General features: G+C 36.8%; 4 protein-coding genes, 1 long non-coding RNA gene and 1 other non-coding gene across 9 annotated transcripts; 3 read left to right on the top strand and 3 right to left on the bottom strand.

The window, feature by feature from the left end:
- The first annotated feature begins 28,092 nt into the window (after positions 1-28,092).
- Positions 28,093-29,499, top strand: LOC103105342 (probable E3 ubiquitin-protein ligase TRIML1). The gene has a single exon (XM_056815545.1). It carries the CDS (start codon positions 28,093-28,095, stop codon positions 29,497-29,499), a length of 1,407 nt encoding a protein of 468 aa, XP_056671523.1.
- Positions 29,500-54,291: 24,792 nt separating this feature from the next.
- On the top strand, positions 54,292-221,811 carry IL16 (interleukin 16). Of its 3 annotated transcripts, XM_007479269.3 has the most exons (21): positions 54,349-54,877; positions 103,882-104,294; positions 124,925-125,061; positions 139,022-139,154; positions 145,456-145,564; positions 163,776-163,918; positions 169,333-169,443; positions 172,594-172,708; positions 177,732-177,805; positions 178,969-179,185; positions 180,308-180,425; positions 182,206-182,338; positions 185,103-185,190; positions 188,395-188,876; positions 194,296-194,452; positions 197,279-198,371; positions 200,648-200,825; positions 208,257-208,358; positions 208,899-209,148; positions 220,068-220,193; positions 221,291-221,811. In XM_007479269.3, the coding sequence occupies exons 1-21, from the start codon at positions 54,838-54,840 to the stop codon at positions 221,494-221,496; spliced, it is 4,425 nt and encodes a 1,474-aa protein (XP_007479331.1). In that variant the 5' UTR covers positions 54,349-54,837; the 3' UTR covers positions 221,497-221,811. The 3 variants fall into 3 exon arrangements, with proteins under 3 accessions (XP_001367451.3, XP_007479331.1, XP_056661927.1); XM_001367414.5 differs by lacking the exons at positions 124,925-125,061; positions 139,022-139,154 and having other exon boundaries at positions 54,292-54,877; XM_056805949.1 differs by lacking the exons at positions 54,349-54,877; positions 124,925-125,061 and having other exon boundaries at positions 104,154-104,294.
- Positions 201,413-201,501, bottom strand: LOC130456761 (small nucleolar RNA SNORD88). The gene has a single exon (XR_008915804.1). It is a non-coding gene; the product is annotated as a small nucleolar RNA SNORD88 (small nucleolar RNA).
- Positions 221,812-223,736: 1,925 nt separating the features above from the next.
- Positions 223,737-247,362, bottom strand: STARD5 (StAR related lipid transfer domain containing 5). Its single transcript, XM_001367362.4, has 6 exons — positions 247,076-247,362; positions 246,178-246,227; positions 245,634-245,766; positions 235,587-235,704; positions 231,400-231,493; positions 223,737-226,740 (listed from the first exon to the last, which is right to left on the bottom strand). The coding sequence occupies exons 1-6, from the start codon at positions 247,172-247,174 to the stop codon at positions 226,593-226,595; spliced, it is 642 nt and encodes a 213-aa protein (XP_001367399.1). The 5' UTR covers positions 247,175-247,362; the 3' UTR covers positions 223,737-226,592.
- LOC107650545 (uncharacterized) lies at positions 246,712-325,258 on the top strand. The gene is made up of 4 exons (XR_001626008.2): positions 246,712-247,001; positions 302,182-302,282; positions 323,701-323,793; positions 325,000-325,258. It is a non-coding gene; the product is annotated as an uncharacterized LOC107650545 (long non-coding RNA).
- TMC3 (transmembrane channel like 3) lies at positions 254,329-321,611 on the bottom strand. 2 transcript variants are annotated; one of them, XM_001362911.5, is made up of 22 exons: positions 321,190-321,611; positions 319,737-319,883; positions 315,953-316,028; positions 304,002-304,083; positions 300,795-300,901; positions 300,171-300,269; positions 299,931-300,073; positions 296,796-296,943; positions 294,563-294,606; positions 290,636-290,783; positions 286,475-286,584; positions 285,343-285,421; positions 284,424-284,657; positions 283,433-283,561; positions 282,926-282,993; positions 278,056-278,184; positions 273,172-273,282; positions 268,387-268,512; positions 267,050-267,128; positions 265,177-265,219; positions 259,191-259,425; positions 254,329-255,928 (listed from the first exon to the last, which is right to left on the bottom strand). In XM_001362911.5, exons 1-22 carry the CDS (start codon positions 321,303-321,305, stop codon positions 255,085-255,087), a joined length of 3,297 nt encoding a protein of 1,098 aa, XP_001362948.4. In that variant the 5' UTR covers positions 321,306-321,611; the 3' UTR covers positions 254,329-255,084. The 2 variants fall into 2 exon arrangements, with proteins under 2 accessions (XP_001362948.4, XP_056661941.1); XM_056805963.1 differs by lacking the exons at positions 319,737-319,883; positions 321,190-321,611 and adding an exon at positions 316,357-317,036.
- Positions 325,259-499,250: the final 173,992 nt, after the last annotated feature.

Below are 499,250 nucleotides of genomic sequence, written 5' to 3'. Positions count from 1 at the left end.
AAAAGTGTGTAATGTGCACATTTTTTTCTCCAATTGTTAAATATTACAGATGAGGAAACTAAGACCTAGAGAATTTAGGTAACTTGCTCAAGGTCACATAGCAATAAAGAACAGGACCTGTGAGTATAAACACAAACATCCAAAACAGAACCAATTATGTGAAACTCTCGTCAAGTCACTTAACCCTGTTGCTTCAGTTTCATTTATAAAACTAATGGAGAAGGAAATGATAAATCAGTCTAGTATCTTTGCTAAGAAAACCTTAAATAGGGACATGAAGAATTTGATAAATTTGAAACACTTACTGAACTGTTATTATGTGCCAAGCACTGCTAAGCACTTAAAAATATCTGATCCTCACAAGTCTGGGAGTAGAAGCTATTCTTATCCCCATTTTACACTTGAGGGAACTGAGGCAACAAGCGGTTCAATGTCTTGCTGAGAATCATGCAGTTAGTGTTTGGATTCGAATGCAGATTTAAACTCAGATCTTCCTGACTCCAGGCCCAGCACTCTGAGGACTATTACAATGAAGTCTGCTATTCCTCAAAGTCCCTTTCTACATTTTTGTCTTGGTTGTCTCTCATACCTGGAATGTTATTCCATCTCCACCTTTTAGAATAATTACCACTGGGATTCATTTCTGTTGTTGTTGTTCAATGATTTCAGACATGTCTGACTCTTCACAAGCCCATTTGGGGTTTTCTTGGTAAAGCTACTGGGCTGGTTTGCCATTTCCTTCTCCAGTTCACTTTATAGATGAGGAAACTGAGGCAAATAAGGTTAAATGACTTTCCTAGGGTCACACAGGTAATAAATGTCTGGGGCTAGATTTGAACTCCTAAAGATGAATCTTCTTGACTCCAGACCCAGAATTCTATCTATTGCACTCCCTAGCTCATCTCTAGTGTCACCTTTTACTTGAAGCCTTTCCTCATTTCCCCTGTCTTAGGGCCCTGCCTGCCTCTAAAATCACCTTATATATATCTACTTTGTAATTACTTGTGTCTGTTCCTCTGTTTTCCTTCTTATCCAATTGTGTTGCCTCAAAATCCCAGTTGTTCTTAGTTTGCCTCAGGCAGCACCTACTCTGCTGGAGGATCTACAGCTCTTGCCAAGTGGTAGGTTTACAATCTGCCCTGTCTTCCTTGAAGCCTGTGGGGTTCTTCGCTGCATGACTATAGTGACTGTGGAGGCCTGCAGCTGCTGATGGTTTCTATATGTACCAACTGAGGCTATTGAAAGCAATTATTCATGTGATTCAGAACACAGCATTTTTTGCTTTTATTATTGGTATATTTCAGATGAAGCTATTCTGAGGACAGAATTATCTCATTAATTGGATCAATCCTCAAGGTGTGGCCTAAAAGAAGTGATTGAATGTGATCCGGAGCACCCTATCTTCTGTGTATCATCTTGCCAGGTTTTTAGGACTGTAGATTCAGGAGACAAATATCCATTTTTTTATGTAAGATAGTTTCCCCCTCCCTTTCTGTATATTGCATTTTCTAGTCTATCAATGTTTTATTAGAGGCAGTGTGGTCTATTGGATAGAACTCTAGACCTGGAATCTGTAGGGTAGTAGTTTGGAAATCCTCCTTAGCTACTAGCTTTTGTGTAAATACATTCTCATCTATAATTATTCTATTTATCTTACAGGATTGCTGTGAAGAAAGTGCTCTGTAAAATCCTATATAAATATGAGCTATGACTTTTTTCCTTTTTATTTATTTTGTTACCTTTTGGTTTCATATCATTTTTCATTCCCAAACATATTTGTCTTCTCCCTTCTCCAGAGATTATACCTTGTAAGAAGAAAAAAGATGTACAAGCAGCTCATCCAAAGCAATCAACATATTATAATATAAAATTTGTGTCTGACAGTATATGTAATAGTAGACACCCCAAATCCCTCATTTCTGTAAAGAAGGAAGGAAGGTACATCTGTCCAGTTAATTGTTATTATTAATAGCTAAATAAAGTTTAAGAAAGGGATACAGATAAGGTTGAAGAAGAACCTAAAGCAATTAATGGTTGATCAGGGATCAATCAGAGGTTTGGGGGGGAGAGGAAAAAGGAATGTGAGGAAATTAACTGGAATACTTTGACTAGTAGTTAAACTCAAATGATGACTTATTGGTAGAAATAACAGTAATAGATGGCATTTATATGGGGCTTTAATGTTAATTATAGCTTGTTCTTATTTGTCCTTTATATTCAAAGGACCAAAAATGACATCATTAGTGATCTTTTGACTCATGCATGAATTGGATTCAATAATAGCCAGCATTTATAGTACCTATTATGTGCCAGACACTTTATATACATATTATCTTATTTGGTCCTTATAACAATCCTGGCAAGGAAGTGCTGTTATTACTCCCATTTCATAGATTAGAGAACTCAGGCAAATTGGGGTTATGTGACTTGATCAAGGTCAACCAGATAATAATTATCTGAGGTTGGATTTGAACTCAGGTCTTCCTGACTCCAGGCCTAATGTCATATTCACAGTGCTACATGGCTGTGGGAAGGTCTATTCCCTTTGGAGACAGGTAAGAAAAAACCAGCTAGAATGTCCAAAAGAATTTTGCAACTCTGTACATATCCTAATTTAGCTATCTTGTGACTAGTGAGTTTGAAGATGCCTGGGCTCTGCTTATCTTAGATTGGCAGATTTGTAGAGGGATCTAGCTCCCCTTTGTTCTCCTAATTATATAATAATTTAAGGTTTAATGTTTAGGGCTACTAGAGTCGGTTTCAAGATCTGGCAGAGGAGAGAAGTCCTTGGATGGACCTCCTAGGTGTTCCAACATGTCTCAAAATAGGACAAAGGAAAACCCAAGTACCTATGTCAGACCCTGGTCCAAGGCTTTGCTCTAATGTTTCTTTTAATATCAATAAATAGATGTGTTTCTTGTGAGAGGCTGCATTAGCTGATTTACTATTACTCACACACTACAGTCCACCTTTTGGCCAGGCAACTCCTGGGTCTGGAATGCTCCTCTTCTTTCTCTTTACCCCTTGAAACTCCTAAGGCTCATGTCAGGAGCCAATTTCAATAGGAAACCTTTCCATATTTTCTCAATTATTGGTGTTTTACACACCCTAAATTAATTTGTGTTTGTTTAGTATACATTTTGTGTTTACTTATGGTCCTCTTCTCCCTAGTAGAATGTGAGCTCCCTGAAAGAGGCAGAATAGAATTTCCTTTAATTATTTTTCTTTGTCTCCCTCACATCTAGCATAGTGTCTCAAACATAGAAAGATACTTAATGGACTGCCTGCTGAATTGAGTTGAACATGTTTTGTGTTTTTCTTCCTTAAAAATCAAATAGACTATCATAGAAATATTTTATTTACATTTCCCCCTTAGAATTCATATGGACAATGGAATTGATCATTTATTGACATCTCCAATGCTTGTGGACTACCACAACCACCAAAAATAAACATCATTTACAGAATTTTGTGGTTAAAAACAACCCTTTCTCATTTGATCCTTCCAACAACCCCGTGACATACTAAATATTTATCTTAATCTTTTAGATGAAGAAACTGGCACTTACAGAGATTAAAGGAAGACAAATCCAGTTCTCTACCTTTTTGTCTCCCAGTTTTCTTTTACTCTTTTACTCCATGGTTAATTTGAGACATCATAATTATTATGGTGGTCCTCTATTATGGACCACCAAGAAGCTGATCTAGAATTGGTAGCCATCCTTGCCTCCATTTTACACCCTTCACCTGTATAGGACCTGTTAACTGAATTTAATGGGGAACAGAGACTGCCATGATTTGACTCCATATCCTTTTGGCAACTCAAGACTTCCAGCTGTTCAGAAGAAGATTTCAGAAGATCTCTTGGACATCAAGCAGCTATTGTGGAACAGTGTTTTGATGAGTTAAGTGTAAATGAATAAGAAACATGTGGATTACATTTCCTTTTAGATACACTGGGATTTAAAATGATGGGAAAGCATGCTGGATAAAATGTGGCTTGGGTTTTAATTAATGCTTGGGAAAAAAGAGCTAGAAACACTTAACAGACCTTTAGTTCAAGCATCTCTATCTATCCTTCCTCTAAAAAGGCAATTGATTGGTCCAAGGAAACACTGGAAGCAAATCTTCCATAAAAGAAATCTGGGTGACCAAACCAATTTGTCAAAAGGGTCTTAGAGGCAAAATTGCATGCCAAAGTTCAGAGGGGGAATGGAATATGAAATTTCTGGTTGCTGAATATAATTCTAATATGTCAAAACAAGAGACTAACAGGGGAGTATAGTGGAATGAAAATATTAGGATAGCATATTATTTGGAGTCATAGAATTTTTTGGGGGGAAATCTCCATTATTAGAGTGGTATGATGAAAAGCACACTAGATAATCAGAGAGATCTGGAGTTTATGCTTGGGGCTCTGATTAGCTAGCATATAGCTTTGGGGAAGTCACTTAATGTCACCATGACTTAATTTTATTTCTCTTTGTTAAATGTGTATAATATTACATCTGCCATTCCTATCTTATAGAGTTGTTCTAAAGATCAACTGAACTAATAGTCAGTGTAATAAAATGGCAAGAATATGAGCCTTGGAATAAGGGGATCTGAATTCGAATCCTATCTCTGATGCTTCCTGACTATGTCAAGTCAGACAAATAATGTAAACTCAATTAGCACTCAATTCTTCATTTGTAAAATGGGAGGAGAGGAAATCTTTTCTAGTTCAATGATCTTATGGTTTCATCTCTTTATACGACAACTATTAGCAATAAAGTAACATGGTCTTTGCTCAACAAAGAAAATGAATCATAGCAGGGGATGCTGCAGCAACTCAGACAGGTCAGAGGGTGGGAGGTGGTAATGGATAGTGACAGCTTGGTGTAGGAACAGGCTATACAGAACACAGGGCTTCAAGAACATCAATTTGTACCTGTGGGAGTCTGTAGTACAGAGACCTGAACTTTTTACTCCTGGTTGGGGCCATAAGCATGATTAAGTGTCTGCTCTTGGCTGCAAATGAGAACATGGAAGAAGGATAACAAGAAGAAGCTGGAGAGTTGGGAAAGGATTGTGAAAGAGAGGCTCACACACACCCAAAAGGGAGAGGAGGAGGAGAGAGAAAGAAACAAAGATCATGCAGCTGTCACTTTTTTGTCTTCTGGACTCCACCAGAGTAGGACAGGAGAGAAAGTAGAGAGTAATGGAGACAGCTTCTGGCAATAGAGGGGAATGATGGAGTTTACTCTTTCCTGTAAAGACTCATTATTGGGAGTAGCTAGGTGTCTCACTGGATTGAGAGCCTAGAGATGGGGGGTCCTGGGTTCAAATATAACCTCAGATACTTCCTAGCTGTGTGACCCTGGGAAAATCGCTTAACCTCCATTGCCTAGCCCTTACCACTCTTCTGTCTTGAAACCAATACACAATATTGATTCCAAAATGGAAGGAAAGGGTTAAAAAAAATTCATGGTGATTCATTTCACAGGGGATGAGAGAAGCTGTCTAGGAAAAGATCAGGAGATGACAGTATTTAGAGATAAAGGGACCTTTATGCTCATATGATCAGGTCTCATAATATTTCAGAAGAATGACCTGAAGCCCAGAGAGGTGAGGCAATTTGGCTAAAGTCACACAGGTACCAAAGTGGCAGAGCTGAGATATCAAATTAGGCCCTTTGGCTCTGGATCCAGGGTACTTCCTGATGGATGAACGAATGGGAAAAATACAGCAGGAAAGAAAAATGGCTTTGAAGTTGGAGTCTCTGGGTTTAAATTCTGTCTCTGATGCCATATAGCTCTGGGACCTTGGAATAATCACACAACTCTCCTGGACCTTAGTTTTCTATCTGTAAAAAAGAGAGTTGGATTGGATGACATCTGAGGGACCTTTCAGTTCTAGATCTAGATTTCTTCTTTTTTTCTTCCCTTCCCCCTCCTTCCTTCCTTCCTTCCTTCCTTCCTTTCTTCCTTCCTTCCTTCCTTCCTTCCTTCCTTTCTTCCTTCCTTCCTTCCTTCCTTCCTTCCTTCCTTCCTTCCTTCCTTCCTTCCTTCCTTCCTTAAGTCTCCAGAACTTAAGTCTCCAGAGAAGTAAGCATATGGAGGGAGAGGGTAATACACCATCTGAAGACAGGTGGAGAAGACTAGGGTTTTAAGCATCCTCTTTCCCTTCTTTCCCATCACCATGACCAATGAGGAAAGACGGGCAGCCAGACAGATTGAAATTTTTTTCTTTAAAAAAAATGCATATTATGTGGGTATTCGAAAGGCAGATCTGTGGCCTAAAGTCTATCTATGATCAGAAAAAAACTGTATCCTATTCAAAATGCTTGCTCAAAGTAGTGTGTGTGTGTGTGTGTGTGTGTGTGTGTGTGTGTGTGTGTGTGTGTGTGTGTGTGTGTGTGCGCACAGGAAGCATGTTGAACATTACTGCAGAGAACAAGTAGGTGGTGCTGCAGTGCAGAGAGTGAAAGGGGTGGATTAATGAAATCATGGGAAAAGCAAATGAAAATGGAAGTTACTCCAACATAATGAGTAATGCCAAATGCTTGATTTGAGTCCATAATAATATAAGATTGAAGGACACTTGAGCATAAGTGTAAACGGTCTGTTCTACTGTGTGTGTCCCATCAGATGACAGCATTGCCTCTTTAAGGATCAGAAGGGAATATGATCATCAGGTAATTGGCTGATTTGAAAGCACAGTGAGCAAGGAAAAAGCTGCCATCTTGATCTTTCATATCATATTGATTATTTCATCTTTATCATAGATCCTAGTTTTTCCACCTCCTGCCTTCCATTTAACTTTGACACTGTGATTCTGAGCTCCAGCTCCTATTTGTGGGTTACTGTGCTTCCCTCCCACCCCAGAGTCCTGTAGGGCTGCCTGTTAATTCTTACCTAACTGATCCTGGCTGACCCAGTGAGAAAATTACACTTTCCCAAAGGAGATGTTGATCAGGAGATTTAACAGAGGGTCTATGGTCTCAGGTGCCAGCAGAAACAAACAAATAACTAAATACATATAACTTGTTGTGACTTTTTCTGGTCTTCCAAGGCTAATAGTTGAAATGAATTGTCTAAAGCTAAGAAAGTTGACAGAAATATGTAGTATGAGTACTTAGCTATTAGAAAAGGAGGAATTTAGGCTATAGTAAGAGGGATGATCAAAGGGAAAAGGAGTTTTGTTCTTCTTTTTTAAAAAATGCTATGTCATGTCACCAAGCATTTATTTAAGCACTATCTAAAAACTTAGGTTGTTTGAGAATACAAAGAAAGACAAAAACACAGATTCTCAAAGAACTCACATTCTAATGGGGAGGATAACATGCATTTAAGAGATGTACAAAGTAGATGGAAGATAGGTAATCTCAGGGGGAAGGGTTTGGGGAAGCAGATAGTTAAAAGCTTCCTACAGAATGCTGTATTGGAACTCTGACACTTAAAGGAAACCAGGGAAACTAGGAGACAGAGATGAGAAGAGAGAATATTCCAAGCAAGGGGGAATAGTCATTGAAAAAGCATTGTCAAGAGATGGAAGGTCCTGTGCAAAGAACAGCAAAATGGCCAGTGTTGCTGGATTGTAGAGCACATAATTACCTAGGAAGATTGGAGAGGTAAGAGGGACCAGGTTATGAAGGGCTTTAAATATCAAGCAGATTGTTTTATATTTGATACTGTAAAAATTAAAATTAGTCTCAATAAATAAAAATTATATATTTTAAGGGATTTATTAATGATTATTAGAAATCAAGGAAAAAAGAGGATACAAAATAAAGACCATGTGCCCATAGCTGATCAGCCAGTTCAAATGCCTGCCTTACCACCACCAAGCTCAGGACAGGAAGTAAAGAGGCAGGACCCTCCACATCCTCACCTAAAATCCATTGTCTACAGGAATTATATAATGACAGGAAGTTGGTGGGCTCCCAGGTAATGTAGTTCTTTTTTAGGGTAACAGCTTTTCAATTATACATTCTCCCCTGAGATCTGTGGAAGACTAGTATCTCTAATGGATCTTGTAAAAATAACCAACTTTGAAATTACAATAATTTGGGAATAAAAGGAAAAGAGAACAAAACCAGTGATTGCTAGGTGCATTGACAAAAAACCAGTTAGGGGGCAGTCCCCTTTGCCATAAGAGTATACATACAAAACAAATGCATTCAAACCCACACAGTTCAAATAACCACATACCAAAGTTCACTCTGAATCTTCTGGGCAGCATGTGGTCTGTGCAGGCATCTTCATGGTGCCTTCTCCAAACAGTTCACTTTCTGGATTTGGAGAGGTATCATGTTTCTTATCCTAAAATTACTCTTACAAACAATTTAAACTTTGTATTTTTGAATAATAATACATCCCCCCTGAAGAGGGTGTTGAAAAACACAGGGATCACTAAGGGATGCATGGCTGAGTTATGAGGTATATGAATCAATTGATAAGAGAAATCAGAAACATTAAAAAATCCAAAGAAAAAGGAAAAAAATAATTTCTGAATGAAATATAGACAATCGAAGTCTTATGTGTAAAAATTTTAAGTAAAGGAGAATAAACCTATAAGAGGTCCTTGAATCAGGGCCCAATTAAAGCTATTTAAGCAATTATGCATTTACCCAATCAGCAGCCAGTACTATATTTGGTAGAATGTGGGACAAGGAACACCTGTCTTTGACATATTTCAAAATAGACGCAACCTAGAACCCCAAATAAGTTCAAATCCTCTTGTCTTGGCTCAAAATTTCATCAATCCCATTGAAATTGGTTGGTATCTTTGACCTTGTGCTTGATTGGCACTATGCAGTTTATCTTTGTGCTTCTTTGGCACTGTGCAGTGAATCTTTTTGTATTCCCTTCTTCTGGAATCAGACAAAATCATTAAGAAAAGACTCATAATTTTTAAAACAATCAATGGCATCATTTTTATAGTATAAAGCTTTTTGGGTATGCATTAATATTAGAACAAATGTATTTTAAACTTATATTACTGCAAAACAAAAAAAATAAAGAAAAATTTTCTCAATACTGTTGACATGTTCAAATACAAAAATGAGAGAAAAAAATAAAACTCAGACACTATATTGTACCTGCAAGGAAAAACAATAATAAAAAAGTGTTTTAAAAATAAAAAAATATGTAGCTTACAATCAGTTCCACACTGTGTCAGCCAAGGAGATGTAGAACACAAAGGTTTCTCACCAAAAAAAAAATGAGATCCATTTCCTTTTTACCTTAACCAATGTGTGAGTACAAGCGATTTTTAGAATAAAACAGTAATACAGTAGATAATCCACATTCAGAGAAGTACCAAATTTCCCCAAATTCATAATAGCCCAGTTAATTATAATAGCAAACAAACCCACTATTTTATTTCATATAAGTTGCTGTATGACCAAAAAATCCCTATGAACTGATGGATATTTGTCACAATTTTTACAGACAGCAAATCTTTCAACCTTGGCAAATACATTTTTAAACAAAGTAAAACTTATTTGGGTCTAGAATGTTACCAAGAAATCTAGATTGTTCTGATGGAAGTAAATTAAACTAAAGAGTTTTGCAAGAGCTCTTTTTGGCTTCCTGTTTCATAGAAACACTTTGGTAGGTACATTTCCTTGTTTCTCTACCTTTAATACAACATTATAATATAAATATAAAAAATATCATCCATTCAAAAATCACTAATTAATTAAAATTATTTCTGAAGACACCTTAGAATTACCATTTAAATTCTTAGTTCATTAAATTTTTCAAAGGTTGTTAGCTAAGTTGATTCCATCCATCATCTAAGTGACAATTAACAAATGCAAAGTGGAAAAAATGCTGTTTATGGGCTTTTACAATATTTTACAATATTTTGTTCAGTGGTCATAGGAGAAAGGTAACAGAATATATCTAATAGTTAAAAACCAGTATATTAAACTGATTCCGTGTAACAGAGTAGTATTGAATACATTAATACATGAACTTAAAACAACAAAATTAAATCTTAAGGCAGGCAGTCAGCAAAATACAATAAAATACAGAGACTTTCATAAAATAATGGAGTCTGAAAAAGGCTTAACATTTTCATCTCCTTTCTCTATCCGTTCCGATTCCTTCTGTCAGAACAGTGGGATTTCCCATAGCAAGGGAGAACATGGGGTTGAGGAATCTCAAACTGGATAAATCTTAGAGACTGGGCAGGCCCAAATAGCAAAGGGTTGTAGGGAGATGAATTTCTCCCCTGAATCTCAGGCAAGATAAGTAAAACAATCAGTGTACTAATGAAAAAGCATCCAAAATCTGGAAGCTGTTTGAAATATGTAATGTACTGCTCTTTCAAAGAGTGAGCTATGCTTGTAATTTACTTCCTGTTTGGAAGAGTAACTTCCTTCTTCCCTTCCTCCCTGAGGTAAAATGCTAGTTTCCCTAGCCACATGGAGAGAGAGTTAGGAGGCTAATCATTGCCTAAGGAAAATACAGCCCAGCTTTTACCAATTGCCTGGAGATCTGCACAAAGTTTGTGAGTTTCAAAGACACATCAGCAGTCACCAGTAACCCATCAGGACCAACAATAGCAGTTGGGGTTGGGGCCGGAGATCAGGAGGAGGATTCAGGAGTATGAGCAGGAGCAGGAGCAGGCAATATCAGCAGCAGCAACACCAGAGGTAGCAACGAGACAGAAGTGGCTTATCTCCTCTTCTCCAAGAGTCTCCTAGCTAAAAACAACCCGGCCAGTAGGGAGAGAAACTGGGCAAAAAGTAGGAAAAGAAAAGGGAAGCATCTCCAAAGACAGTTCAGAGTTCTCTCAAAGTTTGTGAGGGTGGGTAGGTGGGTATGGTGGGAAAAAGCCTTGGCAGGAGAAATGTGGCTTTAAAAATATGTATTTAGGCTATCTTGAAAAATTGAGAGGTTCTTCTCCAACTAGTGGTTGACATCAACATAAAAATTAAAATTAATGCTTTAATTAATTTAAAATTTAAATTTTAATAAATAAATAATAAATAATAAATATTATTATTATATTATTATTATATAATAATATAATAATAAATAAATAAATAATAAATAAAAATTAAAAAAATTAAAAAAAATAAATGCCAAATAATGAAATATTATATTTTAAAGATTTATTAATAATCATTAGAAATCAAGGAATAAAGAGGATACAAAATAAAGACCATGTGCCCATGGCTGATCTGCCAGTTCAGACACCCACCTTACCACCACCAAGCTGGGGACAGGAAGTAAAGAGGTGGGTCCCTCCATGTCCCCACCTAAAATCCCCTGTCTACAGGAAGTACACAATGACAGGAAGTCAGTGGGCTCCCAGGTAATGTAGTTCTTTCTTAGGGTATCAGATTTTCAATTACACAATACTGAAAGTAATAGGGAGCCACTGGAGTTGATTGATTAAGAGTGGGAATCAGTTGGGGCATAGACCTGTCTTTTAGGAAAATTACAGGCATGTGTGGATGACACATCAAAGTAAGGAGAGACTTGAGAGAAACCAACCAGAAATGGGAGGCTTTGAAAAATTTTTGGAAGAGGAGTAAACTCAAAAATGTTACAAAAAAAGGCAGAGGTCAATCATACTGGCTGATAGAATAAATTCTTAAAGATTCTTAAAAAGTCTAAATATTTGACAGAAATAATAAAATAAAGAAATGATGAACAAGTTCTTGAAAGGCAGGATTAAGATGATGAGAGAGGTAATAGAATGTCAATCAAGAATATCAAAAAAGATAACAGAAAAAAGGATAAAGACCCTTACTCTAGACATTGTAAAATATGCCATAAGAGAAAAAATAATAATATATTTATATGCAAAAATGGACATATTAAGATGCTATCAGATGAGACTATTGAATGAAATGGAATTTTATGTAATATTTAAAGAACTTTGTACAGCAGTTCCTTATGATATGCCTTAGAAGAAAGATGTTCCCAGGTCTAATGGCAATATCCTGGGGTTTAAGGAGGTCTAAGCAAACTTTTGGTTGCACTTTTGAATGCTATATGGGAGAAAAGTGAAAATCACTAACAAAAGTATAAAAAAAATGCTCATTCTTCTTTAATTTTCCAATAAATTGAGTTCAGTAAACATTAAATACTGTATGTCAGACACTGTGTCAAGCACTGAGGATACATTTAATAGAAAGATAATCCCTGCCTTCAATAAATTTACAATCTGGTTGGAATGGGGAGTGGGAGTGGTGGCGGTAGGGGATGTGGTGATGACTCACAAAAGACAGAAAAAGGCAGGTTAAGGAGGAGGGGAAGCAAGGAGTCGTTCCCTAGAATGGAAACCAGGTAGGGTGGCAAATGCACAATGAGCCAAAGAGTAGGATTTACTATAAGCATAGGTAGGAGTTTGATACTCCACACACAGCACCCCCATCAGAGGGGAGAGGATGCTGAGGGAGGTGGGATCTATCAGTCAAGACTTGAGACAGGGGCATGATGATAAGATTAGAGGAGATGAATTTAATCCCTTTGTTCCTGAGAGTTGAAACTAGGAAGAACAGCAGTTGCAGAGTGAAGAAATATAGAGATAAATAGAAAGGAATATGAAAATTGGAGGCCATTGATGTTACTCATCATCATCATCATCATCGTCATCACAGCATCACAGCATTTGTCCTGATGTTCTGCTAGCATGATTGGTGGGACTAGCAGAGAGCCTTTATGATTATAAAAAACTCCCTCTTAATACTGCTAATGGGATATGCCATCTTAAGACTGTAGATGTTAGAGCTAAGAGACTTTAGAAATCATTTAATTTAACTCTCATTTTGCTGATGAAGAAATGGAATCCTAGAGAGATGAAATCATGGTTCAAAGATGCACATATTACTGATTTATAGGATCTCATTCCTGGAATGTTTTCAGACAAGAATTCCTCTTAAAACTTGCTGATATATGATTGTTCATATCTATGGCCAATAAGCGAGTCTCCTACCTCCAGAGAAAGCCCATTCCACTTTTGGATAGCTCTAGTTTTAAGAACTTTTCCCTTTCATCAAGTCTAAATTTATGTCCTTACAACTATTCATGCTCCTAATTTTGCCTTGTGTGTCCAAGAAGAATCAGTGTCCTCCTGCTCTTCCAAATATCTCTTTCTATGCTGGAATGACTACCATCACTACTTTTTTCCAGGTTAAATATATTTACTGCCTTCAACTAATCCTTTTTGGAGTTCTTGTCATCTTTCCATCCTGGTTGCCTTTTTCCAGAAATACTTCTGCTTGTTTATATCTTAGAAATATATATTTTTTATTATTTCCCTTCCCTTCTATCTGAGAATTGATAGAAAGTAGCTCTTCTAGGGCAGAAGAGTAATAAAAGATAGGCAATTAAGGTTAAGTGACTTGCCTAGGGTCACACAGTGAGTATATCAATCTAGATTTGAACTCATGATCTCCCATCTCTAGATCTGACTCTATCCACTAAACCGTATGGCTGCTCCATTTATATCTTTTTTTGAAATGGCACAATATGAATGAAATGAATGAATAAAATATTTATCAAATGCTTACTATATGTTAAGAACTAGACTAAGTTCTAGGAAGACAAATGGAAAAAGCTAAACTGTTCCTTTTCTCAAGGAGCCAACACTCTATTTAGAGAAAGACAATATATTTTTTAAAAGTTTATCTAAGAAGTAGATAGAAAAACCTGAAGGACCCATGTTTTCATCAGTAGGTGGATGACAAGGCCCAGAGGTCCTTAGGTTGCTTAAGTAGTTAAGACAACAAGCAATGAGGGGTGTCAAAGCAAAGCAGATGCTAAAGGCTGGTGGTCCTCCACTTCACTGGAATTAATGGAGTTATTGACTTCCATCTTACCTAAATCCCATGAGAAATCAAGCAGACTGGGAAAAGGGATAAGGTAAATGGGGAGGACACCACCAATTGTGAAGTTTTCCCAGATGGGTTCTTGCACAGCACAGGCCAAGAGAGGGATAAGTTTTGGGGTGGGGGCAGAGTCTCTCTTCTTCCTCTTTTCTTTTCTTATTATCCCACCTTTTTCTATTGACTGGCTACACTAGAAGAGGCCTCAGAAAGGCAGAATATAGCTGGACACTTATCACTTTAGTTCTGGATCATCACCTTTCAATGCCACTCATTAGGTTTTTGGGGGCTGCTATGTTGTGGTATTGACTTAATGAGCTCAAGATTCATTTAAACCTTCAAATGTCCATCTATACTTTATAATAAGTAAGCTTTAAATAGCACAATGCCATTATTTATAGGCTTTCAAACTGACATCAACTTTTTAATATCTATTCTTTGGTCAAGTCCAAAAAAATTCTAAATTCATTTAGCTTTAAACTTTAAAAATAGTTTTATTGATATGTTTTATTTGCTATCATAAGGCATTAATGCCTGAGAATTTCGGGAAAAACATATGTACACAAATAGGTATTTTCAAGAACTATACAAGACAGAAACAAGGTAAGGCTTGCTAAGAAGGTAGTTCTTGATGGAGACAAATATCAGCAGCTTAAGAATTTTAAGACAAGATAGAGTACCACCTAGTATTTTGGATGGATTACAACAAAAAGGTTTTGGAGCCAGACCTCAATTTTATAGGTGGGGAAAGTATTGGTAAGCAACAAAGAAACCATTTATGGGAACATTGAAAGAAGAGGGAAAGAGGGAGAGCAAAGAACTGTAATCTTGGGGATAAGGACTCTAGGATAACAGAAAGACTCTAGCCTGTAAATGGATATGAATCAGAACTTGCCAGAAGGGAACACACATAGAGAAGAAAGCAATAGGACTAAGGAAAATTAAAAAAAAAATTATGAGCCTGTTATATTTCTAAGAAACTTACGTGAACAGTTAAATATGAGTGGCTTAGGAGAGATTTATGAAAATACTTTGAAAACTATATAGTGAGAAATGTATCCTACTATCACCTTTTTCATATAGATGGATTGGATGTTATACTACTCTTAGAGCCCTCAAATTGTAGGAAAACACCAATCCAATAGCTCAGGGACTTCCAGTGGCTTTCAACTACTTTCCTAGAAAATGAAACCCAAAGTGATTAACTTGGCATTCAAGGTTTTCTATGAGCTCTGATCATTACCTACCCCAGATATGAACAATGGGTAGAAGTTAAAGGAAATTACAAATCACTTTAATAGAAATAATTTCTCATGTCATGAAAGCCACCATGATACAGTGGAAAGAACAATAGATTTGGAATTAAAGATTTTTCTGTCAGTTTTGAATCCTTGAAGTTACTTCCTACCAGTATGATCTTGCAATAATTCATTTAACTTCCGTTCACTTTCTTTTTTCTTTCTTTTTTTTGTCTCACTTTCTTCATCTATCAAATGAGGCATAATGGACTAGAAAGTCTTTAATAATAAGAGCTTATATTTATTGGATGCTTCAAGGTTTGCAAAGCACTTTATAAAACTTAACCTCATGATAACCTTGTGAGATAGTATTGCTATCCTCAACTGACAGGTGAAGAAACAGAGCCAGACAGCAATTTTGTGACTTGTCCATGTTCACACATCTAGTAAGTATCTAATGCCAGATTTGAGTTCAGATCTTATTGACTCAAAGACCAGTGCTCTATCCATTGTGCCTTGTTGTTACCTCTAGGCCTATAAATCAAAGAATCAGAGTGTTCCAGTGATGGAATGGCTGTTATGTGTTAATATGAAATCCTGTAATGGGATGTGAACAAACAGAAGCTAGGTTCTTGCACACTTTCCAAGGAATTTTTTTAAAAATAATATTTTATTTGATCATTTCCAAGCATTATTCATTAAAGATAAAGATCATTTTCTTTTCCTCCCCCCCAACCCCCATAGCTGATGTGTGATTCCACTGGGTATCACATGTGTTCTTGATTTGAACCCATTGTCATGTTGTTAGTATTTGCATTAGAGTGTTCGTTTAGAGTCTCTCCTCTGTCATGTCCCCTCAACCGCTGTATTTGGGCAGTTGCTTTTCCTCTGTGTTTCTACTCCCACAGTTTGTCCTCTGCTTATGAATAGTGTTTTTTCTCCTAGATCCCTACAGATTATTGAGGGACATTACACCACTACTAATGGAGAAGTCCATTATGTTCGATTATACCACAGTGTATTAGTCTCTGTGTATAATGTTCTCCTGGTTCTGCTCCTCTCGCTCTGCATCACTTCCTGGAGGTCATTCCAGTCTCCATGGAACTCCTCCACTTTATTATTCATTTTTGCACAATAGCATTACATCACCAGCATATACCACAATTTGTTCAGCCATTCCCCAATTGAAGGGCATCCCCTCGTTTTCCAATTTTTGGCCACCACAAAGAGCAGAGCTATGAATAATTTTGTACAAGTCTTTTTCCCTATAATTTCTTTGGGGTACAAACCCAGCAGTGCTATGGCTGGATCAAAGGGTAGACATTCTTTTATCGTCCTTTGGGCATAGTTCCAAATTGCCCTCCAGAATGGTTGGATCAGTTCACAACTCCACCAGCAATGAATTAATATCCCTACTTTGTCACATCCCCTCCAGCATTCATTACTTTCCTTTGCTATTATGTTAGCCAATGTGCTAGGTATGAGGTGATATCTCAGAGTTGTTTTGATTTGCATCTCTCTGATTATAAGAGATTTAGAACACTTCTCCATGTGCTTATTAATAGTTTTGATTTCTTTATCTGAAAACTGCCTATCCATGTCCCTTGCCCATTTATCAATTGGAGAATGGCTTGGATTTCTGTAGCTCTTTATAAATTTGAGTAATTAAACTTTTTTCAGAGGTTTCTATGAAGATTTTTTCCCAATTTGTTGTTTCACTTCTGATTTTAGTTACATTGGTTTTTTTTGTAAAAAAGCTTTTTAATTTGATGTAGTCGAAATTATTTATTTTACATTTTGTGACTCTTTCTATGTCTTGCTTGGTTTTAAAGTCTTTCCCCTCCAAAGGTCTGACATGTATCCTATTCTGTGTTTACCCAATTTACTTATGGTTTCCTTCTTTATGTTTAAGTCATTCACCCATTTTGAATTTATCTTGGTGTAGGGTGTGAGGTATTGATCAATTCCTAATCTCTCCCACACTGTCTTCCAATTTTCCCAGCAGTTTTTATCAAATAGTGGATTTTTGTCCCAAAAGCTGGGATCTTTGGGTTTATCGTATATTGTCTTGCTGAGGTCTCTTGCCCCCAGTCTATTCCACTGATCCTCCTTTCTGTCTCTTATCCAGTACCAAATTATTTCGATGACTGCTGCTTTGTAATATAGTTTAAGGTCTGGGACTGCAAGGCCCCCATCATTTGTGATTTTTTTTTCATTATTTCCCTGGATATCCTTGATCTTTTGTTATTCCAAATGAACTTTGTTATGGTTTTTTCTAAATCAGTAAAGAAATATTTCGGGAGTTCCATGGATATGGCACTAAATAGATAAATAAGTTTGGGTAGCATGGTCATTTTTATTATATTGGCTCATCCTATCCATGAGCAGTTAATGTTTTTCCAATTACTCAAGTCTAGTTTTAGTTGTGTGGAGAGTGTTTTGTAGTTGTGTTCATATAGTTCCTGTGTTTGTCTCCGGAGGTAGATTCCTAGGTATTTTATTTTATCTAAGGTGATTTTGAATGGGATTTCTCTTTCTAGTTCTTGCTGCTGAGCTGTGTTGGAGATATATAGAATTACTGATGACTTATGTGGGTTTATTTTGTATCCTGCAACTTTGCTAAAGTTGTTGATTATTTCAATTAGCTTTTTGGTTGAATCTCTAGGATTCTTTAAGTAGACCATCATGTCATCTGCAAAGAGTGATAACTTGGTCTCCTCCTTCCCTCTTTTAATGCCTTCAATTTATTTTTCTTCTCTAATTGCTACTGCGAGTGTTTCTAGTACAATGTCAAATAGTAGAGGTGATAGTGGGCATCCTTGTTTCACTCCTGATCTTATTGGGAATGCATCTAGTTTATCCCCATTGCAGATGATATTAGCTGATGGTTTTAGATATATACTGTTTATTATTTTTAGGAATGACCCTTCTATTCCTATGCTTTCTAGTGTTTTTAATAGGAATGGGTGTTGTATTTTATCAAAGGCTTTTTCTGCATCTATTGAGATAATCATGTGATTCTTGCTGGTTTGCTTGTTGATGTGGTCAATTATGTGGATGGTTTTCCTAATATTGAACCAGCCCTGCATTCCTGGTATAAATCCTACTTGATCATGGTGGATGACCCTTCTGATCACTTGCTGCAGTCTTTTTGCTAGTATCCTATTTAAGATTTTTGCATCGATATTCATTAGGGAGATTGGTCTATAGTTTTCTTTCTCTGTTTTTGACCTGCCTAGTTTTGGAATCAGTACTGTGTTTGTGTCATAAAAGTAGTTTGGTAGAACTCCCTCTTTGCTTATTATGTCAAATAGTTTGTATAGTATTGGGATTAACGGTTCTCTGAATGTTTGATAGAATTCACTGGTGAATCCATCAGGCCGTGGGGATTTTTTCTTAGGAAGTTCTTTGATGGCCTGTTGGATTTCATTTTCTGATATGAGATTATTTAAGAATTCTATTTCTTCTTCTGTTAGTCTAGGCAGTTTGTATTTTTGTATATATTCATCCATATCACCTAAATTGGTGTATTTATTGCCATATAATTGGGCAAAGTAGTTTTTAATGATTGCCTTAATTTCCTCTTCATTGGAGGTGATATCCCCCTTTTTGTCTTTGATGCTGTTAATTTGCTTTTCTTCTTTCCCTTTTTTAATTAGATTGACCAGTACTTTGTCTATTTTGTTTGTTTTTGCAAAGTACCAGTTTCTTGTCTTATTTATTAAATCAATAGTTCTATCACTTTTGATTTTATTAATTTCTCCCTTAATTTTTAGGATTTCTAGTTTGGTTTTCTGCTGGGGGTTTTTAATTTGATTGCTTTCGAGTTTTTTTATTTGCATTTCCAATTGATTGATCTCTGCTCTCCCTAGTTTGTTGATATATGCACTCAGGGATATGAATTTACCTCTGATTACCGCTTTGGCTGCATCCCAAAAGGTCTGAAAGGATGTCTCACCATTGTCATTTTCCTCAGTGAAATTATTAATTGTTTCTATGATTTCTTCTCTAACTAAATGATTTTGGAGTATCATATTGTTTAGTTTCCAATTAGTTTTTGATTTGGTTTTCCATGTACCATTACTGATCATTATTTTTATTGCCTTGTGATCTGAGAAGGCTGCATTTATTATTTCTGCTTTTCTGCATTTGTGTGCCACATTTCTGTGACCTAATGTATGGTCAATCTTTGTGAATGTGCCATGTGGTGCTGAGAAGAAGGTGTATTCCTTTTTATCCCTATTTAATTTTCTCCATATGTCTATTAATTCTAATTTTTCTAAGATTTCATTCACTTCTTTTACCTCTTTCTTATTTATTTTTTGATTTGATTTATCTAAATTTGATAATGGTTGGTTTAAGTCTCCCACTAATATGGTTTTACTGTCTATTTCTTCCTTCAATTCTCCTAGTTTCTCCATTAGAAATTTGGGTGCTATATTATTTGGTGCATACATGTTGATTAGTGATATTTCCATTATCTAAAGTCCCTTTTAACAAAATATAATTACCTTCCCTATCCCTTTTGATCAGGTCTATTTTTGCTTTGGCTTTATCAGATATCATGATTGCAACTCCTGCCTTCTTTCTGTCAGTTGAGGCCTAGAATGTCTTACTCCATCCTTTAATTCTGACCTTGTGGGTGTCTATCCGCCTCATGTGTGTTTGTTGAAGACAACATATGGTAGGGTTTTGGATTCTAATCCATTCTGCTATTCGTCTACGTTTTATGGGTGAGTTCATCCCATTCACGTTCAAAGTTATGATTGTCACTGGTGGACTCCCTGGCATTTTGATATCCTTCCCTAATTCTAACCTTTTCTTCTTCGGCTCTACCTTTTAGTCCAGTGATTTACTTTGAATCAGTCCCCCTTGTCCCCTCCCTTGATAAGTTTCCCTTTCTAGTCCTTCCCTTTTTGTTCCCTCCTCCTCCCCTCTCTCCTTCCCTCCCTTTTTTGTGTTCCCTCCCCCCTCCCCCCTTGGTTTTCCCTTCTCACTTCCCTTGTTGGGTAAGATAGAATTCAAGATCCCAATGGATCTGGATGTTCTTCCCTCTCAGAGTTGATTTCCCTGAGAGTAATGTTTAAGTAAAAACTCTCTTTCTGAGGACTTCTGGTCAAGATGGAGGCTTAGAGAAAGCTAAAGTTCAGATCTCCTGAAAGCCTTCCTTACAGATCTCAAACCGAATGCTCCTAGGATACCAAAATTCAAAACAATCAACAGCAATGACCCCGGGAGTCCTCCTCCTGGACCTGGACCTGGATCAAAAGGTACGCCCCCCCCCAAAAGCCAGAACCCGAGACCACTCGTACCTAAGTGGTAGGCAGAAGGAAGGTCCTAGGACCCATCCCCTGAACCCAGAGCGTTGAGTCTGAGTCCGAGGCAGCAGAGGCAACCTCAGAGCCCCAAGGCCTGCTATTCTGAAGGCCGCTTCCTGAAAACAACCCAACCCAGTGGAGGGGGCACCCAGACAGCAGGGAAACAGAGAGACGGGGGAGCTCGTAACCCCTGGGAGGAGCCCTCGGAGCTCCGTGAAGCCGTGGCCCCTCCCCCTCAGAGAGCAGGGGCTTCTGAAACAACAGCAACCCTCAGGCCTGGCAAAAGGGCCTCAGGAGCCGGCTATTCTGAAGGCCACATCCTGAAAACAACCTAACCCAGTTGAGGGGGCACCCAGACAGCAGGGAAACAGAGAGTCGGAGGGAGCTTGTATCCCCCTGGCTGGATCCCTCCATCCAAGTCTCAAGTCCCTGCCTCAGGGTACACTCAATTCAATCCAGGGAAAGCTAATCTTCTTATCAGGAGCCCTCACCCAGAGCTCCAGGAAGTCGCGGCCCCTCCCCCTCAGAGAGCAGGGTCTTCAGAAACAACAGTAACCCTCAGGGCTGACAAAAGGACCCCAGGGCCAGCTATTCTGAAGGCCACATCCTGAAAACAACCTGACCCAGTCGAGGGGACATCCAGACAGCAGGGAAACAGAGAGAGAGGGGGGAGCTTGTAACCCCCTGGCTGGATCCTTCCATCAGAGTCTCATTAAAAAAGTCCCTGCCTCAAGGCATACTAAATTCAACCCAGGGAAAGCTAATCTCATTAGGAGCCCTCAGAGCTCCAGAAAGCCACAGCCCCACCCCCCACAGAGTGCAAACACTGGCCAGCTAAGGCACAGGAACATGGGCCAAGCTAGGCTTAGAGTGTGGAAGTAAGGCAACGGAGAAGCATCAGGATGGTGCTGAGGAGAGGAGGGCAGTAACAGGGACACACCAGCAACTCCTGGATTCCCGGGAACACACAACTGCATAGAATGGACAATCTGCCTAGGGCTAAAACCTCTGAACACCAGACAGAGATAAGAAAAGCTAATCCCCCCCCAACTCAGATAGACATGGCAAACTCCACAGAAGCACAAAAGTCCCAAAATTAAAAAAAAATAAGAAGAAGGGGGCAACTTTGGACACATTTTATGGAGCAAAAATACAAAACACAGAGGAGATAGAAGAGGAAACACAAGCAAATGCTCAGAAACCTTCCAAAGGAAATGGGAACTCTCCACAAACCCATGAAGAATTTGAATCTGAAATGATCAAAAAGATGGAATCCTTCTGGGAGGAAAAGTGGGAAATAATGCAAAAGAAATTCACACATCTACAAAACCAGTTTGACCAAACTGAAAAGGAAAACCAGGCTTTAAAGCAAGAACTAATAAAGCAAAGCCAAAAGATCAAGAAATTAGAAGAGAACATAAAATATCTCACTGACAAAATGACAGAGTGGAAAATAGAGGGAGAAGAGATAATTTAAGAATAATTGGACTTCCAGAAAAGCCAGAAATAAACAGCAAACTCGACATCATAATACAAGAGATAATCAAAGAAAATTGCCCAGAGATTCTAGAACAAGGGGGCAATACAGCCACTGACAGAGCTCACAGAACACCCTCTACACTAAATCCCCAAAAGACCACTCCCAGGAATGTAATTGACAAATTCCAAAGCTTCCAAATGACAGAAAAAATCCTGCAAGAAGCCAGAAAAAGACAATTTAGATATAAAGGAATATCAATCAGGGTCACACAAGACCTTGCAAGTTCCACTCTGAATGATCATAAGGCATGGAACATGATCTTCAGAAAGGCAAGAGAGCTGGGTCTCCAACCAAGAATCACCTACCCAGCAAAACTGACTATATACTTCCAAGGGAAAGTATAGGCATTCAACAAAATAGAAGATTTCCAACTTTTTGCAATGAAAAGACCAGAGCTCTGTGGAAAGTTTGATATCGAAAATCAAAGAACATGGAATACCTGAAAAGGTAAATATGAAGAAAAGGGAAAAGGAGAAAAATGTTATCTTCCTCTTTTACTCAAACTCTCTTCTATAAGGACTACATTTATATCAATCTATGTATACTAACAGGTGGGGAAAATGTAATGTGTAAATAAGGGGAAAAGAAAGACCAAATAGAATAATCATTCTCACACAAAGATTCACATGGGAAGGGGAGGGGAAGAAAACTCCTATAAGCAGGAGAGGAAGAGAGTTTTTACTTAAACTTTACTCTCAGGGAAATCAACTCTGACAGGGAAAAACATCCAGATCCATTGGGATCTTGAATTCTATCTTACCCAACAAGGGTAGGGAGAAGGGAAAACAAAGGGGGGGAAGGGGAAAGGGAAAACAAAAGGGGTGGGAAAGAGAGGGGGGAGGGAGAGGGAACAAAAGGGGAGGGACTAAAAAGGGAAACATATCAAGGGAGGGGATAAGGGGGACTGATTCAAAGAAAAACAATGGACTAAAAGGTAGAGCCTAAGTAAAAAAGGTTAGAATTAGGGAAGGTTATCAAAATGCCAGGGAGTCCACAAATGACAGTCATAACCTTGAACATGAATGGGATGAACTCACCCATAAAATGTAGACAAATAGCGGAATGGATTAGAATCCAAAACCCTACCATATGTTGTCTTCAAGAAACACACATGAGGTGGGTAGACACCCACAAGGTCAGAATTAAAGGATGGAGTAAGACCTTCTGATCCTCAACTGACAGAAAGAAGGCAGGAGTGGTAATCATGATATCTGATAAAGCCAAAGCAAAAAGAGATCTGATCAAAAGGGATAGGAAAGGTAATTATATTTTGTTAAAAGGGACTTTAGATAATGGAAATATCACTAATCAACATGTATGCACCAAATAATATAGCACCCAAATTTCTAATGGAGAAACTAGGAGAATTGAAGGAAGAAATAGACAGTAAAACCATATTAGTGGGAGACTTAAACCAACCATTATCAAATTTAGATAAATCAAACCAAAAAATAAATAAGAGATGAAAGAAGTGAATGAAATCTTAGAAAAATTAGAATTAATAGACATATGGAGAAAAATAAATAGGGATAAAAAAAATACACCTTCTTCTCAGCACCACATGGCACATTCACAAAAATTGACCATACATTAGGTCACAGAAACATAGCACACAAATGCAGAAAAGCAGAAATAATAAATGCAGCCTTCTCAGATCACAAGGCAATAAAAGTAATGATCAGTAAAGGTACATGGAAAACCAAATCAAAAAGTAATTGGAAATTAAACAATATGATACTCCAAAATCGTTTAGTTAGAGGAGAAATCATAGAAACAATTAATAATTTCACCAAGGAAAATGACAATGGCGAGACATCCTTTCAAATCTTTTGGGATACAGCCAAAATGTTAATCAGAGGTAAATTCATATCCCTGAGTGCATATATCAACAAACTAGGGAGAGCAGAGACCAATCAATTGGAAATGCAAATAAAAAAACTCGAAAGCAATCAAATTAAAAACCCCCAGCAGAAAACCAAACTAGAAATCCTAGAAATTAAGGGAGAAATTAATAAAATCAAAAGTCATAGAACTATTGATTTAATAAATAAGACAAGAAGCTGGTACTTTGAAAAAACAAACAAAATAGACAAAGTGCTGGTCAATCTAATTTAAAAAAGGAAGGAAGAAAAGCAAATTAACAGTATCAAAGATGAAAAGGGGGACATCACCTCTGATGAAGAGGAAATTAAGGCAATCATTAAAAACTACTTTGCCCAATTATATGGCAATAAATACACCAATTTAGGTGATATGGATGAATATATACAAAAATACAAACTGCCTAGACTAACAGAAGAAGAAATAGAATTCTTAAATAATCTCATATCAGAAAATGAAATCCAACAGGCCATCAAAGAACTTCCTAAGAAAAAATCCCCACGGCCTGATGGATTCACCAGTGAATTCTATCAAACATTCAGAGAACCGTTAATCCCAATACTATACAAACTATTTGACATAATAAGCAAAGAGGGAGTTCTACCAAACTACTTTTATGACACAAACACGGTACTGATTCCAAAACTAGGCAGGTCAAAAACAGAGAGAGAAAACTATAGGCCAATCTCCCTAATGAATATAGATGCAAAAATCTTAAATAGGATACTAGCAAAAAGACTGCAACAGGTGATCAGAAGGGTCATCCACCATGATCAAGTAGGATTTATACCAGGAATGCAGGGCTGGTTCAATATTAGGAAAACCATCCACATAATTGACCACATCAACAAGCAAACCAGCAAGAATCACATGATTATCTCAATAGATGCAGAAAAAGCCTTTGATAAAATACAACACCCATTCCTATTAAAAACACTAGAAAGCATAGGAATAGAAGGGTCTTTCCTAAAAATAATAAACAGTATATATCTAAAACCATCAGCTAATATCATCTGCAATGGGGATAAACTAGATGCATTCCCAATAAGATAAGGAGTGAAACAAGGATGCCTATTATCAACTCTATTATTTAACATTGTACTGGAAACACTACCAGTAGCAATTAGAGAAGAAAGAGAAATTGAAGGCATTAAAAGAGGCAAGGAGGAGACCAAGTTATCACTCTTTGCAGGTGACATGATGGTCTACTGAAATAATCCTAGAGATTCAACCAAAAAGCTAATTGAAATAATTAACAACTATAGCAAAGTTACAGGATACAAAATAAACCCACATAAGTCATGAGCATTTCTATATATTTCCAACACAGCTCAGCAGCAAGAACTAGAAAGAGAAATCCCATTCAAAGTCACCTTAGACAAAATAAAATACTTAGGAATCTATCTCGCGAAACAAACTCAGGAACTCTACAAACACAACTACAAAACACTCCACACAACTAAAAGTAGACTTGAACAATTGGAAGAACATTAGCTGCTCATGGGTAGGATGAGCCAATATAATAAAAATGACCATCCTCTCCAAACTCATTTATCTATTTAGTGCCATACCTATTGAACTTGCAAAATTTTTTTTTTTACTGATTTAGAAAACACCATCACATAGTTCATGTGGAAGAACAAAGGATCAAGGATATCCAGGGAAACAATGAAAAAAATAATACAAGGGAAGGGGGCCTTGCAGTCCTAGATCTGCTTATAAAGCAGTGGTCATCAAAACAATTTGGTACTGGCTAAGAGACAGAAAGGAGGATCAGTGGAATAGACACAGGGTAAGTGACCTCAGCAAGACAGTATACGACAAACCCAGAGAACACAGCTTTTGGGATAAAAATACAGTATTTCATAAAATCTGCTGAGAAAGTTGGAGGACAGTGTGGGAAAGATTAGGTTTAGATCAACACCTCACACCCTACCCCAAGATAAATTCAAAATGGGTGATTGACTTGAACATAATGAAGGAAACTATGAGTAAATGAGGCAAACATAGAATGGCATACTTGTCAGACCTTTGGGAAGGAAGTGACTTTAAAACCAAGCAAGACATTGAAAGAGTCACAAAATGTAAAATAAATAATTTCGACTATAACAAATTAAAAGGCTTGGGTACAAACAAAACCAATATAACTAAAATCAGAAAGAAAGCAACAAATCGGGAAGTAATCTTCATACAAACCTCTGACAAAGGTTTAATTACTCAAATTTACAAAGAACTAAATCAATTGTACAGAAAATCAAGCCATTCTCCAATTGACAAATGGGCAAGGGCAAGACTTGAACAGGTAGTTCTCAGCCCAAGAAATCAAAACTATTAATAAGCACATGAAAAAGTGCTCTACATCTCTTATATTCAGAGAGATGCAAATCAAAACAACTCTGAGGTATCACCTCACACCTAGCAGATTGGCTAACATGACAGCTATGCAAAGTAATGAATGCTGGAGGGGATGTGGCCAAGTAGGGACACTAATTCATTGCTGGTGGAGTTGTGAATTGATCCAACCATTCTGGAGGGCAATTGGGAACTATGTCCAAAGGGTGATAAAAGACTGTCTGCCCTTTGATCCAGCCATAGCACTGCTGGGTTTGTACCCCAAAGAAATTATAGGGAAAAAGACTTGTACAAAAATATTCATAGCTGCGCTTTTTGTGGTGGCCAAAAATTGGAAAATGAGGGGATGCCCATCAATTAGAGAATGGCTGAGCAAATTGTGGTATATGTTGGTGATGGAATATTATTGTGCTAAAAGGAATAATAAAGCGGAGGAATTCCATGGAGACTGGAACAACCTCCAGGAAGTGATGCCAAGCGAAAGGAGCAGAACCAGGAAATCATTATACACAAAGACTGATACACTGTGGTACAATCGAAGGTAATGGACTTCTCCATTAGGGTCGATGCAATGTTCCTGAATAACTTGCAGGGATCTAAAAAACACTATCCACAAGTAGAGGCTAAACTGTGGCAGTAAAAACACCGATGAAAAACAACTGCTTGACTACAGGGGCTGAGGAGAAATGACTGAGGAGAGATACTATTGCAAATACCAACAACATGGAAATGGGTTTGAATCAAGAACACATGTAAAACCCAGTGGAATCACGAGTCGGCTATGGGGCAGGGGGGCCAAGGGGGGAGGAGATAATGATCTTTGTCTCTAATGAATAATGCTTGGAAATGATCAAATGAAAGGTATTTAAAAAAAAGAAATTAGTCATCCAGGGATCTGGTTTGAACAAGGACTGGGTGAGTGAGTAAGTGAGCAAGAAAGCCAGAGAGCCAGAGAGCCAGAGAGCCAGAGAGACAGAGAGACAGAGAGAGAGAGCAGCGGGGTGGCCAGGGCTGGCACAATAACTCAGGCAAGGCAAGCTGGGCCAGGAGCCAGAGAGGGTAGCCAGGGTGGGCAGGTGAGTTGCAATCTGGGTCAAACAGCAAACCAGTCTGGAGGGGATGGCTACAGGCAGGAGCTGATCAAGATGGCTTTGTAGCCAAGCTGGGAGGGAAGACCTCTCTAATGGCTGGAACAAGCAGCAGCTTGGCGGGGGTAAAAAAAAAACCTGGTCCCCAAATTGAAAAGATTACAATTTAGGGAGGAAACTGTTAGAAGTAGAAATTAGTTTCTCTCTGCAAGCAACATTATATGTTTAGAGTATTTTTGAAGATTAACTATTACAAAAATACAAGTAAGAGGGGCCAGACCCTCTCAGCCTCCTGGGAATGCAGGCCTGCCACCATCCTCACAGCAGGATCAGATCAAGAAAGCAGTTTACCCAGGTCTCAAAGCTCCCTTTGGTGTGACCTCAGGGGCGGAGCCAAGGGGGCTATATAAAAGCATGCAGGTCAAGGTACTACTCATTTCAGAGCTGCTCACTTAGGAGCTGGAGCCTTTGGGGAGGAAGAGTGAGAGAGAGAGAGATAGAGAAAGAGAGAGAGACAGAGAGAGACAGAGAGAGACAGAGAGATTGAGAGAGAGAGATAGAGATTGAGAGAGACAGAGAGATATTGAGAGAGAGAGAGAGATTGAGAGAGAGAGAGAGACAGAGAGAGAGAGAGACAGAGAGAGAGACAGAGAGAGAGAGAGAGATTGAGAGAGAGAGAGAGAGATTGAGAGAGACAGAGAGATATTGAGAGAGAGAGAGAGAGAGAGAGAGATTGAGAGAGAGAGAGAGAGAGAGAGAGAGAGAGAGAGAGAGAGAGAGAGAGAGAGAGAGAGAATTGAGAGGAGAGTCTTTCCAAGTCAGGGAGAAATCAAGTCCCAGAGAGATGGATGTCAGTGAGATTACTGAGAAGCTCAGGTCAGAAGTGACCTGTTCCATTTGCTTGGATCTCTTCAGCCAGCCAGTGACCCTTGACTGTGGGCACAGCTTCTGCAGAGAGTGTGTCCTTCGGAGCTGGCAGGAAGCCCAAGTCCCATGGACGTGCCCGCTGTGCAGGGCTAGCAGTCAGCCCAGAGCCTTAGAGCCCACCCGAGTCCTGGAGGCCGTGGCCTCCAGCATCAGCAGGCAGCGGCGACTTCCCAGACCCAGAGACGTGGCTGGCCAGGCCAGGTGTGGCCAACACCAAGCCATTCAGAAGCTCTTCTGTGAAGATGACTTCAGCCCCCTCTGTGTCTCCTGCTTACTCCCCCACGAGCACGAAGGTCATCGTGTGTATCCCCTGGAAGAGTCTGCGGAGACATTCAAGGGCCAGCTGCAGGAAGCCCTGGGCCAGGCCTGGGCCCAGGAGAGAGAGGCCCACGTGCTGCTGGAGCAGGAGAGAGCCAGGAGGCTGAGGTGCCGCAGGGAGGCCGCCATTCTGAAGCGGGTCATCCTGCCCGAATACATCAAGACCCACCTTGGCTGGACAGAGAAGAAACAACAGGATCTTCTGATCAAGGAAAAGCGAAAGAATATGAAGCAATCAAGGGCTAGCGAGGCCAGAATCTCCTGCTATGTGCGCAGCCTCGAGAAGATCACTGAGGAGCTCCAGGAGACTTTGGAGCAGCCCCTGCTGGACATGCTCCTGGCTGGGAAGAGCACTTTGCAAAGGAGTCGGGAGCTGCTGCTTTGCTGTCCTCAGCCTGCTGCCCTACGCTGGACTCTGTGTGGAAACACTGGAATGAGGGAGCTGCTACTGGCCTTCCAGAGCCACATCAGTCTGGATCCGAGAACAGCCCATGCCAGTGTCATTGTTTCTGAAGATCTTAAGAGTCTGAGGCTTGCCAGCCACTGGCGGGACCTACTGAACAACCTGCAAGGAGAGGCCGAGCGTCCTCTTATTGTGCTGGGTGCTCAGAGCTTCACCTCGGGGAGCCATTATTGGGAGGTGGAGGTAGGAAGCAAGACCGAGTGGGAAGTGGGCATCTGTCCAGGGCCAGGAAACTCCCAGGGACGAGTCCACGGGGACCCGCTCTCCCTCGCCTGCCTCAACATGGGAGAACGATTTCAACTGTGGATCCCTCACGCCTTGGAAGGCCCTGAAGACACAGGAACCCTGCACAGGCTGGGCATTTTCCTCCACTACGAAGGGGGACACCTCTCATTTTACAATGTGACCCAGGGCTGCCTGATCTACGCCTTTCCCCCAGTCACCTTCCAAGGTCCTCTCAGGCCTTTCTTCTCTCCTGGCCTTATCCATGAAGACAACCAGCCCAGCGCTGTCACCATCTGTCCACTGAGCCCTCATTCCTGAGGGAGCTCATGCCCTTCCACCTTGCCTAGGCTCTAGGCCTCTATTCAGGGAGAGGATCCATCCTGTGCAGAATTTATGGCTGGGAAGCCCCAGGACAAGACTGGGAGAGGAAGAGGATGGACCAGAGTCCTATCAAGGGAAAAGGACAAACAAACAAAAACAACAACAAAAAAAAACCAGGGGCAGAGATTTTGGGAATTTTGGGAATTGTATTGGTGCTATTAGAAAATAAGTATTGTTTTATTTGTTTAGGGTTAAGAAGTAAATTGGCTGGCTTGAGAAAACTACTGGAGTTTGAAACAGAGCTGAGAGAACATGTTAATTTCAACTGCTGACAGTTATAACTGTTTTTCTGTGACAATTACTCTCTCTGGCAATTGGCAGAGACATGCACTCTCAGAGACTCTCTCAAGGCTGGAGGAGGTAACATCTTTGCCTCTCTCTCTCTGTCTAAGGGAAAAAACCTGAAGGAGCTTGGTATTTTCCTTTCCCAAGTTGGGAAACATTTTTGAATATCTATTGTGATTCTTGTAGATTGTTTAACTCTGAGAAAACCAAAGAAAAACCTGATCTTTGGTTTGAACTCTGAGTCTGTTAAGGCTCAGAATCCTAACTTGATTCTTGTTGATTCTCAACCAGCTAGCCTTTGCTATTTCATCATCTGAAGGCGAAGTTAAGATTCAGAAAGATAATAGCGGTAGGTTTTATTTAGATAGTATAAATTTGGGTTAGTCAGATCAGGGAGGGTTAGTGTACCCTGGGAAACACAGGAGAAACGTTCCTTGTGGAACCTGGGAATTAATTTGGGTGGATTTAGAATTCCTTAGGGTTAGAAATCCTTGATTCATCCTTATATATTTCAAGAAATATTTTATGTTTATAATTAGAGTCTACTTAGCATCCTTGAGCCTGGCCCTAAAGGGAAGCTCACATTTGAGCTTCAGTTCATCACTGAGGATACTTTTGATTACATTTATCAAAAGTGTCCAAAAAGTACCTGAACATTTTTGAACCTGTATTGGAACAGATTTTCCATTTAAATATTTCATTTTTATAATTTGCCAATTTTATTTTTACAGTCCTGATGCCCAAGGGATCACAAGAATGGATGGGAGGGTGGGGACAGAGAACACACTTATTTCTTCAAAAACAATTAGGTGCATTTATGGTGATAGGAAAACTACAATTTCATTAGAAAGAGCACTATCCCCATTCAGAGAAAGAATTTGGGGAGTAGAAACTGAGAAGAAAATATACTGCTTGAGGATATGTTTGGGAATGTAGACTCTATACGATCACTATCACAAATATTAATAATATGGAAATAGGTCTTGATCAATGACACATGTAATACTCAATGGAATTGCTCATTGACCACAGGAGGGGTTTGAGAGTAGGGGAGAAAAAGAACATGAATCATGTAACCATGGAAAAATATTCTAAATTAAATAAAAATAAAAGCATTTAAAAAGAAAAGTGAAAAAATTGAATAGCAATCATTTTCTATATTGTGTATTTTACTTTACGTTTACTTAGTTATCCAGCTTTAGTTCTTGAATTGGGCTTTTGTGTCAGAATAAAACTGTGATCTGTGTCATGCTTCTGGATGGGCATGAAATGTCCTGTTGTTCTTATTCTCAGTTACCTAATTTGTTGGACTAACCCCAACCTCCCAGGATTCAGCACTATTAGATCTCTGAAGTGCAGAGTGCTTCAATTCTCTCTCCCCCTACCCCCTACCTCTGAGGAGTGCTTTATCTTTAGAATCTTCTCAGGTGGCTTAGAATAGAGTGGAACTACCCTAATTGACATTAATCTGGTTGCTGCCCACTGCCTCTCTTTGAGGTTTCCAAGATCCTCACTCTGGGAATTTTTAAAGGGACCCCTCTGTTTTTGTTATGGCTGGGTACAGAATCTTGCAGGCCACATGTGTTCCACTTCTGGTCCCATTAGCAATTACTTTGATGGAGGGCCTCCTTTACTATTGCCCTTGGGATGTTCTCTATCTTTCTGTGAAGTTACAGGGAAGAATATTTCATTTAATATATTTTCTAATTGAAATTTTTTATCATTATATGGTTTGATATGAACTTCAGTTTTTCATGGAGGAGATATAGAGTAGATAGGCAACCTGCCTCACGTTCAGGAATCTAATCTTGGCAGGAAGTCTATGCCTTATTGATTTTTTCAAAACCTTTGATTTCTATAGCTTGTTCATATATTGCCACATACATAAAATAGACTCAGGTATATTGAAAACCCTAATGTATTTCATGTCAACATGAGAAACTGTTTCTTATTTAAAACTTGTCCAAAATGCAATAACACCAAAAGTAATTCATGTAAATTAATCAGTATTATTCTGGAAGATGATTTCAATTTATTAAAGTTCTGTCCAGTGTCAAATCCATTATTATCTTTGCTAAATAAAACTAATTACAGTCTCTAATTTAAAGAATATCAGTCTAAAACATCTTATTAATCATTTGATAGTCATGGATAATATCAAACAATATGGTTCCTCTGAAACCCTTAATTTTGTAGAATATTTCCAATTATTTCAAACTATTGACTCACTATATATAAAATTCTCATCATATATTAAGGAAAGATAGAATGAATTCTTATACTTGAATCTGAAGATCAAACTATCAATGAAAACAAGTAATGTTTACAAATACCCTCTTCCAGTAAGATACTTCAAATATCTTTGAAATTCAAGCTGATTAGTAAGAAAATGTTTAAAGTAACTAATGCTGTTGCTTTATTATGTCAGACAAAAGCCTATTTTAACAGGTCATGTAATTTATTAATTAGTAGTAACAAAACACAAGACTAAGGCAACTTCAATAAGATTAACACTTGCTCATTAAAAACAAGGGGAGGAATATTGATAGATTATTCTCAGAATATGTAATAGCTAAACATATTTTAAAAACCTATAGAAATATTTTTGGAACAAGTAGTTCTGAGTGGAATCAAAAGGCCCTCCATAGGCAATATCTACATGAACTCCACAAACAATATATAGACAAAGGAATTTCAAACAAGTGATGAAGTTATGCGTTTTTTTAATGGAAAGAGAAAATTTAATGGTGGCAATTAAAGGTCACTATATTGACACCAGTAATGATAGAAGGGTCATCAATACAGAGTTCAGACTTCTGGCTCAGTGTAGGTTTTTCAAGGAAATGATGAAAGTAAACACATATCTGTGCAAAATACATATGTTTGCAACATAAATATGCTACAAAAAATTATCACCTACTAAAAATTTTAGTAAAATGTGACTATGGTTGGAATGACATATTCGAACTTAATATTTTCCAGTGCTTAGTCCCATGCCTATCATATAGTAGGCACTTAACAAATGTTTACTTATTGGTTACTTGACCAACAGATGACAAATTCTCATATTCCATGTATCCTTGAGAATGCAACGCATTAACACTAGCACGTCTTGAACATTATGGCAATCAAAATTGTTGATTAAAATCACCTGGATATAAAAGATTATAAAACCTTAACAATGTGCTTTTTAAAAACAGGTGTGGCCTTACCAAAGACTCAAAACATTCAAGCTTAATATATATGATCTGACTGAAGAATTCAGAATCATGTGGGAACAGGATGAAGTGCATATCATCTTTATCATCTTATTTGCTACAAGAATTTGTACCAAGGATGCCTTCAGTAAGCCATCAGAAGATGAGCTTCTATCCTAATACTTTTATTCAATTCCAAGAAAAGAAACTCTAGAAATTAATTTCATCTATCTGTGCAATAGTCCATAAATATTAAGTAAAAAAGAATAATAGCAAAGTAACAAGTTGTAAGGGGATAATTTCTCTCTGGACTCCACCAAATCAAAGATTGCGATCACATTAGTAATAGCTGACATTTACAAAGTGATTTATGTTAATTTTTTTAAAACCGTTACCTTCCGTCTTAGAATCAATATTGTATTTTGGTTCTAAGGCATAAGAGTGGTAAGGGCTAGGCAATGGGGGTCAAGTGACTTGCCCAGGGTTACACAGTTGGGAAGTTTCTGAGGCTAGATTTGAAACCAGGACCTCCCGACTCTGGGCTTGGCTCTCAATTCACTGAGCCACCCAACTGCCCCCAGTAATTTATAATCTACAGATTGTCCTAAATTAATAATCTCCTTTGAGCTTCGTGGACAATTTTTGAGGTAAACAATTTTATTATTCCCATTTTACAGATTAGGTAACTAAGTCTTACTCATAGTTAAAAAACTAATAGATGTCAAAGATGGGATTAAAATTCAGGGCTGCCTGTCTATAGGTCCTGCTTTCTTAGTGTTTCCTTTTATTTGACCTTGAGAAAAAGCTAATTAGTACTCTGCCTGAGAAACTATGAAAGTTGGCATTGAAAGGATGGTATAGGAATCATCTTATCTAACCCTCTCAGTTTATTGATGAGGAAATTTACACTTGAAAAAAGTCTCTAGGATTCTAGTGCTGGCCCAGATGGATCCTCAGGGGTAATGGGAGAAATCCTCTCTAGTATTAGGGACTACTTTTAAGGTTCTGATACCATAAATTACCCCCCCCCCCAAATCAGTTTGCTAATGTGATTCACATCTCATCTGGCCAGAGATTCTGATTGACTTTCAGATAAGCATAAAAAACCCACCATAATTTTCCTGATACATTTTAAATCTTTCATGAGAAATAAATGATCCCCTTACTCTGTTTTTCCTTCGTAGGATAAATGTGATTAAAGCTATGAAAATTCCCCAAAGTTCTAATATAATTACATGAGAACAGTGAAAATTCAGGTGGATTTGCTGCTCACCAGAGTCAGAGGTGTCAGTGTTGATGATTGCCCACAACAGAGACATCGTTCAGTGGCTTCAAACTGGGACCTCTCCACCCACCTCCTGTTTGGCTGTCATCAAAATGCTAAAAATAACAGCCAGTTTTTTTAGTTTAGTGCCTTCTAGTATGAGCAAAAGTGAGTCAAATGAGAAAACCATCTGCCTCTCTATGAATAGGTGTGGCTTTTAAAAGGCAGTAACATTTCTTGCTAAGGATTGTTATTCATACTATAAAATTTAGAGGATAGTCAGGGATTCCTTTCTTCCTCCTGCTTCCCTTTTCTATTCCCCTCAAAATCTCACAGTTGTGTAACTTGACGAAAATGCTATGTGCTGGAATACTGGTTGGTTTGGAGTCCTAACTCTTTTATGGGTGCTAAGAAAATAAGTAAAATGCAGAATCATGGAATCTCTAAGTTAGAAAGGGACCTTGGAGGCCAGCTAGACAAAATCTCCCCTACAACATTTCCATGAAGTGGTCTTTCAGCCTCTGCCTGAATACATCTAATGAGGAGGAATGCACTACCTCCTACGGCAGTCCATTACACTTTTTGACAGTTTTGACTTTCAAGAAGTTTTTTATCATATCAAACTTAAATTTGCCTCTTCACAACTTCCATTCATTCCTTTTAGTTCTACCTTGTAGCAGAACTAATTTATTCCCTCTTCATGTATCGTCTCTTCAAATACTTGAAGAATATTATCATGTTTCTTACCCTATCTCATCTTCAAGCTAAATATCTCAATTCTTTCAATTTAACCACTTGTAACTTGTAATTAACTTGTAATTTGTAATTACATGCTCTTAAGGCTCTTGTGCATTCAAGTTACCCTCCTCTGGACACTCTTGGGCTTATCAGTGCTGGCATCCAGAATTAAACCCAAGGGTAACAGAACAGAGAATAGAAGGACCATAAACGCCATTGGCTTAGATACTATGTAACCTAAGGTTCTATTAGCTTTTTTGAACTGCTAGATGGCACAGCAGATGGGGAGCACTGGGTTTGAAGTCAGAATAGACCTAAGTTCAAATTCAGCTTCAGACTTGTCGTGTGACAAGTGGTAAATCATTTGTTGCCTCAGTTTCCTCAATCAGAAAATAGGGATAATAATAGCACCTACCTTTTAGGATTCTTAGGAAGATAAAATGAGAACTTATTTATAAAATTGTGCTTAGTACAGTAGCTGGCACAAAGCAGGCATTTAATAAATATTTCCTATCTTCCTGCCTTCCTTCTTCCATATATTGCTATTGACTAATATTGAGCTTGCAATTCATTAAGAGAGAGATAATTTTCAGTTGAATTATTAACCAGTCATTCCTCTTCAACTTCTACTTTTGCAGTTGTTTTTTAAAATCCAAATGTATGATTTTAAATTTATCACTTAAATTTCCTTAAGATTTTTATCTAACATCAAGGTCTTAAAAAAAACCTTCATCTTCTGTCAGAATCAATATTAAGTATTGATTTTAAGATAGAAGAATGGTAACAGTTAGGTAATTGGGGTTAAGTGACTTGCCCAAGCTAGGAAGTACCTGAGACCATATTTGAACCCAGGTCCTCCAGACTTCAGACCCGATGCTTTATCCAATGAGTCACCTTGCGGCTCCTAGATCTTCTTGAATACTTATTGTCATCTAATCTGTTAGCTATCCCTCCCAACAATTCCAATGAAGTCTATGGGCTGTGTAATTAGAATCTGTTACCCTAAAAACTACATTTCCCAGCACTCTCCTCTCCTCATGTTATGTGCTGACATAGGGAAGATATAAATTTGGTGTAGTCCCACTTTTTGCTCTCTTCTCTTCCTATGGCAGTTTTGGTGGAATAGGCTTTTTAAACAGGCAAGGAGAACTTAGTTATGTGGTCTTGATTTTGTTAAATAATTGGGTTTTTTAACTTTTATTTCCTTTTTATTCCTTCTACTTCAAATGATTATTAATAAACTTTATAAAATTAATACTTGGAGTTGCTGGATATTAATTTAAGTCCTACATTTATGGTGACCAGAAGTGGGGTTTAGAATTCTTAATTTTCTTTGAGTAAATTAGTTTGAAAAGAAACCACATTTCTCCTGCCATGACTTTTTAGCCTTTCCTGTCTGGGGAACAGTGGCATCTCTGCCTGTCTGCCTCACTTGCCATTGCTGTTGCTGCTGCCATCTGCTTTTGTCACTCTTGTCTCCCTGGCTTACTACCTGGGTGGTTCTGCCCACCATTGCAGTCTCTGCTCCTCCTCCTGCTGTTGCTGTTGCTGGTAAAGTATGAGCCCCTCTTTCCTTTTCATTGCTAACACCTGAATGTGAAGCCCTGGTGTTTCTTCTAGGCAACAATCAGCCTTCTAAAGGGCTTTTACCTCAGGAGATGCTTCTACCTTCTTAAATCCCTGTCCATGTGGCAGCTGAAGCAAATAGGTACCTGGTGTTTTTACCCCTAGTGGAGAAGGGAAGGAAGATTACTCTTCCAAACAGAATGTAGATTTGCAATCAATTTAATAAATAGAATTGTAAGAATGGCCTAGTTTCCTGCCTATCTCAAACAGCTCCCATTCTGGGAGAGCATTACAGAGCTTGCACGGCTCAAAGTTTTGGGGTATCTTCTTTTACTGCTGTTCCTCTCTTGGTACACTGGTCCTTGTGATTGGCTTGAGGAATCCTGAGATTCAGGGGAGAGATTCATCTCCCTACACCCCCTTGCCATTTTGGCTAGCCCAGTCTCTACAACACATTATAAAAGGGAATTCTTTGTTCTATCTGAGTTTAAACTTGTAAAAGGGAATCCCTTATTCTATTTGTCTATTTTTTGTTTATACTTTAGTTAACACTAATTTAAGTACCCCAATTTAGATTATGAAGACAGGATTAACTCTCCTTTGTCTACTTTTGAATTGAATTAACAAACAATTGAACACCCTACTTAGTACTAGGTGAGAAGCTAGCTAGCAAGGTACTTAGAGAACTCACAAGTCACTTACTTAGAGAGCTCTACCCTTTTAACTCAGTACCAAACTTGTGAATCCTATGGTCAGAGTTTACACCCTTAGAAACTCAGTCAGGAATCTGTGAACCCTTTTGATGAGTATTCACCCTTCCAGAAGGTAAGAAGTTGATCCCACAGACACTGCCCTCTGGGTAGTGCTAGACAATTTGGAAACAGTGGCTGGACCCTGAAAAGAGAGGTGGGGACAAGAAGTCACAATAAAAGCAAGCCCCGAACTCTTTCAGTGGAAGATTATCATTGAGAAGATACTCTGAAGAGATTGTTTTCTGGAGATAGTTTTCTGCCAGGGAAGAGTCCTCAAGGGAATTTCACTGGAGACTATGACTTGGATTGTGGATTTGGAGATTGGCTTCAACTTAGACTCTGACTCCTGGACTACTTTGTTAGGTGAGTGCAAGGCTGACTCCTTTCCTAGTTTCCTAAGAGACTAGCTTCCATCTTGGAGGAGGCCATGTGGTTACTTACCACTAGCCTTCCTGGTTGAGAGTTAATTAATCTGTGGATTAAGTAAGTAAACATTTAGGTTGATAGGATACATAACCTCTCTAACCTCTTCACATTTCTCTACTTTATTGTTTCCTCTCCATTTTATAAATATTTGTAAATAAATTTCCGACTTGAGGTATAATAAATATTGGCGACCACATAATTGATAAAATCATTGTCCAACAATTAATTTTCACATTTACAACATCCAATATGGGATTTGTCCAAGCTATACTCAGTGCAGGTATGGGGAACCCCAGAGATGTGACCAAAGGAATCTAAATGGATGATGATACTGGGGATGGAAAGGAATGTTAAAGAGTCTGGAGATGAATTTTCCTTCTATGTGCAATAGAATATTTGAGGGTTTTTTCCTCTCATTTTTTGTACTTGAAGCACATGTTATCAGTATTAATGGTTTTTTTTTTATTTTGCACTAATATAAGTTTAAAATATCCCTTTGCTCTAATATAAATACATACCCAAAAGCTTTAGACTATGGAAACCTGCCATTGATTGTTAAATATTATAGGACTTTGATTAGTGATTGTGTCTGATTCCAGGAGAAGGGAGCACAAAAGAGCGATTATACAGTGTTAAGGAAGAACAAAGTTAATCTGCACAGTTTAAAGGTTAAATTTAATGGTTGCACTTAAATTATATGAAATAATGTGGTACCCAAAATTATTATATCTCAAGTCAGAAGTTTATTTACCAAAATAGAGAGGAAACAATAAAGCAGAGAAATGTGAAAGAGTTTAGCGAAAATATCTATACTAGTCCTCAGACAGGAGGGCCAGTAGTGAGTAACCACATGGCCTCCTCCAAGATGGAAGCTAGTCTCTTAGGAAACTAGGAAGGGAATCAGTCTTTTCACTCACCCAACCAAGTAGTCTAGGAGTCAGAGTCTAAGTTGAAGCCATGATCCAAGCCCCAGTCTCCAGTGAAGTTCCCTCAAAGACTATCTCTAGGAGACACTCTCCAGGAGACTCAACTTCATGAGACTGCCCCAGCTGAAGGATGTCCTGGCTTTTTATGATAGTTTCCTGTCCCTGCCCCTCTTCAAAGGGGCCAATAACAATTTCCAAATTGTCCAGCACTGTCCAGGGGCAGTGTCTGTTAACTCTCCTCCTAGTGTGAAAGATGAAGATACTGAAGGAAATACAAGGACTGGATTTTGCAGTGAAATCTCATGCAAGAAGTATTTTTATAAAATTGTCTCTTGTTTGAGAGTAATTTTAGGAAACTTGTGTGAATAATTGAAAATCTGTTACCCTAAAAAAAGAACTACATTTCCCAGGAGCCCACTGACTTCCTGTCATTACATACTTCCTGTAGATAGCAGATATTAGGTGGGGACATGGAAGGTCCTACCTCTTTACTTCCTGTCCCGAGCTTGGTGGTGGTAAGGTGGGTATTTGAACTGGCTGATCAGCCATGGACACATGGTCTTTATTTTGAATCCTCTTTATTCCTTGATATCTAATGATCATTTAATAAACCTCCTACACTATAATATTTTTATAATTAAAAATTAAATTTTACAGATGGCAACCAAGAAGGGATTTTATTTATATGTGGGAACATTTCATGTGAATTCATTTATTTCTTGGGTAGTAAACAGAATATGGTGCCTTAGAGTTACTACATCCCCATTGCATCCTATTTCAGGTACTTCTCTTATAGGAAAAAACCCTCTAGTTGAATTTGGTACCTGTGAGTCAATTTGACTAGAAAGAGTTTCTTTAGAAGGACTAGATTTCCTTGGGGCTGGAATTGGTTTTGGGGTAGGATAAGGAACAGGAGAAACTAGAATTTCAGAAGTTAGGATTTCAGGAGAAGGGTCTTGGGAAATAAGTTCAGCCAAAATTTGCAGACCATGAGAGAAGCAGTCCGGCAGCTGAGCTATAGGAGAGGTGCTTTCCATCTCCACTTCAAAGGAAGGAATTTCCTCATTTAGAGGTTCAGAAGCAGATTTTTAAGAGTCAGACATGTTTTGGGTGAGGTTAGCATTTCCATTTGACTGTATGAGAAGTATTTATCCAATTGTTTTTGTATGTTTTTGTGAATTTTAGCTTCAAATTTTTTCAAGGTAGCATTTTTTGTCACAATATTTAGGAATATAAAAATGAAATGACCTAAGAACATAAGAAATGGGAGGCATTCTGAAATATTTAATGTCCCTAATTTTTAAAATGCCATGAAAATTTCATAGAATGTAGTATTCATTTATATATATACATATATGTGTATATATATATATATATAATTATTTATAATTTTGGTTTTAGTCAGTAGACATTGCTACTGGCTAGGGGTTAAAGTCAAGGAGTGAAAACAAAACATTTCGGTGTAGCCTTTTAATTCAATCAAGTCCTCTAGGCCAAGAGGAGATAGAAAACAAAGCCTTTTACCTGAGGCTAAGGCTGAATTTTTGTTTGATTTGGAAGGGGTCACAAGCCTTCTCTCCTTCCCCTTCAGGGTAAAACTGTTTCTCTCTTTGAGCAAAACCTCTGCTTTTCCTGGCAGTCCTCACCAGGTTTTTTGCTTCTTATTTAATTTCAAAACTAGAGACACATGGGGACTTGGAAAAAAAGAAAAGGAAAAAAAAAGGAAAGTAGACCTCCAGGAGCAGGACTTTCTCCAGGTCTTTCTCACTACTAGTTAAGAGTAATCTAGCCAGCTAACATTGTCAGTGAGGGTTGGCTAATTGGGTAGTTTGTTCCCTAACGGAAGGGAAATTTAGAAACAGCTTCCCTGGCTAAGACTGCTTAAGGTCCTACTGCTTTAGGTTAAAAAAAATAGCTGTGTTCAATTCAAATTAAGGTGAAAAGAGAAAAAAAAATGTTTTATACTTGCCTGATCTTGCAGCTGTGTTTTGAATTGATGAGTTAGATGCTTAAAAGACTGACTTGAGGAGGTAATAAAGAGACAGAGGAAAGGAAGGTTTCAGAGAAATTTGAGGGTCCTGGTCACAACCTTCATGGATAAGCAAGACTTTAAGGGGTAAAATTAGGGGTTATTGACTGAATATATTATACTAGTGGTCACCAGGGATTAATTCAATCCCAATAAAAATACTCAAGTCAGTTTGGGATTTTTATGGTGGTTTAATTACAATAGAGGGAAGAAATTAAGAAGAGAAGGAGAAAAGGGGTTAAGATTTCTCCAGCCTAGGCTAAGCCAAAGGAAGTTCAGAGAACTCAGCCATGAGGCCTCCTCAGAATATTAAAACTATCTCAACTTCCAGCCACGAGGTCTACTCCGAGATGAGGGGCCTCCTAAAAGGATAATGCTTTAGGAGATAAAGGAAAGGAGGAATCAGCCTAACCACTCACCCAGGTTGCTCAGGGAAGATGCCTCACCTAATCCACACAAGAGAGCTTTTCTAGTCAGCTCACCAGCAAGCTGTAATCCCCAAACCACCAAGATGCCCAACACACTGCCACAAGCCATACGAGCCAGAGAGAGAGCCATGTCTCCTCGAGAGAGAGAGGCCAGGGAGAGGAAGTGATGTGAAATATATAGACCATTCTTTACATCACTCCCTGTGTCTCACATGTACCAATGGTAGCTTAAGCTTGACTTAGAACAGCCCAGGAGGTCTGTCAGTTGTTTCTTATTTGTCATTTGCTAGCACATATCTATCATAGGTCATCCTCTTCAACACTTAATCCTTAAGTAGGGATGTATACATTCCTAGTTGTTAGGATTTTAAAAGATTAAGCAGGGTGGAGTAAAACTAAAATTCACAGTTTCCCAGATGATGATTGGGGGACTAGTCCCCCCCCCCAATTAATCACTAAACATAATCATCCTGTACCTCTAAATTCTTCTATCTGCAGGTGCATACAAAATTTTCTCTTCTAAGAGGAAACTATAATAGTTAGAGATAAGAGGGAAATAGAAGAGAGAGACAGCAAAACCATAATATAAATATTTTTAAAATTATCCATTCAGATACCACTAGTTAATTAAAATTATTTCTGAAGACCCCTTAGAATTGTCATTTAAAATCTTAGCTCATTAAATTCTCCAAAGGCTGTTAGCCAGGTTGAGTCCATCCATCATCTATGTAACAATTAACAAATGCAAAATGGAAGAAAAGGCTGTTTATGGGATTTACAATATTTTGTTCAGTATAGTTATAGTGAAAAGGTTATAGAATATATCTAATAGTTAAAGCACAATAGATTAAACTGATTCAGTTCTGAGCCAAGACAAGAGGACTTGAACTTCTTTGGGGTTTGAGGTTGCAATTGTTTCGACATATGTCAGAGGCAGTTCTTCCTTGCCCCACATTCTACCAAGTATCTCAAATTTGCCTCCTACCTGGCTCCTATAATCTAGTCCCATTTCTGTTTTTCATTGTGTGGTAATTTCCTGTAGCCTTGACTGCAAATGGGTAAGTAAAATAGTACTGTATTTTGTCCTACAGATTTGTGGGATATAAATTACATTAATTGGATTCTGATATTAGGGCGTGCTATGAATTTATTCTTGTTTACTTAAAATTTTATGTACATAAATTTTTGATATTTTGATTCTGATTTTGAATTTTTTTCTCCCAAAAGTTTACTTTTTCTTACATTTATTTTTCTTTTATGTTTTTTTTTCCTTTCGATAATTGATTCATTGATTCATATACCTCAAAACTCAGACATGCATTCCTAAGTGATCCCTGGGTATTTCAACATCCTCTTCAGGGAGGAATGTATTATTATTATTATTCTAAATTACAAAGTTTAAATTATTTTTGAGAATAATTTTAGTTTAGGAAACATGCTACCTCTCTGAATCCAGAAAGTGAACTATTTGGGAAAGGCACCATGAAGATGCATCCACAGGCCACAAACTGCACCAGAAGATCCAGAGTGAACTTTGGGATCTGGTGATTTGAATTGTGTGGGGTTGAATGCATTTGTTTTGTATGTATACTCTTATACCAAAGGGGACTGCCCCCTAACTGGATTTTTGTCAATGTGCCTAGAAATCATTAGTTTTGTTCTGTTTTCCTTTTATCCCCAAATTATTGTATTTTCAAAGTTGGTTACGTTTACAAGATCCATTGGAGAGACCAGTCTTCTATGGATCTCAGGGGGTATGCATAATTGAAAATCTGTTACCCTAAAAAAGAACTACATTTCCCAGAAGCCCACCAACTTCTTTTATTACATACTTCCTGTATATAGGGGATATTAGGTGGGGATGATCAAGGTCCTACCTCTTTACTTCCTGTCCCGAGCATGGTGGTGGTAAGGTGGGTGTTTGAATTGACTGATCAGCCCCATGGGCACATGGTCTTTATTTTGTATCCTCTTTATTCCTTGATATCTAATGATCATTTAATAAACCTCCTACACTATAATATTTTTATTATTAAAAATTAAATTTTATATTTGCTACCTCCCTGAATCAAGAAAGTGAACTACATGGAGAAGGTGCCATGAAGATGCCTACTGAAACTACACACTGCACCAAAAGATTCAGAATGAACTTTGGGATGTAGTGAAGTTGAACTGTGGGGGATTGAACACATTTACTTTGAATGTAAGCTCTTATGCCAAAGAGGACTGCCACCTAATTGGCTTTATTGTCAATGAGTCTAGAAAACATTAGTTTTGCTCTGTCTTTTATTTCCCTCTTATCTCTAACTACTGTAGTTTCCTCTTAGAAAGTACAATATTGTATGCACCTTTAGTTAGAATATCTTTAGAGGTATAAGATAGTTATGTTTAAATGATCCATTGGAGGGGGGGGAAGACTAGTCTCCCAAAGGATCAGAGGGGGATGGTTGTGTAATTAGAATCTGTTACCCTAAAAACTACAATTCCCAGCACCCCACCCTCCTCAAGTTATGTGCTGAAATAGGGAGGATATAAATTTGGTGTAGCCCCACCTCTTCCTTTCTTTTCTTCTGTGGTGGCTTTGGCAGAGTGGGCTTTTTAAGTAGGCAAGGAGAACTTTAGTCACATGCTCTTAATTTTGTTAAATAGTTAGGTATTTTTTACTTCTATTTCTTTTTTATTCCTCCTACTTTAAGTGATTATTAATAAACTTTATAAAATTAATATTTGGAGTTGCTGGATATTAATTTAATTCCCACAGGGCCCTTGTGAATGGCACATCTACATTTGTAAGGTCTATGATTCTGTCAGCTCAGTTTTTATAATAACACAGATTTTGAGGCTAAAACTTTAAGTCAATCATCAGAGACCAATGAACTTTGCTATCTTCAAAGGTCCTAGCAAATGGATTAGGCCGGTCACTGTTGAGCAAAGTAGAGGCTTGATGATGAAGTACAAATCAGTGTCTGAAAAAAACCAAAACACTAAAAAGCTACATACTCTACTAGTGTGTCCTTAGCATCATCTTTGTTGGTGCAAAGTAGCATATTATTATTAGTCAAAAATGTTAAATATCTCTTATATATTTAGCTCTATTCCAGCAGCCATAGAGTGAATGAAAGAAACAGAGTAATCTCTACCGACCTTTAAGGATATTAGAGGCAGTAAAACTTTTATGAAAAAGGAGATCTAAGATTACATTGCCATTGGCAGTGGGAAGTGGGTGGTAGAGAAACAATGATTTTAATGCTCTCCTTTCATTTCCTTCTTCCCCCTCCCTTTTTAAACTCTCCCCTTCCATCGCCCTGTAGCATATTTATTCAGGTGTAATATGGTGACTATAAATATCAGGCTTAGTTGAAGACTTTTGGTTGATTATTGATAGTTCCCAGCTTATCTGATTACAATATAAGTTTTGTAGGATTCACCATGCCCCAAACACTAGTTGTCCTGAATCAGTCTTCCTGGCACTTTGTAGAGCTTTTCTGTTCTCCTGTTCAAATACTGTTCCTTGGATCCTAATTCATCCCCTTGATGGCAATCATCTATACTTGACCTGCCAGATCTCTGACCAGTAAGCACTGCACAGATATCATCTTGGTTGGCTATGAAATATATAAAAAGTGAAACAATTTCTTATCTTAGAACACATTCTTATTTTGATATTTCAGACTTGGGCTCAAATCTTGTCTTGCACACTTATTATCTCTGTAATCATGGGCAAATTATTTATACTCTCATATCCTCAGTTTTCTTATCTGAAAAACAGAGATAATCAGAGGCACGTCCTGTATATTTCACTAGAGTATACATTTAGAGGATTGTTTTTTAAAATTACTTCAGGTAAGAATTTCTTGAGTATTTATTCATAACAATCAACATTTTTATTCTTTAAACTAAAGAAAGTAAAACAATTAAACTGAATTTTAAAAATTAAACTTTACTTTGGGCAGCTAGGTGGTGCAGTGGGTAGAGAACCAGACCTAGAGTCAGATCCAGCCTTAGACACTTATTAGCTGTATGATCCTAAGCAAGTAACTTAAACATATTTACCTTGATTTCCTCATCTATAAAATGAGCTAGAGAAGGAAATAGCAAACCACTCCATCTGTGCCAACAAAACCCTAAATTTGATCACAAAGAGTCAGACACAACTGAAATAACCAAACAACAATAAAACTTTAAATTAAAAAAATATAAATATGAGAAGTGAGAAACAAAAATGCCATTTTCTCTAATAATTTAGGGCGAGCATAGAATATTTTGTATTCATGCCAATAAGCATATTAAAATTTGTACTACCTACCTTATAGTATTATTGGGAAGAAAATGCTTTGTAAATTTTAAAGCACTATTATTGTTATTAATATCATTATTGTTACACTTAGGTGGATCCACAATCATATTACTAATGTAGATAACAACCTATCATGCCTTTTCATGCTATGAGGTTCTTTTTAAAGCCCTACAAATTTTCTTTTTCTTTTTTTAAAACCTTACCTTCCATCTTAGAATTAATACACTATATTGATTTTAAGAAGGAAAAAGTGTGGTATGGTCTAGGCAATGAGGGTTAAGTGACTTACCTAGATTCGTACCACGAGGAAGTGTCTGAGGTCAAATTTGAACCCAGGACCTCCCATCACTAGGTCTGGTTTTCAATCCACTGAGCTACACCAGATGTCTCCTCCTATAAATTTTCAATGGAGGATCTATCCACCCAATACAGACTGGAAGACTTCCTTTAGGTGCCTTTGCTTTTTGTCATTACTAAAGCAATAGGCAGGTCATTTACCTGTTACTTCTCATTCTCTCTTTCAACACCCCCTTCCAATCATTTATTTTCTTGGTAATTTATATTCCAAATCTTGGTCTAACTAGTTAATGGACTGATGGTACACAGAGAGTGGATTTAGTAATGATTTCTACCTCAACCAGTTATTTGAAGTCTAGTAAATAACTTCCTTTTATTTATTTTATTTTTTGGTGTGTGATATCATCAAATAGTACAAGCATTGACATATGAAAACATTATCAAAAACAATAAAAGCAAAAGATATTGTAGTTACAAAAAGAAACCTTTATTATAGTGTCAATAGTTCCTAGTAGATGGACCATAAATGATGGAGTTTTTGCTTTGGGAGTATAAAATCATGTGAATCTGTAATCAAATACACCTTGTGTCTCTCAGATTTTAACTTTTTGGAGATGATGATGATATATGACTCCTAGTCATAAAAAAATTACTATTAATGTTTAAAAGATAGATTTTTGCATCAAGGAAAAGTCTAGGATTACTGAAGATTCTGTGAAATTTCTGAAATGCTATCTAGCCCCTTTCTTCATTCTATTCAATTAGCTCATTGTCCTCTTGCATGCATCCAAAAATTATGTACTCAATGGAATACTCATTCAATTGCAGTTCATAATGTAGGAGGGAAGCATGAATTTTTTGTTTTGTTTCTTTTGTGTATAATTAATCTGCTCTCTTTTGAGTGATTTGAAATCTCACAGAAGAGACCCCTTAGTATTTGTGGGCCTAATGCAACCAGCAAATTTTATTAGCAGTTAGAAACATCTGGAGAGCATCTCTGTTCCTTTTGGATTTTATACAGAGCATCATCCATGCCAGAAATGTATGCCTTTGGCAAGTATATGTTTCCTTGTTTTATGCCTCACTCAATATTATATATAATTAGAAGAACACTGAACAAAATTATTTTTTTGGTTGCATCTGTTAAGAACTCTTGTCAAACCCCAGCTTATAAATTCATTAGACACAATTGTACAAAAAATCAAGCCATTCTCCAATTGATAAATGGGCAAGGGACATGGATAGGCAGTTCTCAGATAAAGAAATCAAAACTATTAACAAGCACATGAAGAAGTGTTCTAAATCTCTTATAATCAGAGATGCAAATCAAAACAACTCTGAGGTATCACCTCACACCTAGCAAATTGGCTAACATGATAGCAAAGGAAAGTAATGAATGCTGGAGGGGATGTGGCAAAGTAGGGACATTAATTCATTGCTGGTGGAGTTGTGAACTGATCCAACCATTCTGGAGGGCAATTTGGAACTATGCCCAAAGGGCAACAAAAGAATATCTACCCTTTGACCCAGCCATAGCACTGCTGGGTCTGTACCCCAAAGAGATAATAAGGAAAAAGACTTCTACAAGAATATTCATAGCTGCACTCTTTGTGGTGGCCAAAAATTGGAAAACGAGGGGATGCCCTTCAGTGGGGGAATGGCTGAACAAATTGTGGTATATGTTGGTGATGGAATATTATTGTGCTAAAAGGAATAATAAAATGGAGGTATTCCATGGAGACTGGAACGACCTCCAGGAAGTGATGCAGAGCAAGAGGAACAGAACCAGGAGAACATTATACACAGAGACTGATACACTGTGGTATAATCGAACGTAATGGACTTCTCCATTGGTGGTGGTGTAATGTCCCTGAACAATCTGCAGGGATCTAGGAGAAAAAACACTATCCATAAGCAAAGGATAAACTATGGCAGTGGAAACACCGAGGAAAAGCAACTGCCTGACTACAGCAGTCGAGGGGACATGACAGAGGAGAGACTCTAAACGAAACTCTAATGCAAATATTGACAACATAGTAATGGGTTCGAATCAAGAACACATGTGACACCCAGTGGAATCACGCGTCGGCTATGGGGGTGGGAGGAAAAGAAAATGATCTTTGTCTTTAATGAATAATGCTTAGAAATGATCAAATAACATATTATTAAAAAATTCATTAGACATACAGGATTAAAGGAAAGCTTTTATGATCACATTTTGTTCTATTGCACCAGATGTTTTGTTTTTCCTCAAAAAGTAATAAATACAGTAGGATCTTGTTTTCTCTACACTGTCCAATTAACTATGAATATGAAGTTGATAATTTCTATAGAAATTCATTTTTGAAATCTGTTCCGTTCTAGTGTTTGCAAGGCATTCACTCCATATATGAATAGAATATTCTCATAATATTATAGAGATGAAAAAGGAGGGGTATGGTTTTTAAAAACCATTACCTTCTGTAATCTTAGAATTGATACCAAGTTATTACCAAAGAAGAAGAGTGGTAAGGGCTATGCAACTGGGGTTGTGACTTGTCCAGGATAACACAGCTAGAAGGTATCTGAGGTAAAATTTGAATCCAGGTCCTCTCATTTCTAGACCTGAGTCTCTTCCACTGAGCAACCTAGCTGCCTCCATATAGGTAATTGCTAAAATCTTCTTGGTTTTCTGAAAAAAAAATCTTACAATCTATGATCCCCCCCTTCTTTATTATCTTTTCCTCTTTGTGATTGATACCTTTGAAATCAACACCTTATTGCCTTCAAACTTGTATCTTCTTCAATGTAGATGTATACTTGACCAGGTTCAGATTCTCTTTCTAACTTCATCTTCTTAAATAATATTTCTACTTCTTCATAAAGCAGAGGGAGTACTGAGGTTATGATGAGAATAGATTGCCAGAGGAATCCTGACCATTTTCATTATAAGGCATCCTATTTTGAATTTTATCTATAAATGCACCTGAGATATTCTGGTTTAGTTAGATCTCAATATTTCTATTTCCAATTCTATAGTTTTCAATATTTGTTAGTTGGTATTGCTCCTATTTGGTTTGCAAATATGCTGCTCTAAAATGATTTTGCCCACTTGGGCTTCATTTCTCCCCACTTGTTAAGGGGATTAAGTATTTTCTGACTGTACTGGTTCTTTTGGCTTTCTGGTTGTGATAATTTTTTCCCACTGATTGAGCTTCTTTAAGAAATGGTGCTAAGCAAAATTGGTGTTATTAGTTTCATCTGACTCCTGTTTATAGAATCAATGGCTTGTCTAAAAGGATTAGGTAGTAACTGTCATAACTGTACACTATGCCTTCTCATTTCTATCTTTTTTTTTTAACTTTATGGCAGCTTTGACTTTTGCTCTAACTAGTTGATAGTCTTATGGTACACAGCCAGTGGATGTAGAAATGATGTTTACTTCAACCAACTACTTGCAGTCTGGTGCAGGAAATTCTATTCATGTGTGTGCATGTGTATATAAGCATGTGTGTACATGTGTGTGAATGTGTATGTAGTATGTGATCTTATCAAATAGTACATATGCTATGAGATTGAAATCATTTAACAGCACAAACATATGAATTCATAATTAAAAGCAGAATAAAAGCAAAAGATATTACAGCTAGAAAGAAAAATCTTTATTGTAGTATAAGTGGTTCCCAGTGAATAAACTATAGAGTTTTTGATTGGGGTCCATGAGATCATGTGAATCTGTAATCAAATATATTTTCTATAGACTGACATGTTGCACATACATATATCTGTTACCATTTTTCTACTGCATTAGGTGTTACTGTAATGAATAAAAAAGTAAGATAAAAGCATTATTAAATTTATACTATCACCTATATATTTTCTCAATCACTAATGTAATGTAGTCAGATAGAGTTTTGACTTTTAGAAGTTTTTATACTTGAAGAGGTTGGGAACCACTGTGTAATGGGAAGAACCACTTTTAGTCATGAGACTTGGGTTCAAATCCTGATTTTTAAATACATTATCTATGTAGCAATAATCAATATCCTTCAATTCTATGAGCTTCATTTTCTAAAATTCAGATCATGGCATTTGGACTACCTCCCTGGCAGCACTATTCATTTATTCATCTATCCATCCATCTATCTGTCTGTCTGTCCATCCGTCTGTATCTATTTGTCTATCTATCTGTCCGTCTGTCCCTCTGTCTGTGTATCTGTTTGGGTCTGTCTCCCTCTTCCAATATGACATGGAAGTCAATTTAAGATAACTGACAACTTTATTCTAACAAATGGGATTAGGGATTATCTATCTATCTATCCATCCATCTAATTATATATTGCTTGGACTTGTGAGTTTACTACTGCTTCCAAAGCAGATTGGTGCCTATTCTTCAGGTGATTGTTTTGGACAGTTGACTCAGGTACTGAGAAGTTATATGATTTGTTCAGAGTCCCAGTCAAGATGTATCAGAGGCAGACTCTGAACCTACTTCTTCTTGACTCTGAAGATTGTATTAGAGGATTGGTTTGGGTATAATGGAGGAAAAGTAGATAATAACTGTCCAGAAGGTAGAAGGAGGGAGAGATGGATTCCCCCCTTCAGTCTTCCTTAAAATATGTCTCCCCACTAACCCTGCCTTTACTACCCTTAAATAATTGATTTTAATGGGTGAACTTCTTCCCTTGGGGAAAGAGAGAGAAATCAGCTCTCTCCCTCTTCCAATATGACATGGAAGTCAATTTAAGATAACTGACAACTTTATTCTAACAAATGGGATTAGGGATTATCTTGCTTTTTTAGCAAGATGTCTGCGGGTTGGATTTTATAGGAAAGAGGGTAAGAAAAGTCCTTGTCTGTCTAAAAATATCTTTCTCCCTTCCTCCAAAGTTGAGAGACCCGGGTTTCTCAGCCTAGTCTCTAAGAGGTTTAGGGTTTTGTGACCCCTGGTCTTTATCACCACAGAGTCAATGTTCAGACCCAGGGTGTCACAGGAGCTGTGTGAGATCTTCTAATGCTGTTCTTATTCTTCTCAGTTTCTGCCACATTTCTTGGTGTCTTGGGGGTGGGGGGGTGGTTAGGATCAATGAGGGATTTTGTATTTCTCAGGAGAGGAATCTCTGATCAGCCTGTCACCTTTGCCGTCTCAAGATAGAGAGAGATCAATTGTCTCCAACCTGGAATCTCTCCTCTATGAAAGGGTGACACTCTTTCCATTATGCTCTTCTGATACTAAAACGCTCTCTCTCTCTCTCTCTCTCTTTCTCTCTCTCTCTCTCTCTCTCTCTCTCTCTCTCTCTCTCTCTCTTCCTTACTTTAATAAGATGTAGTTTATTATGGCGGATAGACATAAAGTGTAGGAGATCTGAACTTGAGTGTTGCCTCTGATATTCACTAGCTTTGTGACCATTCAATACAATTACAATCATTAGATTTTATTTTCACAGAAATATAATATATTAATGAAATGTATAACATGACAGATATAATTAAAATTATTTGACATTCATATTTAATGTGTTATATTCAACATACAATAGTCCAAACTGAGTAAAGTGCAAGACAGAGTTCCAATTGGCAATGAGAGATGAAAAACAGAAATGAAGAGACAGAAGGATAAGATGCTCAAAGCGTGTTAAAAGGTGGTAAAAATATGAGAAAGGGAGACCAGAAGGCTTCTTGTGTTGGAAAAAATAGGTAGAAGGACTGAATCCATGATTTAATTGTGTAGAAAACATCTTTCTATAAATTTGGGTCAGTACTTTATCTGCAACTATTGTCTAGTTGCCTAGAGTAGGGAGAAATTAAATGATTTGTCCAGGGACACACAGATGGTATTTATCAGAAGTATAATTGGAATCCAGGTATTTCTGACTTTGAGGCCAGCTGTCTATCTACAATTCTGCCTCTCACATTGAAAAAGATGAAAAAAATTGGATTCTTGTTCATTTCCATCTTTTTATTCACCTGTGTATCTTTAACATATCCTTAAGCCAAAGAAGTTTGTTTTGGCTCATTAACTACCTACCCCAAGACATTCCATTGGCTCAGATTCAAAGGTTAAAAACAGGGATAGATGTCATGCTGAGACCTTGTCTCTGAAGGAAGTGGAACCTTCTTCAAATTCTTGAGTTTATCCACCTGTGGAAACAATTTTCAGCTCTATTATCATCATCACAACTCACTAGAGAATTAACTTGGAGATTTTGGACTCAGGGTAAATATTGCAAACTGTACTCAGGGGAAGCAGTGTAAAGTGCATTTGGGGTGGTAGAATATTGCCTTGTGGGGTGGCAACACTGTGAGGCCACTACTGGGGAGACTTCCTGACCGTGGGGGCTAGGGGTCAGGTTAATATGAAGGACAAGATGGGCCAGTAGAAAAACTTATCTCACACACTATCTGGGAGCTTCTGATTTTTAGGGGGTCTTTTGGTTTTGTTTTCTTTTGTTTTTGCTAATCAGGTTCTATCTAGCATGCTAGAATAAAAGTCAGACAACCCAATTTTGTATACTGGTCCTACAAACTATCATAGTGTGAGCTTGGGCAAGTTATTTCACTTGCATGAGTTTCAGGTTCTCATTTCTAAAATGATGATGTTGAACTGGATGATCTCCAAGGTCCCTTCAAGCACTACTTCTATGATCCTATTATTGCAAGTACTTTTGATATCCTCCAGATTTAGCAGCTTCTAAATGTATTACCTTGGAATAAAACATTGGTTACCCCACCCTAGTTGTGTCTCTAGCTCACTTTGACACAGTGATCAATCCTGTGTGTCAGATACCCTTATATAAGTTAGGTAGCTCAAGAAGGGCAGGTTCTTGTTATTGTTTGTTCAGTTGTTTCAGTCATGTCTGACTCTTTTTGTCCTTATTTGGGGTCTTTTGTTTGTTTGTACTGGAGTGGTTTGCCATTTCCTTGTCCATTTTATTTTTTAGATAAGGAAACGAAGGCAAACACAGTTGAGTATCTTGCCCTGGGTCACAAAGCTAGTAAGCATCTGAGGCTGAATTTAAAATTAGGTCTTCCTGACCCCTTATTTGAAGCTCAACTCCCCTTCTCTGATATATAGTTATGAATAATTTCTAAACTGTAGGCCCAGGTGGTAGCTTACATTGCATTTCCTTGGTAGTCTTAGCACCTTTTCAGAGGAAAATGTTCAGTGACATCATGCAAGGAGCCCTGCTCCAGAAAACAACGGGTTAAATAATATTAGGTCACATTTCTCTAGGATCTTAAAGTTTGAAAAACACTTTTCCTTACAAGACTTTTGTGAAGCTTGTAGTATAAAGATTGCCACCCCCATTTATAGATGGAGAAACTGAGGCTTTGAGAGATCAAATGGCTTGCCTTGAGTCTCACAACTAATATGTGTTAGAGCTGGAATTGGAACCTGAGATTTTCCTGACTGCAAGTTGAGCACTTTTTTCTTCTATACCATGGGATCTCCATAAAGACCTGAAGCAGTGTCTGTCTGAGATGCTAGTGAAGGAGAGGGTCAAAGATCCTCTGAATAAAGATGTCCTGGGAAGGAATTTTTCTGCTCCAGGTAAATATAGCAATAAGCTAGGAACTTAGGCAGACACTTTATAAGGTACCATAAGTGAGAGACAACCAGAATTTGAGGATATATTCTTATATCCCAAGCAGTAGAACTTCGGGGTCTTTTACCTTACCCCCAAGGACCAATAATTATAGTTTGCTAAAAATATTATCTCATTTTATCCTCACAACAATCCTAAGGGTTGTTGTACTGTTGTTTGGGGAAACGGAGGCTGATAGAGATTAAAGGACTGGGCTGATGTCACAGAGCTAGTAAATGTTGGAATTTGGGTTTGAAATAGGGTCTTTCTAATTCCAGGGCAGCAGGAAGGTAATTCCCCTTCCTTCTTCTAGGTGTCCCTGAGCAAGCTCAAGAAAAGCCACTAAATGAGTGCCTAGTGTTACATGATCTGGATCAGCCTGTCCAAAGGCAAGCAGCCCGGTACCCCCAAATCACAGCCCCCTAGGGACAGCGCTACCTTTAGATGCTTGGCGATCTGGGACTGGAACACAATTGCACAGTCAAGCCCAGGGACGGAGATCAGTCGTAAAGATTGTCGTGTGTCTTCCAAATCCACGAATGAGGTCCTCCGGAGATGTCCGGAGAAACATGTGGTTTCAGAGTCCAAAAAGCAAAACAATAAACAAAACAGGACGTAATGCCAGACTGGCTAATTGTTCAGTGTTGAAGTTCTCCTCCCTCCCCTTTTCCCCATTATCCAACTCGACATTCCCTTACACAGAAGAGGGTCTCAGCTCTTTCTATTTGTTTTGGGTCATGCCTGCCTCCACCTTTCCCCTGAGTTAAACTTGTACTTCTCAAAACACAGACTTTATTCACATAGGGGGCGGTCCTCCTCAAGCCTTTTGCAGAGTTTATGAAAGGCGTTTTCACTTGGATTAAACAACCACAGTGTTTGTGTGTGTGTGTGTGTGTGTGTGTGTGTGCGCGCGCGCGTGTGTGTGCGTGCGTGTTTAAATGAGGAGCAAATGAATCATTTCAATTTTGGGCAAGGAGTTGAGGTGTTGTATTTGTACCATGCAATTACAGAAAAGCACCAAGGGCCAGTTAACCAATGAGGGGGCAGGGATTCCAGAGCCCCAAATGCTCTCAAGATTTTAGCACATTTTCCATACATTAGCTCTCCAGAGAAGGGGTGTTTTACCTTCTAACGGACACAGAGTCCAAAGGAAACTTGGAGGTTTTACATTTCTGTTTGTAGTACAGGAAAAGGGTTACGATCTGAGTGGTGGATTCAGTGAAATTACATTGCCTTTATACACGTCTGCCTGGCTAAGAGGGAGGCAGATGGAAATTCCCAATCTAAAACATTAAAGATTTGTTGGCCAAAAGAAAAAAAAAGAAAAGAAACCAAAACCAAAGAGTGAAGGAAAACTTTCAGCTGAGGAAAAGTTGCTATAGTAAGGAGGCACTTAAGAGTTACTTTCAAACACTTAAAAAAAAAAAAAGGAGGAGTTGCCATCTCTCGTCCACAATATATTGAACCTCCTGAAGGGAATTGTTTTCATCTATGAAATAACAGTTATGAGCCTACAAAAGAGGATATTCCTGAGACGTGACAATGGTAAGCCTCACTTTCTTTGACTATTTCTGTATGTTTATTCTGGAGACTTCAGCCTGGGAATAGTCAAAAAGTATGACTATTTTGTTCAATATTGTATTATGAAGGGATGTTTATGGGGGAATGAGAATATACTTAAGAAAACTGTTACGATTAAAGGTTATATTTGAAAATAGAATGCTTCTGGATTAGTCATGTTTATTAGAGCACTTTATAATCCAATGTGGCAGAGTCTGGCTAGAGATGTGGTCTGTATAAGAATTGAGTGTGTGTGGGGGGAGAGTGGGAAAAGGATCTCCAAGGAAATGATCAAGTTAGCCCCCTTGCAACTGATGGCTACAGCTTTGTTCTCTGGCATTTCTCCCCAAGTCTCCTTCTTGAATTCTGTGCGAGGTTCAATGTGAGGACTGTCAGGGTCTCAGCTAGCTCAGATTTCAGTGAGATGGAAAAGGGAAGCGATACTGAACAAATCAGGCAGTTAGGAAGGCCGTGGAGTGTGGAGAAAGGTAGAGGAGAATCACAGGATTCAAATATCATATAATTCTTAGACCTTAAAAAGACATCCAGTGTCTTCAGGCAGGTAAGATTTTAAAGTTGAGTTTATTTTAAAAACATATTTATTTAGGGCCCAAACCCTATATAAACAAGAATAAGAAAGAAGGACTTTAACCCCCTTTTCCATCTTTTTAAGTCAACACAGAGCCTGGCTTTATGTCAGCTCTTTTGTAACTTTGGCATTTGAAAGTAAACACATGGTTTTCTTTAAAAAAAAATGAGGAGAAGAAAAGGCACATTTTGATTTTTCTAACTCCAGGGAGATATGGCTATAACCCTGGGATTAATTTACTTTAGTTCCATTAAAACATCCTCTGAAGTCAGAGGATGTTTAGAGACTAATAAGCCCCTTCTCTCATTTATTTGACTGAGAGTAGGAATGATCTGATATCTGAAGCTTATGGATGTCAGTGAACACATTTAACGGTACCCAAGTGGCCCAATAGAATTGATCTGCCCCTAGTTGTGACGAGTGGGGGGGGGGGGTTAAACTCTGAGAACATCCAGCTCCAAATGGATTAATTAGGTGGCATTTTGGTAGAAATGTTGGAGTAGGAGTGAGGAGAACTGCCTTTTAGTCCTGGTTTGTCCAGTAGTGAGCTGAGTAACCTAAGGGGAATCATATAGCTTCCCAGTTTCTTTAGCTGTAAGATGAGGGTCCTGGGCTAGGGACTATTCAAATGTCTAAAGAGTATTGGTATTGAAGTCATAATGAGTTCAAATCCCATTCCCTGCTCCATCTTCAGCAAATCAGTTATCTCTCTGGACCTCAGATTCTTCACTCCAAAGTAAGGGGATTAGACCAAATCACCCTTCTAGCCCTCATTCTTTGATAACTAGGATCCTTCTAGTTTTCAAATATTGTGATTCTAATGTATATATTTCTGCTCGATTGCCTCATTTACTAGTCCTTTATTTTAGTACTGTCAAAACTGGGCCACTAATCTGTATCAAAGGATTTCTAGAGGCCACATATCAACAGTTAGAAAATGTGATATTATCTGTTTTATTGTGTTTTTATTTATTTTGTTAAATATTTCCCAATTATATTTTAATCTAGTTCAAGCCTTTCTGGGGAATGTTGAGGGCTGCATGCTATCCACAGGCCAAATGTTTGACAATTCTGTCCTACATGATACAGTGAGAAGGCCATATAAATGGGAGACAAGAGCCCCAGTAGGCAACAAAGTATACTTGAAAGATGACTGAACTTAAAATCATTTAGAATTTTGACTCTCTTTCTGATCATGACAAATTGCTTAAAATCGCTGAGACTCAGGGGGCATCTAGATGGCTCAGTGGATAGAGCCAGACCTAGAAATGAGAAGCCCTGGGTTCAAATCTGATCTCAGACACATCCTAGCTGTGTGACTCTGGGCAAGTGACTTAACCCCCATTGCCAACCTCTTACTACTCTTCTGCCTTGAGAAATACACAGTATTGATTCTAAGCCAGAAGGTAAGGGTTTAAAAAATTAAAATTAAAAACAAATTTCTGAGCCTCAGATTCTTTATTTAAAAAAAAGGAAAAATATATTTCTTACAAGTTTTGCATGAATAGCAAATAAGATGATGCACATAAAAATGTTTTGTAATTATTATAGAGCTATATAAATGTAATATAATTTTATCATGGTCTCAGCTCTTTCACTAACTGTGAATATGAGGAAATTGTTGAATTTCTCTTTGCCTCAGCTGTATTGGTAGAATAAGGGAGTTAGGCTGAATGATATCTAAATCCAAAGTCTTAGGATACTGATCCAGAAGGATACTTAAATCATCTCACCCTCTCATCTTATCAGTGAGGAACCCAAGGCCAAGAGAGGTTTACCAAAGTCACATAGGTAATAAATGTCGCCTTTTCATTCTAAAGCTATGATCCCATACATTAAAAAAAGTTGCTATTAAACACGGCTATAGAAAACACCAAGGGCAGCTAAGTGGCACAATGAATAGAGAACTGGACCTGGAGTCAGATATGAGTTCAAATTTGGCTTCAGACACCTTGTAACTATGTGACCCTGGGCAAGTCATTTAACTGTCTTCCTCAGTTTCCTCATCTGTCAAATCAGCTGGAGAAAGAAATGTCAAGTCATATACTAGCTGTGTGACTTTGGACCAGTCACTTAATCTTGTTTGCTTTAGTTTCCTCATCAGTAAAATGAGCTGGAAAAGAAAATGGCAGACCTCTCCAGTATCTCTCCCAAGAAAACTCCAAAAGGGGCTTTGAAGAGTTAGACACCACTAAAATGACTAAACAACAGCAAAGATAGAAAATATTATTTATAGGACCTTACACTAAAGTTATATGCATAAGAAAAAAAGTTGCATTTGACCTAACAAGTTTTTAAAAAATTAAAATAATTTTAGTGAATTTTAAAATTTTAACTTTTGTTTCTCAAGGTATTTCTCCCTTATATTCTATATGAGAGAGCCATTTCTTAAAACTAAGAATTAAAATAATGGGAGGGAAATGAAGGATGAAAAACAGTATGCCAAATCTAAGGAAACATCAAAAAACTGTCATTCTATGCATTGTTTCATACTCATAGCCTCCTGTTGTCCTACTCCTGCAAAGGAGCAGGGGGAGCTATTTTCTTCTTTCTCTCCTCTGAGATCAAGATTGGTCCTAACAATTTTGGAATATTCAGTTTCAATTCTTTTGTTGTTTTTCTTTGCTCAAACATTGGTGCAATCTCTGCTTATATGGGTTTCTTGCTTCTGTGAACTTCGCTTTGCATTAGTTACTATGTCTTCCCATGTTTATCGCCATCACTTAAAGCACAGCAATATTGCATCACATTTTGTCACCACTATGCCATTCTATACTTAATGAGCTTCTACTTTATGTCAGTATTGATTTGCTAATTGGAAAAAGTGATGCTATAATTTGTGTGTGCGTGCGCGCGCCTGCATGTGTGCATGTATACCATGGGAACATTGTTGTTGTTATTATTGACCTCTTTGGGATATATGCCTAACAATGGACTCTTTGCATCAAAAGATGCCACTTAAGTCAATTACTTCAAATAATTCTTACTTGCTTTTCAGATTTGTTGGACCAATTCTTAGTAGACATGTCCATCTTTCTACAAGTCCTTAAAGACTATTCTTGTCTTTTGCCATTTTTGTCAATTGTATGGTATGAGTTGAAAGCTCGAGTTGTTTTGATTTACATTTTTTAATTATTAGTGATTTGGAGCTTTTATTTCATATGGTTGGTATTAGCTCAAAATTAATTATTCTTTAGAGAACTTTTTGTTCATGTCCTTTGATCATTTATCTATTAAGCAATGACTTTTGTATTTATTTCTATTAGTTGCTTAAATATTTTAGATATCAGATCCTATTAGGAATTCTTATACAAACATTTCCCCTAGTTGATTGCTTCTCTTTTTTTTCTAATTGTATTGATTTTGTTAATTCAACTACTTTACAATTTCAAGTAAACATATCTATTTTTATCTTTAATAGTCACCTCTATTCATTGTTTAAGAATTTATTACTTAGCCATACCTATGAAATATACCTGATTTTATTATTTCTACATATAATATTTAATGTTCAATTTATATTTCCGTTTTGAGTTCATATATTAAGAACTGAACTGAGCTTAATTATTTCTGATTTTTCTTTGTCTAGGCTGTGCAATTGATCTACTTTCTTATTTTTAACTAATACTAAATAACTTGTCTCCCATTTTATGATATAATTGAAGTAAGAAAGTGCTATTCTCCTTTCATTACAACTTTTTTTTCATTATTTTCTTTGATATTCTAGATATTTGGTTGGCCTAAATGAATTTTGTTATTATGTTGTTTAGTTGTGTAAAGTATCCACTTAGTAGGTTGACTGATATGGAACTAAGCCTAGTAATTAATTTTAGTATGTCTACTATTTTTTATTATATTGGCATGACATTGAATATCCCTCCAATTATTTAAGTTGTTCTTTACCTGGCACAGTGCCTAAGCACATGAAATTAGTAAACCCTTGTTTCCTCACCTTCTTTATTTAAGGGGGGATTTTGTAATTGTTTTTTTTTAATAGATGTAAGAGTGTTCTTTTCTAGATTGACTAAGAGATTATTAATTTTACAATTTTTTTGAATAAAACTTCCCTTTTTATTATTACTTAGGAAATCTGTTATTGCTATTTGGAAACGCTATTGATTCCTGTGATTTTATTTTTAAAGTTACTATTTTAGCAATTTTGTTATTTAGTCTAGATTAATTTCTTTGCCAATTCTCTAGGATTTTGTAAGCAAATATGTCATCAGTAAGTAGGGATAATTTTGCTTTCTCTTTCTTCATCTCTAGACTTTTAATTCTTTCTATAGTTTTATTTTTATTGCTAGAATTTTTAGAGTTATCAAATAAAAGATGGGGGAAAGAGGTAAACAAATAAGTACTGAATTATAACATGTTCAGTATTGTGCTTAGCATTAGAGGGCACAGATGATGAAGTGTTAACTTCAAATAGTTTAAAGTCTAGTTGGAAACTCGATGAGATGAATATATATGTGAAGTAATTAGAGTATGGAGAAAAAAACAAAAGTAATTAGATGCAAAACCAAATAGTACTGGATTTCAGTGATTTGTAGGCCTGAGTTATTAAAAAAAAAAGATGTCATTGGATCTGAGTTAGGTTTTCAAGAATTTGGATAGGCAAAGAGGAGGAAGAAGGCAAAGTCTCCAACCTGGGAGAAAAAACACTATGAGCAAATGTGTTTGACGGAGTCACCATTCCTTAAAAGAACAAGTAGGAAATGAGGCTGATGGTCTGGAAAAAAAAAGGCATCTATAGGGAATTAGTGGAAGACAAAATTTGGATATTGAATATTGCCAAAATAAAGAAGGCCTTGTTGACCAGACTGAGAATTTAGAATTTGATTCTAAATTTGATTTAGAATTAGGTAATGGGGAAGTATTACAAATTCTTAATTAGAGGCAACAGTTTACCTAAGTTTGAGACCTGAAAAAGTTTCTCATATTATTCTTGATAAAATTGTAGCTTAGGTGTTATGTTAGCACAGTTATGCAATTTTTCAACTGGCTAGAACCAAATCATAGTAATTAATGTTTGAATATCAGTTTCATCTCTTGTTGACCTTCTGTTGTTTAATATTTTTTATTAGTAGCTTAGCAGAGCAATCCACCATTATCAGATTTTCAGGTCATACAAAACTGACATTGGCTAACAATAGGATCCAAAAGGCTCTTGAGAGGCTCAGATGATGGGTTGCACCTAAGAACGTGAAATTTAATATAATTAAAGGTAAATATTACATTGGGTTTCAAAATGTTTTCTTCAGAATCACAAGATAGGAGAGGAATTTGAGAAAGATATAAGTATTTTAGTGAGCTGCAAGTTCAATATGAATGGAGTCATATAGTAATTAACCACACACCCCAAATCTCTAATATTTGAAACTTTGTTAAGAGAGGGTTAAGGTGGCTTTTAGTAATAAGGTTAATCTTGCTATATCATCAGACCATGTCAAACATTTTGTCAAATTTTGACACCATATTTTGATGTCATTTGATAATGACACCATTAATAAAATGGAGAGTACAGAGAATGGCAAAAAAAAATGTGTTGATGGAATTTCATTCTGTGTGTGTGTGTGTGTGTGTATGTGTGTGTATTGAAGAACTGAAGTAGTTTAGTCTGGAGAAGGGAAGAGAGAATGGAAAGGGGGATATGACTAGCTGTTTTCAAGTATTTGAAAGTGTCATGTGGAAGAGAGATTAGAATTGTTCTCTTTTCCTCTAATGGCAAAACTAAGAGTGATGAGTGGAATTTGGAAAGAGATAAATTTAGATCTGATATAAAGAAAAACTTCCTAAAGATTAGAGCTGTCCAAAATGAAATAAATTGCTTGAGGAGGGTTGTCTCCAATTTTCTGGGACTCCATCCAACAGTTCTTATTTTGGACTTCTTTACCAAGCCCCAGAATGTCTGATTTCCCCTCCCCCCTTTTCTCTCTTGTTTTCTTTTGTTTGCTGTCTTTCAACATCCAAATGGAAGCTCCTTGAGGGTCCTAGAGTTTAGCATCAAGCAAGACTTGTAGTGGGCACTTAATAAATGTTTATTTACTATTTATAGACTCTCAGTAGAGCTTTAGCAAAGTTCAAAAACCACTTTTTAGAAATGTAGTGGAGATTTGGGGGGAGGTATAGATTGAGATATATGGCCACTGGAGTTTCTTCCAATTCTAAAATGTTAGGATTCTGCAAGATCAGACACTTAATAGTTCTTTGATATTGGGTAAAGTACTCAAACTTTCAAAGCTTCAGTATCTTTCTAAAGATAAACTAGTAATACATACATTATCTATTTTACATGGCTTTTGTAAAGGAAATACTTTGCAAAAACTGAAGCTTTACATAAATAGGAGTTATTATTAAGGAAGTCTCTAGTAGAGTGTTTTGTGTTAGTTACCAGTTTATTAATAACTTGGATAAAGACATAGGTGGCAGTTGTCACATTGGCAGATGATGGGTAAGAGAGCTAACACATTGGAAAATACAAATAGAAAAAGGTCTCACTATGTAAGAAAGTTGGGCTGAATATGAAATCAATTAAAGAACACTATATGCCTGAGTTTAATAAGTCAACTCTGTAGATTCAAAATGGTGGAGGTAAAGCTATATAATAATTCATCATAAAAAATATTGGTGGACAGCAAACTCTGTATGAATCAGTAATATATGGTTAATAGTCGGCATTTGTAGAGTACTTCACAGTTTGGAAAGTGATTTATAAGTATGATCTCATTTTATGTTTGTAACTACCCTAGGAGGTAGGTGCTACTATTTAACAACATTTACAGGTGAGAAAACTGATACAGACCAAATGTAGTATCTATGTTATTCTAGGCTACTGTTCACTTATTCTGTCCTAGTTCCAACTCTTTTATTAGGTGAAAGTTCTCCTGTTTTTATTTTAGTTCCTTTAGCTAGAAGATGGAGAGAAGGATACTCGAGTCCTTAAAATTTCTAGGGGTCTTGTGAAGCTAAGCCTAATAACACAGGAGAAATTTTCATTTTATTTGAAAGTTGTTGAGTTGATTCCAGGTGTTCATGCTGTTTGCACAGTCAGAAGTTGCTGTGGTTGAGGTGACATGTTAGCCTAGGAAAGTCATGTATATGTTTATTCAGGAGTGGTAGAATTCAACTTCCATCAGAACAGTGGCAGGAAAGGATGTTCTTTCACTCTCTGTGACTTCAGAGGATATATGTGTAAAATTATACTTTGAAAAGTTTAGGAGAAGAAAGGAAGAAAGAAAAGAAAGGAAGTAGGAAGGAGAGGAAGAAAAGGAAAGGAGGGAAGAATAGAAAGAAGGAAGGAAGAGAATGGGACAATTGAACCTTATTATAGTTGCTGTGCATACTTTTATTTCTTTAAGTGTGTATATGTGTATACATTTATGGTTTTAAAATATAGCATATATATATATAAATGGAGGTATATGTATGCATAGATGTCTTTTCTTGTGTGTTTGTATAGTCCGTGTGAGTTCTAAGTTCTCATATTTCCCATTCTCACTGATAAATTGAGTACCATAGGCTGGATATATGTTCCTCTTTAGGATTGTAAAGAGATACCCCTGAAAGGTCAGAGGTGAGTCTCTAATGACACCCAGATTGAGTTTCCCACCAGTGTGATTCCCTCCAAGATGACTAGTTAAGAATCAATTTCATGAGTTAGTCTTAAACAGCTTTTAGAAAGGGATATTTACTAAAGTAAATAACAGTGATAATTTGACATAAAACATTCCTCTGCGAGTCTGTGGCACATTCTTTCACATACACACAGAGTCCAGAGAAAAGTTGACTCAAACTTAGAGAGCACATCTTTCAAAGTTCACAGTTCCTGGATATTGAGAGATCTTTTTTCTTCATTCATGGAATTTTTAAGGAGTTCCCATTTCAATATGGTGATCCTGCATGCATCCTTCCCTGACTTTCAAAGCAGACACTGTCTTCAGCTGGTCCAGGGATATGGTTACAACACTGATAAGAAGATGGGAGCCACTGATGTTCCTGGGGGGGTACTATACTGGTACCAATGACAAGATGGAAGATCAAACAGGTCCTACTTTGCTTAAAGCTAGTTGTGGGCGTGATAGAATGAGTTTTGATTGAGATTACAGCCAAGGTCTCTCCTTCACTCCCAGATGGTTCCTCTTGAAGACTATGGTGGAAAGCAATACTCAGTCCAATTTTTGGAATAGCTGTCTAGCCATGCTAAGTCAATGATTTTATCTTGGACCTGGAGATGGTAATGAAATTCCATAACTAATGGGAACAGATTTCTTGTCTGGCATATTTCACCTCATCTAAAGCCTTTCAAAGATTTTTCACATTTAGTCTATGGTCTTTTAACTGAGATATGTTCTCACATAGTTATAAGGTATCAGGCTAAAAAGAAGCGGTATGGTTTCAACTGAGCAATTTCATACATATAAACATACATGGAGGCAATTCTGCTATCACGAGACATATGCATTCCCTGAAAGCATTGCAGTATGCAAAATCTGCAATCAAAACCATGGAACTTATGGGGAAAATTGGGTTAGGGGAGCAACATGGAAAAACTTCTTCTGTGACACATAAAATTAAAGACAGAAATCTAATAAAAACAGTTCCATGATTTAATAATTAGGAAGTATATAAATAATAATGGCCATGATAGCACTTGGGCCATGGTAGATGGGAAGGGGGTGGTGTGGATCAGCCCTCCTCCTCTGATCACAGCTCCAACTGCCTTAGAAAATAAAATAAACATAGCACTTTACTTTGACAAAGACGTGAAAGTAACTTGTTGAAGTTGGATGTTGGAAGTGTTGTAGCTTGTGAGTTATTGTAAAGTGGTATAGTTTGTATGTTCTCTCACTGTTTCTTGGGAAGAAATTGTTTAGAAGCAGACTCAAAATTCATGTTACGCTCAAAATGTTCCTCAATAAATCAATTGTGTTGGAACAAATCCAAAACAATTGGAAGAAATTTTGAAAACATTTTCAGACGTGCACTCTAACAGCACTGATTATATATGTGTGTGTGCATATACCATATATATATATTACATTGGTACATGTATTCATCTAATGTGTATATATGTATATAGTTTAGCAATATATATAAATTTGGCCAAAATCCCATATATTTTATTAAATATTAGCCCATTTATATTTGTAATACTTATCTGCCTATCTATCTATAATAAAATTCAAAGTATAGAATTGAATAAATCATTCCTTTCATACATTTGGTGGATTTTTAAAAAAGTTTTTTTTTTTTTAACCCAGCGACGAATGGCTCCTCTCTCTGACAGTTGTGTGAGAAATGAGGCTAAAAGTGTTGCAAATGAATGACTGAGTTATGCCTGAAGTTAAAAATGATATACTATCTAATTTTATGAGGTGAACGTAGCTCCTGAAGTACTTTCCAGATTGGAAATTCTGAAACTTTGCTCATTTGGGTTTAAAAGGAAGATGATCTAAGCTCTTCTTCTTCAGGGAGACTTATACTTTGAATTAAATGAATGGATGGAGTCATCATCCCAAATATACTTCTGGTCTCTCTGTGGAACTGGAGTCTGAAGACATATCAGAAAGGTAGTAAGTCTCACAAAGTGGATAAAATGGTGGGTGTGGAGTTATTAAGACAGCTGGATGGCTCAGTGATTTGAAAACCCAACCTAGAGAGTTCTAGCCCTTACTACTCTTCTTCCTTGGAACCAATACACAGCATTGATTCTAAGGTGGAAGGTAAGGGTTTAAATTAAAAAAAAAAAAAAGACCCAAGTTCAAATCCCATCTCAGACACTTACTACCTATGTGACCCTGAACAAGTCACAACATCTGTTGGCCTATTTCCTCAACTGTAAAGTGGGGATAATAATTATCTATGTTGCAAGGTTGTTGTGGAGATCAAATGAGATAATATTTTTAAAGCTTTTAGTTGGGTTCCTGTCACGGAGCTGCTTAATGGCTGGCTTTTCCCTTTTGTCTCTTGTTGCCCTTTCCCTTGGCCAAGTGGGCCTTTCCTTTTAGGACCTTTTAAAGGCAAAGGCTGTGAAGCTAAAGATTGCATTCTAAAAAAGGTTTGTTTAAAGGGAAACACAGGAGAAAATATAGATCTCATCCTTTACATCCATACTTCTATAAAATCTGTGGATGTTAAAAAATATCTTTTTCCTGCTTCTAGGCAGGTTTCATTAAACATATGGGTGTATGTCCCATTTAGTGTTGTGTCTGGAGTCAGAAAGAGCTGAGTTCTAATCTGCCCCCAGACATTTACTAGTGATGTGACTTGGGGCAAGACTCTTAACCCTGTTTGCCTCAGTTTCCTCATCTGTCAAATGAACTGAAAAAGCATCTGGCAAACTATTCTGATATCTTTGCTAAGAAAACCTGAAATGGGGTCACAAAGAGTCAGACATGACTGTAATGACTGAATAACAACAAAAATGAAGGATGTTTTCCTCACTAACAAGGCATCTAGTGGGCAGAATATATAGAGTGCTGTCCTAGAGTCAGGAAGACCTAAATTCCAATGCAGCATCAAATACTTCTTAGGTGTATGACATTGGGTAAGTCACTTAATTTCAGTTTGCCTCAGTTTCTTTGACTATTAAAAAAGGAATCAAAATTTCCAAGGGTTATTGTAAAGGATAAAATGAGAGAATTGTTAAAAGTGCTCAGCCCTCATGCCTGGCACCTAGGAGGTAATACTTAATGCCTTGTCTCCACTTCCCTTGATTCCAGGAGCTTTAGCACTTTGAAACAATGTACAGATGATCATGGATAAATTAGAAGATGTAGAAACATTTAATTATCTGATAGCTCACATTTGGAGAGTGCTTTGAGGTTTTTAAAGTGTTCTCTGCCTTCCTCCTGTGAGGTAGGCAGAGTAATGACCCTCTTTTAATAGATGGAGGGAAATGATTCCGAGGTTAAATGACTTCCCGTGGTCACATATCTATAGGGGTCAGAGTCAAGATTTGGACCCAGGTCCTCTTTTTTTTTTTAACCCTCATCTTCCTTCTTAGAATAAATAGTGTGTATTGGTTCAAAGGAGGAAAAGCAATGAGTGATAGGCAATGGAAGTCAAACGATCTGCCCAGGATCACACAGCTAGGAAATGTCCAAGGTCACATTTGAACCCAGGACCTCCCATCTCTAGATCTGGCTTTCTATCCACTGAGCTATCTCACTATCCCACCCTAAGTTCAAAATTCCCTCCACTGGATCCTGACTCCAGACCCTTTGCTCTATCCACTGAGAGACTGCTCACCTTTGTAATATGCGTCAATTCAAACTCTAATCCCACTCAAAGACACAAAGTGCTAAAAACTCATTTGTTCATTAATATCTTCAACTACCAATGTATATTTCTGTCTCTTTTGACATAAGAAAAGCAGACAAGTGAAGGCAGATAAGTTGGTTCAGTGGATCAGGAAGATGTCAGTTCAAATCCAGCTCAGATACTTACTAACTATGTGATCTTGGGTAAGTCACTTAACTCCTGTTTACCTTAATCCACTGGAGAAGGAAATAGCAAGCCACTTCAGTATCTTTGCCAAGAAAACCCCATGGATAGTATTGGTGTGATATGGTCCATGAGTTCCTAAATAGTCAGCCATGATTGAATGATTAAACAACAACAAGCAGATAGAGAGAATGTCTTATTTATTTGGGTCTTCCTGATAACTCCCCAATGGCGTCTTTAAAAGCAAAAGCAAAAACCTTTATCTTCTGTTTTAGAATTTATACTAAGTGTCAGTTCAAAGGCAGAAAAGCAGTAAGGGCTAGGCAATGGGAGTTAAGTGACTTGCTCAAAGTCACACAGTTAGAAAGTATCTGAAGCCTGATTTGAACCCAGTACTTCCCATTTCCAGGCATGGCTCTCTATCCACTGAGCAACCTCACTAGCCCTACCGAATGATGTCTTATATAGTAGGTTCAATAAATATCTGTTGAATGAATGGAAGGGGTAGAGAGGATTTCCTTAGCTCCTCTTTTTCTGTGACTTTTGAATGACAGTGAAAGAATGAGACTTATAGAAAGTTTAACTATCATTGCATGACTCTGTTATGTTACCACTAAACCTAGATCCTCTCAATGTCAATTTTAAGTCCTTTTCTTCCTCTTTTTTGGTCATTAGAAAAAATAGTCAATGACAAGAATACTGATCTATAGCTAGATCTCCAGAAATCAATCCTAGAATGCAATGTGGAGCATCTCTGCTCTATTCCACCATCTTGGGCCACCTCCAGAAATCTGTTATTCAGTCAATATTCAGTGGAAAGCCCTGAATTTGAACCCAAGTTCAAACCCCCACTTTGCTACTTACTACCTTATTTAACCTTTATGCAACTCCCTTTCTTCATCTATAAAATAAGGGGCTTAGGCAAATGACCTCTAAAGTCCCTTGAATCTCTCTATTATCCAAGATCTCAATCTCCAGTGGCACTAAAATCATTCTATTTCCCCATCTGTGGTTTTGGGGTCCTTGGAAAGAAGAATAAGGGGAGTGTTTTTATGCTTCATTTAATACAGAATCTAATCAGGAACATTTAGTATTCCAAGACTCCTGGAACTAGAAGGAACCTTGGTATAAAGTATTACACCAAACTATTGACTTATATAGTCTGAGACCAAAATTTGAGTACTGGCTCTCTGCCACCAATAGCTGTGTAAACCTTGGTAAATCCTAAGTTCTCTGAACCTCAGTTTCCTTTTTTTTTTGTAAAAGAGGGATAACAATGAACTTGTATTACTTAACTCATAAACATATAGTCAGATACATATTAGATAACTGATATAAAGTATTTTGTAAAGATTTGTTAGGTATTATTAATCTAATCCCATAATTTTATACCTGGGGAAACTGAGGCTTAGAATTGAATACTTATACATAGTTATTTAGACAGGACTAGAACCTAGGTCTCCTCAATTTCATTCTAGAATCTTTATACTATAGCACAGTGCCTGTCATTGCTGAAATAACAACTCTCAGAGATATAGTAAATCTATCTAGATTTATTGCCAAAAAACACTAAAGGTCAAGAAGTCACATACTGTCTTAGCAAACTGTGAAAGAACAGGGATGTTATTGAAATGTAATGAAGCTTTTTACAGCAGTATGGAGGGGAGAAAGCTTGCCAAACCTTTATGAACTGCTTCCTATGTGCCAAACACTGTACTAGCCACTAGAAATACAAAAGACCCCCCCAAAAAAAACAGTCCCTGCTCTCCCAAGGAGCTCACATTCTATTAGATTGTGAGCTCTTCCATTAGACCAGGAGACCAGGAGCTCTTTGCAAACAGGAACTGTCTTTTGTCTCCTTTAGTAACTCCAGCACTTAGTGTTGTGTCTGACACAGTGTTGTTGTTCATACATTTTCAGTTGATTCTGACTCTTTGTGACCCCATTTAGGATTTTCTTGCCAAAAATGTTAGAGTGGTTTTCCATTTCCTTCTCCAACTCATTTTACAGATGAGAAAACTGAGGCAAACAAGGTTAAGTGATTTGCTTAGGGTCACACGGTAAGTGTCTAAGGCTGGATTTGAACTTGAGTCTTCCTAAATCCAGGCCAGGTTCTCTATCCTCTGCACCACCTAGCTGGCACAAAGTAGGCACTTAAATATTTATTAACATTCTATTGGAATAGGGGGACAACATGAACACACACACATATATGAAAAATTCAATATAATTTTAAGTGGGGAAAGCAAAAATAAACTGGGGAAATGAAAAAGGCATTGAGGAAGGCAGTGGGCATGACCTGCATCTTGAAAGAAGCTGAAATGTAGAGGTAATAAAGGAATCCATTTTAAGAATTAGGGACAGCACATTCAGTTAGTCAGTCAATAAGCTCTTCCAGAATCTGTGTCCAATTCATATTTTTCTTTTGGACTTTGCATGTGTTTGCTTTGCCTTCATAGTCTCCTTCTGTGTCTGTAGCTTGCTTTTGTCTCCATAAAATTTTTTAGTTCTTTTTTTTTTGTTTGTTTGCTCATTTTTCCTACCTAATTATAGGTAGGCTCTGTTTTCTGGGAGCTTGGGGTATCCTCTTGAATTTCAGTCCTTCCTTGATGCTCTTCTCAGCTTATTTTCTGGGTTTTTACCACTTTCAGTTTTTCTAAGATGGTGTGATGACCTGAAGGCTGAGAGTTCTGAAAGCCCCCTCCCCACTGCTATTCAATTAATCCTTGAGCTCCTGATAGCTCAAAGACTGGCCTTAGACTTGGTTGTAAGCTTTTGGTCTTACTTTGATCTTGATCAGGTCAGGAACTACTTAAATTGTAACCTTAGGTTTAGGTGTAAGTTTGTGGTCTTATTGTATACTTGTTCTAATCTGGCACACCCTTGATTGCCCTGTCCAGGAGCTCTGCCCTGAACTTTAGGCAAAAGGAACTGGGTCCCCCTTAGTACTATTAGCCACCTCAAACTGTGAACTATGTCCTCATCCCAACCCCAGACTGAGACTGGCTTCACTCTGGGCCCACACAGATCAGTCTACTTCAACCCAGACTGCCCTGAGCTTGGACTCCAGACTTCTCCAAAGGTATGAAATTTCAAGGGATGTGGGTTGGCTTGGACCACTATTTACTGAGGCAGACTCTCAGGATCTGAATATTAGCTTAGGCTTAGGTTCTGAACCTGGGACAGCAGATGTGTAGTGAAAATAGGTGGCTTGCAAGAGCAAGCTTGGCTTGCTCTTCACTCCTTGTTATAGTCTTGCTGACTCTGCTCCCTTCTCACTTCAATGCCATAGAAGTTTCTCTATCTACCTTTTGGGTTTTTCTTTTCTTGAAAGTCGTTTCACTCTGTCTCTTTGTTGGCTCTTTCACTTCTGTATTTGTTTTGTGGCAATATTTTAATATTGGTTGGGGAGGATTTTCATGGTGACTTGGAGCATCTCTGCTCTATTCCACCATCTTGGGTCCACCTCCAGAAATCTCAGTTATTCAGTCAATAAACATTTATGAAGGTCTTATTATGCTCTAGGCATTGTGCTTAATCCTGGAGATGCAAAGAAAGGCAAAAATGGTTTTGTCTTGAGGGACTCAAGGTGAGAGACAACATGCAAACAACTATGTGCAAGCAAGCTGTGTACAGAATAAGTTGGAGATAATCTGCAGAGGGAAGTCATTGGCATTAAGGGGGCTTAAGGAAGGTTTCCTGTAGAAGATGAGAATTAAGCTGTGGGTTGAAGGAAGTCAAGGATGCCAAGAGGTAGAGATGTGGATATTCCAGACAAGGGGAACAGTCATTGAAAATGCCCAGAATCTGGAGATGGAGTGTATTGAGTGATGAAGAGCAAGGAAACTGATATCAGAGTAGGGGGGAGAAGGAATGGCTTTAGGTGCAAAGGTTCAATTTAATGGTTGGATGCAATTTATTTATCAAAATACAGGGGAAACAATAAAGTAGAGAAGTGTGAAAGAGTTTAAAGAAAATACTTGTACCACTACTCAGCCAGGAGGGCCAGTGGTGAGTAATCATGTGGCCTCCAAGATGGAAGCTAGTTTCTTAGGAAACTAGGAAGGGAGTTAGCCTTTTCACTCACCTAAACAAGCAGTCCAGGACTCAGAGTCTAAGTTGAAGTCACATAGCTAGGATGTGCCTGGGGCCAGATTTCAACCTAGTATCTCCCATTTCCAGGCTTGACTCTCTATCCACTGAGCCACCTAAGTGCCCTCTTCAGACCTGCTCTTTAGGAAGATCACTTTGGCAGCCGAGTGAAAGATAGCCAGGAGTGAACAGGTAGTGAAGCAGGTAGACCCACCATCAGGTTATTGCAATACTCTAGGCACAAAGTGACGATGGCCTGAACCAGGCAGACCCATCTGCTACTGTTACAGTTGTCTAGGCATGAGGTGATGACAGTCTGTCTACACCAGAGTGGTGACAGAATTAGTGGAGAGAAGGAGGTATATGTAACACATATACAAAAAACACATAACACAAAATGCACAAGGAATGGAAAGCAGACTGGAACCAGACTGTGAAAAATGTTAAGTGAATTCCATTTTGAGTTTGAAATGGTTGAAGATTTCTAAATTCAATTCTTTCAGTCATGTTTGATTCTTCCTGATTCTATTTGGGTTTTCTTGGCAAAGATGCTGGAGTAGTTTGCTATTTCCTTCTTTGGCTCATTTTACAGATGATGAAACTGAGGCGAATAGGGTTAAATGATTACTCACGGTCACATGACTGGTGTCTGAGGCCAGACTCGATCTCATGAAAAAGAGTCTTGTTAATTCCAAATCCAGTGCTTTATTTACTGTGCCATCTAGCTTCTAGATTTCTATCATTCAATAATTTGGAACTGAAGTTCAGGGAAGAGAGTAGGTGGATTAATGGTTGGATGCAATTTATTTACCAAAATATAGGGGAAACAATAAAGTAGAGAAATGTGAAAGAGGTTAAAGAAAATACTTGTACCACTATTTCTACTTCAAACTTCTACTCCTTTTGATATTGGGAAAATTACTTTTGTTATAGGAGCCTCAATTTCCTCATCATTCTCATCCATGCAGGAATATCTAAGGTCCCTACAAGCTCTCAATCCTATGGTTACAATAGTTTTGCCACTGAGGGAGCTTTTTCATTTTAGGGCAGAAATGGAGTTGACTACAAAAATTCTGAGATAATTTTAATGCCTGTTTGAGAAGGGTTTGATGAAAGTAGGGTTATTTAGTACAAAGAAGTAAGACTACTTTTTTGAGAAGCACATTTTTAGGTGTCATAAGTTGGACATATGTTGTAAAAGTATAGTGTACATGCTATGTTGTAGCACACATGTAGCATTATAGAACTATGGTTTTTCCTAGTTTTCTATCCATACATGCCATACATAAGTCATTTCATTGCAACCACTAAGAATATTGCAATAGCTTATAAGTCTTGCTTCCTGCCTTTCCTTTTTTCCTATTTGTCATCCATAGTGCTAACTATGTAATCTTCCTAATATATAGGCTGCATAATTAATACTATTAATCATAGATGTAGATGTAGGTATGATATATTCAGTGTTGTGTAGTTCAGGCTCTTAATGATTTAGGAGAAAACTAGTAAGTCAATGAAAGTTTCAAGGATGATTTGAGAACTGTATTCATCCTTGAATATGGATAAGATTTAAAACGAAGATGAGTATGGCATCCTGGGAAAGGGTACTAACACAGTAAAGGAACAGGGCAAGAAAAGAGTACGGCATAGTTAAAGTGTAACTTGAAAGGAACTTGGGGAGTTTAGGAGAAAAACCTTGACCATTGGCTAGCTGTAGTTAAATCCACACACTAGTAATGTGTCATTCAATAGCTTCAGTGGTCATTACCGATAATAATTTTTATTGACCATTATAATGTACTCTGAGGTTTTTGAGGTGCTCTTTAGAGGTTATCATTGTATAAGGAAAACTAGGGATCAATTAGAACCTCTTACATTAAAAAGAAACAAAAGATGGAGAATATTATTGCCAGAAGTTGTCATAATGGCTGGCATTTCTAAGCTTTGAAGCACTCGTCCTCTCACTTCTGAGTGGTACATTGGATACAGAACACTACAACAGGGACAGAGTAAATGTGAATCTCTTTCCATGCAAATGTTAATCCAACTGCTTATAAAATTAGCATCTCCAAATGTTGAAGAGTGAGTCCTCAGCTACATCAGCCTAGATCAAGCTGGTTCTACAAATGGGATGAGCCACTAGCTCAAGATACCTCTTTTGAAGCATGGAGTCAGTTAGAAAAAGGCAGAAAGCAGAACCAATTAGGTCCATGAAATGCCAAGGTGGCATAGGCCACCAACAAAGCTGATGGCCAACAATAAGAAAAGAGATAGTCCTGAGAGAGGTCTCCTCTGCTGGCAGAAGTAACTGTCATATACAGCAGATAAGACCAAAGAAATCTCAAATCTTCTCCACAGCTCTAGCTGTGGACTTTTGTGACCTTCAAGAGTTGAAAAGATGGAAAAAGGACAACACAGCTTCTGGACCTTCTAACATAACACCACTCTGGTCAAGCTAGGTCCTGCCATAGGTTGAGGCTGGATGATTCATGGTTCAGGTTGAAGCCTGCTGAGCTTTGAGACTAAGGAAAAGTTACAGCAGAAAAGAATTTAGGAGTACAGAATTGGTCATAGAGAAGCAGAGGTAACTTCTGTCATACAGAATGCCTAGTTGAGGGGCCAGAGGCAAAATGTAGAATCTGGATAAAGAGAAAAAATCCTGAATCAAATAGTACCAAGAAATAAAGAAATACATACTATCTAAAGGCCAAAATTAAACATGTGATGCCAATATAATAGAGAATAGTTTTGTACTGAACTTACACAATTTAGGAGTATCATTGATTTCTCTTCCTAGTCATTAACTTGGGTTCTTTCTGTAGTTGACATTTGGATGTTGGCTGGATTCCAGTGAACAAACAATGCTCCTCAAGAGAGATATTTAATGAGAACTAGAAAGTAAAGAGACTTAGGGGGAATTTCAAGCTTAGTACAAACATATGAATCTATCAAATGTGATTTCTATAAAGAGAGTGAAGATAATTCTTAACAGCAACCCCATAGATTCAGACATATAAACATTTCTGTAAAAGTGACAGAATCAGAATATCTCCCTTAATCTCAGGTTAAGTATTCATTGATGTGAAGTGATTCAGATTTCTTAGTTCCAAAGCAAAGTAGAGAAGCATAAGAGACAGAGATAGCTACAAAGAAGCTAGATCTGGGTGCTTCTTTGCTCACCATTTCACATTGATACCAGCTGCTGCTCTGTCATTCATCAGAGCAGGAACAGTCCATCAGTCAAAAAGAATTTAAGAGTTTACCCTGTGCCAAGCACTGGGAGTACAAATAATGCAAAATGAAAGACAATCTCAGCTCTCAAAAGCTAACATTCAAAAGGGTAAATCCATAAGGAAAAGCTGGAAAGGGGAGTAGGGGAGAAGACATTAGATGTGAGACTATAATGAAGAAATTCAGAGGTTTCTACCAAGTAAGACAACTTGGTAGAAAATGAAGGAACAAAACAATGAACTATTACTCTGCTCACAAAAGGAATCAAGATGTAAGAGCTCCAAAGATGTGTTTTTCCTTAAATCCTTTCTACTCTTCCCTATGTAGTGAGGTTATGTGTAATTAGTTTCTTCTTCTCTAGAGTCCCTAGAGCTTGATCCTCAGATCCCCTTAGAGATTAGAGACAACACCAAGTCACCACTTCTTCATTTGAAGCTCTGTATGACAATTCAAGGACAGTTGGGGAATGGGCTGCTCTTTTGAAATGGATGAGTTTTAGTCAGATTCACCTTGCATAGCTAAGCAGACAGACGTCTCCACTCTTCATCTACTTCTTTTCTTCCTTCTTTCCTTCCTTCCTTCCTTCCTTCCTTCCTTCCTTCCTTCCTTCCTTCCTTCCTTCCTTCCTTCCTTCCTTCCTTCCTTCCTTCCTTCCTTCCTTCCTTTCTTTCTTTCTTTCTTTCTTTCTTTCTTTCTTTCTTTCTTTCTTTCTTTCTTTCTTTCTTTCTTTCTTTCTTTCTTTCTTTCTTTCTTTCTTTCTTTCTTTCTTTCTTTCTTTCTTTCTTTCTTTCTTTCTTTCTTTCTTTCTTTCTTTCTTTCTTTCTTTCTTTCTTTCTTCCTTTCTTTCTTCCTTTCTTTCTTCCTTTCTCTCTCTCTCTCTCTCTCTCTCTCTCTCTCTCTCTCTCTCTCTCTCTCTCTCTCTCTCTCTCTCTCTCTTCTTCACAGAAGAGGGCCTTGGGCTGATCTTTGAAGGATAGTATTTAAGTAGGCAGATGAGAGGAAAGCATTCCAAGCTTGGCAAGAGGGACATTCTGTAACAGAAATGCCCTTTAATACAATCTTAAACAGAGGATGAATGAGTACTTCATATGTGGGTGGCTGACCTGAGGAGAGAAGTTGTAAGTTGGGTAGCAATGGGAAAGGATTTTGGATTAGGAAGATAGGAGCATTATGAAAATTCTTTAAAGTAGTGGGGAGGGTTTCATTTGATGCTTTGGGCAATGGGTTGCTGCTGAATGTTTCTGAACACAAAAATAAATATCCTTGCTTAGCTATAAATTTTCATTCACTGCTTATTTCCAAAATTGTGGAGGAGGCACAAAACATGATGAACTCCATTGTCTCCCTAGGTCACTAATGATAGTGAATTAAGCTTAGATTAGGTATCTACATGGACTCTGAGAGTTTCTCTAGGTGGGATCTTTTTGAGAACACTTAGGTTTGGAGGAAGAATTTAGGAAAGAATAGAGGCTAGAGGGCCTGAACAGGGGCTCAGTAAACACAGACCCTTGATGTGAACATTCCTCAAGCTCTTTTCTGTCCAAGGCTCACACTGTAAAATTGAAACTAGGCATTGTCTAACAAAGGCAGCTTTATTGAAAGTATGCTGTTTATGAGATGCCTTCCATACAATTGTTGGCCTTCTATCTACCCTGGACTATTAGTACGGTTTTTTTCTGTCACATGCTCGGCAACACACCAGCCTTTCATGAAATTTCAAGGGCTTCCTACATGATTCACCTACACATTCATTAAAACCTACTTTTAGGCCCCGAGAGAGGTCTGGAAACATCTGGTTGTGAGGGCTGGGGAGTCCCCTGCTGTTCTAGGGACTGTGTGGAACATTATCCCTTTTCTTTATCCAGTGAAAACAGTATGTTCTAGAGAAGTAAAAAATAAAGCTTTTCAACATAACAAATGCCAATGATTAATAAAAACATCTCTTTAAGATATGTTGCATATAGCATGTCCAGAATAGAACAGACGTCTGAAATTCCCCTGCTTGACAAAGGCAATACCATTGTCCTTTGTTTTTAAGGAGGGTGGGGATCAGTATCTAAGGACAAGAATATTCTTAGCAAATAGGGATTCCTCATTTGGGGTACATGTACTCCCAGGAGACACAAGCATCTTACCAAGGTATTTGGAGAACTTCTGGTAAATAACTATTTTGCTATTGAAATAATCCAAAATTAATAGTGTCTATGAAAAACAATGTTATGTTGTTCTGAATAACATTTTCTTTCTATTTGGCACAATGGATAGAATGCTGGGCCTAGAGTTAGGAAAATGTGAGTTAAATCTAGCTTTAGACACTTACTAGTTGTGTGACCCTGGGCAAATCACTTCCCCTCCCTCTGTTCCCTCATCTTCTAAATGGGGATAATGATAGTACCTATTTCACAACATTGTTGTAAGGATTAAATGGGATAATGTTTGTAAAGTGCTTTTCAAAACTTGATATGCTCTATGAATGCTAGCAATGATTACTTATGAAACATCAATGTCTTTATTTTACTTAAGGTCATATGCACAATAAACTCTAGAATTTGTTTTCTTTCCTATTGAATAAGGTGTGCAGGAAGGTTTACTGAAAGACAAGGAGTTCAAGGTCCAAAAAAGTTGGGAACTCTTGTCTTAGTGGATGAAAAATATTCCCTATTGTACAAAAGAAGTAGCCCCAAACATGCTCACTGTGTTTTAGGTTGGATGGCGATCACCTCTAGTTTCTTAGCTCTACTAGAATGAGAGAGAGAGAGAGAGAGAGAGAGAGAGAGAGAGAGAGAGAGAGAGAGAGAGAGAGAGAGAGAAGAAGAAGAAGTCCTGTTCAGAGAGGTAAAGGGTTTTGTGGTAGGTACATGGCAAATCTGTAGCAGAATCTGGAAGAGAACAGTGACCTCATTCTAGAACCATTCTCCATCCTGGAGACCCTCTTTCCTTCCCTTGCTCATTTCCTTATAGAACAGTGTCCTTTAAATTCCAGGACAGCCTGACAAATGATATCATTTTCTGTGATGATGAAGATAAGGCAATATTCAAAATGGGGAAGTTTGCCAGTGAATTGAATGAAGCCTTCCTTCTGGCCTGATCTGGGGTGGGGGGTCGGGTGTGTGTGGGGATGATCTGCCTGTGGAGAAGACAGATGGACCGGTCGGGGAGTCATTCTTTATCTATGTCTTTTTGCCAATTTGGACACTGTTTATCCTTCTGAGTCACCTGTCCTTGGCAGGTGACAAGAGCTGAGACCCTAGTTGGCAGGTTTAAAGTAGCTGAACTCTAAGCTTTCAAACCGTTGCAGCTTGGAAATTTTATTGAAAATTGGTCTTCTCTCTTCAAAAATTTGTTCCATTCCGACCTTCTCCATGGCTTGATTTACTGTGGTTTTGACAAGCGTCTCCTGAACTTTTGTTCTTTGTGATTGTTGATGCTGCTTTTGGGATGGTTTGAAAATTGGGGAGAGAAAAAGCAAAAGGCCTTTCCCAGAATACCAGAAGAGTCAAAAAGCCCTAAGGTAAGTTTTCATTTGGAAGGGTGCTTGGAAATGCTAAAACATTGGTGAGGTGTCCAGGTAGTTTTTAATCTCCTCATCTTTGTATTACTGCTGAATGTGGTTAGTTGTTACTTGCTTCTGTACTGAGGTTTTCTGCCACCATTCAAGGCCATGAGAAAGCCAGTTTAGCTTGCATCCTTGGGCAAGGACTGGGGTCTCTTCTTTCTCCCTTTTGACCTTTGAAACAAGGCACCCCCTATTATTCCAAGTGCCAGAAACAATGAACTATGAAGTTTTCAAAGTAAAATCTTATTTAGGTTTTCCACATTTTGTTCAGTTATTTTAGTCTTGTCTAATTCTTCACAACCCCACTTAGCATTTGAGTTTTTCTTGGCAAAGACACTAAAATGACTTGCCATTTCCTTCTTTAGCTCATTTTATAGATGGGGAAATTGAGGCAAAGAGGGTTAAGTGATTTGCCCATGGTCACACAGCTAGTAAGTGTCAGAGACTGTATTTGAACTTTGGTCTTCCTGACTCCAGGTTTGGCACTCTTATCTACTAAGCCCCCTGTCACACACACACACACACACACACACACACACACACACACACACACACAAATATGTATGCATTTATGTGTATATGTATTTGATTTAACCTGTTATTTCATCAACATAGGGAGCTTCTGGTGAGAACTCCTTCTACCAGAGTAGATTGGTACCTTCCCTTGCAATCTGCCATCTTAGAGAGTTGCCTGAAGATCCTGGTAAATTAAGTAATTTGCCCGATATCACCAGACTAGTGTGTGTCAGAGAGAAACCCTAGGTTTTAGTTTTTCTAAGGCCAGTTCTCCATCTACTATGCCACATTGCCTTTCATTTTCTCTCTATAGGTCCAAGTATTTTGAGCTGAATGAAACTTGGGAGAATCATGCAATCCAGCCCTTTCATTTTACAATTGAAAAAGCTCAGAACCATAGACTAAAGGGTCCCTTTCTGGCCACATGGGTAATAAGAATATGAGTAAGAATATCTCTGAATCCAGCCACTTCTTGGTCTAGGCTCTTCTCTCAGACTAAAGTGAGATGTCTATCTTCTTAGTTTCATAATGTTTCTCCTCCAACCCAAGCTAATCCCTTCTTGACATCTTCTTATTCACTGAGGAAATACATCACTTCTATTAGGTTCTCTGCTTAGGCTGGGGCAGGTGAACCCTAGATTACTACTTCTCTTGATTCTCTGAGACAAGAGACTCTTGGTCAAGAAAACCCCAACTCTGGATCTTAATATAAGGGGCAATCTAATGTTTGCAACCTGGTTTTGCACCTGTAGAAAGACCAGGGATTTTGTTGCTGCTGGGTATATATAATGAAGGAAGAGAGACTGAGAAGAATTAAAGGCTTAACTTTCACAAAACCTTCTGGTTCTTGCATCTAACTTTGTTTGCATTCTGGATCAAGGAGCATGAAGGAAAGTCTCATTGACTCAGTGACCATTTCACTCCTGTGGGGTTTTTTGGGTAGAGTCACCAAAATAGGTTTTAGGGACAATAATTGATGAACTTTATACGCTGCATTGAATTCTTGTAAAGACTAAGATCATAGCACTTAGTTATATCTGTCAAGGTATTTGTGTTAGACTCTGAGAGAATATAGATAAGGGATATTGTTTTTGATGTTCTAACTTAACAATAAGGGTTTTAAGATTCTTAAGGAATGGAGAGTTAGCATGCCCTTTACATTATTTCTATTAAATATGAGATGGCTTAAGTGAACATTTTGATAAATGCTGGAATGCAGCCAATACATGGATGAATTTTCTGATGAGTGCCAACATTCTGTGTTGTTGACTGAAGAGAGATCCATGTGCTTTAGATACCAGACTGCGGGAGGCAGAATTGACATTCTATTGTGAAAGTTTGGAAGCCTGATTTGTATCCTCGCCCAGACATGCCATCCCATTTCCACCCAGATGTCTGTGGGTAGGGCCAATATTTTCCTCAAAAGAGCTTTGAATCTGCCTAAGCATTTGGACAAATGTTCATTGGAGAGCCCATAATTCTACACCATAAAATGTGAAAAAGATAATTTTTGTCTGAAAAAATGAAAAAGCAGGTGGTTTTATTTGACTGTCTTGACCATAAAAGTACCCTTCAGAATGACCCTTGTAGAACTTTCATAGACTGTAAGCTGATGGCTTCAATAAGATGGGATGGCTACAAAACATCTCTTCAAGGAGCTGAAGGAACTGACACTTCAGTCATAGGATGTTAGAACTGGAAGAGATTTTAGAGAATATCCAGTTCAAGTGGCTCCCTCACTCTTCAGACATGGACACTGAGGATCAGCATGGAGAAATAACTGGCTTATGTTTCTCTATGAAAGTAGACTCAAGTCCTAGTCAAGTCCTAATTCCTGGTTCATTATATAATATCCTATTGAATGGGATTTTAAAATATTGTCCATTTTGAAGCTTCTACATTGGATGATTTTAGTGAATGTAGTAGTAACATGCCTTTCTACTTTAGCTTATTGGCCTTTGTTAGAAGATTTATTTTTGCATTTTTATAGTTTGGACAGAAAGTTCCCTGGAAATTCTGCTGGATAGATGGTATCATAGAAAATTTCCTGGCAGGTTTGGAAAGGCTCATGCCAACCCAGTTATCTCTGAATGTTTCTGTCATTCTGAACAGTAGAACCTATTGCTTCTAGGCTAAAACCTGAACTCCTCCATTTGACATTGAAGACCTTTTACTCTTTTGCTCCTACCTCTCTGGGATGATTACACATTATTTCCTTTCCCTTCCCACCTTTCCTCAACTTCCAGACTTTAGTCTTGCCTAGGGATTCATCTAGAAGAAGTTTGTCAGGGAAATATAGAAAATATTTGGAAAATATAAACATTTTCCTACTGATATTTATATCCTTATTTTATTTTTATATCTATATGCATCATAAACTCTATAATTTATTTCCTTCCATGTAAAATATAATTATTTCATTTAATGTTGTAAGGAAAGGTTTACTGAAAGCCAAGGGATATAGGAATTTCTAGGGTTTGTTCTAGGAGAAGAGAGGAAGGAAATAAGCATTTAGATAGTGCCTATTTTGTGCCAGGTCCTGCTTAACTGACCTACTTGAGGGACCTGGCAGGTTACTTGTATGTATTTTACATTTAGTTTCCTGGGTATACATTTCCTTCTTCTTCTCCCTGCATTCCTTGAGATTTCTTTGTATGCCCTGTACCTATCAAATAGTTGGTGATTAATAAATACTTGTTGAAATTAATTCACTAAACATCTTACTGTGTGTTTCCCTAGTGCCATTCTCCAAATTTTTGAAGCGATGGTGGTGGTTAGAATGACTCTGAAGTCCTTGCTTGAAGATTCTGTTCACTGTCACTCAAAGTTCTTTAAACAAGGATCCATGTGATAAATTACTGCTTAAGTTTAGTTCCAGGAAACATTTTGTTTCTGTAGATATATTTGTCTGCTTTTTGCTGTCAGAAAACAGAACCCCCCCCCCCATGTAACATGTATATTTCCTCTTTTGCCTTGGCTGCCAAAAAAATGAGGAAAAATTTATTGCATTATGTTGTCTCCTGCTCAGTTCTGGAGTTTGAGAGTGCTGATTCTTTCTGATCCTGGTAGAGGATTGCTGTTGTGTTTTAGGCTGGAATCCTTATTGGCTGTGTAATAGCTTGTAAACTATCCCAAGCCCTTTTGGAAGTAGATGGATGTAAATCTGAAATATGCTTTAAAATGTTTCTGAAGTACTTTGGAAATATGAAGTCCTAACTAAAAAGCTCAATAATCCTGGGGCTTCACTATTTTTGCCTCTTATTTGATCTCCCATTAGATCATCACAGGTAGTATTTATTCAGCATTCTCTTGTTAATTCATTGTTGCAGTAGAACCTGCAAACTCAAATGTGAATTCTCTGCCCTTTAAAAGCAGAAGTTCTTAACCTCATCATTAATGACCTTTGTAAAAAAAAAAAACATTTTGATAACTATTTCATAAGAACTGGTTTCCTTGTCGGTCCTATTTCTTTCTTTCTTTCTTTTCTTCTTTCTTTCTTTTCTTCTTTCTTTCTCTCTCTCTTTCTTTCTCTCTCTTTCTTCCTTTCTCTCTCTCTCTTTCCCTCTCTTTCTTTCTTTTTTTTGATTTAAGAACATTATTCTAAAATGGGGTCCTTTGGCAATCACCAGACTGCCAGAGCAATCCACTTAATGAATGAAAGGATGAAGAATCAACCTCTGTTCCAAAACTTCATCTTAGATGAGAGACATAAAGTCTTGTTACAGAGTCTAACCTTGAGTTTTCACAATTTTATGAAAACTTTCTACAAGTTACCCCCATCATTTTATGTGTATGTATATTTTCCTTCCAAAGACAGGTCCATTTATTCTCATCTTAGAGCAGGTACTCTTTACCCATGACAAACCAAAACCTCTTCCACTTCTGACCCATCTCAAGCCTATTCACTTTTTAATAGAGCTTTTTGTGTCTTGTCTCATCTATGTCACCAAGTTCATTGAAGGGCAAGGAACCAGAATACTTGCCATGATAAGGGTAAATTTCTAGACCTTGCAGAAATACGTAGGAACATGGCAATTAGAGCATAGACTCATTGGTGCATAGAACCAAAGATCAAAATAGCCAGAGGGATGAGAGTTAGGCTTCTCTGTCAGATGCAGTAGTGAAACAGCCAACAATATTTATGAAAGACTTAAACTAATCAATCTGACTAGACGGACTAAATTATCCCAGTTAAGCTATATCAAATACAAGATCAAAGATGGGGTCTTCTGAGCATGATCAGTCATTAGTGCTGCCATCCCGTTGACCTGTAGAAGAAAGTGGTATCTTCGTACCTCTCTATTTTACTCAGGGAATTATATTGTTGTTATATGTGATGGCAGACACTTTGGTGGGAAAATGTGTCAGAAAAATCCAAATACAATTTGGTCCTGAACCCCCCTCCCAGTCAACATGCATGATTTTATATGTCTTCAAAAACTCTAGAGGCAAAAATATGGTTACAATTTTGGTGAGTTCAATTCAACAAATATTCACATAAAATTTACTATATTAAAATAATGATATAAAGACAAAAAGAAAATAATTCTTGCCTCTTTCTGAAACGAGAAAAAAAGAAGAAATGGAATGAAATCTACAGATATAGAGATTTTTTGAAGTATGAGGAAGGGGGAAATGAAGGGGCTGGTAAAAGATTGCTTCAGTTTTCTCAGAAAAGTAGGGAGTAAGCATACAAACAAACATGTTGGAGAGGCCTTGGTGTATGGATTAAAGAAATTTTGACACAGCTGCTAAGAGCACTGGAATAGATATTTAATAAAGGACAAAGATAAGCTTTGCTGCGCTATAGTGAGGATCAGTTGGAATTAGGTAACATTAGGTAATGGACCTAGTCACAGAATGGCATGACTTCCTCTAGCAATATTCAGCCTTAAGGGAGTAAGGGAAGAAAAGTCTAGTAGTGGGGATAGTCTAATGCTGCATATTTTCCTATGTGGAAATAACATTGTCTTTCCAACAACAACAATAATAATGAGGATGGTGAGTCACATTTCTTTGGTGCTTTGAGATTTTTTAAAAAAATATTTGTCTCTTAAAAACCAAATGAGGTCAGTTATATAAGTATTATTATCCCCATTTTACAGATGAAGAAGTTGAGGCTCAGGTGAGTAAAGTGGCTTCTCCATGCCAGTAAATATCAGAGCCAGGATTTGAAAACACATATTCCAAGGCTAGCACTCATAAGTGTTTAATAATTCTCCCCAACCATATAGCAACCACCAGAGACTGTTATGGAATAGTTTCTTAAACTCCTTGATAAATAAATGGAGTTCTTGATTTCCTTTCTCTCCAATGATCTTCATAATTGTCTGAATATTGCTAATGATATATATAGTCCAGCCATTATCAAAAGCTGTTAGAAGCATGCCTGTAATGATGGTCTTGTCATTAGAAGAGAAAGGAAGCTTCTGAGAGGATTTGAGGGCAAGTCATTGGGCTAGTCCATGTTGGCTTGTATTATCTATCCCTTAGGGAAGGAGGTCCTTTTCATTTTCCTGCTTGGGAAGGATAGGGAATTAGTTTCCAGTTCTTTGATTGCCACAGTCATCTGGCTCATCTTCTTCTCAGGTCCTCATGGAGTCAGTCCAGGAAGTTCTGCATTTGATTAGTTCAGTTTATTCTTCCTTCATAGATAGAGCAATTCTAGGAAAACTTTAGCAAAGACAGGGATCAAGTAAATGGTCCAGGGAGCCCAGAGTGAAGTAAGAGGCAGTATATAGACGCCAGTCTCACAAGGACTTGCCAGGTCTGGAGGGCTAACGCCCCATTCTCCAGAGAGTGGACTCACATTGGGCTGTGTTTCTCTAGCTCTGCTGACATTTTGTTCAATTAGGAAACAATAGTTGGTTCCAATGAACTGAATAAAATTACTGAAGCTAAACCATGTGACTATGTGGATGTGTTTTCAATTATTCACTCTCTCTCTTTTTTCTTTTTCTTTTTTCTTTTTTTTTTGGCCTGATCTAGGAAGAAAAACAGCCGCTACAGAAGTCAAAATTTTAATTCTCATTTGAATTCTTTTATAATTATTCCCTGCTTTTAAAAAATTTTCCATAGTGATACTGCTCATTTTTGCAAGTTGTTTTTGCTATTAACTGAAAGGAGTTAAGTCATTACCCCCTAGTTTTCCCCTTCTTTCCTACCCCACCCAATGTGTCCCCCTTCTCCCCCTTTCCCCAAGTTTGGAAGTCAACTCCTCAGTGATGTTTCTACCTCCCTGGAAAGGCTCAAGCCTGAAACTGAGAGTGCCCATCAGATTCTCATTTAAAATGGGATGTTAGCAATGATGCTGTTACCACCAAGTAATTTAAAACCTCCTGTTGTTGCAGGCACCAGCAGTGCCTAACTTTTTCCTTGCTTAGTTAATAACAGAGCATTGCTGCCTGGTTTAGGAAGTGTCCCCAAATGGGTTTTCTCCTTGTAAATGCTAGGTTTAATATCCCCATTTCAATTACTGTGGCTGTGGTGACTTGGGAGGAGAATGATGGGTGTGTAGGATCTATAGCAAAAGGTTGAAGGGAAAAGAAGAGGGTGGTGTGGAAAGGTAGCATTTGACTTGAATTCAGAGAAGCTGGCCAGTGTCTGTTGGCAATGCTCAGTGGAGCAAGGGAGCAAAAGAAGACTAAAAAAAGGTATGGGCTCTGAGGGAAATAGGAATGATTTGGGACTTGGAAATAAGTGGCTACCCTCTAGTGACACTTAGCAGTTAATCTTGCTGCTGGATCAAGGAAGTTTTGGAAAGCTTTTCAGCTCTTGGGAGACATTTTTACCATGTTAGAAGCCAGAAGCAAAAGGAAATCTGCACAGGTTCTTAGGAAGCCTTAAAAAAAAATGAGGGATTTCAGTGATAAGACTTTTTGGAAACTTTTCAGGCTTTCTACCTATGAGTAAAGACTACTTAAACCAGTGCCTTGCTAGGCTAAAATCCTCCTTCCACAAAATCACAAGCAGACCCTGTTAGGCAGGGGTCAGGGTAATCCAAATGAACCCGAGTTTTTAGATAGTCAGCAAAATCCTAATGCCAGTAATATTTACTGAGAGACAACTGTGTGTAAGGATCTGCACTAATTCCCATGCTCATGTTTGTTCTTAATATGGACACCCACAGGACAAAAGAACCACTGGAAGACATGATGGGGGAATAGTAACCCTGGACAATGACATTGAGAGTGGAGAGAATCATTTGGAAGAGATTTGGAGATTCTGGAGAAACTGTAGGTTCAGAAGACAAGTAGCCACCCCTTTAATGCAGGGGTGGCTCAGTCTTTCTGGGGGACAGAAGGGAATTGAAGGATCAGTTAAAGAAATTTCAAGATTCAGGTGAATGGGAGGAGGGTGTTTTTAATCAAGATCTGATGAGTGGCCCAAGTGGTCCAAGCAGAAAAGTCCTCTGTGACTGGTGAAACTAAGAAATTTTGGTGTCTTGGCATTGGCCTAGAGAGAGAAGGAAGAGAGAACTATAAAGAGAACTGAAAATTTTATAATCCTGATTTGTATGAATTTGAATAAAATACAATGGTATCTTTATTATCAAAGTCTTGGGGGTATCCAGTTCATTTGAATGAAGTTTATTGTGCCTTCTCCCTCTTCCACCCATTATCATAAACAAAGCAACATAGAAAAGTAGATAGAGGGATGACCCTGGAGTCAGAAAGCTCTAAGGATAAAGCTTGCTTCTGACACATACTCGTGGCATTACCCTGAAAGGCTTCTCAGTTCCTTGGGCAACTCTGTAAGATTTTAGGTTGCAGGACAACTTCCAGTATGCATTGGTAGAGGTTGCTGACTTACCCGGATTTCCTAATGAAAATAAAATTATGAGACCAGACCTTACCTGCTTTTCTTTTTCAAAAACCAAATCATAGGAGCCTGGTCCTGTGCAAGATTAGAAGAATATGAGGAATCAAAGTTCTTGTCTCCTCTGTCATAGGGTCTGTAGATTCAACAAAAGAGAAGGGGGCTTCACTGTTACCCACCAGATAAGTCAGAGAAGATGTAAGGAACAAGTAGAGAGCTAGGGCAGTCCCACCTTTGCCATCTTTCTCCATCCTTTTATTCTTTCCCTCCTCTCCTTTCTTGTTCTTTTCACTGTCTATGTATTCCCTTCTTCCTCCTCCTTTTCTGTATTCCTATCTTTCCTCTTCTTTTTTTTTAGCCTCCCCCTCAGATATAGCCAAAGGTTCAGAAAGTGGCAAGAGCACGCTGATTTGGGACTGATTGAAAGGAGCTCAAGGTGTATAATTCATCTTCTCTTAAGGAGTCTGCAGTTCTGGCTAAATAGATCCTATTGCATAGATCATTCCTGGAGTGCTTGCTAGGTAAGCGTTGATTGGTCTTGGTATCCTGGCTGAGCCCCCAGATATGTTGGCCCTGGAAGAGCCAAAGGCTGGTCCATCTGGTCCTAGCCCTTTCCTAACATCTTAGCTAGCATCCATGCCAGTTCAGAGGTACAGTCCTTCAGTCACATTGATAGTATACTCATTCTATATGGAAATACCTAGTGCTTTATCCCCTTCAAAATTAAAAAAAGAGAGAGATGTTAAATGTTAATAGTCATATTAGGTTACATTTTAAAATATTAGAATAAAAACCTGAAAAAGATATTACACCCCTCAATATATTTATGTGCCTCCCCCCTTTTTTATCTTTCTTAATTGAAAATTTTAATTTAATTAATTAATTTAGAATATTTTTCCATGGTTACATGATTCATGTTCTTTATCTCTCCTCCCCCTCTCCTCATAGGTGATGAGCAATTCTAGTGGGTTTTACATGTGTCATTGATCAAGACCCATTTCCATATTATTAATATTTGTACTAGGGTGATTGTTTAGAGTCTACATCCCCAATCATATCCCCATTGAACCATGTGATTAAGCAGTTGTTTTTCTTCTGTGTTTCTATTCCCACAGTTCTTCCTCTGAATGTGGATAGTGTTCTTTCTTATAAAGTCCCTCCCCCTTTTTAATCTTAAAGCACTGTTAAAGTAGGACTTGCATTAATGCTATCAGTTGGAACAAAGATTCTAGCATCAAAATGTATGTTGGAGCAGATTTTTTATTAATTGAAGGATTCTGGTCATCTGAGACTGTTTACTCTATTTTTCTTATTTTGTATATAATTTATATCCAGAGAATCCATTATCCTAAAGAGAAATAGTTTATGTACTTTAAGGAGGCTCCCAGAGGGTTAGAGAGACTCTAAAGGGGAAGGTTAAGTAGGAATAGGGGTGGGGATGATACCAGGGTTCTCAATATTTAGAAAAGAAATCTGATCCTCTGGGTAGTTAGGGTAATAAATTACTCAGTCAGCAGTAGCCTTCTGTGTAGGGATGCCCTGAGGCTGTGTATGGTCTTATATGCTAAGCCAGCAATGTTGTGCACAGGTGTTAAACATGGAAAGGAATACTGGGTGTGGTGTCATGGGGAGAAGAGAAATAGAGTGGAAAAGCAGATATTCGATTCTAAGGCTGGATAGGATTTCTCTGAACATCGATATGGGCAGAAGCAGCGAGGGAATGGAAAAGGTACCATATTTGGAATCTGAGGACTTGGGTTCAAATTCTGACACTGCTTCTTCTTTGACTTTGGGTAAGTCACTTTAGGGAATCAGTTGTTTTATCTGCTGAATGAGGAGGCTAGAATGAGAGTCACTTCCATTGATCCTTGGTCCTATGAGGCTTGATAAGAAGGTGGTTCACTTAGTGCCTGTGAGGTATTTATAAGATGCTAGGATTCTTTATAAATACAAGGTTTCAAATTATTTGAAATTTATGAAGGTATCATGTCAGTGCGACTGTGAAATAAAACAATCAAAAAAACCCCAACAAAACCAAGATTGTCATAATAGTAGAAATGGAGCAGCAGTTCTAAAACGATCTATTTATTACAAATCAGTTCGCCAAGACTTTAGACCAGCATTTCACTCACCCAAACCTACATCAGGTGAACGTCAAATATTTGAAAGTATACATCGTTTCACTCTTTGCATCTGTATCCCCAGCACCTTACACAGTGCCTGGCACATAGTATTAATAGTATAATCAACAAATGATATTTGACTGATTTATTGTTTAAATAATATATAATAATAGATAAGATATAATAGATAACAACATTATGTCATATATATGTGATATTTATTATATGACATATAAGTAAAATAATAGAAAATAAAATGGATCCCATCTCTTCCAAGGTGAACCTTTCTCTCTTTTCCTTTCATTCTAACCCTCCCTAAAAGTTTGAGTCAACAGAAGAGAAAGAAGTTGGTAGTGTGATGTTTAAGTTGGTCTAAGTGAAGATTTTTTCAAGATAAGGGAAACCCAGGCATGTTTGAGGGAAGAGGAAAAAGGGCACTAAGGAGAGATGGAAGAAACCAGGGGAAGATAGGGGATCATCAAAGACTATCAAGAGAAAGGGGAGAAGAGTGTAAGCCTTCCAAAAGCTTTGTTTGAGATAGGAAGAAAAGATGAGAAAATGATTTAAGAGAGATTCAAATAAATCATGGGGGAGGGAAGAGAAAGATCATACCAGAAAGTCTTATTGTTGTTGCTGTTTTTGTTTTTAGGAAAGTAATAGCTGACATTTATACAAGATGTTCTGAAGGTATTAGTGTAGTTTTCTTCAGAAATATAAGTACTACCAACTGAAAAGAAACATCATTTGAAAATTATGAAAATTTATTTTACCTTTATTTAACTTGTGAATCTTGAATAAACATTTTATTTTAATTTCAATAAGATAGGGCATCTTATCATCATGCATTGTCTATACAACAGTTTATAGATGCCAGGTTCTCAGACTGGTAGATTGGTAGAGGAGGTCTTCTTGCTTAGCAGCCTCAGTTGTCTGACCTGTCTCCATTAGACATTTTCTCATGGAGTCACATCAGAACTCTAATGTATGGGGGCATCTAGATGACTCAGTGGGTAAAGAACCAGTTCTGGAGTCAGGAGAACCTGAGCTTAAATCTGGCCTGGCCTTAGATACTTCCTAGCTGTGTGACCTTGGGTAAGTCACTTAATCCCAAATGCCTAGCCCTTACCACCCTTCTTCTTGGAAACTAATTCTTAGTATCAATTCTAAGACAGAAGGTAAAGGTTTAAGATAAACTGTATTGTATGTGTATCTGCATCAAAACCTCAGTCCTTGGATAATCTGATTGCTAGGATTACAAATGTTATCGCTGAGCAGCAGGTTATAAAAGTTTTTACAGATTTCAAAAATCAGAGTGATGGAGATAGAGTCCAAGATGGTGGTAATACTGAATTTGAATTTTAAAAATCAATATTTTAAAATTTAAAATTAATCTCTCAAAAATTGTTCTTTGTAAGTTTGTTACATTTATGTTTTAGAAGTCATTAAAACTTAAGATTGCAGTAAGACTTTTGGGGCAGCTAGGTGGCTCACTTGATAGTACTGGACCTGGAATCAAGAAGACATCTCCCTGAGCTCAAATTTGGCCTCAGACACTAGCTGTGTGACCCTGGACATGTCACTCAACCCCATTTGCCTTACTTTCCTCTTTTGTAAAATGAGCTGGAGAAGGACATGGCAAGTCACTCCATTATCTTTGCCAAGAAAATCCAAATTGGGTCAAGATAGTTGGACACAATTGAAATGACTGAATAATAAGTATGTAATGCTGCAGTTCATAAAGTGTTTTTATATTAATTAGCTCATTTGCTTCTCTAAATAGCTCTGTGAGGGGTGCCCCAACACCCCCATTATACAGAGAAGCACATTGAAAGCTAAAGTTAATTTCTCATAGTCACACAGCTAGTGTCAAAGGCAAGATTTAACACCAGATTTCTCCTAACTCTTCTAACTTTAAACTATACCAAATAACATTGCCTCTTCAAAGTAGGAAATTTGTAGAAAATGATGGGGTAGGTGCGGGCAACTGAGATTAGGGCCTCAAGGAGATAGCAACACAAATCATGGGGAAAAGGAGGGCTGAGCAATAAGAAGTCCTGAGATGAATCCAATTTAACTGGCCATTCAATCAAGCAATCAATAAACATTATAGTGTCTAGATCTGCCAGAAACTTTGCTAAGCAATAAGGATAGAAAAAGAGACAAAAACAATCTCTGCCTTCAGGAAGCTTACAATTTAACGGAGAAGACAACATGCAAACAAATATATACAAAGCAAATTTTATATATATATATATATATATGTGCATATATATATAGGATAAATAGAAAATAATTACTAAAGGGAAAGGGCTGGAATTAAGAGGAGTTAGGGAATGCTTCCTGTAGGAACTAGGATTTTAGTTGGGATTTAAAGTTAGATCAGTAGTGAGAGTGGGGAAGGGAGAACATTCCAGGCATGGGGAAACAGGCAGAGAGAATGTCATGAACAGAGATGGAGTGTTTTGTTCCTGAAAAAGCCAGGAATCTAATGTTTCTAGATCAAGGAAAATCTGTATTGGAGAATAAGGTATAAAAATACCAGCTAGGTAGGAGGAGATAGGGTTATGAAGTTTTAATATCAAAGAGAGCATTTTGTATTTGTTCCTGGAGGCAATAGGAAGCCACTGGATTTTGAGTAAAGAGCTGGTGACATGATCAGATCTGCATTTTGGGAAAATCGCTTTGGTAGATGAATGGAAGATAGATTGGAATGGAGAAAGACTTAAGGCAAGTACACCTACCAACAAGCTACTGCAATAATACAGGAATGAGATGCTCCAGTATGGTGGCAGTATCAGAGGAAAGAAGGAAGCATATTGGGGAGATTTTTACAAAGGTGAAATTGATAGGTCTTGGCATTAGCTTTGATGTGGGAGGTGTGAGACTGTGAGGAATCTAGGAATCATCCTAGATTCTTAACCTGAGTGATTGGGAGAGAATTTCTCTTGATAGTAATAGGAAAGGTGTGTGTGTGTGTGTGTGTGTGTGTGTGTGTGTGTGTGTGTGTGTGTGTGTGTGTGGTGTGTGTGTGTGTGTGTGTGTGTGTGTGTTAGGGGTTTTGGGGAAAGATAATGAGTTGTTTTGAACATGTTGAGTTTAAGATGTATATTGGAGATCCATTTCAAGGTATCTGAAAGGCAGTTGGAGGTTCAAGGTTAGAAGTCACCAGACTGGCCAAGGCAGGTTGGAATCTCTTTCATCTCTCAATCTGAGAGGACTTTGAAAAAAGAATCTATAAGCTATATTTATCATTCCCACAAGTACCAATTAAACATTTTGTTTGCCCTCCCCCACCCCAATGGCCAAAGATCATAGACTCATGCAATTTTAGAGTTGGATGGAATCTCAGAAAGCCAATTCTTTTTGTCATTTCTAATAAATGATCAGTTAGCCTCTACTTAAATAGATCTGTTAATGTTTAAATGTCTTATGAGACAACTTTCTCTCTCTTCTCCTCTCCAAGCCAGAAGTATGCTGTTAGAAATGAGAAAAGATCACAAAATTTGTGTGTGGGTGCATGGGATTTCCATTTTTAGGAAGTTTTATTAAGTGTATATATGTATATATATATGTATATATATATGTATATATATATGTGTGTGTGTGTGTGTACTTAATAATGTATGTCTATCCTCTATACATAGCAGTACAATGGTTTATATTAACAAAATAGCGTGGAATTTCATACTTTTAAGGCATTTTCAAATACCTAGTTTTATTCAGCATTCACAAAATAATCCAGCCTAAATTCTAGGGATAGAGGAGGTCCATCAGAGTAATAGCATCTCATCTTATTAGTGAGGGCAACTATAAATGCGACTTGAGTAACGGAGGTCGCTGTGGGTTGGAGGGTCTAAGGTACTCTGTACTGCCTGAATGTCTAATCTCAGTTGGGCTAGAATGCAGAAACAATCCTGGCAATACTAGAAGCCAATGGACCATGAATCTTCCCTGGCAACTAAACTGGCTTTTAGCCACTTGGTAGCAGCTGTGTGGCCTGAAATAGCTTTATCCCTTGGTTTGAGAGGCCCAGGAAAATATAGCCCCACCTTAGCTATTCTTGTGCCACACACACTCTTGTCTGGGGCAGAATTAAACTTGCCTTTGGGGCAAGAAGGCAGAATGCCACTGGATTTTGTAGAGAGGAGAAAGCATAGACATAAAAATGAAAGGCACCTGTTAAAAAAATATCTAAGGAGGAAAGAGGGTCAGAATTCATAGTCCAAACCTAGATCACTCACTGTGTAGCTTTCTCCATCTGCTAATAGGCTTATACCACCAGATATGCTTAGATAGTGACATTTTTGTTGACAGTCAGTCCTGCTGAGGTCTCCTGGATTACCCAGACTTCCCCAGTTCTCCTGGTCTGGAAAAAAGTAAAAATACTTCCTCCCTGAATCCATATGAGGAATGATAGGGTCTGATGTGCTTCAATGGCTCACCCAGATATGGAGGTGACCCTGAATTCTTAAAGATCAGGCCAGTGAAGTGCAAACCTTGTAAGGTCATATCTATCAAGATGCAAAGGCTATGAATGTGGGTCTGGCAATGGATTATATATCTGTTGTGCAAGGATTAGCTTGGCTAAAATTCAGAGAAGCTCACCTCCATGGGGTTGGAAATGAGATGAAGAATTCTTTTTGTCAGAATGACCCAGAAAACTGCCTATCAGTAATACAAGAATGCATGCAATCTGTTGATGTTTGTGGAATTATGAATCCTCAAAGGTAAGCTTTAATATTTAATTCAGTTAAACTCAACAAGCATGTATTAAATGATTACATGTGCCAGGAAGTGTTGGGCACTGAATAATTATAGAAATAGTTAGTATTTATGTGTAATGCTTTACAAATATAATCTCATTTGATCTTTGCAAGAGCTCTGTGAGGTAGCTGATATTACTTCCCTTGTTTTATGGATGAGGAAACTTGCAGACAAAGGTTAAGTGACTTGCTCAGGACCACATAGCCAATAAGTTTCTGAAATTGGATTTGGAACTCAGTTCTTCCTGATGCCAGGCTTAGTGCTGTATCCACTGTGCTACCTAGCTGCTTCTTATTAAAGAGATGAAGTTAAAAATGAAAATAATTTTTGTCTTCAAGAACTTTATATTTTACTAATAACAGAACTAATAAATGAGCATGAATAGTCAAGTTCATAGAACCATACAATTGCTATTCCCTAACCTCAGGCCTCAACTGATATTTATCCAGTATGTATTGGGCATGAAGTACTTCTTTGGTGTTGTGCTATAAATTCAAAAATGAAATAATACTTTTCCTTAATAAACTCCTTTATATGTAAGTAACATACATATAGTCTAGAGAGTAGAAAGAGGGATAATTTCTATACTAAGATAAATAAATTTGAGAAGGAAGAAAATACTAATAACTCAGAGGGGATCAGGGAAGGCTTTACATTGGAAGTAGCACAATGGCCCATACTTGAAGGGATTTAGGATTCTAAAAGGGTTGAGGAGAAAGTGAAATAAAAGGGTTTATTTTTTTAATCCAAGTTTAGAACTTTATATTTGTTCCTATTAAAATTATTATTGAAATTTGGGCTAGATCACTAAATTAGTTCTGGATCTTTATATTTTAGTTTAGCCTACATCCCTCCATTTTGTCAGCAAGGATTACATTAAAGACTTTTTTCAAAGATTATATAGATTATTTATATGTATATATATATATATATATATATATGTGCCATCATCCCCTTTAGAATATAAACTCTTAGAGGGCAAGTACTTATCTTTATATCTTCAGCATAATGCCTGGAGCATAGTAGGTGCTTAATGAATGCTCATTGATGGATTTACTGAAGAAATGAGTGAATGAATGACTGAGAGAAGATTTATTAAGCACTTATGTGCCAAGCACTACCCTGTGGATCTAAAACATAAATGGAAAAACAAGTCATATCTTATTCTCAATGACTTACATTCTAATGAGATAGATAAATTATATAGATTTCACCTGAGAGTAAGATGCCCAGGGTCCTTTAAGAGTAGAGCAGTAGGGGACAGCTAGGATCTTCAGTGGATTGAGAGTCAGACCTGGAGACAGGAAGTCCTGGATTCAAATCTAGATTCAGATACTTCCTGGCTTTGTGACCCTGGGAAAGTCATTCCTTCCCTCCCCCTCCCCCAATTACCTAGTCATTACCACTCTTCTGCTTTAGGACCAATATACAGTATTGAATCCAAGAAAGAAGGCAAGAGCTAAAAAGAGAGTGTAGCAGCAAAGCCCGGGTAATCTATCCTCTTTAATGTTACTTCCTTTGATAACATCATATTCATTTCTGAAGTTGAACCATCTGAGAAAGTGAAGGAAATGTTGGTGTTGAGAACTTTCTTTTCCAGTTCTTCAGAAGAGGGGGAGAGGGTTGTAGCACCCAAAGAAGCAGTTGCCAGTACCAAATCTCAATAAATTTTGCTCCCCTGAATGATGATCTAGTGGATTGGGCTAGAAGCAAGCTTGGTGGTGGTGGTGGTGGTAGGGAGAGGGCTATTGCTGTTTTATTGGTTCTTGGGCTTACTTGCTTATCAATGATAGTTGCTATTCAGTATTTTCATTGTTGCTGAGTCTGAAGGGTTTCTTCTCCCCAGGCATTTCCCCATGGATGACTTTCTGGGGAGGCCAGACTGGAAACAATATTCATAGGCTATGCGGTATTACTACTCCTGGAGGTTTTTGATTCAGGGACCTACCCTGTTTCTAGTTTGGTCTGAGGACAGGCCATGGTTAAGGTGGTGGTAGTGGTGGTTTGACCTGCCTAGAACTGTCTCTTCCTCAGGATGCCCTGTTGATTCAAGTGGGCTGACTTTCTACCTCTGTGGCAACAGATACATCCTGAGAGTACAATGTCTATAGAATTTTCTTGCTCTCCTGCCTGACAGTTACCCTGTCTAAAAGGAAATAAATATAGTCTGGCATTATCTGTTCTGAGTGAATCACATTGGCTATTAGTGATCACCACTTCTGCTATCAAATACTCACAAATTGCCTAATAAAGTACTTTTAGGATTTTGTAGAAATAGAAGTTATAGTCCTTATTCTATAATATAATATAATATAATATAATATAATATAATATAATATAATATAATATAATATAATATAATATAATATAATATAATATAATATAATGTAATGTAATGTAATACAATATAATGTAATACAATATAATGTAATACAATATAATACAATACAATACAATACAATATAATACAATATAATATAATATAATATAATATAATATAATATAATATAATATAATATAATATAATATAATATAATATAAACTCTATCCTCTTGCCTTTTTTTTAAATTGAAGCCTCCCCCCCCACCCCCAGTTGTACTATAATTGCCTTGTTCTTCCTGATAGTTCAAAAATCACTCACCAGTTCTGATCTACTAATCTCCTGATGGTTGTGATTTGATAAGGTGTTTCTTCTGGTTCTGCTGAGTTATCTTTGTCTACAGACTCCTGCCATTTGCCTTTCCCATTTCCACCCTATTTTTGCTCATTTCCATTACCAGCTCCTTCATCAGCTGGATTAGTCTTCTCTGAGATATGTGTGCATTCTTTGAACACACTGGAATCAAATGATCTTGAATCATCTAATTTTATCTGTGCATCCTTTGCCAGATGTTTCTACTTTCTTATAGCATGTGAAACAATATACTCCTCCTATTCTCCTTTTTAGTTTCTGGATCCCTGATAGCTTGGCTTTGTGGCTTCTATCCCCCCACTAGGATGCCACAATTGAATCAAGAAATAAAGAAAACCTCATGGAGCATGGGCTGGGATTCAGATCTGAATGAAATTTCCTTTCCTTGAGGTCTTTATAGTGTCTTCCCCCCTGGTCCTTCCTAGAGTCCTTTGGTTATAATGTTCTCTACTTATTCCTCCTCAGAGTAATTGAGGGCTCCAGTTACAATCCAGAAATACTCAGGATAAAGTCCACAACTTATTTGTAATATTTCAGAGCATTCTCCAGAACTGAGTCCCAGGTCAGTAGAAACTCTCAGGAGTTTCTGGCATCTTCTCCCCACCACCCCATTACCATGCCAATGGGGAAAAGAAGAGAAGTATTTTGATTCAGTCCAGATCCCTTTTATCACTGCAATAAATTGAGCTTCATGGGGTTAACTTGCCCCAAAGCTGAAAGGCTTCATCTTGTAAGCTTTCCACCCATTTTTCTAACTTTTTCTTGTTTAGATTTTGAACTTTTTATCACATCATCTTCTTTGACATTTGCTTTCACAAAGGCATTTGCTGTGAGTGTGCCCAACATCTTGAACCCTAATTACAAAGAAAGAAGATATTATCACACCTACCAAAGCTCTAACTCAGCAGTGGTGTGTCCCAGCTGTACACAAAGCAAATGACACCCTTCATTCTGCTGTCCTGCCTTAGGGTAGGGAGCACTGTATTTGTAGGAATACCAACAGAATCAAGCACCTTAGGGGGAGACAACTCAGTAACCTTCTATCTACTTTGTACACATCTTGAGTATACCCTTATATATATGTATACAATGTCTAATTTCTCGGGCAAGGATAGGGTTTTCCCTTCTGTTTTCCTTTGTATTTCCAATGTTCAGCACAGGGCTCCAGAGCAAGAACTTCATAAATGCTTGCTGATTGATCTGGTCTCATTTTAGTCATGAAGAATCAGAGGTCTTGTGAGTTTATATGGCTTGCCCATGGTCATTCTGGCAGTTAGAGCCTGCAACCAATCCCAGGTCTTCTGACTTTTGACTTCAGATGCCTCCCTCAGACCACACTGCACAATGGGGCCTCCCTGGAATCAGGAGAGCTCTTTTATCTTTATAACCTGCCTTTCTCTGGGCTGGAGCTCTTTCTTTCAGGACAAGCAGATAAAAAACAACATACTCAAACTGCAGAGGAGAGAACTTCCCTCCTCCTCTCCCTCTTTTTCAGCCTCCTTTTATTCCTCCTCCTCCTCCTCCTCCTCTTCTTGTCAAGTCCTGTCTCCTAATTCCCTTCAGCAGCCTGGCTAATAACTGTGGACCCCTGGAGAGGCACTTGGCAGCCCCTGCTGTTGTCCCACAGATCACTGCAGCAGGCAGGGAAAGGCTTTTCTCCATGCTGTAAAACAGTGTGGAGAAAATCTGTTTAGGAATCTCTTAGGGAAGCTAGAGAGCCCTGTGGTAAATGTTCCCAGAGAACTGTGTTCTCTATTGCTTAGCATTCGCTTGCTGGGTCTACAAAGTCTAGGGAGCAAGAAAAGAAGAATAGCTTTCCTTATCCCTGAGTCAAAAACCTCCCTACTCCTGTCCACACTAGGTCTGGGCTCCACAGCTTTATGACTTCCTGCTTTCCCCAATCTGGAAAGAGAAGAATTAAGCCCAGTGTTTTGTTTTTGTAAATGCCTCTTTGCAAGCTAAGCTTTGTGAGCATGCCTTTGGAGAATGAGCCCTAGACTTGGCATCTGAAAACCTGGCTTCATGACTAGGCTCCAGAACTAGTTAGCAATGGGGTTTTTGTGTAAAGCATTTAATTGATCTCAGCCTCATTGGTCCCATCTATAAAATGGAGACAACAATACTTGCACTGTCTATTATAGAGAAAGGGTGATAGAGTAGATAGGCAGCCAAGTTTAGTCAGAAAGAAAGTTAGTCAGAAAGTCCCCCTCTGACATGTGCTAGTTGTATGACTTTGGACCAGTCCTTTCTCTAAAGCTATTCTTTTTTTTTTAATTCTTACCTTTCATCTTAGAATCAGTTGGTTCCAAGGCAGAAGAATGGTAAGGGCTAGGCAATGGGGGTTAAATGATTTGCTCAAGGTCACACAGGTAGGAAGTATCTGAGGCCATATTTGACCTTCCATCTCCAGGTCTGGCTCTCTATCCACTGAGTCACCTAGCTGCTCATGGCTCTAAAGCTATTCTGAGGTGTGGAGAAGGCACTGATTGGCCCTGGTAGAACTCATCAAAGAATTTACTATACCAATTAGATTACATATATTGTCTCAATCTATACCAGAGGCTTGGGGTAAGGAATGAATGAAACCTCAAATATGATATCACTTGGTAACTTTAGCATCTTGTATAGGTGTAAATTAGTTTTAGAGTGATGGTGTTTTTATTTTGGGTCCACAGACAAGAAAATGAGGTAATGAGAAGTGTTTGATTTTATCTAAAGGTTAACAGCAAAGAGCAATCAGGAGATTTGGTTATCATTTTAGCTATTTTGTAGGGTCACTGAATTCACTTCTCTACAGTCATTTAGAATGACTGTCCTTCCTATTGCTGTGGATGGCTGCACCAAGAGTGCCCAAATGAAAGAAGTAATAAGGAAATACTGGAGATCGATATTTTAGTCCTTGGAAGCATAGCATCATCTTTTTTTTCCTTAATGATAAAGTTGGTAGGTCTCTGTGTTTGTTTGTGCTTGGGCACACAGAAGGAATGCTATTTCCATCAATAAAAGTTTTTCAAGTACATATATATAAAATTTTAGATTTAATTTAATTGTTTAACTTTTTCCATGATTACACAATTTTTCCCCCCTCCAAAAGTTCACAGGCAATTTCACCGGGTTACACATGTCTAATTACTCAAAAATTACTTCCATATTATTCATATTTGTAATAGAGTAATCTTTTAAAACCAAACCTCCCAATCACATACCCATATAAGTAAGTGACATATCATATGTTTTCCTTCTGGATTTCTACTCCATAGTTCTTTATCTAGATGTGGATAGCATTCTTTCTCATAAGTCCTTCAGAATTATCGTGGACCATTGCATCACTTTTAGGAGCAAAGTCAATCACATTTCATACTCCCACAATGTTTCAATTACTATGTAAAGTGCTCTCCTGGTTTTGCTTATTTTACTCTGTATCAGTTCATGGAGGTCTTTCCATTTCTTATAGAAATCAAACAGTTCAAGATTCTGTATAGCACAATAGTATGCCATAATTTGTTCAGCCATTCCCCAATTGAGGGACATTCCCTCATTTTCCAATTTTTTGCCACCACAAAAAGTTTTTTGTACAAATAGAACCTTTCCCATTCTTTTAAGTCTTTAGAATATAAACCCAGTAGTGGTGTTGCTGGATCAAAAGATATGCATTCTTTTAAAGCCCTTTGGGCGTAGTTCCAAGTTGCTCTCCAAAATGGTTGAATCAAATCACAATTCTGCCAGCAATGTATGTGTCCCAGTTTTGCCACATTCCCTCCAACATTTATTATTTCTCTTAACTGTTATATGGACCACTCTGCTAGATGTAAGGTAGTACCTCAGAGTTGGTTTGATTTGCATCAAATATATTTTTGATAGCTTTTCCTCCTCTTCCAACAAACATTCATCAAAGGACAATTGTGTGAAGATATCTCTTCTTAGGCTGAGAGAATTAGAAAGTTTAAATGAAACACTCCTTTTTTTTGAAGCTGATGTGGGAAAAGGGTAATAATATATATGACAGAATTACCCTTCTTCCACAAAGGACCTAGGAATACTTGAATATTTCATTTGACCCTTACAAAAATTCTGAGATGTAGGTGCTATTATCATTCTCATTTTATACTTGAGGAAACTCAGACAAATAGAAGTTAAGTAACTTTCCCAGGACCAATCAACTAATAAGCACATGATTTGAACTTGATTCCTTCTGACTCCAGGTACAGTGCTCTATTTACTGAACCACTTAGTTGCCCAAGGAAAGGTACAGTCATCTATGGCACAAATGCTGGAAGGTTCTGTTCCCCTCTACCTCTCCACTGTGCCTGAGGACATTTCTCCCATAACCCCACCCCTCTGCCCAGCATCCTAATGGGAGCACTTGTTCCCTCCCTGTCTGGGGTAAGGGGGTGGCTCACATGTGATGTGAGGATGCATTTTGGGCACTCAGTCTCTAAAAGGTTCACCATCACTAGCCTAGCCCTAACTGCTCTTCTGTCTTGGAACTGATACTTAGTGTGGATTCTAAGACAGAAGGTAAAGGTTTAAAAAACAAAACAAAAAAGTAATAGCTATGTCCCACTATATCCCTCACTATTCAACCTTCCCTTTATAACAAGAGAAATCGTTGAGCAGAAACAGATGAGAGAGTGATGGTGTCTGGCATTTTGCCTCCAACAGTCTACCACCTCTATACCAAGAAGTGGTAAATGCATTTTATTCTCTCATTTTCATGACCACTATAGGTAAATGGCATAATCTGAGATCAGCTTCCTTTTAGTCCAAAAATAACATTTCATGAATATTGTTGTGTTATAAATGTAATTTGTGTTATTTGGTTTGGTCTTAGATCAAATATTTCTTTAGAAAACGTCTCAGTGATTCCTTCTATCATCATTTCCCTCATTTAAGTAAATTAAACTTATTTTCCTTTATTAAGTCAAATTCTGTTAAATTCATTTCAACATACATTTATAAAGTACCTACTATGTACCTAGTACTATGCTACCTAAGCCCCCCAAATACAAAGACAAAAAAATGCAAATGCCCCTGCCCTCAAGAAGCTTATAATTTACTAGGGTGGTGGTGGTGGAGGCTAATATATACAAAAGGAAATAAATATATTATATGCTTAAAACTAATTCCAAAAGAAAGAGTATGCAATTACCTGGGGGAATGAGGAAATTTAATCTTTTTCTACTCACCTATTTAGGATCAGTGGTCTATAAACTTTTTTTTTTAATTATGCATCTTTATCAGTAAACAACAAACAAAAAACAAACCTTTCTGGCTATGCTAGCATGTTATATACTGCACAATTAAGTTGGGATTAGGTTATAACTAGGGTTGAACTAGTAAATATTTAACAACCAGCATGTGTGTGTATATACAATATATTTTAAAGTTTAATCTCCATTATTAGTATTTTCTCCATCACTTAGGTCTGAACGTCAACAAAACAACAGAGCAAGCTCTAATTTGAAGAGGGTTTTTTCCCTTTTCTTTTCTTTTTTCTTTTTTAAACCCTTACCTTCCACCTTATAATCAATACTATGTATTGGTTCCAAGGCAGAAGAGTGGCAAGAGCTAGGCAATGAGTAAAATGACTTGCCCGAGGTCACACAATTAGGAAGTATCTGAGGCCAGATTTGAACCCAGGAGTTCCTTTCTCTAGGTCTAGCTCTCAATCCACTGAACTACCCAGCTGCCCTGAGTTTATGTATTTACCAGGTGTAAATGCACACTCTGAAAATTTAACAATCAGTTCCTACAGCTAACTTCACTCTACCCTTAATTATAACTGCTTTGAGGAACATGGTATAGGGGAGGAAAAACTGGGTGTTTTTGGTGTGAACAGATGGAGAGAGCAGTCAAGTTGGGCAGTATTGCTCTATAATCAGCAAATAGTTGTATTGCCCCATTATGGAATATGATTGGGATGGTGGGTTGAGACCAGTCTTCTCTCACTTAGATTGGTTAATTCACTGTTTAAGGTAAAGTTGCAATCTCCTTAGCACTGTTCCTTGATTCCCAGTATATAAATTCAGGGGATATGAATTTAAGTCTTGGATTCTGCCACTCTTAACCTTGCTGGGCACCAGTTTCTCAAACAGTAAAAGAAGGTTGTTTGACTAGATGTCTTGGACGAATACTTGTTCCAACTCTAAAATCCTGATTCTTAGTCTTCTTAATTATTAATTATATGACTTCTGGCAAAGGCTTTCAGGATCTCTGTTTTCTTAAAAACAAACAAGAGCAGTGAACTAGATTTGAGAGAATGCTGGAGCTTTAAGAAACTTTAGCTATCAAATCAAAACAACTCTGAGGTATCACCTCACACCTAGCAGACTGGCTAACATGACAGCAAAGGAAAGTAATGAATGCTGGAGGGGATGTGGCAAAGTTGGGACATTAATTCATTGCTGGTGGAGTTGTGAACTGATCAGACCATTCTAGAAGTAAATTTGGAACTTTGCCCAAAGGGCACTAAAAGTCTGTCTGCCCTTTCATCCAGCCATAGCACTGCTGGGTTTATACCCCAAAGAGATAATAAAGAAAAAGACTTTTACAAGAATATTCATAGTCGCACAGTTTGTGGTGGCAAAAAATTGGAAAATGAGGGGATGCCCTTCAATTGGGGAATGGCTGAACAGATTGTGGTATATGTTGGTGATGGAATGCTATTGTGCTCAAAGGAATAATAAAGTGGAGGAATTCCATGGGAACTGGAATGACCTCCAGGAATTGATGCAGAGTGAAAGGAGCAGAACCAGAAGAATATTATACACAGAGACTGATACGATGTGGCACAATCAAATGTAATAGACTTCTCTACTAGGAGCAATGCAATGATCCAGGACAATTTGGAGGGACTTATTTGAAAAAACACTATCCACATTCAGAAGAAAAACTGTGGGAGTAGAAACACAGAAGAAAAACAACTGCTTGATCACATGGGATATAACTGGGGATGTAGACTCTAAATGCTCATCCTAGTGCAAACATCAATAATATGGAAATAGGTTTTGATCAAGGACACATGTAAAACCCAGTGGAATTGCACGTTTGCTATGGGAGGGGTGGGGGAAGAGGTGGGAAAGAATGTGATTCTTGTAACCAAGGGAAAATATTCTAAATTGACTAATTAAATGGAATTATCAAAAAAAAAAGAAAGAAAGAAACTTAGTTATCATCTAGTCCAGGGGTTCTTAACATTTTTGTTTTATGGACCTCTCTGGCAATTTAGTAAAGCCTATGGACCCCTTCTCAGAATGTTTTTAAATGCACAAACTAAAATAAATAAAGAACAGCTAGGTGACACAGTGGATTGGACCTGGAGTCAGAAAGACCTAAGTTCAAAATTGGTATCAGATAGTTACTAGCTGTATGATCCTGGACAAGTAATTTAACCCTGTCTGCATCATCTGCAGTTTCTTCATCTGTAAAATGAGCTGGAGAAGGACATGGCAGAGTAGTCCAGTATTTTTGTCAAGAAAATCACAAATCACAAAGATTTGGACAGGACTAGAAATGACTGAATAGCAACAAAATATATAGTATTATATTGGAATAAAGATGTAATTTTTCTTCCATAAATTAATGGATCCCCTGAAATCTCTACACAATCTTTAGGGGTCCATTAACCTCAGGTTGAGAACCTTTGATCTAATCCAATCACCTGATTTTATAGATGAAGGAACTGGGCCCCAGGGAGTCAAATTGCCTTGCCTTATATCTCACAACCAGGTCATGTCAGACCCAGAACCAGAATCCAGAACTCCCAAGTTCAACTCTAGCATTCTTTCTTTTCTGCCACTGTACTTTTGACAAGGTCTGTTCTAGTTCTAGAATTAATCATTCAGGACTATGATTCTAAGCCATCTCGTCCATTTGGGGACTTAATCATACAATGTCTGTAAGCCAGAAGGTATGGTAACACCCAGAGACATTTGCTCAGATGTCCCAGCCAGCCCAAAATAGCAGCAAGGAAGGATGCAGGGGTTGGTTAGGGAGCTCATAGTCCAGCACTAGGCTGAAGTGGAACATTGTAAGTCATGAGGCACCATGAGGCTGCTGCTGCTGTCCAGAAGAGGCTCTGTTTATTTGGTTTGCTCAGGATTTTCCAGTGATTGTGTTAGTAGCAACTAACCACTCCTTTTCTTCTTTCCTCCCTTTTTCTTCCAGGACCTTATGAGGCTTCTGAAAAACCCAATCAAGCAGTCTCCTCGTCTGTGCCAAATCAGTGGGAGCAGCAGAGGAAAAGGGGCAGCATCACTTCCTCGCTGAAAATGGAGCAGCAGAGCAGTGCTGGGAAGAGCAGGAAATCCAAAAAGTTTCGTTCTATTTCTCGGTCCCTGATTCTCTGCCATGCCAAAAGCAGTGATGATGGATCGAGTCCAGATGAGAAATGCACGGACCCCTTTGAGATAACTGCAGACTATGCCCAGGAGGGATCTTTCCACTGCCCTGGGCAACTGGCAGACACATCAGAAGCAGAGCCAGGCATTCTTGATCTAGCTCTGGGCTCCAAGGCTACACAGCTTCATACACCAATGAATGACCGTGGCAAGAACCCCAGGCGAAAATGCTTTATGAAGGTATGTCCAGTGCCTGTCAGTCCCAACAAAGCATCAGTGAGATTTCTGAGCTTTAAAATCTCTGGGCTAGTTTCTTAAAAAAAAAAAATCAGGAATCCAGATGTTCTGTCGGAAAGGGGGAAAAAGCATCAATTTTATGGATGTACATATTAGGGAAAAATATATACCAGTTGGATTAGAGACTGGAGACTTATCCTGCTTAAATCCAGAGGGGGGTAATCTTACCAGTGGCTAGAATATGCAGGGCTGCAGACTTAGGATCAACATAGGAAAGAACTTAAAGATAATTGCCTTATGATATAATGAACTGCTTGTAAGGAAGTGAATTTCCTGTTCCTGTAGTGATATGAGCAATGAATGGATGGCTAATTATCCGGGGCATTGTGCTTTGTCCATCAAAGACTTGGATGAGGTGACTTTGCAGAACCTCAGGTTTTGAAAGGATCTCAGGGATCACCTGATCTAACCTTTTTAAAATAGAAAGCCTCTCAGGCACATCCCTCTACTTGCAGACATCCAGTGTAGTGGAGCCCACCACCTCCATAGTCCACTTTGGGGCCACTCTGTTAGAAGTTTTCTTCTCATTAAGTTCAAGCCTATCTCTCTATGAGTTTCACCTATTGCTCCCAGGTCTGCCCTTTGGTGCTAAGCATATCCCTTCATATTTGGAGAGAGTCTCTGTGATCCTTTCCAGATCAAGGAACTGATGATTGACTGTAGCACCGAAAAACAGTATTGTTACTGAATCAATGTACTTGTTAAATATTCTTGGCTGTTTGATAGCTTCAAGAAAATACTATGTCTCGATTGCCTTGCCAATATAAGAAACTTATGATTAGACCTGGATCCTGGGCAAAAATTGTTTTAATTTTTTTTCTTTTTGTCTCTTCAGCACTAAAAACAATGCCTGGCATACAATAGGTGCTTAATATATTTCTGTGGGCTTGAATATAATTGGATTCATTAAGGTGCTTAATGTATCCTTATACGATTGAATTTTAATTGAATTCATTATTATCATGATAGAGCTCCTGGTGAGATGTAAAATACATTTTAATTTATAGACATGCACTTATAAATTTAATTAAGGCAGGCCATTTCACATAAATCAAAAATTTTATTACACTTATAGAGTTTACTGAGAAAAAAAATGATACCTTGCCTTGTTTTTCTCTTTAAATGAGATAAAGTATGTAAGGTATCTAATAATCACAGTGTACTATATAAACTTGTTACTGGTATGACAATGGCTCTCTGGGGGCAGGGACCTCGTTTTTGCCTTTCTTCATATTTTCATTCATTAGCACAGTGTCTGGCACATAATACCCTTAAGAAATATTTGTTAACAGGGGCAACTAAGTAGCACAATAGATAGAGTACCAGGCCTGGAGATGGGAAGACATGGCTTCAAATCTGGCCTTGGATACTTTCTAGTTGTATGACCCTGGACAAGTCACTTACTCAAAATTGTCTAGCCCTTGGAATCAATACTTACTCTGCCTTACTATGAATTCTAAGACAGAAGGTAAGAGTTTGGGGGGAAATACTTATGAACTATTGATTCTATGGAAATGTTACTGATAATAGCTAACTTTCCTCCTTGCCATTTCTCTTGGAAAACATAACAACACAGAGAGCTTGATTTGTCTTTTAAATGAGTTCCATTTTTTTTTCTGCTTGAGAGCAGTAGATAATAGTGGCCTACTAAAGAGAAAATGGCCTTGAAGCCAGAATGTCCTAGAAGAATTCAAATGTTGCCTCCAACACAGAATGGCTATATTGAAAGTCATGCAACCCTTCAGTACTCTAGGCAACTCTCTAAGACTAAAAGTTAGAGAGAAGGTTCTGATGTACATTGATAGGGGAGTTTCTTCACTTGATATTTCCTTATACCAATAAAATCACAGGACTTTCCCTGCCTGATTTTATTTTTTAAAGAGAAATTTCATCATTTTATAAACTACCTGAATGATCATAGGCCATTCATATTACACAGTAGTGTCTCAGTTTTCTAATTTGTAAAATGAAGAAGTTTGATTACCACATTTTAAAAGCCACCTACAGGTCTAAATTTTTATAAAATTCTACAAGGTTAAAGCTTGAAGAAATTGTAAAGATCATTTACTGCCATTCATTTAGAACTCTTCCTTTCATATTCCATCCAACTCTTGGCAGTCACAGACATCTGGATCTCCCCCGAAGACATGCCATCCTTTGGTGTCCTCTCTAATCCTGAATGTATTTCCTCTCATGGCTTTCTGGCATACGAGGATAGATATAGAAATCTTTCTTGTTTATAATTGACACTTCCAAGCTGTCCTCCTACTACCTTCACACCTTATTTTTTTAGCTACTCCTGCTTTGACTTTCAACCCATTCAGATCTTATTTGCTGTTCTCTACTAACCAACATCTCCCCCCACTCCATTCCCCTCCACCCATATTTTCCCTCCAGTCTTTCCTTCTATCTCACTTATCCTTGGAAAATTGGGCTTACATGTTGATGTCTTCTGAAAGACTCTTGTCTCCCAGTTCATCAACCTCTTTAGTTCCTGTAATCTGTGCCATCACTCCATAGCAGCCATAGACAGGGATGGTCATGCCCTTGACATCTTTCTCTCCTACAAGTGATCTACTCCCATAGTCTGTAATGCTGAATTTTGTACATGTCAACATGATGTCCTGTCCTGCTGGCTTTCTCTGTGTCTCACCCTTCCTAAATGCATTCTCTGTCCTCACAACCTCTAGAGACTTTATTCCACCCAGACTTTTCCCAGACCATTATGTCTGATATGGCCCTCTTTTCCACTTTTACATTCATGACCTTTTAGTTAATCAACTTAAGTTCACACTGTCATCAGCTATTGAATTCTTTGCCCCATTGACTTACTGACTCACCTTTTTCCAGAACTCGTCCCAGTCACCCTAGGTAGAGGGTACCTCTTCTCTGACTTTTATGAAGGCACACAAACATATTGACTATATCCACCTCCAGTTTGTTATATAAACTCAGCCTTGACATACCAAGCATTTTGAATTGGAACCACTGACTATGCCATTCCTCATGGTGGCTGTTTCATGTTTCATTCCTCATAGTGGCTCTTTTTGTCAAGTCATCTATATTACTACTTCTCCACTCTCTCAGCTGAGGTCCTAGCCTCATACTTCAAACTGTGGTGAACTTCTTTCTGTCCCTAATTTCCCAATTCTAATAACCTCCAAATCATTTCCCATCTCCTACTTATTTGCTCCAGGTTCAGAGGATAAGGTAACCTTGCCCAAAACACTCTTCTTGTGACCTTGATCTCATTCCTTCCCATATCCTCATGAAGCTTTTTCTTTTGGCCATTTCCCCTCTTCCTACTTTTTCACCTTCTTATTAGCTCATTTCTTGCTTCCTATAAAGATATCAAGATTCCTCCTGTCTTTAACAAACTTTCAATTGATTCTACAATTCTCTGAAGTTATCATAGTATAGTTTTCCTCCCTTTCAAAATACTAGGGCTGGAGTAGAGTAGAGAAATCATTTGTGCTTATTGTTTCCACTTCTTTTTTGCTTGCATTTATTTTTCAGTGTTTTGCAACATGACTTTCATTCCTACCAGTAAACTGCAACTTTACCCTCAAAGTGAGCAGAGATCTCTTTTTATTGAATGTCTCATTGGACAGTCATTTTTCAGTCATGTGCAATTCTTTGTGAACCTTGGGGTTTTCTTGGCAAAACTACTGGATTGCTTTGCCGGGTTTTTTTTTTTTAATGAGGAAACTGAGGCAAACAAGGTTAAGTGACTAGCCTAGGGTCACACAGCTAGTAAATGTCTAAGGCCAGATTTGAACTCAAGAAGATGAATCTTCCTGAATCCCTGGCACTCTATCCACTGTACCACCTAGGCACCCCTATATTTGGTCTTGAATGTCTTGTAGCCATCTTAAACTCAATATGTGCTAAACTGAATTGATCATCACCCCAACTCTTCATTCTTTCTATTATTTTGGAGAGTACCACTTCCTTTCTAGTCACTCAGACTTGAAACCTGGATGCTATCCCTAACTATTCACTCTCTCTCACTCCTCCTCCCCATATCCATTCTTTTCTCAAGGTTTATCTATTTTCTTCTTGTAACATTTCTTTTATATGCTCCTTGTCTCCTTTGACACCATTGCTGTTCTGGTGCAGGACCACATCACCACAGGCCTGGCCTATTGCAAAAACTTGTTTCTTGGTCTCTTTGAGCTTCCTATTTTAGTTCTCCTCAGCTACCAGAATGATCTTCCCAGAGTGCAGGTTTGACCACGTCAGTTCCTCACCCTTATTCAATAAACTCCAGTTGTTTCCTATAACCTCCAAAATCAAACTTCAAATCTTCCATTTGGTGCTCAGTGTCCTTCATAACTTGCCCTCCAACATCCCTATCTTCTCCCCTTCCCACCTTTCCAGTCTTCCAACTTTTATCTGAACCACTTAATCTGTGAACCAGTTATGCCGGACTCCTTGGTATTCTTCATCTAAGGCACTCCCTCTCCCAACTCTATGCATTTTCCCTGGCTTTCCTCCAACCCTGTATTGCTCTGTTTCCTCATCTTTGCCTCCTGGGTTCTTTGGCTTTGACTCCTAAAGGAGGAATCATATCTTCTATAGGAAATCTTAACAATGGATCTCTCTTAATTATGGTGCCTTCCCTCTGTTGACTATTTCCAATTTCTCCTGCCTATATCTTGTTTGTATATATAATTATTTGCATGTTGTTTCCCCCATTAGACTGTGAGGTCTGTTTCTTTCTCTTTTGGAAATTCTTCATGGATAAACCCACAGAGAACATATATGAAAATTGCAGCTCTTGCTTGTATATAGAAGGAGAACTTGATTAATGAAGTCTGCATATAATTTTCTGAGTTTCCTATTTGTCAATAGTTCATCTTTTCTCTAGGTTTTCCCCTACAACTTCAAGTAAGTGGTAACAGCATTAGTTTGAATTTCATCTATCTGTGTGAATTAACTTCAGTTATCTGATGATGATAGTAACTCAAATATTCCTTCAATTTTCAGCTTTTTAAATAAACAAACTAAAATATCTTGTCTTTTAAACTTTTGATGAATTCTCAAAGGGTTAAAACTTAAGAATAATTCTCTGGATTTTAATTTTTCAACTAGTTGACTAAAATCACTATCTATGTCCCTGGACACTCAATCCCATCCCTCTGTGGTTTGTTCATTTATCCATTCATTAAATAAAGATTGAGAAACAGTTTTATTGATCCAAGCTAGCCACATTCATTTATTCATGAATTTGGATCAAAAATTCTTCCTTTCTGGGTTAAAATATCAGCACCTTTCCTTTACTTAAAAAAGATTTCTGGCAGCAAAAAGTTGACCAGCTGAGGTCACTGTGAAGTTGATACTGTTAAACAAGGGAATAGGTATGGATCAGGGACAGTACTGAAAGGGGAGGTGGGAAGGTATCAGAGACAAACTTCAATAGTTTTTCTGTGGCTTGGCCTGATAGGAATCTAACAGTACTTGTAACAATCTGTTCTTTTATTTGGTGGTTGTGAATGAGGCTCAATATTGGCATCATGGGATTATATGAAAGTTAAAGTAAAAAAGTTGAAGTAATATGTGAAGGAAGTTAGAGGGACTGACAATAAAAAAAAAAGCCAGCTACTAGAACAATGAATCCCTTTATTCAGAAGCAGCCTGATTTTTCCTGTGACTTGCATATGCCCACAAATACAATATGGGATTGGGAGAGTGTGGCTGGTTATTTCATACTGGAAATATAGTCATAAACGTAGGACCTTTGCCCACTGGGCAGAATGGACACTGTCTGGTAAAGGGCAAGCCCATTGTGTGGGTGGAAATTCCTTTTCAAACCCACCTGATCTTAAAGTCATAGTTTGGCAGAATATATTAGAGGAACAAATCCAACTTGTTTCCACTGAGGAGGAGAGTAGTCAGAGTACCAGATAGGGTACTAGAGCCCCCAGGATCATAAATGTTTTGTTAGGACCAAATTTAGTCACCTTTTATAGACTGCAACAGATCTGATGGAAATATAGACTTCTTTTCCTTTTTCAATATGTCACTCAAGTCACTCGCATATGCTTAATTAAGTGACTCACTATCTTATTGCTGCCAGCACAAAGCACCAATTTATTCCATTTCAAGTTCAGTGTATATTCACGGTGAGACTCAGGCTGAGGACACATAGGATTCACTGTCCTCTAGTGGTGTCATGGTTACACTCCTTTCAAAACAACATCTGGAAAGAGAAATTTGGAGATTCTCTCTCTCTCTCTCTCTCTCTCTCTCTCTCTCTCTCTCTCTCTCTCTCTCTCTCTCTCTCTCTCTTAGAAATGTATAATAAGAAAATTAAAGGAAAAGGTATTATAGAATCAGCCAAGATAAAACTATTCTAGTATGCCATATATTTGGCAGGACTCAAAAGGATTAAATCATTACTCCCATTACACACTGGATTCATAAATGGAAATGCACTTTGGTTCCAAATTAAGCACTGCCCTACCAGCCAGCACCTCTACAGAACAGAGAGGAACTGAAGTTAATATCCTAAAATCAACATGAAAAAAAGAAACAAGCTTGTTTAGGGTTATTGAGAGGGGAAATGAATGGGGTAGCTTTGTGCCATGAGGAAAATAGGAATAGATGGGAAACCACTATAGGGAATTCTAGGCAGATTGAAAGAAAGGTAGGGACGGGCACTGTGAGGCTAAAGGTAGAGGGAAAGGGTCCCTAGGAAGCAGGAATTCATACCTCAAAATGTTTCAAGCTGTATCAACACAGGAAATTTTTATTCTTGGGTTTTTCAACCTGGAATTGACTTCATCCTTATGACTTCTATCTCCTCTCATTTTTCTAGATCTATCATTTCATCTATATGAGGAATTTCCAATATGGAAATGCTTCCTATCAATTCAGATTCATAACTTCTATTTATATTTAGAGATTCCTGGGATGTAGAGACATTATGTGCTTTGATGGGGGTCATACAATTATATAGGATTTGAACTCCATCCAAGGTCTGGCTAGTAGACATCATGGCTTCTTTGGACCCTTAAAATGCTAAAATGTTCTGTGGAACTAAGGAGATTGTTCTAATCATTTGGCACTTGAGTCATCATGAAGTGAAGAGTGAGTTCTATAACCTTTCTATTTGAAACAGTAAACGGAGTCTAATGGAAAGTTACTGAATCAGAGATGATAATTTCACATTGCCATGGCAATCTTGGGCTTATAAAGCATGTGGCTCTGGTGAAGCAGGTAGTTCCTATGTGGTTGTCATTGTTCAGTTGCTTTTCATTCCTGTACAACTCTTTGTGACCCCATTTGTGGTTTTCTTGGCAAAGATTTTGGAGTGGTTTGCCATATTATTCTCCAGCTTAGTTTACAGATGAGGAAATTAAGGCAAACAGGTTTGAGTGACTTGCTTAGGTTTACCCAGCTAATAAGTGTCCAACAGCCAGATTTGAACTCAAGTCTTGATTCAAGGCTTGGCACTCTATCCCCTGTGCCACCTACCTGCCTATGTCCATTTTGTAGATGAGAAAATGGAGACTTAAGAGATATTAAGTTTCTACTTGTCCAAAGTTACTTCATAACTAATAAGTCACAGAACTGAAACTCCAAACTGGGTCCTCCAAATCAAAATCCAGTGTTTTTCCACTATACTATAGTGTCTCAACTAAAATTTTTTATCATTGGAGTTTACCCATTTTTAAAATTCATGTTAACTTTAGAAGGTAACAGGGACTCAAATAATAGTTTTACCACAGATTCATTATTATATCCCTATGTAGGTAGGATTGAATGTTTCTGAGGCAGCTAGGCAGTAGTGGATAGAGCGTGTTGGTCAGAGAATCATGAAGACTTGAGTTCAAATCTAGGCTTGCACACTACCTGTGTGACCCTGGGCAAGTCATTTAGCCTCTATTTGCTTCAGTTTCCTCAACTGTAAAAGGGGAGTAAATAGCACCTACCTCTCAGGGTTGTTATGAAGATCAAATGAGATATATTTGTAAAGTGCTTAACACAGTACCTGGCACATAATAGGCCCTTTGAAAACCCTTATTCCCTCCCCCACCCTTCTCCCTTTTTGTTAGAAATTCATTTCCTTGTATAGGCATGTCCTATGTTTTACTTCAATTTCCTGGGTTCAAAACTAATTTCATCCTTCATTACAGTAAATAGATTAATTGTGAACCTTCTTTAGGAGAAGATCTGGTCCTAAGACAAATTTAGAAATAATGATGCCTTTTCACCTTTCATTTTGTGCCTTTTCATGCTTCCTGGTCCCTCTCCTCTGTAGGTTTAGTCTCTCAATGCCCCTCCTACTTCCTCTCTGCCCAGATGTCCTCACAGAGCTCCTCATCTGGACTCATCCTTCTCCCAAAGTGTTCTGTGGCACAAAGCTACCCAATCACTTTCCCTCCTGAAGAAAATTACCACTCCCTCTGTGTAACTGATCATAGCAAGATGGTGGGAGGAATTATTTGACAGAATGAATTCATAATAAGGTATTACAACTTCCCTGTTCAATTTCATGGTTTCCAAGTGGCTCTTAGAATCATGGTACTTATCTTAGGTATCAGACCTGGACGGAACCCTTAGATGCCCTTTAATCCCTTCATTTTACATGAAATAAAAGAAACCCAAGGTCTCTTCTCTAAGGTTCCATAGCTAACTAGTGACAGAGTTAGGACTAGTATTTAGATTTCCTAATTCCCAGATTAGCATTCTCCTGGCATATGTTAACTATTCTTTAAAATCCATTGATATTTACATCCCTTTCATTTTCCATAATATCCTCTTCTTTCTCTAGACAGAGAGCTATTCTTTTTAATATTAGGAGACAGAGAGAGGGAGGCAGAGGAAGAGAGAACAGTTCAGCAAAGCTAAGTAACATAGCAATTGAGACTGACGGTATGTATAAGTAGTGCTCAACTATATATAATATCCCCCAACTCTCACCTCTACAAAGAGAAGGGGAGGTGGATTCCTAACTCTCTCTCATTTGGGGCCAAGTTTGGTCCTTGTAATTACACACCATTTTTGTGTTTTTCCCCAATAATATTGTTGCATGAATTTTATAAATCGCATTATGTCTGCTTCTGTTTCCTTCCTTTTAGATCAATTCATATAAGTCTTCACCTCATGAGATCTCTCCTGACCCTTCTATTTTAAAACACCTTCTTAGCTCAAAGAATCGCTGTCCCTGGAATTTTGCTGAAAGTATGGAGTAGATGCTTTTTTTTTTATTATGGTGGCAGTGGTGATGTGTGTGTGTGTGTGTGTGTGAGAGAGAGAGAGAGAGAGAGAGAGAGAGAGAGAGAGAGAGAGAGAGAGAGAGAGAGAGAGAGAGAGAGAGAGAGAGAGTTCCCAGATCTCTAAAATTCAACACCAGAGGTAGTAGGTGAGGGCTGGCCTTGAGTGGCAGTTTATTCTTTTGGCAGTAAATGAAAGGAAATACATATCCCATGATACTAAGGCTGGAAGACTTGGGGAAACCCACCTGCCTAGCAAACAGGTCAATTTGGTCTGAAAGTACTCCACAAATGTGGCTGACTCTGGAGCCTTATTCACCTAAAGAAAACCATGCAAAGACTTGGGCATCACAGCAAAAAGTATAGGAGAGAAGAATAAATAAATAAATTGAATGAGGGCTCAAGACGCCAAGAAACATTAAAGAACAAACTCCAAACAAATTGGCAGCTGGCACATTAGCCAGTCTGTTCGCTTACAAAACATACCACATCTGTTTTGAATTAGCTTTATATAACAGCAACTCATTTTAGTCAACTTTTGCACATACCAATCAATAGCAGCTCTCTCTTTTTTCTTTTTAAACCCTTACCTTCTGCCTTGGAGCCAATACTGTGTATTGGCTCCAAGGCAGAAGAGTGGTAAGGGCTAGACAATGGGGCCCAAGTGACTTACCCAGGGTCATACAGATGGGAAGTGTCTGAGGCCATATTTAAACCTAGGACCTCCCATCACTAGGCCTGACTCTCAATCCACTGAGCCACCCAGCTGCCTCCTACAGCCCTTGTTTCTATAGGGCATTTCAGTTGACAAAGAATTTTCTTCACAACTCGCTGAGGTGGATAGTTCAGGAATTATTGTCCTCTCTCCTCTTTTATAGTTGTTTTTAGAGAGGAGAAAACATGTTCAGAGGGGATAAGCCACTTGCACATAGCCACATAGTGACAGAACCAAAACTTAAACTCAGGTCTTCCTACTCAAAGACTACTGAATTTCCCACTACATCACTATGATTTCTAGCAAAAAGAATTCATGAAATATTTAGTTCTAGATTTATTTGTGGGATTTTCAATCCTTTTGGAGTTATAACACCCTACTGTAACTTTTCTGAGTTGTGATACTATGTACCTTAATAAACATTTAATTTTAAAATCAAAATTATTAAGAATTAATCCTGATGTATATATGCATGTATGTATGCATGCAGATAGATGTACACACAGTTTGTAACATTCAATTTAAAATTAGAGACATCTTGTACTATGATCAGGGGCAGGAAACATGGGCAGGAAAAATGACCAAATAACCTTTGGATTATACAGGATTTTATGTTTTCAATCACTTTTCATGTCTGTTATATTATTTTTTGGTCACAAGGATTGAGAGGTGGAAAAAGAATAAGAACTCACATTTATATATCACTTCAAAGTTTACAAAGCTCTTTCTAATACATGATCTCATTTTATCTAAAACACAGACATGGAATGTTAGGAGGGAGGGAATTATTATCCTTATTTTACAGATTAGGAAATTAAGATTAAAGGAGGAGAGATGAATTTCTTAAAGTCTCATTATTTGTAAGTGGAAGAGTTAAGTCTAGAACTAAGTTTTTTGACTTGTAAGGAGGGCAGTGTTCAATTCTGGGCACATATTTGATTGTACCCTTCCCCAGAAGTGGAAGGTTGAGTACTAGATAAAGACAGATAGAACATAAATGGTCCTTGAACACCTCTTATGATTCACAAGGAATTCTACAAAACCCTATTTTCGCTTTATCTTATTTTTTAATAATTACTTTTCAATTTCAATACATTTATGATTCAATTAATAATAATCGATTGAAATGTATTCAAAATTTCCAGGATTTTCTTGTCCTATGGAGATGTGCTTGTTTTGTTTTTGTTCATTTCCATTTGTGAATAAGTAGTTTATTTCTTATTTTCTCTTATTATTGAAATCTTCTGTTTTTATCATCTTCATTTCTGAGAAGCATCTTTCTCTCCTCCTCTACCAAAGAGAGTTCATCTTTATGAAAAGGATTACAAATGTGAAAAAAAAGTTATGAAAAACCAACTGGATTGCCACATTTGTAAAGATCTTTAGGTGGTTTTGTCTACATTAGTATAAACCAGACTACCCCTAACAATCAATGGCCATCCAATGGTTTGGCTATATTTGGAAAGAGCTGACTTCTTGGGAGCAGTTATATGTGCAATTTTATTTTCCTGAGACCAAGACAGGTACCCAATGAGGTGTAGTGAAGTAGAATTTATGTAAGACTTTTTCTACCTTTCCTGCATGAATGATCGTGTCCACTGAACTGATTTCTATGCTTCTAATAAACCTTACCGTAAGATAAACAAAGTGTAAACATTTGTCTTTTTCACTTTGAAATCCCAGACTTGATTAGCACACCACTTAAGAAGGATAGTGAGTGAAAAGTGGGAGAGTATCCAGAGGAAACCATGTTGGTTGGCTATGGCATTTGAAGGTTAGTTGAGGAAACTAGGGATATTTAGCCCTTAAAAATGAAAGAACAAGGCAATTAGGTAGCACCAGACCTGGGGTCAAGAGGACTTGGGTTCAAATTTGGTCTCAGATACTTCCTAGTTAAGTGACCCTGGGTAAGTCTCTTAATCCAGATTATCTAACCTTTACCACTCTTCTGTCTTAGAACTGATAGTGACAAAAGATAAAGGTTAAAGAAAGTGGAAGGACATTATAACTATCTTTTAAGAGCCTTAATATGGAAAAGGAACTTATTCTGCTTGGCCCTAGAAGCTAGAACTGGGAGCAACCAGTAGTACTTTTCTCTCTAGCAGGTCATTTAGAGAAGGAACGATTGTGTTCAGTTCTCAAATGTTTAGAAGATGGGGACCAGAATGATGAGATGCATGAAAATTATGCCATTTGGAGAAAAGTTGAAGGAACCTGAACATGAAAAGGAGAGAAGACTTGAGAGGGAGGGAGAAGGCTGAAGTATAGAATATTTTAGACTTGATGTAAGGTAAAAATCCTAACAATTAGTTATCCTAAAGTAGAATGAATTGCCTCAGAAAGTAGTGGGTTTTCCCTCAACTGAAGTCTTTGAGAGTGGATTGTTAATTATTAATTATAGATGTTGTGGAATGAATTACTCTATAAATAACTACATATTGGACAAAGTGGCCTCAGATCGTTTCAGACTGTAGGGTTGTCATTTTTTGCTCCTGTGACCTTTGTTTCATCTCAGCAAATATTCATTAAGCACTTATCCTATGGAAGGAATTTTCCTAGACTTATTTTTAAGGTACCTATAACTTTTACTCTGGTGTTTTAGAGGATCCTTGTCTCAGTCTGAATTTTTTCCCATGATGGGCAGTCAGTGAGAAGTTACATGTGGGGTCCTGGACCATCCATCATCACTTCTCTTCCACTACCAAAAATGAGAGAATTTATTTTATATGGAAAACTACCTCACTCACGCAAAGTGAGATCATATAATCCCTGACAAAGAACACATCAGAGCAGCTTCAGAGTTATGGCATGTGGATTCTACCATTCACACACCAGTTTCCCATGTACTTCTTCGTTAACTAATCAAGTGGTGTTTATTTAGTGACAAGCATATGTCCAATATCATGCCAGGCACAGTTGAGGATACAAAGATAGGTTTACATTGCCTGGGAAGTGGGGTGGGGTGGGGAGCAGAAATAACATGAGAAGGAATTTTTTTTACTTTAAATTTATTTATTTAGCTTTTTTGTTACATTAAAATTCCCAGGTATCTCCTTCCCTGAACTAGAGGAGGCATCATTTGACAAAAAGATATGTATGTATATATAAAACTATGTCTTGTTCATTTTCTATTTATCAGTTCTTTCTCTGGAGGTGGGTGTACACAAGTCATTCTTCAAACAATATTTCTGTTGCTGTGTATAATATTCTTCTTGGCCCTACTCATTTCATTCTTCATACTTTCACGTAGGTCCTTCCATTAAAAAAAAAGTTAATCTGCTCCTCATTTCTTAGGGTGTGGTAGTATTCCATTAGAATCATGAGCCACAACTTGTTTAGCCATTCCCCAATTGACGGCCATCTCCTCAATTTGCAGTTCCTTGCCACCACAAAGAAAGCTGTTATAAATATTTTAGAACATATAGGTTATTTTATTTTTTCTGTGATCACCTTAGGAAATAAACCTAATAATGGCATTGCTGAGTCACAAGGCATGTTATAGAATAATTTAGTGCAAATTGTATGGTCCTGACTATAAGTACAGAGGCCACTTTGTGAGAAGGCTGCTATTGTGTAGGGCCAAAGACACTTAATTTGAAATAGAAAGACCTGGATTCAAATGCCAGTTCTCTTACATACTACTTCTATGATGGGAAAAATAGCTTCCTCTCTCAATTTACTTATCTATAAAATGAGGGCTTTGAACTTGGATAATCCTAAAAATTCCCTTCAGCTCTATACCTAGTATTTTTAAGTATGTATTCATGTATAGCAAGCTTAGTAATGCAGACCTAATGTGAACTAATACAGACCAAATGAAAGCCTCCTCTTTTCTATCAAGCCTTAAGAGAAGACTTGATAGAAGCAAGGAGACATATATTAGGTCTCAAAGTATAATAACTTTTCATGGAAGTTGATATAAAAGTTAATTTTTACTGACTTTCATATAGCATATACAGTATCTTTTCATATCCACCATTAACACACACACACACACATATATATATATACATATATGACAGAGAAATTCAGGTAGTTCATGTGAAAAATTGTGAGTGTTAACTGGTTCAAAGTCCAACAAAGGCAAATGATGTGACATGGCAATCCCAACATGCTGATACACTCTTATGGTACATTAACTGAGGTGTGGTAATTAGGACAAGGGAGAATATTATCTTGCCCTCTACTCCTGTTAGGCCGTTTACTGAGGGAGAATTGTGTTCAGTTTTCACATGTCCAGAAAGTGAGGACCAAGAAGACGGTATGCCTAGAAATCATGTCATTCGTGAAGAATGGTTGAAGGGACTGAGACATGGAGAGGTCTTGAGAAGGTACTAGAAGGTTTTTGGCTCTCTTTAAGTTTTTTAAGGTCTAATATTTAAGGTCTAAAGAAAGGTTGAAGGGACATGGAGAGGTCTTGAGAGGGTACTAGAAGGTTTTTGGCTCTCTTTAAGTTTTTTAAGGTCTAAAGAAAGGTTGAAGGGACATGGAGAGGTCTTGAGAGGGTACTAGAAGGTTTTTGGCTCTCTTTAAGTTTTTTAAGGTCTATCATAAGGAATAAGAATTAGATTTCTTCTGCTTGGTTTCATAAGACAGACCTAGGAGTATTGGCTAGAATTTGTAGAGAGGTAGATTTAGGCTCAGTATAAAAAGAAATTCTCAAAAAATTAATGTAGTACAAATGTGGAATGGATTGCCTTGGAGATAGTGGATCCCCATTCATGGAGGTCTTGCCAGGAATATTTTAATGGGACTCATACTCATGTATGGGATGAACAAGATGATCTTTCTATCACAGTGTCATACCACAGCTGGGCAGACATCTTCACTGATTTTAGAATGGAGAATCAATTATGTATTCTGAAGACAAATCTGCAAGACATATCATCATTGGATGTCACAAATCAGATTCTTTCTCTGGTTCCTAAGAAGTATAGGATATGACTGTGAACAACATAAGAGCCTTAGAGAAAAACAAATGCCACAGAAAGCCCTTAATGTTTTCCCAAAGGCATATTTGGACTCATATATGGTAATAAGAGGGATGATTAGAAGAAGAGTCTCTCAACCACCATAGCCAGGGCTCCAAAAGCTTCTTGAAGACAATAGTCATTCACATTCCCAGTCTCTAGTAAACCACAATAGAACTGTCCCAAAGTTGGGCCACACTTTTTGGAACATATGAACACTAAAGATGGTAAAGAGCTAACTTAAATACTTGCTATATATGAATGGAAGCCTTGCTACAAAGTCTTAATTGGGTTGAGCTCATTACCAAGACTTAACCCAGAATGACTGCCCCATTAAGACCTCTACTGTTGCTAACACATTCCAACCACAGATATGTGTGTATATGTGTATGTCAGCATGTCTTGTCCATGCCAATGCATATTTTGCCCAGGCTAATGCATATCCTTTCAACTGTGAGATTTTGTGATCAAAGTCTAGCTTCAAGTAATATCTAAGGCAAGGCTACATTGAGTAATGATGGAAAGACACATAAAGAGAATAAGATACATGAAGGGAGATAAAGTGAAGCTGCTGTTCTACCCAAGGTCAGCATATTCAACATGGACAGTCTTGTGAATTGGTACAGTAGGTGAAAATGAAGAACATCCTATATCCAGTATCAGAATCATCCTAAATCTTGGAGTTGAGGAAGAACCTTAGAAGTCATCTAATTCAGCTCCATACCTGATGTAGGAATCCTTTCTGTGACATCCCAGATAATATATTAATTCCCCACCTGAAAAGGGATTTTATGACAGTTCATTACATTATAGAACAATTCTAATAGTTAGAAAGTTTTTTTTTTAATTATACTGAGCCAAAATCTGCCACCTCAAAGTTGAGCTCATTGATGCAAAGTCTGTCCTTTGGAAATACAAGGAGCAACCAGCTCCCTTTTCTCATGTGATAGCCTTCAAATATTTAAAGACCACTCTCATGTATTTTCTTGGGTTTTCCTCTGTAGGACAAATTTGCTTGTTTTCTTCAATTATTCCTTATTTGATATGACTTCCAAACCCTTCACCATCTTAATAATTCTCTAGAGGCATTCTATTTTGTCCACTAGGATACACTATGATTGCTTGGTCTATCTATCACAAAGCATAATGGTAACGCTAGGTCATATGATCTGGACAATATACTATTTTTAATGATCCCTAAGGTGACTTTAGCTTGCTCAACAGCTGTATCACATTATTAGAATATTGGATCTGTGGTCAATTAACACCTCTTTTCACATAAACTGTTGCCAAGCCAGATATCTCCTACAATGTTTGCATATTTTAATTTTTTAACCCAAATGGAAGACTATACATTTGTTCTCATTAATTTTGTTTTGCCATTTCTAGTGTGTTAATGATTTTAAATTTTGATTCAAGTATCTATCATATTAGTTCTTTTTTTCTAAATTCATGTTATCTGAAAAGATTTTTTAAAAAATCCAATTTCATATAATTTTCAAGTCTGAATTCTTTCACTCCTTTTCCTCTCTCCCCTATTGAGAATACAAGAAAAGCAAACCCCTGTTAGAAACATTTATAGACAAGCAAAAAAATCCCACATTGTCCATCTCGACTCTGCCTCCCCACCCCAAAAAAACCCAATAGACTAATTAATAGTCTATATTCTGAATTTATTACCTTTAGGCCAGCATTGCCAAAGTATTGGCATGCATACCTGGCCAGCAGGAGTGATGGTGGCTCCTCTGTTTCCTCTATTCCCATTGCCAAAGCACATTTTTTTTTTTGCATTCCCTACCCCTCTACCCAGCAGCCCAATGTGAGCACTTCATCCATCTGCTGTCTGGGATAATGTGAGGGGCTCGCAGGCATCATGAAGTTACAGTTTGGGCATGTGAATTTGAAAATGTTCACCAATGCAGCTCTGGGCAATATTTCATCTTAAAGTCTTTTAGAATTGTGATTGGTCATTGTGTTGATTAGTGTTCTTAAATTTTTTCTAAGTAGTCTTTATAATAATATTATTTTAGAAATTGTTGTCTCTTGAAAATTTGGTATGTCCTTTATGTATTTATCTAAGTCACCAATAAAAGGTCAGAACTCTACGTCACTTCAATAGAAACATCCAAACTGACAACAGTCCTTTAATCAGTTCTGTTGAGAATCCACAGAACTTTTATACTTATTCATATCATAGCATCTTATTCTAAAAACATAAAAAAAAGATTTTACTTATTATATTTTGTTCTAAAGTCAAGGTACATTATATGTGTATGGCATTCCCTTGACCTACCAAAAGATTTCATCAAAAAAGAAAAAATTAGGTTAATCTAGAATAACTTGTTCTTAGTGAACTCATTTTACTCATAGTGATCACCATGTTCCTTGCTTCATTTACACAAATATTTATTTAACAATGCATTTTAAAATATTACCAAAGAAATTTATCAAGTTTATATATACTTGTAGTTGCAGTGGTATGTACATTAGACGGCTAAATAAGAAAACTAAGTTAGGGATCTTTTGGACAGAGCAGTATGGCTCTGCAAGTCTTTGGTTCCTAGATGGCTTTTCTTATGTTTCCATTCATGATCTCCTGTATTGTGTGACCTTGTGTTGTCTTCTGCGATGGACTATACTACAAGTTGCCTGATGCCTGAATCACCATAATTTATGAATCTGTGGTGTATGATTCCATCACAAGACCAGAAATGGATGTCTTCTTGATAACACTCTCTTTATTTTCTTGAGTGTTGGAAATCATAAGACTTTCATACAGATAACATCAGCATACTATGTCATCAAATTTTTTTACTTCACTTGGATAGTTTGCTGAATTGAGTACAAATCTTAGGCCAGTACCTGAAGTTAGTACAAGTATTCATTTTATGAATTATTATAATCATACTCCCTCAGGACCTCCTTTGATGGATACCTGAGGCAATGAGTATATCTCTGCCTTTTTTTTAAAAGAGCCCAAAGGAAGAAAGAGCATTAATATAAACTGGTCTTTAGAATGCAGTTTTAATTTTTTTCCATTGATTGGTCATAGTGTTCATCATAGGGAACATGGGAAAAGATGGATTTGGTTGGATGATGCCCTTGTCAGAGAAAAGAAACTTTTTAATGGAAGACTACCAGAGCTTAAAGATCAGCTTCAGTTGGTTTTTATGGTTGCATATCTTTGCAGAATGAGAAATACAGTACCCTTCAATATTGGGTGTAAGGCAGGTAGAGAAACTAGGATTTGCATACACTGATATGTCCCACCAATATTTCATATTGGGAGAATTTTAAGGAAATTTTCCAAACATTCACTAAATAAAGAGCTCTAAGACTTGTTAGTACATCAGGAAAGCCAATATGTTTGTTCACCTGGATAAATGTAAGCCTGAAAGATTAGAAGAAAAGATAAGTTTGGGGTCAAGATGAGTCAAATGCACTACCAGGCAAGCAAAATAACTCTGAAGCTCAGACATATGGGGATCCTTTGACAATGATAGACTTCTCAGCCTTGCCATGGTGGTGTCCTTAATTTTCTGATCTAGCACTGCTAGTGAGTTTAGACCTGGGACAATAGAAAGGTGCCCTTAGGAAAACAGAAGAAAGTTGAGATTAGGCTGGTAAACCTTATTCCATCAGTGTTCTGCCATGTTAGCCTGCTTGGTACCACCAGGACTGGAGATGAGAAAAATGTATTTCCTTCATATGAGTATGGATCTACCATAAGAGCATAAACAACATTCCAAAGCCACTTAGGATGAAGGATGACAGGTGCTTGAACCTAAAAGAGATTTCAGAGCAGTGTAGAAATGATTGACATTTCCCATTTCAATCTTGCCTACAAGAAGTTTGGGCCAAGAGGCTTCAAGTGTGAAATTATGAGAAGCCTTCAGGAGATAAAGCTGGTTGAAGCCTCTCCTCAGCAGAAGACAACAGGGAAAGAGAATAAAGTACAGGACCTATAATTTATGTCTCCAAATATATTTCTGAAAATACAAGATGGCACTGGAAATAATTACCAGGAATTCAGGAGGACAGAAATGATGATCAGCTATAAAAAAAGGTGGAAAGCACTAAGGCAGTTCATAGATTACTTAAAAAAAAAACTCTTACCTTCTCTCTTAGAATCAATACTGTGTATTGATTCCAAGGCAAAAGAGCCATAAGGGCTAGCCAACGGGGGTTAAGTGACTTGCCCAGAGTCCCACATCTAGGAAGTGCCACTTAGCTCTCCCCCTATAAATCACTTTTACAGGTGCTATGTTCCTGCCTTGGGAGGAAATGGATGAATAGTTATAAGGAATGGAAACCTTTTTCAGGTATAACCTTGTTCCCCATCCTTCTTCACTTAATTCCCTACAAGGGTTGTGTGGAAAAAACACACAGGTACTCCTTTTCTGGAGATCGATGGAGGATAGCGTTTAGATGAATAATATTATAATGATCAGGGAGGCAAAGCAGTTGAATCTGTGGGGGCAGAAAGGTAGCAGTTGCTGTCAAAGACCTTGACAAGGAAAAAAAAATCTTCTCTCTCACCCTGAGATTGAATGTAGACAGCTCATAAAAGCAGAAAGATCCAGAGCTTCCGGACTGGTGTTTAGGCTGGTCCACTTTACCAAAGATACATATATAGCCTCAAAGCTGTGTTTATTGGAAAGAAGGAGAGTAAGAAAGAGTGAGACCTCTTTTTGTGGAGTAGTGAGGCACTGACCATCTGGGGTTCCTGACCAGCTTTCCTTTTGAGCATGGATATATTTCTTCCTGTGATGGTCTTGTTCTTGGGCAAATCTTACACGCCAAATTATTCTGGAAGTTGCCTGAGCTTTTCAGTAGAAATAATACCAAAAAATTGGGTGAGGATGACTTTGTTGCAAGTTCAGTGACATTTGTGTCTTTAGAAACATCTTAAGGGGCTTTCTATATCCTCTTGACATAGTCATTTCAAATGTCATAGGACTTTGTCATCACATTCCTGAAGATATAGGAAAAAAGAACCAGTAACTTTAGATTGATAGAAGAAATGGAGAGGGAAAAGGCCCTACTCAAATGGACAATGCTTTAAATCATCCTGGCATCAAACGCCTGAAGTAAAGCCAGTGAGCAATTAGGGAATGGGTTTGGAGTGAGCAGGAAAGAAGGTACTCTTTGGTACCTGCTGAAAAGAGAGTTGGATTGAGGTGAGCAGGTATGGAAGATAAACTCTGTTTCATACTTTTTTGCCCAGAACTTTTAAATGGTACTTCACTAATTGTCTTCCTGGATTCAGGATCAGATTTAATATGTTTTTAGTCTGAAAGATGGCTTTGAATATGAAAAACTATTCTTTTCTTTAAAATGGGAATCCTTCCTTCCTTCCGTCTTCCTCTCCTTTATTCTTCCTTCCTTCCCTCCTTCTATCCCTTCTTTTTCCCTTCCTTTCTCCTTCCCTCCTCCTCCCTTCCCCCCTCTTAAAAGTGCAACCAAACAGTTTACATATAGTCCTGAAGTTGAGAAAGACAGGGTCAGTGCAACATCCAACGGGACTATTTACATTGGAACATGGGTGTGCCAGGCTGCTGTAACGGTTTAATGGGTTTATGAATGTTTCATTGTGTGACACATGAGGCCAGGTCTTTAGAGACTGTGAAATCTGATCCTTTGGCCCCTTGCCTCTTCCTGACACAGGAGAGCAGCATCTGGAAGCAGTGCATAACCACTGGGAGTGAAGGGCTGGGTAATCAAGTCTCCCAGACAACCATCCGTACCTCCTTTGGGAAGGGGTTTGCTGTCAGCCATGTGATGGGAGGAGGGGCCACCTACAGGTACAGTTAACACTTGGTGTCAAAAGTTTTACATTTGGTTTAAAGTCAGTCATTTGCAGGGATTTGCTCAGTTATCTCTACCCAGGAAAGCCTCTATCTTATGTCAGCAGTGGTGGGAGAGTTGGTCCCCAGCACTGAGATGAAGCCTGATTTGGCTGAGACAGAAATGAAGTTAAGTGCTGGATAGGTCACGCAATGATTTTATTTTTGAGAAATAGAATGCAAGTAGCCAGTAGAGGGGCTGGGCTAGCTGATCTCCAAGGGCCATTCTAACTCTTTTTGTTTTTCCCCCAGAGGAGCAACTCCAAACCTCCTGGAGCTGTAGTTAAAGCCACAAAGGAATGTCTGCAGCAGACAGAGTCTGAATTAGGGGCACACTGGGATGTATGTGTGGTTGGAAAGATGGGGGAGGGTGTAGAAAAGGAACTTGGAATGTTTTTCCTTTCCTTTTATGCTGGGAATGGACAAACTGGTCACACTCACTTAAATTATTCCTTTTCTGATGTCACTGTATAGATTACAAGCTTCAGGTAAACAACTGGTGATCTGAGTTAAACTTCTGCCTTGTTTGAGGGGAGAATATGAAAGGGAAATAGAGGAAAGGTTTTCTCTCATTGATTCTGAGGGATGGAGAATGGAGAAGAGGGGTGTGAGTCATGTTATTGCCTTTGTATGGCTCCTAAGAGAGAAATGGTTTAACATACTATAATATTGGCTCTCATTTTGTAGATTTGGAGTTTGAAGGCCAGTCCTCTCAGAGCCATAACTGGGAATTTAATTTAGAACTGGAGTAAACAGCATGAAACATGGTGGTGGTAATGCTACTCAGAGGAGAGGAAAGAGACTGGGACATGGGCAGGCAGCTACTAGAAAGATTACTCATCCTTACTCTCTCCTCTCCCTGACCTCCTACCCCTACCTCAGAAGAGGCTAGTTAATAGTTTTATATTCAATCAATTATCCTTTTTAACTTGGTCCTGAGGTGCTATTAATTCTTGCTATTCAAGGGCTAGGGCTAGAGAAATTCTAGCCCTTTCAACAAATGTGTTTTTGGGGAAGGAGTTGAAATAGGGATGGGATTGTCTTTAACACACACACACACACACACACACACACACACACCCTCTAAATATAATATACTAGCTGGAAGAAGTCTTAGGGATCAACAAGTCTAAGACTTTCATTTTAGAAGAGGAAACTTAAATCTCAAAGTGGAGAATTACCTTGTCCAAGGTCACAGAGGAAGGTTTATTCAGCTTTCAGTGAGATTGAGGATGAATTGAAGTAGAGTCAAAACCAAAATCTTTATCACAAATGGTTAGATCCAGAATGGATAATTTTTTGCTGTTTATTCATTTTCAGTTGCAGCTGATTCTTCATGACCCCATTTGGGGTTTTCTTGGGAAAGACGATGGAGTGGTTTGCCATTTCCTTCTCCAAAAAGGAATTATAGAGGTCACCTTTTCCAGTCCCCTCATCTTATGGAAAGAGAAAGCAAGGCCCTGAATTGGTGGTGTGAAAAGCACTAGAACCTACCTAGGCCTCCTGACTTCTAGGACAGAGTTCTGGTCAGGTTATTCAAATTTGGCCCTTTTGGAGTAACAGCCTCTGGTCACATGAGTCGATAAGGTGAAGAGGAAATAGGTAGAATCTGATCCCAAGCTCACCAACTCTACCCCTAGACTCTAGTCTTAGGAAAGTTTGTGAAGCCAGGAACAGAAAATTTTCAAGGGAAAGAATAAGTCTGTAGGAAGGTAGAACTCTCCAGTCAGGGCCGTAGCTTTCTTTCTCTTTCCAAGCATGTTTCCCCTAAAATAATTTGTTCTCATTTCCCCAACCCTCTCCTAGGACAGTCTATACTGAGAGGCAATGGAGAATTCTTAGACTGCAGGAGAATTCTTGCCAATTCCCTGTGGCAGCCTTGTGGCCTGACCTTAAGAGCTATTAGAAGTTCTGAAATAATCTCTCTTGCCTCATGGCTCCAACTAGCTCCCATGGCCCACCACACTTTTCTCCCTGATCTTCTTGTCTACTGAGCAGTAGGAAAGTATGGGAAGATGGAGAGGACAAAACTTCATGAGAGGGTTGCTGGAATGGGGGAGGAAGAGGTCTTCCTAGGAAATAAGAATTCTATAAGAAAGACTACTGCACTGTTTTTCTTTCTTAGTTACCCACTTGAAGAAATGTCTTTTCTCACAGGCTGATTGTTGGTTTGTAGAGAAAGGGCATTTCCCAGACTGATGATTTATCCATGGGGTGGAACAGATGGTGAGATGGTTTCTAGGAAGCTTCCATTTTGGACATGGGGGGAACCAGCTTACTAGAGGTCTGGGACTTAGACTGGGTAAGCTCTTGGCCTTTGATCTCTCCCTTCCCTTGCCCAGGAAGCCTGTGAGATGGAACTGAAAATGAGTCATGGGCTCCTGCCACTTTAAGTTCCTACTACCATGGTATTCTATGCCCCCCACCATCTTCCTTTTAGTCTAAGTGCTATGTGTCTCCTTAAAATTTTCCCATCTGAGGGCACATTTCCTATCCAGAGACAGATCCATAAGCTAGGACAGAGCTCTTAATGTCTGACCCTAGTTTTGACTGAACTCTTTAGAAGCTTATACTTTCATCTTGTGTTTTATGTTTGTAATTCAGGTGACCTGGGACTAGCTATCTAGGCTCAGAAATGATTACTTTCCAGGTATGAATAAATGAAAGAGAGAGGAGAAATAGAAAGTAAGCAAGCCAATTACTTTTCTAAAAAAGTATAGTTTGTTAGAAAATAACAGCATAAAAAGGTCAAATCTCTAATCATACTCTTTGTTTTGCAACAATAATGGAAATTTATATAGTTTTGTTAATGTTTGCACAGCAATTTAAGGATAATATACATGCAAACAAGACAACACAAAATAGAGTACAAGATTTAAAGAAATGTAAGTAAATAGATATGGATGGATACCTTTGTCATTAAACTCAACTATTATCAAATTCAATCTTTGCCTTATCTCTGTGTTTCTCTTAAAACTATAAAACAACTTTCATTTGCCCAGAATCCCTTTTGGATTATGACCCTACTGGTTCTTCATGCTTTGGGGCTTCAGGAAATTATCATTTTCACCCTATTCCACTTTCAGATAGCAAAAGTATTTAGTTGCTTAAATGTTATTAGAAAATGCTAATTCCCTCAACATTTCTCTTTCTCTTTGTATTCCCTGCTCTAATTGCCTTACTAGCAACTACTTCAGCACAAATAGAAATTTCTATGGAGTTGTACATTTGTTTATCTCTTTAAGTGAATAGCTCATTAAGAAGCTATCAGCTATTAACACTTTAGAATTAATTAGTTTTGCCAGAGATGGGCAAGCTCTTCACCTTCAGGGACTAGTAAAGGTAAGGAAGAAGAAAAGTAAGGAATATGGAAAGGCCTGGAACATGGGATATTGTGATAGGTCCCTGAAGAGGAAAACTCTGAAAAATTGAAGAAACAATCTGATTTAGTAGGTATGGATGAGATGGAGGCAACTTGAAGAAAGGAATTGTAGGATATCATCAAGGAAGACTTTATCACTTAATAGAAGGACCAGATGTGCCAACTGATAAGAATTTTTATAACTGTACACATCATTTTCTACAATTATACTAGAATTTCTCCTATCTCTATAAAGGTACTTTAAATGTAGATAATTTTGTGACATTATTTACTTTTAAATGATGTTTCCTCCAATCTCTAGTATGTGCAAATATACAACATCTCACTAATTAATATAGCTTTCTCCTTTGAGAATATTTAAAATTTTGGTCCTTATTAACCAAAACTGCCCTCCCCAAAATTACTAATGATTGCTTAGCTGTCATCTTTTCTCATTCCTCTTCTCAAGCTCTATAGCCTTTGATACTGTTAAGTATTTTTCTGGATATTCTTTCCTGATTCTCTTTGTACCTGTCTGATTATTCATCTAACTTTGCTTATTCAACATCCATATCACATTCCAATACTCTTAGTGTTTCCCAAGGTCCTGTTCTGGGTCCTCTTTTCTCTCTTGACCCTCTTGGTGACTTCGTCAATGCTACCAGTTTCATTATCCTATAAATGCATATTATCTAACTGTCCCAAATTTCTTCCTTGGTCTGGCTCCCACTGGTCATTCAGACTGAATTGAGACATATCAACATGTTTGAAGTAGAATAAATCCCCCTGTCCCAAAAAAGAAAAAAAAATATTACTCTTCTAAATTTTCCCATTTCTTTTGCAGGCAAAGCTCAAATTACTCACTTTCCCTCTCTCTACATAGCCAATTCAATCAATCACAAACTTTCCACATTTCTACCCCTTTGTATGACCCCTTTGTACATAGTTTTCACTTTGGTTCAGGTTTGCTTTATCTTTCTGGCCTTTTGCATTGGTTTCCTAATTGGTCTGTCTGCCTCAAGACCACTCTAGATGATCTTCAACATAGCTGTCAAATGGATTTTCTTGAAGTGCAGATCTGACTGTCATTTCTCTAATCAGTAAACTCCAGGACTTTTCTTTTACCTATAAGACAAAATATTGCCTCCTCTGGCTTTTAAATCCCTCTACATCCTGGCCCCAACTATCTTTCCAGCCTCATTATATATTGCTCTTCTTCCCACACACTCTAATTTAGCCAAACTGGTCTTATCTCTCTTCCATAGTCCTGGGTCTTAGGATTTTCTGCCTCTAAATCTTACCTCAGATGTTTACTGGTTGGGTGCCCCTGGATAAATCATTTAACTACTATCTACCTTAATTAAAATGATGGCCTCTAAAATCTCCTTTGACTCCTAGTCTCTGTTATTGAGGCATGAGGCCCCATGAGGGTTGGGGTTATGTAGAGATCTCAGGGTTCTGTTAACAGATCTTTTCTCAAGAAGTTGCTAACAGGAGAGAGAGTATAGAAGAAGCATACCCAGGGTGCTGGAAGATGTGAGGACTTCATTTTGGTTGGCATTTTTTGCCCTTCATTGAACCACAGATAGCTTTCCTGTGAGCTATTTGACATTGGATACAATTAAGTGGGAAGGGATTGCCTGTCCTCTGGACCTAGTGCGGCCATTCCTCATTCCTTCACTCCACCTGATGTTCTCCAGGCTCCCAGAGAAGTAGAGAGGAAAATGATAGTCAAGTGGGACAAGGTAGAGAAGTAGCTGCTCACCTTGGCTCTAGGATATGGAGAGAATGTGCTCATGGTTCAGTAGAACAACCATAGACAAAGTTCAAGGTTGAATAATATGATAGGACCATGGGGTGGAGGTGGTGGGGAAGGGTACTCTGGGATATAAGAAGGAGAAGAGGTAGTCATACTGCAGATTTCAGCAGGGCATGGAAGGGTTAGAAAGAGGACTATACTGTGTGAGAAGACTATTTGCTTGGCCAGGATAGGGCTGGGACAATAATACTTGGGGCAAAGATACAGTAATTGAGTCCTGGTTATAATCCTATTTATATTATTATAAGGCACCAAAACCATTCTGAAATCTTTAATTCTGGACTCTTCTCTGAACACAGCCTCCTTACCAGTCTCATCTCCTACTACTGTATCAAACATGCAACTTCAGTCACTTTAATAGTCTATTGGCCCCCACTTCTGGATATATTCAATTTTTCTATCTCTTATATACTAAGGCTAACAACCTTGAAGTACTTTCTCTGTCACCTTGAACTCCTTTGTTCCTGTAAAGTTATCCTGAATCCACCATACTAATTCCCAGTTCTGTACTACCCTTAATTTCCACTTCCTTTATTTCTTCTCCTACATCAGAAAATGCTAAAGAAAAAAAGAGACAAAATTGAGTAAACTTGGCTTAAACCTAGCTTCACACTGTTCAATCCAATTTCAAACTGGCCCTTGTTGTTGCTCCACTGTCCTTTAATTTGTATCTCATTGCCTCTCTAATACAACCCATCACACTAATTATTCCAGACCATTTCTCTTTGTAAATGCCCATTTCCTCACCAGCCTTCATGTCCAGTAAATGATTTTTTCCCTTTTCATTAGAATTTTGGTAACATTCCATATGAGCCACCTCGTGTGCCCCCTTCCTTTTGTCTTGTCATATAATTTTGCATCTCTTCCTTTAGTCTCTCTTCCTTTTCAAAGCAATATCTGGACTTCACCTTTAACTTCTCCTTAGTACTCCAGTGCCAGGATTTTCTCCATCTCTCCTTTTCTATGGTGTTCTTCCCCTAGTGCTTTCATATGCTCCACCTCCTAATCTTAGAAGATAGATGATACTGGATAGGTAAATTAACCACTCTGAAGCTTCCTAATCTATAAAATTGAGATGATAATACTTGGAGTATCTACCTCACAAAGTTATGAGGGTCAAATGAAATTATATATGTAAATTGCTATGTAAATGTGAACTACTGGGCCTTCATGATAGAAAGCCTTAAAGCTGGGAAGACTTGGGTTCAAATCTTGACTCTGACATATATTTGCTTTGTGACCCTAGAGAAGATACGATCTCTCAGTGACCTAGGAAAGAAACTAAGATGATCACTTTTCAGAAAAATTTCCAGCCTTCATCGAAGAGAAATTTTCCTCCCCTAGGAATTCCCTATTCTAATGAAAATAAACATTTAGTTTCTTTACCTATTATAAATAGTGGTAATAGAATTGATGTCCCCAAGTTGTCATCTTATGAGAGGGAGTCATTAAGAATGAGACTAGCTAATAGCTAATACCCAAAAAGTTGTGAGCTACAGTTAAATTAGATTACTAGCTATTCTATAATCTAATTTTGTCTTCACCATCTTTGTATAGACCATCCCATAAGGCAGGAACACACTCCCTCTTCTTTCCTCCTTTTTTATTTTTTAATTAGCATTCATTTTTAAACTAATTTTTCAGGCCTGACATTCTATGCACTATGCTACATAACTGCCCTGAACATTAATTTTTAAAAATTTTGAGTTCTGAATTATCTCCATACCTTTAAGTTCTCCTCTACCCATTGAGAAGATAAGAAATATGATGGTCATTATCCATATGAAGTTATACAAAATGTGTTTCCATAATAGCCACGTGTCAAAAAAAATCAAGGAAAATAAAGTGTTGAAAATTATGCTTCATCAGTTCTCTTTCTAGAGGTGGATACCACTTTTCATCATGAGTCCTTTGGAATAGTCATGGATCTAAGTAGATTAGTTTTCCACAATTTATTATCATTAAAATATTGCTATTACTGGGTACAATGTATTCCTGGTTCTGCCCACTTCCCTTTGAATCGGTTTATATAAGTCTTCTTGGATTTTTCTAAAACCATCCCCTTTGTCATATCTTATAGCATCATAGTATTCCATTGCAACCATCTATCACAACCTTTTCAGTCATTCTCTAATTGATGGACACTCCCACTTCCAAGAAGTCTTCCTCTGTTCTCTTCCACCCTTTACAACTAAAAATTACCTATTCTTTTCTCAAATATTCCCAAGAGACTTTGTCTCAATGATTCCCCTCCCCATATCAATTCCCTTTGTATTATACCTATTTGCATACCAATCATAACCCATAAATTAAATTGTAAACTCCTTGAGAATAAAAAGGCCATTTTAAAATTTTTTCAGCTCTCAACTTCTAAGAATCAGTACTATTTATTGGCTCCAAGGCAGGAGAGTGGTAAAGGCTAGGCAATGGGGGTAGAGTGACTTCCCTTGGGTCATACAGCTAGGAAGTGATGAATGCCAAATTTTAACCCAGGACTTCCCATCTCCAGCCTGGGTCTCTATCCATTGAGTCACGTAGGACCCTGAACTCTCTTAACTTTTCTGTAAATGGAAGTGATATCTTCATTCAAATATATAACACAACCTGTTATGAGCAAGGTCAGTATGTCAGACTGATGATGTTCAGAATGGATTCCTCTACCACAACTTGATTGAATAGCTTAGTCTACAAACCCATAGCCAACTCCTAAGTAAGAGCATAGAGAAGAATTTCTCAGTTGTTGGAGCTTCAAGATATCTTTCCTGTTTTAGAAACCTGGGGAGCCTTCCAACATTGTTGCTAACAAGTTGAGTGACCCTGAGTAGGTAATTTCAATTTAACGAACCTTACTTTTAGTAGTTAAATTGAGGTGATTTCTAAGTTTTTTCCAACTTAAAAAAATCATGATTCTATCCCCTGAATGGTTGAATCCAGCTATATCACAGCCAAGATTTAATTATCCTGGTACTAATTATGTGGTTGGTAGATTAACCAGGCTTTTGTATTTCTACTCTCCCCTGACCCCCTTGATATTGGCTTCTCAATTTCACATTCTGTTAGCTTCCCAACCAGAGGGTAGATGAGAGAAGAGAGCAGTGAAACTCAGTTGAATCACAGGGAGCATCCTGTTAACAGAGCCAGTAAAATGTTGTTGCTATGCAGGTTGAAAGAACTTTGTGTAACTCCAAAACATGGGAATTAAATCCAGTTACTTAGTTTAAAAACTCAAATAAGAGATTCTTTTACTTTCTGTTCTTTTAGCTAATTAACTATAAAGTTTTATCTTTTAATGATAATGAACTGGTTAATTAAAAGTTTAGAACATCCTTTTGACTTTTAAACTACTGTAGTTAACTGAAGTGTATCCCCATCTGGATCAGTAATTTCATTTCTCCAGACATCCTTTATTATTTAGTACATACTTGCATACTTTAAATTATACATCACTTAATTCATTGAGCCATTATTAAACACCAACTGGGTACAAATCTCTGTGCAAGAAATTGAGGGAAAGCACAAAGCTTAGATAAAGCACAATCCTTGCTCTTGGGGGTCCATGGACTTCAGGTAAAGAAACTTGGTGCTTGACAATTAGCCAGCATGATTATTGAAATTTTCATAGATGATGGCTGTGTCTCAGATAGAGAGAAGACCATGAGCCAGTTGCTAAAGTCATAGACAAAAGTGAGAGAGAGTTCTGGAAGCAAACATTGACAGTAACCATGATAGGAAGGCAGTGATATAAATTAATACCTTGGACCTCAGCAAAAAAAAAAAAGTCAAATGATTCATTAGAAGTATGATCTGAGAATAGTAGAGGCAAGTAAGGATTATGGCAACCCCCCCCCCCCCCCCCCCGCCTTTAAGGACTTTAAGAGTTGGCGGAGTGGAGTGGGGATGAGGAAAGTGAGAAAGAGTGGATTGTAACTGCAAGATTTACAAGGGATAGAGTATTCTTGAGAGAAAGATAACAGATTTCAGTTAAAGTAAGAAGGGTGAAAGGAATGTTGGTTGAAAATGGAAAGATATGGGGAAGTTTATTGAGAATTAAGATGAACATAAACTACTCAAAATATATTGTCAAATGGACTAGGAGACAGATTGACTGGATTGGCATGGACCTGGGAAACATGACGGCTGTTGAAAATATAGTAGATGAATATTTACCTCTAGAGAGGTATTTCTAGGCTGCAAAATCAGTACCTCAGGTTCACTACCAACTCTTAATGTCATCAACTTTTCACCCAATCAGATCCAATCAATGACCCTATTTTTACTTTCTCCCCTCCCTGAAAATATCTCTTCTTTTTAACCAGTTAAATAACTAGTTAATTTCCAAGAATGAAAAAATGAATCCCTTATTAAGTGCTTACTGTTCACTAAACACTAGAGATTCAAAAGATAAGTAAAAGGGTCCTTGCTCTCAAGAAGTTCACATTCTAAAGTGAGAGACCACATATAAGGAAGGTTTCCAGCTATCCTCACCTAGAAGATTGCTTGTCTTTCTACTTTGGAGAATCTGTATATTTAAACTTGTACACAAGATGAGAAAGGGATGTACCTTCTGCAAATCTCAGTTAGAAACTCATTGCCTGTCCTGGGATTCATGCTTTAAGCTCCTATAAGACTTGGACATATAATATAGTTCTCTTGGACAAGCTGTTTCACATCTGGGGTAGACTGCCTCACTTCCAACTTTGCTTGTAGATGGCAACTGGGTTCTGATACCTGTTACCAGATGGCTAATTTAAAACAGAGACACCAGTACTGTGCAATAAAATTAAAAGCAAGGGCTTACTTTTGTACTCTCACATACATAAACTAGTTAGTGTGTTTTTCATTAGTTTTGGAGGGACACTTACAATATGCCAGTCTGCTTTATACTTCCTATAAAGGCATATACAGTAGGATGGTGCAAAAACAAGCATATACCAGCTAAAACATTAGCTGACAAGGAGGCAATTGTGCAAAGGAAATTCACGTATTCACTTAATAGTTATTGAATAACATGCTATGCTTTGATAGATAACAAAGCAATATAATGTAGATAGAATACAATTTGGAGTTAAGAAGTTCTGGATTCAAATCCCATTTCAGACATTTTAGCTGTGTGTCTCAAGGTACACACTTCCTTAGGCTCTTTCATGGCTCAGGTTCTTTATCTTCAAAGTGATGGCATTAGACTCAATGATTTTAAATATCTTTTCTACTTCTAATTCTATGATTCTTTGCTCTCCAAGAAAATGTGGGGTAACCAATTCCAAATGCAGTTTCTGGGACTATCATGTAGATGAAGGCAATGCTTGTAAAATTTACCAGACAATTTAGGGCTAGAAAGGACCACAGGGATCAATCTAGAGAGAAGTAAAGTGGGTGGTTAACTAACAGCAGAAATTAAAGGCCAGCTTATCTGACCCCCAAATCCAGTTTTTCTTCTGTTATCCCATAATTCTTGTTCCCAGAAGGTTTGGTTTATATTAGTATCATTTCCTACATTATTCCCCATTCTAAAGCATCTCCAATTTTTTCTTGGTATGTACATTTTCCAATATACAGAATACTATTGGAGCTATGAGAGAGAGCCATCAATTTATGTTTGCTTTTGGGTCTTGTATTAACAATACCATTGCTGCTATTGTGTAGATACACTATATGGGTTAATGGAAATAAAAAGGACCAACAGAGAAATTGCTGTAGACTGGTTTTGCTGTGCAGCTATGTCTTAGTAATAGAGGATTGTAAAATATTTGAGCTTCGAGGAAGGAACTGAGGCCCAGTTGAGACAAATGAATCATCAAAGACCACACAACTAATTTGGTGGCTGTCAGAATTTACTCAGATTTCCTAACACACTTGTTCCAGTCCTCAGCCCACTCTTCCAGGCTGCTTTGCTTAACATAGTGAAAACATTTCTGAAAAAAGTTCTATCTGAATGGAAGCATATATCCAGTATCATTTTCTCAGAGCCTTATACATAACTTCAGAATTGCTTTATTTTCATATCAGTTCAGCAGACTTTTACATTTTTTATCTACTGTGTGTCAAATGCTGTACTAATAGTCTGGCATTCAAAGGTGAAAATGATGTTATCTTCACCTCCAATTGGCTTATAATTTAATAAAAGGGATAAGGCATTATACAAATAAGGACAGAGGATAGAGACTGGACATGAGGTTTCATTGACAGAAAGAACTCCTAAATGAGAAATCTCCCTTTTTCATTCTAGATCAGAACCTTCTCTATAACTTTTAGTTTTAGAGAGTTGTCTAGAGCACTAAAACTTTCAATGAATTTCTCAGGATCATTTAGCCAATGAGTGCCAAAGAACCAGACTTGAATCTGGATCTTTCTGACACTAAGGTAAGCTCTCTACCCACAATACAAAAAGTAGAATTTGACAGGAGAAGGGAAGGTTTCATGGAGGAAAAGGAAAGGAAAGAGTAAAAAGGACAGATCAGAGGAGGACAAGGCACATGTTAGACATGGGGAAAGCCCTGGATGAATGCAGAGAGAAAGGAGAGGGCAGGGTTGAAATCAGGAAGCAGTCCATGTAGAATGTGGGAAGGGAAAGAAGTGGGTTTGAGCTTTGGCAGGGGTTCCTGGCAATTTAGCTCTAAGTTTCTCTGCTCCTTGATCTCTGCTGTCAAACAGTTCTGTAAACAAATACTTATGTGTTCTCCAGGGAGCTCACACTTGAAAGGAACCATGGGATAAGCCCTCCCATATAAAAGTGAATAATCATTCTTCAATTCTCCCTTTAGTATGTTTTGGCTTTTGGCTATACTGTTTTTCTTTAAAGCATAGCACATTTGTATTGCGAGCTGGACTGTTCTTTGATTTTAGGACAAAATGGACTGGATCATGGAAAGAGAGAGGAGAGGCCCTCCTACTGGGTTTTTGCTTCAGGACTAGAATTTTGTTTAAATTATCTTGATTAAGAGAAGAAAAGGACAGTGACATTGTATGCTATTTATTTGCTGATGCTCCATAATAGCTATGCAACCATGGGTAGAGAGCTGACCTTAGTGTGTTGGCACAGGAATGGACACCTGGGTCCTAATCCAAGATCTGCTGCTAATTAGAGGTCCTCCCCTGCCCTACTTCCAATCACTTGGCCACTTCACTCATCTGTAAAATGTATGGGTTGAATTTGGCTGTGTTGGAGTGTTCTTAGGAGCTTATTATTCTGAGTTCAAATCTGGTCCCCAACATTTCCTAGTTCTGTGATGTTAGGAAAACCACTTAATCCCCATTGCCTAACTCTTACCACTCTTCTGCCTTGGAACCAATACAACAGCATTGATTCTAAGACAGAAGGCAAGGATTTTTTTAAAAGAACTTATTAAAATTTCTGGGTGAGCATTTAAGCTTTGGAAAGACAAATGCTACTTTATTGTTCTGCTGATTGTCTAGACCTAAGAAAGTGATGGAGAAAAAAATTAATAACATTTCATTTTTTCCTGATTACATATGAAAATAATTTTAAGCATCCTTTAAAAAATCTTGAGTTTCAAATCTTCTTCCCCTTCTTCCCTGAATCTCTATCCCTGAGTTGATAAACAATCTGCTATACATTTTACATATGCAATTATGTTAAATATTTCTGATGGAAAAGGTTTTAATAATGCAGATGAAACTTAAAAATGTGTTATATTTTTTTTTTCTGGAGACCTAGTCATCAAACATTTACCAATATACCCCTGGATGGACTAGATGAACTATAAGTTCTAATATTCTATGATCTTATTCTTGAGTAGACAGAAATATGATTAATTCATCATTTCAGCTCTTTCAATGAGTAATACTGGTTACTTATAATTAATTTGCAAGATTTGAACAATGAACTTTACTTAATATATTTAAGTGTTTGTCCCATGGTCCAGTTTGACTAGAGTACAGATAGTAACTTGTTTTAGCAGAAATATTTAGAGGCTAATTTTCTGAGATAAATTCAACTTGGGAACTCTAAAACTCCTTATTATTCCCTTTTCAGTGATTGAGTATACACATAGGGAGGCAGCATGGTATAGAAGAAAGTTTGCATTGGAGTCAGAGGACATAACTTCAAATCCTACCTCAGATCTTGCTCCCTATCTGATGTTGGACAAGCCACTAAACTTTCCTCAGCTTTAGTTTTCTTATTTCTAAAAAGAGAATGTTGGACTAGATGACCTATATGGTTCTTTCTAGATCTAATACTGCAAATATATCTCTGAGTGGAGCAACAAAATACAACAGGAAAAATATGGGTTCTGAAGTTCTAAGGTTTTGGTTCAGATCCTGTCTCTTAGATTTGCTTGTATGACCTTGGACAAATCACCTAACCTTCTAAAAAACCTCATCTATAAAATGAAGAGTTTGGAGTAGAAAGCTTTTGCCATTACTTCAGCTCTATAATTATGATTTTATTCTCTCCTACACCTATATATGCTCAAGAAAAATCCAATATTATATGAACCATCATGAATCCCAACCTTGGGACAAGTAGGTGGCTCAGTGGATAGATAGTCAGTCACACCTGGAGGTAGCCTCAGACACTTCCTAGCTGTGTTATCCTAGGCAAGTCACTTGGCTCCCGTTGCCTTGCCCTTACTGTTCTCTTGCCTTACAATCAATTCTTAGTGTCTATTTTAAGCCTGAAAGTGAGGGGGGGGGGAGGGAATCCCAACCACTTGAGTTCTGGTTTCCGTTATGTGGATCCAATGGGAATCATGGTGTGCTTTTTTCCCCACTCTTAGAGATGGCCGATTAGCACCAGGAGATGAGCTGTTGGCACTTAATGGACAATTTCCTAAGGAACTCTCCAGCCAGGAATCGAAATCTCTCACTCAGTCAGCAACGGGCTTGGTCAATTTAGGGATTGCTAAAGAGGTAAGCAGAGGGATTATAGATCCACAGGACAATAATCTAAACCTGAGACTTCTTGGTCTTAGGGGAGAATAAGGGAAAAACTGTTTGGAGTCACTCCCTTCCACTCCCACCTCAGCCACAATCTTTCCCCATTACCAATGACAAAACCTTAGTTCATGTAGTCAACTTTTATTCTAAAAGATGGAATAGAAGACCTTTGTGTCTGTGGAGAGCATGAAACTGTTGTAGTGTTAGCTGGGATGCTGCACTCACTCTTTGATGTATGACTGTTCCAACAAGAGCACTTTTTCCCTGAGTGTGACCAAGCATCCCTCTGAGCCAAGGACAAACATTTTGCTCCATTAGGGATTGTTCTTTTGAATCATTTTCTGACATAATAAATTCAGACTTAGTGACATTCATCATTTAGCTCAAACTTATAGGACTTACTTTAATCTGAAGAATCAATTCAGAATTCTGAACTGGAAGAATCTTATAGATCATTTTTATTTGAAAGAAGAAACTGAAGCCCAAAGAATACCAAATACTTTGCCCCAAGTCACACAGCTAATTGGCAGCAGAAGTGAACACATGTTTCTTCCCAGTGTGGTGATTTTTTTAACTAAGGGTTGATGCCTTTTTATGCATAAAAGATATTGTGCTGAGGACAATTTAAAAAAAAATAAAGAAATAAGACTTTTTGGGGGTCATAGTCAAGGGAAAGCAGATTTCCTCTTGTTCTCCTAGCTCATCCTAGGGCCTATGTGACCAAAAGAGGGTAACATAGTGAAAGAATAGTAGTCATGGAATCAGAATACCTGAGCTCATGTCTCAGTCTTGCCACTAAGCAGTTGTGTGATCCTGAAAAAGTTCTTGGATCTTTCTAAACACTAGTTTTCTCATCTCTAAAATGGTCCTCATAATATTTGTGTATCTATACCACATGGGGTACCTCATGGACCAAATTAGGCAATATACATAAAGCAGTTTCCATGCTTTTATGCACACTGTAATCTAAACTTATTAGTCTTGACCAGTGTTTCTTTGAGGCAGCTGGCTATGCCCTGTCTGCTTACCCCAAACAGAGATGTCAAGAAACCTCCTGTGTATTATACTGAGGCTTATAAACTTTCAGGAGACATAGTTTGAACTTATTTTGTTTCTCACTCCGATTCACAATGAAATGTAACCTTTTCTTTCCCATAGAAATTATATAGTAAGATAATTTATACCATGGCTAAATCTCCACAGGTAAAATGTAGCATTGCAAAATTATCGAGATAATTCAAATGGCATTGACCAGTCTTTGATACTTTGAGGCCTATAGGATGGTTCTGACCTAGTGGGCATCCACAACCAATTTGTAAGTTGATCTCAACATTGGGAGGGTAAGAGTTTTATAAGCTCTGTCCCATCCTATTCCCCCAATTCTATAGTTTCCTAGAGTGGCATCCAGTCTAGGGCCAATCAGCCTTTGGACCTAGGTCACTGACATCCAGAGAGATGGCTTTCTTCCATGTTCAGAACAAGAGACTTTCTTCAATGTGTCAGCCTTGTGGAGATCACCATTTTATTCTCTACCTTGTGGAGATCACATAGGACCCTGCTACAATACCTATACCCAGTCTCAGGAGCATAGTGATTTAAAGATAGATTCTGTCCTTTGATGAACTCCATTCCCAGGGTCCCTGGACTGTGCAGTGATAACACTTCCAATTTCCTCACCTGATCCCAGAGAACCACTTTCTTGGAGTTGTCTTCTTCCCTCTATCTTCAAATCTTATGCATGCATGAGCTGCTCTTTTTGGATGACAATCCCTACTCTTTTCTAGTGCAAGGGCCCCTGCTATTAGACAGTTCTCTGCGTTGCCATTTATTTCATATCCTCTTCATTAATAGACTCTCTCTGTGCCCCAAAGGATAGCAGTATTAGTTATGACTCTATAACCTCTATAGACTTTAGTTCACTCAACTACAAAATTGGAGAATTGGTCAAAATGGTCCCCCAAATTCTGTCTAGATTTATATCTATGATCTTTTCGTCTCACCTTCCTACCTTTTCCACCTCCTGAATGCTTAAGGCAAATGCAAATTGATTATCTATGAGTCCTATTTTTAGACTGGGTCCTCAATATTGAGAAGATGAGACCTTTTTTTACCTTAAAGAGCCATAGGTATGTGTTCCTGGGTTATTCTTATGTAATACATTAAGGATTTTGGTATAGTCCACATATAGAAATGATCTTTAATAGTTACAATGCATAATCGTAAAGAAGAAATTCCTTTTCCCTTTGCTATGGAGTTTTGTTTACAGACTGTATGGTACTGTTTTCATTATCTTTGGTACTCTATTCCTTTTGCTCTTAAAACTATTTCAAAAATTTTGCTTAACTCATGGTAGGGGCTTGATAAATGATTATTGATTGATTAGGACCTACACTTTAAAACAAACTTGTCATTAACACAAAAAGAAGCTTAAAAAACCTTTTAACTAACTCAATTTACTTTATTATCATTAGGGGAAAATTTTAAGGAAATTTTGCAGGCAAGGCCAATCCTAGCACAACAAATTGCCAGGTCTCATTTTCCTAGTTTATTTTTACTCCTGGTAGGTAGGATACAAGTAGCAGTTGAAATCCAGACTCCTTATTTACTCACACAAGCTATTACTTATATTGGAAGAAGTGGAACAAGGGAATATTTATTTATAGGAGTGGTGTTGAAAGGAGCCCTGAATTCTAACAGCAGTAGCAGTATTTTGTACTTGGGATCAGAAAGACTTGTGTTTGAATTCCATTTTTGACATTTATTAGCAGTATTAACCAAGCTCAAGTCACTCAGACTCTCCCTACGTCTTGGTTTCTACATCGGTAAAATAGAGAAATAATGCATATTACCTACATTAATACATATAATCTATATTAAACAGTATAGTAGGATGTAAGCTTCTTGAGGCCAGGAGCTATTCTTCATTCCTCCCACCCACACCCAATACCCAACATCTGGCACAGTGCCTTGAATTTAGTAGTCACTTAATAAATTTTTATTGGATTGATTAAATGAGGTATTTGACCCTTAAGCGCTTAATGTTTGTTGATTGATTGATAGGAAAGGGCTTTTTTGCAAGCTTTAAAGCACAATGTGATGGTCAGTTTATTGTTAGTCCTTTTCCTGCCACTAACTAAATATGATTTTGAGTAAGTTATTTTACATTTCCCATGGGCAAGTTATTGAATCTTTCTTGGCCTCAGTTTACTCATTTGAAAAATGAAGGAGTTAGTTTAGGTTGGTGGTGTCAAACACAAATGTAAATAGTGGCTACATGTTCCTATATAATGATCTTTTTAGGCATATATTGAGTTGGGAAGCTATAAATTAATGTTATCTCCTTTATTATATATTTATTTTTGAAAAATGTTACCCAAATATATTTCAATCTGATTTAGGCCACACTGGATCTGCTATTCTTAGCCTTTGTTTTGGTGTCATGAACCCCTTTAGCAATATGGTAGAATCAATGGACTCCAGAATAGGTTTAAATTCATAAGCTATAATATATGGGATTTCATAAAAAACAAATTACATCAAAACAAACTTATCAGATTTTTTTTTAATTGTTCCCAGATCCCCCTTCCCCTCTCTGAGAGTTAAGAATATCTGGTCTATAGCTTTTGACTTCCCATCTAGTTCTATATGTATGACCGTATGAAAATAAGCCCATGATCCTATGTTTTTTGCAACTCAGGTTTCTGATCTCTGAAAAGAGAGTTTTGAACCAGTTGATGTCTAGTCTCTTCCACCTCTCAGATTCTATGAGTATATAATTTTATTTCCACAGGAACTATTAACTGACCCTATGAAATCCCCACAGTGAATCAACATGTTGAAAGGAGAATTCTGAACATGTTCCTAAAAATCATCTTTGGTGAATTAATCCTCTAAGCGTTTTAAAAACTGATTCTCTTTTTAAGGTTTCATAAAACGAGTTTGGCACAAGTGAATGGATCCTTTTGTTTGAATTGGTAGTGCCACCTGGTGCTGGAAACGTAAAGTGATTCCCTAGTTCCCCAGTCCTTCAGACTAGCATTCATGCTAATTCTCATGGTAAAGTGCTGGGTCCTTGTCATAGACTTAGAGATGATCAGACCTGGGATCACCTAGTTGCACTCTTTTATTTTAGGGTAGGGAACGAGAAGAGTTTTTAGTGGGTCACTATAGGAACAAGTGAAAATACTGCAAATTCATAGAAAAACAAGATTAAGATTAAAGCTAGGTGATATGGTGGATAGTGTGTGGGACTTGGAATAGCAAGTTAAAATATTGCTTGAGACATTTACTAGCTGTGTAACTCTAGGCAAATTACTAACACTCTGCCAGCCTCAGTTTCCTTATCTGTAAAAACAGGATAATAGCACCTACCTCACAGGGTTATTGTGAAGATCAAATTAAATGCACAATAACACACACACATATATAACTTTGCAACCTTGAAATGTACAAATGCTAACTATTTCTCTTCTGGATTTATTTTCTGCTTCTGAAATGACATGGCTAAGAACATGTAATAAAGATAATTATAAATATACCTGTGGCAGATAGGTAGCATAGTGGGCTTGGAATCATGAAAACTCATCTTCATGAATTCAAATCTAGCCTCAGATACTTACTAGCTATATAACCCTGGACAAGTCACTTAACCCTGTTTGCCTCAGTTGCTCATCTGTAAAATGATCTGGAGAAGGAAATGGTAAACTGCTCTGAGTCTGCCAAGGAAATCCCAAATGGGTCACAAAGAGTCAGACATGACTGAAAGGACTCAACCACTCCCCTCCCTCTCTCTCTCTCTCTCTCTCTCTCTCTCTCTCTATATATATATATATATATATATATATATATATATGTATATATATATATATATTTTTTTTATGTTATATGTGTGTGTGTATACACACACACCACAATCACTGTATATATACATATATATACACACACACACAGAGTAGGGTCTCCTTTTATGTGAACTCAACGATGCTCAATTGGCAATTTTAAAAAATAAAGGCAGAAAAATATGTAAAATAAAAAAATTTAATTACATGCTAAATCTCTGCTGTTTCTTCTAGTGGCATAAAGTCGCACAACAGTTTACCCAGTGACACTCATTTTTTTTTTCTGAGAAGCAGTAGCTTGAGTCATTACTTTGTTTCATTCCAGACATTAGCTCCTGCTTCAGTCTTTGTCCAGGGTTCTTACCTGTAACAAGTCCTGCCTGTGTCAGAGCAGTGTTTCGCTACTGCTATTTAGTTACTAATTTAGTTACTATTTAGTTACTACTACATGACTCCAAAGTAGAAGAGTAGTAATGCTGGGAGCGCTGATTAGTCTAAGAAAAGTTGTAAAGTGCCTAGGAAAGTTTGAATAATAAATGTTCATCGAATGATAGGGTTCATTATTATGTGCATTTTTCAACTTATGCTTAGAATGTATTGATCATGTAAATTGAGATCCTATCAGGTATGTGTATCTGTGTGTGTGTGTCTATACACGTATATATGTATAGACACACACATACATTTTTTTAAGTTGCTGGGGCAAAGTGGAGTGAGGTCTGTTCAAAATCATGCTCTGATACTTAAAATATCTGTGATCTTGACCAAATCATTGAATCTTTCAGGTCTTCATTTTCCTCATATGTAAAATGAGAGGGTTGGACAACATGGTCACTAAGATGTCTTCTTGCTGTCAGTCTATGGGTCTATGAGCTAAATAAGGCTTGGAGAGTTTAACCTGACCACTTCAAGAACGTACAGTTTGTCAACAGTGCAAACACAATGTCTTACATACTTAGACATCATTTAAGTAATTTTTGAAATGGATTTGAATCCCCTGCCAAAAGGAAGGAATTTGACTTTATGATCTTTACAAATAACTTGAAAATGGCATGATTCTAAAGATTCCTGTTTGAATGCTCTTTTTAAAAAGTAAGTGTGCTTGGCTATTTTTCTTCTTCAAACTCAACTATACAGATATTTCTTAAGTGCAAATACCATATGTGCTAGGTTTTGAAGATATAAAAATGAGCAACAGTAGGATTCCTGCTTTCAGAGAGTATTAGAGTATAATAGATCATCTCTAAACATAAAGATATTCATTGGCATCCTCTCAGAAAGGACCCAAGCATTGAATTGTTGGTCTAAACAATACTGATTTCTTGATGAATCCATCTTCTTGCCTTGTCTCTAACTGCACACTTTATGACAAATCTAATAGGATAAAAATCTTGTTCTAACCAATTGGTTGACATGATATTGGGACTCTTTTGTAGGAAACCTCAACAGCTACCTCTAGAGAAAAGCCCAGTAAAGTGGATGCCCAAAATAATAGTTTCCTGCACTCCAAAACCACTGGCCAGAGGACTCGAAGTAATTCAACAAGTAAGTGTCTCTTTAAATATCTTTGATAACATTACAGAATAGGGTTTTACTCCAAGGTGCCAACATTTAGTAGAGGCAAGCAGTTCAAAGTGATTCTCTGTGCTCCACAGGGTAGTTCGGGCTCTTACCCACTCCCCCAAAAGATCTTTCCTTCCCAAGGGTCTGATCACTATCATATTAATCTCTTAGAGGCTATGATCTGATTTGGATGGACTATTTACATTATATTATTGAGGCTGGCAGTAGGTGTCAGATGCTGCTAAGTAGCACAGTGGAGAAGAGTGCCAGATCTAGAGTTAGAAAACCCTGACTGTGGGACCCTAGGCAAGACATTTAACCTCTATCTGTCTCAGTGTTCTCAACTATAAAATGAAGATAATAATACCTACCTCCCAGGGTTATTGTGAGAATGAAAGGAGATATTTGTAAATCACTTAGCTTCCTTCTTCTGGGGACTCAGAGCATTAGTGACAGCTAGCATCCATAACTGGGGCAGTGTAGTGTCAGTACCTGTGCATGTTGACTTCACCTGCAACAGCCTTGAGGTCTTTGGCTCCTCTAGTTCTTCTCACCTAAGATTCCCCATGTGTCAGGATTCCCGTGTAAAGCTCTGAGTGGTGATATTGGTCAAGCCTATACAACTGTGGCTTACTTGGGTTGGGGCTAAAATATTCAGTACAAATGATTCTATTGACACCTTTATAGTAGATACCTTACAGGCATCTGACTGAAATAACTAGGTCCTTTCTCCACAGAGCTTATATAGGTTATCTTATTAACTGTGTATGTATCTAAATATCTATCTGTCTAGCTAGCTATCTCTGTCTTTCTAACATGGAAATATTTCATTGGGAATAAAGGGACCTGGGTTTTAGTCCTAATGTGGACAAGTCAATTTAATTTGCTAACCTTTAATTTCCACATACACAAAATGTGGAAATTGCATTAAATAAGTTCTAAAGTCATTTCATGACCTAGTATTCTTAAAGCCAGTCGATGTGGTTTCAAGTCCCATTTTGGCCACATAACTAGGTGAGGATGGGAAAGCTGCTCTAACTCAGTTTCCCTAGCTGAAAATAGGGATTAAAACACTTTTCTTAATGCCTCACAAAATAGCTAGCTATATAAATTTGAGCTGGTATTTTTTGTTACCTAATCTTTTAGTTCCATCTCATTTAACTATGGCTTTTATAGACATGACTGGGCATCATGCCATTGAGAATCCAGTAATCATGTTGATTATCTGTTTCTCTTTGGAAGGGTGGTGTATTAAGTCAATTATAAAAGTCCTAATTCTTGTTTTGAAGAAAATCTTAACTTCATATATACAATATTTAAAATTCTATCTTCTGCAAACACACTTGATAACTGATATACTCTGTGGTCATTGATACAACATGATTAGTGGACAGAATACTGGGTTGGACTCAGAAAAACTGGGTTCAAATCCCACTGCTATACCAGCTGGGTGACCATAGGTAACATAGTCTTTCAGACAACCTAATCCTCAAAATGCTAGTAACTGGGCTTATAATATCCATTCCCTAGGGTTGTTGTGAGAAAAATGCCTTGTAAAATTAAAAGCCCATTATTAAGTACAAGTAATGATTATCTCCTGAGGGAAGGGGATATACAAAGATGTGTCAGGGATTACTGCCCTCAAGGAGCTTACTATCTAAGAGGTTGTTTCCTGTTCTTAGTTTGTTATTATGGAGTAATTTCAGTCATGTTTGATTCTTTGTGACCCCATTTGGGATTTTCTTGGTAAAAATACTGGAGTGCTTTGCCATTTCCCTCTCTAGCTCATTTCAGATATGAGGAAATTGAGGCAAAGAGGGTGAAGAGTTTCAGCCTCTCCAAGAAATTCTTGTGTGGATTTAATCACCTAGAAGGGTAGCCAAGAACTGGGAGACTATAGGGGGAAGGTTTAAAGATTAAGGGAGGAACAACATAGATAAAACAAACACACAAGAGATACAGAAAATGCTGTGGCAATCCACTGAGCCACCTAGCTGCCCCCAGCTTTTGCAGATAAGCTCACAATAAAAAGTAAGGTATTATGACTGAGTTTTGTCAGTAACATCTTTTATTTTTTTAATTTCATCTTTATTTTATTCCAGTCACAAATTTACATATAAGTTTTCCAAGGTTACATGATTCATGTTGTCTCCCTCCTCTCCTTCCTTCCCTTTCCCCCTTCCTCCTCATGGAGTTGATAAGCAAGTACACTGGGTTATTCAATGATCTTTTAAATGGAAAGGGTGCCATAGGAATGGGGATGGTTAATAGGGTACTGTAAGAGTTAAATTGGGGTTTTTACTAAATAGGAGAACTATAAATTCAATGTTGTGTTTTCCAAATTCAAAATATTATTCCTAAGCCAGAAAAGACTATTAGCAGCTTTAATTTATAAAGAGGAAGAGAAAGAGTTGAAGTATGAAATGTAGGAGGGAAAGAGGTAAGGAGTTGTCTAGCCTACCCTAAGTCCTGATCTGATGAAATTCAGTTTGCTCCCTGACAAAGTTCCAATCTCTATGTGGAAGTCCAGTTCACTCACCAGCAAGCAGATGCAGGATCCAAGGTAAAGAGTCTCTCCACAGAACCCATGCTGAAGGGAGTGTCCCACTGAAGCATCAATGAGCAGAGAGGGTCTCCTTGCAATGCCACCAAGGCAGGAATATTTCCATGTCAGAAGTCCCAAGGAGAAGTTGAAAGGAGAAGACCTGAGGACAAGAAGTTCCAGACTTTTTATAGTCCTTTTTCCACATCACTTCCTGTCCCTTTCCCTCTTCACAGAGTTCAATCACAGCTTCCAAATTGCCTAGCACTACTCAGGGGGGCAGTGTCTGTGGGATCCACCTTTAATCTTCTGAGGGTATAAACTCTTATCAAAGGATTCACAAGTTTCTGACTGAGTTAAAAGGGTGGAACTCTCTAAGTGACTTGTGAATTCTCTTGGTGGCTAACAAGGAGTTATGTAGGGGTTTCTTGATTGATTAACTCAAAATAGACAAAGAGAATAAAGAATTCCCTTTCATTTACTGATTTTCATTTTTAAAAAAGTAAAGGAAAAGAAAGTATAGAGCCTATAAAACAGAGATCAGCAAATTTCACTGAGATTTGTTAGATTTAAAATGGTTGAAGGCCTTAAATAGTAACAGTTAAAAGAGTGATGTTGTAAACTGTAGTGAGTTAAAATGGTGGAAGATATAAATTGTGATAGATATAAGAGAGGGTGAGTAAATTTGACTGCAGAAAATATGTTTCACTACAGTGTCTTGGTTTTTAAATCAAATATAAGGTGGTCGCCAGAGAAATATTCCCAATTATTCAAATACCCAAGTCAACTGGGTTTTATAGAGATTTTAATTAATACAAATGTGGAATTAAAGAAAAGAGAGAAAGAGAGAAAAAGGAAATAAGTGTGAAGAGCCTTAAGCTAACATGGCCTAGACCTGAGTCTTAAGAGAGAGAGATCAGTCAGTCAGTCTTTTAACACTCACCACAAGGTCTGTCTAAGCAAGGATTCTAGAGACACCAGGCCAGCTCCATCTCAGCTGACTTCACCAGAGAGAGTTCCAGCCAGAGTCCTCCTTAAAGAGCCTTCCAGCCAGAGACTGTTCCAAAGGGCCTCTCTCCAGAGCCTCCAGAGGGACAGAGTCCCCTCAGAGGAGCTCCAGCGAGACCTCCTTAGAGATTGTCCTCCAAGAGCTTCCCTTCTCCAGAGCCTCTCTCAAGAGATTCTTCCCAAGCGATCCTCATCAGAGATCCTCCAAAAGGATTCTTTCTCTCAAGAGATTCTGCTTTTTCTTATATAGGGGTTTTTCTCCTATGTCACCTCCCCTAAGTCCTTACATCTACCAATCACTGTAGACGTTTTCCAAAGGACTGCCCATCTGAATTCCTGCTAAGTCGACTAATCTCCTCATTAAGTGAAAACACAGCTGAGTCAACTAATCTCATTAAGAGAAAACTTGCCTGACCCTTTTAGTTACCTAGCATCTCATTGTATCAATTCTAAAAAACAGGCATGGCTCAAAGAACTCCTTGCCTTATTATAAGCATGGGTCCAAGTACTTTCATTGTTTAGCAAGGAGTTTTCTCCCCTAAAGCAGTCTTAAGTACGGTTGGAGTAGAGGTCCTCCCATTTCTGATCCTGGCGAGTTCTCACATCAAAATGGGGAATGTTTCCCAGTAGGGAATTTGTTCCAATGGAGGATTCCTCAATGTGGAAATTTTTAACATTCATAAGTCTGAGAAATTTCAAGATTTACAGATTCCACACATAGTTTTTTTTGTTGTTTTTTTTGTTGTTTTTTTTTTTACCATTTGACATATATTTATGATTCTTTTTGATAACTTTGACCTTACAATGGTTTTAATTGTGGAGCCCTAAGTAGGCATTTTCATACCCTCCACAAATACCAGAAACCATGCCTAAGGCCAAGCTACAGGAAACTGACACTCAATGGGGAAAGCAGGAGTTGGGAATGGGATATGACTCCATGGCACAGATTCAAAGATCCAAAGACTTTAGAGGTTAGTGCTATGAGGTAGTTGAAGGAAAAGAATAATGAAAAAGAGAGGTCTGGTGGGGTGCAGTGGGAAAGGGAATGACCTGACATTTCACAGCTTTTTATTTTACGTTGCTTACTAGGTGCTAAGCGGTCTTGCTTCTAGTGCTACATCAAAATCCTCTAAATCTATTGCTCTGGAGCAAAGCTATGGCAGCTTAAGGCTCTATTTAAATGCCACTAAAAAAAAGATGGAAAGGAAATTGTACTTTCTTGCATACATAATCACATGTAATTGCAGGGTTCCTTATTCCTCTGAAAGCAATGTTTCCTCTCTCTCTCTCTCTCTCTCTCTCTCTCTCTCTCTCTCTCTCTCTCTCTCTCTCTCTCTCTCTCTCTCTCTCTCTCTGTCTCTCTCTCACTGCTTGGTTTTGCTATGTACAAAAAGAACAATTTTCTATAGGGAAAAAAAAAGCCTTAGATGAATTTAATTTAAAATTTTCTAATAATGTTAATGATGATGATAAGCTAGTACTTACATAGCACTTTAATGTCTGAAATCCCTTTATAAGTATTTTATTTTATCCTTAGAACAGTGTGGGAAGTTAGTGCTATTATAATCCCCCTTTTACAAATGAAAATCTGACACAAATAGAACTTAAATGATTTGGTCAAGGTCATAGAGCTATAAAGGTTTGAAATCAAATTTGAACTTAAATTTTCTGAACGCTAGGTCCAGTGCTCTATTCCCTGCACCACCTCATTGCCTTTTTTTTAATGGCATTTTCATTCCACTTGGGTTAGTGCTTAGGAAGGAAAGAAGGAACATGGTAACAACTTTGTTTTGTATTGTAGATTTAGTTGTATCTGTCTCTTTGTGGAACCATTTAGGGATTTTTTTTTTCAAAGATCCTGAAGTGGCTTGCCATTTCCTTTTCCAGCTCTTTTTACAGATAAGGAAACTGAAGCCAACATGGCTAAGTAGCTTGACCAGAATCACACATCAAAACAAGTATCTGAGACTGGATTTGAACTTAGGCCCTCCTGACACCAGAGCTGGGCTCTCTATCTACTGAGCCACCTAGTTGCCTTGGAACTTGCATCAGGAATAATAATGTCCATAATGTTTTTTAAATGTCTTACATATATTTGAATTTATAAAGTCATTTTTTTCTTTCAATTGCCATGTCTTAAAGTGGATATAGATGTTTGATACAACTACCCCAGTTTATTGGACTGAAAGTTAAAAGACCTAATTCTTCCATTTACTATGGGATATAGGCATTACTAAATTCTCTGAGTCTCCATTTCCTAATCTGCAAAACAGACATAATACAACTTGATCTCCTTGCCTTATAAGAAAGCACTTTCTAAATTGTTAAGTACTGTATAAATGTGAACCTTTACCCCTTAACAATTTTAACTCTTGATATGATTGAGGAGAGACTCTAAATGAACACCCTAATGCAAATACCAACAACATGGAAATGGATTCGGATCAAGGACACATGTAATACCAAGTGGAATCGTGCGTCGGCTATGGGAGGGGTGGAGGGGGGGAAGAAAATGATCCTTTTTCCCCAATGAATAATGTTTGAAAATGACCAAATAAAATAATGTTTAAAAGGAAAAAAACAAAACAAAACAATTTTAACTCTTCAGTCATGAAATTGAATTAACTTTGAGAGATCTTTAATGCCATAAAACTAATCATCTAATTTGAGGGAACAATTTGGTCAGAGCCTTTTGCACAAATGGTGCCCCAGAAACAATTATAGAACAGTTTACCTAGAAATCTAGAATGAGGATAGGAAATGGAGACGCCAGTGGGTTACTTCAAAGGGGCAGTTGTTACAGATAAAAGAGTGGTTGACTTAAACTGTGACCGCAAAAATATGGTTTCGAGAATTTGAATAGCCAAAACTGTAAAGATAATTTTTTGTGTCTTGATTTTATATTAAAAATAAAGTAGTTGCCATGGGAAAATTTCCCAAATATGAAATACCCAAGTCAGCTGAGTTTTTATGGAGATTTTAATTAATACAAATAAGGAATTAAGGAAAGGGAGAGTGAGAGTAAGAGAAAATAATGAGAAAAGGGCTAGGCCAGCCTAGGTCAGCCTAGGCTTAAGCCTTAAGAGAGAGATCAGTCAGCCTTTTATCAACTCACCACAAGATTTGTCCCAAGCAAAACTCTAGTGTTCAGAGAGACCCTCCAGTTTAGCTCAAGAAGTTCCACATCAGCTTCCAAGGCTGAATTCCCTTTCAGCCACTGAGACAGAGACCAGCCTCCAATTCAGCTCCATAGCTGAATTACCTCAGAGCCCTTTCTGACCTCCTTTTAAAGAGAATTTTCTCCTATCTCACCTCCCCTAAGTTTTCACATCTACCAATCACAGTAGACGTTTTCACAGGACTGACCATTCTTAATTCACATCTGAGTAGACTAAACTTTTGAGTAATTCACACCTGAGTAGACTAAAGCTTCACACCTCTTGCTAAGCTTGCTTGAACTTTTAGTGATTAATTTGACCTTCACTGATACTTAGCACCTTTTCCTATTAGATCGAAAAATAGACCCATCTTAGGGGTTTTAGCTTTACTTTAAGTATGCGTTAAGTACTTTTCACTGTTCAGTAAGAAGTTCACAACTTTATCTTCCCCTAAAGTATGCCTCAATGAGATGCCTCAATGTTTACATTAGCAATCATGAATCTGAGTAAGCTACTAAAAGACATGCAGAGGTCTATGCTTTCTTCAAGGTAAAGGAACTCCTTCTATTACTACACTTTAGAAGACAAGGATAGTAGAAGCTAGATAGCACAGTATATAGACTGCCAGACCTAGAACTGAGAGGACCTGGGTTCAAATCTAACCTCAGATACTTCCAAGCTGTGTTACCCTGGACAAGTTACTTAACTCTAATTGCCTAGTCTTTATCACTCCTTTGCCTTAGAATCAATACTATTATGGATTTTAGGATATAAGGTAAGGTTTTTGTTTTTAATTTTAATTTTAAAGAAAAGAAGACCATTGAGGGAATTGAATGAAGCATAGAGATGTTCTATGACTTAACCAGGGTCAGATAGCTGAAGAAATATCAAGACTTTGCTGCCTCTATAGCCACTGATCATTTCATTTAGCCTTTAGTGATTTAAGGGAGAAAGTATGAAAAAGCAAAACTTTGAAGACAGTGTCTATGGTTCTATTTGTATATTTTGTTTCCCTGGATAGAATGTAAACTCCTTGACAGCTGACTTTCATTTTTTTCCTTTCTCTCCCCAATTCTTAGTGTCTAGTACATAGTATAGTAGGCCCTTAATACATGCTTGTTGATGGGTTGATTCTAGAATTCAAAATATGCTTACCTTTTCTATGAACTAATGGCCCTTTTCTGTGAGTGTGGGAAACACCAAATTACTAATGTAATGAAAGCAACCAGAAATACTGAAATTACCTTGAACAAAGGCAGTAGAAATATCCTAAGTGGAAAAATGTAACCTGGTTTCAAAAACAATTTCTCATTTCCTGATGGAAGGTGCTTCAGGATATTTTCAACTGTGGTCCTTCACATGAATCGTGTCATCCCACAACTATTCCATCATTCTAATTGTTTTGCCTGTTTTTTCCGGTAATCTGAATTAATTGATTCATCTTCTGTCTGCTGAAATCTGTTTTCTTTTCTTTTATTGAAGCTGACAGGAATAAATGAAGATAGATTTCTAGCTAGGAAGGGATGAGACCAATTGAATGTTCAAGGAAATCTTCCCATTGACATCCCATGAGGAAGGACCACAGATGCTATAATAACAACTGATGCTTGTATAGCCTTTTCACCATGTACAAAGGGATTTTCATACATATCATCTAATATGGCCCTTAAGATATCTCTGTAGAGGTAAGCAGGGCAGACATTATTGTCATGTTCCTTTTGTACAGAAGGAAAGGGAAGTTTGGAGAAGTGATTTGCCTCAGGTTATATGACTAGTGAATAATGAAGCTGGAAGGAAAACTGAGCACTTCATTCCATTACACAAGTAGAAGCCATCAATATTCACAGAAAAATGTATGTTTTATTGACATTAATATCTTTTAAAGCTATAACCATGTCTTATACCATGCACACATTAATGTACAAAAGATCTCATAGCAGTATACTTTTTTAAAAGGAGATTTTCTTCAATAAAGTCATCTAGTTTTTTGCTTGACTTGGTAGATTTTTTTTTAAACCCTTACCTTCCATCTTAGAATCAGTACTATGTATTGGTTCCAAAGCAGAAGAGTGGTAAGGGCTAGGCAATGGGGGTTAAGTGACTTGCCCAGGGTGACACAGTTGGGAAGTATATGAGGCCAGATTTGAACCTAGGCCCTCCCGTCTCTAGGCCTAGCTCTCAATCCACTGAGCCATCCAACTTCCCCTTTGGTAGATGTTTTAAAGATGTCTGATTCAACTATTTTTTACTGAATTTCCAGGCATTCTTATTTGGCCTCATATTTTAGCCTACAAATAAAAAATGTAAAGGTCATGAAGGTATTGAAGATAAACTGAACTTATGTATTTTACATAGAAATTAAAGATTTTTCAACATTTCTAATATTTTTCTATTTGCCCCCCCCCCCAATCATCTAAGCAAAAAGCAATTCTGAACTTCATCCCTCTTCTATACCCGTCCTCCAAAGCTGGAATTTATTCCTTCTGAGCTCACCTCTATCTCAAAGAATCCCTCCCTTATTTTAAGACTCATACATGATGACTGATCCCCTGTGTATGGTTTATTGTAACTACCTAACCTTTGATATATCAACAGAGTGGTCTGTGATGAACAATTTCAATGGAATTGAGCACAGAGTACCAACTTAAACTATTACAGTGTGCCATACTAGAAAGGGCACTGAAGTTAGAATAAGGAGAACTCCTGATTTCTAGTTTTGACTCTGTTAACCAGCAAGAATGTGACCTTGAATGTAATGAAATTCCTCTCTTGGCTTCAGTTTCATCATCTGAAAAAATAAGGGGCTGAATTAGATTTCTAGAATCCTGCCTCATCTCTAGAATCTAGAAATATGCAGAGATTCAATTGGAGGGAGAAAAACTTATACATTCATAGGTATGTACTAAAGGCATATAAAATGATTTTGGGGGAAAGAAGAGTTTTAGAAGGCAGGTAGGTGGTACAGTGAATAGAGTGCTGGGGTTACAGTGTAATGGAGGAGAGAAAACAGGGAGAGAATGAGTGGATGATTCCTCTCCTCTATTGCTTATGGGGAGAGGTAAACCAATTCTGTCTCCTCTGGAAAAATGTGATTCTAGTTTGATGTTGAAAGGGAGAAGTGAGGGCTAGGGACAGATGTGAATCAGGTCAACTCAATGAAAGAGGCAATGTGTCTTCCTCAGAGGAGTTTAGGGTCCCCGAGACCAAGTTTTTCTCAGTAAGGCAAGATGTTCCCTTGTAGAGTCACTTCACACAGGCACTTTGACAAACTTCAGGGATCAAGATATAGCACCAATTGGCAAGGAATGATGACAATATTCCTTAGCCAATGATACTGAGTTATCATTAGTCATCATTAGTTATCATTAGAGTTATCATTCAAGTTGAAATCCTATCTCTAACTATTGATTCTAATCCCAAGATGGTTATCTACAAACCCACATCTAAATAGCTTAGTTTATTAAATTTATTTAGTTTAATTCATTAAATAGTTTATTTATGTGTCAACAGTGGAGGGTAATAGTAGAAGAATGAGAGAAAAGATAAGTGAGTGAAGGTCAGTCCTATGGTCTGCCCCCCTTCCCTCCTTACAGATTGGCTTTCAAAGTCTAGAGTCCAGAGGCTTCTGAGTCTTGGCCCCTTTTCTTCACCAACTGTTTTTTATCCCTAATGTATGATCTAAGTCCTACTGTTGAGTTCAAGGGATGAGTAAGGAATGAGTAAAGGAAGGATCCTTGGATAAGGGTTTCAGTTTGGCTCAAGCCAGAGTGAGTCCACCAAAAACCCTATTGAGAATCCTATAGATGTGAATTAAATCTCAGTGGAGGTACTGAGGTTCTGGATGGAGTCAGGTCCCAACTGTTCAAGAGATCTGGTTGAGCTTCAGGAAAAATGCTCCTTCCTCCTTTCCTTCCCAGGCTGGAAGACCTATCCGTTGGCTTCATGGTTCTGTTCATTCCTCAGAACTCACAACATTCTCTTCACCCCTCCTCCACTGTTCCTCAGATTGAATCTGTCAATCAGCCTGACTTCTCAAATGTAGGGTCTCTCCTCCTTACTTTACAGCAGTCAGAAATACTTACATTCAAATCCAGTCTCAGACTCTGTAAAAATTAAAATTAATATGCAATAATAAAAATAACATTTTTGGAGATTTATTAATGATCATTAAAAATCAAGGAAAGAGGATACAAAATAAAGACCATGTGCCCATGGCTGATCAGCCTCTTCAAATGCCCACCTTACCACCACCAAGCTCACTGTCATCATGCCAAAAAGAGGCCAAGACCCTCCCCTTCCTTGCCTAATATCTCATCTACAGGAAGTACATAATGACAGGAAGTCAGTGGGCACCTGGGAAATGTAGTTCTTTTGGGGGGGTAGCAGATTTTCAATTATACAACTCTTACAAGGTATGTGACCCTGGACAAGTAATTTAATACTGTTGACCTCCATTCCTTTATCTGTAAAATGAGTTGGAAAAGGAAGTGGCAAACCACTCCAGTATTTTTGCCAAGAAAACCTTAAATGGAAAGAGCTACATGAATCATGAAGAGTAAAGTGAGCAGATCCATGAGAACATACAGAAACAGAAATATCGTTAGAAGAATGACTTGTACACCACTAGAGAAAGAACTGATAAATAGAAGTAAACAAGACATAGTTTTATATATATATATATCTTTTTGTCAAACGATGCTTTCTCTAATGGGAGGAGGAAGTTAACTGGGTGTTTTAGTGTAACAAACAAATAAATATATCTTTAAAAAGAAGCTGGAGAAAGGATGAGGAAAGGACTCCTTTAGAAAATAGTGCTTGGTCTAAGTCTTGAAGGAAACTAGGAATTCTAGGAGGGGGTTTTACCCAGAACTGGGCTAAGTTAGAGTCAGTTTCTCTACCAGTTAGGGCAACATCATGACTTTAAGTGAGCCTAGGGGAATTTAGAGCTTGTGTGGAGGACTAGCCACATCCAGAAGCACCATTCGTTATTTCTCTGACTTTTCTGACTTCTTTCTTTTGCCATCCCTAATTGGGTACAGGGATCTGACTATGATGCTCTTCAAAAAGTGAGGGAACGCCAGAAACAACCATGTACCTGGAATGAACTGACCTCTTGGAGCAGCTTGGAGGCTTTGCTAAATGTATCCAGACTCTGTCATAGCCTTGCTGGTGGCTTGCTCATATCAGGCAAGATTGCTCCTATTCTGGCTTCAGTTTTTCTGACACCCAGATGCCTTAAGAATCACCCTCCCCCCAGTCCTTCTAGCTAAGAGAATGAGGTTGTCTTGTCTTGAATTTCTTTTTTCTATTGCTTAGGCCATATATGGGATGGTGAAAAGCAACCTCCTTTTGATGATCCTGACCTCATTGGTATGAGGCACTGAATGCCATTGTTAGATTTGGACATTCTCGCTTTAGTGACTAAACTGATGCCCTCTATCACCTTGGTCCCCATTAAAGTGGATAATGAACTGGTCTCGGGTCCACACCTAATATACTCTGTACTTTTTTTAAAATAACCAGGTCATGGATGTTTTCTCTCATAGACCTTTGAGAATAAATCTTTTTTCAAAGACAGGGTTGTATTTCAGCCTCACAAATGTGCATTTATACCAAAAGAAGTTATTTTCTAACCATGGAAAATATTTTAAAAGAGAAATCATTCATACCTAGTGCCATATTTGTTCAGCTTCACTTTTTTATGCAAACTATCATTACTTATTTTTCTAATAAATATAGGATTTTAAATTGGAAGGTGCTTTTGAGGTCTTGTAGTCTGATAACAATTCCCTCTCCCACTATCTATTCCTTCTTCATGGCAATTCAACTTAATGCATCTCCAGTAAGTCAGTAAGTCACTGCAATGGTGGCTTTAAAAATCTAACCCCAATTCATTACAAAACCTATTATTTTCTTTAGTCAAGCAGAACAGCCAAGCACTAGACATGTATACACGAGGCATATTATATCTTTGTTTATAAATATGGGTATTTATGCAACAAAAGGTTCAACTGGGCCAAGGCAGGAGGGGGCAGAGCCGTTCTTATCCTCTTTAACTAATGGGATGCTAACTCTGAGTTCATAGAGGCTGGGTGCATGTCTAGAGGAGTCTGGCTTAGAAAGAGAAAGCTCAAGCTCTTTTCTCTACTTACTACTTCTTTATGTTCCTACCTTAGAGCTATGGGGAAAACAATTTAAAGATTAGGTTTAGTTCATGTCTAAGGTCTCTCCAAAAGGAAACAGAAACATAACTAATATTGAGTGATGTTTTGGTATTTGTGATTCAGTTATTCAAGCATCTTCTACTTCATGACCCCCTGGTCTCTGAAATTTTCTTGACAAAAAGAGACACTCAGATTTGTACCAAATAGAATACCAGACCTGGAGTCAAGAAGACTTGAGTTCAAATTTAGCCTCAGAAACTTATTAGCTATGTGACCTTGGTCAAAGCACTTAGCCTTTGTCAGTCTCAGCTATGTCAACCATAAAATGAAGATAATAGTAGCATTTTTAATAGTTATAGATAACTTTATTGACCTATTTGACATGAACTCTAATGAATGAAAAATCATTACATCTTGACAAAAGGTAGCATAGGCAATGAAACTGTAAGGAATTAAATTAAGGGTTTGACTAAATATGTGAGAATACTAAAATAATATGGTGGTCACTGATTTAAAATATAGCTCTAGTCAAAATGACTTTTAATAGCTTTTATTTACAAAAAGGGTGGAAAAAGTGAAAGTAGAAAAACACAAAAAGAGGGTAGAGAAGATGTCTATCACACTAAATATTGCTCCAGTGCTCAGCACAGAAGAGCTTGTTAACCCTTGACCAGAGGATGGGAGTTCCACCCACACTGTCTCCTCCAAGAAGGGAAGGGCCCTCTGAATTTAATCTCTCCCCAGACACCAGGAAAGGAAAGCCAGCTACTCACTCACCCAAGAGGCAGTCCAAGTCCCAAGTTACCTCCAAGAGGCAGGTCACCAGTTGAAGACGACTAGGACCTCCAGCAGACTGCTTGCAGAAGACTCTCTCCAAGCACATGAAAAAGTGTTCAAAAAGTACATGAAAAAGTGCTCTAAACCTCTTATAATCAGAGAAATGCAAATCAAAACAACTCTGAGATATCACTTCATACCTAGCAGATTGGCTAACATGACAGCAGAGGAAAGCAGTGAATGCTGGAGGGGATGTGGCAAAGTAGGGACACTAATTCATTGCTGGTGGAGTTGTGAATTATCCAACCATTGTAGAGGGCAATTTGGAACTATGCCCAAAGGGCGATAAAAGACTGTCTGCCCTTTGATCCAGCCATAGCACTGCTGGGTTTGTACCACAAAGAGAAAATAAGGAAAAAAGACATGTACAAGAATATTCAGAGCTGCACTCTTTGTGGTGGCAAAAAATTGGAAAACGAGGGGATGCCCTTCAACTGGGGAATGGCTGAACAAATTGTGGTATATGTTGGTGATGGAATACTATTGTGCTCAAAGAAATAATGAAGTGGAAGAATTCCATGGAGACTGGAACAACCTCCAGGAAGTGATGCATAGCGAAAGGAGCAGAACCAGAACATTGTACACAGAGACTGATACACTGTGGTACAATCGAATGTAATGGTCTTCTCCATTAGTGGCAATGCAGTGATCCAGAACAATTCGGAGGGATTTATGAGAAGGAACACTATCCACATTCAGAGGAAAAACTGTGGGAGTAGAAACACAGAAGAAAAACAACTGCTTGATTACATGGGTCAAGGGGGATATGTCTGGAGATGTAGACTCCAAATGATCACCCTAGTTCAAACATCAACAACATGGAAATAGGTTCTGAGCAAGGACACATGTAAAACCCAGTGGTTCCCACTATGGGAAGGTGGGGGGAGGGAAGGGAGGGAAAGAATATAATTCTTGTAATCATATTGTAAAGGAATTCCTTGTAAAGGAATAATGTTCTAAATTGACCAAATAAAAATTTCCAAAAATTAAAATTAAAAAAAAATTTTTTTAAAAGACTCTCCAGCTGAAGAAGTTCAGGACTTTTATAGTGACTTCTTATTCCTTCTCCTCTTCATAGAGGCCAGTCATAGCATCCAAATTGTCTAGCACTGCCCAGAGGGGGAAGTGTCTTTGGGATCCATTTTGCACCTCTGAAGGTGTTAACTCTTATCATAGGATTCACAAGTTTCTGACTGATTCAGTTACCCACTTTAGCAAATGACTTTCAAACACTTAGTGTTAAGTAGGAGTGCTTTGAGTTTTAGAGTTATCACTCATTTTAGCAAGGGCCTTGGGAATTCTCTTACTTCTTCAAGTAAGGGACTTGTGAATTCTCTTACTTGATGGATAACAAAGTGTTAACTCAAATAGACAAAGAGAATAAAGAATTCCCTTTCACAAAACAATAATAGTAGTAAACATATATGCAACAAATGACATAGCATTCACATATCTTTCTTCTTTTTTTTCATTCAGATTTCTAAAGGAGAAGAGTACATGAGTCATGGGAGGAAATAGACAATAATACTATACTAGTCAGGGATCTCAACCTTCTCCTTTCAGAACTAAATAAACTCAACCAAAAAAATGAATTAGGAAGAAATTAAGGAGTTAAATGGAATTTTAGAAAAGTTTAATATGATAGACCTCTGGAGAAAACTGAATAGAACAGAAAGAAATACACCTTTTTCTCAGTAGCATAAGTACATTAACAAGAATTGGTCATATAATAGGGCATAGAAACCTCACAACTAAATGCAGAACAACAGAAATATTAAATTCATCCATTTTAGACTATAATACAATTAAAAATTATATTAAACAAAGGGCAGCAGGAAGAAAAGCTAAAAATTAATTGGAAATTAAATAATTTTATTCTAATGAATGAAAAATCATTTAAGGAACTGTTATGAGTTGCTTGACATGGAAAGTCTCAAATAGTAATTATCATCAGCATCCTTCTACCAGTTATTCCTGGGGCAAATAATGAGAGATCCATGGGTGATTTCTTCATTTGGAGGGTACAGAGAGAAGCAAGGGTAAAGAGATCCACAAAAAGCAACTTTGGGGGGATTATAGATTAGAGTTCTGTCTATAGCATTATAAAATGTTATCTGCCCCCTTTCATAATCCAAGAAAATACCTAATTTGTGTATGGGTGAACTGACATGAATATTATCATATGAATTCCAGAAGTCAAAGTCATTTCTTAATTGAAAGCCTATTGAGGTATGCTCAAGACATAACAAGAGTTGCCTCTTCTTATTGTCAGATATTTTACAGATGCCTACTTGCCATTGAATCTCATCTTTTACCTCTACCTCCCAGTAGTGTTTTCCTGAGATGAAACTCTGGATAGCCAAGAGAGCAATGGGGAAATCAAATTGTTCTATGTTGTCAGCAAGCAAGTCCTGTGGGATACTAACATATCTTACACTCTTCAAATCCTTGGATATGATGAGATGAGAATTGGCAGTCTCAGGATCCAGAGTTAAATCCCTCTGGAAGGTCATCAGCATTTCTGTCATGCCAGGGATTGAGAATTTGGTCCATCTGGGGGAAGCAACCACTGGATCTTGAAGGAGTAACTTCTCCTTCCTTCCCAATATACCTTTTACATCCTTGATCATTTCAAAGAAAGACTTGTCAAAATTGTTCTCTACTTCTGACATCACCATTTGTAGATTATGGATCAGTTGGGACAGTCCAGCCTCGCTCTCTTCAAACTTTGCCATGTTTTCTCTTGCTTCCTGGTCTAGTCTCTGAAGATGTATCCATTCTTCCTCTAACAAGAACTGGTGCTTTTTCTTATATTTAGACATAATCAGCTGTTTCATGGCCTGGCCTTCCAACTTCAATTGTACTTCTCTATTTCTCTCACGCTCCAATTCCATTTGAACTTCATCCTTTTTTTCCCTTAAAGTATTACATGTCCTCTGGGGCTCCTCCTTGAACAGTTCCTTGGACTCAAAATTCTTCTCTACTTCTAATATCATTTGCAGTTTGTAGATCTGTTGGGACAGTCTGACTTTCCTCTCCTCAGACTTTGCCAAGCTGTCTTTTGCTTCCTGGTCTAGTCTTTGTAGATATAGTTGTTCTTCTTCAAACCAGAACTGGTGCATTTTCTTATATTCAGATATAACTAACTCTTTGAAAGCATAGCCCTCTTTCTTGCAGCAAAGCTCTCGGATTTTCTCATTTTCTAAATCAATTTGACATGTCTCCTTTCTTTCTCTTAAAATTTTCCATGTCTTCTGGAGTTCCATCATGAACTGGCCAGCAGCCTTCTCCAAGGGAAACACTTTATGCTCCTTGTGTTCTGTAGTTAAAAAACAAGACCTACATAAAGGTCTGTGGTCATTTTCACAGAACAGGTACTCTTCTTTTTTGTGTTTGTCACAGATGGTCAGGCTCTCAATTAAATGAGGTTTAAACAATTTGCCAACCATAGCCAGACTCTGCAGCCTCCTATTACACAAAAAGTCCCCATATTGGATGATTGTCCTGCACTCTGGGCAGGTTCCAGGTGTGTTGACATCCTCCAAACACCTGAGAAGACATTTTTTGCAGAAACTATGGCCACATTTGGCAATCACTGGATCAGTGAAATAGCCTAAGCAGACAGGGCAGGTGAGATCTACTTTGAGGCTTTCAAGCAAGTTTTTGGCAGCCATGTTCCTAAGCTTTTCTAGCTCTTTCTTTTGAGCTCTGGCAATAAAAAATTACATGACTAAATTGCTGGGATCTTTTATAGGGCTTTCCTCATTTAGCTCCTCCCCTTACTCTTTGGAGAAAAGTGTGAACTCCTGAGAAAGTATCCATTCCTGTGGTATGATAGTGCTTCCAGGCTCTGTTTTTGGTGAGTTCTCCATTTGTATTTAAACCTAGTAATGGGCCATAGTGTTTACAATAGTGTTCACACTTAGGCAATTCAGGTCAGAATTCCCTGCCCTGGGAAAATTTGGCTAATCCAACTTAGTTAATGTTTATTAAACTCATGTTCAAGGCTTTGTGATAGATGATGGGGAGATACATAAACTGAAAAAAAAAGTCAAGATGCTGAAATGCTTGCTTCCCTCATGAATCATACATTTCTACTGGGAGTGGTACACAGATAAGTAAATATAAAATCTATACAAAGTAAAGCAAAGTGATGACAAGAGAGAGGAAAGGAACATTTATGACTGGGAGCTCAGAAAAGTCTTTCAGTAGGGAGTGCTGTTTGAGCTTAATTTTAAAGGGTGGCAGGGAATCTGGGAGGCAGAAATGAGTAAGGAGTACATTCCAGACATGGGAAAATCTCTACAAAGACACAGAGGTAAGATATCCAGTGTTATGCAAGAGGAATGGACTGTCTCAATGTATATAACCAAGAATTGGGAAGCAATGGGAAAATTGAGATGGAATGTGTTTTGTACCCAGCTTTATATGTCAAGAAAACTCCTTTACTGACCTTTTCCCCCCTCTTCCCTTTCCTGGTTTAGGTGTGAATCCATACTGGATTGGTGAAATTGATTTCCCAATGACTAAAAAATCTGCTGCTTGTAGAGATAGACAACCTTATTCTCTTTATAGCAACAGAAAGTCACTCTCCCAGCAACTGGACTGCTCAGCAGGAAAAACTTCAGTAAGTTTCACAAGTCTACATTTGAATGGAGGGGCAATATCTACACATATAGATATATACAAGACAGATTAAGGACAAACTAGTGGGAGAAAGAACTAGCAGCTCAGGGTTTGGGGAAAGTCCTCATGTAGAAGATGGTTATTGGGTTGAATTTTGAAGGAAACCAAGAATTCTTAGAGGTGATGGTGATGAAAGAGGAATGAAGGACTCAAAAAAAACCCCAACAACAACAAAGGTATGAGGGATGAAATGCCACAGGGGAAGGACAGAAAAAAGGCTAGTTTGTAGAGTTATAGAGACATATGCATATACTACACTCACTCTCTGTCTCTGTCTCTCTGTCTCTCTGTCTCTCTCAGTCTCTGTCTCTCTGTCTCTGTCTCTCTGTCTCTGTCTCTCTGTCTCTGTCTCTCTGTCTCTGTCTCTCTGTCTCTGTCTCTCTGTCTCTCTCTCTCTCTCTCTCTCTCTCTCTCTCTCTCTCTCTCTCTCTCTCTCTCTCCCTCTCCCTCTACACAGACATACACACACACCTGTCTCTGTCCTCAAGGTGAGAGCTATCTCTCTTTCTCCTCTCTGAAATCCTGTATTTAGGCACATAGAACCAAAACAATCTTGCTCAATGAAATTTTTCTGTCATCCCTGGCAACGTCATAGTTGTGGGTTGATGAAACTGTTGGAGTTTGCCCATTAAGGATCAGAGGCCATTTCCACACACTTGATATGTCCCTTTCCAGCCTTTTCTTTTTTTAATATCACTTTCCTCCTTTCATTCTTCACTTGAGCAATGGAAGGGAAAGGGAAAGAAACATGCCTTAATCAGAAGTCTACCATATACCAGACATTGTGCTAAGCACTTTACAAATATTATCTCATTTGATCCTCAACAACAAGCCTAGAAGGTAGGTGCTATTGTGATCCGAATTTAATAATAAAAAAAACCTGAGGCCAAGAGAGGGTTTTGTTTTTTTGTATCCCCAGTGCTTAACACAATGCCTGGCACATAGAAGGCTCTTAATAAACTTTAATTGACTGGCTCAGCTAGTAAGTAAGTGTCTGAGATCAAATTTGAACTCAGGTCTCCATGATTCTAGGCCCAGTGCTCTATCTACTTCGCTGTCTAACTGTCGACTTGGTGGGCTCTGTGGCCACCCTTGCCCTTGTGTCCTTGCTTAGATTGTCCTATTTGTGTAGAAGGTACACGCTCTTTCCTTTTGGCTATTGAATTCCTACCTATTCCTTAAAGACCAACTCTAATGATTCCTCCTCTAGGAATTCTTCTCTGATGATTTCCCAATTAGCAACAAGCTTTCTCAGCAGATATATTGAATTTTTTTTTTAAAAAAAACCTCTAAAGTATTCATCATGTAAAGCTGTATATTGTAGCTATTTTTCCTTTTCCAAATTGATGTGTGGATGTCATATCCCTCTATTGGACTAGAAGTTCTATGAAGACCTTTGACACCCTTTGTCCTTCACATTGCTTGGCACTAAGTAGGTGCTTAATAAATATTTGGTTTTTGTACCATTGGAACTCTCACTTGCTCTGACATTCTTTGGATGGTTAGTGATATTTTTAAAAGAGCTTGTGAAACTAAAACCATTTTGAATCAAGTGAACAAAATTCACAACACATGCTAGCTAGCAAGGGTTTGAGATTCCTAGAAAATAGAGCCTTCAGATTAGCTGTTTTGGGGTTTAGAAATGGGACTGAAGTCATAGAAACAACACTGCTTGACTGTCTACTGTCAATCTGAAACAAGAGGCAAACTTTTGTTATGCTCTTGCTACATCCTCTTTATTCAAATCATTGCCTATTCAACTAGAAAATGCAGAAACAATCCCAGCAATGGGTCCTGCCTGGTCTTGTTTTATGCATCATTTCTGCTGAGTTACATAAACAGATATCTACAGATTTGGAACTGAGATCATGTATTTTAAGTAAATTTTTTAAAAGCTTTATACTGAATTCTCAGTTTGGGGAATTAATTATTATTGCTTAAACTTTATAGCTTTCAAAATGCTTTTATCTGCATTTTCTCATTTAATGATCACAATAACCCTGTGATGGAGACAAAGCAGGTCTTAGTCCCACTTTATAGATGAAACAATTGAGGTTAATGAGAATAAATGACTTTTCCAAAGTTACATAGCTGGCAGCAGAGCTAAGGCTCCTGACACTCTTATACTTTCTTTACTGATATGTTTCTTTTTGGATTTAAACATGTACTCATATTTATTAGTATAAGTTATTAATAACTGACATTTAAATGGAACATTTAAATTTTGTGAATATTTAAATTTTTCTTTTTAATTAATTAATTGGTTGGTTTGTTACATTAATTTTGCATAGTAGTATGGAAGAAATTAAATTTAGACCAATATTTCATACCTTATACAAAGGTAAGCTTTAAATGGGTATGTCACCTAGGAATTAAAATGCATCAAAAATACATTAGAGAAACATGGTAAAAATTACCTTTTAGATCTATGGATAGGAGAAAAGTTCATGACCATATAAGAGATAAAGAAGATCAGAGAAGATAAAATGGATAATCCTGATTACATAAAATTAAAAATGTGTGCACAAATGTAATGAAGCTAAGATCAAAAGGGAAACAAGAAATAAATACACAAATAAACCTTTGTACCATGTTTCTCTGGGAAAGGTCTCTATCCAACATATATTAGAAACCAATTCAAATTTATAAGAAAAAGAGACACTCCCCAATTAATAAATAACATAAGGATATGAACAAAGAGTTTTTAAGGAAAAAATCCCATCTATCTATAGAAATGCTTCAAAATATTATTAATTAGAAATGCAAATTAAAAATAATTCTAAGACTTTACCTCACTGATATAAAAATGGAAAAGATGACAAATAAAAGGAAATGACAAATGTTGGAGGTGCTATAGGAAAACAGGTATATAGGGGTGTGAAGTATGAATCATTTTCTTTTAGTACCCCTACTTAATACCTAACCAGACACTAAGTAAAGGAGTTTGCAAGTCACTTTGAGTAATAACTCCAGAACTCAACACTAAATAAAAGTGTTCCCAAGTCATTTGCTAAAGTAGGTGATAACTAAATCAGTCAGGAACTCCTGAATCCTTTTGATAAGAGTTTATACCCTCAGAAAACAGGAAGTTCCAGGAAAAAGACTATAAAAGGTGAGAACAAGAAGATGCATTTCATTCCTTGGTTCTTTTGATGGGGAGACTCTCCTGAGTAAGGAAGATTCTGCATGATTCTGCACTAGAGTCTTTCTGGGTGGATGACTGGAACTGAAGAAAGAGGCTTATACGGGGGAGACCCATAATAAAGAGGTTATCAGACTTCCACATTGAGATTGAGACCTGAGGGAGCTTTTGTTGGAGTTGAGCTGAATTTCTTTGAATCATCAATTATAGGGTATTTAGCTAGGATATTTAGCTAGGAAACATTTTCTACTTCCCTCTTACTTTTCTTTCTTTTATTATATTTATATTATATTTATAATTATAATTTGTATTATATATGTGACCATAACCTCACTTTTATAATTCTCATATTTTAGTCAAACCCTAAATTTAATTCCTTATAGGGGATATGGGGAAACAGGTATATTGATGATAGTGGACCTGAGAATGGGTACACTCATTTTGGAAAGCAATTTAAAATTATACATGTTTTTAAAACAGTGTTTGGCTTTTGACACTTAGCCCTGCTAAGGCTAAAGTAGGGAAAAGTATAACAGGGAAAATTATGGGACTGGCCATAAATGAATAATTTTATTAAATCAAAAGTAGTAGGGCAAAAAGATAGAAAAATAGAAGAGAGATATATAGGTTACTTTCCTTGCTGCTCCATTTAGCTTGCTATCCTGTAGCTACCATTAGGGACCCCTAGCCACTCTTATAGGGAAGTTCAGCCAGCCACAAACATGGAAAACCTGAGAGAAATCCCCTCTTGCCTCAGTTTATCAAACTTTTTTCTCCACCCACTAACTCTCATACATCATGCCTTAGGAGCCAACTGTAGCTTTCTACTTTGCCTGGGCTGTCCAGGGTGGGAGAGCAGCCCAGGGGGCAGTGCAGGGGACATCCACCCTGGCCCTCATGAGCTGCCATTTTCCAGCTCCCATTCTGTCCTTGTGACCCAGTCAATTCAGTGATTTCCTTCACACAATCCTCACATCCAGCTCAAGTTCAGGCTCACTCCAAGTTTGCAAATAGCTAACAGTTGATGATGTCACCTGTTGGACCCCATAAAGAGGGGGGAAGGTAAATTTCCTTTGCACAGAAGAAAGAAGAGGAAATCTTTTATGTACAAAAATATTTATAGCATCTTTTTTATGGTAACAAAAAACCTGGAAAATTAAAGGAAACTCAAGGGATACCCATCAATGATGGATATGTTGTGGTATATGAATGTGATGGGATATTATTATGCTATAAGAAACAAGGGAATCAATGATTTCAAATGATTTTTTTAAAAAGACATAGAAAAACTTATATTAACTGATACAGGATGAAGTAAGTAGAACCAAAAGAACAGTTTATACAATAACATCAATACCATAAAAATGAACAATTTTATAGTTTGATAAAGTTGGAAATGAACAGAATTAGAACAATTTATTCAATAACAGCAATCTTGTAAAACCAACAACTCTAAAAGCTATAAGTACTATGATTACTACAATAACCATCCATGATGAAACATCCACTACAGAGAGGTGATGGTTTTTGAGTACAGAATAAAAAGGGGATGGTCATGTTGAAGTAAAAACAGAAATTATATATGCAATGGGACTATAGGTAAATTTGCTTTATAGCTTTATTTTCAAGCTGTCTTGATTTATGCTTCAGTTTATTTTAGAAACTTTAATTCCCTATAATGGAATATGGTCCATGGCAGAGTAGCCTATAAAATTTTCAGGTATCAGTTGCACAGAAATCAAACTTTGAATATTTATTCAATTCAAGAATCAATTTTTATGTGCCTGCTGTGTGCAAGGAACCATACCTGAGGATAAAAAAATAAATTAATAAATTAAACTCAGATGTTTTCATGGAGTTTATTATCTAATACTTCAGGGAGGAAGAGTTACTTTCAGATCAGTCAGGGGTTGGGGACATGCTTTGGAAATGTATGGGAAATTATATGTAGGTTTGGTTCTGGGCAACATAAAGCAAAAAGAACCCAGGGTGTGCTCTCTGATCATCTGCTCCTATATTAAAGCCTTGTTTTAATCAATAACTTCATTTTTTTGAAACCAGTAAGGTATAGTCCTATATGCATGCTACAATAAAATAATCACTATCACCATCATCCATATCTAAAGTCTTTCACTCGTTTGAACTGACTAATTTCTGTTCATTTGAGTTGATGAGCTACTGCTTCTTTATTTACCCTTTATTTCTGTTTGCAGGCAATTTCAAAACCTTCTCGGTCACTTAGCACAGCCCAGCTCTCACAGCCACCAGCTGGCTTGCAGGCTTCTGTCATCTCTAACATTGTGCTGATGAAAGGCCAGGCCAAGGTAAGAAAGGGATATTTTCTAGTAGAAGGGGGGAAAAAAGAAGTATATGAATTAGATAAGCTCCAAAGTATCTCCTAGTTCTGAAATTCTATGCTTCTGCATTTCCCCTATCCCCACCAAATAAAATAAAATAAAATAAAATGAAGCCTTGTGGGGCTTTAGTAGTCTGTGACCAGGGATTGGTAAGGGAAAGTTGATGAATTCATATCAGTGCTTCTGTACTAGAGATGGCTTCTAGATTTAGTCCTATGCAAAATTTTGAAGAAGGAAACATTTTTTTGTTTTGTTTTGTTTTGTAGGACCACCAGATCATGACCTTTCTGAACAATTTCCCCCTTCAGTTCTCTAATGCTGACCCTTCTCCATACATTAGTCTGTAGTTAACCAGTTCAATTTCATACTAGGTTCTACTGCCAATTCCATGGCTCTCTTGTTTTATCTCCACTTACTCTTGGCCCTAGGTTGCTCATCATCTACTTCCTCCATTGCTACTCACTTATCGCTGAATAGAGCTGGAAGAAGTCACCCAACTCACTGGGTAAACTTCAAATTTAGTCTATACAACCTCCATTTTAATTATTCCTTAGCCTTTGATGCCAATCAGTTGCTAAATCTTTCTAGTTCTACCTCTAAAACATTTATCTAAAACATTATACAGCCACTACCATTGTTTAGACTCTCAGTACCTCCTGCCCAGGCTATTGGAGTAACCTCTAATTGATCTCCCTGATTCCAGTCTCTTTCTCTAATAGACCCTCAACCCATCTGCCTAAGGGATTTTTCTAATGTTCAAGTCTGACCATGTTACTCATCTAATGAATGGGCTCTAATTGTCCCCTGTTGCCTCTGGGATAAAATATAAATTCCTCTGGTTAGCTTTTAAAGCCCTTCACCACTATTTTCTAGCCTCATTATATATGCTTCTCCTTTCTCCTCTTTCTGGAGGCAGCTAAACTAGCCTTCTCTAGGTTCCTCCCACATAACCACTCCTTTTTCCATCTCTATCCATGCTTTGGCAGTAGCTGTCTACTGAGCATGGAATGAACTTTCTCTTCACATTCTGCTGTATAGAATCCCAATAGTACCTTCTTCTAGGGTCTTCCCTCCTAAAATTACTTTGTGTATGTGTGTGTGTGTGTGTGTGTGTGTGTGTGTGTGTGTGTGTGTCTCCATACCATCTTTGAGAAAAGTGATATTTTTATTTTTTGTCTTTTTATATTCAGCACCTAGTATAGCTTAGAACATATTAGGCATTTAATAAAAGATTTAAAATGTCATTACTTTACACACATACACACACACATACATACATACAACCTATCTATTCTTCAAGGTTCTTATAAAACTGGCTTTTAGCTCTAAGAGGCATTCACACATTAGTGGGAGTGAACTGATCAGATCTCTTCCTGAAATTAGGTTTTAAGAGCAGAATAGGAAGAGATTTCAAATCAGAGGCTACTGTAATAGTTCAGGGAAGAGGTGATGAGGATCTAAACCAGTGATGGTGAACCTTTTAGAGACTGATTGCCCAAACTGCAACTCTCATACTGCATGTGAACCCCTCACTCCTTTACCTCTTTACCTCTGCTGGGCAGAGGTGTGGGTGATGAATGTGATGAAAGAAATGTCCTTAGGTGTGGTGGAGAAGTAGGGGAGGGGGCATCCCCCTTCCAGCATGTATGCATTAGCTTTGCCAGCATGGATCTAAACTATGGAAGTGGTTTGTGAGGAACTAGAAGGAGAGAAAGAAATGTTTTCAAGGTAGCAGTTTGGGAGTAGAAGATAATACGGTATTGAAATGGTTAACTCTTTGCCTAATAAATGGAGAAGAGTCATATAGGTGCTTAATCAATGTTTATTTAATTGAATCAAATTTATTTTTACAAATGAGGACACTGACACCTAGAGAGATAAGGTGGATTGACTGAAGCCACAAAGTCCAAAGGGGCCAGAGCAAAAATTAAAATCCACTTCTCATAAAGTCTAACTCCTCTGCTACTTTCTCTTAACTCACTGCATCCAGAATAATCAGAGTAATTTACTTAGTTAAAAATATTAAATATTTGGGCTATAATAATAATAATGACTGTATGCATGCTTCCCATCATACTTTCAGAAAGGACTATGTCTTTATGCTGATCACATCTTAAAAATAACAGTAGCAACAAAAACAGTATATTTTTTTAATTTAGAAGCAAACCAACATCTCTCCTGAGATCTAAATGAGTTTTACCCAAACTTTGGATAGGAGATCCAAATTTTTGCTTACAATACATTATATATGTAGAAGTACTATGTATATTATGTGCTGAGAGAATAGCCTTTCTTTTGCCTTTCTTTGTATTTCCTACACTTAACACTATGCCTGGTCCATAGTAAGTGCTTAATGTTTATGGATTGGCTGATTAACTGACACACACACACATATATATATATATATATATATATATATATATATATACACACATATGTATATATAACATATACACATATATTTCTACCTATATCTAAAAATTAAATAACTGGAGTGTGGGTTTCAAATAAATACTTTCACATTGCTGGAGTTTAATTTTTATATAGTGAAAGGATTACTAGCTTTGTAATATAAAGTCTTGTGATTAAGTCCTAATCTTGATACTTAGAGCAGGACTTCAGTTTCCTCACTTGTGAAAGAAAGAAAATGTATTTAATTTTCCTTTGTTAGGCCAAATGGCCCACAAGTATGAGGCTAACTATATGGGTTCACATATACACAAACACCAGCTAGCTTGGAGTGAGGAAACATACTAACTGCTATCAGGTATTTGAGGGAAGAGGTAGTAGACTTGCTCTTCTTGGCCCCAGAGGATAGATATAGGAATCATGGTTGAAATTCACAAAGAAGCAAATTTAGGCTACAAGTAAGTGATAATTTCCTAATAATTAGGACTTCCCCAAAATTTCAAAAGACTGCCTTGGGAGGCAGTGGGTTTAACTGGAAGTATTCAAGCAAAAAAGTGAATAACTTGTTGGAAATTTTTGTCAAGACAATTCAAATTCAGGTCTGATGTTGGAGTGGATGACCACAAAAGGCTCTTTCAACTTTTGAGAACCTGTAATTCTGCTGATACAACAAATTATAAATATAACCTTTCCTTTTCCTTTCCTTAGGGTTTGGGTTTTAGTATTGTTGGTGGAAAGGATAGCATTTATGGCCCTATTGGTATCTATGTCAAGACAATCTTTGCCGGGGGAGCAGCTGCTGCTGATGGAAGGTTACAAGAAGGTAGGATATATATTTTTTTATCAATAATGATCTACGTCAAAAAAATTTTGGAGATTAAAAAAATAATAAAAAATGGGCTTTGGGCCAATGGATAGACCTGATGCTCAAGATTTGTTTAAATTCTTCAGAATAAGAATAGTATATATCATAAAATATAAGTATAGGGTAAGCAAAAGGAACACATTTCAACTTGAATTTCTACATATTCTACATGCCCAATTGATTGTGTCATCTGTTTAGGTCACTAATGTGAAAATTTCACATATATCTCAGGTAGAAATGGAGATGCCTCTAGGAATTATAAAGAAATTCACTTTTTCTACTCACCTCTATGTTTTTTTTTCCTTCACCACTCCACTCATGAATGCTGTAGCTTCCTTCTGTTCTCCCTTCTATCTTCCCTAAAATCTAATAATGATATTGCCACCCACTTTGGTTCCACTATATCTTTAATATATTTGTTTTCTTAACAAAGAGGAACTGGCTAGCTGGTTATTTGGACCAAATCATATTTCCCATTACCCTCCTTATCTTCATTCTCCTCATGGAGTGGATTGCTGCTTTGGTTCTCTAAGAGGAGTTGTGTGAATCAAAGGCCCTTCCTCAGATAGAGTACTGTTTAGCCATCTTCCTCTGTTTAAAGTCTTCCTCCAGTTTTGAGGGTTAGTCCTTGCATTCTCACCCTCTCTCCTTCATGATTTCCAGCAATGAGGTCCAGAGATCTGTTTGGGTCATTAGGTAATAAGCATTACTCAATATGAGCTCCCAATATTTGTAAATTGGTAAGGGGTTGGGATCAAGTCAAACACAAAGAGCTTGGATCTATTTAAAAGCTAGAGATCTACTTAAAAGCTATTTTTATATGACATATGTGTAGATGATGGACAGACAGATAGAGAGATAGAGAGATAGATAGATAGATAGATAGATAGATAGATAGATAGATAGATAGATAGTAAAATGGCATAGTAGATAGAAAGGAGCTATCCTTAGAGCCAACAAGGCTTGGATTGATCTCAACAACTAACATTTACTTGCTATGTGATGGGAAGGGGGGTGGAACAAATCCCCTAAACTCTGTGAAAGAGAAGTCTTTACTCTATTGTCTATCTTGAGTTAACACTAACTTAAGTACCTCTACTTAATACCTGACTAGACTGAAAACAGGATTAACTCTCCTTTGTCTACTTTTGAATTAAATCAACAAAAGCTTGAAGACCCTACTTAGTACTAGGTGGCAGAGATTGCTACCCTTTCAACTCAATCAGCTAGGAAATGAGAATTCACACCCTTAGATGTGAACTTAACCTTCAGAAGGTGAGAGGTTGATCCCAGAGACACTGCCCCCTAGGCAGTGCTAGACAATTTGGAAACTGAGATTGGAACCCTTGAAGAGGGGCAAGGATAGGAAGTCATCATAAAAGCAAGCCCCAAACTCCATCAGAGCAGGTTGTCTTTGAGAAGATAGTCTGAAGAGAGGATCAAGGGCTTGGAGCTCAGCTTCAAATTGGACTCTGATTCCTGGACTACTTGGTTTGGTGAGTGAAAGGCTGACTCCTTTCCTAGTTTCCTAAGAGACACTAGCTTCCATCTTGGAGGAGGCCTTGTGGTTACTCACTACAAGCCTTCCTGGTTGAGAGCTAATTAATCTCTACCTGGATTAAGCAGACCTGGAATAAACATTTAAGTTGATAAGATAAATAACCTCTCTAATCTCTTCATGTCTCTCTACTTTATTGTTTCCTCTCCATTTTGTAAATATTTGTAAATAATTTTCTGACTCGAAATATAATAAATATTGGCAACCACATAATTTCATATAATCATTGTTCAACCAGTAATTTTAACCTTTACACCTTTCAGTACTTGGCAACTCTAAGATTAAGCCAATAACCCACCTTGGTATGAGAGTTTCTTCATTCAGGAGTTTCTATGCCTATACATTTTTGTAGGTTGACCCAGATCAGATTTTACTTTGGGGGTTTCTTATAAAACTTCTCCATTTGACTGATGTCCCAACGCAAGGTTTCCCCTGGGAATATCAGAATTTGGCTTATCTCTAGTTTTCTGCAGAATAGTAGAAATTCCCATAGGAGCAATCAGGGTAACATTTTTGAATATATATCAGGCTTTATTACACACATGCACATGTATTTGCACACACACATACACATACACACAAATAAATAAGTAAAAATAAAACTGAAGAACTTCTTCCTGAGGCTATATACTGTCAAGACCCTTTTCCCTTTCAGAGAGGCTACACCTCACTGAGGGTCCAGTATATTACTCTGGTGCTGAGTCCTCAATCCTTTCCCTCCATTCCTCTTCCCCCCTCCCCCAAAATGAAAGTAGTTTGCTTTGCTATAGAATTAAGGAATCTACTACTTTGGTAAACCATAGCTCCTCCAGAGACCTATACAAACCTTTGTATTTAGAACACTACACTATAATGAGGCCTCCTTGCAATGAAAAAGTCTTTGCCCTGCTAGAGAGTCTAGTCACCCTCCCCATTGGTAAGTCATCTTCCTTTGGGACTTAACATAGACTACATTACTCCCAGTACCTTTGAAGCTTCACATCATGTCTCTATTCTTCACTGCTCCTTGGCTATAGCTTATGTTTATTGCAGGAACTTCTTGATCAGTGCTCCATTGACAATATATTGATGCTGCCTTAACCACCATCTTAACCGCCATCTTGTCCCAATACCTCTTCATCAATCTACTATCACTTCTAACTATGCCATCTTTGGATTTGCATCATACTCTGGAGGGGGCTTGATATTTTATAGGCTTTCACTCTAAGGAATATGAGTCTTTGGGTATATAGCATGTGGAGCAGTCAGTCTCTCTGCTAGAAGTATTATATTTTTTAGAGGTTTATTAAAGATTAAGAATTTAAAAAAATAAGAAAGCACATGTCTAGGCCCAGAGAGCCCATTCACAATCACTCACTCTACATTTTGCCTGGTAGAGCTGCATGTGCCCAGATGCAGAAGCCAAGAGAGAGAGCAGTAGGTGGAGTCCCTTTAAATAATAATTTGTGATCTCACACTCAGGGAGATTCAGGGAGATTAGAAAGCATCTTGGGAACTAGAGCAAGGACTTCTGGGGATTGAAGTCCAGGGTTCAAATCTCCATTTTTACACGTCTTTTTTTTTTTATCTCTCTACCCATTTATCTATTCTTTTTTTTTTTTAAACCCTTGCCTTCCATCTTGGAGTCAATACTGTGTATTGGCTCCAAGGCAGAAGAGTGGTAAGGGCTAGGCAATGAGGGTCAAGTGACTTGCCCAGGGTCACACAGCTGGGAAGTGGCTGAAGCCAGATTTGAACCTAGGACCTCCCGTCTCTAGGACTGGTTCTCAATCCACTGTGCTACCTAGCTGCCCCCCCCCCCCCGCCATTTATCTATTCTTATATCTCTGTTTTCCCTTCCAAAGATAAAGTTCAAATAAGGAGCACAGGTATATCATCTGGTCACAAATCAATCATGTTCAATGTATTTGTTGTTAAAGGATCAAGGGAATTGGAGGTGGGAGAAAATAGGACTAGATGACTTCATATTTTAAAGAGTTAACTCTGTAAAGTGAATTAAAAACTTCAATAAGGATTTGTGAGAATTCACATAGTCCTCATCAAGATGTTCTAGGGCTTACTCCCTGCATTTAAATATATTCCATCATATTTAAAAGGAAAAAGTGATTCCATGGATTTTTGTTTCATGTACCATTTTTATTGCAAATGTATGCTATTTCAGTTGTATTATGGGTTGTGTTGGCTTTTGTGGATTGACTTGGGAATCTAACTACTATTTATAAGATTGTTTCCAATGAAAAACATTTGGATTTCCAAATACCCAATTTAAAAAACATAGCCTTTTCATAAGATAAAGCCTAACTTTCTATTTGATTAACCCAACCAATCCCATATCCACATTTTTACAAAAGGTCATAATTTAGAGAATTTTGTGTTGCTTTCAATACAGATTATGGGGTGGCTTTATTCATATAGGTGATTTTATTTTACTTCTCTAGGGGAAAAGTTACACAAATCTGTATCAATTTTGATTTTTAGAACTCCTAGATTAAAAAAAAAAAACTAAACAGTGAGCTAAAATACTTTTCTTTTTCTGTCTCCAGGTGCAGAAAACATAATTTCCTTTATTTTTATCAGAAATAAGATTCAGGCAATGTTCTAGAGTGCTATTGCCCTCATTTTCTATAAGAATTCAATGAGGATGTGATTTGGTTTTTTAGCAGTAGTCTCATTTTTCAATATTCCTCTCTAAAGTAATGATAACAACTCCCTAACATTATTTTGATGTTTTATAGTTTACAAAATGCTTTCTCATCCATGATCTTATTTGTTCCTTACAGTATCCCTGAGAAACTTCAGAGCAGGAATTATCATTGCAATTTTATAAATGAGAAAATTGAATCTCAGATCAATTAAATGAGATAATATTTATAAAGCACAAAGCTAGCACATAATGTAGATGCTTGGTAAATGTATTCTCTTCCCTTTCCCAGCTTTGAGTTAGGGCTAGAACAAAGGTCTTCTGACACATATTAAGTGATTAGGATTATGATGTTGTGTGATGTCATACATTGATTTATTAAAAGGAATTATCCATCTTTTTTTTTTAACTCTTACCTTCTGACTTAGAATCCATACTGGTGTTGGTTCTAAGGCAGAAGAGCAGTATGGGCTAGGCAATGAGGGATTTAAGTGACTTGCCCAGGAACATACAACAAGGAAGTGTTTGAGGCCAGATTTGAACCCAGGAACTTCTGACCCTAAGCCAGGCTCACAATCCACTGAGTCACCCAGCTAGTCCCTTATCCATTTTTTTGATTGGGCTGAATTTGTTTAGTATTCACTTGTTCAGAATACTCTAGTGACTAAGTAAGAATAGATTTTCAGATACAATTCTCCCCTTATATCTTCCTATGCATCTCTTGAATTCTAATGTCATTTGATTAGGTAGTAATTTTCTATAATTTCTCTTTGTCCAACTAGGGGATGAAATTCTGGAACTAAATGGAGAATCAATGGATGGCTTAACACATAATGATGCTTTGCAGAAATTCAAGGTGACCCTATATTATAACATAGCTTCTTTGGAATGTAATAGTATCTAGTTTTTCAGAGAGACATGGAATAAATTATTTACATACACACCGAGTGACAGTAAAATTCCATTCATTTAGCTTTCATTAGTCTTGAATACACAATGATCAAATCAAGAGTTTGGCTAACGATTATTTTTGCCTTATGAGAAGACTTCAGAAAGCTAATGATATTAGCAAGATTGTAGGGTAAATTGCTTAATAACCTAAAAGATTTTCAAGAATTGCAGAAGAATTTGTAAATAAAGAAATCATATACTAAATACAAATCAGTTTACATATTCATTAAAGTAGGTCCTATAAAAATTGTTACTAGGTAACAGTCTAGTTCAAGTTATTCTTCCTACTTGAACTTAAAAATTCAACAAATAGTTTTTGGGTGTTGTGCAAAGTACTGGGTTTACAAAGATGAACCAGATACATTTCTGTCCTTGAAGAAATGTCATTCTTCTAGAGAAGATGATTTGTAAATATAATGCAATGCTAAGCATCATAATAAAAGATGAGAATCAAGTTCTATGGGTAAATAGAAGAGAATAATAGCATTACTTCTTCCTAAGAAGAATTAGAGACTTCGTGGGGGAGATGGTATTTGATATGGACAATTCCACAGTAAGTCTTGAAGGACAGAAAAGATTTCCATAAGTGGTGGTAGGGCCAAATATAGACAACCATTTTTGGAGGTGGGAAAGCAAAGTCTTGTCTTTAGAGAATGAAGTGTAGTTGAAGAGCAGTGGGAAATAAAATTGTATAAATAAGTGTGGAGCCAGATCATGGAGAGCTAGAATATCCTTATTTTATAGTCAATGGGTTACCACTAGAGAGTTCTGAGCAGGAGTCTGCCATGCAGTCATTCATAGGATAGACTGGGGAGGCAGGGGAGACTAGGAATAAGGGGACCAGTTGGGAGATTATTGTAATAGTGAAGAAAAAAGGTAAGCATTTAGACCAATCAGTAACAATAGGAATAGGCAAGAATAATAATTACAAAAGCAATATAATGACATTTCTTGAAATACATATATATGCTTATATCTTACACAATTCAGACTTTTCCTGTCAGGGGAAATCTCTTCTGATTAATTTGAATTCTGCAGTTTTTGAAATATCTGATTTTCTTTTTATAGCAAGCCAAAAGAGGGCTCCTCACTCTCACAGTCAGGACCAGCCTGAGCGCTCCTCATTCAGTGTCCAACTACCTTTCTCCTCAACTGTGCCGCTCACTGAGTTCAAGCACTTGCATCACCAAGGAAAACAGTTCTTTTGGCTTGGAAAACTCTTCTTTCTCAGCCAACACTGCCAAGCCCAATGATAGGATCATAATGGAGGTTTCTCTAAAGAAAGGTATGAATTGCTGGTTTTGGTCTGAGGATCATTATTTTACTTCCTGAATCATTGAATCAGCCACTTTCAGATATGTTTTAATGGTTTAATTGGAGAAAGCACAGTAAAAATAGAAAAACACAAGGTATAGACTGATTTTATTTCATTGTGACTCAGAACTCCCTCTCCCCACTCTCTACACCTTCTCTTTATTTTTATTTTTTTTAAACCCTTACCTTCCGTCTTCAAATAAATAGGTTGTATTGGTTCCAAGGCAGAAGAGTGCTAAGAGCTAGGCAATGGGGGTTAAATGACTTGCCCAGAGTCACACAACTAGTCTGTCTGAGGCCGGATTTGAACCCAGGATCTCCCATCTCCAGTATTGATTCTAAGATGAAAGGAAAAAGTTAAAAAAAAAAGATTCTTGAGTACAGAGACCTTGTCGAATTCATCTTTTAAACTTTCATAAAGCATATCACGGAATTTTGTCTATAGGAAGAGAGATAAGCAATGTTTGTTGATAGAGATACAGATAGAGAGACAGTTTGATCAGATTACATAGAACATTTGTTAAGTGTCTACTATATGCTGGTCACTGTTAAATGAACAAACAATAGAATAAATAAATAACACACTTAGGCTTGCAAATGATGGAAACAAATGGACATTTTTTAGTTCTCAGAATGAGTTTTACTGGATAGTTTACTAAGCAAGTTAACAGAGTAAGTTTACTGGATCTTCATAGTCTGAAAAACATCACTCCTGACAATCCAATTCAGTAGTTCTCAAACATTTTGACTTCAGGACCCCTTTATACTCTTGAAAATTATTAAGAATTCTCCTTTCTACCCCTGAACCAAAGAGCTTTTGTTTATATGAATTATATCTACCTATATTTAGTAGAGTAGAAATTCAAGTCATTATTATTATAAAATCATTTTAACCTTGTGAAACCCTAAAAGAGTTTTGGAGATTCCAAAGGGAACCCAGAAACTCTAAGAACCACTGATCTCATCAAAGACTAGTGTTAGGATTAGAATATAGAATGTGTTATGCCATTACTATTTTTCTTGTATACATTGTACTAAATACAACCCAATATTTGGTTAATCTATTATTAATATCCTACATTTTCCTTTCTAGAGTCTGGAGTTGGCTTAGGTATTGGCCTGTGCAGTATCCCTTACTTCCAGTGTATCTCTGGGATATTTATTCATACTCTTTCCCCAGGATCAGTGGCACACTTAGATGGCCGCCTCAGGTATGATATATTTATTTCTCAAAAGGACAAAGGAGGCAAAAATTTGTGCAATAAGAAAGTAAAATTGTGAAGAATCTTATGGATTTAAGAGAGGATTGTGGTGATATGGGTGGTATCTGAGTTAATTGGATGTTAAAAACTAAAAGACATTTTAAATGTTGAAGGAATAGACTTCAGAGTAATGATTTCTAAATTTTTATTTCATTCTGGATTTGTGGTGATTGGGATAGGAACTAGAGTGAAGTTTATTTTTGTACTATTCATTTTTTAAAGGGTCTTCTAAATAAATGAAATGTCTAGAGAAAATGTAAGAGATCTTTTTCATCTGTAAGGTATAATCTAAGATATCTTAATCTTTTTTTAACTTTGAAAATATTTTTGAAGCATTTACAAAGAGCTGATGTGATAAGCCAGGAATTAACTGGTTACTAAGATTTATTAAATCCTCCTACATCAGTCACTGTGCTAGGCAAGTACAAAGTTCAAATCCATCTTGTCTGTCATTATTTATCAAGCTCTAATTTAGACTACCTTTTAACTGGCTGACTTAGGGACTTAGGGCAAAACCAATTTACTATTTGAGTCAATTTCTTCATGAAAAATGTGGATACCAGTACCTGCTCTGCCTTCCTTATTAGAACTGTGAGAATCAAATCTAAAAGTGCTTTGGAAATTGTAAAATGCTGTAGACATTTAGTTTATCATTGTTATTTGTATGGTTCCCTCACCTGGGCCCATTGGAAAAGATATTCTAGACTTAAAACATTCTGAATATCAATGCCCACTCAAAACCATAACTTCATGAACCCTTGTGATATGCTTGTTTTTATTAGTCAACTAGAATACCTATCACAATGATGGTGAACCTTTTATAGACCAAGTGCCCAAATTGTAACCCTCATGCCACATATGAGCCACCTCCTTACCCCAGACAGGGGAGGGAGGAAGCACTCCCATTGGACTGCTGGGAAGATAGGTTGGTGATGAGAAAAATGTCCTCAAGCATGGTGGAGAGTGAGAGGGGAGCAGCCCCCTCCAGTACACATGCCATAAGTTTGCAAACATGAATCTATCACTTCAAACAAAGCCATTTAATCAGAGAGCATTACAAGAAAAGTGACCAGAAAAAGATCTTCCTATACATTCATAGGGGTACACTCTAAGGGATGGGAGGCCATAATGAAAACAAAGAGTAGAGTTTGGAATTAAAAGGCAAGAGAAGAGATATGGGAATTTCAGAGTTCATGAACATGAAATTGGCTTTTTTGTAGGTGATGGAAAGATCAACATCAAGATTATCTCTGTTGCTGAGGAGTGAAGTCATAGGTTATGTGAAATGAGTAAACTGAAGAACTGTTTACTTGAGCAATACTTCAAGATTTCTTCTGCCAATCTTTCTTCATATCCTCTTAGTCCTCACCCTTTCACATGTTAAAGGGAGGGAAAGGTGTTTCTTTTTTCCATTTTCCTCTTGTCCTGCAATTGTAGTATAATTTATATCCCATACAAAGAAGTTCTGATGAGAGCTTCATTTTATGGGGTGTGTTAAATACTATGCCTGAGGAAATTACTCCTTTTCCCTGTTTTTGTGTTAAATTTCAATAGGAGAAAGGAAGTCCAAGGACTGATTTAATCTCTAGCTACATCAGAAATGAGCCCAATCCTTTCTTGAACAAGTAGCTATAGGCACAATGTAGCCAAGACATGAAAGTCTAAATGTCATTGTGCTTTGAATTATGTCACTGGAATCATGGACCTCTTGCTGATGTTTATCTTGCAGATGTGGTGATGAAATCATAGAAATCAATGAGATCTCAGTTCAAAACATGACACTCAATGAAGTGTATGCCATTCTAAGCCACTGTGATCCCGGAGCAGTACCAGTGATTATCAGTAGGCACCCTGATCCCCAGGTAAAGTCTCAAAGATTTCCACCTTCCTCACTAAGTTCTAATCACCTAGAACCAAACATTGAAGTTAACTTTTACAGAAATGAAAATGTTGCTGGAAATTTTTGTTAAAAGGAAGTTGAACATAAACATTTTTATGTTTACTATTTTAGTATATTATATATAATTATATATTAATAATAATATATTATATTACTGTTAACATAGTAACTAATATCCATAGCAAACAAGAACAGATGACTTGTTGATTAGGCTGATAGGAAGGATCATTACCAGGGAAAGTACAGTTCTATTTCTGGATTACAGATGTTAGTATTGACTGAGCCTGGGTCCCTTCTGTGAAATGCAGTATTCTTAACCATTTTTATGGAATTTGAAACACACTTCAATTCATCCTTAGTGTACCAATGAATAAAGAAAAGAGATTATCTTACTTAAAACAATTAGTGAAGATTAGATATTAAGAGAGTCCAAAAACAAGCCTTTACTCACTACCATGTACCAGCTGCTAAGTGCTGGAGATTTAAAGAAAAGAAAAAAGGAGCTATGCTCAGGGACACAAAACAGAAACAACTCTGTAGAAACAAAATAGAGATGGGATAAATTGGAAATAGTCTTGGAGGAAGGAGGGGAGACACTATCAATAAGTGGAATCTAGAAAGACTTCTTGCAGAGAGTGGGATTTCAACTGAGACTTGAAGAAAGCCATTGAGTTGGTCATCTAGAGATGAGGTAGGACAGAATTCAGGACAATGAAAATAAGCAGAATTGGGAGATACAGTGCCATTTGGGAGAAATAGCTAAGATGTTAGTGTCACTGAATCATATTATATGTGGAGAGAAGTAATGTTTAAGAAGACTGGAAAATTAGGAGGTGGGAAGATTATGGAGGACTTTGAATGCTAAACAGAGAAATTTTACATTTAATCCTGGAGGTAATACAGAACCATAGGAGTTGATTGAATGGTGTGTGTGTGTGTGTGTGTGTGTGTGTGTGTGAGGAGGATAACAGATTTATATTTTATTTTGATGACTGAGTAAAAGATGGACTAGAGTGGGGAAAGATTTGAATCAGTAGACCAACTAAAGATCTATTTCTAAAAGTCCAGATTTGAGGTGATTAGGGCCTGCACCAGAGAAGTGACAGTATCAGAGGAGAAAGAGGACAAGTATATGAGATGTTAGAAAGGTAAAGTGAACAGTATGTGGCAACAGATAAGGATAGCTAGGTGTGTGGACAGAGTATTGGACTTGGAATCAGGAAGATGCATCTGCATGAGTTCAAATTTGGCGTTAGTCTAGTTATGTGACCCTAAGAAATCACTTAGCTCTGTCTCAGTTCCTCATCTATATTTTTCAAAAATTTAATTCAATTTCCCCAAATTACATGTAAAAACAGTTTCAAACATTTTTCAAAGAATATTGAGTCTTCTAAAATCACTGTATTGTAAATTTTAATAATATGGAAATAGGTCTTGATCAACAACACTTGTAAAACCCAGGGAAATTGCTCATTGGCTATGGGAGTGGGGAGAAAGGAGAAAGAACATGAATCATGTAAGCATGAAAAAACTATTCTAAATTGATTAATTAAATAAATAAATAAATTCAAAGCAAAAAAAAAGAATCTTGAATCATCTTCCCCCCCATTGAAATGGTAAGCAATCTCATACAGATTTTACACATACAATCATACAATTTTCCTCAGTATAAAATAAGCTGGAGAAAGAAATGACAAAGTACTCTAGTATCTTTGCCAAAAAAATCCTAAAATGGGGTCACATTGTCAGAAATGACTCAAAGGACTCCACAACTGGTGACATTGAACATGGTGAATGAGAAAAGGAAAGGAGATGAAGATGACACCTAACATAAATAAGGGTAACTGGGAGGTTGGAGATGCCCTGGATGGTAATAGTTAGTAAGAGGGAAGAGTTGGGGAAGAAATATAATAAAGTTTAATGCTGAATATGTCAATTTTAAGATTTTCATAGAATATCCAGTCTCAGATATCCATTGGTTAAGCAGAACCTATTTAATTTGCTAAATATTTGTTTTTTGTTGCCATGATGTTGATTTGTGGTTTTAAAATGTGATTTAGAGGTATTTAAATGCCAGAATACCTGTCATTAAAATAGTATCTTGGGATAGTTTCAGAGAAGAAAAAAAAAACTTGGTCACTAAAAAAGTTGACCAAGTTGTTACCTAGCTTTTTTCCCTGACTTTCTGGAAAGCTCAAAGGATTGATTTGGGGTTTGAAGGAAAGGTGAGATTAAGGGGAGAGATTCTAGGCAAAAGAGCATGAGAGAAGACAAGGATACATATGATATGTTTCAGACACAGATCAACATGATAAGAACAGAGGGTTCACATAGGGAAAATAACGGGAAATAAAATTAGGGCCAGATTGTGGGCTTTGAATGTCAGGCTTAAGAATTTGTAATTTATCCTATAGACAAGAGGAAGTGATTGAAGGTTTTAAAGGAGTGTGTATCTGTGTGTGTGTGTGTGTGTGTGTGTGTGTGTGTCTGTGTGTCTGTGTGTGTGTGTGTCTGTGTAGGTAAGCTGATATAAAAGAAACAGTACTTTACAAAAAGATTAATCTATCAGCAGTCATTAATCTGCCAAGATGAATGGATGGGAAAGAGGGAACAGGCAGTAAGAAAATGTTGCTACAATCCTGACTTGGCATGAGGTGACGATTGGGTTCTCAGCTCTTTAGTAGATCCCAAAGCAAGTTCACAAAGTGAATTGATTTTTTTTCTAGGTGTCTGAACAACAACTAAAAGAAGCTGTGGCTCAGGCTGTAGAGAACAGCAAATTTGGAAAAGAAAGGCATCAATGGAGTTTGGAAGGTAAGAGAAAGAATGAAGCTGAGGAAATCCTGGCCCTCAAAATGTCCTTTGGGTATGCTATGAGACTGTTGGTTACAGAGTACTACAAATGCCTGTGATAAAACCTGTTATGTAAGGATCTACAGAGTGCCATTTAAAACTTTAATGCTTTAAGAGCTTAAAATTTCCCTCAGACTTTTAAGACACACTGTAGACTTATTCTCTCCTTTCTACTGCCATTTTGATTCAAGTTGTCATTAATTTTTAATTTTTATATTGAATTATTTATTTATCATTATATAACTTCCATTTTACTTTTTTTCTATTAAAGAGTATTTCTTTTCTTTTCTTCCTACTTCTCCACATTTAAACCCCTGCCTCCAACAGGAAAACAAAGGAAAAGAACAACGAAACCCTCATAGCAAATATTTGTAATTAAGCAAAACATATTTTCTCTTTGGCCACATCCTGCATCCCAAATCTTATCCCTTTTCTGCTAACAGAAAGGAGAGAGGATCATGCTTTATCATTAGTGTTCTGGAATCATGATTGATCAGTTCATTGATCAGAATTCTTTTCAAAGTTTGTTTTTACAATGTTCTTATTATAGTCTCATTAACTTCTTTCTTAGACTAGTCCTATAACTGTTGAATTGACTTGTGCAATTCACTCTATATGCCTGAAGTGTTTGGGTGATGTAGAGCTAGTTGGGTAGTATAGTGGGTTAAAGTACTGAACTTGGAATGAGGGAAAACCTTAGTTTGAATCCTGCCTGAGTCACTCATTAGTGTGATCATAGGCAAACTGTGCCTCAGTTTTTCAACTTGTAAAAGTGAAGGGTTTAGATTCATGGCCTCCGAGATCCTTTCCAATTTTAAATTTATGATGTTAGATGCTAGGCACAGATCTCATTATGTCAGTTCCCTGCTCAAAAGATTCCTCATTTCCTGTTAAACAAAGTTCAAATTCCTTGGCACGGAAGACTTCCATGATCTCACTCCAACTTAACTTTCCAGTCTTTCCTCAACTATTAGCTTGTGCTCTAGACACACTTGAGAATTTATCATTCTGGACACACCATCCCCCAATGCACATAATTAGTGCTTAATAAACATTTGTTGACTTCAGTTGAATGTTTTTAAATGATTAGGTTAGAGTCTTAATTGGATAACAACCACCATAATAGCTAGGACTGGGAAGACTAAAGAGGCAAAAATTCAAGCTGACTATGAACTTCAACTGGTGAGATGAGAATGCTAGCTAAATGGCCAGAACAATTATAATATACTTATGTGACTGGCTGGCAGCTTGCCAGTGGGATCATGGAAGGTCTTGGACCAGAGGAATAACACAATAAGAAGTAGGCATTGTTCAAAGGCACAGCATAATATCTATCTGTCTTTCCCTTTCTTTCATCATCTTCTTATCTCATAGTTTGGTATAGTGAAAACATTGGCTGAGAGTCAGGAAAAAAAAAAAAAAGCTCTGTCATCAACTTTGGCACCAGCTGCATGAACTTCAACTTAATCCTTCATTCCCTTCTGGTTTTAATTATTACAACTATAAATTCAAGGAGCTCGACTGCTCAATCTCTAAGGTCATTTATAGTGCTAGTATCCTGTGATTTACAACAAATATCCACCCCAATTTTCCAGCCACTGAGAAGGATGAAAACTCTGTTCCTTGACAGTGAATTTATGGGGGAAAATATATCACTTCTGAATGATTTATTCTTGTGGAAGATATTCTCTCTGTCTCTCTGTCTCCCCCCCACCCCCTTCATCTCCATCTATCTGTATCTATATCTCTCTATTACATTAATGCACATATTCCACTGATCATAGCCCCACTTTTTATGACAGATTTCAGTATCCTTAATATTAAGTCCATAGTCTTAAAAATGACTATTGCAAAAATCAGTTATGACAGAATAAGCACTACTTTGGGGACCAGGGCCATTTTTTTTTGTATCAGAATTTCCAGTTGGCTATTTGAATAGAAGTAGCAATAAAATGGAAACTGGCTTATCTACATGAGAAAGTAAATCTACTATACAGGTAGAATTTTACAAGCTGCACTGTTTGCATTGCCTCAAAGGGTCAGAAGGATCAATGCAGCAGGGAAGCACATACATTTAATAAATAGATCTAGTCCTTTCTAGGTGTTATCAGAAAATAGATTTCCATACTTGGAGTCAGGAAGACCTGAGTTCAAATCCAGCCTCATATGTTTATTATCTTTGTGACCCTGGGCAAGTCTCTTCTTGCCCTCTGTCAGGCTCAGTTTCCTTATCTGTAAAATGGAGATAATAACATCTATCTTCCAGAGTTGAAATAATATTTGTAAAATGCCTTGCAAATCTATATAAATGCTACTATTTTTATTGCTGGTACTGAGAAATATATGAACTGTCTAGGTCTAGAAGGAAAGTAGAATTCATTAGAGAGAAGGTTTACTTTTGATATACCCTGAAGATGGAATAATAGTTTGTATTTGTTTTGAGGGCATTAAGGTTTGTGAAATAGGTTACATGTATTATCTCATTTTATCCTTTCACGACTTTGTGAGTTGGATTCTATTATTATTCCCATTTTTTAGATGAGGAAACTGTGGCTGAGAAAAAGTAAAGTAACTAGTGCAGCATCACACAGTGTTAAGTGTTGAAAACAGGGAAGCAAAGAACTTTTCTGGTCAAAGCCATAGGTTGAACCTATGATTCATTTTCTTTTGTTGGTCAGGTAAAATAAAATACATTCCATATTTGATTTCTTGTTAAACCAAAGTGTTAACCTCTTGAAGCAGAAACTGAGGGCCCTTTTAGGGAGAAATAGGAGCAAAATTATGATGATAACAGGGGAAACTCTGGATAAGGCCAAGAACCAAAAAGCTTTTATGAGACACATCCCTATTTCTATTTCTTTCATCTCTGACCAAGATAATACCCAGGTCCATGATGCCACAGTCTAGGACATTAATGATACATGGGCTAACTATATATTCCTTGGCATCTGAGATCACAGGCTTTACATTATAAAGTATATGTAGAATTCTTGTCCTGCCAGAATCTCATAAGGTCCTTGAAGGCAGACTGTTTAATCAAATATTTCTGCTGTATTCCTGTGATGACTACTAACAATTCTGGGATCATTATACATAATGTTGACTTAAATTATTCTATTCTAAGCAAATCTTAGTTAAGAAGTTTTGACTGTTTTCCAATTTCAGGTATTAAACGACTAGAAAGTAGCTGGCATGGCAGACCCACGTATGAAAAGGAGGGCGAGAAGAGTTATTTTCCTTTCCACCGAAGATCACAGAAAGTCATGATCCGATCTAGTAGTGATAGCAGTTACACCCCTGCATCATCTGTTGGAAACAGCACCAACAGCAGCCCACAGCAACCCTCAGACTCTGAGACAAGAGTTGCTGGAATGAATGTCCCAATGATCCAAGAGACTGGTTTGTCTCTTTTAACATCAAGAACCAGTCCAGAGAACCAAACTCCAGTGGGGACTGAAGATTGCCACCCACCCTTGAAAGTCAAGAAATCCTTTGAGATTCTGGTTAGAAAGCCCACATCTTCCAAGCCCAAACCTCCACCCAGAAAATACTTTAAGACAGATGCAACCACTAATGAGCAGCCTCAGAGCCTTGATGGGAAAGAGATTTCAGTATCAGTTGAACAAACGCCTCCAGCTAAGGACCAAGTAAGATATTCTTGTGCTGATGTGCCCTAAATGTTTATCAAAAGTAAATTACTGATGTTCTGCAATTCCATCATATCTCTTAATTAGAGTGATATAGCAAGAATTTCAACTTCTCTACCAGAGTTTCTCTTTGAATAAAATGAGAAATGAATTTCTAATTCCAAACCTAGTTTAAATTTAAAAGGGAATGTTTGGAAATTAGTGGATCTAGCAAGTAAAAGTACAATTTTTCTGAAAGTCCCTAAGATGCTACAATTGTAAGAGAACTTTGATATTATTTCCTTTATGTCCAGAGAGTATGAGTACATCTAAAGAAGACTTTGCAGTAATTTCCATGATAGTTTGAATCATCCACATGCAAATGAAATGCATAAATATCATTTAATATCTTCCCGCCATTTATAGTATAATCCAAAAGGTACTAGAATAGCAGGAAGCCTGGGTTCTAACCTCATATCTGATGACCCTTGGTGACCTTTTTTAGGTCTCAAATTTTACATCTGTATAATGAAATAACTGGGATGACAGACTTTTAGGATACTGTTCTGAAAATGCTCCAAAAGAAATTAATCAAATCTGCAATAACTTCATATCTCTGGCTATGTCTGCTCTAAAAATATCTGCCAATGGAAATGATGGAAATTTTATGATAAAGATAAAAACTCTTTTTTTTTCTGAATAGTTTGAAGTTTTTCTGCCTGCACCTGAATGTATCCTGTCCTCTATGTAGGACTTTGAAAGCATCCTAAACAATTCCTCCAAATTCATTCTAGGCTTTGGGATTTTATAGTTAGGTTAGAAATAATATCAAAAGTAGGACTGATTTGGGTCTAAATATTGGGGGTGGAGGTCCTAATGAACTCTTGGTGAGTAAATTTGTTTCCCAAAGTAGAATGATATCTGTTCTGTGATTATAGACTTCAAGAATTTTGAGACATTGAAAGGTTGTTAAATGTCTAGACCGATGGGCCAGTCTAGGTTAGAGGTCTCCTCGACTTCAAGTTGGTTTTTCTAGCTTCTTTTCCATTTTATCTCTCATAGTATGACCTGAAAGTACTGAGTATTAACTATATGCTTAAGGGTAAATAGGACACATCTATTTCTAAATAGTGGTAGTAATTCCATGTTTTTAAAAATTCAAGCACATGTGAAGAACATGCATACTTTCTTGAGGCAGAATGAAAGCAGCATCAACCCAGAGTGAACACTCAATTAAATTCAGGAATGATTCTTAAGCCAAGGACAGGCTAGACTAGTGTAGTGAAGTTTGGCCTTATGGTTGATTGGGTAGGTGGCTTACTCCCTCATTATAGATTAGGATAGGAAAAGGTGCTTTCAATAGTGTGAAGAATCTATCCCTAGGAAAGTAGGTTGAGACCTTCTTTGAAACTTATTCTCTTGGAGAGTTGCCTACACCATGGGTGGAATAAATAATAAATAAGTGTTCAGGCATACACAGTCAGTATGGGTCTGTAGCAGGACTCAAAGAGATCAATCTTGCTTTGAAGCTGGCTCTATCCATTATACTATCCTATCTCTACTTGAGTTATAATAACAATGAAGGATGTTCAAAAGGACACTTAAGATCATAGGATCACAGTCCTCGAGCTAGAAAAGATTTCAGAGGCCATCTAGTCAAACCCCCTCATTTTATAGATGGGGAAACTGAGACCTGCATCCTCTGCCTCCAGAGCCAGCTCTTAAGTGAAAAGACACTGCTGTTCAGGATGTCTTCCTTTTGATATGTTAAGGGTGAAAGTGTCGTAGGAGACATTCAGCTGTGGGAGGCTGGTGGAGAAGTTATTTTCAGAAGGGGAATCTTGCATTGTTTTCAGGCAAAAAAGTATACCAGGGTAAGCCTGAGTTGAAAAAGTGACCTTTGAAAAATGTCTCTGTGGTCAAGAAGTCCAGCACTCAAGAAACATTAGCATAAGCCACAAGCAAATGTGTTCATAGAACTGTGGCTCTAATCTTAAGACTATGCCAACTGTATTTATTTCCAATTCACAAGGAAGGGACCAGCTCCTTGTTCTTTACTACCCAGGTCATCCATGCTTCTCAGGTCCATTATATGCCTTAAAGAAAAAATGATGTCATCATTCTGTGTTCATGTCGCTTCTCCTTATGGGATTATTATCCTTGAGGATAGGGACTGTTTTATTTTTCCTACTCTGGCATTCAGTAGACACTTAGAAATCGCTAAATGAGGGATTATTGTTCACTTAGATGGATGGGAGCATGTTGAGTTTTTTTACTCTCTTTTCTCCTAGTGCCTAATCAATTTATACTTTTATAGACTTCTTTTATCTCTCACTCTTTAAATGAATGATTTTCCTTTTGTTACCCATTGGTGAGACCTTTATCCAGCCATGCTCCAGTCTGTCATAGAGTGGTAGGTGGAACAACTTGAATATGGGATTTCAGTATATTTTATTTGGTCCAACATCCAAATTCTCTTCCTGACTGTAGGCCATGTATAATGGATAGAGTGCTAATGCAGGAGTGAGGAAGACTCATTTTCCTGAGTTTAAATCTAGCCCCAGACACTTCCTATCTGTGTGACCCTAAATAAGTCACTTAACTCTGATTGCCTCCATTTCCTCATCTGTAAAAGGAGAAAGAAATGGCAAAATACTCCAGTATCTTTGCCAAGAAAACCCCAAATAATCACAAAAAAGTTGGACATGACTAAAAGTGAATGAACAACAATTAAAGGTCTTTTGGAAGTCTTTTAAAATAATATATGGATCCTTAGGTTCACAGGATGAGACTTAGAGCTAAAAGGGACCTACCTCATAGGTCATTTAGCTTTACCCCCTCATTTTACAGATGAGGAGACTGAGGCCTAGAGAAGTTAGGTGACTGGCTGACCTGAGGTCACATAGAAAGTAAGAGATAGATATAGGATTTGAACCCTTTAGTGTTTTGGAATATGGGGGGGGGGGTATTTAGAAAAAAGAAACAAACAGCTGTTTGCAGTATTGTGAGAGGCTGAAATTTTGAAGAGGAAGAGGAACTCAGGTTGTTAAAGAGGAAGCCTGGTTCCTCAAAGAGCAGGATGTGGTTGCTTTTGTACTTAGCTAATGAGTTGCTGTAGTTCTTTTTTTTTTAATAAATGCTATTTGTTTTTGTGACTAAAGGCCTGAGAGAGCTCTGGGCCAAACTTTGAGATTCTGAGCAGCCAACCTGTAAAGCCACCGGTCAGGAAATCTAGTCCAAGGAGGTACTAGCATTTACTCTAGGAGGACCTTAAGACAACCTTTTTGGTGATCCTGGAGATAGAACAGGAAGTGAAGGAGCTAGACTAGCCGATGAAGTAGAACTACAAGTGAAAGTTCTTGAGTAAGGAAGAATTCATGCTGCTGGTGGGCACCATTTTACTAATAACATCTCAGTAGGAAAAAAAAATATGGCTCCCACTTATGGAGATGGGAGCAATGCTCTGCTTCCAAAACAAAGAAAGCTGCCCTGAGATAAATTAGAAACTAATTAAAGTGAGTTCAGGAGGTTGAATAAGGTTCCCCAAGAGTCTGTGAAGAAAGTGAAGTGGATGGAAGATGTATTGGGTATGAGTTAATGGAGGTGGGATCAGTAAGCTTCCTTAGTAATCCTTTTACTCTAATAGATTTGCTCTGATACATGAGCATGACAAATACTTGTTTGATTATGGAAGAACCTATTTCCAGAATGCCTGGTTTAGACTACAGATGTAGTACAGAGAGAGTTGGCGTGTTGGCCAATAAAGTGGATTTTTTCAAAGTCATAGCACATGTCTTTGAGTACATTGCATAATTATGTTTCTTAAAATTTGAGATTAAATTTAATATTCTCTGAAGATTAGATGTTGTGTAGCATAGTTGTGAGCAGCTTAGAGCCAGATCTGATGATGAGAGATCTGGGTTCAAATATGACTTCAGACACTTCCCAGCTGTGTGGCACTAGGCAACTCACTTAACCATTACTGCCTTCTCCTTACCTCTCTTCTACCTTAGAACCAACACATAGTATTGATTCTAAGATGGAAGGTGAGGGCTATTTTAAAAAGTGGCATAGTTTTAGTTCCTTCATGTTCTATGGAACTGTATCTGGCAATCATATCATCATAGAATGAGAGCTAGAAGTGAACTTTGAGCTCATCTAGTCTTATGGTCATTAGATTTAAAAGGGACCTTGTTGTTGTTTTGAGTCATATCTGACTCTTCATGACCCCATGTAAAGTTTTCTTGGCAAAGATACTGGAGTTGCTTGCCATTTCTTTCTTTAGCTCCTTTTAAAGATGGGGAAACTGAGGCAAATAGCATGAAGTGTTTTGCTCAAGGTCACATAGCTAATAAATGTCTGAGAAGATTTGCATATAGGTTTTCTTAGCCCAAAATCTTTATCCTATCCACTATAGCATCTTGCTTCTTTCTATCATGTGGATGTTTACTATCTGTCTAGTTATTTACTTTGAGGAGATTTAAATTCTAAGGCCATGTAAAAATCTTAGTTTACCTCATAGGAGAAACTATCTTTGTCTTCATGGCCTTGTCATCTTGAAGAAAACAAAAAAAAACATGCAACAATTTAAATTTTTAATGAGTAGAACATAAAGGAAAGAGCAGTTTTGAATAGTATTTAATCTGAAAAATGTGAGAGAGTTATTTTAATGATGCTTTTCTCATATGGTAATCTGTTCTAAGCATGCACAGATGAGAAACAAAATTCAATACAAGGCGGAAAGATACCAACTTAAGTGCTTCCTTTGAAGAGCAGAGCAGGTGACAAGAGGAGGTCCAGGAAACATGCTACTTCCTTAGCTGCTAGGCCTTGGGGACCATCAATAAGACAGAAATCATGCCCCATTGTCTGAGTAATAATCCTCTTGACCTCTTTTTTGGAACCCAAGAAAACAGTTTTTAGGCTTTCCTCCTCAAGTCTACCCCTCCAAAGTGTAGTATTTCCTCCCCTCCCCTCCCCAATTCTGTATCTAAGGTACTGTGGAATCCTTTTCTTTGGCTTTTGATGCAGTATAAGCTTTGCATCTAATTTGATTTTGTGACAAACCAGCTTTTCACAAACAAACTGGTTAGAAAGATATGATGCTGTCTGCATTGAAAATCTTTTTAAAGCAACAGGAAATCAATGCCCCAGGGCTTGTTGGTTCAGTGACTGTAACCCATTTTAGCCCAGCACAAGTGCATAGGAAGAGATGTCATTAAACTCTTTTTCACCATGCCCCTCTCTTCCCTGCCAAGCAATAGAATTGGATCACTGTGAGACTGTTAAATAATTTTTTACCTAAAACAATAGGCTGAGCATTACTTAACATTTATGCTGAGAGTAAAATCAAAAGCACAGAGATGGCCTGTACCCATAGCAATTCTTACCATTTATAGCATGGCGTTTTGACAGGCTGTATTTCCTGTTTACACCACAGGAAGTGGGAAACCTGCAGCTACGGGGAAAGAAAACTGTTATAACCCTGAGTGCAGTCTCATCTTGTTCAGAATCAAGAGCTCTGGTTCAGGCAGAAGGTGCTGAAGCTCCTACCTCAACTGCAGCAGAATCAGAGCAAGACAATGTATCCAGGACAGGTATGTTTGGATTTTAAATGGGTTTACATACTTTTGAGTGTACCACATCTGTCTGAGGAATAGGTATGTTTGCAAGTTGTGAAAATGAACTGGAAAAGTTTGATTATAAAACTTGAGTGGCAGCCAAATAGTCATTATATGTGTATTATCCTCTCAAAAATATGCCACAGGGCAGAATTTGAACCCGTCTTACTAACTAAATACCATCTCTCTCTACTATACTGCCTCTCCTTTTAAACATTAGCAGATGAATACTCTTTCTTTCTTTTTTCTTTCTTTTATTTGTCCTTTCTTCTTCCCTCCCCCTCTTCCTCTTCTCCTCCTCCTCCTCCTTTTTCTCTTTCTCCTCCTTTTTCTCTCCTTCCTTCTCCTTTTCTTCTTCCTCCTCCTCTTCCTCCTTCCCTTCTTCCTCTTTCTCCTCCTCCTCTCTCCTCTGCCTTCTTTCTCATGATTTCAACTGTATGGAGAGCTCTTAGTATGGAAACTCCCTCCATTAACACAGATCAGCAACTCATCTATAATTTATACTTTTGAAGAGTTGCTTTAGATCACTGGGTAGTCAAATAACTTGCTCATAGTCACACAGCCAGGATGTGTTCAAGAGCAATAATTTGAATCTACATTTTTCTGGCTCCAGGTGAGCCACTCTGTCCACAATTCTGTACTGCCTCTCAGTTAACAGTGATAGTGTGAGAAATAACACTGAGAAAAACTATGCAGATTATTCTAATACAAGAATGATGTACTTACTAGCTTGATTTCATTTCCTGTGCAATTATTCAATGACACTCAAAGAGACATCAGCATGGCGCCCTTATATCAGTTCTTTATAGTTTTATAACTAAAGGAAAAGAGATTTGAGAAGACTGCTGCATATAGAGTAGGTTCAAAGGTAATAATATTGTAAACTATGGGAAGAGGCATTTAAAAATAAGAGTCGTTAAATTCACAGGCCCCTCATTATTCCGCAGAATGAGATCATGGTGTTATAAGATGTAAAACAATCTATTTAGAAAGCCCTAAGTCTATGATATCTAGAAAGTATTCTGTGAATGGATGTGACTGGATGTTGTAGCTACAGATGCCTCACTACAAGTTAGTTATCTAGTGATGGAGAATATTTTGGATTAAAAGGAGACTTAAAGAAAGGTATTTGTGAAATGCTCAGAGATCAAAAAATATCTTCAATAAGAATTAGGAATTCCACCAAAAGAGTTTCTGATTTTGAGTTCAAATTCATCCCTAGACACTAGTTGTGTGAACCTTCATGGTTCAGCCTTACTTTCCTCATCTGTAAAGTGGAGATAATAATTTGCTTTACCTGAGAGAAATATCATGAGACTCAAATAGGATACTATGTACAAAGTGCTTTAAAAACTGTGAAGTGCTATATAAATGTGAATTAATTCATGAAGAGAATACAGTGGAATTTGTCAAAGAGGAATATGTACCTTTTTTTTTAAACCCTTACCTTCTGCCTTGTTACAACTCTAAAATAGAAGGGCAAGGACTAGGCAATCTGGGTTAAGTGACTTGACTTGCCCAGGGTTACGCTACTAGGAAATGTCTGAGGCCAAATTTGAACCCATGTCCTTCTGACTCTAGGCCTGGGGCTCTACCCACAGTGCTGCCTAGCTGCCCCAGGCTTTTAAGATAATTATAAATATACAAACATATTCACCCAACATATGGGAGGTGTAATTCCCCTTCCTTCTTGTACCACTTCAGTCTCTGAGGAGGTTAAAGAGATAACATTCATAACTTCATTTGATTTCCCAAGAATACAATTCCAGTACAAAGTCCAACATTTCCCTTAGGGTCAATTTCTGGGCACCTCACATTTTACAAATGGGGCAGCTGACCCTTCAGAGAAGTGGAATGGTTATCTCAGCATCCCACAAATAGTCAGTAGCAAGACTGCAACTAAAACTAGGGACTTTTCATTCCAAATTTCATGGTCTTTTTGTAACATCATTTGTTTTTTGTTTTTAAGACCTTACTTTCTGTCTTAGTTACCATTCTATTCTTCTAATTCTGTTATCTCAGGAACTAGTTAAAGTTAGCTTGCTTGAAGTCACAGAGTTGTCTCTGACTTTTAGTTAATAATGAAGTCATTTGAACCCATTATTTATTAAAAATCGAATTAAAAGCTAAATGTCAAAAGGAAATGTTCGATGTTTAAAATTTAAAGGGATATAATATAATTTAATTTTTGAATTACTTCACTGGAAGCCAGTGGAGTGTTGGCAAAAGAATATTTAACTTGAAGTAGGGAGATCTAGAATTATTTATGGCTTTCTAACTAATTGTCTATAAGACCTTGGGCCACTCTGATCCTCAGATTCCTTATCTATTAAGCCAAAAGATTAATTTCATTGATCTCTAAGGTTCCTTCTACCCCTGAAGTATTTTTGATTCTATGTAATTAATGACTATATTTTCTAAATTCAAATCCCCATTTAGATACTTACTAGCTGTGTGTCTCTATGCAAATGACTTGTTTGTCTCCGTTTCCTCATGTGTTAAATAGGAATAATAATAGCACCTGAAGTGTTGCTATGAGGGTTAAGTGAAATAACACTTGTCAAGTGCTTAGCACAGTGCTGTATATGAGAGACATTTAATAAATGTTCACTTCCCATTCTCTCTCCCTTTCACCTTAGTGGATTCAGGTCTGTCTGGTTGGGCATTAGATGACAATGACCTAACCACCAGTATCACCCTCCCATATCTCAGACAGGATCAGGAGTCCCCATTTTCAGCTCATACCTTTCCATTAAATTTTCATGTTAAAATGGAAATGTTCTCTTTTTCTTTATTGCTTAGGTAATACCATCTCACTAGTGAAACATCCTTTACTTAGAAGACAAGCCCGTGTAGATTACAGCTTTGAAACTACTGTGGAAGACCCTTGGGTCCGAATTTCAGATTGCATCAAAAATTTATTTAGCCCCACCATGAGTGAAGACCACGGTCACTTAGACCTCAGATCTAATGTCAATTCCAGTGAAGAAAACCATAAATGTAGTCTCTCGGAGGGGGTGTTACAGAAGCTTGAAAATGCAGGTGATATTTCCAAAGGGTACAAAGCTGAAGAAAATGGCACTGTGAAGAAAGGTCCTCCAGTAGCCCCCAAACCAGCCTGGTTTCGTCAGAGCTTGAAAGGACTAAGGAATCGATCTGGAACCACAGACCCCAAAATGCTACCAGATCAAAGCACTCCCACCCAAGCCAGTCCCACTTCGAGGGAGCGTTCTGTGTTCTCAGGAAGAGTTTCATCAATCAAACAAAGGATCAGTTCTTTTGAGACATTCAGTACTTCTCATCCCCCAGAGAAAGGAAACCAGAGACTGGTTCCCAAACTCTCCCTTGCAGAGAGAGAAAAATCTTGTAAACAAGATGGAGGATTCACCTCTGGTGTCTTCCCTCAAAGTACCCATGGTATTACTGAGCAGCAGGCTTCTGCAAAGACTCCTCTGCCCCTGGAATCACCTGCTATTTCTGTTCCCAAGGACTCAAACTTGTCTGATTCACCCCCACCAGCACGTCCATCTAGCCCTCAGGAAAGCCACCACACTGACAGTGACCTCTTGAGTCTGCTCCAGGCACAGATCACTGAGTCTCAGTGCCTTCTTGTGAATAACGCTCCAATCCAGAGAGCTCGGAGCTTCCCCTTGACCACACATCAGGCTTGTGAGATGAAGGCAGCAGAGGAGAAATCTAGTAAGCTCTACTCTATCAGCAGCCAAGTGTCATCAGCCTTAATGAAATCTTTCCTTTGCCTTCCTCCATCTCCAGTCTCCTGTGGTCACAGTCCATGGAGCCCTCAGGAAAGGTCGTCTCCAACGCCTGTGGAAGACATGAGGACTATCAGTTCTTCAAATGAAAATTCTTCTATGGACATGGGGTTCTCACTGAAGTAAGCCATTTGGAGTGCATGTTTCCTGCCTATGAATAGGTTATGAGCCGAGGTTCCTCCACTGCAGAGCATATATCCTAGTGAATCTGTCCAATCCTGGTTCTATCTAGAGGGTAGTTTATCCCCATCTAGAAGAGATTATGAGTCTAGACTTTGAACAGGCTTGGTGATGAAATGAAATCTTAGAGAACTTCTTGGAACTTCTTACACTCTGGGGAAAATAGTGAAAAGGGTTCTGGGAGAATTCCCTTAGCAGCCACTCTTTATTAGAAGAGCCTTGACCAGACTCTCTCTCCTGGTTTAAGACCTTTACCCAACAGTTGGGTGTTACCTGAGTTTGCTTTATAGGATTATAGACAGATCTGCAAGGGGCATTACCAACAGTCTTCTTTTATAAATAAGGAAACTGAGGCCCAGGTAGGTAATAAAATTTGTTGAAGGTTATATGGGTAATTAAGTAGTAGAGGTAAAATTTAGAATTTCTGACTACAAAAAAAAAAATGCTTTTTCCATTTATTGACCCCTTGCCCCCTCCATGTTCTGAAGCATTTTTTCAGACACTGAGGGGTTTGTGGCAACTACTGCATATAGAGGGTGGATTGTGTCCAAAGAACATTGTCTAGGATGATTCTGTTGGGGTATGCTTGAATTCAGCTCACATGGTAGAAGGTATTTTTATTCTACTATAAACAACCTCAGCTATTCTGCTCCTTTTAAGCTATACAAAATTTGAATGTCCACGTGCTTTAGGAAGGCTGATGTTGTGATGCAAAATTCTGGAAGAAGTAGGTCGTCATTTTGGGAAAGTTCTCACCATATTTGCTCACCCGTTTCCCTTCAGTCGTTGTCATTGGCTATTGTTGCTATTTTGAGGTAGGTGGAAGTCCCTAGTGAGAATCAAGCATCTTTGTAAGGAGGTCTTCATGGTGGCAATCCAGTTCCATCCCAGTTACCTTGCTGTTTTTTTTTTTCAAATCCAACCTCAGACATTTATTAGCTATGTGACCTTGGGCAACTGACTTCTTAATATTTATTCTTCTCAGTTTCTTAATTTGCAAAATGAGAATAACAATAACATCTACTTCCCAGGGTTATATGAAGATAAAATGAGAAAAAACTTATAAAGCACCTTGAAAACATTAAACTACTGTATAAATACCTACTAATAGTAATAGTGTTTTCTATAGTAGTATGAATTAATTCCAGTGGTTGGCACATTGGCGTCCTTTTCTATGATTTTTGGAGACTAGATGGAGGAAAATGGTCAGGTAGGGATGTTCCTTTGTCCTCTTGCTGCAGCATAGGAGAAATATGGTTTGTGTATTTCAATGCCTGTGAATTATAGGCACGTATCAAATGCTTGTTCCCCTTTCCTTCCCTTCTCTCTCCATGGGTAGAGGAATGAGCCCGAGTCAACTCCAACTTGTGAGTACCTAAGAAGTGATGCTATGCAGAACAACCTTATATTCTTATTTAGAAAAAAAAAAAGGGGGGGGGCAGCTGAGTAGCTCAGTGGATTGAGAGCTAGCCCTAGAGACGGGAGGTCCTAGGTTCAAATCTGGCCTCAGATACTTCCTAGCTATGTGACCCTGGGCAAGTCACTTTACCTCCATTGCCTAGCCCTTAGCACTCCTCTGCCTTGGAACTAATACACAGTATTAATTCCAAGATGGAAGGTAAGGGTTTAAAAAAAAACAAACATGAAAAGAGGAAGCAGGGGGTTATACAAATGAAGATGGTATATTTCTAGCTGCTTATTTTTTAGATGTGCTCATAAAAACACTAATATGGACTAAAATATACTTTTCATTTCTCATCAGACTGAAATACTGAACTTACTGATCCCTCTGGAAATGTGCCAACCTTGATCTTTTGTGAAAATGGGCTGTGTAGAAAGTGTTTATTTGTAGATAGTTTTATCTGAAGCCCTATTTACATGAGGGAGCTAAAAAAGTATCAACTGTATATTTAGTTATATAAACATTTATCTACTCATGAATTGAGTAACTAGGTGACTCAGTGGATAGAGTGTGGGATCTCTCCTTCCCTTTCCTCCTCTCCTTTCCTTCCCTGTCCTTCCCTTCCCTTCCCTTCTCTTCCCTTCTCTTATTTAATAAGTATTAAGAAAGTTTTGATCCTTTTTCAAACCCATATGGCTTTCTCAGACAGGCTCAGACTCTAGATGACATCAAATGCAGCCCCCCAGAATTTCAATAGTGGAGTGAAGCTCTTCAAATAGTGAATTATTTTTCTCTCTTGTCTCACTAACATTAAAGCCTTTCTGAACTGAGAGATTACACTGAGGGCCTGACAGAGAATGAGGAAGTAGAAGATGGTAGCAGTTCTCCTCAGTCTACATGTGGATCTGGGCAATCTGTCATTTCTCTACTTTCTCGGGAAGAATTGAAGAAACTCATAGAGGAAGTGAAGGCACTAGATGAGGCAACATTAAAGGTATGTGTTCTTTCTAAGCATTAGTCCTCAACCATCTCATTACTTTATATTGTGATATTTTCCCTGTAGTGATCTAATTGTAAAGATTCTGCAAACTATAACCCATTGAATTTGATTACAGGTAAATTTGTAACATTATTTATTTTTAGTCTTTTTTCTTTTAAAAACAATTTATTTTCATTTCTTTTTAAATATTAATTTAATAGAATTTATTTCCATATATTAATTAATTTAATTTACTTTATCAATGTCAACCCACTTTTGGATCCCACCAAAATATTGCCAATACTCTTTAGCATGATCAAGGTGACTGCCAGTCATCATTATTTTTAAAGAACTTGATTTTTTAAAAATCACATCATAGAATGTTGGAAACATTTCTAAACGTTCCATCTATATATAGGCTTTCACGTGGGCCTCCCCATCTTAGGTCTTCTTCAGCCATCTAATGGGCATTAGGAGATAACAGATCATGCGGACATCCTCTCTTTTCCTCTTCTTACCCTCTCTCAGCTTTAGGCATCTGCCAAAGGGAAGTAAAACTTTAAGAGCAAGCCGGGCACTAACGGATTGAGAGCATGGCCTCCAAGACTCTTTGGGCCCCTGGAGTCAAAGGCCCAGGGGGCACTAACTGTCTTCACAGGAGCACAGCCCAGTGCTGCCATTATTGAGACATATTTATTTACTTTTAACATTAAGAATTTTTTTTGAGTTCCAAATTTTCTTCCTTTTTCCCCTCCCTGACTCACTGAGAAGATAATATATTGACTATACATGCAAAACTCATTTCCATATTAGTCAAATCTCAAAAAAAACAGTGAGAAATTTATTTTCCAATTTTCACACAGAATTCGTCAGTTATGTTTTTGGAAATGAATAACATTTTTCATCAAGAGTCCTCCAGAATTTTATTTGACCATTATAATGGTCAAGGTAGCTAAGTCTTTTTTTTTGGCTGATCCTCACTATAATAATGCTGTTACTCTGTATAAAGAACTACTGGGTTTGTGTCCTTCGCTTTGCATTAGTTCGTATGGGTTTTCTTAGATTTTTCATTTCTTATAGCGAATAATATTCCATCACGATCATATATTAAGACTTGTTCATTCATCCCTAATTGATGTGTATCCCCTCAATTTCCAATTCTTTGCCATTATAAAAAAAAAGAGTCTATAAATAATTTTATACATATTGGCCTTTCTCCTTTTCCTCTGATCTCTTTGTGGGTACAGACCTAGTAGTGGTATAGTTGGATCAAAGAATATACACAGTTTAATAGCTCTTTGGACAACAGTTCCAAATTATTCTCCAGAATGGACTAGTTCACAACTCCACCAAAAGTTCGTTGATGTATCTCTAAGTGTGAGATGGTACTTCATAGTTGTTTTAATAGGCATTTCACCAATCAGTAGTGATTTAGAGCATTTTTATGTGATTAGAGATAGGTTTTATTCTGAAAATTATTTATGTATATCTGCGGACTATCAATTGGGGAATAGCTCTTATTTTCTTTTATAAATTTGAATCATTTTCCTATCTATCTAAAAAATGAGGCCTTTATCAGAAAAACTTGCTGTAAATGTTTATTTTAGATATTTCATTAAGACCTCTTTTAGCAAAATGTAGTTTCTCTGATTTTATCTTTTAATTAGATCTATTTTTGCTTTTATTTGGTCTGGTAGTATTTTTTTTTAAGGTTGATTTATGAAATTTTAGAAGGGAAAGCAGAGATTACTAAGAATCAGCATGGTTTTATCCAGAACAAAATTCATCTCATTTCCTTTAATATCAAGGTCATCAAGAACATTCTACAAATTGAATTTACCCAGATTGTAGTCAAGCATGCGACAAAATCTTTCATGTTTTATTTGTGGAAAATATTAGGCGACATCATTCAAGTATTAATGTGGTGAGATACATCTAGAGCATTTACCACCGCTTGGATGACTGGACCTTGAATCACTGCATCCAGGTATAATTATTCATGGAGGCCTCTGGTGGAGTCCCTGAGGGAACTCTCTCCTTGGCTCTGTGCTCTTCAACATTTTTATCAATTATTTGAATGAAGGCACAGTTGTCAGGTTTATCAAATGTGTAGGTGACACAAGGCTAAGAAGGACACACCACATATTGGATGACGATGCAAATATCCAAGAGTTCCTGCTAAGCTAAAATGATAAGCCAGATAGATGTCAGAAGACTAAATTAAGTGGAGATAAATATAACGCCAAATTCTTAGATTTGAGAAAATTAGCTTATGAGATATTAGTATGAGATAGGAGAACTATTGGCAATCTATAGTACATAGTACATCTGAAGAAAAAGACTCTGTGAAAGAGTTTTGTTAATGGTTCATACTTAATGGAGGGGAAAAAATAAAACCTGGGGGTTTTAGGGTACCACAAGTTACAAGCATGGGATATAACAGTCAAAAATAATAATGACTACTTGACCCCCAAAGTGAAACTACAGTTATGGAACACAGAATGATCTCCTTTCAAGTTTTTGATATTCCATGTCCTGGTCACACTGTATTGTTTTCAGATATAAATGTCACATCTAAGGAAGGACATTGATAAACTTGAGAATATTGAAAGAATGATTATCAAAATAGTCAGTCTCAAAGGAACATCAGAAAAAAAGAAAGAGGGGGCAGCTGGGTGGCTCAGTAGATTGAGAGCCAGGCCCAGAGATGGGAGGTCCTGCATTCAAATCTGGCCTCAGCCACTTCCTAGCTGTGTGACCCAGGGCAAGTCACTTGACCCCCATTGCCTAGCCCTTACCACTCTTCTGCCTTGAAGCCAATACACAGTATTGATTCCAAGATGGAAGGTAAGGGTTTAAAAGAAAAAAAAAAGAAAGAAAAAAGAACATCAGCTGAAGGAACTGAGGATAGTTTGGCTAAGGGAAGATTTAGTAGTTGACATGGTAGTTACTTCCAAATCTTTAAAGGGATATCATATGAAACTATAATTCTCTTAAGGTAGGCAAATGTCTCATCATCTAATTAGTGACCCACATGAATGAATTGGACAACTAGGTGGCATAATAGATTGAGTGCTATACCTGGAATCAGGAAAACCTGAGTTCAAATCCAGCCTCAGACTGGATTTGTGACCTTGGGCACTTAACCTTTGCTTCAGTTTCCTCATCTGTAAAATGAGCTGAAGAAGGGAATGGCAAACAGTTTTAGTATCTTTGCCAAGAAAACCTTAAATGGTTGACAGGAAGATTCAGACATTACTATAATAACTGAAAAAAAAACAACATATGAAAGAAGAATTGATTTTTTTCTTTTTGTTTCCAAAGAGAAGAACTGGGAGTAAGGGGAGAAATTGCAGAGAAGGCAGATTTAGACTTGGTACAGCAGGGAAAAATCACTTCCTGCCAAAACTATCCCAATGTGGAGTGGGCTGCCTTGGAAAGCAGTGGTTCCTTCTTACTAGAGTTCTTCAAGGGAAAGTTCCTATAAAGGTAGAGAATGGTGTCAGTGATCTCTGTGGCAGCCTCTCCCTGTGTTCATTCTTCTGCTTTCACTTGGATTTTTATTTTCATTTTGTGGGGTTTTTGGAGTAAGAGGTGGGAGTCTATGGAGCACCTAGTAGTGAACAGAGAGAGTCCAATATTGTACAGCAAAATTAACACAGGTGTTTTTGGGGGAGTGCAGTGTTTTTTTCAGAATTATTTACATAAAGTTGAATTAGTATGTGTGAATTTACATAAAGTTAAAACTGTTTGTATATAGGATTTAGATAAGGGTGCCCTCACAGTGACCCATAGGCATTCAGTTAAGCAAAGTTGCCCAGAGGGCAGTTTGAAAGCAAGGTTCCTTGAGATAGATGTAAGCAACTGTAACATTCAGTAAAACTTGGGTGAAGCCCAAACACCAGGGAACCCAGAACATAACCCCAAATCACACCTGGAGACCTAAAACAAGGACCTAAAGTACTTTGTAGCTACCTTCAGAATTCCTAGAGAGTTACTGGGGTCAGGCAACATTTAGGGTATAGATAACTCTTAATCACATGGGACTGGATTTAAACAATACAATAATTTCCCCAAATAATATAATAAATAAATTCTCTTTTACAGTTCATTTATTCTTAGCATTTAAGAAGAGCTCTTAATGGTCCATTCATTGATTCATAATATTAATTTGTTGTTGTTCTGTTGGTTCACCATGTATGACACTTTATGAGCCCATTTAGAATTTTCTTGGCAAGAATACTGGAATAGTTGGCCATTTTCTTCTCTAGTTCATTTTATAGATGAGGAAACTGAGACAAACTGAGTTAAGTCACTTGACTAGTGTCACATGGCTAATACATATCTGAGGCTGGATTGAACTCAAATCTTCTTGATTCCAGAGCTGTTGTACTATCCTCTATACCACCTAGTTGCTCTCATAAGTATTCACAGGGCATATTTATTTAATGTTTTAAAGTTCTAAAGTATTTTCCACATAGCATCCTTTATTTATTCATTAAAATTGGTTGTGACTTTAGTTACCATTTAGTCCAGTCCTCACAGATGAAGAAACCATCAGAGAAATGAAATGACCTGCTGAGGGCCCATACAGCTACATATGTGGCATTTGATATCCAGTTAATATTATAAGCATGGCTTTATCTCAAGTCTGTTGCATTAGGGGAAGCATAAAGTAATGAAAAGAGCTCTGTACCTGGAGTTAGCAGACATGCGTTCAGATTCTGACTCAGCCACCAGAATGACATGACTTTGGGCAAACCCAAGTCTCTCTTTCGACCTTAGTTTGTCCAATGGAAAAATTGGATAGGATCATCTTCAAGTTCTAAAAGTATTAGTATTTTACTGGCAATATGAGTTTCTGTGAGGATGCAAACTAAAATCAGTTTAACTTAAAACCATTCAAGCATGCTCCAGCTGATGAAATTGGCATCACCTCATCCCTTTTGTGGATATGGGGCCAACACAAACTAATGCAAAAGGTTGACCCAATCTGATGGTGATAGGTATACCTTTAATAGGTATAGGTGTGCTTATACCTAAGGCAGCTAAGTGGCACAATGGATAGTGTCAGACTAGGTGTTAGGAAGACTCATCTTCCTGAGTTCAATTCTGGCCTCAGATACTTCTTAACTGTGTGATCCTGGGCAAGTTGCTTAACCCTATTTGCCTCAGTTTCCTCATTTGTAAAATGAGTTGGAAAAGGAAATGGCAAGCTACTTCAGTATCTTTGCCCAGAAAACCCCAAATGGGATCAAAAAGAGTTGGACATGACTGAACAACAACAACATAAGTAAACCTATTACATAGATACCCTTTTAATAATAAGACTTCTATGTCAACTATTTTTCATGCCTGTAGCTTCTATTTAGTGTTGAAAGTAGGCTAAAGGATTCAGGGAAATGCTACACAGTGATTTATGAATCTAAGGGGCATTGGGAAGGTTCCAAGCCTCCAACAGATCCTCTAAAATGACACATTTAGAATTTTGTTCCTTTGGGTACTTGATGGATTTTTAGGTCTTCTAGATATTACAGTTATAGTGAAAATATTCCAGGTAAGACTAACATCTTAAGTACTTATATGTTAACATAATTAACAAAACAAATGCAAGGACAGAAAAGTGTGAGGAGGAACCTAGAAAAGACAAATCTCTCCTCTTTTTTCAGATAAAGCCTCATCTGCTTTTGGCTAAAAATTAAGGTTGCTATTTCACAAATTGGTCAGTTTGTTGGAGAGAGTGGGGATGGTACCCACAGGCTTCCCTCACCCAAATCCACTCTCTGTGAAGATATTTTATATATGCTCATACCTAGGACAGCTAAGTGGCACAGGGGATTGTGTCAGACCCCAAGTTATGAAGACTTACTTTCCTGAGTTCTTCTCTGAGCATTGAGATAGAAGGAGCCTCTCTCCACTGGTCAAATATCTCTCAAATGAGAGTAATTTGGGGGGTCCAATGACCTTGAGTTTACAAGATCATAGATTTAGAATAGAAAGGGACCTCAGAGATCATTATTATAAAAATCATTTAGCAGATTAAAAAGAGAGGACAAACTGAAGGTGAGAGACCTGCTAACTCAGGTCCCTTATAGGTAGGAAATGACAGCATGCATAGGATGAACTCTTTCCATTACACCACATGATTGATGCTTCACGTAGTTCATTAATAGAAATAGGAATTCTTCATGTTGCAAAGAATCTTAAAGTTCATCTATTCCCAATCGTATAATCATTGTAGCAGAATTATTAGCTACTCAGATTCATAGAGCACATCCCCATTACCAAGTGCTTTCTCTGCAACAACCTTGTAACATATTCTACTATTCCCAGTCCTATTCTACTTGCCTATTCTAGCTACTTCTTATGATGGACAGGAACACTGAGGCTCAGAGGGTTGAAGGGATTTGACTTGGGTGACTTAGCTTGTGAAAGGCTGGAGGTGCCCAGCCTTTTTTAACATGGTACCAAGTAGACAAGGTCTTCTTACTCCTGGGCTAGGATTCTTTCTTTTCTACTTCACTATTTTGGTATCCCCAGAAGAATAAGTAGATCTGGGACTCAGAAGTCTGAGGTATGAAGACTTGAGTAGGGATCATCTCAGAGAGGGGAATTTTGTTCTGGCCAGAGAGGTTACTTCATGTTCTGAGGAGCCCATGTCCATATTGTGACAAGGTGTGTGGGTAATAGAAAAATGGCTAACTATCCTTCAGAATCATAGAATGTTTGAGCTAGAGGGAGCTTAGAGCTAATATTCGACTGTCCTGCTATTTACAGATGTGGAAACTGAGACCAAGAGAAAAGAAAGACCTTGCTAAGGTCACACTGTTAATCCTGAGGCAGTACAAAGACCTGGACCCAGACTTTATGATTACAAGGTCAATGTGTTTTCTAAGCAATGGACACTTTTAAAATAATGAAAAAGGGAGGATAGACCTGCTTATATATGCAGAAACTGGCAACTCTCTGATTTTACTGGCCTTAAATCTGTTATTTTTATCATTGTTTGAGACATTATCATCTACCATGCATTGAGATAAAACACTATCAAAACAGTTATCTTTTCAACTGAAATAGAAACACTCTGGGAAATTTTTAGTCAGAACTGAGATTTGCTTCTCTTACTTAGTAGAAGGTGGCAGGATAACCAATATAAAGAGGGAGCAATTGAATTCTTCTGGGAGAAGAGCAGGAAAATTTTCAAGAAGCAAACAACCTCTGAGCTGGACATTGAAGGAAGAGAAAGCTGTGGGATCATGGGATCAGTATAAGATTTAGGGCTGTAAAAGATCTTGGAGATAAACTTATTAGAATCTCTCATTTTATAGATGAGGAAACCCAAGTCCAGTGAGGGAAAGCAGCTTGCTTAAGGTCACATGACTGATAAGTGGCTTTGCCTGTTCATTCAAATTCACTAAAATAAGTTTTAACATTTTCTTTCCATAGCAATTTGACAGCATTCATGTTACCATTTTGCATAAGGAAGAAGGTGCTGGTCTTGGATTCAGTTTAGCAGGAGGAGTTGATCTAGAAAACAAGGCAATTACAGTAAGTAGTCACAATTTCTGGCCATAGTTTGGGCCTCTGGGAGTTTGGACTGGGGCTGCTTAGGAATTTGGAAACGAATGGAAGATCAAAAAGGCTTGATAAAAAAAGGGTCACTTCTGGCTACAAAAAGAACCAATGTTTACAGTGGCCGCTATGCTTTCACCCTATCCTGGGAGAAGCTTCAAGATTCAGATCTTCCAGGGATTTGGGGATTTTGAGGTTGCCTTGCTAACCATTAAACCAAGCTGCCTTTCTACATTTAAACATACTAAACATTAATATTCATGCTACTTGGATTGTGGTGAGGAAAGTGTCCTAGAAACCCCAAGTATCACACAGATGTGATTGTTATTTGGGACAAAGAGGATGAGCAAACACTTTGTTTCATATTTAGCTCCAGAAGATGGGGGCATCTAAAGATTCCTAATGGTCTAACAGAGCTCCACCATGACAAACTGATCTGAAGGTCTCATGGAATTTGTTAGGAAAGGAGGTCCTCTGTTCTAATGTGTTGGTCTTTATCTTTTGTACTTTATTCAGGTTCACCGAGTATTTCCTAATGGGTTAGCCTTTCAAGAAGGGACCATACAAAAAGGAGATGAAGTCCTTTCCATTAATGGGAAATCTCTTAAAGGCACCACACATAATGAAGCCTTGGCCATCATCCGCCAAGCTAGAGACCCAAAGCAGGCTGTTATTGTTACAAGGAAAATGCAGGAAGATGAGACAGGACTGAATTCTTCCATTGAGTCTGCATCTTCAGCAGCCAGTGAAGTTTCCACAGAATCAAGTAAGTTTTCTGAAGCTCTTAGATGCACAAACCTTTGATTCTTTTTTTTTTCCTCTTTTTCTGTAATGTGATGACTCGTGGAACTACCTAGGAAAAGAAGTGACATGTGTATTAGAAAAGGCAAGACATTCAGGAACATTTGTGCTTTATGAATGTTCTATGTGACATCATTAAGGGTCAGGTAAGAGTAGAAGTAGTATCAGGTACCTGTGGAGGATTTAGAAGTCCAGTATGGCATTTCTTAGTCTAGAACAGGGGTTCTATACCACATTTTTGTGTTATGGCCCACTTGAGCAGCATGATAAGGCCTATGGATGCCCAAAGGAAGCTAAGGGGCACTGTGGATAGAATGCAGAGCCCAGGATCAGGAAGACTTCCCAAGTTAAAATCCAGTCTCAGACACTTACAAGCTATGTGAAACTGGACAAGCCATTTAATCCTCTTTGCCTCAATTTCCTCACTATGAAATGATCTGGTTAAGGAAATGGCAAGCCACTCCCCCAAAAGGGGTCACAGAGCTCAACACCACTGAAAAATGACTAAAAAAATAGATGCCTTCTCCAACTGACATCTCTAAATGAATGAATTAAAATACGCAGGGTTACAAAGAAAACGTATTATGTTGAAATAAAATTATCAAATTTAAAAAAATTTTAAAGAATGTCCATCAATCCCAGATTAAGAACCCCTGGCCTCTGTGAAATTTCTTAGCTAATGAGATATATATTTAATAGTGTTCTCATATTTTTGAAGTGACTCACATCTACTTTAACTATTTGGATATAGCATTTTCCCTCTTTACAATGACTAACAAATGATAAGCACTCTTTTGTTATTATTATTATTTGAATCAGAGCATTCAAAGTAGAGTCATCAGGATGATGAGAAGATTAAAGATCAAGCCACACACAAGGATCATTTGAATGGTGAAGGGATTGCTAGTTAGCCTGACAAGGAGAAAGGCTGGGGACCTTCACATTGCAGCAGTGTTAGTTTTATTCTGATTAGCCCCAAAATGTAGCACTAAAATCAATGGATGCAAATAGTGGAACCAGATTTAGGCAGGATCAAGGGAGAATAAAGAAAACCCTCTTCCTAAAAATTAGAGTAATCCACAAGGTGGAAAGTTTTCATTGGGCATTAGTAATTCCTCTCACTAGAGGTCTTCAGATTAGTATCATAAGTCTAGTTATTGAGAATATTGTAGAAGAAATTTTGGGGCAGATATAAGTTGGACCAAGAAGCCTCTGAGAACGTTTATAATTCTGAGATTCTGCAAAAAAACACGTTACAAATAAACATTGTTTTAGACACAGAAATAACACAGTTCTACTTTTTACATTTTATTAAAACATGAACATTCTAGCATCCATTGCCCACAACTATTGCAAAAACAAGCAATAAAGTCAACTAATTACTATGCATTCATTAATTCTATGTGTCAGGTGCTGATTTAATTGTTGGATATACAAAGAAAGGCTGAAACAGTCCCTGAAATATTACAATAACCTCCTAACTTTTCTCTCTGAACTACTTTTTACATCAAACTCAGATCAATCTGTTTTACACGTCCCATCATTCCTATGCTCAAGTATCTTCAGGGGCTCCCTACTATCTATTGATAGGGTCAAATTCCTTTGTCTGACATTCAAGGCCTTTCATAATCAGACACCACCCTATTTTCCAACTTTATCTCCTATCACTCTTCTCCCCACACTCTATGCTTTATCCTAACTGAACTACTGTCTGCCCTTCAAAAACCAATTCAAATGTAAAGTTATCCACAGAATCTTTCCAAATCTCTGCTTTCTCACTATTGGTTCTGACCTTCCCCTTTGAACAAAAGGGGAACTCATTTTGCATGAAATACTCTTTTCATACAGCATGATGTGTTATATTTCTCTCTGGCATAACTCTGGGCTAAATTACATCAATTCATGAGGCTAGGAAGCATGTGTTGTTTAGTGTTTCCAATGGAATAGTGAAGAAAGAGCTGGCAAATTTCAGGTAGCCTAAGCTTTTAGCTGGCCTTCCATCAGTTAATAAATGAGTAAGGGCATACTTCACAACAGCCAACTACAGTCCAAGTTATCACATTTTGCTTCAAGAACAGATTTGTTTCAGGAGTAAGACTACCCTTATGTGTTAACATTTATAGATTTCTTCTGCTTTGTGGAAGTAACCCATTGATACTTACACATACATTTACATGACTATAAAACAGAATAAAATCTGATTTCCACTCCTACCACTCACTGGAAACTCCACTCTCCAAGGTCATCAGTCACCATCACCTTTGACTCTGAAGCATTCAACCCTAATGAATGCACTGCCCCCTCCCCACAACCCTCTGCAACTACCACCTTTTAGGAATTCTCCTTTTGCCTTTGTGAAACTATTTTATCTTGGTTTCTTTCCTGACTTTTTGGTCTGGTCCCTCTTCTTCTGATATCAAAGCCAGGTACATTCTTCAAATCTCAGACTTTATTCCTCTGATCTTCTCTTTTTGTCTTCCTCAATTGAGATTTTTTACTCACTCTTTGGGCTTAATTTTACTTGGAAAGTTTGCAATATCCTTTCTTTGGAGGTCCACTTATTCTTTTACTTACCTGGTAGAACTCTTCAGTGCCTTCATGTCATGGGAAAACAAAGTATTGGCTTCTAGAGTTGGATGCTTTGTTCATACAGTCTCAAGTTAAAAATAGCATTCTTTTAGATAGATGATCCTCTCATAAATTCTGTGAAAGGCATAAAGCATTCCATTGCCTGCTCTTTCCTCCCTTCCCAGTTTTTCCTGAAAGACCATACCAGAGTATCTAGTTTATTCATCACCATGGGAGGCACCTGGAAGGAAACCAGACTTCATGGCAATATTCTAAAATGATAGCACATAGAATAACAGAAACAAAAGGAACTTTCCATTAGTATAGATGGAGACAATTTAAAAACTGAAACAGAGTTTAAAGGTCACCACGTGAATAAATCCTATTCTAATCTCCTAATTTCTCAAAGAATAAACTGAGGTCCAGAGAGAGAAATTAACTTGCCTAAAGTCCCACTGTTAGTGACAAAACTGGGATTAGAACTCAAGTCCAATAAATCCTCTGGGAATAAAGTTTCTTTTAACTACATCAACCTGGGAACAGAGGGAGGTAGGAGATATCTTGTTCTATTTTGACTCATGGTCAGAGGCACAATTTTTGGTCTAAATATTCGATGGACTGGCTTGGGTCATGAGTATTTATTTAGCAAGGTAAATTCTAAAATCCAACATCACTGAAGTATTGTTGATTAGAGGAGTGCACATATAGTAACTGTGTGCAGTCACTTCTGGGTGCAAGATCATTTAGAAAGAGATGGGGGCCACATTTATTCCACAAAAGGTGACTAATTTTTTTGTGAGGAGAGTAAAGCATTGACATCAAGGAGGAAAAACTATCAGAATTTAATGAGTAATTGACTACTTGGGGCAGGGAGGGAGGGAGCTTGCATAAGGAAGAGAATAATGGTATCATCAACAGAAATAGAGTATTCTGAACATGTGCAAAAGAGAAAAAGGAGGGAAAGGAGAAGCAGCTATTTTGGAGAGGAAAAGACAAAGAATTCCATTCTAGGCACGTTAAGTTTTAGGATGGTCGTAGAAGCCTTTCTCTCTGTGTCCCATCCAAGTCTCTTGGAAATTAGAGTCTTGAACTTGGATGATATGTTAAGTCAAGAAGTGGAGGTTTAGGAAATCTACTCTGTAGCAGAACAGAGTTGTAACTGAATAATAGTGAGGTGCCATCACTTGTAGGCAATGCTCCTCTTAGCATGTAAGGACACATCTTGCCCTACTTTCTTGTGTTGTAGTTGGAATAATAATTGAAGGGGAAAAAACAAAAAAAAACAAAAACAAAAAACCTGCTGATTTCTGTGCTTGATGCTGACAGGAGTAATTTTGGAATAAAAGAGGCTGAGAAAGGGAGATTGTATGAGTTTCTTTTATTCACAGCACTCCTGAAAACACTAGGTGTGACTTTTAATAGTGCTGTTTATGTACATTCATTTCTTTGTTACACAAAAGCCTCAAGAAGGTCTATTTGGCTGGTGTTCAAGAATACTGTGTGAAGTCTTATAGAAGCAGCTCTTACAATGTTGCAAAAGAACTCAAATCACTAAGAAGCTTTGTGGCTTTAATTGGGGCAGCCTTACTCCTCTGTAGGCGGGAAATGAAATAGAGGCTGATAAACAGGTTATATTGGTCCTTCTAGCTACTTAGAGAATAGAGTAATTGTCAATGGTATAATTTTTGGAAGCAACCTGGCACATGAACGATTCTAATCATTTAAATTAAATTTAAACAGCATATCATGACATGCCCAACATACCACAATAATAGAATAGCTCCTTTAACTACTTTTTCCATAAAGTCTTTCAGTGATTGAATTTCTTGCTATATATGTCACTGATTGTGGGAAAATTGAAGTCAATTCTACTCTAAGTCAGGCTAGAAACAACTGATTTCTTCTAGTTCAGAGGGTTTTAGCATTTTTGGTGTGTCATCATCTCTTTTTTGTAGGTTAGTGAAATCTGTGGAACACTTTTCAGAATAATTTTTTTCTTCTTAAAATGTATGCAATAACAAAGGAAAGCAATTAGACTGAAGTAAAGATGTATTTTTTCTCTCTTAACTCCATCCTATCCAAGTTCAAGGACCATCTGAAATTTGTCAGCGGATTAAGAACTCCTGTTCTAATCTATTTAGAATTGCAAGTTTGTTGTACTTTGTCTTAAACTGAGTATCATTCTCTTCTCATCCACTCCCATGGTTTTAAGATTGTTGTGATTTGATTTATTATTATTATTATTATTTTATTAATAATATAATTATTTTTATTTATTTATTAATTTGGGGTAGGGAATTCCCTCTAACTAGGCAATTTGCACCTGTTCTATAACTTATAATCTTTAAGAGTTGTCTAGAATATTGAGAATTTAATTAGTTTTCCCATAGTAACAAAGCCAATATATGTCAGAGAAAGTCTTGATCCACACCACAATGTTTCTCTATAGACCCATGGTTTGACATATCACCTATATATGAATGACTCCTGCATCTCTAGATCTAGTCCCAACTATTGCCTTGAGTTCCAGTTTTATATTTTGAGAAGTCTGTTGGCCATCTCAACTGAATGTCTCAATGGAATTTCTAGCTCAACATTAAAAAAAAAAAATCTTATTATTCATACTCTGATGCCCTCCCTCCAGATCCCATAAAAAATCTGCTACTTTTCCTAATGTCCCTATTTCTGTTGAACAGGACCAAGAACCTTTACTGATCACCCAGGTGTAACATCTCAGGGTCCTTTTTTTGCCTCTGCTTTCTGGGCTTATTGATTTTTCTCTGTAATATCACTCATGCACATCTCCTCTTCCATCTGTTTGCTTTGGGGGCAGGGGAGGGCTACAACCAGATCATACTGACTTTGATGTATGTCAGGGGAGGGGAAGGCAAGTAGTATGTTGTGGTGGTTAAATTTGGAACCCAGGAAGATCCAAGTTCAAATACCACCTGAGGTACTTGCTAACTGTGTAAACCACTTAACTCTTTAGAGCCTCTCGATTCCCATTCTGTAAAAAGAGAATAATAACAGTACCTACCTCATAGAGCTGTTGAGAGGATTAAATGAGATAATATATGTACATGCTTTGAACACCTTATATGTCCTTTGTTGTTGCTCAGTCATTTCAGTCATGCCTAATTCTTCATGACCCTATCTGAGGTTTTCTTGGCAGAGATATTGGAATGATTTACCATTTCATTCTCCACCTCATTTTACAGATGAAGAAACTGAGGCAAACAGGGTTAAGTGACTTGCCTAGGGTCACACAGCTAGTAAGTATCTGGGATCACATTTGAACTCAGATCTTCCTGATCAGGTCTGGCATCTTATCTAATGCACCAACTTCCTGCCCTAGTGGCTACCAATTCTGAGTCTAAAATCCAATATAAAGTCACTTTTGGCATTTAAAGTTTTTCACAATCTGGATCCTTCTACTTCCTCTCTATTCTTCAGTAAGACCAGGTTGGCCTTCATGACATTCCTGAACACATGACAATCTCTCTCATCTCTGTGCCTTTGCCTTTGCTGTCCCCAACAACTGTACTGCTCTCCTCTCTCCCTTGTCATTTCTTGGAGACCCAGTTCAAGCTCTTGCTTTTTCTGTAGGAGGCCTTTCTTGGTTCCCCCATTTCTCAGAGGCAGCTAAGACCTTCCCATTCCCACCTTTCCACTCCAGGTTGCATTGTATTTCTCTTGTATGTGTTTGTAATTACCATCTAGGTGTATATGTGTATGTGTATAAATGAACACATAAATATATATGTATATATATATATATATATATACATATACCTCAGTAGTGTATGTAAACACATACAAAGTAGATTCAACACACACATACACACACACACATATACACACATTGTTCACCCAGTTAAAATGTAAATAACTTGAGGCTAAGTACTATTTTTCTTTTGTCTTTATATGGCCAGTGAATCAGAACAGTGTCTGACACTGTGCTTAATAAAGCTTCCTGGTAAATTGGTTGCTAACTGTAAAGATTAAAATTTAAGGGGAGACTGAGGCAGGTAGAAATTAGTTTCTCTCTGCAAGGAGTATTATATTTTTATGAGGTTTACTAAAGATTAAGGATTAAAGAAAATACAGGATAAGAAACACATGCCTAGGCCAGAGAGGCCTAGACAAGACCTCACCTACATTATGGAAAGAGCCACGTCTGCCCCAAAACGGAAGTCCAAAAGAGAGACACAAAAGCCTTTGCAATCAGCTTAAATCCCTTCTCGATCTCGGCCCATGTGAGAATTCAAAGCATTCTGGGGAAGTGGATCAAGGGCTTCTGGGGACTGAAGTCCAGAGTTCGAGTCTATTTTTACATAACCATAGATGTCCCCAGGACTCTTCTCTTCTTCCTCTACACCTTTCACTTGGTGATCTCATCAGTTCACAAATCGCTCTCACCCCTTCCCCCATATCCAATTAGTTGCTAAGTCCTATAGTTTTTTATTGCTGTAACATCTCTTATATATACCCCCCTTCTGGCCCTTACCATCTCACCCTTGTCATGCCACAAGTGTCTCTCCACTCCAGTCTACTGTCCATTCACTTATCAATGTAATCTTCTAAAAGCAAAGAATTATATGTTGTAAACCCTCCCCCTCCCCCTCTACCTCCACTCAATGAATTCTAGTGGTTCTCTATTACTTGCAGGATAAAATATTAAATTCTGGGTCTTATAAAACACTCCATACCGATCAACTGTGATAGACTGAGCTATTCTCAGCAACACAATGATCCAGGACAGTTCTGAGGGACTGATGCCTAAGAATGCTCTCCACCTGTAGAGAAAGAGCTATTGGTGTGGAAATGCAAATCAAAGCATATGACTTTTCCCTGAAGTTTATTTGGGTTTTTATTTTGAGGTTTTGATTTTATATGATTATTCTCTTACTAAAAATGATCAATATAGAAATATGTTTCCATGATAACACATGTACAACCCAGATCGAATTGCTTGCCAGCTCTGGGAAGGAGAAAGGAGACAATTTGGATCATATAACTTCAGAAAACTTAGGTGGAATTTATTGTTATTACACATAATTGACAAAATATCTTTACAAAGTAAAACCCTCCATGACCTGGCCCTTTTCTCCTTTTTCTGTCTTCTAATACCTCCCTCTCTTCCCCTTAACATGTATTCTGTGATCAAATGACACTATCTCCCTTATCATTCCTCATATATAACACTCCATCTCTTTTTCTGTATTTTTTCATTTTTTTAAAGTAAATTTTCTTTATTTTTTTGGTTCCATTTTAAATTTTGAGCTGTATTATCTCCCTCCCTATCCCACACTAGAGAAGGCCACCATTTGACATGTTTCTGCACCTACACACATATGTATATATGTATACATATATACATACACATACACAGGTGTAAATGCATATATGTATATATATGTATATAAATATAAAACCATGTAATACATACTTCTGATGATCAATTCTTTCTCTGGAGGTAGATATTCATAGTTATTCTTCAAACAATATTGCTATTACTATATATAACATTCTCTTGGTTCTGTTCATTTCACTCTACGTTATTTCATGGACACTATCTCTTCACTACAAATGTTCTCATTAGCTATCTCCAGTGGTTGGGACTTTCTCTCTCATCTTTACCGCCTAGCTTCACTCTCTTCCTTCAAGTGTTAGTGAAAGTTTCACCTTCTGCAAATCTTTCTTTTGATCCTTCTAAATGCTAATGCTTTCCCTCCCAGATTATCTCCAATTTATCCTGCATATATCTTATTTATTCATAGTTGTTGATTCCATGTCTCCCCCACTATTTCATGTGCCCCTTTGTGAGCAGGAACTATTTTGTCTTTCTTTGTATTTCCCCAGTGCTTAGCATTGTATTTTGCACATAGCATATGCTCAATAAATGTCAGTGTCCTGAGTAAGAAACCGAGATACTAGTATATATTGGTAGGTACGTCAGGCTAAATTCAGTCATGTGTAGTGGTCCATAATGAGGCAGGAACCCTAGACTATGGCCCATGACAGACTCTTTAGACTGATCAGCTGATATTTGAGCATCACCACATAGGAGCTCCACCATGGGGCCCCTCATAACCTGGAAGAGAGAGAGGCAAGATCTCTTGTTTTTTAAACTAAATTTATATTTTAAACAAGGTCATCTTTACAATATTTTCCCAAGAAATGGCCTCCCCCAACCTCAAAGGTTTGATTGATTCCAAAAGTTTATGTAAATTAGACATCCTAATTTTATAAGAATTCTCAGACATTTCCACTTCAGGAACAGATAAAATCTAGACATAAACAAATGACTATTCTAACATCTCGGAAGTTTGGTTTAATATTTGTTGGAGTTTATCTCTACTACCTGGTAATGTTGAGAACTGTGTCCTTAAAGGTGGGACTGCTAATCTTCCCCCAAGATAATCCTTTAAATAAAAAGTAGACTTTCAGCAGTAAATCTATTTGAGGTCAATAGACTGGAGGTAAGATTTGAAGTTTTACCAGAAATGGGTTGAGGAGGTTATAGGGAGCTTTCCATTATTTGAGGAGAGGCTTTTGTGCTAGGGCAGGCCTGTATTAGTTATTTCTCATTCCACATAAAAGAAAAAAAGTATTCACTATAAACCAATAAATACATACACATGTTTATATATATATTAATACACTTTGTGAAATTATAAATATAATAAAATTCTTATGCAATAATTTTTCATTTTATCCATTCACATTTATTTTTAATATACACATTTTATACATACACATATACAACATGATCTCATTTTACATGAACCCAATGCACAAATTCAGGTGTATGTAATTGACAACCAAAAAAATAAAAGCAGAGAAATTCACAAAATAAACTCTTTAATTCCATGCTAACACCATTTCTCTAAGTGGCAGTTCACCCAATCACATTCATTCTTGCTCTGAGGAACATTACTGTGAGTCATTATATTAATTTCACAGTGAACTTTAGCTCCACTTTTTTTTTTTTACAGAAACCTTAGAAACTATCTGATCCAACTCACTTATTGTGCAAATGAGGAATTTAAGAAAGCCTTAGGGGAGAGATGATTTGACTGGGATGGTATAGAAAGAGTTGGAGATGAAATTCACATCTCTCAGATTCATAGAAAAAAGGAAGATTTATATAAACTGATACAGAAGAAAGTAAACAGAAACAAGAGAATAATTTGAACTTGTACATAATAACTACAATGATGTCAATAAAAAATTCACTAAGATGTTGAACTAGGAGTAACTAAAAAACTAGTGAATCAGAGAAGAGATAATGAAGTATAATGTTCCTCTTACAATGGAAAGGTGGCAACCTAGACAGCATATGACATACTTTTTATCAGATATAAAAGTTTTTGCTTACTTATTTTTCTTTGTCATAAGTAAGGACTCATTGTGGGGGAAGGGGACAGTATTGAAGTGACATATATAAAGATAAAAGGCATCAATAGAATCCTTTTTTTAATAAAAGAAAGAAAATAGAGACTCAGCAAAATTAAGTCAGTTGCCTCAAGACATCCAGATATTAAAGAATAGAACTAGGAAATAAACCTACTTCTCCTAATTCTTTTTTTTTTTAAATCTTTATGCTCTGTCTTAGTATTGATTTTAAGAGAGAAGAATGGCAAGGGACATTATCAAATAAGTTATCAAAATTAAGTGACTAATTAAGTCACAGAGCTAGGAAGTGTCTGAGGACAGATTTGAACCCAAGTCCTCCCAACTCTTGGCCTGGTGCTCTATCCACTGTATTACTCAGCAGCCCCACAGAGCTCCTAATTCTAAGTCCCACACACTTAAAAGTATATTTCACTGAGTCTTCCCTAAGAAACTAGAGGCCAGAGTGGGTGGTAGGGTTTGGGGGTTTGGATATCTAGAACTGAGAATGGTGCAAATTATGGTACTATTTCTTGAATGTCTCAGAAGACAGGACCTCTCTTCAAGTGGAGATCCAAGAAGAGTTTAGGCTGTTTATTCCTCAGAGTCTGACAGCCATGGGCAAAAAGCCCTAAGGCTTAAGAGATAGTCTTTTTGGTCTGGGAAGAGTGGGTGGAAATATAATCTCAGAGGTTGTCTTAGTCCCAAACAGTACACACCCAAACCCTAGTCTCCCACTTGAGGAAGTTAGTGCCATTATAAGTGAAGATACTTTTGTCAAAATGGTGGAAAACTGAGTGAAGGGAGGATGAAGGCCAGTAAATGTGCAGAGCAGCTGGTTGGTTTTTTGCCAATGATGTCTCAATAGATAGCCTGGAAGAAGACTAAACTTCCCTTACATGACCTTCTGTTTTTCCTCAGCAACTGAAGTTACCATCTGTACTATCACTCTTGAAAAGACATCTGCTGGTTTAGGATTCAGTCTGGAAGGAGGAAAAGGCTCAATTCATGGAGATAAGCCTATCTCAGTTAACAGGATTTTCAAAGGTATTGAACTAGTAGGGGGCCAGTCTTTCTCCTGGGGGCATTTGAAAAAACTCTTGGAAATCATTTAACATTTTCCATTTCATAAATATTTCTTAGCACAGTGTTGAAATCATTACTGATCTGGAGGGGCAGTATTGAGTATTACACTATTTGAGATAGTCATTAAATGTCCGATATGGAAGGGAACCTAGAAATCATCTTGTCTTAATACCTCATTTGACTGATGAGGAAAGCAAACTTGCTCAAGGTCCCTCCCACATCTAATATATGGTAGGGATGGGACCTAAACCTATGTCTACTGACCTTTAGTCCAGTGCTCTTTCCACTACACCTTTTGCTGTCCATAATCCTGGATCTAGGAGACATATGTGAGAATACAATCACCTTGCATGAGTTTGTATGAAGTCCCACTCCCACATCTCCTTGTCCTTGGGCTTCCTTCAGAGGCATCTAGAATATTTTGACTAGCATGAGTTCACTTCTGCAGGCAGAAGGAGGAGGGATATTATTGTTAGAATATGAAAGGATGCATTGTCTCCTTTATAGTATTCAGGATTTTTCATCCATTTCAGGGAATCCAGTTCCCCTGGAACCATTGGGAGCCTAGAAGTGCCTAAAAACCCATTCAGTCTCCTAAACATATACTCTGGTCAGGAGGCTGCCTTAACTTCTGGTACCATGGGATACTTGGGCTTCAGAAGTGTGGAAAATTGCACCTTTAGTCAGTCAGTCAAGCAGTCAACAAACATTTATTAAGTACCTAATATGTGCCAGACTTTGTGCTAAACCCTGGAGACACACAGAAAAGCAAAAGAGAATCCTTGCTTTCAAGGAGCTACCAATCTAATTAGAGCATCATCCCATTTGGCAAAAACACTAGGAAAAGTGTACTCTGATATCTGAATAATCCCGATAGTCTTAGAATTGTGTTAGCATGCATTTAGTTTAATGGGGAAATTTCTTGGAGATCTGTTTTCTGATTTCTTTAGACTTTCCCTGGTTTCTTTGAGGCATATATTTATTCTCTCAGTTGCTTTCTTCTCCAGGTAAATATCAGAATAACCTCTCCCCATCAAATCTTTTTTCCTTGTTCTCAGGAGTAGCTTCAGAACAAAGTGATGCAGTTCAGCCAGGAGATGAAATATTGCAGCTTAACACCACCACAATGCAAGGACTTACTCGTTTTGAAGCCTGGAATGTTATCAAGTCTTTACCTGACGGGCCCATCACAGCTGTCATCAGGAAAAAAGGACACCATCCCTCCCTGGCCAAATCTTCTGAACAGTCTCAAGGGAAGGATTGATGGTTGTAGAGCTGGAGCAACAAACATCTCCCTCAAATTGTTCTCTCTCAGGACCTCGTCTCCCATAGTGCAGATGTTGGGAAAGTCCAGATGCTTAACTCTGGCAATTGCTGGATCTCATCAACTTTCTGGGTCACCATCCAATAGCAGGTTGTCCAGAAAATGAAGATCCATAGCTGCCTCCAGAATCTCAATATTCTGCAACAGCTCATCATACAAACTGTGTAGACATTGTACAAAGAATATACATATATAGAGATCATATTGGAGATACAATGGTATAATAAAGATAGATGAATTTAATTCCCTTCAAAAGCCATTTTCTGATTTTAAAATTGTTTTAATTGGGCCAAGGAGAAGCTTGTGGTGTGTGGAGGGGTAAAAAGGATGTTGTGTAACTTTGGAAGACACTACTCATACCAAGAAGCAGAGGGATTTCCTAAGGAAATCAGGGGATTTTTATTAGATGAGAAAATGTGAAAAGGGCAAAAGGAGATTGTTGGATGGCAGGCTTTTATATGAACTGATCCATCTGACTTGAGGTTTTGTGCATCTGAAAAGAATCAGGGGGAAAGAAGGGCTGTATAAACACATATGAATACATATGTGTGAGTTATGTATATATCAAGGTGCTAAAAGTAATATCTTGTATTCATACACTACCTTTATTCACCAAGTACTTTATATCAGTTCCTACTCTATTATGTTTATCTCCCTTCTAGGAATGGGTTTTATAAGGCAATAAGACTTGTTCTGCATTGATTATGCCAGTTAAAAGAAGACAGATCTGTTCTGCACCAATTATGCCAATGTATAGGGTAACAAACTCTCTGTAAGACTACCGCGATACCAAAGAAAGAGGTCCCATACCAGCTTGGCTATTAGTAGGTTTTATTGAGTTTGCTAAGGCCACTTAGTTTCATTTGGGCTATTAGGGAGGCTTACTCACAAGAGGCCAGTTCTGAGTGGCAACAGGGCAGAGGAACATGGTAAATCCCTGCTTCTAACCCCAGGCCAAGTCAGCTATTACATAGAAATAGAACAGAGACCCCAGGGTCATATGCAAGTTTTCCCATGGGACAGTTGGACAGTTGGAACTTCTCTTGCTATTAACATTGGGTCAAGATAGTTTAAATTCTCTAAGAAGTCATAGGTCACATTTTCACTCTACCACCATACAGGTTCTCATCCCAATCTTGACAGTTAACTTGGGTAATTAGGTGGCAGTAGATAGGGTACTAGAGTAATGAAAGCCTAAATTCAAATCCTAAGACATTTAATAGCTGTATGATCCTGGGCAAATCACTTAAATTTTGCCGGCTTCAGTTTTCTAAGCTATGAAACAGGAATATTAGCATCTGCCTCTCATGAGTCATTTTGTGAGCATCAAATAAGATATATGAAGTGCTTTGTAATTCTTAGACTATTACTATTTCTACTACTACCACCACCACCACTATTAAGCTATTGAATTTAGGAGGGGGAGGTGTGCTGTAGGATAAAGGGCACTGACCCGATGGAATATTCCCACTTATTAGCCAAGTGATTAATTTTTCTGAGTTTTGGTTTCCTTAATTGTGAATACGCCCTTACTCTTATGCACTGCCATGATTATCACAACTATTAAATGTGATCCTGAAAGAGTCCGTAGGTTGAATTACTGGGCTCACTTTTGAATGATCATAGGGAACAGAAATACTTCAGGACAAGAGAAAGGAAATGTCACAATTTTCCAAAGGAGGAAGAGGATGAAGCACTTAGATGATAGGCTAGTTAACTTGACTTCAATCTCCAACAGAATTCTAGAAAGGGTCACAAGGATTCAATATGGCATCACCAAAAACTACTCAAGCCAGACAAGCTTTCTTTCTTTTTTGACAGAGTTATTAAACTTAAGTTTATTATAAATACAGTTACTAACCAATCTCTGAGCCTGCCACATAGTAGCATCTTAAGGATTACTAGACTGATAGGAGGCTCCTGTCTCTACTCCTGTCAAACCAAACATTTGATTAGGTTTCTCATGCTCTCTTTGTGGATAGGATGAAATGTCAGTTAAATGGATTTGGAGCAGGCTGAATGTGACTGCCACTAAAGTGCAAGGATTCATGGTTTGATATCAGCTTGGAGAGAGGTTTCCAGCAAAGTGCCCCCAGGAATTTGTGCTTGGACTTTTTCCCCTTCACCGATTTCTCTGAGATTGACTAGCGTCAATGAAAGAAAAAAATGCAGAGTCTGGATGAACAAAAGCAGAATTTTAATAGCACAAACATCAATTTCCACACTCATACCCTTTACCCAGGAAGTGCTTAGATTAAGCAACCATCACTGTCAAGTAATGACATGAGAAAAAGTAGATGTTCATTCAACTCAGCCCAGTAGAACAAAAGTGAAAGATTTGAGCTACATGACAGACTTACACTGAATCAGATCCAGTTTCTTCTGTTCATTTGCTTTCTCCAGCTTGTCTCCCTCATCAAGACTAATGTTTATAAACTTGGTTTCCATCTTGACTAGATGAACTAGTCTGGAGTCACAGCAATTCCTTTAACCCCTTTCCATCTTATATCCCTACTCTTCTAAGAGATAATAGGTATGTCATGATTTGGAATATGGCTTTGTTATTGACGCAAACAGGCAGTGTTGCATAATTTACAGAGAGCCTCTATTAGGATCAGAAAGACCTTCTGCCTCTGACAGACACTGGGTAATCTCTTAACTCTCTTAAGACTCTAACTTGCTAAGAAGTAGCAGATATGCATTGGTAAGGGATTTTTCCTGGTCAATATGAATGAAATCACAAGTCTAGTCCTTATACCTTTTAATTGAAATCATAGCATAGCCTCTTAGTTGAAAGGTTCCTTAGAGGTCATATCCAGTCCACTCCAAACCTGAAAATGAATCCCCCCTCCAACATACCTATCAGGTGGATTTTCCAGCTTTAGTTTGAAGCTGTTCAGTGAGAGAAGCACAGCACTTCCCAGAGAATTCCATTTCATGTTAATAAGTTTTGTCTTTTTGCAACTTCTATTCATTGAGACAACTACATCTGCCCTCTAGTGTATGCTCAATGAGTCAAAAACCTCCTGCATGTGGCAAACCTTGAAACATCTGAAGGTGGCTATGATACTCCATCTCCTTTAAATCTCTCTTGTCCTTTTATGAAGACTATGTCCTAGTCTATGTAATAGGATTTAGTTCTATAGAGCAAATATTTATATGAATATGATAACATTTGTAATAGATTTTCAAATTTATCTGAAATCATAGTTTAAAAAAACACCTTATAAATATCAGCTAGAACACACAACTCTTCAGGAGTTGCATAATTAAGCTAAGGATTATAATCAAATAATGAATAATAGTAGATCAGATTCAATCAATTAAACATGCTAGGCTTTCTATAGAAGTTGGAAATGAAAGATGCCATTTGCCTCCAGAGAAAAAACTGATGGAGTCTGAATGCAGATTGAAACATTATATTTCACTTCATTTTTTTGTTTAAATTCTCTTCTTCAAAATGACTTAACATAGAAAATTTTTTACATTATTGCACATGTAAACTCTATAGCATATTGCTTGCCATCTCAGGGAGAGGAGAAAAGAAGCGAGGGTGGAAAAGGAGAAAATCTGACCCCTCAAAAAGGTTAAAATTGCTTTTACATATAATTGAGAAAAAAATAGAATATAAAAAAAAGAAGTTGGACAAAAAACAAGTTGATAAAAAAAGTTTGCAGATAACAAAAATCTGAGACATGGGATAGGGACATTTCTTTGGATAATCAAAACAAAATTCTAAAGTTGCAGAAAGGCAAAATTCAGCAGAATGAGAAACAAACTTCACAATTAGAGCTGCTTAGAAAAAGAATGGGCTTCCTCTGAAGGTAATGAGATCCCTATCGCTAAGGTAGTTCAATAAAAGAATGACTAACCATTAGTTGCTCCAGGGAGGGTTATACCAAACATTTGAGGCCTCTTCCAGCTTTAAGGTTCTACAGTAATATTGGAAACTGGGGATTTGTACAAAAAAGAGGACCAAATAAATACTCACAACATCTTATATGTAGAGAGCCTAAGGGTTGTAAAGTACTTTACAAATGGGTTCTCATTGAATCTTTGGGTATTATTCCTATTTTTATAAATATGAAAATGGACTTTCAGACAAGTAGGAAAGCTGTGTGCACCAGAGAAGACTAGATTCAGTGCTCTTTCAAGGACATTATGAGACCTTCTAAAATTCACTAAGGACATATATAGAGTAATTACAAATGGGAGGAAGGACCAACTATGAAAATCAAGGAGGAAAAAGTCAGCAAAATAAACATCACACACAAAAATCTAAGCATCTGTTTCTAAAAGCAGGATCCTGGTAAATCTGAAAAACCAAGCAGATTTTATCTTTGGTTCCCTCTTAATATCCTGTATACTAATGTTACTCAAAAGTAGGATCTGGTTTACTGCATAGTGGTTTATCTTCTCAGATAGCCTCTGTCTTTTATTTTATTCAAAATTCCTAGTTCTTCTAACTGTGGGAAAAATTTCTGACTAAAGCAATTACCATTGAAGTGTGAAATTCTACTAGACTTAACCCTTAGGTTCAATTCATTTAGAGCTGGAAGAGATCTTAAATGCCATCTAGTCCAAACCCTTTATTTTATAGATGAGAAAACTGAGGCCCAGATTCACAATATAGCACATTGATAGTAAATGGCAAAACCAAAATTTGAACCAATACCCTCTAATTCAAAATCCAAAACTCCTTCCAGAAGACTATGCAGGAATCATATATAAAAAAATGCCAATAAACACAAAGATAAGATATCATATATATTAAAGGCTTTACAAAATCTGATTCCTTTTCTTTCCCTTTCCCCCCTTTTTTTTTGTGAAAGCCACGGGGAAGAGGAAGAGCTAAGGAAATATGTCAATGGCTGGTGTCAGGGAAAGCAGAATCCCTATTGGCGATCTTGGTCTTCTTTATTTTATTTAGAAAGCAAAGCCCAAACAGTTCTGCTGTTCAAAATCTCTCTTGTGTCCCAGCAACTCCAGTTTCTGAATGGGTTAGATAGGATATTTTTTCTCCATGGAGAAGAGTGTCATACTTGAAGTTTTTTCACTGCTTTTTGAAGATTATTATAAAATTCAGCCATACTGTGAGGGAAAAAGGACTCCACCACAGTCTGGGGAAGGTAGCCACTGAGGTCAGTCTGAAAGAAACTGACAACACGGGTCTTGTTTGGTTCCCTGTGAAATCAATAGACAAATTATGTCATTAACCTACAGATGTATATGGAAGAGCAATATAGGGTGTGGTGCAGAATTATAGAACCTTCATTTGGTAGTGAGCCAAAGAGGTCATCTAATTCAAACATCTAACAACTTGAATGTGTTGCATCCAGTCTTTTCTTAAAACATTTCACAATAACACTAGATATTCCATTATATTTTTGGCTAGATCAAATTCTTAGGAAGTCATTCCAAACTCTAAGTTAAAATTTTATTTTTACTGATTTATCCTGGTTCTAGCCTTCAGAGCTAGAAACATGAAAACACTTTAAAGAAATATTTGAAATCTGTTATGTTTACTTCTTCCCCCTCCACTTTCTTTAAACTGCCTTTACTTCTGCTGCCCAACTCCCCACTTCCATTGCCAATTTGACTATAAGTCATAATCAAACTAGATTCTTCAGTCCAGGATAAAGATTAGATATAAAGAAATCAGAAAATATTAAAGTTCTAACTACTTATATAATTTCTCTTATGAAAATTTATACTTAAAGGTTGAAAAAAAAACAACATATCTCACATATGAAGTCATAAGTTTTATTCACGGGGTACAAATAGAGATATAGGAGAGAGTTCAGTGGAATAAACCTAATGCTTCTACATGGTTGGTTTTGTCTTCTTCAGTTAAAATTCTTTATGGAGTTATATTATTGATCCCACAAAAAACTATGCCTATGCCAGGGGTCACTGTGGAAGCATGTTGTAACTGGAAAACTCAAATATTTACCCTTTTACTACTTTGTTCTTCACCATCTGAACTCTGTCTCCATTAGATGGTAAAATAGGTGTGCCCTCAAGCCAATTCACAGGAAAGAAGAGGACATCTACTTGTTGAACAAATATAGGACTTTCCATTTGTGAGTAGCAAAGGTTTTCTACCCACACACAGAACCTAGAGAACTTGAACAAGTGGAAGGTATAACAGGGCTTATAAGAGGGTGAGGATATAAGCAGTTTGGAATAAAACCCTGGTTCTATGATCAATATTTTCAGCTGTAAGCACCTTGCCACTAAGAAGGTATAGTTCCCCCACAAAAAGTCCTATGTGTCTTTTCTCACCTTGTTTCTTATGGTTTAGATGCCTTCTGCCTTTGTCTCTATATGCTTTACCTTGAAAGCTCAACCTAGGGACCTCCTTCTTTAACATGCCTTTCTTAGTATCCCTACAAAATGCTCTTTCCCTCCTTAAATTATCTTGAATTTATTTATCTGTTTTAATGTTATATCTCCAGTAAAATGAAGGCAACTTGAGGGAACGGGTTGTTTTTTGTTTATGGTTATGGTTTGTATATGGTTAATTCCTAGCACTGTGCTTAAGACATAGTAAATGTTTCGTAAATATTTACTGAATTTGATTGAAGAGGAAGAGGATATAAGTATTCAACATATTTCAGGTTTATAAATCTAAATAAGTAAAATAAAAAACAACTAAAGCCTAAAGAATTCAAATAAAAAAAAAAACCAAGACACAAGTGGGTATGACAGAAAACATACTGATTTCTCTAAGATTCATCAAAAATTTAAGTTGAGTAGAAATTTTAGTTATCCCACTGAGAAACATATTGAATATTTCATTCCATCTCAAAATGATATCTTTTCAGTGTGGAAATCATGAAATATTTGCTAATAATCTTAGAGAACATTTTTAGTTACCCAAGAAACAGAGATCCAAAAGATTAAATGATTTCACTCAGTATACAGCAGATGACAAGGAAGTAGGAGCTGTTGAACTTTTAATGTAAAATGCATACCTTAATGTAATGCTTTTAATGTAAAACTTCTAATGTAATGCATCCTTTCTCTTCATCTAGATAGGAATTGTCTCCTTAGCCTCTAGTTGGTATATGTTTGATGATTATGGGGACAGATTCCTCATATAGTCTTCATTCTTTGGTATGAAATATAGATAGTGTACTAGAGATCCTGCTTGGTTACTCACTTGGTGAGTGAATGTGGAATATATTTCTCCTGTTGCTACCAAAATCCTCTAGCTCTAGGAATAAAAACTATGAAAGGCATGACATTCCCACCAATACATTTTATGTGTCAAAATAGAAGGAAACATGAAATATATATGAAAACGGTAGATATAAGCCCAAATCAGTGACCTTGAGAAGTTCCTTTAACTAGGAAAATAAATCTTGGGAATCAGAGCTGGAAAAGATCTCAGAGATCATTGGGTAAAAATACCTTTCCTCTTTATTTCACAATCTAAGTAAACAGAGAGGTGAAGTAATCTGTCAAAAAGTCATAAAAACCTTGTTAAGTGGCAGAGCTAGAATTAGAAGCCAGTTCTACTCCCTTTTCATCCAGGGCTCTTTCAATCATGCCACTTACTGTGGCAGCAATGGTATCTTTAAAATTTATAGCTAACTGTATGTTTTTTTTTTTAATTCTTTTGAATAGTACTTCTAAAAAGATAATTGTGTCAAGTGTGTTATTAATTCTTGCATACACACAAAGCATGGTAGGGAACAAATGACAGTAGAGTGAGAGTAAGAAGATTTGGATTTGAATCCAAGTCTTTTTCTTGGCCTCAATCTTCTTACCTTAAAATGGGATGGTAGCACTAGATGACCCTCGAAGGTCTTTCCGATTTGAAATCCTATAACCTAAAATCCCTCAACAAAAATGGTGTAATTTAAGTAGGGTATAAGTATAAAAATGGAGTATAAACATTTCAGACCCTTGGCTTTGGAGTCAAAGAATTTGGGTTGACAATTCAGGGCTATCACTTTCTATCCATGTGACCTTAAGCAAGCCAGGTCTTAGGTTTCTCACATGTGAAATGGAGAGTGACTTTTAATGTCACTTTAATGTCCTAAATATATGCTGCTATAAATCCTTTCCTTCTTGTTTCCCTCAGGTAAACAAGCACTGCAGTGTCCAACAACACCTTTGGGTATTACTGAGCACAGCCATTTGGGCAGGGTGCAGGTTGAACAGTGAGAGAATTAGCACAGAAAGTGGGAGTGGGAGTTGAACAAACCACATTGGCTCCACCTTGTGATTCACTTCTGGGTCTAGTTCAGTTCTCTTTCTATTCAGGTATGGGTCTAATTTCTGACGCATGAGAAACATTTTTCATCTGTGAGAATTGTCAGAAAACTTTGCTGTGTTTTTTGAACCTAGCCCTGCTTAGCTGGGAAGCTAGACCATCTCTACTTTCTGCTTAGAGACCCTCAACTAAGGAACTAGTTCATGTTGAATGGAAGCCCAGTCAGATTTATCAACTGATGCTAGGACTTTACATCTCAAGCAACTCACATGTCTTATCTGAAAATTGGCCCCATGCAGGTCAGTAAGTTATTGTTTCCACGTTTCTTTGATTGAATGTAGTCACTTAGGAGAGGGACACCTTTCTTTCTGATTTCAGGGAATTGTACCTATTTATGCTTCCCCTCCCAACTTGGAAAGTCCCCAATCTTTCCTTCCATTAGAAATCAGATTACCCAATTTTCCATTCTGGTTAATTGTTCTCTTATAATTGATTGATCTTATTTGATTAATTGTTTTTAACATATAAAAATAGGTCTCCTGTGTTTGGGGCCAAGTGCCAAAGCTGAGTAAGGCCACTGGTCCTGATTTGTTATGCAATTGACATACATTGCTTAATAAATTGGTATGTTCAGAAGCTTGAAACTTTGTTCCCTCAGACATGTCATCTTTCACTTGCCACAAACAGGCAACCTGGAACTAACTGATTAAGGTTTAAGTGATGTGGATTAGGCACTGAGAAGCCTCATTCTTTGTACTTGCTTTGCCATTGACTGGCTATATTTTTTAACTTCTTTTTTGCTTCAATTCCTTGAAAATTATTGGTGGTAGAAGTACACAGCAGGAGCAATTGATCAATATGTTTTTAGTCTACAAATTATTTCTTATGCCATTAAAATCACAGGTCCTCTCCAAAATCACCAACATTGTAAGGCTGTTGCCAAGAAAGCATTTTGTAAACTTTAAAGCAATATGTGATTTGAAGGCTTGGTTTTTTTGGAGTAATACTGCCCAAATTTCCGAAGTTGGTCTTGGCTTCATATTAAAAAAAACAAAACACCACAACACAACAAATCTCTTCATTTTGCCCATCTTAATATATAATTACCAATCTGCACCCACTATGTTCATGTATGCATATACACATGTCCATTTACTCTTCCCCTCAAACCATCAATACCCCCCACAGAATTTTGTGAATTAGTTCACCAAATTTATATTCACTCTATACATATGTGTGTATTTATAAACACATATATAGTGAATTCACCAAATATATGTATATAGAGAGAATATATTACATATTTAAAAGTAGTTTTAAAATAGGGCCACATAAATTTTAAGGATATCAGAGCTGCCACAGAGTGTGCTATGGGAGAAAGAGCCCTAGATGAGAAGGGAGAAAACCTGGGTCCCAATTTTGGTGAATTCATTATAGATATTCACTACAAAATTCACTGTCGAATTTGGTGAACTAATTCCTTATATATTTGATGAATCTCTCTCTCTCTCTCTCTCTCTCTCTCTCTCTCTCTCTCTCTCTCTCTCTCTCTGTCTGCCTCAATATATATATGAAATTGGTGGTCATTTTTACATAAAAGACAATAGATTTGTTCTTACCCTGGAACAGGTTCACAAAAGCAACCACAAGGATGATTAAATCCTCTCACATAACCTGATTGAGGAGGACAAGGTGGATATTCCACATAGGTAGCTAGAAAACAAAGTAGAGAAGATCAGTCACTGTGCTTGACTCAATATGCAGGATATTGAGTATATTTACCATATAAGATGCCACAGACAGGGATCAAGCAAAGCAGGGACAAAGCAGATTGACCAGAATTAATCTGCATAAAGGTAAGCTATATGACCCAGAATAGGAATTTCAGAAAACAAGTACCGGAAGGAGAAAGATAATGAGAATTTTGAAGACTTCTATCTGTTAATATATCAGATTCCTATAATGTGTCCAGAAGCAAAGATTCTTAGAGCTGGGAGAACTCTTACAGAGATCTTCTATGTTTAAGAGGCAGTAGAACTAAAAGGGACTTGAAGATCCCCTAGTCCAACTCTTTCATCTTCCAGAAGAGGAAGGTTGGGCCCAGAATTAGGAAGTGACCAAAGTCACACAGGGAGAAAGAGGGTAGAGCTAAGGATTGAAACTAGGTCTCTGACTCTGTGCACTAGCTGTCCCCCAGAATTGTTCAGCTTCCATGATAAGAAGTCTAAATGCCTTTATTTGATAATAATCTCCAATCATTCCATTTCTCCCTACACTTTATTCCTCTTAAACTTATTCTTTGTCTTCACCATGACCTTTAATCCCTTAACCCCTTAGTACTTTCCCAGGCTATCACCTCCACTACTCTCCTTATACTTTCCTCCCTTCCCAATCTTGATGTTCTGCTGACAAATTTAGCTTATGCTATACTCTTATAGTCAGTCAATTGGCAATTATTAATGGCCTAGGATTCAAAGAAAAGTAACAACAACATTCTTTTCTTTCAAGGAACTGACAGTTGAATACCATCAAATCTCCAGTCACCTTGCCATATCACCATTCAAGCCTTTCCAAATATGTGTCTTCTATTTCTCTCTGAACACATATTGTTTCAGTAGAATGTAAGTGACGTGAAGACAGAGTATGTTGTGCATTTGGGTCCCTAGGTCATAGCATTATTGTTCAGTTATTTAGTCATGTCTCATCTTTCTCACTCCTTATAAGGTTTTCTTGGCCCAGATGCTAGAGTGGTTGGCCATTTTCTTCTCCATTGGATTAAGGCAAACAAAAATTAAATGATTCGCCCAGGGTCCTACAGCTAGTGAGTACCTGAGGCTGGATTTGAACTCAGGTCTCCCTGACTTCGGGACCATTGCTCTATCCACTGAGCTGCCTCCAATGCAAACAGAGATTAAGTAACTTCCCCAAGAACACACACCTAGTACACATCTGAGACAGGATTTAAACTCTAATCTTCTTGACTCTAAGACCCAGAGCTCTATTCACTGACATCTAGCTGCCCAGCAAATAAGAAGCATTTAATTATTATTCACTGATTAATGATTTTTTACTAGAAACCTTCCCCAATCCCTTTTAATTCTAACACTTTCCCTCTGCTATAATGCCTATTTATTCTGTCTGCAGTTGCATGCTCCATGTGGTATATAATATATATTATACTAATATATCTACATGTAAATATGTGTACATATACATATGTTTCCAAGTTGTCTTCTCTTTGGATTATAAGCTTTTTGAGCCCAGGGATTGTCTTTTGCCTCTTTTTTGTATAGTCAGAGCTTAGTAAAATGCTCTGATCATAGTAAGTGTTTAATAAATGTTTATTCATTGATTGATGTCACTAAAGTAGATTCAGTGGTTTTTGATTACCTTATAATCTGACCCTAATCCATCTACAAATTGATTTCCAATTATTCTAGCTCACATGCTAGACTTCCAGCCAAATAGTCTATTTCATGTTCTCCATACACAATGTTTTATCTCCTACCTCAATGCTCTACTCTGTCATGAAAGCTTTCCTTCCTTCCTTTCACCCCTTGAAATCCCTAACTCCCTTTGCTGGAACTCAAGTCAAATCTCCTAAAAAGACAACTTTCCCAATTCCCCCAGTTGTCAGTGTTCTCTACTTCACCCTGCTCCATTTCTTAGATTACTTTGTATTTCTTTTACATATATATTGACTTCTCTGTGAACATGTTGTATGCTCTGAGATGAATGTAACTTCTTTTAAAGGCAGGGATAGTTTCATTTTTGAAAGCTCTCAGCATGACACTTGGAACATAGTAGGTGTATACTAATGTTTATAAAAATGAATTAATTAGAGAATCTCATTTACAAGGTTCAAGGCAGCTAGCACCATGCCCTCAGCAAACACATACATGTCTGGGGGACTTTGGCATCTCCTTCCTTTGAAATTTCCTGAGATGTGGCAAAGTTGGGACATTAATGCATTGCTGGTGGAGTTGTGAATTGATCCAAACATTCTGGAGGGCAATTTGGAACTATGCCCAAAGGGCACTAAAAGACTGTCTGCCCTTTGATCCAGCCATAGCACTGCTGAGTTTGTACCCCAAAGGGATAATAAGGAAAAATACTTGTACAAGAATATTCATAGCTGCACTCTTTGTGGTGGTAAAAAATTGGAAAATGAGGGGATGCCCTTCAGTTGGGGAATGGCTGAACAAATTGCGGTATATGTTGGTGATGGAATACTATTGTGCTCAAAGGAATAATAAAGTGGAAGAATTCCATGGAGACTGGAACAACCTCCAGGAAGTGATGCAGAGTGAAAGGAGCAGAACCAGGAGAACATTGTACACAGAGACTGATACACTGTGGTACAATCGAATGTAATGGACTTTTCCATTAGTGGCAACACAGTGATCCTGAACAACTTGGAGCAAAATATGAGAAAGAACACTATCCACATTCAGAGGAAAAACTGTGGGAGTAAAAACACCAAAGAAAAACAAGTGCTTGATTACATGGGTCAAAGGAGATATGGTTGGGGATACAGACTCTAAATGATCATCCTAGTGCAAACATCAACATAGAAATGGGTTCTGATCAAGGACACATGTAAAACCCAGTGGAATTGCATGTCTGCTACGGGAAGGGTTGAGAGGAGGGGAGGGAAAGAATATGATTCTTGTAACCAAGGAATAATGTTCTAAATTGACTAAATAAAATTAAAAAAAAAAAGAAAATAAATTTCCCCTGAAAGGTCCTCCATGGCAGGAACAAACACATTTGCATTTCCCAGTTTTGTGATTCCCTCAACACTAATAAACAAAGGTTCCAACAAAATGACTGCCATTGTTATAAGTATAAAAGACTTATTGTAGCAAAGTCTCTAAAGAAGCATTTTGTGCTACTGAATCAAACTTTTTTATTATTAAATAAAACTATTTTTGTTTACTGGTTTTTACAAATATACACAACTGAGCATTTCAGTACAATACAACCAAATGTTTCATGAAATGATATTTAAAATAAAACCTTTGGATTCTTGATAAAAGCAACTCATATTAGAGATGAGAAAAACCTCAGAGGACACTTATTCCAATCTATTACTGAATAAGATCCCTGCAACAGATCCACCAATTGTTTCTATATAGTCTCTGCTTTAAGACAGCCTTTGAAAGGAAGCCTCCCCTGGAAGAGGGAGGTCTTTCTTTTTTTGGGGAGGAGGTCAAATCCTTGCAGTGTTTATGCTACATCATGCACTCATTATAACCTCCTTTTCTCAGTCTCTAATGAATTCCAGGATCAGAATGATCTCAATTGGTTTTTGGCTTCATGAAAAATATCAGCTCTACCAGAGTTATAAACTTAAAGAACTGACTAAACTAAACTGAGTCTGTGGGCTAAAATTACAAATAAACCCCCAAATAAAAAATTCTCTGCTCTGATTTCTCTCACGAGTCCTCATTCTCCACCACCACTTAGGAGAAGGGTTTCCTACCAAAGAAACTAAGCCAAAAAGTGGGCCAGAAGGCCAGAGGACTTACTCTATTTGGTAACCTAAAAGAACAATAAGATATCATCTGCCTAGAGAAGGCTGGGATGGGTTAGAGTAGGGGTGAAAGAAAAAAAAGAGAAGGATGGAGACATCTGGTGTAGGACAGTTCTGAGAGCCCACTTAAAGATGGCTGTACAGTGGTGTGGGCCAGGGCAACAAAACCTAATATTGTTCAAATGGCCTACTTTCTTCAAGAATCATTGCATTTGATGATCATCTTACACATATATTGAAATGAAAAGAAGACACAAGGTCAGAGCTCACCATTAGATGCTATAGCCCCATCATTATATCTCTTGACTAGTACCAGGTCCACAAAGTCTCTAGGAGAAATGAGTTTCATGGCAGCTGATGGTGTGATTGTTCTGGTTATGAAGAGATCCTGCCAAATTTAAGGAAAACTTTAATTTATATATTGCCTTTTCAGTAATAAAATCTCCTTAATTTTTTTTTAATTTAAACAGTCATACTTCAACAAAGGATAATAATTCTAGAGCTAGAAGAAACCTAAGAGTCATCTAAAAATGAATGGGACAAATGGGCCATGGGCCAAATGCAGCCCACAACATTTTTTTTGTTTTCTTTTAAGAATCAAAGTTTCTTTATTTTATTTCCTAATTAAGTAGTTTGTTACATTTAAGTTCCCAAGTATTTCCCTCCCCTTCCCACTTCTGAGTACAGTTCAAACCAGATTAAAATGTAATTAGGAAATGTTTAATAAAATAAATAAAAATACAATAAAACATAGGTTAAAATTGCATTTTAAAACTAAATCAATATGTGGTCTACAAAGATATGGTTTCATGTCCCTCATTTCAATTTGGGTTTGACCCCAGTGATTTAGACCAACTGCTTCATTTTACAGATGAAAAACAAACAAACAAAAAAACCCAACATGTTTGTGTGACTAAAAGATATGGTGATCCAACTCAGAGAGCTGGGGTTGGCTTTGGGTTCCTCACAGTAGGAGGATCTGGAAGACTTAGAGTGGAGATTGAGATCTTTGGGGAGGTGGGCCTTGGAGTTGGGAGAGGACATCTATTTGGTCTCTTTGGAGTTGGGCCTCCTCTTTGCTCTCTCACCAACCCATTTCCTGGCTCAGAGCTTTGTTTACAGTGCTCAAGGATGGGTAGATTCATTCTGTTCTTTTGTTGCCAGATAGGATTCAGATGCCCCTTCCTAGTTATTCAGTCTATCTGATGCCAATCCTCAGCCACCACTGACTATTAAGTAACATTATCAACATTGTGACCAGGAGTATAGAAAGTGCTCCAACCTTACCTTAAAACAATCCACATTTGTAACTTAATAATATATAGTGTAATCAATTTGTACAGAATAGTTATTTTCTTAATATTTTAATTATTTTATATAAATTATATATAATTACATATTTACATATGTATATAAACATAAATAATTAATTGATTATTTAATTAATAAATAATATTCTATTAAGGTTGTGAAACATTTTTAAAAAATGAAAAAGACCCAAAAGCTGAGGGTAAATTACTAGTCTAAAGTCACATGGGTGATAAGCAGCAGAGCTAGGATCCTAATTCGGGTCCTGGAACTCCATTGTTCTTTTCACATTATCATGAAAGAGAGTAACATGGACTTGGTGCTGTGCTTTAAGAAATAATAACAGTGTAACAAAAAATTTAAAAATTAATAAAAAAGAGAACTGAAAAAGAAGAAATAATAAGAAGTAGCACCAATGTGGGAACTATAGGGAATAAACCAGAGAATTCTCTCTTGAGGAATCTGAAGAGGAGATGGCTGTTGAGAGCTGGACCTCATTCCCCGACATAAGTGACTGAGCCTCTACTATCTTTGGGGGAAGACTGTTAGTTGTTGAGTATTATTACCTATCAGTTCTTTTTGTTTTCTTCACCCTAAAAATGCAACTTTTATTTCTTGTGGGGGGAGAGGGATTAAATAGTAATTAAGGGTAGGAAGGGGAAAACAGTGATACAAAATAGAGAAGGAATGAAGAGAGTAATACTAAAAAATTACTGTAAATAGCAGTAAACCTTCATATCCTTAGAGAAAACATGTTTTGTAAGTGTAATACATTACTGGGGTACACTATGATACTGAAACCACACTTAGATTTACACTTCACAAGCCATTACCTATTAGGAATCACAGAAAGTCAGAAATCACCTAGTCCAACTTTTCATGGAACAAAAATCCCCTGCATGGCATGCCTGGCAAGGGCATGGCAAGCAGCTTTTTCTTATGTGGAATCATATTTAAAATCTGTTTAGTAAAACTGAAAATCTTAAGAAATAATATTTTCCCCTAAAATCCTTTCTAGGAGGCAGAGAGAAGATTAGAGGCAGAGAGCTATCTAAGCTTTCTCAAATTCCTCTCCAAATAACTTTAAAATAACACCTCAAAATAAAATCTGGAGTGACAGAACCCATAAAAGGATAGGGTGAAACAATTTTCTTGCCTGAGATAACTTAGAAGGTCAGTAGGAAAGGTCCATCACTCTGAGATAACTCTATTCTTGATTACTGCCACCTTCAAGAATGTCTTATTTGATAGCAACAATTTTTTTCAGTACTTAGGGGACAGAAACCCAGATACTAAGACATCTGGAATTGGGGCAGAAATCTTGGGCACATTTTAGTGAGTCATAATAGAGAAAAGTATGGAATGCTGTCTAGTGCAGGTGGCCATGGGGTCCAGACAAGCCACCAGAAGGCCACACCCCAACAGGCTAGCAGCTGGCAGGAGGGCAACTGAATCAGAAGCAGCCACTTCCAGAGCTTTCCCTCCACAGAGGGTAAGGGGGTTAAACTGGTCAAAAGAGAATACAAAGGTCCCTTTGATAGTAGTGGGTGCAGGACTCTGTTGCATTATCCTTACATGGTTCTGGGTCATAACCTTAGGTAAGAAGGAGCACTAGCACACCAGAGCTTGCATTTGCAGGGAATCAAGAGAACCTGGTCACAGTTTTAGGGTGGAAAAGAGTACTTATGGTCACTCACAGGTCACAGTATAGGTCAGGTTATTAGTAAACACACCTTTCCTTAGGTTAGATCATGTTAGAAGAACTGAAAGATTATAGATCCCCCAGAATTGGCTCTGAAAACAGCTGCACAAAAAATCATGAAGCTTGGGGCTTTCTACCCCCAGAACAGAGGACAACTTTAAAATAAGGTTAAAAGTCAAGAAATAAACTGGAGCAAACAACTAAAAAGGAACCAGATCATATAAAATTACTACAGGGACAGGGAAGATCAAAACACAAACTCAGCTGAAGAGAACAAAGGCAAAACTGCTATATCCAAGGCCTCAAAGAAAAATGTGGATTGGTCTTAGGTCCAAAATAATTTCTGGAAGGGTTCAAAAAAGATTTAAAAATTCAAATAAGAGAGGTAGAGGAAAAAATTGGGGAAAGGAATGAGAGTGATACAAGAAGGCACAGAAAATATGAGAAATAAAGGAAATAGTTAAAAAATAGAAGAAAATATAAATAATCTCAGTGGAAAAACAACTGATCTAGAAAAAGAGAGATCATTTAAGAATTATTGAACCATCTGAAAGCCATAATAATAAAAAAATAGCCTAGACATCATCTTTCAAGAAATTATCAAGGAAAACAGCCCTGATATTCTAAAACTCGAAGGTAAAATAGAAGCTGAAAGAATACATCAGTTACCTCCGAAATGAGATACCAAAACAAAAACTCTCAGGAATATTGTAGCCAAATTCCAGAGCTCCCATGTCAAGCAGAAAATATTTTAACAGCCCAAAATAAACAATTCAAATAACATGGAGTCATAGTCAGAATAACACAAGATTTAGCAACTTCTACATTAAAGGAGGTGAGGGCTTATAATATGATATTCCAGAAGGCAAAGAAGCTAGGATTAAAAGAATCATCTATGCAACAAAACCAAATGTAATCCTTTAGGGGAAAAATGGTTATTCAATGAAAGAGAGGAATTTCAAGCATTCCTGATGAAAAGACCAGACCTAAACAGAAAATTTGATGTCCAAATACAAGACAAAAGAGAGGCATAGAAAGATAAATAAGATAAAAAGTTTAAGGTATTCAATAAGGTTGAACTGTTTATATTCCTACATGGGAAAATACTTGTAACTCCTAATAACTTTATCATTATTAGGGAAGTTAGAAGGAGTATTCATAGAGGGTACAGGTATGAGGTGAACATGATGGTATGATATCTAAAAAAATAAAGTTAAGGGGTAGAAAGAGAAATGTATTGAAAGAATAGGGAAGGAAGAGGCAGAGTGAAGTAAATTATCTCACATAAAACAGACACAAAGGTGGTTTTACAATGGAGGGGAAGACATGGGATGGCTGAGGGGAGTACTTGAACTTTCCTTTCATGAGAATTGGCTCATCCACTCAAAGACTTTCAGTTGGGCATGAAGATCTACATTAACCTACAGCAAAGTAGGAGGGGAAGAGGATAAGAGAATGGGAGAGTGATGAAAGGGAGAGTGGGTTAAGGGAAGTAATGTTCAAAAGCAAAAATTCTTTTGAGGATGGAAAGGGTGAAAGGAGAAAGAAAGATAAAGGGAAAATGGGATGCACAGAAATAATACACAATAACTAAAAAAATTATAGCAAGTTTCTCTGATAAAGGCTTCATTTCTCAAATATATAGAGAACAGTTAAATTTGTAAGAATACAATTCACTCTCCAATTGATAAATGGTCAAAAAATATGAATAAGCAGTTTTTAGATGAAGTAATCAAAGCTATCTATAGTTACATGAAAAAATCCTATATATCACTATTGATTAGAGGAATGCAAATTAAAACAAATATCTCACACCTAGCAGATGAAATAATATGATATAAAACAAAAAAATATAAATTTTGGAGAGGATGTGGGAAAATTGAGATGCATTGTTGATGGAATTGTGAACTACTTCTATCATTCTGGTTAAAAAATGTGCAACTATGCCCAAAGGAGTACTGTTTGTACTCTTATCCAGCAATACCACTACCAGGTCTGTTTCCCCAAAAGATTAAAATGCAAAAAAGAAAAGGAAATATAGGCACAAAAATATTAAAGGCAACTCTTTTTGTGGTGGCAAAAATTAGAAATGGAAGGGATGACCATCAATTGGGGAATGGTTAAACAAGTTATTCTCACATAATTATAATGGAATACTATTGTGTTAAAGTAAATGATGAGCAGGATGCTTTTAGAAAAAACCTGGGAAGACTGAAATGAACTGATGCAAAGTAAAATCAGTGGAACCAGAACATTGTACACAGTAATAGCAATACACACAGTAATAGCAATATTACATAATGATCTACCATGAATGACTTTGCCATTCTCAGCAATACAATGATCCAAAACAATTCTGAAGGGTTTATGGATAAAAAATCACATCCACCTTCTGAGAAAGAACTGATGGAGTATGAATTCCAATTGAAGCATACTTTATGTTTTCTTTCTCTTTTTTTTCTTTTTGCACATTACTGTGAAATGCCATACATGACTGTACAAGTAAAATCTGTATCAAATTGCTTGCCATCTCAGGGAAGAGGAAGACTTTTGAACTAAAAAAAATTGTAAAAATATATGTTAAAAAATAAGTTTTCATGTAGTTGGGGAAAAAATATTTTTGAAAGTACTTTCCTGACTCCAGGTAGAATTCCTTCAAAAGGTGAATGAAGGTAATGAGATGAAGACAAAAAGACTTTTCTTAAAGAAACAGATAAGGGCTGATAGAGAGATTTCACCATGGTTTGGATAAGATCTTTGCCTTCTCCAACCCTGAAGCAATTGAAGCTGACCTCTAACAAAGAGAAAATGCCCTTCAAAAGAGGAGGAGGACCCCACTTGCTTAGCTTCCTATTCAGTTACATTTTCCACTGAGATTTCTGGAAGGATCTTTATGGATTCCCTGGGGGTAGTTGTTGGTTAACCCAGAGTATCTTTTCCTTATTTAAGATTCCTATAAATTGTTCCCTGAAATCTTTTACAGATTCTTGTCTTAGGGCATCGGAGACTATGCCATTTTGGACATTTATCTTTCCAAGTTATACATGGCTTGGATAAAAAAAAATCAAGATGAAATAAAATTGGTTCTGATAGTACCTAAATACAGAGTATTTTTTTCTTTCACATATAATTTTAATCAAAATCAATGGTTTTCAGATAAGGCTAAGAAAGGTACAAGTACTATTATATTAATTTTTACAGAAGATAAAACTAAGGATGAGGACAGTCAAGTGAGGCACCTATGGTCACAGGCCCAGTATGTGGTCTTTCAATCATCTTTCACTCACACTCTACTATCTGTGATTTAAAGCTCCCATTGTTTGATTCTCATCAGCTTCTGATCAGTCCTGTTATTCAAGATGGGATGCCATACTTTTAAGGGGATAACTTTTAAAATAATCATATCTTTAATTCTATTTCAGTGAAACCTAGCATACCTAGAGAGTGAGGAAATACATTGGATAGAACACTGAACCTACAGTCAGGAAGACCTGAGTTCAAATTTGACCTCAAACACTTACTAACTGTGTGACCCTGGGAAAGTCACAACCTTAGCTGTCTCAGGTTCTCATCTGTAAAATAAGAATAATATTAGTATCTATCAACCAGGGTTTTTGTGGGGATAAAAATAAAAATTTCTTAAAGCACTTTGCAAACTGTAAAGCATTATAAAAGCTTGTTACTATGTATTTATCTATTTTTATATGTATAACTATACATTTAATCTATTTACCTATTTGCCATCACAGATTTCCTTGGGCTTTACAGTAAGTGAATTTGAAATCCTCTATGGATATGGTGAATTTTTTTGCTTAAAGTACATACTGCTTGCTGTTGAGGCAGAATTTAAAGTATAAAAATCATTGTTACTTACTCAGGACCCTTGGAATCTAGTCCCTTTTATAGATTGGCTGTGTAACCTTTAACAAAATAAGTTATTTTCTCATCTCTAAGAGGAGGAAGTTGAACTAAGTAATTATAGAATTTCTCACAATCTCACAATTGCACAAGGATGTAGCAAGTGGGTTGAGTAGATAGCACATTAAACTTGGAATCAGGAAGACCCAAGTTTGAATCCTGACTTTACTTACTAGCTGTGTGACCCTCAGTAAGTCACTTCTCTAAAAGCCTTAGTTTCCTCATCCATAAAATGAAGACATATCCAATGACTCTGAAGTTCTTTTTAGCTCCAAACGTATCATTCAATAACTTGAGGTCATTGAGTCACAAGATCATAGAAGCATAGATTGAGATTTAGAAGGGAATTTAGAGGTCTTCAAATCTACCCCCCTCATTAGCAAACTGAGTGAGACACAGAAAGATAAAAGGTCACACAGGTAATCTGGCAGAGCAGGGGTTCAAATTCAGTTCTCTGAATCCAAATCTGGTGCTCTCATTTTACAAATGAGGAACCAGAAAGATGAAGTTATTTGTCCTTTTCTACCCAGAACCAAACTCAAAGCAAAGGTTCCCAAATCTAGGACAGTCTAGATTTCCAAATCCAGCTCTAAATTCTGTGATTTTATGACTTAAAAATATTTAATGCCCTTAGAATTAGTCACTTGATTAAGTGAATACAGCAGTATTATTTTATGCAAAATATTATTGAGACCCAGAGAAGTAAGTGACTTCATCAGGATCAAACAGCTAACAAATGTTAGAGACAAAACTTGAAAGTAGGTCTTCTGACTCCTAATTCAATGTATTTTTCACTACATGGTGCTTCCTTCTGACTGACCACTATAATGTGGCATTTCCACTATCTAAAGAGATAATAATTGTTTTAAATTATGATGTGGTCTGGATCTATGATTTCATCCTTGTGATATTAATGTCTAAGGATTATAAATTTCTTCACAAAACATTTAATTTTCTGATTAAAAAATCAATTTCTCCCCACCCTTGTCAATAAGGACATAACATATGAAAAGAGGATACATACAATGAAGTCAAGTTTATTCAATATAGTGAGGTGGCCCAGAAGATAGAATAAAAGAGTAAGAGGTAGAAATATCAAGTTCAATTCCTGTCTTGGACACTTGTTAGCTATATGACCTTGGGCAAGTCATGTAACTTGTTTCAATTTCTTCATCTGTAAGTTGGGAATAATAACATAGGATTGTTATGAAGAACAAATGAGTTAATACATAGAGTACTTTGTAAACCATAACTCTGGTATATCTTTGTTGTTTCTATTATATATGCATAATCTACTTTACCCAACTGAATCAGTTATTCCTCCTAATACTTAAGGAAAGAAAGGCACCCTGGCTTTACATACAAAGGAAGTACAAAAGACTTAAGTAATCTCCCTTGAAGCTGTAAAGCCAGTCCAGGGAGAAACCAGGCTAAAGGGTCACCTCACTAAGTAAGAACCCAATCCAGGGAAATTGCTCAAATTGCTCAAAGTCACTATAAAAACCACTGTCATGTTCAAATCCCAGTACTCAAAGTCACTGTAAAAACCACTGTCATGTTCAAATCCCACAAAACAGTAGTTTAAGTGGCATGAGGTCAGGATGGAATAACCATTCCTGATGTCCTTTAGATATATATCTATAGTTAGCTAAATTGTATAGTCCTCAGGCCTAGAATCCGGAAGATCAGAGTTCAAATCTGGCCTCAGGCACTTACTAGCTATTTGACCCTGGACAAATTTGTTAACCCTTTGTGCCTTGGTTTCCTCATCTGTAAAATGAGTTAGAAAAGGAAACAAAAAACTATTCCAGTATCATTGAAAGGAAAACATCAAATGACTCATGAAGAGTTGGACAGAATTGAAAATGACTGAAAAATGATACGTCATCTGAAACTACATGCAATATAGTTCACATCTCTAAAGAGCCCTCAATTTCTCTATTTCTTAAAAACAGAAATCTATTTTCTCTTCCTTCCATTTTCCCAAACCCATTAAAAGAGAAAAGAAAAATTCCCTAAGTTTCCCTAAAACAAACATGCATAGTCAAGCAAAATCAATTATCTTTTCAAATGCATTCAAAAATATATAAATCTCATTCTATATCCTAAATTTATCATTTCTCTGTCCGCAGGTAGATACTACATTTCATCATCAGTCCTCTAGACTTTTAAACATTCCTGATAGAAAAATTGCTACTGAAAAGAGATTGTGAAATATAAACTTATTAATAAGAGTCAAGAGAAAAAATGGTAAATAAAAAGTCTAAGGAAATCTACTGAATTAGCCATATACACAAGAAGCAAGTGAGGGAGTGGAGACAAAGTCAGCAGTCACATCACTCCAGGTGAAGTTATTCTTCCAAGAAACAGCAGACTAGTTACTTATTTACCTAAGATTGTACCTTTATCTTGCTGGGGAGGAAAGTCTGGTGGTAGAGGGCATTTAGGGAATACAGTATAAGTTTGAGTGACTCATGAGTATTCCCACTATGATTCCTCCCTGCCCCCTTTTATTTTTGCAACCATGATGCTTTAAAAGCTTGGGCAAACCAGACAAAATCAAATGTTTGAGGTAGAAAGGGCTTCAGATATTGACTAACTCAACCTACTCATTTCACATATGAGGAAACTGATAGAACAGAGCTAGATCAAGGTCCTTAGCTGGGGTCTATGAATAGATTTCAGGAGGCTGGTGAACTTAAAAGGGAAAAAAAAAGTTACATTTTAATTTTTACTAAGCTCCAAATGAAATTCAGCACTTCATCCAATTATTTAAAAACAGCATTCTGTGAAGGGGTCTACACTGCCAAAGGGGTCCAAGACATTAAAAAAAAAAAGTTTAAGAACACTTGAACTAGATGATCTGAGGGATCTTCCAGATATAAAGGCTAATGCTATGAATAACACTTTATGGTTTCATGACCTCATCCAGTGGTCAGCCTCTGCTTGTAAAGGCGTTACATGAACAAAGTTTTTGCATTCAAAGAGTAAAAAGTCATGGAATGTTAGAGCTGAAAAGAATCTTGGGGATCAACCAATCCAGCCATTCATTTTATAGATGATAAAATTGAAACCTAGATAAGTAAGTGACTTCACCAGTACCAGACAGTTAATAAATGGCAGAGACAAGACTCAAAAGTAGGTTCTCTGTGAGGAAATCCTGGTGTGAAAGTCCCCTTCAATGATACAGATCAGCAACTTATATATAATTTTAAGAGTTTTAGAAAGATGCCTGTTGAATTAAGAGGTTAAGTGACTTGTCCATGACAAGGACATGTCAGAGACAAGATGTGAACCCAGGTCTTCCTAACTCCAAAGCTGGTCCTCTGTCACTGTACATAGTGATTATAATTAATTAATATTATACCACAACATTTGAGGTAACTTACATCTTTGATTACTTCTAGAACTTGAAAATCCTTCACATTTTGATCCCATTTTATCCGAAGTGCATTCCTTGCTGGATCTAGGAATTTCCATACGCGATCAAGGGTGTCATATATTATTCCATCTCCTTTGTACCTATGGTGGAGGAGGGGAAATTAGTACAGAGGTATTATAGCTCATCTTTGGAGAACCTAATTGTTTTTTGTTTTACTGTCTTTTGTTTTTGCACTCCCAGTATTGTTTTCATAGTTGGAATTTTATAAATGCTTCTTTAAATGAATGAATCACCAAGTAACTCCAAGAGAGGGAACAAAAGCATATCAGTCCACCTCCTCCTATGCTGGTATATATGTCTCCATAATTGAATGTGATTTGATGAAAATAAGTTGTTTTAAAATAAGAGAACATTTCCTGGGAAAAAAATAAAAGCCCTGATGAACTGACCTAAAGGGCCCCTCATACTATACTATGGCATTTAATAGTGTGCAATATTTTGGCAAGGAAGATTCAGCATCTTCTATGATTTAAAGAAATACATTTACTTACAGGTTCCCAGGAAACTCCGAAGAAGGCCTCCAAGAAACTGTAACTTCATTCTGTTAAAATTATTGGGGAACAGAAAAACACTTGAGAAGGAAGTCTTAATCTGACTTAAAGGATCACTGGAACTTTTCAAATCCCACCAAACTCTCAGGTGCTTTCCCCGCAAGCCAAAAGATGCCTTTATACAATTTAGAACATCTAATAGATTTTCAAGGAAGTGAAACAGTTTACTTAACACCCAAGCAGAGAAACGAGTCATAACCCATCTTTATATCTCCCGTGCCTAGTTCATTGTAAATGATTCCTTTACATTTGTTGAATGAAAATTTCTGTATATGGCTTCAGAAAATAAAATTATCTTTGACGTGAGAGTTCTAGATTTTTAGCTCGATTCATCTAAATAGTTTCAAGTTTTGTTGCGGAGAGAGGATATCAGAACTCTGGGAAACTGTCAGGCATGGAGGGACTCAAAGAGGCAGTGATTGTGTGACTGAGTAAGGGGCGCTGGGGGGGAGGGGCGCTTATGAGGTTATCGAGGGTACAGAGGCATCATAGAATAGCTGGGCAGAAAGTCTGGGCTGAGTAAGAGAAGATCCTTTGCTATGGGTGGAAGAATAGAAGGCTAGAGTTAAGACTAAGCCAGGGAGATGAGGGTAGAAACCGGGAAAAGAGGAAGGGTAAGGAATGGGGAACTGGTGAGAAAGGGCCCAGAAAAACTCTGTTCCCCCAAGGAGGCTTGGATCTAAAGGGAGGATGTCTTGGGCCAATCCGGGAAGAAAAAAGGTGCTTGCAGGAGAAAAAGACAAGAGCCCAAGTGCTCCGGGATGGTGAGTAGCGGTGCCTAGGTTCCATCCCTAAATCCCACCCTAGCCCCGCCACCCCCAGGCGGCCCATCACTCACGCTGCTCCGACACGTCTTCCATCCGCTCTCATCCTTTCGGTAGAGCAGAATTTTCTCAGCCACGGTTGCGGACAGCTCGGCTGCCTGAGCTGGGTCCATGGTGAAAAGAGAAGTGAGTTACCGCCTCAGGTACCCTAGAAGCGGACCGTCCCCACCAGATGGGGAGGAGTCGGACCCAGACCCCACCCCCGCCCCACTGATTGGACCGAAACTCTCCATTCACGGGGACTGTCCCTCCTACTCCTCGTCTGACCTGTCTAGGCAAGGCCTCACGGTCTGTCCAATGACGTCTGATTTTCGTTCTTTGCTTCCTGGCCTCTTGGTTTTGCGGAGTCCAGCTCCGCCCACTCACCTTTTGGCTCCGGGAAGGAGCCGCCTGGTGCTGTCCTGGTTGGTAAATGTCCTGAGACGCCCGTGGCGAGATAGGCGGGGCGAATCCCGGGTCCACTGAGTTGTTGGAGGGAAATGAGCTGATCTAGGGTCTTGCTGGGCAGGATAGAGGGGTCAGTCTCCTCCATCTACCTTTCCCCACCTGGAAGAGAGGAAGAGAAGGCCTGATTTTCCACTGTGCTACTCTCACCTGACCTCAGCAAACACTTTCTCCTTATAATGAATAGATCGTCATTTCACCTCAACTTATTAGATATCTCAGGTGAAGAAGAGTCCCTCTTCTGTAAAAGTTAAACTACTCTCTGAACCTCGTTCCTGGTGAACTCCCCGGGAGGCCTTTGTGCCCTTGAGCAAGTTGCCGATTGAATTAGGGTTTCTTAACCTCAGATCCCTGTACAAAATTTCAGGGGAACCATGAATTTGGTTGGAGGAAAAAAAAATGCCTCTTTATTTTAAAAAACTATTAACTGAAATTTAGCATTTTCTTCAGTAAAAAAACAAAAACATAAAGAAAACCTTTTCTGGGAAGAAGTCTCTAGGCTTCACCAAACTGCCAGAAATACTAGAATATGGTAAAAATTGGTAAAGAACTCCAGGACTAGATGATTTTAAAGGCTTCTTCAAGCTGGACATTTTATGACTCCTTTTACTTCCTATCTCAAGAATTTGTTTATTACTTCTAGACTTCTTCCTTATGGGCACTTTTTCCCATAGCAAACAAGTGAAGATAGGTTTTTTGTTTTTTTTTTAAGAGTTTCTGTGGCAAAAGAAAAAAAAACAACTAATTCTTTTGAGGCTGTTTCTCTTACTATAAAACACATTCACTGGATAGTATTAAGCGGTTGCAATTAGGTAGAATCTAGAAGAATGTTTTTCCTAGTGGCATATTCTTAGACAGTAGAGTTACCTCAAAACCAAGATAAGGCATTTTAGGAAGACTTTGATACAGGATAATCTCCCAACATTAGGGAGAAGGAGTGGAAATTACCTCTTTACTTTAACCCTAGGCTACCAGTATTTTTCTTCCTTTAATTTCCAGGTTCCCCAAATCAGTAGCTTCCATTCTCTCATCACTTACTTCCACCTTAACCCTTTACCACTTGATTTCTGTCCTAATCATTCCCAGTTACCAGTGAAGTCCTTGACAAATTATAGAGCCTTGTTTCAAACATCATGACACTTAAAAGTTCTGTAGCATTTGTAGCATCTATATCACTCCTTCCTAAGTAAAGTTCTTATGCCTTGGTTGCTCTGATATCATATTCTGGTACCTCTGTCCCCTACCAGCTTTTTACATAATTCTCCATTTTCTTTGAAGGAACTTTCTCATTTCTCAAATATGAGTGCTCTTGTTTCTTGTTAAACTGACACTTTCTTTCTTTCATACAGATATATTTCTGTTAGTTCTATCACTCACAGAATGCATATTCATTTATCACCTATGTGTTTCAAAAATATGAATCAACCAACCAACAAGAATTTATTTAGCTCCTACTATGTGCTGGTGCTAGTTCATACTGATGAAAAACAATAAATGAAACAATTCCTCATTCTAGCTCTAGGTCCCTGTCTTAAAATATCTAGTGTTCATTTCCATGTTCCATTTCCTTTGCCATCTTGGTATGCTCTTCCATTTTCAGTGACATTAGCAATCATTTTGATTCAAAATCTGTTGTGATTCTGACTACTCTTTCTTCTTTCTCATTTTTCTACATGATTTTCATCTAATTATTCACCAGTCTATATGTATTTATCCTTCAAAATAGGTCTAGTATCTATTAGCACCACATTTAAGAATTATAGAACCTGGGACAGATTCAGATGAGTTAGGGCTGGGTGGTAGTGGTAGGGACCAATTTTCTGTAAGAGGGAAGAAGTGCATCCCTTCGCATAAATGTAGGAAAAAGTCTCAGGCTCTTTGAACTAGTTATTTTAGGTATTGCTTTCCTTTTCTCCCTGTTTCATTGATTACCCTCCTAATCTAGGCCCTCATCAATTGAATTATTATTCGTTCTTCTGTCTTGTTTGGTGAACTTTGGGCTCCCTGCTCTTTCTCCAACCTATTCTTTATATTTCTTGAAGTTATTACCATAACAATGTTGACACACAAGGGAAATAAAGAATATATATAGTGCAATAAAGAAGCATTGGCTGGGGAGTTGAGACCTGTGTTTTTGTCCTGACTCGGCTGTTAGGGAGTATTATAAAATGAAAGGGCTGGATTAGATACTTTTAAAATATCTCTGACTCTGGTTCTAAGAATAGTCCCTTGGTCTTGATCTTTTCATCTTAAAACCAAATGACCACATGATTACATTTATTTAAAAGTGACATTAAATTTTATGTGACTCCAGAACATAAAGCTAGGAGCAACTGACAGAAGTTACAAGAAATTCAATTAGCACAATATGGAAGAAATGTTAATAATTGGAACCAGTGGAGAATGGAATGCCTTCATTTCTTCTTGATTGTATCCAATCTAACCTACCCCCAAAGCATTAAGTACCAATTTATGCTAGGTACTGGAAATAAAATGGAAAAAAAATCCCTATCCTCAAGAAGCATATACTCTCTTGAGAGTCCCAACATGGAATGAGTACAGATCACTGTAAATATTCAAGCAACAACTGAATGACCACTTTGGAGAGTGGTGTATGTATGAAAAAATCTTATAGAGGGGAAGTTCATCTGTGACCTCTAAAGTCTTCTCCAATTGATATTTTGTGATTCTATGCTTCTATGACTGTGATCCTAAGCTTCATGTCCTTTTTTTATATCTTGTCAGTGAATAAACATTTATTTGGCTTTTCCAATGTGCCTGGGACTATGCTAAGCATTGGGGGTATTAAAAAAGGTGAAAAGATCTCTTCTGTCAAGGAGCTCTGGGTCTAATGAGGGAGACAATATGGCAACAATGATGGATGACCAAGCTACATACTAGATAAATTAGAAATAATCAATAGAAGAAAGGCATTAGAAATAAGGAGAAATATGGAATATTCATAAGAGAAGGTAAACTTTTATTTTATTTTATTTTATTTTTAATCCTTACCTTCCATCTTTGAATCAATACTGAGTATTGGTTCTAAAGCAGAAGAGTGGTAAGGGCTAGGCAATGGGGTTTAAGTGACTTGCCCAGGGTCACACAGCTAGAAAGTGTCTGAGTCCAGATTTGAACCCAAAATCTCCCTTCTCTGGTTCTGACTCTCAATCCACTGAGCTACCCAGCTACCCCCAAGAGAAGGTGAACTTTTAACAAGAACTTGAAGGAAGTCAGAAAAACTATCAGGAGATAAGGATGGAGATAATTTCAGACATGGAAGACAGGCAGTGAAAATGCATGGAGTTGGGGAGATGGAGTGTCATGTGTGGGGATCAGCAATGAAGCCAGTGCCAATGGATTGAAGAGTATGCAGTCTGGAGGGGGTAAAAGTATATACGAGTGCAAAGGTAGGATAAGGTCAAGTTTTAAGGTTTTGTATGCCAGACCAAGAATTTAATATTTAATCCGGTATATGATAGGGACTTACAGAGTTTGTTAAGTAAGGGGAGGAGGCGACAGATATGTGCAACTAAATTTCCCCATAGGATATCATAAAATGTTAATGTTAAAAGGACTTTGAGGATCATCTACTCTAACTTAGAACCTCTGTCTGCTTCTTATGTTCAAATCCATTACTCTTAAAACAGAAGGAGTTCCTACAAGGGCTAATTAAACATAGAAAGAAACTTTCCCTATCTCAATTATTATAGTATACCCGTGGGACAGGTAGAAGGAAAATGGATAGAATGCTGGGCCTGGAGTCAGGAAGACCCGAGTTCAAATCAAGCCTCTGATACTTATTTGTGTGATCCTGAGCAAGTATCTTAACCCTGTTTACCTCAGTTTCCTTTTCTGTAAAATGAACTGGAGAAATAAAAAAATCCAAGTGAGATCATGAAGAATTGGACATGACTGAAAAATGACTAAAAACCACAAGGTGTGTGTTATCTGTATGTATGTGTGTATGTGTATTCATTTCCTCTTCTCTCCATCCATACAGCCATCATCCTAATTTAGACAAATTTCACTTCTGATCTGAATACTTTCAATAGATCAATCTTGCTACCTCAAGATTTTCTTATTCTATTCCATCCTCTACAGAGCTATCAAAGCAATTTTTTCCCTAAAATTCAAGTTTGATCATGCCATAATAAACTAGCAAGTCCTTATTATTTCCAGGATCCAGGATCTCTATGATATAAACTTCTAGAATTTAAAGTTCTTCATAACCTTCCCTGCTGAGGGCCATCAAGTCACAATGTTTGACACAGTCACTTGTGGAAACCAAAGGCTGCAAAGTGGCCTCTAGAAAGGATGGAGATACCCACTCAACCTGCCTCTGTGTGACTTCTCTCACTAACATCCTTTATTATTGGAATTGATTATTGTTCTCTCCCTAGCTTCAGGAAAAATAACATGAGAGCAAAATACTTGCAGGATTAATACAAATATCCCACTTTATCCCCCCAGAATATCACCAAAAGATCATACTTACAAAATCAAACCTAAAGACTCCTATGGGTTAAACATTTATTCTAATGAAACTGCACTAAGAGTTCCCCACCCCTCTGTACAGGCCAGGAACAAGCTCTCCTGAGCTAGAATATTAATTACTCTTTAGGGAGAGGCTGGTATGCCATGCCTCAATGACTTCTTTTACAAACTAAAATTTAGGTAATTTGTCTTGGAAACCCCCAGTGAAACACTAGAAAAATGATTAGCCTGATATTAAAGAATATCTAAAACTGAATTGTGTTTCTGTTACCCTTTGATCCCTCAACTTGGCAACAGTGTTTAGCTGTTTGTCTTCTAAGAACTCCTGATTGATTATCTATTTTATTAAAAGTAACAAATGATTTTTCTTGGATTGTCTGCAAGTCTGAGCACCTCACAGGTTAATGAGAACTGACCTCTAGCTCTCTTCCCTGTGACGAAAAAACATTTATCTTTTGCAAAAGCTTTGTGTTAGTTGTCAGAATCTGTAACAATATAGTATGTAGAATGATCATAGAATGTTAATCAAATGATTTGTTAAAAGTTAATGTATCACTTATTCAATTATTTATAAAGAACATGTATTTTGAATAGTGAAGCTATGTGCCAAGGAAATATGTAACCATTTGGGAGGTATAAAAATAAAGAAGAACCCTGGGCCAGACAGAGCAGTTTTGTGAGAAGTCTGGTAGCAGGCTGACACTCTCAATTCATTCACACCTTCATGATCATACCTAGTCAAGGACCTCCAGGGCTGTGGACAGGGCAGGCTCCCAGAACCTATGGCACTGCCCCATGCTAACTTTCAAATCTTATTACACGAATCCCCTTTACACATACTACACTATGATCAAAATGGATCAGCAAGTTGTTATAGTAGAGTGTCATATTTGGATTAAAAGGAGACTTGAATTCTAATTCCACCTCATGTGCTTACTAGCTATGTCATCCAGGGCAAACCTCTTAAGCTTTCTTCATCTCAGTTTCCTTATCCTTAAAATTGGAATAACAAATAATAGCACTTGTCACGTAAGGTTTTTTTGAGGACCACAGGAGAAAGATATATAAAGTGTATTGCAGACCTTAAAGAACTACACAATTACTAGCTATTATTATTACCTTTATTATTATTACTGTTATACTGATTTTCTTGTTATTCTTCACAGATAGTACTCCATTTCCTATTTCTGAGCCTTTGCCTTGGCTGTCTCCCATTCCTAGATTGCCCTTTTCCCTCACCTTCACCTCTTGGAATCCTTTGTTTCTTTTAGGATTTAGCTCCAGAATAGCATTCTACATGAAGTCTTTCTTGATTCTTCTAGCTAACAGTGCTCCTCCCACATCTGCCAATATAACTGTGTTTTTGCTTTGTATATTTTCTACCCATTTGTGGTTTATCATGGATTTTTTCCCATTACAATCTAAGTTCTGTTAATGTAAGCATTGTTTCATTTTTTACTTCATATCCCTACTAGGTAGGTGCTTAATAAAGGTTCATCAAAAGTTTGATTAAATTAATACTGGGTTTCTATTAATATTTTCTGAGAATAAACATTATCCTTTTTGCTACCAGGTCATGTGATTGTACATTTGGGTGATCCCTATCACCCTCCACACAATGTTTCACTTTAAAGCATGGGTTTTGAAGTTGGGGATCATGTGTGGAAAGGAAACAAGACTGACAGTTAGTGGGGGAAGGGGCAACTGGGAGTGGCAGTTGGGTCTTGTGACTAGTACTTCCTGCCTGCCGGGTTGGATTTGCTTCCGGGTATTGGAGGATGGAGGAGCCCATTCAGCCCAGTCTGGAGTGGCATGCTCTTTTTGGTTCAGCCTGAAGACACAGGCTTCTGAAGGTTAGAACTGTTCTTGTTTGCTTTCTGTCTAATGCTATGATTCTGAATTAGACAAAGCAGGACTGATATAGAGTAGACAGGAGGGGGAGAAACCCTCTGACAGCCTCTGAGCCTGGTCTCAACTCTGAAGCTGAGGAAAAAACTCCAATCTCAACTGGTTATTAAACTTTATATTATTTGAATTCGCAGTCAGATAAGTGGACTATCTTTTCTGGGCATAAAGTGAGCTGAACTTCAGTTCAGTCATTCAAGACAAACAGACCTTATCGGACCCCTGCTGGTTCCTCTCAGCAGGGGGCATCTCTCTCCTTTGCTTCACCAAGCCATGTTCCCTCTCTCCCCTCAACTCCTCCATACCCCCATATAAACCTCCCATTATTCCCTATTTTTCCAATCCTCCCCATCCTTTCCCAATAAATATTACACATGAATGTTTTAAAATATTTTGATAATTTAATTTTAATGTAATTGGTTTTATTTATGATCCTCTGAATTTTATTTTATGCATTTAACATATTATTCTATAGGTTTTACCAAACTGCCAGAACTTAAGTCAGTGCCTGACAATAGGGGTTAATAAATGTTTATTGCCTGATTGCCAAAAGAGTCTACAACATGAAAACACACACACAGAGTTAAGAAGCCATGTCTTTAAGAAACAAAAAATTATTTACAGATTATTTTAATTGCATGGGAAATGTTTACTTCTTAAAAGACAATGTAATGATAAACATAGGATTTTATTATTATTCTTTTTCAGGATGAGAAACTAGTTATAGCAATACAGATGGAAGACCCCACATCCAGCCCATGTCTTGTAGTGACTTTACCCTTTTCAAGGCAAAATGCATTGGAAGGACGATTTCGAGTAATATGGCACTCCGCTTTGACTTCAAATATCAGAAATGGTGCCAAATGTTTATCTAACTAGATAGAAAATACCATGATCCACTGCCCTTAAGAACACATGTATTAAATAATGATTGTCAATGTACAACTTTGTTGTTGATGCTCTAGAACAGAAAAGTTTCATAGCATTGGGAATCCATGAATATATTATAGAAATCATGGATATGTTTCCCACACAAATCAAACTTTATTCCCATTGGTCCATAGTGATTCATGGTTAATTTCTTTTCCCCAAAAGTCTGATATGTACCCTCATTCCTGATTCTAGAATCATAATGATGTGCTGTGCTATTCCTGAGGTAACAATAAATCTATTTCATCTAGACATTTGAACAAACCAATTCATTGGGATCTACAATACTCATTTCAAGCCTAGACTTGGATTTCTTTCTGCTAAGCTTGCCTGTAGACTTCAGGTACTTGTCTTTGTTATGAATGATTTGGATGTATTGATCAGTGCTACTATTTTGCTGGTCACTGCTGGAGGCAGACACTGAATCAGACTCTGTGAAAGATGGCTCCATCTTTTGTTTGTTATTTGGTTTCATAAAATGCTCTGGGTAGCGAGGTTCTGGGTCAAAATTCCGTGATTGAGGCTTTTTATACAAATAAACTGGTCGGTAGTGGTCTGCCTCAAAGCCATCATTCCAAGATTGATAATGCATCCTGGCCAGATCTTCAGCAGCCAAGATTTGTCTCTCTGTTTGTTCACCAATGTAAAAATGAGGCATCTGATGAAGATCCGAGAAGGATCGTGGCCGAAAAGATCTACTGAATATGTTCCTTCTCACTTCTTCTTCCTCTTCATCACTCAGATGTGGAGGGTAGGCATGGTGGGGTTTTGATAACAAGTAGCCTCTTTTGTTTCTAGAATACATCTCACCAAAGTCAGCCAAATTGTTCCTATGGAAGTGTCTTGGTGATCGGGAGATAGAACGCGGTTTTCTTCTGGATTCCCTCTCATTAACAATGTAATATCTAGGGACATGGATTTGCCCTCTTAAAAACCCTGGGGCTCCTGCTCCAAGCACATCAGGGTTCTCCTGAGGGATGCCTTTGTGAAAGAGAGGATCTGAATGGATATCTTCCAAGTGTTTCTTGAAAGTAACTGGGGTGTAGGACTTGGTCTTGGAGAGGTCACTATCATGTGTAAAATATGGATACCTTAAAAAGAAACAAACAAACAAACTTTGATTTCTTCTCTCTGGAGCTTAATTTCTTAATGAACTTTAAGTGCCATAGTTTTATGGAGAGTGCTTTATCTCATACCAGAGTGTATGGTTCTGGTGCATATTTCAAAACACAATAAGCAATATTTGAAAACAGAGGCCTTTGCCTCATCTGCTAAATTCTTAAAATTAGTATTCTATTGACATATTTATTACTCATGGAAACACTTATTTGTTCTTCCTAAAGATCTTGGAGATGGGGGACTCAAAATTACTCTTTGGAGACTTTTCAATCTACTTAAAGACCCTCCAAACTTTTAACAGCTATTTCTCTCTCTCTCTCTCTCTCTCTCTCTCTGTTTCCCACATCCCACCATATGTTGAGCTCCATTCCTGGTGAACACAATCCAATACTCTTTACTTTGAATTAAGGTTTGCTTAATTGGAACTGAGTATTTTCCCCCTGTGGCCTAGTCAGCATCTGGTGATATCTTGGGAAGAATGATAATAGAATCACAAGGAGGTAGAACTGGAAGAAGTCTTAGGGACTGTTTAGCCACATCTTTCTTTTATAGATCAGGATATGCTTAGGGAAAGGTATTTAGTGTCATATTTTTGACACTAAGAATATTAAGTCTAAAATTAGTGGTGACCTAATAAAAACAAACTGTTTTTTCCTTTTTTTTGGAGAATTTCTTTGGCCAATGTTTGTACAGAAGCAGATAAAACTAAGTACTGAATACCATAGTAAACCTAGCTTGAGTTTCAGCTAGTTTTCTGTCTTAGAATTGATGCATAGTATTGCTTCCAAGGCATAAGAAAGGTAAGGGCTCAACAACTGGGATTAAGTGACTTGCTAAGGGTCACACAGCTAGTAAGTGTCTAAGGTCAAATTTGAACTCAGAACCTCCTATTTCTAGGCCTGCCCTCTTTCCATTGAACCATTTAGCTGCCCCTGAAAGTTATTTATCTATGTATTCTCTTTCTCTGTGAAATTAACTTAAAAATATAACCCCTTACCCAGCACATGCCAAATCATGTGAGGGGAAGACCTCATGGCCACCTGAAGCCCTGACTGCTTGAATGGGCTGGTAGAAGCCACTGCATGGCATGGTTATATGCCTGGAGGTCAGAATTCATGGCCCAGACTGCCAAATCAGAAAGCCAAGTAGAATTATATCATTGGCCAGATAAGAAATGAAAGGAAGGGTGAGTTCTTTTTTCTTGGCCTGAACATCATCCTGAGTGAGAACTCCCCTCACTCTGCCCAGCACTCTCTGATCTTATCTTTCCCACACTGCTGCTTATAAAATGGGCAGAATCCAGAACTGAAGAAACAGTGTGGCTAAGAGACTATGGTAGTTAAAGGAAGACCTAGTAATCTTTTTCTTTTTCTCTTTCTCTTTTTTTTCTCTCTTATTTTAAAAAAAAATTTTTTTACAATGTTTTCCTAGTTCTGCTCCTCTCACTCTGTATCAATTCCTGGAGGTTGTTCCAGTTCCCATGGAATTCCTCCACTTTATCATTCTTTGAGCACAATAGTATTCCATCACCAACAGATACCACAATTTGTTCAGTCATTCCCCAATTGATGGGCATCCCCTCATTTTCCAGTTTTTTGCCACCACAAAGAGCACAGCTATGAATATTCTTGTACAAGTCTTTTTCCTTATTATCTCTTTGGGGTATAAACCCAGCAGTGCTATGGCTGGATCAAAGAGCAGACAGTCTTTTATCACCCTTTGGGCATAGTTCCAAACTGCCCTACAGAATGGTTGGATCAATTCACAACTCCACCAGCAATGAATTAGTGTCCGGACTTTGCCACATCCCCTCCAACATTCATTACTTTCCTTTGCTGTCATGTTAGCCAATCTGCTAAGTGTGAGGTGATACCTCAGAGTTGTTTTGATTTGCATCTCTCTGATTATAAGAGTTTTAGAACACTTTTTCATGTGCTTATTAATAGTTTTGATTTCTTTAACTGAAAACTGCCTATTCATGTCCCTTGCCCATTCTTTCTCTCTCTTTTACTAATAAATAATTATAATTAAACATATATCTCCTAGATTAATTTTAATTATAACACTTCTCTGAAAAATAGAAAGAAAGATGCTTATTCTCTACCTGTTTCACAAGTATGCTTCCTTGAATACTTTAAAGGTCCATAATTATATTTATATAGGTGGATTTTCCCTGATTGGTGCAACACTTCCTTTTTCTTTATCTTCTCCTCATCCCACATTACTTCTTCTAGAGGATAACTTGCTGGTAACAAACATTTCTTTAGTTAGGTGGTACCTAGCTGGATTAATGCTTAAAGCTTTTTCATCTTGGTGAGATTTGCCTGTCTGTTGATATAGAGATGAATTCTATGTCATCTCTATGTTATAATGAGGCATCAGATGGCTTTAGAGAAGAACTTGATAGAGAGATCATGCCAATAATATAAACACATTGGAGTCCCATTATGGACTCTCCTTTGTTGGAGTGTGATAAGGGTTCCTGGAAGCTGGGTGGAAGAAATCTTGAGAGTAAAAATGTATTTATTTTAATACTCTTCTTTTTTGCTCTTAATTTCTTCCAGCTGGCCTGAGAGTAAAGAAGACAGGATTTCAAATTTCACCTGACACATTTTGACTGTGTTACCCTGAGCACACCATTTTAACCTTTCAGGGTTCCCTGGCAATTCTCTTAAGACTCCTTAATATTAAGACCCTGGACCTCTGCAGATAAGACTTCAAAAGATCCATTAACTTGGATTAGAAAATAAATTCCATCTCAATTTTCACTAATCTTTGACTTCCTCTGCAATGCTATGTATTTTATTTTATGTATTTAAAAACCGGATTCAGAAGGCTTCACAGTTTCTACTAGATTGCCAAAGGAGAGACCATGACCCAAATAAGATTAAGAACATCTCCTCTAAGATTATAAATTACAGAGCAGGGGCCATTTGCATTGGTAGAAGGAGTTTACTTAGCAAGAATCTCCTATACCAGTTAAGTATGGACCAATTCAAAACCACAGATACCACTTTACATAACTTCCTTGCTTTTCTTAGCACCTTGGCTAAGTTACTCTTCTAAGTCAAAGTCTTCATGTATAACTAGATCTTTCCATAAACTTTCTAGATCTCTTAGCAGTTAAGGTTCCTTTAGCACAAGATTGTTTGAAATACTACTTGATCTAAGCTATTATTCTCATTGTGGCTAAATTCAGAGTTTTTTCCTAGTCCAGATAAGGTAGATCATTACCTGTGGTGCTCAGATCGTGCTTTGGAGATGCTAGTAACTGAAGAAGTGATCTCCACTGGCCTAAGGATCTTGGCTTGGGGAATGGCTTGTGAGATGGTTGGAATTCTGCTTCCTGGAGAGTCAAAGTTGACCACATGACCATGTTTCCTAGGAGTCATTGAGTGAATTGAGGCCTGCTGATTGATGAAATCATTTTCCTGAGACTTCTTGCTTCCCTCCTGGGTCTGGGTCCTGGCTGGAAATGGAAGAAAAGACTAATGAACAAATCTGTTCTCGATCATTCCTCTGACCAAAATCCTTCTAAAACAAACAACCTACTCTTCTTGATACTTTATTTTCTCTAGTTTTCCATGAAACTTCTCTTTTGGGGTTCTCTTCCTGTTAGCTGTTAGATTCTTCTTCTCCTCAATCTTCTTTACTAGATCTTCTGTTCAGGTGATGCTCACTAATGAATGGTAGGCAATACTCAAGAACTGGATCCTAGGCTCTTTTTTCTTCTTTCTCTATACTGTTTTCCCTAGAGATCATATCAGCTCCCCTGGATTAATTCTCAATTGTATGCTGATAATTCTCAGATCTACTTATCTAGCCTTAACTTTTCTCCCAATCTCTAAACTTGCATATTCAATTGCCCATAGGACTTTCAAAACTGGTTGTCTTGAAGGCAACATAAAGGCAAAGATGTCCAAAACCTAACTTACTATCTTTACCTACAAGCTTTCACATCCTATTTTTTAAAGGTTCATTTATTTATTTAATTATTTTAGAATATATTTCCATTGTTGCATGATTCATGTTCTTCCCCTACCCTTCTCCCACCTCCTGTAGCCAATGAGCAATTCCACTGGGTTTTATATGTGTTATTGATCAAGACCTATTTCCATATTATTAGTATGTGTACTAGGGTGATCATTTAGAGTCTATATCTCCAATTACATCCCCATCAAACCATGTGATCATTTTGCTATTACTATTGAGTCAGTTGGAACAATAAATATTTATTAAATGTTTATTATATCCCAACCATTGTTCTAAGTATTGGGGAAACAAAAAGGGCTCCCTGCCCTTAAGGAGCTCACAATCTAAAGAGGGCACTGCCATCTTTTCAGTTACTCTGGTTAATAAACTGAGTATAAATCTCAACCTTTCATTCTTTTCCTCTCATATTTAACCTATTGCCAGGTCCTGCCACCTTTTTTTTTTAACTTTTGTGGTATCTCTCCCTTCCCTATATAGTCTGCCATACATTGATTCTGGCTTTCTTTCTCTTCCTCAAACAAAACACTTTATTTCCCAACTATACATATTTTCACTGGCTATCTACTGTGCATAGGATTCTTTTCCTTCTCATCTGTGCTTTCTGGCTTCACTGCCTTCCATTGAGATTCAGTTAAAATACCTTAATCAAAAAATCTTTTTAGACTCCACTTAATAATAGTGCCCTCTCTCTGTTGATCATCTCCAGTCTGTCCTGTCTATCTTATTTGTATGTGTGTTTTTTTTCTTCTTTCAACTGTGAATTTCTTAAGATGCAGAACTACCTTTTGTCTTTATATCCCTAGAATTTATCACAATGTTTGGCATATAATAGGTGCTTAATAAATGCATCTGATGTTTACCAAATTAAAGCTGAACTCTTGGAATTCAAGTTCTTTCACAATCTGATGTCCCCTTGTTTTTCTAGCTATATGCCATCTAAGGAGTGTAACTCTACACTATAACTCTACACAGAACACTATATGTCAAAGGGTCCTAATTGTTTTCCAATCTCTATACGTTTTCTCACTGTTTTCTTTGTTTAGAATGATCCCTTCTCACTACTTCTATTTCCCTTTGGCCTTACAAGATGCTGTTTATGCAAAAGGGACTGATTGCAGAATCCAGAGAAATCTAGTTGGAATCCTAGTTCCATCATCTATTTGCTTTGTAATCTTTGGGCAAATTTTTTATCTTTCTAACCACTCCACTTTCCTTATCAACAAAATGGACTCAGTCACATTTATACTGCCCACCTTTCTGAGTGTTTGTGGGGAAAGTTTTGTAAATATGAAATTATCTTGTGAATGTGAGTTTTATGATAAATTTCTTATTGATCTTTTAATTAATTTATTTTTTAAAAAAACCTTTATCTTATGTTTTAGAATCAATGCTAAGTATTAGTTCCAAGGTGGAAGAGCACTAAGGGCTAGACAATTAGCATTAAGTGACTTACCTAGAGTCTCACAACTAGAATATGTCTGAGGGCAGATTTGAAACCAGGACCTACTGTCATTAGACCTGGCTCTCAATTTACTGAGTCACCTAGTTGATCTACTTATTAATCTTTTGAAATCCCATTCAAGACACTTCTTTCATGAAGTTTTACCTGATTCTCCCAGTACTTAGTGACCTTTCCTTCCTAACATGCTCTCTACCTTTTTTTTATATATATATCTCTAATGAATTTATGCTTCCAGATTGTAAATTCAATGAGGACAGAGAAAGATCTAATCTTTATATTTTACTCTGGATCTAGCACAGTTCTTGGAATATAGTCAATGCTTCATAAATATCTCATGAATTAAATTGACTAACCTTTGACTTCCTCTGCAATGCTATGTATATGTATGCTGGGATGATCTATTAAACTGAAGGTGTTTTCCCCTTCTTTTTACTCTTATGGGCCTTTTGATCCCATCTTCTTTAAAAATCTGGGTATAAAAAAAAGTATTTTTTTCTTCTAAAGAAGTGACCCATGAACTAAGTATATCAGAAGTAGTGAATTCACTCAACTTTTCCAGGCACAATCTATGCAACATGCAGCATGGCTGAGAGGTAGGTGGTGGAATTATTCCATAAAATGTTAGTCCCTAGAGATTATTTAGTCTATTACCTTATTTTATAAGTGAGGAAACGGGATCAGAGGAGTGAGAAAGACTTTAAAAACTTTTCTCAGGCAATAGATTTAACAACATCGATCTAACAGAATTGATAAAAGAAATGATAAAAGTTCATGAAACATTAGGACATTTTGTGTTTATAAAACTAATGCTCTCATCCTGAGGAATCCTTAGTAATTTCTGTCTTTAGAAAATGACCTGATCTACCCTGGACTATGACCAATAGGCAAATATTACTTGGCAATGATTGTGACATAAAATTATGGTCATTCTCTTTGGTAGTAATATTGATTCACATGATTCACAATGAATCACTAGGACAAATATAATAATCAGGGATGTAAGATTTAAATTAATATAAATAACTCCAAGAATTATTTTTATAAAGTTTATTAATAATCATTTGAAGTAGAAGAAATAAAAATAGAAATAGAAGTTAAGGGGGCAGCTGGGTAGCTCAGTGGATTGAGAACTAGGCCTAGAGACGGGAGGTCCTAGGTTCAAATCTGGCCTCAGACACTTCCCAGCTGTGTGACCCTGGGCAAGTCACTTGACCTTCATTGCCTAGCCCTTACCACTCTTCTGCCTTGGAACCAATACACGGTATTGACTTCAAGATGGAAGGTAAGGGTTTTAAGAAAGAAAGAAAGAAAGAAAGAAAGAAAGAAAGAAAGAAAGAAAGAAAGAAAGAGAAAGAAAGAGAAGTTAAAAACTAATATTCTAACTGAAATAAGACCATGTGTGTAAATTCTCTTGCTGGCTCTCAGTCAGCTTCAACAGTTGCTTTCTGGGAAAGAGAGAGAGGGGATGGGATCATACCAAGATTTTATCCTCCCTATGTTTCCAGGCAGCTTAAATACAAATGGGATGCTGAATAAGAGGGTCCTGGGGAGCAAATTCTAACCACATAGAGAAAATAAATAATCAACATCAATGTAAGTATTCCTATAACTACTCAAACCTTGGAGTCAATATGACCCTATTGCCATTATATTTATTAGTTCCCACAAAATAGGTTAATATTCAAATAGCCACAAGAATGTGTCTATCTTGCCCTTTTGCCTAGTTTTCAAAGTATAACATTTCATTAGCTGCTTGAGACTGGGTGTGGACCACATATTTCCTTGGATGCTGACAATAAGCTTCCAGCTTAGTAAAACTCTTGTCAGTGGTTTTACTACAAAGATGCCAGCCTGATAAATTGATGATGGATAGATAAAAACCATCATTGTCTCAATTTTCAGATCCCAGTTGGGAGGACCCCTTTAAAGATCAGAGGAGGTGGTACAGATATAGCTATCAAAAGACTCCCCTAACTGTAGATACCTCATTAATAATAATTGCCTCTGGCTGCACTATAACCCAAATTTTATAGACTTTCTGTAATCAGGGAATTAGAGTCATAGGAGTCTTAGAGATGAACTAGCCCAAATCTAGATCACAGATCTATAACTAGAAGGCCATCTAGTCCAAGACCATCATTTTACATTTGAGAAAACTGAAGTCTAAGGAGATTAATGACTTGTCTAAATTCATAAAATTAGCAATTGGCAGAGCAGAGATTCAAACACAGCTGGTATGACTACCGGTCATGGTATGATGGAATTCACTGACTAAATACCTTATCTTGAGTAGTTCTCTCCTAACTCTAGTAAAGTTCCATCCATTTCTTCTCTTCCTTTTTTAAAAAAGCCTTTACCTTCTATCCTAGAATCAATATTGTACGTGGGTTCCAAGGCAGAAGAACAATAATGGTTAGGCAGTAGAAGTTAAGTGACTTGCCCATGGTCACACAGCTAGGTAATGTTTGAGGTCACATTTGAACTGAGGACCTCCTGTCTCTAGACCTTACTCTCAATCTTCTGACCCACCCAGATGCCCTGATTCCATTTATTTCTAACCATTTCCACTAATCCTATTAACTCCTAGGTATTTTAGGTCTCATATTATGTTAGGTGCCACTGTTTTCACAATGAAGCTAATATCTTCTTCCCTACCTTCTCCAGCTCTCTGTTCCTTTTTAACTATTTACTTTTCCACTACTTTGGAGGCAGAGTACTTGTTTCTCCAAAGGTAAGAATTTTATAGTGAAAGATTAGATTAGTCATAGATAGAGAAATAGTGTGGTGAAGGAGTATAGCTTTATATTTAATATCAGGAGATGTAGATTCAAATCCCAAGTTTCAGAATTACTGTGTGTGTGACCACAGCACAATCTCTCAACTTCCTCATCTGCAAAAGGGAAGGGAATACATATTTATTATAAATATACTGCATATTAGACACTGTGAATAAGTGCTTTATAGATTTAATCTCATTTGATTTTCATAGCAATGGTGGGACATTGTTACTATTATTGTCCCCATTTTATAGTAGAGAAAACTGAGACAGAATAAGGTTGTGACTTGTTCAGGGTCAAACAATTAGTAAGTGTCTGAGACCAGATTTGAACTCTGGTGTGTCCACATTCCAGGAGTGGGACTCTATCCACTGTGTTACCTAGATGCCTCTAATTACCAAATTAGAAAGGTAATATTTTCATTGGCTACCTTTCAGGATTGTTGAGAAAGAAAGTGTTTTGACATCTTTGAAATGGTTCTTTATATAGATAAAATGATTCTGTTATTATTAGACAAAGAATGTGGTTATGTAGAGAGTGATGGGGAGGGTATAGTTTGTATCTCAATTATAATTGAACAGAGTCAGGTTCTATGATTAAATCTGCTCAGATAGTCAACAGAATTGGTTTTAAATCTTATTAAGTGCTGGAGAAGTGAAGGAATATACATTGAGGGAAAAAAAGCAGAGGGCTTGAAGATATATAGTGCCGATACAAAGAGACACGATTGATGATTCTGACACATTATAATTTTAAAGCTATTAATCTGGTATATTTTTGATTTTCATTTTTTTTGCTTTATTTCCTGCCCCCCCCTCCATTTTTAACAAGAAACATATAGCTGAGAATAACTGGTAAGGAGGTAAATATGAATAAGAACACTTTTTCCACATTGCCTCCAATGTTCCTATCTTGTCTTTTTTTAATATATTGGTATACTAAATGAAATATACACTCTTTCTGTGTTTATCTCATGTTTTCCACTTACCTACTATCATTTGGGCAACCTTTTTCTTGTCTTCAGATCTATCCTAAAACATACATGATAATTATTTGCAGTTTTGATATGTACGGATTAAACTTTAAATAATAAAATGGTATGATTGTTAGAGATTAGAGACTTAAGTACCCATTTAGAGATGTAATCATATCAGGAAACTTAGAAACTGGCAGAGTGGGAACACCTTGGGCCCCGACTACTTGATTATAGCCCTCATCCCAGTTACTTAAAGAACAAAGACTTTGCTAGAATGGGTTGGAGCAGAGCTTTGCCCCCAGTCTAGTCTCTCCACCCTAATTCTTTCCCAAAAGGAAGCCTGGTAGCAACCATCTCATCCCCATAGCAACTACTACTACTACTGCTACTATTATCATTGTGGGTCCCTTTACTATAGCCCTTTTGACCTTTCCCTAAAGTCTGTCTTTCCCCCAAATGTCTCCACACTCCTCTTCTGCCAGGTACAGACAACCTCCTCCCTTTGCCTGAATGTACACCTGTCAAACTATGACTGTCATTCGTATTTGTCTCACATTGTATCTCCACCAACTATTTTTACATTTATTTAAAGTATTTTCCTAATTGGGCTCTGGCAAGCAAGATATTTAGTAGTAGTGTAAGGATTCCTTTGGGTTTCCTGTTGTATTTGTTTCCAAAGCAGCAGTAGATAGATACATTGACTCAGTATGCTGCCTAGAATTTCCTTTTGTTGAGTTACTGGAACAAAGAAAAAGAAGGGCTACATACCCTCCTTCAGGACTTCATTGTTTCTTTTCATTGCCTGGTTAAGTTCTCAATGAGCATTAGACCAGCCATTGATAGCCTGACAGCCAATTAAAAATATATGTCTATTCTGATGTTAACTCAGAGTTGCAGGAACATTGTTGGAACGATTTATTTGCCTCAGAACTGTTTTTTGAAGCTCTCTGAAGACAAAAATGCCTGCTTGTAACCTTGATCAATTTGTGGCCCAAGCCCAAAGTGTCATTGCCACCTCATGGTGGGATATTCAAATTGCACTTCAGATGCCTAAGGCAGATAGACAGACAGACAGACAGACAGACAGACAGACACATACACACACACACACACACACATAACACACACACACACACACACACATACACACACACACCTTGGATGATGAATTTATCCAACCACTTAAAAAATGACAGTGAAAATATATCCTCCTTAAGTGAAAAATGGTTTATGAATCCATGATTGACCATCATTAATTTATTTATGTACACATACACACATACACACATATATATAAATGCATCATTATAACAAGAAGTCATTTGGTTACTCATGTTTGGAGATAATAATCATATGTTATGGCAGATAAATCTGACCGCTGTGATCATGGGTTTAATGTTAGAAAGAACCTTGGATATCATCTTGTCCAATTCTCTTATTTTATTGGTGAAGAAACAGCCATAAGACATGAACTGACATTCAAAGTCAAGAAAGCAATAAATATCAGAGCCAGGAAAATAGCACAGGCATTTGTCTGCCAATAGAGCGCCCTGTGCCTCTCCATTGCATCATAGTAGCATGGAGATGACTGAAGTCTTTCAATAGAGCCCAAGGCCTAGCAGGTTCTATGAAGCCGATAGATAAGCATTCAGATATAGTCCTACCAAAAGAATACTCTAATGACCAGCATAGCTAAATACAGGTAACTAAGTTCAGGTAGCCAGTTGATGAATTCCCTAGTGAAATAAAAATAAATAATGCATTTCAATAAGAACTTTCATATATCTTATAAACTTCTAAAATAATGTGACAGATTTTGGGGGGGGGATCTAAGATATATGGAAAAAGTCAAATCACAGAATAGTTAATTTCAAGTAATACTTGCACTTTGAATCTGCATTCTCAGTTGACTATTGGTGAACTTCAATGATCTTGCAATACTCTGAAGGTAATAGATCAGCATGCTAGAAGAGAAGAGCATGTAACCATACAGTTGGTAGGGGGAACATGCACTACTTTTAAGAGATCAGCAGAGTTTCTGGAAAGTCTCATGTGGAGTCAGAAAGGAAAAATCATTCTGGCTAAGGGGCTAAGCAGTTTTTCAAGGGTGCTAATATTTTGGATAAGTCAAGGCACAGTTCTCCTCTCTTGCTATCAAGGTTCTATGTCTTCTTATCTCATGTCCTTTCAAAATCCCACAACAGGACTATTCCCTCTGCCTAGGCCTTCTACACCTAAAAGACCTACTTTAATGCACTACTTTCACTCCATTTAATGCTTCTCCCCACTTCTACCTCTCAGATGTTGCAAGGTTGGTGGCTGTCAGCCAAGCTATATGAGCTGGGGTTAAGGACACTATCTCTGGATAATGGAGTGCAGCTCCTGGAACAACTGTATTTACCTAAATCTGACTATCTTCTTTGTGCTTCTTTTCTCCTCCTCTACCCCAGCTGAATTTGTGGCTCTGAATGTAGGAAAAGTGAGGAAAAGCATTTAGATCCTAATCGTCTGAGACATGTGCTAGTTGCATAGTAATCACTTATGACTACAATGCTTAATTTGATGACTTGGGAGATAAGCTTCAGAATTCTTGCCATAGCTAAGGATATGCTCAGTATTGATTTCTAAGGAGATGAGAGAAAAAAGAAAAGAACCTGTATGTTCTAAGATATTTATAGCAATTCTCTTTGTGGTGGCAAAGAACTGAAAATTGGAGGAATGCTCATCAATCGAGAAATGGCTAAACAAGTTATGGCATATGACTGTGATGGAATATTATTCTTCTGTAAGAAATGATGAGCAGATTAATTAAAAAAGCATGGAAAGAACTACATGAAATTATGAAGAGTGAAATGAGTAGAACTAAAGAGAACATTATAAATAGTGATAGAAATATTATTTGAAGAACTTGTGACTTGTGTATGTCCACCTCCAGAGAAAGAATTGATAAATAGAAACAAGCAAGATATAGTTTTATATATATATATACATATATATATGTATATATATATATATATAATTTTTGGTCACATAATGCCTTCTCTAGTACAGGGAGGGGAGAGGAAGAGAGAGAGATACCTGGAAACTTCAATGTAATAAACAAATAAAGAAAGGAATCAACCAATTATATCCAAAGTTAAAGATCATTGGCTAATCTTATATACTAGATTAAATCAGTGCTGTGAAACAACATTGTGATAAATTTGCAAGTTTCATACTTACAAGAGAAGAAGCAAAGCAGGAAGAATGACAACAGGGCTACTGACATAGCCAATCACTGAGTTGAACCACAACGGAAAGTCATTCTTAATAGTTTCAGATACAATATCATAGATTTTCTCTTGCCCACTGAGAGAGAAAAAAAGTAAGTTACACTGCTATTGATTAAATGAATAGGCCCTAGACCCAAATATCAGTATGTTAACACTTGAAGCTATAACTGAGGCAAGAAAATCAAACTGACAGAGTTGAAAGAAACCTTATAGGTAATCTATTTCAGTTCTTCAGCCAGTACTAGGAATCCTCCTTACAGTGATAATCCAGCCCTCTACTTGAATACCTCTGATGATAGGGAAATTACTACTGTACAAGTCAGCCTGTTAGGCAATTCTGGCTAAAACAAAAACAAACAAGATCCTCTCTAGAACTACCATTTATTGCTTCTAGTTCTGCCTTCTAGGGAATCATAAAGTAAATGAATACTTTTTTTCTACATGGCAGCCCTGGAAACATTTATTGATGAATATCATGTCTTTTCTAAGTCATTTGTCCTGCAGCCTTTAATTCCTTTATTAGGATGTTCTTACCATTGATGCTTGAATACATCTAGGGAGTGGAGGGAATCACTGGATAGCCATATAGTCTGTACTTTTAATTTTTTTTAATCGAGTCATTTAGCATATTGATCAACTGAGTAGAATTATCTTGGGGCAGTTATGACCTAAATAGCTTGTACAGAATCACACAGCCAAACTACATCAGAGAAGGAACTTGAACCCATGTCTTCCTTCCTCTGGGAATACTCACTATTTGTTATGCCAACCTGCTACTCCATAATTATATTCACTAAATATTGATAATTTGAGTATGTCAGTTATATTTGATTTTTAGTTGATGACTATCCAATTGTTATTGCAGCTACAAATTACAAAATTGTACATAAAATTTGGAAATGAGAAACAAATCAATACATACTATTCAATCCCTCCTTCCCATGTGTGCATGCATGCATGTACACAAATATGCTAGCTAACATGTTGAACCATAGCCTCTTCAGGAGCAGATTGGAGGCATGGAAGTCAGTTAATTGTTTCATGGTCACAAAATATCATTGACTTCACATAGATGGGTAGAAGACTAGGCTTAGAATCTAGAAATTCTTAGTTCAAATCCCAGGGCTCATACTAGCTATGGACAAGTCATTTAACTTCTCCATACTGTAGTAACTACTTCAAGGGGTGATTGTGAATTTCAATTTGATAATGTATGCAAAACAGCAAACTTTAGAGTCTCATGTCAAATTTGTTTTCAAAATTGGTCAATTCATTATAAAGAGTAATGAACTTGAAAATTAAAATTAAATTTTGGTTTCTAAGCATTCTCTTTGTCTCTGTTTCTGTGTTTCTGACTCTTTGTCTCTCTCTTCCCCTCTTGAGAAACTAGAGGCTAATTAGATTAGGAAAGAATCTTTTCTTTTACTCGTAAAGTTGATAAGATTTTCTTCACTCTCCTTCTAACTTCTTGAATACATGTTGCTAATCTTTCCTTCTGTATAAAGACCTCCTCCTCTGAAGGTGAGAGAGAGAGGCTGGCAGGTGAACTGAATTTTATTGAGGTTTTCAGGAAAGGGAAATGTGGGATTGTCAATCAAACAGGTGGTGTCATAGAGACATTAGCATCATATTGGCAATCCACAACAAGACAAAAGAAAGGAACCCAATATATTGGCCTAGCAGATTCACAGACCAGAAGCTCAATTAGAAATCCGTCTTCCTCTATAACCATGGCACTATCTCACACAAATGCTGAGTGAGTGCCTTTGCCATTACAAAGAAGTTATAGAAATTGCATGCTAGCCTTCCAGACTGAAGACATGGGGAGAGGTTTGAGTTTCAGAAAATTTGAGAAGGATCCAGAAATAAATCATGTGAAATATGAGAAATATATTCATAAGGCTGGTCCATGAACACCTTGCTCATCAGAGTCAGCTTTTGAAAACATCTTTAATACTTTCATGATTCATTCATATCTAGAACCTTTCAACATCATTGAAGTTTATTTTCTTTTTCAAGATTTGAAGGGATGTTATACAGAAGATGGATTGAACATGTTCTGCTCAGTTCATAAGAGGAGATCTAGAGTCTTCCACAGGTGAAAGTTATAGAGAGGAAAATTTTGGCTGAACAGGAAGACAATGATTCCTTATATTTAGAATAGTGCAAAGTTCAATATCTGCCTCTGGAGAGAATATATTCCTAGTTACTGTAAGTCTGTAAGTAAGGATAGGCCTAATAACGACTTTAATTATACTTGGAGCAGTGTTTTTCAAACCTTTTGGTCTTAAAACTGTTTTACACTCTTAAAAATTACTGACTACTCCTTAAAGAACTTTTGCTATGCATGTTTTATCTATCAATATTTGCCATTTTGGAAATTAAAATGCCTTAGTATTATTGTGAAATAGTTTTAATCTCACATATTCCCTAACAAAGTCCAGAGGACCACCAGAGGTCCCTGGATCACTTTTTAAGCACATTCATGAATTGATTTAAACTCTTTCATGTACATAGTCTTCATAATTACTTGTGACTACAAAAGTTTATCACCTGATTGGCCAAGCCATGATTATTATCTTCTCTAAATTCAGCAAGGGTGGCCTTCAGACAACAGAAATACAATACTTTATTGACCCTGTACTTAATTTTTCCAGTTTGATAGGATTTATCATAATTTAAAACTACCCTCTTATTGCATTCAAGAAACCAGAATCAACTACACACCATTATGAGATTCCAGAATAGATTTTTTAGCAGAAAATACACCCATATATTAAATATATGCCATTTAGTTCTCCAAACATACTGTATCTAAGTGCAAATATACATTTACATATGTGTATAGAGTGTCTATATATGTGTGTGTGTCTATATATATATATATATATATATATATATAGACACACACACATATATAAGTGCTGGGAGCCATCAAGCCACAACACCTTGACAAAGTCACTAGTGGTAGCTAAGGAGGCCACAGAGCGGCCCTTGGCAAGAGGTGACTGCCCACTCTATTCCCTTTGCATAACTTCTCTCATTAACATCCCTTACTTATGGAATTGACATGATTACTATTCCCCCTAGTCTCAGAAGCAATAATTCAAGAGCAAACTATCTGTACTCTATTTCTCTAAAACAACACCAAAAGATTAGACCCTTAAACCCAATCCCAAAATACTAACATGGGTTAACTTTTACTTAGGTACATAATTCCCAGTACAACTGTAGCTACAAGCCAAGCCCAGAACTTTCTCAGTTACAGAAACTTATTCTCATGAAGCCAGCATACAAATCAATCATAAAGGCCCATACAAAATGTGCAGCTATACCAAGCTTCAACATGCCTCAGTGACTTGTTTCTTCCCCTTGAGAAACTCCCTAGTAAACCCTGAAAAATGATCAGTCTAATATTAAACCTGAGTTGTGTCCCCAGTATCTCTCAACCTCAATGATATGATTATTGAATTGTCTTTAAGCATTTCTGATTATTTCTTTTTATTAAAAAATAATAAGTAAATTTCCTTGATTGTTTGTAAGCTCAAAACTCCTCACAATGAGAAAAATAAGCCACCTATGACAAAATCATTTATCTTGTGTGAAACCTTTATGCTTTCAAGAATCTATAATCACAATATAAGAATAAAGAATGTTAATAAAATGATTTGTTAAAAATTGATGTATCATTTTTCCAATTATCTCATTTATTTGTTTGTTTGTTTGTTTAAACCCTTACCTTCTGTCTTGGAGTCAATACTGTGTATTGGCTCCATGGCAGAAGAGTGGTAAGGGCTACGCAATGGGGGCCAAGTGACTTGCCCAGGGTCACACAGCTAGGAAGTGGCTGAGGCCAGATTTGAACCTAGGACCTCCTGTCTCTAGGCCTGGTTCTCAATCCACTGAGATACCCAGCTACCCCCTCAATTATCTCTATTTAGACATGGGTGTTAGGTAATGTATCTGTGTGCCAAGAAAATGGGTATAAAAATAAACATCAAGCCTGGGGATGGCAGAGCAGTTATCGGATGCAAAGCATGCCCATGGCCATAAATATACAGCTGTCTTCCCTTTGTTATTTTCTTGACTGTTGGGAACCCCTGGAGTTGTGAGTGAGGCTGGACCTTGCCTGTGGCTATATGTCATCTGACTACTTCTGCTGGTTGGAAAGAGATATTCCAAAGAGCCTATTCTTATTTGGTGTATTTGGCTCCATGGCAGAAGAGTGGTAAGGGCTACGCAATGGGGGTAGTGACTGCTTCAATTGCTTTAGAGGAATTTGAAGACTCCAAACCTTAGCCTTGGGATTTCCTATCATGTGAAAAAGTCTGTCCAACTACCCTACTCCATTCCATTAACCTTGGGGGTTTGGAATAATCCAGAAATATAAGACAGTTTGCTCATAGAAGTACAACTTTACCTTGCCCCAACTTCATAAAAAGTCACAGACCACAGAAAGAATTTCTAATAGGGATGAAATGATTAAATGATTCTGATCCTCTCAGTTCATCATTACAAGAAGCTCTGTCAGATATTTCTTCCCACTAAATACTATATGGTCATTTTGATTTTTCATAAAAGCTATTTATGTCTCTATTTACCTTTCAGTTTACCTAAGTTGAGGGAAATTATATCATTAACATACTATGTGGAACATACCTGGCAGGTAGTTTTTTTTTTTAAACAGGCTTTAGTTGTCAAACAAAAGCAAGTCTATGATGAAGCAATCACTCACCTAAAGGGACCACAGTTTAAAGATGGTTTATATCGGGCAATAGCAAAAATTGTTGGCAGCATACACAGAAACAGCATAAACAGCAACATTGCCAAGTAGAAGTTATTGGATCTACAAGAAAACCAAATATTGTTGGCAGAAAAATACAATGTGTACAGATATCCAAGGAACTGCTAAATAAGTGTGTGACATTGACCTTTCTGAAGCAGAAAGCTGCTCAAAAAGGAAATAAATATGAAGAGCATGTACATTTGGCTTTATTTCAACTTATATTTGTGTATACATACAATATTACATCTTATTTGGGGGAAACAACTCATAGTAAGGACCAATGGTCAGGGAGGGACACATTGGCGTATAAATAGTAGACCAGAGTACACAGAATGCTGGATTTGTAGAATGGGGAAACTTGGATTTATAATATGATTGATATTATGTGACTTTGAGGGTCTCTGAACCTTAGCTTTATCTTTAAAATGGAGGTATGATACTCACTTTACCTAACTAGTGATAATTGCAAGGACGAAATAAGGCAATTTGTGTAAAGTATTTGTCACTGTGGCTTAGATTTATTTGGTGCTAAGTAACAATAACAATAAACCAAATAATCAAAAACCAAACATTTATTAAGTACATTATATGGTACAGGGCTCCTAAGACAATGATGACAACAACGATGACAATGAAGTCTACTACTACTACCAACTTTATTTTTATAATGCCATACTTAAATCAATGGATTTGTGATTTGATTAATGTGAGTATACAACACAATTTATCTTAGCCTTTTCATATACAGATGCATAAACTGAGGCAGACAGAGGTTATACAACTGGTAATGTTGTCTGATGCAGAATTTGAACTCAGGTCTTTCTGATTTCAATTGTAGTTCTTTCTTCACCATATTACTTAACTGCCTATTTCCTTCTTATTCCTGGATGTTATCTCTCTCTTAAAGTTCTTATTATCTTCCTTGGCTGTCATATATTAATGATTCAAAATGAGCTTGCAGTCCAATAAATGCCTCTCCTCAGATAGTAGAAGTGGAAGAAGAAACTAAGAAGATCTGGTTTTGTAACTATAGTGTGGTAAATCACTTAATCTCTCCAGTTTCAGTTTCCTCACCAGTAAAAATTAAGGGGTTTAGAGTAGGTAATCTCTAATGTGCCATCTAACTCTTAAGTCTAATTTTTATGATTGTCCAAAGACTTGGACATGAGATTTATGTTCTGGAGTGTATAATTAAGCAGAATACAATTTATATCTTGATATCTGGTTGGATGTACTTCAAATATTAATATTAGTGCATTTGGCAAAACATTCTAAGTGTGAATGAGTATAAGTGGAAGATTGGTTATGTGTTGTTAATGAGATCTGCCAGGCCATATACCATGTCCTCTGTGTGATATTTTATTTGATGTCAGCCTATAACTGGCAATTAAATGATTCTCTCATTGAGAATAGAGTTATATAAGGTTATTGCTTAGATCAACACCTCACACCCTACACCAAGATAAATTCAAAATGGATGAATGACTTGAACATAAAGAAGGAAACTATAAGAAAATTAGGCGAACACAGAATAGTATACATGTCAGACCTTTGGGAAGGGAAATACTTCAAAACCAAGCAAGAATTAGAAAGAATTACAAAATGCAAAATAAATAATCTGGATTACATCAAATTAAAAAGTTTTTGTACAAACAAAACCAATGTAACCAAAATCAGAAGGGTAGCAACAAATTGGGAGACAATCTTCATAAAAACCTCTGACAAAGGTTTAATTACTCAAATTTATAAAGAACTAAATCAATTGTACAAAAAATCAAGCCATTCTCCAATTGACAAATGGGCAAGGGACATGAACAGGCAATTCTCAGCCAAAGAAATCAAAACTATTAATAAGCACATGAAAAAGTGCTCTACATCTCTTATAATCAGAGAGATGCAAATCAAAACAACTCTGAGGTATCATCTCACACCTAGCAGATTGGCTAACATGACAGCTATGCAAAGTAATGAATGCTGGAGGGGATGTGGCAAAGTGGGGACATTAATTCATTGCTGGTGGAGTTGTGAATTGATCCAACCATTCTGGAGGGCAATTTGGAACTATGTCCAAAGGGCAATAAAAGACTGTCTGCCCTTTGATCCAGCCATAGCACTGCTGGGTCTGTACCCTAAAGAGATAATGGACAAAAAGACTTGTACAAAAATATTCATAGCTGCGCTCTTTGTGGTGGCCAAAAATTGGAAAATGAGGGGATGCCCTTCAATTGGGGAATGGCTGAACAAATTGTGGTATATGTTGGTGATGGAATACTATTGTGCTAAAAGGAATAATAAAGTGGAGAAGTTCCATGGAGACTGGAACAACCTCCAGGAAGTAATGCAGAGCGGGAGGAGCAGAACCAGGAAAACATTATACACGGAGACTGATACATTGTGGTACAATCGAAGGTGATGGACTTCTCCATTAGTATCAATGCAATCCCTGAACAATCTGCAGGGATCTAAAAAAAAAAATACTACCCACAAGCAGAGGATAAACTGTGGGAGTAAAAACACCGCTGAAAAGCAACTGCTTGACTACAGGGTTGGAGGAGATAAGACTGAGGAGAGACTCTAAATGAACACTATAATGCAAACTCCAACAACAGGGAAATGGGTTCGAGTCAAGAACACATGTGATAACCAGTGGAATCATGCGTCGGCTATGGGAGAGGGAAAGGCGGGGGGGGGGGGGGGGGGGGGGGGGCAAGGGGAGGAAAAGAAAACGATCTTTGTTTCCAGTGAATAATGTATGAAAACGACCAAATAAAATAATATTAAAATTAAAAAAAAAATAAGGTTATTGAAATCTAGAAGTAAGTGTAGACTGTATTGAGCTTTTGTGTCTGATATCTGATTGAGTCATGTGTCTCTTAAATTGGAGTCAATATGGTATTGAAGATTAAATTATTTCTTTGAATGGAATTGGTGCCACTGGGGTCAACAGTGGTATAGAAATATGTAGACTAGGAATTAGGAAAATATGAATTAAAATCCTGCCTGAAATACTTACTGTGTGACCCTAGATAAATCATTTTAAACTCTCTATCCTTCAGTTTTCTTATCTGCAAAGTGGCAATGAAAACAGCACAAGGTTCTTATAAAGATCAAATCATACAACATATGTAAAGCAAGTTGCAGTCCTTAAAATTCCATGAGTTCTAGCTGTTATTATTAACTGAACGCAACTGAGCACATAGACAAATCTTGCTTGGATATCTATCCTAGTCCTTAAAGAAATTCCTTACCTGGTTTAGGATGTGATCTGGATATAGTAATTTAAGGTTTTGTTTCTCTTTGTATAATCCAAGTGCTTGGCCTCATCTCTTCCTTTATTTTGAAAGGGAACAAAGACTGAAGCTCTCTTTCCTCAAACCCATGACTACAAATACTCAGACTTTTGACATAGGCAGTTTGCTTAACTGAATGGTCTGACCAGACATTGTAGTTAAAATGATGCATTTTTCTCTTCCCCAGACTGGATCTATTTTCCAAAACTCAGTCAGTCCCTAAATTACCTTACCACATCATAAATTCTGTGAAGGATCTTCAATTGGCCCTGCTCCCAGACTATCCCAGTGGCTTTTTTGCAACTATAAGCAAGAGGTACTCTAACTCATTGGATAACTTAGGGTCAAGATCTCCTGATTCTTCTTCTTTGAATAAATTGCATAGAAATAGGGTTCTTCCATTCTGTTTTCTTTACCTTATTCATAGTATCATAGATTTAGAGCTAGAAGGGACTTCATTTAATGCAGCCCTTTCTCAACCTTCTCTCCTTTCCCTTATATTACAGATGAAAACATTGAGTCCTAGAAAAGTTAATTGTCTTATCCAAGTTCGCAAACTATTTGTTGTGGAAAAGCTATGAATGAGACAACCTAAACACACAAACTGGGGTTCTTCCTCTTGGCTAATTGTTAGATCTTTGAATACTCATGCTAGCCACAGAAGATTGAGCCTAGATGACTGTAATTCAAGAAATTATTTTAAATGCCTACTCTGTAAAGAATCCTCTATGTTCGCTTCTAGGTAGATTTCAGTTTCAGATAAAGCATGGTCTGAGTTTTCTTGTTTGAAGCTTAGTAGGAGCTTATGCTATATAAATAAGTAATTTATACTTCAATATATTAATGACCTTTGATTTTATCAGTTGAAGCCAATCTAAATATTGATGTAGGTTGCAATGCCTTCATGGCTTAGTAAATAGTCTTTGAGAGATTTCCATGAAAAGTTCATGACCTTGTGGTCACTCTAGTGTCCTCAGCAGCCTCTCTGACCTTTGTGTGACTGGTTTGGAGATGACAAAATATACCATTCATCCCTGAGGCTGCATTTGAAATCTTTCTAGTTGTGATCACCTCAGTGATGCCATGATCAGACACCAGAAAATGACATTCCTCATATATAGCAGCATGTGATTAGATGAGTGACTGAAGGGAGCGCAAAGCCATACCTCCCCAACAAGTTGGGAGTCAGCCGGCATATTAGTTTTTTCAAGTGAGATACACAGTAAATAATTTGGAAGGCAGAATTTTGACCCATCTTCTGTCTTCTTCCTCATGTTGGTCCCTTTTTCATCAAGGGCTCCTTGAAGGCAGGGGCAATCATACTTATCTTTTTATTCCCTACAATCTCCAGCACAGGACAAGTGCTAAGTAAATATTGAATGAGGGATGACACAGTGTAACTCTGGGCTGATAGCCTCTCAATATTTTTACGACTAAGACTTCAGTTAACAGCTCGTGCTTGCTCAAGTTAGCATTTTTGTTGCCCAGCAACACAAAGTAATGTGTTTCTTTACTTTTATTTTCAAGAAGTTATTTCACTGACCTGGAGGCTCGGAAAACTTGCTGATGGGGCACATTACAGGTTAGCACAGCCCAACTCCGTAAATACATCAGACCAATCAATTTGAGAACATTGAATGCTGGAAGACAGGGTGAGAAAAAAGCTCCCATCCTGTATAAAATAGAAAAATCAACATTACCACACAATAGCATATAAAAGCTCTCTCTCTCTATATATATATATATATGTGTGTGTGGGGGGGGAGATTGGGGGTGTATATATATATATATATATATATATATATCAAGAATATATATATATATATATATCTCAAGAATTTGTTATTTTAATATATATATATATATTCAAGCTCTCCTTTCCAGTTCCAGTCTTCCTATCCAGTCTAATTTCATTCTACTACTCATTTTTCATTCTCTCTGTTCTAGCCAAACTAGACTTCCCTGGATCCCTTCCTGACTTCTCATCTATCAAGTCCTTAACTTTTACTTTGAGCCATATGTTCAATTTAGTAAAAATTTAATGATTGCTCAATATGTTCAAAGCATGTTCCTAGATGTACAGATACAAAAACTAAAATGAAAGAAAATTGTCAAAGAGCTTAGATTCTGTGGTATAGCAAATATAGAAATGAGAAATATGTAAGATAATTTAAGGAGAAGAGGACACTAACAGTTTAGGGATATAGGAAAGATATATTAAGAAGGTCAGAGTTAAACTAAACCATGAAGCAAAATAAAGATTTCGAGAGGCAGTGATTTGAGGGAATTTATCACAGGTAAGGAAAAGACCTTTTGCAAATGCATGGAGGTAGGAGTTGAAATGTTGAATTCAGAGAACAGTCTGTAATCCAATTTTACTGGAATGGAGAATTAATGAAAGGTAATAATACAAAATAAGGCTGGAAGAGGAACTTGGGGCCCAATTATGGAAGGTATTAAATATCAGGCTAAGGGATTGATATTTAAGATGAGTCAATAAGAGGCTTATAATATATTAGCCAAGTGACTTGGTCAAAACTTTCTTTGTTTTAGGAAGACAGTTGTACAATTGAATGGAGAATGGATTGAAAAAGAGAGAGACCAGAAGCAGCAGGAACAATTAATGGAGTATAGCAAAGCAGACAAGAAGTAATGAGGGCCTGAGTTAAGGTGATAGCTGTGGGAGTGGAGGAAAAGGGATGGATATGAAGCATAATGGGGATGAAAAATGAAAAAATAATTGAATGTAAATATGAAAAAGAAGTGTTATAGATGTCTCCAAAGTTCTGCTTTTTTATGATAAGGAGAATATTAATGCCTTTAACAGAAATAGGGACAGAAAGAGCCACAGGTTTAGAGAGAAAGAAAAGTTTCCCTTTAGGACATATTGAATTTGCAAACAGGCTATTAGAGATGAGGAAGATATCAGGAATAAATGTATAAATTATGGAATAATGAACATAGAGGTGATAATAAAACCCATGGGAGTTGATGAGATCATCAATGGAAAGACTATAGAAAGGGAAGCAAAGAGGGTCCAGAATAGAGCTTAGGGGAGAACCTACATTTAGGAAACAGGACCTAAATCATTTTTTTTAACCTTTAACTTATATCCTAGTATAAATTCTGAGACAGAAGAGTGGCATGGGCTTGGCAATTGGGGGTTAAGTGACTTTCTTAGGGTTACACAGCTAGTAAGTATCTGAGGTCAAATTTGAATCCAGGTCCTCTCAATTTCAGGCCTGACACTCTGTCCACTGTGCCACATCGCTGCCCCCCAGACCTAGATCATTGTTTAAGAAAGTAGATGGTGATAGGTGATCCAAAACTGAAGAGTGGGAAAGAATGGATGAAGGAAAGACGAGAGTAAGAGATTTGAGGGAAGAGAAAAGTGAATTGTTAAATAGTTTTGCTATAAACATCAAGACTATTAAGGAGGGACAAGTATGACAAATTAGGAAAATATGAATGATTTTGTGATGAGGGAAGTCATTTATACTAAACATCCACTTGACTCCTCTGTCCATTTACTTATCCACAGGAGGGATTGTTATAAGCATAGGGAAGATCAATGATAATGGTAGTTGAATAAATTATTTGCTGAAAGATATCCCTTCTCTACAACTATGGAAGTCATTGTATGTCTTTGAGTCCTTTCCTACTTGTCATTATCACCATGAAGCCTCACCTATCTCCTTAGATTCTTTGTATTTTTCATAGCACTTTGCTTGGACCTTTCTTTGTATTTTCACTGTCTCTTATTGTAGGCATTTATGTAAATACCTTTTTACTTCATTAGGTTATAATCTTCTTAAAAGGAAGGTTGATATCATCTATATCTTTATCTCCCCATTGTCTAGCAGAGTGTCATATATTCAGTGCAAATCTAATAAGTGACCTTTGAGTTTAATAACTTGTAAAATAGATTTTGATATTATTAGAGGTCATATAAAGAAATTTGACAGGAAACTAACACTATGCATTTATGGGCCAAGAAAGATTATTTAAAAGTATATATTAATTGATTCATGGATTATTAGAGCTGAAACATGTCTTAGGAATGATCAGGTCCCTTTATAAATGTTCATAGATCTGAACCTTCTCTGCATATGGAAAGGAATGCTGTCTTTAAATATTCTCAGAAGGAAAAAAATGTCCATGATCCCCTTAGAAATTTTTTTTCCAATACTACTTGGCCCAATGAAGGTTTTCTCTATGTATCAGCTCTAATTCTCTGACTAATAAAGCTTGACTTGCCTGTTTTCCTTTTATTATTGGGTATTGTGGGTAACTGGTCTGAACAGAATTGAAAGGAAGGATCATTAAACAATTAGGACCAGGCAGTGTGGTCTTGTGGAAAGACCACTGTATTAAGATATAGGAAACTTCAGTCCTGGGTTCATCAATAATCATGTGATCTTGGGAAAGTCACAGAAATTTTTGTCTTACAGAGTTCTCCCCTGCCAGATGAACATAACAACTGGCATACCTAATTCACAGGGTTATTCTTTTTTAAAAATATTAATTAATTGATTAACTAAGATTATTTTTCCAAATTTATATGATTCATATTCTTTCCCTTCCTCCCTCCCTCCCCCTTCCTAGAGCCAACAAGCAATTCAACTGAGTTTTACATGTATTGTTGGTCAAGACCTATTTCCATATAATTAGTATGTACAATAGAGTGATCATTTAGAGTCTACATGCCCAATCATATCCCCATAGAACCATGTGATCAAACAATTGTTTTTCTTCTGTCTTTCTACTCCCACAGTTCTTTCTCTGAACGCGGATAGCATTCTTTCTCATACTTCCCTCAGAATTGCCCTGGATCATTGCATTGCTGCTAGCAGAGAAGTCTGTTATGTGTCACAGTGTATCTGTCTCTGTGTATAATGTTCTCCTAGTTCTGCTCCTTTCACTCTGAATCAATTCCTAGAGATCATTCTAGTTCACATGGAATTCCTCTAGTTCATTTTTTCCACAGGGTTGTTCTAACAATTAAAGGAGTTTTACTCACATGTATAAGAGTTACATTGTAGGAAGGTTACCTGGCCATCACCAGTGAATAAGATGAACCCCAAAATTAGCTATTAGAAATGCTGTAGTAATTCAAGCAGTTAGCTCAGAAAGGTCAAGGTGATAGAGTAATGATAGCTTGATGAGGAAATGAGCTCTACAGAAATGAATGTAGATGAGGGGATCTCAGGTTTAGAGATAGAGGATCTTTAGAAGCATGGACTCTTTCTCCTGCTAATTTGACAAATAAGGAAAGTGATGCAAAGGAGAGACATAATGTAGTAAGTGTCAGAACTGGGAACTAAAATTAGACTCTCTGATTCCAAACCCAGTGTTCTTTTCATTGTAAAGGCAAAGAGGACAGCAACAATGGAGGCTAATTTGCGCGATTTTCAGATGAAGAGTCATTATCTCTTTCCTTTCACTTCAAGAAGAGGGGCGGTGCCATTTATCAGCAGAACATGAGGAACTGAAACAAAAACTAAAAGAACTCAAAGTATTTTAGAATTAGCTGAGAGCTTGGAGAGAAAAGACAAGCAAGAGCTGTGGAGTTGAGGGATTATGTTGGAAGAGATGCAGAAAAGAAGAGAGAAGAAGGAGGGGAATGGAAAGACAAGCCAGAAGAAAGCTTAGAGACTATTCTAGCTCAAGCCTTCCCCTCTTTTCTGATGAGAAAACAGGTATAAGAAAGTGAAGTGAATTATCTGAGGCCACACAGTTATTTAGGGGCAGTGCTAGGAACAGAACTTGGTGTGAACTCCCTAACCAGTGATCTTTCTATTTCATCATAGCTTCCTCTTGTTTAGTATAAGAACTATAAGAAGTGAGGAAGACAGGAGAATAAAAGAAGATATGGAAAAGAAAATGTATGATAAAAACCCTTATGATCACTTCACTGATCATAGGATATTAGAATGGGAAGGAACTTTTGAGATCACTTTGTCCAATCTATTTTATTGATGAACCAAATGGAGGTTCATAGATGAATAGAGGTGAAAGTCATAATGTTAACTCTCATTAATCTTTTTTTCCACACCCTTCTTACTTTCCTCCTTTGTAGAGCTCAGGAAAAGCTGTCTCATACCAGCTTATATTGAGTTTTATTTTGAGATCACTTTTTAATGAGGTAGCTGACAGTTTTGAAAAACAAAACTAATTGAATATTTTTTTTTTAGCATCCTCACCCTTTCAGGACATATATATGATTGGCTTATAAAGGGTCTTGAGAACTGATGAAGGTCTTAAGAAAGTATAGATGATCATTACTATTTGAAGTGATAGAACTTTTAAATTCTGAAGATAATGCTGGGTATGTTTGTTAATGGTGCAGTCATAAATTGAAGCCTTTAGATTAAATGGACCGACTAGAACATGGAAAAAACTTTGCTACCTACCAAATCATTCCTTGATTGTAGACCAAATGGAGTACATTTTCAGCTATTTTGAATTCTCCATATTCTGGCTAGAAATAAAATCAATAGTTAAATAGTGAATAAAATACTCTTGTTCAAGCGAGGGAACCAAGGAATTTTATTTATTTTGTATTTGCATTCATATTTATTTATATTCATATTTATTGATATCTGTGTGTATATTTGTGTGTGTGTATTTGTGAGAGAGAGTCAGACAAAGACAGAGACAGAGAGTGAGTAAGAGAAACAGAAACAGACAAAGACAGAGGAAGAGAGATTGACAGATACAGAGACAGGAACAGACACAGAGAGATTAATCTTAGGAGAGAAACTAGTTCTATTTGTCTTTCCCCTTCTCCCATATAAACTATCCTCCTTAGAGCTTTTTGCTCTGGCTAATGTAACAAATGGACATCAAGAGACTGTTAAGTTAACTCACTCAAAACTTCTTGAACAAGATATCTTAAATTAACATAACATTTAACTTACAAACTTGCTTTCCAGGTCCCAACACCAACAGTCACTTAAATATCGAACAAAAAGACCACGGAAAAAATCAATAAGCAGAATGCTTGCCACTGTGAAAATCATGTCAATAATGGAAAGCTTCAGCATTTCCTGTAAAGTAAAAGGTCTTGGGTTATTGACTATTTAAATTTAGTGTCTTCTTTCTGTCACCTCCATATCTGTTTGCCAGTATCTTCATTCTCTCTTTAGTATTGGCACAGTAGATAATCTACAGTTTCTTTCAGTACTTTGTAGTTTCTTGTTTATCCCTTTTTATATTTTGAATCTTCATTTTATTTCTTCTGATAGTATGTTTGCCACTCCTTTTATTTTTCTTGATTTACCTGTTACATAGTAAAATTTTTTTCAACTCCTTAATTTTTATATTTCTTGTAAATCAGAGATTAGATTTTCCTATCCAGTCAGTCACCTTTTGGTTTTATCAAGTTATTTATTTCATTTAAAATTATGAGTTTGATTTATTTTTTTCCATTTGTTTCTAATATTGCTTTCTTCCAAATTAAGATTGTTTCTCTCGATACTTTATGAGTTCCTGAAGACAGGGACAATGTTTTACCTCTGTGCATTCTTAGTGCTTAGCATGCTTAGCATAGTCCTTGGCACATAGTAGGCACTTAAGAAATGTTTAGAGGCAGATTGTTTTCCTCTTCTAAAAACATAGTACTAGGTCTCTTTAGTTTAAACTCTTTTAAGACAAACATATTCCTATAGACTGTCTTCCCTTTACACCCACCAGACCCTCCCCCACCTTCTGAATCTGCATTAATCCTAGGCTATCTGCTGCTTCCCCCTATTTAAACCTTTTAGATATTAATCTATTCATTCTTTTGACAAATACTGATTAAGTACCTACCTGAAGCTCTCAGTAGACATGAATAAGACTAACTCATTTTTCTCTCATAAATCAATGTAATATAACAACAAATTTACCAATTTGTTGAAGCCTGATTACCTGTCCAACATATGTTTCCCAGCATTGGTCCTGTTGATTCTGCACATTATAGTTGTAGGAAGTTGTCTTATTAGTGACTGTAATGGGTATTAGGTAATGTTGAATTGTGTTGTTTTGTTTCACTTGGATACCAGAAATTGTTGGGGACCATTTCTCTTCCTCAGAAAGTGCTCTGGTTGGTAGGAAGTGAGGAGAATATTCCCAGATGCTTGCATTATTTTTGGCTTCAGTTTCCTGTAGGAAGTAAAGCAGAGGTCACATACATCCATGTCAATGAAGCTTTGATCCTAGGGATGCCTTTCCTTCAACAAATGACTTCATGTGCCCATAGCATGTGAAACTCAACTCATTTTGGCCAAGAATAGTGATTGGGGAGCTAGGGTTTAATTTTTGTTCCAGCAGGCATTTATTTAGCCTGGAAAAGAGAAGATAGGTGGATAGGAGGTATATCATAGCTCTCTCCTAATATTTGAAGGGCTGCCACAAAGAGCTTAGACTTGTTCCATTTGGCCAAAGAGAGTAGAACCAATGCAAAATTTCAAATTTGATCTTGATATCAGGAAACATTTCCTAAAAATTAGAGCTGTCCAAAGTACAATGGTTGGCCTAGGTAGCTGGTACAGATACATCTCTTTCTCTTTCTTTTTCTCCCTCTCTTTCTGCTCTCTCTCTCTCTCTCTCACTCTTTCTTTCTTTCTTTCTTTCTTTCTTTCTTTCTTTCTTTCTTTCTTTCTTTCTTTCATCCTTCCTTCCTTCCTTCCTTTTTTCTTTCTTCCTTCCTTCCTTTTTTTTCTTTCTCCAGATTACATGGGTTTTATTTATGTGGCAAGTACTTATCCATCAGCATATGCAAACCTAACAATAGTAGTCTTTCCTCTGTGTGTTTGAAGATGCTGTTAGAACATGATAGAATACTCACAGCAATACTCATGCTGTTCACCTTGTCCAGGAGAGCAATGATGAGGCTGTACAGGTTTCCAAGATATAATACAAGAACCCTGAAAGTGACAAATATGCAAAAAAAAAAAATTAGACCTTCACACTTTTGTTTGATGGCTCTGTATTGCAGAAATTAGAGATAATTATAATCAATCTAGTAGGATAGTAAGTATTAGGAGTCAGATTTCTGGGAATCTATACCTGCATTTGTCACACTATCTCAGTGATCTTTAATGACTAACTATAGTTCTCTTCCTTTCTTTCTTTGCAAAAAGCAAGACTTAGCCTAGTTCAGGAATCTTAAACCAGACACAAAGAACTGCTTGTAATCCTCTCCCTCTCAAGATATATTTCTTTTTTCAAGTGTGTAGGATTAGATTTGAGAAGAGAAACATATTTAGATAGTAGCAAAAATCAGTGTATGTTTTCACAGAAAATTCCTTTTCCCCTTCCAACCTAATAGGTGTTAAGCACTGTGGGGGAGTCACAAAGATAAATAAAACATAACCCTTCAACACAAGGAGCTGCAATTTGGTAGAGAAGTATAAAAGAAAATACACTAAGCTTTTTTTTTCTTACCATAAAACAAGAACAATGGTACCAATTGACCTAATATGATTATTGTAAGGACAAATTAGATAACAATTTAGATTCTCTTTAGTGGCTCCTAGTAAGGTAGACACAAGGAAAGACATTTCTCTCTCTCAGATAAGGAGAGGATGATTATATAGTGAAAAGGAATATGGGCTTGGTTAGCTCTATAGTTTTTAATGCTGATACCTTGGGGAAGTCACTTAATCTCCATGGACCTCAGTTTCTCACTGGCAAAATGAGGAGCAAGATTAAATAATATTTAAATTTCTAAAAATTCTAGAATTTGTCCATTTTTTTGGTGATGATAATAATGTATACCATCTCACCTCCAGAGAAAGATGCATTTCCCTCACTATTTCTTTTACTCCCAGGGGAAGGACTTTGGGTTAAAGGGATCAGAACAGATATGTCAGCCTTGTTTTATCTTTATTAGGAACAAAGCATGAGTATGCCAGCTACGCTAAGCCCTCTGGAAAGAATACTATATATACTAGCCATATAGAAAGTGATTACTGTACCTTGCAAGCTGGAATCTGAGTGTAGTCCGTGGGTGGTACATCTCTAATGCAGCCACAAGTTCAAAGGCAGAAGGAGCTATCATAGTAATCAGGGAAACCACCACACTGACCTACCAAGGAAGGAAAGTTTAGGTTTAGAGATCTGAAATCATTTAAATTTTTTATATTAGTTACAACTTTTGGCAATAGGGGTCATAGAGTCCTTTGTATGTTAAACACATAGTAAACAAATGATATGAGTGATTCAGAATGTCAATTGATTAGTGAAAGAGTAAGCAACCATAAAATAACAGTGATTCTTTGATGTAGGAAGCTATTAAAATAATGGTAATACTACATGTACCTGGATGGTGAGAAAATCGATCTTCATTTCATATGACTATGCCATCCAGTGCTTCTAAGACTGAGGATCTGGGGAAAACTCAGATTTCCAACTCTCAGAGAGAGCTGGAAAAGGCACCAGAGATTATTTAGCCCAGAGGTGTCAAATTCAAATAGAAAAGCATCCTTGAAGCTTCTATTGATTTAGAAAACCTTATATTATCATTATTTATGTTTGATTGCATTTTATTTATTGTGTTAAATATTTCCCAATTACAATTTAATCTGGTTCTGACAGATGGGGGAATGTTGGAGTAGAAATGTTACCCTGTGGAGGTGATCCTCCATATCTGTATTGCTGATTTGGACTTCTGAGCTATACACCTGTCTCTTCAGATGCCTAGTACTTAGATGCCACTGGGATATTCCACTGGCAATTCAAACTCAATTTGTCATCAAAACAGCTTATTGCATTCTCTTCAATAACTTGTTATTTTGATTTCATGCAGAATTATGTTATCTCAGAGCTGAAAGGAATCTCAAAGGTCATCTATATTTAAACTTTTAAATTTATCACTAAATATTAAATTTATTTAAAATATTAAATATTCTCTTCTTCAAGAATTAATAGCATTTACTAAGAACCTACTGTGGGGTGTATGGGGAGTTCAGGGAGGAGTAGTATCTCTGGTATGGAGGGCTTGTCGTGCCCTCCTAGGGCAGCTCTCCAACCTCTGACCCTCACCTGACACCCAGTTCTCACTTGTGGCTCCTAGTAGCTGCTACCATGTGTCAGCAGCTACACCCTGGGCAACGGCTTCGACAGGCCAGCAAAACCTTGTGAGGGTAGCCATTGGGTCATAGACCCCTGGTGAATTAAGGCTTTGCTCACCCAGCATGTGAAGACTGCTTCAGCGGAACATGAGGAAGAAACCAATAAGAAGGCTCAACTGCTGAGAGGGCGACGCAGCAAAGCACTGTGGAGTGCTTAGGGTGTGTTGGAGCACAAAAGACAACACAGCCATCCGATGCAGCTGAGGAAGTCTCCAGGTGTAACGATTTTTCGTGCCACTGGACCCAGGCTTCCAACACCGAGAGAGTGGGACTGTCTCTGTGCGTCGACTTTTCCACTTAAATCTCATTCACGCACAAGTGTCTTTGTGCACACTCATATATACACCATAGATGAAAATGCACAAAGACAATCGTCATCCTCGGTTACTGAGAGACTACTACTACTGTGTGTCCTTAATAAGTGATCATCCAACCTTTCCTTAATGATCTCCAGTGAGACAGAAAATATCTTCAGAGGTAGCATAATTCACTTTGGGACAATTCTAATTGTCAGGACGTATTTCCTTCCAAAGACCTACAATTGGTTTCTCAGCAATTTCACTCATTCATTGCTCCTAGCTCTTCCCTAAAGTTGTAAGCAGAACTAGTCTAATGTCTCCTTTACATGTTGTTTTTGTTGTCTTTTTTTTAGTTATGTCTGTTTTTTTTTAACCTCATTTTGGGTTTTCTTGGTAAAGATACTGGAGTGACTTGCCTTTCCCTTCTCCAACTCATTTTATAGATCAGGAACTGAAGCAAACAAGGGTAAGTGATTTGGCCAGGATCCCACAGATAGTAGTTAGATTTGAACTTATGAAGATGAATCTTCATTCTGATTCTAAGCCCAGTGCTCTATCCCTTGTGCCACTTAGCTGCCCTTCTTTTTCGTGACAGCCCTTCAAATACATTACTTTTGTCTATGCCATTGTCATTTACTTATTCATTCAGTTTTCCATGTTTAAAGGTCTGGTATTAGATTCTCTCTCTTTCTCCCCTTTTCTCTTTCCTTCCCTCCCTCTCTCTCTCAAGTCATTTACACAAATTAGGACTTATAGATCAAGTATCATTGATTCTACATCTGTAATAATGCTCCCATCACTCCCTTCTTCACTCTCTATTTCCACTTCTACTACCAAAGTATAGGCATTCTACCACCCAAGTGGACTATTATAATAACATTCTAACTAATCTTCCTTCCTCAGCGTCCCATCCCTCCAAACCTATTAGTACTAGGAAGTCTTCTTTATGCATAAATCTGGATATGTTACTTTGACCAAAGTCTGAGATGGCTCTCTATTATTTACTAAATAAAACTCAAATTTCTTAACTTGGAATGCAAGGCCAGCCTGGTACCACATTACCTTCCCAGTACTGTTTCCTATTATTGCCCTCCATATACTCTCTGCTCTAGGCCAATTGAACTACTCATTATGCCCTATAGTTGTTTCTCCCATTTCCTATCTTCATGTTTATGCCCATACTTATTCTTATGCTAACCAATTGGAATCTTACCCTTTATGTTTTGTATTCTTATCTATCCTTTAAAGCCCAATTCAAACTGCAACTCCTTGAGGAAGTCTTCCTTGGTCTTTTCTCCTCATTCCCAGTCAGTAAAATCATTTTCACTAGAATTTCATATGGCATCTAGTTTATAGCCCCTTTATGCACTTGCTATATGTGTATGTGTACTGTAAGTTCAATGAGGACAGGGATTGCATCTTAGTTTACTCTTTGAATCTCTAGCACCACAGAAAACAGTGCGCTGAAAAAAAGTAGTGCTTAAAAAAACGTTAGTTGACTCCAGTAATCAACTTCATTGTTTGTTTCAGTGCTCTGCTTACTTTGTCCCTATTTCCCTCACTTTGGATAAAAGATAGGACCTGGTAAAAAATCATGGGAAAATAAAAAGGCTAAAGAGAATTTGATACTGAATTATGTTTGGTTTCTTTTTCAGACAATTCTAACTTGTGGTTGTCTACTTTCATTCTGAGAAGAGAAAAGGGAGAAACATATCCAGTAGATTTAAGTTTGAGTTGTGAGTTTCCTGACAGATAAGTTGTTACCAGAAGAAATTATGGAATTTACTTTTAATATCTTAAAATTGTGGATAGGGATTCACTTAATTAGCATGGTCTCAATGTAATTTTGTCAGAATAGACACAATAAATTGTCCATCAAAATTCTTCTTAACCTTAAGTTCATATCATAACTCATTTTAGAAAACCACTTAGTAGGTGGACTGTGAATATTATGCCATTCTTACATATTTTTTTTTACCAGCTTTATATTGTGTAGTTCTAAAATATTGGAGTTGGAAGTGACCTGAGCTTTTACTTCCCTCAGAATTAGATTATTAAATTGTCATTCCTAAAAAAAAAGCAAAAAAAAGCACTTCTGCTTTTCAGATCCCTGTAGGTAAACAGATGATCCCTGAAACCAAGGTGACATTTGTTCTAGAGATATGTGAAGTTGAGGAAGATCAACTTAAACTGGTATTTCCAAAGCCTTCTATGGTTGAGAAAAATAAAAGTTTGCTATTAAGACAGCTAGGTCATGCAGTGGATAGAGCACTGGACTTGGAATCTAGAAGATTCATCTTTATGAATTCAAATCCAGCCTCAGACATTTAGCTCTGTGACCTTGGGCAAGTGGTTTAACCCTGTCTGCCTCAGTTTCCTCATCTATAATATGAGTTAGAGAAGGAAATGGCAAACTACACTAGTATCTTTGCAAAGAAAACCCTGAAACAGGTTCACAGAGAGTTGAGCACAACTGAACAACAAACAGCAACACCAAGACTTAAAATGCAAAGTTTCTGGCTTTCCTCCCTCTAATTCTAAGCAACTCTTGGGTAGGATGGGACGAAGGGAAGTTATCAGGACTATTTCTGACCATCCTTAAGAAAATGTAGCATAGCTGCAATGAGTGAAATCAATACTTTCAAAAGAAAACTGGAATGAGCCTTCTCAAAACCATTCCTTATTCAATAGAGTTAATATGCAACACCTCATTTTTTTCCCAAAGCGTCAGTTCTTCTTTGGTTCGCTCCAGCTTCTGGGACCGGTCTACCACAAAGTAGATGAGATAAATGCTCCCAGCAAGTGAGAGGAGCACTAGGATGTTTGCAATGATGCGGAGACATATGGTTACTGCCCTGGAAAAAAAGAAAAAAAGAAGGAAAAGAGTCACAAAGACTCTCTTTGGAAGAGTAGTTATTATAGAGATAGTAAGCATTAGGTCATAAAATAAATTTACTGCAAATTAGATCTTCTGTTTGGAATAATAATTTACCATTTGAACTTATTTCTTAAGGAACATAAAATATAGATAAACAATATATACAGACAGGTCCATGAAAGCTACCAATGATCATCCCTCTTGTCCTCCTTTATATTCCTCACTATTATATGGTGATGGAGACTTTGGTATAAGATATATTGATGTCTACATTGGTTCCTCTTTACTCTCACAATGAATTACACTCCCTTTTGAGGTATTCTGCTTGGAGTACACACTATCACTGATAAGATACTCTTGATATCCAAAACTAATAATATTATCTTATATTTCTAGAGTGCTTCATATTTCAAAAGACTTTTCTATATATTTTTTCATGAGATTCACAACAGAACTCCATGTGTGATAGGTGATATATAGATATTTTTATCCCCAACACATGGCTAAAGAAACAGACTTAGGAGTATTACCAGACAAGGCATAATAGTAATAAGTAGCAAAGCTGTGAGGGAGCATGGTGAGATGGTAAGAGCTCTCAGCTTATTCAAGAGAGGCAGGGCCAAAATGGATGAGTGGTCAGAAGCAGTATGTAATGAGTTCTGTTCTGCAAAAGATCTAGAAAACACACCCAAACAAATCTTAATGGAGAAATCTAGAAAAAGTCATAATGAATCATTTGTCCATCTCATCTTGGAAAGGAAGACAGCAAAGAGGGTCTGAAAACCCCAGGGCTGGCCAGGACCATGCCATCTGTGGAACATTCTAGTACTCAGGGAGAGGTTATTCACCAGGTCCATACTGGACACCACCAGACATATTGGAGCACTACAATGAGGACGGAAATAAACTGGAAGCTTTGTCATACATGATCCAGTTAGAAGATAGACTATAAAGGGGATCAGAAAGGAAAATGACATTTCTCTAAATATGGAGAAAGGAGAAAGAAAGTTCAGAGCTATTTTGCTGGCTGCTATGGTCTGACTCTAGTAGCAGTTTATTATTGCTCAGACCCAAAGCTAGGTCTTGTACTTACAGAGCTCAGGGTAAGGGAGCAGCAATCAGATTTTTTCCCTTTATCAGCCCATTTTGAGAGTACTGAGAGCTTATGGTCTCCAGCCTACCCCTGAGATTATGGAATAACATCAGATTTCATACCACCAGAAAGCAGAAAGAGGACCAGCCCTAGATTTCTCTTCAGAAGTATGGTAGAGCCAAATCCTAAATTAAGTCTGAAGTCAGGAAGAAGGCTAGTAGAATAGCAATAAAAAAGACCTCATTATTATTAGTTATTATGGTGGCAAAGATACTCAAGACACAAATCCAGAAGAGAATGGCTCCAAAATATCTACAAGCATTGTCTCATATAAAGACACAACCTAGTCATGATCTATTAGAATTTATGGAAGAGATACAGCAAATTTAGAAAAGTATTTTTGTAAACTAAATGAGATCACCCAAAAGAAAAAAAAAATAGAAAAAAAGAGAGATGAAGGGAAAAAAGAAAATGAATGAATAGGTTGACATAAGAACTACAAAACCTTGCCCAAGCAACAAATTCCCTAAATATTTGAATGAACCAATTAGGTGCCAGGGACTCCATGAGACAAGAAGAAATAGAAAAATAAAATGAAAAGTCTAAAAAATAGAGGAAAATGTAAGGTATCTTATAATAGAAAAAATTTGACCTGAAGTCCAACTGATTGAGAACAAAGTTTTTAAAAATTAAGAATCACTGGCTTATCTGAATGCCATGACTAGGACATACGATTTCAAGAAATCTTGAAACTGCACATATCTCTTAGAATAGGAGGGCAAAGTTGAAATAAAAAAGAATCTACCAGTTAATCTGTGCAAAGTATCTGAATTCAACTCTTGCCTTTGCTGCTCTCCTGAGTAACCTTGAGAAAATCATTTGACTTCTCTGGCCTCAGAGTCCCCTTCTGTAAAATGAGGGCTTTGGCTTAGAAAGTTTCTTAGATCCCTTCTACTTTGAGTCTACAATATTTTAAACGAACAACTCACACTCAGATGTTCCAGCTCTAACTTTAGAGTTCTTTATACACTGACCCAGCTTTAAATAGCATGTACTTAAAGTAGTTTTCCTAGTAATGATCATGGATTTACATTAATCCAACCATACTTTTTGTTGTTTCTCTGTAGTAAGCAATGGATGTACTCATGAGAAAACTGGTCAAAGTTAAATGTATCTGGTACATGGAAAAAAGTGAAGGTTCCATGGTTCAGCTAGTATTTGAACCTTTATACAAAATACTTAATGAAAATCTTTTCCTTCCAGAAATGTGAAAAATTTAGCAAATGTTCCTAATCCTTGGAGAGAAGATTACAAATTATTTCTTAGATTGGAATCCATTCACTCACCTTTCTAAGTTACAAGAAGCTGATATTAATATTTCCTAAAATCAATGAATTCTAGAACTGGAAGAAAACTCAAAGATCATCTAACCCCAAACTCCTTTCTTACAAATGGGGAATGGAGAAGCAGAAAAGTAAAATGATTTGCCAAAATCATGTAGCTAGTGAGTGGAAGAACAAGAAATAGGATGCAGATTACATAATCCTTGCTCTGGTTTTTCTGCTTTTTGATGATGATCCTTCATTCTGAATAGAAAAGTCTTTTCTCACCCCTTAGCTTGCTAAGCATATATTGAGGAAAATCTAATTGATTACCTCTATCCATTCAGGGATGGGAGCAAACAAGCATTGGATTTGGGGTGTTGGTTTTTGATTTAGATTTAGAGACTCTGTGATCAGTTGAGATCTGAATGTCTTCATTTGTAAAATGGAAATGACAATGTTTTCAGTGGCTACCTCACAAAGTTGTTATAGGTCAAGCATTTTTAGAATTCTAAAGCACCAGATAAATTTGAGTTATTGTTGCTATTAACTTTTTTCAGGACAAACTTTCAGTAATCTGGGGAAAAAAAGTATAGTCATTGCGTTCTTTTAAAATAATACAATGAGAGGAACAAACATCTGTGTATCTTCCTGGCCTAAACTGTTGTCCTCTCCTAGGAGGTTAAATTAGTTCTACTATTTCATCACAACGTGTTGGCTTGACTTTAGATTTCCAAGAGCCTCAAAAGAGGGAAATAGGACACTGAAAGGAACAAGAGAAGGGAAGTTTGAGTTGTATTGATAATTCAGATGATGCAGGTAAGCATCTGATAGACACAAATCAAAATAAATAGCCTAGAAAAGCTTGTAAATGCTGGGATTGAGCTGAGATAGGGAGTGGCTAATTATGGACCTTATGATCTCCAAGAAGATTTGTTTCTACGAAAAGGAACTTTGATAAATCACACTTCAACATCAGCTCATTTGATGCCTACAGGTAACATACTATGCTGAGGGAAAGCTGCAGTATCTATTCTTGAAGCAGAATAACAAAGAACTGATTCCTTTAGACTTCAGATATTTATATTATAGGATTCTGGAACACATTTTTCTGGACTGTATGTGACATATGGAAAGATATAGAATCTATCTGAATTCCACATTAGGCAAATTATTAATCTACTTAATGCATATTATGGAAGGATAATAACAATGCAGAATGAAAAGAATATTTGTAAGGTTACCTTTATAAATAAAGAACTACTATGAACTAATGAGTTGAAAAAATTAATAGGAAACTCATCAGTTAGGTGAACACAAAGGTGCAGTTTTAATACATACAAATTTTTGCTTTTCTTCTTTTCTTGTTCCTCCAAGATAGCCTCCTTAAAAAAAAAACCCAAAAAAACATACATCATTAAAATGACATTATGCAATAAAAATAAATCTTATTATTGATAATAATAATTTATTCTAATTATAAAGCTATATATCTAAATATGTTATTGATTTTTAGGTTATTCTCATATTAAAATGAAGGTCTCACAGTTAAAAGCCTATTATTTCCCTCTGTTAAAAGGAAGGCTATCCTTTGAGAATATTGAAATATATAGGTTGTGTGACCCTACATGAAGAGCACTAGACTCCTTTGCTATTTGATTTTTTTACCCACCAAATTTTATAGTTTTTAAGCTTCCTTCTTCTTTAATGAGTTGTTAGCTATCACTTCAACTGTCAGTGTTCCTGTTTTGAACTATACTCTAGCCTTTCTAACTCTCTGATTATCTTCTAATGTGGGCTGGTAATTAGATCACAGATATTCAAAGTTGGAAGGCATCTCAAGGGAACAAATAGTCCCACCTGATATTTGTGTGCCCTACAACACACCTAACAAATATTCATTTACCCTTTGTTTTCAGACTTCAATGGAAAGGAATGCTGCATCAGGATTTCCAGATATATGCAATTCTAATTTTGGATAGCTCTAATTGTTAGGGATTTTCCCCTACAGTAAGCTTGATTTTCCCCAATTGTACCTTCTAATCTAACCATTTATCCCATTTTCCCTAAATAATACAAGATTATATCTTCTTCCTCTCTTCTTTACATAGTTCTTAAGTTTTTGAAGACAAAAACTTTCCCCCTTCTCTTCTCTGAGTTAAATATCCCCAGTTCCTATAAGCGAAACTGCTTAGATAAGTATTCTTGATAGAACTGTGTATAAAATAGAAGTAAAAAGGCTCTTTGTAGGATCCTGAGGGGTTATTCTATTAAAAAGTGCCTAAATTTTAGAGTTTAAATGCTGTGAATCTTTAACTAGACAGAGGTCCTTTTTGCTTATTTCCAGTTTTTTAGCTATAGTTTGGATAGTTAAAGTTGTCTGGTAAATGGTCTCTGGATTAGGGAGGTCCTATTGTGTGCTTCCTGTTTTTCCTGACTATATTTTCCATTATATTCCTGGAGTACATTTCTTCTTTATCTTTTCTTTTCAGACTCTATCTTCCTTCTAGCCTCAGCTTTTGTGAACCTTGTGAAATCCTCTTGAAACCTTCTCAGAGCCTTCTTCCCTTTTAAAATTATCTTTGTTGTTTTTTTTTAATTCTGCATATATGCTCTATTCCACTAGTAAAATATAAGTTTCTTGAGGGTAGATACCATGTCACTTTTGACTTTATATTCTCAGAAGTCTAGCAAATAGGAGGCACTTGAACACTTGTTGAATAGAATTTAATTTTAAAAGAGTCTTAGAACAGTTGCCAAGATTAGTTGGTAAGAATCTGTAAACTGAGATATTCAAATATTTCTAATAATAGTCCAGTTATAATTCTGCAATATGACTAGTAGGGAAGGGAAGTTTCAACTTGATATGGTGGAATGACTATTGACTGATGGTGTGAGAAGATCAAATCCTCTGATGCATACTTCATATATGATTTTGGAGAAATCAATGAACTTCCCTGTATCTCAATTTTCTCATCAGTAAAATGAATAGATTAGACAAGATCACCTCTAAGATACCTTATAGTTCTAAATTTGTTCTACGATTCTTGAGCACACCTTCAGGTTAGGGGATGATAAGCCTACCAACAAAACTTTCTCTCCCCCCTTTCCCCCCCTGTTAATTTTTTAAATTAAGATAACTAAGACATTAAATTAACAATTAAGATGCTAATATTTTAAAAGGTTGGACTGGTACTTTTCCAGTGTATAAGGAGGGAGGTGTGATAGGGTGTATTTTTGAAGGATGCTTAAATGCTACAGATAAATTTACTGGGTAACTTCCCCAAAGCAAATACCTTCCTAAGGGAGCTCTCTATCCCCTAGCCCTGGTTGGCAAACCTATGTCACATGTGCTAGAGGGGGGCTACTCCTCTCCCCATCCCCATACAAGCCTGATGACATTTCTTACATAACCTGCCCCTCTGCCCAGTCGCCTAATAGGAACACTTCTTCCTTCCCCTTTCTTGTATAAGGCAGGGGGCTCACATGCATGTTGCTGTTTGGGCACTTGGTCTCTAGAAGGTTTGCCATCACTGACCTAGTCCAATGTTGGTTCAGCAGTTGCAATACTCACCCTAATGCTATTCACGATGGCAGCAGCCTTACTCTCTGCAGCCTCTGGGTTTCCTATGAGATAATCCCAAGCACAAAATACCCGCCAACAAAATGTATAGTTTTCATTGGATGCACTTGCAAGGCTCATTCTGGAATTCTTTGCCATTCTGTAAAATATCATCGGAAAGAATGTTGCAAACACTACACCCCAATTGACTATCCAGAATCAAACTCAAGTCTGACCCATTTTTAAATATAGAGCTTTATAGTGGCAGAGAGTATTGAATACAATCTTCTTCTTCTTTTTTTTTTTTTGTTGCCAGATAATCTGATAGATAATTGGTAGAGAACCAATTTTAGTGCTAGTGTGACTTGGGTTCAAGTACCCAGGTCAAATACTGGCTATGACACCTTGGGTAAATTCCTAAACTTTTCTGTGCTCTAGACATCTCTGAGATTGTAAATTGCAGACAAATTTTCAGTCTGCATTGGTAGAGAGAATTTCCTCATCTGGGGGATCCTTGTGACAGTGAAATCATAGGACCTGCACCTATCTCAGTTTCTTTTTTGATGCATAGCATCTGACACAAAGTAGGAGCTTAATAAATGTTTATTGACTATTTGATTGAGGATTTTTTTTTACATGTAGATACACTTGTTAATAATTGTTTTCTGACATTTTGAGGTGTTCTCTCCCTCCCTTTGCATCTCCTTCCCTGAGACAGCAGGCAATATTATACAGGCTATATATCATGTAATACTTATTTCCATGTTCAGTTTTATTTTTAATAAAATAATACTGCTTTTAGAGAATAATTGTTTTAAAAATTTCAGAGCACTTTTATAACTATAATTTTACTGGAACCTTCTAATATCTCTAATGTAGACAGATTAAATGTTATTTCCTCATTGAAAATTTTAAAAAAAGTCATGAAACTGAATGGTTAATATTTTTTCACAAGGTTGAACATTTAATAAAAGTAGTTAACCTGGACCTAGGATTCAAATTTCATTCCACTACATATAATCTGCTTTCTAATTTACTTTTTATTATTTTTAATTCTGGATTAATTATAAGAATTAAATAAATTAGTTTTAAGTAGCATATAAAACAGACATTTCCATTTAGATAGTAGAACAGAAAAGGAGGATTTTAATAAACTGTCAAGCTCTCATATATAGACAGTATTTCTTTTAAAATGCACAAAAAATTTCAACAAGTAAGTATCAAAATTGCCCTGCTTGTTTTAATCTTTTCTGGCCTTCCTTCTATTAAAAAAGGAAAGAAAGAAAAGGAAGGAAGAAAGAAGAAAGGAAAAAAGAAGGGAAGAAAGAAAGGAGAAAGAAAGAAGGGGAGAAAGAAAGAAGGAAAGAAAAGGACAGAAAGAAAGGAAGAGAGAAAGAGAAAAAAAGAAAGGAAAGAAAAAGGAAGTAAAAGGAAGAGAAAGAAAAAAGCATGAATTTATTTTTCTTTTCTTTTTCTTTTCTCTCCTTTTTTTCTGGCTAACCTATCCAGATCTCCTTTTCCTTCCCATTTCTCCCAATGAAAATATTTTAAAAAGACAAAAGAAATCTCTTGTAACAACTTTGCATAACCCAGCAAACAAATTTGCACTTTGGCTACATCTGAAAATAATAGCCAGCTTTTTACTGACCTGCAGCAAAAGTAAGAAAGTCAGTTCCAAAGATATTACATTCGCTTTGAATAAAATCACCATTAGAAATTAGAAAAGGGGCAATAGGCAATAGGTTGGGCACCGGCTCCTTCTTTCTCTTTCTGAGCACTTTCTAAATCAGTATCTCTATATTTGTTAGGCTCCTACATATAGTCATAGAATCTAAGAGGTAGGAGACTGACTTTTGAGATAAACTAGCCTAACTGCCTCATTTTATAGATAAGGGAAGTGAGGCCCAGAGAGGAAAAAAATAATTTATCCCAGGTTGCACAGTCAGTCAGTTGAAACTGGAAGCCAATTCTCTTATCAGTCTAATACCTTTTCATTATACTACATTGCTTTTAATAGTATATTTGATTCTTAGGATATAGTAGAGAACAGATGCAGTCTTTGGTTTAAAGGATCACATCAGGGTAGAAAAGATAGACTAATGATGTTAAAAGAGGCCATTATACTCATATTTAGAATGAGATTTTAAAAAAGTAGAAAGCAGAGTGTTGACCTTAAAGCTATCAGGTAATTAATCAATTTTTTTGCTGAATCAAATTTAATTGTCTACTTTCTTGGAGGCAGAAGAGGGATAGATTATCTGGGCTAAACTGTGTGTGGCTATATACCAGAGGTTCAGATGGTCTGGGAGAGTAAGCTCTCTGAATACTTTCTGATTTTTTTTTTTTGCTATCTATCTCCAGATTCCAACACAATGCCTGGTACATAGGATGTACTAATATCTGCTTGTTAAATTAAATTATTAAAGTCCTTAACAAAATATTTTCTCTCCCTCTCTCCTTTCTTTCATCTCTCCCCCTTTCCCTTTTTCTTTGTTTTATACCTACTCAATCTCTCCTTCCTTTCCCTCTCCTTTTTTCTCTTCCTTATTCCTCCCTTTCTTCCTTTTCCCCTTTTTATTTCCTCCTTCCTTCCTTCCTTCCTTCCTTCCTTCCTTCCTTCCTTCCTTCCTTCCTTCCTTCCTTCCTTCCTTCTTCCTTCCTTCTTCTTTCCTTGCTTGCTTGCTTGCTTCCTTCTTTCCTTCCTTCCCAACATCCTTAGAATATATATCATAGGAATACAGTGAATCTATTCTATTCTATTTCTATCAACTTTTTAAAAATTCTACTTCACTAGCCAGATTGTACTTACTATCCACTTCCCTTAGAGCAATGTCCTTAACCTTTTTCATGTCATGGATATTTTTGACAGTTGGAGTAACCTTCTCAGAAAAAAAATGGTTTATTGTCTGCATTCATAATCAAAGGAAATACCAAATTTTATTTAGAGGTTAGTAAAAATAAAGGTGCAATATTTTTCCTGTTCAAGTTCATGGACTTCTAAAAATTTATCTAAAGCTCCCTTGTGAATTCATAGACCTCAAATTAAGAACCTATGCCTGAGAAGCACACAATGGGACTACAATAGGATGGACTAAATGGCCAAAGTGAGTAGGACAGAAAAGTATGTGAGCACATTTACAACCTTACTTCTTTAACAGAATGATAAAACTGTAAACAAACACCGCCATGCCAACCAGGAAATAAGCCAATGGTAGCCGGTAGCCTGCCTTGCCAATCTTCCTCTCTTTGCCGTAGTAGCCATAAAATAAAACTGAGTACTGGAGATAGCCCTGCAAAGAGAATACCATTGACATAATCACTGACTTCTGGTTTTCCCAACCCCTGTTCTATTTCCAAAGAAATCACAGTGAGTATTGTAAACTTTACCCCCAGGGACCAAACAGTGTCCAAGTCTTGTGCTGAGGCAACTTGGTCCTTGGGAATAGTCTTGCTGATGGTGCTTCCAAAGGGCTGCCCTGCAATCAGCTGAAGAGAAAAAAAAGATCAATGCCATCAATTGAGTATTTATTCTAAGTGGAGTTTGCGGAGAAGGAATAAGGAAAAACAGGTTGAATGGCTTAAAAGAAGGACTTTGCACTGACACATGGGACCATCACTATTGGAGCATGCATTATAATCTCCATTGTACACTTGCTTTTCATTATATATCTGATAAAGAGAAATGATTATTGTATCCAACCACTCATTGCTAGGTAAGGGCTTAGATAGCCTTTGAAGAGTGGTTACAAGTAGAATGAGGTCATCTTAGGAGGATATATAAATGATGCCATAATGTGTTTGACTGTGGTATTATTATCAAAGGACATAGGCTAGAGAGAAACATCATCACAAAATGAATAGAAATGACATTCAGCAATGAATTGAATTTATAATTGTGTTTCTATTTCAACCTTTAAATTATTCTTCCCAGTCTTCCATGACAAAAAATGTAATGTCCTCTCCTCTTTCTCTAAATAGCATAAACTTTTTTTTTTCCCTGATAATCCTTACCTCTGGAATAACAATAAAAGCACCAGTCATTATGGTAAGCACTATGTTAATTCCAAACAGCCATCTCAAAAAGATAAAATAGGAGGCAACACCAGATCCAAAATGACCTGAGGAGACATAAAGTTACATGAGTTGCTCATTTTTAAAAAAAGCCTTACTTTCTGTCTTAGAATCAATACTAAATATCTGTCCCAAGGCAGAGGAATGGTGAGGATTAGGTAATTGGAGTTAAGTGACTTGCTCAGGGTCACACAGCTAGGAAATGTATGAGGCTCAATTTGAAACCAGAACCTTCCATCTCCAGGCCTGACTCTGAAATCCATTGAAACTCGTTCCTGCCCCTGAGTTGATAATTTTTGACCCCCACCACAAGGCTCTAGTTTTTTCTTTACTTTAAGACATATAACAATTGCTTTACTCTCATACAGTAATGCTGATCCTTTTAAGATTACAATGCACAAGGATGGGCATTTCTTGATTCTGGGGATCTTGTTATTGCTGCATTCAGTATTATAGTAAAAGAGTAGTTCAGAAGTTTAGGATTTCCATCAATCCCTTTCAGCTTGGTTTTACTGACAGAATATGACAGCATAAGATCCACTAAAGTAATGTTATTATACAAGCTATCCTAAAAGTCTTAGTGCACTTCTGTTAAAATCTTGGAAAGAGCATACTTAAATCTGTACTAAGATTTCAGGGATACCTTATACAAAACTGTAGTGGTTAGAAAATCTCTCTTTTCTTCTGTAGCTCATACACAGAGGGGAGCAGAGCTGTGGAAGAAAATCCTGGTTTATGATAGTTTAAAGACTAGGCTATCATTCTGTTTGTAGTGTCATAGAGAATCCTTGAGGCTAATACAGCATGTGTGGAGGTTGTATTTTTTTTTATCCTGTACAGAAGCACAATCTTCCCTAAGCAAACTGCAGTTTATTATATTAGGGTGCTTCCAAGTCTAAATTCTATGATCTGACAATCACCTGGTTGGCTTGGTTTCCTGTCCCTATAATCTGTGAAGATTAAATTTAACATTCCACTGATTATAACAATGAAAATACTTAACTCTCTCCTTATTGTGAAGATTAAATTGTAACTCTTGTCTATTTTTAGATTTAATCCCCATAAGTGTAAACATGGTACTTAAAAGTTAAGTATGAAAACCTGCCTATTTAGATCTAATTAACAAAAGTGCAAATATATCCCACTTAATCATGAAGTTGGAGGTCTGTGACCCACGTGTGCAATAGTGGGTAATGAATCAGAATTGACTAACTGCCTTCTGGGCAGTCCTGGTAGACATAGAATTAGGGGAAGACACAGGAAGTGAAAATATCTTTAAAAGGAGCTGTTACTTCCTGTGAGAATTTCAATTCTTTATGCTTTCTAGTTGAGGCTGGTGAAGAGGGCAAAAGGATCTCCTGACTGAAGCTGAGACCCTGTTTTCCTGGTGAGGCTGATAAAGAATCTCCTGACTGGACTGATAACGTGGTGAGTGGAAGACTGACTCTTAACTGCTGGTTTTTCTCTGAAGAGACTGGCCTCAGGAGAGATCTACTCTTGAGAGAGGCTTCCCTGAGTCCTTGGCTTTGCTGAGGCTGACTGAAACTAATTCTCCCTGCCCAAAGGGTTTGGGAGTAAATTACTGAGTGCTTAGGCTCTTTCTATATTTTGTAAAGAAATTGTAAATAAAATCTCTTTGGAATTAATTAAATTCCTGGAGACCACATTCTTAAAGAATTAAGCCCAACCCTTTAAAAATTAATCCCTTTCCCCCCTTACAAATCTGAAATCCATACAAATGAGGACAGTTTACTCCTTTACCTGAAAAAAGAAAACCAAAACACATGCCCTATATGTTGAGACCAATTTGGTACCTAAATGAGAAACTTTAGCATTCCTGGTTCCATAGGTGAGGTGACTCAGGATGTAGATGGTTTTATTCCTATCACCTCTTTGACCCTGTGGGCGATGCCATATCATCAATCCTCCTGTCTATCATAACTTGTATCCCACTCAGTTCTAATAACCTGGTCCCTGCCATAGTCTTCTATGCTTGAATCTCTGTTCTAGACCAACATCATTCCCTCATTAGTTCTCTTTAGGACTGAAGCTTTGACCCCAGTCCCTAAAATCATAACTAGAAATTCTGATATACAGAACAAGTTTCTTAAAAGGTATGTAGGAAATGCAGCATGGAACTTGGTTCATAAGTCAGCTTTGAAAAAGAAAGTGACTATAACAATGGGGTAAGGGTAAGACACAATCTACCATATGGGGAGAGATGTTGGGATCCCATAGCCTGAGAGGCTGCTGAGGTCAAGGTAGGAGAGAAGTTCAGGACCAAGGAGAAGGTCAACTGGCATGTAGCCTCTGGAAGAGGAAATGGGCCATCTGTTAGCTTCCTATTTTGAGTAATTATTTTTGTAAGCTAGGTACGTCTCTCACAGTCATTTCCAAGTGGGCAGAAGGACTATAAAGTCTGACAGTACCATGCCAACTTCAAGGCAAAAGTCCAGTGGCCTGTTCTAGTTAGAACTATTCCAGCTCCTTTTGCTCTGTCCTTGCTGCTACTGCTGTTAGGACTATCTGATAACACCTTTCTACATATCTCCAAATCTACATACTTTCTGGGGCCAGATTAACCTGCTGCTGAGCTCTATCTCTAAATTGAGGGACTCCATTGGTACACATCAGTGGGAGTCCTTCATGTTAATCAGCTTTTACCTATCAACCACTTCTGTATTTCCACTACAATTCACTTATTTGTCTACACCTCCTTCTAACCATTGTTGCAGGAAACTTCCTGATCACCTGATAGATCATTCTGCCAGATTAATTTTATCTATTGACCCTTGATTGAGCCAGCAAGGGTCCAATTTTGTTTTTCTGTATCTATTTGGCAGTCCTAATACCTTATACCCCCTCATCAGGTGGGAGTGTCATGGGGGTAGCTGGTAGGGAAGATAGAACTGAGCAGAACAGGGGAGAGAATTGTATCAACCAATTAACAGAGTGAATTCATTGTGTATTTTGTCTATTATTTGTGTCTTTTTTTTAGTTTGAGGGATGGGAGAGAGAAAAAATACCCTAATTAATTTCTTTTAAAAACTTAAAAGAAAAGAATGAAATAATTTTTCTATGTATTCAAAGGCCTTCTAGAAAAAATAATGGAGATTCTCTCTCTCACCTCAGTTTACAAATACTTACTTTCTATTTTCTTTATTCTCATTTCCCATGGAATGAAGATGACCACAAAGTTATAAGCTAGCCTGACAAATTTTCTCCAGAGCTGAAGAAAAATGGACAAAAAGAAGAGAATGTCATTTTTCAGAAATAAAGCAGCAATCAGAAAATCTGAGGGTCATGGTTGATATCCAAGTGCATGGTCAGAGCATTATAAGAGATAAGAGGGAGCTTAGGAGTATGTTCTCTGAAGTATATTTGGATTGGGGAGGGCAGAGGAGAGTATAAGGATTTCTTGACATTAGATATCTTTCTCTGAATTTTCAATATGAACCTGATAATCCTAGAAGAGTTTGTGCATTCCCTCAGGTTGGAGCAGGTATTCTCTGTCTTTTCAGAGGAACTTATGGGTCTATCACAAACTACCTCAATATATCTGAGTTTCCTAATTAATTCAGAGGATATATGTAGATATATAGCTCATTCATTTTGGAAAGAGCATATGTTTATATATACCAGATATGTATCAGAAAGAAAAAAGAATTTTTGTTGCTTTTCAGTCATTTTCAGTTGTGTCTGACTCTTTGTGACAATCATGGGATTTTCTTGGAAAAGATAGTAGAGGAGCTTGGCATTTTCTTCTGTAGCTCATTTTTACAGATGAGAATACTGAGAAAAACAGGGTTAAGTAACTGTCAAGGATCACACAGCTAGTGTCTGAGGCAAGATTTGAACTCAAGAAGAAGGATCTTCCTAAGTCTGAGCCCAACATTGCACCATTATATCCACTGCCCCTTAAAATTTTTAGCATTTGCCAGTTGTTAGGGGAACTAGCTTTCCTATAGGTCCATGAAGCAATTCTTTATTTGATATGTGGATTTAAGTTTCCAGAAGTAGCTAGAAGAGTCCTTAGAAGTCGAGATTTCAAAATTGTAACTCTCAGGCTACAAATAGTCCAAATAACTCTCAAGGGCAGAGGAATCAGATTAAAAGGTTTTTTGGAAATGTTTAATAAAATAAATAAAAGTACATTTATTTGTGATTTTCTAAGCCAATATGAAGCTATAGGTTTCTTTCCTATTTGAATTTGATACCACTGCTCTTGTCCAATCCTTTCCATTTTATAATTGAAGAAATTCATGACCAATGAATTTAATTAATCAATTCAATCACTTTCTTCCTTCTTCCCTCCTTCCCTCCCCTGTTTTCCTTTCTTTTACCCCTTGAAATCCCACCCACAGTATAATCCCTCCTTCTCCCCACCCCCCCCCCCCAACACCACAACTCACACTTACCGGTTGAGTCCTGTCTTCCTCCCTTCCTATCTCTACATCTAATACTGTTTACCTAACCACAAAGCAATTTAGTATAAGAGTAGTTAAAGTCATTAAAGATGATTTAGGCTTGGGGAGTCAGTCAGAGAAGAGAGGAACAACTAGGAAAGGCTTCAAGAAAGTTGTATTTAGGTAGACTTTGGTGGATTGATAAGATTTTACTGGGTGCAAATGGGGCATCCCAGTACTTTTTATTTATTTAGAATTAAGTCAGTCATAACTCAAACCTCTTATGCTGTTGCCTTCAATATTAGTAGCATAGTATAGTGGAAATTAGACTGAACTGAGAGTCAGAATACCAGATTTTTTAGTTTCAGTTTTGCAGCAACTGACTGTATGACTATATGTACACCTTGGAAAAAGTCATGTATCTCTCTGGAACTCAATTCACTCATTAGAAAACTGGGAGGTGGAAGTAAACTAGAGAAGCCCAATAATATCTTCCAGGTTTGTATAATTGAGATGATGTTTACTTTGAGATTTTTTTTGTCATTTTATAACATGCCTTCCTTGCTTCAAGTGTGGTAAAATGTTAAAAAAAAAAAAGCCCTCAAAGTAAACAGCATATGGAAACTGTGTGCTGCAATTCTGTGCTCCTGTCTTAATTACCTTGCCAATTCTAGGAAAGAGAGCTTGGCATTTGTAATCAGAAGGCCAATATTTGCTTCATGGCACTTTCATTCACAACCTACATGTCCTTGGCCCCCACCTCACTAGGCATCAGATTTCTCATCTATGGAATGAGGGAAGAGGAATAATGATTTCTGTGGTGATTGTCTGGGATGTCACCAAACCAAGGTGGAACATTACTAGTCCAATATTTTGCAATTGGATTAGCCTTTGAAATATTCCTATTAAGTTGGAGAATTAAAAGTTCCCTTGACCCTTTGTTTTGTGAATGAGGCAACATTGTAAAGAGAGTTCTATTTCCTAAGATTGGCAGAGTCATTAGGATAGTTGTATAACTCCCAGATTAAAGGTGGCGCAGATTATGAAAATCACAGACCAGCCAGAAGACCTCACTTTAAACTTTAACTATGACTAGAGCTATAACAAGTAATTTTTCCCATAAGGAAAACAGCCCTAAATGTGCCTGGAACAAGAACCACCAAAACACTTGTCAAATTAATTTTTTAAAGACAAATTCATTTAGAGTGTTGAGAGAGAGGGGCCTCTTATCTGAGGAAGACCGAGAACCCATAGAACTTCTGCTGTCAAGGCTTCCAAGGGAAGGTGATCTGGGTGGGCATTTCATCTGGGGTATTGCTACTGATGGAGGAAGTTCTATTTGGTTTCTTCCTATTTTAATTAATGCTTCTTATAATCTTGGTCCTAAACTCAGTTCTTTCTAGTGGCTAAAGAACTACAAGTGCTGATAGAACACCCAAAGTTTCACTGTCTTAGAGCAAAGTTCCAGACTTCCTACTCTAGTGGAAGCTGAGTAAGCTAATTTACTAGCTCTGTGATTTGGGGCAAATGCTTAAAGCTTACTGAGTCCCAGTTTTCTCATCTATAAAGCAACAACAGTCATAATCTGTACTACCTGACATAGTTGTGGAAAGCAAATTATATGTTCATGATACATATGTGTTTACACACAAACACACACATATATATTTGATAAAACTGCAAAAAATATAAAAGTAAGCTCTTATTAAGATTGCCAAGGATATCACAGACTTTCTTTAAGAATACTTTGTTCATTCCTTCAAGGTATACTTTCTTTCTTTCTTTTTTTTTTATCACTTACCTTCCATCTTGGAGTCAATACTGTGTATTGGCTCCAAGGCAGAAGAGTGGTAAGGGCTAGGCAATGGTGGTCAAGTGACTTGCCCAGGGTCACACAGCTGGGAAGTGTCTGAGGGCAGATTTGAACCTAGGACCTCCCATCTCTAAGCCTGGCTCAAGGTATGCTTTCTTTTGGTTTCAGTTATCTCCTTTGTAAAGTGATTTCCATCTCTTTCTCTGGAAATTCAATGAGTCAACAGTGTAATATGGTAATTTGAAACAAAAACAAAAACTAATATAATCTTAGTGTGTATTAATAGAAGAACACTATTCAAAACACAGGAAACAATGGTCCTCTGTACTCTGCCTGGGCAAGAAGGGCATATCTGGAGTATTGGGTCCAGTTTTAGTCACTACATTTTGTCAAGGCCATTGACAAGCAAGAGCATGTCTAGAAGGAAGTAACTAGGATGATAAGTTGACCAAAAATCTTTTCATATAAAGATTGATTGAAAGAACTAGACTTGTCCTGTCTAGAAAAGAAATAGTAGGTTGGGGTGAGGAGAGGAGAGCAGGATTTGTCTTCAAATATATATTTGTCCAGAAGGTGGAACTAGAAGTAATGGATAGAAGTTACAGAAAAGTTAATTTAAAACTAATGTAAAGGAAAAACTTCTTTATAATTAGAGGAGACCTAAGTGTAATGGACTGCTTTGGGCTGCTTTCACTCACTGGAAGAATGCAAACAAGGCTTGAATGATGACTGGGAGAGGAATAGGGGAATGGATTCCTGGTTAAATATTGGGTAGACCTGATGGCTTTTGAGTCATTTCCATTTCTAATATTCTGTTATTTTCCAGTCCTTATCTTTGTCATCAGTGTCATTTACAATTCTAATGGTCGACTGGTCAGCTGTTTGCATAGTCTTTTGTTACTTCAAATTCAACATGTGTAAACTTGATTTGATCTTTCTCTGCTCTTTGCTAAATCATAAAATCCTCCCACTTTTCTTTTGGCGACACTATCTCTGCCAACAGCACTATATCACTAAGTCAGTCAGACTTGAAACTTTGTGGCCATTTTATATGATTCCTTTCCTTTTACTCTTCTCTATTTCATCCTGTATAATCTCTTTCTGTCTCTTATCCATAATCTCTCCTCTTTCTCTGTGACATGGGGCAGTGGAAACTACTGCATGTAGAATATTAGAGTTGAAAGGGAACTTTAGAAGTTATTTAGTTTTGCTTCTTTATTTTGTACAAGGGGAAACTGAAGAAATATACATATACATAGAAAATAAGTGATGCACCTTTAAATATCCACTACTCAGAGATTCAAAGACTAAGAGCTAAAAGGGACCCCAGAGACAATCTGACCCAACCTATACCTAGAATATACCTCTTTTGCAACTCCACAACTAGTCATTCATCCTTTGCTTAAAGATATCTAATGAGGGAGAACTCAATATGTCCCAAAGCAGCCCATTCCATTTTTGCAAAGCTCTAAATATGTGAATTATTTTCTTTATGCAAAACTGAAATTCACCTCTCAGCAGCTTATATTCATTTATTCTGATTTCTGCTTTAGGGGCCAAGTACAATGAATCTAATTCTTTCTTCACAGGACAGTCCTTTAAATTCTTGAAGGTAACAATTACTCATCCTCCCTATATTTTCTCTGCCCCAGGGTGAATGAACACTTTCATTTTGTTCAACTAATCCTCTGATTACATAAAAAGGTTTTTTGTTTTTACTATTTTGATAAAATCTGAATGCTCTTTAATTTGGCAGTATCTTTTGTTTTTTAAATTAGCTACCTAGAAGTCAAAGACATGCTCCCTTAATCTAATCAGGGCTGTGTACCAAGGGCTTATCACTTTCCTCTTCCTGGTCACTGGCTCTTTAAATGAAGCCTTAATATATCAACTTTTTTTTGGCTGCAACATCATTGTTGACTAATACAGGGCATGTGGTTGAGATCTTTTCCATTCACACTTCTGGCAAATTATGTCAGTCTCACCGTGTAATTGTGAAGTTGACTCTCTGGACCTATTGTTGGAGTTAATCTCCAACAAATTTTACTGTGTTTATTTTGACCCATTGTTCTAAACCTATTGAAATCTTTTGGATTAGGACTACCATCCTTTAAAATTTTTAGTCCAGAGATTTAGGATTGGGTCTTACCCCTGCTACTTATTAGCTGTATAACCTTAGACAAGTCATATCACCTTTCCAAGTCTCATTTTCTCATTTGTAAAGGTGTATAATAGTTTTATTCTCTCCCCTGCATCCCACAAAAGGTAAAAAAAAAAGGAATATTAATTATATGTTCTCAACACACTCAATTTCAGAATTAATCACTCAACAAATAATTAGTATTTGGATTTCAGTCCCAGAAAACAGAATAATTTTCAAGGTTTGAATGAACTAATGATTAAGAATAAACATTAATAGGATTTTCCCCCTCTTGAGCTCCTAGAAGTCCAACTTATTATAAAACAGGAGTATGAAGACAATTGGGGGCCCTATTCTGTCAAAAACTGAGTCTAAGAGATTACATCAGTTAGATAAATGTACCCTTCTTAGGCTGACATGATAAATATGCATGTTTTATACAAAAGTTATTAATAATAATAAGTAGAATTATCATTAGCTACTATTTCTAACACCCAGTTCTTACCATGTCATTACCCTACTCAGCCATTTTTAGTGAAGTAATATTTTCTCTAGGATAAAATATAGACTGCTCCATCTAACAATTATTATAGCACTCCATATTCTGAATCCAACCTACCTCCCAGATGTTTCCTATTATTTCCCTTCACAAACTCTCTAATACAAACTGACCTAGTAACCGCCCTCTGAAGTCCCCAAACCATTTCCCATTTCCATACATTTGTATAGGCGGTCCCTTATGCTTGGAATATACTTTATATTCACCTCCACCTCAGAATCTCAGCTTTCTTCAAGGCTTATCTCATGTGCTATTTAATGACACAAATCCTTTTTGGATCTTCCCCTCCCAAGTCTGTACTGTCTGTCCCTTTTTGGATTATCATACATTTACTCACTGATGTACCAGTTGCCTTCATGACCTTTGAGACGGAAGTGCTAGCACAGGGGAGCATTCCCATGGCCCCCTATCCTTCCTGCCTAGAATGTATGCTCATTGTGAGAGATGGTCCATGCTCTGGGCATTCCTATGATTGTAACCTTCCAGTAGAATGTAAGCTATCTGAAGTAGGGTAGTTCTTCCATGCCTTTGAAAAACCTTCAGTTTGACTTTCTTATTCAATCCAGCTCATTCCCAGGGGAGGTTTATAGATGGAGAGTTGCTTGCCATTTTGATCTCTTGACTTATTCCTGGCCTTGATATGAGCTTGGGTGAGAAGTGTCTTGAATTTTGGAACTATGCTGGACTGAGGAGAGAGGAAGTGTCTGGTTCCACTTTCCATAGACTGTAGTGAAGAGGAATAGCCTCTTCTGTTTTTCTTCATATCCTTCTCAATAGTACTCCTACATGAACTATAGTCATATGCTCCTATATCTTTTGCACTATTTTGGCTCCCCTAAAATCTATAATACCTGGGGGAAAGCTCTACTCTTCCTATTGCAGTTACAATTCTAGTGATATCCTAGGTTTATTGAGTGACTTAAATAAGAAATTTGTGGAAAGTGCTTTTTAAACTTTAAAGTTCTATGAAAATCAGCTATTGTTATTAAGTGTGAGATCCAACCTAATGACTAAAGTTACTATCACCACTATTTGAAAACTGAACTGGATACAAATGGATATTTATTATAAATCTAAGTAGAGAACAAAGAAAGTTCAGTAAAGGAAACCCCAGAGAAGCAAATAAAGGAATTGATGGAGAAAATTTCATCAGATACCCAAGGGCAACAAGAAGCAACATTTAATGAGGCATTTGGTTATCCTGCAATTTTATCTTAGAAAAATAAGCATACATTAACAAACCAAAGAGATGATTGTATATTAAACACTAATATCTGTTACAAAGGCTGATGAAAATATATGAAAAACACAAGCTTTTCCAAAACAGGCTAGCCTATATAATACTTTTTATTGATGTCAATGAAAACCATTGGGCATAGGAGAGAAAGACAAAAAATATATTAAAAACACGTGGCTCAAGATTATGAAATTATTTGTAGATATTTTAGAAGATCTGCAACTGCACTTCAACAAAACCTTTTAAAAAAGATAGACAAAAGGCGCTGGACTTAGTGAGAAACAAATAAAATCACCAAGAAACCAAAACAAAACAAAATTGGCTCTATCTTAATAGAAAGGAAATGACTAGTTACTATCAAAATAAAAGGCAATTACTTTTCCATGCAAGGCTATTATTGTCATAAGTATTTGTGTCTCATTCCATTACTAGATTATAATTTCTGTTTGGGAAGGAGCCATGTTTCTTTAAAACATTCTGTCTCTTCCATTACCTAGTATAATGAACCATAATCAGTAGGCACTGATTAAGCATTTGTTGAATTAAAGTTGAAACACATATGTCTAGGGGGTAGAAAAGGAGAATTACAGATGGAGGAATGAGAATGTCAAGTTATTTTAAAAAATATTTATTTCTTATAAAATAAAAATCTTATTGAATCAAAAAATCACATAATTTGCAATTGGCAGTGGTGTCAGCAGCCACTTCATGCAAACCATGTCTTAAATGAGACCCCACTATAACACACCTGAGAAGAGGTCACTCAATCTTTGCTCGACAATGAGTGAAACTCTACCATTTTCAGAATTAATCCCTTATATTTTTAGAAAGCTTTAATTGTTAAGCTTTTTCCTGACATAACTCCAAATTTGCCCTTTTAAACTCTGTTTTATTTTTACTTGTACAACTGTGGGGCCAAATAAAAAAAGTCTAGTCTTTCTTCTATGTCCTTTGAATACTTGAAGATGTACCCTCCTTAAGCCTTATCTTTTTTAGGCTAAGCATCCCTAATTATCTCAATAGATTTTTCATATGTCATATACTCAAGTCTCTTCACCAAACTAGTTTCCCTCTTTTGTATGTTCTTGAGATCATCAATTTCCTTCCTACACTGAGACTTCTACAATTGAAAAAAGTAGTACTGTTATGTTTGACTTAGACAATGATCAACTGTGAATGACTTAACTATTACTTAATTATTAGCAGCAAGGTCAACTCCAAGGAACTCATGATGAAAAAGACTATTTACCACTAGAGATGGAGCAGAATCCAAATGCAGACTGAAACATACCATTCTTCACTTTATTTCCACCACGAATTTTTCTTTAGCTCAACAAATACATGTCGTGTTACTATCCCCATTTTCCAGAGAAGAAAACTGAGGCCCAGAAGTGAAGTGACTTGACTGAGGTACTACAGGTAGTAAGTGTAAGAATCAGAATTCAAGGGAGCAGCTGGGTAGCTCAGTGGATTGAGAGCCAGGCCTAGAGAGGGGAGGTCCTAGGTTCAAATCTGGTTTCAGACACTTTCCAGCAGTGTGACCCTGGGCAAGTCACTTAACCTCCATTGCCTAGCCCTTACTGCTCTTCTGCCTTGGAGCCAATACACAGTATTGATTCCAAGATGGAAGGTAAGGGTTTAAAAAAAAAAAGAATCAGAATTCAAACTTATCTTCCCAGTTTAAGTTCATTCACTACTCTTTGGTCTAGACAGGGTCTGATCAATTGATTAAAGGGCTAGCAATAACCTTTTTGTGACCAAATTCTCTGCATAAAACCCAGAGAGCAAGGATTTGAACATAGCTCCTTTGATTCTAAATTCAAGGGTGGAGTGGTTCAGTGGGAAGAATGCTGAATTTGTAGTCAGGGAGTTCAATCCCAGGTTTAGACATTGCCTAATTGTGTGCCCTTGGGCAAGGGGCTATTGCTTGTCACCTAACTCCTCTGTGTTGCAATTTCTTCATTGCTAAAATGAGGATAACAATAGTACCTACCTACCAGGATTGCAGTGGGGATAAAACGAGACAATATTTGTAAAACATTTTGCAAACATTAAAGCATTACATAAATGCTAGCTGTCATTAATAAATTCAGTATGCTTTCCATTACACCATGCTGTTATTTTGGTCATTGTGACCCTGTCTCAGTTCATTGTGTTTAGCTGAAACTATAACTACTTTACCCGCCTTGAACACCTCAGGAAAAGATTCCCTTGGTTTGTAACTTGAGTGGAGAAATTTAATTGTCATCAGGTAAAAACTATTCCTCCTGAAAGAAAAAAAGAGCCTTGCATATAGGAAGCACTTAAATAAATCTCTGTTGAATTGAATTAAAAAATGAAATAATAGCTGAGTATCAAAAAAAAACAACAACTTGTACTTGTTTAACCCCTACCCCCCCCCCCCCCCAAGATCGTGCAAGCAAAAGCAAGCAGAGTTTGTCTTGGAGACAAACAAAATTACTGAGGAAATACCCCATTGCAAATGCAATTAAGAGATCCTTAATGTGTGCTTGTGATGCAGACCTCCATGATATCCCCTTCCTTTCTTTTTCCTTTCCAATTTCTCTTCCCTTTCCTTTGTAAGATTTTCTCCCTTCTTTCCTTCTTCTTTCTTTTTCCCTTTCTCCCTTTTCTTCCTTACCTCTCTCCCTCCCTCTCTTTTTTCTTCCCTTTCTCCCTCCCTCTCCTCCTTCACTTCCTTCCTTCCTTTTATTCACAAGTACTGAAATGTTTATCTTTTTGATGATATGTGAGAGGACAAATCTGTTTCATTTTATAGACATTTATTGAAATAATATATTTCAATGGGAAAGTAACATGGTTTAAGGTAAAAAGAGATTCTGAAGTCAGAGATTCTGCATTTAACTGCTGCCTCTGTTGCTTATGACTTGCTTAACTTTGGACCTTAGTTTTGTTATCAGTAAAACAAGAGCTCTGGACTAGATGAGGTCAGAGATTCCTTCTAGTCCTAGATCTAGGTTATGATATTGATGACTCTAGTCATGCCAAATCATCAGGTTGGGCTGGGGTAAATAACACTGACATTCAGTCATTTCAATTGTGTCCAAATCATCATGATTCCATTTGTTATTTTTTTGGCAGAGATTCTGGGACAGTTGGACATTTCCTTCTCTAGTTCGTTTTATAGGTAAGGAAACCAAGGCAAAAAGGATTAATTGATTTGCCCAAGGTCACATAGTAAATGTCTGAAGTTAGATTTGAACTCATAAAGATGAGTCTTCCTGACTCTAGGCTCAGCACTCTAGCCACTGAACTATCTAGCTGTCTGTGACTAGTAGGTTATATTTAAGATTTTATATACAAGTCTAAAACATCTGAATCATTAACACACATGAATATAAGCAATATCCCTATATTATGTACAGAATAGAGAAGAGCAGGTAGCATGTATATAGTTTAGATTATTTTTGTATAGAAAGCAAATGATTTGTTTAATGAATGCCTTCTGTCAGGATCAATATTACCATTTTGTGAAATGATTAGCTGAGACTAGTAGTTAACATGCTATATACCATGTATCATCTTTATGAGGGGGGGGGAATTCTATTAACTAATTATCTTAATCAAGGCCAAAGACTCTATTTAAACAATTTGCAGCATCAATGAAAGGCATACAGAGAAACACGATTCATAAATTAGATAATGCTGCTTCCCAGCTGTAGATATATGGGTCTGTTTATGCTTTAGGTCTTGATCTGCAAGGTCTGGTAAGACCAGGGGATTAGTGGAAGACATTTTTTTTTGGACTGGGTTTATGATTTCATAGATATAGTGAGCTCTGAAGTGAGAAATTTCCCTAAATTTGCATGAGTTTTACAAGTCTACCCTTGAAGAGAAAAGGGTCATTTGAGGACCAAATGCTGAAGAACTGGCAATGCTGGGCAGGTAATCAATCACAATGCCCTGAGAAGAGCAGCATTTCTCAGACCACTGACTTTGTTTCTAGCTTAGTCCCCTGTAGCTAGAGGAGCTATAAAGGGGAATAACATTACATAGATCTGATATAGCTATTGTTACTGCCATTATAGATGCCATAATGCCCCTTTCTTCTATGTATCCACAGCTTTTGAAGACCCATAAAAAATAAATTTTCAGCACTAGGTCCTTAGTGTAGTAAAAATGCCCAATACAAAAAACAGACACTTTTAAAAAATGATTGGAAAGGAAAATAAAAACGAGGTAGTATGATCTACTTTGCCACTGCATCCTAAGGACCACTGGACCTTTCCATGTGTGTGTTTTTTTTTTCCTTTTATTATTAGGATGTGAACACCTTCAGACCAGGGATTGTCTTGCTTTTCTGTTTGCATGTTAAGTACTCAGCACAGGGCTTTTCACATACTGACTATTTAATAACTTGTGTTATCCATCCAGTCATTCATAATCTTAATGAATTGCCCAAGGGAAAGAAACAATCATTTATTATGCACTTACTATGTACCAGATCCTATGCCAGGTACTATAAAAATATTATTTCATTTCAGTCTCACTACAGCTCTGGGAGGAAGGTACTATTATCCTTGTGTGATAGTTAAGGAAGCTGAAGCAGGCAGAGGCTAAGTGATTTGGCCAGAGTGACAACGTCACTGTGTGATTAAGGCAGGACTTGAACCTTGATCTTTCTGATGGTGAGGCCATCTGTGTGTCCAGTATGTTGTAGCTGCCTCTGATAATTGCAACAAATAAGTAGAGATAAATGGGGAATATCTTCAACCAGAAAAGTGATGGTACAAAGTGTTAGGGGACTTAAGACAGGTGTGATATTTCCAATGGAAATGGTATGGGAAGCTAAAAGCAATGGGATTAGTTGTGAGAACTGGGTTTTCTCGGGTGTGAAGGGGACCCAAAGACCTGGTAGACTCATTGGTGTAGAACCAACAGATGACAACATGTCCTGGCAAAAAGGAAGACTGTATACATACATCAACACCTGCTGCTTGATAGCCTCTTGTTCTGGTCAGCCTCCCTTCAAACTTTAACACAATCTCTTTAGCTCGTCTGCAAAAGAAGGAAAGGTCATCATGTCCAGACAGCTCCATCTTATTACATTCTGAATGCTAGGCCAAATGCATTTGAATAAGTAAAGCAGAAACAGTTGCCCCAGAACCTATGAAATGTTGCTGTGGGATGATGGAATTATGCAAATATTTCCTTGAACCACTTTGTGGTGACCAGGAAATTCAATTTTCCCATGAGCTCTTCAGCCTCCCCTCACCAACTCCAAGCCTATAATGAATCTCATATTTTTCCCAGTACTGATATTACATGAAACAATCCCATTTTTAATTCCCTCTCTCTGATGTATGATTTAGAGGGGGACGATTACCTCATTAGTGGTGGAAATTCTGTGAGTAGAATTCAGTTTTTTCCTAAGAGAAAACAATCATTTGACAGTACATGAGTTGTGGCTTGGGATCATAGATTGAAATTGGAAGAGAACTTAGAGGTAATCTATTCCAACACCTCTATTTTGCAGATGAGACCCAGAGAAGCCAATGACTTGTCTAAAGTCACATAGACAGGACATATTGGAGCCAGGTTTCATCTCCAAATCCAGGGCATTTTCCACTGCAACATCTTTTATGCCACAGTGACCTCATCTGAGCAGGAAAGCCAGAACCATTACTAAAGAGTCATGCCCAGGAAAACGTAGTTATTGGTGATGACAATAGTAATAGCTTTATTACAGTACTTTAAGGTTTGAAAAGTTTTTTATACAGCAATGCAAGGATCCAGGACAATCTAGAGAAACTTAAGAGAAAAAACACTATCCACATACAGAGAAAGAACTATGGGAGCAGAAACACAGAAGAAAAACAAATGATTGATCACGTGGTTTGATGGGGATATAATTAGGGTTTTAATGTTATAAGATCATTCTATTGCAAATATAAATAACATGGAAGTAGGTTTGGAACAATGAGACAGGTATCACCCAGCAGATTGCTTGTCAGCTCTGGGGGGGGGGGGGGTGAATGATAAATCATGTAACCATGGAAAAATATTCTAAATAAAAAAAGAAAAAAGTGCTTTATAAATATTATTCCATTTTATTCTCAGAAAAATACTGGGAGGTTGATGCTATTATTATCTCCATTTTATAGATGAAGAAGTTCCTTTGGCAAAAGTTAAGCAATTTGCTTATGTTCACAAAGCTGTTGTTTGAGGTAGCCTTTGAACTCAGGTCTTCTTAATTCTAAGACCAGAGCTCCAAACATAGCTGCCTCTAGAAGGTAGATTTGAAGTTCTGTCTAAACTACACCAGGATGGTCAATTAAAATAATACAACAATTAATATGAAACGGCTGGTGTTAATGTGTAGAGGAAAGCATGAGAATGGTCCAGTGGTAACACTGTTAGAAAAAGGGCTTAGTTGATGGCAGATTGACTATTGTTATATGGCAGCAATATATTGATCTAATTGGTACCTATGAGGCAATGTGCTTATGGGTCACCAGAGGTCATGTGACACAGTGGAGATTACTCTAGATTTGGAGTCAGAACTTTCCCCTAATTCCATACTTCAAATAATCTTTATTCTTTTCTCCAGTCTCCAGAGTATTAGCAAACACAAGGGACTTGGAAGTGCAAGGGCATCCCTTGTTAAAGTAGAGCAATTGAAATTCTGACTTGCTTTGATGGTAATTTCATTGTCTAAAAAGTTCAAGAAGTAGTAAGTAGACTGCCATTTTGGATTACACTGATTGTGACTAAGAAGAAATTGGTTTATAAAGTAAAAATGATCGAAGCTTTGAAAGGAGATGTGACAGTTTTAGAATGTTAAAATTAATCAATCAGCAAAAATTTATTAAAAATTTACAATATTCTGAGCACTATGCAAGGTACTGAAAATACAAAGACAAAAATGAAGTACTTTCTCCCTTTTGAGGAAATTCATATGTATGCATATAAAGAAATAAAAAGTTTATACAAAAGTAAAATAAGGAAGGGAAATTCGATACACTCTGATATGCAGCTGAAATTTTAGAGATATAGAGTTAATACAAATCATCATCTGGAGCCCAGAGTCTAAAATTCTCCAAGGGAAACTGGCACAGGATGGAAGGGATGTTGTTAAGACTAACATTTTTATTGATAGGAACACACTATTCTCATGAGGAGGAAAATGTAGAGTTGGCTAATAGACTGGTATGGATGTGTAGACAACTCACTGACTAATTTAAATGAAAGAAATTGTTGTAAGGAGGATGGGAACAAAGGCATATCACTCAAGGTGAATATTGACGAGGGACATTGTCCTAGAAGAATGCTGGAGGTCCAGAAACGTCAAATAAGCTGTTACATCACATACTTAGGAAACAAAAAGGACTATTTTAGATCAACTTGGCACAAGAAGAAACTGAATAACTAAGAAGTTTGCTACTTGGTATAAGGGGCAATGATAGGGAGAAGGTAGACAAATCCTATTTTGCTTCTGGAAAAATGATCTTCAAATTGGGTCATACTGAACCAAAAATGGTTACTAGGAAATTGGAATCCAGGAGGAGGTAAGAGAATATTTAATTACCTTCAGTAAGTCAAAAACTACAAGATTACATAAATTATGTCCAAAATACTGAAAGAATTATTGAATGTGATTGGTTAATTGCTGCTGGTAATTTTGGGGAAATCATCCTCTGTGTAGTAATTAGTCATCCCCAGTTCAGTTAGTGGCAGAAAGAGAGTTAATGGAATAGTTAGGACTAGAACTCAGGATTCTTTTCTTTTCTTTTCTTTTTAGAATAACAACTTTTCCATTATCCTATGCTGTCTTGTTTAAATGTTTTGCCCAAAGATTAAGTATCTTGTTTTGAAGATTTGGAGGCAGTGGGTCACTTTAATGAGACCTCCCTCTCCTTTTTAAGCACTCTTGATATATAAGGGATTGATACTATAGTAGAAATGTTAAGATTTACCTGATCTAAATGGGTTTAGATTAAGCCATCACTCAGGGAATAATCTCCCTCTAATTATTTAATTAGTGGTTAATTGTAAAAATATTTAATCTCCCCTTAACTACTTAATTAATTAACAGAGATTAACATCTCCTTAACTATACAATAACTAGAAAGAATATCATTTCAAGTACATGAGAGCTCGCAGCATTAAAGAACTAGACAATGAGGACATACCTTGGTTTAGTCTGCCTCCTAGGAAATCAGAGAATTATAAATCATAGAGATAGTCTAGCACAATCTGACTACTTTAAAGATGAGACTACATTGTCCCAGAGATGTTGACTATTGAAAGCCACCTGAATTGTAAGTAACAGATCTAGGATTCAAACTTGGGTCTTGTGATATCCAGTTCAGTGCTTTTTTTGGTTTTATCATATGGTCACCCTTGGTTTTGTAATAAGCATAGAAAATTCAAAAGACACAATTTCAAATGATCATAGATGTGCTACAGCATTAAATAAACATTTAGAATGCTAAATTGGGGCATTTTTAAATTTTGCCTCCAAACTGTAATCATTGCATAATCTCAATACACATTTTCTAATATAACTAGCAAAAAAGAAAATTTATGAATTTTTAATTAATTATCTCATAAGTCTAAAATTGGTCATGAGTCTTCATATATATGTATACATATATTATAAAGGATAGATTTCCATTCTTTTTATAATTGGCCATTTTGCTATATGACCTCCTTCCCTCCAGCAAAGAAAGGATTTGAAAATGCTTAGTGATGAGTAGTCTTTACCTGAGAGCTTTCAGCTTCTGCTTCATGGGCCATGGTCTGCAGCGAATTGTGGCCATGAGATCTTTCTGGAACTGTATGTTCTGGAAGATTTGTTCTGGATCATTGCTGTTGCCTTTTTCATCATCATTATCACTGTCATCCAAGTTGCTGAGTTTAAGAAGACGAGGGAAGAAAAACAGGTGATAATTCTGGCATATTCTTTTCAGAAAAGCAACTACAATTCAGTCTGATCCCAGTATCTTACCATCACAGTGTAAGGGATTCCATTAGGCACTAACTCCCTATTACTCATTGCTACAAACATTTACTTGGGTGGCCTTGTTTCTTCAAGAGAAACAAATCTGAGCATATTGAGAAAGTAAAGGGGAGAGGGTACATTTATGCTTTCTGAAGTGTCTGGTGTAAATGCAAATTGATTCCTTCTAGACTAACCTCATTAAAAAAAACTTATCTTTAGTGGTAGAACTATTTCTTGTGATAACATGAGCTAAATAAGCAAAGAAACATAGTAAAATCTCAATTACGCAAGCTCTCTTATTGAGAATTCAAGGTAATTGTGACTTTTTTTTAAATGAGGAAAGGAAATGTATACTAGAAATGAGATTTCAGAGAAAAATAATTGATTCCAGAGAACTATTTCAGGCATTTGTTTGCGTATAATTAATATTCTCATTATAAATGCATTATAAATGTTCTTTAAAGCCAGCTAAGGGGATCTCTACTTGACAGCCCTTTGTTAGTAATTTAATTATTGAGTCTATGATTGAAGGTAATAAATGACATCTCTTGAAAATTATTCTGATTTTCATTTAATTAATCTAATAGTAATAATAGAAATGCTAACAGTGTTCATCACATGCTATGGTTTCAAATGATTTCTAATTTCACTTACATTGGTAAGATTTCAGTGTACAGCATTGTCATAAATTATTTTAGAACATATTCTATAACACCTAAATTTAAAGCATTTTGTGGGCATAATATCAATTCTCATAATTTCTCTGTTATTACCATTTCAATTCTTTTTCTCTTTTTAGAAAGTTGAAAAATATCCTACTTAGGGTCACTCAGCAATGAAATGGGATTGGGCTATAGGTTTGGGCTTCTAGAGTGCTCTGTCTAGTTTTCTGTCTTTCTATCTCTACCTGATTCACTCCCTCTTTCTTTCTATTTCTATTTTTCTCTGTCAATATTTCTATATCAGTTTTTATGTCTCTGGCTCCTAGTTTCTCTCTTATTTTCTCTGCCTGCCTCTCTTTTTTTCTTTGTTTCTGTTGGTTTGTCTGCCTCTGTCTCTTGCTGAATCTGTGTTGATTTGCTTCTGACTGTCTCTGTGTCTCTTTCTCCATCTGTCTCTCTGTCTGTCTGTCTTCTCTCTTCCTGAGGCACAAATTACACACCACAGCAAAGACTTTATGGAATCCACTGTGCAAAAAGTCGAAGAAATGCTCACCTGAACTGTAGTGGCTCTCTGTAAGGGTACAGTTGACTGGCATTCCTCTTGATGCTTGCATAGCGCCTAGATAACTTTGAAGATTTCATGGTAGCAGATGGATTTGTTGTTATCATCAGAGTAGTGGCAAGGCATTCAGAAAGTGGGCTGGCAGAAGGGTCTGCATCAGTCACTATTTCCTGGACAAAAGCTCAAGGGAACAGTACTCCTCTCCACCACTTCAAAACAGAAATCCAAGCTCCTACATCTGGCACTCTCACCAGAATGCTGCTGGTCATGCATATGTAATTTTAAGGTGACAGCACACAGTATAGACTGGGGAGGATCCTGCTCAGGCAAGGGCTGGAGCTAGAAAACCCACAGATCTTGGGATGCTTCTTATAATCACCAAGTGATGATTTCCATAGTTGTTGTACTTTGAAAAAGTCCCCAGTCCCTTCCCTGGCTCTACAGTTAGATCTACAGTTTAAATCAGATGAGATTTACAGGCAGCTCTGAACCTTTAGGTTTATGATTAGGAGTATTTCTAAGAAATTCAGAATAACTTCATTTCTATTGTGATTTCAGGGTAAATATACTCTTTGCACCAGCCTTGAGGCAAAAGCATCCCCTAAGCCCCTAAGTTAAGGACCACCAAACAAAGATTCTCATCTTCACCTCACCTTTTGCTTTCAGATTATCTTTCTGCTTCTATAGGCTAATAAAGAAAGTAAAAATTCAGGAAGAGCTATAGATAAGACGTTATGTTTTTGCCATGTACTAGCTAGGGAAAAGAGAGTGAAAATTCAGGAGGAACTTCTCATCAGAGGTTATGTCTTTACCACATATAAGTTATGTGACCCTGGGCATGTAACATTCCTCCACAGTCTCCACCTCAGCAAAATGGCAAAGCTGACTAGCTGATCTTTGATTAGATATGCCTTTCATATCTAAATCTGTAACCCTATGATCCATTGAGAGATGATCTTTCTCTTTTTTCTCTGATGACCACTCCTTCTTCCACCTGTTCCATTGTAGTACAGCATATATAGATGGCTCAAATGTAATAAATCTTTCTATGATATAAGAGAATTCCAGGATATAAGCTATAAATATAATTGAGGCATCACACAATGATACATTAAAGGACTAAATTAATTGTACCAAATTTGGTGCATCATTCTAACCTTTAGAATTTTGGTTGTTTGGACTTCAGTTATTCAAAAAACATTTATTAAGTACCTACTATGTGCCAGGCACTGTGCTAAGTATCAAGGATACAAATGGATGCCCTGATTCCACACTCCAACCTAATGGTGAGAAATTTTCTTTCAGTTTCATTTTTTGTTTGGACTCAAGAATAAGCATTTTTGAGTCCTTTTAAACTTGTCATATGCATATTTTTTTATCTGTTGGAACCTTGTTCTTAGACCTCTTTTCCATTCAGGTTCTCTAGTTCTATACTGGATCAGTTCACCTTGAATCCTATTTATCTTAGTCTTCTTTCCTCTCTCAGATTCCATTTCCTAGCTAGTTAAATAGATTAAATGGATGTTGTCATTATCACTGGTGCATGCATCCTCAAAATATTTCTATACAGTAGTAAGAAGGGGCTTTTATGAGCTTAATATTACAAATGGAGAAATTGAGAGAAAAGTTTTGTAACAACATGACAAGACTATTTTAGAACTTGGCTTAAAATCTGTATCTCTGAACTTCCAGTGAAGCACTTTCCTAGACTAGTCTTTAAAAAAAAAAAAAACTCTTACCCTGTGTCTTGGAATTAATACTGTGTAGAAGAGTGGTAAGGGCTAGACAATGGGGGTTAAGTGAATTGCACAAGATCACACAGCTAGGAAATGTCTGAGGCCAGATTTGAACCTAGGATCTTTCATTGCCAGATCCACTGAGTCACCCAGCTGCTGCTAGACAAGTCTTTCTAAAAGTGTCTATCAGAACCCATCAAAGTTCTTGGTTGGTATAGGCCAGGGATGGTGAACCTATAGCATGGGTGGCAAAGATGTCATGCAGAATACTTTCTGTGGTCACCTTCCCATCCTCCCTCCCCACAAGAGTTAATTACTTGAAAGGCAGAGGGCATCTGATGGAACTGCTCACTTCCCACTGATGATATTTTTTCACATTCTCTGTCCCTCTGCCCAGGAGCCCAATGGGAATATACAGGGGGTAAGGTGGGTGGCTCACAGGAGGCAGAGCTGGAGGGGAGCAGACCTCGGGCCACTCCTCTCTGCCTCTCTACACTTCCTGAGGACATTCCTCACTTCACCCACCCTTCCACCCAGCAGTCCAATAGGAGAGCTTTCTTCTTCCCTGTGTGGGATAAGGGGGAGGCAAGGGGAGCAAGCACTTGATCGGGGGCAGGTATGGCATCCTATTTCTAAAAAGTTCGCCATCACTGGAATATGCCCTGTGTCCATGTGGGAACAATGGAAAGAGTTATGTAAATTTTCCTCTGAATTTGATTTAAGATGATAACTAGTCTAGATAACTCAAGTTTCTTCTCCTCCTCAGCTTCCTTTCCAATAATCTGACCCCAACTTATTCCTGTCACCAGCTCAACTCTTATTCACTTCTGTAGGCAGAAGCATATCCATAAACTCCAGGGTATGTATACACATTATATATGCATATATTCACATACACATAACCCATGCCTTATGTTTATATATTCTCCTTTTACCTAAACTTTATATGTATTAATAAGTATGCAATAAATCTATGTATCATACATGTATGTAATGTATGTGTGTATATATTAGAAGAAAGCTAGGAAAGAACAAATAGTAGAGAGAGGAGAGCATCTGATTCCTTTTTTATAATCAGTGTCCCTTTTCAATAAATTGGTTTTATATTTATTATTAGCCCTAAGTTTTGAATAGCAACAATCACCAGATATCTTACCTTTCAGTTTGAAAACCAGGTTTCTCTTATCATTCACTTTAAATTATAGTCTGAAAGAGTTCCATAAATAATAAGTCAAAGTCTGTACAATAACATTCATCTCAAGCCAGCTCTTTAAACTATGCTCATTTCACCATGGCCAGCCTTTCTCAATTGCCAAAGGTTCTGTCCTCACTTATTCACTAAAATAGCTATTTCTAAATATATATCCATATATGCCTTTCATGTTGCTTTTGAGGATCTCAAAAGAGCTTTCACTTTAAGAAAAAAATAATTGGAAGGGATTTATTAGAAATTATTAACCCTCCCCCCAACCAAAAAAAAAAAAGAAACAGAAAGAATAGATTGTATCAAATTATTTGGAAAGCAACTGCATTTGCTTTGACATAACAATACTCATTTCTTAGCATTTTTTTCCAAAAAATTCTCTTAGGCAATAAACTTGAAACTGGCCAGATGCTTTATGATTCCTATTAGAGGGAATATAATGCTTTATTTGTTATTCATTTAGAAAGTACTTTTGGATTTATATGATGAGAAGAGGAATGACTAGGAATAGCCATTATCTACTGTGAGCAGAGGCAGACTAGAGGGGAAAAGTCTGAGTCCCTGTGAGTGAGACCACAATTAATTGATTACTAGCTGCAACTGGCATATAAAATGTGGCATAATTTGGCTAATATCAGTATCTGTATTTAGTCCAAAGGGATGCTTTTCCTTCTCCCTAAGTCTTTTAGCAACTCCACAGTTTGGGTGTATTTCATTCTCTCACTGATCAGTGATTGTGCCTATTTTAATTTTTTTTTAACCTATCGATTTGTGTTTGTAAAAAGCCAACTTTAAGTTGAATCATTATTAGACAAAATTAATCCATTTAAGACAGATATGTCTTCATCTAAACTTTGACAGGACCCTTCAACAAAGGAGGTCCCTGAGACTCTTTGGGGATGATACGTCCAGAAGAAGAACTCAAAAACAAAATGCCAGACCTGACAATTATTGTATTTTCCACTAGTCTAAAAACTTTTGAAAATATCCTGATCATGAATTCTTCTTGTCATCATTAACCATGAATAAATGATTGCCCTGAGAGCAGGACTTTTTCATTTATATCTTTGTTTTCCAAGTGCCTAGCACAATTCCTGGCACATAGTAGGAATAAATAAATGCTTGTTATTTAATTTGTTGTGGAATGTAATTGAATGTGAAATTTAGTGTTTCATTATAAGCATTTAAAAACAAAACACAGCATACTGGCATACTCTATACATGAATGAGTGGCACTTTTTGTTCCAGTGTTTACCTATAGTAGTTGCTTAATAAATTTTGTTATGTGCATGAAAAAAAGGAAAAACTCAAATGAAAGTATTTTCCCATTAAAATAAAATGCTATCAGCCAATTATACATTCCTATGAGATGGTATTGGTCCATGATTTTTAAACTCTGTTACAAAATTCACAACATACTGTTTCATTAACAAATACATGTTATTATGCTGATGAAATTGAATGACTGGAAGATGAAGTTGGATAATAGTAAACCAGTCTGCTTTGGAGTTGGGGGTTAAATGGATGAGGTCAAAAAGCCCCTGTAGTATAATTTAATATTTTATTAGAAAATGATACATTAATAAAATTATTAGAATAAATAGTGTCAGAGGTAACCCTGGAATAGGATCTCTCTTTCCTCCATTTGTAGCCTTTGGTTAGTCTGAGAATAGTTCCTCACTGGGAGGGGACACTTACTACTTGAGACACCGGAAGACCAGCAGATTTCCCAGAAAAGGTTGGAAACTCAGATATGCCTAAAACATAGGTATAGTGTTATGTAATATCCACATATTTTATCTTTTAAAGTTAAAATAAGTAAAAAGTTAGTAAAAAAACTCAAAAGTCAAGATTTTTTACATAGATTTTGGAGGTTCCATGCTCCTAACATCTCACTAAGTGAGATACCTGTACTACCTAAATTAATTTACTTATCCAGTACCATGCTGATCAAATTACCAAAGAATTCCTTTGAAGAACTAGAATAAATAATATAAAATTCATCAGTAGGAACAAAAGTTCAAGAGTATCAAGGGAACTGATGAAAAAAAAAATGTGAAGGAACAAGCAGTACTAGATCTCAATGCTTATCATATGCTCATCATCAAAACAATTTGGTCCTGGATAAGAGATAAGGATAAAAGATAAAGTTGTTGATCAGTGGAATAGATTAGGAACCCAATTGGTCAGAAATAAATGACCAAATAACTTAAGTCTGTATTAAAAAGAAATAAAGTACACAATGAAAGGGAATCATAGGTACAAAAATATTTATAATAGCTCTTTTGGTGGTGGCAAAGAATTAGAAACCATCAATTGGGTAATTGGTGAACATAGGAATGTAGTTGAATACTATTGTGCTATAAGAAAAGATGAAAGGAACAGTTTCAGAAAAACCTGGGAAGACATATGAACTGATGTAAAGTGAAGAAGCAGGATCAGAAGAACATTTTATATAATGGCAATATTATAATGATTAATTGAGAAAGACTTAGCTATTCTTATTTGCCACAATTCCAAAAGACTCATGATTGAAAAATGCTGTCCACCTCCAGAGAGAGATCTGATGGACTCAGAGTATGGATTGAAGCATATTTTTTCTCTTTCATTATTTTTCTTTTTATTTCAGAATGTGGCTAATGCAGAAATATTTTTGCATGGATTCATATTATTAATAGATATCATATTTAATACCCGAGAACATGGTGGGCTGGTGTTTGTGTAGAGAATTTGGACCTAAAAAAATGAAAATTTAAAAATTGCAGATGGAAAAATTAAAGTTCAGGAAACATGATGTATTTTTTCACAGAACCCTTCAGAGGTTATCTAGTACAATTCATATTTGACCAAGAATCACCTCTACAATAAATTCTTTAAATGGATATTTGATCTCTGCTTAAAGAATCTCCAAACTCACTGCATTTGTAGACATTTCATTCCACTTTTGGGTAGCTCTTATCCTTAAGAGTTTTTTTCCTCACCTCAAGTTTAAATCTACTTTTTCTGTCTCTTCTACCCATTGTCTCAAGTTCTGTCTTTTGTGGGTCAAGCAGAAATAGTCTTTTCACTATTCAATTTGGCAGTCCTTCAAACATATCTATATCTATATCTATATATATATATGTACATATACATATATATATATATATATATATATATATATATATATATATATATATATATATATATATATATATATATATATATATATATATATATATATATAGTTTGTTCCCTCCTTCTTCCTCATCAGCTCCTTCAAATAATGCTCATAAGATTTGATCTGGAAACCCTTTCACTATCATGACTGCGATCTTTCTGACATTCTCCAGCTTATCAATGCCCATTGTAAAAGACAGAACCCAGCACAAAATATTCCAGGTGTGATCTGATTGAGAGAGAATCTGGCTACCTCTCATTTCACTCATTCTGGATTTTAGGCCTCTTTTAAATGCAGCTTAATCCAATTTTAGGTTTTTGGTAGTGACATCATATTATTGATCCATTTTGAGCTTGTCTCCCAAACTGTCCTTTTGTCTCCCACCTTGATCTTTTTTCACATGCACTGTTAACTATTCATATTTCATTGATTTTGGACTTGTGAAAAAAATGCATTTTGAATTCATAGAAAAGCTGGTTGTCAAGGTTTATCCTCAGGTTAAAAATCAGAAGATCCTAGGATTCTCAGGTCGCCCTTTATGTTAAATAGCTAGCATAAGGTTTGGAAAGAATTTTACCTATGTTAGCTCATTTGTTCTTCACAAAAAATCCTGTGATGTTGGTTATCTATTATCTATTATTTTATTATAAAACTGATATTGATGATCTATTATCACGCCCTGTTCACAGGTGAGGAACCCAGAACTGAAGGAGATCACTCTGACTCACCACCGATCACACAGCTAGTAGACTTTTTGAGGAAAGATTGGAACTTGTCTGTCTTCCTGTTCCATATGCAACACATCAGGCCATTTAGTTCCCTTTGACTTCCTTCCACAACTGAAAGAAACATTGCAAAGACCCTTAAGGGGCGATGTCAATGCTGGCATACTGGGATCAGTTTCCTTTTATTAGATCATTATTTTCAAAACCAATTCTCAACCTAAGTGTCCTGTTAAGGTCTGCAAATATTTGTTTCCTAATGATGCCAGATGACAGTGATTCTCTTCTTACAGAGCCTCTGCTCAGTCTGTGGGGATTGCTGTCTGTTTCTCTTTGGGGTTAAATCATATGAAAGAAATACTTCAAACATATTAATTTCCCCTAGGACATTTGAAAGCATTCTAACTGCATTATTTTTCTTACAAAAATGAGGTATAACAAGGCAATAATTGTGGAATTGAGTTCAAATAGTTTGGTAATGGCTTTAAGTACGAAAAGCAGTCATTGCTGCTAGGAAATCAGGAAGAAAATAGTTCTCTTCAAATATAATATTGGATGATATTGGATCCACCTTTGATGTCTCTTTTTCCTTTACCCAGTCAGTCATGATCTCCTATCATCTCTTCTTCCAAAAAAAATCTTGGGTCTGTGTTATTTTTAGTCCCATGTCCACTAATAGCCTTTACTCTTTTTTTAAACCCTTACCTTATGTCTTAGAATTGATACTAAGTATAGATTCCAAGGTAGAAGAGAGATAAGGGCTGGGCAATTGGGATTAAGTGACTTGTCCAGGGTCACACATTTAGGAAGTGTTTGAGGCTAAATTTGAACCCAGTTCTTCCTCTATTCCAAGCTTGTCATGCTCTATCCACTGTGCTACCTAGCTGTCCTGATTTTTACTGTCGACTACCTTCTCTACTCCCTCCAATATATTTAGCATAATTAATGTCTTCTGGAAAACTACTTGTTAAATTTAAGTGTAAAACACCCAAGACTAGGGCCAAGCTCACTCCCACTAGGAAGATGATATGAATGGAAGACTGTTGTAGAGAAACTCAAAATAAGCTCCATTGAACATAGGCAAGGTTTGAGATCAACTGGAAGTCTTGAGTTCAAGACAGTGAAAGTCTAAGAGAATTAAAGTGGCGAGAAACTAAGAATCTGGGCATCTAACATTCAAGATGAGTCAAAAATTCGGAAGCTCAAGGAAATGATGTTAGAAATCAAGGTCTGAACCTCAGCAAGTTCTGAGGAGAACAGAGACCTGAAAGATGCAGCAAAAACAACTCCCTTTTGCATCTCTGTGAAGTCGACTCATTATCATCCCCATTCTACAGTTGAGGAAAAAAATGAGGCTCAGTTAGGATAATTTAAATTGTGCAGCTTCACTAGTAAATTTTTGAGGCAGAGATTAAAATCCAGTTTTATTTTTTATTTGTTTTTCCTCCAGGTCCAGTATGATTGACATATATAAAGATATACATATATATATGTATAAATATATATATATATATATATAGCTAACATTTATAATGAACCAGGTACTCTGCTAAATGTTTTACTATTATAATCTCATTTGATCTTCACAACTACCCTAGGAGGTAGATGCTGTTTTTATCTACATTTTAGAGTTGAGGAAATGTAAACAGAACTCAAGTCATGCAGCTAGTGAGTGTCTAAGGTGAGATTTGCACTCAGATCTCTCTGACTCTGGACTTAGTGCTCTCTCCACCTCAAGTTATCTCTTAACTGGCACTATATTTCAGCCTACTTTAAGATGAACTGAAAACTAGCTTGACACTGGTCTGCTGATTGTGACTGCCGATTTTAAAATATTCTTTCCTTTTTCTGTAGATGAAAGTTCCTTCTGAGATTGTGCCTATGGAGGCTTATCTGCTAGTTCAGGTACCCAACCTCAGGCTTCTAACATGTAGAAAGACATCCCTTAGGCTATTGCTTATAGGTGGAGAAATTCTTCTGTGTCCTGAATTCCTGCAGAAACAAAAGGTATCAGCTTGATCTCAGCTTCTTCAATGTCTAAACAGTCTCTGAGCACCTTACAGAACCTGGCACTGATGCCTTCATGACCATATTTCATAAAAAATTAGAAGCATCTATTTGTTAGGCACTGGTCTGCTGACCAATTTCACAAAATAGATCAGCATTTCATTTTATTTTTATTCATAAATAAAACTATCAAGAGTTAAGTTGTCATCTATTTAGAGATTTTTGTTTTGTTTTGTTTTATTTTATTTTATTTTATTTTTTGCTTTCATACTTGAGGCATGAGGCTGTTTATCCAAATTCCTAAGGAATTATAGTGGAAGGGTGGGTGGCTTCAATCAAACAGACAATATTCCAGAGCGGTAGATTTGGAAACTGAGGCAACAAATTATGGCTCATTTCTCTACCAATTAAAATGCTTGGAAGTCCAATATGATATTGAGAAGTGTGAAAGCATTTAGGAATGTCATGATCTGGATGGTGAGCTATTATTATTGCTATTATTGACATTGATGTTTGTCCTATTTTTATTACTACTTGTTTGGAAGTCAAACTTAATCATTTGTTGAATTTATCTTTGTGGTATAATATTTGGGGAATTTCTCTATAGATCTGCTTTAGTGTAAACCAAACCACAAACTAGAAGTATGAAGCTCTATAAGCACTAACAAGAAGTTATTAGGGCATATGGGCAAAAGACCATAGGCTTGGGAAATCCAGATTCAGATCTTGTCTTTGATACATACTGTGATCACAGGCTTTCCATTGAACCTCTTAATGCCCAGGTAATTCTTTAAGACTATAAGTTGCAAAGATGCTTATCTTTTTTGATGGAGGGACATTTAGTTTCTTCTTATTTTTTTTGTATTTGTATAATATTTTATTTTTCCAATTATATTTAATAACAATATTAACATTCATTTCCCTAAATTTTCAATTCCAAATTTCTTATACTATAATAGTATTCTTTTATAATCATATACCAGACCTTGTTCAGACATTCCCCAATTGATGGACATCCCCTTAATTTTCAATTCTTTGCCATCTGTTATAGACATTTTTCTACAAATAGGTCCTCCTCCCTTCCTTTTTTGATCTCTTTGGGATACAGACGTAATATTGGTATTACTGGATCAAAGGATATGCATCATTTTATTGCCCATCAAGTATATTTCAAATTGCTTTTCTTTTCAGGACTGTTGGATCACTTCACAGCTCCATAAATAGTGTATTAATGTCCTGATTTTCCACATCTAGATGGAGGGAATTTTTACAACTAAGTTGCTTATATTGGTAAAATCAGATCCAAATGAAAAAGAAGAAATAGAAGAAACTCAGTTTTAGAACCTTTAGAAACTCAGTCAAGGATTGAAGCAACATGAAGATAGAATGTATACCAGTTTTGGATTTAACTGTAGACTACCCAAAAATTCATCATTTCTTCAGAGATACAGGATCTAGTAAGACTTTTCCGACTTGGACACATATTACCTAGTTTTTTCAAGAGTTGGTCTGTCAAAATTACAGGTAAAGTCATAAATGTATCAATAAATTTGTACCAACAAATTTAACATGACTGAAACTGAATCTGGCAACTGAACACAATTAAGATTAGCGATAAGATACATTTGAGGCATATATAGAAGAATTTATAATGAATATAAATGATATTTAGGAAATATGCATTTTTTTTAAAGCCAGTGACAAACATCTATTTGTAGTGGTTTACTATCCGGAAAAACATAATGGATTGAAAGTCAGGAGCTGAATTCTTATATGGGCTTTTCCACTGGTTCATCATGTAGCTTTGGGCAAGTTAATAGTCTAGGCCTCTGTTTTCTCATCTGTAAAATGACAGGGTTGGATTAGATTAGAGGTTCTTAAACTTTTTTGTGTGTGTCATGGATCTTTCTGGCAGTCTGGTAAAGTTTATGGAACCATTCCCAGAATAATTTTTTTCATCTTAATAAATGAAGGAAATGCTAAATTTCAGTTAAAGGTTAATAAAAGTAAAAATGCTTTTTTTTTTTCCATCTAAGTCTTCCTGGTCTTCCTGAAATCTTTCCACACGGATCAGTAGATACCAGAGTAAGAATTCTTGGACTAGATTTCTAGGGCTAAGATTCTAGGACTGGAATTAGCTCTATGAGCTTCTAAATATAATACAAAATATCAGACTGCTTCAGAGCCTCTGGTAGTTATATTACATAATGATTATGCTTTACTATGTAGTGCTTTACAGTTTACATAACATTTTCACAAAAATGATCTTGCTTGCTCAGGGAGAGAGGCAAAGTGCTGAAATCTTCCTTTTATCCTTGAAAATGCAAAGGTCTATTGAAGATATTGTAAGTCATAGAGTTGAGAACCCAGGTCTATTGATTACCTGGAATGTCTTACAGTTCAGGGGAAATGAAATCTAAGTCTTTAACTTAAAACAATGATATAATTCAGACATATACACACAAAATGATGGTAGATGATGAAAGAAAGTCTGACTGATGCCTTGTCTTAATTCAAAAGAATTTGCTTTTTTTTTTTCTTATGTAATAACACAGAAAAGCCTGATTTAGGAACTTCAGCATTGCTAAATACCCATCATATTCAGAGGAAAGAAACCTCTATCATAACATAATTAGGGCAATGACATTTATAATTCTATTCTTAATTGCTTGTGGTTTGAGAAAGAGTGGAATTTTTGTGAAGTAAAAAAAAAAGATTGTAATGATTCTTTTTTTTTTTTAAACCCTTACCTTCAGTCTTGGAATCAATACTATGTATTGGTAAGGGCTGGAGAGTGGTAAGGGCTAGGCAATGGGGGTTGTGACTTGCCCAGAGTCACACAACTGAGAAGTGTCTGAGATCAAATTTGCACCCAGGACCTCCCGTCTCTAGGCTTAGCTCTCAATCCATTGAGCTATCCAGTTGCCCCCAATATGATTCTTTTTAAGTAAAGGGAGCTTTCTTTGTCCTTGGAAAGATGCCCAAATCTGGAAGGACCTGTGTTTTCACTGAGTTGAGGAAATTTCTGCATGGTAATTCCCTTTTCCAGTATGTACCACAGTTTAGTAGACAAGTCCCAAGGCATCTAGGTGTCTTGGTGAACAGAATGCTGGGCCCAGAGACAGGAAGACCTAAGTTCAAATCCAACCTCAGATACTTACTAGAAGTGTGACCCTGGTCAGTTCTCTTAATCTGAATTGCCTCCATTTCCTCATCTGTAAAACGAGCTAGAGACATAAATGGCAAACCACCCCAGTATTTTTGCTGAGAAAATGCCAAATAAGGTCATGAAGAGTCAGGCATGATTGAAAAACAATTGAACAACAGAAAATAAGACCTGGGAATAGGCTTGAGGCATATAAAGATTGGGCAATTTGGGTGGGGTCCAAAATATACTGTAAAAATTAAATTATAATCTCTAATAAAAGGTATTATATTTTATGAGGTTTATTAAAGATCATTAGAAATCAAGGAATAAAGAGGATACAAATGAAAAACCATGTACCCATGGGCTTACCACCATACTTGCTGCATCATCCCAAAGAAAGAGCCCATGGGTGGAGTTACCGCCAGTTAAATACCAATAAAGTGATACTGACAACGTGGAGATGCAGGAGAGATTATAGGGAATTTTGGGAAATACTAAGGACTTCTGGGGAATGAAGTCAAAGGTTCAAAATCTCCATTTATACAATACTAAATATAAGAGGGAGGATTTGGACCTAGATCGTCTTGAATATAAGTCCAGCACTCTATCTTCCAAGCCATACTGTTTCTATGCCTGAGTGATAATTATTAGATATTATTTATTCTTTACCCCATGGACGTGACACCATATACAGTCCTCAAGTCTGCTTCATGGTGCCCAGGCGAGGAGGCAAATAAAGGGCTAGCTAAAGGAAGGTAAGCTAAGGAAGCACTGCTAGGGTGTAGGGATTGTGTTCAGAGAAGGTAACTAGAGATTTCCCTCATCTTAAAGACGAAGAAACCACTTAAGAGTTCTTTGGAAGCGTATGATGATTTCTGGTTATTGAGTGCCTTCAGGAACTGGGGGCACGGATCAATCAACCTCTCCAAGTCAAAAAGTGTTTATTCAGTAACTGCTGCATGCCCAGCACTATGCTAGATGCTACTTAAGTGAATGAAATGATTGCTTTTCGCAAAGACTTTACATTCTAATGAGGGAGACCATTACAAATATAAATATAAAAAGAATATGTAAGGCACAGTCTTTAAGAATCAGGGATTAGGTAGTGGGGGGAGGATACCACCGGTTGGGGAAATTGGCAAAGGCTTCATTTCCAAAGATTTACTTGTGTTGCCTCTTCAGTTAAGAGAGAAGACTGTGAGATGGAGGTGAGGGGATTCTACTTATTTTGGAAAGCCATTTGTAAAGGTATGGAGAGGGAGACAGAGTTGGGCTACCTTGTATGAAGAACAAGGGAGGCAGGGTCAGTTTGGCTGGATTTACTGGGGAAAGAGGGTGGGGAAGTGGGGAGGTAATGCACAATGATATTCTAAATGTTGAGGCAAGGTTTCAAGCTTTAAAATCTTAACAGGATGAAAAATATATATATATATTTTTATCCTGGAGACAATAGGAGTTTATTAGGAAATATGAAAAATCTGAAACAAAACAATAGAAAAAACATGCAAAAGCTATCCTCAATCAATTTACTTTTTAATTAATTAATTCATTCATTTTTAAACCCTTACCTTCTGTCTTGGAGTCAATACTGTGTTTTGGCTCCAAGGCAAAAGAGTGGTAAGGGCTAGGCAATGGGGGTCAAGTGACTTGCCCAGGGTCACACAGCTGGGAAGTGTCTGAGGGCAGATTTGAACCTAGGACCTCCCAACTCTAGGTCTAGCTCTCAATCCACTGAGCTACCCAGCTGTCCCCCCTCAATCAGTTTAGAATGAGCCACGGAGAATTATTCGTTGCTAGATGTTATTTATTAAACATTTACTAAGTATATTTAGGTCTGCTTTGGTTTCATGGGGCTAGTTTTCTAAAGACAGGCTTTCTGCTCTCTACACTCATTTTCTCACATGTTCACCCTTCCCCTTTCTGGAATTCCCTCATCATTACATAGACATTCCCAGCACCAAGCACTTTTAATTGAATGGTACTTTCCTGATTGTGAAATCAACATTGGAGAACCACTCAGATGTCCCTGATGAAGGCCATTCTCACTATAAAACACATGGCTCTCTTCTGTGTGGCCTTCCTAAATCTTCTTCCATCCAACAGGGAGGGATGGTGAAAGCCTGTATTTAATCTGGTTTGGAATCTGGAGGGAACCTCTCTCAGGTTTATTATCCTCTTTATCCTGCTGAGGAATAAAAATCATTGTATCCAGTTCTGGAATTTCAGACAATGTTGATAGAGTGAAGTGAAAAAACTCAAGCTATGTCAGAGAACTTATTTTTGTTCAGAGAAACTATAAGTAGGAGAGATCAGTATTGAGTGGAAGTCTGATTCCCAGGCTCTGTAGCTTCTGCAATCTCTTAACTTTTGACTCCACCAACTGTCATATATATATATATATATATATATATATATATATATATATATATATATATATATATATATACAGGTCAGTTAATAAACTGAGTGTTTAACAAGTAGGAAGAGCCTTTAAGGGTTTTAATATATTGGATATGCCTAAAGCAAGTTCCTTCCTTATTTGGAAAATACATTTCCTTTGAAAAAGACAATTATCCAAAAGAATGTTAAAATGCTGTGAGCACCCTAGGAGATATAAATATTTACTATTGCTTCTCATTTTTAGAGCACTTAGGACTTTTTTTAAAGCTTTGAAATGAATCTATTATGCATTCTTTGGAAATGGGACTATTGTAAAAAGCTTGGCATTATTATTATTATTCAAACCATATGTTCTGTGGACATCCCCAGCACTAGATATGGGAGCCCTTTGTCACCAGTTGAAGGATGAAATATGCAGTTTCAAGGACTGTTTTAATTTTCCCAAAGGAAGTTACTCAGAGTAAAGAGGACAGAGTCCTAAACTCAATGATCTATTTTAATAACTATGACCCACCTATGTCAATGGCCTTCTATGAAGAACTCTGTTTTAAAGTAATTCTTAAGTATTGTCCTTATTGTTATTTAGTCCTATTGGTCATGTCAGAATCTTTGTGACCACATTTGGGATTATTTTAGCAAAAATATTGGAGAGATTTGCCATTTCCTTCTGTAGCTCATTTTACAGATGAGGAAACTGAGGTAAACAGGATTAAATGGCTTGCCCAGAGTCATAGCTAGATATCTAAAGTAAGATCCTCCTGATTCTAAGCCCAGTACTGTATCCATAGTACCACCTAGCTCTCTAGTTACTCTGTAAATATTACCAAATAGGAGATCTTAGATCTATTGGCATTAGAACATTCCCTAGTCTAGAAGTCCATTCACTCAGATTTGTGATATAGAAGATGAATTTTAAATGGGCTAGACATTGTTTACTTTTCAATAGTGGATGATGTAGTATTCTTACTCTCCTCTTTAAAATATGTTCCCTTTGGGCTAAATCATCTCCAAGTTCCCTCTTAGAGCTCTGATGTTGCATCAGTATCCATTGTACTTTTTAAAAAAAATAATTCTTACCTTCTGCTTGGAACCAATATTGGTTGTGGTAAGGGCTAGGCAATGCGGGTTAAGTGACTTGCCCAGGGTCACACAGCTAGGATGTGTCTGAAACCAAATTTGAACCTAGTACCTCCTGTCTCTAGACCTGGCTCTCAATCCACTGAGCCACTCAGCTGCCCTATTCCATTATACTTTATACTAGAAGAAACTATGATTCAAATTCATTGCACCCTTCATAGGACCACTGAATAAGTTGGGGAAGGAATATATACCACTTAGGAAATCATTTCACTTTTTTTTTGGCTTTTTTTCTTTCTTTTTTTTTTTAATATATTTTATTTGATCATTTCCAAGCATTATTCGTTAAAGACATAGATCATTTTCTTTTCCTCCCCCCCACCCCCCATAGCCGACGCGTAAGTCCACTGGGCATTAGATGTTTTCTTGATTTGAACCCATTGCTTTGTTGATAGTATTTGCATTAGAGTGTTCATTTAAAGTCTATCCTCTGTCATGTCCCCTCAACCTCTGTATTCAGGCAGTTGCTTTTTCTCGGTGTTTCCACTCCCATAGTTTATCCTTTGCTTATGAATGGTGTTTTTTTTTCTCCTGGATCCCTGAAAGTTGTTCAGGGACATTACACCGCCCCTAATGTAGAAGTCCATTATGTTCGATTATACCACAGTGTATTAGTCTCTGTGTACAATGTTCTCCTGGTTCTGCTCCTCTCGCTCTGCATCACTTCCTGGAGGTTGTTCCAGTCTCCATGGAACTTCTCCACTTTATTATTCCTTTGAGCACAATAGTATTCCATCACCAACATATACCACAGTTTGTTCAGCCATTCCCCAATTGATGGGCATCCCCTCATTTTCCAGTTTTGGGCCACCACAAAGAGCGCAGCTATGAATATTTTTGTACAAGTCTTTGTGTCCATTATCTCTTTGGGGTACAGACCCAGCAGTGCTATGGCTGGGTCAAAGGGTAGATATTCTTTTGTCGCCCTTTGGGCATAGTTCCAAATTGCCCTCCAGAATGGTTGGATCAGTTCACAGCTCCACCAGCAATGAATTAATGTCCCTACTTTGCCACATCCCCTCCAGCATTCATTACTTTCCTTTGCTGTAATGTTAGCCAATCTGCTAGGTGTGAGGTGATACCTCAGAGTTGTTTTGATTTGCATCTCTCTGATTATAAGAGATGTAGAACACTTCTTCATGTGCTTGTTAATAGTTTTGATTTCTTTATCTGAGAACTGCCTATCCATTTCCCTTGCCCATTTATCAATTGGAGAATGGCTTGATTTTTTGTACAATTGATTTAGCTCATTATAAATATGAGTAATTAAACCTTTGTCAGAGGTTTCTATGAAGATTTTTTCCCAATTTGTTGTTTCCCTTCTGATTTTAGTTATATTGGTTTTGTTTGTACAAAAGCTTTTTAGTTTGATGTAGTCAAAATTATTTATTTTACATTTTGTGATTCTTTCTATATCTTGCTTGGTTTTAAAGCCTTTCCCCTCCCAAAGGTCTGACATGTATACTATTCTGTGTTTACCCAATTTACTTATGGTTTCCTTCTTTATGTTTAAGTCACTCACCCATTTTGAATTTATCTTGGTGTAGGGTGTGAGGTGTTGATCTATTCCTAGTCTCTCCCACACTGTCTTCCAATTTTCCCAGCAGTTTTTATCGAATAGTGGATTTTTGTCCCAAAAGCTGGGATCTTTGGGTTTATCGTATACTGTCTTGCTGAGGTCGTTTTCCCCCAGTCTATTCCACTGATCTTCCTTTCTGTTTCTTAGCCAGTACCAAATTGTTTTGATGACTGCTGCTTTGTAATATAGTTTGAGGTCTGGGACTGCAAGGCCCCCATCATATGTGTTTTTTTTCATTATTTCCCTGGATATCCTTGATCTTTTGTTCTTCCAAATGAACTTTGTTATGGTTTTTTCTAAATCAGTGAAGAAGTATTTTGGTAGTTCAATGGGTATGGCACTAAATAGATAAATAAGTTTGGGTAGGATGGTCATTTTTATTATATTGGCTCGTCCTATCCATGAGCAGTTAATGTTTTTCCAATTGTTCAAGTCTAGTTTTAGTTGTGTGGCGAGTGTTTTGTAGTTGTGTTCATATAGTTCCTGTGTTTGTCTTGGGAGATAGATTCCTAGGTATTTTATTTTGTCTAAGGTGATTTTGAATGGGATTTCTCTTTCTAGTTCTTGCTGCTGAGCTGTGTTGGAGATATATAGAAAAGCTGATGATTTATGTGGGTTTATTTTGTATCCTGCAACTTTGCTAAAGTTGTTGATTATTTCAATTAGCTTTTTGGTTGAATCTCTAGGATTCTTTAAGTAGACCATCATGTCATCCGCAAAGAGTGATAACTTGGTCTCCTCCTTGCCTATTCTGATGCCTTCAATTTCTTTATCTTCTCTAATTGCTACTGCTAGTGTTTCTAGTACAATGTCAAATAGTAGAGGTGATAATGGGCATCCTTGTTTCACTCCTGATCTTATTGGGAATGCATCTAGTTTATCCCCATTGCAGATGATATTAGCTGTTGGTTTTAGATATATACTGTTTATTATTTTTAGGAATGACCCTTCTATTCCTATGCTTTCTAGTGTTTTTAATAGGAATGGGTGTTGTATTTTATCAAAGGCTTTTTCTGCATCTATTGAGATAATCATGTGGTTCTTGCTAGTTTGCTTGTTGATGTGGTCAATTATGTGGATGGTTTTCCTAATGTTGAACCAGCCCTGCATCCCTGGTATGAATCCTACTTGATCATGGTGAATGATCCTTCTGATCACTTGCTGGAGTCTTTTTGCTAGTATCCTATTTAAAATTTTTGCATCTATATTCATTAGGGAGATTGGTCTATAGTTTTCTTTCTCTGTTTTTGACCTGCCTGGTTTTGGAATCAGTACCATGTTTGTGTCGTAAAAGGAGTTTGGTAGAACTCCCTCTTTGCTTATTATGTCAAATAGTTTGTATAGTATTGGGGTTAACTGTTCTCTGAATGTTTGATAGAATTCACAGGTGAATCCATCAGGCCCTGGGGATTTTTTCTTAGGAAGTTCTTTGATGGCTTGATGGATTTCAATTTCTGATATGGGATTATTTAAGAATTCTATTTCCTCTTCTGTTAGTCTAGGCAGTTTGTATTTTTGTATATATTCATCCATTTCTCCTAAATTGGTGTATTTATTGCCATATAATTGGGCAAAGTAATTTCTAATGATTGCCTTAATTTCCTCCTCATTGGAGGTGCTGTCCCCCTTTTCATCTTTAATGCTGTGAATTTGCTTTTCTTCCTTCCTTTTTTTAATTAGATTGACCAGTACTTTGTCTATTTTGTTTGTTTTTTCAAAGTACCAGCTTCTTGTCTTATTTATTAAATCAATAGTTCTATCACTTTCGATTTTATTAATTTCTCCCTTAATTTTTAGGATTTCTAATTTGGTTTTCTGCTGGGGGTTTTTAATTTGATCGCTTTCGAGTTTTTTCAATTGCATTTCCAATTGATTGATCTCTGCTCTCCCTTGTTTGTTAATATGAGCTTTCAGGGATATGAATTTGCCTCTGATTACCGCTTTGGCTGCATCCCAAAAGGTTTGAAAGGATGTTTCGCCATTGTCATTTTCCTTGATGAAATTATTAATTGTTTCTATGATTTCTTCTTTAGCTAAACGGTTTTGGAGTATCATATTGTTTAATTTCCAATTGGTTTTAGATTTGGTTTTCCATGTACCATTACTAATCATTATTTTTATTGCCTTGTGATCTGAGAAGGCTGCATTCATTATTTCTGCTTTTTTGCATTTGTGTGCTACGTTTCTGTGACCTAATGTATGGTCAATTTTTGTGAATGTGCCATGTGGTGCTGAGAAGAAGGTGTATTCCTTTTTATCCCTATTTATTTTTCTCCATATGTCTATTAATTCTAATTTTTCTAAGATTTCATTCACTTCTTTTACCTCTTTCTTATTTATTTTTTGATTTGATTTATCTAAATTTGATAATGGTTGGTTTAAGTCTCCCACTAGTATGGTTTTATTGTCTATTTCTTCCTTCAATTCTCCTAGTTTCTCCATTAGAAATTTGGGTGCTATATTATTTGGTGCATACATGTTGATTAATGATATTTCCTCATTGTCTAGAGTCCCTTTTAACAAAATATAATTACCTTCCCTATCCCTTTTGATCAGGTCTATTTTTGCATTGGCTTTATCAGATATCATGATTACCACTCCTGCCTTCTTTCTATCAGTTGAGGCCCAGAAGGTCTTACTCCATCCTTTAATTCTGACCTTGTGGGTGTCAACCCGCCTCATGTGTGTTTCTTGAAGACAACATATGGTAGGGTTTTGGATTCTAATCCATTCAGCTATTCGTCTACGTTTTATGGGTGAGTTCATCCCATTCACGTTCAAAGTTATGATTGTCATTTGTGGACTCCCTGGCATTTTGATTGCCTTCCCTAATTCTAACCTTTTCTTCTTCGGCTCTACCTTTTAGTCCAGTGATTTACTTTGAATCAGTCCCCCTTGTCCCCTCCCTTGATGTTTCCCTTTTTAGTCCCTCCCTTTTTGTTCCCTCCCCCTCCCCCCTCTCTTTCCCTCCCTTTTTGTTCTCCCTCTCCCCCTCCCCCCCTTGGTTTTCCCTTCTCCTTACCCTTGTTGGGTAAGATAGAATTCAAGATCCCAATGGATCTGGATGTTTTTCCCTCTCAGAGTTGATTTCCCTGAGATTGAGGTTTAAGTAACCCCCCCCCCCCCTCTCTTCCTCTCCTTCTTATAGGAGTTTTCTTCCCCTCCCCTTCCCCTGTGAATCTTTGTGTGAGAACCATTATTCTATTTGGTCTTTCTTTACCCCCTATTTATACATTACATTTTCCCCACATATTAGTATACATAGGTTGATATAAATGTAGTCCTTATAGAAGAGAGTTTGAGTAAAAGAAGATAACATTTTTCCCCTTTCCTTAATATTTACCTTTTCAGGTATTCCTTGCTCTTTGATTTTCGGTATCAAACTTTCCACAGAGCTCTGGTCTTTTCTTTGCAAAAAGTTGGAAGTCTTCTATTTTGTTGAATGCCCATACTTTCCCTTGGAAGTATATAATCAGTTTTGCTGGGTAGCTGATTCTTGGTTGGAGACCCAGCTCTCTTGCCTTTCTGAAGATCATGTTCCATGCCTTACGATCATTCAGCGTAGAACTTGCAAGGTCTTGTGTGACCCTGATTGGCATTCCTTTATATCTATATTGTCTTTTTCTGGCTTCCTGTAGGATTTTTTCTTTTGTTTGATAGCTTTGGAATTTGGCAATTACATTCCTGGGAGTTGTCTTTTGGGGGTTTAGTGTAGAAGGTGTTCTGTGAGCTCTGTCAGTGGCTGTATTGCCCCCTTGTTCTAGAATCTCTGGGCAATTTTCTTTGATTATATCTTGTATCACCATGTCCAGTTTGGTGTTTATTTCTGGCTTTTCTGGGAGTCCAATTATTCTTAAATTTTCTCTTCTCCCCCTGTTTTCCAGATCTATCACCTTGTCGGTGAGATATTTTATGTTCTCTTCTAATTTCTTGGTGTTTTGGCTTTGCTTTATTAGTTCTTGCTTTAAAGCCTGGTTTTCTTTTACAGTTTGGTCAAACTGGTTTTGTAGATGCGTGAATTTCTTTTGCATCATTTCCCACTTTTCCTCCCAGAGGGCTTCCATCTTTTTGGTCCTTTCTGATTCAAATTCTTCATGGGTTTGTGGAGAGTTTCTATTTCCTTTGGAAGATTTTGGAGAATTTTCTTGTATATCTTCTTCTATCTGCTCTGTATTTTGTATTTTGGCTCCATAGAATGTGTCCAGAGTCGCCCCTTTCTTCTTATTTTTCTTGGTATTTTGGGGCTTCTGTGCTTCTGTGGAGTTTGTCATCTCTGAACGTGGAGGATTGGCTTTTCTTGTCTTTGTCTGGTGATCAGAGGCTTTAGTCCTGGGCAGATGTTGGTTCTATGAGCGTTCCCTGGGTTAAACTGAATATGCCTCACTGGAACTGGAATGGAAGGGTCGGACCACGAGGCCACACTCTCCCCCTGGCTCGATTTCCGGAAGTTGCCTTCAGAATCCCTGGCCGTGAGGCTGTTTCGTCGGCCTGCGGGGGGATGGGCTGCCGCTTCCCCAAGCTCCGAGAGCACAGACTTTCACTGAGACTTGGATAGCAGGATCCAGCCCGTGAGGCTGTCTTGCCCGCCCTGAGGGTTGCTGTTGTTTTGACCAGCTCTTTGCAGCGGAGGCCCCAGGCAGTAACTTTCACCCGGACTGGGACTTGGGTAGAAGACCCTGAGGGTTGTTGTTCCTCAGACCATGCTCTCTGAGCCCAGCGCGGCTGCCGCTTCCGGGAGCCTTGGACTCTGCGCTCCTACCCCTGAGGTCCGAGGGATCTCGGGTTCTGGCTTTTAAGGGGAGCCGTACCTTTTGAACCGGGTCCAGGTCCAGGAGGAGGGTTCCCAGGGTCTGTGCTGTTGATCGTTTTGAATTTCGGCGCCTTAGGAGCTTCTAGTTTGAGATCGGTCGGGAAGGGTTTTCCGGAGATCTGAACTTCAGCTTTCTCTAAGCCGCCATCTTAACCGGAAGTCCATTTCACTTTTTAAAAGCAGAGAGCAGTATAATGGGAAGAGTTGATTTCAGATTTACTAGACAGTTTTAGACTATAGGTCTGCAAGTAAACTTAGTGGGTACTTTATATTAGAGGATCCTGTTCACCTCTCTGAGATGCAATTCTTCATCTGTAACATACCTTGCCCTCCCAAACTTGCAGGGTTATTTTAAGAAAAAGTGCTTTTGAAAATTATAAAGTGTTACAGAGCTGTGACCTCTTATTATTGTGTTTTAGTCAATTAAAAATAGAAAATGTGAACTATGATATGGATTTGTTCCCCCATATAGTTTTTAAATTGTTTTATTTCATTTTAAATGTTTTGTTCATCTTTTTTGTTCTTATAGTACAATCATTTACTATGATGCCTTCCCTTGTAACAATGAAAAACTATGAATTGTAAAACAAATCATCAAAGCTAACTATATATGGCAGTATGTGCAGTCTCCTTTGACCATAGACTCCCATCTCTCTATGGAGAGGAGAAAATTCTGTTTCCTGAACCCTTATCTTTGAACCAGAATTAGTCATTACTGTTAACCAGTTTTATTACCTTTTCAGTGTTTTTTCCTTGACTGCAGTCTTTGTATCTATTTCATGCACTCACCTTTATGAGGAAGAGAGCCAAAATATGAAACCAGCTACTTTTCAAGTATCAGATCTTTCCCTTTCCCTCAATATTTATCTCAGTAGAGAGAAGGTAATACTCAGGTTGATTCTTTCTTAATGAAACAGCGTATATTCTGCATCTCTTGATAGAATGAATAACGAGTCTCTGTGCAAATCATCAGTTAAATATTGGTTCCACAGAGAGAAAAGCACTGCTTTGCCAGTGGTGGGATCCTCACATTTCCTTGCGTTCATCCTGCTGGATAACCTTGAAAGAGGAATCGCTGGCAGTCCCTAATCCTAACTAGCTGTTCTAAATCTTACAGTGTCATATTCTTATAGTCTGGCCTCTCCGCTTTCCTGCAATTGACTGAGCTTCTCATAAATTATCTAGGAAATGAAGTAAAATGTAATTAGAGTGTCCAACAGCACTGAGGTAGACCGATAGGAAAAAGCTGAACGACAATGCAGCTCGTCCAGCTGGCTTTTAGTAAATGGTCTTTGGAAGAATAGAGAGAAATGGGACATGAATCATTGTACCACCTTACTCCCAATGATGCCATCAGCTCCCAAAGACAAAGGACATCCAAATAATAGCCATTTCCAATGGCTATTGGAGGAGGAGGACCAAACTAATGGAGTACCTTTAAGAAAGGAGCTTTCAGTCACCAGCTTTTAACAGGTGAAATTCAGGGCATCTTTTGCATGATAGAAAACTTCTCATGATTCATAGAACAATATGGATAATTCATATCCACCCATTGCTGGGTCATTTCAATGAAGTATGAGAAGCATTTCTCCTCCCAGTGCATTGCTATGGAAGGAGATGTTCCTAAACATTGACATAACAATATGCATTACCGAGAGTGATTCAAAGTTGGATAAGTAAATCTTGGATCTGACTTATGCATGGGACATTTGACTAACAGGATATCAAAAACAAACGAGAGAGGGGGCAACTGGGTGGCTCAGTGAATAGAGAGCCAGGCCAAGAGTCAGAGAGGTCCTGGGTTCAAATCTGACCTCAGACATTCCCTAGTTGTGTCCCTGGTCAAGTCACATAACCCCCATTGTCTAGCCCTTACCACTCTTCTGCCTTGGAACCAATACATAGTATTGATTCTAAGAGGGAAGGTAAGGGTTTTTAAAAATATAAACAAAAAATGGGAGAGGAGGTATTTGAGTTTATTTGCTTTTTGTTCCAAGGTAATCAATCTTAAGGCATTTTAGTGAAGTCCCACCATTGCCTGTGTGGGTCAAATTAGATCTAGTAAGTAAAAACAGCTGACAGCCTCTAGTATATAGATTCATTGATGAAATATAGCATATAGTCAGTACTAGTGCTCATTGATTGAATGAAAATTATAATGAGGTTTTGTATTATGGAGAATGTATACTTTTGATCGTAATAGCAGTCTCTATTTTTTTTTACACCTTTAGCTCTGTAAAGTGTTAACATATATGACCTCATTTGAATAAAAATCGCTGAAGAGTAAACAGTATAGGAATTCACTAGGAATAGACACTAAATCTACAATTTCATTGATAAAAGGGATTTCCATATATGGAAACTCTCTTCATCAACATGAGTTGGCACTTTTCTTTTTAGATTAAAGTTTTGGAAGATTCCTGAGTATGTAGAGATGAAGGTTTATATCTAGTATATATATTTTAGAGGTGAATTTTGAACTCAGATCTTCCTGGCTTTAAGTGCAATTCAAGTGCAATACCCACTAAGCCACATTGCTTCTCACAGCTAAGATTCATGAGGGTTAAGTGACTCATCCTGTTCACATAGCTACAGTGTGTGGGTTTTCCCTAAGCTTTTCCTACTCCAAGTCCTCACCCTGTCTGTTATGCCTTAGTATCCAAATCTTCCCAAAATGAAAGGCAATTATGTTGGATGATAGATTTAGGGCTTAAAAGCAGCTTGAAGATCTTGAGCCTAGCCTGCTCATTTTACCAATGAAAAAGCTATCAGAGAAGCTAAGTGACTTTCCTAGATTTACACCACCAGTGTCTGTGATGACATTTGAACTCAGAGCTTTATGACTCCAACTCCAGTGGTTCTGCACTAATAAGATGCTGCCTCTGAGATGGGACTTTCCTGATTAGCTTTCAAAGCTATCTGCAGTCTGGTCTCACTCTAGAATTTCTCATTGTTCCCTACAGTCTAAATTCACCTTTTGTCAGATTTTACTCTGTCTCACAAATCTTTCATGTTTATGTTCATTTTTACCTTTTTGTAACTTTACTTACATTGGTGAAAATGAGCCTTCCCTTCCTTAACATGTCTAAATTCTGCCATTGTCAAGGCACGATTCATTTCTCCCCCTTGCATGAAATCTTCCTCTTTATTAATGCTTTCATTGGTCTTCCCCTTCTTTGAAATCTTGTAGCACTTAGTTTGGTCCATACATTTTTAGGCTTAGGTATAGGCTATCTTGTACTATTATTCACTGTGGTAATTCTTTGAGTTCAAGGACTCTATCATACTTCATTGCAGTGCTCTTGGATGTTGTAACCCATACTTTTAAGTATGTAAGAGATAATTAAACCAAACTAAAACCAACTTTCTCCCCCCAAAAGATGGTTTGTTGACTGGATCGCTGAGTAGGCATTTCAGATCTCTGGATCTTTGGAATGATTGAATAGGCATTTCACAAAGTCAAGACAAGAAGTCAACAACCATTTAAATGTTCCAGGTATTAGCTAAACTTTGGAGATATAAAGAAAGAAAGGGAAAAAACAGTCCTTGCTCTGAAGGAGCTAATGGTTTAATGGAGAAGACAGTATGCAAAACAATTCTGTACAAACACAATATATACAGTATTAATTGGAGCTAATGCAGATTAAGGAGAATGGGACAAAAGGTTTCTTGCAGAATATGGGATTTCAGTTGAGACTTCAGGAAAGTAAGGAAGAAGAAAGGTGGAGAGAAAATTTTAGATCTAGCAGATAGTAAAAATATTTGGGATCAAGAAATAAAGTGTCTTTTGTGAAGAACAGGAAGGAGTTCAGTGTTACTAGATGGCAAACTACTTATAGAGGAATGAGGTGTAATATTGAGAAGCTAGGAAGGGGTTAGAATATGAAAGGCTTTTAAAAGATAGAGGATTGTATTTTTCTCCCTGGAGATAATAGGGAGTCACTGGAAAAAGGGTTAGATTGTCCTTTTTTCCATTAGTCTAGAAATAAGGGAGAGAAATTAGCTTAGAAATTGAACTATATTTGAATTATTGTCTACTTCAGATTTTTTCCTTTTTTGTTTTCTTACACTTTTAGTTATTTCCAGTCTACTCACTTCCTAATAAATGTTCCCTTTAGAACTATGTCTCTTACTACATATACAAATTTTAAGTAAAAACAGTCAACCTAGCAATGCTGTCTGATAACATATGCAACATTTTGAACCCATATGGTTATCGTCTATCAACAGAAAAATAAATTTAAAAACTTTTGTAGTTGTTTCCCCAGCACCTAGCAAGGTGCTTTCTATGGAACAGACACTTTATGTGACTGTGAAAATGACCATGTAGGTTGTGACGAAAACCGTCAAAAACTTCTGTGAAATCTCTTTCCTTTCTCTCTTTATTACTTGCTCTGTTAGTCAGTCTTTTTAAAAGTGCTAACTCTGCTTCAAAACACAGCTGCAAGAGTGGGTGAGTAAAAAACATTTTGATTTCTCCTTAAATTAAATAGAACACAGCTGTTTTAAATCTTAGCAACAGGGCACTAAGGTCCTGGCTAGGAGAGCTGTTTCTAAATCTCCTTCCTTTAGGGAACAACTGCCTAGATTAGGATTAAAGGAAATCTTGAGAGAGCTCTTGGCCTTGATCTGCTCCCCATGTGTTTACTTTAGAAATATGGGGTTACAGCCAGTTCAGAACTTAGTTAACAACTGGCTTTTCAGTAAATACTTTGTTCTTTTTTTAGTACAAACATTGTTCTGCAACTTACTTAACAACTGGCTCATCAACTCCATGATCAATCTTGTAAATACAGAATTGCGTGTCTCTCTGAAAGGGCTCATCCCATGGAATTTATGGCAAAATCTAATTGACATACTACTTTCCCTTGAGTTTTTGATTGTTGTAGCTATAATATTGGATCTCCTTGAAGAACTCATTTCTCAGTCAAACTAACCAATTGCTCCCTCTAATATTCAACAAAATGCAGAACTAAATACTTGGCAGGAGCTTATAGAGGAAAATCATGGGGAGAGCATAACTTTTATGAGAAGCATTAAAAGAGAGTTAAGAACATTATCAGAATCTCTGTCCCACCCTGCTCTGGACACTAACCCTCTAACCAACCCACTGCTCCCCCTACCAACTCGGCCTCAGAACCCCCTGCTCCTAACCAACCCACCCCTCTTCCTGCCCCCTCAGCCTCAGAAAACCCTACTTCTAACCAACCCACTCCTCTCCCTGTCCATGCTTCTGATCCCACACCCTCCACTTTCAGTTTATAACCTGCCCATGCTTCTAATCCCACCATCTCCACTCTAAGTTCAAACCCCACCCATGCTCCCGACCCTATCACCTCCACCCTGAGTTCACACCCCACCCATACTGACCATCCTAATGCCTCCACCCTAAGTTCACACCATACTCATTCCTCCAATTCTAACACCTCTGTATCTTTCCCCCCCAGTTACAAACACTTCTTCCTTTGCCCCTCCTTCCCACCCTCCCCAATTCAATTACCATATCCTTCCTACCTCTGATCTTTCTGGCACTATGGGACAAAAACAAACCCTCTCCCTCAGTGTGCCCAACCCTTCTTTTTCTCATACCTACCCCATTGAAAATTAATTAAGAAGTCTAGAAACAGAAAAAATAGCACCAAATAATTCAGATAGGTTATTTCCTTTAAGGGAAGTACCCACTTTTAATAAAAATGGAAACTTGATATCTGTAAGACATCATACACCTTTTAGCCCTGAAGATTTAAATAAATTTAAGGAAGATCTTCCATCATTTGAGGAAGAACCAATATTAATTATAAAACCATTATAGAACATATTCAGAACTTTTGGCCCCACTTGGATGGATGTTGAGAATTTATTAGAAACATTTTTAACAAAAAGAGAAAAAAAACAATACCGTCTCTCTGGCTAATCAGTAACGAGGTAGAAGAGGACCTTATTGGCCAACTGAAGATCCACATTGGAACCCCAATGTTGAACTAGATCACACAAAACTAAACCAGGCCAGAGAAGCATTATTGACAGCTATGAGAGCATGTTCGGATACACCTGAAAAATGGTCAAAAATTGAAAGAACCCTACAAGAAATTGATGGACAGACTTACTGATGTAGGAAATACATACATGGACCTTGATTTATCCAGAGAAAGGGACATTAGGTAAATACGTAGACAATTCATTGAGAATTGTTGTCAGTGGTAAAAGACTACTTTAAAACTAGCTGTCCTAATTGGGACTCTATGGACCTTGAAGAATTGAAGAGAGTAGCAACCTATGTTTATAAGGGTCATGTAAAAAGACCTGAGGAACACAATACGTTAGTGGAAGACTTAAAGAAAGAAATTGAAATGTTAAAGAGACAATTGAAAAATAAGGGAGAGACTATAGCCCCTTTGCAGGAATCCACAAATAAATAGTAACCTGCCACTTCTGTGAGAAGAAGGGCCACAGAATGATAGGATGTAGAACTTTTCTCAAGATTATTGGAAGGAATACGCAGTTTAATAACAACTTTAGAAATAATAACTATAGAAATGATGATAATAATCATAGAAACCAGAATTTTAGAAATTATGGAAATAACTAAAATGACTATAGAAATAAGAACTTTAGAAACCAAAATTATAGAAATAGGAATTGGGAAAATAATGACAATGCTCAAACTGAAAAAAGTGATAATACTCAACAACAATATATGAGAAATGGCGCTCGTCCAAAAAATACTCTAGGTGCCAATGCCCCTCAGAGGGGTGCCCTTCAGGGGGGTGCCCAAAGAATATCCTAAATATAATTAATGTGATTCTTCTTAGACTCTTGATTTTATTGATATTAATTAACCTTTTTCAGTTTTGTCTCCCCTCCAAATAGTAGGAAAGAATGAACAAAGAATTTAAAACTATGATTGGAAAATTATGCACTGAGACACATTTAAAATGGCCTGAGATTCTCCCTCTGGCCCTATTTTTTTCTTAGAAGCAGGCCTAGAGGAGACCTACACATATCACCATTTGAGATGCTTTTTGGACATCCGCCTATACAGGCTAAACCTTTTTCCCCTGCATATACCTCACTATTAGGGGGGGGAGATACTACTATTGCCTCCTATATACAGAAATTACAGCACAAACTACGTGAACTTCATGAATCCGGAGCTGCAGTACAAGCCAGACCACTAGACTTTTCTCTTCATTACCTGAACTCAGGAAACAAAGTGTATATTAAGAATTTCCAGCGTACTGGAGCAACTCAGCCTTCTTGGGAAGGACCATTCCAAATATTGTTAACTACTCCAACATCTATAAAGGTTGGAGAGAAGGACTCTTGGATTCATTGCTCACATGTAAAGAGAGCATCTTCTGTTGAGACTGATTGACTGTACCCTATCATATGCATTGTAGAAAATAATCCAGAAACAAGTGGATGCTGTTTTTTTGAGGATACATTGAATTACTGATTTTATTTCTTATTTTTATTATTGCTTTTCTTTTATTTTGATTAGAATATTTGATTTTTTCTTTATTTTTCTCATTTCTTGTACTATAGGTACATACAATCAATATTTTTTCTGCAGTAATATAAGTTTCATATATATGCTTGCTATAATTTCAATGCATACCCTAAAGCTTTAAACTATGAGAACCTGCCATTTATTGATAAAATATTATGGGACTGTGATAAATGTTTGTGTCTGATTCCAGAAAATGGGATAAAAATAAGGAGCACAGATTTAACCTGAAAAGTGCCAAAAAAAAAGCACACAGGTCAAAATGAAACCAATCCATGTGAGATTGATGAACTTCTATACCAATATGGAAGGAGTTGAAATTAGTGTGAGACTCGAGTTTGCGACGCTTGACATATGTTAAATTGTAGGACTTCCTTGTATCTACTCCTTTTGTGAAGTACTCATACAAGTACAAAATTTGACTATCATGCTGGCTCCCTATATCCCTGAGAATGTCAAAAATCAGACAAAGGAATGACCTTTCCCTATCAAAATAGAATTCTATTTCTTTTTCTTCTTATATTATGGCAACTTCCTGTAGTCTTGGCTGCAAATGGGTAAATGAAATATTACTGCATTCTGTCCTACAGACTTGTGGGATAGAAATTACTTTAAATTGGACATATACAAGGGCATATTTTGAATTTTTTTCTCATGTTTTTGTGTTTTTCTCTTCCTTTGATAATTGACTCATACACCCCCATAACTCAACATTGCATCCTGAGCTGAACTGGATGTTTTTTTTTAACACCTACTTCAGGGGGGATTGTATTTTAATTTAAAATTCAAGATTTTTTATTTTTTGTTTGAGATTGTATTTTTATAAAAATTCAAGATTTTTTGATTTTTTGTTTGAGAAAAGATCTTGAAGGAAGAAGCTTGCTAAATCCAGAGACTATCCAGAGAATGAACTGTTGCAGAAAGATGCCAGAAAACTCACACTACCTCAAGAAGACCAAGAATGAACTTTGGGTGTGGTTGATTGAACTGAAGTTTGATTGCACATTTATTGTAAATGTACACTTTTATGCCAAGGGGACTGCCCCTAATTTGGCTTTCTCTCAATGCGCCTAGCAAAACATTGGTTTTGCTTTCTCTCTTTTCTATTCCTCCCTCATTACTGTAATTTCCTCTTAGAAAATTGAATATTGTATAAATCTGTAGTTAGAAGTGCATTTAGGACTACAAGATGATTATGCTAAATGATCAATGGGGAGACTAGTCTCCCAATGATCATCATGGGGGAATTGTGAATCTTAAAACTTCTCAGACTCTACCTTGGAACATTTGGTTAAGGCTATTCCCCATTTTAAACAATGAAGGTACTTGGTCAGGAATGTATTGAGAACTTTAACATTACTCCACCCATACTTTAGAGGCATATTTAGAGGAAGATAAAGTTGTAAAACTCCTTACTGAACAATGAAAAAGTACTTAACTCATACTTATAGTGAGGCCAAAACCTTATGCTAGGTCTATTTTTAGATCTAATACAAAAGGGTGCTAAGTACCTATGAAGGTCAAATTAATCACTAAAAGATCAAGCAACTTACAAAGGGCAAGCTTAGCAAAGAGGTGTGAAGTACTCAGAAGATATAATATACCCAGAGAAGGTGAGAACTAAAGAGCTAAAGAGTGGTGAAACTATGAATGGGCAGTCCTAGGAAAAGCATCTACTGTGATTGGTAGATGTGAAAATTTAGGGGAGGTGACACAAGAGAAATTTTTCTTTAAAAGGAAGGACCTTGAGGCTTCTGTGGAAGAGTTTAGCTTTGGAAGCTGAATTGGAGGTCAGGAGTCAGAGCTCTTTCTGAACTCAGTTCAGGAGTTGAGGATTTCAGTGAAGAATTGGAGTTTTGCTTGGGACAAAAATCTTGTGGTGAGTGGATTAAAGACTGACTTACTTTTCTCTCTTAAAGAGAAAGGCCTAGGCCATTTGGCCTAGGCCCTAGGCATTTTCCTACTATTTCCTCTTACTCTGTTTCTTTCCCTTCCCTTAATTCCTTCATTTGTATTAATTAAAATCTCCATAAGCCCCAAAGGGTGATAAAAGACTGTCTGCCCTTTGATCCAGCCATAGCACTGCTGGGTTTGTACACCAAAGAGATAATAAGGAAAAAGACTTGTGCAAGAATATTCATAGTTGCGCTCTTTGTGGTGGCCAAAAATTGGAAAATGAGGGGATGCCCTTCAATTGGGGAATGGCTGAACAAATTGTGGTATATGTTGGTGATGGAATACTATTGTGCTAAAAGGAATAATAAAGTGGAGGAATTCCATGGAGACTGGAACAACCTCCAGGAAGTGATGCAGAGTGAGAGGAGCAGAACCAGGAGAACATTGTACACAGAGACTGACACATGGTGGTACAAGAGAAAGTAATGGACTTCTCCAGTAATGGCTTTACAACATCCCTGAACAACCTGCAGTGATCTACGAGAAAAAAAAAAAAACTATCCTCAAGCAGAGGACAAACTGAGGGAGTAAAAACACGAGGAAAAGCAACTGCTTGACTACAGAGGTTGAGGGGACAAGATCGAGGAGAGACGCTAAATGAGCGCCCTAATGCAAATACCAACAACAAGGAAATGGGTTCAGAGCAAGGACACATGTGATACCCAGACGAATCGTGTGTTGGCTAGGGAAGGGGTGGAGGGTTGGGGGGGAGGAAAAGAAAATGATCTGTTTCCAATGAATAATGTATGAAAATGACCAAATAAAATAATGTTTTTTAAAAAAATCTCCATAAACCCAGCTGACTTGGGTATTTCATATTTGGGAATTTTTCCCATGGTGACCACTTATTTTTAATAAATATCAAGACACTAAAAATTAGTTTTACAGTTTTGGCAATTTAAGTCTTGAAAACCATATTTTTGCAGTCATATTTATATATGTAAATATGTATGTATATACTTATATATTTCAACTGGGGTACTAGCTCATAAAATTTTGGTTATAATCATGGAAAGTTTGGAGAAAGGGAAGAAACTGGGTCTTCTTAAGTGATGCCTTTCTTCACTAGCTCTATGAAAATTTACCGTTTTGTTGTTTCTGAGAGAAGTGGGAAGAAATGAATTAAAAGAGAAGAAGTAGATAGTTAGGGTTGACAAAACATGGTGCACTCTTTAATATTTCTTGTGAAAACTTGCCTGGTAACTTCATCAAAGATGACCTTTTGTGTAGATCATTCTATAAATGGGAAAGTAAACATATAGTTCAGAGTCTAGGTATAAGAAACCTTGTATAGTGTATAGAATCTTGGACTTAGAGTCACAGAGGACTGGATTCAAATTGAACCACTGTCAATTGATCAGTAAACATTTATTAAGTGCCTACTATTTCCTAGGCACTGTGCTAAATGGTCACTAGCTATATAACTGTAGGTGAGCAGTTTACCTTAATTATTGATTATTGTTAGTTATTGATGTTCTCTGTTATTCTGGGGGGATGAATTGATAAGGTGCTACATTTTTCCCAACTTTTCAAACTCATGAGGTTGTCAACAAGGCTAGGAACATTATTCTTTGAAATTTATTTTGAGTTACTTCCACCCAGGAAAAGAAGCACAAAATATAAGAGGAAGCCAGGGGCCTGAGATACAGGCCCTCTGATTGCCTAGTAAGCACATGTTCTTGCTGCCATGTGGGCATTGTCACCATTGCTGCTGGAGCAATGGGAAGGAAAAGGAATTTCCTTTACTTTTCCCTCCCCCCATATAATTCCAAGGGATAGTTGGCATTTGTTGTTTCCCAATAAGGAAGTGACTTTGGAAAAAGCTATTCTTCATATTTATAGCCCACAGTGTATGTGTGTGTGTGTGTGTGTGTAAGCTTTTTGTGACTCACTAATCAATACTCTTTGACATGGTTCCCAGTCACAGAGTTGAACCCATAAAGATCAACCAACAGCTGTTGATTGTATATTTTCTTCAGGAAGGATGTGGACTTTCAAAAGGGGCTAAAACATTTACTCAACTTCTTGGTTAGTGTCCCAATCAAACTTGCTTGTGATTTCATCAGGTGGGGAACTTCCTTCAGCAATGGATATCAAGAATCTGCCCATGATTTAGTAGGTAAGATCTAATGAATTCTCTGTGCTAGGGAGAAGTTAAAAGACTTGGCCAGAGTGAGGTCGATATTAAGTGTCAGAGATGGAATTGGAACCTCTGTCTTCCTGACTCTATGCCTGGGACTCTATCTCCAGGACTATGCTGCCTACAACATAACATGCACGCAGGACTACTGATTGAGAGGGAAAAGGGACCTTTGAGGTCTTTTAGTTCAACCCTATCATTTTCCAGATGAGAGAATCAAAGTGCAGAGAGGTTAAGGGACTAAAGATAATAACAACTATTATAGTCATTACTACTATTGTGCTAGAGTAGACATTAGAGAGGGGTCAGTGTCCTTTACTTTTGGGAAACCACATAGCTCAGAACAGTGTGATTTACACACATAATAATCATTCTATAATATTATGCTTCCTCATCTATAAAATGAATAGTTTGGATTGGAGGAGCTTTTAAGAGCTTTTCCCACTTAAAAAACCCATCGTCCTAAACTGTACTGCTATTAGCAAGAGCTTGAAATAGTAGACAATTAGACTTTTTATGCTAAGCTCATATTCTTTACAATAAAATATAATAGATGATATGGTTTAAACAGAAAATTGATGACATTTTCAACTAGTTTCATCATAGGGGTAACAGGGATGTCCGTGTTCCATGCCTGAACAATGGCAGAGAATTAGGCACATTATGATCACTAGGGTTGCATTATTGGCCCCAGTCTAATTCTCTTTGAGCTGCTCAGTGAGTATGAGTTTGGAGTTCCATGCATACTTAAAAACAAAACAAAAATAAATAACAAGACAGATCCAATTGTCTGAACTCAAAGATTCAGGATTTATCATTGAGTCTCATTTGCAATAGTTTTCCTATTTATTATCTTATTTAAAAGGTTGTTAGTAAAAATTTAAGAGCTGCAAGGGACTAAATAGTTGAATCCTGTCCTTCTTTTCTGTAAATAGTTGCTTTAATAATAGTGATGATGATGATGATAGCTCACATTTACATAATGCTTATTATGTGACAGGCACTGTGCTAAGGGCTTTACAATTAATATCTCATTTGATTCTCACAACAATCCTAGGAGGTAGTTGCTATTATTATCTCCATTTGACAGATGAGAAAATTGAGGTAGACAGAGGTTAAGTGACTGGTCTCAGGTCACATAGCTAGTAAATATCTGAGGCCGGATGTGAACTCGGGTCCTAGTGATTCCAGGTCCAGCAGTCTATCCATTGTACTTTCTAGATGCCTCTAGGTCCACTAGCCTTAGCTACTTCTTCCTTAAGCACCCACTTCCTCTTTCATATCTCATAAATTCAATTCCTATCTTTAGGTTGTTTTTGAAAATTGCATTATAGAGGCAGAGTCAAGATTATGGAATACAAACTGAGACCCAGTCAACATCTCCCAATATTCTCCTCCAAAAATTTTAAAAATAATACCTCAAGTCAAATTTTGGAGAGGTTGTGCTAAGAAAAGGTCAGAAGGAGACTTTTCTCCAGCCTAAGAGGTTCACAAGAAAGATCTGTAATGCCATGGTGGATATAAGCCCAGACCACAACAGGAGAGGAGCAAGAGCAACAGCAGCAGCAGCTTTGGGAGCTCTCAGACCAGAAACAGTAAGTGTTGGATACCTGGTTAGATATAACTTGAAGGGGACGCTTTGTTGGCACTGGCTGATTGGCAATTCTGTCGCTCATTAGCAGTTCTGGTTTGTTGTTCCAGGGTAAAGAGGAGCACAAAAGAGTAGGGGCTCTGGTCACAATTCTAAGGCCAAGAGGAGTATCAGTACTTGTGACTACAGTGGAACAGGGATCCTTCCTAGGTAAAGACCAGAGTGCTGAACAGGAGAGTAGTGACTACACCTCTCTCAGGATAACACCACCAAAGAAACATAAAAAAACTTGCAGACACCCAAAATTAGAGCTGAGAAGATGATTCATATCACTACTAAGGACTTCATCATTATTAGAGGATTTACAAGAGGTCTAAGTAGACAAAGGGCAAAGGCACAAGTTGATTATTTTGCGATGATCTCCAAAATAAAATGTAGGAGTGAGAAAGAGGGATGCTCTGGTAGAAGGGGGAAGTAGAATGAAGAAGATCTTCTCATGTAAAAGATGCATGCTAGGAAGAGCTATTATAGTATAGGCGGAAAAGGGTGGTGGACAAGCTTGAACCTCAGTCTCCTCAGAATTGGTTCAAAGAAAGAAGACTATATAAACATACTCAATTATATATAGAAATATAATTTACCAAATAAAGAAAGGAATGGGATAAGAGATATGGGTGGGGAAATATGATAAAAGGGTGGACAGATTAAGAGAGGCATGATCCAAAACAAAACATACTTTTCAGGAAGGATAGAATAAAAAGAAGAGAGAGGGATAAATGGAAGAAAAAGTATAGAGGGATATTATATAAAGTTAGTAATCATAACTGTCAAGATGAATGGGATGAACTCATTCATAAAACAGAGGCAAATAGCAGAATGAACTAGAAACCAGAATCTAACAATATATTGTAAATCAGAGAAACACTTGAAATGGAAAGCTATACAGAGTTAGACAGGGAAATTACAATTTGTTAAAAAGCACCATAGTCAGTTAAGTACAGGTATCCCTTCCACAACACAAGTTTTCTCATTATGGTTTTGATATAGTACAAGTCAGCATAAGAAATTAAAGGCGAATTTTTGGGAAGTTTTGTGGAAGGTGTAGTCAACATGTGAAGACCACTAGACAAAAGAAAAAACTTAGAAACACAGAAATGTACAAAATATATGAATAATATTATATAATGTAAACATATTTTATCTTTTAATATTATAAATATACCTAATTTCTCTTTTAAAATTAAAATAAGTAAAAAATTAGTTTTCAAAAAAAAAGAAAGAAAACTGACAGGTGACACACAAAGGCTAGAAATGTTAACATTGACCTATATATAACCTATGACCAAATACTTAATTCAAATTTTACAGTAAGGTTAATACCACATAAAAGAAAAAGAAAAAAAATTCAAACTTCATCTCTGGTACAAAGGGAAGGTCAAAAGATTTTACACTGATTTTTTTCTATGTCATGGGGATGCTGTACCATTAATCTTAGCAATGTAATGTGGAAGGGATACCTGTAATATAAAATTGTAGCAAATTTCTCTACTATGTAAGCAATAGAGTCAAATTTATAAAAATAAGAGCTGTTATTTGATAAGAATTAAAAGGATATGGAAGGAGAGTTTTCAAAAGAAGAAATAAAAAATATTGATAGTCACGTAAAAATGATTGAAATCACTATTGATTAGAGAAAGACAAATTAAAGCAATTCTAAGGTACCATCTCACACCTACCAGATGTGAAAGAGAAGAGGGAAAAATTGGTACACTATGCGCTTGGTGGAGCTATTAATTGTTTCAACCATTCTGGAGAACAATTTGTAACAATGTCCAAAGGACTATAAAACTGTGCAGTATTACAACTAGATCAGTATCACAAAGAGATCAAAGAAAATAGATCTATATGTATAACAATATCCAAAGTAACTTTTTTTGTGATGGCAAAGAATTGGAAATTGTAGGGGTGCTCATTCATTGGGGAATACCTGAATGAATTGTGGAATATGATCGTGATGGTGTACTATTGTACTGTAGGAAATGATGAAGGGAGTGGTTTCAGAAAAACAGCAAAACTTCAATGAATTGTTGCAAAGTGAAGTGAGAAAAACCAGGACATCATTGTGCACAGTAACAGCATCCTGTTATCCAATGAGATAACAATGCTATCCAAATGCTATCCAATGAGAGAGAGAGAGAAAGAGAGAAAGAGAGAAAGAGAGAGAGAGAGAGAAGGAGGGAGGGGGAGAGAGGGAGAGAGAGAGGGAGAGACAGTGACAGAGACAGAGACAGAGAGAGAAAACTGATGAACTGAGTATAAATTAAAATATAATTTTCTCTTTTTTCCTACATGACTAATAAAATATGTTTTGCATGATTTCATATGTGTAATTGATATATTGTTTCCTTCTCAATGAGAGGAGTATTGAAGGGAGAAAGAATTTGGCATTCAAAATTTTAAAAGAAAAGAATGTTAAAAATTAAAAAAAATTAAAAATGCAATTAAATGATAATAAAAAATTTATTTGATCTTGTCTTGGCCCCTGGGATACAAATAGTGCTATCTAAATGTTTATATTAAGTCATTTTCAGTCATGTCTAACTCTTTGTAACCATTTGAACTCTTTTTGGCAAAGATACCTCAGGTATTTTTCCTTCTGATCATTTTACAGATGAGGAAACTGACACAACCTAGTTAAGTGACTTGCCCCCAGGGTCACACAGCTGTAAGTATTTGAGGCCAGATTTGAATTCTTCCCAACTCAATGCTCAGCACTGTATCCCTTGTTCCATCTAGTTGCTCTATACTATCTAAATACTTTTCAAAAATACTCAGAGGTAGGGTGGAAGAAAGCTTTCTTATATATGACAAAATTATCTAGATATTCCTACTTATAGACGATATTGTGCTGACTGCATTTATCAGAAGGTGTCCAGATTATGACAGTGAGCAGACTTGACCTGAAGAGATCAGGAGAGCAATCTGGATCACATTTGGGAAACTGCATGGCTCTCTCCAAGATCTCAAGCTGCTCTATGGCTCCAAATACCATCTTTATACTACTCATAGATATTTTTCCAGTGAAGTTTTATCTCTGATTATATAAGGTTTCAGCCTTGAGAAGGATCAATCTTTGGCAGCTAACTCAAAGGGCAATGGCAAGATGTGCAGCAAGTCTAAGTAGACAAAGTCTATCTCAGAGATAGGCTCAGAAGGGTCAACCTCTCCACAAGAAATGGGTGCCAAAAACATTAGGGATGCCTGCAGTCAGAAAAAGGAGATGGAATGATTATGTAGCATAATTAAAAGTTAAAAAGGTTGGCAATGCAGTACAGTGGAAATGCCCTAGCTTTTCAGGTACAAATCCTATGTTCAAATCCTACCTCTGTAATTTATTTTCTGAATGATCTTGGGTAATTAACTTGATTCTCCTTGGCCTCATTTTCCCTTACCTATAAAATGAAAAGAAGGAAGGGATTGAACTAAAAGATTTCTGAGGTCCCTTATAGATTTATGATCCATCAGTAGCCTATTGTATTGTTGCCTTGCTTGTGAAATAAATATTGGGATACCTTCTGTATGTCAAGAAAAGAAAATCATATAGTTTAAGATCACAGGTGAAGGATCTAATGGGAAGTAAAATAAACATTGCTCCCTGGTATTCAATTTCATTAAAAATTTGTTAATTTCCTATTATGTACAAGATCCTGTACTAGCAGATTTATCCAATAGCTGATTATATGATCTTTCATTTTCTCCTTCTTAAAGACACACAGCAATTCATACACTGCACAATTTATGGTGAGTGATTTCTCATTATAGGATTTTAGCTGCTCCTTGAATCTATTAGAAGGCTAAGTCTCCACCTGGTGGCTAAATTAAGTTCTAGAATCACTCTTGATGGTGCTCCTCAGCACTCAGTCAAATCGCATACAGGCTTCTCTGAGAATGAAGGTTTTTGATAATTTTTATATTAAAAAAATACATTTTAGAAATTACAGGAGTAAAGCTTCCAGCCCCTGAAGCCCTGAAACAAGAACCCCCTGAGGGGAAACTTCTATTTGGTCTGACAATATGGAAGGTAAGCAGGGACCTATCCTTAGTAGGGTAAAATTGTCTGTTTTCTGCCTCTATAGCTTCCTCCATCTTTGAGCTTCTCAACCCCTATCTTCTTTTTCACAGGAATTTTGTGCCTACTCCCTCTCCACTCATTTACTCTTCTCCCTCATACAAAAAAAGGACAAGATATTAATTCTCCATGATTATTTGCAGATTAGTGAGAGTGCCTTACCTAACATTTCCATTTTAAGCCTTATAAACATTAATGTGGAATGGAAAGTGGAGAAACAAACTAGCATTTATTAAGCTTGTTAGTGCTTTACAAATAGTTTCTCATTTGAACCTCACAGCCAATCTGGGAAGTAGGTTCTATCATTATCCTCATTATGTAGTTTCATAAGAATTTAAAATATTACATTTAGTTCCTTCCCCACTCATTGAGAAGGCAATAAACATGCTATCTGTTATATATATATATATATGTATATATATATATATATATAATATATGAAGTCATTTAAAATGTATTTCCACATTAGCCATGTTTTGAAAGAAAAAAAGAAAACATGCCTCAATCTACATTCAGAATTCATCAGTTCTTTCTTTGGAAGAGGGTAACATTTTTCATCATGAGTCCTTTAGAATGGTCTGGTATTATTATCTATCATATTTGCCAAGTCTTTTATAGTTGATTATCATGACAACATTGCTATTATTGTATACAATATCCTGCTGGTTCTTCTTATTTCACTTTGCATCTGTTGATATAAATTTCCCAGGTTTTTTTCAAATGAATCTCTTCAACATTTTTATAGTACAATAATTTTATATCATTATCATATCTCAAAACATGTCCAGCTTTTCCCCAATTGATGGACATTCCCTCTGTTTCTAATTCTTTGTCACCACAAAAAGATCTAATAATATTTTGTACATTTGGGTCCTTTATCTTTTTCTTGGATCTCTTTGGGCAAAATGCCTAACAGTAATATTGCTGGGTCAAAGAATATGCATCTGTTCTACAGCCCTTTGGTCATCATTTCAAATTATTCTTCAGAATGGTTTAATCATACTCCATTTTACATTTGTGGAAACCGAGGTTAAGAGATTTGCCCCGGGTCACACAGTTAGTTAAGTTCTGAAACCAGATTTGAACTTAGGTCTTTCTAAGTTCAGATCCAGCATTCTATCCACTGGAACACCTAGTTTTGGCCTTCTTATAGTGGTAAGGATGTCAGTTGGCAGAGATGAGGAGGGCATGCTCATATGTATACAGTATGAACTCAAACCATTCCATTGAAGTTGAGATCTAACCCTGTCCATTACTTCCTCTAAAATATTAACCTAATGTTTTCCTTCCATTCCTACTGCATTGTTCTTAGATGTAGATTTTGTGAGTTTGGGCAAATTATGAGTTAATATGTAATCTTTTCATACTATAAACCTTTTTATCTAGTAATCTGGGTCACATTTCATTCAAATATCTGTTCTTTAAGATTGTTTTTCACGATCTGAGCTGGAAAGAACATCAAAATCCATATGGTCCAAACACCAAGAATATTTTTAAAAATTCTTACCTTCTGTCTTAGAATCAATAAGGTGGAAGAGTGGTAAAGTCTAGGGAATTAGGGTTGAGTGACTTACCCAGGATCACACAACTAGGAATCCAGGTTCTGCTGAATCCAGCCCAGCCTGATATTCTATCTCTCTCTGTTACCTGTTACCAGTTACCTCTCTGTTACTTACCACTCTGTTACCTAGCTGCCCCCTTTTGCAATTTATAAGTGTTGATCCTTGAGACATAAGCCACTACTTCCCAATCTTAAAATTCCATTTTAGGGCAGCTGGAATTTAGTATACATTTTATGACATCCAATCTTAGGCTTATGCAATCCCCACCCATTTTTTTAGTCCCTCTTATATGTGACATTCCTTCATGTGTTAAAAGATAGCCATCCTTCCACTTTCTCCCATTCAATCTTTTCTAGGCTAAGCATCCTCAATTCCCATAATGCATTATTATATGGCATGGATCTATGCCAGTGATAGTGAACCTTTTGAAGATTAAGTGCCCAAACTACAACCCTCATACCTCATGTGAGCCCCATTGGGCTGCTGGGCAGAGAGGTCAGTCATATGAGAAATGTCCTCAGGAGTGTATATGGAGAAGGTTAGGAGAGCAGCCCCCTCTAGCATGTTCCCTCTGGCATGAGTGCCATTGGTTAGCCAATGTAGGTCTAAGCAACATTGTCCCCTCACCATCCTTGTCAAAATATTTGTGGGTTTATCAATGTCCTTAAAATATAGCACCCAGGACCAGACATATTGCAGATTTCAAGTCCAGTCAATTAGCTCTTATGTACCAGGCATTGATTGGACCAAGTGATGGGTCTTATTTTGGGAGGTTACTCCATCAGTAAAATTTATCCTATACCAAGGTGTAGTTTCAGACCAAACAATTTACCTTGAGAGTAGCCTAAGATGGAAGACTTAATCTAAAGATAACATTAGTATTCTCAACAGGTTACCATTTCCAAACCATGTCATCTTCACACTTCAACAGGTTCCAGTGGAACCTGTACTCTGTCCTTGAGATTTTGGATTCTAATGGGTGAGCTTTGTCTTATATTACATAGAACAAGGCTACTATTTTACTCTGTAGCCATTTCCAAGTCCTACCCTTCTACCTCCTTTTCATTTCTTTTTATAAAACATCTTTTTAAAATAAATTTTTACTGATACATTTGTTTTTATAATACCTAAATTTCTCTTAATATTTCTCCCTTCCCCCTCCCAGAGAACCATCCCATATAATAAATATTTTTAAGAAAAAGAAAATAGCAAAACTGATTTAAAAAAGATTTAAAATAGAGTTAGTGTTCCATACTTTTGAATCTTCCACCTCTGCAAAGAAGTGAGGAGAGTTGTCTTTTCATATCTCTTTTCTTTGGCACTTTGTAATTCTCTAACATTCACTTTCAATTGTTCCGTGGTTGTCTTTTTTACTTATTGCTGTGGTCATTGAGCATATTGCTTTCTTGGCTCTGCTTACTTCACTATGCACGAATTCATGTAAGTCTTTCCATGCTTCTCACTATTCATCATATTTGTCATTTCAGCACAATAATATTTTATTATATTCATGTACCACAATTTTAGTCATTCCTGAATCAATAGACATCTGCTTTTCTTGCCACTTCTTTGCTACCACAAACTGTGCTGCTTAAATATTTTGCTGCCTATGGGGACTTTCCTTTTCAATGAAATCCTTGGGGAAATAGTGAAATCTCTGGGTTAAAGGTAATATTTTAGTCACTTTATTTGTATAATTCTCATTAGCTTTCCAAAACTGTGCCAATTCATAGCCATAACCATGACTGGAATCTCAAATTTTCTACTGATTCATAGCTTCATGAACAATGTGCTGGTGTCCTATTATTCTCATAGTCCCTCAAGAATTGACTATTTCTATCTTCATCTTTATATGTTTTCTGGGTATGAAGTAAAAAGTTTGTTTTGGGGTCATTTTGACTTTCTCTTCTTATTAGTGATTTAGAGCATTCTTTCATGTGATCATTAATAGTTTGCAATTCTTTTGAGAATGGTCTATTTGTATCCTTTCATAATCCTTACATCTTTCCATCCATCCATCTATCCATTTCTCTTTTTCTCTCTCTAAAACCTAAACTCTGCCCCTGGGTTCTTTGCATGCTTATCTCTTGATTCTCACAATAACTCCACTGCCTCCATCTCCACCCTCCCACATCTTCAGTAAGTAGCAGAGACATTAATATCTACCTGATTCCAAGACCAGTGCTCTATCACCTGTTCCAATTAGCTGCCTGCAGCACTGGTCTTGGAATCAGGTAGACCTAAGATCAAATCCAGCCTTATAAACTTATCAGCTGTGTGACCCTAGGCAAGTCACTTAATTTTTGTAAGTCTCAGTTCCTTCAAATGTAAAATGGAGATAATAATAGAACGTACCTCACAGCTTGTAAAGCACTTAGCATGGTGCCTAGAATATTGTAGTCCCTTAATAAATGCTTGTTTCCCCCTCTACCACTCCTATGATTCCAAATTCACTACACTAAGTGGTTCTCAAACATTTTGGACTGAGAACTTCTTTACATTTTTGAAATGTAAATCAAATTAGATTTGCTTTTACAATGTTGTTAAAGAATAAATTGTTTTCCTGTCCTCATTTCATTCTGCCTTGGCTCATAAGTATTCCCTCAATTCATAAGTATTCTGAAACCATTCTTTTCATCATTTATTATAGTATACTAGTATTAAATTATATTCATATATATTATATATTTGTTGTTAAATCTTTTGTTGTTTGTTCAGTTATTTCAGGCATGTCCAATTCCTTGTTACCCCATTTGGAGTTTTCTTGGCATAGATACCATAGTGGTTTATACTTGGCAAAGAGTGTTAAATCTTAATCCCTTTCTATCACTATAAAGATGTGGGTATTTCTGGGCACTCTGACTCAGGGAATGGTGGAATTTGGAAATGATGGATTATGGGTAGTTCTGTGGTTAGTGCTGTGGTCAGCTACCACATGTCTGTGTAGTTCCAGGTATGGCTTGGGGACCTTTACTGGAACTATAGGAAATCCAGGAGCCAGACCACAGTTCACCATGTTGTCTACAATTTAACAAACATATATTGAGAATGAATACTATGTTAGTCATTATAGGGGAGGGAATATAAAGATATATGTAGCAGTCCAGCCCACATGTATAATTAAGATGCAAGGATTGTGTGTGGGCACATGGCCATTCCGACACATGGCAATGAACTCTGTTCCCAGCATTGCTAGGGTTAGGGTGCGAAAACTTACTTCCCTTTGTCTTACCCACCTGGGATAAAACCCCACCTTCACCTTGTCGTAGTTTGCAATTAACCAATGGCAATACTCTATGTAACTCATCAATATGTATTGGGTACATTTGCATATCAAAGAGATTAAAAGGAGAGCTCACAGTCATCTAGATCTCTGAGATCTCACAGGATTGCTTAAAACTGTCTCTTCTCTATCTCTCACCTGAAACCTGGCCTTCGGCCAGGTGTCTCTCTTTTCCAATGCTAATACCTAGCACTCTCTAATTCATCCTATTATACTCTGTTTATTCTCTCAGCTAAGCTATATCATCCTCTGACCGGTGTAGTGTTAAATCTGGATCACTGGACGGTTTTAGCCTTTTTTTTAGAGGTTCAGTGGTTGGAGTATGGCTGCGGCTCCATTGGAATCAATATGGCCTGGTTTCTGACTCATTTCTGACACCTCGAACTTGGCTCCGTCATGCCCCTCGTGGAATTCTAAACTACTATCCTTTCTCTCTCTTTCTTATCTTGTGGCTTCTCGCTGGCGAGAGGCTACAATATATAAGATACAGTCCCTCACACCAAAGAGCTTATCACCAGAAAAAAGGATATAATTCAAGGCAGAATGTGTTAAAGAAGTACCAAAAATACTTAAAACATCATATTAGCCTATAGTTTTTGACACCTTAGAGTACCCTTTCTTCCTGATAGTGATACTTCATGTTCCACTTTCTGTTTCTAGGACACAACTGTTTCTCAAATCCCCTGTGCTTAATTGTTATCCTACTGTCCACTATATCAAGATACCCTGAGGCTTTGTCCTTATCCCTCTTATCTTTTTATATTATATCTCTTTTCTTTAAATCATCTACCACCCCTAATTTCTCTACAAACTACCTGTTGTACATGTTTAGCTGGATGTCTTACAGTTATCTAAACATAAGAATGTCCTAAACAGAATTCATTATATCCACTACTCCTCCAACCCCTTTCCCCAACCAAAACAATGTCCTTCCTCCAAACTTCCTGCTTCTTATTGAGGATATCCTTTAGGTTTATATTTTCCAAGTCATCTTTGATTCTTTATTCTTTCTTACTCCCTGGCTCTCCTCACCTATTAGTTAGTCAGGTTCTGAGTCCAGTGTATTATATAAGATCTCTATAATTTCTCCCTTTCTCTCCATTCATGAAACCACTGCCCTAGTTTTGGTTGTTATCCCCTTTTGACTTAGACTACTGCAATTACATCTAATTGTTCTTTCTGCCTCATTTCTATTCCTTTTTGATTCTATCTTCCATATAGCTGCCAAATCACTCATCCAATGACACTGATCTTTGCTGTTTTCCCACTCAAAAACTTTAATGTTTCCTTATTGTTTCTAGAACAAAATACAAATTAGACAGCCTGGCATTTAAAACTCTCTTCATTCTAACTCCAACCTACCTTTATAGTCTTAAGTCCTATCATTTACCTGTTCTGCTCTAACCAAACTATTCAACTGTGTAGACACTTCATCAACCCCTTCCATGAACTATTCCTGGCAATGGACTCTCTCCTCCCCTCTTTCTCGTAGAATTTGTAATTTTTTAAGGCATAGCTCATGTGCTACTTTCTAGATGTTGTGCTCTTTCTTTCCTGAAAATATTTTATATGCTTTTTATTTCCTTCTGTGTGTATGTGTTATATCCCATCATTAAAACATAAGAACCTTGAAGCCAGTGACTCTATCTCCCCAAGGCCTATTATGATGTCGTTTGACTCATAGCAGATAAAAGTTTGTTGACCTGAATTAAATCCTTGTCTCCCCATATTGTAAGATACTTTTCTTAATGGTATAGCTTGTTTTGCTTCCCCTAATCCTTCACATATAGTAGGTACTCAATAATAATTTGTTGAATTGAATTGGAGACTTTTTCTGGGAAAAATAAATCTGGAAAAGAAATACATTTCAAGTAGTTATCAGAAAGAAAAATAAACTAGAGATGGTCCCAGTTAAGCCAGATTTCACTGGAATGTTAAAACTGTTAGGTGAGGTAAGAGATCTAAAACAAAAGTATAAAATCATGGTCCAAAACTAGAAGTAAACACTGAGTTAAGAACACACTCCAAAAAAACCAGATGCCTTCAGGAAAATACTGGTTTGTCAGCATAAGCTTGCTTGCCTGAGGCAGTATTATTTTATAATGGTGAAGTGTTCATCATACTCCCTCTTTCCTTTCCCGAATAAGACTATGCATAGCGTATAGAGGGATCACACATTCTCTGCTCCCAAGAATCTTCTTACCAAGTATAGATAGAGAGCTAATTCAGAGACTCATAAGCAATTTGGTAAAATTAAAAAAAAAATGGAAACAATGGAAAAACTGTCAGTAAGAGCAGCAAGATAAGAGCTAGGTAGAACAAAACTGAACATCACATGATAGTCCAGATAATAAAAACTGTAGGGTGGCAGGGGTGGAAGGAGTTCTGTTTCCTACATTTGCATGAATAATTGTGAGTCAGTCATAGTTGAGGATATGGTCATACCTTTTTGAAGCAGCTTCAAGTGAGCCAAGTATGCCATAATGAAAGAATAAACAGTATGTGAGTATATACAGAATTTTGTGAGCAGATCAGAATTCAGGAGAATCTGACTGTGGGTTGGATTAGTAAAATCTACAGAAATATGGGAACATAATGTCAGTAAGGGACAGTATCAATATGCAAAAAGCTCTGCTAAGAAAACAATGGGGAAACAAAGGGAATTAGCAAATTCTCTTTTCCTACTGGAAAAAGCCAGGGGATTTTCAAGTAGATTTCTGAGATAAATAGCCTTGTATTTGTGGGATGCTTCCAGACTTTTAGAAAACAGCACACTAGACTAAAATACATTGATGGTAGCACCCTACAACGACTCCAAGTGTTCCAGAAACAGAGGCACGAGTGGGGTTTCATTGGCAATATAGAAAAGTAGTTATTGTAAATCTACTGCTATTGGTTATGGAGAGGGTAAACCCATGGCAATTGGTTGCCAAGATTTGCTTCATCCTTAACCTTATAGTCGGTTATTATGGGAAATATAAGAATTCTTGGGAGGAAGCACCTCTTTGGAAGTTCTACTCTGGCTTCAGGGATCTTTAATCATTTCAAGGTAGTATGAAAGTCATGGAAACATGAAGGAGAAGAAAAGGTATCAGTTTCTTTGCTAACTTTGGTTAGTAGTGTTTGAATTATAGTATAAGGTAGCTTATAGGTATTGAGAAAAAATGGTAGAGTGTCATGGAATGCCTAAATGTCAGGAGACTTGGATTCCAGTCTCAGCTCTATTTCCAAACAACAGAGTGATCTTGGGTGAATCACGTGGACTCTGCGCTTTAGTTTCTTCATCAATAAAACAAAAGTGTTAAGCTAGAATTCAGAGGTATCAAACTCAAATAGAAAAGGGTACCACTAATCCAAACATAATGAGCTCTACAAGGCATATTGACTCAGTTTTTTTAAACCTTTACCTCCAATCTTAGAATCTATAAAAGCCTAGGCAATGGAGGTTAAGTGACTTGCCCAGGGTCCCACAGCTAAGAAGGGTCTGGAGTCAAATTTGAAGCCATGACCTCCTTTCTCTAGATCTGGCTCTCATGCCACCCCCTTGACCTAGTTTTAAGATGTAATATTACCCATGTTTCATTATATTTTTGTTGATTTTATTCATTGTTTCCCTATTATATCTTAATTAGGTTGGACCACATCCAGGAGTGTCATGGGCTACATGCAACAAGGGCTTGCTTGATATCTCTGTCTTAGATGACCAATATAAGGTACCTTTTAGCTCTAAGGTTCTGCAGCTATATTCTAAATAGCTATATTTCTTTGTAGGTCTAAGATGAATAAAGAAAAAAGCATTCCAGAACTTGACTTTTTGAACTAACAGGGCATCAACAAGATGTTTAATTAAGTCAGTCAATAAATTTGATTTTTTAAAAATTTAATTAGTCAATAAATATTGATGGGGCACTTACTGCTGCATGCAAGAATTACTTGGAATCCTGCCTCAGTCAAGACTGTATTAAAATTATCCCTGACAGATGAAAATCTACCTTGTAAAGACACTGGATTTTAAAAAATAACAAAAAGCAGTCACAATTTAATTGTGGTTTAACAGTAGTGGCCGAAATTACACATCTAATTTTCTCACCAGTTTTATTTTGTTCCCAAACTTTCAATCTGCTCTATTTGCTTTGTGACTTTTTCCATCATTTGAGAAGTCTACTTTGAAAAAAAATGTTGATTTCCTTATTGTCATTTTAAATCATATATTTTATCCTTTTGACTAAGTCACAAATAGAAATAAATATTATGTATTCTTACTTTCCTCCAAGTCCTTTTCCCTACTACTTATTATATTTCTTAGAGGTTCCAGTATATATTATTTTATAGAAAAACACCTGACTAACTGATCTCCAAATTCTAGTGTGTCTGAAGATTGCATGCTCCTGTCACCTATTTACTATGCCTTTTCCTCAGACAACTTGTTTTTCAAATTTGTCTCTATCCCAGCAAAAGAGAATCAGTGATTACACTCCCTCTCTCAACTTGTAAAAATTCATTGCTATAGTCACTATTCGAGCCCCCGTGGCAATATTAAGCAAGAGAGATTCAGTAACAGAGGTAATAGAAAGTGACACATAGAGGGAGAAGATAATGATTTCTATTTTGCATATGTTGAGTTTGAGGTGCTGCCAGGACATTCAAGAGATGCCCAGCAGACAAAGGAACTGCAGAGATCACCAAGGGAAAGGAATGCAGAGAAAGAAGAAAAGAGAGCCCAGCACAAAGCTTTGGTGGACACCCACAATTAGTGGGCATAATGGATGGCAAACCAACAAAGAAGAATGAGGAGTATTCAGATAGTAAACTACGTTGATCTCGAAGAAGCTACATGTTTTATAATATTATTTGTGTACCTGTCTAATTTGGGTCTTTAAAGCAGACAAAGGCTTTGCAAGGCTAGGCTAAAATTTTAAAAGTACTGTGAAAGAACAAAGAACACTTATATGACATTGCTACCATGACAAACTAAAGACACGGTATTTATGCGTTCATAAACATATATGTATATATGTATATTCCTACAGAAGAACAAGAAGCACTTTGTTTTTAAGGTAGGTTCTTCATTTTTATACTCTCATACTTTTTATCTTTTAGGTAATTTTATGTTGCCCCCTGTCTCTTTCTTTTCTATTTCTATGGTTTGAGATGTTAGGAAATCCCTTTTTTTAATACAACCCATCTCATCGACATCAATAGAAGTTCAAAGGTCCTTGGGGGAAGTGTTGATGATGCTCTGCCCTATCTTTCTATAGGTACTTTCACTATATTTCTCTTCCCAATATTTTAAACTGTGCATATATGGCTTCTTTCTCTCATGAATCTTAGCTCTTGTTATTTTACTCTAGTAGTTTCTTTTTGTGTGACTTTGGTATTTATTGAGCAACTTGCTAATATAGGTTATTAAAGCTGAGTTTCCAAGGCACAACAGTTATCTGATTGATATAATTCTTATTTTGAGAAACTTAATATCTGACTTTTATGAAAAAATCCTCAAAATATGATAAGTATATATTTAATTATCTTTGTTTAATAAATTTACACTCTTGTTTTCAAAGAAACATCTACATTAATGTGAATGGTTATATGCCAATCTTTTATTCCTCCCTAATTTATTTACTATTTGACACATATCAACTATACCAAACTTTCTCTTCTCTCCTCAAGACTCATATGAAATCCTTTTGTCCCACTCTCTCAGAAGAGGACCAATCTCATTCCATGATATCTGCATCTTCTCTCTTCTTCACGTCACAGCTCCTTAGCATCAAGCCACACTATTTCATCTTAGATATCAGATGATACTGTTGGTATGCTCCAATTTTCTGTCTTGGGTCCTCTTATATTTTCTCTTTATACTCTCATTTGGTGATCTTATCTTATCAGCTCTTACAGTTTAGTTATCATATCACCAAAGCCAGTTGTTCTACATATATTATTGCCCTTTTGCCTACTTACCATCTTCAATAGACCATTTTCATTATCAACCCTTTCTCCATAAAATTCAATCTTTCCTTACATAGTTTACTTCATTGCTACTTGCAAATATGCCCAAGTCTACCTAATACATTTAGGTATTCTCAGTAATACATTTAATCCTATTACCTCTGCTAGCCATCATTGTATGTTCTTCCTTCCTTTCTTCATCTAACTCCTTGAAAAAGTCATCTATACTCAGTGCCTCTATTTCTTTCTCTTAGTTTTTTTAACCCTCTTTCAATTAATATATTTGCTAACTAATGTTCTTTACTTAGTTTTTATTCTTGAACTTCCTATAACATTCAATACCCAAGTCTTCTCTCTTTCTAATAATCCCTCCTTTCTGGGATTTTCATGGCATTGTTTTCTCTTTATTTTCTACACTGAAGTACCTGTACAAACAAATATTCTCAATTCTTCTTGTCTAGTGTTTTGGGAGGCATGAAACATAACAGACCCAGTAGTGGAAGGAGTATCAAAAAATAAAGTTGTCTTTTATCAAAAGCGGTTTCCTGTACAAGAGAATGGACAAAATAAGTAGGAATTGAGTTTATATCCTTTATTCCTTTGTGACATGGAAGAGTCACTTACCTTCCTATGGCTTAAATTTCTTTACCTATAATATGAAGGGTTTAGTATACATGACTTTTGAGGTCCCTTTTATCTCTGCATCTTATGTACTTTATTGTTTTGATCCAGAGTTTTTTTAGCTACTTTCATTTGGTTCAGTCAAAGGATTCTGTATCTGAATTTGGTTTCATCCATAGTAGTTCCATCATCTTGCTTTTTAATTTTTTTCCTCTAATAATTTCTGTCAATATTCTCATCCCTCATATTTTCTTCTTTTTAAAAGTATTGTAAATACACACAAACTTATGTACAGGAGTATGCTTGAACTAGCTCTAATCCATGAGTCCATTGTCAAACTTTCAGTGTGAGCACTTACACAATAGAAATCATGAATCTACAAATCAGGTCGTTATTTATTATTTTGTTGAGAATCTGCACTTAAAATTGTTAAAACACAGATTAAACTTAAAAAGTGTATGTATACCCCACCTATTCCAACTCCCCCAGTTCATTAAATGTTGATCAGCTCGCCTGGGTATTACTCTATAACCATTGTTGAGCTTCGTATAGTATAGTGGTATATAGTAGGACTCTACACTAATATAGTAGAAGGCTCAGTAATCATCAGACTAGAGGTCTGGTGAATGGAGATGAGTAAGTAACAACAATGACAATAATAACAATAACCGGCATTTATAAAGCACTTTAAGATTTGCAAAATACTTTATCAGTGTCTGGGTGTTCTTTCCAGCTATGTAGTGCAGAATCAGAAAGACCTGAATTTAAATCCAACCTCAGGTATTTACTAACTAACTCTGGGGAAGTAACTTATTTGCCTTGGTTTCTTCCATTGTAAAAATGATGATAAAAATACTTATCTCTGAGGATAGGGCAATTAGGAGGCACAGCAGATAGAGTTCTGGGTCTGAAGTCAGTAAGAGTCATTTTCCTGAATGTAAATCTGTCCTTAGACACTTACTAGCTGTGTGATTCTATTCCTGTTTGTCTTAGTTTCCTCACCTATAAAATGAGCTGGAGAAGGAAATGGCAAACCACTCCAGTATCTTTGCCCAGAAAACCTCAATTTGGGTTACTAAGTGTCAGACATGATTGAACACTAACAAGAAACTCTCAAGACTCTTTCGAGGTTTAAGTGAGATAATAATTATAAAGCATGTATCACAGTGTCTGGCACATAGTAGGTGCTAGATAAATCTTATTCCTTTCCTTCTCTCCTCTCTTCTATCAAACTTCATTGTATCTAACTAGATTTTCCTGAGTGAAATTCCTATATTCTCTGATGCCATGTAGCCTCTTACATTCCTGAATGTAGTAAATGCTTAATAAATGTTCATTGAATTTAATCAACACACTTAGCAATTAATGTCAGGTTAAATTATGATTTACTTGATGACCAAAGCATCCTTTAGCTTGGTAATTTTTCATCCTTTGAAGCAATCTTTTTCATCTTTGTTATCAAGGTGCTTTGGCTCATCAGTGGAATGCAAAGCATTATTGATTATTTCAGTATTAATAACACAATGGATCACTAATAGATCCTGGTCAGTTTCAACCCATTCTTTTATGGGCAGAAGGTGATTGGTGGATTATTCCTCATTATTTTAAGAGTTGGCTTTAGGGTGTTCAGAGAAAGCTTCTTCCACAGACCCCCAATTCTTCATCATAACAGCTAATAGCTAATGTTTATATAGCATTCATAATATGCCATGTTGTATGTATGCATTTTTAATTATAATTTGATCCTCATAAGAATCTTGGGAAGTAGGTGCTATTACTATCCTCACTTTACATTTGAGGAGACTGAGGCAAATAGAGAATAAGTGACTTATCCAGTGTCACACAGATAGTAAGCATCTTAGGCTGGATTTTAACTTAACTCTAGGCCCAACATTCTTCCTGGATAGCTTCCTTTGTTATTCAGTGGAATAAAATGAAGTTTTTGACAATATCAGTCAAACCAGGCAATAATTTTTCTCCATTTTTTAACAGATTTTTTTTTTAACAGAAGTCCAGTCCCAGGCAGTAGCCTTTGATTTTAGAATAAGATTGGACAACTTGTAGTATGACTGTATGACAGATGAACTCTCTCATTTAATCCCTTCGGCATGTTTCATATTTTGAATAATGCCTTGATCTCTGTGGAATAAGCCAGGTAACAGTGCAAGGCAGTAAAATGACAAAAACTATATTTAAATGAAAAATGAAACATATTATTTTGGACATGATCAGTTTTCAAATTGGAATTTATTTTTCTTGATGGTTTATATTTATCATGATAGTTGAATTTATTGTTCAGGTGGCTAGTTGACAGACAGCATTGAACTTGGAGTAAAAAGACCAAAGCTTGAATCTTGCCTCTGACACTTGATATTTGTGTGACCATAGACGAATCATTCAGCTTCTCTGTCTAAATTTTCTCATCTGTAAAAAGGGGATAATAAGAGTACCTACCTCATATGGTTTTTATAAGAACTATGGGAAATATTTTATTATTTATTAATATTGCTTGAACCTAGACTGATGTAACTAGAAAATCATATAACTCAAAGTTTACAGTAGAGGTTAGCTTGATCTTAGATACACTTGAAGAAACTGAATGGCTGTAGAGAATGCTTAGATCTCACCCAGGTCTTATTTTGGATGCACAAAGAGCTTGTGTTTTAGATCTCCCAAATTTGAATGCTTATACTTATCTGCTAATAGACATCTTTGAATACCTGTGGCCAATCAGGAAAATGTCCTTACACCTTTCTCTGAACTCTATATAATGTAACTGCACAAATTCCCCAACTCTCTAGTTGCCAAATGATCTAATAAAATTATATCTAAAACCATTTCAGGTTTTGGAGTTTGTTCTCTACCCTCAATTACAGACAGAATCAAGTGAGATGGCATATATAAAGTACTTTTCAAATTTAAAAGCACTATATCAATATGAACTATTACATTATTAGTTTTTGATATTTCACTGGGGGTAGTGGGAAGGAGAGATGAATGTTTACAAAATAAAATAGATTTTCAAAATAAAATAAATGACAATAATGTCCTGAGAGAGCAGAATGGACCCTGCTTTCTCAAGATTATTGCTAAAGTTATTTACCAATAGAATGACTTAATTTTCCTTGGACACAGCTATTCTTTTTTAGCCTTATAATTTCAGATTAAGAAAGATAATGGAATCAGCTATAGCTCTGAACTTCTTAGTCTATCCATGCATGATCTCATATTTAAAAAAAAAAACGAACTCTAGAATAATTAAAATTTCAGTCTCCAAAGCATTTCCTTATTGGGAGCCCATAGTTTTTGCAATTGTAAGAAAAGTCAGCATGTCCTTTTCATCTTTAACCTTATGGTTGATGGACACTTGCTAGGAATAGAGGTTGGTGGGCATCACAAAAGGAGGCCTGTTTCATTGAGAGTGTAAATCTGTTGCTATATGATGCTCCGATTTTCTTTTAACAATGCTGGTGACACCACTGCATCTGTATGGGAAAGGCTGCCTTGAGAGGGCAAGTTGCAAACTGGGAGCATCAACAGCAAATCTACCAATTTGCAATGGCTCTTTGCTCTATTATCATTTTCTCTGGTTCCTTGGCATTTAGTTATTTGGGTGGCAGCACAGCTTACTGTCATCCTTATGATATGATGAGGTTTACCCAACTGCCTCCAAGTCATTGTTTTGGGTTTCTCAGTTCCTGCTCTTTTCTCTGCACCTGTCACTACTTCTAATCATCATTAGTCCTTCCCTTGTCCTTCACCAACACTTTTAACATCTGCTTGCTGCCTCCAGTGTTTGCTGCTTTTCTTTTTCTTTCCTTTTCTCACTTGTCTCTTCTCGTTGTTGTCTCTCTTGAACTTTTCAATATTCTCTTCAGGAGTTTAGTTTTCATAGATATTCCCAGTGAAAAAAATAAACATTATTTAATTCACCAGCCCTTCTATTTTCTCATGTATAAAACGAGGAAGCTAGTCAAAAGTTCTTAAACTGGTACGCGCACTATTTTTATGATTATATTTTAATATAATTGATTTCCTTTGTAATCTCATGTATTTTATTGTATGCATTTTTAAACATGCTTATGAAAAGGGATCCATAAGCTTTACCAGTCTGCCAAAGAGAACCATGACACTGAAAAGGTCAAGAACTATTGGTCTAAAGAATCTATAAGTTCCTCTTTCCTCTTTTACTTCTTGTTGGAGAGTTTAATTTTCAGATGATTGGATACTCTCTATTAATATAATCTTGGTTTTCACAATTAGAATAAGAGAATCTCAGAAATAGTAGGAGCCTAAGAAGGCATTTAATACAGCTCTATTCTTGAAAAATAATCCCTTCGGACAAAACCAACAAGTGGTCATTCCACTTTGGCTTTTGCTGAAGCCTTCCAATGAGGAGAAATCCACTACTTTGTTCAAGTGCATTTTCTTTACTGATAGGTACACTTCAAACATAACTTTTCTCAAGTTTTGCACTATAGCTGATGCTTCAAACTGCTAGAATATATATTTCTGGATAGCCGAGACATTATTGTTTCAGTAGGATACATAAGAATCCGCCATCTCTGAACTGAGGCCAAACATGTTTGTGGTGATTAGGAGACAAATTAGCAAAGTAGTCAGCCTATTAAAGTGAACACTCTCAGAATGTAATTGAAGAGTGAATGAATGCATTTGTTAAACACTGATTGAAACAGTAATGTGGTATAATAGCTCATGTTCTCATAAAGCATATCTCTACCATCTCACTGCAGCAGAAAGGAGTAGGGTAATTAAATTATAGTGGTGTATTTAGCACCATTATACAGTAGCAGTTAAGAGTCTGTCAAATTTTGCTTTTAAATTTCTACTTTCAGAGAAGTGTCTACAGGGTAGGATTGTTGCTGAAAGAGACCTGGTGCAGCTGAAGCCCTTAGAAACAGTCATATGCACACGGGCACACAGGTAATAAGTAGCAAAGATAGAATCTGAATGCAGGACCTCAGAATCCCAGAATAGTATTGTTTTCACTATAAGACACTGTTTAGGCAGATGGGCTAAACAGGCTGAAAATAAGAAATGGGCTACAAATCTTTGAGTGAATGAGGGCAGTGAAGCCTGTGAAGACTTTCCTAGTAGAATGGGCAGATGGGGAAAAAATGTTCCAATGGCCATAAAGGCAGTTGGAGTAGGTGCTGAGAGATGCTTAAAATTTGGTCAGACATCACAGATACCACAGTCATCCACTTCCTCCCAAGTTGTACTCATTTTTTATTTGCCACAAATATTGTTTTATTTTATTTTTTAAGATATTTTTAAAATTTTTGAAATATTGTTCAGTAGCTTTGAAAGAGTGAGTGAGGCTGTGCTACTGCTTCCCTTAAATCCAATTCATTTGCAAATCAAGATATCACCCTATGATGCCACTGGTACTTTTTGAAATTAAGAATGAATAGCTGTCTCTATATCATAATTGTTTGAAGACTTTTAAAAATAAATAAATTTTAGGAAAGAAAATCTTAGCAAGGATTTAGGCTTTGAGGGATGCATTCTTTGCTAAGTTTGGGGCAACATGATTTTAATAATGTCTAGAATTGTGTCATTTGATTCAGCACTCATTTTAGGATTTATGAAATTCTATTTTTGAACATTTCAAAAGATTTTGAAAAAATATTTTATACTTCAGGAAAAACAAATAAACAAAAAGAGTATGATAAGAACCATATTTTAATCCATCTATCTTAGTGTAAATTAAGCTAGTGTTTCCTCTACAGGAATTGAAACCCTCCTTAAGACTTCACTGGCTCAAGAAACAGAAGGTTTAGGAAAAGGAACAAAAGCTTCATCCCTTCCTGGTCACCAGATAAAAAGAAGCCATGAGAATCTCCAGGAATTTACTGGTGCTTATCAGTCTATCAGACCATGATGGGTATCTTGGGTCGGGAAATGATTTAAGTGCCACAAGATTTTAGAAGAATAAGAGATCCTTTCTAGTTCAGTCAGTAGGATTCAAAAATCTCCATAAACATGGGTTATACTGACAGGTCTTCCTATATTAGCAATCACGTGTTAAGGAAGATTTGTTCAGACAGCTATCAAATAGCAAAGGGAGTTAATGTGGCATAGAAGATGGAGTACTGAATTGGGGGTCAAGATCTAGGTTTGAATTCCTTTTGTGGTCACTTTCTATCCATGAGACCTGGAATCTCTATTTTGAAAAAGATCTCAGATGCTTTATGCTCCGGACTCTCTCTCCATGGTTTGACTGCCTTCTCCCTCTAGTCTTATAGGATCCTTCTGTTATTGGAGAATTCCTCCTAGAAACTCCATTTTGAGGAAGAGTTCAGACTATGTTCCAGCCTTTGCCACCATATTCCCAATAGGTACTCTTCCCTTCTCTTTTTAGCAGTTCCTTCTTATGTGTTGTTTTCTCCATTAAAATGCATATTCCTTGAGACCAAGGAGTGTCCTTCTGTGTATATATTGGTATCCTCATCACTTAGCACCTTCTTGGGTGATAGTAAGCACTTAATTCATTGAATCACAACAAGAAGCATTTAACAGAGTGTCATTGACTTGACTTTGTAAAATGGAAATGATAATAGCCATTCCCCCCTTCCCCCACTACTATAACTAGCAAATGAAATTATGTATATAAAGTACTTTTCAAATCTTAAAAGTTTTAAAGATATTTTAGCAAGGAATAGCAAAGTGATTTTTAAAAAATACATTGTTAGAAGAACAAATAGTAAGCTCTCATGGACTGTTAGGTAGAAGCCACAGTTTTCAGTGTCAGTACAGGACTGCAAAGGACATGTTGTAGCCAGAGCAACTCATTTACCATGAAAATCCCATATTTCCAAAGTTATGATAAAGTCTCCCTGTCATTAATGGTCTTGATGAATGTGATCCTGTCTTAGGAAGCATACCAATCACAGAATGCATAGCTAAGGATGTTTTGGAATAGACTAGGAAGGCTGGATTGTTAGTTCAAGTTTCTTAAAGAGTTTTAAAGAGGAGAATATTCAAAGCAGAAATAAGAAACCATGACCGGGGAGAGGGGGGGGAATTGGTTGCTTCCATCTGCAAGCCATATGGACACGACAGAGTCAAAGAGTGGAGATGGACAAGGAGAAGGATTCCCATTCTTCAATACAGCTGTACATAATGATCCTATATTGTTGGAGAATCAGGGTCCATCGGTCTGTTTCTTCCCCCTGACATCAGCTACCATGAAGGTACTCTTAAGCTGCAGAGAGGCATATTTACTAGTTATTTAAAATAAAGCCTTCCCAGCAACAGATACAGATGTGGGTTATGTGGGAGAGAGGAAATTTTTAGTCAAAGTAAAAAGGATGTATGAAGCAATTATTTAGATAATCCAGAAAAAAAAGCATTTTGGCTAGAATAATAATGGAAAACCAAAGGGATAGAAAGAGGATGTCAGTAGCTGAGGAACTCTCTTTTGTATATATCCCTGCAATTTAGATTACCGAATGCATTATCAATAGACTTAACTTCATCTTGGAATCTTGGGCTGATGCAATCCTAAAGGAGAGAAAATAACCCATGAATACTTCTTAAATATCCAAGTGAAAAAAGAACTAAAATTGTGTGCGGATGGCCTCGAGGCCTAAATCAAAGTATGTGGGAGGAAAGTGGGAAGTCCTTGTAATATGTTTGGATTCTACATTAATAATAAGAGATCCCCAGGAATCCTCTAACTTTCATAGTTAGACCCTCATTATTCCCTAGTAAAAAGGACCTCATGCCAAACATTAGCAAATCTCACTTCAGATTCTTACTAGGTGTGTGACCCAAAGTGAATAATTTAACTTCTCCAGGCCTTAGTTTCTCCATCTGTAAAATGAGGGGAATGAAATTAATGAACATTAAGTTATCTTGTGAACCTACAATCCTAATTGTGACCTAGGTTTCTTTATTGAATATTAGAATTGGGGAATTTCAAATTTTGGGAAAAGGACAATTTTATATATAGAATCTTCTCAGACACAGTCATCTTCATTCTGAGAACACAGGCTGCAGCTTTCCCATCAATGTGTAATCCTAATTGTAGAGGAGACACTACCTAGAGGAGAATATCACCTTTCCTATGCCTGTCTTGCTATTTGTAAAGGAGAACAGAACTGACAAGTATAGTCAAATCTGCAAACATATAATAAATGTTTACTATATTGGTCACCCTGTGCTCAAGGAGCTCGCAGTCTTTGAGGGAGATAAAATGCAAATAATTATATACAGACAAGATTTTTCAGAGAAAATTGGAGGTAATCTGAGAGTGAAGGCAATAATATTGAGATGGACCAAGAAAGAGTTCTTGAAGAAGGTGGGATGTTACCTGAGACTTAAAGGATGATAGAGAAGTCAGGAGGTAGAAAGAAGGGAGCCCATTCTAGGTGTAGGGGAACGAAAAGTAAAAATATCTGGGCACTAGGTGGGGAAATAGATAAAGAACTGGTCCTGGAGTCAGGAAGATCTGAGTTCAAATCCAGCCTATGACTGTGGGCAAGTCATTTTACTTCTCTACCTCAGTTTTCTTAAGTGTAAAATGGAGATAATGATAGCGCCTCCCTCCCAGAATCATGAAGATCAAATAAGATAAGCACCTGGCAGGTGCTTAATAAATGCTTTTGTCCTCTTCTTATTTGAGCAACAGAGGTCAGTTTTGCTGGATCACAGTATGGATGGAGGAGAGTGAAATATAAGAAGATTAGAAAAGTAGGAAGGGATAAGTTTAGGAAGGACTTTGAAAGACAGATGATATTTTTTATTTGATCTTAGAGGTAATAGAGAATTTCTGGAGTTTATTCAATAGGATGGTGATATGATTAGACCTGTACTTTAGGAAGATCAATTTGACAGCTGCGAGATTGGAATGGGGAGAGATTCAAGGCAGGAAGATCAAGGTGTAAGCTATTGTAACAATCTAGACACGTGGTGATGGGGACCTGCACCAGGGTTAATGTAGTATCAGAAGAGAGAAGGAGATGTATACGTGCAAGAGAGGTTACAAAAATAAAAGCTACTGGATTTGTCAGTTGATGGGATTGGGGAGGGGGCTGAAGGAGAGTGAAAAGTCAAGTGTGACACATTATTTGTGAGTCTACCTAATTAGGAATATGGCAGTGTCTTCAATAGTAATTGGAACCTTAGGAAGAGAGGAGTCTTTTTAGAGAACGACAATGAGTTTGGTTTGAACGTGTCAAGTTCTAGATATCTATAGGACTTTGAGTTCAAAACATCCAATAACTGAGACTCTGATATGTGAGGCTGGAGGTTAGAGAGAGGCCATGGCTGGATGAGTAGATGTGAGAGACATCTGTATAGAAAGAGCCCTTTATTTACATATGGCACCCCAATTCACCTCTGCTTTATTTCTGGAAATGTAACTTATGGTAGAACCAAGCACGATAATTTCACCACCTTCCTTACTCCAGTGGCTCCTTATCACCCTGGAGATCACATTTAAAGTCTTCATCACTTGGAGGTCTTCCTAATCTAACCTCATCTCTGGTTTCTGACCTAGTTATTATTTATCCCCCTCTATGTATTTTATAGATTCATATCTTTTTGTTTCACGCTCCATTTCTCATTTCTGTGCCTTTGCATTCTCTGACTCCAGGCCTGGTATTCCATCCACTGTAGTACTTAGCTTTGTGTGTGTGCATGTACATGTAAATGTGTATGTGTATATATATATATATATATATATATATATACACATACACACACACATACGGTCTACCCTCTTCCTATGTAAGCTCCCTGAGGAGAGTTTTTTTTTTAAACTCTAGCACCTGGCACAATGCTTGCTATAATGCATTCACATAGTAAATGTTTGTGACATTTGTTAACTAATTAATTGATTATATATCAGAGCAGATGGCAATTCTTGATTGCAGATGATTAATTAATGAATAATTAAATAATACTTATTAATAAATAGATTGTATAATAAATTAATAATGAATTAATGAATTTGCCATAAATTATTTCTATCATCATTTTTATAGATGTCTTGCTGTTAATTCTCTATTTAAGTTGAATATAACTGAGTGTCCATATTCCATCTTTGTCTTAGCAAACATTTACTAAATTTGGATTGTTCTACAAAGAATGGCATATGCTTTATTGTTTTAATAATGTACCTGAATTGAAATGTAAACCTTTGGGAACTGCCCTGAATTGTCATAGGAGTAATGGGTTAGACCATCTAATAAATTATTCCCATTGCTGAGAAGCAGCATTATAAAGAGGCTAGACTGCTAGATGTAGAGTCAGGTCAGCCCACCTCTACTGCGTACTAGCTCTGTCGCCATCACCAAGTCACTTAACCTTTCTAAGTTTCACTTTCCTCTTATGCAAACCAGAGTTAATTACACCTGTAGAACCTACCTCACAGTGCTGTTTCATGGATCAAAGGAGCTAATGCATGTAAAGCACTTTGTAAAGCTGAGAATGCTGTAAAAATGTGAGCTGGATCTAATTTCTCCAATTTCTTGTACTAGAATGGAAGGCAATCATTAAGCATCTGGCAACTTGCCTACACATAGTTGATAAAAAGCTGCTCACATTTCTGTGAATGGCTCCCGGGTGATGCAAAAAAAAAAAAATAGCAACAAAATAGTGTCCCCGTGATAACAGTTAACAGAGCAATTTAGAAAATGGGAGAATATTTTGAAGAGGATATGCAAAAGGGAAGTTTTTGTCAAAAATGGATGAAGAACTAAGAACTGAGATGACAAAATGAATTGTAGCTAATGGATTAACATGGTTAAATGGATGAGAAGGTGCCTGTAGGCATTCATCATTTGATGCAATTGATTCTGTGGAGATGCAACTAGATAGCAGTTCATGTGAAAACACCTCGGGGTGTTATTGGACTGCAAATTCAATATGAGTCAACACTGTGATGTGACAGCTAAAAAAGCTAATGTACCCTACTCAAGTAACCTAGAATAGATTAATAGACACAGTGTTCAGAAGATTGGCCTGAGCTGGCCATAGCTGCATACTTAACCAATTCATTAGAGAGAGGATTTGAAATTGTGAATGATGAGAGGACCATGTCTCATGAAAATTAGTGAACAGAACTAGGAATATTTAGACTATAGGAAAGGTGATTTGGGGGGCCTCGGTTACCTGCTATTTAGAGGAGCTATCATACAGAAGCAGACTAATGAAAATGTTATGAATTCTTTGGCCACAGTGACCTAAGAAATAGATAAAAATTAAAAATCCCTTTGTCCTGTGTAATCCCCATCCTCTTCAAAAGTGGCAGTGGTCAAATGGAGGTAAATCGTGTCATAAAATCTCAGTGTTTAGAATATTTACTAGTATGGAACTATCAGTTCCATAAAATACTTCAACATTCAAGGGACTACAATTGGAAAATGCCCATATCCATTGCCTATTTTATCTACAAATGAAATAAAAAATCCAAAAAGTTGATGTTAAGTGGAAGGCCAGCTCCTGAGAATTCTCTGGAGAGATGAATAATATAACTGGCAGAGTTGCTTTTGTTATTCATTCAGAAACAACAGAACCATTCTTTTGTGTTATACTCAGTTTTTTTTACTCTCATGGCTCACATAAGCATGATCAATCTGAAGAATATTTCAGGTTAGGTATTGACATAAGTTTTTAAGGGTGACAGATTTCAAGCTGGATGGAACACTGGTCAAATCCCCTCATTTTAAAGTTGAAGAAACTGAGGACAAAAGAAATTAGTTGAATTGCACAAGATCATATAGCAACTAAGTGACAGAGATAGAATTTGAAAAGATACCAAATCAATAATCGTCCCATTGCACCATCTTGTCTTATTTATAGATAATGAAGAACTTGACTGCATTCTGCAAAGAAAAAAAAATTAACTTTAAAGTCAAAGTGACTTAAATTTTAAGGAGAGCAGAAAGATAGATGGAAAATATTCTGGAAAATATGTTTTGGGACAAAGAAATAAAAAAAGGCCAAAGATATTGATTACCTATATGCTTCACACTGATGTATCATGAATAATTTATTCAATAATACAAGGCAATGAACATGTAAAGCACTCCTCTCCTGAACTCTTCTCCACCCCAAATCACAATAAATGAAATTGATTTTCTCTTAGAAAACAGCAAATTAATAATTACTGACATGGGAAATATTTTAGAGTCAACTGTCTGTGTTCAGTCAGGTCAACAGCTGGTTAGGACAAAGGTCAATATCACCACATTAGAATGCAGGAAACATTAAAAGAAGAGACTGCATTCAATTACAATGACTTCATCCTCAAAATGGGAAATATATCTAATTATTTATATTGACTTTGATTAGCAATTTGCTACAATTTCCTTTGGAAGTTTAGTATATGTAAAACTATCACAACAAGGTCAAAATAGCTCAGAAACTGATTTAGCTAGTAAATACAGTACTTTTTCTTATTTAGTGAAAAGATATTGCCACTGAGGGCAGCAATGGTTTAGAAAATAAGCTTATTTGTAGACATTATGGAAGAGGCTGGGCAAACATTATGAGTAGTATGTCCTCATAAAATAAATGCCAGAGTTAGAACTAACTGTTAACAGGAGAAAGTATGGATGATGATCTGGGAAAATGATTCAGAAGCTAAATTGATACAAGGATGTAAACAACTAAGATTCTTCTTGCTTAATTCTGTTGAATTAGTCAGCTGTGGTTTAGTGAAATAAGTAGAACAATTCTGAAGACTATGACAAACTGATGAAGAATAAAATTGGTAGAACCAGGACAATAATTTACACAATAGGAAAAATACTGTAAAAAAAAAAAACCCAAACCCAAGAAAACTGCAAGAAGTACGATCAGTACAATGACCATTCATAATTGTGAAGTGCTGATGATAAAATTTCCTATCTATTACAGAGGGGGAATGGATTTAGAGTGCAGAACAAGACATATCCTTGTATATAGTCACCAGGGGAATTTGTTTTGCTTGCCTAGTCATATTTCCTATAAGGAATCTATCCTTTCTTTCCTTCTGTAAAAAAAAATAGAGTCAAGATGGAAGGGAGAAAAATAGATTTCTATAAATTATTTTCATTTTTAATAGAGGTTGTAGAGTGCTACAAAAGTATATACTCCTTTAGATGTCATCACTGTTGCTAATTTTCTTTAACTGTTTTACTTTATTTTGAGGAGATTGTAATGTTAAATGTTCAGTTGTAATGTTAAAACATCAATAAAATACATAAAAAGAGCTGGAAAAACAGGATACAGGAAACCTGCATTCTGTCAGTTGCTCCAATATTTTATAACCTTGTGGCAAATGACTTCATTTTTTTGGGGGTCTCAGGTTTGCTATCTGCAAAATAAAAAATTTGGAATAAATTACTTTTAAGGTTCTTTACATGATCCAATACTTTACCTAGAGTAAATTGATTTTGCTAATTGTGCAGGAGTTCTTGCACTTTTTTTGTGTTATGGACCCCTTTGGCTATCTGGTAAAGCCTAAAGACTCCTTTTCAGAATAATTCTTGCAAATATCTAGGATAAAATATTTAGGATTATGAAGGAAACCAAAAGTTAGTAAAAAAAATAAATGAAGATACATTTTTCCCTACCCAACTCCACAAACTTTCTGGAATCTCTCCATGGTCCCATGCCTGTGTAACAACCCTATTTTTTAACAGATTATGTCAACTCAAAAAATACTATCTTACATTTGTGTAGCTTAGGGTAATTTGCAAAGCATTTTCCAATAAGATATTTGCTATCTTAGGATGGATAGAGTATTATAATACCTACTGTGCATCTAAGGAACCTGAAACTGAGACAGGTTGACCTGCCCAAGTTCACAAAGTCACTGAGAAATTGACCCAGGATTAAAAATTCATACATCAACTTCAAAAGTTCAGTGCTCCAAGTAAAAAAGAAATTCCTATGTTTAGTCTTGTTATTTCATTTTATTTTTCCTTTGATAACAATAAATCACAGACACTGATTTTCACCAGAATACTTATAAAGTAGTAGGAAGAACATGCCTAATAGAATCAAAGTATCTGTTTCAAATCTCATTTCTCTTCTTATAAGTTTTGTGGTCTTGAGCAAGTGATTTCCCCCTGTTTTCTTCCCCATATTCTCTCTGTAAAATGAGGGGTTTGACTCAGATGCTTTCTTTTATCACTTCTATCTCCTAATCTCTGATCAATGATAATCCTCTTCAGGCCAGTATCAAGTGAAATATTGAACAACTGTTTACTAAATTTTATCCAGTAATCTGGATGATTCCAAATGTTTTAGAACAAAACAAAATATGTTTTGTCCTCACCAATAGGAGGGTCATTTTGGCTTTTAGTATCAAAATAATATAGTTGAGTTGGTGCCTATATTTTCTCTTTATAGATAAAGAATTTTGTTGTGAACATCATCATATGATAGACAAATTCTTTGGAGACCATCTTTTTGTTTGGTTTAATTTCGTAAATGCCTCAAGATGGCACAAGTGAGCCAAGTAAGGAAGCTTGTTCTCTGGCTCACAAAGAGCCTTTGTGCTGTTCTATGTGTAGATAAGCTGCCACAAAAGGAACCCCGCTGTTTTGCTGTCCACAAACTGTTCAGCAATTTCTAGCTAAAATTAACTACAAATAATAATGTTGTGTTGGAGGAGGTGCCCAATTGGAGTTGCAGAATATGAAGAGTAGCAGTTTCACATTGAAATTCCCATAATCCATAGCATGAAGTTGTTTTGTTTGAACAACATATCTTTTCATGAAGCAGGTGGCGACAGAGAGACACTAAAAGTGACATTTCTACTGGTTTTTCACCGTAACCAGAACAGTGAAATACTGAGGCAGAATACAGATAACATAACAAGGTCAGAGGTCTGTGAAACTTAAGCATTTCCAAAGGAGATCTACCATCCAAGCCACAAACTGAAAACTCAAATATACCCAAAGATGAATGATAGAAATTCAAGATTTAGGACTCCTTTGAAAGTACATTTAATGAAAGCATTGTTGATTGCTTTGAATTTAAAACGATTAGATATGTAATTATGTGGTCTTGGCCAAGGAATTTCACTTTTCTGAGTCTGTTTCTTTACCTACAAATGGAAGAAAAGAACTACATTACCTGCCTTATACTATTTCTGTGACAAAAGTCCCTTATGAGAATTATATAAAAATTATTATTACTATAATTATTACTAGAAAGTAGACAAATGTTTTCCTAGGATAAGTGGAATTTTAGGAGGGAACTCATGGCTTATATCCTTTCCCCTCAATTGTTTTGAGGGAAGAGAAAGCATTCTGCTTACCTTTTGAGGCAGGGAAAAAGGGCAGGAAAATCACTCATCCTACCTATCTAGGAGATGAAGTGGTAGATAACCTCTGGAGAGGAATGACTTCCTAAGTGTTTTTTTGGGGGGTCCTGCCTAGAGGAATTGTGACATAGAAAAAATTTATAAAATGAATATGCCCCGGGTAAATGGTCCAGCAAAGAAACTGATGACAGGTGTGGCAGTGGAGACCATTGTGATTGGTAAAAGAGGTTCATCAAGGGAAAACTGAGGGTGAAAGGAACTTCCTATAGTAAATTAAGGTAGCTTTTTCTCTAGTCTCTTTAAACAAATGAGTTAAAAGACTGAGTTACTCCAAGAGCTATTATAGTAGCAAATTGAAGCATTTTTCCCTATTTTCCCCTCTAGTGTCTTTGGAACATGAGTTCCTTACCTTCCCCCAGCTGGCATAAGAATCACTGTGTGAATGAAGAATTATTTTCCATTACTTTATAAGCACTATAAAATTCTGACCCAAGGCAAGCTATTTAACCTCCCAGTGCCCCATTCAACTCTTTGGAAACATAAATTACAGAGCACTTATAGATCTGCTTTGATGAGGGGAGTTTCCTTACTGGGAATTCTGTATAGCAATGAAACACAGGTTTTGATTAAGAAAAGAATGAATTTATTGCATAGGTTTTCTTGTTACTTATATTTTGTTAGTATGCTTCATTATTTGATTTCTATTTCTTTGACTGCTGTGTAGGTAGAATCTGCCCTGGATAGGGGATTGAGCTGAGAATATATTTCACTTCCCTGATTGAACTTGAGCATAGATAGCATGGGAAATCAAAGGGAAGAGAGAGATTCCAGCTATGTTATTATTAATAATGAAATAGCTGTTTGAAGTTCTCCATCTTCAACTTAACCCAGTCAGGAGAAGCATGCAGCTTTCTTGGACACTTACATTGCAAGATTTATCTTACATGAGTCTTTTTTTTTCCTTATAGGACAAAGAGGTTTGTATTTTTATCCCTGATTGGGGGTACTATTGTAATGAAATAAAAATACCAAAGCGATATTACCTGTTTTGATGTGCATTTCCCCCTATTTACTGTCCTCTACCATAGACTTTGTCATTATAGTTATATTCATTCTATTGATAAGGAGTTGGGGCTGTTTGATGTCAAAATTTCTATATTAGAAAAGAAAATTAAGTTTAGAGATGACAAATTTTTTTCATTATGTGTGCACAGAAAGAATGTTTTTTTTTCCTTCTGTAACCTAGAGCGTTCTAGATTAACAGATTAAGGATCAGTTATGTATGTATATAAAGTATTTTACAAATTCTAAAGCACTATCTACATAATGATGATTATAATCATCATCATTAGCATTATAGACAGAGCTAGAATGAATCTTGGGCATCATCCAGGGGTCCTTATACCTAATAACAGAAAAAGGGTAGCAATTGGAACATTAAAACCAAAAACTGGGGAAACATCAACTGATCTTTTCTGAGATGTAAATTTGTCTTTTGAATGAATCAGATGAAAAACTTGATAGAATATGGAATGATGGGGTACACTTTAGGGTAATCTTTCAAAGTCAGTTCCCTCAGATAAAGTGACAGCCTTGAAGAGGAGTAAAATTCCTGAGAAACCTATCAAATGGCCTCCATCAATCCCAGGGCTTTTCCAATGGTTTGTTTCTTTTTTGACCTTTCTCTTTGAAGTTCTTTTCAACCTTCTCTCATTCCTTGTTCATGATGGAAGATATGAAGTCTCTTTTTGGTAACTTTAACTATTATTAAAATAAACTAAATGATACTTTAAGATCCCTCCCCCAACAAGAGAAATTCATAGGTCTAGTGCCAGTATTTTTAGCCTTGGATGGAGTTTGTTTTGGGGTTGCTTTCTTGAGCAAACCTACTCTGAGAAGAGCCCCACATTCTAGCAATGTTAGAGGGACGGTTTGATGACCAGGATGGTTCTCATATTCTGTTTCACTTTACTTATTACAGCCTCATTATTGAGCTGTATTTTCTGTTTATAAATTATTTTTACTTACTTTGGTAATTAGTACGAAAGGGCCAGTTCTTTGTTTGTCTGTCTCTGAGACCAAGTCAGATATAGCCCTTTGGACAAAGCACTTCAGAGTTTGGTTTACCTCTATCACTTCTTGGGGAATATTTCTTCCCTAGTGGCCTTCCAATTATATTCCCAATAAGTACTTCCTGACTATCAAATGTCAGTGATTACCACTGTTTACAAGAACAAAATAAACGTTTAAAAGCAAGTAAGATGGGGTAAAGCCAAGAGGGTAGAACAGAACCAGGAACTCACCTGACCTCTCCAAATATCCCTCAAAAAACAACTTTAAAATAATGCCTCAAACCAAACTCTAGAGCAGAAGAAACAACTAAAGGTCAGGGTGAAATATTTTTTTTCTTACCCAAACAACTTAGGTTAGCAGGAAAGGATTGCCACATCAGAGTGGTGGTGATCAGCCCAGGAGTTCAACACAGACTGGGTCATGGCAACTCCTGCAACAGCTTTGGAGGCAGCTGCAACAGTGATAAGAGAAGCTTTGGAATCTTTCAGCCCACAGAGGGTAAGTAGGGTAGGACAGCTGTTTAGAGATTGCAGGTAACCCTTTGCTGGCACTAGGGCCTGTTGTAATGCCCATACAAAGTTACAGGGGGAAAAAAAGGAGTAGTAGAGCTTGTGGCTGCAGGGGAACAGGGGTCTGGTCTGAGTTCCAAGGCAGAAGAAATTCTAATACTTGCATCTAAAGGAAAACAGGGGACATGGTTATATTTTTAGAGGCAAGAGGAGCACTAGTATTTGTGGCTACAGGGGAACAATGTTACTTCCTGGATAAAAACCAGAACACAGGCCAGAAGAGCAGCGACTACACCTTGTCTTAGAATATACCATTTTGGAGGCATCCCAAATCTTACAGATTTCCACTTAATGAAATAGATAAAATATGCTGGGAGAAAAAAAAACAAAAAAACAAGAAACATTAAAGCATCAAAGTAGTGGAAAAATAAAATAAAAACAAGGAAATTTTCTCTTCTTTTCCCATGACTGCTCCCCATGTCCCAAATTGTGGTATATGATGGTGAAGGAATACTATTGTGCTATAAGAAATGAGGAGCATGATGATTTCAGAAAGATCTGGAAAGACCTACATGAACTGATAAGATTGAAATAAACAGAACCGGGAGAACATTGTACATAGTAGCAGAAATCTTGTATGATGATCAAATGTGAAAGATTTAGCCATTCTCAGCAATACAACCATCCAAAACAATTCTGGGGGACTTAAGACAAAGAATGCTATCCAGCCCCAGAGAAAGCGAGTTGCAATGTGGATCATATCAATACTATTTTAGACTTTAGCTTATTTATGTTTTATATGGGGGATTTGGTTTTATTTGAATATTCTCTTACAGAAATGACCAATAGGGAAGTATATTTTGTATGATAATCTATGTATAATCCAGATCAAATTTCTTACCACCTCTGTGAATGGGGAGAAAAGGGATGGAGGGAGACAATTTAAATCTTATAATTTTGAAAAACGTATGTTGAAAAGTATTATTGTATAAAATTAGAGAATAAAATATTTTTAAAGAAGTCATCAATATTTTTAAAAAGTAGTCAATTTCAATTTTTTTTTCATTTTTCAAAGCATTTACATTGAGTTCATGGGACATACCAAAAAGATCTCATTTCTCTTGACTCTTTAATGGCAAAAGTAATCCATGTTTCCATTTCTCAGAAAATGAAGGCTCCCACAAGGAAGCTAAAGGAGACAGGGGAGGGAATACATTACTGACACTTGGGGATGTGGGTCTATAATCCAGGAATAAATTTTTTCAACCCAGCATTGTCCCTGACACACCCAATTCACCCAAGTAGTCTTGTTCCCAAAGTCTTGCCATCTTTTTTCGAAGAGATTGAATTCTGTCTTGATCAGCTCCATGTGACTCCTTAGAAGTTCCCTTTCTCCAGCTCCATATTGCTTCTACTGCTCCCTTCAGTAATTGACCTCTAATGTCCACCCTGACTTTTGATCTATCTTTTATTTATTTCAGTTGTTTCCTTTCTGATTCAATAAAAGGATAAATTTGTATGTCACTAAGAGATCACTTGGTAGCTACATCTTTTACAGTTAGCTTAATACCTCATCTTATCCCACTTCTGTAATTGGGTCTTGGTTTTTTAAGGACCACACATTCATCAGAAAAAATATTAGATAACTATAATATTAATATAATTGTGTATCTCTCAGTCTCCATCTTCTCTCTACTCTATATTCTGCAGAGCCCCTCTTCTGGTCAAAAATCTATGTCGTGATACTTCTAGCAATGTACATTTTATTTCCACTTTCTGTCCTCTATATTTAATTTAGTCATTGTAATTATACTCATTCTGTTCATAAGAATGATGAGACTATTGGGTTTCAAAATTTCTATATTAGAAAATTAAGCGAAGGGATGACAAGATTTTTCAATATGTGTGCATTGAAAAAGTTTTTCATTGCTGCTGTAATTTTGAGCATCCCATATCTCAAAACCCAATAGACTGATCTACAGTAAGCTAGCAAAATGTAATTATGATTGTAATTTGTGAAATGTAAGCTCAATCTAATTAGTCTTATCTTCATATTTAAAATCAAACCTACCATATTTTACTTTTGTAAGACCAAAAGACAAAGCTAAGCTAGTCCAACCTTTTCATTTCCTAGATTAGGAAACTGAGACCCAAGGGCTTTATATAATTTTTTGACCTAACTGCTATTTATGGTGTTATCATTATTCTAGACATATAGATTTAAAATTCCAGGTCCTTTGACTTCTCCCACTTTTGCTGATTTTATATCTAGTAAACCCTTCTGTATCCATTCTCTCTGTTCCATTCCTGCTGCTGTATTCTTAGGTTAATTCATTGTTTCCTCAATAGACTATTACAGTTCTTTCCAGACTGGTCTCTTTATTTCCAATCTATTCCACTGCTGCCATTGCCAGATTGATTTTCTTTTTTTTTTTTTTTAATATATTTTATTTGGTCATTTCCAAGCATTATTCGTTAAAGACATAGATCATTTTCTTTTCCTCCCCCCCCCAACCCCCCATAGCCGACGCGTAAGTCCACTGGGCATTAGATGTTTTCTTGATTTGAACCCATTGCTTTGTTGATAGTATTTGCATTAGAGTGTTCATTTAGAGTCTATCCTCTGTCATGTCCCCTCAATCTTTGTATTCAGGCAGTTGCTTTTTCTCGGTGTTTCCACTCCCATAGTTTATCCTTTGCTTATGAATGGTGTTTTTTTCTCCTGGGTCCCTGCAAGTTGTTCAGGGACATTACACCACCACTAATGGAGAAGTCCATTACGTTCGATGATACCACAGTGTGTTTGTCTCTGTGTACAATGTTCTCCTGGTTCTGCTCCTCTCGCTCTGCATCACTTCCTGGAGGTTGTTCCAGTCTCCATGGAACTTCTCCACTTTATTATTCCTTTTAGCGCAATAGTACTCCATCACCAACATATACCACAGTTTGTTCAGCCATTCCCCAATTGATGGGCATCCCCTCATTTTCCAGTTTTGGGCCACCACAAAGAGCGCAGCTATGAATATTTTTGTACAAGTCTTTGTGTCCATTATCTCTTTGGGGTACAGACCCAGCAGTGCTATGGCTGGGTCAAAGGGTAGATATTCTTTTGTCGCCCTTTGGGCATAGTTCCAAATTGCCCTCCAGAATGGTTGGATCAGTTCACAGCTCCACCAGCAATGAATTAATGTCCCTACTTTGCCACATCCCCTCCAGCATTCATTACTTTCCTTTGCTGTTATGTTAGCCAATCTGCTAGGTGTGAGGTGATACCTCAGAGTTGTTTTGATTTGCATCTCTCTGATTATAAGAGATGTAGAACACTTCTTCATGTGCTTGTTAATAGTTTTGATTTCTTTATCTGAGAACTGCCTATCCATTTCCCTTGCCCATTTATCAATTGGAGAATGGCTTGATTTTGTGTACAATTGATTTAGCTCTTTATAAATATGAGTAATTAAACCTTTGTCAGAGGTTTCTATGAAGATTTTTTCCCAATTTGTTGTTTCCCTTCTGATTTTAGTTATATTGGTTTTGTTTGTACAAAAGCTTTTTAGTTTGATGTAGTCAAAATTATTTATTTTACATTTTGTGATTCTTTCTATATCTTGCTTGGTTTTAAAGCCTTTCCCCTCCCAAAGGTCTGACATGTATACTATTCTGTGTTTACCCAATTTACTTATGGTTTCCTTCTTTATGTTTAAGTCACTCACCCATTTTGAATTTATCTTGGTGTAGGGTGTGAGGTGTTGATCTATTCCTAGTCTCTCCCACACTGTCTTCCAATTTTCCCAGCAGTTTTTATGAAATAGTGGATTTTTGTCCCAAAAGCTGGGATCTTTGGGTTTATCGTATACTGTCTTGCTGAGGTCGCTTTCCCCCAGTCTATTCCACTGATCTTCCTTTCTATTTCTTAGCCAGTACCAAATTGTTTTGATGACTGCTGCTTTGTAATATAGTTTTAGGTCAGGGACTGCAAGGCCCCCATCATATGTGTTTTTTTTCATTATTTCCCTGGATATCCTTGATCTTTTGTTCTTCCAAATGAACTTTGTTATGGTTTTTTCTAAATCAGTGAAGAAGTATTTTGGTAGTTCAATGGGTATGGCACTAAATAGATAAATAAGTTTGGGTAGGATGGTCATTTTTATTATATTGGCTCGTCCTATCCATGAGCAGTTAATGTTTTTCCATTTGTTCAATTCTAGTTTTAGTTGTGTGGCGAGTGTTTTGTAGTTGTGTTCATATAGTTCCTGTGTTTGTCTTGGGAGGTAGATTCCTAGGTATTTTATTTTGTCTAAGGTGATTTTGAATGGGATTTCTCTTTCTAGTTCTTGCTGCTGAGCTGTGTTGGAGATATATAGAAAAGCTGATGATTTATGTGGGTTTATTTTGTATCCTGCAACTTTGCTAAAGTTGTTGATTATTTCAATTAGCTTTTTGGTTGAATCTCTAGGATTCTTTAAGTAGACCATCATGTCATCCGCAAAGAGTGATAACTTGGTCTCCTCCTTGCCTATTTTGATGCCTTCAATTCCTTTATCTTCTCTAATTGCTACTGCTAGTGTTTCTAGTACAATGTCAAATAGTAGAGGTGATAATGGGCATCCTTGTTTCACTCCTGATCTTATTGGGAATGCATCTAGTTTATCCCCATTGCAGATGATATTAGCTGTTGGTTTTAGATATATACTGTTTATTATTTTTAGGAATGACCCTTCTATTCCTATGCTTTCTAGTGTTTTTAATAGGAATGGGTGTTGTATTTTATCAAAGGCTTTTTCTGCATCTATTGAAATAATCATGTGATTCTTGCTAGTTTGCTTGTTGATGTGGTCAATTATGTGGATGGTTTTCCTAATGTTGAACCAGCCCTGCATCCCTGGTATGAATCCTACTTGATCATGGTGAATGATCCTTCTGATCACTTGCTGGAGTCTTTTTGCTAGTATCCTATTTAAGATTTTTGCATCTATATTCATTAGGGAGATTGGCCTATAGTTTTCTTTCTCTGTTTTTGACCTGCCTGGTTTTGGAATCAGTACCATGTTTGTGTCGTAAAAGGAGTTTGGTAGAACTCCCTCTTTGCTTATTATGTCAAATAGTTTGTGTAGTATTGGGATTAACTGTTCTCTGAATGTTTGATAGAATTCACAGGTGAATCCATCAGGCCCTGGGGACTTTTTCTTTGGAAGTTCTTTGATGGCTTGTTGGATTTCAATTTCTGATATGGGATTATTTAGGAATTCTATTTCCTCTTCTGTTAGTCTAGGCAGTTTGTATTTTTGTATATATTCATCCATTTCTCCTAAATTGGTGTATTTATTGCCATATAATTGGGCAAAGTAATTTCTAATGATTGCCTTAATTTCCTCCTCATTGGAGGTGCTGTCCCCCTTTTCATCTTTAATGCTGTGAATTTGCTTTTCTTCCTTCCTTTTTTTAACTAGATTGACCAGTACCTTGTCTATTTTGTTTGTTTTTTCAAAGTACCAGCTTCTTGTCTCATTTATTAAATCAATAGTTCTATCACTTTCGATTTTATTAATTTCTCCCTTAATTTTTAGGATTTCTAATTTGGTTTTCTGCTGGGGGTTTTTAATTTGATCGCTTTCCAGTTTTTTCATTTGCATTTCCAATTGATTGATCTCTGCTCTCCCTTGTTTGTTAATATAAGCATTCAGGGATATGAATTTACCTCTGATTACCGCTTTGGCTGCATCCCAAAAGGTTTGGAAGGATGTTTCGCCATTGTCATTTTCCTCGATGAAATTATTAATTGTTTCTATGATTTCTTCTTTAACTAAACGGTTTTGGAGTATCATATTGTTTAATTTCCAATTGGTTTTAGATTTGGTTTTCCATGTACCATTACTAATCATTATTTTTATTGCCTTGTGGTCTGAGAAGGCTGCATTCATTATTTCTGCTTTTCTGCATTTGTGTGCTATGTTTCTGTGACCTAATGTATGGTCAATTTTTGTGAATGTGCCATGTGGTGCTGAGAAGAAGGTGTATTCCTTTTTATCCCTATTTATTTTTCTCCATATGTCTATTAATTCTAATTTTTCTAAGATTTCATTCACTTCTTTTACCTCTTTCTTATTTATTTTTTGATTTGATTTATCTAAATTTGATAATGGTTGGTTTAAGTCTCCCACTAGTATGGTTTTATTGTCTATTTCTTCCTTCAATTCTCCTAGTTTCTCCATTAGAAATTTGGGTGCTATATTATTTGGTGCATACATATTGATTAATGATATTTCCTCATTGTCTATAGTCCCTTTTAACAAAATATAATTACCTTCCCTATCCCTTTTGATCAGGTCTATTTTTGCATTGGCTTTATCAGATATCATGATTACCACTCCTGCCTTCTTTCTATCAGTTGAAGCCCAGAAGGTCTTACTCCATCCTTTAATTCTGACCTTGTGGGTGTCAACCCGCCTCATGTGTGTTTCTTGAAGACAACATATGGTAGGGTTTTGGATTCTAATCCATTCTGCTATTCGTCTACGTTTTATGGGTGAGTTCATCCCATTCACGTTCAAAGTTATGATTGTCATTTGTGGACTCCCTGGCATTTTGATTGCCTTCCCTAATTCTAACCTTTTCTTCTTCGGCTCTACCTTTTAGTCCAGTGATTTACTTTGAAACAGTCCCCCTTGTCCCCTCCCTTGATGTTTCCCTTTTTAGTCCCTCCCTTTTTGTTCCCTCCCCCTCCCCCCTCTCTTACCCTCCCTTTTTGTTCTCCCTCTCCCCCTCCCCCCCTTGGTTTTCCCTTCTCCTTACCCTTGTTGGGTAAGATAGAATTCAAGATCCCAATGGATCTGGAGGTTTTTCCCTCTCAGAGCTGATTTCCCTGAGATTGAGGTTTAAGTAACCCCCCCCCCCCTCTCTTCCTCTCCTTCTTATAGGAGTTTTCTTCCCCTCCCCTTCCCATGTGAATCTTTGTGTGAGAATGATTATTCTATTTGGTCTTTCTTTACCCCCTATTTATACATTACATTTTCCCCACATGTTAGTATACATAGGTTGATATAAATGTAGTCCTTATAGAAGAGAGTTTGAGTAAAAGAAGAAGATAACATTTTCCCCTTTCCTTAATATTTACCTTTTCAGGTATTCCTTGCTCTTTGATTTTCGGTATCAAACTTTCCACAGAGCTCTGGTCTTTTCTTTGCAAAAAGTTGGAAGTCTTCTATTTTGTTGAATGCCCATACTTTCCCTTGGAAGTATATAGTCAGTTTTGCTGGGTAGCTGATTCTTGGTTGGAGACCCAGCTCTCTTGCCTTTCTGAAGATCATGTTCCATGCCTTACGATCATTCAGAGTAGAACTTGCAAGGTCTTGGGTGACCCTGATTGGCATTCCTTTATATCTAAATTGTCTTTTTCTGGCTTCCTGTAGGATTTTTTCTTTTGTTTGATAGCTTTGGAATTTGGCAATTACATTCCTGGGAGTTGTCTTTTGGGGGTTTAGTGTAGAAGGTGTTCTGTGAGCTCTGTCAGTGGCTGTATTGCCCCCTTGTTCTAGAATCTCTGGGCAATTTTCTTTGATTATATCTTGTATCACCATGTCCAGTTTGGTGTTTATTTCTGGCTTATCTGGGAGTCCAATTATTCTTAAATTATCCCTTCTCCCCCTATTTTCCAGATCTATCACCTTGTCGGTGAGATATTTTATGTTCTCTTCTAATTTCTTGGTATTTTGGCTTTGCTTTATTGATTCTTGCTCTTTTACACGATCGTTGTCTTCCAGCTGCCTGATTCTGGCCTTTAAAGCCTGGTTTTCTTTTACAGTTTGGTCAAACTGGTTTTGTAGATGCGTGAATTTCTTTTGCATTATTTCCAACTTTTCCTCCCAGAAGGCTTCCATCTTTTTGGTCATTTCTGATTCAAATTCTTCATAGGTTTGTGGAGAGTTTCCATTTCCTTTGGAAGGTTTTGGAGCATTTTCTTTTATATTATCTTCTGTCTGCTCTGTATTTTGTATTTTGGCTCCATAGAATGTGTCCAAAGTCGCCCCTTTCTTCTTATTTTTCTTGGTATTTTGGGGCTTCTGTGGTTCTGTGGAGTTTGTCATCTCTGAATGTGGAGGATTAGTTTTTCTTGTCTCTTTCTGGTGTTCAGAGGCAGTCCTGGGCAGATAGTTCTATGGGCTTTCCCTGGGTTAAACTGAATATGCCTCACTGGAACTGGAATGGAAGGGTCGGACCACGAGGCCACACTCCCCCCCCCCCCCCCCCCCCCCCCCCGCTCGCTTTCCGGAAGTTGCCTTCAGAATCGCTGGCCCTGAGGCCTGCGGGGGGATGGGCTGCCGCTTCCCCAAGCTCCGAGAGCACAGACTTTCACTGAGACTTGGATAGCAGGATCCAGCCTGTGAGGCTGTCTTGCCCGCCCTGAGGGTTGCTGTTGTTTTGACCAGCTCTCTGCAGCGGAAGCCCCAGGCAGTAACTTTCACTGGGACTGTAGAAGGCCCTGAGGGTTGTTGTTTCCGAGGACCCTGCTCTCTGAGCCGGCCGGGCTGCGGCTTCCGGGAGCCTTGGACTCTGCGCTCCTACCCCTGAGGTCCGAGGGATCTCGGGTTCTGGCTTTTAAGGGGAGCCGTACCTTTTGAACCGGGTCCAGGTCCAGGAGGAGGGTTCCCAGGGTCTGTGCTGTTGATCGTTTTGAATTTCGGCGCCTTAGGAGCTTATCGTTTGAGATTGGTCGGGAAGGGTTTTCCGGAGATCTGAGCTTTAGCTTTCTCTAAGCCGCCATCTTAACCGGAAGTCAGATTGATTTTCTTAAAGCACAGGCCTTATCATGTCATTTCATTGCTAAGAAAACCAATCAATGATTTTCAGGTGGTAGTTTGACATCTTAGTGATGGATTTCTGGGCTTGGAATTAGAAAGACTTGAGTTCAAATATGGCCTCAGTCACTTTCTAGCTGGTTATTTCTGGAATATTCATGTAATTTCTTTCTGCCTCAGCTTCCTCAACTGTAAGTTGGGGATATCAAAAACAACCACCTCTCAGGGTTTTTGTGGGGATCAAATGAGATATTTGTAAATGACATAATGCCATGAATGAATGCATAGCACACACTATATGAATGCTTATTCCTTCCCTCCCTCCTTCTAATACCTACAAGTAAATGCAATTTCTTTATTCTGACATTTAAGACTATTTATGAATCAATTCCAATATACTTTCCCTCTCCTACTCTTACAACTTTCATGAACATATTTCTGCCAAATGAATTATGCCCATTTGCTGAGCAGGCCTCTGTGTCTAGGTTTATGTCCCTTCTTTTCACCATAACCTCTTAGAAGATCTAATTTCTTCCAAATTCCTCTTAAATTCCATTCCCTCTTATGAGGCCCTTCCTGAACCTACTGGGTTTTAGGACCTTTCCTCCCACCTACTCTCCATATCGCTTTATGTTTCCTTTGTACATGTGTAAATCTGTAGTTTAATGTGTAGTTTAATCCAACAGAATATAAGCTCTTTGAAGGCAGGTACTATTTTATTTTCTCTGTTTCCCCAATATCTCACCCAGAGCTTAGAACATAGGAAGACTCAATAAAGTCTGTTCAATTAATCTCAATTAAAGTGTCTTCCAACACATTCTAGTCTTAACTTATTATTTTACAACTGTTTCCCCCAATGTAAACATTCATACTAAGCTGGTTTGTAGACATCTATTCTCCTCTTGTTATACAAAGAATCTGATTGACTAATATTTGGCAGATAAATTGACCATCAACAGCTAGAAAATTTCTTTGCCTATATTCACTACTGTTTATTTAAAAAACTCTTGAACTTCCTTAAGAGGAAATAACTCACATTTATTCCAAGGTAATGGAGAAAAAATAACATACTTTTTATTTGAATAGGACTATTCATCATAATAAGAATTAGTATTTACATAGTGCTTTAAGATTTGCAAAGTTCTTTATATTGTTGTTTATTCATTTTTCAACTCTTCATGATCCCTTTTGGGGGTTTCTTGGCAAAAGATACTGGAGTGGTTTTACATTTTGTACTCCAGCTCATTTTATTTATTTTTTATTTGTTTGGTACATTAATATTCTCAGGTAACTGCCTCCTTCCCCTCCAAGCACTAGAGAAGGCACCATTTTGACAAAAAAGACATATGCATATATAAAAAAATGTCTTGCTTATTTCTATTTTTCAGTTCCTTCTCTGGAGGTGGATATAAACAAATCATTCTTCAAACAATATATCTGTTGCTGTATATAATGCTCTCTCTGCTTTACCATCCATATGACCAAGAGAGGGAAGAACCCCGACAAGTCCTTATCAACCCCTAAAGTAGTATCTTACATGTACATAATTCTTGATGATTACATCGTGCTTCCACACACATTATCTCATGTGATTATGAGATTTAGAGCTTGACTGGAGGATGCCTTTAAGATTCTCAAGTCCAAACTCTTCATTTTCCAGTTAAAGAAGCTGGGTCAACGAGAGGTTAAGTAGTTAGTCCAAGACCTTATAGGTAGAAAGCAGCAGAGTCAGAATTTGAACCCAAGTTATTTGACTCCAAATATATCCTTTTTCTCACTACCCCATGTTCAATCTAATTATTTTATAGATCAAGAAGCTAAATCCAAGACAGCTTGGTTTAAGAACATTGTTTATCAGGTAGTAGGCTGTAGAGCCAAGATTTGAAACAAGGTCTTCTCTAACCAAGTCCTTGGAATTTTCTTCTTTACTTCATAACTTCTCATTTAGTCTACAGAACAACCCTGTGATATTAATAGTGTTCCTTTATCTTCCTTGTTATACAAAAGAAGAAACTGGAGCCCAAAGAAACATAGTTACTTGCTGGTCAATGGAAGACTCTAGGTCCAAGTCCAAGTTTTCTGACTTTTTTATGACACCATGTCAGGGGTGTGCTGGAAAAAGGTTATAGCCACTAAAAAGAGCCAATTATTAAATTTTCATTGTGAGCATACACATCTCAAAATTCAGCAAGGGCTACAAAACAGGGATCACTTTATTGCTCTATTGATTATCTAGATGTAAGAAAGCAATGGAGAAAATGATTATAATGAAAATTAAATTTAACTATTCCATACATACAGTTGTTCCCTTGGAGAGCCCATATTTAAATATTTGCCATAACATCCTGTAGTATGCTGACTCCATGTAGAGAAAGCAGCAGAAGTAGATCTGAAGGAGCATGCTCACATAATATTTTATTTCATGGTCTATTTCCTTTTTGGGGAATCCTCTCTGACATGCGATATTTTAGTTGTTCAGCAGTTCTCAGAACAGAAGAATATAGTTATACAAGTCATAAGGCTACACACCAACAGGGGCACCAAATTCTGCCTTGTGCCATCTGTACCAAACATGTGTTAGGGCAACTCAACCTTTGGCAGAGGCTATGATAAGCTGGGAGCAAGTTATACAAAATCACTCTTAATCACAGATGCAGATGTCAGTGTGCTACCTGCCTTCCCAGTAGTGAAAAAACAAAAACAAAAACAAAATTGAAACATGTTTGAAGAAGCATCAGGCAATCATATCAGGGTGTCATCGCACAAAAAGCAAAGAATAAATTCAAGGATTGCACTCTCTTTTTTTCTGAATGCTGGGATAAAGAAGTGCAAAAAGCAACTTCAAATCTAATCTCTATCATATGCTTATAGTTTGACCCCAGACTTGTGAGCCTCAGTTTCTTCATCTATAAATGGGAAAAATGCTACCTTCCCTTCTTACCTCACAGAGGTTATTCAGGTTCAATTTAATAAACATTCATATGATAATCATTCGAGAAGACTTTCTAAGCAACTACTATATGCTCAAACATAAAGCTAGGCAGTGGGGATAGAAAGACAAAAGAGAAATAATTCTGAATCAAATGAGTGGTCAGAGCTCTTATGTCTATTTACTCTTTTTTATTTTGGAAATTTTTATTTAATTAGTTAATTTAGAATATTTTTCCATGGTTATAAGAATCATGTTCTTTCCCACCCTTCCCCCCACACCTGTCCTATAGCTAATGTGCCATTCCACTGGGTTTTATATGCTTCATTGATCAAGACCTATTTCCATATTATTGATATTTGCACTAGGGTGATCGTTTATAGTCTACACCCCCAATCATGTCCCCATTGACCCATGTGATCAAGCAGTTGTTTTTCTTCTGTGTTTCTACTCCCACAGTTCTTCCTCTGAGTGTGGATAGTGTTCTTTCTCATAAGTCCCTCCAAATTGTTCTGGATCATTGCATTGCTGCTAGTAGAGAAGTCCATTACATTCGATTGTACCACAGTGTATCAGTCTCTGTGTATAATGTTCTCCTGGTTCTGCTCCTTTCACTTTGCATCAGTTCCTGGAGGTCATTCCAGTTCACATGGAATTCCTCCAGTTTATTGTTCCTTTCAGCACAATAATATTCCATCACCGACATATACAATTTGTTCAGGCATTCCCCAATTGAAGGGCATCCCTTCATTTTCCAATTTTTTGCCCCCACAAAGAACACAGCTATGAATATTCTTGTAAGCTATGAATATTCTTGTACGTGTCTTTTTCCTTATGATCTCTTTGGGGTACAAACCCAGGAGACAGCCTTTTAGCACCCTTTGGGCATAGTTCTAAATTGCCTTCCAAAATGGTTGGATCAATTCACAACTCCACCAGCAGTGCATTAATGTCCCAATTTTGCCACATCCCCTCCAACATTTATTACTTTCCTTTGCTGTCATATTAGCCAATCTTTTAGGTGTGAGGTGGTACCTCATAGTTGTTTTGATTTGCATCTCTCTGATTGTAAGAGATTTAGAACACTTTTTCATATGCTTATTAATAGTTTTGATTTCTTTATCTGAAAATTGCCTATTTATGCCCCCTTTCCATTTATCATTTGGGGAATGGCTTGATTTTTTTTGTACAATTTATTTAGTTCCTTATGAAGTTGAGTAATTAGACCTTTGTTAGAGGTTTTTGTCACAAAGATTCCCCCCCCCCCAATTTGTTACTTCCCTTCTAATTTTGGTTGCATTGGTTTTGTTTGTACAAAACATTTTTAATTTAATGCAATCAAAATTATTGATTTTACATTTTATATTTTTTCTAACTCTTGCTTGGTCTTAAAATCTTTCCTTTTCCAAAGATCTGACAAGTATATTATTCTGTGTTCACCTAATTTACTTATAGTTTCCTGCTTTATATTCAAGTAATTTACCCAATTTATCTTGGTGTAGAGTGTGAGATGTTGATCTAAGTTTAATCTCCCCCATACTGTTTTCCAATTTTCCCAGCAGTTTTTGTCAAATAGTGGATTTTTGTCACCAGAGCTGGAGTTCAGAGCTCTTATGGAAAGTTCTTGGCAATCTTAAGATGTTATGTAAGTGCAACCTATTATTTAGTTATTTTGGAAACCAAAATCAAATTTGAACATTTGGAGGAAGATCTTCTATTATATGGCTGGCCTTCTCCTTGCCCTGCCTCTGTTTACTATGTTTGTACTTCACTGTTTATTGCTAATAAGAAGAAAGTAAAAAAAAATAGTGCAAACTAACATATGAAGCTCATGCCAGACCCTAAGCTATAGAAAAATAGCATGATACAGTAGAAAGAAAATGGAACCAACAATGGTCAAGAAACCTTTGTCCTACTCATACATTGTCATCGTATGAACTTGAACAGGTTGCTTAATTTCTTAGTGCCTCCATTCATTTCTCCATAAGAGTGGCAAAATAATACATGTCCTCTTCACCTCCGAGTTTTTGTGAGGATCAAATGAGAAGATGTGTATGAAAGTCCTTTGAAAAATTTAAATCACTGTATGAAGTCTGTGGATTGTTATTATCTGAGGTATCACTTGTTAGTAGCTCTGCCAATAGTTTTTGTTCATTGGATAAAAAGACTTGGGATTCAATGTAGGATTAAGTTATCCATACTTCTCTTGTCCTTACTTATCAAGAATAGGCTGCAATCTATTGTACTTCTATATAATAGGCAGCTTCTTTTTTACTATATCCATAGTCACATAATAAAGGACTTCAGGGGTTATATAGTTGAGCTGCCATTCACTAACCAAGCCCTTATGAGAATATTTGTTCTGGTTTTAGAAACAAAAACTTAAGAAGGGCTTATGAAAAGTTAAAAAGGAAAGTAGTGAGGATGATTAAAAGGTATGAATCCCAGAGAATATAAATTGGGTTATTTTAGTTAAAACTGAGAGATGGATGTCTTCAAAGCAAATGATGTACCATTATCAGGGGAAGGTGCCCACTGTTCTCCATTTCCATGGAGCAAATGAAGTAAAATTACTCTAAGAAAGATTTAGGCTAGGGCCTGAGCAGAACATCTTAATAGCAGTGTTCATTAATGGTGGACCAATAGCTGCTAGGAAATTGCCTCTTTGAACAAGATAAGTAACAAGCTGCCTTAAAAATAGTATAATTATAGGCCTGCTTTGGAGGTGGGGAAAAAAGGATACTATGATAACAATAATAAAAACTCACTTCTTTGGAGAACTTTAAGGTTTACAAAATGTTTTCCTTACAATAAGCCTCTGAATTAGGCACTATTTTCATTTTGCTGATAAGGAAACTGAGGCTCAGAAATGATAAATTATTTGCACATAGAGGCATAGGTAATAAATATTGGAGCTAGGGTTTGAAACTCACTCTAAGGTTAATATATTCTTTCCTCTTTTCCTGAATGCCAATTATTTATTTTACTTCACGTATACAGAAAAAACAATTAAAAACTTAGTAACAAGTGATTGTAAAAATGATATTATATCAAAAGAATGACTAAATACAATGCAGGAAAAGAGAAATGACTTGAATGTGGCAATCAGAATTCAACACATCTCATAGCATTTTAAATGTGAAAGGACCTTAGAGAGCATATAATCCAAATCATATTCATTTAGGATATGGGGAAACAGAACAATGGAGGTGAAGTGCTCTACCTAGAGTTTTATCATTTTGAAGGAGAATAAGGGCTCAAAACCGAGTTGTAAAGTGTTATTCTTTCTCTCTAGTGTTCTTAGCACTAAATTATGCTACCCAGTTTTTCTATCCTACTTTGAAACATTTCCCAAAGATAGTAGAGAATACTTAAAGTGGAGAGGTAATTGAGAATCCAGGGAGCACGAGCCTAGCTGCTGGCTGTCATCTCCCAATGCCAGGATCAAGAGAAGATAAGAGTAAAGTTTGGATAGGGAGCTTTGAAGATTGAACGTGATGGTTTTCTGCTGCTCCAGAGAGGAGGGGGACCACACAGAGAGGAAGGAAAAAGCTTCTTTTCTCACATTTGTGTTGCCAGAAATGACATATGGAAGGGACACTGAATCTGTGTGTGGAAGAGGTATCTCAATAGAGTATGACACAGAGAAAGTGGAGGGACTGAATAGGTAGAATCATTCACCTGTGGAGAAGAACATTACAAGTGATGATACTGTGTGAAATTACCCAAGAGTTGTCTTTCCTCACTGGGATTTTTGATTAAAGTTTGATTAAAGTTAATTAAAGATAAAATTAAAATATAATGTCAGAGCTGGATGGCAGCTTAGGAATATATTAGTGAAATTTCTTCCTTTTACAGGTGAGGAAACTGAGGCCAAGAAGGGAGATGATTAGCCCAATAAGATAGCTAGTTAGTGGGTGAATCAGCCTATAGCCCAAGGAGCCTGACTTCCACCTGGGGAAGGACCCAGGCCTCCTGGATTCTTGAGCTCTTTCTATATTATCAAGCTGAAATCATTTTTTTTGAAAAATCAGAAAGTAAGAATAGGCTTACCTTCAATACACATGCATTAAATCTAAGCCAATGTAGTAAATATTAGCAATATGAAGAAAAACAAAATAAAACAACAGTCCCTACTCTCAAGGACCTTACACGCTACTAGAAAAGGTTGTATTGTAGGGGAAGGGCTGGCTATATCATGTCCACAGAGGAGATCATGAAAGAAATTACAATAGAATAAGGAGATTAATTGGGGAAGTAGGTGAGGTCTCATATAGGAGGTGGTACCTGAGCTGCACTTTGAAAGAAGCCCATTTGATGGGGTACAGGTGAGGAAGGTAGCATAAGGTTAAGATGACTGCAGAGGTCATCTGGTCCAATTCTCTCATTTTACGGTTGAAGAAACTAAGTCTCAGAGAGCTTGAATAACTTGCCCAAGTTCACACATATAAGTACAATCCAGGTCTTTTAATGTCAAGTCTTTTGTAGACAAAAACAACCACTTGTTCAATAGCATGGAGGCAGAAGATAGAGTATATATATATATAAAATGGCTAGTGGACAAATTTGACCAGAATGAAGAGTATATGAAAAGAAGTAATATGAAATAGGCTGGGAAAGAACATTTCATAAGACCATCCAAATCGTGGAGGGATTTAAATGCTAGGCTGAAGATTTTGTACATTATCTAAAGCAATAAGGAATCATAAATGTTAAATGAATGAATAGTAGTGTATGGTCTGTGTTTTAGGAATTTATGTTTAATATTGGGATTTTCCCTCCAATTTACACTCATGTTCAAGGATTGTGTCCCTAGAAAGTCACTGCTACTTCTGTTTCTGAGTAACTATATGGTGTTTATCCTAATATTGTAGTTCTAGAAGCACCTACCTCCTCCTCCACTGGTATTTTCCATTAAATATAAAGCTGTAAACATATTTAGGTTTTTAGTAAGGCTATCTACTGACATAGTATAGTAAGAATGATTCCTAAATTAAAAGTCAGAAGAAAAAGAACAAAACAAAAACCTAGAATATTTTCTCACATATATACACAGAATCCATAAGAAGAGTGGGTTCAAACTTATTGTTTATAGATATATTGTTGGCTATACTTTTAACAAAGAGTAACATATCTCCTGGCATTGGAAGTTATTTCTGTCTTTGTAGAATCTTTCTCATCTAGTTCTTTCTGCGTATTCTTTTCTTCTGAGTGGGATTCTCAGCTAGGCTCCAAGCACCTTTTTTTAGTCCATAGCTGGCACCTTTCTTCACCACAAAGGATCACACTCCCTGAAGTTACCTCCTCCCTCTGTGGACTGCCATTTTACATTTGTGAGTCCTTGGTATGTCTCTCTCCTTCTGGATGTCTCCTAATAGTTTAGTAGCTCCAAAGGCGTGGTTGATGGAGTGAGAGAGAAAAGAGAAAACATTCCCTTTCCAAATCTCTTATAGCTTTCTAGTATAGGCAAAGAATTCTACCTTCAAAATCCTGAGCCTGGAATCCTCAACTACTCAATGAATGGCTGTTTTTGTTTTTTGGCATACGGGGCATGATTGATTTTCTCAGCCACTTACAAGATATTTCCTATGAACTGTCTTTTGCCAGAATGACTAGACCAGTTTATAGTCCCACCAACAATGTATAAATATTGTATATCATATACTTCATGACAAACATTAATATATATATATATATATATATATATTAGTTGAATCTACAGTATTTTTCACATCATTTATTAATCTTGTTAAAATAAACTGAGGTTAGTCTGACTTGGTCTTAAAGAAATGCTGGTTCTTTGCAATCATCAAATCCCTTTTTCGATGTTTGAGAATCATTTCTTTAATGACTCATTTTAGAATTTTCCCAGGAAGCAAAACAAAGCTCACTTATAGACTTGGTTCCCTTGTTTATTTTTGAAAACCGATGCTTCATTTGCCTTTCTTGAATATTCTGTTATCTCTACCATTTTCCATGATCTTTCAATTATCACAGACATTGTCTCAGCAATTATATTCACCAGATCCTTCAGGACCTGAGGAGGTACTTCATCTGATCTGGGTGAATTGAATTCCTTATGGAAAACCAAATGCTCTCTTACTCTATCATCTTATTTATGTTGAATATAAACTCTATTCATTATTTTTGTCCTATCATGTTTGGTACAAAGGGCATTCTTTCTTGACAGAGAAGAGGCAAAATAAGAATTGACCAATTCCACATTCTCTCTGTTATCGGTCATCATTGTTTTATCCACAACAAGCAAAGGTCTTACGCTTTCTTTTTTTTTTTTTAAATATATTTTATTTGATCATTTCCAAGCATTATTCGTTAAAGACATAGATCATTTTCTTTTCCTCCCTCCCACCCCCCATAGCCGACGCGTAAGTCCACTGGGCATTAGATGTTTTCTTGATTTGAACCCATTGCTTTGTTGATAGTATTTGCATTAGAGTGTTCATTTAAAGTCTATCCTCTGTCATGTCCCCTCAACCTCTGTATTCAGGCAGTTGCTTTTTCTCGGTGTTTCCACTCCCATAGTTTATCCTTTGCTTATGAATGGTGTTTTTTTTTCTCCTGGATCCCTGAAAGTTGTTCAGGGACATTACACCGCCACTAATGGAGAAGTCCATTACGTTCGATGATACCACAGTGTATTAGTCTCTGTGTACAATGTTCTCCTGGTTCTGCTCCTCTCGCTCTGCATCACTTCCTGGAGGTTGTTCCAGTATCCATGGAACTTCTCCACTTTATTATTCCTTTTAGCACAATAGTATTCCATCACCAACATATACCACAGTTTGTTCAGCCATTCCCCAATTGATGGGCATCCCCTCGTTTTCCAGTTTTGGGCCACCACAAAGAGCGCAGCTATGAATATTTTTGTACAAGTCTTTGTGTCCATTATCTCTTTGGGGTACAGACCCAGCAGTGCTATGGCTGGGTCAAAGGGTAGATATTCTTTTGTCGCCCTTTGGGCATAGTTCCAAATTGCCCTCCAGAATGGTTGGATCAGTTCACAACTCCACCAGCAATGAATTAATGTCCCTACTTTGCCACATCCCCTCCAGCATTCATTACTTTCCTTTGCTGTTATGTTAGCCAATCTGCTAGGTGTGAGGTGATACCTCAGAGTTGTTTTGATTTGCATCTCTCTGATTATAAGAGATGTAGAACACTTCTTCATGTGCTTGTTAATAGTTTTGATTTCTTTATCTGAGAACTGCCTATCCATTTCCCTTGCCCATTTATCAATTGGAGAATGGCTTGATTTTTTGTACAATTGATTTAGCTCATTATAAATATGAGTAATTAAACCTTTGTCAGAGGTTTCTATGAAGATTTTTTCCCAATTTGTTGTTTCCCTTCTGATTTTAGTTATATTGGTTTTGTTTGTACAAAAGCTTTTTAGTTTGATGTAGTCAAAATTATTTATTTTACATTTTGTGATTCTTTCTATATCTTGCTTGGTTTTAAAGCCTTTCCCCTCCCAAAGGTCTGACATGTATACTATTCTGTGTTTACCCAATTTACTTATGGTTTCCTTCTTTATGTTTAAGTCACTCACCCATTTTGAATTTATCTTGGTGTAGGGTGTGAGGTGTTGATCTATTCCTAGTCTCTCCCACACTGTCTTCCAATTTTCCCAGCAGTTTTTATCGAATAGTGGATTTTTGTCCCAAAAGCTGGGATCTTTGGGTTTATCGTATACTGTCTTGCTGAGGTCGTTTTCCCCCAGTCTATTCCACTGATCTTCCTTTCTGTTTCTTAGCCAGTACCAAATTGTTTTGATGACTGCTGCTTTGTAATATAGTTTGAGGTCTGGGACTGCAAGGCCCCCATCATATGTGTTTTTTTTCATTATTTCCCTGGATATCCTTGATCTTTTGTTCTTCCAAATGAACTTTGTTATGTTTTTTTCTAAATCAGTGAAGAAGTATTTTGGTAGTTCAATGGGTATGGCACTAAATAGATAAATAAGTTTGGGTAGGATGGTCATTTTTATTATATTGGCTCGTCCTATCCATGAGCAGTTAATGTTTTTCCAATTGTTCAAGTCTAGTTTTAGTTGTGTGGCGAGTGTTTTGTAGTTGTGTTCATATAGTTCCTGTGTTTGTCTTGGGAGATAGATTCCTAGGTATTTTATTTTGTCTAAGGTGATTTTGAATGGGATTTCTCTTTCTAGTTCTTGCTGCTGAGCTGTGTTGGAGATATATAGAAAAGCTGATGATTTATGTGGGTTTATTTTGTATCCTGCAACTTTGCTAAAGTTGTTGATTATTTCAATTAGCTTTTTGGTTGAATCTCTAGGATTCTTTAAGTAGACCATCATGTCATCCGCAAAGAGTGATAACTTGGTCTCCTCCTTGCCTATTCTGATGCCTTCAATTTCTTTATCTTCTCTAATTGCTACTGCTAGTGTTTCTAGTACAATGTCAAATAGTAGAGGTGATAATGGGCATCCTTGTTTCACTCCTGATCTTATTGGGAATGCATCTAGTTTATCCCCATTGCAGATGATATTAGCTGTTGGTTTTAGATATATACTGTTTATTATTTTTAGGAATGACCCTTCTATTCCTATGCTTTCTAGTGTTTTTAATAGGAATGGGTGTTGTATTTTATCAAAGGCTTTTTCTGCATCTATTGAGATAATCATGTGGTTCTTGCTAGTTTGCTTGTTGATGTGGTCAATTATGTGGATGGTTTTCCTAATGTTGAACCAGCCCTGCATCCCTGGTATGAATCCTACTTGATCATGGTGAATGATCCTTCTGATCACTTGCTGGAGTCTTTTTGCTAGTATCCTATTTAAAATTTTTGCATCTATATTCATTAGGGAGATTGGTCTATAGTTTTCTTTCTCTGTTTTTGACCTGCCTGGTTTTGGAATCAGTACCATGTTTGTGTCGTAAAAGGAGTTTGGTAGAACTCCCTCTTTGCTTATTATGTCAAATAGTTTGTATAGTATTGGGGTTAACTGTTCTCTGAATGTTTGATAGAATTCACAGGTGAATCCATCAGGCCCTGGGGATTTTTTCTTAGGAAGTTCTTTGATGGCTTGATGGATTTCAATTTCTGATATGGGATTATTTAAGAATTCTATTTCCTCTTCTGTTAGTCTAGGCAGTTTGTATTTTTGTATATATTCATCCATTTCTCCTAAATTGGTGTATTTATTGCCATATAATTGGGCAAAGTAATTTCTAATGATTGCCTTAATTTCCTCCTCATTGGAGGTGCTGTCCCCCTTTTCATCTTTAATGCTGTGAATTTGCTTTTCTTCCTTCCTTTTTTTAATTAGATTGACCAGTACTTTGTCTATTTTGTTTGTTTTTTCAAAGTACCAGCTTCTTGTCTTATTTATTAAATCAATAGTTCTATCACTTTCGATTTTATTAATTTCTCCCTTAATTTTTAGGATTTCTAATTTGGTTTTCTGCTGGGGGTTTTTAATTTGATCGCTTTCGAGTTTTTTCAATTGCATTTCCAATTGATTGATCTCTGCTCTCCCTTGTTTGTTAATATGAGCTTTCAGGGATATGAATTTGCCTCTGATTACCGCTTTGGCTGCATCCCAAAAGGTTTGAAAGGATGTTTCGCCATTGTCATTTTCCTTGATGAAATTATTAATTGTTTCTATGATTTCTTCTTTAGCTAAACGGTTTTGGAGTATCATATTGTTTAATTTCCAATTGGTTTTAGATTTGGTTTTCCATGTACCATTACTAATCATTATTTTTATTGCCTTGTGATCTGAGAAGGCTGCATTCATTATTTCTGCTTTTTTGCATTTGTGTGCTATGTTTCTGTGACCTAATGTATGGTCAATTTTTGTGAATGTGCCATGTGGTGCTGAGAAGAAGGTGTATTCCTTTTTATCCCTATTTATTTTTCTCCATATGTCTATTAATTCTAATTTTTCTAAGATTTCATTCACTTCTTTTACCTCTTTCTTATTTATTTTTTGATTTGATTTATCTAAATTTGATAATGGTTGGTTTAAGTCTCCCACTAGTATGGTTTTATTGTCTATTTCTTCCTTCAATTCTCCTAGTTTCTCCATTAGAAATTTGGGTGCTATATTATTTGGTGCATACATGTTGATTAATGATATTTCCTCATTGTCTAGAGTCCCTTTTAACAAAATATAATTACCTTCCCTATCCCTTTTGATCAGGTCTATTTTTGCATTGGCTTTATCAGATATCATGATTACCACTCCTGCCTTCTTTCTATCAGTTGAAGCCCAGAAGGTCTTACTCCATCCTTTAATTCTGACCTTGTGGGTGTCAACCCGCCTCATGTGTGTTTCTTGAAGACAACATATGGTAGGGTTTTGGATTCTAATCCATTCTGCTATTCGTCTACGTTTTATGGGTGAGTTCATCCCATTCACGTTCAAAGTTATGATTGTCATTTGTGGACTCCCTGGCATTTTGATTGCCTTCCCTAATTCTAACCTTTTCTTCTTCGGCTCTACCTTTTAGTCCAGTGATTTACTTTGAATCAGTCCCCCTTGTCCCCTCCCTTGATGTTTCCCTTTTTAGTCCCTCCCTTTTTGTTCCCTCCCCCTCCCCCCTCTCTTTCCCTCCCTTTTTGTTCTCCCTCTCCCCCTCCCCCCCCTTGGTTTTCCCTTCTCCTTACCCTTGTTGGGTAAGATAGAATTCAAGATCCCAATGGATCTGGATGTTTTTCCCTCTCAGAGTTGATTTCCCTGAGATTGAGGTTTAAGTAAACCCCCCCCCTCTCTTCCTCTCCTTCTTATAGGAGTTTTCTTCCCCTCCCCTTCCCCTGTGAATCTTTGTGTGAGAACCATTATTCTATTTGGTCTTTCTTTACCCCCTATTTATACATTACATTTTCCCCACATATTAGTATACATAGGTTGATATAAATGTAGTCCTTATAGAAGAGAGTTTGAGTAAAAGAAGATAACATTTTTCCCCTTTCCTTAATATTTACCTTTTCAGGTATTCCTTGCTCTTTGATTTTTGGTATCAAACTTTCCACAGAGCTCTGGTCTTTTCTTTGCAAAAAGTTGGAAGTCTTCTATTTTGTTGAATGCCCATACTTTCCCTTGGAAGTATATAGTCAGTTTTGCTGGGTAGCTGATTCTTGGTTGGAGACCCAGCTCTCTTGCCTTTCTGAAGATCATGTTCCATGCCTTACGATCATTCAGCGTAGAACTTGCAAGGTCTTGTGTGACCCTGATTGGCATTCCTTTATATCTAAATTGTCTTTTTCTGGCTTCCTGTAGGATTTTTTCTTTTGTTTGATAGCTTTGGAATTTGGCAATTACATTCCTGGGAGTTGTCTTTTGGGGGTTTAGTGTAGAAGGTGTTCTGTGAGCTCTGTCAGTGGCTGTATTACCCCCTTGTTCTAGAATCTCTGGGCAATTTTCTTTGATTATATCTTGTATCACCATGTCCAGTTTGGTGTTTATTTCTGGCTTTTCTGGGAGTCCAATTATTCTTAAATTTTCTCTTCTCCCCCTGTTTTCCAGATCTATCACCTTGTCGGTGAGATATTTTATGTTCTCTTCTAATTTCTTGGTGTTTTGGCTTTGCTTTATTAGTTCTTGCTTTAAAGCCTGGTTTTCTTTTACAGTTTGGTCAAACTGGTTTTGTAGATGCGTGAATTTCTTTTGCATCATTTCCCACTTTTCCTCCCAGAGGGCTTCCATCTTTTTGGTCCTTTCTGATTCAAATTCTTCATGGGTTTGTGGAGAGTTTCTATTTCCTTTGGAAGATTTTGGAGAATTTTCTTGTATATCTTCTTCTATCTGCTCTGTATTTTGTATTTTGGCTCCATAGAATGTGTCCAGAGTCGCCCCTTTCTTCTTATTTTTCTTGGTATTTTGGGGCTTCTGTGCTTCTGTGGAGTTTGTCATCTCTGAACGTGGAGGATTGGCTTTTCTTGTCTTTGTCTGGTGATCAGAGGCTTTAGTCTTGGGCAGATGTTGGTTCTATGAGCGTTCCCTGGGTTAAACTGAATATGCCTCACTGGAACTGGAATGGAAGGGTCGGACCACGAGGCCACACTCTCCCCCTGGCTCGATTTCCGGAAGTTGCCTTCAGAATCCCTGGCTGTGAGGCTGTTTCGTTGGCCTGCGGGGGGATGGGCTGCCGCTTCCCCAAGCTCCGAGAGCACAGACTTTCACTGCGACTTGGATAGCAGGATCCAGCCCGTGAGGCTGTCTTGCCCGCCCTGAGGGTTGCTGTTGTTTAGACCAGCTCTCTGCAGCGGAGGCCCCAGGCAGTAACTTTCACCCGGACCGACAGGCTCTCTGCAGCGGAAGCCCCAGGCAGTAACTTTCACCCGGACTGGGACTTGGGTAGAAGACCCTGAGGGTTGTTGTTCCTCAGACCCTGCTCTCTGAGCCCGGCGCAGCTGCCGCTTCCGGGAGCCTTGGACTCTGCGCTCCTACCCCTGTGGTCCGAGGGATCTCGGGTTCTGGCTTTTAAGGGGAGCCGTACCTTTTGAACCGGGTCCAGGTCCAGGAGGAGGGTTCCCAGGGTCTGTGCTGTTGATCGTTTTGAATTTCGGCGCCTTAGGAGCTTCTAGTTTGAGATCGGTCGGGAAGGGTTTTCCGGAGATCTGAACTTCAGCTTTCTCTAAGCCGCCATCTTAACCGGAAGTCGGTCTTACGCTTTCTTGATCTTCCTTTTTCTCCTAATATAACTAAGCTAAATAAAATAAAGTAATAACAACAGCAAAGCTTTTAGATCTTTGGTAACTTCAGCTCATTCTGACCTTCAATCTTCCTGATGCTATTTTTACAAGCATATGTCATGCTTTTATACCAACTTTTTTTTTTACCTGACTTTGTTTTCATCTTTGGTGCATTTCTTTCAAAATTGAGGTGGCATTTTCATGGATTCCCTCAGATGAATCCCATGTTTTCTTCTCATTAGAATTGTTTCCTTTTATTTCTTTGGAATTTCATTCTTGAACAACTCCAATACTAATGAAATGACTTCTTTAGTGGTGTTTTATTCCACTGGATTCTGCCTTTCTTTCCTTTGAATCTTTTGAAATCTCCTTTCCCAAAACAAAAATGCCAGGTTCTTCCTAGATTTCCTCTACTCTTTCATAGACTCAGGGGAGTGGCAAGAACCTAAAAATCATTTCCCCTATACTAGTAATATTTAAAGGTGGGCACTTAAATATAATTTTAGTCTGGAATCCTTTCTCTGATGACAGCAGAGTAGACATATCTTATGACTCCAACCTCTCCTACTCCACACAGAAATCAAAGTCTTACTTGGAGAGGGTTGGGTGAAATCGCGAGGATATCTATTTATGCTCTTGTAGAAGGCAAATTTAGAAAAAAATCCACATGTATATATATATATATATATATATATATATATATATATATATATATATAACCTAAATGGGTAATTCCCTCTCTCTCCCTCTCTCTCCCTCCCTCCCTCCCTCTCTCTCTCTCTCTCTCTCTCTCTCTCTCTCTCTCTCTCTCTTTCTCTCTCTCTCTCTCTCACATACACACACATAAATGCACTGTACACTCTAAATATGTACAAAAATATTATCTAAACTGCTTATCATATAAAGTGCTCCATTAGCTGCTTAGTTTATTGAAGTCCCTCATCACTAATATCGCATGAATTTTCAGAGAAAACAACAAAATTCACACAAGTACCTCCATTAATTGGTTTACTAATTATTTGGGTTCTGGTTATTCAAGATTTGCTCGATTTTGCAAGATTTGCAAGATTTTTATGTGTTTTTCAATACACATGTCTATTTCACTCTACCCATTTTATCTCCCTTATGTTATGCAGAGAGAATAACTTCATCTTAAAAGAGGCAAACATTCTTATGAGGAGTACTTTTTTCAGTTTCAAAAATATTTCAGTTGATAATGTTTATATTTAATTTTGATTTTTATATTATCCCATTTTGATGCTGTTTATCTACATCAAGTCAAGGTTTAGAAGAAAGTCTTATATTTTTCATGATCATTTATCTAATATGGGAAGAGGACTTCAGTTGATAAGCATTTAAAATAGGTTCAATTTATCCTGACTCTGAACTTTCCTGATGTTGTAAAGTTTATATGTACTTTTATACTTTATTTGGTATCATCAATATTTCTGTCCCTCTTACTCAAATTCCAACTCAAAAGACAGCTCTTAAGATCCTAATATGTTCAGATGAGTGGACTAAATCCTGGAGCTAAAAAGATGAACCCAATTTTTGACTTCAAAGTGGGAATGTGAGGGGGCCAGCTCTTAACTGGCTCAGGAGAATCAGTGGTTAAATTTTCAATGTGAGCATTTGTGTCTCAAAAATTATCAAATGATATAAATCAAAATTTGTTTTGGTGATTTGCTGAGCATCTGTAGGACTAAGAAAGTAATGGAGAAAATGAAAAAGATACACCTTAAACTGAAAAGCATATCCTGAATACACTTGTTTTTCATGGAAATCCAGTTGTTAAACATTTACCATCACAACACTGCTTCAAGGAATTTATAGTCTAGTAGTTTGTTGTTCTTGGTTGTCCTTCAAAGAAAACCAGTGACATTAGGGGCAATGTCTTGACTTGAGCTTGAGTTATATTTAGGTGAAGCAGAGTTTCACAAGGTCATCAGCCTCATTCTCTCTTTCAGAGTCATTGAAATCCAGTGGCAAAACAAAAGTCAGTCTGACTGGTGATAGTCTGTGGTGCAATGGATGACTTTGGCATCTTTGAAAACTGACTAAGCTCTAAATGCTCCCTAGTGCCTGTTTCAGCCACCTTCATGGCCATTGGAACAAAATGTTCTCATCCACCCATTCCAGAAGGAGAAGTCATCACCTGCTTAGGGTAGACATTCACCTAATTTGTTGATAGGTTTATAGCCTATCAATTACCTGCAAACTGGTTTAGCCCATCTGCTGAGATGGTTTACCAGAATGTGGTCAATGGGGTGGCTTCTTAGAGACACAAGAGAGAGTTGAGTGCCAGGTGGGCACCAAAGAGGGATGACTAGCACTTGAAAAGGTCTTGACAAGCCCTTATGCCTCAGAACACCCCATATATAAACTTATATACCATGCATCACATCTACTCTTGTACAGAGGAAATAACAGGTTTTTGACAAACATGAATTATTATTATTATTATATATATTATATATACTTTGCCAAAACTTGCTCAGAGAAGAGAAATTATTTCTTTAATTATTGTCTTAGGGAAGAGGAGCTGACAATTACTCTTTAGCTGTTAATTTCAGAGTAGGCTGCAAATATGAAATTCCAGAGATAGTTTCCAATTGTAAAAGTAATTATATTTTCAGGTTTCAAAAACCAAGAGGCATTGATCTAATTCAATATCATTTATACTTCATCATGGTGGGAAATGGTCCAAATTACCTGGAAGTATTAAGTAGATCTGTATGAAGCTATCAGAAATCCTATTGCCTTTCATGCATTAACATCTAGAAGCTGTCTTATTCTTAAATGGTAGTTAAACTAAAATTACTTATAATTATTTCATTTTTGTCAATGAGCAGAAGCTTGTTTCATGGCCTCTTAAACTTTGAGGAGGGCTCTTCTTCACTTAAATGAAATGACATATGAAGTATTTTTCAAACCTCTGAGTGCACTATATGTGACATTTCTTGGTGTCATCATTGTTCCTTGAAATGATCATGATAATATTGTTCTCATCTAATAAGTAATGGAGTTCAGATAGAAACTGTTTGGGGACAAGTTGCTATCTTATTATTGATTGGGACTGTTGATGTTTAATGGTCAGAAAACTACTGTGTAGTTAAGCCAAATGGTTGCTTTTTATAATTGGATAAATGTATTGGAATGACAGCAAGATGACACAACAGATAGAGTACTGGGCCTGGAGTCAAGAAGACTCAGCTTCCTGGGTTTGAATCTGGCCTCAGACCCTAGCTGGGTCACCCTGGGCAAGTCACTTAATCTTGTTTGCCTCAGTTTCTTCATCAGTAAAATGAGCTAGAGAAGAAATGGCAAAACATTCCAACATCTTTGCTAACAAAACTTCAAATGGGGTTATGAAGAGTCAGACATGCCTGAAAACAACTGAGCAACAAAAAGTATTGGGATTTAAATTTTTTTTCAGTAGGCTCAATGAAAGTACTTGATGGTTATAGGACCCAGGGAAAATAATATATTCTTTCTATGTCTCACTCTTCTTGTCTGCAAAATGAAGGGATTAGATTCAATGAATTCTAAGGTTCCTCACAGATCTAAATTTATGATGGAATGAATTTTAGGACAACTTCAATATTTTCTTCCCCCATGGTTTTGATTCCTCCTACTTGGACTTTGTATTTTGAAAGCTTTTTATTTCATAGAAATGGGAGATTATAAGTATTCAGGAGATTCATATCAATTATAAACATTGCATCTGGAATTTTGTGGATCAGTGCTATGTCTGAGGGATTGTAGGCAACGGTGAGAAGTTTGATAATGCTCCTATCCTGTATCCTATATCTGTCAAATTATCAAGGAGATATGAGGGTTTTATCGGCAGTACAGGGATTTGCTGTCAGTCAGTTTTTGAAAGACATAGTGCTTCTGGTTTATAATTCTGACATTTGATCATTTCTTTCTAGGTATTAAGTGGGTATTAAGTTTTTGCAATCTGTAGTGGTATGTTACATAGTTTCTACCATTTCCTTTTGAAATATGCATTGATCAATAAGGCAAAAGTCTTTAAAGATGGACTTTCTGATATTTTTTTGGCAGAAGTGACCTGGACTAGAGTTGCTATTATGAATTCCAAGCTGGATTAAAGAACTTGGGTTCAAATTATGGCTTTTATTACTTGTGGGTCTTTGGTCCCTATTTTCTTATCTGTAAAATCAGAAGGGTGGATTAGATCTAGTCCTACATTCATGAGCTTATGATCATTATAGCTACCAGGAGAGGTTGCTAAAATAAGAGCTAATCCCATTTTATATATGAGGAAACCTTGCATTTTGAAACACTCTTGAGTTGCAAACAAATCAGATAAAAATATAACTGGGAAATAGCTAACAAAATGAATGAAAATACAGTAGAACATAGATAATGTTACTATGTGGTTTTCTAAGTTAATAATCCTCTGTAGGTATCATTATATATGGTTTAGTAAAATTTGAAAACGCTCACTTAGGAGAAGTGTTAAGAAGTAGAGCCAAAATTTGAACTCATGATTTCTAACTCAGTCACAGCTGACTTCTTTGTGGCATTTTATAGAGAATTGTGGTTGTGAATGGGTGATGGGGATAAATTGTATTGCAACCTTAAATTCTATCAAACATTGGAAAATATTATAGGAGAGAAAGTGATTCGTTTTGGTGCCCAAAGGTTCTAAGCTCCAGAATCAGAGGGAAATTGTTTATGGGTTTTGAAAGTTCAACACGATATATGGATGATTTAGTTACGATACAGAGGAAGATATGTGTATATGAAAAATGCTATACATATATTCATAACTACATATAATCTCAATATTATATACGAAACATTTCAATATATTTATTATATGTCATAGATGCACAAGATCATACATAACATATATTTATTATATATTATATAACATGACAATATATAGTACATATAATGCCTATACACTCATGTGAAGCTGTTTGTTTTAAATCATCTGAATACATTAATCAAATATTTAATATTGATCACAGTATCACTCTGTTTAGAGAAAAATAAGCAATTATTTTGAGATTTCCTTTACTTTAATGCAATATTTCACTGGTTTGCTCAAATTCTTTCTTTTCATTTAAATCTTGAATTTAATTTATGATTCTTCTCTCCCCTCTCCAAATACTTCTGTGAAGTCTTCACTTGCACTGGTGGTCACTTATCAACCAAAAATGCTTGGCTGGGCCGAACTGGCCTGCCAAAAGGTCCTGCTCATTTCCTTGGCATTCCTTATTCTTGAATGATTTGTTTCAGGGTTAGTGCAGTTAAGGTAGACAGGGTACCTGAATAGTGTGTCAAAGGGGGATAGTTGCTTCTGTTAGAAAGTGAAGAGCGTAACCGCTCCTTTACACAAACTTCCATAACTGGCACGTTGGGACAAAGTGAAGTAAGATGTTCTCTGCTGGTGCTCCGGATGCTGACTCTGCCCCATAGTTGCTTAGAACCTTACAGTACTGGAGCTAAAAGACAGGAGGAGATAGAACTGCAATGAGGCAGAGAAGCCTTGTTATGGGAGTCATGGTTGTTGCGGGAAGAGCAACACCTACGGGGTTAACATCACCTTCTGAATCATTCCTTATTTCCCAGGAATGCCAGTGCTAAAAAAAAATCAAGGAACTTTGATGGGTCAGTGTCACTGTCTGGTCACTCACTCATCTTCAGAGGTTTGGCTCTAGCCCCGGACACTCCCTCTGTCTTTGAGTGTCCCTGTCTTGTCTTTCCTTATTTAGTATCCCATTTGCCTGCAATCTTAATTCCTGTGCCCTTAAAGTCATAAGTTGCCTACATAAGGTTACAGGTTGTGTAGATGGTTACAGGTTCAGAGGCCACTAGATTGTACAATGGACAAAGTATTGGACCTGGAGTTAGAAAGTCTCAGGTACTTTCTATCTGTGTACCCCTGGACAAGTCATTTAACTACTTTCTGCCTTAGGATCGTCATCAATTAAATAGGGATAATAATACTACTTACCTCGTAGGGCTCTTGGGAGTATAAAATGAGATAATATTTATAAAGAGCTTTGGAAACTTTAAAGTGCTACCTACATTTTGTTATTGTTATTAATTATTATTATTAAAAACGAGGAAGGTGACAAATCTGCTATATTTTTTCCTGGACATGCAACCCACAGTCTTGTATTTATTTCTGGGTGCCATATTTTAGGAAGGACATTGGCCAGTTTAAGTACTTCTTGAGAACAATATAATAGGATCATTTGAATTATCTAGGGATATGGGATGAGAGGGAGAGCCAGAGACAGACAGAGGAGAAGGCGAAGGAGGAGAGGAGGAGGAGGAGGAAGAGGAAAGGGAGGAGGTGGCTAGAGTGGGAAGAGAAGGAGCAGATATTTGAAAGATTCTCATGTGGAAGAGGGTTTAGACAGACTTTTAATTCTTGGCACAAGAAGGCAGAACTAGAAACAATGGTGGAAGTTTCAGAGGGACAGATTGTAATGAAAGGAAAAATTCCTCAAAGTTAGAGCTGCCTTCAGAAGGTGGGAGCTAAGTGACCACTTGGGGGTGCTGTTGTCGAAAGGATTCCTTTGCTGATCCAAGGTAGAGAGGGACATTTTCAGGTTTCTGCTAATGCTGAAGTTCTGTCATTCTTTGTGATTTTTTTTTTTGGCTAATGTCTCAAATCTGCCTTCTTTTTTACTGACCTGGCCTTTCAATCAAAAGAACAGAGAGGTAGAACTAGAAAGGACCAAAGAGGAAATCTCTTCTAATTCTCTCATTTCACCGATTAGGAAACTGAGTCATACAGAGAGTATGATTTTGCCCAGGCTCTGACAGGGAGTAAGCAGTCTAGTGGTGCTCTAAACTCATAGTCTCTGATGCCAAATTCAACATTATTTCAATACTAGCTAAGGCCACTAGGCAATTTAAAGGTTTGAGCACTGTGGATGGGCAGAGTCAGGAAGACCTGGATTAGAATCCAGCCTCCAGTTGTGTGCCCCTAGATAAGTCACTTAAATTCCTTGGTTTCCTCACCTATGAAATGGAGATAATAATAACATCTACTTCCTAGCATTGTTGTGAGGGTCAAATGAGACAATATTACATATTTTTCTATAACATATTATAGAAAATTATATAAAAAAGATAACATACTCTCTAAATGCTAGATTTTTAAAATTGTATTTTAGATTTTTAGATTTATTTAAATTAGATTTTAGATTTTAATTTAGATTATTTTGTTATTATCACTATACTGTAAGTTCCTCAGTCTTTACTTCAGCTGACTCTTGGGGTATATCACCATAACTTTGGTTTGTGAACTGTGGATTCTTGTCCATTATCTTTCTCTTTCTGACATCCCTTAAGGCAGTCTGGGAGCTGGGAGCTTGTCATCCAAGGAGCCTGTAGGTTCCTAAAAACCTGTGCCCACTTAATGTAGCCTGTCTCAATCACTGCCTCAGGTCAGAGTAAATGCAGCTTTGTAGGGTTTGACAAGGCAAAAACATACCCTTCTGTTGCCAAAATTTGATCTGGACCTCTTCCTGATGAAAATCCAACAAAGACAATTTAGTGACTTAAACAAACAAAAAGTTAAAAAAAAACCTGCTAGAGAACTTGAATACATTTATCAAAGGTGTGCTGGGAGCAGCTCTAAATAGCCTGCTGAAGCTGGTTGTTGAATTTTCAAGGTAAGCATTTACACATCAGGAATCAGTAAATGGTATGTCAAAACTTCCTTTATTATTTCATTATCTAGGCTTTAGATGGTGGTGGTTGCCATCTGCTGCGATGGTTTACCAAGGGGTGGGAGCTGCACACGCTAAAGCTTCTTGGAGCCACAGGTGAGAGTTGAATGGCCAGTGGATGCTGATGGTGGATGAGCAACCCTGGAAAGGCTCTCTCAACAGAGGTGCTGGTCCTCCTTGAATCCCCACATACTCCACTTTAGCTCTAATCAATCTCTCAATCATCTAAGTGGGGAGGAGAAGGGATTTTTTTCCCTTTGAGTTTGCTATATGGCAGGATGTTAGAGTAGCTGCCAGAGACTATAAATGCCATACGTAGTCTTTCTTTTACCTTGTATTTCTTCTATCTCTAGTGCTTAGCAGAGTATATGGCACAGAATAAACCCTTAATAAATTCTGTTGTCTGCTTTTAAACAGTCCTTTTTCTTGGCCTCATTGGAGCTCCCTGGTAGACTTCATAGAATTAGGCTCTGATCCAAGATCTTCCTCCTTTTTAATACACTATGAACTTGGGCAAGTCTTTTATCTCTCTGGCACTCTGTTTTTCACTCATAAAAATAGGAGGTTGGACTAGATGATCTCTAAGGTGCTTTCAAGCTTTAATTAATTCTGTGGTTTAAGTAATTTTATGATCGTAGGGTAAAACACTAAAATAAAAAATATTTTAGGGAGTCGTTAATTTGGCAGCCTGTTGTAGTAAATTTAGTTGAGTTTATACATAGAAACATTTGGTTTAAATGCTAACTCTGAAAGTTATTAGCTGTGTGACCCTTTTAAAAATTCCTTTAGCCCCTACTTACCTTAGGTCATTCTTTAAAATTTATCTAAATCACAATCAAGCTTAAGTTTCACATGAATATCTAAAATCTGTATAACACTTCAATATTTGCAAAGTGCTTTACATATACCATCTCATTTAATCCTCACAACAACCCTGTGATTTAGATGCTATTATGATCCCCATTTTGCAAATGAGGAAATTGAGATGAAGAGGGACTAATGTACTCAGCTAGGCTCACAGAGTTAGTAAATGACTAAAGTTGGATTCCAACTCAGAAGACAATAGAATGAATTACTTTATAAAGTAGTGAGTTCCCCAGCAATGGAAGAGCAAAAAGAAGCAGAATGGGATCATGGTCCAGAGAGGTTGCAATTCCCAAGATCACAAAGGTAGTATAGTAAAATGGGGATTCCACTCCAGTTAATATCTCCTCCACTGTGCCACAAGAATTTGGCCTATGTGACATTCCTACTCTTTCACTCTAAGATTCTATTGTTATCTGGGGTGAAATCAGTCAAATTCATCACTATTAGTGTCAAAATAATTCAAAGCATTCATTATGGGAATTATAACTGTCTAATTTTCCATACCTGGACAGGCATTTAAATCATGACTGAAAGTATATGCTGCTCTCAAAGCCAAATCCATCTTATTGTATTCTGAATCTTTTGACCTCTATATTTGGTTCCCATGCTATATTAAATTAATATCTCTTTTTCTGTTTGGGAGAAATAACCTGATCTCCCCATCCCTGCATTAGACTGTAAGCTTCCAGTGGGCATGGATTATTTCCTCCCCAGTTCCACACCCTTTTAAAATTTTTGTATCCCCAGCTTTTAGCACAATGTCTGGTAGATAATAGACACTTAAATGCCTTTAAAAATGAGTTGAATATTGTCAAAACACCAATTACCAAAGCTATCAATAAAAAACACCTTATATTTATCTAGTGCTATACAGTTTTCAAATCACTGTTATATATGTTTTCCAATATGAATCTTGTGACAGTTCTGTGAAGAACACAACAAAGGCATTATTACCACCATTTTATAGGGAAAAAAAGGAAACTGAGGTTCAATGTTTAAGTGATTGGTCTATACAACTTTGCTGATAAGTCCTTCAGTCTACTGATTTAAAGTTTAAGATTCTCTGTTATTGAATGCCAAAATTAGAGTAACCGTAGTTAAGTGGGTTTTTATAATTTCTAGGAAAAAGCATCATTATATTTCTGCAAGGAAAAAAAGAAGAAAAAAGGTTTTTTCATAAATCTAAAATATTAAATAATAATTTTTCTCTGAAACAAAACGGCATCTTTTAACAATGTTTTCCCAACGTTGCTGCTGTTTGGCTGAGAATCATGGAATGCCATAATCTCTGAAGAATCAAAATTGTAGGTTACCCAAAGGATAATAGAAAGATGCATAGTGGATGAAAGTAGGTTGCAACAGTGCCAATGAACAATTGTACCCAAGAGACTGAGTAAAAGTATCAAAGACATGTCTTATTAGAAAAGCAAGACTGTTCATAAATCAAGAGGGAGAGAGAATTTATATATAGTCCATGTCTTCTCTTAGTAGACGTGGAATGTTCAGAGTACAAGAGGAAGTCAATCCCTATGGAGGGATTATAGAAGGAAAAGAAACACATATAATGAAAATGTTTGTTGGGTCCTAAATTTATTATACAATATCTTAGCTATCTCTAATGTCTTTGGACTATCTGCAAACATTGGCAAATCTGCTTTCTATGACTCCAAAAGAATCCTTTGTAAAAAATAAATATGAGCAATATAAATGTTATAATACAAACAATAAAAATATCAAAGGTTCAAAGACAGATCCTTGGGACATTTTATTAAACACCACCTTCCAAGATGATATTTACATATTAATGATTATTCTTTGTGTTTGATAATTCAACCAATTTAAAATATGGCTGAGTTTATTTTCATCTAGCCCAAATTACTATGTTTTGTTGAAAAAGCCAGCACAAGAGCTGTTGTAAAGTATCTTTTGACCTGAAATCTAGGTATTCTATAGCTATAATAGTCTTCTGATTTACCATTTTAGATAGTTTGTTTAAAGGGAAAAAATGTTTAATCTCTCCCCATTCTTAACTTTATTGTCATGATGATCTTTGGTGTTCATTGCTTCCCCTTCTAAATTCTTACAGACCCTCCTTCATATAATGTGTTCTAGAAATTTTTTTCAGAAACAATAGCAAGCTCACTGGCCAATAGATTGGAGACACCTCAATTTTTCTTTTTGTGAAATTTGGAACATTTGCTCTTATTCAGTGCTGTTGAAATTGACCTATTCTCAAAGATCTTTCAGAGATCATCAATAAAATTTTAATCATATCTGCAAGTTTTTTTCAGTATTCTGGAATGTTCACCTGGGACAAGAGATCTGAATTAATAGAGAGTGAAGTTAAAAGTTCTCATCTTTCAAATTTCACTGCCTTCAATTACCTGCTATCCATTTTTTGTTTTGTCCAGTTCATTTTATTTCCCAGTTCAGAGATCATTCTCCTTGGAAGAGAGAACAGAGAAGTCTTGATTATTAAAGCTTTTTCACTGTCACATGTTATCATAATCCTGTCAACCCCAAGAAGCAGTCATATCCTTTCTTTGATAGAGGTCCTCTCCTCTTGTCCCCAGCAGAGCTAAAGTCAATATAACAAAAACTGAAACAACAAAATAAAACAGAAGCTTTGTGGTTGTTGTTGTCTTTAGCATCTAATACCAGCCTTACTTTTTTTTATGCATTCATACTCCTGACATGCATGTCTGTGATCCTTTTTTTTTTTTAATACATCCTTTGTTACTTTCTGAGATTTATACCCAACTAAACCTTCTATACAGGTACTGTTAATCTAAGTTAGGCAATGAGTTTTCTTGGCTACCACATTTCTTTCTTCAGGGAACACTTCCTTTTTTTCCACATTGGAATAATTTCTGCTTGTGTCTTCATAATTTCATTTCCAAGACATTTCTATCCCTTTTGAACCATTTTCTGAGAAAAAATTTTAGACCATGGAATCCCATTGCCTATATAATAAAATATAAAAATGTGTTTAATTTTGCAAGTCTTTTACAACCTTTTCCCATTTATCTTTCCAGCCTTACTTTCTTTGATCTATGATGTAAACAAAATGGATCTATTTCTGTCCACACATGACAATCCATCTTCAGTCTCCATGACTTTGCACTGATTATTCCCTGTTCCTGGAATTCAGGTCCTTCTCATGTTTGACTCACAGAATTCCTTTCTTCCTTGAAGACAAAACTCAAACACTACCTTTTACATGAAACCTTTCCTGATTCTCTCAATAACTCCCTTCTTAGAATAGAATATCATCTTAACTATCTTGAATTGAGTTATCTTATATTTCTAGTCAAATATTTTAAATATGTTTATATTGTTTCTCCTAATGAATTACCCTGGGAATAGGGATGGTTTCAGTTTCTTTATTTGCATCCCAGCACTGAGCACACTGTCTTCACATGGTAAATGTTCATGGATTGCTCAGTCATATCCCTACTTTCTTTTAGCCTTCAGAAATCTACTTTTCCAATAATAAGTATATATCAAACTGTCCTTAATTCTTAAATTCAGGGCCATAATTGAAAATAGGGGGAAAACTTTTGAGAATATTTGCTTCAACCTTTTCATTTTAAAGTTGAGGAAGTAGTATCCCTGAGAAGTTAAGTGACTGTCCCTGAGTCATCCAACTCATTAAATAGTCCAGCCAAGTGTCAAATGGAAAGAATTAAAATTATAGCAGACATTCTCAGTCTAAGTTAGACATCAAAGTTCAGGTTCACTGGCACTGATTCTAGTAATCAAATCAAATATTGGAAAGGTGCTGTGTGAGATGGGGTTAAACTCCAAACTGAACATAATCATAATTTAAAAAACTGAACCATCATACTGGCCTTAGTAATTGACCTTAATTTTCCCTCTCCATGGATTTCCTAAGTCAAAGTTTATCTTAGGGACATACAGATTTCCTCAGGTGCTTACCTTGTATCTCCTGGGAAACCACTTAAATTTTATCTTTAAAATACATCATTTTAAAAATAAAAAGGCTCCATATGCTATGCTCTATGATATCTCTAGAGAAGAGGCCAGGTGGAGTTTCAAGTGAAAAAATACATTTATTCAAATAAAAAATACATCTGAACATATTCTCAAATTGTCTTTTCTCTCTTATGACAGGTTCACACTCCTGTTGATTTCTCCACTCACAACTACATTATAGCTCTCTGTATTCCCAATAGGTTTTTGAGGTGCTTCATCATAAACACTCAAGAACACGGTCTCATATCAGCATTCCAGACAATGATCACTGTTTTCACTATATCTTTGTAACTTTAGTGCTTGACAGAACAGTAACAGAACTCGCTCCAAGTTGACAAGATTGAAAAGATTAACACTGATGGGCTTTCTGGCAATTGTTGAATTATTAATTGGATATTTTATCAACTATATGGCAAATTGATTATTATCCTCTGAGTCCTTGTAAAGGCTTAAAAATTAAACCATGCATTAAGAAATACCCTTGAGAAGCCACAAGTAACATATCCATTGAATCCTAATGTTTCTTTTTCAAAATATCTTTATTTCTCTCACTTCTATTGTCACCAACCTATCCTAAATTTCTAAGAGGATCTCAACGTTTTCCCTGACCTTTTGGGTTTGGTATCAAATACCTCATATCTTAATTAAAATACTTATAATTGAAAAGTTGTACCAAGGAATAAAAGTGGAAATATGAAATAAAGTAAGTATAAAAAGGCATAGAACCTCTAAATTACTAAGATTTTGCAATATTCCTTAGTGTATACTGAGACTTTTGTTCTCTAACTATAGAAGAAATAAGGGGATACTGAGATCTTCAACTCCAAATGGCACCTCTGTTTAATCTAGTTCTGGTCCATTTGCATTTGGTTCTAGATCAAGTGTGTTGTGTTGTGTGTGTGTGTGTGTGTGTGTGTGTGTGTGTGTGTGTGTGTGTTGGATCCTTTTGACAGTCTGGTGAAGCTTATTCTGAAGAATTTTTAAATGCATAAAATAAATTATATCAGATTACAAAGGGAACAAAGTTAGGAAAAATAAAGAAGCATTCATTGGGATATCAGGTTAAGAATCCTTACTCTAAACTAATGCACCAATTTTAAGTCCCCTCTTTTCACTTGCTCTAGTGCTTTGCAGCAACTACCTTCCTTTGATATTTCCAAGTCTGGTCTCCTGATGCATTTCTTACTCAGTTTCAGCTTCTAGTCTAAAAATATTACTTTCTGTCATTACTTCTCAGAAAATGGACACCAGCAATGTCAAATTCAATTAGAAATGGGGACTATTACAGCTTATACAAGGATCCCTTCTGGACATCTATTGATTTAGAAAGGCACATATCATTATTATCCATGCTATATCCATGCCATTATTCATATCCATATCCAATATTTTTATTTATTTATTTCCCAGTTATATTCTGGTTCAGCTACACCTATGCATTATGTGTTGTAAGGCAATCTATGGGTCATGTATTTGATACTCTAATGTGCACATCTGGAGAGATGGATATCAGTTGGGAAGAATGAACATTTAATTACTTTGCTAATAATTTGCAACTCTTTCAAAACTTTTTCTTCATGGTTTTTGATGATGTATCCAGTAGAGAAATAGCTCAATCTTATAGTTCAGTGTTATTTCCTCATATATCTTGAAAATCAGACTTTTATTAGCTATATTTGATGCAAAGTTTTTTCTTCCCCAATTAAATTTTCCTTTCTTACACCAACTACATTGCATTTCCATGTGTAAACATTCTTCAATTTAATATAATCACATATATTTTTAAATTTTGTTTTTAGATTACTACAATCCTCCTTTAAAATTTTTCTCCCTAGCTATAAATTTTTCATGGCGTGACATTTCATATTCAGGTCATACATCTATTTTGGGGTTATTGGACTACAAATGCCTCAGACAGAGTTTCCAAGAAAAGAAAGGAAGGGGTCCTATTAAAGCAACATAATTTGGTCAGATTGACCAAACCACATAGAGACCCTTTTTTTAATTCCATGAGTCATGTGGTTGGATCAAATAATTGACCCTCATGGCAGGCTTTGATTTTACTATCACACAAGGTTCTGGGAAGGGCAGGTCAATCCAACTCTCAAAATTAAATAGTTTTTCAAGGCTCATGTCTTTTCTTAAAAGGGATATGAAAGGCATAGGAAAAGTCAACTGACACCCTGTATTTGCTTTTTCTTTGGTTACAAGGACGCATTGATTTTTTTAGCTCACCCAAACATTCAAGCAGTGGAAATCCAGGCCAGGGTAAATCTGTTGCTCTTCTAAACCTCCGGTTCCCTGTTTAGTATCTTAACTTGTGCTAGTAACCTGATATGGGGTAATTGCAAGCAAACCTGACCTCATCTTAATCTTTTGACTTGCAGAATGATCTCAGCTTGAAGTTTCCTCATATTTCCTTTCATGTTCCAGATCATGACTGAGACCAATAAAATAAAGCAGAATATCCTGAAGGCTTGAGGCTCAGTGGTCCAGACAGTTCACCTCTGTAAGAGAAAAATGAGACAAAGTCTGTTTCTTTGCAGCTACTCCATTACCCTATGTGACACTAATTCCCTAAAGGTGGATACTTTGAAGCTGACCAATGTTAAGGGGCGATTGAATGTTCTAAGATAAACTGATCTGAGGTCACTTTGTAAGACCTGTGGTAGTATGAAAAAGAGAAGTCATGAATCCTTCAGCCAGCATCTCAGAGGCACTACTCAGAATACAATTTTTAATTAGGGGAGCGTCTGGGTTAGATTTCTCAATGCTATAAGGTCAAATGGAGAATCTGACCCAAATTCTTATGGAAAAAAATATCCCTGATATCAGCTTTGATAGGTTTCTCCAAATTCTTGCCTATTTCTTATAGAAAAAAAGTATTTGGTAATGTTTTCAAAGTGTTTTCCCCCAGTGATTTTAGCTTATTTGATCCTCACAATCACTTTGTGAGATAGGTAGTATAAGGATGCTTATACTCATTTTGTAGATGAGGAAACTGAAATTCAGAGAGGTTAAGGGATTTTCCTACCCAGGGTCACAGATTTCAGTGGTACAGCCATTAATTGAACTAAAATATTTCTGACTTTAAGTCCAGGGCTTTACCCACTGGACCATATTGCAGAAATTTAAAATCGTAAAACCAGTTACATTAATAACATCAAACTAATCAATGAATAAGGCATTTTCAGTTTACTGCCAGAAAAAGTAGATTTTGTATATATATATATATATACATATATATATATGTATATATATATTTCTCTATCTCTATATCTTTATATACAATTTGGGTTGTAGTTAAAATTCCTAAGAATTAGGCTCACCTACCCAAATACTGCTGCTCTGTCTTAATGGATAGTATTTGTATTGAGGCCATTTCCTATGTTGAATGGATAGGGCCAAAAAAAATGCAGTGATCTTGATTCACTAAGTAAGGAAAGAGGTATTTCATATATTCCTTCAATCAATAAATATTTACTGGGTAATTACTATGTACATAGCAAAATGCAAGATGCTTTTGCCTGTGAGTTTCTTATGAACAGGGACTATCTTTTGCATTTCTTTGTTTCCCTAATCCTTAAAACAGTTCCTGGCATATTTGTTCTTCAGTCATTTCAGTCATGTCTAACTCTTCATGACCCCATTTATGGTTTTCTTGTCAAAGATATTGCAGATGAGGAATTGAGGCAAACATGGTTGTTCTTGCCCCATCACATATCTAGAAAGTGTCTGAGGCTGGATTTGAACTCATTGAAGTCTTTCTGATTCTAAGACTACTGTTCTAACCACTGTATAAACTTGTTGCCTGCTTGGCATACAGTAGACATTTAATAAATGTTAGTTACTGACTGACTGACTTGGAGTCATATAGAAATGCTGAATATTGTTTTCTTTTCCTTATAGTCCCAAGACAGCACAATTCCTGGCACATAGTAGGTGCTATTTAAATGCTCCTCCCCTTTCCTTTTTTCCTCTTCTCTCAATTACTTTATGATTTACTTGGATGGATAGAACAAATGTATATGAAAATCAGACAAATAATTTCACAGATTGTCAGAGCTTGAAGGGACTTTAAACACAATTTAGTCTAACCTCCTTACTTTTTAAGATGAAGAAAATGAAACCCTTCAAAGTGAAATGGCTTATACTATTTTAAAACTAGTTAAATGATAGATCTAGGAGTAGGATCCAGGAAAGCTAATTCCTAGACAATTGGGGAAATAAATTCAAAAATGAAGGAGTCTTCTGAACTATGCTAGAGTATAGGTGTCCAGTAGTGATATTAAGGTGGACGAGACTGGGTGGGAAAGTATTTACACGGTTATGGCTGGGGGTGGTCATAGCATTCTTGACTTTTATAGTTAAGGAATATAGGTGATCATAAAAGTAAAAGAGACCATTTCAATTCATGAAATTAAAAAGCTTTTACATGAAAAAAATAATGTCTTTAGAGTAAGAAGAGTCACAGTTATTGGGGGTGACAATCTTCCTAGCAAGTATCTCTGGTAAAGCTCTGATATTCAACATATTAGGGAATTAATATAAGAACAGCAGATAAATGATTGCCCAGTAGATAAATTAACTAAGGGTATGAACAGGAAGTTTTCATAAGAAGAAATGAAAGCTAGTAATAACCATATGAAAGAGCATTCCAAATCACTAGAAATAAATTAAATGCAAATCAACGTAACTGGTTTCATTTCATACTCATCAAACTGGCAAAGGTGGCAAAAGAAGAAAGTGATAAATTTTAGAAGGACTCTTGGTAGACAAGCAAACTAATGTACCATTATTGGAACTGTTAATTGGCTTAGGTTTTCAGGAAAACATATGGGAATGATACTAAGAATGTCTCTAAAATGTGCTTACTTTGTGATCCAGTGATACTTGTTAGACATACAATCCAAGGAGGTCAAAGACTGTAAGAAAAGTCTAATATACACATGCACACTTCAACTAATATTTTTCTTGTCATAGCAAAGAATTGAACTAAAAGTGGGTCCTCTTCAATTGGTTAATAAATGGTGGTATGAGAATGAGATAGATATTACATTGTAAGAGATGAGAATATAAGGAATTAAGAGAAACTTGAGAAGACATTTATGAAATGATACAGAGTGAATTAAATAGAATCAGGGGAGAAATTTACATGATGAATGCATGAATATTAAGGAAATCAGCATTGAAAGACAAAAAAAAAATCAGTGACTGATTATAACTTCAGATAACTGAAAGTAAAGTATGCCTCTAGGCAGAAGTTTGATAGACTATAGGTGTGGAGAAAAGCACATATTATCAGATATGGGTTATATGTTTATTTGTTTTGGATAACTACTTTGTTACCAGGTTTTGCTACAAGTGATGCAAAGAATCATTGGGAAGTAACAGTGATATTAACAAAGATCACCAACAAAACATTAAAGTAGAAAACAAAAACAACAGCAAACAAATGGTTGCCTAGCAATTGGAGAATGCCTCTACAGATACTATATGTATATTCTTATGCTTAAGAAATGATCTCTGTGAGAATTCAGAGAAAAATAGAAAAAATTGTATGAACTGAGTAGAAAAAGAAAGTAGCAATAGAAGTACAATAGAATCTATACACATATATGTGTATTTTTAAAAAGATATCTCTCTCTCTATATATATATATCTTATATGCATATAAATATGTCTACCTTTGGTTTAAAACAATTAAAGTTCTTCTTCCCCATCCAATCTACTGATTTTCCTGCCTTCCTTTAAGTCCTAACTAAAATCCTACTTTTTACAAGAAGCCTTTTCAATTTCTCCTTAATTCTAGTGCCTCCATTTTGTTAATTATTTCTTACTTATCCAGTATATAGCTTGGTCATAGATATTTATTGCATGTTGACTCCCTTATTTGACTACAAACTCCTTGAAATCAGGGACTATATTTTGTCTCTTTTTGTGTGTCCTCAGTCCTTAGCATTTGCCCCAAGAGAGGGGCCCCGCGCCTTGGAAAGCATCGCTGTTCCGGTAGTGTCCAGTGAGCTCTCGCTGGCCCTTGAAAATCCGGGGGAGAGGGTGATAGTGTTTAGCACACAGGAGGTGCTTAATAAATGTTTATTGATTGATATAAGAGGATAGGATCAGTTGAAGGAGCTGGGCATGTTTAACCTGGAGAATAAAAGACTCGGGGAGCATAATAGCTATCTTCAAATATTTGAAGGTGGTCATGTTGAGCAGAGATTGTATCTTATTTTCTCCTTGGTGCCAAAGGACAGAATGAGGATTTGTAAAAAGGATAAATATCTTGAAAATATTTCTCCCTAGTAGAGCTATACAAAAGTGAAATGAACTACTTAAGAGGTAGCAGAATTGCTCCTCCTTGGAAGTCCTTAGTTTTTTTTTTTTAATTAGGCAGGCGTATTATTTGGTTTTGACCTCTGATGGAATTGTAAGAGAAGGAACAAATAATATCATCAAAGAAGAAATGATAGAACTTGGTGACTCACTTAGTATTGAGTAAGTTGGAGGATTGACAAAGCAGAAGAAAAATCTAAGATGATTCTGCCTTTTTAAAGCTGAGTGATCTATAAGAAGATTGGTACCATTGATGAAAATGAACTTAAATGATTCTGATTCAAATCACTCACTTGATTCTATTTCTTCCAATTGCCAAATCCACAAATGATATTTGTGATAAACAGGTATCCTCTAAAGCACTACAATCATTAAATTAACTTTATCACATTAACATTCCAAAATCCTTTCATTAAAGCAGGCTAAGTAGGGGCTTGGATATACAATAAAAGGAAAAGAATAATACTTTTAGAAGAATAACAAAATCATTATTACATCACAGGTCATAGCTGTCCTCACAGAGTTACAGGTGTATTGCATTTAAGTAAATGCAATTATGGCTGGAAATCAAATTAAAACAAAGAAGACATTCCTTTTCTCTGCCTTTTCTCCCCCTACCTCCCATCCCTATTAAATCAGATAGAAAACATCTGTAATATATGAGGTTTTTTATTTAATTACCTGGTAGCCACCATGTTATAGAAACTACAACAGATGTAATGCTTATTGACCAAAATTTCTTCTATTAAGGATTCAACTAATATAAAGGAAAATAGAATTTATTATACTCTCCTTAAGATAGAAGATAATGATAATGTTTCTTTAAAAATGGTTTCTTTAGGACAGCTCTAAGAAGGATGTCAAAAGAGATAGAGACTGGACCTAGGATTTTATTATAATGGAAAAATACCTAGACAAGGAAATACTCTTTCAATGCAGGCCAGCATCTTCTCTTCAACTAATAACCTTAGTGAGATATAGTCAAGTGATTTGCCCATGGTCACACAGCCAGTATGTGTCAGAAGAAGCCGTTGGATCCAAGTTTTCTTGGCTTAACCCTAATTCTTCAACCATATTACAACATGTTTCTTCATGCATCATGAGGGAGGTAATATCATCCCCAGAAAAAAATAAGCAACAGATAATTGATACTTGTCTAGTGTCTAAAATGTATAAGGTACCTCACCTTTCATGCCATTTGACCCTAATAGGGAGCTTGTGAGATGTATATTTTGCATATAATGAGCATTTATTAGGAACCTGGTGTATACCAGGTGCCATGATAGATGCTAAGGATACAAAGATGAAAAAAAAAATGCTTTCGAATTCTACTTCAAGGATGCAAATAAAATAGTACAGAGTATTTAAGGAGAGAATGGCCATTAGCAGCTGGTATAGAGAGGATCATGGAAGGTGTCTTGTAAGAGGATGTATCTGAGATGGGGCTTCAAGAATGACAAACCATAGCTTCCATTAAAATAAAAGCATCCGTGTCATTTCTTGCTTCGGGAACAACTCTGTGTATGCAACTAATCCAGGAGACCATTGTTGAATTTGAGATAAGTGATATAACTTCAGTATTATATTTTAGGAAGTCCCTAAGTGAATCAACAGTCTCTATAATTTCCCCCCTGAGATTTAGAGACCAATTTACTTCAAGCCAGATGCTCCTATGTCCTTCCTACTCTGGATTCTGGTTGTGCGGTTGTCACTTGGTCACTGTGATCTGGTCAGATCTTCCAGCCCTTTTTTCCCTTGCACTTTTCTAAAACCTTGAATGTCTTATGCTAATCTATAGGCCTTGATTTGTGACTTAAAAACACTCCTTTAATGAGGGCCTGTTGGTTTCTATCCATAATAGGACTAATTCTGGGAAACTCCTTTAAAGTCTCAGCAAAAATGAGAACAGGCTCCCAATCAGATACATGTATCCATCATTTAGGGAATGACCAATGCTACTATTAAGACAATCATCTACTGCATTGAATAATGTAGATTCCTGTCTTTATGCACATCTTTAAAAGGAACTTCTGGTTTTTAAAAAAAAATCAGCCAAATTAGTAGCAACTGGAGTGCCCTTAATGAAGTAGAGTAGGTTGTATGATTCCTTCAATGACCTTCCATCCTTTTGAGGATTTGATTTGAAGAGAGGGAATTTACAGATATTCTTGACTCCTACTCAACCATAAGAAAAGGTCTTAAGTGACACAGAATTATGGCCCAATTTGTTAACTTCCTTTCTTAACTACTTAAAAAGACAATCTGGGAGGATAGCATATGACTATGGAGAAACAACACAAATGAATGTGTTCTTCCCACCCCAGCCTACCTCAGAATGTTTTAATATCCAAGTCCAAGTAGCTGTCCTTGGCTGACTTGTGGGTAGAGGGGAAGCATCTGTCCCAAATTTTAACTTTGGAGCAGCATACTTACTAAGATTTCAAGTTGCTCTGGCATTATATGCCCAAACTGTGGGTGCTTTCATACTTTAAGAAGCAAAACAAGTTGGAATGCTATAACAAGGAGAAGCCTCACCATTCCTGATTACCTAAAGCATGATTGTGTCTCAGAAATGAGAGACCTTGGAATGCTGACTCAGTTCAACAGGTACCTGCATCATTTTGGAATCTTCGCCTTCCATGATTCTTAGCAAGCATGTGATCTGAGGAATTATAGGTTCACAGTTCTAGAGATGGAAGGGATCTAGAGAGATAAAGTACAACATACTTCACAGTTGAGATAATTGAGGCTCAGATTAATTGTGTGATTTGAATGAAGCCAAAGGAAGTGTTGGAGGTGATTTGAGCCCATGTTCAGTGATTCCATAGCTGGTGTCCCCTCCACTGTTACATGATGAATTTCTAGAGCTATTGAGGGACTTTGGGTATTTCCTAGTCTGTCTTTTACCCCTAATTTGGTAGATGAGGTTCAGAGAGGGTCATTTACTGGCCTAAGTTTACACATCTAGATAGCAGCAGAGCTAGGAATAGAACCCAGTTCTCCTAATTTCTGTACTGGTGATCTTTCCATTATACCAGGCTTTTAAAATTCATTTTTAATCTATTTAGATATGGTTGCTCATCATGGTCTTATTTTATAGCAAAAGCTAACAATCCTCTCTCCACAGATTTTAGTGTTTTAAGATTATTAGAACACGGTCCTGTATCGTCTTGGGCTAGTCACTTGATCTTAGTTTCCTCCCCAGTGAAAAAAAGGTATTTAACAAGATCATCTCCAAGATTCCTTCTAGCAATAAATCCTATAATCCAATGAGTTGCCTCTCATTTCCACCCCAGGAATATATAATAAACAATGGGTTAATCCAGCTCCAGACAAAAGACATCTCTTTGGGGGTTGCAGGTGGGAGGACTGAGTACTTGGCAGGAAAGTAAGAAAACAGGGAGTTTGGAGATGTAATTAAAGGGATTCTTCACAGAGAATCTTTTATTTGCTTCATTAAAGTGGGAGGATGGGGAAAAAGTGAGGAAACAATGGAGTCTGTTCAGCAGCCCCAGTGGACTTGCCCTGCTTTCCCTCATCTCTTTTGCTTGGCCTGAGTCAGCTCAAAGAAATTGAAAAGGCCTAAACTGATTGTTATTCTTGAAAATTCCTAAAGCCCTTTCTATTGACAAAAGATTTTTTACAATCAACACTCCTCTGGGGAAGGGGAGATCGTTTCCATTTTATGAAGGGAAAAACAACTTGGATTTCTGTCTTGGTGCTTTAGAAAAAGGCAGTGGTGAAAAGAAAGCTAGAACCCAGGTCTGTGTGTTGTTGATTTGGGTGACCTTGTTGAAAACATTGAACATCAAATGTGACAACCACACCTAACTCAGGCAAGGATCATAGAAAAGAAGTTTTAACAAACTGGACCCTTCTATAATGACCTCCTTGGTAACAACCACTTCACTCCAACCTCACTTACTATTTTGCTTTGTACCTCTAGTAGTAAAATGGAATGAGTGTTGAGTTTAGTGGACCTAGTTTTGACTACTATGTTTGCTATTTACCATTTAAGTGATTTGGAATTTATCTTTGTGGAAATCAGTTACCTCATCTGTAAAACAAGATAGGAGGAGGGGGCTTTTAAAAACTCTTCAAACCATCAATCTATGACTTATTGTGTACTCAGTATGTTTCAGAAGCTGACATCATGAAGTGAAGAAAGAACACTGAGGTTATAGTGAGATATGGTGGGTTTGGATCTTGGTTCTGTCACTTAAATTAGACAACTCTCTTCATCTCTCTGGATCTTCATTTCCTCAGCTGTAAAATGAAGAATTAGGACTCAATTACTTCTAAGGTTCATTCTATCCCTACATCTACCATCTTCTGAATCATGTGATATTATTTCTAATCCTTTGAGGCTGTTACTTACAATGAAGGCAGGGACCATGTCTTAACTAAGTTTTGCTTCTATCATTACCTAAATGGTATTTTGCAAATGATACAAACTAAGCAAATATTTCTTAGCTGGGATACAACTTGAATGTATATCTATAGTACCTTTCCAAAAGGAGGTTAAAGGAGTTCTAAAGAAGACTTTGTTTTAATCTTTCCAGTGAAAAAATTCCAAGTTATATTTAGGGGCATATGGCCTCTAAGAGCCTAAAATAATTAAAATATCCCTGAAATGTCATAAATTTACTTCCTTTTATGGTGAAAATCATTTCATTCCCAATACTCCAATTCGACAGTCATTGGATAATTATCATTCTCTTCGTGCCGTACAAGGAAACTGTAGCTAGTGTGGGTTAAATTATGTTTTTTTGTTCTAAGGAGAAAAACTGAGAAACTTAGTTCCATGGCCTAATATTGCAGGAATTTTCTAGGATTGCTTTGTAGAAATTAGTTGTGATTATTTTACATGTCACATAGAAACCCATTCCCTAAAAGTGTAATATTCTCTTGATGCTCAGAAGAAATCTAATTTTCAAAAGTAAAATATACTCTAATTATGCTCCAAGTCCAAGCATTACTTTTTCAATTCAATAAGCATTTTAATGTACTTATTATTGTACAAATAACTATGTTTATTACTGGGAAAAGAAATTTAGATGACATGGTACCTCCCTCCTAGAACTTACCCCCTAGTAGATATAGACATTTTCTTTAGGAAGCAGTGTGATAAGGTGAAAAGAATATTGGACTTCAAACCAAGAAACTTGGGTTTAATTCCTTTCTTAGACACTGATTGTGTAACTCTGGGCAGACCACTTAACCTTTCAGAGATTCAGTTGCCTCTTCCACAAAGTGGAGATATTGAAAATCACATCCCCTACCCATAAGGGTTGTTATAATAATAAAAGTAATTCAGAAACTTTAAAGCCCTAAAAATACAGTTTGTCTTCTTTCCTACCCAGACTGTAGAATTTAGTCAAGTAAATGATATGAGGATTACTTAGAAAATCCTAGGGAATCAGCAAAAACATAATGGATATAAGGAATAGTTGGAACAAAACTAAGATTACAAAATAAACCCACAAAATCAATAGTTTTGATATAATAATAAAACTCAGGAGGAAATAATAGGAATCACATTTTAAGTAAATATACAAAATGTATAAAATATTTGAGAATTATTCTACCAAAAACATCTTTAATACTTAACTATATTTCTTAAAGAAATCAAGGACAACTTAAATTTAGATAGCATAAATAGCAGAACTATTAAATACTCATGGATGGGGATGGCAATATGGAAATTAAAGTATTTTTCAAGTTTATTTTCAGATTTAATGTTATACCAATAAAATCACCAATAGATAACCTTACATAATTGAATAAAATAATTTAAAAAATCATTTAGAAGGAGACAAATCTAGAATGTTAAAGAAGATAATGGAAAAAACAAAATACAGAAGGACTAGAACTTCCACATCTCAAACTATTTTATAAGGTAACCATTTTCAAAACTCTTTGATATTAGTTAAAAAGAGAAAAGTAAATCAATGGAACCAACTAGACAAGTAAGAGTCAGAAGACATTTAACTCAATACAGAATGTTCTATAAACTTGAAATCATAAATTACCTAAGAATGCACTATTTGAGGAGAAATGCTGAGAAAACTGGAGGGTGATCTGGCAGAAATTAGCCTTAGCCCAACATTTTATATAATATTGTGCAATAAAATATGTCTATTTGTCCCTCCTGTATCACTGCCTTATGATGGAGGGGCTTGCATAGCTTAATGAAACCATGGACTATTCTGTGCAGAGTTACTCAAGATGGACAGATCATAGTGGATAGTTCTAAAAAAGATGATCCACTGGATAAGGAACTGCTAAGCCACATCTTTAGCAAGAAAATCTCATAAACATTATTAAACTGCTAAAAGATATGGTATTAGAAGGCATCTAACATATTACTGGAGTAGGTCCAGAAAGAGTGAAGAGACTTTGCCAAAATTAAAAAGAGGCTCATTTATGATTGTGTCTGGTGAGAAAAGTAAAGTCTGATGCTAGAAAGAACAATACCATATAGGAATCTGGAATGTAAGATCTGTGAACTAAGGCAGGTAGAGGTAGTCAAACAGGAGATGGATAAATTAAGCACCAACAACTTGGTTATCCATGAACTTAAGTAGGTGGGAATGGGTGAAATTAATTAAGGTGATCATTTCATCTACTACTGAAAACAATAATCCTTTAGAAGAAATGGGGTAGCCCTCATAGTCAATAAAATGGTGAGAAAAGTAGTACACTGGTACAATCTCAAAAATGACATAAGGGTATCTATTAAAATCCAAGGTGAATGATTCAACAGCATAGTAATGCAAGTCTATGTTCCAAACACTTACAATACCATCTAGAAATAACATCAAAAAGAGATGTTACATTCATAATAATGGCCTGAAATGTTAAAGTAAGCAATCAAAAGATAATTGGAATAGTAGGCAAGTTTGGTGCTAGAGTACAAGATGAAGCAGGGAATAGATTAGTTGTGTTTCATTAAGATAATTCTCTGGTTATATTAGATACTTTTTTCAGCAACCCAAAAAGAGTCTCACTATATAGATATCACTATATGGTCTACATTAAAATTGAACTGATTATGATTTTTGTGACCAAAGGTGGAAAAACTATATGGTCAGTTAAAACAAGACTTGGGACTGACTGTGGAAGAGATCCTATACTTTTTGCATAATTTAGATTTAAATTAAAGAAAGTAGTGAAAACCACCAGTCCATATAGGTATAACCTAAATAATATCCCAATATATGGTAGAGGTGATGAAGATATTTGAGGCTTATGTCTGATCAATAGGATGCCTGAAGAACTATAGACAGGTTTATAATATTGTATAGGAGGCAGCAACAAAAAATATCTCAAAGAAAAATAGGAGGAAGAAAGCAAAAAGGCTCTCTGATAAGATTTAATAAATAGCTGAGGAAAGGAGGGAAGGGAAAGAAGAAAGGGAAAGATATGCTCAATGGAGTGCTAATATTAGATAATAGTAGAGAAAGAAAAGGAAGTTTTCTTAAATGAGCAATGTAAAGAAATAAAACAATAGAATGAGATAGACAAGAGATTTCTTCAAGAAAAGGGGAGATATCAAGGAGCATTTCATATAAAATGGCATAATAAAAGAGAAAAATGGCAGGGACTTAATCGAAGGGACTAAGAAGAGGTGGCAAGAATATGCAGAAGGACTGTATGTGAAAGATCTTAAAATCACCAGTAACTCTAATGGTATGGGTTTTTTAAATCTAAAGTCATACAATCTGGATAATGGAGCCAAGTGGGCCTTAGGAATCATTGTTAACAAGGCAAATGGAGGTGATGGAATTCCATCTGTGCTATTTAAAATTCATTGCATTCAATATGTGTTGCATTCAATATGACAGCACATCTGAAAACTCAACAGTCATCACTGGACTGGAAAAAAAGTCAGTTTTTGTCCCCCTCCTAAAGAATATTCAGGCTATTAAACAATTGCAATCATTCTGCACACCAAAAAGAATATGCTTAAGATTTTACAAGCTAGGCTTCAGCAATATGTGGACCAAAAATTTCCAGATGCATAGATAGATTTTCAAAGAGACAGAGAAACCAGAGACCAAATTGTCAACATCTGCTGACTTATTGAGAAAGTAAAGGAATTCTCAAAATACATTTACTTCTACGTCATTGACTACAATAAAACCTTTGACTGTGTGGATCACCACAAATTGTGGCAAGTCCTCAAAAAGATGGTTGCACTATATGATCTTACTTTTCTCCTAAGGAACTTGTATATAAGTCAAAAAGCAATAGTTAAAACAACTGATTGGTTTGAGATTGGGAAAGGAGTATGGGAGAGTTGTATATTGTCACTTTACTTAAATTATATGCAAAATAAATCCTACAAAATATCAGACTGGATGAATCAAAAGTCAGAATAAAAGTTGGTGGGAAAAATATAATCTCAGCTATGTAGATGATCCCATTTGAATGACAGAAAGTAAAGAATTAAGAAGACTCTTGAAGAGTGTGAAAGAGGAGACTGTAAAAGTTGACTTAAAGGGTAATATTTAAAAAAATAGTTCCTGGCAAATAGAGGAAGAAGAAATTATAGTAATGTCAGATTTTATACTTTTGTCCTTAGAGATCACTGCAGACAGTGAATGCAACCATGGAATCAAAAGATGATTGCTCTTTGGGGGGAAAAAAAACCTAGGGCAAATATGGACAGCATACTAAAAATCAAGACATAACCTTGTTCAGAAGGGTTCATGTAGTCAAAGCTATGGTTTTCCCAGTACTAATGTATAACTAAGGAAGTTGAATGATAATGTAAACTGAGCATCATAGAATCAATGGTTTCAAATTGTGTTGCCAGAGAAGACTTTTGAAAGTTCCTTGAATAGCAAGAAGATTAAATAAATCAATTCTAATAGGGACTAGCACTGACTATTCATTGGAAGGGCAGAAACTCAATCTGAGGCCTAAATACATTGGTTAAATAATGAGAAGATAGTACTTACCTGAAAAGAATTCAATGCTAATTAATTTAATTAATAAAAATATAAAATCTGACACTACTATATTATGGACTATGGGGGCATGAAGAGTTAGACATGACTGAACCACTAAACAACATCATGTGAACTTACTATTAAAGATAACACCATATTTAAGTGAGAAAATGTTTTTCAGTTATGTTCACAGAAAATGAATTAATTAAATAAAAGATAGAGACAGAGACAAAACAAAATAAGTAACTGATTATATGAAATTGAAAGCCTTTTGTACAAACAAAATTAAGGCATCTAAGATAAGAAGGGAAGTGGACACATGGGAAAATCATGAGTATCACATATCTCTAATAAATATTTTATATCAAATAAATATATACAACAGGTATGCATAAGACCAAAAACCATTCCAAGTGACAAAAGTGATCAAAAGATATAAACAAACAGTCCTCAAAAGAAGAATTTTTAAACTATTAAAAACCTGCAAAAAGAAGATTCCAAATCACTAATAATTAGCAAAATCAACCATGAGGTTTCACATCAAATCCAACAAATTATCAATGATAATACATGGGAAGAGGCAAAGTTAGAGGGGTTTTAGAAAACTAGGCACATTAGTACATTTTTGGTGAGCCTGTTTATTAGTACAATTCTGGAAAATAATCTGGAATTACAATACGGCAGAAATTAGGTATTGCACACCCTTTGCCAAGATAAAGTCAAAATGGTTATATGATTTAGATATAAAGAGTAATACCATAAATAAATTAAAGGAATAAAGAACACTTTCCCTAGAAGATCTATGGAAAAGGGAAGAATTTATGACTGAAAAAGAGATAGAGAACATTATGAGATCTAACATGAATTATTTTGATTATGTTAAATTAAAAAGCTTTTGTATAAACAAAATCAACTTAACCAAGATTAGAAGGGAAACAACAAACTGTGAAATGATTTTTATAGCAAATTTCTCTGACAAAGACTTATTTTCTCAAGTTTGAGAGAACTAAGCCAAATTTATATGAATGTTATTTCCCCATTGACAAATGGTCAAAGGATACAAATAAGCAGTTTTCAGGTGAAGAAATCAAAGTGATCAATAATCATCTGAAAAAATGTTCTAAATCATTCTTGATTATAGAAAAGCAAATTAAAACAACTCTGGGGTACCACCTAACATCTAATATTGGCCAATATGTCAGTAAATGAAAATGATAAATTTTGGAGGGGATGTGGTAAAATTGGTACATTGTTGGTGGAGCTGTGGAATGACCCAACCACTCTAAAGGGCAATTTGGAACCATACCCAAAGGATTATAAAACTATGTATACTCTTTGAACCTGTAATACTACTGTTGGGTCTGTTTCCTAAAGAGCTAATAAAAAAGGGTAAAGGACCTACTTGTCCTTGCAGCTTTTTTATGGTGATAAAGAATTGATCATTGAGGGGATGTCCATCAATTGGGGAATGGATGGACAAATTGTGGTATATGTTGGTGATGGAATACTATAGGTTCATATAGCTTAAATGCTCTTTTCAGCTCACACAAACACTTGAATGATTTGGAACAAAATCTCAGCATTCTCTTTTTTTAGGGTCTCTAAGTCCTGGGCACTGAAGGACCTATATACTTTCATATGTAAAACTACTGAGTCTGGGGTAACTTTCGCATAATCCCTGAGAGGCAACATTTTCTGCATCCCTGGGGCTTCTTCAGGATGCATGGATTCTGTGTTAGTCTGCTTATCTGTCAGTGTTTTTTTCAGTGGATACACCTACTGTCAAAGCTGTTGTTGCTCTCTCAGTGTTCTTGTCTTTATCCTTGCCATTGTCAGTATCATTGATAGAATTCCTTGTCACTATATCCTTTCTCTTCCCCAGTTTCGCCATCTTGGCTGTGAAGTCCTGGTACATAATGGCTGCCATTTGGGAGAACATTTGATCCAGTCTATTGTCTGATGTATCTGCCCAGAATTATTTTAAGTCCCTTTCTGATGGTGGTGCATAATTGACATAGCATTATGATTGTACCATAGACAGAAGGGAAGACAACATAGTGTGGATATCTCCATTGATATTTGGTCCCAATATTTAGTGATGTTGACTGCAGCCCCAATCACATCATTAACCATGTTTGTAATAGTACCAAATATTGAATAATACCAGTGTGCCAATAACACTAGGAAGGTCCACATCACTTTCTGGTACATTTTCTCTTATGTTTACCCCTTAATCAGTTGTTTTTTATAAGCCTCTCTTTTTGCAGGAACAAAGATGTCTGTTTTAATCCCTGTATGTACTTGCTTAGAATTCTGTCCCCCAAGATGGCTGCCCCCATCCCCAAGTCTCTTCCAACTGCTAGGTGTGACTGTTGGTAATGGATTCTTGTTGTCTGGAGTGCCAGCTGTAATGGATGAGGAAATGGAGCTACCCACTATATTTACTTGAGGCTAGAGAATGAGAGATGGAATGGAGTAAGAAGGTGGAGATGGGGGTAAGATTGTTCTTTCCCTCTCTTTCCTTAGTAAAACCAGCACTAGTTGCCTTCAGAATTACAGTCTATCCCTTCAGAAACTTGGTTGAATGTAAAGTCAAGGTCTGAAACTGATTCTTCTACCTTGAGGAGAAAGTATAGCTTTCCTCCCCAAGCTTCAGGTCTCTCTTCCTGGATATTATGAGGCAGGCACTTAATCTAAGAAATAACTATTTATTCTAAAGGGACACACATAAGATAGTGTAAATAGGATTATTGGATAGGGAAGTGGAAGGTGGGAAGCAGGAGATCCCTAAGGCTAACAACTGACCCCCTTCCCAAATCCTGAAGGGTCAGGCTTCCTGCCTGACCCTCCTTGGTCAGTTGTGAGAGCTGTCTTGACTTCTATCTATCCAGGTTGTAGTACAAAGTTCAAGGACAGGTTTTAGGGGATGGATAAGAAAGTCTTTTTTGGATGAATGGCTTTATAATTAAAACTCCTATCCATTTCTTTTCTCATCAGTTGGATCCAAGGGGTTTGGGGTTCAGAGAGATGGCAAATGTTCAGGAAGTTCTCTGCCTCAGTGATTTCTCTTAGACCAACCACCCTTGAGGAGTTCCCAAAGAGAAGTGAAGTAATTGCTTTGAATCTTCTCAGCTCTTCTGTTCTTTCCCAGAATTCTCTGCCTTCCCTTGCTCCTCCCCTGCTTGGGTTCCTTTTCTTGCAAGTTGAATCTGATTTTCCTCTCTTATACTACTAAGAATTCATATCAAGAAAATCATTTTGAAAAAAGGCTTTATATACACCAAACTATTTATAGCAGCACTCTTTGTTTTAACAGAGTCTAAAAATAAAATGGATGCCTATTTATTGGGTGGAATGGCTAAAGAAATTATGGTACCTAATTGTAAAGGAATATTACTTCAGTGATATGATGAGTACTAAGAAACATAGAAAGTCATACATAAACTTAAGCAGAATGATACAAGTAAAAACAAGAAAGCAACAAGCATAATGATTACAATAATGTATATGGTATGACATTTAGAAAGACACATGAGAAGAAAACATCCCCCCCTCCATACATTCTTCTCTGTCCAGGAAAGAAGTCACTGGCATGCAATGTTGCATATATTTTCAATTTATAAAATCAGTGTAATAATCAGTTTTGTTGCTTGTTTTTTCTCTTTTCTTCTTTAATTTTTCTAAAAATAGTCTTTGCTATAGGATGTGTCTCTGGGCAGGAGAAATTTAGGCAAAAAAAATCAATGAAATTTATTTTTTAAAAGATATTTGAATCTGTTTAAGTTATATCTGGGGTGTTTTAGGAGAAAGGAAGGAATTTATATGCACATATGGAGAATTGTTAAATCTTTAAATATATTCTATATGTTCCATAATCAGCACTCAACATAAAAAATAGTAATCAGACAGAATTTGAGCCCAGGCCTTTTGGTTCCAAATGCCAATGCTCTTACGATTATAAATATGATGAACTATTATTTTCAAAAAAAGTTGTGTGGCACAGTAGATGTATCCTGGATGTAAAGTCAGAAAAGCCAGAGTTCAAATTCTACTCCAACATTTATTATTGGTCTGTGAGCAAATTGCTTATCTTCTGTCTTCCTTAACTTTTTCATCTTTAAAATGAGAAAATTGTTGCAGTGAAATATTATTTGTATTCTACAAACCTTGGGATGCTATGTTATCTCTAGCAGTTTTTTACTGTCCTGCAAAGAAAGATGACCCTTCTCTGTCTATTCTTCACAGACACACAGACACACACACACAGATCTACACCCACCTCTTGATAGGACAAATAAGTAGATAAAACAAAGGATATCAATATTTTCTAGCTTTGAACTCTATAAGAAAAAAAGCAAGAATGTCCCCCAAAAGTAAGCAAACAAACCAAAAATCTACCTTCCTCTTCTATCTACAGAGTACAGTTATATCTATAACTTGGTCCCAGTTGGTTTGCATTTTTTGGACAGACTGTCCTTAGTAAGAATCCAAATGAATTCACACATGTAGTTTGCTTTGTTATAAGTATAATTTTGCATGAAAAATAAAATAATTTATGGCAAAATGAAACTTCCTATATGATCTATAGAATGAACATTAACAAAAAATTCATTAATATGTTGGGAAGTGGGAAAATGAATGGTTTTGTCATGGGTGAAATAAACCAGGCAGTAATTTTGAGTGCCTGAGTTCATTCCATTTTAGGTCATATTTCATGTCACACAAATTTTACTTTGATTAAATGCATAGTTGCCCATTTATAGGTATATCATTCCCATAATAAGTGCCACACATAAATAATTCCTAAAGACTTTTCCCTATTTTTATCTTATCCATATTGAGCATAGAGAATTAAAGGTTAAAAACAAAAAAGATTGCCTGTTTGACAGCTGTTTGGTTGTTGTCCTTCATACTCAAAGAGGACCAAAACGACATCATTATGTTGAGGTCAGTGTTTAATGTTTCTGATCATGGCTGATCAGATCAATACAGGCTTGGAATCCTCTACCATAGGCTGGGCACATGTAATCCATATGAACTCTTGGGATATTGGTGTCTAAATTTGGGCATCTCATGATTCTTCTGAGCCACTACAATTCTGCTTTGTTCATGAATCATAGAGCCATCTTTGATGCCAGCATGCCATGTAGGATTGTCCTGTGCCAATGTCTCCCATGGCTCACAATCAATACTATCATTCTTCAGAGAGACTTGAAGAGTGTTCTAGAATCACTTCTTTTGACTTCTGTGTGAGTGCTTGTCTCATGTGAGTTCTCCATAAAATAGTCTTGTACACACACACGTTTGGCATTTGAAAAAAGACATCTCACCCATTGGAGTTGTGCTTTCTGCAAAAGTTTAAATGGCAATTCAGCTTAAGAAATTACCTTAGTGTCCAATACCTTATTTTGCCAGGTGATCTTCAGTCTCTTTCTAAGATAATTAAAATTTAAGTGATTCAGATTCCTGGCTTGGTGCTGCTGTACTAGGTTTTACAGGCATACAACAATGAGATCAGCACAATTAATTCTGTTAGACCTTCAGTTTGGTAGACTGCCCAATCTCTCTTCTTTCCCACACTTTCATTTGGAATCTCTCAAACACAGACGGAGCGCTGGTAATGTGTGCATTAATTGCATCGTCTATGTGGACATTCCTGTAAAGTAAACTACCTAGGCATGTGAACTTATTTATAGCATTCAGAATTTCTCCATTTGCAGTAGCCCATGGCTCCACATATGGATAGCGTGGTGCCCTGTTTTCTTTATATTCATTTGTCAGGCCAAAATTAGCACAAGTGGCAGAAAATCAATCCATGCGTTGTTGCATCTCAGTCTCAGAGGCTGCATTGCATTTACAATTATTTGCAGTGTGGTCAATTGAGATATGTGCTAGAACTGGAGGGAATGGGATGTTGGCTTAATTTCTGGCTCTGATCCTATCTGTAAGATTCTGGAAAAGTATCTGAACATCAGTTTCCCCATCAATACAATGGGAATAATAGTAGTTTCTACTTCTCTGGCCTATTGTGGGGATCAAATGAAATGATGTATGTAAATCTTCAATCTTTAAATGCTGTAGAATATTTTTTTTGTTTAATTGCTTTCAGTTGTGCCCAACTCTTTGTGATTCCATTTGGAATTTTCTGGGGGAAGATACTGATGTGGTTTGCCATTTGCTTCTCTAGCTCATTTTACAGTTGAAAGAAACAGAACTAAATGACTTTTCCAGGATCACATAGTAAGTAAATAGGTTCCTGATGCTAGATTTGAATTCAGGAAAATGAGTCTTCCTGATTCCCGAATGGAGACTCTATCCCATATACTATCTAGCTGCCATACAAGTATTGAGTATTAATACTGTGTTGTAGTTAAGGCAGCCTTAGGTAGAGAATCAGGATATTTTTGTGTTAGCTTTGACTTTGCCACTGTGACTTTGAACAATTCACTTGATCTTTTGGGGTTCCAAGTTGCTCACCTGTCAAATAAGGTAAATTGCATGCTCTCAAAAAGCAATTCATAAATGCTCACATTAAGGTTTATATAGATCTTGCTTCACAACAACCCTGTGAAGCAAATCAAATATTATTACTATTATACTCTCATTTTGTAGAGAGGGCTCCAAGAGATTCAATAATTCACAAAAAGTCTAGAAGTCTTATTTTTGTTTTTGTTTCACCTTTAAAGAAACATCACAAAGTACTGACTTTGAGGTAGAGTTAAGTTAGTAATATACAAAATAATAGATGAATTCTGCTGTTAGGGATGTGAATTTTAGCATGGGCAGGACCTTGTTTGTTCATCAGCCCTATTACTACATCTCTAAATTTTTTTTAAAGAAAAAGAAAAGATAAAATTTTGGAAAATTTATCAAAACTGATTCAGGTAATAGATGTCCCATCCCTATGTATCTTTATTTTAATAGAGACAAGGTGTATTTTCATCTTTTTCTTGAGGGCCAAACTTGACATTAGAATTCTACAACATTCATTTTCAAATGTTTAGTGACTGAAACTTAATTTATATTATAGTTATTGTAAATATTGTTTTCCTTGATATGCTAACTTCTTCATGGGTCTTTCCATACTTCTTTGTATTTATCACGTTCATCATTTCTTTTTTATGAGGAATGTTTTATTTTTAAAAATGATTATATTTAATAATGTAGAAATAAAACAAAACTTTAAAAGTTTTCATAGTGTGGTCTTACAGTCCTAGGAGTCTTTGAGGCATTTCAGATGGTCTTTAAAATAAAAATTATTTTCATGAAAATACTAAACTATCATTTACCTATTAAAATCCTCTTCCCTTTTCCAAGTATATACCTGTGTGAGCTTAAATTTTCTTCATATTCTTCAACCAAAAAAAAAGACCTCAATAGAGTAAATGTAAAAGCAGATTGGAGAATTCAACTGTTTTTTACTTAGCCAGATATTAAAGGGATTTGCAGAAAGTATGTAAAATAATATCACTCTTTTAATTAATTTTGAAAAGGTTATTTTCAAAATATAATTTGGTGTTTTGATTAATATATAAATAATTTAAAAACTATCCATTTTAATTTCTAGTATGGTAAATATTGATAGACATTATCTACATAAACAAAAATTCTTTGGGGTCATCAATAAAATTTTGGAGGATAAAGAGGTCTTAAGAAGGAAAGTTTGACAACCATTCTTCTAATAAATGTCAATCATTCAAAAAAGTGCATGGGGCAGAAGGGGATTTGTTTTCTAATCTTTCTTCTTAGGTATTTTATCATCTATCTAGTGTCTTTCTTTTTATCTATCTATCTCTCCATGAGTGAAGGCATAGAAAGAGGATAGATGTGATAGAAAGGATTTTAGCAATGGACTTACTTTGATATAGTGGGAAGATCACAAAAAGTCTTATTTCTTTCATTGTCGTTGCTTACTCAACATTTAATCTATTGTTAGTTACACTTAACAAATGTTTGGTTGTTTGATATAATATTATTCTGTATAAGTCACTTGTCCTCTCCAGCATGTGTTTCAGAAGAAAACTTGGTAGTGGGGTGGGGCATGAGAGTTAAGTATTTGAAATATGGAACAGACTTGTTCAGTAAGAAACAGAAGGTGACTCTTTCAAGGTTGAAAAGTAAGATTCCTTATACTTCAAAATATTAAAAAGTTGATGTGTTCCTCCTCACAGGAGGTCTTCATGCTAAGAAAAGATGACTTCTTTGTTAAATATGTTACTCAGGCACAAGTTAGACTACATAGCTTTAAGGTTCCTTATAAATCTGAAATTGTGTGATGATGATCTATAAAAGGAAGGGCTTGTGCTAGATTACCTGAAGTTTCTTTCAACTGGGATAATCATGACATGATCATCATATTCTTTGAATTAGATGGGAGGTTAGAAATGGAGATTTTAAAAGTCCATTCTAAGAGGTTTTTGCTTATTTGCTTTTGCTTATATTGTTGCCTTGATTTAGTTTCTATTTTGAACAAGGTAGCTATGCTTTATAGGAAGAGAATATCTAGGGACATTCTAGTGAAACCAGTGCCACTATTCCTTGATTTTTGGACACTGGCTGTCTCTGCCCTTGAACATCCTATTCTGTGGAAATCTTGTAATTGCATGTGTTGGAACAAATGCCCATATAACACCCAAGGGACAGCTTGGGAAAGTCCAGTTCATAAGGGCTCTTCTCCAGTTTTCTTCCCTGCCCTGAACTCCTGTTCCCAGGATGTTTGGGCCAAGACACCCCAAAGTGAGGGATGACCTGGAAAATGCCCATGAGGCCCAATTCACTATGAAAAATATTCTCTGAGTAGCAGGATGTTGATTGCTTCCTCCCTCCACCTGAAAAAATATAAAATGTGCACGTTATTGCATAAGCTATTGGGGAAGTGGTAATTGCCTTTTAGACAGGCCAACTCTGGCTACTATAGAGGTAAAAACTAAACTTACTAATGACTCAATCATAATTTCAGTTGCATTAAGAAAGATTTACATCAAGTTGTTCAAAGAGAGGAAAAATGAAAAATTATTACATTAGTATTTGTTTATCTACTTGGTTGGCTTTCATAATGTGTGCTTTTCTTTGCTTAATGCTTGAAATATAAATAAAACTACTAAATGTGTGAAGACTGTTCTTGAAATAACTACTTTCAAAGAGATGCTTGAAGATGCTTGGAGCTATACCAGAAAAAATAAAGATGAAGGGAAAAGTAGACTTCCCCTTTAACTCTTTTGGCAATACTTTCCCCCATGTTGACAGTTAAATGATCAGCTAGTTGTTCTCACCCAACTCAGATGCTACTTTTTATTCTACTTCTGGGCCATATGTATTTTTATAGAAACTACTGGAGCTCTTATTTTTAAAAAAAAGTTTAAAAATAATAAAAATGTGAGTATGTTTTAATAATGAAAAAATTGGCAGAACTGAGTAGTTAATATTATAGGCACTCCTCCAAGTTTTGAGCACTCAACTTGCTGACTTCAAGAGACACAGTTTCCTCCTTCTTTCACTAACCCAAAGATATCGACTTCTTACTATGTCTTCACCAAGCAACAATGCTGTCCTAAATTGATAATGCCTCCCAGTGGTTGATAAGGAGATGTGCCAGACTTCTCATGTCTTCTTAACCATCTAAGGAAAATTTTACTTCTCCTAAAAAGCCTCCTTTAACTCTGCCTTACATTATTTAGTTATCTTTTAATTCCACCTCAAAAATTCTTATAGATACACACACATATAATTTAACCTCCTTTTTATTCCATTCACTCCTCCAACTCTTTCCTTACTACTTCCAGAAAATTCCTCATTATCATTCTTTTTGTGAAATCTAAACCATGTCTGTCATGAATGATATAAATATATCAAATTTTAAACAGATATTGAAGGACCAGTGCTTTCAACCTCTAAGACATTGACATTGACCAGAATGCCCCTTTAGAATTTCTCTAAGGCTTCCAACTCCAACTTTATCCGTTAGAGAAGACACTGACATAGATAGGTCATACTCAGTCGACTATCCCACCTTTTACTCTTAGTTCCTAGTACTCTTACTCTTACTTTCATAGCCATAACTCATATATAGAAGTTGGGAACACAAGAGTTTTTAGGAAAATGTCAAGTAGTTCATTTTGCTAGGAGTAAAAGGGAATAATCTTGAAATCTATTTTGAAATTAAAGTTTGGAGGGTCTTGAAATTTGGCCAAGAGATTTGAACTTTAATCAGTAAGCAGTTGGAAGGAATTGAAGATTTTTAGAGCTAGGGAGAAACATGATGATGTACATTAGGGATATTACTCTAGTAATCTTGGAAATAATGATACCTGGTTGTAGCAATATTCTTCTAAAGTAATCACTTCTCTGAAGTGAATGAGTTAAAAAGAGACTACTGAGTTTGTGGTGGCTTTTAGAATAAAAGAAACATATTTTTAGAGAATTTTATAATCACTTATTAGCTACTGGAAAGGGAAGGTGATGCAGAATTACTAAGAATGAGAGGTAACCAAGATCTACTAAGTTTGATGTTGAAGACTTACAAAGAAAATCTGAGTTCAAATAGTGTTTATGGGTAAAAAGGTATTGGGGAAACAATATATTTTATCATTGCCAAAATCTCTGTAAGTCTTCTTGACTGTAAATTACAGGATGAAAATTGATATTTTCAGAAGCCAGGTTTAAATGTGAGGGGCCATCACCACCATATTTCCCATCTGGGTTTACTTTATACAGACCACTGGGAAGATTAAATTAACTCTCCCCTGCCCATTTTTAGATTTAATCACAAGAAGCATATACACCCCACTTACACTTGAGTGGGGGAGGTCTGTGGCCCACTTATGTGATAATGGGTGACGAATCAGAATCAACTGACTACTAACCTGGGCAGTCCTAAGCAAAGCTTTAGCTGTAATTGGTACACATAAAATGGAAGGAAGGCTCAGGAAGTGATGAAAAGGAATGGTCTTTAAAAATGCCAAGAACTTCCTGTCAAGGTCCTTTTTGGCCTTCATCTTCAACTTGACCTTGGAGGAGCTCTGACTGAGGACCTTGGACGGCTTCTACTTTCCTTAAAACTACCACATGGGGTGAGTGAAAAAGGCTGACTCCTTTCCTGTATTTTCCAAAGGGAATAGCCCCAGGAGAGGCCTATCGTCTTGAGAGAGACTTCTTGCATCCCCAGGTCCTCAGCTCAAGGCTGAGGCCTCTCCAGGTAAGGGCTAATTAGTCCTGCCTTGGTTGAGCCCAGGGCTGGAGCAAAGTACTTAGTGTGTAGATTAGATACCTTGCCCTATCCTCTCTCTGATTTTCTTACTTTTACTCTTTCTATATTTTATAAATTGTTAAAATAAATCTCTTTGGAATTTGACTAAATTTCTGGTGACCCTACTCCTAAATAATCTAGTCCAACCTTTTATACTAACCCCTCATATTTCTTTCTAACCCTTACACCACTCAGAAAAGTAATGTTAGAGTACTTTCGTGATATCTAATAAGTTACTCATGAAGGACTAAAACTGGGAATCCAAGAAGTGCTGTTGAGCAGATGTTAGAATATAGCAATGAAGTCTAGAGTACATTACTCTATGGATGGTAAAATGCCCTTGCTTGAGTCTGATCTGAATCTACACTATTTGTCTATAGAGTGAAAAAGTTGAGCAGGATATGAATGCTACCAAAGAACTCTAGAGTACTGGCCGGAGCTCAGGACTTTAAGTCCAAAAGGCCTGGATGGAATTGTCTCATGCGCTGTGAGACCCTTGGTGAATTCCTTAAACTTTCTAAGCCTCTGTTTTCTCCTATATAAAATAAAGTTAATAGCACCTACTTTATGGGACCGTATTGAGGATCAAATGAGACAACATATATAAGGTGCTTTTAAAATTTGCAAATGGTATAGAAATGTCTGTGTAGAGCTCAGCTTCCAAGATTTCTATTGATACAGGGAAACCAGAAGATGCTTAAGAGGCTGCCAAGTGACAGAGTCCCATTTCAGCAGGGAAATTAATCTAAGGTTTCTTATAGTTGGCCCTTCCTGAAACAGTATTGATTTCAGATACTGAACATTGAAAGGTATATATATATATATATATATATATATATATATATATTTCACACAGGTGCTAATTATGATGCAATGGATGCAGGGGAAAGGTGGAAGGAAAGAAGAAAATTTGAATTAATGTTATGAATGAATGAACAAGTAAACATACAGACAAATAAATAAATAAAAGATGAAATGAGTTGTATAAATATGGTATAATGCAAAGAATCCTGGATTTTCAGTCAAAGGTCAAAATCCAGGCTCTGATATTTCCTGCAGATGTTAGACAATTTATCCTACCCCTCTGGGCCTTAGTTTCCTTTGCTGTAAAACAAAGAGGGCTGGGTGGATGACCTCTAAAATCCCTTACAGAAGTGTCCAATTCAGCTGGAAACAGATCCCTAAAAGCCTCATATTGATTTAGAAAACAAATTAACATTTTCTGTATTTCATTATATTTTTATTTATTTTGTTAAATACTTTTTATTATAGTCAGTTTAAATCCTCTGCACTTCTGGGGTGCTGTGGGTTACTTGTCACAGGTCATGACTTTGAAATCATTATCTTACTGTGCTAAATCCACGATCCTGTGAAATGGGCCCAACTGAGGCTTATATGAAGGAAAAGAAAACTACTTCCTTAATTGACATTTCTGCCTAAATCTACTATCTACTATCTCTAAGTCATCAGGGGAAAATGAATAGTGATCATGCCTTGGAGTCAGAGGAAGATTTGGATTCAAGCCTTACTTCTGATGTATACTGTTCTGTGGTTCTGTGAGAGAACTGAGTGTGAGAGAGTCATTTAACCTTTTAGTGCTCTAGAAAATTCTCATGAAATTCTAAACAGTAGCTGATCTTATGTGCATTGGGAGAAGTTTTCTTGTTTGTAATGCCCTATGCTAGTGAAATTATAGATCTAAATCAGTCCTCATTCAACTCACTCCCTCCTCTCAAACCAAAAACCTCTCCCCAGTTGGAGGATGCTAGGCTAAATGGCAAAGTGGCTGAAAATTAATTCAGTGCTAGAATCCCAGGAGAGCCAAAGCTAAATGCAAGAACAATGCCTAGAGGTGATTGTAATGGTTGGTTTGAAGGAGCCAAAAGTTGAGAGGGATATTATCCAAAGACAGGCAAATGTCTACAAAACAGGATCAGATAAATTAAAGACAGTATAGGGTGATAGTGTTAGACCTATTTGACTTGGATAAGTCATTGAACCTCATTTTGACTCAGTTTCTTCATTTGTAAAATAATAGCACTTATTTCTCAAAATATCACTCAAGAGGAGTGCTTTGAAACCTTTATAGAGGTTAGCTATTATCATTAGTTAGAAAATGTGACAGAGTCAAGGTACTAGAGTCAGGGAGGAGATAATTCCCAGAGCTTCTAGTCCACATCTGTCCCAGAGAAGAGAAAATCTACTTATTTGTTACTTACTAGTGTGATTTGGGCAAGTCACTTTAGTTTCTGTAGGTCTGTTTCTGCATCTGCAAAACAAGTATTTGAACTAGATTACATCTGAATTCTTTTCCCCTCTAAATCCAAGGTCCTGTCATTTAAATGGTCTTGGTGACATAAACAGTGATGGTATGTAATTGGCCAACCTTTTCAGAGGTTATGCAGACTGTTTGCTGAGGGCTATGGAAGTAAACAACCAGGTCAGTCTCCAGAGAGCTTTCAATGACTGAACCATATTGGCTGACCCTCTCCCCTAGCTTATCTCTGTTGTCTGTGTTTGGGTCTCTGATGGTATTCTGTGGGCCCAGAAATGAAGTCCATCAAAGATGGTTTCTGGGTGGCGATGAGGTGACTTGTAGATTCTCCATTAACCGATTCTCTACATCTGAGTACATTTCCATCATTTTTAGGAAAAGGTATCCACCACTGGGAATTATAATGTAATATTGGGGTACAAGTAGGCAGCCTTCTCCATTTTTCCGATCTTAGTTAGGTGGTTTCCCAAGGGAGAAAGAGAGGCTTCAGCTGGGCCACTCTAGCAATTCACCACTTCTGGGGGCTCCCAACATGCTGGGAAAGTGGTTCCTCATATCCTCTAGACAGGAGACATCTCAGGGGCGGTCCAGTTTGCTGTGTTGCTGCTCTTTGTTTGTGTTGAATTTGAATGCTTTTACAGGGCAGCTGTGTCAGTGATGAATGTATGAGGCAGTGCAGTGTCAGTCCACAATGTACACTCCTGCTTAGTGCAATTAATCATCTGCCCACCATGAGCCTGAGATGAGGGGTTGGAGAAGGGGACATAAAGAGAAACATGATTTGGGGCGTACATATGGGGCTACAGAAGAAAAGAAAATACACAAATCTTGCCAAGATACCTGAGAGAAGGGATTTTAACTCCGTAAAATTCTATTATTATACACTTAAGTGATTCCTGAAACAGCAGAGGACCAAGGAGAATGATGATAGGCAAAGCAGCTGTTGGCCTGGGAACGACTCACTGAAACCGGAGAAGTCTATTGGGGCTACCTCTGTTCTCTCTGCAGTGATCTCTCCTGAGATCAGTTCTGATAAGCCAGATGTTGGTGCTTATCCAGGCTTTGTATCACTTACTCGAACAATTAAGGATTGGATTAACATTCAAAGGAGGCACTGGGAATGAACTCACAAGCAGTGAAATGCTCCATGTAATAAAATAAACAGAGACTGTTGAAATGACTCAGTTCATGTTCAGTGACAGGGCTTCAAACCTGGGCCAAAGACCTTGAATTTGATTCTTCAGGCAACAGAGAACCATTTGTCAAATAACATAACAGATGTAAGGAGCTTTGCAAACTTTAAAAGTGCTCTACAATTGTTATTTATTAATATTACAAAATCATTAAATTCTCCAATAATTAATTAAATATCATTAATAATTAAATGATTACATAATAATAGTATAATAAAAGAAATAATTGAATATAAATCATTATTAAGTAAATATATGCATTATTCATTATTATCAAAGGTTTTTGAACAGGGAAATGTTAAATAGGAGCATGGTATAATCATAGACAGAACACCACCTAAAGAGACAGGAAACTTGTGATCCAATTCTTACTTTGTGGTTCAGTGTGTGATCTAGAGTAAGTCCTTTTATCACAGTGGGTCCATCTCTTCATCTGTAACCAAAATTGACACTTAGTAAATGTTTGCTGAAAGAGTAAACAAACCAATGGATCTTTAAGATGAATAAGTAGGAGAAAATTATAACTAAGTTACCCTGAAGCCCTAATGTTTCACGAATCCATGAAAATGAATTTAGAATAGTGAATTTTATAACCTTAATTTAGTGGAAAAAGAAACAAAATCTATAACAATGATAATAAGTTGTTAATATTTATATGGCACTTTAGGGTGTTTCTCACTGTGTACATATATTATTTTATTTGACCCACACAGCAACCCTTGGAGGTGCTATTATTATCCCCATTTCACAGTTGAGGAAATGGAGGCAGTCAGCATTTAAGTGATTTACTCAGGGTTACACAGGTTAAGTGACAACTTATTTCCTATTTTTCTTGTTTCAAGTCTAGCTCTCTATTTAGTATGCCACCCTGTTACCTATCTATTAGGATAACTGGTATGCTCAACTTTTATCACCATACGTCCTCCCATATTGATTTTTAGCTCCATTTTATGCATTATTTCCCTCCACCCTCATTAGAAAGTGAGCTCTTTGAAGACAGTAACTGTTTTTTTTTCTTTTTCCTTGCTTAGCACAGAGACTTATTTACTTGTTTTAAAGAATAAGTATTTAGAAATAAAAAGAGAGTCTTTTACTTGCTGATCCTCATTCACTGACCTTCTAAACTAGCCTTTCTTTCCCATACAACAAGTGTAAGACAGAAGACAGTCTGTGCTGAAGTCAGAGATAGTATGAAGGGTCAGACTTTGGATAATCTGTTCCACAGTTCTCCTCCTTTTCCTGCTCTTGTCCTTTCTGCTCTTGTTACCTTCTGCTCCTCCTGCTCCTTCTTTTCCTGATCCTCTTTCAAACTAGCTCATTTCTCCTTTATATATTCTATGATTCTGTGTTAGGTGAAACACAAATCCTATTTTGTGGAGCAATAATATAGAAAATATTGTCACTTTGACCAATATGAGCTATGTCCTTCCACTCAAATCCTTCTTCAATTATATCATATTTGTTATATTATAATATTTTGGAGATGACCCTGGGTTCACAAAAGGCAGTGGAACACAATTTCTGTCAAGTCCTACCATGTGAAACATTTTTGAGTAAGAGCTCAATGATGAATTGTTTATTTTTTGTCCAACTACTCCCTAGCTAAGTATAGAAAGATGAATCCCTGGGACAACCAAAGAAGAAAGAAATTCTCAAAGACATTCTACAAAGTTGAAGGAAGGCTACAATGTTCACTGGAGAAAGGAGGATTGCTGTCATTGAATCCTTGACTCAATGAAGCAAGAAGAATATTATATTTGTTATTTCAGTTCCCATTTATTAAGTACTCTTATCTACAAATCTACAAAGTACTTCATCTCAACAATCTTATGAAGAAACAAAGGATTGCAGAAGTTTAATGACTTACCCATGATTTCACAGCTAGGAAATTCTAGAGATGACACCCAAGTCCAAATTTTCTGAACTGAGTCTACCACTTTACAATATGGCCTCCTAGATGGTATTTGACTTTCATGCTCCCAAGGAGCCATGATTTCAGCAATGAAAGTATTTCCCCTAACATACAATTTACAGCTTATTTATGCCTCTTCATCTTGTCCAATTCAAATTATTGGTAAAGGATCAACCTGAGATACTATATATTTGGTAATCTTAAAAGCATTCTTCTCTTCAAAAACTTTTCCTGTATTCCTTCACATTCTAGATATTGCTCAGAGGAACAGCACTCTGTTTAAAAAGGGATAGGAGTGGGGATAGACGGATGGAGGTGGATAGACAGACAGAAATTCAGAGAAACAAGAAAAAAGAGAGACAGAGGTAAAAGAACTGTGTCTGGGTTTGCCCAAAACTAATATTGTAGTCAGTTACTGATCTGTCCACTCTGGTATTGTTTTGAAATAATACCTGTTAGTTTGAATCTAGTCAGGTAATTGCTTATTATTTTCCTTCTTATGAAAACCATTCCATTAGCTTAGTTGGGGAATGATGGTTGTTGGAACTGCCTGCAGTTCCTACTTAATTTCTTCATGGGTAGACACTTGAGAAGGAGAATGGAAACTGAGGGAAAATGGATGAAGAGGTTATAGAAATAGAGTGAGAGAGATAAAGAAACTCAGGAAAAAGAGTTAAAACACAAGGGATCCAGCAAACTCCAGTGATGCTTCTCAAAAAAGGGCTGTTTTGCACATGTCCCTGAACTTTTGTTGGAAAGTTTAGGAATGTGGAGTGGGAGATAACTAACGAACATGTGACATGGCATAGGTTTTAACATTGGCTCAATTGACAATCACTTAATCAAAGAGGAGGAGGTTAATGGAACATGTGACTTGGTAAGGAATATGGTCTAACAAGGTGGGAGCTAGGACCCTGTGGCAAATATTGTCCTGCTCAGGAATTCTTTTGTCCTTTGGACTGAAGATTTGGAAATACAATGATCAAAAATTAACATGACCACGAGTCTGATATATGCACACATAAGATACAATATCAATACACCAATAATACTTTCAAGATGCTAATATTCCTGGTATGCTACAATGGTAAAATCATAAATTTTTTGTTCCAACCTCTATCTTAGATCTTAGGTTTATTGTAGTTGTTTTCCTTTTTAAGGGACAACTTTATCTTAAATACAGCATAACCTTGTTAACAACAGAAAGTTGTGGCTTCAGAAATGACCCATTCAGTTCATATTTCTCTAATATTCAACATAGAGCTTTTCACATACTAAGTATATAATAAATGCTTTTGTTTCCATTGATTGATTTGCTGATTTATTTTTTTCTTATCCCTGCAAAACTTGTTGTTTTGACTGATGGGATTGGAGAAAGACCATATTATTGTGATCTCATTTTAAATATGGTTTGTAAGATGTCAGCATAAATACTGGTAAATATAAATATATAAATACTGATATAGTTTCCTAATCATGAAGGTTCTCCCATCCCTTGGAGAACAATGGCATTAAAGTGATGAGGTTTTGTGACATGGGATCCCTGAAAGTGCTACACAGATTATTTTATTTTTAAATCCTTACCATCCATCTTGGTATCAATATTGTATATTTGTTCCAAAGCAGAAGAGTTTTAAGAGCTAGGCAATGGGAGTTAAGTGACTTGCCCAGGGTCACACAGCTAGGAAATATTTGAGGCCATATTTGAACCCAGGACCTCTTATCTCTAGGCTTGGCTCTCAATCTACTGAACAGGTACCTACCTGCCTCTTACACAGATTCTTTTTTTTTTTTTTTAAACCCTTACCTTCTGTCTTGGAGTCAATACTGTGTATTGGCTCCAAGGCAGAAGAGTGGTAAGGGCTAGGCAATGGGGGTCAAGTGACTTGCCCAGGGTCACACAGCTAGGAAGTGGCTGAGGCCAGATTTGAACCTAGGACCTCCCATTTCTAGGCCTGGCTCTCAATCCACTGAGCTACCCAGCTGCCCCCTCCTGTACAGATTCTTAAATAAAATACAAGCCTCTCTATTTCTCTTGTTCAATTTCATGCCCAGCTCATTGTCAGTGTTCAGAGTTGGTTTAAAATATATGTACATATGAACTAACTCAAAGGGATACATATTCAATTTTATGTTATAAGGTGGAAACCTCCTAGTAGAATATCAGCTATTTGATTGCTGAGACTCTTTCAATATTATCTTTGTATTCCTAACTCTTTACATAATAGGATCTTAATAAATGCTCATATGTTTGAAGAATGGAAAATAGATATGTTTCATCCATTTTAAAAAACTGTGTACTATTTGACTGATTGCTTTTGGAAGACTGTATATATTGCTAAAGAAAGTAGCATTCTGAAATAACATAATTAGCACAATTTCATCCTAGAAAAGGAGCACAAATTATCCTCTACACCCATCACTTTGTATTTATTTTGTATGTATGTATGTATGTATGTATGTATGTATGTATGTATGTGTATATGTTTACCTACACATATACACATATATGTATATACACACTCTACCTATTTGTCTGCAACCTTGGTTTATTCCCTTCATAGAATGTGAGCTTCCTGAAGGCAAAAATTATCTCACTTTTATATTTGTATTCCCAGTATTTAGTACAGTGTCTTCCACATAAAGGATACTTAATGAATATCTTTTGATTGATGAAAGACCTCATCATTTACAGGGAATCCCTCATCCAACTGGATAATAGGCAAGATATCTTCCATGACCACTAGGAATACCTCTGGCAAGTTTTGATCTCACATATATCTCACCCTTTTGTGTCTTATTGATAGTGATAATCAGAAGATCACTAAAAAAAGGTGCCTATGCAGTTCATGTAGGAAGGAATCTCTTATAATCTATTAATAGAGTTAGAGGAAACTTTATTAAATTCCCTTTTAAATGAACAAAATAAGCACTGAACAATTTTATTTTCTGCATTTTTACTTGATTATATAACTGTAAAGATGTTCTGTTGAACATTATGATTAGAAAATCTTTACTATGCCCTTTACACATTTTTACAAATATATCACTAAAAATGTGATTGTCATTCACTAAAAATTTCATAGAGATGCAGAAGTAGCTACATATACCATTAGTTATTAATATTGTAACAGTCACTTTAAAAAAGTTTTATTGATACTTTTAAAATGTCACATTCACTTCTAGATATAATGAACTTTCCCTACCAATAAAGAAAAACAATTTAGCAAAATTAGCTCCCCACATGATTTCATTTGACAGCTTAGGAAATTTTTTTTGGACTTCTGACTATATTTTAATATTTCTTTTTTTTCTCATAGCATTGTTAACTTAATTAATTTTATTTTAATTTATTAATTTTATTTTTAGTTTTCAGATGTTCTATTACTTTGGTAAGAATTATGATCTTTTACTTTAAGAGTATTCTTAATTCAAGCTAAACATACCTTACTTAATATCTCTTATACCAAGCTTTTAATTTCTTCTTAGTCTTTCTATTAGTGATTTAATTTCTTTTCAAATTCTTTCTTCTAGAGCTACATTTCATTTATTTTATCTGTTTTTAACCCTGCAAAAGTGTCTTGATTTATTTCCTCTAGGAATTCAAGTAGACCTTGAGGCCAAATTGTGTTTTTCTTGGGACTCTTTCCCTTAAAGATGTTTTAGAGTTAATCTTTTCTTTTTGATATGTGTCTTGGGTAATTTTGTCTGTACAATAGCTTTTTGTAGTCAGTCTCTCTCTCTCTTTTTTAAGCATTCTTCTAGACTTGCTTCCTGAATTAGGAATTTGTATTAGGGTTAGATTCCGTGTTCATCTGGAAGGAATGCTAGGACTTTATATGGTCTTGTTTTGTATTCTCTAAGTGTCCTGCTGCTGCATCCTTTGGTTATTGAGTTCTGAGGAACTCAGGGGTAACACAGGTCAGGGATAAGTAAACTTACTGGGCCCTAAGTAGTCAAATCTAATGGTCTGATTGATTTCTTCCTGGTCTAAGCTTTGCTATATTTCTTTTTTGTTATTTTCCTACCTTTTCATTTAAACAATGTTTTGTACCTTTCTGCTGCCACCTCCCTGACAAGAGGATTATAGTGTAATTTTATCATTATTGCCTATGACTAAGATTAGATTGGTCATTGCAATCAATGCATTTGCTTCCTTTTTAAGTGTTGTTTACATATATTTGTAATTGTAGTTATGTACACTGGTTTCCTATTTCTATTTATTTTACTCTGCACTATGAACACATGAATATTCCTATGTTTCTCTAAATTTCTCACCTTCCTTATTTCTTATGGTGCAATAACATTCCATTACATTTAAATGCTATATTTGTATATTCCTTCACTAATCCATCAATAAATCGATAATCACATTGTTTCCAGTTTTTCCTACTATAAAAAGTATAGCTATGTATATATTGTTACATATTAAATGCTTTGATTTTCAACCTCTTTGAATATATATCAAGTAGTAGAGATAGATGATTTAAGTAGTCACTTTTTATATTGATAGCATTTGTGATTTCTCCTGATTAATCATGTTAGCTGTTTCTGTTTCAGATATCTTGACAATTGATCATTTAGTGCTTTCAAGATTGTGTTATTTCTAAGTGCTGATTCCATTTGTATGTCCTTAGGTCATTCAGTTCTCCTTGATTTCATTTTTAGAGCTATTTCCATCTCCTTATTTAGCACACTAGGAACTGAAATTCTATTGTCCAAACATGGTAGTTCCACTGTCATAAATAATGGGAACAGATGATGATCACTATGCTAGCAAATCTCTTCCATTTTAGTTCTATTGTCTTACTTCTAGTTCCATGTGTAAAACTTCTTATGATGATCTGGTTTGGGTCTTGTGCCAGTCTTTCTGTAGGCTAATTTTCTCCTCCACTTCTTATCATTATTTTGCAACATAACACTATTCTTAATTTTGCTTCAATTTATTTTGTGAATATTTGTACTGGATTGATCTTGACTGAAAACATTGAAGTGGTGTGATTCCTTCAATAGTATACCAACCTGTGGACCATTCAATAGAAATCTAACCATCAGAACACCAATGATTAAATTCAATTGAGCAAGTATATATATTATACATTTGCAGTATACCATACACTGTATAAGATACTGAAGATATAATGACAAGTCAATGATGCCTCTGCTCTTAAGGAGATTTTTCTATTGGAGTTCAGCTATTATTTTGCAATAGTTTTGAGGATGAATATGTAACTTAAGAAGATTAATAATTACAAAATAATTTGGGAAAGGAAAGACAACTAACAACTAGGGGATCAGAAAAGGTTTCTAATAGGAGAAAATATCTGAGTTGGACCTTGAAGAAAGCTCAAGATCCAATTAAATAAAAGTGATAGAAGAGATCATTCCTGGCATGCAATGTAGACTGGAAAATGCATGGAAGCAGAAAAAGGAGTGCTGATTTGGGGAATAGCAAGTAGGTTCATTCATCTGGAACATCAAGTACATGAAGGGGATTACTATGATATAAGTTTAGAAAGATAGACTGGAGTCAGACTGTGAAGGCTTTTAATTCCAAGCTTTGATACTTGTATTTCATCCTTGGGGCTGTGTGGTACAGTCAGAAAAAAATAGTCTTTGGTATCTGAGAATCTGGTTTTAAATCACACTAGGGATGCTTAATACCTGTGTAACATAGAAAAAGCCACAACTTCCAGAGGCAATTTAGTTTCCTTATCTATAAAATGCAAGAATTAGGATTAGATGGCCTCTGAGGGTCCCTGTGACACTTAATCTATGATCCTTTATAATAGAACCAAGCAGAGAAGTGACAATCAGATATGTCCTTATTGAAAATTATTTTGGCAATGGTTTTGAGGATGGATTAAAATATTCATGTTCATAAGTGGTCTAAATTTTTTTGTGTGATTCCCTGATTCCCTTTGTATCACTTCATAATCATTACTTCAGAGTTGGAAAGGGATTGCAAAACATGGGGCCCATTTTCTATTTTTCTTTGTGTTACGGATTGCCAGGACAAAAGAATTATTCTTCAGCAGCCAAGCTGCCTCTGAAGAATATCACTTTATTTACTTAGGCTAGTTTTCATAGAGTTAACATTGTCGGGACTGAACTTTAAGCTGTGATAGCTTGATTGGCCTTTCAAGGCCATAGGTTTTAGGGGCACAGCCATTAAGAACTCAGACTCAGGGTCACTTCTATGCCTTGACAAAGCACTCAAGGGAGATATTTTGTGAACAATATTATACACATACAAACATCAAAAGTGAATGTTGAAAAATGATAAAGAACAAATATTATCCAAAAGAAGAGATATGAGAAGACACTCCTACCCCACTCAATATCAGAAAAATGTGCATTGCATATACTCAGAGACTTTTTTTATTTATTAGTTACATATGCTAAATTACTTCTCTTTCTTTTGTATTAAAATATCATTTGTTATGTATGATGTACCTCTGGGAAGGATAAAGGAAAGTACTGGAGAAAACTATCAAGAAAACATTTAAAATATGGAACAGATATAACTCTTGGGGTTCAGTATGGTGAAATGACTTGAAATGGAGGGCTCTGTGTTCAGATTTATCACCATTACTAGTTGTATGTTTATAGTCTTAGTTTCTGAACCTTGGTTTCCTTGTCTTTTGTAAGAGTGATAATACCTATATTATTTATGTGTATCATATGTGAGTGTCAAATAAGAGAATGTATGTAAAATACTATATAATTCTCAACTATTATCATCATCAATTTTAGTTGACCTGTGCCATCCAAATAACAGAGACAATTAAAGATCATCATGATTTCATAGTTTAAATTTATTGGATACAGTTCAGATAGAAACAATCTATTTTATTTATATGTTTGTTAGATTAAAATCCTCAGGAATTTCCATCCTCCATCTTCTCCTTGCCTTAGATATGGCATAATTTAACAACTATATATATATATATATATATGTACATTTGCGTATAAAATTATGTCTTGTTTGTTTCTATTTATCAGTTCTTTCTCTGGAGATGGACACTCATAAGCCATTCTTCAAACAATATTTCTGTTGCTGTATATAATATTTTCTTTGTTCTACTCATTTCATCCTGTTGGAAAAATGGGAGAGTAGTCTCGCAGAAACTAGATATAGACCAAAATCTTAAATAATTACCAAGAAAAGATAAAAATAGATTCATGGCCTAGGCATAAAAGGAGATACTGTAGGCAAATAAGAATAGAGAACATATTACCTATCAGATTTATGGATAAGAAAAGAATTTATGAATAAAAGAAACATTTAGAGATATAAAGTAGAAAATTTTGAATATATCAAATTAGAAAACTTTTTGTACAAATGACTATTTTTATATTTAATGTTCTATTGACCATCCTAAGGATGAATATAATAGGTGTTTTTCATAGTTGAATAAAAAAATTAAGAAGTGAAACCTTCCTCTGTAGGTAAACTATAAGTTTCCTTGGGAAGTTTCCAGTTGAAGATAGAATGAAAAGGATGATTTATATAATCTCATAGTATATATAATATACATATGTACATATATATTTTTAAAATTTCATTTCATTTCCTTTCATCCTTTCCTTATCCACTTAGAAGGCAAGCAAATGATATCAATTATGTATGTAAAATCATTCAAAACATATTTCCATATCAGTCATATCAAAAGAATAAACAAAAATAACAAAGCAAGAAAATTATACTTCATTTTGCATTTAGTAAATCAGATCTATCTCAGAAGGTAAAAAGCAATTTTTTATTTTTTATTCAGTTTCAATTTTTAAAAACATTTTTCTTACAATTTCACATGATAAAAATGTCTCCATTGTATCTCTCCCTCCCCCTTCTTCCAGTGCATACTGCTTTCTTATCTTTTCCTTTTTTTGAGATATAATAGATTCATACCAATGCCCTTATCAATATACATTCCTTTTAATAGCCCTAATAATGATAAAGTTTTTCAAAGTTACATATATCATCTTCCCAATAGGAATGTAAATTGTTTAACTTTGTTGTGGAATTTTTCAGTTTAGCCATGCAGGAAACCCCAATTGTTACTTAAAAGTAAGTAAGGATTTATTATTATGTATGCACATTTGGATCCATAAAGGATTTTTTCCTCAAAGTTCTGGACCCTGAGGAAAGGTTCTCTGTGTATTTTATAGATTACATTCCCAATCAAGTATTTCTATGAATTACATGACACATACAAAATCAGGGGTTTCTATGGATTATGAATGCAAACATGAAAGGCAAGTATGGACATCAGAACATAGGGAAGGACAGACATCCATCATGGATTTGTTAGGTCACAAAATGGGAAGTAACAGTGCCCTGTGAAATGGAACAATTGTTTTTGTTCCAGCAGGTGCAGGGGAAGGAGGGTCTATCAGTAGCAAACTTCTGGGTATGTCAGCTTTGCAATGTCAGTCTTAAAAGCCTCCCTAAAGGGGAAATCTTAGGATTTTCCACTTCACCTTTATTGAATCTCTTATTATTACTCTATTAATTTTAAACACCTTTTTACACTTCTCTTGAGTCAAGTTTAAATGTCAGGTTTTCTATTCAACTTTAATCTTTTCATCCGGAAATTTTGAAGGTTCTAGATTTTACTAAATATTGATTTCTCCTCAGTGAAGAATTATACTCAATTTTGCTGGGTATGTTATTCTTGCTTATAATACTAACTCATTTGCTTTCTGAAATATATTCCAAGGATTCCAGTCCTTTAAGGTAGAAGCTGCTAAATTGTGTGCAATTCAGACTGTAGTTCCATGATTTGAAATGTATCTTTCTGGCTGTTTGTAATATTTTCTCTTTGAACTAAGAGCTCTGATATTTGGCTATATTATTCCTAGAGTTTTATTTTCAGATCTCTTTCAGATCAGTGTATTCTTTCAATTTTTATTTTGCCTTCTAGATCTAGGATATTAGGGCAGTTTTCCCAGATAATTTCTTGAAATATGATGAATAGGCTTTATTTTTTTCTGATGATGGCTTTTAGGTAGTCCAACAATTCTTAAATTATTTCTCTTTGATATATTTCTAGGTCAGTTGTTTTTCTGAGATTTCACATTTTCCACCTTTTAAAACTCTTTTGACTTTATTTTCCCCCCTTAATTCATTAGCTTCCATAAACCCCATTCTAATTTTTGAGAAGTTATTTTCTTCATTGAGCTTTAATATTTCTTTTCTATTTGACCAATTCTTCTTTTTAAGTGATTCTTTTCTTCAGTGAATCTTGTACCTCATATCATTTGATCAATTCTATTTAATGTATTTCCTTCAGTGCTTTTTGTGTCTTTTCCCCCAAGCTGTTGATTCTCTTTTCATCATTTTCTTATACCTCTCTAATTTTTTTTTCCATTTTTTATCTACCACTCCTTTTTCTTTAACTTTTCCAGGAATTCTCCTAGGAACCCTAGGAATTAGTAGGAATTGGGCCATATTAGCATTTTTCTTTTAGGCTTTGCTTGTAGCTCTTTTCACATTATTTTATTCTAAGTTTATATATTAGTCTTCTCTGACATGATTATAGCTTTTAATGGGTCAAGTATTTTGTTTTTTTTTTCCAACCTATTTTTGATCTTTGAACTTTATGTTAAGTTGGGCTATGTTTACCTGGTAGGGAGGGGGAGTCATTGTCTCAAGCTTCAGGCTGCTATTTTCAGAACTACTTCTGAGGATCTGTGAGTTTTCTGGTCTTCCAAAGCAATGTAATTGAGGGAGAGATGGTCTTTTCTGGTCTGAACTCTGATCTTTAACCAGGAAGACCATATGTTCCTCTCAGGTCTCAAGGTATGTCTAGGTCCCCTTCTGTGTTGTATTCATAAGCACTATTGCTCCTCTTAGCCTTGGAACTACAACTATGTTTCCTTTTCCCTTGTGACTAACTGGAAGTAGTTCTTTCTACCATGGAACTTTGATTCAGAACTACTTTTAGGCAATGAAGTTGCCAATCAGCACCACATGCACCCAGTGCCAGAAAGAGGGTTTTTAAAATCTCTTTTTGATTAGTTGTCTGATTCTTTTGCTATCTCTGGACTAAGAACTTTCAAAGCTGGTGTTGCTGTCATATAGCTTTCTGCTGATGCTGATAGGGTAAACTCTGGGCAGGAGCTGACCCCATTGCCATACATTTCTCCTTCTGACTTTCTAAGTTATCTTAGGCAGGAAAATATCTCCCTCTGATCTCTTTTTGGCTCTTATGATCCAAACTTTGATGTGAGGCATTATTGTTAAGTTGTTTGAAGGGAAATGTAGAGAGAGGTCAGCTGGGTTTCTTCTTATTCTCTTTCATTTTACTACCTTATCATTTTCCCATATAATGCTGATCTTCTCAATCAGGATTCTGGGGGAGCCACACTATAGTGGTGAAGATTTGCTGATAAACACTTATTTCCTTCACTCCAATAGCTATTGCTAGGTGGGAAGAGAGTATCCTATAAGTGGTCAGCTCATTGAAAATACTCTATAGTCAAATGTGATTCCACCAGCAGGCATACCCTGTGCTTGCATTGAAATCATTGACAAATGTTTTCCATTTCACTGGGAAATGTGCCTATAGAATGGCCTCATCTGTTACACTAAGATAATGAATGATATCTACTGATGCCCCTTACAGGGTTGTCATGGGGACAAAATAAGTTTGTTAATGTGAAAGGGATTTCAAAGTGGAAACTGTTATGCAAATGTGGGATGAAATTAGTCTTCTTGCTCTTCCTGTATGAGCTAGTGATGGAGGTAATTTGCCAACCCTCAATACTGAACACAGCACAGTCCTTCTGATGCTTGTTCTTCAAAGTCATGAAAATGAACACCTACTAAATGCCAAAATATGTCAGGGAGTAGACTTGCTGAAAACCAAGAAGCAGACCAAAAATAAACGAATATTCATTGCCTTCCCTTTCCCTTTTATTTTGGCTTGATTTTCAGAGGACTAATGTAATTATAGCATTTGGGCTCAGGGATATGTGGTACCAACTGAAGCTCAAGGTTAACACTTAAGGTCCAAAAACATTAGCACTACAACAGAAAGGATTATACTTTATATACAAGGCAATAGTGTAACCAGGAAAGAGTCTGAGATAGTATCCCAAAGTACCCAGGAGTAGGGTGTGAGAGCATTAATATGCCACTGCTCCATGAAGCCTTCATCAACTTTTAACATTCACTGGGATCCCTTATAGTAGTTACTTCAATAGCTGTCTTAGAGTTTCTGGTCCTCTTTAAACTACAGCAGTTTAGGCCTCTTTATGTAGCCATTTCCCATGTGGCTATTGTCTATGAATATAAAGGAAATTTCAAGGTCTCTGACAAGGGTCTTTATTGTCTATATTGTCTCAGTAGAAAGGTAGAAGAAGCCAAATGCACTAGTGACTTGGAGTACCCTGGCTTCATTGTTGTCAATCCTCTTGAGGGTAGAAAAAGGCCCTGCTTCTTTTAAATCCCAGCTAAAACATCACTTTCTTTTATTATTGTTATTTTTAATCTGAATATTTTATTTTTCTCAATTACATGTAAAAATCTCCCTTTAAACTTCATTTTTTTTACAAAATTTTGATTTCTAATTCTTGTTACTCTCTCTTCCCTTTCCTCTGATTAGAGAAGACAGGCAATTTGATAAAAGTTATACTTTGCAGTCATGCAATACATATAAAAAATCACTTTCTACAGGAAGTCTTTCCAAATATCTCTCCAGTATAGTACCTTCTCTCAGTTAAATAATTCTTATTTCATCTGTATATAGTTTGTACATAGATGTTTATTTGTTGCCTCCTCGTTACAATGAGAAGTCTTCATGGCCAAGACTTTATATTGCCTTCCCTATGTTTTCAGTGCCTTCCACATAGTAGGTACTTAAAAAATGCTTTATGACTGACTGACTGACACTGAAAAAATGATTCATATAAATTTTGAGTTTTCTTTCCTTAGTTGTATGAAGAATAGGATCAAAGTAAGGATAGCTATGGCAAGTAAATGTTGCTCAAATACCTACCTGCATGATCCCACTACTGAGCTCAAGCCATTTCTTTTCTTTTTTAGTCATAAATATATCATCTATGTGTGTTAACAAATATATGTAAATACACACATATTGAAGACAGAATGTTTTGAGTGTGAATTTTAGATTTACTCTACCCTGCTTAATCTAACAAAACAGGAATGTCTACACCCCTACTTAAGGATTAAGTGTTGAGAAGGATGGCCTATGACAGACATGTGCTAGAAAATGACAAATCAGAAACAACTGACCAATCCCCTCGTCTATCCTAAGTCAAGCTTAAGATATTGGTACATGTGAGACACAGGAAGTGATGTTAAAAACAGTCTATATATTTCACATCACTTTGTCTCTCTGGGCTCTTTTCATGGAGAGGTGGTGTTGGCTCTGGTGGTGGAGAGATGGCTGGTGGCAGTGTGCTGAGTATCTTGGCATCTTGGTGTGGCTGCAGCTATTGTCTGGGTTTGACAGTGAGCGTCCTTAATACAATAACTGAGAGAAGCTTAATATTGTAGGTCAGGTAAGACTTCTCTGACCTCTCTCAGAGTTTAGATTGATTCTTTTTTTCCTTTGCCTCCTAAAAATGCCATCCTCCTAGGAGGCCCCTCATCTCAGAAAAAGCCTCGTGGCTGGAAGGTCTTTGAACTCCTCTTGGCTCAGGTTAGGCAGGAGAAATTTTATACCCATTCCCTCTCTCTTCTTCTTAATTCCTTCCCTCTATATTAATTAAACTACCATAAAATTTCCAAACTGACTTGAGTATTTTATTTGGGATTTGAACTAATCCCTGGCAAACATAAGGATAATATATTAGTCAAAACCCCTAAATTTATCCCTTATATGAGTGAGGAAAGAACAAACAGAACATAAAAGTATTATTTTCATTTAAATTGTCTTTCCTTTAAGTGATGACCCCTGCCTTGATCAGGTGTCCAGCATGTGAAAGTCTGTTTGAGGACATTGGTTTCATAGTGTGAAATAGGAAATTTTTCATAATCTAAAGATTTTTTTTTCTGAACTAATAGCTGGGGTGAAGCATAAGTTATACCTACATTCACAATTGGCTTTTAGAACCCCAAATTTATTTTTCCCTTACTATTTATATATATATATATATATATATATATTCTGTGAAGGATTTGCCCAGAATAGAATATCCAAATTATATGCTAAGTGATTTGATGTTTGGATCCAAAGAGCTGTCAACATGAATGAAAGCCTACCAGGAAATGCCCCAAGGATTTGTGCTTGTCTTTGTACTATTGCATAGCTATTATCAATTATTCAAATAAAGGCATGGATGACACAATAATAAATTTTTAGGTGAAACAATGTGATAGGTAACATGATAGATGACAGTTAAGATAAATGATTTTTTTAGTATACAAAATTTGACTAAGTCTAATAAAATATGACAATAGGTATAAATACCAGGAATTACATTTGGACCCAAAAATCAGCTTCATGAGAAGTAAATGAAGAAACATGATAAGACATTTATCTATCTGGAATGTTGTGGGACTTCTAATGGGTTGTAAGCTCACTATGAGGCAATAGCATGAAATAGCAACCAAAGCAAGCTCAATAAGGTTTCATTAGTAGTGGCAGTGTGAAGAGACTGATCAGTTGTGCTCTCCTCCAATTACACCACATCTATAGATAACTGTGTTCAGTGGTGCACCATATTTCAGGAAGCATGTTAACAAGCTGGAGGGCAATCAGAAAGGGATAACATTTCTGATGTGGGGTCTTACCTGACCCCTTTTCTTTTCCTTTATAAAAAATCCATTTTTCCTCCAGATAACATGTTCTTATAATTTTTTAATAATTATTTTGTGACATTTTTCAAGCCAAGGTTTTTTTCTTCTTTCCCTCCCTCTACCCTCTCCAAAAAGCAGGTAATATGATATAGGTTGTACATGAATTGCCATCTAAAATATTTTCATGTTCATCATATCGTGAAAGGAGACATATTGCTTATACAATAGGAAAATTCATGAAGAAAATAAAGTGATGATACCAGAATATCAGCACCATTTCACTACTAAAATCCTCTCCACCCAAGAAAATAATGTGATGAATGCCATGATTCATTCAGTATTCAGACTCCATTAGTTTCTTCTATGGTACTGTACAATTTTTTTTCATCACGATTCCCATGGAATTATTCTGGATCCTTTCTTTGCTGATTATAGCTTAGTAACTTGCAGTTGGTCATTATACTTTGTTATTGGGTAACAAATTTTCCTGGTTTTGTTCAATTCAACTTGAACCCTTCATGTGTCTTTCCAGTTTTTTTCCTGATCATTTTGTTTGCCATTTCTCATGGTGGAATGGTATTCCACTGTAATTATACATCGAAACTTGCTCATCCATTACCCAACTGATGGACATTCCTTTAGTTTCTAGTTCTTGCTGAGCCCTTTCCAAGGCTGCTCATCCACCTTTGATGTTCATTTTTCATCTGACTTCCACCCATGGCTCCAAGAAGCTTTAGCCTCCTCATTTGGGGAAAATCTTCAGCAGATGGTCTTAACCACGTTGAGAGTAACTTGGATCAAACCATAAGCATGTGAAGACTTCCTCCAGTGAAATGGGTGGATGAGAACAATTTCTTCCAATGGCCATGAAGGTGGTTTAAGCAGCTGCTGTGGAGTGCTTAGAGCTTAGACATAGAAGAGGCCAAGGTCAAACACTGCATACCAGGTCATCACCATTCCAGGTCATACCAGTCATTCTGACTTTTGTCTTGGCATTGATCTTTTATGTCCCTAGAGGAGGGAGTGAGACTGATGATTTTGTGCAACTCTGCCTCACTTAAATCCAATTCAAGTTCAAGTGATGTCATGGTTCCTCTTCAAAAATAAAGGATGAACAAGTGAACTGTGTTCAGTTTTGTAGGCAACATTCTAGGAAGGATGCTAACAAACTAAAGAATATCAAAAGAAAGACAACATCTTCATCTCTCATCTAAGCTCCAATCCTGAATTACTAACTTTGTGCAGGACTTCCCCAGAAAATTCTATATATATCAGTATGAGCATGTCTAAAATACATAATTATATTTCGTCTCTTCTATCCTCTCTCGAATTAATCCTTCTTCAAGGTATTTCTATTTCCACCAAGAGAATAGCCATCCTTCAAATTATTCAGGTGCACAACCTTGGAGTCATCCTTGACTCTCCTCTTTCACCCAATCTCTAATAATTATTCCCTTATCATCTCTACTTCTTGGACCTCTAGCTCCCTTCAACTTGAGTCTCAAAGCACCACCTCTTAAATGAGAACTTCCATGATCTCTCCTACATATTAAAGTATGATCCCTCTTGAAATTATTTTGTATGTTTATATCATTTATGTTTACTTATTTTCATACACATCCTTTATTTGCCTAGTAGGATATGAGCTCCTTAGGGGCAGGGCACATTTCCTTTTTCTTTTTGTGTCTTGTATGTAGTAACTATTAAATAAATGCTTCCAAAATTTAACTGTAGAATACAAAAGACTGCCAAGTAGTGTCAATGCTACATCATAATGCTATCTATATACTCTTCATTCCATTCATAAAACCTCTGCACCTAGTTAAAACATAATCATCTCTTGCCTAGATTACTGTGTGGTTGTTTCAAAGAGGACCAATGACAGTTCAGAGTGATGTCTTGACTTGCTCATGGATTGGAAGTGTTCCACAAAGACTTCAGTCTCACTCTCTATTCTAGTGTTATCAAAATCTAGTAGCAAGACAAAAGTCAATGTCACTGGCAATAACCCAGGATTCAGTAGATCATCTTGGCCTCTTTGATGTCTGATCAAGTTCTAGGCTAGTAATAGCAAACCTTTTAGAAACCGAGTGCTCAAACTACAACCTTTATGCCACATGTGAACTTCCCCCTTCCCCAGACAGGGGAAGGAAGAAGAACTGCCATTAGGCTGCAGGGCAAAGGGTTGGATGATGTGAAAAATTCCTCAGAAAAAAGTGTTCTCAGGCATGGTAGAGAGGAAGGAGGAGAGCAGTAGGTTCACCAACATGGCTTTAAGCCCTCCACAATATCACTTTAAAACCATGGGCACAAATTATTCTCATCTGCCCATTCTACCAGGTTAAGTCTTCACATGCTTGGATAATATATCCCCCTAACTCACAAATGTGAGACCAATTGGTTGCCTTTGGCCTGGTTTAGCCCATATACCCAGACATTTTTACTGGAGTGTGACTGCTGCATATGCTACACCTTCTTGGAGCCAGAGGTAAGAGTTAGGTGAAAAGTAGATGCTACAGGCTCAGCAAGCCCTCACACAAGAGTTACTAGTCCTTCCTCAATATCCCATACACTTAGATTACTGTAATGATCTTCTAAATAGGTTCCCTGTTTATTGTTTCCTTTCCTATTTATCCTTCATATGACTACAGAACTTATATTTCTTAAAGACAGGTCTAATGTTATCACTTCCTTCATCAGTAATCATGAATCATTCCCTATCATCTATCATGAAAAAAATGTAAAATCCTCAGTGACTTTCAAACCTTTCCATAACATGGTCACCAAGCACTATTACATGTTATTTCTTTTCATAGTTTCTATTTCAGTTAAATTTGTCTATTAGGAATTATTTTTTTGTCTATACATCACATTCTTTTTTTGTACAGATTATCTACACCTTATGCTTGGAATACTTTCTCTTTTCATCTTTGTCTTTTAGAATCACTATTTTCTTTCAAAATATAATTCATGCGGCTTCTCATGGATAAAGTCTTCCCTGGTCCTTATAGGTTTAAATTTATTGTCTTTTAATATATTTTTTAAAAAAGTTGTGTGTTGTTGGCATTTTATTTATCTTCGTGTCTGTTAGGCATTCTATCCCATGCCTCTCTCCTTGCCTTAATAGAATACAAACTCCCAGAAAATATAATCTATTTTGCTTTTGACTTTTTATTGCAAGTACTCAGCATAGTTCTTTATGCATCCTGGGCATTTAATAAATTTTTGTTGAGCCATTTGCTAGTTTAATTCATCATATCTTATTAGATTTAATCCAATATCCATAGATTCATAAGATCATATATTTAGATCTAAAGGGGAATCTTAGAAACTTTCTAGTCCAATCTTCTCATTACATAGATGAGGAAACTAAAGGCAAAGGAGTTTAAGGAATTTGTCCATGATCATATAGGTAGTAAATGGAAGAATTGAAATCAAGGTCTAGAAATTCAAATTCATTTTTTTTTCTATTTTACCACATTTTATTGGTCAAGATATTTAGCTAATCACACCTGTTTTATGCCATCTGGAAATCTGATATTTTATTTAGATATTTCTCTTATTTAAAGAATGATACAAGTCACCAATGATAGTTCAAGTTTAAGTCTACTTACATCCTCATCCATATTTCAATTACCTTTTACTTAATTGTTTGGAGATCATGGTAAGACATGATATACAACCATATCAAAATCACAACTATAAAGAATCACTTAGGGAAATTTTTTTCTATGTATTGATTCCAAGGCAGAAGAGTGTAAGGGCTAGGCAATGAAGGTTAAGTGACTTGCCCAGGGTCACACAGCTAGGAAGTGTCTGAGGCCAGGTTTGAACCCAGAATCTCCTGTTTCTAGGCCTGGCTCTCAATCTACTGAGCCACCTAGTTGCCCCCCAAATTGGTTTTTGTGAATTTTAGATTTATTCCACCCTGCTTAGTCTTTAGAATTTTAGCAACCAGGAATGTATACACCCCCACTTAAGGATTAACTGTGGGAGAGGATGGCCTATAACTGACATGTGCTAGCAAGTAACAAATAAGAAACAACTGACTGACCCCCTGGGCTGTCCTAAGCCAAGTTTAAGCCACCATTGGTATATGTGAGACGCAAGAAGTGATGTAAAGAAAGGGCTATATATTTTGTATTACTTCCTGTGAAGCTCTCTCGCTGAACATAATTGGGAGCTACTGGTGGCATTTTGGTGTGCTTGTGGCATTTGGCACTGTAGCATGGTTTAGGTGAGGCATCTTCGCTCAGTGACTTTGGTGAGTGATTAGGCTGATTCCTCTTTTCCTTTACCTCCTGAAAGGCACTATCCTCCTAGGAGGCCCCTCATTTTAGAGGAGGCCTTGTGGCTGGAAGCTGAGCTAGATTTAATCTTCTGAGAAGGACCCCTGGCCTGAGGCCTCTGAACTCCCTTTGATTTACTCCAGGATGGAGAAAATCTCCTACCCTTATCCTTTTCTCCTTCTTCTTAATTTCTTCCTTCTATTGTAAGTAAGCCATCATAAAAATCTCAAACAGATCAGTATTTCATTGGGATTGAATTTTAATCCCTGGCGACCACTAATATAATATATTCAGTCAACAACCCTAATTTTACCCTTAACAGTCTAAAAAGATGAAGTTTGCTGTTAATGAGATTTTGGGGAATCATTGAAAATATTGTGTTATTTTCCAATTGGAAACTATCCTATTTTCTTCTTTCTATTTAATCCTGAGTTCATTTCCCCAATACAGAATATCCCTTTTTGGAAGATGTGTAATATATATCTTTTAAAGTGCTTGCACTGTGCCTTACATGTGGTAGGCTCTTTCTAAATACTTGTTCTTTTCCCTTTCTTTATTGATGGACTAACACAATGAATTATCTTTCCAATTGAGTACCATATTACAGGCAATTGACTTTCTTCATCTACTTCATTTTTCATGTGTATATTCCTCTTCTCATTAGCCACAGAACATGATGACAAGGCCCTATAATTTTACAGAGCTCCTACCTTCCTAATCCCCACTCCTTTTTCAGTCCCACTTTTACTTGCCTCTTCCCTCCCTTCTAAGATTCTCTTCCCCTTCTCTTCCTAGTTGTTAATCTTTTACCCTTCTATGAGTCTCTCCCTCTATTCTTCTCTTACCTTTTATTTGCTAATATAAATTATGTATATAGTTACCTCCCTTGTCTTATTCCCTTGCCCTCTTTTTTCTTGATCTAGATACTCTTGTTAGATTCCGTTTTTCATCTTTAACACTCACCCCTTTATCTCCTTATTAGTTTAGAAAAATCTTAGTCTTCTATAATGTATTATTCTCTTTTTTACCCAGATCTGATAAGAAAAAGGTACTATCCCTCCAACCTCTCTTTCCCTTCATTGTAATATTTCTTTCATTTATGCTCCTCTTATATGAGATGATTATTCCAATTTATCCCTCTCTGTTCAATGGTATTTTTTATTCATTCTATTATATCAAATTTGAATGCAAAGTTTCTATCTATAAATGCTTCTTCAAACCAGTCAATTAATGATTTTCTTAGGATTTAAACATACTATTTTCCCATATGAGAAGTAAACCAATTTGGGCTTATTAAATCCTTTATAGCATGTCTTTCATGTTATATTATGCTTTCTCTCATTCTTTCAAATAAAATTTTCTATTGAGTTCTGGTCTTTTCTTAAAGAATATTGGAAGTTTTTTATTCCTTTAAATGATCATTTTTTTCTTGCATGATGATACTCAGCTTTGTTGGGTAGGTTATTTTTGGTTGGAAACTCAGATCCTTTGCTCTTTAATATGTTGTATTCCATGACTTTCATTGTTTTAGTGTAGAAAGTGCTTAATCTTGTGTGGTCCTTGTTGAATTTCCATAGTATTTAACTGTTTCTTTTTAGTACCTTGTAGTAGTTTTTCCTTATCCTTGGAGCTATAAAACTTAGCTATAATGTTTTTGTGAATTTTCCTGTGGGGATCTCTTATAGATGGTGATGTATGAATTCTCAAATTCTACTTTATCTTTTAGTTTAAAATATCAGGGCAATAATCTTTAATAATTTTAAAGAATATTTTTAAGTTTTTATCATAACTTTTAAGTAGTCCAAGAATTCTTATATTGTCTAATCTCAATATGTTTTCCAGGCCAATTGTTTTTGTAAATAAGATGTTTCCTACCTTCTTTCATTTTTCAAGTTTAATTTTATCATTTCTTATTGTTTCGAGAAGTTATAGATTTTTGTTGACCAAATATAATTGTAATAAGTTATTTTCTTTGATGGATTTGTCTACTTTTCTACCCAATTGATTGATCTTTCAATTTTTTCCATATTTTCTTGCATTGTGTTTATATATTTTTTTGTTTTTCTTCAAACATCTCTAAATATTCTAATCTTTAACTTCCACGTTAGAATAATATTATCTATTTTTTTCTAAGGCAGAAGAGCAGTAAGAGCTAGGCAGTGAAGGTTAAGTGACTTACTCAGAGTCACATCCCTAGAAAGTGTCTAAGGACTGATTTGAATTCTCCAGCCCTGAATCTGTTTGCATCAATATACCTTGATGGCACCTCATTTGGTTTTTAAAACCTTTTAAAGCCCTTACAAAAGTTCTTTTGGGGCTTGCATCCATTTTATGTTTTTTTTTTTTAAAGATTTAGAAGTAGATGCTTCAAGTTCACTGTCTTCTGAATTTGAACTCTGATATTCTTTATTTTCAAAGAATCTGACTGCAGTTGGGTTCTTTCTCTTTTGATTACCCATTTGAAAAAAATTAGTGACCTATTTTTAACTGTCAATTTTATGTAGATGTTAGCTTCTTCTCCCTATGTAATTCTTTTTAAAAACAATTTGTTGATATATTTTGTTTTTACATCATATTCATTTCTAAACATACCCCTCCCCATGCAGAGAGTCTTCCTTTTTAACAAAGATAAGAACTAAAAACCATTCAGCAAAGTCAATTAAAACAATGTATAGAAGATGCTGCATTCCTTGCCACTAATCTCCCATAATGTTAGTTTTTGGTCTGGCAAGGTAAGTGATTTTTAGAAATAAATTCATCAGTCAAAGACTAAATGATAGAGCAGAGATTCACTCAGCCAAGCTCTTATAAATTTCCCTTCAAACAACTCTAACTCAACAACTTAAATTGAATTCTGGATTAGCAGAACCAATAGAAAGTTGAGCAAAACAATTTCCTGTGCATGACAATTTAGGTCTACAGTAAAGGTTGTCTTAATAGGGTAATGGTCAATTGGAGTGTAGGACAAGTCAAAAGGACTGATAGGATTTGTCATTATAGGGACTCTAGTTTGACTTTGAGGGCATAAAGGAATGCTTGTAGTCACTTATGGGGAATAGGGACTGTGGTCTCAATTCCAAGACAAAGAGGAGCACTATTGCAACTGTGGCTATAAGAGAGTGGCAGACCTGGTTACAGTCCTAAGGCCAGGAAGGGTGTTGGCACTAGTGATTACAGGTAAACAAGATCCATTCCTGGGAAAAGGCCAAAGCACAGGACAGCATAGAAATGACCACAACTCTTTCTAGAACAGGCTACTTTGGAAGCAATAAAGACATTTCTTAGAGCTAGATTTTTATACAACAGGATTAAATCCCTAAAGTCTAAGTTAACTCTCAATTCCTTCCAGTAATAGACCCAATTTTAACACAAAGTTGACCATCAAGAATTCAGCTGGAAAAACAATGAACAAACAACAACAAAAGAACCTGTTTCTAGCAATTTATTTAATTTTAGGGATGATCAAGAAAAAAACTCAAAAGAAGACAATGACATCAAAGGAGCTATAAGCAAAGCTTTACAGAAAATGTGAATTGTATACAATTCCAACAATAACTTCTGAAAGAGTTAAAAATGACTTTAAAATCAAATAAAACAGGGAGAATATAAATTGGGAAGAGAAATGAAAATAATACAAGAAAATTATGAAAAGATAATAGTTAGGCAAAAGAGGCACCAAATGAAGAAAATAAAACTTTATAAAGAAGAATTGGACAAATAGTTTTTAAAAGACTAAAAGAGTTTGAAGAGAAGAAAAAAAAGACTAAAACAAACATAAAAAGATAAAGATAAAATCATAAAGGAATCATTAAGGTTAAAATATTTATATTCTCATATGAGATACAAGTAATTAATAATAACTTTATTATTATTATTAGGGCAGTTAGGAGTACACATAGACATAGGTGTAATAATTAAGGGATGATTTCAGAAAGGGGTGAAAAAGAGAGACATATTGAGAGAAGAGAGAAGGCTGAGGAATGGGAAAAAATAATTCATTTATAAGAGACATGAAAGCAAGAGCTTTTATAATGTTAGAGTACATGGAGTACACTGGAGGTTGTGTCAGGAAACGCTTGAACCTTGATCACATTGGATGTATTGAAAAAGGGAAGTTTATGTATGTATATATATACACACACATACATATATATACACACATATGTAAAATATCTCACAAGGAAGTAGGAGATATAAGGGATAAGAGAAGAGGAGGGGAGGATTGATAGAAGGGTGGACTAAAGGGAGTAGTGGTCAGAAACAAAATGACTTTTGAGGAGGGACATGTAAAAAGAGAGGGAAAGGATGAACAAAGAAAAATAGAATGGAGGGAAATGAATGTGAATAGGATGAACATACTCATAAAATGAAAGGGTAACAGAATGGATTACAAACTAGAATCGAACAATATGTTATTTCTAATAAACACTTGACACAGAAACATACACAAAAGGTTTAAAAAAGAGGCTGGAGCTGAATCTATTCTGTTTCAACTGAGTTAAAAAAGCCCAAACCATCACAATCTCAAAGCAGAAGAAAAAATAGGATTAATTAAAAGAGATAAACAGTCAAGCTACATCTTGTGAAAAAGCGTGATGACATTAAAATGATATTAATACTGAATATTTTGCTCTCCAAATAGCACATAATCCAAATTTTTAAAGGAAAAGTTAAATGCATTACAGGAGGAAATAGAGAATAAAACTCTGCTAGCTGGGGACCTCAACTGTTTCCTCTCAGAACCAGATAAATCTAATCATAAAATAAACAAGAAAGAAATTAAGGAGATTAAGAGAATCTTAGAAAAGCTACATATGTTCAACAAATGAATAACAATAGAAAGAAGTATACTTTTTTTCTTTATATGGCACCTTCACAAAAACTGACCACATATTAAGGATAATAAACCTCACAACCAAGTACAGAAAAAGAGAAATATTAAATGAATCCTTTCCAGACCATGAAGCAATAAAATGATATTCAATAAAGCCTGTAGAAGCATAGGTTCAAAATAATTGGCAACTAAATAATTTAATTCTTTTTTTTAAACGTTATTTTATTTGGTCATTTCCAAACATTCACTGGAAACAAAAATCATTTTCCTTTCCTCCCCCCCCCCCACCTCTCCCATAGCTGACACATGATTCCAATGGGTATCACATGTGTTCTTGATTCAAACCCATTTCCATGTTGTTGGTATTTGCACTAGAGTGTTCATTTAGTCTCTCCTCAGTCATATCCCCTCCACCCCTGTAGTCAAACAGTTGCTTTTCTTCCATGTTTTTACTCTCACAGTTTATCCTCTGCTTGTGGATAGTGTTTTTTAGATCCCTGTAGATTGTTCAGGGACATTGCATTGACCCTAATGGAGAAGTCCATCACCTTCGATTGTACCACAGTGTATCAGTCTCTGTGTACAATATTCTCCTGGTTCTGCTCCTTTCACTCTGCATCACTTCCTGGAGGCTGTTCCAGTCTCCATGGAATTCCTCCACTTTATTATTCTTTTAGTACAATAATATCCCATCACCAACAAATACCACAATTTGTTCAGCCATTCCCCAATTGAAGGGCATCCCCTCATTTCCCAATTTTTGGCCACCACAAAGAGTGCAGCTATGAATATTCTTGTACAAGTTTTTTTTTCCTTATTATCTCTTTGGGATACAAGCCCAGCAGTGCTATGGATGGATCAAAGGGCAGACAGTCTTTTATCGCCCTTTGGGCATAGTTCCAAATTGCCCTCCAGAATGGTTGGATCAATTTATAACTCCACCAGCAATGAATTAGTGTCCCTACTTTGCCACATCCCCTCTAGCATTCATTACTTTCATGTAAGCCAATCTGCTAGGTATGAGGTGATACCTCAGAATTGTTGATTTGCATCTCTCTGATTATAAGAGATGTAGAGCACTTTTTCATATGCTTATTAATAGTTTTGATTTCTTTAGCTGAGAACTGCCTGTTCATGTCCCTTGCCCATTTATCAATTGGAGAATGGCTTGATTTTTTGTACAAATGATTTAGCTCTTTGTAAATTTGAGTAATTAAACCTTTGTCAGAGGTTTTTATGAAGATTACTTCCCAATTTGTTGCTTTCCTTCTGATTTTAGTTACATTGGTTTTGTTTGTACAAAACCTTTTTAATTTTATGTATTCCAAATTATTTATTTTGCATTTTATGACTCTTTCTAAGTCTTGCTTGGTTTTAAAATCTTTCCCTTCCCAAGGGTCTGACATGTATACTATTCTGTGTTCGCCTAATTTTCTTATAGTTTCCTTCTTTATGTTCAAGTCATTCACCCATTTTGAATTTATCTTGGTGTAGGGTGTGAGGTGTTGATCTAAACCTAATATTTCCCACACTGTCCTCCAATTTTCCCAGCAGTTTTTATGAAATAGTGTGTTTTTATCCCAAAAGCTGGGTTTTCTGGGTTTGTCGTATACTGTCCTTCTGAGGTCACTTACCCCGAATCTATTCCACTGATCCTCCTTTCTGTCTCTTAGCCAGTACCAAATTGTTTTGATGACTGCTGCTTTATAATATAGTCTGAGATCTCGGACTGCAAGGCCCCCTTCCTTTGTATTTTTTTTATTGTTTCCCTGGATATTCTTGATCTTTTGTTCTTCCAAATGAACTTTGTTATGTTTTTTTCTAAATCAGTAAAAAAATTTTTTGGAAGTTCAATGGGTATGGCACTAAATAGATAAATGAGTTTGGGTAGGATGGTCATTTTTATTATATTGGCTTGTCCTACCCATGAGCAGTTAATGTTCTTCCAATTGTTCAAGTCTAGTTTTAGTTGTGTGGAGAGTGTTTTGTAGTTGTGTTCATATAGTTCCTGTGTTTGTTTTGGGAGATAGATTCCTAAGTATTTTATTTTGCCTAAGGTGATTTTGAATGGGATTTCTCTTTCTAGTTCTTTCTGCTGAGCTGTGTTGGAAATATATAGAAATGCTGATGACTTATGTGGGTTTATTTTGTATCCTGCAACTTTGCTAAAGTTGTTGATTATTTCGATTAGCTTTTTGGTTGAATTTCTAGGATTCTTTAAGTAGACCATTATGTCATCTGCAAAGAGTGATAACTTGGTCTCCTCCTTGCCTATTTTAATGCCTTCAGTTTCTTTTTCTTCTCTAATTGCTACTGCTAGTGTTTCTAGTACAATGTCAAATAATAGAGGTGATAATGGGTATCCTTGTTTCGCTCCTGATCTTATTGGGAATGTATCTAGTTTATCCCCATTGCAGAGGATATTAATTGATGGTTTTAGATATATACTGTTTATTATTTTTAGGAATGACCCTTCTATTCCTATGCTTTCTAATGTTTTTAATAGGAATGGGTATTGTATTTTATCAAAGGATTTTTCTGCGTCTATTGAAATAATCATGTGATTTTTGTTGATTTGCTTGTTGATGTGGTCAATTATGTGGATGGTTTTCCTAATATTGAACGAGCCCTGCATCCCTGGTATAAATCCTACTTGATCATGGTGAATGATCCTTCTAATCACTTGCTGGAGTCTTTTTGCTAGTATCCTATTTAAGATTTTTGCATCTATATTCATTAGGGAGATTGGTCTATAATTTTCTTTCTCTATTTTTGGCCTGCCTGGCTTTGGGATCAGAACCATGTTTGTGTATTAAAAGGAATTTGGTAGAACTCCCTCTTTGCTTATTATGTCAAATAGTTTGTATAGTATTGGGATTAGCTGTTCTTTTAATGTTTGATAGAATTCACTGGTGAATCCATCAAGTTCTGGGGATTTTTTCTTAGGAAGTTCTTTGATGGCCTGTTGGATTTCTTTTTCTGATATGGGATCATTTAAGAAATCTATTTCTTCTTCTGTTAGTCTAGGCAATTTATATTTTTGTAAATATTCATCCATATCACCTAGGTTGGTATATTTATTGCCATATAATTGGGCAAAGTAGTTTTTAATGATTTCCTTAATTTCCTCTTCATTGGAGGTGAGGTCCCCCTTTTTATCCTTGATGCTGTTAATTTGCCTTTCTTCTTTCCTTTTGTTAATTAGATTGACCAGTACTTTGTCTATTTTGTCTGTTTTTTCAAAGTACCAGCTTCTAGTCTTGTTTATTAGTGCAATAGTTCTATCACTTTCGATTTAATTAACTTCGGCCTTAATTTTTAGGATCTCTAGTTTGGTTTTCTTCTGGGGGTTTTCAATTTGTTTGTTTTAGAGTTTTTTGATTTTCATTTCTAATTCATTGATCTCTGCCCTCCCTAATTTGTTCATATATTCACTCATGGATATGAATTTTCCTCTAAGTACATTTTGGCTGCATCCCATAAGGTTTGAAAGGATGTCTCACCATTGTCATTTTCCTCAACAAAATTATTAATTGTTTCTATGATTTCTTCTCTAACTAACAGATTTTGGAGTATCATATTATTTAATTTACAATTAATTTTTGATTTGGCTCTCCATGTACCTGTACTGATCAATATTTTTATTGCTTTATGATCTGAAAAGGTTGCATTTATTATTTCTGCTTTTCTGAATTTGAGTGCCAGTTTCTGTGACCCAGTGTATGATCTATTTTTGTGAATGTGCCACGTGGCACTGAGAAGAAGGTGTATTCCTTTTTGTCCCTATTTATTTTTCTCCATATGTCTATTAACTCTAATTTTTCTAAGATTTCATTCACCTCTTTTACCTCTTTATTATTTATTTTTTGGTTTGATTTATCTAAATTTGATAGTGGTTGGTTCAAGTCTCCCACTAATATGGTTTTACTGTCTATTTCCTCCTTCAATTCTCCTAGTTTCTCCATTAGAAATTTGGATGGTATTCCATTTGGTGCATACATGTTGATTAGTGATATTTCCTCGTTGTCTATATTCCCTTTTAACAGAATATATTTACCTTCCCTATCGCTTTTGATCAGGTCTATTTGTGCTTTGGCTTTGTCGGATATCATGATTGCAACTCCTGCCTTCTTTCTATCAGTTGAGACCCAAAAGGTCTTACTCCATCCTTTAATTCTAACCTTGTGAGTATCAACCCACCTCATATGTGTTTCTTGAAGACAACATATGGTAGGGTTTTGGATTCTAATCCAATCTGCTATTTGTCTACATTTTAGGTGAGTTCATCCCATTCACATTCAAAGTTATGATTGTCACTTGTGGATTCCCTGGCATTTTGATATCTTCCCCTAGTTCTGACCTTTCTTCCCTAGCTATATCCTTTTGAACCAGTGATTTACTTTAGGTCAGCCCCCCTAGTCACCTCCCTTGGTAGGCTTCACTTTCTAGCCCCTCCCTTTTTATACTCCCTTCCCCTCCCCCCTCTCCTTCCCTCATTTTTTATACTCCTTCCCCCTCCCCTTCCTTAATTTCCCTTTCTTTCTTACCCTGTTGGATAAGATAGAATTCAGGATCCCACTGGATCTAGATGTTCTTCCCTCTCAGAGTTGATTTCACTGAGAGTAAGGTTTATGTAATACCACTTCATGCTCTCTTCCTCTCCTTCTCATATGAGAGATCTTCCCCTCCCCTTCCCATGTGTATCTTTGTATGGGAAAGGTTATTCTATTTAGTCCCCCCGTATTTCTTGAAGTAAATCTTAGTATTGTAGATGCTTCCCCCCTCCCTTTTCCTTTCTTTGCCCCACCTTTCACCAAATCTTCTTGATGTCCCAATCTTTCCCTATGCATGATTCTTGTAACTACTCTTATGATGCTACAATTTTTGAGAGTTACACAATACATTTTCCCCACATATTAATATACATAATTTGATGTAAATTTAGTCCTTATAGAAGAGAATTTGACTTAATGAAAAAGATAAGATTTATCTCCTTTTCCCTTTTTTTCATATTTACCTTTTCATGTTTCTCTTGCTTTCTGTGCTTGAATATCAAATTTTCCACTAAGTTCTGGTCTTTTCTTAGCAAATGCTTGGAAATCTTTTATTTTGTTGAATGCCCATACTTTCCCCTGGAAGTATATAGTCAGTTTTGCTGGGTAGTTGATTCTTGGTTGGAGACCCAGCTCTCTTGCCTTTCTAAATATCGTGTTCCATGCTTTGCGGTCTCTTAATGTGTTAGCTGCTAAGTCCTGTGTGATCCTTATGGGAGTCCCCCTATATCTGAAGCTCCTCTTCTTGTAGGATTTTCTCCTTTTCTTGGAAGCTCTTGAATTTGGCGATTACATTCCTGGGGGTTGTCTTTTGGGGATTTAGTATAGAGGGTGTTCTATGAACCCTTTCTATTTCTATTTTTCCCCCTTGCTCCAGAACATGTGGGCATTTTCTTCTATAATCTCCTGTAGTATAGCATCGATATTTTTATTTATCTCTGGTTTTTTTGGGCAGACCAATAATTCTCACGTTGTCTCTTCTTCCTCTGTTTTCCCGGTCTGTGATCTTTTCAGTGAGATATTTTGTGTTTTCTTCTAATTCATTAATTTTTTGGCTTTGCTTTATTAATTCTTGTAGTTTTGCATGCTCACTGTCCTCCAGTTGCTTAATTCTGGTCGTTAGGGACTGGTTTTGCTTTATAGCTTTGTCTGCCCTTCTATTAGATGCTTCCAGCTCTTTCTCCAATTGTGAAGTCTTGTCTATCAGACTGCTGATCTCTTTTCCCCATTTTTCTTTCCAGAAGGTTTCCATCTTTTGGGTAAGCTCCAATTTGAGTTCTTCTAGAGCTTGTGGATAATTTCCATTTTGGGAGGCATGTTTTGATTTTGTTTGGGTTTCCTCCTCTTTCTCTTCTCTTCCTTGGGTACTTCCACCAAAAAGGTTTTCAATAGTCACCTTTTTCCCTTTCTTCCTGGAGGCTTGATTTTGGATCATGTGAGCCATCTCTTTGGTTGTTTTTATTCCCCTTTCCTTTTTGGTCTGGAATCTGGGTGATATGGGCATGTTTTTTGTGAATTTAGGTTGCCTCAGATTAGTTCTTCCCAGCCTCGGTGTTTTCTTAGAGCACAGGCCCCTGTGTTTAGCATGGCCCCCCCTTTGCCCAGTGCAGGATTCTCCCTTGAAACCGCCCTGAGTGGTTGTTTCCTTGCAGTCTTTAGATCCCAAGGACCCTGGTGTGCCCCGCAGACAGAGATGCTCCTCACTCTCTCACTGTTTCAGTGAGCCCTCTGATACCTTACTCTGTTTTGGTGGGAGGGGGTTGGAGGGGAGGGGAGGCTCAGTTCACGTTTTTGTGCAAGTTTTCCTCCTCCTTATAGTGTGGAAATGTTCAAGCCCCACATACCTTCATTTCTGTGGGGTACTGGAGAGTCCCTCTGTTCTTCCAAAGGTGATTTTTATGCTCTTTTCAGGTAATCTATTTCGTTTGGTGCTGTGGAGAGGAAGAGATTCGCATCTAGATTACAGCCATGTTAACTCGGAAGTGACCTAAATAATTTAATTCTAAAGAATGATTGGGTCAAAGAACAAATCATATGCTATCAATAATTTTATTAAAAAGAATGACAATAAGACAAAATACAAAAATTCATAAAATGTAGCCAAATCAGTACCTAAGTGAAATTTTATATCTCTAAATATCTATATCAACAAAGTAAAGAAAGAACAGATTAATGAATTGGGTCTGTTAATTACAACAATAGAAAAAGGAAGTAATTTCAAACTCCCAATTAAATACCAAATTAGAAATTTAAAAATCAAAAGAGAGATTACTAAAATTACAAGTAAGAAAACCATTGTATTAATGAATAAATCTAGGAGGTGCTTTTCTGAAAAATTACAATAAAATAGATACACCTTTTGTTAATTCAATCAAAGAAAGGAAAAAATTACCAATATCAGAAAAGAAAATGGTGAATTTGTCATCAATAAAAGAGGCAATTAAAAATTATTTGGAACTATCTTGCACAATTACATGACAAAAATATGACACTCTAAGTAAAATCAATGAATATTTACAAAAATATAAAATTCCCAGATTAACAGAAGAGGAAATAGAATGTTTCAATCACCTTTCATAGAAAAAAGAAATTGAAAAAATAATAAATGAATTCTTTAGGAAAAAAATCTCTAGGATCAAATTAATGAACAAGTGAATCCTGCCAAACATTAAATAACAATTGCAGTCATGTATAAAGTATGCAAAGAAATAAGTGTACTACCAAATTCCATTTATGACACAAATAATGCTGATACCTAAACTAAAGAAAAAGAAAACTATAGACCCACTTCCCCAATGAATCCTGATACAAAAAATTTTAATAAAAAACTTGAATGGAAATTATAGTAATATATCATATAGTTCATATACTCTGATCAGGTGGGATTTATACTAGGAATGCCAGGCTGTTTCATTCTTAGGAAAATTATCAGCCAGTCATTTTAGTTTTAGAGGCCAGGCTTACTGCAACAATAAGAAAGTCATTCTTTAGAAAATCCTTCTGTGAATGGGAAGAAAAACTCTACCACTAGACACACACTTAGCTGTTTTTTGTAGGGTCTTCTTGATTCAGTTGATTACAATGGTAACTTTGAGATTTCACCAGTTTGAAGAATATCAGTGGCAATTATAGTGCAGGAATGAGAAAGTGCTTCTTCATATAATAGTTTTCCCAAATAGCAGCTTTTGCCATAATAACAGGCTCACCTCTCTTCATATCAGCACCAAGAAGTCCTGTTTCTAAATATTAAGCTTCTACTTTAATTAGTGTTTCATGGAGGTCAAAATAAGATTTCTAAGTAAGAATTGGGGATAATGAGCCTATGTTTAATGAGAGTTTTGGCTATGAAAATTTCCACTGCATGGGCTCTAGGAACCACACCATTATTTTCAATAGTCTTCTTCATTGTTTACAAACCATCTCTTATTGCATACTTGATCTGGGTAAGTATGTACTTTTTGGTCATTTGCACAATGTGAAACATCAAGGGTTGCTGAATATGTTAATATAGGTGAACACTTCTCCCAGTGTGTATTCATAAACAAGTCCTGTATATCCCAAATAGTTAGAATTTAGGTCATCAAGATAATTCATAGTCATCTCACCAAATGCAAGAAATTGCATCTCTATATTTCTTCTTTTTGCTCTATAGAGGGCTACTATGTCTTTTTTTAAAGCCTCAGAAGGAAATGGGTTCTCTTTTGATTAACAATAACAAATCCTTTTCCTGAATTACTACACACATTTTTCTTTAAATCCACTTTCTTTACTTTCTTCAATGAATCTTTCCCTGCATTTTACTAGTTTCTCTACTCACTTTTGCAAATAAAACAATCCAGAATTCACTTTGTTTAATTTATACATACATTTCAAAAGGATGTAACTTCTACTCTTTTCTATAAAACCAGTCCTCTGATCAGCATTGTGTCAGTTTCTAATTTATGCTTCATCTTCATGGTCTTTAGCATGAAAAAGTCAACATGTTCACCAGATTTTCTAGTAGCTGAAACTGTCTACCACTGCCTGTCAGCATATTGGCCAAATAAGCATTGACTATGGTGTGCAGGAAAGTTCAGGCTACATACATGAACATTTCTCTATTACCTTGCATATTTTGACTTCAAAGGCCTTTGTCTTGGCAGCTTTAAACACTTATGTTAATATTATTTGAGGGTTCTAACTTTCAAATATGTGAAGAACCTATTTCAGCAAATCTCCAATGTAGAGAGTATTTCTGTCACCAGTCATGTCATCTTGGCTGTACCTACTTTTTAAAATTTATTTTTTATTTTTTTAATATTTAGTCAATTTATAACATTATTCCTTGGTTAAAAGAATCAGTCTTTCCCTCCCACCACCCCCAGCCACACCTGTAGCTGACATGCAATTTCACTGGGTTTCACATGTGTCCTTGATCAGATCCCAATTCCATGTTGTTGGTGTTTGCACTAGAGTCTACAAACCCAGTCACATCCCCCTCAACCCATGTAAGCAAGTAGTAGTTTTTAATTTGGTGTTTCCACTCCCACAGTTTTTCCTCTGAATGTGGATAGTGTTTTTTTCTCATAGATCCCTCTGGGATCTTCAGGATCACTGCATTGCCACTAATGGAGAAGTCCATTACCTTCGATTGTACCACAGTGTATCAGTCTCTGTGTACAATATTCTCCTGGTTCTGCTCCTCTCGTTCTGCATCACTTCCTGGAGGTCGTTCCAGTCCCCATGGAATTCCTCCACTTTATTATTCCTTTTAGCACAATAGTATTCCATCACCAACATATACCACAGTTTGTTCAGCCATTCCCCAATTGAAGGGCATTCCCTCATTTTCCAATTTTTTGCCACAACAAAGAGCACAGCTATGAATATTCTTGTACAAGTCTTTTTCCTTATTATCCCTTTGGGGTACAAGCCCAGCAGTGCTATGGCTGGATCAAAGGGCAAACAGTCTTTTAGCGCCCTTTGGGCATACTTCCAAATTGCCCTCCAGAATGGTTGGATAAATTCAAAACTCCACCAGCAATGCATTAATGTCCCGACTTTGCCACATCCCCCTCCATCATTCATTACTTTCCATTGATGTCATTTTAGCCAATTTAGGTGTGAGGTGATACCTCAGAGTTGTTTTGATTTGCAAATCTTTTATTACAAGAGATTTAGAACACTTTTTCATGTGCTTATTAATAGTTTTGATTTCTTTAACTGAAAATTGCCTGTTCATGTACTTTGACCATTTATCAATTGGAGAATGGCTTGATTTTTTGTACAATTGATTTACATATATAAATTTGAATAATTAGACTTTTGTCAGGGGTTTTTGTTATGAAGATTGTTTCCCAATTTGTTGCTTCCCTTCTAATTTTGGTTGTATTGGTTTTGTTTGTACAAAACCTTTTTAATTTGATGTAAAAATTATTTATTTTACATTATGTGATTTTTTCTAATTCTTCTTAAAAATTTATAATTAATTGATTAATTAATTTAGTCAATTTAGAACATTATTCCTTGGTTGCAAGAATCATATTCCTTCCTTCCCCCACCCTTCCTGTAGTAAATGCGCAATTCCACTGGGTATTACATGTGTCCTTCATCAAAACCTATTTCCATGTTCTTGATGATTGCACTAGGATGTTCATTTAGTCTGTATCCCCAATTATATCCCCTAGACCCAGGTAATCAAGCAGTTGTTTTTCTTCTGTGTTTCTATTCTCACAGTTTTTCCTCTGAATGTGGATAGTGTTCTTTCTTTTAGATCCCTCCAAGTTGTTCAGCATCACTGCATTGCCACTAATGGAGAAGTCCATTACATTCGATTGTACACAGTGTATCAGTCTCTGTGTACAATGTTCTCCTGGTTCTGGTCTTTCACTCTGCATCAATTCCTGGAGGTCATTCCAGTTCCCATGGAATTCCTTCAGTTTATTATTCCTTTGAGCACAATAGTATTCTATCACCAACATATACCACAATTTGTTCAGTCATTCCCCAATCGAAAGGCATCCCCTCATTTTCCAATTTTTTGCCACCACAAAGAGTACAGCTATGAATATTCTTGTACAAGTTTTTTTTTTCCTTATTATCTCTTTGGGATTCAAACCCAGCAGTGCTTTGGCTGGATCAAAGGGCAGAGAATCTTTTATCGCCCTTTGGGCATACTTCCAAATTGCCCTCCAGAATGGTTGGACTCCACCTGCAATGAATTAATGTCCCAACTTTGCCACATCCCCACCAGCATTCATTACTTTCCATTGCAGTCATGTTAGCCAAGACTCCTCTCCAGAGGCTCCAGTTCCTGGGCTGAACTCCCAAGTGAGCAGCTCTCAGGTGAGCACTTCCTTGACCTGCATTCCTTTTTATAGCCCCCTGGGCTCTGTCCCTGAGTTCACATCAAGAGGGGCTTGGCACCTGGGCTCACAGCAAGGGGGCCTTGACACCTGGATTCACACCTTTGCTCCCCTGGCCCTACTGTGCATTTGGTGTCAGGGCTGCATTTCCAGGAGACTGAGAGGGCCTGACCCATCCTAGCCACCCCCCTATCCTTGCATTTTGTTGTTTTCCTGATTTCCTTTCTTTGTGCCAGGAAGCAATGGAAAGGTCTCCAAGGACTCTTCCAGGGGATACACAGGATCACCTTCTTGTTCATGGGGGAGTAAGCAGGAGACACAGAATGCGCTGAAGTCATCTTCACAGAACAGCTTCTGAACAGCTTGGTGTTGGCCACACCCATGTCTCCAGGTGCTGGAAGTCTCAGCTGCCTGCTGATGCTGGAGGCCAGGGCCTCCAGGACCCTGGTGGGCTTTAAGGCTCAGGGCTGGCTGCTTGCCCTGCACAGTGGGCACGTCCATGGGACTCGGGCTTCCTGCCAGCTCCAAAGGACACACTCTTGGCAGAAGCTGTGCCCTCAGTCAAGGGTCACTGCCTGCGTGAAGAGATCCAAGCAAATGGAACAGGTCAGTTCTGACCTGAGCTTCTCAGTCATCTCACTGACATCCATCTCTCTGGGACTTGATTTCTCCCTGTCTTGGCAGGACTCTCCTCTCCAGAGGCTCCAGATCCTGGGCTGAGCTCCCAAGTGAGCAGCTCTCAAGTGAGTACTTCCTTGGCCAAACAGGGCTTGACACATGGGTTCCCATCAAAGGGGGCCTCCCTTGGTCCTACTGTGCATTTGGTGTCAGGGCTGCATTCCCAGGAGGCTGAGAGGCCCTGGCCCCTGCTAGTCCTCCCCCCCCACAACTGTGTGTCTTCCTGACTTCCTTTCTTTGTGCCCTGAAGCAAAGGGAAGGGCTCCTTTGGTACCTGCTTTCTTTGGGGGTCTGGAAAAGCTGGTGGTGGGGCTGAGTTCAAGAGGAGCCTGGGGCTTTGGGCTATGAATGCAGTTTTCAGAGCATGGACACTTTTCCTCAAGACTCTCCAGGAGCTTCTTTAACTTTTCCTTGTCAGGTATAAGGATATTTTTGGGGGCATGGGCTTTTGGACCTTCATTCATATCCTTTCCCTGCTGTTAAGGGTTAAATTAGGGTTGTTGACTGAATATATTATTTTAGTGGTTGCCAGTGATTTTTACATTCAATCTCAATAAAATAATCAATAAAATACAATAAAAGTCAGTTTGGGATTTTTATGGTGGTTTAATTACAATAGAAGGAAGAAATTAAGAAGAGAGAGAGAGAGGAAAGGGTATAAGATTTCTCTGGCCTAGCCTATGCCAAGGGAAGTTCAGAGGCTTCAGCCAAGGGGCCTTCTCAGAAGATTAAATCTAGCTCAGCTTCTAGACATGAGGTGTCCTCTGAGATGAGGAGTTTCCTTGGAGGATAGTGCTTTTTTCTCAGGTCAAGAAAAGGATGAATCAGTAGCCTTACCACTCACAAAGGTTGTTCAGGAAGATGCCTCACCTAAATCACACTACAGAACCAAACGCACGTCAAAACGCCACCCAGAGCTCCCAACATTGCTGAGAGACACAGAGAGAGGAAGTCATGTGAAATAAATAGACAGTTCTTTACATCACTTTCTGCCTCTCCCATGTACCAATGGTAGCTTAATCTTGGCTTAGGACAGCCCATGGGGTCAGTCAGTTGTTTCTGATTTGTCACTTGCTAGTACATGTCAGTCATAAGCCATCCTTCTCACAGTCAATCCTTAAGTGGGTGTGTATACATTCCTGATTGCTAGAATTCTAAAGACTAAGCACGGTGGAGTAAATCTAAAATTCACAGTAATAATATTTTCACATTCATCATGTCATGAAAGAAGATACATATTACTTACACTAGATAAAATTAATGGCAAAAATAAAGTGAAGAATGTCATGCTTCAATCTGCATGTAGACTTCCTCACTCCATTCTATAACAGTGGATAACCTTTTTCATCATGCATCCCTTGGAGTTGTCCTAGATCCTTTCACTGCTGACAATAGTTAAGTCATTCACAGTTGATCAGCATACTTTATTGGTATTACTATGTACAACATTCTGGTTCTTCTCACTTAACTTTGAATACTTCATATGTCTTTCCAGGATTTTTTTATGATCATCTTTTTTTTTAAATTGCCCAGTAGTATTCTATTAAAATCATATACCATAATTTGTTCAGCAATTTCCCAATTGATAGACATTCCTTCAATTTCCAGTTCTTTTCCACCATAAAGAGTTACTATAAATATTTTTGTATAAGTAGGTCCTTTCCCCTTTTATCTCTTTGCAATAGACATAGTAGTGGTATTGCTGAGTCAAAGGATATGCACAATTTAATGTCCCTTTAGGGATGGTTCTAAATTGATCTTCAGAAAGGTTGTAACAGCTTGCAGTTCCACTAATAATGTATTAGTATACCAATTTTCCATACCCCTTCCAACATTTATCATTTTCCTTTTTTCATATTAGCTGCTCTGATAGGTATGACCTCAGAGTTGTTTTAATTTACATTTATCTAATTAGTAGTGATTTGGAGCAGTTTTTCATATGAGTGAGGTAAGAAAAAAGGAGGGAAAGGTAGGGAAAGGAAAAGAAGGAAGGTAGCTGGGAGTCCCCTCTGCATGGTAGTGAAATTGGCCAGGGTTCTTTGTAGGTAGCATATTAAATAAGGCTAGATTCCAGGGAAAATTAGGTAAGTTTATTTAAGGTTAAGAAGGGAACGTTTAGGAAAGCCAGGGAATGTTAGATCTCCAGCAGCTAGGCAGGAATCTAATCTAGGTTAGGGGAAAAAGGCACCAACACTGCCCCCCCTTCCTCCCTTTCCCTCTCTCCCCCCCTCCCCGGCCTCTTTTATTCTCCCTCTGACACCTCCCTCAAAGGAAGTGGAATGTGTAAGAGGAAGATGCAGTAGAGAGTCCTGGGAGATGGATTCTCCCAGGGCTTAGGTTCACTGCAAAATCCATACAAGTAAAGGAAGTTTTAATTTCTTCATTTGAGAATTCCCTGTTCATATTCTTTGACCACTTGTCAATTTGAAGAATGCTTTGTATTCTTATGAATTTCGCTTAGTTCTCTATATGTTTGAGAAATGAGCCCTTTGTCAGAGATATTTGCTAAAAATATTTTCCCCAGTTTGTTGCTTCCCTTCTACTCCTGATTGCATTGGTTTTGTTTATGCAAAAAGTTTTCCATTTAGTGTAGTCAAAGTTATTCATTTTACATCTAATGATATTTGCTATCTTTTTTGGACATCATAACTTATATTCCTTGAGCACACTTTACAACACACATTACATATGCTTTCATTTGCTCCAAATATGTATTTGGTATTACCAATATTTAAGTCATTTCATGCAAGGTTAGAATTTTTTTGATGCTATGGTTTCACTAGTGTTTAAAAAAATCTTGGTGTAGAAACTTCTTTCTAGAAATGTCAACAGGTTATATTTGAGGAACCTAATTTAAACAGTTCCCTGAGGGCATTAAGAGGTTAAATGACTTTCTTATGATCACAGAATCAATCTGTGTCAGAGGCAAGATTTAAAGCCAAAGATTCTATTCTCCAAGAACAGACCATTGTCTGGTTTGCCACATTCTCTCTCCAACAGTGAAAAATCTTTATGTGTAACCCTCAAAAGCTACAAACATCTCTAGTAAAAAGGAAGGATCAGGGACTTTTGTGTCTCTAAAGACTGCCCTTACATGCAGTGCAGAGACTTGACTACTTGCCTTTGTTTTGAGAGTGAAGTCTCCTTTTTTTTATTTTTTGTATTCTGTTGTAGGCTACAGTTTTATTTTTCCTGGCATTAGGTTTATGCTAGAATGCTTCTCAGTGAGTGGAAGGCAGAGTGCTCTCCCTAGAAGAAAGGGGAAAAAAGATTAATTTATTTCATCAGCCTGCAGAATGATGGTCCACTTTGGCAGACAACAAATTCGCCACAGTCCATGGCCTACATCAAATCATAATTAAAGACAGATGCTTTTCTCCATTATAAGTCAGCTTTACTTCTAATTTCAGCCAGAAAAGAAATCCTTGTTTAGACTGGTGTGACTTACTTTCTTGTGTCCTTTGGCCTCCCTCCTTCTCATCTTTTTAATTTTTTTTTCTGTCTTGAAATCCTTGATATTTACCTAAGGAAATGAGGAAAGTGGGGGAGGGGGAAGGAGTAGATATTTCTTGGCACAGGCTGAACCTCACTGGACTACCATATGCAATGGAATTAAATGCTTACTACACAGAAAGAGGACAGGCTATTTTATTTCGAAAGAAAAAAATCTCAAAATGAATGTGGGCCTTTCCTATTTATTTACCTCTTGAATTATATTGAACCATGTGCTTCTCTGGAAGCAAGAGGATATATCTGACTGTAGTATAGATTTGTTGGTTTGTTTAGGTTGTGATTATTAGACTTTAAAAGTATCAGAAAATACAGGGTCAGAGAGGCTACAGTATTAATCTATTTTGTACAATCAAATCAGATTAATTTCATTTTTTTCAAATCTAATGGAGCCTTTTATTCTGAATCATTGAAAGAGTACTATAGAAGAATATTTCCCCCATCTATGACATTCCATCTCCTGCCTCTGAACCTGGAACATGCCCTATAAATGCTTAGGGATTACTTGATTGAATGATTAGTAGCTGATCTCCCTGTAATATCCTCTTGCATCTCCTCTAGAATCTGTAGCTTCTTTCAAAACAATGTTCAAGTGCCATCAGAGATAAAGTTTTCTGGACCTCTACTCTAATACTTTCCCTAAACTTTAGTTCTCTCAAGTTCTCTCAAATTAGTTTGTATTATTTTATGATTTTAAACATCCCATTGAGTTTGAACCTACACACATACACACACACACACAATCTCCTAAGTGTGCTAGGAACTAAATATTGACTTCTTTGAAGTTCCTGAGACTTTCAGGAGGCATTGGTGGTGAACCTCATGATCAACTTCACATATGATGTGAATAGCATTTCTAGCTGTAATAGTCGATTATTGCAAAAGGCTCTGGCAAACTAAGCATTCAGTTCGCAAACAAGTAGAAGGCAAATCAAAGAAAGAGTGAAATTTTATACTCAGTCAGAACTCTTTGGAGTATAGACTCGGGCTTCCTAACATACTTATAGACAATTATATATATACACACACACATATATGCAAATGTATTCAAGTATCATTTGTGGATATATGCAATGATATTAAAAATAAAGATAATATATCCAGAAAATTAGCAAAGGATATAAGAAATTAGAATGTTGGACCATTTGAAAAGTAGACACATGTGAAGATTGGATTTGGCTCTCTCCTGATTGTAACAATGAAGGTACTTAGCTCTTCCTTTTGATTGTGAAGATTAAATTGTAATCTCTTGTCTATTTTTAGATTTCAATCTCCAAAAATGTAAGCCCAGTACTTAAAGTTGAGTATGGAGATCTACCCATTTTAGATTTTAACCACAAAAAGGTATGAACACCCATTTCATACACTGAGTGGGAGGTCTGTGACCCATGTGTAAAAGAGTGGGCAGACCTGGAGTGGAATATCGGCTGTGATTGGTAGACGTAAAAATTTAGGGGAAGTGACAGAAGAGAACAAGATCTTTAAAAGTGGAAACAGAGAGACACTTGGAGTGCAAAGACACACACTTGGGGTGGAGAGAGATACTTGGAGTGGAGACTCACACTTGGGGTGGCACATCCTATAAGAAGCAGTTCTGCTAGAGTTGAGGCTGATAAAGAATCTGCTAATTGAACTGACACCTGGTGAGTATAAAGGCTGACTTTAGTTATTCATTTCTGGGATTTAGTAATTAAATCCCTGGTGACCAATTAAATATCTTCAATCCAACCACAAATTTAACATACATTAATACATCAGTGATGGAGTTTCATATTGGTCACTGTCATAAAAGCACATTCATACAAAGTCTAAACCACACACAAAAACCACAAAAAAACATAAATACCCCAATGTGAAAGATACCATGCTTTGATCTGCATCTAACTCTAACAGTTCTTTCTTTGGAGGTGAATAGCCTAAGTCATAACTCCTTCAGAATCATCTCAGATCACTGGAACAACAATCCCTCTTCTTAAGGAGCTCAAATTCTAATTGAGGAGACAGAAAAATAGTGGAGTAGAATAATGATGATGATGATGATGACGATGATGATGGTGCTCTGTGATTTGTAAATTAATTGCCACTTTTGAACACAGTTATCTTTATAGCAATGTCTGAGACATTCTGCCATTGACTTTCTGAATAGCACTCAGCTCCAAGGTTTTTCTGTCATGCGAATACAATCATTTAATTTCATGTAATGTGAGCTACTAAGAATTATTGGGCTTCCTTCCAAAAGGTTTTTTAAAAAAATAAGCAAACTCTTACTATCTATCTTAGGATCAATATTAAGTATTGGTTCTAAGGCAGAGGGATGGTAAGGGCTCTGGTAACAGTATGTAGGAAGAACTAGAATTCTTAGAGGTTTGAAGCAATTTGGAGAAAATTGCAATAATGTAGATGGGAGGTGACAAGGACCTGAACTAAGGGAGAAGCTGTTTGAGCTGAGAAGAGTCAGGCACGAGAGGTGCTATGGAGGAGGAAAGGGAACAATTTGGCAGATGATTGGATAGTGGGGTGAGAAAGAATGGAAGTTGAGGATATTTCAGTTGTGGACCTGAGAAACTGGAGAATAATAGTACAATTGTCAGAAACAGGGAAGTATGGGAAAGTGAGGTGTTAGGAGGGGGCACTGTATGAAAACCAACAATAGTCAG

This window comes from Monodelphis domestica, chromosome 1 (genome assembly GCF_027887165.1).
Source record: "Monodelphis domestica isolate mMonDom1 chromosome 1, mMonDom1.pri, whole genome shotgun sequence".
NCBI lineage: Eukaryota > Metazoa > Chordata > Mammalia > Didelphimorphia > Didelphidae > Monodelphis > Monodelphis domestica.
Note: the sequence above shows the minus strand (reverse complement) of the source record. Positions and strands in the feature narration are given on the sequence as shown.

Bases quoted from the DNA above. Each gene is read 5' to 3' on its own strand.
- STARD5 (XM_001367362.4), bottom strand. From the start codon at position 247,174: ATGGACCCAGCTCAGGCAGCCGAGCTGTCCGCAACCGTGGCTGAGAAA. The intron at 245,767-246,177 runs GTAAGTAAATGT...CCTCCACCATAG, and splicing joins TCGGAGTTTCCTGGGAACCT to GTACAAAGGAGATGGAATAA. The intron at 235,705-245,633 runs GTAAGTTACCTC...TAAATTTGGCAG, and splicing joins TTCTAGAAGTAATCAAAGAT to GATCTCTTCATAACCAGAAC.
- TMC3 (XM_001362911.5), bottom strand. From the start codon at position 321,305: ATGATAACAACAAATCCATCTGCTACCATGAAATCTTCAAAGTTATCT. The intron at 300,270-300,794 runs GTAAGGATTATC...TTTTCTCTTCAG, and splicing joins CTTTTATTGTTATTCCAGAG to CTGATTGCAGGGCAGCCCTT. The intron at 268,513-273,171 runs GTGAGTGATTGC...TTTCTCTCTCAG, and splicing joins TTAAACTGTGGTCCCTTTAG to TGGGCAAGAGAAAATCTATG.
- IL16 (XM_007479269.3), top strand. From the start codon at position 54,838: ATGAGCCTACAAAAGAGGATATTCCTGAGACGTGACAATG. The intron at 104,295-124,924 runs GTATGTCCAGTG...TTCCTGACACAG, and splicing joins GGCGAAAATGCTTTATGAAG to GAGAGCAGCATCTGGAAGCA. The intron at 185,191-188,394 runs GTAAGAGAAAGA...TTCCAATTTCAG, and splicing joins GCATCAATGGAGTTTGGAAG to GTATTAAACGACTAGAAAGT.
- LOC103105342 (XM_056815545.1), top strand. From the start codon at position 28,093: ATGGATGTCAGTGAGATTACTGAGAAGCTCAGGTCAGAAGTGACCTGT.